At 43.3% G+C, this 487587-nt stretch overlaps 3 protein-coding genes and 1 pseudogene across 8 annotated transcripts; 3 read left to right on the top strand and 1 right to left on the bottom strand.

Annotated features, from left to right (window-relative positions):
- Positions 1 to 1428: 1428 nt before the first annotated feature.
- Positions 1429 to 59876, top strand: Sh2d4a (SH2 domain containing 4A). 2 transcript variants are annotated; one of them, XM_038328860.1, is made up of 10 exons: positions 1429 to 1895; positions 6711 to 7079; positions 16159 to 16315; positions 17961 to 18132; positions 38747 to 38858; positions 40820 to 41021; positions 44737 to 44867; positions 58381 to 58451; positions 58544 to 58604; positions 58998 to 59876. In XM_038328860.1, the coding sequence occupies exons 2-9, from the start codon at positions 6899 to 6901 to the stop codon at positions 58601 to 58603; spliced, it is 1086 nt and encodes a 361-aa protein (XP_038184788.1). In that variant the 5' UTR covers positions 1429 to 1895; positions 6711 to 6898; the 3' UTR covers position 58604; positions 58998 to 59876. The 2 variants fall into 2 exon arrangements, with proteins under 2 accessions (XP_038184788.1, XP_038184787.1); XM_038328859.1 differs by having other exon boundaries at positions 1432 to 1895; positions 58381 to 58604.
- Positions 59877 to 68762: 8886 nt separating this feature from the next.
- Positions 68763 to 375986, bottom strand: Csgalnact1 (chondroitin sulfate N-acetylgalactosaminyltransferase 1). The gene is given in 12 exon segments (XM_042054957.1): positions 68763 to 69672; positions 72371 to 72452; positions 81517 to 81611; positions 82465 to 82643; positions 96263 to 96312; positions 96314 to 96365; positions 108645 to 108861; positions 154613 to 155533; positions 241068 to 241145; positions 241455 to 241596; positions 255302 to 255377; positions 375891 to 375986. Coding segments are annotated over 8 exon segments (1599 nt in total). The 5' UTR covers positions 155247 to 155533; positions 241068 to 241145; positions 241455 to 241596; positions 255302 to 255377; positions 375891 to 375986; the 3' UTR covers positions 68763 to 69382.
- LOC119811584 lies at positions 329477 to 329843 on the top strand (annotated as a pseudogene).
- A 51119-nt stretch (positions 375987 to 427105) lies between the features above and the next one.
- Ints10 (integrator complex subunit 10) lies at positions 427106 to 454028 on the top strand. Of its 5 annotated transcripts, XM_038326411.1 has the most exons (19): positions 427106 to 427297; positions 427746 to 427813; positions 429341 to 429444; positions 430085 to 430224; positions 431408 to 431489; positions 431956 to 432096; positions 434745 to 434916; positions 437201 to 437370; positions 438419 to 438552; positions 440601 to 440754; positions 441984 to 442066; positions 442910 to 443062; positions 443582 to 443690; positions 445979 to 446058; positions 447334 to 447496; positions 448600 to 448693; positions 450640 to 450717; positions 451508 to 451585; positions 453665 to 454028. In XM_038326411.1, exons 1-19 carry the CDS (start codon positions 427169 to 427171, stop codon positions 453819 to 453821), a joined length of 2289 nt encoding a protein of 762 aa, XP_038182339.1. In that variant the 5' UTR covers positions 427106 to 427168; the 3' UTR covers positions 453822 to 454028. The 5 variants fall into 5 exon arrangements, with proteins under 5 accessions (XP_038182339.1, XP_038182340.1, XP_038182337.1 ...); XM_038326412.1 differs by lacking the exon at positions 450640 to 450717 and having other exon boundaries at positions 440598 to 440754; XM_038326409.1 differs by lacking the exons at positions 450640 to 450717; positions 451508 to 451585.
- Positions 454029 to 487587: the final 33559 nt, after the last annotated feature.

The raw sequence follows: 487587 nt of genomic DNA, 5'->3' as shown, positions 1-487587 counted from the left end.
AGGGCAGCTAAGGATCTCCCGAGATAACTTGTGTGGGTTTTCCTTAGCGTCTCTCCGGGTGGATTTCTCCAATGGATGGATTTCTCCAATGGATCACTTGATATGGACATTCTTATCTCTCAGCATGAATGTTTTAAGGGTATGGGAGACACAGAGGGTGAAGGAGACGGGATGGTGGAGGAAGAGACAGACAGGCAGACAGACAAAGACAGAACCACAGACTTTTCTCTTTCATTGTTGCTTGTAGATATGATTTCTCTCTGAGTCCAGGCTCACATTGCAACTAAGTAGCTTACACTGGCCTTGATCTGCTATATTGCTATTTCAGCGTCCTGAGTGCTGGGATAACAAATCTTTGCCTCTACCAGAAACTGACCTAGGAAATGGTACACCATCACTTCTGCTATGTTCTACTGGGCACACAGGCCAATGCTGGTACAGCTGGTGCATGCTTTGACTAGGATGGCTGGGGATGACTAGAGTTGAGGTAAGTTGGAAGACATAATTCATAGTCTTGGTATGAAATGTTGGGGACATGAGATTATAGCATGTGGTATGGAATAATAGGAACTACTGTGTTTGAATACTTACGGCATGCCAGAAACTCTTCTGAATACTTCTGCAAAGGCCTCTATAGTCTCTGGCCTGCAGCGAGCATTTGAACATGTTAGCCAGCCGTGCTCTGAGCACTTTTTGCATGCGTTGTCTCATTTAACTCTCATGACAGCCAAATGGGCCACACGCTGCTCCTACCCTGAGTGGGAAACTGCAAGGCTGATGGGGGAGCGGGAATGCTGCTGTTTGACTGGCTTGTCAGGACAGGGAGACAGAATGAATGTGGAAGACAAAAACGGATAACATCAGTGTCCCATGAGACTTAGCTGGCTGATCGGCCAGTTCCTTAGCTTCCATCCAGGGAGTGAGAGGACACTGGCTGAGCAGATGCAGCCACCATGCAGAGGCAGACAGGCCATTCTAAAGCACCTCACATGCAACTTAATGCAGTGAAGACTAAGCCCTGGGCCAGGGATCCTCACATGCAATTCTATGCAGCGGAGACTAAGCCCTGCGTTAAGGTTTTCTGCAGCTGGGAAAGCCTAAGATAAACATGGGGCCAGCACGTCAAGCTTCTAAACTGATTGGATAGGCTGCATAAAGTCACGCATGCTTCTCGTTTATAGCGCTTCTCAGTACCCACATTTGGTGGTCCTAGCTCGTTCCTCCCCCAGCCAGTGCTGTTTCCCTCCACACATCCCTGACATTCCTCTCTGACAGAAGAGGCCTGTTCACCTTTCCACTCTACTAAGCTTTCCTCCTTGATCGTGCCACACCTGGAGTAACACATGCCTCAGAGTTTGATAATTTACTTAATGTCAACAAAAGAGAAAGGGGAAAGCAAGCTGTGGAATTGCAGGCGCAGAAATGGAGGAGCCAACTTGGCCTGCGGGACCCAAGTTCCCAGAAGGGCCTGCCCGCCTCCGCAGCCTCCACCTAGCAATCGGAGTTTGGAGAGGGCCAGGCTGTTGTAGTTGAACTCCTCTGAGATGGCGGGACAAACCATCCCAGACTGCAGGCAGCGCTCTGGGTTAACCAAGGATTGATTGCCTTACTGTTGCTGGATGGAGGCAGCCAAGCCTAGCCTAGTGGCCCTGGAGCGTCTCCAGCACCCGGGTGGGGCACGGAGGGAGCGCCCAGTCACTCACCCCGGCATGTGGGCGCGGCGGGGCGGGCCAGGGCTCTGAGCTGGACGCTGAGGTCCTTCTGGGCCCTAGTGTTTGCCCAGCCTGCCCTCTTGGCTGGGTCTCAGCTGGTCCTCCCTTCTTTTCCCGGACAGCTGCCGGAGGCAATCTGAAGGTGGCAGGTACCTGGGCCACCTTGCTCAGGGTCCTAAGCAGGTAGGTGACCTCGGTGAGCGGGCAGTAGGACGCGGGAGGTGGGTCTTCAGCGCGAGGGGAATAGCACAGGAGCCTGGGCTAGAAGGGTGGTGAGACCCTGGCCCGCCGCGTCTGTCCCTCCGGTCCCTCCTCCACTGTGCACAGGGCGGGCTCAGGTGCCCAGCGGAACCGGCGACCGCGGTGGCGGTCGGTGTCCGGTGTCTTGTATAGGGTGTCCAGTGTCTGCAGCCTCGGCCGGCCGGGTGAGTGGTGACCGGAGGATAGGGAAGCTTGTGATCGATGTGCCGCGTGCCTCCAGTGGGAGGAGAATCGGTGGCGACTTGGCGCCTTTCGGGGGAAGTTGTGTGGTACGGGCAGCGTGTGCGCACACGCGGTGAGTGTTTACACCGGTCTGGGGCAGGTGCAACCGACAGAAGCCACCTGAGAGGGTCTGGGTCCGCTGCAGCTGCTGGGTCCCGGCCGCAGTACCGGCAAATCAGCACCGATCCAGGGGTCTCTCCTGACCGGGAAACCTTCCAGACAGAGAGCCCTGGAAACTGGTTTCAGCCCACGCAGAACTCCATGAGCGCATTCTGGTGCATGGACACCCTAGCGCTGGCGCCCCCATGTGGTACAGGGAGGGGCGAGTGGTGTCCCCTCCCTGCGGTTCTGGATCAAGGCTCAATCCAGAACCCAACTCCAGACAGCTGAGCCGATCCCGGGCCTCTCCTGTTCCAGGGCTTCATGGGTCTTAGGTGTGTGTAGGTTTTCTCAATGGTGTCTCTCTTCCCTATGGTTCCAGAGAAGCAGTATAACTGCTCCCTCCTCAGCTCTCCAACAAGCTTCTCTTTGCCTCTGTAACAAAACAGTGTAATTATTTATAATTTTAAAATTTAATTAATACACACTTAAGTGAAGATTTGGCGTGAACAGATTTTCTAGGTGCTTGAGAACATTTACAAAGCATCCAACAGCTTTCCCCACTTGCAATTGATTTTATTCTCAAAATCATCATAGAAGCGAATAAGAAAAAAAAAAACTGAATAAAAAACCCCAAAGCCTGAAGAAAGATGTAGATGTTTAAAAGATAAATCGAATTTATACTTGGTATACACACCACATTATTTTTATGATAGATTGGGCTGTGGTTTGGGTATTATTATTTATTAGGCTCCATATTAATTACAAACACAATTGTGTTATAGAAAAACAGAACGTGTGAAAGTCAGACCAGATCTTCAGGTATCCTGGGAACTTAACCAAATTTAGAACTCTTTAGAAAGTTTTAGAGCAAGCAACAGGTGTGGGCTTGCTGCTTCTTATCTGTCCTTTTCAAGAAGGGCACCCAGGAGAAGACCAACAAGTTGGTGGAGCTGCGCTTTGTGTTGCATCTCGACCAACTGCACTCAGAATGACACCCAAACATGACTGGGTGGCTTGGTGTCAGCAGTGAGTGTCCCGTAGGAGTGAAAGTAGGAAAACCCCCGGCTGGTTCATTTCCTCATATTTATTTCCTGTATTTGTCTCGGTAACTTCAAGGTAGATTTTTATGTCACAGTCCTCGAGTTACAAAGATTCCTAGACTAATTTTATGGATTGGGGAACTGAGTCCAAAGATGTCAAGTGACCTCCCAACATCACTGGAGGTGAAGCTGGGAGTCCGAGCTGGTGTCCTTTGTGGTATCCCATGGGCATGCTGGGTTGGGGGTCTGCCGTGGGAAAGCCTTGAGGAGAGTCCTCCGGAGTGAGTCATCAGTCCAGTCTGGTGCCCATAGTCAACACCCACAGACACTTGTTACCTGGGTTTCCTTCGTATTCTTCCAGGACACCAGGAACCCCTTGTCTGCTTTTTAAGAATGATTAAGCTGGCCCTGGTGTCAGGGTCTATAATCTCTGTTTTGTGGGAGACAGAGGCAGTCAGTACAGAAGGCCAGAACCTGCCTAGTCTAGAGTATATTCAAAACTGGCCTGGGCAACTTAGAGTCTGTCTCGAAGTATAAAACAAAACGAGGGCTGAGCTGTAGCTCGGCAGCAGAGAAATTGCCTAGCATGTGCAAGGGACAGGGTTTAATCCTCAGGACTACAAAACAAAACTGATTAATTAACCTCAGTGCCTGAAGTCCCTGTTTGCTACACAAGGCAAAACAAAAGGAGTTTGCAAACCTCTTCACAGAGTGCCAGGGAATGGGCACTGGGGACACAAAGTATCTAACCGGCAAGCAGAGAACCAGAGGGAGGCCAGTGTGGCACTCAGCACCGCCTCATTCCTGGGTGGGGTGTTTTCTTCTCTGGCCTCCTCTAAGCTATCTACAGTTGATTAGGGTTGGGCTTCTGCACTTTTTAAGGTATCTCCACATTTGCAGTTCTCATCCCAGGGAGATTTTCTAGTCTTTGTTTTGAAATGTTAAAAGTGCAATCACACCCTGCTTCTGGGCTCAGGAGTAAATTTGTAGCAGTCAGTGAATGCAGTGGATTCAGTAACTGCCATGCTTTCAAGCCTCTTGGCTCTCGTTGTCTTCCTCACCTGTAGAATGGGACTGGCCTCTTGGTGTCAGAGATGACTTCTGCTAAGTATTCAAGTGAGTGCCGGCAACAGTTAAGTGCTGATTCTCTTATCAGCCGACTCTGGGCCAGGGATGAGAGGAATGCACCCTTGGCTCTTGGTTTTCAGTTCTCTCTGACCCTCTAATATTGTCCACGCGATTACAGACTGGGGCTAGAACAGAGGTTGTAGAGCTCATCTGTCCCCTTCTGTCCTGTTCTGTGGGCATCAGCCTCTGAGGTCACGGAACGCAGCAGTCTATGAATGCTCCCGGAACGTCAAGGAGTCGTTTTTTTTTTTGTTTGTTTGTTTTTTTTTTTTTTTTTTTTTTTTTTTTTTTTTTTTGGTTTTTCGAGACAGGGTTTCCCTGTAGTTTCTAGAGCCTGTCCTGGAGCTAGCTCTTGTAGACCAGGCTGGCCTCGAACTCAGAGATCCGCCTGCCTCTGCCTCCCGAGTGCTGGGATTAAAGGCCTGCGCCACCACTGCCCGGCCAGGAGTCGTTTACTTTATTTATTTACTCCTTTATCTCAAGACCTTGGAGTCACGCGTGCCAAAGAGCCAGATTCTTTCTGTGGGAGAAGAATATCTTCTATAAACTCTTCCTTTAGCATGGTCTTGGTTTGATCTATTCTGTGAGGGTGTGCTGGAGCCAAAATATCATAAGACATCGACTCTACATTGTATAATCCTGTGGAAACCATCTCAAAGCAGTATGCAATCTTACCTAGGGGCCCTGACGGGGGAGGCCTGACAGAGTTACAGTCATGGCGTCAGTTTTAGTGCTGTTTAGCCTTCCTCTTTGTATGGTGTTCCATTGAATTCCAGTAGTTAAGTGCTGTGGGAGAGGATAGGTGGCAGGTAGGAACAGCGCATGGAGCTTCAAGGCTCTGTTGTATGAGGAATACTTAGTGAGTCTAAGTGCTCTCGATGTACTGGGCACCTGACCACTGAGTGAGCTTGTCTCAAAGGACTGCAGATTTCTTTCTAATAATAAAAGTGCAAGAGTTTGGGGCCAGGACATGGGTGGGGAAATAAAGCGTGAGAATGGATTAGGATCCCACATGCAGCGACACCTAATCCCATTGCTCCTCTGCTGGGATGATAGGCGGAATCAGGAGACTCCCCAGAACTTTCCAGTCACCTAGCATGGGTGGTCTATAAAGTGCTTAACAAGAAAAAGAGAAATCTTTTCTCAGACAAGGTGGAGCGCTCGAGATTGTCCCCTGTGGCATGCATATGTGTACATATGTGCATTTATAATGCATGTATACGCTATGTGGACAGACAGTCTGAAGGTTTGGCATCGGAAAACATTAAATCACATAAAACTAAGTAAAATAGAGCTAGAGGAAGCGCCACCTGTGGTGCTGCTTTTGTGACACCAGGCTTGCCCAAGTCCACAGCCTCTCTCTGAAGGAACTGCCTGATAAACTTATAAATCAAAGGCAGAGGTCAGTGACCTCTTCTTCCCCCAGGTTATCTGGCCTAAAACTTCTGTCGCTCAATTATGTTCCTGGAAAGAACTGGTAATCTTCCAGAATGTTCATGCGTATTCTCTTTTGTGCTTGCATTGTTCTCCTGGCTCTGTGGGGCTGTCTGGAAATGTCCTTTGTGAAGGAGAAAGCATACAGTCGTGCCTATGCAGTGCTGGAGACACAGGGAAGGAGGACAGCAGAGAAAGCATACAGTCGTGCCTATGCAGTGCTGGAGACACAGGGAAGGAGGACAGCAGAGAAAGCATACAGTCGTGCCTATGCAGTGCTGGAGACACAGGGAAGGAGGACAGCAGAGAAAGCATACAGTCGTGTCTATGCAGTGCTGGAGAGATGGGCAAGGAGGACAGCAGGCTTTCATTTTATTCCTTCTTTAACTTCACTGAGAATGGCTCTGTTCTTCCGAAAATATCTCAAATGTGATATTTTCTTTTGAAATTTGGGGAGGGTATTTTTATTTCCTCTTGTGCCCTTTAGTTATTGTTATTGTTGTTGGTTCTTTTCAGCCAAGCTCTTGGCAGTTGGGAGGCCCTGATATGTTTTGGGAGGAGGCCAGACAAACCTCTGTTAAATTTCTATTTTCCTGAGATCAGCGTGTTCAAAGTTAGGGTTTTCCTGATAAAGTATCTGTTATGGAATAGAGGTTATACAGACTCTTAGCCAAGCATTTCCTTGGCTTTTTCCCTTCTTTCTCTTTGAAATAAAAAAACATATTATGTCTCCTGGCTTTCTTTCCTAGCCTGCTTCCTTCTGGAATCTGTACATTTGATTGCCTGATTGGGACTGTTATATTCCTTGCAGGTTTGTCCACTGGACAGTGTTCAAGAAAGAAACCCATCTGCTGAGTTCCTGTCCCAGTGGGTCGCTACTGCTGGGTGTTCCAAGCTCTGGGAAGGTCTGTGGAGGTGCCCAAGTGGCAGCCTGCTGGTGGCATACGCCATTTCCCGAAGCTCCTGCTGCAGGTGTAGACGCTCTTGCGATCAGCAAGCATGCTGAAACAGATACTGTCAGATATGTTCATAGACCCTGACCTGCTGGCGGAGCTCAGCGAAGAGCAGAAGCAGATCTTGTTCTACAAGATGAGGGAGGAACAGATCCGACGATGGAAAGAAAGAGAAGCAGCCATGGAAAGAAAGGAGTGCTTGCCAGTGAAATCCAGACCAAAGAAAGGTAAATGTAGCCGCCTCTGTGCTGTGGGTGTGGTAGCAGAAGGCCCTGCTGCCTTGCTGTGAGGGCTCGCATCTCTCACTAGCTGGCCAGGTATGAGCTGTGACTTTGCGGCTTGAGCCTATGCTACTCAACCCCTTAAGTCAGGTTGATAGCTGGAAGCCTGCATCGGCTCACACATAAATACAGAAAACTTACCGTGTTGTATATATGTTTAAGTCTTTTATCTAAAATCAGATGACGCTTAACGTATCATGAAGTCGGTGCTAAGGAATGGGGGTGTAACTCAGTGACAGAGCACGTGCCTAACATGAGGCTCTCATGTCCATCCCAGAACCTCCAAAAAACAAAAAGTTCTCCTTAATCTCCACTTGTGGCCTTTATCCCCCTTAGCACTTTACCACCACAATGCAAAGTACGTTTGCCCCAATTATACAGCAAGTATGACTAAGTGCCATCAACCTCAGGTAGTTAAAGTGACCATTTTAAAGAAATGCCTGTTAAAATACAAGGAACTTGCTTAAAGAAAGCAAATGGCAATCGTGCATATGTTTAGTGTGGAATAATTCTCAAATGATCTTCTTCCTGGCTGAACGAATCCCTAGGAGTTTGAAAGGGTTCATTTGAGACCATCAGGGGAGAAACTCTTCATTCATTTTGACATAAATGTATACTTGCACAAATATAGAAAGTGCACATTAATCCCCCCCTACACAGAGTCTGCCATGGATCAGTACTTAACTAAACACATACACACGTGCATACACTCACACACACAGGCACACAGTTTTCAAGGTCACTCACCAAGGTATTCATGCTTAATTTCTTTTTATTTTTTATCAAGCCAGGAAAAGTAAAATTTTATAAGACCACTCAGGATTTCAATAGTTGAGAAAATCCCACTGGCGTGCTTGCAAGATACACAGATTGAAACTGGAAATCAGTTTAGTGGCCTTTGCCTCCCTACTATAACTAAAATTCTTTTTATGAGGTCTATATACTGATAAGAAAAACAAATAGGAGTATTTTGATTATTACCTGATACAACACATGCAGTTTAAGGGCTAGGGTATTGATCAGGCACATACCAATAACCAAAAAGTCCTGGACATAACATTAAAAAAGAGAGAACAGCAATAGTTTATTGGTGTTTTTGATGGTCTGTGAAGCACGTACCTGGTGTCTTATCCTCCCAAAATGTGTGCAGTTATCATTAACTGCCCAGTGTTATAGGACAAAGCAAGCAAATATACCCTTAGGGGTCTTATGCATGGAAAGCTGCACGCGTGCTCATGTCTGTGGGGTTGCACATTGCACTGTCCAGATTGCAACTTTCCCTTCACGCAGTAACGGTGAGCTGAAGCCTTGGGGCTGGCCAACCTCTTCTTCTCCTTGTGTCCCCAGGCGCAGTTTATCAAACAGCTCGGCTCCTCCAGGGCACCCTCCTCATTGAAAGCCTGATGTGTGTTGGTCTAGTGGGGTGACTTTGGGACTGTGAGACAGGAAGTGCTTGCCCCTGGTCCCTTACTAAACTATGGCCTTCTCACATTTACTGAGTTGCTTTCCTTCAGATAACAAAATTCTTTCAATTACTTTGCTTAACTGCTTCCTTGCAGAGTTTTGAATACACCTTTTAAAAAATTACCATTTTAGTTGAATGATTGTAGAAGCAGTCAGCTAATATGCTGATATAAAACAGCGGAAGTTCTCTCAATATTGCTTATCAGATGCTTAATATTCCTTTAAATCCATTAACACTTGGGGAGAGACACTGTCATTAAACCAGTTCTTCTCGTGACCAGAGAGCAGGAAAAAGATTTCCATTTTCTCTAGAAAGCAAGTGCTTCTCATATTTAATCTTGCCAGCCTTTGGAGCTGAAGCCACAGTGGTCCAAAGCGGCGTGATGGTGCCCAGTCGCTGCCCAAGGGCACTGTCTGTGCTGTGGACTTGCTGAGCCTGTAAGCATCATGTTTGGCCTCCCAGGCGTGTCTTCACCTGTCTAGCATATGCATCCTATCTGTCCCAAGCCCTGCCTGCCTCCAGCTTGTCCCAGCCTACATGCTATTCCTGCTCACAGCTCACAGCCCAGCCATGGCTTTGGAGGTTGCCTTTGCTATTGTATCTGTCTTTTCCCCATTCCTTTCTACCATTGTCCATATCGCACCAAAAGTTCTTTCCTCTATAAAAACACAAACCACAATGGCATTCTCCTACCTTTCTAGACTCTTCAGGTTAATGTCGGAATGGCTGAGAAAATAATCAACAGCAGGGATTTAACCAACAATAGACGAGATACTTTCCGAATCCTCACGAGACACTGTCTTTCATAAAGCAGGAGATAATCATGAACAGACTGTGTTTGCTAAGTGATAACCAGGAGATCTGAGCACTGTAGCAGGAGCCACCCATGGCCACACCACTAGTCTGAATTGAGGTTTGGTGAATGTGTAATGATGATCTCGGTGGTATAGTTGTGTAATGAATGTTTCCTGGGAGCCCGAGAAAGGTGGCCTGCCTAGGCTCTAGAGTGAGTTCAAGAGCAGCCTAGAGACCTGCCTCAGATAAAAAGTCAAATGTGGGCTGGGCGATGGCTCACTGACTGAAGTGTTTGCTGTACACACGTGAGGACTGGAGTTCAGATCTCCAGAATCTGTGGGAATTCCGAGTGGTCTTGTCAGCCCATCTGCAATTTCAGTCTTGAAAGGGGACCTCCCAGGGTAACCTGGCTAGCTAGACAAACTGCATTGGTAAACTCTGGGTTTCACTGAGTCCCTGTCTCTCTGAATAAGGTAGAAGAGACATTTAAGATGATTCCTGACCTCAACCTTGGATCATGGACATACATGCATGCATGTACAAGAGAACCTACATGATTATATACACACATGCAAAATGAATATATACATATACTACACACACATGCAAAATGCATATATACATATACTATACACACACACACATACTTGAAAATGGGAAAATGCTTTAAAATGGAAATGTCTGGGGCTGGAAATGTAGCTCAGAGTGGCTGCCTAGCATGAGAAGAAATGGGGTTTATTTCCAATGCTTAGGGGAAAAGGGTATAAATTACCAGATTTGAGGAGTAGGAAAGACTTTGGGCTATCTTGGGTTAGATGCATTATTTGAGTTCATTTCACCAGTATTTAGGTGTCAGAATGTTAGAATAGTCGTCACTATGGATGTGGCCCCCATTTGGACACTGGAACCCCAGCCAGTGTTTCCTGTGCTGTCTCATGCAGACTTGCAGCTGAATGCTTTGGTCTATTTTCTCACTAAACAGTAACAGCCAGGCCTACAGCGAGAGGCACTCTTTACATTCTATGGACGAGAAAAGGGGACGCTTGGCCATTAATTAACTTGCCTTGGGCAAACAGCTGGAATAGACCCTGGCTTCGACCCCCCCCCCCCCATTGGGTCCTGTGAACAAACGTGGTACGTGACAAGCTTAACAGGGGACTTCGGAGCAGTTGCTAAAGATGCCTCACAAGCATCTAAAACAGAAGGCGGTGTTTTTCCTGTGTGCTTTATCACAGAATCACGAGCAGGAGACGTGGTTCCCCTGCACTGTTTATTGTTGATTCTTAATGACGCAGAGCCTAGGAGGCCAAAGCCCAGGTGAGGATCTGGTGACTGGAATGGTGTGTCTCCATCTGTCCTTGAGATAAATGTGCCTGAGATACACATTTGGTTTGAATGAGAATGACTGACACGGGATCATGTATTTGAATGTTTAGTCACCAGGGAATATAACTGTTTGAAAGGATTCCTCTGCTCAATACAGAGGTTATACCATAAAAGGCCTGTGGCCCCTCTTCACTCTTTTCTAAACCCCTCCCTCTCCCTTTCTCCACTCCCCATTTTCCTTCCTGGACGAGATGGACAACTAACATTGGCTTTGAGGTTTCAAAGGCCCAAGCCAGTCCCAGCATTGCCACCCGCCCCCCCCCCCCACTTATCTGTCATGGATCACAATGTAGCTCTCAGCTGCTGCTCTAGCACCGTGCATGTTGCCATGATCCCCACCATGACGACAATGGACTAACCTTCGGAAACTGTAAGCGAGGCCCCAATTAAATAGATTCTTTTGGAAGAGTTGCCTTGGTCATGGTGTCTCTTTATAGTTACAGGACAATGAGCAAGGCTTGGATCCATCTCCATCTGCTGGACTCTTATTGTTAGCACAGGCACGTTCCTTTAGCTAGTCCTCCGTTTCCAGGAAGCAAGGGTTCCATAGAGCAGAGCTGGAATGCAGTGGCGTCTCTGGAAATGTTAGCTAGACAAATAGCTGATCCCTTTTTCCTCTATACAGCATGCTCAAATCCATATGGCCAAAAGACTTTTCATCAAGCTTCGGTCTGCTTGTCATTACCACATGAGAGTTTCTGTCCAGATGACCCTGCAAGCTGGCCACAAAGAAAGCTCTTCCCAAGTTTTCCTATAGTTCCTCACAACCCCTGGTCCATGATGGCTCTGCTCTCTTCCTAGTCACTAAAGCCAGATGGCGGGGAGACATTGTTGCTCTGGTCTGGCCTTTCTTATCCCCAGTCACTAAATCTCTCAGATTTTACTTTGCCTTTTCTGGTCTTTGGAGATTGCCCCTCCCAGGGTACTTGTTTGTTATAATGCAGCAAGCTCATGCTTTACACTGAAACTGTTTCATTTAATACTTGTGGGAACTCAGTGAGGCCAGTGTTGTCCCCTTTATTCTTGAAAATAAAGAAACAAATGGAAAGATGCAATTCCTGTGAATCAGAGCTGGACCCAGCATTGAATTCGAGTCCAGTTAAATCCCTAGTCTTTTCTGAGAGGTTGACCAAAGCTCTTGCCTCAGCATCTTGTCTGCCTACCTTTGAGCTCCATGGTATCGCATGCCTTCCAGGCGATCACTGCATTCCCCATCCCTCATGCTGCACTTAGATCCCACGCTCTCCCATCTTGATTTATCGCGTCTGCCTACTTTCTCGGTTGGAAATCTCACTCAGACATCGGCCAGTCGCTTCTGGGACTGTGGTGTCCGACATGTCACCCAGCTTTCTCTCTGTCTTTGCTCTCTAAAATAGGCATATAATTTTATTAAGTTAAAAATGACGTTGGAGTTAGTAACTCCAGCACATTTAGCAGGATTAGAAATTATAGGAGAAAAAAAAAGTAATTTGAGGAAGACTTGATAGAAATTTGCCTTGGCCTTCGTTAAAATGAACACAGAGATGGATCTGCCTGTTCATACCCATACCTCACCCTATGAGATGAGAAAGAACACTGTATTAACCTTAATGTAGGTCAACCCAGCTCACCTGTTAGCTGCTGGCTCCCTTTCCACTCTCAGTACTTCGGCTTGGATCACACATTAGAAATAGTCTTTAAGCACAGGCTTTGCCATCACAGATCTGTTTTGAATCCCCCTCTCAGTATGGCTGTATCATGTTGAAGTTCCTTCTCTGAGCTGCCATGGCCTCACAATAAAATATAGCTAGGAATGGCCTATGGCGGTCTGTAAAGATGAGTATGTGTAGACGTCCACCAGTCAGAAGGGACACGGACCACAGTGTGAGGACTCAGAGGTCCCTGGTAGCTGACGTTCGTCATTGGGTTTCTACTTCAGGCTGAGGGTTCTTAGGAGAGCAGTGGAAGATACGCCAGAGGCTTCTGGGGCCTCAGTGTGCAGAAAAATCTTAGGATTGTTGGCTATCTTAGTAAGGTTGTAGGAGCCCTACTTTTGGCGGTCATACATATTAGTACTGAATTCTTTCAATGTGCTGCAGTTTATTATCTTGGCAAAATGCTTTCGTGGAGCTCAATGGACTTGCGATAAAGAAGGTAAAGAATAGCCTAGGATTATATATAGTGATTGGTATAACCCGGGAAGGGTTCACTGTAACGTGTCCTTGGCTTGCACAAGAAGCTTGAATCCTGCTGGACCCATTGCATAGGAAACAGCAAACACAGCAGTGCTATCCTGTAACAGGAACATAAGACTGGAGTAGTCTGGCCGTTTCCCTGAAAGAGACGTGACACTCCATTTGTATACGGCATTTTCTAGCACTGCCTCCTTAGAGGGTTTGCAGAGAAAACGCTTCTCTGAAGAGCGAGGTGTGACTACAAGGCTCTGCTTGGGAGTTACTTGTGATGTAGTTACTTATGATGTAGTCCCCAAGCAAGACGGACCCACTTTTCTAGAAAAGCTGGTTTTAGAATAATTTTGCAAGCGCCCCTGAGATAACAATCATAAAGAGACCTGTGGTTGTACAGTCACAGTTAAAAGACTGGAGAAACAAAGACCTTGTAATTATGTGGAAGTGCTATACAAACTCCCTCCCTCCACGTGTTCAGATTTAAGTGTACATATAATTTCCAGGAGAGGTGGACAGAAAATCCAGACGGCGGGGTGGTGTTAGAGTGTAAAAGAGATATTGCATAAGCTGCATTCAGAAGTCCTCAGTTTATACCTTTTCTGTAAAGGGGTGTGTTAGGAGTCACATGACCTAGTCTTGCTTTTCTCTTTCCTCCTCTTTCAGTTACAAGGTCCCACACATCCCAGACTGAATGAAGTTCAGCTTCCTAAGTGGCCAAGGTTAGCACTGAACTAACCTTCCTGCCTCTACCTCCCAAGCGCTGGGTACACAGGTGTGAACTACCATGCCTGATTATGGCTGTGCTTGAAACTGAGCCCAGAGTCTCAGTCATGTAGGTTAGCACCCTTCCAGCTGAGCCACATTCCAGCCAAGGCTTTCCTTTGACCTACCTCTGCAACCTTCCCCCTTTGACCTTCATCCTGGCATCCTGGACACCTCCCAGCAGCCCAGGGACAGCCCTGCCTGTTTCCTCAGTCTGAGGAGCTCTCCCACGCAGCTTTGCTCTCTCTGTCCCCGAGGTCCTTAGAGTAGTGCCAGGATGTACAGATATCCTGGAAATGTTTGCTGAGTCAACAGCTAAATCCTCATGCTGGTCACCCGTGGACTCTAGAACACATTCCTGCTGCCTAAGCTGCCTGGTTCTCACCATTCCCATTCACCTGCCTGCTCCTGGATTCCCGGCATTCCTGGTCCCTCAGCATCACCTAGTACCGCCCTTCTCTTCCCTCTCATCTGCAGGGCTGTGCGGGCCCGCCATCTTCTACCTTACTCAGTTATTTGGAAAATCAGAATTCTTCACTTGCATATATTGATAAACACTTTGGATTTTTTTCCTTTGCCCATGAATGAAGCTCATGCTTCTCCAAGTTCTCTCCAAGGTTTTCTTCTCTCTGTGGGTCAGCTAGTCCAGTGATTTCGAAGATAATATGGGTACGGTAATTTTCAAGTCCACCTGGCCAGTCCCAACCTGATTCACTCTCTCTCTCTGTACCAACTCGGGGAATTCTGGAAGATGTGGTTTCTTTGTGGCCCTTTTCAGCTTCCTGAGCTCTTGTTCACTCTTTGCCGGCAAACTCTCCACTGGTCACCTGCATTTCTAGGCTTTGTCTGTCCCATCCTAGGGCAAGATCTTGTCCCCCAGAGTCACTACTGCCACCCGCGACCTGCAGACTCTATGAAAACCGTTTTGGGGATGTTCATATGGAGTCCCAGCTAAGCAACGACTCTCTGGGCTCCCAGTCTTTGCTTCTTTTGGTACCCTACCACTGTCAGCTCTAGCTGTCAGCTTCCTGTTGTTAATAACAGCAGAGAGTTACCTAAGTGAAGGGCGAGAGATGGGCATAGTAAAATATTACAGCTGGCCTCGGAAGTGTGAATTAGAGGCAATTTTATGAGGCATGACAACTTTCTGGAGTTAATGAAACATTTGGCATGTCCTGAAACTGCAAGACCAGCCTATTGCCAGGAGATCAATCAGGGTGCCATCTCCCCTTCTATCTGGGATCCCCCATCACTTGTGTCTCTACGTGTGAAAGCAGGGTCAAGGCAGTTCCTTCTGGCCTTTAGGTCCCATGGTAAAGATTGTACAAATCTGCCCCACTCTCCTCAACCATTCTTAGCACTCCCGAGGCCACAGGATGAGCTCATTTATCTGGAGAAGAGCAGAAAGCAGAGATCAAGTTTAGCAGCCCGCTTTTGTAATGCGACCAGAGACAGCACTCTGAAGTGGGCCAATAGCACATGAACGCTTGAACGAAAAGCTTCCTCTGCTTAGCAGAAGCCTGAAGGCAAGCCCAGTGTGGATATCTAAGGGATACAGCGTTGGCCAGCATCTGTGGCATCCCCTTCATACACTCAGCACCCGGGGCTGGTCTGAAGGTATTGGCTAGAGCTAACTGTGGATCACAATGACATGAGCAGATCCCAAATCCATCCCTTTACTTTAAGGACTGTATTTCTTGGCCTCTCCTAATCACACGTTACATTTCCCTGGTCTCAGGGCCCAACCTTCCATCTGGCTACATTTCTGGAGCTCAGAAACTAGATGTAAGACAACCCCTGGTACCAATTGTACACGAGGGTTATTTAAGTCACCAAGTGTCATACTATCCAGGTCGTATTATCTTCTCACATGCTGGTGTGAATCTCCAAGCAGTCCCATAAGTAAGTAATAGGCTGGCTGGTGATAGCCAGTAACCTCTGCTGAACTCCTATTATCCTTGGCATGCTCGTTATTCACAGCCATCATTGTAATGGATGTTAGTGTTCCCATTTTACAGATGAGGAAATCCAGTCTTAAAGATACGAATGTTCCTAAGTCACACAGAAGGTAGATAGCAAGGCTAATGTTTGAATAAAACCATTCTAACTCTAAAATGCTTGTTTTAAGTGCTGTGATTGTAGTGCAAATGCCAAATGCTTGAGCAAATACTCAGCTCTGGGTAACTCCTGATGCCAGGTCACTCTCTTACCCTAAAGGATAATGAACGCCGTGAATGAGGTTATTCTCTCTCAGCACTGGCAGGTGGAAGCACCAGGCCCATCATATTTGTGAAGAAGCCGTCACAGCCCCTAGCGTCACTGTTTGCTCCCGAGCAGGTTGTTTTACCACTCCCAACCCAAGGCTGACAAATACTAAAGTGATCAGGACACATAATAGCATAATATCCAATAAATAGTCTGCTCAACCCAAATTTTGTTTTGTTTGCAGAGAATGGCAAATCTGTCCATTGGAAGCTGGGCGCTGATAAGAAGGTATGGGTTTGGGTGATGGGCGAACACCATCTAGACAAGCCCTACGACGTGCTCTGTGATGAGATCCTTGCTGAGAGGGCCCGTCTGAGAGCAGCGCAGGACTCGGAGCTCAGGTAGGCGAGCTGCGCCCCAGCCGGAGACTGGCTGCATGCTAAAGGGCAGTGTATCAGTTCCTTCTCATCACCGCTGTGTCAGAATACCTGACAAAAGCCGCTCAAGGAAGTAAAGGTTTCTTTGTCTCAAAGTTAAAAAGGAATAGAGTCCATTGTGGCTGGGGAGGCACAGTGGCAGGGATCTGGTCACATTATACCTGTGGTCAGATGGCAGAGTGAGCAGAAAATGGGGCTGGTGTATAAAACATCAAGACTGGCCCGGATGACACACTCCCTCCAGTGAGACTCCACCTCATAAAGGTTCTGCAACATTCCCACATAGCACTATCACCTAGATCCAAGTATCCAGCCTCGCCAGCATATGGGGCATTTCACATTCAGCTGCAACACACTGTAGTGATACCTCCTGTTCACAGCATGTGGTAGGAGAACACAGTGACACTTGAGGGTCAAAAGAATCACTTTAGGTCTTCCCAGAAAGCTCGCTTGAGCTTTCAGCGATACCCTTCTGGCCTGCAGTACTGCCCAACAACTGCTTGGGCTCACATGGACATCCCAGGGCTGATTTGCATGAGCATGCTGGCTCCCCCTGCTCTACCTCTGCTCGGTTAGGTTAGCATCTTCCTGGAGCAACATCATAGGATGCAGCCAGCTGTGGGCAGCTGGATGACAGAGTCTGCGCTATGCCAGGCACCAGGAATGCAGAGGGAGTCAGAAGAATTCATTCCAGCCTAGGAGGGAAACAAGGCAAAATGCACAACCAGTTGTTGCAATGCAGACACAGGCTTGGCTGAGGTGTAAACAGAATCGCCCTGTTCCAGGTGGGAGCCCAGCATTGTGCAGCATAGAAGAGGGGAAATCGGAGTTGAGCCTTGAAGAAGAGTTGGTTATCCAGCTATAGAAGGTTAGGAGAGAAATTAGAGGATGTAGTCAGGATTTTGAACAGCTCTGTTGGGAGTGGTGAAAGCTTCTGACTGCTTGGGGTACACCATGTATACCCCTAGAGATGGGGTGATGCTTTAAGGTACCCTGAGGGCTGGGTATAGGAGTCTGAACCTCTTCTAGGGGCAGTGAGAGTTTCATGAGAAATTGACATGGTCAACTGGACACGAGTGACTTGGAACAGAGGCAGGTGATTATCACCTCTGCTGGGTACCCTCCTCTAGTTCTGGGCAGCCCCATTCTGAGCTGGTGAGCTGAACAGATGTGGGGAACCAACTTCAGCACCCTAAGACTAATAGTGTCTCACTCCAGTTCTCATGAGGTCAAAAGTATAAATGAGCATATAAAACAGCAATGCAGGGATAGTCTTTGGATAGCCATAAGAAGGCAACCTGTACTGGCAACCTAGCTGAGCCAGGAGCTGGGTAGCCTGGGGTTCAAATTCTGACAAAACCATTATGTGGTCTTGGGTAAATTATAGTATTTCTCTGAACATTTTATTACAATGCAAGGACAGCCTCAGATGGTGTTATAAAGATTTAGGTAATGTTTTTAAAGTTCTGGTCAAAGACCTACCAGATGATAAGCATTACAGTCAGCAAGCTGCTGCTGTTTTCTTCTTGGTTGGATTGTAGACATCTACTTGGGAAGGCCTGTTCCTTTCGAAGGATGTTTTGCTCATTTCCCCTTTGTTTCTCGGCAGGAAAGCGCAGTCTGCAGAAATCACCAATAGCTTGAGAACAAAGTCACAGAACTGTGTTCAGCCAGAACTACAGAAGCTGGAGCCTCAGAATGTCACCAGGAAAGCAGCTGCAGAGGAGACATCAGGGCAAGGACCCAGAACAATACCAACCAAGAGTGAAGACAAAGCCCACGTGAGTCTCACCACTGTGCAGAGTCCCACAGTCAGGGCGGCAGAGGCAAGCAGCCACTGGCACAATGAGCATGCTCTGGAGCTCAAATACCCCCAACCTTTAAGGCCTTGCCATTCACCTTACATTGCGGGGTAGAGACTTTTTTACTTTGTACTTCATGAGTACAGTTAAGCATTACCTTTTCCCCCAATGGGGCCAGTACTAAGAAGAAACTCTAGTAAAGTTAGACATTTTAATATGTTTTCAATTTTCCCCACGTCTGTAGCATGGCTTTGTTCATTTGTTTGTTTGTTTGTTGTTGTTGTTGTTGTTTTTCTCAGTAAAAGTCACATAGTAAATAAGGTATGGTTTGTGGGCCAAACAATCCTTGTCATGACTGCACACACATGAGCAAGTATTGTTGTGGTCCAATAAAACTTTATTCCCAGATACATCACGAGCAGGACTCAGCCCATTCCCAAGTTAGATTGCATTCTGTTGAGTCTTCCTTTTCTTAATGAACAGGCTCTAAACATGAGCATCCTTTTGGCTTCATGGATTCTGCATGGGATGTAGAATTTTATGCTAAGAACTAGTGTGAATTCTTTTATGGACCAGGTACTTTAGAAAGCTCAAATATAATTTGCTTCTTGGATTATAGTTTGGAAGAACAATAAAATGCATTATAAAGTACAGTATTCTGCCAGACATTTAATTATGCTGTGAATTAACAGAGGATTTGCTACTGTTTGACTTACATTCACATCCACGTGGGTTGTATGTGACTAGGGAAGCTGCCCGAAGCTCACTTAGAGGCTGGCCCACGGGGATATGGTTATCTCTGTTCTGCCTACTTCTGAGTCTGATAATATTCTAATCATTAACGTGTTTCTAGGGTTATTATGTGGCAAAGGCAGAGCAGGCTACAGAGTGTCTCCATTAGCACTCACAGCACTGTGAGCTAGCTACCACTTCTCTTTGTCTGTTTTACTTGTTTTTTATGTACTCTGTGCACATGTGAGCACCACAGGTGTATGTGCATATATGTGAAGGACAGAACTCTTTGGTGTCATTGTGAAGAAAGTCATTTACCTCATTTTAGATAGTCTCCCATTAGCTTGAAACTTAACAGTCAGACTAGACTGGGGGGCAGTGAGCAAGACATTCTCATGCTTCTGGTTCTGCTTCTGCAGTGCTGGGATTGCAAGCATGCATCTCCCAACTTCTCTCTATGGGTTCTGAGGATTGAACCGAAATTCTCACACTTGCAGAGCAAGTGCTTTACTGACTGAGCCTTCCTGAAACGTCCATCTTTGTTTGTCTTACAAGTGAGGAGTCTGAGGGTAGCCTTGGTTAGGCAGCATGCTGAACGTCTCGTTCATGCCTAGGTCTTCATGGTTCCTACGTTACTCCTTAATTGTCAGTTCTTTTTCAGAGATTTATTTATTTGTTTTTATATTATGTGTATGGGTATCTGTGTTTATGTATGGGCGTCATGTATATACGTTGCCTAAGGAGGCCAGAAGAGGGCGTTTATAACCTGGAGCTAGAGTTACAGACAGTTGTGAGCTGCCATGAGGGTGCTGAGAGCCAAACTCAGGTCCTCTGGAAGAGCAGCCAGTGCTCCTAACTGCCAAGCTGGCTTTCTGGCCCCCCTCAACCATTGACCTCTACTAGTGACTGTGTCCTTACTGTGCAGACTATGAAGAAACGCCACAAATACAAGACTTGTAGTCTTTAGTACAAAGTTCTAAAGTTTTGCTTTTGAGACCTCGCTGAGGTCTTCCTCCTCTTCTCAATCAAACTTTCTCATACTCAATGTGCCCTCAACATGCCTTACACTAAGCCCCCGCCAAGCCACTCTCTTTCTAAGACCTCTAAAATGAAGAGCAGTAGCAACAGCCAGAGCCCCAAGAAACCCAGGCGTGCATGCTTATATCTGTGCTGGAATTACATCGCCAGAGTAATTACATTTTTCAAAACTAGGATAAAAGGTTAAAACAGACACTAAACATCTACCATGATCAGACTTGTTCAAACGTGTCATAAGCTTCCCTGGCATGCATGGCATGGTGCCGTCCCGCTCCTTTGTCTGCTGGAGTTTCAAGTGGGAAGTGATGAGGAGGGGAAGGGAAAGGGAAGCATCTAGACTTAAGAAATATGGAGGTTGACAAAGTTTTTTTTTTTTTCTTTTTCTCTTTCTGCTTTCCCCGTGTTGGGGGAGGGGGTCCTGCCAAGTTCTGTTGTAAAGTTTGCTCAGGTTCCCTTAGCAGTGGGGTGCTCAGAGAGGCTGCCATCTTTCCATATGGAAGGCAGGCTCCTGCTTAATATGTAGAATCCACTTAATGGCATGTTTATATTTTGCTTGTAAACCTTGCCAGTGTAAACTACCGCGTCTGTCATGGTTTGGTATGGCAGCAGAGGGAGACTAGTAATATCAAGGAGAGTTCTGGGGAATGGGTAAAAGATATAATTCATACAAATGTACCAAGTTAATCCCTAACACCTGCGGGTTGATTCCCTCACCTTCTCTTTCCCAATAATAGTTTTAACTCACAGACAAGGTTAGTGTCTCAAGCCTGATTTAATTACTAAATTCTATTTTTTTTTAAAAAAAGCATCAAGATAACAAAGTTGGAGTAAAAATAACCACTGCCACCAGGAACTGTACTGATGGGGAGGTGTGGAGAGGTTTAGCTAATGTTTAATGTCGAATGGTAATAAGTGCTCTGAGGGAAATTACGGGTTTCCACACATCCCCATTACATCAGGGCCTGGGCCAGGGCTTCCTGAATGACCTTCAGGAGACCTTGAGTGTGAGATGGCAATGAAGCATTCCTGGGGCAGCAGTCCAGCCAGCAGCAGCAGAGAGAAAGATTTGTGGGGATCAAGCAGAGGAGGGAGTGTGAATGTCTTGTCACACTGGGAGTAGGCAAGGACTGATGGGAAGGAGATGTCAGTATTTTACTCTGTTTCAGGGAATAATTGGAAATCATCAATGAGTTTTGAACAACTTTGTATTTTGAAGAGAATTCTTCAGTTTTGTATTACCATAAAGTGCAGGGACAGGTAGCACAGCCAAGCCTTCCTGTCTAAGAAGTGGAAAGCCAGCAGCAGCAGCAGGGGCTCCTGGAAGCGGAGCTGGGGTTTGGGCACAGTGGTAGATGGGGGAGAAGCTTATCTTCAGAAGCACACGCAGTTCGCCTTAGAGCATGTTCTCTGGCTGTCATTTCCTTTCCCATTCATTCCATAACTTCTGACATGTAAACAAGGGAATTACAAGAATCCCTTTTATAAAATGAAGAAGTTGATGGTCAAAGATATGCATCCAAATCACAGGCCTGAAACGCCTTGTCTTGCATATCTGTGGGATATTTATCTCAGTCCCCACTCCCATAATAATTTTGGTATGACTTTAGACGTGACAGAGACATTTGTCACCAATCCTCACACCTTTTCCGTGAGATGAGAACTCCTGAGGAAGGAGGCTAGAGTAAGGAGGGTCATCCGATATGTTTCTAACATGAAATCAGTTGCCCAGCGAAGACTTTCAAGTTTTAGCTGCAGTTTATTCTAACTCTGGAACGAAAGGATATTGTCTTTAAAATTCCATTGTCTTACCAGACCTAAAATCTGTTATGATGAAAAAGTATCTCTAAATGCGTGTGCGTGTGTGTGTGTGTGTGTGTGTGTGCCCATGCTATGCCAGGCGTGCTGCTCAATCATTCTCTATCCTATCCCTTTGAGACTCACGCGGGTGTCGTTTGTCCATGGCCGGAGTCTAGCCTTTTGCTTCTCACTCCCTGTGAGCTTTGTGTGCATCATTATAGCTGCCTGGCTGTTCTGCATGGGGTGAGAAATTAAGTGTCTGTGGTAGAGTTTGGTCCTGGGACTGTCTGGGTGAATCCCATAAACTTTTGGGGGCCTCTGGTTTTTTTTTTTTATCTATAAAGATAGGGAAGTAATAGAATATGTGTGTCATGAAAACAGAAGGAGAAAAGGGACAGCAAGGGTGGACAAGGGGGACAGGAGAGAGTAGTAAATTGAAGAATAAGCGAAAGATATGAAAGAGATTTTCATGAGACATGAAAATGCCTTGGTGACCCTATTTCTATATATGCAGATTCAAAGACTTAATTCAAATGCCTGTGCTGTTTATCTCCTGCGCTTGGGTACACATCATATGAGGGAATGCATTTCTTTACAAGTCCCAGTGAGCAGGAGGGTTGTTTTCAGTAGGAACAGAGGAAGGCCAGCCCGGGCCGGCTGCCCGTGTCCTCCCCGACTCCATGCTTCGTTGCCCTGTACTCTAGGCCTGGATTCCATGACTTCGCTCCGTCCCTGAGCGACTGTTCCATGGTTCAGCACATGTAATGGCGAGTCTTGGAGAGCCTACAGGGGAGACATAAAACAAGATCTCCCTCTTACAGAGTTTTAGTTCTACTGGGGAGAAGGGGAGCAGCTTGAAGCCAAGGAAGAGGCAGGGTTTGATCCGGTTTCAGGAGGGAGTGTGCACTAGTTTGGGTATGGGTGGGATAATGGGAGAGGATAGCATGCTGGAAGGGCAGGTGGGTGAGGGAGAGGCTTGGGGAGCAGAATGTCAATGGTGTGGAAGCATAGATCATGTGCGAGGGAGCTAGGGAAGAGAAGATTCTGACTGGGATCAGGCACGTAGGCTAGGACCCAGGGGGCAGTGATGCCAAGAATTTACATTCTGCCGGTGGAAGCAGGCTTGTCTTGGGGGTTGGTTTCATTACTGTAAAAACAAATAGCAGTACACTTAGTTCACTGAAATAGTTCTGACTGAAATAGGCTGGGAGCCTGGGGTGGCATGACTAAGGTATGTCAGGCTGAAATCGTGTTCCATGAGCTGCTGTCTGGTGGTTCTGGAGAACAACTACCCTTGTTAGGACTCTTGACCAAACAGGCCATCTAAACACCATATTCTATCTCCGCCGACCAGGGCACATGAGCTGATGGTATTGGTTAGGGAACAATTGGCTCCTGGAGGTGGCTTATAGTCCTTCTCTTTCTATGTGATGAAGCCTGTTTCCTGCCTAGAATCTCTCTGATTTCCTATCTGCTGTGTCTCTCTGGCTCCCATTGGAGAAAGTTCTCTGTTTTTAACAGTTCAAGTGTCCTAAGGGACAATCCAGGATAATTTCTCCACTTGTATCTATCGTTGTTTGTAATTAAAGTCTATAAGTTCCTTTTGCCATCTAACCTAGGTGCTGGGAATTGCACTGTGGCTACCTCTAGAGCTGTTCTTTCTATCATGCCTATAAGGACCAGGCTCAATAGTATATGCCTTCCACTTATCAATCCAAACTTCTAGGCCAAGATGTGTTTCAGAATTCAGATCATCTCAGACTTTTTTTTTTTTTTTACAAGAAATGTGAATACATGACCCCATATTGGGTTGCATAATTAAAAGCAGGCGATACAAAATTTTGCAATAGTGCAAGGACGGTGAACTTACAATGAACAAATATTAATTTAAAATCAAATGTCTAATGAATCCAAGGAGCTTCCGGTAGAACTCACGTTGGTTGTATCTCATGACTTCAGTGAACTTAACCATGTGACCACCATATTCCCATCACTGTGTGAGACTGCAGTGGGCACTGCTGGGAATATCTTAACTCAGGATCGGCAGCATTGTGTGTTCTCAGTTTCAGCTTTTACTGTACACACAATGATTTTTTTTTGTTGTTCTTTTAGAAGCATAATAGTTTAACTGTGGAAAACACAGGCTTTCAGTTTTTTCCTATAGCCATCCCTTAATATGTGCAAATTAGCACATCTCTGGATTCTATAATTAGAATGTTTGATTTTAAAGATTGCAGTTTGAGTTGCTGGCTTTAGTTTTATATAAAAAATTTTGGCTTGGGATTAGAACAGAATTTTGACTAATTTTTGAATTGGCCCTAAAAGTACCCCCTGCCTCTTGTACTATGTATTGCACTAGGTATTCTCAGTATTGGTGACCATAAAAGAAATAGTGTTTAACCCTGAAACACACTGAAGATGCTCTCCAACCTGAAGAAGCAAATATACAACCTATCTTGAACTATTTATGCAAAAAACTCATTAGTGTGCCAGTTTTCTTTCATCTTTAACCATTGGTAAAATTCTATGTGCACCAAAGAAATGTTTCTCTTAGTCAGGGGTGATACAATTAAGGAATCTCAGAAGTGATGCTCTTTCCCACTGTGCGAGACAGCTGTGCTCCTGAGCAGAGAGCAGATCACAGTGTTCACGTAAGGTTTGTGGGTCTCTGTCACTGAACTGGAGGTGATAGTCAGCGGTAGGACTTCCCTGTCATCCAACCGGGTTCTGATAGGCCAGTTGGGGACCAGATGCCGTTTCTAGGCAATTCAAGTATGCTGAGGGGTTAATAGAAAACAGAGGATGAGAGACGAGGCACTATGTGAACCCCCAACTCAGAGAATTCGGTGGAAAATAGTTGGACCCTGCGACTGTGTCGAGCTTCTTGGGGATACTCAATAGGGACAGCTATCTGAATGGTCTCCATGTTTCTCCTGTTTCCTGTAAGAGAATTTGGAAGGACAGAACAGGAGAATGGCAGGCTACATTAATTTTTAAGATAAGACCTTTGTGTTTCTCTGCAATGTGTAGTTTGGGACCTTATTAATATCAGGAAACTGTCTTTGTCCCTAAAAGGAACCTTGAATAAGACTATATTTGCTCAATTTTAGAATTTTATCTCTAGAGAATTGTGCCACTAGTTCTGCAGAAATGACCTTCAGAGCCAGCCAGTGATATAGCTAAACAGGGGATTCCAAAACTGGGGTTATATGTGTAAGAGCTACACAAAAGTAGTCCCCTCAACATTCCATCTTGGAAGAGGTAAGGGCCCATGAGGCCCCACCCATCCCTGAAGGACTGTAGACAATTAATGGTGGCTGGGGGAAATGGGTGTCATTTTCTTCCTTGGTGTATCCCTGACCCATTAGCTGCTCTTACTCTAGTTCATCTCCCACCCACATTCATGCAAGTAACTAAATAAACTCAGTGAGTATCCCCTGGTCCCCCAGAAACATCTGGGTTCAAAGAAGTGCAACTAAGTAAAAGGTAAAAAAAAGAAGACCTCTCAGACAGCTTTTCTTTATCCAAAAGGAGTTAGAGTTAAGAGCTCTTGTCTCTCAGCAGCACGAGTCCCCACAAGCCACACTATGCACTTTGCCTACACACGGTCTGAGAGCTACCCACCAGGACACATTATGCCTGTACAGACATAATGAAAACCTTCCACCTAGCCCTTCCTTCTTCTGTACAGCCCTTCCAAACTATAGGTAAGCATGTTGTCTATCCCGAAAGCAGCCACTAACTATCCAGACTGGAGTCTGACTGTTTGCTTCTACGAAAGCTAGCTTCAGAAGTGAAAGACCAAGGGCTGGGATGCATCTCAGTATTGCTGTTTGTGTAAGATAAAATAGTGGGTGTGTCACATAAAGACAGATAGAGAACAAATGTGCTTAATGTGCTTATCTTTCTAATTCAAGAACCAAGAGACGAGCCATAATTGGAATCTAATGCAGTTACCCAAGTACTTTCGATGTAGCTAACAGAATTTAGGATAGTTTACAGAATATATTTTGTATACAATACACAAAATACTAGCACTTTATAAGCCATTTAAGCTGTTCTTTTTAAAAAGAGGAAAAAAACCCAAAAAGCATCTGGCATAAGATACTAATGTAAACTAACTTAGGAAAGAGTGAAGGTACACTTCAGCACAGTGGAAGAATATAGTCTTGAGTGTTGTATGAAGTTGGTAACATGCCTTTCCTCAGCTTTGCTTTGTACTCAGCTCTTGGTGACAATATATGTTGTAGGTGTCATTTGCAGTGATTCACCCATCCAACTCATAGGTAGAATTGGGAGGAAGAAAAAAGAAATTTTGTGTCAATAGACCAAAGGTCAAGTTGAACACTTGGTGAGGGTCATTAACTCTCTCGGGCTGGGTTTCTTGATTCTAAGATGGGGTCTACGGTAGCTGTGTGTTGCTGAACTAGTGTGTAACTAAGACATAACATACAGGAAAGTGTTTTACAAAGTACCATGCGTGATATGAGTAGCCATTGTCTACTCTTGGTTGTGTTTTCCTCCACCCCACTAGTCAAGACTTCTTGAATAAGTTATGTTTTAAAGCCTGGTTATCCCCTCAGCCACAGTTCATTGTTTTATATCTTGACTTAGACAACTTCTTTATCTTTCTTTTAAAACTGTTTCATAGGTGTGAATGAAAGAACAGCTGGTGTGGGAGGTCCTACTGTCTATGTGCTGCTTTTATTGGTTAATGAATAAAGAAACTGGCTTGGCCTGATAGGGTAGAACAGAGCTAGGCGGGGAAGACTAAACTGAATGCGGGGGGGGGGGGGGGGGGGAAGGAGGCGGAATCAGGGAGAAGTTATGTAGCCCAGCCAGAGATGGGTGCCAGAACTTTAGGCTATAAACCACAGCCACGTGGCGAAACACAGATTAATAAAAATGCGTGGAATTAATATGTAAGAGTTAGCCAATAAGAAGCTAGAATTAATGAGCCAAGCTGTGATTTAAATCATATGGTTTTTGTGTGATTATTTCGGTTCTGGGCAGCCTCGATGAACAAGCAGTCCCCTCCAGCAAACAGCCTTTAAATCTTCACGTCTGAAATGCTTTGTCTTTTCAACCCTGCCAAGCGGATTGGATTTTCTGCTGTCTCCATGTTGCTGTGTAGGTCTGTAGGATGGATGGTGTAGGAGCAGTGGCTGAAGTTCTTTTAACATAGCCATTCTGTACTCTAATGTACAGATTAAACTAGAAACTAAACATGATATTTAATTTAAAGGTGTGTTTTTACATCAAATGTCATGTTAGAGCAGGTAGGTTGAAAGCTTGTGAACTGAATAACCCTTTCACAGGGGCATCCTAAGACCACTGGAAAGCACAGATATTTACATAATGTTTCAGAAAGGTAGCAAAATTGCAGTTATGAAGTAGCAACGAAAATAATTTTATGGTTGGAGGTCACCATAACATGAGAACTGAATTAAAGGGTCACAGCATCAGGAAAGGTGAGAACCACAGTGTTAGCGTCGGTTGCACTTTTCAGTTAGAGTGTTCCGTAGACTAAAATGATTTGCTAGAAGAACAAGACAAGTGGGGAAAATAGTTTTTGGTTTCCGTTGTCTTGAAGAGTGTTCTGGCAAGATCTCTTTTTTAAGGAGCACATAGCTATTTACAGCAATAAAATTGATATCCCACTTTTTACCTTGTTAGTCTACTAGTCTTGGAAATCTCTCTCTCTCTCTCTCTCTCTCTCTCTCTCTCTCTCTCTCTTTCCCTTTCCCTTTCTCTTTCTCTTTCTCTTTCTCTCCCTCTTTCCCTCTCTCTCTCTCCTGGTATTTTATAAGCAAAAGGCTAAATCCAAGTATTTCAAAGCTAAATATTATAGGCATGTATTAAAGTGATAGGGAAGAGGATGGTTACATCACTGACTGGCTAGCGAGATGAGAGACAACTAATGTCTGCAGTATGTGATGTCACTCTGTCTTGATTAGTAACAAAGCTGCATTTCATATCTTTTGGTGATTGAAGAAGCATTTTGTGAATTCATTGTGTATTTGTTCAGTCATCCAATATTTATGAGGCCCTATTAAGTGTGGGTTAATGTTCTGTTTTCTGTAGAAGACTCGGGAGATGTTGGTCCAAGCTGGCATGGTATTTACCCTTAAAGAAGTTATTATTCTAAATATTCTTCTATTACAGAGTAACAGGATTAAGAAGGATAGCAGAATAGGGTAGGTAAAAGTGCAGTCATTGATTTAAAAAAATTAAGATTTCAGTTTTATATTAACTCATTATTTTTATCTTCATTCCTAAACTATAAATTCTAAAAAAGCATTTCATTTATTGGAGTCTTCTGATTTGGTTGAAATGAAGAGGCCCTGGCATTTGTCTGATTGTATAACCCTATTTTTAAATAAAGTGAATGTTAAATGAATGGTTTTGCAAATCAATTTTATGAGTGAATATAATTAGGATAATCCTTCTTGTATGACACCTATTCTCCCGGGGGACTGCAGTTTGCAGCTTTATAATAACTAGGGCGTCAGCGGCATCAATCTATAACCCAGTTGCTTGTGTAGATGAAATTGCTATGCTTCCCGGTCTAATAGCGTTTAAAATATACTGTCATCTGTCCAACGCGATGAGCTACACTCCCGGACTTAATGGAGACCTTCATTCTGACTTGGCCTCCAGGCGGCTCTGCAGCTTTTGTTCTTCTTCGCTTTCTATTTCCCTCTTTATCTGGGAAATATCTGTGTATCTACTATTGAAGGAATTTTTACTTTCTTTTTTAGCAGAGGCAAGCAAGAAGCTGATGTGATTGCCTTAACTCCGGCCATAAATTTTTCAATATCTGTTACATTCCTTTGGGTAACAGGTGGAAGATGGCCAAGGAGGCTGATGGATGTGGGAGAAGACCCTTGTTCCCTCTGGGAGAATGAGCGGAGCAAGTTTTAGCTACAGGAAGGACATGGGCGTGAGTTTCTGCTGTCCTACCTGTTAACAGGTTCCCTCACCACTTTGGTGACACTTGACATAAAGGTCAAACAATACATTGAACAGGAAGTGCTTTATAAACCCACATTGTACGGGTACGGGGCACTTTCCTTCTATTTCTCCTATGTAGGGATAAGTGAAGAGAATACTGATCATCTTCAGAGAGGGCCAGTACAATCTCCAAGCAGTTCATTTTTCCTGAGTGCTTAAGAGGCAGGCACATTTCTGAGATTGTCTCCCTCTTATATAGGCATCATAAGCCATCATGTTTGAGCCTGTGAAGCTACATGGTTCTTAATGAAGAAGTCTCTTGGATGCACCATTTTCAGCCTAGTGCATTATACACAGTGCATTTTCTGGGCTGGTGAAGTCATATTGGTGTATCTGAGTGGACATGCTTTATGCAAGTCTGAAGTCCTTCGTTTTACTTCGACACTTTGAGACATGTCAAATCTTGGGTCACCTTGAAAAACAGGATTTTTACAAACATGGTTGATAGTATGTATGAAAAGCTTGACAGCATGGCTTCAATATATAAAAGTATTTGGGTAGAGTTATTCAGCTTTGGAGTGGTTATTAAAATTCAGTTCCATACTAAAGTAAGTCTACTTGAGATCCAACATGTGCACCTTGCTTTTGAAAACCAAACCTAAAATTTCAAAGGCAAAAAACCCTACAGCACTCTGAGCACATCGTTAGGTGGTATTCATGACCATAGGGCTCTCTTTGGTCTCTGGCATACTTTCCACGGCTAGCACCGTCTGGCACACTGTGTATGCTAAGCTCTCAGTTATTTCAAGAATATTAACAACCCTGCCATTTCTGATACATTCAAAACCAGTGAGCAGGTTGCAAATGCTAGTGAAAGGAGAAACAGAAAAAGTTTAAGGTAAACTTGTAAAAGTGAGCGCTGGGAAGGCAATGCTGTGTGTGCACTGGATAAGGGGCTCTAGAGGTCCAAGGTGCCACCCAAGGGGTTGAAAGTGTTACCCACGCAGGTAGCATCGCTGAATAAGGAATGAAATCTGGTGCAATGCACACATGGAGGAATAAGCGGGTCACTGTCAGATGTCTGGTAGCTGATTGCTAGTTCAGGAAACACTGAAGGGTCTGGGAGTTCAATAGCTGGGAGTACTGATGGTGTCTCTGACAAAATGTTGGTTCAAAAATATCTTGTTTGATGGATGTGTGAGTCAACTTAAAGGTCAGGCCATGATGACGCGTGGCTTTAGAGAATTTTCAAATCTCGGAGTATAAACAGGTCAAGTCCTGATTTTAAGAGTACAGCTAAGCACAATGGGAACATCATCTGTATCCCTGAGGAGGGATCAAGGTGGGATGCCTATCTGCCTCCTAGCTTTCAACACAAGAAACTGACCCTGTTTGGAACACAATGCTCCATTGGTCTTAAATCAACGAGGAAAGGGAACCTGTCCCCAAGTTCACATCTATGAGGACAGAAGGAATTCAAACATTTTCAGAGTCATCTGAGTCAGTTGAAGAGACAATCCTAACTTACTAGTTTGTGATGAGGGAACTGGTCTCTGGCATCTCTATTTCGATGCCGAGAAGCTGAATGTTCCTTGAGAATACTAAAATGAGGGAATATTGGCTAAGTGGGGATTGGAAAGCCTGTCTGATTCATCTGTTTTCAAGGCATAAGCATAAATGATCTTTTGGCCTGCGTCTGGTTTGCCTGTGGCTACAAAGACAGCAGCACAGAAAACAGACATTAACATGAGCCAGTGTGTGTTCCCGCACAACCCAGAGACAGTTTCTTCACCTGAAAATGAGTTCTGTCATCAAAGATATTGTCCAAAGTCAAAACAGTACTAAATCACTAATATAAGACTGTACCACTATCAACATTCAAGTGGCTAGCAAGCCATTGTAAAGTTAGCGTAAATTCAGCACCCACCACAAGCAAAACGAAATCTCAGTAGAAAGCTTGAAATGTGCTATCATTATATAATGGTCCATTTTATCTAATAAGACAGTGAAACCTTTAAAAAATAGACCTAAGATCTCCCCCCCCCTCTCTCTCTCTCACACACACACACACACACACACACACACGGTTACTTTTCCTTTTTTTTTTTTTTTTAACATTCCAGGATGATTGTTTGTTCTCAATAGGACTGAGTCCTACCTGTTGACATGTAGAAGACATCCAAGTTGCAGGGCATCATAGGAATGAGACATACCAAACCATCAGCTCCTGGCTTTGGGTCATTTGTTCATCTATGTGTTCTACTGAGTGGAAACACTGCTTTTATGTGCCGGAGGCAGCTTTGCTCCGGAACTTGGTGCCAGTGGGAAGAGAGACTTGCTGGCTCCAGATCTGTGGGAACATGGCTAGATCAGCTTCTGGAATTATTTCACACTTCTAAACACAATTTAAAAAAAAGTGTGCGTTTTTAATTTTTAGCCACAATACATTCTTCCCAAGATGCATTCAGCAAAAGTTGGCAGACTCCACCAATCATATGCAGGCATATGGATTCCACCAGGTAAAACGGATTTGCATTTTGTCGTCAGGGGGCTGGATACATAGCCGTTTCCACTAGTGTTCCACAAATTAGTTCATTAGGATCACGCAGACATGAAATTAGGCAATGGAATGTGGAATCTGCCTTGGGAGCCACAGGCACAGCCGCTCGTCTTTCCCCATTTATCTTGAGTTGGGAGCATCTTGGATGTCATACAACGAACAGATGCCAAGATGAGTTTGCTGAACCTCTCACTGCAGAGCCAAGGCAGAGGCAGCATCCCCAGAGGCTGCGAACACCCAGGGAAGACTGTTTCTAGAGTGACAAATGGCCTCCCAAGCTTGGCATCAACTGTGATTCTTGCACAAGTGGCTCGTGGGCTTCCTGTCTCTGTGAGCCTCGCTGCTGGGGATGAACAGAAGCTTCTGCTGCCAGCGTCCATTGAGCTGAGAGCTTCTTTGGGCCTGAGATTGCTTTTCCATCCATCCAGACATGACCTTGTCCGTAAAGAACAAGCCCTACCATTGTTTTTCAGAGGCTGTGCTTTAATCCACTGCTGGTTCAGCATGCAACCGTGGCTCTGCAGCTACTGGCCTGCTTCTCTGGCAGCGGCCAGGCCACGGCCTGATGGGAATTCTGTTTCTGAAGGCCCCGACTATGTTGCTGCTGCCAAATATAGGTTTTAATTAAATCTCTATCATTCTGTTTTATCAATAAGACTCAGGAATCAAAGGCTGGGGTGAAAACCTGCTAGCTCAGAGATCTTGAGTGGCAACTAGCTGACCTCTTTTAGCTGGCTGCTTTCCAAATGCCAGTGTGCTTCTGCTCTGCCAAAACAAAAAGACACATGGCACACAAAGTCCCTCCCTACTCCTTCCTGGGCACCTTACAGGTACCCTCCGGCTCTCTATGATTATTTTCTGTCAACTTATTGCTAACTTGGCTTCCTAAACCAAGGTTGATTTTATTTAATTAATCCAAACCCAAACATAGGGTTCACAGTGTGATCAAATAACCCCCAACATCCTATTTTTGCCACAATATTAGGTGGCTATCAGATCACAGGCTGTTCACAATAAATTAGGAATAGATTGTGGTAGGATTTGACACATAATAAGTCTGAAAATTCATGGTAAAACACAAGACAAAGAAGAGAAGTTTGTGGGTTTCTTTTATTTTTTAATTTAAATAACTTTTTTTCATTTATTTTACATACCAACCAGTTTCTCCTCACATCTTTCCTCTCCTGTCCCCTTCCCTTTCCCATCTACTCCTCCTCCACATGGGCTGCACAAAGCATTGCTCATCAAGTTGAGGCAGCACCAAGCTCATCCCTTCCATCGAGGCAGGCAGGACCAGGTAATCAATCATGGACAACAGGTTACCAAAAGTCAGCTAAGTGCCAGGGAGAGGTCCTGCTTTCACCGTTAGAAGCCTTACTAAGAGACCAAGCTACATGGTTGCCACACACGTGCAGAGGGCCTATGTTGGTCCAGCATCCAGGAGCCCCCGTGAGCTCAGGTCAGCTGTCTCTGTGGGTTCCCCCATCATGACTCCCCTGGCTGGTACAATCCTTCCTTTCTTTTTTCTGTAAGGAAGGAGCTCAACACAGTGCTTATCTGTTTATCTCTACCTCTGTCGCCATCAATTAAGGAAGTCACCAGCCTGCTTACAGTAGATGGCCAGTTCAGGCACCCTCTCCACCATTGCTAGGAGTCTTAGTTGGGGTCATCCTTGTGGGTTCCTGGAGGGTTTGAAAAGTTTTATAATAGATCCACACCCTTTTGAAGAGGCTGCCTAGACGTTCCTGTGGGCCAAGTGACCTACTCCTTAACTCTTCTTTAGTGACACCCATCCATGGGGACAGCTCTGGAACATCAAGAACTGATGTGAAATTCAGGACTGGAAGAATGGCTCAACAATTAAAGAGTTCTTGCTTGCTGTGCAAACACAAGGACTGGAGTTTGGATCCCAGAATTCACTTAAGAAGCTGCGAGTCTCTCTCCCCCCTCCCCTCTCTCTCTCACACACACACACACACACACACGAATGAATGAATAAGGCTTTGAAAAGAAATAATGTTGTATTTTTGGAATGTTGGTCCTCATGTGTCTTGAGAGTGGAAGGCAGTCTCTATCCTACATCTATGGATTCAATCAACCACACATCACAAGTATTTGAAAACACTGCATTTGTTTTGGCCATGTTCAATGCATATTTGGAAAGTGTTCACCTTGCATTGTAAGAGGTGATTTGATGTAAACACAAGGAAGTCTATAGGCTAACTGCAAACACTGTGCTTCTTTATATGAGAGACCTAAGCATCTGGAGATTCTCTGTGTTGCCATTGAGGTCCTAGACACATGCAGGAAATCAGTGGGAGAATTTCCAGCACTACTGTCCCTAATTACATCGTATCAGCTTAAATAATGAAAGTCAGGAAAATCAAGCCATATATTCATTAAACAAATATGTTCTGGATGCCTGCTATGTGCCAGGTATGGGTGTGGACACTGAAGACATATTTTATGATAAAACTAGGCAAAAATCTCTTCCCTTTAGGGAGCTTATGTTCTGTAGAGTGGGGTGAAAAAAATATAATTTTATCTGTGAAGTCTGGAGAGCATAAGAAATATGGAGAAAACAAAACAGAATATAGAGGCTGGAAGATGCTGGGAGGTGGTGGTGGTTGGAGAAGACCATTCTGAGGAGGTGATCCTGGAGAAGAGCTCTGGAGAGGCAGTGTGGGTGGATGAGAGGGAAGTGTGGTCCAGGCAGAGGGAATTCCGGGCACAAAGACACAGAGGAGAAAACATGCTTGATGTGGTTAAAGCATGATGACAGGTAGTTTGTAGTAGGAGGCTGCTTGTTCATTCCTGGCTGCCCAGACCCCTGAAATAATCACTCAGAAACCATATCATTTAAATCATTGCTTGTCCTATTAGCTCTAGCTTCTTATTGGCTAACTCTTACATCTTAATTTAACCCATTTCTATTAATCTGTGTATTGCCATGTGGCTGTGACTTACCAAATAATGTTCCATCTGGCATCTGTCTCTGGAGCTCCATGGCTTCTCCCTGACTCTGCCTTCTTTCTCCCAGCATTCAGTTTAGTTTTCCCCACCTAGCTTTGTTCTGCCCTGCTATAGGCTCAAAGCAGTTTCTTTATTAAACAATGGTATTCACAGCATAGAGAAGGAAATTCCACATCACCAGTTGGGGAGAATGAATGAGAAGGTCACCCCCCCCCCCCAGATTCCATAGAACGAAAGTGAAGAGCAAAGGCTTGGCCTCTGAGACATTAGCTTAGAAAGACTTCTTTACTTTTCCGGCTTCTTTGAATAAACAGAAAGACCAGGGCCAGATCTCACCTGCAATTAACTTGTGAGGCTGATTCATTTTATCTTCTTCCCCACTGTGGCATATAATTACACTGTAGAGAAGAAAGGATTGAGTTTACTAAAAATAGCATTCTCAGACATCTGATTATCTCCCATCAAGTCAGTACTCTCTGTGTTATTTTCTTAATATTTTTTCTTCAGTGGATTAACTTTTGAAAAGTCTTGGTAAACAATGACCTGGGCAGGGGGCACTGGGGTTGGCAGGAGTGAACCCTATGCTCTTGAAAAGGGCCTGAGTTTGATCCCACCAACTACCAACATCATCAGCTCACAACCTCCCCAAACTCCAAGGACTTCAATATCCTTTTCTGTCCAACAAGAGCATCTACACACATGTATACATATGCATACGCATAAATAAAAGTAAAATACATTGTCCAGCTTCTTGTTCCTACTGAGCATCAGAGTGCATGAACCTCCCAATTTGGTGTCGTTATTGTGTTTTGAGGTTATTTAAAAATAAATACAGGGCCTTGGGAGGTAGCTCAGTTGGTAAACTGCTTGCTATGCATTTATGAGGATCTGAATACTGACCCCAGGGTAAAAATGTGAGTGTAGTCATGCATGCCTCTAATCCCAGAACTAGGCAGGCAGAGACTGGTCGATAGCTGGGGCTTGCTGGCCAGTCAGATCTGGACAGTCAAGGAGTTCCACGCTCACTGAAAGAACTTGTCTCAAAACGTAGATGGGGGAAATGATTGAAGAACACACTTGATATTGAAAAATAGCCTGTAGATGTGCTCTCACTCCTACGCAGATGAGCCACCCACATATAACTGCACGGAGGCACAGAGACAGGAACAAGAGACAGAGAGATTCAACAGATGCATATGCATGCTTTGCACTGCTGGTTCCTCTGCTAAGACATTCCATCGAGGAGGGAGGAGAAAGGGAGGATGCAGGATGGAGAAGTTAAGAGAAGCTACAAGTACTGCTCCCGCACCCAAAGTTAGACGTAGTAGCTTTTTGTTTCTGTTTTAACAAGTAAAGCTTGCCTGAAGATCAGAATGCAGAGCTAAGCCACTAGAGGCCAGGCAGTGGTGGCACACAGCTTTAATCCCAGGACTCGGCGTTGTTTCTTCTCTCTTCTTTGTTCTTCTTCGCCGCGGAGGTTGAAAGGAAACTCAGGATGCAACAAGCCACGTGCAACTGGCTTTATTGCACGAAGGGTGAGCGTCCCCCACCGTGAAGGGTGGAAAGGAGAAAGAGGGCGAACTCACGGCCTTTGGGCTTTTAAAGGGGACCCCCACGCACGTGAGTCAAACATAACGTTTCATTACGTTACGTTCTGCGCCTGCGCGCAGGGTCCCTCTTGTCGGACGCTGGGAGCGTGTGCTCCTGGGAAATATAGTTCCCTAGGCAAGCGACGCTCAGGGGCCTCCTAGGGAATAACATTTCCAACCTTTTTGATTTATTAAAAATTTGGGGGGGGTTGAGGGAATGGGGGCGTAGCCTGGTCTTTCATAACTGCTTCCTGCTGACTTTGTGGGTGTCGAAGGGTCTGGGGTGTCTGATGTGTCCTGATGTCCTGTTCGCTGGCGTCCTGGGATGGCTGGTTGAAACCAAATCCTTCTGTGTCTTGAGGAACTGGGTCATCGTAAGATGCTGGAAAACAAAAGTCACGTTAGGAGAGGGAAAAAAAATTAAGGGGGAGATTTGAGGTGGGGGGCTTCAGGGTTTTTGAGGTAGTGGGGAGCTTTAGAGTTTTTGAGGCGAAGGGGGCTTCAGGGCTTTTGAGGCCAAGAATGATAAAATTAAATGATACTTATTCCGTTTGAGTACTTATTCTGTTCGTGTCCAGTCCGTTCAGGTGGGTCAAGCTGGCTCCCTGGAGCTTAAAGAAAATGTCCTAAAAGAAATAAATTCTTAACCGTGTATGATGTTTTGGGCATTACCTTAATGTGCACAGAGGTTTCCTTGCCATGAAAGCATTTTGCCACAATTATCATGCAAATCCTGATGGGAGCTGGGGGACAGAGGCAGAGGGATCTCTGTTAGTTCCAGGTCACCCTGAGCTACATGAAATGGATCCAGTCTAAAAGAGAAACAGAGCTCACACAAAGGTGATCCTAGCTCTTGGGATCATACACCTTTAATCCCAGCACTAGGGAGGTGGAGACAGGAATGTTATGGCTGGGTAGAGAGGACTATAAGGCTGGAGGAGACAGAAGTTCTCTGCAGTCTGAAGCTTGGTGGAGACAGCTGCAGTCTGAGGCAGCAGTCGGAAGCAGTCAGGTTCGTGCTACAGTCAGATAAGCAGTAAATAACGGGCAGGGTGGAGGAAACTTGTCGGTGGCTCTGCCTGTAAGCTGGGCCAACGGTTCCAGGGGTAGAGCTTCTATGATCAGTCACTGTGCTGGAGTGGGCTTGGTGATGTGTTTGCCTTTCCGTTGTCTGTGCTCCTGTGAGCGTCCTAGCACCCTAAATGTTTCCTCAGTCCAGACTTGGGGAGAATGTGGCTTTCCTAGCTTGCTCTCATCTCCCGGGGAAAAGTTGTGCCAAAAGAATAGAGTTCCTCTTTCAAGGGTTTTTGTTTTTCTTTCTGTTCAAGTTGAAAATCACGAGCAATACCTTTATGGACTTCAGGCTCATACACGGCTTTAGTAAAAGAAGGCAAATTTTAGTAGTTATTTCAGAAACCAAAAACTCTTCTTTGGATTTTCTAAAACACTGTGCCACAAACAATAGGTGCTTGGCTCCAGGCAGGAGAACAATGTAAGAGAAAAGTAAAGATAGAAGATGTGCTTAAAGTTAGTTAAATGGAGTTTGAGAGTGTGACTGCCTGGATGGTGGTTTATGGTTCCTCCCATGATCAAATCCCAGGCTCCCATCAGGATTTGCATGATAATTGTGGTAAAATGCTTTCATGTCAAGGAAACCTCTGTGCACATTTGGGGATAGGGTGGTGTGTGCACTATATCTATCTGGGAGAGGGTGCACTTGCCACTATACAAGCATGTAGAGATCCAAGGAAGGCACTCGAGTCTTCCTCTATGGCTTTGCACACTGTCTGAGACTTGGTCTCGCACTGAACCTATACATCCTGCCTGCCCGCAGCGTCCGCCTGTCTCTACCCTGCCAGCACTAGGGTTCCAGGCACCTGCCCCCAGGCCCAGCTGCTACATGGAAACCGGGGATTGAAGCGCAGGTCCTCAAGCCCTTGATTACACCTTTGTAGCTGGAGAGTCATCATTGCCATGTCTGTGTTTCTCCTCCTCTTCTCCTGCTCGTTCTGTGGCACATGCTAGGCAAAGCCAGGAATAGAGCTTCCACAAAGCTGGTCTAGGCCCGAGCTGTGTCCATGGCCCTCTTTTAATTTTGAGACATGCTCTTACGAAATTGTGCTGAACTTGAACTCACTCTGTAGTGTATTTCCCTCTTTCTTTCTTTCTTTCTTTCTTTCTTTCTTTCTTTCTTTCTTTCTTTCTTTCTTTCTTTCTTTCTTTCTTAAATAAACTGTTCTGCCTGCACGTGTCATATGCCTGCAGGCCAGAAGAGGGCACCAAATCTCATTACAGATGGTTGTGAGCCACTGTGCGGTTGCTAGGAATTGGATTCAGGATCTTTGAAAGAGCAGGCAGTGCTCTCTGAGCCACCTCTCCAATCTTTGTATTTCCCTTTCCAAAGGTGATATTTTTGTGTGTTTTTAAGAAAAAATCTTTTAAAAAAAGAAAAATCATCTCATTCCCTTTTCGAGTACCCTAAATTACATATCACATTCTTTTATTTGGATACACAGTTGGAGAACATTTAGACCCCACTCAGCTGAGATTGCTCTTGGGAGGCTGTTAGCTGCATCAGGTTAGTGTCTATGCTGGTTCCTTCACTTCAGAAACATGTATTTAGAATAGTTAAGTGTCCCGTCTGGGGAAGGACAGCTCAGAAAGGTCTTACGTGCTGTGCATTGTGCTAGACACTCTTAAAACATGGATGCTCACAGTAACTATATGTAGTGTGCTTTCTCACTTCTGGGGAAACAGCCCATGAGAAGGTCAGGAGCAGTCTAGAGTCCCACACTGAGGTAGCTGAAGCTCTTGCTTCGGGCATTGCTGACACCAAGAACCTCCCGAGTGGGCCAGAGACAGTTAAACAGAGCCAGGGTGGGTGCCTTCTGTCCTCCCGAAGACACTGCCACATTCTTTCACTACTTCCCACCTCTGTTTTTATTTTCAGACTAAAGAACCCATAAAGAAAAAAGAAGATGAGGAAATAAAGCAAACAGAGGATGAGAAAACCAAGCAGATATACAAGAGCTGGAAAGAGGATTCCGAGTGGCAGGCATCTTGTGAGTACCGGGGGTCTCAGAAGAGCCATCCAGGCTCTCAGCCGGACCTTCCACTTAGATGACTCATCCAGGAGGGACCGAAAGCATATCCTTGAGTAGTGTCTTTCCTCTGAGTCATCACGCAAGTTATCACGAGGTGACAATTACTCAGATGCCCAAGTAGCAGAATGGCTTTCTAGTCATCTTCATATCATGAAATCATGTTTCTGTGTGGTGGAAGTGTAGGTAGCTGTGAAATTATCCCAGGAAGACTGCTCAACGACATTAAAATATCTCTTTCTTGGAGAAAAGAATTGTAAATAGTATAAAGTGCCACTGTTTTAAAATTCTAAATTATGAAGGCGAGATCAGGGATATTATTTACATGTTATTTACACATGAACCTTGATTTTCTTTGAGAAGCTGGATTTTAAATTATTCATTTGAATTTTACTCCTTGTTTTTCTGTTTTGGTTTTCTTCCCAAGTTATCCATAGTGCTTATTTTTGAGAGCAGTTTCTTCTTTTAACTTCTGGGGAACACTATGATATGCCCACCATACAACTTAAATACAGTGTATGCAGGATTGACAGGTGGGATATACTGGCATCAATGTCATGACTCCCTGCCTCTGACCCAACGTTGACTCTCTTTTAAGTATGGACTGCTAGGGCCAGACAAGGAACACAGGACAGGCAGAGATGGGCAACCAGGGCCTAAGAGTGGATTAGTCTTCGCTTGGCATCCACAGAGAAGACTCGACTGCCTGATAGTTGCTTGAGACAGGGAGAGAGACAGAGTTTAAGCAGAGTTATTTTCAGGATGCTAAGAATCCCGAATTGATCTGCAGTTCCATTACTGCTAAAAATTTGTGAAACAAAAGTATTTGTAAGATTTAATCTGTGGCCTTTTTGTGCTAAGCACTGAAACTCTGGCATGACAAAATGTTTTTAGTATGTCTTCAATGTCAAACATAACAATATTTCACCCATGATGCTTGATATTTAAAAAAACCTCAATGAAAATGGTTATTGCAAAAAAACCCAACAAAACAAAACCCCAAATTTTGAAGTTGGGCAGTAGTGATACACGCCTTTAACCCCAGCATTTGAGAAGTAGATCAGGTCAGCCTGATCTACAGAACAAGTTCTAGAACAGCTAAAGCTACACAGAGAAACCCTGTCCTGAAACCTGCCCTCTCCCATGAAAAAAAACAAGAAAGAAAATAATTATTGCATCGTGCATTAATCTTTAACACTATATGGCTAAAACATGACAACCCCCTCTACTTTAGAAAGTTATTAGTGTTCAAGGCATACTGGGAAGAGCTTTGTGTATTTACTAAGGTGCTCTGAAATTATCCACAGCATGTTTATGGGTAATAATTCCTTTACTTTCTGTCTTTTTGGCCTATTCATGTTCAGTTAAGCCTATGGTGGGATCTGGATCTGACAAGCTGTTGTTTTCCTAGCCCACCTGCTATGGAGAAGTCCTGCTTTCCTAGTCTCTGCTGGAGACTTGGGATGCACTGCATCCTGACCATGCGTGTATCAGGGATGTGCTGACTTGGGATACTCTGCATCCTGACCATGTCTGTATCACAGATGTGGCTCTGGCCTCTGTGTTGCTAGGCTCTCTGACCAGGTCTCACAGCTTAGTCACACTAAGTGAATTAACCATCTTGCTACGCACTTTCTACTTCCACTTCCCTCCTTCTTTGTCTTTCTTTCCTCCCCTTCTCTGAAAGTCCTCAGTTCCTAAATGCAGAAAAGATACTGCAGATAGGAACACCTCGGCAAGCCTATGAGAACCTTCAAAGGGTGATACTAGGTACAGGGAGTGATTGTTTATACGAACACAGGGCCAGTCTGCCAGGAGTCTTCCCAGAGAACCACTGTGGAGGGCTGAATCTCCTGTCTGTGACTCTGAGTGTGACCTTCAGCAAGTCTGATGGACTTTCTCAGATACTGTTCTCTTTCTAGTGCGGAAATCCAAGGCAGCTGATGAGAAGAGACGCTCCTTAGCTAAGCAAGCACGGGAAGACTACAAGAGGCTTTCCCAAAGGGGAAGGAGCGGAGAGGGGATACAGAACCCTCTGGCTGGTCCACAGAAACCCAGAAGACCTCCTCTTCCCCCGAAGCCCCAGTTCTTCTACCCACTAGGAAACTCTCCAAAGTCTTTAGGGTAAGAAACCACAGGGATGGCTTTCATCATAAGCACTGGGATGGGCTGATTAAAACTTGATCTTGGGACAGGAGGGCTGGCTTCCTGCTTAGGTCAATGAAGGCTCACCTCTAACCCTGTTTTCTTCCCTGGAAGATATCCACAATGGCTATAATTAGAACCCCACCCCAGGGTGAAGATGTCTAGTTAGATGATTTCCTGTTTACCACCTACACCCTGTGGCAACAAGCTAACAGGAAAGAGAAACAGGAGCCTGAAAGGTGAGGGGATGTATGATGCTCAACATTGCCTCTAGTGGTCAAAAAAAGGAGGCCCTTGCAAGCAGGTGGACTCTCCACATCCCTGGGACTGCTGTTTATTGCTGAAGAGTTAGGGTTTGATGGAAGTTCTCCTTCTTAGGTGCAGAGTCAAGGCCATATTTTCAGAATTTTGAAGTGATACATTTGGAACCAAGTCTCTATTTGGCGGTGAAAGTACCTTTACCTCTTAGGCACAATGCATGTTGGATGGCACAAAAAGAACATAGCGATACCTGGAATAAAACCCTATCCCTTGTGTTTACTGTCTATCAAATTCTTTTTTAAATGACTACTGATTTATAAAATTGTTATTCTAATGTTTATTTGCTTGCTTATAGTAGGGATCAAACCCAGGGCCTCCCACATGTCAGGCAAGCACTGAACCCCTGAGCTATGTTTCCAACCATAATATTCCAATATTTAGAAAGAAATGTTTGAGATCAATTATTGATTGCATGATACAAACTGCATCTAACATTGTCTTCTAAACTAAAAACTGAAAGTACTTCTTTATTAAGAGTTTGGCAAAATGAAACAATCTCTGTTTTTTTAATTTTTTTAAAAAATATTTTTTCTTCTTACTCCACTTAAAGTTCCATATTAAGATGTGGTGACCAACACTAAATGACCCTGTACTCAGTTTGGAAAATGCGATTTTATTTTTTTTTTATTTTTCCCTTACAGCTAAAAAGAAAAAGTCAGGAAACACATACCTCCTTAACTTTGTGGCAGGCCACGAATAGACTCCTGCCGTGGCTCCGTCTAGTCTAACTCTGCTCACAGAGCTTCATGGTGGCTGTGTCTTGTTCTCCAGCACCTTCCTGGGGCAGCATGGTATATGGCTCACACGATGTCTCTTTCCTCTACTTTTTAGTGTACTTGATGGATGACAATGGAGGTGGCCTTTTAAAGGTTAGCAGACAGTTCTTGTCAGCTGTGTTCAGCTCACTCTTTCCAACTTAAGACACTGTATGAAGAGCTTTCTTGTGAGCCATGCGGATGGGGTGAGGTTTGAGACTCTGGGCAACTGTGACACAGGCCAGCCAGGAGCCAGCCCAGAGAAAGACAGACAGTTGCCTGTCCCATTTATGTCAAATTTTACTCCGTTTCTAAGGAGCATGTGTAGAAAAAAAAGCTCATGTGGAAACTAGTATGATAATTTATCATATAATAATATCCTGTGTGTGCCAGGTCTGCTTCCTGGGAAAGTCAAATGTTATAAGACATTGTCTCTCAAATCCTCTGAATGTCATAAATGATAATACATAGCCACATTTGCATATATACATGAATGTTTGCAGAGTTGACATGTCACATGGAACCCATGGCACGAAATGTTGTCAGCAGAATCACAAAAATCATGCTAATTTGTACAGCAGGAAATTTCCATAGCTCACTCAGTATCTTAGTATCTTGTCTTAGGCTGAGATTCTGCTCATCCAGCGGCTGTTGAGCAGGATTTGGGATCTGTTTATTACATTGCTGCTTCTGCCTTCTGTAGTGGAGCACACCCACCTTAGAACCCTGTTCTGATAATTCTGATGCTGAGTTCATTCCAAGATGGTGCTGTCGCTTATCTTCCCTCCCTAGTCTGCAGACGTATACCCTTTACCTTCTTCTCCCAAGAGCATCTCTTACTAGAAATAAACCTCAGAGAGGGAAAGGTGAGCAGAAACCGAGAAAGAAGCAGAAAAGCAAGTCATAAACAAGCAAGGGAGGCAGCTACCTCATTCCATTTGTTTGTCTTTGTTTGCACGTCCAGTCTCTCCAGGAGAACAGCTTTGACTTCTGAGTCCTTCTTTTCTCAAATGTTAATTGGGAGTTAGTGGGTCTTCTAACCCATAGTAAAGTGAATTTGAATCTAACACAGTAGTGGTTATTGCTTTGACTGGTTCTTCAGGGCCAGACAGATGAATGTTTCCCTTTCTCTGATCTTGAAGAACCATATAATGGTGGCATGTAGGGGGCCCAACCTACCATTAGCTCTGCCTTGTGATTAGATGCTGAAAATAGAAATGCATATAATTCTCTTCTCTCACCTCTTCCTCCCTTCTCTTCTCCCTCTCTCTCCCCTTCCTGTCCCCTCTTTTGGCTTCCCTCTCCCTTCTCCCTTTCTGTATAAAGTTGTCCCCTCAGTATCTATGGGGAAAATTCCCAAGATCCCTTGAAGAGACCAAAATATAAAGGATGCTCAAGACCCTTGTATAAAATGGGGCAATATTTGCATATAATGCGTGCACAGCCTGCCTGTACTTTAAATAATGTCTAAGTCTCTTGCAGTGACTAATATCATGTAAGTGTTATATAAATAAATAAATACAGCATTGCTTGGGGAATAAGGACAAGCAAAAATGTCTTAGTATAGTAGAACTTTTTTCTTTGAGTATTTCCAGTCCTCCAGTGTTTGAGTTGATGTAGACCAGTTTGTATGTGTATATATATGTATATACACACATATACATGTGCACATACATGTGTATGTATGTGAGGCTATACACACACACACACACACACACACACATATATATATATATATATACATATATAATGGATCATTGTTTTTTCCCTTAAATTGCAGTTAAAACTTTAATTCTCCTTTAGCACAGATAAAAATATCACATCTATAATTAGATTATCATAAATTACCATTTATTTTTTATTGAGAATTTATACAATATATTCTGATCACAGCTTCCTCTTCCTCATTTCCTCCCAGGTCCCTCCCACATCTCCACTCACCCAACTCTGTACTTTCTTTCTCTCTTTCTTTAGAAAATAAGCAGGTAGATAGAAAAACAAACAATCCAAAATTTATAAAAAATAAACAGTGAAAAAGTATAAGACAAACACACAAAAATAAAACCCATAAAAATACAAAATTTGAAATTATAATATACAATCAAAAGACAAGTGAGGTTGAAAAAATGCCCCCCAACAGCATTATAAGACAAAAATAAGTTGTTCCTAAAACACTTATTTTTAAATTCTGTTTTTAAATTTTTAAAATTTAAAACCCCTTATTCATTTTGTGTGGGCTCTTACGCTGCCCTGTGAGTGTGACCACAGCCTCTGGTGTGCAAGCCCTGCACATGCTGCCACAGCCTCTGAGTTCATGTGTGTGTCAGAGTCTAGAAGACACTTTTATTGGTGTCATCCACACCCCCTAGCTATTATACTCTGCCGGTGTTCTTGTCCACGCGGCTTCCTGAGCCCTGAGGGTAGGGATTTGATGAAGACGTTTATGGCTGAGTGTTCCAAGACCTTTCACCCTCTGAATGTTGTCTGGCTGTGGGGTCTCTGTATATGTTCCCCTCTGCTGGAGGAGGAAGCTTCTCTGAATTGTGGCTGAGCAAGACATGGAGGGCATGATTTCCAATGAGTTAGCTCTGACTTGAGAATCCTCTTACCCATCACAGGAATCAGGGAGTGACAAGGACAGAGTCCAGCTCCACCCAGGAGGACATCATCCGATGGTTCAAAGAGGAACAACTGCCATTCCGTGCAGGTTACCAGAAAAACTCAGACACCATTGCTCCCTGGTTCCACGGTGAGTGATGAGACCATCTCTGTTGGCAGACAGTGTTTGTTCTCGAAGGACAAACAGAAGGGCTTTCTCCTCCCTTCTTCACTTCAGCCGTACTAACAGTCCTTCACATTATTTTCGCAAAGTGTTTTCTCAGTTCTTTTGAGAGACCTGCCTTCTTGTGCTTTCTTAGAAAGCAGTGGGCATTCATGGCCTTTGTGCATGAGGGTGAATTCTTCACCACAAATACAGCACTCCAGCGTATATGGGGAAAGCAGAGCTTCCTAGGGAGTCAGAGGAGAGGGTGGAGCTTCAGCAAATGCCACTGTCTTCCTTCCCTGGAAAGTCAGTGGGGGCAGGGTTAGCAGGCAGAAGGCCAGCTATGAGTCAGCTTTTCCTTAACTAGTTGAGTTACCTGGAAGAAACAGTGGTCACTTTCTATAGCTGTTCAACCCACTTGAGCCCCAATTTCCTCGTCTTTGGAATAAGAATCTGGAGCATTTTGATCTTAAAGAGACTTTTGACTTTGCTGATTTCTTTTCGATGGAAAGATTTAGTGTTTTCAGTCACAGGATGGCATTAGCTCGGCATTCAGCATTTGGCTAAAGAGACTTGGTTAACTGAGACTCCTCTGACGACCCAGGTCATACTCTGACTGCTTCATTTGAAGAGAAGTCAGTTGTGTCTTTAAGGCCTGTGCTTAGGAGCCTGGGGTACTGCTCTGACATAATTATTTGCCCAGAATGTACAAAGTGCTCAGTTATAATCCCTACCCAGTAAAGCAAAGAAGAAAGGAAGGAATTACCTCTGGCTGAATCGAACTTCCGACTAAGTATCCATCCGAGATATTCTTCCCACTTAGCACGTAGAGCGTCATGGTTTGAACTATGTATAAGGTATCTCCCTTCTCAGTAGTGTCCTTGTACACACGAACAGACCACAGAAGATCAGCTCCCCCACACACACAGCATGCACAGCCACTTCTGAAGCCTCCCTGCTCATCGGTGGCAGCTTTCTCTCAAGCGCTGCTTCTGTAACCGGGGTCTCAGCAGATGTATCAGCTGCCCTTGGATGTATCTGAGGGTCAGGCTTTGGTTTTGATCATCCCTGGAGTCCCACTTTCCCCTCCAGGGGCAGGGTTGCAGGCGTCCCTCCCCTCCGTCTGTTGTGCTATTGTGAGAGACTAACAGAGGACTCTGCTGATTCTGCATGCCTTGACCAGGGCCATCTCCCTGTCTGCTGTCTTTCCTGTCTAAGCTAAGCACAGGAGATCAGCCGGGTAGATCAGCTGTGTCCTTAGACAGTTGATGTATTCTGTCACCCCTGGTTATGAGAGCAGTCACATTTTCAGTTTTGTGGGGTTTTGTTGTTGTTTTGTTTTGTTTTAAACAACAGGGTATGAAAGTGTTATTGGAAGTGTTAGCTTAAGTCATTAAGAATTCTGCTATGTGCACTGGCAGTTCTGTTGGAAAAACAAAGCTAGAATACAACAGCAGGATTAACAATCCACTGGGAGCTTTGCTTAGAATATATAACTTCGGAGTGTTGCATATAATACTTTATAGATACGACATCGTCGATCTGTTCTTAGGCATATATTTATCATAGTTATAAGGAAAAGAAATAACACAGTAAATAAATAATGTGATAATAAATATGCAGTCATTCAGTCAGTATATATTTATCTTCCATTTTAGGGAGACCGAGTTTCATGTTTCCATGATGGTGAGGGGGACCATACTTTGTCTCTTTGAAATATGATTGCTCACGTGTTATTACTCAGGAATGGCCTGATGTCACTCTTGAGAACATCTTTTCATACCCACATAGCATAATCTTTTCAGAGATGGACTTTCCAGAAAGGAGAGACATTTACATGCTGAACATTCCTAACCCAAATAGCCAAAGCAGGCACACTCCAGGACAGCTAACATGTTCCTTAAATAGTTCAGACTTTAGAACCTTTCATACCCTATGTTTTCTGGTTCTAAATGTTCAACTTGCAGGTCTACTGAAATACGTTATCATTTGAAAACCTCCTGTTATACTTGTGGATAAGTATATTGAACAAGGCACACCCAATCCCTACTGAGTACGTCTGAATATCGTCGTGATCGACCCAATGTATACTCCTACCCCTGTTCCTGAGTTCCTGCTATCTCTATACTTACCAGAGCTTGATGGCACCTGATTTTTTCCTCTATCTTGTAGGTCCACAGGGGAATTGCAATGGTTGCACTTGCTCTGATGCGCAGTGAGCCCGAGCCCCTCATGTATTTTTGGGTGTTTGCTGTAAATAATTCTTTAGAAGTTTTGGTCATTTTTTTCCCAGGGCATTTATTGAATTTTTGCTTTGATTTGTAGAATTTTATATATTCTCAATACTAATCATCTATCAGTTCTATGAACTAACTATTTTTTCTTTTAGTCTATGATTTATCTTTTAACACCCTGGCACATTTTGAGGCACAATTTTTCATTTCAGTGCTGTTTGGTTTAGTTTTTCTCTTTGATGATTTTTTGGCTTGTATCATGTACAACCAACCTGCAATGTTTTCATAGACACAAGGTATACAGACATCCTTCCATTCCTTATTGTGTTAAACTTCACGTTACCTAAAATTTACCACGTTAGCTGTTTTTATTGCTCTTTTAAAACAGAAATCATTATTTTTAGTAAGCATAGGAAATAATGGTTTTCCTTATGACATTTCATACATTTATGTATTTGACTTTACTGACATTCACCCCACCCCTGCCCGCTTCTTATCTGCTTCCCTTGTTCCACCTTCAGCCTTCCTTTCCATCTTAACAATACTATCTCTCTGTGTGTGCACGCGTGTGCGGGCCTGCATGCCTCTGCATGTGTGTAGAGGTCAGGGTCCGGCTTCCTCTATCATTTTCCACCTTGGTTTCTAAGACAGGCTTCTCACTGATCCCGGAGCTTAGGCCAGCAAGCTCTTGGCATCTGCCTGACTCTTCTCCAGTGCTGGGTCTCAGGTTCAACACCCAGCTTTCACTTGGGTGGTAAGAATAGAAACTCCAGTCTTTGGTTGTGTATGAGCCATCTCCTCAGCCATTTGGCTACTGTTAAACATGTTGGGGTCTGTTTTCTGGAGTTATAAGCTGTTTCTGTGCCAAGGATCAGTGTGAGGTGTAAACGGGAAGTCTTTTCACGTCTTTCCGGGGCCTGTCCTATATCTGGGTATGTGTGAGACTTCCTAATTTATACAATGTGCACAGTTGTTTTTGAATGTCATAGTCTTTCATTTCTACCTCACACAGGTGAAAATGAAGAGGAATAAAAGACGCAAGGAGTTTTGAAGGTTAATTTCCAGAACATCATGATGTGAATTGCACTCTCGCCCCACATTGTGAATGGGGAGGTGGTTAATGTGTGCAGGGGGTCCGTCCGTACAGAGTGAATGAGCTCGTGTGTGAAGAGTTCACAGCACCCTTCTCCCCCGCAGAGAACAGGGTATCTGCTTCAGCCTACCAGAGCGAGCCTTTTCCCCCGCCTGGGCTTTCTGACTTCCCTTTATCACATTCTCGCGGTGCTGAGAAGTAGCCTTGTGAGTTACACAAGTAACATGTGGTTCTCCATTCAACCAGATCTTAATTCCTGCCAAAGCTGTCTCATTTGGGAGTACTTCTGTCCTTAAAAGGTCAGAAGGCAATAGTGACATGGACGGTCATGGGACAGAAGCCACCACAAAGGAAAAGGGTATTTGGCTGTTTGGGAAGTTGGCAGGTCAAAGCCGAGTCTGTGGGAGAGGATGTAGCCACCAGGTGGGCAGAAGCCGCTGTCCTGGACGCTTCTGTGTCTGAGACGTATCGTCTTCCGAATACGGACATTGAGGGTATCTTTTTGTTGTTTCCTCAACAAAGGGGATTATTTCTTCTTGTTTGTGTCATTTTATCCCTTCACATGCTGTTGTCCTAGACTAATTCTCAGCTCAGGTGTGTCATGTCCCTTGACCACAATCCCGGTTTTTAACCCATTTTCTTCTTGCAACTAGTACCAGGGTCCTCCAATCCTTCAGCCACACTGTTTAGTCTCTGGTGTTTACGAAGTACATGATCAACTCCAGAGAGTCCTCCTGCCCAGCTGACCATCAAAGTCACCAAGAATAAGCTAAGCCTGGGCTCTGAGTCTCCAGAGTGCATTGATACATAATCCACTCTACCCACGAACATGCTTCGAGGACTCATTGGGAGAGTCCTCGTGTGAAGTTTCACCCACAAGTCCATTTCTTCATTGTACCAACATTTCCGCGCCCCCTAAACAGACAAAACTAGCGGTGTAGGGATCTCGGAACCTGCCAGAGACTGGGCTGTGAAGAGACAGAAATGCAGAGAGAGACACATCTCTTGTTCAGGGCTTCCCCAGTGATCTTTGTTGCTAGACCGCTTCATTCCCACACTTGCTTTGCACATCTGGCTGATCATTAATTTTAAAATCATTTCAGTTATCAAAAAGGGTATAATTGAGCTCGGTAAAGTAGCTCCATTCTTGCTTGTTCCTCTGGATGCCTTTTGCTGATGGGACGCATAACTGAGCCTGCCTTCTATATGCTGTAGTCTCAAGAGTTTATATTTTATGCCAGTCTGAAAGCAAATTCTATTCTTTTAGTAGAATTTGACATTGTTGGGTCATACTATATACCTTTACTTTTTTTTCTATTTATATACACCTCTCTACCTCATTCTTTTTAATTTTCTCCATTTTTTTTATAGGAGTAGTTATCTCTGGAATTCAAGTTGCCCATAGACAGGCATCAGGGTGGTGTCCTGTGTTTTTGTCCATTTTGGCAGCTTTTCTCCATACCCCCAGATCCTTCTGCAAGGGTGTAAGACACCATCAGAGCTGGTGTAGGTAGCTGATCTTATTGAGAAAAGCTCATAGATACACCACAGCAGACCTGTCAATCAGGGCCTATTAATGGCCTATCCTTTGACCATCTTACTCCAGAGAAGAACTTTCTTAATGTTAGACATCAACTTCTGCTCACCTTTCACAAAGGGGTTCTCATGGAGCTGTCTACCCAGCACAAATTATTGATGCATGTGGCGTTTCAAAGTCTATAGCTAAGCCGCAGGCAATGGCTCATATCCTATGCCATTCATTATATCTAGGATACACGCATTTCATGAGGCAATTGGGCTATGACTAAGAAGCAAAAAACACTGTGTGTTGCAGGAAGGGCAACTGGAAGCCATTTCCTGGTAGTCATTGTGGAGGAACCAGCTGTTTAGCATGCAAACTTACATTAGTGGCATCAAGGCACTTTTCCTAATTATTACCTTGGGTTTGTTCAGATTTTTGAAGGCACTGGAGAAGATGAAACAGAAATAGGTTAAAGCTACACAGGTTCATTCTAAGATCTATGGTTCTTCTGCAGAGAATGCTGTGTGCTGCTGTTCTTTTCTGGAACACTCAGACCTTTCTTAGCAATTATTCAGTTCCATGACTGTTCTGCACAGATCTTACCATGATTTCTGTTAATGATGAGAATAGAGAGGAACTTGGACTCCAAATAATCCACTGCTAATGTGTTGTAAATGATGTACTCAAGTTACACATGTCCAGGATGCCAGTTTTGTGGGTTTGTGTGTGTGTGTGGTTGCACCTGCATGCATGCATGCATAGAGATGGAACCCAGCATTGGTTCCATTGACCAGCATTGGGCTTATAATTCAGGATTTATTTTAATCTTAGAGTTGTCCTTGATGCTCTTGGAGCTGTGAGGTTATCCAGAAGTCAGTGGCCAGTGGAGTGGGTACAACAGAAGCAAGAGTGAGTATCTCTGCTTTGAGGGATCTTACTTAGGCCCTGTGTAGAAGGGGAATCTTAAAGCATTGATGAAATCATGATTTTGTCCTTAGGCTTTTCTTGGTCAGCACATGTTTGGTTTGTTTGTTTGTTTGTTTGTTTGTATTATTTGTTTTTTCCAGTATCTTCTTAAACAACTACATGACTTTGGACACTTCTTCTTTATGCCAAAAAAAAAAAAAAGAGGACCAAAGAAATAAGTGGTGTTAAGTGTATATGGAGTTGTGGCTGCATGACTTCAAAAATCTGAAGCCCTGTGGCCTTGGCCAGGTGACCAGACCTCTGTGCTTCTGTCACTTTTCTGTATGGCACAGGATGACTGGGTGAAACATAAAGGCTTGTTTGTTGGGGTTTCTGTCCTGCCCAGTTCCCACAGCCAGTAAATCCCAAAGAAAACCACACAGAATTCTACATTAATCATAAACAAATTGGCCCATTAGCTCAGGCTTCATATTAGTTCTTATAACTTATATTAGCCCATTATTAGCCCATTATTCTTATCTATGTTAGCCACATGGCTCGGTACCTTTTCAGTGGGGCAGGTCACATCTTCCTTCTTCCATGTGTGGGCTGGACTGGCGAGGAATGGGCTTACTCCTTCCTAGAATTCTCCCGTTCTCATTGCCCTGCCTCTACTTCCTGTCTGGTTGTCCCACCTATACTTCCTGCCTGGCTACTGGCCAATCAGCATTTATTTAAAACATAATTGACAGAATATAGAATTGTCCCACACCACTAATTGTGTAGGAGTTCCTTCTGTTTATGTGTTGCTTTCATCGGTTAATCAATAAAGAAACTGCTTGGCCTGATAGGACAGAACTTAGATAGGAAGAGAAGACAACTGAATTCTGGGAGGAAGACAGCAGAGTCAGAGAGCTGCCATGGAGCCACCAGGTCAGACATGCTGAATCTTTCCCAGTAAGCCACTACCTTGTGATGATATACAGATTGTTAGAAATGGGTTAAATCAAGATGTGAGAGTTAGCCAATAAGAGGCTAGAGATACTGGGCCAGGCAGTGATTTAATTAATACACTTTCTGTGTGGTTATTTCAGGTGTAACCTAGCCAGGCGGCTGGGACAAACAAAGGGCCCCTGCTTTCCATGTTACAACTGGGGACCAAATCTTTCACTAGACATAAAGTGTGCAACAAAAACACCAGGCAATACGTGTGGCCATCAAGAGGGTGAATGAGGATGGGTAATGCTAATAGTTCTAGTCCATTAACCATGAGGGACGCATCTGAACAGCATTTTAAGGGCTTTGCTCATGGTCATGCCTTCTGAGCTGGGACTTGGTCCCAGAGCTCTCAGGAAAACGTTCTTAAGTGCAGCAGGAGCTGAAAGTGCATGGGGTAGAAATGAGAGACTATGGCCACAGACTCTCTCCCAAGTGCAGCTGGAGACTGTAGAAAGTTACTCCTTATCCTATGCTGCCAGCAGATTGACATAGGAGACTCTGATGTACCCTAACAGCAGAGACTTTGCAAATACTGTTTCCAGCAGCCTCTGCTGTTTCATATTTTGGGGGACACCCAGAGGCAGGATTGTAGCACAGATGGCAAAGAAGGAAGGCAGATGGCAGGCAAAGCATGGGAGGGCATCCCAGGACATGGGCAACCTGCAGCAGCCTGGCTCAAGTAAGCTGTGCAATGGTTATAATCTCCTGCAGCATTGTGGCAGCCTTAAGTGTAGCCTGAAGTCTGTAGGACACAAACCCCGAGCTGAAGAGAGTGGGAAATGACACCCTAGTAAAATCTGCACACACAGCCTGACCACGCTTATTGTTTCAAGGGAAATGCATCTTCTATCGATTGTTCTGGGTAGATATGAACATCTCTTTGTGCAATGCACATTTGTAAAATGTCATGAGCATAATGAGCAAGCACCAGAGCTGAGGACCTGGAACAGACTCTGGCCCTGCAATCTTGGCGTTGACGTTTTCCCACTTAGCTTGCTTGTCTACAAAACAGAATGATAATAGTACCGGATCTTGTTTAGAACTCTTTGAAGATTAAATAGAAGGTGAAATGTAAAGAGAAGCACATTGCACCACCATGGGGATGGGTAGGAGTTTGCTAAGGGCTCAGAACCTAGATCCAGTGGCACCACCATGGGGATGGGTAGGAGTTTGCTAAGGGCTCAGAACCTAGATCTAGTAGCATACTCGTCCTGACCTTGCTAAGGGTCCTAAAGTGCTATGTTGTTGTTGTTTAGTCTTTGTGTGATGGGAAAGTGTAGAGCTTATCTGAAGTCCTGGCTGGAGTCGTCTGTGAGGCTGGACCATCTCAGCTAGCAGCTTTGAAGATATTCTGGATGCAGAATTTTGGGGAAACTCTGAGGCATTCTGAGATCTGAGAAGCTGGATCACCTGGGCTACTTGTTTTCATTGGTATTTGGCCTTTTTTTGAAAACATGAAAACTTTTAAAGGTAATATATATATATACATATTAACACAAGTATGGAATATACAGTATGCACAAATCAACCAAAGGTGATTTTCTGTTTTATGTATGAGCAGATAAAAGGCATCTGTCATAAGTCCATTTGGACTTCATAACCAAACTGTCATGAGGACTCTGAAGTCAACTAGATTTTTCATGTCCATTCAGTCTTAGAACTGTTCCTATGTCGATCAGCATACACATCACCTGTCCTTCAGTCTTTCCTGGCTTCGTCCCTCATGTCTGCAGCCAAGATCCTCAGGAGGTCTCCCCTGGTCAAATCTGATCTCTACTAAATTTGAAGGAATCTGTAGCTTTTTGTTTTCTGTGGAAACAAAGGCATAACCTTTCCCTCAATGCAACATATTTCTTGACTTCCATTCTGAAATCAAGACATCTCTAAAGTATATGCTAGTTTAATTCAACATTTCCTTCCATAATCCAATGTCTCAGCAGCTGTCATTTGCTCATTAGCATTCAAAAACTTCAAAGTCAGCAAAACACCATACAGGATCCAGATGCCCTGTGTATTTTCCATCCTATGTGGCTTTTTTTTTTAAATTTTATTACTTACTTTTTCTTTAAAGACTTCATTTCATAATTGTTAAACTATTTCTTTCTATGACTATCTATACCCATTTTCTTTCTTTTTTTCTTTAGCATTTAAGTATATTTTAAAGCATTCTGTCTCTATTTAGAAGTTCGTGGAGGAGGGGCTGAACCCAGCTTTCTTAAGCACTGGCAGCATTCTCTGACCATGTGTGCCAAAGCTTTAACTGCTAGGCAGTAGCTAGCTCCTCTGGCAGCTGGCTCTGCCTTCCTCAATTCCCTGAGAGCCTTGCTTCATGCTATGGCATGGGCAGGAGCTGCACTGCCTTTACAGTCCCAGCTCTGGGAAGCCACTGAGCCCATTTGCCAGAGTCCCTACAGATGGTAGGTGACTGTTGTGAGAGCTCACAGAGAGGTCCATCCCACAACTGTGGCAGTGCTGACTGCTGTGACTTCTCTGTTTGTGTGGTTGTGCCATGTGTTGGAGCATCAAGTGCACCATTTATCTAGTTATTCTTTATTAATAAAAACCCAGGAGTCAGATATTGGGTAAGGACCTGAATAATCAGAAAAGTGGTGGAGAATTGAGAAATAACCAATGCTTCTATTTTTAATGTGTACAGGCTATTTTCCTGGTAGAACTCTATCCCATTATACCTAGGAATAAACTTGAATAAAAGAAATCTAGCCAGGCATGGTAGCATATGCCTTTAAGACCTGCAAAGGTAGACAGACCTCTCTGAATTCCAGGCCAGCCTGGGCTATGTAGAGAGAAGCTGTCACAATAAACAAATCAACAAATAAAATAAATAAAAGCAATATACCATTCTCTTCTTCTGCCATCGGACTTCAGATTGCTTTGGTTCCTTTACAATGTGTGAAGATTTCCAATTCCCAGAGGCAGCCCTGAAGTGTCATGAATTGAGAGGTGGGGTGAAGATAATGGCTTTCAGAATTCCTAGAGACATACAGAAGGAAGCCAAAGCCTGTGAAGACATTGCTCACATGACACTCATCAGGATACCTGACTTTGGAACTTGCCTTTGTACTTAAGAACTCCTATCTTCCATAGACATGGCTCTTCTGAGGCTGGCAGTGGTCAAGACTCCTCAAAGGTACTCACTGCCCTTGACCCCTGATGGAGTCTGTAAAGAAACATCTACTTGTGCTCAGGAAAGTGAACTATGTGCCTAAGCGTGTAGAAAGAAACCATTCTCTTGTGCATGGCTCTCACCTTTGTTCTGGGCCTCACTCCTGTGATATGCAAGGAGATTGCATTATGACCTGGGATTTACTGCAAAATCATTTTATTGTGCTCTGGTGCTTTAGCAGATTAGATCGTGCTAAGATAGTGTGTAATGGGTGATGATTACAGAGGTCAGGAGGATTGTAGATACTTTGATTTGTGCTTCCTAAACCACCCTATTTTAGAAAGAAAAATTTTTCAGGTTTCCTTATCATTTCCCAGAAGAACTTTTTTCTTTTATGGTCATTGACTATACACATCTTCTCAGTCCTTTGAAGGAACTTAGAACTAAAGACTTACTCTGTCCCTAAGTCTGGGTGTAATAAGAAATTGTTTTCCACAACGCTGCTCTTCCTTCTGACAGGAGTTTAGCAAGTCCTTGTTTCTGGAGGGAGATTTGCAGTGACAATGAAATATATTTCTGCTTTCTTAGACAATCTAATATAGTGTCTTCAAACTTCTGCCAGCGGATGGGAGCGGGGTCGTCCTGGCAGAGAGTGGTTGTTTATTGCCTTCTTAGAGCCTACAGCTCTTTTAAACAATCTATCTATGGAACCAGAGATGTCTAGGAAGGCAAGAGAGACAGTGAAATCAAGCAGCCCATGTCTGAACTGAACTTCTGAACTGAGAATCTCACTTGATCACTGTGGGGCAACTGTTGCTGATGTGCCGCAAGAGAGAATATAGAACAATGACTGACAGCTTGGAGGTTCACACTTTGTGTTGCTGCGACCACAAAATACCCAAAAGAACAACCGAACCGAGACAATATTTATTCCTCATCTTAGAGGGTTCTAGTCTGTTGTTGTGGATTCCGTGCACTTGGGTAGAATATCCTGATAAAAGGAGCACGTGGTGGAAGATCTAATCTCATGGTAAATAGGAAAGAGAAGAAGATAGTAAGCGAAGGGGCAGTATAAGACATGGCCCCCAGGGACATCCCTCCAGTTACTTCTTCCAGCTAGGCTCTGTCTCCCAAAGTTTTACAGTCTCCCAAAATGATACCAGCATCCAGGAACCAAGCATTTGAGACATGAACTAGGGTGTGTGTGGAAAGAAGATATTTCATATTTCAACTTCAGTGGATGTTTGTGGTAGACATGAACCAGCAATCTTTCTAAGAGGCACAGCAATAGAGCTAGAATCTCTGGGAGAGATGCCTTGGGTTTCTTGCCTTTGGAATGCCATTTCTATCAGTACCTTCCCACCCTCGGTACTTCATAGAAGCTCTCATGCTGGCCTTATGGTACAGGACCACTGTTCATCTTCCTGAACAGTGATGGGCAAAGAGGAGGTAGGTGAAGTGTTGGTGGGTTGAACTTGGCTTATGGGGAATGGGGGCTTTTCAAATTCCTCCTCTCATTAAAGATCTATTTACAGAATCTTTTTTAGCATTGCACTCTGGATGACTGGAGCTTACTTAATGAACTAAAAATTCACTAGCAATTAAAAGGACTGCAAAAAACCCATTTCCTTTTCACGAGGCAGGTTGCTGTTTGTTTCCTTAACAATCAGAACTTGAACATCAGCAGCAAGGTAAGGGTGGAACAAGGGAAGCCAGGAGCTTCCGTCTGCGGCAAAGCAGCGTGAACATGAAAAGAACGTTGTTCCTCCTTCCCAAATCAGAACCCGTAGGGTAATTCAGCCAGCTGTGTGGTTGGCTATTCTCTGTATGTTTACAATGCTGTCTATTCATTCCAAGAATTACCATAGAAATAAGAAGGGAACTTTGGAGCATGAGTCAAACCTTATGAACTGGGAAATGAGAGTGGGAATTCAGGAGCCATCTTAATTACACCTCTTCAGAAAGCCCCATATATGTGCGCATGTGGAGCTTATTCCTTTGAATATATATATAATATATATATAATATAATATATATTGAAATTTCTTCATATATGTATGGAGATATAAGTAAATTATACTCTAGCCTTTCAAAACCCAATGGATACATTGAAGATTAGTTTTGGTAGAATTCAGAAAACTTGTTACTGGTATCATGCACTCAGTAGACCAGAGTATCTTCTGGTTCTGTCACTAACTTGCAGAGCCTCCTAGACCAGGCTGTTTCAACTCTCGCACCGTTGATGCTTTGTGCTGGATTTTTTTTTTTTACGGGTCAGACTGTTGTGTGCATGTTCAGTAGCGTCACTGGCCTGTACCCTGTGCATAGAAGTATCACCCAAACCCATGACAACTGTATCAGTTACTTCTTACATCACTGTGAACACAGCACCTGACAGTACTACTGTAAGAGAAAGAAAGGAGCTTTATTTGGTTCCATGGCAGAGCAACACTGGCAGTGGGAATGAGAGGAAGGCTCTTCCATCACAATGCACCAGAAAACACTGGCATGGGGAATATGGCGGGGGGGGGGGTGCACTAGTCACAGCATATTGATCAGGAAGTGCAGAAAAGAGAATTCTGGCCCCCAGCTAGCTTTATTTTCTCCTTCTTTTAATTTTACCACCTGACCAATGGGATAGTGTTACCCACATTCAGGGTGTGTCTTCCTCCACGCAAGCCACCTTAATATCCCAACAGGTGTGCTTTACTCTCCCGTGTGATTCTGTTTGAGAATTACTGTTTCAGACCAAGGCAGCTCACTTCCAGACCAAGTTCTCACTGATAAGCAGACAGCGCTGGTCCTTCAAGAGCATCCAAAGTTTGCTTCGGATCCGAAAGATCCCAGCACCACCCTCAAGATAACGTGCCAGCCCTTCATAAATGGCAGACAGCTTGTGTTAGTCTAGTGGGTCCCCAAGTGAAGCTGTTCTCTTACGAGCTGTCCCAGTGCACTCCTCTGTTGCTATAATTAAAACACTGACCCAAAGCAACTTGGGGAAGAATGGGTCTACTCCATCTTATAACTCCCAAATCATAAGACAGCATTGAGGGAAGGAACTTATGGCAGAAATCTAGAGGCAGAAACCAAGGAGGAAGGCTGCTTACTGGCTCGCTCAGTTTGGTTTCTTGTTAGAACTCAGGACTACTGCTAGCACCACTTTTGAAGGCCTGGGCCTGGGCACTCCCATATCAGTCATTACTCAAGCCCCTCCCACAGCAATCATTACTCAAGCCCCTCCCACAGCAATCATTACTAAAGCCCCTCCCATAGCCATCATTACTCAAGCCCCTCCCATATCATTACTCAAACCCCTCCCATATCAATCATTACTCAAGAAAATGACCCACAGACCCATATGATGGAGGAAATTCTTCAATTGAGGGGTTCTTCTTGCAATGTGACCTAGTTTGTGTCAAGTTGACAAACTATTTGCTTTGTGTTTGTCCAGTTACCAAATACCAAGGTTTTTGTTTGTTTGTTTGTTTTACTGATTCCCAAGGACCTCAGAGTACACACAGAATAGCTCTGCCTTTCCCCAAACTCTCGTTGTACGGTGAGGGGCAGCAGAGGCGTGGGTCATAGGGACATCGCTAAAACGACTTTTTCCCTTCCCACAGGGATTCTCACGCTGAAGAAAGCCGACGAGCTTCTGAGCAGCACGGGCACACCAGGCAGTTTTCTCATCCGGGTCAGTGAAAAGATCAAGGGCTATGCCCTGTCCTATCTGTCGGAGGAGGGCTGCAAACACTTCCTCATAGATGCCTCTGCTGATTCCTACAGCTTCCTGGGTGTGGACCAGCTGCAGCACGCCACCCTGGCAGATTTGGTGGAATATCATAAGGTGAAGCCACTTATGTACTTATATATAAAACAAAGGCATGGCTAGGGATACAGCTCAAGAGCAAGCAACGGGGGGGGGGGGGGGAGGCACATAATTCCCCAGTAATGGGGAATCTTAGTCCTATGTCCTTTATCATATCCTCCTGACATACTCAGAGCTAGCCCACTGGAGCTGAGGCTACTGGAGATGCACGTACTCATCACATCTGTGTGCGGTCCTATGCTAGAACTTGGGCTCTAGCAGGAAAGGGAAACTGGCAGAGGAAACTCGCCTTTAACACTGTCATAAGACAATCTAGGTTTGCATGAATCTCGAGTAGAGGAGTGACATCCCCTTAGGTAACAAGGGCATCTACCACACAGCTGCCACATGACCCTGTGCTTTGATTGACAGGAAGAGCCCATAACCTCTCTGGGGAAGGAACTCCTGATGTACCCCTGTGGTCAACAAGACAAGCTACCCGACTACCTCGAGCTCTTTGAGTGATAGCTCTCATCCGGATCAGCCTCCAGCCGGTTTGTCCTCTGGACAGAAACCTCCGGGGTGGACTCCGCATGTGATGCCAAAAACATTCTGTGACAGAGCCAACAGTGAATGATGTCTGTGAGGTCTTACCTGAAACCTCTGGTCTGCATAAATGCTGGAGATTTATTCAAGGGACTATGACCTCTCCCTCATCCTCATTCTGGAAGGAAAAGGGAGAAGTGTGCCCATTTCAACAACAGCCTAATCTGAAGGATGGGACCTTGAAGGACAGGACTGTATTGATGTATAAAAGATAAATAACAGGGTAAATTGAAATATTTTTAGCAATTAAGGTGTTACTCTAAAAAAATCAAAACAATAGCAACAACAGAAAATGAGCAAGCTATTTTGTGAACTACAGGCTTCCTTTTGGTATTTTGTCAAAGGTCTCAGTCTCGTGCTTATAGCTTGGCTTTAAAATGCCCGGTAAAAAATGGTTTCACTCAGGGCTGAGATTCTCCTCAAAAGACAACCTTTTCTGTGTGTTGTTGGAACCAGGATTTAGCAGACAGAAAAGAAAGTCCCAACTGTGAATTGAAGGAGAAGTTTTAACACCTGGGACAAACAAGAGACTTACCATGTACAACAAACAAACCACAAACAAAAACCAATCAATCAACCAAACAAATGAAAAAACCACACACAGTAATAGTAGGAAATTGGGGCAACTTATAGCTTGTTCGTCATTGCTCTGCCTCCCTCAGCTCTGTCTGTGAGCAGATACTAAAGATGTGCATGTCCATGCAAGGACTCCTGTGTTCATGGTACAAAGAGAACAGAGTGAGCAGTTTGATGCTACCTGCTGAGAGTTGAATCGTGACCTACACCAAAAGTATGTGAGTCCTGACCTCCCTGTACACAGTGTGACCTGATGTGGAAACAGGGTCTCTGCAGACTAGATAAGTAGGGTAGGCCCTGACCCTCATGACTGACGTCTACACAAGGAGGAGAGGTTTAGAAAATGGCACACGGAAAGATGAAGGCTAAGGAACCACAGACACAGAGAGCACAGAGAGTAAGTGATGCAGTTGAGATCAGGGGAGGCCACTAATTGTGGAAGACGACAGGACCCAGGGCTCGCTTCTCCCTGACACTCTAGAAGAAACCCAGCCTTGTTCAGACTCGTTTGCACCACTGTTTCAGCCTTCTGGGCTTTAGAACTGTGAGGTAATAACTGTCGAAGTCCCTGAAGAGCTGGTGGCTTTTACAGCACTCTCAGAAACTTAGTGCAAGAGCTTACGATGCCCAGGCCCTACACACGTTCCATGGCCTTGTTCCTTGTCACAGCCTGCACCCGTCACTGTGGAATGAAACTTGGGTATGGGAGGAATATTCCAAGCATTGCTGTCCAGCCCTGGGGCACAGATTTATTCAGCCAGAAATTCCCTGCCCTGTATCATCCTGAAATCAAGACCCAGTCATTCTCAGCTCAGAGGGATGAGATGGGGCCAACCTCTGGATAGTGACCAAGGAGGCTGCGAGGCATTCAGTGCCACTTTTCCCGGAGGAAGGAACTTTGCTAAGCCCGCCTGTGCCCGCTTTCTCTCACTCGCCTCTTACCCGAAGTAGAAGGGTGCTGCAGGCGTCCCTTGTGTGCGCCATTCAGATACACAATGTACCAACGTCGAGGCTGGCATGCACCAGCAAGGAAACTGAAATTCAGATCATTGTCAGCTGTTTCTTGAAATAGTTCACATGGCATATATTATTAAATTTTTGTAAGATCTGCTTTTTAACTTTGTTTCCATGACTCAACGGTCATGGCATTACTAAAAATCTTTGTTCTGTTCTCATTTCTCCCCACTATTTTCCTGGTTATCTTGAATGGGCCCTGTACCTATCTGTATTAGTCACTTTTCTATTTGCAGCGACAAAAACACCCAACTAAAGCAACTCAAGGAAGAAAGGGTTGATTTGGGCTCCCAGTGGGAGGGTGCAGACCATCATGATGGGGAACCCATGGTGGCAGGAGCCTGCCACAGCTGGTCACACAGAACGTACATTTAGGAAGTAGAATGAGATGTGATGGTGCCTAATCAGCTGTTTCCTTTCTAATCAGTCTGGGATCCCCGCCGATGGGACGGTGCCGAAATATTTCTGTAGGCAATAAGCCTGGCTGTGTCCAAATATGTTTGTGTTAAGTGACCAAAAGAAGATTAAGAAAGAACACAATCCAGTTAAGCCAATGTATTAGCAGGAGGAGTAGGCCTGAGTTCTATACTGCTTTATCTTATTGGTTATTGACACAGGAATAACAATAGCCAGGAAGAATATTGGAATTCCGAGGGCAGGAAAATGGTTTACACAATCGGAAATTTCAGCTAAGTGGGCTGAGGAAGCCTGACTAGGTATGGTCTGAGGTGGAATGCAGCCCTGGGACTGGTCTCCTCTTTCTGCGGGGTCGGCAAGCCTAGATTCCTGCCCTTTCTGTTCAGCGTTTCTTGGTCTGGGGTGTGGCCTTTAGACTGTTGTACAGGGCTCCAATCCCAGGAGCTCAGGCCCATGGACACTTGTATCTTGGGGTAGAGCCAAGTGCCAGCCCCTGCCCATGTTGGCTCTCCTTTCTAATAGTATGATTCTAGAAGCTCCCTACTATAGTCATATCAAATCTTCTGGCCTTTAGATTGTCATGGCAAGCCAGGTCAAGACATGTCAGCTCAAACATTACCTATGCTAAGGAAGAACACAGGAAGAGTTAAGACCAAAAGGAACCAAAGAGGCAGACCACGAACATGTCCTCCGAAATATCTCAAGGCATCTACAGCCAGAATTGTCTATTTAAGCCAAGACTTTGCCATTAGTCATTCTTTGGGGGACTAGCATTGTCTTAGTCTCCTCTGTACTGCTGTGGTGAGCACCATGACAGAAAGCAGCCTGTGGGTGGGGGGAAAAGGTTGTCCTTGGCTTAGAGCGGGATGAATGACGGTGCCCAGTCATCCCAATCGTAGAAGGCAGTCAAGGCAGGAACCGTAGCAGGGGACACTGAGCAATGCTGCTTCATGACTTGTTCTCAGGCTTGCATTCAGCTACCTCCCAGGATCACCCTTCCAGACCTGGCGTGCACCACGGTGAGTTGAGCCCTCCACATCAATCACTATTCAAGAAAATACCCCATAGACTTATCTACAGGCTAAACAAATGGAAGCATCTTCTTATTAAGGGATATTTGTGGCCCTTGTGTGAGCATGGTTTGGGGCTTCCATTATTTTGAATACAGAATATACAGAAATATTTACAGAAGGCTGCTGTATATCCATGGGACTTCTTTTCTTCCATTGAGAACATGGCAGATCACTGTGGGGCTGGCCTGAAGCTAAGAAGGGCTCAAAGCATGCCTGAAACCCTGAATTTTCTCCTCCTGAGAGCAGAAGGAGGTTGGCTGCTCCTCTGCTTTGCCTGGGCACCCACAGACCCCAACAGAGAGGCTTTCCCAGGAGGGGAAGACGCCATGGTACATGTAGCAACTCATAAGCTCAGGCATCTCCGAGGCTCGGAGGACTGGCTGCTGCTTATCTGACCATGGAAACAGCCTGGGCTGGACTTCCTTTCTTTTTGATGTGACCTTATAAGGTTACTTCCCCAGGCCCTGCTGCTCCCAAGTATGCAAATGAAGCATCCTCATGTTCTTGCCTCAGCCAATGACATACCACCACATGGATCCAAGCGGTCAATTTTCCTGGAGTATAACTATCCCCTGCCCCCACCTAATAAACAAGCTGTCTCCAACACAGTCTCCCGGGTGTTTTTTCCCATCATACTCATAGATGCTCAGAATACCCCTTCAGCTCCAGCTCTGTTAGCCCTGCTCCCTCCCTCCCCACCCCAGGGTGGCTTAGTACACAACAGTTCGAGCATATCAGGATGAAGTGGGACTCAAGACAGGCATTGCATTTTTCAGGGCGCATGACATCTGTTTTTCTTAGAATGCAGATTTTTTTTCTTCTGATTATAGCTTTTCCACAATTATATCTTTAACATTTTTTGTTTATATTGTGCTTTCCTGTCCTTTAGGAATATAGATAAGCCTTACTTAGTTTTCTCTTCCTTGTTTCTGATTTTAAAAATCTTCGTATTGTATTTATCCCTCCTTTCTACTGTTTATTAAGAGAGCTATTCTCTGACCATGTGGAAGGAGAGACTGGATTTCCTGCCATGTTAATTCTGTGCTCTACTGTGCCCACTCCTCAGTAACTCTGCCATGTTAATTCTGTGTCCACTCTGCATTAACTGCCATGTTAATTCTGTGCCCACTCCGCAGTAACTCTGCCATGTTAATTCTGTGTCCACTCTGCAGTAACTCTGCCATGTTAATTCTGTATTCTGCTGTTGGCGCCACAGTTAAACTTCAGTTTTGTCTGTAGGGTAGTGAGTAACATGTCTCTCTATGCAGAGGTTTATCAATGTTGCTTCAGATCGAAGACTATCAAGGGGCTTAAGTGATGAAATTCTTCTCCCTTTATGATAAAAAATATATTATTAGACAATGAAGTAGTTTGACGGAGCAGAAAGCAAGCCCAGCAGGTTTGGGTTTGTGTCCTGCCTGTATCATCAATTAGCCATGTGGAATGAAAAGAATTGCTGAACCTGTATGAGCTTCAGCTCTTAAAATGAGTTCCTGAAGTCACCTGGGTCCTGAAGACTAGAAAAGAGTTGTGTTAAGTGCCCAGCTTAGCGAAAGCTCTGTCTGTAACCGTTCCTTTTTTAACCCAGCTTATATAGCTAATGAGCCATGCATGCTAATGGCCACTTTCCTGGAACTGGGGAACTATTTTAAGGGGACCAGGGAAAGTTTTGAAACATTGAAGATATAACGATCTATACAGAATACTACCTAGATAACCTAAAGCAAAGGGGACCCGTTAGCTTGGGGTTTGAGGTGGCAAGGTAGGGGAGGGATATTTTCCAGTGATTTTGAACAACCCCAAGGTTCGCAGTCGCCATCTTTTGTCGCCGAATTGGCGGTTGTCAAATGGAGTCTGTGGCCTACGCAGTCCTAACCACAGCTTCCAAGTTAGCACCTTTCTGAGGAGAAGACATGAGGTTGGAACACACCCTGCCTGCCTCCCGGGGAGGTCAGGTCATGCCAAGACCATAACTTACACTAGTGGCACAGAGTAAGCCCTTGAGCATGTCCGTCTAAGTCAGCCGTGTGCTTTCCTCAGTGAAAAGTTGCTCCATTTTATAGACTTCCCAGCCAGTCAAAATCCTAGTAACATCCGCACCCAGCCCTGAATCACAACCACCAAAGTGGCAATGACTTCTCCACAGGGTGGCTTTCTCACTTCCTACCCAGACCACGCTGGCTATCCCTGGCAGCCCCCAAACTGTGATGTCATCTTCATATGGCTCAACTTCATGATAGTAGTCACGGGAATAAGAAAGAGAAATTAAAAAAAAAAATCCTTCATGTTTGGTTTAAATTTAATTTGGGTGATATTCTTATTTTTTGTTTTTTTCTTTATTTCAAATATTTAAATGCATTTAAAATGGCTTTAAGACCTCAGCAGACAAGGATGCTTATTGTAGGTTTTCAGCGTGGGTTGAAGGCTGAGATTGGTGGTAGATCTAAGTTGCAAGGGCTAAGATCTGAGGTGGAGGGAGCTACTAGGAGCACTGTGCACATCTCATTTCCGCCTAAAGTGGGGCTGCAGAGTTAGGAATAAATTCAGCTGTCCTAACCACCCACATTAGATCCATAGTCATTTGTTTATTGCTAGCAGAGCAGTCCCTGCCCCATTCTGGCCCTTGATGAAAGTGGCGGAAACTGGAGGCAGGAGAATGGCCTGGCTTCGCTCTCCAGCGGTGTCCTAACCTCCTAGGCTGTGACATTTACTATGGTCTCCCTATTGCCTGCCCCATGGACTCTGTCCTCTTTCCTACTATAACTGCCAACAGTCAAACCCCAGGGGATGCTGGGATTGACTTCTGCAGAGGGCACCTTCAAAATCTGAGTAGAGCCATTTTAAACGGTATCTCTGTGGCCAGGAAATAACATATTCTGTGTGTTGGGGAAAAAACCCAAATCCCCCAAACAAACTGGCACAGACCCCACCACTTTTTGGCAGCAACAACAAAGCCCGAGTCTTGCCAGGAGAAACGGCTTTGAATGATAATACGTAGCTAGTCAGAATGTAATCACAGGGGCTCAAGCATCAAGGGGCACCCACGGGAGCAAAGCATCCACCCCCTCCTAAGAAATTGCCCAAGGTCATTATCTCATTGCAGCCCAGGAACAGTCTCTCTTAAACACAGCGGCTCCCCATCTGACCTTCTACCTGAGAGTCTTTAAACCTCACCTTTTGGAATCCTGCTAAAGAGCCTGGTGCTGAGGCTTCCCTCTCCAGCACAGTCCCAGCCTTGCTCCTCTCCACAGGGGATGCAGGTGGCTGGGTTGTCTGCTGTGTCTACATGTTTCCCTCCTCTGTGTTTCCTTACGTGGGGCTAGAGAAGAGAAACAGAGGGAACAAAAGAGAGGACTGAGGTCTGGACTTGCCTGACTCAAACTTTTTTCCCTTGAGTCTTTACACACCACACACACACACACACACACACACACACACACACACACACACACACTCTGGGCAGCGCAAGATTGGAGAAATCCGGCACAAGGACATGAGGTATGTCACTTGGAATCATTACTTGTTGACAAATATTCAGCAAAAGGCTAAATTGGTGTGTTGGCTAGAGGTTGGGAGGGGCCTGATCTGTAGCACTAACTGCCAATTCCTATTCAAGATTCAATCTGCCACCATCAAAGAAAGAGTTAGGAAGAGCAGCTGACAGTTCTCACACAACAGCATCAGTGGTAGCACTTGGGAACCCAGGTATATCAGAAGGTAACTGGACTGGTTACAGGCAACATACAGGTACATGGAATAGCGTAAGTATTCGTGAAGTTAGAAGAGGCCTTTCACCAGCCGGGCATCTGGCAGTGGCTTTTCTTTGCAGAAGTAATGTGCCTGAGTTCTCCATCCATTTCCATTTCTGTTTTCCTTTGCTGCGAAAGTTTAAATTTCAGCTCCTGTTTAGGTTTAGTGAGGCCTCTCCAACCGTCATTTCCATAAACTTTGGGTTAGATCTCCCTGCAGGTGGACAGGAAGCAAAGAGAGTTAGGAAGATTCCAGAGGACCACAACCACATCTTCCTCCCAAGTCCTCACCTCCCGGCTTTCTGCCACCATCACATTATGATGTCATGAAGGTATGACTTACCTGCGGGACAGATCCACTAACCAAGTCGGGGACCCCAGAATCCAATCACGCCCAAGATCCCATCCACTGGTGGCCACATCTGTAACAGATGAGCGTTCTGGAGACATTTCTAACTGAAACTGCAGCTAAGCTCAGCTTTAAGACGGAGAAAATGGTTTCCTGTCCCCTCCAGTTACCCCCAGTGACTTCTTCCCTTAGACGCTTTTCATTCTGGGTCCTCAACATGTGTGCGCACAGTGAGTGTCCTTCCTCTCATTGTTTTCAATTGCCCTCCATTATGTTTTTTGAGAGAAGGTCTCTCACTGAACCTGGCACAAGGTGTCTGAGCCAGACTGGCTAGACACAGGCCCCCAGGATACTCCCAGCTTCACTTTCCATCCGCCTAGTGCTGGGGCGAGAGGGAATCTCAGCTCGCTTTACCCCCTGAGACTTTTTTTCTAAGTACTCTTACCAATTGTTAAAATCCATTCTTAGCCAAGTGTGTTTGGAGGAAAAGGGTCAGCCCATCCTGGGCTACAAAAGGAGAACTTGTCTTCAGAAGCAAAAATCTTATTCGGTGTCATGGCCGTCTGTAAGGTATACAGTGTGAACAAGTTCAAATGCTGGTTACCATTCAGGGACTGCAACACCAGGAAACAACTCCACATTTGATGGCTGCCTCTGCTCTTGTGGGATCTCAATTCCCCCGCCTCTCTGAGAGTATCAGCAAGAGTCGGTCACCGATCTATAAGAACCTCTATTAGGAAACAACCACCACATGTCCTGAAGGCTCTAAAATTACAAGAGTATGTGAAAATTGTAAAACAGTGTGGAAAGTGGTTTTAGAAATCATTGTCAACTCCATCTAACTAAAACTTAGCGTGAATGAAATGTCAAAATTTTCCTTCTACACTAGCGGTTCTCAGCCAGGGGCCATGCTCCCATTCTCTGAGTATTTGACAATGATTGGAGGCAGGCTGATTGGGAGATGCCCCTGGCATTTAGTGTGTAGTGGGATCACAAGGAAGTTGCACAGGACAGTTCCCTTCTCCACTAAGAGATCAAGCCCCAAATGTCACAGTGCTAACACTGGGCAGCCCTGGTCTATGCACAAAAGAATTTCCCCAAACTCAAAACACTTCTTTCTTATTCCAGGAAGAAATCAAATCCACAAATTTTATTAGCTGTGCAATACCACCTTTCATTCATGTCTCATGTTTTAATTAAATTTTATAAACTACCAGTACAAATCAATACAATGCTTTCAATGTTTTTTTTTTAAGCACACAGCTTGAGTGTTCTTGAAGCGTTTAAACAATGAATTCACTGTGAGCAAACAGAAGGCACGGAGACAGAGGAGGTAATTAGCTCATGCATCTGGTGCTGGCTAATAAATAAATAATTTGCACATGGATGTAGAAACCACTCAATGTTAACCATATTTATTTTTTAAAAAAGATTTTGAAGATGTAAGAAAATGCAAGCTTCAGAAGCTTCTTGGCAACCAAGTACCATTGCTTATTTTAAAAATAAGTTGCTTCCACATAGTCAGGAAGGAGTGAAAATGTAGCAAAATCCTCCATCTCGCTGGAATGATGGACTGGTCATTCACAAAATATATGTCTATTTTTCCTGCATTTTCTTCTTCTGGAAGCCAGAGACCAGGAAGAGCACCCTGCTTTGAAAAGCGATTGTTTGGTTCATAACTTTGGTTTATTCAAACAGGTAAGGAAATGGTCCCCTTTGCTCCAGAGGAGAAAGAATGTTCTCCAGCAAAGAGACCAACGCCATAGTGTCCTTCTCTGCGAAGGTGAAACCGTCTTCCTTTCTCCAGTGTTTGCTCCTCTTCGGATAGTCTTGGACAGCTTCTACATTTCTCTCTGAGGCCCACTCGTAGCCTTAGCTTCTAGCTTGGCAAGTCTTGGATTTGCTCTCAGATGTCTGCAGCTGGAGGTTCTCCTCACACACCTCCATAGGTGCCTCTCGTCACACACCTCCATAGGTACCTCTCTCATCACACACCCCTATAGGTACCTGTCTTCACACACCTCCATAGGCGCCTCTCATCACACACCTCTCTTTATAGGTACCTCTCGTCACACACCTCTCTCTATAGGTACCTCTCATCACATACCTCTAGAGGTACCTCTTGTCACACACCTCCATAGGTGCCTCTCGTCACACACCTCTCTCTATAGGTACCTCTCATCACATACCTCTAGAGGTACCTCTTGTCACACACCCCTATAGGTACCTCTCGTCACACACCCCTATAGGTACTTCTCGTCACACACCCCTATAGGTACCTTCTTCCCAGATGTGCTGGTGCATAACCATAATTTCAGCACTCGAGCTGCTAAGGGAGGAGGATCATTATTTTAAAGTTAGCTCAGGGTCTGTGTCAAGACTCTCTCCAATAAACAAACCAAAAAAAAAAAACCAACCAAAAAAATAAAAACAAATCTTAAAAATCATAAAAGTGTATATACTACAATGTGCTCCTACTAAGTCTTGCAAATAGGTAATTAAATAAGAATAATACAAGGAAAAGTGCATTTTTAGAATAGTAACTAAATGATGACTGAAAAGAGAGGTTTTTTGGCTAATATTGAAGGGATGACAGTATTGACAATTTGTTCCCAGGTCCCTTTGATTTTGCTCCCTGTCCCCTGGAGGGTGCTCATGCTCGATCTCCATGCCTGCAGGTCCTCTGCACCTTCTGAGATGTTGTTAGTCCTGGACACCAAAGCCCTCTGAATTAACCATTCCTAAGAAGAGGAGCCAGTATGCTTGCATCTCTTCTGGTAAACTTTTTCAAACCTTGTCTGAGGTTGTGAATATTTCAGTGTGCAGGGACAGAGAGATCATTCTGCTGTAAACACAGTCACTGTCACCATACTCCGAGCCCACAGAAACCAGATACGCGCTCCTTTCATCTCTAAGTCATCAGCCAGATTCCTTGTCGCCCTGTGTGGAAGTCTATACCTTATTGCATCCAGTTTTTCAGCAACCGCCAAAGGCAAACAACTTAAATGTCTCCACTAATCTGTGCATGGGAGATCATGTCTTTTTGCTGCCCGCTTTCAGCTTCTGTTTGCGAAGGTGAGCCTCTATTTCGTGCCGGAAGACAAGCATCCCCAGCTGCCCGTGGGATGCCTCATTCATGGCCTTGGACTGCATGCACATCTTGTACTGCTCGGGGGTCAGTTCATCCATACAGCGCTTCTCATGCCAAAGGTGGAATAGTCCCCGTACAGGTGTGCGTACCACGATGAGGTTGCTGTGGAGATACTTCCGGTACAGGTGCACATCTTCACCACCCCAGCCTTTGATGTCCAGGTCAAACCCACCTGTGGGAACAGAACATGTCGTTGAATTGTGCTCCACCCACTCAGCCCCCAAGGGCTTTTCCCCAAGAGGCATAGCAGGGGTGGGCAGGGAGACAGCTTGATTGGTGGAGTACTTGCTTTGTAAGCACGAGGAACTGAGTTTGGTCTCCCAAAATACAGCTTAAAACATTTTAAAACCCAAGAGTGGGCACTTGGCACAATGGCACACACTTGCAATTTCAGCACCAGGGAGGCAGAGACAGGCAGATGACTGGGGCTTGCTGGTCAGCCAGCCTAGCCTGCTTGCCAAGTTCCAGGCCAATAGAAGACTCTGTCCCCAAATTAAAGATGCAGATGATCCCTGAGGAATGGTATTTGAGGTTGTCCCCAGACAGACAGGAAGTGTTCAGGGGAGGTGCCATTGGGAGCACCATCCACCAAGTCCCCAGCGCTTGGGATGGGCATTAGCCAATGATCTTCATGCCTGACCATGCGAACTTCTTCATGTAACAGGAGGTTGGGCAGGATTCTAAGAACTGGGCTGCTTGAAAGAGCCATCAGTGGTACTAATGAGTAGCCCTGGCCCAGGATTAAGAGCTTCAAGTGCATCCTTGCTTTAGAACGTGACATCTTACAAGCAAACCGAATCTACTGTCTGTCACTGCACCCTGTCCCAAGCACTCTCATGTGGCCGCTTTATCCCTACCCCTGTGCCCCAGCTACACCGCTCTGATCAGGGCCAGTTCAAACCAGAAAAACCCCTGACCCGAAACCCCAGCTAAGCAACCTGAGTGGCGTTGGTTTATGAGTGACCATGGCCCTGCAGCAGGGGACAGCAACAGGGGGAGATCACGAGCTAGACAGTCAGAATTCAGATGCATTTTTCCTAGCAAAGTTGCTACTGAATGTGTCAAGTTGTTTCGTTTTTCAGTATAGTCTAGGCCTTGAATTTTCATTTCTCCTGCCTTTGCCTTTTAAATACAGGGACCACAAGAATGAGCCTAGATAATGATGGGGTTTTTAAATCTTTCAATGAAGTAGATGTTATAACCAAACAAGATAAAATTTAGTAAGTGTTTGGCTTGGTTGACTAAAATTTTTTATTGCCCTCAGCATCTTTTCTTAAATACCAGGGTCACAAGAAAGAAAATTGCAAATAAGGACGTGATTCCAAAGAATAGCATACAAGGGACCGAGAAGCTCTGAGGTCACAGTAGTGGCTCCCCCGAGGAAGAACACCCTCCCCAATTCACTGTGGCCCCACCTCTCGAAAATATAGTGACATGCATCTTCAGACAAGCCAATGCAATATGAATCCAAATGTGAAAAAACATGAGTCTTCATACTGCAATCTCATCTTCTCTGCACACAAAGCAAAGGAAACAAAAGTTTCTGGAAATGGAAATTATTTTTAAAAAATGAATATTATTTTGGGGAATCTGATAAGCATACAGCCTCCTAGGAATATTTCCCTAGAGATATCAAAGAATCCCTGCCAGCTCTTCACAGTGACTGTCACTCAAGACCTGGTGCCCTGTTGTACCGCTGCCTCCTCAGGGACGCAAATCCAAGCTGCTTGACATTATTTTCATTTTAATCTGGTGATTTCTAGGGAAGGAAGCATACCTGGGACTTGCTCCTGCTGCCTGCTTTCAAAGTGGAGAGCTTCAGGATCAGGCCTGAAGGAGGGTATGGCAGAGGAAGTGCCTGTGCAGTCTGGGAAGGAGTCTCTCCATCACTTCCCAGAGAGAAGGGCGCCCCCAGAGCCGAAGTTAAGGTTTTGAATCTGTTCTTTCTTGACCTAGCTATGTATAATCCAGCCTGTTCCTCACCCTCCACTTCCTGTGAGGCCTCAGGGGGTCTCTTTGTCTCCACACACTTTAGTCTGTTCTGCTGAAACCCATTGGCCTTATCTTTCTGAGTCCTAGAACTCTGCAGTTCATGTGTGTTTGTAAATATGTCCTTTTAGCCTTCTATGTGTATACACATGTATGTATGTGCCTGTGTACATCTTCATGCATGCCTCTGTAGATGTATATGTAAATATATGCACATCTATCTATCTATCTATCTATCTATCTATCTATCTATCTATATAAACGAGTGTATATGTCTCTGTGTGGTTATGTGTACATGTGAGTCTGTGTTCACACATGTTTCATTCTGTACCTATGTGGATATATGTGCATGTATATCTCTGTGTGTGCATGTGTGTTTGTTAAAATATGTGCCGTTGAGTGCATGTGTATATACACGTGTGCATCTGTATGTCCATGCTTATCTGTGTGTTTATATGATGTGTAGAGATGTTCACACATGTGTGTTCATGTTGACAGCAATGGCATACTCAGAGCTTGGAGTGACATATGGGACTTTAAGTAAGGGTCACAGGAGTGAAACAGAGGTCTTTTTTGCACGTGATTTTCCCAGACTCCCCTCTTTTTTCGAATTCCTGGAGGCTCACAATGTGCCTCTTAGTGGACTCCACAGCCGGGGCCCTCAGAGGAGGAGGCACCACAGAATTTGCTTGCATCCTGCCATGTAAAACCCTGAGTGGTGCTGGGTACATCTGAGAGGGGCTGATGTGTCCGACAGCATACCAAACGCTGCCACCTGTGACCTGTGGAGCAGCGCTGTTTGGGAAAATGGCAGTAGAATTTGCTCACGGCCTGCAGGACAGTGGCCTCCAGGTGGCGATAGACTCGAAGTTTTATCTCACCTATGTTGATGAAGTCTGAGCGGTACTGACAAGTCATCCCAAACCCGAAGTCCCTCCAAAACCCGGTTTCCTTCTTGATGACCTGCAAGGAAAAAGACTGTCAGAGATAATATAGAAAACCGATCTTCACACGCTTGGTGAGCAGTGCTCAGTACAGAGCCACGACACTGCCAGCAAATAGACCAGATGGGTGTGTGTGTGCGTGTGCATGTGCGCATGTGCGTGTGCATGTGCGTGTATGTGTGTGTTTACCAAAAAGAATTACAATACACCAAGTCCAAACTGCAGCCTTGTGATTTGGGCACCTCTGGGCAGGATGTCTCTAGGGTGTAGGCATCAAAGCATGCACACACTCTGTCACACACAACCAAAAACTATCTCAGAGAGCAGGTTTTTGAGCCATGCCATGGAAAAGCCACCTACACAATCTGGCACCTGGTCCCAGTGCTAAGGAGAAGTGAGGCCGGGCCCCTTACACAGTCCTGAGCACAGAGCCAGCAAAGGGCTCAGGAAATTAAGAAAAGACCTCGGGAACAGTTTGGAATTCAGAAGTCAACGACAGGGAAAGAGAAGAAACATCCAAGAGATTCCTGCTGTTCCTGAATCACTGACCCTACACCCTCTGGCTGGCTGAGGAGAGGGTGTTTCTAAAGGATGAAGCTGCTCCAGAAAGCTCCTGCTGGAAGTGCCAGCATGCAGGGTGATGGAGAGGCCATCCAAACAGTGACCAAAAAAGCAAAAAAACCCAGAGCAACACAGTACTGCTCCGTTTCTTCCTTTGAGGAAAATTCCCAGCAAATTTGCTGAGGCAACAAAACTTAAAAATTAACAGAAACTGGCAAGTGCACACATGGACACACATGCATATACATTTACTCACACACGCATACACATAGGCACACACAGACACATGCACCAACACACATTTGTCAGAAGTAATTCCGGAAAGGGGTTTGAAATCTATTTTTCCCATCTTTGTAGTTTCTGTAGGTGCTTAGAAGACAGGAAGTCCCCCTCCTTGGGAGAGGGAACCAGAGTGCCTATGAGGGTCCCTGTTGCTAAAGCTTGGATCTGTTTGCTGATCGTCTGTAACACCTCGTAAGAAAGGAAGGGCAGGCCTGTCCCATCTCCACTCCTGGACACTCTTTTTACCTCAGGCAGGTCTCTTGATTTCAAGCCTGTTTTCCTTCACGTATGATGAAGAGTTCAGCTAAATCATAACTAAAAAATCTTCCAGCTCATTTATTGCATCATGTTACTCCATGTTCTGGAACCTTCCCACAGTCAAAATTATATTTGATAAATGCCTTGCAAACAGTTAATGAATCTTAAAATGTCATTTTATCCCAGAATTCAATAGGGCAGAGGCTATGCCATGCTGTGCGCACAAGACCTTTCTCACAATGAGGCTCCTTAACCACCTGTGATGGAGTGGGATGGACCCAGGAAGTCCCACCCACCCTTCTCTAAGGATTTATATGTAGTTCACGGTGCTAGGGGAGATGAAGAAAAGGAAGCTTTGCCTGTGCTGTAGCCACTTACCAGTGAGGTGCCCTCACTCCTGTGAATAGTACCCACCCAGGCCCCTGCAAGCAGCCCTGGTGAAACCCAGGTCACCAAACCCAACAACGGATGTGAAAGCAGGAGGCAGAGGAGTTTGAAAGGACCGTGTGAGACAGGAGTGTCTGGAACAGCATATTCAATGGACTTTTTCCTTCTTTGTCAATTGGGTAAACTTTTCTGTTGCAGTCAGAGGCCTAATATTCCTTCTACTGTCCAGGGTTCTAGATACACAGATATGGGGCAGAAAAGAAGCGCCAGTATCCAAACTTCAAATATTTGGTTGTACTCTCCATAGGGTTTAAAAGACACAGCTCCCTGTTGGAAGAACAAACAGGAGACCTGAGGAGGAAGCAAGAGTATGTTCCCAAGAAGCCGCAGTCCCAAGATTCTGGGCTGGATCACTGTTGTGCTGAAGGACATAAAGGAAGGCTGATTCTCACTGGACACAGGTGACAGCAACACACTGATTAGTGGCAGGGGCTGAGGTTAGAAACAGTTACTACATTGGTTTTAAAGCTGCTAAGCCGCAGAAAGCCACTCTGGGAAAGGGCCACTGAAGACTTTCATGGAAGCTGACATGGTGTCACAGCATGTAATTTAAGGGCAAGACGGACTGCACTTCTGAGAGATTCTACCACCGTGGCTGGGCCAAGCTGCCAAGTGTTGCTCTCCAATGCCGCCTCTGGAAGAAAGCCTGGCAGAGATGAATGCTCTTGAGTTCTCTCCTGATGGGATGGCATCGGGTTACTGTTGAAGACCCTACAAGAGCCACAGAGGTTTCCAGTCCTCCACCCAGGCCTGCCTGCCTTCTTCTCCTCTCTTCTCTTCCCCTTTGAGCCTTACATGAGTGTTTCTCTACCTTCCTAAAGTTGCAACCCTTCAACTCAGTCCCTCATGTTGTGATCCCCAACCATAAAATTATTTTCATTACTACTGTAATTTTGCTGCATTTATGAATCATAATGTACACACCTGAATTTTCTGATGTTTTTCAGTGATGCTCATGAAAGGTTTTGAACCCCACAGGGGTCATGACCCACAGTTTGAGAATTGCTGCTCTCCACAGGCCTGTTTCCTAACCACTTAACTCCCCAGGCTCACAGGCTCTAAGGTGTTCCCTCAGCCTCTACTTGGCCACGTTTCCCTACTCGTCATTGCTCAGAATGATCACCCTGAGCCTCCTGGCCAATGCCATACAGCTGTCAGTCCCATGGGAAAGGACCTCATGGGTGCATTTGTTTCTTAGTTTGCTGTCTTCATCTACCACCCTGGGCAACATCAGCCAGAGTCTTAGTCCCCTGTGTCAGTGGCACCCAGAATGTCACTTGCCACACAGTTGTACAATTAACAGATACTCTTTAGTGGATGGAGGAGGAGCAGTGTAAGGTAACCCCAACTCCTAGCCTGTGGAAACAAACATGCTTCAAGCGAGAGACACTTGTCAGCAAGAGCCCCAGCAAAAGCATAGGTGGTCTGGTGGTAACAACTGTCAGGATTGCGTCGACCGAGACCAATAGGCAAAAATGTCCTCCATGGTCTTGAGGCCGAAGGCACCAAGTTTGGTTTATACACATGGAGTTGGGCACAAGGAGTCCCACCATCCTGCCCAAGTGTTAAATATACACTCCAATGGTTCTACCACAGGGTAAAGACTAAACCTGAAGACTTGCTCGTCTCTGTGGGCAAGTCGTGTGACATGGGGTAATTATTTTTTTATTAGGATCAAAACATGAAACAGAGATCAGCAACTCCCTCTAGGGCTGAGGGGAACACAGCCGCTCCACAGCTGCACAGGCAGCCGGAGCATAGGCAGTTGTCTGTCTGATTTAATGGTGTTGAGTTGGGCAGCTGCCTATGAAGCAAACTGGATCTTAAAATGAAGCAGGTAAGCAAGACTGCGGGCAGAGAATATTCTCTAAATCAAAGAGTATCGCCCCAGAACTGAAGCTAGATCTGATCAGCCTTCTATGTCCTAGGAGCTGTACATGGTTACAGGCATGTGGCCCACAAACACACACAGGGTTCCATGCTTGCTGCAGTTGTCTTTACATTCTGAACTCTTATGGCACAAGGGTCTGCATTCTGATTTTGTTCTGAGATATTCTATTGATAAAGCAGGCCCTGCCCATGCATACCGGATTCCCTGAATTGCAGCAATCCCTGGATCTGACTATGCATTGCGTACTTTTTATTATCTGGGACCTGAAGGGTCAGTGATCGCACTGCAGAGAGTTCTGGGGGCAAAGGCCATGTGCCCTCTCTTTGAGACCTCTTCAGAGGGAGGCAGAATGATTTGCTCAAGTTCATTGAGCCTGTGGCTGTAGAGCTCAGGGCTAGGATTCCCATGAAGATCCCCATTTAATTTCTTAAGAAATAATATATTCTGGAGTACAGGGCTCCCAGAATTTATTTAATAATAGACTCAAATCTCATCTCCTCCCAGGTCTCTGCAGGGTCTCATTTCCACACAAGTCCTATTGGTTTGAGAATAAAGTATGCCAGTCTCTTCTAAGGGGTTAAGGCTGTACCAGACCCATGAGTGCTCTCATTTCTGGAGTCTAGAACCTTGGTCCTCTGGCAGCACACGGGTTCCTTCAGCTCATCACCCTCGGCCAAGCTTAGCCGCACAGTTTGGCACTCACGTCTGTCCCTCTCCCACTCAGCAGCTGCAGGAATCGAAACTAGTGGACTTAGGGCTGAGCCTGGGCTTCCATATGTGTGAATGAGATGTAGATGCTCCTTACCCTTGTTGGAAATTATGGGAGATTACACAGTCTCACTGAGGGACTCTCAAATGCTTTCTGATTAAACAAAAGCAGTCCGCAAGGGCACACTGCATGTACTATGCCCAGCAGACAGTACAAAAGACGGAAGCACAGGCCAGCGGTGAAAGTGCTCAGGAATTCAAACCCCCAATAAAAAAAGTCAAGCTAATTGAGGGGCTAAGAAATGGTCCTTGATAAAGTGTTTGTTTCATGAGTACAAAGTCCAGAGTTTGAAGTCCTAAAATTCACATAAAAAATGAGGAGTAGTTGAGTGTCCCTAACCTGACTGTTTATTGTCCAGACAGACTAGATAGGTCAATGTGCTACATATCAGGGGCTAGGTGAAGAAGAGAAACAAGGAGGAGAAGGAGCGAAGGAGGACAGAGGGAGGGAGGGAGGGAGGGAGGGAGGGAGGGAGGGAGGGAGGGAGGGAGAGACAGACCCTGTCTCAAAAAATAAAGTGAAGGGAAGAAGCAGGGACCTATAGGGATCAGGAGTAACATGAGAGAGGGTAATAGGAAGGAAAATATTACTGAATATATTAATACATGTATGAAGTATGTAAAATACATGTATTAAGGAGGCAGTGATTAAGGAAGACACTTGATTTCAGCCTCTTGGTTCACGCCAACTATTTGAGGCAGGCAAGGCAGTGCAGGTGTAAGCAAGAGCAGACGAGGACAGTGAGAAGCACACTCCACGTACACCGCTCCATGCTACAAAAGTAAGCGGGCTACATTACCAGGTGTTACCGTACAGCAGACATCACAGTCTGCATCAAACACCGAGAGACTAAATTCACAAGCCTGGGTGGACAGCAGGCTGACGCTGGTGTCCTGGGAGATGGTGTCATCTGCCAGGTGGTGGGATTAGCTGGCATTCTCTTTGCAGCCAGGTTAAGTTGGTTGATGGAGGACAATCAGTTGCAACAAAAAATCAGAGTCACACATCTCTTCCCAGCATTCCCTATGGTAACACACTGGTAAGCCCAATACAAGCCACAGGGGGAATGTTTACACCATGGATATTGGCAAACACCATCGCCAGGGCTTTTCTTCTTCTTCCCAAGAGTGGGCTGCCAAACAATTGCAAGCCTGCCACTGGCTTTATGCCATAAACATCTTTTTAAATAAAAAAGGGGAATTAATTTGTTTATTCAAAACTAGTCTCTGGAAGAGGGTGAGGAAAGATGAGGTGTGGGGAAGGTCAGAATCTAAAGATAGGGGAGGTAGGAGGCTTCTGCAGGGATCTAAGCAGGAACTGACAGGCTGAGCAGCAAGGTGGAATGTTTAAAGCGAAGAACGTTGATTTAAATTACAGTCATTCCCTTCTTGGTTTGCTGTTTCTGCATTAAGGCACCGGGAAGTCTCCTCTCTCGGCTTAAATCTCAAAAATTAAATATTAGCACGAAACCCCACAGTGTCGCTTATTGCTAATGATCTGTATGCAGAAGTTAAAAAAAATAAGAAGCCATCCGAACATACACAGAGATCCTTGCTTTCCTCTGCAGGCAAGCCGGAAAAGGCAGGACTGATAGCCATGAAAACTCATCCTGGGCGTACTGAGGCTGCGATTGCAGGGCTGCACGGGTGACCTTTACTACAGCGCATTCCGAGCCCACATTCCCCACCTCACTGAAGTACCGCTGCATCCCAGGGAAGGCTACGCAGGGTTTGTTAATACACACATGGTCTAGTCGGAGTCAACATGCAATCTCGGGGGAAATCGCTCCTAATTTTCCCATCTCCAGCCATTACTTTTTGGTTTATAGTGTCTCGCCACCTACTCACTCTCTCCACAGTGTATTAATTTCTATAGTTTGATGTGTGCCTCCGGCATTCTTGCCAGGCCCTTTTCTTTATGCCTCTGATCTCTTGGGGATAACTGGCAGATCTGGTCCCACTGCTCAAGTGGGAGGGACATCCTGGCATGGGTTAAATTCTGTCACTCGAGCACTTTGCGATCTTAATTTTGGGGTCTGAAGGATGTGGGTACACATGCATATGCATGTGTGGGCATGCGTGCATGCGTGTGTGCTGGTGTGCACCTGTGCTTACACGTTTGTGTGTGGTTGCTCACCTGTGCAGTATAGAGGCCAGAGGGTAAGTCTGGTGTTTTTTTCTGTCACTCTTCACATTATATTTAGACAAGGTCTCCGATGAACCTGGAGCTGGCAGTTTGGCTAGACCTTCTGGCTAGTGACGGCCCCACCTCTCCTGTTGGGTGGGATCTACCTGTCTCCACCACTCTCCCAGTGCTGGGGTTTCACCCGTCTGGGTTGGGTGGAGACCTGAACTCAGGTCCTCACGCTTTCCCACAAGCAGGTTATCTAGCGATCCCTCTCCTTAGCTCCTGACTCTGCAACCTTGGATCATTCATTGAGCATCTATGAAGGGTGGATGAGGGGCCTCAGATCAATCATGCCTGGGTATGCGAAACAAGCACAGCTCTTCTGACCCCAGTACCAGGACCTGGAGCAGACCTTTGCAGGCAGTGAGTGATCAAGATTTAGTTTGTCTTGGGATTGTACAGATGGCATTGTGGTTAAGAGGTCTTGCTGTTATTACAGAGGTCCTGGACTTGATTCCTGGAACCTGCATCAGGTGTAATTCCAGCACCAAGAGATCTTATACCCTCGCTGGACCTTACACACATAAGTAAAACTAAAATAAAATAAATGACTTGTCTAATGAAGGACACAATCATGCATTTCCCTGGGGTCTGGGGAGCCTTGAACCTGCTGCCTTTCACTGAGCTGAATAATTGTACACTGAACTCTGAGCAGCAGCTTCATGTACCGGAGGAGAGGTCAGTGACGCTCTAAGAAGTCAATGTCAAAGACTGGAGGGTGATTTGGGGTTTCTTGCTGTGGCCACACGCATCCGAGGCTCTGAGTCCACATGGACTGCTTATTCTGTGAGTCTGGCTTCTACACTGTCTGTCTGACTCCCATCCTGCCTGTTCTCAGGATGAACTGGAAAGGACAAAACCTTTAGATTACGAATTGAAAAGAAGTCCTTGCAAGCAAATAGGGCCTTTATGAATTTGAACTGGAAACATTAATCACTTCCAATGTCAAATGTAAAACAGAGCTTTATTTAAAATCAAGGGAATTTTTATTCTCATTGGTTGAAAGAAAAAACCCACTTTGTTTCATTTTCTTTTAACGTCCCATGAAAGGCTTACAACTCCTGGCATGGGAAGCCAGAGTCTGGTCCGCACAGGAGACTTATCTCTCATGTGCAGAAAACTGGTTCTTTGGTTGTGAAACTGTCTGAAGCCCATAGAGATGTGGACCATACCCAGTCACACACTACACCTGCAGTGCTAAAATCTGACAGCCATAGAGGAGACTGTTTGTACACTTTCTGGCTTGAGCCCACCAAAATCATACAAGGACAAGCACGAAACATGAACCTCCTCCCTTCTGGAAGCACCCAAAGCTTCGGTGTTCTAGAGAAGAATCCCATTGGCTGTCAGAAGTTACCTGGGAGAGGGCAAGGGCATAGGTCAGGCCTAGAGTGAACAGGTTTTCTTACTTTTGAAAACCTATCACAGAGTCAGCTACCCAAACGAACATTGCAGAACAATGTTCTCCCATGACCATGATATGGGTCACGAGGAGACCCCATATACATCTGCATGTCTATGTTCCATTTCCTTCCTGTCCATAAGGATACTCGGTGCGAAAAGCATGGCATTTTCAGGCTTGCTAACAGGAGGCAGAGGTGTCCAACATAATCTCCCTGCTGGGAAGATCACCCTGAGTGGCTGAGAGCAGGGTCTGTCCTGTGCCCAGGCAGCCAACAGTACAGTACCCACCCCCATATACACTCCATGGTTTAGTACTGCTATCAGCTGAGGTCAGAGAATATGAAATGAATAATTCCAGAAATGAGTAAAGTATGTGCTATAGTCTATATGATCATTAGTCACTGTTCTGTCTCACTGCTAACTTATAATCCTAATGTTAGCACATGTGTATGTATAGAGGAAGCCACACTATGTACAGCACTTGGGATGATTCATTATCCCATGTATCCAGTGAGAGTCTTGGAGCATCTCCACACAGGCAAAGGGGACTATAACAGCAGCCTTGGAGGTGCGGGGGGGGGGGGTGCTCTCCTGGTTTGTCTCAATTCCTCTTTCCGTTCTGCTTCAGCTGTCTGTGATGATGTGAGACTGAGAAGGCCCCGGGGCTTGGCAGTTCCTCAATCTATCACCGGTGCAGCCAAGATCTTGGCAGAAAAGTCCTTCCTCCGTTTCTTTGAAAGCGACATTTCTGGTGACACTATCGATGCCAACATCTGCCCCAATACAGAGATGCGTAGCAGTGGTGATGGAGTCGGATGGGATGGGTGAAGGGCCAGGGTACAGGCCTGGGTTCTTGTTCCCCACCGACTCACGGTAACCGCGGGGTAAGCCACCCACCTCTGTCACCTGTTTTCCACCATCTTAGGCATTCCTGTTTCTAACGGGAACATCACCCTCGCTTCTCCTACGGGATTTTGTAATGACAAAGAGAAAGCATGCTCTAGCCATAATCCAATAATAGTAGTTCTGAAAACCATAGACGAAAGCTATGGAGGTGTGAAATTACCCTCTTATAAGGTAAAGTTCCTATTTATTTTTCACTTTTAAATATTGCAAGGACTTTTAATCATCATGGCACTTGGAGCAAAGGCCAGCACATCTGCCAAACTTAAAAACCACTAAGGGGATTGGTCTGCGGATGCCGTTCACCGTGCCTCACGGTTAGGTGCCCCAGTAATGAGCGACATTAAACAGCACATGGGCATCTGCGGGGTCGTTACTCACCAGCTGCTGGTCGAGGGGCGGGACTGCATCATGATGGCCATAGATTACACCAGGGTTATACTGACTGAAAAGAACCGGATAAAATACCTTCTTCCCTGCAAATCAGAAAGCAAACATCTGCTTAGGAGAAACTCAGTCCACTGCTGGGCTTGCTCATGTGTGTTTCGCCGTCAGAAATAGCTCAGGAGCTTCCACCCACTCTCCCTTCACCTAGCTCTAGAGCAGATCTTACAGTACACCAGCTCGAGCAGTCAGCCTGATTCTCCCACCCATCTGTCCCAGGATGAGAACAACATGAAAGCTGCCGACAGGCCAGAGGCTGGGGTTGTGTTCCCCAAAGCGTTGAGTGTGGAGGAGGGTTCTGGTGTCCCTGTCCTGAATGCCCAAAGCCTTTAAATGTCGATTTCTAGTACAACCTTAAAGAGTGGCAGAGGAGGGCAGGAAGACTCTGGTGTGGGCAGGAGAGGGCTCAGAGCAGCTGCCCCATACCGCTATGCATGGAAGAATCACCATATTTTAGCAGCAAGGGACCATACCAGGACCCTTTGCTGTCTATCAACAGTGCCCAAGTCCACAGACATCATTTGTATATTTGGGGCTTCTTTCAGCCCCGAATGGGGTTTGCTAAGGGCCCATAGCTATTTTTTTCCTTTTGGATTTGAGTGGTTTTTCCAGGTCCGTGTCCTCTGACTCACTGTCTCCAGTGGATGTCCCACCCATTTGACCTCCCAGTGGGAGACAGAAAGGGGTTATGCACAGGGGTACAGGACATAGTCCCAGAGTGCCTGACAGCCCTGTTGCTCAAAGCGTGTGGATGAGCTGAACAAGGTCACCTTCCTTGTCTCTGTGACTGAAGGAACGTGATGGCAGAGCAGCCTGAGCCGACAGCAACACCTGCGGGAAAGAGAGCCGAGTGCCCGAAAGAGGTAAGAAGGAGACAATGCCAACCTGGCTGTGTGTTCAGCCTGCACGTGTTGAGGAACTCAGAGGTGAAATAGATGTCCACGTCACAGAAAAACAGCAGGACGTTGCTTCCCTTCCAGAAGCGGGCTCCGACATCCAGTCCCTTCCCCCGGGAAAATTCTCCATTCAGCTGGATAAAGGTGAAGTTTCTGAAGTTGGCAGCTCTGGAAGGTACAGAGAGCAGACGGTCAGGGGTCGCCACTCATCACCATACTACTCGTGAGGACAGAATGCCCTGGAAAACACACAGCTGGAGCTGTCCCCCTCTGAACGTTCTGAAACTCTGAGGGTGGCCAAACTGAGTAGACGCCACTGAGGTTCAAAGGACAGAGAACACCTAGAAAACTTTGTTGTTTTGCTTTGTGGCAGGGTCTTCCTCTCCAGCCCAGGTTGACCTTGATTTTATGACCTTCCTACCTCGGCTGACATTATAGGTATATGCCACCATGCCCAGTTCTACTGCACTTAATTTAAAAATTTTTAATTATGTGTATATGTGTGTGTAGTTGCTAACAGAGGCCAGAAGTGGGTGTCTGATACCCTGGAGTTGGAGTTACAGGTAGTTGGGAGCCATACAACATGCACGCTGGGAACAAAACCAAACCAAAACATGGGTCTTCCACAAGAACAGTCTGTGTTCTTAACCACTTGAGCTATCTCTCCTGCCCCCTAATGAACTTTCAATATTAATTTATTTCTTCCATTTCTCCAAATTCTTCTATATTGAGACTGCTATTGTTATCACTAAAGCACACCCTTTGTGATGGGATTTGGAATTAGTTAAGTAGAAACACAACCCAAAAGACATCTCCATGCTTTCTGGGCCACTAAGATAAGCCTAGTGCGTAAAGCTCGGACCCTGTGGAATATGGCTTCCTAACATCTTCTTATCCGTTTCAAGCCCGGGATCAGGCAATATGTTCTTGATTGTGCTGCCCCAGACAGACTGAAACCTTCCTCCCTTCCTTCCCAGCAGAGGAAGAGCAGCCTCACGGTGTGAAAGAGGACCAACAACCTTGCGTTTGGAAGGCAGCGGTGCACAAGCCCCGGTTGCATTGCCGCGAGCCCTGTTAGCAGGACAAGCTCATTCTTTAGTTGCTTCATTAGCATAAAGGATATAATAATAGCCCCATTAGTTTTTATACAAAGTGACTATATAAGTGGTGGCAAGGGGATGTGGCAACATAAGCACCAGCCCCTACCATCATCATCAGAGGTAAGGATTCCCAAGCCCAGACTGCTGAAGTCAAGAGGATTCTTTAGTTTGCTGAACTTCCCCAGAAACTGCAGAACCTTCTGAAATGGGACTCAGTCTGGGCAAAACCATCATTCATTTGGTGCAAATGGGCCTTGGACAGGTGGAATGAAAGGCCTCATTCAGCCCTGTTTCAGCGTCTGTGTACCCACGGGCTGGCATCTGGGGGTTCTCCTTGTTGACTCCATCTGTCTTTGATAAAGGCTTGCTCTACCCGCACTTCTGCCCTTCCTACCTTGGCTGGGCCCCACCGCTCCCTAGTTTCTCCCTGTCTTGATATAGTCGGCAGATACAGGAGGAAAACCATTTCCATTTTTAATAGTTTATATTCCTGGCAACTCTCTTTGCTGAAGGTCAACACGAATTGCCAAAGTCCTGAGCGTTTCGCATGCTGAGTGGTGCTAGTATCTGGGATTTAATCACAGAAACCAGTTTGGTTACTCTTCTGTGACTTGCCTTCTTTCAGATCTCAGAGGAAGCTTGGGGTTTTATCTCAGGAATCTATGGGCGCAGCCTAGCCTCAGTCAGACGCCAGACAGGAGCACAGCCTGAGATCTGGGTGGAAGACAGGCGTGTGAAAAGCCCGCACTCTGAGTCAGCAAACCCGGGTCCAGGACCAACAGCTGTGCCTGGTCCCTAGCAGGTCCACCTGGACGTCTCTGAATCTGTGTGAATGGAGATTTATGAATAGAGTTAGAGGTTTCTGGCCCCCAGAGTGCTTCTGCTTTATTTGGAGTCCTTTCTTTTGCCTTTGCTGCCTTTCTCCAAAACCCTGTTCACTGGGTTTCAAGGCTCCTTCAGCTCTTACAACCCTTACAACCCCTCTGGATGGCAAATCTTCATTTACTTCAGTCCTGTGATTCCCCTCTGCCTTCAGGACTTTATCTTTGATCCTCTGCTCAGGGGTGGTGGCTCCAGCACACAGCTCCTTCAATTAGCACTGAGGCTCGGTTCCAAGCCTTTCCAGAGTCACACCTGGCACTGGCTGAGGACAGCACAACTGTCTCCACAGACAAGCGCTGTAAGAGCCTGGCAGGCAGCCCCCAGCTCCTGAGGGCTTCTTCAGCCCCAGCTGTCCCAGTCCTCACAGCCCAAGTCGTCCTGCCCAAGAGAAACACCACCTGAGGGAGTGGCCTGGGTTTCACCTGTACTTCTCAGGGGCTTTCCAGCAGGTTCTCCCAGATGCTTCATCCAGGGTCTGCCTTGTTCAATTGTTTCAGCTTTTTTATCCTCCAAGATCCTGTTTCCTGGACCACAGGGGTATTTGTTATCTGGTTTACAGAGTAGGAAGGCTGTCATTTCAAAACACAGTGCTCGCTCAGGTTGTAGCTGACCCACAACTTAAAAGGTAACTCTCCTAGGAGGACTGCAAAAATCTATCATGAAAGATTTCAAACACAAAAGCTTATTTATTTATTTCTTTATGTATGTATGCATGTATTTATTTGTTTGTTTATATGGTTTAACAAGATATAGGGTCTTGCTATATAGACCAGGTTAGGCTCAAACTGACAATCTGCTTGCTTTCTAAGTTTGGGGACTACAGAAATGAGTCACTGTACTTGGCTTACACATGCTTTCCATATGCATGATAGCAAGCAACATTTCTGAAGGCAAGAGGCACACTGTCTTTAATGTTACATTGGGAAAACAGTGTTGCTGCTGCCTCTGCCGGGATAGCCTGCAGTCCGCTTGCAGAGGTGCTTCGAGAGGTCAGTTCCTACTGAGTAGAATAGAGTGAGAGGGCATGAATGTCTGAGCTAACAATGTGAACGGCGCAACAACCTATGGGCCTATATTGGCAAACAAAGAGCAAAGAGGTAGCAAAAGACTGGATGTCTCAGAGTGTAAGAGGGGACAAAAATCTGACGCCTCTGCCTGCCCAGCACACACATGAGAATGCCCTGGCTCAAGTAGGTTACCCTGATAAACACCACCACTCGCTCCACAGTAGCAGAAGGAAGGGGAGGGGCCCAGGCTTACATGACAGCCTTTGGGAAAAGAGGAGGGAGAACATCCCTGGTGCTAGTGTTTGAAATGGTCTTAATTTGAAAGACTTTTAGACAAAGTATTTGAACATCAGATTGTATACACTGATGTGTTGCTTCTAAAGGAACTATTCCGAGAAACTTTTCGTCTGCCCTAATCCAGTGGCAATTTGCTTCCCTCTTTTCATCCAGGCTTTCTCTGAAGATAAGGTATTCCCTGCTCTTTTCAGGACACATCATTCCTAACGTGCATCACAACCAGTCTCCAGGGTGCACTTGCCCCAAAGACTACAGATTCAAGATGTGAACATTCCCAGGAGGGCATCTCTGTGCACACAGTGCTTACAGCAGGGCACTACTGAGGCAAGAACACATGAAATTCCAGCAGCCGCTGCCTGTGCCTTACAGAACTCTGACCTCTACAGTCCTTCCTGCCCCCTTCATCTATCTTGGGCACAGCATCCAGAGGACAAGTTTCCTCGGCATCCTCTAAAGTCTTGACAGCTCTCCAGGCCCTGATTAGTGGGACACTTTTGCCCCAAAAAAGCAGAGTATGGTTGGCATCATCAGCGGCCTGGGGAGAAGAGTGTTACCTCTCTCATCCGTCTATGGATCCCCCTTGGCTGCCAGGATAGCAAAGCCTCAAAGTCCACTGTGGAATGACGGCCCAATGTCTCCGCCTGGGTTCTGGAGGAACCCTATGGCCTTGAGTGCAGACCACTGAGACAGCATGCAGGACCATGTTTGTTCTGTGGTCTATGACCCAGCTCTGGCGACAAACCATAGATGGTCATGACAGTCGAGTCAGAAAGGGTGCATATGACTGCTACTGCCTTGGTGATACTTTTCCACCACACACTATCTTCCTCTATTTCTGTGAAGAGGGCTCTTGTTCTACAACTTTACGCCTTGAGTATCACCTCGTGAGTACCTCCCAGCAAACCAAAGAGCCCTCTGTGAACATCTTATCAAGTCCAGCCCTGTCCCTCTTGTGTCAAATGTACCAATGCACAAGAGGCTTTTGCAGGTTCTGATCCTGTCAAGGCAGCAGCCCCCCCCCCCATATACCTCCTTTCAGAAAGGACCCAGCACTGTATCCAGTGCACACCGTGTATCTATCCAGTAAGGGTCACATGCGAAGACAAAGAGGAGACTAAAAGCACTCGACACAGCTAGAGACAAGTAATAGAAATGACCGAGGCTCTTCAAGTACTCCCCGAAGGATTTGCTGTCTGGAGAGAGCTTCTCCTGCAAGGAGACTTCACCCACTCTTCAGTGGGTAACTAGGAAGCCCTTGGTTACCCACTACCCACATGTGACAGAAGCTGGGACAAGTGAATTTGGAAGGATAAATAAAAACCTTAGCTTTTATGATGAGGTAAATGTAGAGTAACAGAAAACAGAGCTGAGAAAAATAGCATGCAATTTGTGTTGAAATATTTAATTTATTCTCACAATGAAACGCCAGTACTTGGTAACATGCCTATAGCTGTGGCATAGCAAGAAACAGGCACTGGGCGCTGATGACGGTAGAATGGGGCTCTCCATCTCACTAATAAGCGAACCCCTATTATGAACACACAAAAGGATGCATGATTTATTCCAAATTACCTCTTGAATTATATTAATAATTAACAAAACTCTTGAATTTCCCACTCACTTCCTTTCTTTGATATGATAAATATGCTGCATGGGGACTTCTGGTTACAAGCAGTCATTTTTGTAGAGGTTATGATGACCCGAGAAAGCTATTGCTTCTGCTGCTTTTAATTCCCCTAATTGCCTTGCATTTCTCTGAATGAGAGGATTAAAACCGTGCTGTCCAGTATGGTTGGTTCTGATACAGACGTTTTCTTACAACTGCAAATAAACTGTCTTAATGTGACACTTCCCACTATAGCCCCTTATTTAAAACATTATTTTGGCCCCAAACAATGGCAGAATTCTACTGCTGGGGTGCAGGCCACATTAGTCAGAGGAACAGGTGAGTGATCTGACTGCCAGTCAGACTGCCCTGCCCCCAGATTTTCTTCCCCCAAGACCCCTTCTACTTCCCAAGCTTCCTACTTCATCTTCCCTGTGGCCAGCCCTTCCCCCGTTGTCTCAGCTACAGTCCACATGGGTTGGAAGAAAAGGTAAATGACCTGCCTGCTGGCCAAACTGCTATACTCCTCAGATCCGGATCCCCTGGACCCAACCCTTGGTCCTCCCTCGCCCAGGTCATCACCAGTACCTCTGCTGGGCCCTGCCTCCCACTGCCACTCCTCTAGAATCCCACTGCTCAGGTGCAGACCACACCAATGGGAGAACAGGTGCAGACCTCACCAATGGGAGAACAGGTGCAGACCACACCAATGGGAGAACAGGTGCAGACCACACCAATGGGAGAACAGGTGCAGACCACACTAATGGGATTACGGGTACAGACTACATCAATGGGAGAATAGGTGCAGACCACAATGGTCACAGAAGCAGGCCATGCTAGTCAGAAGAACAGAGACCCACGGCTGCACCAAAGACCAAGCTAGCCTCCAGAACACTAGCTCCAACTTGGACAGAGGCTCCCTACTAGATCAGACAGCCACTAGAAATCCAGGTCACAAAGGCAAGAAGACCAAAAAGGAAATAGAAACTAAGGAGCAAAACACCCATCCAAGAAAGACAAACAAAATCAGGACCTAGACCTAAAATCATCCCCAAACCAGATGTCTAAGCACCAGTAAAAGAATACAATCAACAATAGCCAGGGTAATATGGCTCCACCAGATCCCAGCTATCCTATAATATCAAGACCCAAATATCCCAAGGCAGCTGAAACACCAGAAAATGACCTTAAAAACAACTTTATGAAGATGACAAAGGTTGCTAAAGAGGAAATGAAAAATCCCTTAAAGAACTTGAGGAAAAGACAATCAAAAAATTGGAGGAAGCCAATAAATCTCTTAAAGAATGCCAAGAAAATTAAGAAAAAACAAATAGGGGAAGGAAATTGTTCTAAACCTGAAAACTGAAACAGAAGCAATAATGAAAACATAAACTGAGGGAATTCTAGAAATGGAAAGTCTGGATAAGTGAGCAGGAACTACAGACACAAGAATCACCAACAGAATACAAGAGACAGAAGAGAGAATCTTAGGAATTAGGATATGATAGAAGAAATAGATTAATCAATCAGTTAAAGGAAATGTTAAATCTAAAAAATTCCTCACACCAAACATTCAGGAAATCTGGGACAATATGGAAAAGAGCAAACCTAAGAATAATAAAAAAAGAAGGAGAAGGATCCCAGTTCATACAAGTAAGCTTTCTTAACCTAAAGAAGAACATGCCTATCAACATACAAGAAGTTTATAGAACACCAAATAGATTAGATCAGAAAAGAAAAAGAAAACTTCATGCCATATAATAATCAAAACACTAAACATACAGACTAGAAAAAGAATACTAAAATCTGAAAAGGAAAGAGGCCAAGTAACCACAGATGGAGAAAACAAGATATTTTGTGAGAAAGTCAAATTTAAACAATATCTATCCACAAATACAGCCCTACACAAGGTACTAGGAGGAAAACTACAACCCCAGGAAGTCAAGTAACCCATAAAAACACAGACAATAGATAACAGTACACCAGCAAAGCCCAAAGAAGGGAAAAACACAACTGCTACTGCTATTATTACTGGCACTATCATCACCACCATCAAAATATAGCAGGAATTAATAATCACCAGTCATTAATATCTCTCAATAACAATGGGCTCAATTTGCCAATAAAAGGACACATGCTAACAGAATGGGCTCAAAACAGGATCCAGTCTTCTGCTACATACAAGAAACACACCTCACCTCAACATCAAAGAGAGTCATTACCTCAGAATAAAGTGTTGGAAAAAGATTTTCCAAGCAAATGGACCCAAGAGCAAGCTGGTGTAGCTAATCTAATATCTACAAAACAGACTTCCAATCAAAATTAATCAAAAGAGATGGAGGATATTTCATACTCATTAAGTGAAAAATTCACCAAGATGACATCTCAATTCTGAACACCTTTGCCCCAAATGCAAGGGCACCCACACTAGTAAAATAAACATTACTAAAGCTTAAATCACACACCCAAAACCATACATTAATAGTGGGAGACTTCAGCACCCCACTCACACCAATGGACAGGAATGCCAGAAAGAAACTAAACAGACAAGTAACCGAACTGACATGTTGTGACTCAAATGACCTAACAGACATCCACAGAACATTCCACCCAAAGACATAGAATAAACTTTCTTCTCAGCACCTCACAGAACATTCTCCAGAATTGACCATATACTCAATCACAAAGAAAGTCTCCACAGACATGAGAAAATTGAAATAACCTTCTGTGTCCTAACAGAGCACTATGGATTAACACTGGATTTCAATAACAACAGAAACAACAGAAAGCCTACAAACTGAACAACTCTCTACTGAATTACCACTGGGTCAAGGAAGAAATAAAGATAGAAATTAAAGACTTCCTAGAATTCAAAGAAAATGAATGTACAATATGTCCAAAGTTATGAGACACGATGAGAGCCCTCAGAATCTAAGGTCTGCATAAAGAATTTGGAAGCATCTCATATTAGCAGCTTAGCAGCACACCTGAAAGCTCTAGAACAAAGAGAAGCAAACTCCCCCAGGAGGAGTAGAAGGCAGGAGATAATCAAAGTGAGATCTGAAATTAATAAAAGAGAAACAAAGAGGGCAATACAAAGAATCAATGAAACAAAGAGTTGGTTGGTTCTTTGAGAAATCAATGAGATAGACAAGCCCTTATCCAAACTAACTAAAAGGCAGAGAGAGAATATCCAAGTTAAGAAAATCAGAAATGAATAGAGGGACATAACAACAGACACTGAGGAAATCCAGAGAATCACTAGGTCATACTTCAAAAACCTGTAATACACAAGATTGGAAAAATCTAAAAGAAACGGACAATTTTCTAAATAGATACCACTTACCAAAGTTAAGTCTAGATCAGATAAACAATATAAATAGACCTATAACCATTAAGGAAATAGAAGTAGTCATTAAAAGTCTCCCAACAACTACAATAACAGCAAGCCCAGGACCAGATGGTTTAAGTGCAGAATTCTACCAGACTTTCACAGAAGAACTAAAACCAATACTCCTCAAAATATTCACAAAATAGAAACAGAAGGAACATTGCAAAATTCTTTTCACAAGGCCACAGTAACCATGATACCCAAACCACATACTCAACAAAGAAAGAGAATTACAGACCAATTTCTGTCATGAACATTCATGCAAAAATACTCAATAAAATGCTCTCAAACTGAATCTAAGAACACATCAAAGAGATTATCCAACATGAACAAGTAGGCTTCATCCCAGAAAAGCAGGTATAGTTCAACATAGGAAAATCTGTCAATGTAACCTGCAATATAAACAAACCAAATGATAAAACAAACAAACAAACAAAAAACCACACATGATCATCTTATTAAATGCTGAAAAAACCTTTGACAAAATCCAGCACCCCTTCATGATAAAAGTCTTGGAGACATAGGACTAGAAGAGTCATACCTAAACATAGTAAAAGCAATACACAGCAAGCCGATAGTCAACACTAAATTAAATGGAGAGAAATTCAAAAGCAATTCCACTAAAACCAGGCACAAAACAAGGCAGTCCACTGTCTCCATATCTATTCGATATAGCACTTGAAGTTCTAACTAGAGCAATCAGAGAACTAAAAGATGTCAAGAGGATACAAATTAGAAGAAAGAAGTCCACCTTTTGCCATTTGCATATGATATGATATTATACATAAGTGACTCCAAAAATTCTACCAGAGAACTCCTACAGCTAATAAACACCTTTAGTGAAGTGGCTGGATAAAAGATTAACTCAAAATAGACATTTGGGGTGTCTTCATTTTTCAAATTGATAATTGTCACCGAATGTTTGTACACAGTTGTTTAAATGCTGATTTTCAATTATTTTCAGATTTACATGGGAATGAAATTTCTAGTTTAGGTGATAATTCTGTACTAAACTGTTTAGAGAACCATTGAACTTTTTCTTTTTTCACATACCAATCGCATTTGTGATTTCTGACTTTGGGCTGATAGCTGTCCTAGAGGGCAGGAATTTGCATGTGGTCCTCCTTACCTGATATACACATTAATTCTCCCCTCGGTTATCTGGATTAAATCTTTGTGTGTGTGCGTTTATGGAAGCCAGGAGTCATTGTTGGGTGTCTTTCACAATTGGTGTCCATGTTATCCTTTGAAACAGGATCTCCCGTTAAGGCTAGCGCTCACTGATTGGCTAAATAAGCTGTCCAATAAGCTCTGGAGATCCTCCTGTCTTTGGTCCCCTTCCAGTTCCACATTATAGACACATATGAACACACCCAGAGTTTACATGAGTGCTGGAGATTCAAACTCTGGTTTGGGCAGCAGACACCTTACCCAAGGAGCTAGTGCCCCATCCTCATTGCTAATGCCTCAATTCTCAGGGATGGTTCCTCCAAAAGATGCGCCTGTGTCCCCATGATCAGACAAAGATGAACTTGCCAATGCATGATAATTCAACTACAAGCTACAATTTTTTTTTTTAAAATATCCTCTTATATAGTTCCAGTCAAATGGCTGGTGCTTCTCAGAGTGAGCCATGGCCAGACCCAGCAGTGCACACGGAAACTGTGAAACGCTGGTTCTCAGGCTACAACTCAAGCCTGCTGAGTTGCCAACTTAGTATCTGGGGCTGGGTCCAAGAATCCTGCATGTTAGGAAGCATCCAAGGTTAACCAAAGCTTAGGCATATTTGAGCACAGATGAATCCTGGGGAAATCTGTAGATCAAGGATCAGGTACTTGGAAGTAATTTATGTCGTTTTCTGTTATAGTGACCTGTAAACATTTAACCACAGTCTTTACAAAGGAACAACTGCCTGCATCTCTCAGGACAAGTTCATATGCATGCATGCAGGCATGTGCAATAAAATGAGTGTTTCATGAAACCATCTATCGCCTTATTACCTGTGGATTCATTCTGAAAATTGTACCCTACTCTATTCCATTTTCAAAAACACTTGGCTAAGCCCACTGAATCGATTTTGAAACCCTCTAATGAATCACAACCAGAGTTTGCAAAGCACCAATCTGTAGCAATCAGCTGAAGCACAAAGCTCAATTGAGGAAGTATAAACTCAGGGAAAGAGAACAGAAAACCTTGCAACTCGTCATTAAACAGGGGCCATATTTTTAGATATTCTAAAGTGTTTACATTTAGCTGGATTTAGAACACTTTAATTACAATACTGATCTCCAAATGAAGTGAATGTCATTTAGCCTGATTACAAATCTCATTAGCTTCAACTAACAATTATGGATCTTGGGAGGGCACGGGGGCACTCGGCTCTCTCACGCGGCTGGAGTGAAGGCCTCAGAGACATTCTCCCTGAGCTGTCGTTTCTTCATCTAGGAAACAGGACCCATAACAATACCTATCTCAAGAAGACAGACACAAAGGGTCAAAGGACCTAGGACTGACTTAGCAGGTAAAGTGCTTGCTGCGTACGCATGGGGACCACAGTGCAGATTCTCAGAAGCTCTGTGTTAGCCCATCTGTAGTCCCAGCAAGTGGGAAGCAGACACAAAATCCCAGGAATGAACAGCTAAGCAGACTTTCAGAAACTTCTAGCCCTAAGTTCGGTGACAGATCTGCATTTATGGATAAGGCAAAGAGCAACTGGAGAAGAAGATGTTCAATGTCCACCTCAGGTGTCCACATATGTGTGCATCTACCTATACAAACACATGTGAAAATGCATACACATATGCATAGCACACATACAAGATGCACCAAAAGTTGCTATAAATATTCATTGAGATCATTCATAAAATAATAATTGAAAATAAAATGCCGTTGAACAAATATTATTACCACCATACAAGAACAGTGAAGATGTTAAAAGAAAGCCGCAGGCAGAAGCGTGCATGTGTATGTCTGTGTGTTATCGTAAATCCAAATCCAATAATTACCTTGGTACTATCGTTCCTTTGAGAACAAACTTGTGTTTCGAGGTCTTTAGATTGGGCTCTGTCTATGGCTGTTGATGTCGCCTACTTGACTGCCTACTCATCTACTTCCTTCCAGCCTAGACTTGAATCCATCATTCTTGCTCAGAGCAATTTCTACCTTTTTGCCCGCCACAAGCTGACTATATCCTCACTCCCAAACCTAACTCTCTACCTCCCACCACCTGCCCTCCTACAACATCATATCTTATGTACTGTGCGCTTTTGTCTTGTGCATGTAGACTCTACTTACACGTTTCTTGGCTCACTTTTAAAACCTCTTAAAGTCTGCTTTAGCCTCTTGTATTCATTCTGTAACCACTATATATGCATATAAATGGATTACTGCATGCTATATGCTCTGTGATGTTAAAAGTTCATATTAGAAATTAAAGATTAAAATAAAGGAAACATATATTTTACCCCAGTCAGATTACCAGGTAGACTAGATTATCTGAACAATAGATACCATGGGGTGGCGAGAGGGCCCAATGTTTAAGAGCACTTTCTTCTCTTGCAGAATACCCAGGCTTTCAATTCCTAGCACTCCTGTGGTTCCTTACAACTGCCTGTTCCATAGGATCTGACACCATCCTCTGACCTCTGAACGCCACAAAATACACATAAATATATACAGGGCAAAATATACACATATATATTATAAAAATAATCTTAAAAGCATTACAGTCATATGAATTTACTGATTTTCAATAAATTTGAACATTGTGAAAATACACAAATGTATTAGTCAATGTCCTGTGGCATCACTGCTTATGACATGAGTAACCTGGGAAGACCTTAGTTGATTAGAGTACGGAAGCCTTCCAGTCCTTAGAGAGAATATTTCCTATAGCATGTTTAAACTAGCCTGGCCACGTTTCCATAAAACCCGATCTGCGTAACCATCAGCAAATGTCCCAGCATCCTTTGAGACAGGAAAAAAGTGCCAAACCCAATAGGAATAAGATTTGCCAATTCTGTTAGCACCCTGAAGTCACATGCATGGACAGACACAAAGTTTGTTGGAATAACGCAGTTACCTGCAGTTCAGGGTGCAGCCCCTTCGGGACTTTGCCACCAACTTTTTCTTACAAAACATTTCTATGCTGATTGCCTGGTTTGAGGCAGCTGGAAGACTTTAAAAATGATTTTGTCTAGGAATGGATATTGGCAAAGATGCTTACACCTACCCATTGGGGAGAGAACATGAGGTCCTAACCATCTGTGCTCTCTACTGCTGAGCGAGAAGGAAAGGTATGGGAATGCTTAGACCTGAGAGAGTTCTATTTCAATTACTTTTAGAGTATCCAATTATTTCTTCTTCCATCTGATGATCCACACACACAGGCCTTTGCCACTTTTAACTCCTATTCCTTTAGTAAACTGTTAGGCTTTGTGAATCTTACAGCCGTAAGTAACATGGAATAAAACAGACCTTGCATCCAATTAACTTTATTTATGAAAACAGATGTGGTGGGTATTTGGTCTGAGAACAACAGCTGATGAACCTTTGCCTTCAGGATGTTTTGAAAATTTAATTGTGCCCATTAACACAACTCTGGTAACAGCACGGAGCGACACAGAAAGTGTTCTCCATCTCAGAAGCTTATCCTGCAACTGCCATCCAATTACCACTTCCCAGAAACCTCAAAACAGACAGTCCTGTTTATATCTAAACCACACGGGCCTGTTCAGACTCGTGCCGCCACAGAGTGCTATTAAAGCCGCCAAAAGCCTCGCATATATCAAAGCTATCTACCTGAACTTCCCAAGCCACGTCTGCACACTGTTGTGACAAGCAAATGTGGAACACGGCAGTAAGTACCACCGCTGGCCTCGCCGCAGTTACGTCAAGGTGCCATGGCTTATTTATCTTGAAGGGAAAGAAAAACAATCCATTCTTGCTGCTTCTGAAGACTTCTCATATGCTCTGCAACTGATCAATGAGTTATAGACATATAACCCCAGGCCGAAAGGTTTGGATTAAGTCATTTCTGTTCAACTGGGATGGGTTTAATCAAGGTGCCTGCTTCGGCCACCCCTTTGGTGTCTCCTGATGTTGTTAATGAATGATGAATGGAAGGCCAAGACGCTAAAGGGTGAGACATTTGCTCCATGGATAGGATTTGAGCCTGAGTATTACTCTCAGACTATGGAGCAGTGGCTGAGTTGGAGCTCGCTGCACCAAATCTCACTCTGCACACATGACAGCCCTAGAGCTGTGTTGCTGAGAGACAGCTTTCAGTTTACATGAGCTCCCAGAACCCATTACTCCACACCTCTGTCGAGCAGGGCAGTTTTATGTCTACTGTCAAACTCATCACCCAGACACAAGCCGTAGCCAGACAGGGTGGTCCTCCTGCGGAAGGGAGGGGGTTCTGAATTCTCCTATTAGCAGCCAACAAGGAACTTTCCCGGGTATCCTGTTGTTAAGGAAAGGAAACCCAAACAGACAGTACTTACTTGGAAGTGTTTTCAAGTATTCCTTTGACTTCATTCATTTCTTCTTTTCCCAAAGTAAACAACGGTGAGATGAACTCTCCCATCTGCTAGGATACACATCTCCCTGGAAAACAAAACACATGTTGTCTGGTCCTGTCTGCCCATATACAGGGGGACAATAAACCACCACCCCCAACTTCCTTCTCCTTTTCCTCAATTTTTTTTATTTTTGCAAAGTGTAATGAGGCTTAATTGTTAACACAAGACAGAAAGAAGACCTTGATTGGCCACGTCAATTTTTATTTATCTTATCAGGAAAACTATTGAATTTAAATATGCAGATGTGACTCCTTAGTGCCTGGAATACCCCCCTCGTGTGTGTGTGTGTGGGGGGGGGCTCAGGCTGTCCTGGGAAGGGTTCTGGGAAGTCTCTGGGTGTATAAGACATTAGTTCTGTGTACACCTGAGAAACCTAACATCCAGAGAGGTGAAACAAGAAACCTTGTCTGTGGATGATTCCTGGTGTAGGACAAACAACACAGTTCTTCACTCCCAAATGGTCCCACAGTAAACCCTCAATCTTTGGTTCAGGACTGGGAGGAAGCTTGGAAGCAAGCTAGTGTCATCAGGACTGCAAGGAATTGCCAGCACCGTGTGCTCCCTGCCCTTCCAGACAGGTGGAAGAAATCATTCACTTCCAAGAACTAATGAAGTAAGAACACATAAACCCTAGGCCTAAAGTTCTGATCAAAAGATTTCTGTACAGCTGGAAGGAGCCAAGGCCTGGGGAGAGGATCCTGGAGTCTAACAGTATGACGTAACACTGATCATTCCCACGGTCCCTGCAGAGAGTCTTTACCTATTGATAGCAAAATCTCCATACACAAAAACCACTACCGCCCCATTGCACCACTATAATCAATCATCCCAGCACTTGGTGACTCAGGGTCCTGACAAAGTAGCCATTTGGTTCAGCTCTCCCAGGGCCAGGTCTTTGGCTCTTGACTGGTCTAGAATTAATCCTCACCAAAGCCTATGTGTTACTCGCTGTGTTCTACTCTTTCATACATAAGGTCTAGCTGAGCTGCTCACTTCTCTGAGGGTTTGCTCTTCAAATTACGCGTGTGTAACTGTATGTGTGCATACATGCAAATGTAAATATATACACACGTAATCTTTATGTGTACAGGCAGGCATGCTTCTATACATGAGTTTGCGAGTAGGTAGATAACGTGAACTGGTGGTTCCTGGGAGCCAACAGGAGATGGATTTCGCGGTGGGATGGTAGTTTGAAGGAAATGTGTTTGGTATTTTCTATGCCCTCCTCCCACTGTTGACATTCATGCAATAATCCAAGCCATAGATTCCAGAAATATCTTGGCCCTACTTACAGAGTTCAAATTGTGAGGGTTTTTTTTGTTGTTGTTATAACATCAAAAAGGGAGAACATTCTTGGGATTGCTGGGAAACATTAGAACAACAGAAAACATGGTTCCTGCCCTAGAAAAATGGTATTAGCAGATAAATGATCTCAAATGACGTCATCAGACAGTAGAACTTTGGAGGCATGCAGTTCTCAGGCTGGATTGGGACTTGGAAGGTGGGAAGGGTTCAAAAAGGTGGGATCAAGAAAAAAGAGGGTTTGAAGGGAAAGGCACCCTGACACCAAGTGAGGTGCAGGTAAATCTCAGCCTGGCTGTAGGTGTGCTTCTGACTCTGTGCACATAGGTCCCCTTGCCAATCCTGCCAGATAAGAGGAAGTAAATCAAGAACACGAGTCAAGTGCTGGAGAAATTATGCTTTGAAAATGTGTGAATGTAAGTGGGGGGGCATGCAAGGGACCTATCCCAGTGTGAGTGTGTGTGGGGCATGCAGGGGAACCATCCCAGAATCAGGAGCAGGTCACCTGCTGGGCTTGAATCAAAGCCTTACGTATTCTGTATTCTGTATCTTTGCCTATCTCTGTGTTTTTTTGTTTGTTTTGTTTTGTTTTCTTCATTCTTCTTGAAGTTTACTGATCTGGTTGCTTTTGTATTTTAATTTTTAATACTATTTTTAAATAAAGTTTTACTTTCTGTGGTTTTAGTTCAGTCTTTAGTTTTTTATTTTGGAATTCCTTTTTTTAAATTTTATTTTTTTAAAAAAGAAAAAAATCTATCTTTTTTCATTTTCATGCCAATCCCAGTTCCCACTCTCTCCCCTCCTCCCACTCCTTCCACCTTCCTGCCCACCCCCATCCACTCCTCAGAGAGGGTAAGGCACATTGCTTTGAGAAAAGTCTAAGGCCCTCCCCACTATATCTAGGCTGAACAAGTATCCATCCGAAGAGAATTAATTTCCAAAAAGCCAGTACAAGCAGTAGGGATAAATCCTGGTCTCACAGTTAGTAGCCCCTCAGTCTGTCCCAGTCATACAATTGTCACCCACACTCAGAGGGTCTAGTTTGATCCTATGTAATCCCAGCACTCGGGAGGCAGAGGCAGGTGGATCTTTGTGAGTTCAAAGCCAGCCTGGTCTACAAGAGCTAGTTCCGGGACAGCCTTCGCCTTCAAAGCTCCAGAGAAACCCTGTCTCAAATGAAAATAAATGAGAGAGAGAGAGAGAAAAAAGAAAGAAAGAAAGAAAGAAAGAAAGAAAGGAAGAGAAGAAAGAAGTAGCTTTTTTTTTTTAAAAAAAAAAGTGCTCTTTGGTGTTTTTAAATCAAGGGAGAGGGTCAGGCCCAAGCTTAAATGGCCAGGTCAGGGATCTCAGGAAGGCAGATCCAAGCTTGCGCTGCTGTCAGTCTCCAGCTCTCCACTGCAGGTGTGTGTGGATGCTTTTCTTCATTCACCCAACAAGCATTTGCTGACAATATACCACATGCTAGACTCTCCCAGGGCATCTGAAACAACACGTAGGATTGGTGTGTCTGCCTTTGAAGAAGTTTCCTACCTCCTAGGCCGGACTCAAGTTGCCTACAGTGGAACCATTCGATGCTCCCCGAGAATGCGAGAATGCGAGATGCGATTGTGCGGAGCCCATGACTACTGTCCGAATGGTTTGTGCTTTTTCTCAACCCTTGCCCATTTGACTACTTCACCCTTGAGAGTGTATGGGACTATGTTTGGTTAGATGCCCACATGCAGATATGTCTTCGTTTCAGAAATAAAAGTTAAAGGAAATCGTAAATGACCAACTCAGCCGCACACAGACTTCTAGCTTTACGACGTTAACTACTTGTATTTGGACAACGCTGTCTGTACGACTGCAATGATAGGCCCGCTGCTGTCAGTGTGTTCTCAGGGGCACTGCGGCTGCATGGGAACCCAAGCCTCCTGAGCCCCTCTCAGGGAGCACATCGTGTCCATAAACACTTCCCGTTACCTCAACAGGATCGTTTCCTTGACCTCAAACCAGAAACTGAAAATTCTGTTTTTATATCACAAAAAAACATACTCATTAGGAAGCTTTTTTTTTTTTTTTTTTTTTTTTTTTTAAACTGTGTTCTTCCCCAGGTCACCATCACACAGAGTGCACTGGCTGTGGAAGCCAGGACTCCAGCAGAATTGATGTAGCAGTGGAAGCACAGTGGGGGTTGGGCACTGACGGTGAGCACAGTGACAGCAGCAGCCTCTGAGGCACTGAGAGTGGCAGCTGCACCAGAAGCAGGGGCATTGCCTTCCTCCATAACATTTAGGCTAGCAGTTCGTGCTAAACACATGTCCTTGCACACTGAGGACACCAGGAAAGACTGGAAGAGTCATGGAACATTAGTGATCTTGTGTTGCGGGAGAAACAGCAGGAAACTGTGTCAGGAATTTGGGGAATGTCAGCCTCCATATCCCAGGCTGAGAGGTCTGGAGAACCACCATACTGTGGTTTTCACGACTAAAGAATCTATGTGATGGAAGCTTGACTTTCCGTGTGATGATATTAGGAGATTACGTCACCGGTGGGGGGGGGGTGCACTGCCACTGGAAGGAGTTACTTTAGGCTTTGTGAGACCTTGGTGTGCTAGCCATGGTGATCCAAGCCTATCATTCCAGCATTTGGGAAACAGAAGTTCCAAGCCAGATCCTGTCTCAAAAGAAAAAGAAAGGAAGACGAAACAAGAGAAATGGAAAGGGGAAAGGGAGGGAAGGAAATGAGAAAAGGAGGGGGAAGGACAAGGGGAAGTGGGTAAGGGGGGGGAGAGGAAGGGAAAGCAAGAAAAGTGCAGGGAAAGGAAAAGTGAGGGGAGAGATGAATGGAGGAAGGGAAGGGGAGGGGAGGGCATCAGGGGTGAATGAGCTCTACACAGCTGAGAAGAAGCAGAAGATTTTCACAGCCAAGAAAAGGTTTAATCTCATTGCTACTCTTTTAAGTCAGTCTCTACTCAAATGACCAGGAATGGGAAAATCTATGAGGAAGTGGAGTGCTCCGTGCAGCAGCAATCCATCAGCCCCCAGTCTACCAATGCCAACAGGCAGGAAAGTGTTGAGCCATGAAGGAATGGCAATGCTGTAAGGAACAGATTCCATCCTGGAGAGGGAGCAGAGCACTCCTGGGGTTCTGTGGCATTTGCTTTGATCATCGCGTTCTGTGTTGGGCTTGGTGCATCCTTTCCCTTATCCCTTTGCCAACGTGAACTAACAGAGAATTCTACTATTCTATTATTTGGCTGTTCTGATTGTTGCTAAGGAGTGATGGTGGATTCTGGTCTGCAGTCAAGCAACTTTCCCGATTCTCATTGCAATCCAGAAAACACAACCACTCTTCCAATGAACCATCTTCTCCTCTCTTGAATAGACATTGCTATATGACCTAGAGCTCAAACTAAACACCTCTTCTATTAGGTCCCTGAGGACAATTGTTGAAACAACATGACAGATGAAGTGTTAACATTTCTTAGCTCGTCTGCTAAGAAAGCTTCTTGGTGTAGCTGTGCTTTGTGAGTAGTGAGATGACTCACAGGAACGGGTTTGCGGCATGGAGCAGAAAGTGGACTACTGTACTATATATATAGCATGCTTTCCTTAAGGAATAGAAAGGACACAGGAATCTACCTCTGTCACGATCCTGAGGGCTGGAGGACTTTCAGTCAGTAATATTAGCTTACTCAAATGTTGAAGGATTGTTTCAATTAGGAATATAGAATCCCCGCTTAACTTTTTCCCCAGAAATTCCCAGAGCCTTTGTAAAGGTTCTAGGCCCAATTGGGATGAAAGAGAAAATTTCTAAAGAAAGTCAAGTAGAAGATGTCCCTGGTAGTACATTAAAACACCAAGAATGCTTTGAGAGGGATGAGAAAAGCCAGGGGAAAACAAAGGACATTCAAACAAACATAACCCACCCAGTCTGAAGAGGAACCTGACAAGAAAAAGGGTCCAATCCAGTTGGAAGAGTCAGAATAAAAAGCAAACAAACTTGGAAGAAACAGAAAAAAAAAGTTTAAAAAAACACATTAAAGCCCCCACCTCCCACTGGGCTGGGCAGAGATAACCATCTGAAGATCCACAGCTTTGCAATTGTGTTGAGTGTTACTGATATCAAACAAAGCACTCGATGAAATGATGAAATAACAGATGAGCCTAGAATCCATAACACAGATGGGAGAAACTCAGTGGCCACTGCCAAATGTGAGATAGCTTCAAAGGCAAAATGAGGTGGTTAACCAAAGCAAAGAAGAGGAGACAGTTTAAGGCAATCGCTCCTGGGCCAAGATGCACGTGCAAACATGACTTCAGCAGAGTTCCTCTGGGAGCCCCAGACACCCTGTGATTCCAAGGGATGGGAGGATGCTCACGGGTGATGAAATGGCAGGTGAGGACTCCGGGTTTCATATGCAGGCCAACCTGATGGCAGCAACAAAGGAGCCTTCTTAAGCATCAGCCATGGCCTCCAGGATCCAAGATGAGTTTACACCTGGAAACCCCGCACCGCCAAGACGAGAGTTGTCTATACTGGCCCCAAAGGGCAAAGCAAGATTTTTGATTCTTTGTCAGAAGGTGGAAGTACCCAATTCTTTCCATTGTAATTGTTGTGCATGTCAGAAATATCACCACCCAGCATCCATTACCTCTTAAATAAAAGCCCTAAGGGTCTGGTGCTGGAAATAAGCTTGTCTCACCCAGCAATGGCTCTTCTTCATTAACTATGAAGGCTAATACAAACTGGCCCTTGTTTTCCCTTTTCTCGTTGTCTGCTGGGAAGTTCAGAAAATGAGCACACACTGATGAGTTTGTGTTGTTTCCCAACCCACGGCTTTTGTCTCTACTTCCATCCCCAGAGCTTCTGTGCACTTTCTATCAAGCCCCCAAAGAAAACACCTTGTTAAAACAGCACGACCGAGAAATATCAGTTCTCAAGCTCGTCACCCATGAAAGCATCTGCGTAGCTCTGGCTTGTGAGTGGTGAGGTGGCTCCCAGGAGTGGTGCTGAGTCCTGAGTAAGAAGGTGACCCAGCAAAGCTCCATACCATGCCACAGTTGAGAGGGACACAGCCACCGGCTAACCTCTCTTTCTCCACCTGCTCTTGTACCTTACAGAAGTCAACAGAATAATATTCTGCCTTCAAAATGCAGCTAGGGGTGGGCACAGTGTCTCTCAGATGAGGTAGAAGCCTGGGCAAGCCTTTGATTGTGAAACAGCACAGCAAGCACACCCTTGGGGCAAGAAGAGAAAGAAAGAGGTGTGGGAAGAAGGGCAAAGGAAGGCAGAGATAGTTTTTAATGGCATTCAAAGTAAAAAAGAAAATACAGTCTCAAAGGAAATAGGGATCAAGCAAAAGAAACGTTCTTACAATTGTTCCACTTTCATAAAATATGAATTCATTTTCAAAGTTCATAATTGAAAACAAAATAAGAGTTCAGGCACAGTGTATATTCAGGAGATAAATCAATGTCAAGGCAAGCAGAAGTGTCTTAGAAGATAGAGGGTGGATTCGTAAAAGATCAAAAAGAGGTTTGCGTGCACACAGGTAAGGAAACGCCCTTAAAAGCAGAGAGGCGGTTTGGAGATGACCCGTGAGTAGGTATGCTTGCTCTGAGATCATGAAGATCTGAGTTTGAATCTCAGCATCCACAATAAAAACACAGGCATGGTTGCACATCACTGTAAGCCCAGCAGTTGCAGGTGCAAAGACAGGCATATCCCCAGAGTTCACTAGCTGCTCTTCCAGCCAGGAGGGGAAGCTTTTGGGTTCTATGAGAGACCCTGTCTCAAGGCAATAGGTGGAGAGCAATAGAGAAGACATCTACTCTGGTCTCTGCATGAACACACATGGGCCTGTGTTCTGTCACTCACATGAATGTACCACACACACACATACATACACACAAGTCACACACCACCTCACGACCCATATACATACACATCATACAATAGAACATAGCAATCATATGTCATATACACACCTACATACATAGACATATATACACATATGCCATATACACACAGCACATATGCACAGGAAAATGAAGATGTTAATAAATGGAAACATTTATGAAATAGACAAATTGTGCCCATGTAGCACAGAAGTGAACAAGTCATCCATCAACCATAAAAACCCTTTATCAACTTATTTCCTATTGCTGTGAAGAGACACCACGATCAAGGCAGCGTATAAAAGAAAGAGTTTAGAGTTTATGGGGGACCATGGTTCATGAAAGTTAGAGTCTTTGATCATCATGATGGGGAACATGGCAGCAGGCAGGCCTGGATCAGTAGCTGAAGAGCTTAATCCTGATCCATAGGCATGAGGGAAGGAGGGTAGGGATGGGGGAGGGATGGATGAAAGGACAGCGTGGACGGTGGGGGGGAGGTCTGGCATGACATAGCTATTTCTGAAACCTCAGAGCCCACCTCTATGACCTCTCTAACAAGGGTTACACAATCTTTACCAAACAGTTCCATCAACTAGGGATCAAACCAGATCAGAATACATGAATCTATGGAGGCCATTCTCATTCAAACCATCATCACGTGCCTTATAACACAAAAGAGTTCATAAGACAGCTTAGCAACTATATCCCAGGCACTGAATACCAGAAGAGATAATTTCCTGATTAACTTTACTATGATTCAATTCAAGAATCCCCTAGAGGGATTCTTCTGGTCTTGATGCAAAAGTTACTTTTTAAAGGAGATAAATGAAAGATTCTTAATACATTTCCCTGGCATCATTCGATGATTAAAAGAAGCCTATAAAATCCTCAGTAAAGTGTACTCCCAAGCCCTTGAGCCCAGCCCAACCTGTCCTGTTAGCACTACAAAGACAGTCTGTGTTAAGCTATTATGGTGTCTTCGTGTTACTTACCCATTAAAACACAACCAAGAACTGAAGGATAGGGGGTGTCATTTTAAGAAACTAGATAAATGCAACAAATCAATCTACATACAGAATATTTGCCCTTGAAAAATATAACTAAGGATTGCATCCCCCAACTAGGTAAAAACATAGGAGGCCTAAGCTTGGAATGTGGAGGGAATCATGGAGGAAGGAAAGCATATGGAATGTGTGGACTCTCTTTTCCTGCTGCGATTCTTTAGACAATTCAGAGGTAATACATAAAATATTATTAAAGGGCATTAAAATCCCAATCATAATTTGTTCTGTGAGTAACTTTCTCAGCATGAGAAAGATCTCTTATGAGCTGCTGTCTCTTCAGAGTGAAGTGCATTTGCTAGAAGCCTGGCAGTCCCTTCTAGCATACTCAGGTTTTACTACAAATAGTAAGGAGGTAAAATTTAATTTATTAGAAATGCAACATGTAAGATATCTCATGCAGTATGAAAACTAATACTATAAATGATAGTGAACTATTATTTCCACCAAATATATGTTAAGAAAGGTCATATGAAATGGTACTAAATTAATTTAAATAATGTTTACCTGTGGGTTGCGTTTAAAATAATCTATCCTTGTTTTGTTCTACATTGCTCAAACATCATTTCTATAAGCTAACTATCTATCATAAACTAGAAACTCCAAGATGATCTTTCATTGAATTTTTAAACAATGCTATTCCATGCTATTAAGTGCGTAGACATAATATATGTGGTTGTGCTTGCCGCAGACAGCGTGTATAGGGCAGAGGACGTCTCCGTGGACTTTGTCCTCTGCCTCTGCCATTATGAGGACTCCAGGAGTGAACTCGGGTCATCAAGCTTGTGCAGGAAGATTTTTTTTTATCTATAAGCCTTTTCCCTGGCCCTGGATTTTAAAACAAACTATAAAATATTGGGTAGTGTTGATGTAATGTACACAATGGGCAAAGGGTAAAAAATCACCCACAGTATAGTCTTCAGTGTCAACCAGAGTTGACATGCTCCGGGCTGAAGTTGGAACAGACATCATAGCAAACAGCCCAACATTAATAAATAGTCTCCTACATAGTCTCCTGGTAATTTTATGGGCCAAAGCAATTGGGTCTAAAAATTTAATTGGCCGGAAATTTTTCCCCCATTTTATTGAGAAAAGCATTTTTTCTCATGTAAAATTCTGATTACAGTTCCCTTTCCTCTGCTCCTCTACTGTTTCCAGTTATTAGCATCTCCATCTATTACTCCCCGCTCCTATCCAGATCAACCCCAGTGTTAACTTTATTACATGGGTGACCTTACTGCCTTCTTCACTGAGAGCCAGGTCAGGTGACCAGGTTCTCCCATCTTTACTGAAGTACACCCCGCCTTGTCTCCAGATTTTCACTACATTCCTCTTGTTGACTCTGTTACATGTGTTTTGCACAGCGACATGCTGTGTATAATAATTGTTCATTACATCTCATTTCAAACTATAAAATCAATAAGTCTCATGTTTTAAATTGGTATATACTTTTAATTCTCTCACAAAAATGCCTTATATTTAATCCAACCCTCATTTAAAATATATTAAGCTTTTCTCTACTATTGTCAGTTCTGCCATTAACATTCTATTGCAAGCAGTTTCTTCTTTCTGTCTTTTTATGAGTGTAAATCTTACCTGTTAAGAGCCAGTACAGTCAAGCTCAGACCCAACTCTCCAGACAGATTCTATACTGTAGTTATACCTAATAAACAGCCCTCACCTGCTCAGAGATCTGGGGAATGTGATATTTAAAAATTTAATTATTAAAAAACTTTTTATAGAAAAAAGAAATAGGTTCGGCTCCATCGCAGCACCTCTACTTCCTCCAAAGAAGACAGAAGACAAATGGACACACAACAACGTCCATCTACACAGGGCAAAACTGCCTTTCATCTAAGTTGAAGATCTCCTGACATGGACAGAATCGCTCGAATCAACAGTCTAGCTGCTCAGGTCAAGATAGGCCTGTCTTCCTACAGATTTCTTAGCCCACAGGATCTTCTGGAGTCTGGCAGGCCCTGCACTAAACAGCAAAAGACAAATGTGACCTTCAGTGACAACGGAGGACCCTAAAAGAGTAGCTCTGGGTGCCAACCAAGTAAGTTCTCTGTCATTTTTTAATCAGTAACTCAAGTAAAATCTTATTCTTCTCAAAGATCTCTAATACAGTTTGATAGCTGAGAGGTTTTGCCAGGTTAAAAAAAAAACAACCTCACCAAACAGGTTTCAGATCAAATTTCTCTCTTATACTGCCTTTCATAGTCTTAAAAATACTTTTCATTGTACAAAAATATGTCACAGTCATTATAAAATGTATGTGTCTAAAACTTCTGTTTTCACAAGCCCAAAAAATTCTTGTGAGTTCCAGGGAACCGAATTAAAGGATCCACCTTAAACAGGTCAGATATATCCCCCTGAATTCCCTGGTCCTAAAAACTTTTTTTCCTTAATTTAACTTTGTTCTTTGTTCTGCCAATACCTTAATCAGGTATAAGAGACACCAGACATTTCTATGCCACAAACATCGGACAGGAGCAAAGAGACCAGCTATGCCAGGATGTGGCAAGCACCCAGCCTTCTCAGGTTCCCTCCACCCAAAGACAATGCCCACAAGTAAGCCAGAAGCAGTCTTGAGAATCTGCCGCCCCAATTCCATCAACCTGTGGTATCTAATCTCCCACTTTTTTTTATAAGAAAGAGCTGAGAATGTTATGATTGTTCATCATTTTAAGAGACAAGCCATGCCCACTCCCTGCAGCTCCTCCCTCACTCGCCATCTTGGCTTCTCTCTCTGTTCCCTTTTCCACCCCCATCTCTCTCACTCTGTCCTCTTCTCCTTCTACCCCTTCTCTCTTTTCTCTCTCTCTCTCTTTCTCTCTCTCTCTCTCTCTTTCCCCCCTTCTCCCTTCCCCCTCCATAACACCCTGAATAAATATTCAACATCATTCTATATAATGTGTCTATCCATGTCTCTGTCTCCTGCCCGCCCACCACGTGTCTCCCTGCCTGGGACCAGCCACAGCTCAGGAACTGGCAGACATCTCTGCCTGGGACTGGCTGCTGTCAGGGCCCGCTTCCTGCTGCCACATGGCTGGCTATCACCTTTTGGGGACCTGCAGCATTTCTGCTGCCTACTGCTTCTGGGGAGCTTGCAGCATTTTTAAAGAATCATAACAACCGTGATACAAGCAACTTAATTACAAAAGGATCCCTCTTGTGCTCTTGAGCGAGAATTTTGAGAGCTACCTACCACATTCTTCTACTGAACTCCACTGACGTTTTAGTACTGTGAACTTAATAAAAAGAGATTTTAAAAAATCAGCTAAATCTTTCAAGATTTGTAATTGGATAAAGTAAGCTGGCTTTCTAAAATCAAGGTAACTAAATCATGTAGCTGGCTAACCTCGGCCTATATGTGGGTTCCACAGATAAACAATGAGACCCACTGTTGCCCAGTAGAGGGTTTCTTGCCACGTACACACCAACTCTGCCAGTGCACCCTGGGATAAAGGTCTTCTGAGTGCCTATAAAGATGAGTCCCTGAAGCCTTCCTGCCACAGTTTTAAATCCAGTCCCTTTGGGCTGGCAGCTTAGAACAGGAAATAGACTGTGATTCAATCTGCTCAAGACGCGAGACATCAAATGAAGCCGGTCTTCTGCTGAGCCAGGGCCTCTCTCTTCAGTTATCACTGATGTGAGTTCCATCACCACCAGCCAGCTCCTGCCTGTTCCTGATGATTCGGAAGGTCATTTGCTGGCCTCTGAGGATCTCACTTTTGTCTGGGGAGTCCAGGCTCAAGTCAGAACTGAAGGTCACACACACCAGTCAGAATGATGGTGGCATTTGCAGGGCTGTTGATTGCCCATCCTTCCTAGACATTCCCTCTAAGGAAAACACACTTAAGCAAGGATTTTTTAATTGCTTTAGGGAAAAACAAATTTGAATGGCAAACTTTGTATGAAGAAAACTGAGTGGAAGGGAAGAGAAGGCGCCTTTGCACGTGGCAGGGGAAAGGAAGAGAAGACACCTTTGCACATGGCAGGGGAAAGGCAGGCGATGGCAGGGAATGAGTAGGGCCCCCTGCAAAATGAACAAACCTGAAGTTCTGCATGAAGTGCCGGAACTTGTCCACCCTCCTCGCTAGGGGCACGATAACGTTGATAAGCGTGTTGGCCATGTTGAGCTTCTCCTTTTTCACTTTCATGATGGGGCCAAAGGGCCGAAACAGGACAAGGCGCTGGAATTCATGGGTGTGGTCCCCTTTGAAGGTGAGCTCATACAAAGTGCCTTTATCCCTTTCTGTTCGGTATATCCCTGCAATGCAAAACAAGAAAAGATGGTCTCAGAAAGTGAGCTCTGGCTATTCAGTATTGTTCTATAACCAAGATCTACCACAAATGTCTTCAAAATTAGTACTGGATTTCCACGTTCCATGATTAAAAAACTGAAACTATATAATTAATATTTAAAAGACATATTTGTCTCAAAATCAGTTATGAAACTCTCTTAAAGCCACAGGGAATGCTTGTAATATTAGATACCAAACTATTTATATATTTAGGATCATTGAAGAAAGATGATTAGGAATGCAGAAAAAGTCCAATATAATGTAGATTAGGGTGTGCTCTTTACTGCTGTTGTATACATTTTATGATAGCATTATTATGTGAACATTACAGTTCATTTAATTTAAAACTGTATATTAAAATTACCTCTTTGAAATCATATCCATTTCTGACGAAACAACTATAGCAATTTGTGGAGCATCTTGGAAGAAAATAGGCTATAAACACATGCCCCTCCCACCCTAAACTCCCAGAAGCATCAAGATGATGCTCGAAGTATCCAGTGTGATGGCAGGCACACATCATGTTTAGTCTCCCACCTTCCTGCCTCTAAGCAGTGTGATTGAAAAACTCAGACCAGAAGCCTATGTTAACATTCGGGCCCCATGGTAATACTGAGGAAAACGATTTTATTTTCTCATGCCTCATTTACCTCACAGGAAAAACAACACCCTGGTGGCATAATCTGGAGGCTGATGCAGGAAGATCACAAGTTGAAGGCTTGCCTGGACCACAGTGTGAGTTCAAGGCCAAACTTCATTACTTAGTGGATCGCTGATGTGGCTCAGTGATAGAGTTCTCGCTCAGCGCATACCAGGCCCTGGGCTCAACCTCCAGCACCACCACCACAAAAGCTGGCGTGTTTACCAATAGGTTCCCACAGGGCTGGGTGCATAGGAAAGCATATATGCATGCTGCCCTCATCTTTACCCTCCCTTCGCTGTCAGTGCTGTTGGAACGTGGCATGTTAGGAAGAGAAACAGGAAGTTCACGCTGCCTTCCATCTGTATTAAGTCCAAAGTCACCGAGTGTCATCTGTCAGGTTGAAGATGCAGCCTGACCATCTCATTCATCTCTCAGGGGATGCTTCCACCTGATAGAACTGCCATATAGAAAACCAATCAGCTCCCTAGGTCCACTTTCTTCCCTAAGATTACCAGCAGGGTGGGTGTTTTTCTTAAAGGTAGACAAAAGTTAGTAACATTCAACAAACTCAGAGAAAAGCTTTTATTTTTGATTTATGCCATATTCCCCATTCCATGTCTTATTCTTCAGCCCCACGTTAGCTGAAAATGTCCCTCCTCGTCTCTGCTTGGCTACAGAAAAGGATCTGGGGGGAAATCCTGGCTGACGGTGACTTACAGCTCTTGAGAGCATCTCTTCTTCCCCACTCTCCTGTTTTGTTTCTTTTGAGGGAAACACTCATCTTCTCTACACAGTGCCACGGTCTGTTCTTTTTATTTTGACTTTCAGGAACTCTTTCATCCTAGAGCTCTGGCCTTGTAGCCTCTGTGATTTCATGCAAAGTTTAGATCTCCCTGAGGTGCAGAGAAGAGTCATGTACAGTGAGCTTTCAGTGTGGCCTCGTTTCCCGCAGTCATCCAATGGGCACAGTGCACCAGCAGTGAGCAAGGGTGGCTGAAGGAACTGGTTCTCTTCTGAAGCCCTTGCTGCTTCCTGGGGTATCACAATGGGGCGTCCTGCTCTGATACCCCCAATGTCAGGGATGCCAGGAGAATGACTGAGCTCCTGTTCAGAAAGAACTCAGTACCCTTCTGCAACCAGTCAAAGAAGAGAGGAGGTTTATTTCTTTGGGGGCTCTAAGGGCTTTTTTTGAAAACATCAAATAGTACCTCAAAGTCTGTTAATTCTTTTAGGCACTTAGTCCCAAGTGAGGAGACAGGCCTCTGAAGATGTCTACAGCAGTTGCTTAGTCTACAACCTCTTCACCCAGTCCAAATGAGGCCCCGTTGACTCGCACGGGAGTCCAGTTGTCACAGAGGTTTATCTACACACTCAAAAGGTCCTTAAGGTTGGTGGCTGAGCCTTGACAAGTGCTTTAGTTACTTTGTGTCAGCAGTACAGTTTCCCCACCTAGCCGTAGACCTGGGAAAGGCTGTGTTCAGGTTAACTTGCAGATAAAAACACACAGGTGAATAGGGGTCCTGGAATATAGAATACTGATTGCAAGAGGAACTGAGTTTGATCACCAGAGCTCATATAAAAAAGACAGGGGTGGGTGCCCATGCTTAGATCTCCATCTATATTATCACCATCACTATAAACCTGAGTTTAGGCCCCTTAACTACATCTATTTTAAACCTGACTCATTTAAACTCTTCCCCAAACTGCTCACCACCACACTGAGTTCACACTTGTTACCCAGCCACCGTCACCAAGCACACACCCTTGCACAACTGCATGTGAAGGCACTGCCCTCTATCCTGTCAGCTCAGAGGACAGCACCTAATGGAGCACTGTGCTCTGTGCAATCATCAGTAATCAAAGCACAAAGGATCAGACAGGAACACTCAGAGGCGAGGGTGTTTTTTAGCATGACATGTAGCCAACACAGAAAAAAACACACAAACACCTTTCTTATACAGCCTGGGCATTCCTAATTGGAAAACTCAAAATGCAAAACTCAAGTCTAAACAATGCTCCTAAGTTTTGCATTTTAAATCATTTTAAGTTTAATATTTTCTGATCTCGTTGGTAAAATGTCTTCAAATATTCCAAGATCTAAAATCCTTTATAATCTGAAACATGTCTGGTGTCAATCATTCCAGATAAAAGATGTACTAACTGTGGATGTCATAACATAGTCCTTTTACTATTATGCAAACTAAGTATAAAAACAAGACCTTTGTGCCTCCAGCTTGGATCCTGATTAGTCACACCTCTGGGGCCTGCAGTCCAGGGGCCTGCAGTCCAGGGGCCTGCAGTCCATTCCTTACTTTGGGTTTGGTGTTTCAGCTCTCTGTGCAAACAGACTAACACATTTATTTCTTACTCAGGATCCAGCTCTGTAGCCAACAGCTAAAAGGGTGCAGCCTGTGAAGGAAGGAAACAGTTCCATAGTTGCTGAATGCACACTCCCTCCCCTCCCTCTGTCCCTTTCCCCCAATACGGGATGAAACCCATGATTCACTGATGCAGAGTAAGTAGGATTCTACCATCCAGCCACACTCCCAGCCGTGCTGCAAAGCCTGTTCCTTTCTAGGCCAAGGACCACTGGCTAACTGGTTCTTTCCCATCTCTACGTGCTTTGGTCACCATGGAGATCAAGATGACAAAAGATAAGGGATGTACCACTTCCTGCTGTTACTCCACATGAGTGCACTTAAGATATTGTTGAGTGGCTGGCTGAGTCCATGCAGAACTCCTCAAACCTCTCACCAGTGAACACCTTCTTTATTCAAGAATCCCACTCACTCTCTCTGGATTCATCCCCACCTTTCCAGTGTTCCTACTAGGAACCCAGGTTTCTTACCTAGAACCCAGGATTCTCAAGAACCAGATCTCTAACCTTAATAGCTGGCTGTAATCAATGTCCTGGCCTCCAGGTCTCGATTCACACCACATGCATCCTTTGGTCCTTAAGCTGCTTATAGTACCATTTTGTCCTTGCCTCGCCAGGTTCCCAGGCTTCAAGACCCTCCTAGTCTGGTACCCATCTGTTGTCATAAGTGAACATTTTGTCATTGCCGCAGGTGTAGTCTGGGCTGCAGTCAAGCTGATTTAGATTGAAGGCATGTAGCCATTTGTCTCCATGGAGAATCTAGAAGGAACCCCGGTGCATTCTCAGTGGGAATGTAAAATGGTGCAGCTGCTGTGGAAAAAAAACCCTGGAAATCTCTCAAAGAATTAAATATATGAGCACAGCCATATGGCTTAGAACAGCTAAGAGAGACAATCCACATCTCCATTGAGAGATGGCTAAACAAAATGCGGTATATGCACACAATGGGATAGCATTCGATAGGAGAAGGGAATGTAATTTGACTCGTCCGACAAGAGTAGATTTTGAGACACTGTGTTCAGTGAAGGATGTTAGTCTCACAGTATGTCTACTGTGTGATGTCATTCTACAAGGCACCCAGACAGTCAAAATAAGAAGCAGAGAGTAGAATGAGGGTGACCAGAAGTCAGGTGGGGGAGAAATGAGGAGTTCCTGGTTCATAGATATGCTTGTGGGCTTTCTTTGTTTTTTGTACTGCTAGGAATTGAACTCAGGGCCCTGCATATCCTAGGAAAGCAAACTGACACAGAGATACAGCCATAACTCCAAGGTTTTTGTTTGGGAAGATAAAATTATCCTGGAGAAGAATGGTGGTGATGACTGTTAAATTATGTGACTATTCTTAGCATTACTGAACCAAATAAATGAAAGTTGCTCTTGGTCGTTAATGGTATGTGAGTTTTCCACCACACGGTTTTCCTCTGAGAAGATCTTGCACTTTCTCACAGGCAACCAAGTTCCAATTGTTTCTCCCTCCTGGTCTTTCTAATCTCACGGGCCTCCCCGGGGGACTTTTTCTGCCGCATTCTCAATCTAAAGTGATCGCTCATCTTCCAGACATTTTTTCTCACAGTCCTTAAACGTTCCTTTACTAAACCACTTTCTTGGTTCCCAGTAATGAAAAAGGATGTGGAAGTCATCTGGTCCAGACATATGAGCACACAGAGACCCTGAGAAGCCATCGCTTATCTCAAAGACCCATTTGTTTCTGGTTCCCTGGTTCCCCCTGGAGTCACTTCGCACACAACAGTGACAGTTGGAGTAGAGGAATGGGGGGGGGCATGGGGAGCTACTGCCTGGGGTCAGAATATGGAGCGTAGAGGGCGGAGAAGCCTGCCGCCCTTGGCGTCCCTGCTCACAGGTGATCCTTGTGCTCAGATTTCTCTTCACATCACATGTAATTCTGACAGTTGCTGAAGAAGCTGCACCCCAGCCTTTGAAACATGGAGGCAGTGAATGTTGAAAAGCATGGGTTTTGTGGAGGAAACGATTTTCCAATAAATAAAGAAGACTACAGTCATCCTTCTGTATCTACAAAGACGTTCTAGGATCCCACAAGGTACCGACCTATGAGGAGGAGTCTCAAATCCTTTATATTAAATAAGCACAAAATTTACATATAACCTGTATGCTTTAAATAATTTTGGTTGCTCATAATCCTTCAAAGAGCAGCCTTTATGTAAATATTTGTTTCTCCTCTTGTTTAGAGACTAATGATATGACAAGGTCTGCACATGCCCAGTACAGCTGCAATCATTTTTGAGTAGTTTCAACCCAAGGTTGGTTCAACGCAAAGGTGCCGAGGCTGTGAGTACAGAGAGCTGACGTCAGGGGAGGAAGATCAGTAACAGGCAGGAGAAAACAGATTCTGATGAACTGTCAACAGAGCGCTGCATTTTAGAAATCACAAATTACAAAATCCCTCGGTGTAAACTGCCTCTAAAGACTGTCTGTCCACCTGCTTCTCGCCAACTCTAGAGCGACTCTGGAGGAACACACGCTACCCAAACTGCACAGGAAGTAAATCAGCTGCGTGCAGAGAAGGATTTCCTCGAAAACGATGCTATTCCCCTGTTTGCTTTCTGCTACTGCAGATATCTAGGCAATCCCCTTAGATGGCATGTCATTGCTAGACCTCATAAAAGTCACCTTTGTAAATTTCCTCCCAGTGTATTTGGTCATGTCACAGATTTAATTTAAATCTGATATCTAGTTCTTCCTCTGCCCACACTGTCTGGAAACCTCGCTTAGCTAAAATTATTTCCTGCTTCCTCAGAAGCACTGGCAACTGTTTTTCTTCTACCACAATAAGCCTGCTTGGATCAGAAAATAAGGAGACAACAAAGGTGTATTTAAGATTCCAGTGCTTTCCATGCAAGGCATCAAGTTTTCCTTCTGACTGCCAGGCTGGGGAAAGTGGGACTCACCCACCCCACATTGTAAGAGACGCTGCTAACCAAGAACAAGGTCGAGATTCAGAGGATGGCCTTCTAAAGGATCTGAGTTCAGTTAACAGTTTCCACAACAAATAGCTCCAGTGTAACACCAGCTCCAGTGGCTCACATTCCCTCTTCTAGCCTTCCCAGTCACAGTCACCACAGTCACAGTCACCTGCACACATCTACTACTACTACTACTACTACACACACACACACACACACACACACACACACACAGAGAGAGAGAGAGAGAGAGAGAGAGAGAGAGAGAGAGAGAGAGAGAGAGAGAGAGCGCATAAATTTTTTCTGATGAAAGAACCATGATTCTGAGTGTATATGCCAGAGAAGAAAGCACAAGGGGAAACAAAACAGATAAAGTCTATGACAGGCACATCACAGAACCAGCCTGAGCAGTCAGATGACAGACAGAAATGCATCCCCACCTGATGGAAGTTAGACTGAGTGGGCGTTTCCTGAGACTCCAATCAGAGGGAACACTAAAGAAAACAGCAAAACAAACACAAGCCAGAGTCCTCAGGGTAGACAGGCTTGACAGAGCTGAGCAAGAACGGAGCGCAGAAGTACATAGGTGTGGGAGAGATGCGGGAAAGGAGGCTGGGACTCACGGAAAGCCAGACCACACATACCCACTTGCTCATCCCCACAGGCATTGCATCATCCTGGGCCACAGAGAAGCCTGTTTACTGTTTTAACAGGTCTTAGGACAATGACCTGACACAGGCAGATGACAGGAAATGAGATCAGGAATCCTCAGGAAAGAACTACCCAAGAACAACAGGAACTGGTAAAGGTCCTACCTACATTGGTGGCCACAGATAAGATAAGGGAAGGAAGAGGCTGGAAAGAACTTGGCTGGTGACTGGGGCACTGGGGGAGAGCGGGGGAGACATGTATCATAACTGCAGCTCCAGAGAACACAGTTACACATTGGACAGACTGACTTTAGCATCTGATTAAGTAGGCTGAAGTCACTAGGGAGACTTTTACTGAGACGTTGATTTGCATTTTCCCACACTATAAATGAAACCTTTGGGTATAGGTAAGACAATCTAGAAAAAGTCACCAGACAACGAAGTGAGTGCTAACTATGTTCAGAGTACTCTTTCTAACATCCATGATATGAAAGCAACCTCAGCATCCTTTGGTCTTAAAGAGGAAGATATGATGCCATTTGTGACAATGTGGATGGAGTCAAAATTTTGCTGAGGAAAATCAACCAAATACTAAAAGACAAATATTGAATGCTCAGTTACAGTTGCAATCTAAAACAAGGAAGCAGAGAGAATGGTGATTGCTGTGGTGTGGAAGGGGAGGAAGGGACAGGAAAAGAGAAGATGGGGGCTTAACAGTACCAAGACTCAGCCCAGAGAAGTTTAGTTTGTATGGTGATCATAGCAACAACACTGTGCATTTTGTATTAGCTAAAATAGGTTTTATTTTTAACTCTTATCACACACACACATGCACACACACACACACACACACACACACACATGAGGTACTTGGATGTCAATCATCTTTGTTAAAGCTATAACATATACAAAGATCAAAGTATTACATTACATACCATAAATACACACACTTATTGCTAGTCACTTAAAATAGCTACATGGAAGGATAGACAGATAGATAGGCAGACCGAGAACCACGATACAGATGTAGGTATGCTCACCTTCAGACACAGTCTACATGGATCTGCACAGAAGGACTGAGAAGTCTCAGTGACCAAAGGACTCAGGGACGGAAGACAGCAATGTCAGAGAACCAGTGTCAAGTACAAAATACTGTTTCAAGGTCTGATAAAAGAAAATCCAAACAGCCCAGGGAATGGGACAGATATCTCCTTAGTGATCACACCAATAGTGGCTTCAGCCAGGCTGGGGTCCATCTGAAAGCCAATGGGTGTTAACATAGCGGTGGAGAGCTGAGTGTTTTCCTTCCATTTTCCACTGTCAAGTTTATTTTTTCCTGAGAACCATTGCCCTCTTTCTTTGGTGTCTGAGGTCTTCCCAAGGGGCTAACCTGGCTAGATTCTTTCTATGATATAGGCCTCAAGTAAGGCAGCTTCTCCAGCCTGGGAACTGGGTATTTCTACCTCATTGCCTAAGTTTTCCAGACTCAGATAACAAAGCAAGCTGCCCAAAGCCTTAAGTACACTTTTTTTGTCTCTTAATTCTTCTTCTTTGGGAATTTCAGTTTCTTAGGAAGAAATGGGAGTTCTTTCTCTGACTTTAAGAAACCAGTGACTAGAGCCGGGTGGTGGTGGCGCACGCCTTTAATCCCAGCACTCAGGAGGCAGAGACAGGTGGATCTCTGTGAGTTCGAGACCAGCCTGGTCTACAAGCGCTAGCTCCAGACAGACTCCAAAGCCACAGAGAAACCCTGTCTCAAAAAATCAAAAAAAAAAAAGAAAGAAAGAAAAGAAACCAGTGACTAGAAGTTTTGGATGTGCACCTAAGCAAAATGAAGTTGAAGAAGTCAGGAGGTGAGGGGCAAAAGCAAGTGGAAAGCTCTTTGGAGATTCCAGACCAAAGAATCGTGGCAGAGAAGCCAGAACTGCCATTAGCGAGGTTTGCTTCCCAACAGCTGCCAAGACTTTCTCTCAAAACAGAGCACAACTATCTCCTCAGAATGTTATGGAAAAGCAGGAGACTTAAGACAGAAGCAGGCAGAAGCAGGAGTTAAATGATCATGGCCCAAGGGATGTGTGGCCAAACTGCTGTCTGTGGCCCACCTCCGACATTGCTGCACACTCTGTCTGCCTGACTTGTTACCAAAATAGCAGGAGAATGTCTTAACTGAGACACACATTTACTCTGACTTACGTCTGGCTTTCCAACCATGTTCACAAATACTCTCGACTTTTAAGTAGTTTTCAAATAGATACGCTTTTTCTTGTTACAGGTGGGTAAACAGAGGCCTTTGAAGCATTTACATAAGTAACTTAGTCAAGTCTATACACGATGTGTTCACAGATGGATGGACATATGACTGAGAATTCAAGAGTCACGCCATGGTTCAGCTTTTCCATAAAACGATAATTTTTAATGTTCTCCTGCTCTTTCTCATTGAAACTGGCTTTTAAGAATAGAGAAAATTACGATGCTTCAAAAAGCTAGCCAACTCCCTAACGTGCATCAGAAAGCCAGTCTTAAAATTGGTCCATGAAAAGAAAGGTAACGTATTATTGATTCCTTGAAATCAATATTTATTTGTCTTTCAGATCTTGCTAAGAGCAATATTTCATTTTTCCAGGAGATACTGTGAAGATCAAATCGACGTGTGTAAAATATGCTTACCTAGTGGATGAGCAGCGCTCAGCAATGTCAGCACTGGCAGGGTAGCTGTCATTGCTGTCGTTGTGTCGTCCCAGTTTGTGCATTAGCCACTGAGCATCTGATTGCCTTCAGTCACACAGGCCGAGACGTCAGACACAGCAGTCTGCTCCTGTGCTGGCATTAAACGTCTTGAAGGCAGAACTCAATTACTAATATTTTTAAAAGTTGCCATTGTAGACCTAGATGATTTTCCTATTATTTATTGATATTTATTTTTACTTTTATTGATTCTTTGTGATTTCACATCACGTGTTCCGATCCCTCTTATCTTTCCATGCCCTGGCATCTGCCCTCTGCCCTTGCCAATCTCCCCTCAAACACAAAACCAAATATAAAAGAACCACAAAACAGCAAAGCAAAAAGCGACAAAGCAAAACAAAAACAAAACAAAACAAAATGCAATCCCCCCCACCCCCCAAAAAAAGACGAATCTTGTTATGGAAGCTGAGTGTGGTCCACTGAGGCACAGTTTACCCTTTAGTCTGTCCATCCTTACTAACAAGTGTTCGTGCCAGGAGTCATTGGTCTGGCTCAAGGTCTCTGGTTTCTGCTACACCACTGATAAACAGCTTTCAGTGGGGCTCCTCTTGGATACCCTGCTGTTGTCCCATGTCATGGAGATCCTGCTGTTTAGGATCTGTAGATTCATCCCCTTCACATGCTCTAACAGTTCATAGATTCAGTAGTGTTGGGGTGGGCAGACTCATAGCCCTGGTTTTGAGGCTGGGTGGTAGTTGGGTTAGTCAGCTCGCTGGCTTTCCCTCAGCATCACTGCCTAGATGAGCTCTCTAGCACTGCCTTGACTAGCTCCCGCAATGCAGCCTGCAGCAAGGAGCCCAGCCAGTTCTGCTCTTAGACCCTGGGATCTGGGTCTCCAGGTCCCCTCAGTAATATGACCAGGGTCAGCAAGATACAGGCCCCTCTCCTGTTTGCTCCAGGGGGCATATGAAGCAGGGTGCCGGGGTCAGCTTTTCTGCCCTCAAGTCCTTAAGACTGAGTCAACTCTAGTGTGCTTCCCCGGGTGAGGCGCAGATCCCTCTCCCCTGTGTGCTGCTGCTGGTGTGGGCAGGGCTAGTTCTGTCACTGTTGTGGCTGCGTCAGCATGGGGCAGAGGGAAGGGGACATCTTTCCCTCAGTCATGCTACCTTATGGCAGACAAGGGGTTGGAGCCAGCTATGTTCCTCTCACCTGCTTCCCTGACAACAGTCTCAGGTCTAGTGTGCTGCCCAGAGGGGAAGCGCTGTAGTCAGTGAGGGTCAGAGCCAGCTCTCCCACTCAGTGACCCCAAGGCTAGCTATCTCACCTGCCACAGGTGGTATCGGGTAGGGGTGGGGCATCTTGTTTTCCCTGTTATTACAGTTAAGATTTTTCTGTTATTTTAAAGAGTTTTGTAATATGTATTCATCTGTGTGATATTTGAGTCAATATAAAATTGCAACAATATTACAGAAATATATTTAAAGAGTTTGTGAGATTCATTTTTAATTCATAATGTTAACTGAAAATGTAGAATCATTGGTTCCAATGCCTTTCATCTTACCACTTTAATCATTCATACCGGTTGGCAAAATCTCATATTCCATGATGCCCGAATGTTTGCTCACAATCACTAATATAATTAGAATAGATCACCTCCCTCTGCCAGATACACTGTGTCTTCTGGCCCTTCCAGACAAATTCTGAGACTGGTTAATATTCATGCCAGAGAGTCTCAGCTCAGTCCTGGCTTTCATACTTTGTACCTTAACCAATAGCCCAGGATTTCTGCTCCCTGGTTTTAAGAATTGGATCCCTTTGAACCCTCAAAGCATCAACATCAACAGCTTTGTACTTCAAAAAACATCACAAGTGACAACGCTTATGCTTGACTGAGCGATTTAATTAACAAGTGGTAGGATTTCATCTAGTTTCACAAATAAGTTTTATATATATATATATATATATAAGATTGACTCCACTAGTCACATGGGAGAGAATATGACTACAAATAGGCTGCAACACACACGCACGCATGCATACACATGCACACACACACAAACACACACATGCACACACACACAAACACACACACTGGCGCTAGCTTGGGCTTCTGAAACCTCAAAGCCCACTCCCAGTGATGCACTTTCTCCTACAAAGCCACACCTACTCCAACAGGGAAACATCTCCTAATCCTTCCCAAACAGTTACACTGACCAAGGACCAAGCATTCAAACAGATGAGCCTATGTGGGCCATTCAAACCAACACAGAGTGTGACACCATCTTTTGGGAACCACCATCTTAATTTCAAACTGATAACATTCGAGTCTTTGGGGCTAGAAAATAACAAAGAATAACTTGCCATTATCATACATAACAGTAGCGGTCCAACCCAGAGGAATTTATGAGCAAGTACAAGGAGATGAAATCTTTATTGGTTTCTGCGTGTCACATATAAGCAGAGAAAATGATGCCCACATCAACTTAGAAAATCACTGGGAAAGGCCTACTTGTAGAACCAGTCGCCCCTACTCTGCCACAAATACCTACTTCCTAACTTAGAGAAAGTTGCAAGACGTGGCTCAAACACTGGTGGCATTTAAATGCATCCAGGAGAATGTATCATTTTGTGCAAATACTCTAATACAAGGCCGCTAGGTGAAGGTAAGATGGCGATGAGCAGAATTGCTTTCTGAATCCTCTAACTCCTTCCCACATCCCCTTCGTTAGGTCACTGCCGTGGGAGCTGAGCACTCTGAACGAACACCATAGCCCCGAGGGAAAGGATTCTGGAAGTTCACCTAGACAGGGAAATGTCTGAACTGAATTAAGAAAGTTGAGCTGTACAACGCAAAAGCTTGCATGGGTAACCAGAAAATATGAGAGTACAGAAAAAGCATATGGAACATTCAGGAGACCATGGAAGTCCAGTCAGCCGAGGAGTGGATGAGGTAAGTTTCTAGACAGAAAAATATGGAACTGAGAGACCTGGAAGGTCCCGATCACAGAAATCTTGTGTGGATCATGGAGGAGGCCTCACCATTTGCCACCATAGGACTTGTTGGCTTTATTTGATATTGCTTTAGGTGTTTTATTTATTTATTTTGATAACTACTATAACTGAAATGAACCCTAAAACACTGTAAATGTTACATTGCTAAAAGCACTGTGGCGGTTGAATAAGAATGGCCTCCAAGCCGGGCCGTGGTGGCGCACGCCTTTAATCCCAGCACTCGGGAGGCAGAGGCAGGCGGATCTCTGTGAGTTCGAGGCCAGCCTGGTCTACAAGAGCTAGTTCCAGGCAAGGCTCTAAAAAAGCTGCAGAGAAACCCTGTCTCGAAAAACCAAAAAAAAAAAAAAAAAAAAAAAAAAAAAAAAAAAAAAAAAAAAAAAAAAAAAAAAAGAATGGCCTCCATGGGCTCACAAATTTAAATGTTTAGTCAGCAGAGGCACTGATGGGAAAAGATTATGAGGTGTAACCTTGTTGGAGGAAGTGTGTCATTGGGGGTGAGCTATGAGGTGTCAGATGCTCAAGCTAGGCCCAGTGTCACCCATTCTTCTTGCTGTCTGCTGATCCAGATGTAGAAATCTCAGCCCCTTCTCCAGCGCCATGTCTGCCTGTGTGCTCCCATGCTTCCCACCATGATGATGATGGACTAACCCTCTGAAGCTGTAGGCCAGCCCCAATTAAACGCTTTCCTCTGTAAGAGCTGCCATGGCCATGGTGTCTCTTCACAGCCATAGAACAGTGACTAAGACAAGCCTGTTCTAACCAGCATGAAGGCCTTCAGTAGCTTCCATGGAGGTTAATGTTCCATGAGAATTCTGAGTCCTGAGCCACGCTTTCCTTCAGGTCCTTAGAGACTCACATATGCTCACATTCTCATCTCTCCCTCCCACTCTAAGCTCTACCTCCTACACACACACACACACACACACACACACACACACACACACGCACACACACACACTGATTCAATAGGAAAATACGAAACATGAGAATAAAGTAAAAATCATGTTTTCTTTGGAGTAACAGCATAGCTGGAAACAATTTAAAATACTAAATACTGGCAAATAGAAGGTTTTTCACCCCAAAGGGGTCATTCTTATTGAACAAAAAAAGTCCACTCAGGATGCCAAGCTGTGTTTTTGTCAACTAATCTGTGTGGTGGCAAGTCAGAAAGTGGCAAAGTCAGGGACTGTTCTTACAGAGCCTGCTGACACAGAGCAAAGAGATGTCCAATTTTTAAATTTCATTCCATCATTGACTTGTTCTATGACTTTGGCAATATCTAGCCGAAAAGCCTCAGTTTCTTCATCCCTAGAGCACAGGAATTATAAACAGCAGCAACTTTCAGTGCTCATGACATGGCAACAAACCAGAAGAGTATTGCACTTTGGGCTATGACAGTCCTTACCTCTACAAAATCTCTACGGCCATTCTGCCAGCATGACATGACTACATAGTACATTGACGGATCAAAACAATATCATAGGATGTCAACACAACACGGCTTCGGTTTTCACATGCTAATTTAATGAGAGGATTTTTCTCCTCAAGTTTTAGCGAACCCATAGGGTTAGATGGCATTTAACCTATTTAGGAAGTCCATATATTTCCTAGATTTTTCCTCAAATGAGTTGCCACCTCCAGATCCTTTGACAGTGTGCTCATCATAAGAGATTTCTGTCTTCTCTCTTCCCTGAGATGTGACTGTGCTTTGAGCAGGGAGGAAAGGAAAGGGATGGAGTGTCCACTTTTTTTGCGGGAGAGTTTTCTCTTGGATCCTGGAATGCTATGGCACAGGTTCCAGTAGCCCGAGGATACCTTAAGCATAAAGACATGAGATACTGACACAATATACACAGATACTCCTGACCTCTGTGACCCCACAGTCCGGGTGTCATATCTGGGGCTAAACAATGGTTTAGATGTTTTTATTCCCTAGATGTAAAGTCCCCTCCCAGCTTCCTAGACAGACTGGGGCAGGGGCACGCCACCTTTACCTGTCTTTCCTGAATTCCTTATCCCACAGAATGGTGATATTAAGCCATTAAATTCTGGTACAGTCTGCAATGTAGCCATTATCGCTGGCATATGAGTGCTTGGTAATTGTTGGTGGGTAGAAATTTTGCTTTTATTATACTCTCTGACAAACTTACAACAGGCAAGCATGCTGTGCTCAGAACTACCATGCTAAATTACACCTGAAAATGGAAGCTCTAAAGTTATACCAGCATCATAAGGCTCCATTGATTCTGCAATCTGTGTTATTGAATAGACTCTTTTTTTTTTGAGAGAGGTAGAGTTTTGCTGTAATTTTAGAGCCTGTCCTGGAACTAGCTCTTGTAGACCAGGCTGGCCTTGAACTCACAGAGATCTACCAGCCTCTTCCTTCCGAGTACTGGGATTAAAGGCGTGCGCCGCCATCGCCAGGCTTTTATTTGTAGACTCTTGTGACATACTATACAGAACATGAGACTACTCACCTTCTACATGGAGCTGGAGAGTGTGAGTACCTTGGTAGGACCTTCACTCTCTTCAGAGTCAAAGTTCTAAATCCACAAACACAGCAAGAAGTATTTGGCCGAGACACCAAAATCCCGAATGCAGTTGTGCATGGGCACAGTTAATTCAGCCTAGAAAAGTTTTCAAGTAGATAATGGTAGACTTGTATCTTGGCTACACTGTCAACAGCAAAGACAGCCCCTTAGTCACATTCTCATTGATAACTATAGTTATTTTAACCCCTCTGTTTATGAATAAAATTATGCTATGATGTTGACATAACATTAGCACTTCAGTTTTCAGGTGTTATATAATAAAATTTTAGCATGCTTACAGGCTTTAAGTTTATCAGAAAATATAGCTTGTCAATGAAAATGTACATTCATTCTATAGTTAGTTAATCCAGGAAACAAATTCTAATATATCAGTAATTATCTTAAGATATACATATATATCTTATATACATATATATGTATATATATACATATATATATATATATATATATATATCTCAACTAAAAAGAAAAAGCTTAGGGAGACAGCTGAGTCTATTAAGTGCTTGCCATGCAAGCAGGAGGATCAGAATAAAATCTCCAGAACCCATATGAAAAAGCTGGTCATGGAAGAACTTGTAATCCCAACACTGGTAAAATAGAGCTGAGAGTCCTTGGGGCTCATGAGCTAGCCTAGACTTACTCGGCAAGTTCCAGGCTAGTGAGAGACCCTGCCTCAAAAAATAAGAAGGACAGTACTTGAAGAGCAGCACACAAGGTTGAGCTGTGGCCTCCACAGACATTGCACACATGCCTTGTACAGCTGTACAAACATTTGTACCTGCACATGCACAGACACATACATACACGAAAATGGCGCCGTAGGTAAACCAACGCTGTGATAACAGGATGTCTGTAAGGAATTTACTTCAAACTCAGTGACACAAATGTTAGTGGGGAGGTATGATGAAGAACTACCAGAAAACGATATTTTTATAAGGCAATTTAGAACAAAGAATATTAATATAGAGAAAAAGCCAAAGCACATTATAAAATGATGAAAAGATAAATTCAGGAAGACATAATAGTAACATATATGCATCAAACAATCAAGCCTCAAAATACAGTTGAAAGAATATATGGATCTCCAATTCTATCTGGGGATGTTAGTTACCGTTTCAGGGACTGACAGTCACGTTGGCCGTAAGTCAGGAAGAACACTGAAGATGCGGACAGCCCAACAGCAAACAAGGCCTAATCAACAGCCGGAGAACATGTCACCCTACCAGCATAAAGCACACATCTTCATGCACTCTTAGAAACATAACTGGAGCCACAGAATACACCACAGTTCTAAAAGGATTGAAATACAAACAAAGTATTTTGTGATTGTAAAGAAATCATAAGAAAAACCTGAAGTAGGAAGACGAGACAGGGCTGGAGAGATGGCTTAGTGGTTAAGAGCACTGGCTGCTCTTGCAAAGGACCTGGGCTCCATTCCCAGCACCCACGTGACCACTCAACACTCTGCAACTCCAGCCCCAGTGGGATCTGCTGCCTCTTCTCGTCTCCCCAGGCACCTCATGCTTGTGGTGTGGACATACATGCAGGCAGAAGACCCATATACATAGAATAAAAATAGTTCCTTTAAATAACAAAAGAAAGATAAGGCAATTTTTTATAAACTCTTAAACAACATATTTTAATCTCTAGGCCAAATAAGTGCTCTTAAAAATTTTAATGTACAGAACTTAATAATTAAGTTGCTATACAAGGCTAATATAAGAGAGTCAGTACCGCAGGGCATCTGCCAAGAATCATCATTTCAAAGCAATTGGTTTTAGATCATTTTTCTGACAGTCAATTTGTAGACTAGTTAGGTAGTCCTAACTCATAACAGCACAATATGAGAAGATGTGCATGAACACTAGAGTACTGGCCTCTTCGGTACAGTGTTCAGAAAATGTGTGTCACTGTGTGTCTCTCTTTTCATGGGAAAGTCATGAAACAGGAACCCTCTGAGAGCTCGGGGTGCTAGATTCAAGTCCCAGCTGAGCAATCTTGGGAAAGACTTCTTTCTTTGTCTCTGAGATCTCACTCCCGGCATAAATCTATTCCTAACGTGACAGCTGTGTGATTGGGATAGTGTGAGGACACATGAAGCCCCTCTAGCAATGCACAAACTATCTCAGGCACTTCATCAATGTCAGGACGTTACTTTAGGCTGTGGGGAGGAAAAACCCAGTTCTCCTGAACATGGTCTGAAGCCCTGTGCTTGTTAACAGAGATGGTCATCCACATTTAATGACCTCCAACAATGAACTCCCGAGTCCCGCACTTACAGGCTTGGACACTATTAGCTATAAGGTCCAACTGCCTCTCGGTCTGGTGATTTCTTTTAAGTCTCCGTTCACATCTGTGGCTGGCCTGCACAATCACCTGGGAGCTTTAAAAATGTCGACATCCTGACCCTGCTCCCACAGATTCTGATTTAATTACTTTGTAGCATTGCTTATGCTCCCCAGGAGACTGTAATGTGCAGGCAGGTTTGGAAGGCATCGCTTTGGGGAATATGATTTCAACACTTCCATAACGAAGTGACTTCCATATGCAGCCAAAGGCATTCCCAAGCAGTCTCGGGGTATGGTTACTTGGCCAACAAACATATTGTTGCGTTTCAAATCAAATCTAGGAGTTAAGTGAAGACAAAAATAATGCCTCTCTTTCTTTCCCATTGAGCTGCTCTATTACCATACATTGCATTGGTAAAGTAGTGTTAATGATGCCAAGGTCTAATGTGTGAGAGGCATTTGTCCTTTGAACGCCACTGTTCAGAACAAACAGGCATGAACAGTAGTAAAATCTAGAAGCACTTCAGACTTCTGCGTTCATTGTTCTCCTTAAATGCTCCCTGGTGCCTTCTGCAGCTACTCCTTTGTACATGAAATCCTAGTCATTTTAGATTACTTATGTTTGGAGGTGGACTTTTCTATGAGAAAAACATATCTAGGACATAGCGAGAAACCTGAGGTGTCTGGTGAATGGATGGTTGGGTGGTGCAGTGCAGAGATGAGACATCAAAGGTGAGATGGTCTCAGTAATGGCAGCTCTTACAGGACATGGGCTGCCACGATGTGAGGGGACAGATGTGGGCGAGTTAAATGCAAGAAGTAGGGTAGGGCTTCCTGAGTAGAATCCTTACAGCTGTCTAGAACACAAAGACACCTCAAAAGTCACCGAGTCAAATAAACGAAAAACAAAACACTTCACCATCCATTCCTTCTTTGCATAAACTGACAGTTTAACTGTATTGGTGTGCTCTGATTTCAATGGGAGATTATGTCTAAAAAAATGAAAAAAAGATGAGAACAGTTGAGGAAGATACCAGATGTTGATCTCTGGGCCTCACATGCACACACACACACACACACACACACACACACCAATAACAACAACAAACAAGCCAAACAAAAACACACACACAAATGTTGAGCTGTATCAAATTATTGACACTTTCAAAGCAAAGGCCATCATTGAGGAGACCATGGGAAAAGTCTTTGAAGAATAATTACTTAATCAGTGACGAAAGCCACATTTCTCAATGTGCCACTTTGAGGGACGGGTGTATCAGCAATCTTGAGATTCTGAACACTGCCCTTTGAAGTGTTAATAATTTGATACAGCTCAACGTGCATGTGCGCGTGTCTGTCTGTCTGTCTGTCGTCCAGAGATCAACATCTGGTGTCCTCCTCAATGCTTTTGTCTTTCTTCTACTTGTTTGTTTATTTATTAGGTAGACTCTCCCACTGAAATGGAAACTCATCAATTCAGCTAGACTGTCAGTCAACAAACCCCAGGACTCTTCTTCCATATGCATGCCCAATAATAGGATTCTAGTCTCACATAGCAGCTGGCTTCTTACCTAGGTGATGTAGACTCAGGTCCTCATGCACACATGGCAAGGATTTACTGACTGAGCTGTTTCCTTGGCTTTCCAAGGTAACATTTTCCTCCCGTAATTACACTGGAAAACACGGAAACCACTTCATCTGTCTCATTAATTCTATGTTATTCTCTTTCATGGATTTATTATGTCTTGATGATAGTATTAGAGGCTTATAAAAAATTCCAGTGCCACCAAAAATGTGTAAGAATTACTGTTCCATCCTGGCAAGTATGCAGAATTAAGGAATGCTCATGTAGCTGCCAGTGTGAAAGTCTCAGACTATTAGTATTTCTTAAATATCAAGTACCTTCAGAAGTTGAGAGACTTAACATGGAGAGGAGAGGAGAGGAGAGGAGAGGAGAGGAGAGGAGAGGAGAGGAGAGAGAGAGAGAGAGAGAGAGAGAGAGAGAGAGAGAGAGAGAGAGACAGAGACAGAGACAGAGACAGAGAGATTTCTTGTCAGGAAAGACCTCCTTCTGTGATGAACAAGACTGACTGCCTCTCTTTAGACAAGGCCTTTGTCCTCACTGTAAAGACCCTGGCAATGAAAAGTTTGATAAGAATGTTGAGGTGCAGCTCTCCACAATCGATGGCATCTGACGGGTGCTGAAGGGGGAGGACTCAGTTCTATGTAAAGGAGAATTTGCCCAGACCCCAGTAAGTATATACATAACACACACTGGACCTGTTTTTCTCTTTTTCTTTTCTTTATTTTTTTGGGGGGGGTATTGGGGAGGGAGGTGTCAAGGGTGGGGGGAGGACATGGAAGAACTGGGAAACCAATGTGACCAGGGTGTCTGATATGGAATTCTCAAAGAATCAATAAAAACATTATGATGGGGAAAAAAGAGCTGGGCTAGTCCTAAGTAGCAGGGAGACAGACACACCTTTGTAGAGCCACAACTCTGAGAACACGTCTCACAACACACTAGGCTGATTTTCTCAGGTTTATGTAAATGAATTCAGCAATACATACCTAAGTTGCCTCCATACTTAAATTCAAAATAAGAATATGTCAGTGTGCACTACAAAATCAGAGCCCAGCGCTCAGATGTTGGGGCATCTTGGGAAAGTCAAAATCTCTGAGGTTTAGGAATCAGGAATGTTTGCGCCAAAGATATAAAATGTGTCCTTAAAAACAGGAGTGTCTTTCTCTTCTGGCTGACATCCCTACAGAGCTTACCCCAGGAATGAATTCTTTGCAATTAGGACAGACAGGGACATGGCGGTTGGAAACACGAGATCTGTATTCCCAATGAATGATGACTCTAAAATTTCCACAGGGTAATTTTTCATGCAGTCCACCTTCACACGGCTGTGCATGGCCTCCTCCACAAGAGAATGGTTCTAGACCTTGTCCTCAGGATGGTCCCCATTTGTGTCAGGACATCACCTGCACGAGTTCCTAAAATGTTCCCGCTGCTGCCATGCCACACTGATAGTCTTATTCCAGAGAGTCAGACATCAGCTTCACAGGGACATCGCTTCCTCTGTGCGCTAGTGAAACCAGACTCTTCCTTAACTTTACTGACTGGTGTTGCCGAAGCAATGGGCTTCTTCTATCTCCTGATTACCTGGGGCCCATTTGACCTCCCGCTGTAGGTGTCTATCATCACAAACAACAACTTGCTCGTATCTGTCCTGTTTTTATCTTCATGTATCTCATATTTTGTTTTATCAACTACAGTAAAGATTGCATCTTATTTTTAAATCTTTTCTATGCCTTACTTCTTGACAAAGGAATAGAAACATAGTGGGCTCACAAAAACATACTCATGGACAATTTTGATATTAGGACTGGTATCTAATTGTGTGAAGGGGTCGTAGGGCTCTAGTTAACTATACTTGCCAACATCTCTATCAAAGACTACAATATGGCACAGAGTGGTGGTGGCACACACCTTTAATTACAGCACTCAGGAGGCAGGCAGAAGATTGTGAGTTCGAGGCCAGCCTGGTCTACAAGTGCTAGCTCCAGGACAGGCTCCAAAGCTACAAAGAAATCCTGCATAGGAAAACAAAACAAATTAAAAAACAAAACAAAAAGACTCTGAAATCAGTATCACATCACAGGGCACACACATGGAAACCTCAGAACAACCCAGAGGAAAGACATTCCCAGACTGAAGGCAAACACACACACTGAGAGATCAAATTTCATAGCTAATATTATAATTTCTGTGTCTCGAATGCCCAGCCCAGTAGTCAGAGTATGGAGGGAAAATGCTAATATAAGTGTACAATGTGTTGCATTCCTAAACACAGCATCCCAAAGACCATTCAGAATCGAAATGAACAAGTCTGCAAGTTCACCGTTTTAGATGCAAAGCTAAAAATTATGGTGATATTGGAATCCAGCACCTTGTAGAAACTTTGGAAATACATTTTGAATGTTTCAAAGTGATCACAGGAGTTGATAGATCTCTCATCTACATTCTACAGCAGCTTTATAGCTTGATATATAGCCCCGAGCATAATCCTCACATGAGCTCTTTGCAGACTCTAAACGCACAACACACACACACACACACACACACACACACACACGCACATACATACACACACACAGGGGCAGGCACAGTACGCTTACTGATCATTCAATAACATCAACAGCCTCATCTGAACACATCCAATCAAAATATGCTTCACATCCATAATTAACCAAATTCTGCTCTGCAGACATCACCAGGCATGGCTTCCTGTCCCCCCACCCCAGTCTACTGTTCCCATTCACTCTTCATTACTCAGCTCAGAATATCTTTCTCTGGGTACCACTTCATCCTATACCCTGAAAGAGGAGCTTTAATGATCTCCCTGAAATAAGACCATCAGATGAATTCAAATCAGGTCCAATTGGTGTTCCTGAAAGAAAAAAAATGCTGACTACAGAAGAGAGATCCTAAAGATATACAATTACAGAGGAAGGACTCAGGGAGAGCCATAGCAAGAAGGTTGTCACCTCTATGGCAAAGAGAGACACTTCAAAACAAAGCAAGCCTGATGACACCATGATCTTGAACTTATGCAGTATCCCAAAGTGTGAAAAAGAAAATTTCTGTTTAAACCACTTGGTCTATGGTGCTTTGTTGCCATAGCCCAGGCAAACCAATACATTAGAAATGACCACCTCAGCCACATAGGGTTTACCATTCTAGAACAGAGTTTGAGCACACATGCAGATTGTTTCATAGGACACATGAGTGCACACTATTGCTACCTCTGTTGGCAGCAGCTCACTCATGTCGTGACGCAGGATGGCATAACCACGGTCTTCAGCATTTCATCCTTCCCTCTGTCAGCCTATTAGCAAACCACATTAGCTGCAACTGCAGCACCAGACCAGAAACTGACCACTTCTAACTACCTCCTCGGCTGTCAGCATGACCTGAGGCTCCCACTTGCTGCCCAGTGACAGACAACGCCACCTAATGATGTCCTTGCTGCTGCCTTGCCTCTGTGTAATCTGTTCTCAGTACAGCACTCAATGATGTTTTCAAAACTTAAGGCAGGTCATGCTACCCATGATGGCTCTTCTTGGTTGTCAACTGGACTGCATCTGGCATTAACCCAAATCCAAATGGATGGGCACACCTGTGAGGGATATTTTCTTAGTTAAATCATTTGAAGTGGGAAGACTCACTTCTAATCTGGATCTTTGAGGTAGGAAGACCCACTTTTAATCTGAACCACACCTTTTGCTGGCAGCCTATGCAAAGGACATGGAAGAAGGAAGCTTGCTTTTGTTGTCTGCTTGCTCTTAGTTTCACTAGTAAGTCCATCCCTCCACTGCATTAGAGACTAATTGGGAATTCCAGCAGACACCAAACACCAGCTGAGACACCCATCCTCATGGACTGAATAACTACTGGATTCTTGGACCATCCCTTGGTTGACAGCCATTGTTGAACTATCTAGACCTTACACATCCTATAAGTCATCCTGACAAATCATATTTTATGTATATGAATGAGATATATGAGTGATTGATATATATGAATTGATATATATTGATCGATAAATATGAATATTAGAAGGACATATATATTTCATTCTATAAGTTCTGTCCCTCTAGAGAACACTGGCTAATATACTTCCCTTCCCCTATCACCAGCTGTTGTTCCTTCTACCCCACTGCAGGTAAAAGCCATAGTTCCTTCTCCGATTTTATTAACCACATGCTATGGTTCTACTTCCCGGACTTCACTGCCTCTTCTTTCCATCAGATGCTCCTTAGCCACGCTGGAATCTGACACCTTCATCCATGATAGCAGGGACAACCTTGCCTAGGACTTGGGAAGTAGTCATTCTCCCCACCTAGACATCTCTTCCTGCAGATACATGAATGGATCCCTCTTCGGTTTCATGCTCAGATGTTACCTTCTCAATAAAGCTAAGCCTCTCTGATGCATTCAAGACCATAATACCCTTCCCAGTAGCCCAGTCCCTCCAAACTCCTTTATATTTCTTCTCCAAAGGGAATTAGCTCTTCTAAGGCCATGTGAATGGACTTCTTCATGTATACTGACTTCCTCCATCCATTTTATTATTTGAATCTGGAACATTACCCACAAGGCATTAGGAGCTGCCTCCCAGCTAGTGTTAACTGTATCTGAGGTTATGAAGTCTTTGGTACAGCTGATGGATGTAGGATGGGATTTTGGAGGCTCTACCTGCCTCTGATTCTGGTCCTATTTCTGTGTCTGCCAGGTTGCCATTCTGGTCCCACAGTTTCCATGTGGCCAGATGCCTCATGCTCCTAAGGGTACCTAACTATTGCCATTACGCCTTCTCTGCCATAATGAACTGGAAAATCCCTGAGTCCAAGAGTTAAATAAAAATCTTCCATACATTTAGGTCTTTCTGCCAGATATTTTGCAACAGTAACAATAAAAGTTAATTAATACACTCCAGAAACCTGGATTTGTGGGGGGTTCACTGATGGATTCCCTGATGCTGGGAACAGCAGTGGACACACACTGGGTACAAGAGTTGAAGGAATGGTAACTGAAAATGCTCTCCACGACCTAAAGGCCCTGAAAGGAAACCAGGATTTACTGCCAGTCCTCTTAGGAGGCATGGGTGAAGAGAAATCCTTTACCCATTAGTTTTGGAAAAGAGAGTCAAATAGCATTTGGGTGTCAACTTGTACTTTTATACACAGCTTCCGTTTTGAAGAATTACCTCAAGTTTTTGCTCCAACTGACAGCTCTAAAGAGCTTAAATTTTATTCCTAAAGCTTTTGCTTTAACATTTGCTCAGACTCTGCACCAGAGACCCATCGATCATGTTACTATTCTGCTACACAGCACCACTTTGAAAAGACAGTTTCTCTCTAAGCAGCATTCCCCACAGACAAGCCCTAACTGTGGTGTCTGGACGTCAAAGGACAAGCGTCTTTCGCTGCTTCTCTTGCTTAGACCTGACATTCCTGGACAGCCAGTCATGACACACAGGTTCCTGGACATAACCAGGGGAAAGCCATAGAAGGGGCAAATCATGGTGGGATCTCCACTTACAATAGGTGAAGCATTGGAGCTCTGGCCAGAGAAACCGGAATCTAATAGCAATTAGCAGCATGAGTGGAAAGTCAATAAGACCAATGAGTCAAGTTGCAGGGAAGAAAAATGATCAGGCTCTGAAAGGCCACCTGTTGATAACTCCAACATGCAAAAAGCTGTCACCTAAGTACACCTCCTGAGCCCCCCAGCTCAGTGCCTTGGGTATCTGCGTTCTTCAGCAAAGTTCCTTGGACAGAGAAACCCTTCACGAACAGGAGTATCACTGTGAGCGCCCATCCCCACAGTGTGAACTGTAGTTAGAAAGGAACACCGTGGGGACCCTGATGGCACTGAGCTCTTGAGTGGAGGAAGCCTTGGAGTTCTAGAATGCCATCAAGAGTTTAACGAATGACAGGAGAAAGCAGAAGCACATATTTTAAGAAATGTTCAAATATATGTTAGTGAATATTGACATATATCCTAAATGTGCCTTATCGAAGCCTTTTCAAGAGAGCAAACACATATGCTATCTATAAAAAAAATGTAATTTATTTTTAATTTGTCACCTCACTGGTGACAAGAGATGGCCAGTTGAGACTCCACAGACCTCATTACTAGCAGTCCTCGCTAGGATCACCTTCAGACACTCCAGGACGTGTCTATTGCTCCAGATTTCCACCCCAGTGCCCTCAATTCCAGCCATCTCGCCCCTCGCGCTCTCTCTTTACCCCATCTTTCACCACCTGATTTCCCTCACATGTTCCTGCTCTCCTAACTCCAAGTCTACCTATAAAATCTATTCTATTTCCCTCTCCAGGGAGACCCCTGCAAATCCCAGATCTCTCCACTTGACCTAACCTCTTTGGGTCTATGAATTATAGCTTGGTTCTCATTTACTTAATGGCTAATATCCACTTATAAGTGAGTATATACGATATTTATCTTTATGGGTCTGGGTTACCCCAGTCAGAATGTTTTTTTTTTCTAGTTCCATTTTGTTTGCCTGAAAATTTTATGATGTTGTTTCTTAAACATCTGAGTAATACTCCATTGTGTAAATGTACCAAATTTTCTTTATCCATTCTTCTCTTGAGGGACATCTAGGTTGTTTCCAGTTTCTGGCTATTATAAATAAAGTCACCATAAACATGGTTGAGAAAAAATGTGGTTTATATACTATACATTTCAATACAACTCCTGGTACCCTTAACATTAACATAGGGTTAAATAAGAATTCTAACTTCATCACTGAAATTGTTTAGTTTTATTTGCATTAAATGGTATTTTTGGAGATAAGTCCAGAAAGGAAAATGAACTGACCTCTAATCAATGGTATCTTAGAGAAAATCAACAACAATTCAGGAATGTGTAAGTATTCATTCTTCAAACAATAACATTTTTCCAGAGATGCAAGAAAGAGTCTAAAGCCAATAAATTACAAAAACAGTAACAATGATTGATAGTATCTGTTATGCATTAATTGTTATAAAAGTAGTACAAGAATTGTTTGTATACAATAATCTTATGAGTTTGATATTAATGATTTCAATTTTTCGAATAAACTAAGAAACACAGGTTAAACAACTAAGAGGTAAAATATACTAACTGCCATGGATATATGACAGTTAGTTTAAGTATTCCTCTGGGGTTTAAATCCAGGCAGTCTGACTCCAAATCAAACCCAGCGGAGAAGCAGCAGTGGGAGAGGTGGGTCATCTAATCAATCTTCCCTGTCCACGAGTGATGACTGGAGGCCTTTAGAAATTGCTCATATGCAGTTAGGATGACATGAAAAGAAGACCAAGAAGAAGCAAGAGCTTCCATTTCAAGAGCTGAGGATGTACTTCCTTCAAGAAGAAAATAGGGGTAGAAATGGGGAGATTAGACCACCTAAGAAGGGTTCACAGCAAAATGTGTGAGCATACACAGGGATGTGTTGTCAGGCATCCGTAGAAGAGAGGAAAAATAGTGAACCAAGTGAGATAATTGGGATAGTAATAAAAATAGAAACTCTAGTCTACAATCAAATCAGTCCCCACAAAACAGTCAAATCAAAATTCATGGAAATACAAAAGGAAAAAGCTGTGCAGAATCAGTATGATCAATCAGTTTTAACCATCTATGAGTTCATTTATTCGTTCAATATTTAACTGGTATGGAGTGCCAGACACTTCACTTCACCTTAGCACAAGCTAGTAGTGTAAGGTGTGGTTCTCTCTCTTTGCCCAACAAAGGATCCACAAATACAGGACACAAACAGAGTGAACACAGAGGATGCCGCTTTGTATCATTGCAACATTAAGTCGTCTTTCTCTTGTTCTCGTCATATTTTCCAAGTACGATTAAACATAGGCGAGTGTTTCTAAATTTAAATTTCAATGACTTCTAAGTTAATTTCCAATTTAAAACAAACAGAAATCATCTCCTTCAGCCTATTTGCAAAGAAATCTCTAGTAGATTGGTGATAAGTTGATCTATCAACTATGTTATTTTTGCACACACATTCCACTCATCTATTCTAACCAACAGTGTCTTTCCTAGAGTGTCACAAGCAAGAACATTTCTGTTCTGAGTTCATAAAATGACCCATTTGCCTGGGTAGACTAATTATCACATGAGCTTGCTGCCTTCGCTGGCCATCTGTTCTCTTGATGTCCCCAAAACATTTCTAACTTCTGGGAGCTGAGATTAAGAGTTAGGCATGTTCAAAGAGCAGTCTCGGTCAATGGTTCTGCTCTTCCATGTGACTTCCCATCCCCTCTTGAAATAGCATGGGAAATGCTATGAACTGAGGCATTCTAAATATATTGCAGAGTACAGAACAGGCCACAGATGGGAGGCAGCACATGCAGCCACAGCTCACTCTGATTTTCACAAATTGACTGTGGCACATTTTTTTGAGAAGGAAGGAAAAGAGAAACTGTCTACAAAAAATAAACCTCAAATAAAATTAGAACGGTGCTGTTGCAGAAGGTCTTTTTACTTATTTATTTTTTACTTTTGAAGAGCAGGAGGAAGAGGGGTTTGATGGGTCTTCTGTTTGCTTGTTTTCTTCTTGTCAGGTGAAGTTCATTCATCTCACAAAAACTCCAGAAGTCTTGAGACAGTGAAAAAGCATTATAAGATCCAGAAGGAAAAGGAATTTGCAAGGAACTATAGCTGCTACTTCAGTTAACCCACAATACTTGTAGGGACATCTGGTAGACCTGGCTGGTCTGAGCTGCACAGTTGACTTGTACTTGGGAGGCTAACAGAAGTGAAGGTCAGGGCACCAGGGTAAAGCAGGTGATCACCTTACTGTAAAGAGCTTTATTTCTTCAGACTGCCTCCTTGTAAAAGTGATGAGGACTGAGGGGTGATCTAAAATTTTGTTTGCTTCTCTTCTGGGTACTCCAGATGGAGTAGACAGTGGGGAAGCCCAGGAGAGAACTCTTGTGATATTGTCTGTCCCTATACCATTTTGTCCTTTTTAGGAAGTCAAACATTCTTCTTGGCCTAGAGAGATGGCTCAGCAGTTAATGCCACTTGCTGATATTATAGAGGATCTAGGTTTCATTTCCTGCACACACATAGTGACTCATAACCACTTGTAACTCTAGTTCCTATATATCTGATGCACAACTGTGGCCTCCGTAGGTACCACACAAACATGATACACATACATACATGCAGACACTATATTATATATATATATATATATCAAAATTAAAATAATTAAATGTTAAATAAACATTTTATTTTGAGTCAAGCATTATAATTTGAGTGTATTTATATCCTATCAGAAAGTAGAAAGACAACAGTTGCTTAAAGTGGGATGTCTGGCAAACACAGTATTGGCATTTTAACACATAAAAAAATAAAAATAAAAAGCTATTTAAGTAGAATATTTTTATCCTCTTATTCTTTTCTCCTTAATAGTTATGCTTTCTGCTTTTCATAATTAAAATGATAGTTATCATCACAAAGCTTTCCTCTATGTTACTGCAAACTCTACTATGCTTCTGTGCAGACACTGTACCTCTTCTCTTGCTAGACATCAGGATTATTTCTAACTATGATGAACACTCTACATGCATGTGCATGTGTGTGTGTGTGTGTGTGCATGTGTGTGTGTGCATGTGTGTCTATGTGTATGTGGGTGTTTGGATGTGTATATGCCTATGTGTGGATGTGTGTTTAGGTGTGCGTATGTGTGTATATGTGTGAGGATGTACCAGAGACATCAGATACCTCTGTAACTAGAGTTACAAGTAGCTGCAAGCTGCACACTGTGAGTGCTGAGACCTGAACTCTGATTATTTCTAAGATGAATATTTGCTTTTAACAACTGAGCCATCTCTCCAACCTCATGCTATAAATATTCATGGACATTCTTCAGAATACATTTTCAGATATGAAAACACTAGTAAAATGTTTGAAAATGTTAAAGGTTCTTGATAAATATCACCTTGTTTTACAAATTTATACTATTATTACTAAATATATTTCACTCACCCATCCTCACCAATATATATTTATATAATATATATTTATTATAAATTTGTTTACTTTCTTTATTGTAACTGTTTGATACCAAATTTGTGCTTTCATTTTTTTCTCTTCTTCTCTGGTAGGAAAAATTAACCTCTCTCTCTCTCTCTCTCTCTCTCTCTCTCTCTCTCTCTCTCATGCATGAGCCAACACTTATATATCTATCAGTTCCTATTTGTATATCTATCAGTTCCTTTAATGATGTTTGTCTGAGCTTAAGTAATAACTCATTTTTAATGTGCACATTATAGAAAATGAATTCTTTTTTCCTTTTCCATTCTATTCTCAGCCTTTCTATGTTATCCAACAGTGTGGAAAGGACATGACTTGTTCTAAATATTTTTGGCTCATGGTTAAAGGGTACCAAAGCATACTTTTATGGTCTACATACTTTATATTAGGCCAAGTGATCTGCAGTTTTTGTGAACTGTATGCAGCATAGTTTTGGGGTAGAGGTTACAGAGATTAATGGCTTCATTAACCATGGAAAAGAAGCCAAAGTACACTCAGCATTGCTCGCAAACTGCTCATTGATCATAAACGCTCACAATTCAAACTTTGAACTTGAAAATTAATAACGTCCTTACACGCTAGCCTTAAAGGCTCATTGATAACTGCTGAGACTCTCAGAAAACATCCAGAAATTTATAGCATTCAGTGAAGAAGTGACTAACTACATGAGAACCATTAAGCCTCCTTCTGAATGAGTACTTGTCCAGGGTCAAAGGGCATGCAGCCCTCAAGCCGAGGTCCTTGGGCTCTTCCAGGCATGTTGTGGGATTCAGTAGATATTTGCTGGATAAATAATCATCCCAGAGTGGTGAACTTCATTTTACCTTCAGGTTCCAGCACATTGTTGCTGTTGTAGATCAAATCAACTCTCTGTCGTTCCAACTTCCAATCGCTCCCCATTTCAGTATTAAAATCTATGATATCTACCCTGCTGCCTGCCCTGCTGATTGCTGGCAAGCCTTTCCTATATGAGGCATGGTGCTTCCATCTCATGAGCTTTGTTCTAAAGGCTTTCATGGTGATGGAAACTTCAATCTCATCTGAAGGCTCAGCTGTGTCTCACAGCTATCCCGTCCTGCCAGCCCAGCACCTGAGCCTCAGGGCCAACACACAGCCACCAGCTAATGTGTATGCAATTTTGGTTATTATGCTGGACTATTTAGTTCTCAGCTAGAGACACTGTATTAGGAAAATTAATTTCCAAGTTGGAAATTCATTTTTGTGGTAGTCGATTGAGTTTTATCACTACAACATAGGCAGAGATTTTTCATAATTTTCTCCACTGAATTTTGTTTCCTTACATATAGTAAAATAAGATTTGAGTTTCCCTTCTTTCGGCCAATGCCCCACCTCCCCTGTCACACTAATGTCTTATGAAAGTAGGATATATATGTGTGTTAACCTCTCTGTAAGTGGCAAGGAAACCTGTCATCAACAAATGTGATAGTTTCTTTAAATTCCTTTTTAAAAAACCTCTCATATAAGTATTTTTATTAGATTCTCCTTTAAATCCTGTTGAAAATGTTCTGTGGAAGAGCCCAGATGACCATGGAACCCGAAGCAAACAATGTCCAGAACATGTTAGCTTGACAATGCTTCCTCTGTACCCTCAGGAGCTCTCCAATCACCTGACTCTTCAAAACTTCTCAAAAACTTCTGAGCTAATCTTCCAGCTTCAGTCTTTTTACTTTTTCTTTGAGGATAGAAATTATATCCTTTAGTTTCAATCAATTTTCTGAGACATAATGCCAAGAAATTTACCATCTGAAGTATACAAACCAGCTATTTTGGTGCACTCAGAGTTCTGCCACCATCACAGCCTAGATTTAGGGTATGTCATCTCCTCCAAAGGGCGCTCTGCACATGAGCATCACCCCATCCCATCCACCCACTGGGGAAAAGCTGTCAGTCACTAATCTCTGCCCTGCCCCAGGAGAACAGTCAATTATGGACATTTCCCATAACTAGAATTATGCAGCATATGCCAGTTTGTTTAGCTTCTTCCACTCAGTATAATACTTTCAAGCACCAACATGTCATTTCTTCCTTTCTTTTTTTTCTAGATTTATTTAATTTTGTATGTGCTGAGTATTTTGCCTGAGTTTATACACTGTATAGTGACTGGTACCCTTGGAGGTCAGAAGGCGGCACTGGATCCATTGAAACTAGAGTTATGGATACTTGTGTCCTACCATTGAGGGTGTTAGGAACTGAACCTGGGTCCTCTACAAGATCATCACATGCTCTCAACTGCTGAGACGTCTCTCCAGGCCATTTCATTTCTTTCTAAAGCTCTATTTTCCATTGTGTGACTGTATCATGTTTTATTATTCAATCATCCACAGATGGATATTTGAGTTACTTTCACCTTCTAATTGTAATGAACAATGTTATTATTAACATTTGCATACACATTTGGGGTGAATGTGTATTTTGTGTTTCACTGGCAGACACATACGAGTATAAGAGTTGGATCATATAATTATGATTTATCATATGAGCTAACATTTTTAGGATCTTCCAGATTGATTTCTAGTCCTGGCTCCATCTAATTCTGTCAAATAGATACTCTCTCTTGCTATCTGAGTGGCCCAGCTAGTAACTAAATCTATCATGACATGTTAAATGGCACATAGCCTCGGAGTCATGCAGAATAAAGAAAAATATTTATGTATCATATTCAATATGATCATTATTTGTTTTCTTACATAATAATATTGATCCGTCTAATTCTCCAGCATTGTTACCTTGTCCCCTCCTCCCATCCCATCCTATGATCCTTCTACCTTATATTCAAGTTTTATCTTATCACTCACAGTTGCCTACATACAGAAAGCTGGCAAACATATCTGCCACTTTTTTATACTATTATTCTGATTGCCAAAATTTTCTGTCTCTCTCTGTCTCTACCTATGTCTGTCTCTCTCTGTCTTTGTGTCTGCTTTGTTTTCTCTCTCTCTCTACCCAACACACACACACACACACACACACACACACACACACACACACGCACTTGGCCTGATCTTTCAAAGCCATGTTCAATGGTATTCTTCCATGATAAGTCCTTCCTGGATATTTCAACCTGTACAGACAAATTTTTTGTCTCTTCTGTATCACTTATTCCTTGTATGGTTCTGTGATGTTATTATCCATGCACTTGCTGTCTGTCTACGAGACCACAGAGTAGGAATTATATTGTCTAACTTGTCTATAGCTAGCACTGATAGTGTCTAAGACACATTCTATGAGTAGAGACCTGTGAATACGTCTTTGAAACCATCAAAGCATACATCTCACTATTTTCAACTACACATCTATTTATACATTTAGCTAGCTGGGAAGTTTCAATTAACACTTAACCTAATTACTTCCTCATGCAATTTAATTTCCCTTGGCACCACTGGCTCCCTGCCGTCAGTGTCCTTCCCACAAAGCTGCCAGATGAATTCACCTCTCAAAATTTTGCTTTTTTCTTATGAATTGATAAATCATATGGAGCCCTCCATAGTTGGAAAAGACTATTTATTACCCTCATCTATGTCTATGATATAAGCAAAATCCAGTGGGCAGAAAGAGTTAAATATGAGACCTAGGAAAACCTTTATGATGGAGCAAATTCCTTCATTTATTCATTTACAACTCAGCTCCAACTCCCCTTGTGTAGTAGGAATAAGCTTACTGAATCACCCTTTCCCTCTAGAGTAGAACAAGGTCAGAGCCTTCTGTACAATTCTTAACAGGCACGTCCCTCAATGAGCCACGTGTTGAAAACTTAGTCCTCAGGTGGTGGTGGTGCTGTTGAGAGGTGGTGGACACTTTAAAAGATGAGTTCTAGTCAAAGAAATAGTCCTTGATGAATATGGCCATATTTCAGCCTCTTCCTGTCTCTCATGCTCTGCTTCCCAGCTACCATGCGGCAAGCAGTTCTGTTCTCCTATGTACTCCCACCATGGTGCTCTGCATCCCCACAGACCTAGCAGCGATGGAGCCAAGGTAACATGGTTTAAAACCTCTGAAACTGTGGGTCAAGTTAAACCCTTTCTCCATTAAATCAGATGCTGTCTCTCAATGACACAAAGCTGACAAACACTCTCTCTGTGGCTGTGACAAACATCTCTATTCTGATGAACAATCTGGAAATGGGCAGAACACGGCGTATACATGCAGTCGCTTGCTAAGGGTCATAGTTATCTCACTCTTCCCAGCAATGAGCTACCATTCTCTGGGGAAATAATGCAGATTCTAACAATTACATGGATAAAGCTAGGAAACATAGGAACACGGTCCTTTATTTACAAAAGTGTTCTGGTCAAAACTATATTCATAAGTCACTTGAAAGTACAGAAAAAAGATCATGGCTATGCTGTAATACTGAGACTATTTCATAGACATGTTTTTTTAGTGTGTGTAAGGGAAAAAGTTCATATGTGTGCACTTAAGTGCAATGTGTGAGCATACGCATCTGAAATCATAGGTCAACCTTGGGTGGATGCCTTTTCTCATACATCTATCCACCTTGTTTTAGAGACATGGTCTCTAACTGGTTTGGAATCATCAATTTGTCTAGGCTTCTTGGCCAGCAAGCTCAGCATCTCCTTGGCTACCCCAGCACTGGAATTACAAGTATATTCTGCCACTCTTTGACTTTTGTTTGCATGGTGAGACCAAATGCAAATGCTTATAGTACCAACTTAGCTCTCTCCCTCCGTCCTGTGACATGGCATTTGTAACTCTTCATAAAGCCACCCAAAATGTAACTGTGAAATCCATTCACATTTATAACTTGGAAACTCATAATGATTACCACAAGGGTCACCGCGAGAGGAATGGACTCTTTTATAGGCTGGCAGTAAGATGGACTCGGGAGTTGGCTATGAGTTGCTGGTAATGGCTCTAAGGTTCAATGAGATGCATACAGTGAAGAAAAGAGGCAGAAGCAGTACCCCATGGCAGGACTCCAGAGGAAGGAGCATGACGGGATTTGGAAAGATGCCTCTTACGGCTTTAAAGTCTTGGCTTCAGTTCCTGATGAAGTGTTATGTGGGGTGATGTAAAGCGACATCAACAGAAATAACACCTTAGTCCTTCATGTGGCTTCAAGCATACATGATGGAGGTGTGGAAGATGTGCACAGAAAGGGCACATGGTTTGCTGGGAACAGAGTCCCTTTTCCTCTCTTCCCATTACCCTTTGACTCCCAAGTCCAGTTAACAGAGGACTTAAACACCAGAATGTCGTGGAAGGGTTCTCGGTAGACTTATGTGTAAGGAGGAAAGAAATAGAAAACAATGATCCCACGTTCCTGTAATGAGGAAGAGAGAGTCACTCCATACTACTAACCTGGGCCTCTGTACTCACCAGTTATAAACTGATGCAGTAAGGATAGAAAGCCCATTGTTATTCTGCTAAATGAACACGGCAATGAAATGACTTCTAATGACATATTGCTGTACCCACAGATCAGTGATTGGCAGTGATCACTCAACCCTCATAAGAGAAGCTTTCTTAGATGGTCCACAGAAACCACAACTGGACAGCATGCAGAGAGTGAGAGTCTTGGGAGTGCTCAGCCCTGAACGGAATATCCGTATCACACTTCACACCCAAGGCTCGGTGAGCTACACAAAAGATGGTACAGAAAGATAAGAGCCAGACATGGTGTGTGGCTACAAGGGAATAGCATCTTCTAGATACAGGGCAGATGCACATATGAACTCACAGATACTGTGACAACATTTAGAAGACCAGCACAAGTTCAAGACAGAATCCCAGCATGGAGTAGGGGCGTGAGCACGAAGTCCCACCCCTAGTCAAAAGCCATTCACAAATCAGAGCTGCTCAGAGAGGAAAAATCAGTTTTCTTCAATAGAGTGACACTGGGCATATCAACCACAGTCCAGGGAAGGCCCCATGTACAGAAGTTACTTGGCATAAATCAGATTCCATGATTTTCAGTGGCTTCTCCTTCCTCTCTTTCTCACTTTCTTCCTTCCTTCTTTTTCCTTTTTTCCTTTCCTTCCTCCCTCCCTTCCTTCCCTTTCCTTTCCTTCCCCTTCTTTCCTTCCTTTCATCCTTCTTTCATTTCTTCCTTTCTTCCTGTGTAGGGAGAGGGGAAGATCCAGTAGGAGTTGGGGGATGAGACAGAATATGATTTTAAAAAAGTATGAAATTCTCAAAGAATGATCTCTTTTAAAAAGTATACTTGTCCTTGTTGAATACAGCATTTGAGATAAGAAATCCAAGTGGCAGCATTTGCAACATTAAAACCCAAAGAATAAGAGCTTTGCTCAAGATAGTGTTACAAAAGGGGAGGATGTGATGAATTATCTTGATTGTCAATTTGACTGGGAGATTATTAAAGCCCTTTATGTGTATGCGTGAGAACCTTTCACCACTCTGGATTTGGGTGGCGCTATCCCATTGAATGAGGGCCCAAGTAGTATAAAAGGGAAAATGGAGAAGGCAATCATTAACGCAGGCACTTCCTCTCTTTGCTCGTGAGCTCCTGGGATGTGATTTGCTCCATTATACCGTCATACCATGATGAGCTGAGCCTCTGAAAGACAGAGTGAAATACATCCTTCCTCTTTGTACTTTATCACTGAAACCCCACAATCCAGCTGCACAGAAAATGGCATTCCTTTGACCCAAGTCCATAGATCAGAGGAATTGAGGTTTCACTCAAAGTAAATTTTCTATCAATAGTCTTCCAGACTATTTGGGGTGTGACCACAACAAAACTCACGAGTGAAATCAATGAGATGTATTTCTTAAAAACTGGTGAACTGTGTGCAATGGTGGAGACCAGGTTGTGAGGTATGAGACAAGATGATTGGTTTGTAGCATAAGGCAGGCCAATAAAGTAATTACTCAGCTTTAAATTATTTTTTAAAAGAGAGTTTCACATTTCTGTTTCCAGGCAAAATTTAATAAAGTACAAGTATTTCTTATAGTAAAAAGAGCCAGAATAACTAAATGTACGGATTGAAAAAGAAATGCTTAAAGGAAAGTTAACCTCAAAGAACAATGAACTGGCCCTACATTTGCAGTTGCAACATGAGAACTTGTTTTGTGGAGTAGATAGCCAACCACGAAAAGGAAAAATCAAAATGATGGAGTTTAGAGCAACAGGACAGCAATGTCCCTTGGTAGGTATTTTGTCTTATTTTTGTTTCTTGGAGAAACTTTTAGTTTTCCATTTTTTTTCTCCTGGACTCTCATTGACTATTAATAGAAGCGACCAAAAGGAACCACCAGAGGCCACACCATGTGACCTGGTGACCAAGTGGGAAGGACAAGAAAATCCTGAACCCTTGTCTTTTCCCTAGAGAGGGAGACTTATTTGAGTGAGAAAGTGTATCATAGATTCTCTCCTTTGGGGAAGGACAACGTAAAGGTGTCTTCCTCTTGAGGTGAGATCAGAGAATAACCCTAACCCAGTGTCAAGGTATCTGCCCGAGGTTGAGATTTAATCAAACATTAGCAGCAACCCTACCGCACAGCTCTGTGCTCCCCTGCACAGTCAGGCTAATAAGCTTCAGAAACAAGTCACAATAGAATAGCCTGGGGCACTTCTGAAATTTTTACATTCACAGGAGAAAAATGTAAGGAGATATTCTTTAAGAAACAGAGTACATAGGAGTCCTAAATTTCAGGACCCCAACGACTGTACTTAGTCAAAGCAACCCTCACCCTAAACATAAATCCATATACCACTGACATATTTGAAGCCCCTGTTTCTCTAAGAGTAACCACAGTAACATCAAACATCAACCTACATCCTGACCACAGAGGTCTGGTCCAAAACTGATGATAGTTGATTGAACATTCTTTTACAGAGGAGGGAGTCTGCACAGCTGCTTTGTTTTCCACTTTCAGCAAGGCATTTAATGAACTACATGAAGTGTTCAATACTTTTATATAAAGTAGGTTATTTCATCCAATATTAGACTAATATAAGTTTTACAACCATGTTTAAGGCAAATAAGAATGAGCTATGACTTTAGATATTAGATGCATTTTCAACCTATAATATTTTCAACCTGTGAAAATGGATTTATTTCATACAGCATTTCCTACGTTGAGGAACATGTAGATGATCTAATTCCCCTGACACACTAAAGGCTGGGGGAGAGGAGCCATTCTCAGTTACCTCAGCCTCCACTATCTATACAAAATGTCTATCTTTGGGCAAAAATATGAGGTACCAGAAAAGCAAGGAAAACAATCAATCTACAAAGAACCATCAGTCAGAACCAGCCTCAGGTATGCTACAGGCAGTAGACCCATGGACCAGAGAATCTAAACGACAAGGGTCAACCAGTTAAAAGCTCCAGCAGAGAAAGTGGATGGACACAGCCTCACAGGTGACTTCTGCTGAGAGGTGGTGATGACAAGAATCAAATGGGAACCCCAGAGATGAAAATGCAGCCACACATTAAGCGATGTTCTCCCTGGCTCACACCTTCACCAAGGAGAGAGGTCAATATGAAAGACTTCAACTAAAACCCAGAGTAAAAGGACAACAGAAGCAGAGCATGCACAAGAGTCAAGCCGTGTCACGTGCTGACGGCCAACAGTTTGGAAAGAAGGGGGACAGGAAAGGAAATATCTGCAAAATACTGATACAGAGCTCAGAACGACAGCCTTCAAGTGCAGACTGAAGAGGTTCAGAGTCACTTAGTGTGAAAAGAGGAAACAAAAACAAAACAAAAATAGCATTGTACAGTAGCTCCCCATTGTCCATGCGTCCGAAGAGCCTCAGGGAGATTACAGAACCCTCTACACAACTGAATTTACCCTACATATACATGTTCATTTGTGATAAAGCTTAATACTTAAAAATTAAACCGAATACAAGATAACAAACAGAAAATTGAAATAACATACTATAATGAAATGACGAATCTTTTTTCCTGGAATTTTCCATCGAATAGTTTCAGTTTGTGGTTGGTTGAAAGAACGTGAAAGTACAGAGGTCAAACTCTTTGGTGAGGCGACTTTCCCAGTCTGGGTGACTGTGCCACGGTTGGCGTCTCTCACTGTGTTTGCAATGTCCCCACAGTTCTAAAACTATTTCATACTAAAGCCTTTAAAAAGTGCCTTCATGATTAGATTCTAAATCAAGAAGGAACTGGCAAAGCTTAATACAGAAAAAGAAAGTCATTTACCAAGAAAGTTACTTTCTTGAGCTCTCAGGATTTGAGTTTATGGTTTCAGATTTGTGGTTCAAGCTGGAAACCTGCGCATAGTGGTTACTACTGTGGGAAGCGTCCTCCCATCCACATTGCCAATATACACCAAAACTATAAGGCAGAGAAAATCGCCAAATGTGAGCACTGTATGTAACCTCATATTTTATAAAAGTATGTCTTCCAAAGAATTTCAAGTGCTTTCTTTCTTTAAAGACTATGTAGTATGTACAATAGGACATAGGAAGCAAGAGCTGGTTGAGACACCGCTCACACTCCCTAAAGGTTACTGCAGAGAAGGAAAGGGAAGAGGACCAGGAGACCAGGCTTCTCCACTCCCCAGCCACAGGACCTGGGGAAGTCAGACTTCTCAAAGCCTCCCTTAACAGAGCTCCAAATAGAATAATCCAGAATGAAAGACTGCTGTGACAGTTTGCCATCCGTGAACAGAGACATCAGGCTTTTCAGTTACTGTTTCTAAAAGCGGCCAGTAAGTGTCAGCTGTCAGTCAAATCTGAACAAAGACTGATAAACCAGCTGGAGAAATCTGAGCAATGACCTCACATCTGAGATGCTACTTTGGAAAGAATGAGGAAAGACTCGGAAAATATTTCACCAAGGAAACAGTATAAATTGTTGGCTACACAGTGATCCAGGGCTCTCTTGGTGAGGCGCTCTGCAGAGCAGGGAGGTCAAGGTGTGTTTCATGATGAGCATCAGCAGACAGAGAAAGAAGGAAGGGGCAGCAGGAGGCAAAAGTGCAAAGGGAGGGTGAGTGAGATCCTCCAGGGCTGTCACCTCATATGCAAAGTAGATGAAAAGCAGGCTTTACAGGACAGCAAAGTAAACCTTGCCTATGCCCCTAAGGAACTGACTAGCAAGCACACAGCTTTGAGGGGAAGCCTGGGAGGTGTTCAGATTCAGCATCTTCTCAGCTTCCTTTCCCCATAGCTCTGCAATCATTCTGAGAGAATCAGTCCAAGCAGTTCAAATAAAGCTTTTAAGGTCAAAGGTTCCATGAACCTTCTGTCGTTTCATTGTTGCCTCAAAAGCATGCTGAAGTCTCTGATTGTAATAATATTAGGGGACGGAATCTTCAAGAGACAATCAGGCCAAGAAAGAATTCATAGCCCTGCCTTCCGAGCACGCCTCCTTTGCAGTGAGTTTGGCTAGATTTTCTTTTGTTTTGGACTTCCACAGTCACAGCCTCCAATCATGTGACGAATTTCTATTGTTTTTCCTACTGTCGATTTTACTGTTAGTCAATCTGCAGTTTTCTGTTAGAGCTATGGAAATAGAGTATGATGGTGTTACACCTTCCTTTGGTTAAATCAATCCATTGTTAGCCCTGAACACGGGAAGTGGAATATGCCAGGCGAGGGGCTCAAGGGCATTCTCATCTGGATAGTGAGTTTGAGGCTAGCATGGGCCTTATGAAACCAGCCCACCACAAACAAAACAACACAAACCTTAAAGACTTTGTCTTCAGCACAATTTTTTCCGTGCCCCTTTCTGTCTCCCCAACATACATTTTCCTTCACTTTTGAACAATACAATTTCCTAAGGATCTTTTAATAAATCGCAAGCATGAGGCCCCTACCCAGCATGTTTTTAAGTCCTGCACCTGTTTTAAGAAAGACTGCCTGACGTCACTCCAAGGCTGTTTAGTATATTTAGCCAGTCACCTCCCGAGCAGAGGCAGCAGAATTCTCAGGCTCGGCAACGGCAGTGCAGTTGCTCGCCAGCTGTGCAGACTTAGAGTTCTCAACCTCTTCCAATTTCAGATTCCACCTGGGCTAAATAGAGATAATGAGAGGCCCTCATCACAGGGAAAGAGGACTTTACATGAGATTGGAGACTGTGCTTACGAAATGTCAGAACGTGTTCAAGCATGCAACCAGCTGGAATAAGCCAGAGCAATCACCATCACAGGGTACAGGGCTCTGCAGGATGCTGAAGTTGGTGAACACTAGAAACTTGCAGAAGTGTGAGGAGGAGGCTAGCTGGGGCTCTAAAGCCTCTTCTAGCTCGGGTGCACTTCCAGATCCAAAGCATCCCTGTGGCCCACCCTCAGGCTCCTACAATCCACTGACTCTTGCCTGTTTGTTGGTGATGACGGTCTCTCTCTTCTATGCATTACCTTAACCCATGTTCAAGTCAGTCTCACTTCCAGAAGTATGGTGTTCCATTCTCTGCTTCCTTTAGGTTCTAATTCACCTTCCCTCTCCAGGTCCCCATTCCTGTCCTTTAAGCCCAGCTCATACCTCACCATCTTCAACCTCTTCCTTGTCTCTTGGCTGCTATTTGCTACTGGTTCTTTTTTTAAAAAAAATTATTTATTTATTATGTATACAATATTCTGTCCATGTGTATGCCTGCAGGCCAGAAGAGGGCACCAGACCCCATTACAGATGGTTGCGAGCCACCATGTGGCTGCTGGGAATTGAACTCAGGACCTTTGGAAGAGCAGGCAGTGCTCTTAACCTCTGAGCCATCTCTCCAGCCCCCTCTGCTACTGGTTCTAAAGCTCAGGGCACCAAAGGTCGGTTTCATCCACTCAAGTCTCCCTCACTCGGAGTTTCGTCACTCTGCTTAAACAACTTTTTGGGTCTTTAAGCCTGACAACTGGCTTTATCCTTTACTAGCTCTCAAACAGCGGGGACGTTCTGTGCACAGAAGAGGTACACCATACACACATGCTGATGAAGTCTGAGGGTGGGGCCCCAACTAGTCCCCAGTTGGAGAAGCCAGAAACCAGGTTCAAAATGACTCCTTTCCCAGAAGCAACACCCACCACCCATCATTGCTAAGAAAGCTGGGGTCCAGCAGAACCGATATCAAGAGTTCTGGGCCTTCAGTTTTTCAGACACTGGCTTAGGGTGCTAAGGTCTACCTTAAGACCTTACATACTTTCCTTTTATGTTTTCCACAGTTCTCCCCAACCCCCTCATCCCCGTTCCCCAGTATATCACCATGCCCTAAAAATAAGTCAAGGGTAACCCAGGGTACAGAATCCCCATTATTCCCTATTTCTGCAACTGGATCCCCAGATGTGCTGCAGTTCATTAGAATGTATCATTATTTTTGCCCTGTCACCAAGTGGCTAACAAGAGGCATGGCCCTGACATGAAGGCTGAGCCTCTTTCCTGACCAGTGTTGTCCTGGCATATTTCTTATCATAGGTTGCTAAAATCCAGACCTGGAGTTTCTTTGGACTTGACAAAGCCAGCTTGAACAAACTGATCACAGTGTCCTGTAGAAGTCACATGGTGACAAACAACCAATGGATCTCCAAAACTCAAGAGCTCCCCGAAGTCTTGATTGTAATGGACACAAGGTCAGGATGGACTGAACAACTTGGTACACAGTTATAGGTTATGTAGCAACCTCCAAATTGCCTGGTTTGAAAATATATCTCAAGTTACCTTACTCAAAATCAGTTTTGCAGCTCCAAGAGAATCCCTGAAGCAGGATAGTTTGTAAAGGGTAGGATGAACTTCCGCACAGCGGTGGACTCCCGTAAGCTCGGGCTCATTGTCTGTGCAGTCCTGCATCCTCTGCAGGGGATGCTGTGCAAGAAGCCTTTTTTGTAAAGGCCTCAGTTGCTTTCGTGAGGCTTTAATCTGTGAGTGCTCAAGCCCTCAAGACTGTCACACTGTCACCATCTGAATTTTTAGAGGGGCACGTTCAAATTGCAGCCCTCTCAAAGCCTTTCTAACAGTCAGAGTTTGACTCCATGGCACCCTAATTTGAGCCTTTCGGCATGGGAAATCTCTTGCCATGCCACTAACCCTGGGGGCTCATGTAGGGGTCCCGCAGTCACATGTTTGGATTGCAGAAGATTTAGGAAGGTAAATCGCTTTGTGAAACGACGCCGCGCATATCCACGACTCTCAAAGAAACGTGAAATCAAAGGCGCATGCCAATGGCGTGCCAGTGTGCACATCTCCCTCTGACAGAATATGTACTAAACTGTAAAGAAACAAGGAGACGAACAGTTAGACGTTCTGAGGCAGGGCTTGATGTTCACTTCTTATCCCAAATGCTATTAAATGAGAATCCAACAAAAACGTCAGTGCCTATGAGACTCCCTGAACACAGAGGTAACTACTGCTCCCCTTAGATTTTAGAGAGAAATAGTAGTCACTATTTAGACAGAAGTGTGATGTTCTCCATCTGCCAGCTCTACAGAAGTACAGAGCAGTCACAGCAACACCAGATGTCCTGAGTGTTAAACCTCAATTTCTCCTTTTGTTGGCTAGGTGATTTTGCTTTCAGTCACCTAGCAAATTGATGGAGGAGTTTTCTTCCATCTGCATCTAAAAAGGGCCTTGGCAGACATGTACAACAAGTTTCTTATTGACAGAGGAGCAAGCTATTTCTCAAGGAGCCTAAGGGTCTCATTGTAGACCATACAGAGCCTCATGCTTAAGTCACCTGCCTCACCTTAGGTTTGATACCAGAGCTACCTGGAAGCATTCCATCCTACAGGGCTTTATTATTTCTTTAAATACTGTTACTGTACGAATGTGAAATGTCCCCATGGCCTCATTTGTCTGAACACCAAGTCCCCAGTGAGTGGTGCTGTCTTTGGAAGGCTGTGGAGCCTTTAGGAGGCAGAGTCAGGCTGGAAGTAGGGGGTCATTAGGGGAGGGCCTTAAGACTCTACAGCCCCAGCCTAGTTCCCACATGCTTACATGCTCCGTGTTTCTTGTTCACTAACATGTGAGGTGAGGAGCATCCACCTCTTGCGGATTTGCCTCCCACCATCCTTCTTCCTCCAGGGTAGGCTATATTCTCTAAAACTTTCAAGCACAAATAAATCGGCAAGTTGCTTCTTGTAAAGTATCTGGTCATGGCAACAGGAGAAGAAACTAGTATACCCACAAGGAGCCCCATCCTGGCCTTGCTAGTCCAGCAGCAGGCAGATTTGCTGACTTCATTTAAAATCCCCTGAGCACACAGAACAGTCCTGCTTAACTTAATTTCAGATGGATTTTTGCTAAATGGCTCCAACTTTGGACCACAAAAGTCTTATACATCAGAAAAAGTCATTTTCTCTCCAGTTATGTATAGAAATGCAAATAAGTTGTTTAAAATATATTACTCCCAGCAAAGTCCTTATTGCTGCTCAAACTCAGTGTAGAGAACAGATCTCAAGTGGGCTTTACCCATTTGCTTCTCTCATTTTGAATAGGTGTAGATGAAGGAAAAATGAACCAGGACAGAGAAGATCAAGTGTGATTCAGTCCACCCACCTCTCTGCAACAAGAACCACAATCGACAACTCCAGCTCATCCTGCGGTGACAGGAATGGCACTCAGTTCTGAGGCAACATTCTTTTCGATGTATTGAACTTAAATTTTACTTCCTGCATCTTCCTCTGACTTGTAGACTCCTCCCAAATGCCTCACTTCCTATGACCATCAAGATGGCCCCATATTGCTTCGCTATGGATAACAATTTAAAAATTAAATAACCTGAGCTCTTTATAACTATTAGTTACACACAAATATATTTAAAGCATTTTGTCTTCATTTATATAGCCCATGAGAATAACTCTCTAGACTTATACCAAATTCAGAAGCTACATGTGAATTGGTCGCCCTGGGAGTATCATTTGTGTTTGACACATGGACCCAACACCAGGCAGCTGGGCGAGAGGACCCCTAACAGATAGCCAGCCAGGTATCAGAGCAAAGCAACCCGGGTTAGTGCCCCTGCTGATTGAGAAAGACTGCCTTTACATAGCAAGACCAGATAAAGAAAGGCAGATGGAGATCTCAAAAATGAAGGCAGATTGTAAAGCAAAAGGGCAAACTTTCCAGGCTGCAGGCATTGATTTGTAATCAAGCTCTTTTCGGATTACTTTGTATGTGGGCAGCAATCTATAGCACACTCAAGGGAGCGTGGCAGAACAGTGTTTTTTTTTTTTTAAAAAAAAATGAGGTTTAATGATCCCCCCGAGGGTCAGCGAGTAAAATAACATATGTAGAAGCAGCTCATAAGCTATGAAGCATCAGCAAACGCGATGCTGCCTCATCCCAACCTGAACACTTCCTGAATGCCAGCATGTGCTTATTTGCACACTTGTTTGTGGCTAGAGATGCCCTGTCTCTTTTGTATCTCAGATACATGAATTACAAAAATCTTCCCAGCAAAAGATGGATCATGTAAATGATTTCTTTGTGTGGCTCTAAGTATATGAAAAACGGTTCCATATTAAAATTTCATGAAGTCATGGCTCAAATATAAAATTTAAAAAAAACCATGATATCCAAGTGCATAAAGAAAACAAGAAAAATATCAGAGGATCGTGTGTGTGTGTGTGTGTGTGTGTGTGTGTGTGCATGTGCGTGTGTGCATGCATGTGTGCATACTGACATGCATGGGTGCTCTTGTATGTGTAGGTGCATGTGTGCATGCATGTAGAAGCCAGGATCTCTCATGGGCCTGGAATGTGCCAAGCAGTCTCGGCTAGCTGGCTAGTGAGCCTCAGTTATATTCCTGTCTCTACCTTCCTAGAACTGGGATTACAGGTCTGCACTGCCACACCTGGCTTTGTGCTTGGTGGTGGGGTCCTGAAGGATTGAACTTGGCTCCTTACACGTCCACTGCAAACACTTGGCCATTTTAGCTGTCACCCCTGCCTGGGAGAAGTTCTGACTGATAAGAAACTCTTTCCTGGGTGCAATGGTACGGTCTCCTGACAGAAAAGGTGACCAGTAAGAAGACATAGCTCTGTTTCTGACCATGTTGAAGAAGATCCTATCCAGATGTCAAACAATGGAACTGCATTCCCTCAAAGACTTAGCTCAATTTAGTAGAAGTTTCGGAACCAGTAATAATGCATCAAGTAACAAGATACCAACGAGTCTTCCAAGGAGGTAAGGAGAATGTCTCCTAAAGAATCAGACACAGACACAATCAGTCCCAGAGTGACTGGCACTCATGAAAAGAGTGAGCCACTCCTCCCATTTCCATCAGCTATGACTATCTACACGTGACACTGTAGTTAGGGACGTACACTCAAGGCTCAGTCTTCTCGGGTTCAAATCCTGCCTCTGTCACCTGGGATCTGTAGCACCAGCCTTCCCCTTGATCAACATTACTTCCTTTTCCTTATCTCCTAATGGGTTCTGCTGAACACACAGGGTACATGAAACATGTTCCCAACAGGGTCTGCACATGTAAATGCTTTGCTCTGTGCTTTCTTCCGGGTCTCATAGCACAGCCCAGTTCCTAGAAGTGTCTAGGGTAAAAGACACAATGAAATTACTTGTATCTTCCATTAGCGCTTGAGATTTTTATATCTAAGCTTTGTTTTATCTTTTTATCTTTTGTGGGTTGGGGGTGTATGATAATGTGCACACGACAGTTTGCATGTGGAAACCAGAGGATGCCAATGGGTGTCATCCTTGATTGTTCGCCACCTGATTTTTTCATACGAGGTCTTTTACTAAAACTGTGAGCTGCCTATCTGGGTGTGGAGAATCTGAACTTCGAGTCCTCATGCTTTCTGGACAAGCGCTTTACCTTCCAAAGCATGAAGTTTTACCTTCTTCTAACACAGAACAGCTAATTGTATTTAGTGCAGTTTCCAAGAGAAAATGGGGGAGAAGAAAGTGTGCCTGAAAAAGCAAACTGGTGTCTCCCTCATGAAACTCGCCACCAGTCATCCTAGAGAGGAAGTGTTTTTTCAATCCCGGCTCAGCAACCCCAAAATCTCCAAGCATACCAACCTTCTATGAAGTCCGCAGCCGTGTAAGGACGCTGGTGTGGGCTGCTCTCCACGGGACTGTTCAGACTCTCCAGGGCCGATTCGACTGCTTCCACCAACTCATCGCGCTTGTCCTTCCTCACCGGCTTCTCCTCAGGGTGGCGGGTCAGGCCAGTCTCCAGCTGGTACACTTTCTGCAGGGTGAAGCTATCAAAAGGCACGGCAGCATACTCGGTGGCCAGCTTGACACCTGCATGGACCTCAGCCTTGTCCACCTGCCCGCGCAGGAAGGCCAGCAGATCGGCCTGGGCTTTGGGTGCAGGGTCCCAGCCTGAGCGCAGGCCGGTGGCATCACTGGCCCTGTCCTGCCCGCTGCGGAGCTGCTCACTGCGCGCCTGCAGTTCATCCTTGAGCTGTGCGATCTGTCGCTTAAGGCTGTTCACGTAGTTGCGATGCTGTTCCTCACGCTCTTGCAGCACAGCTTGGTAGCCATCTTTGCCCGTAGGGCCATTGGCCCGTGGCAGTCCCAGCTGCTCCTGGTCGCCTTTTGGGGTGCAGGCTAACATGTAGAGGACAGAGATGGCACAGCAGAGCAGAACCAGCAGAATCACTACCCGAGAAATCCACCCCAGCAGCCCACGACGGACCATCCTCATTCAGGTGCAGGCCATGCGTCCAGCGTGTGCAGCATCCCAGGGTGCCGGGAAGGCCCCACACAAGGGCTTTCCTGGTTAGACCGCAGTGCGTCTGAAGTCCCCTGCACCAATTTCATCCATTTCCTTCTAGAAGGTGGCCTGCCTTTGGAAGTCAACCATTACGTAAGACTGCTCTCCTGCTTCCAAAAGAAGATCTTCTAGGCAGAAACAATCAATTAAGTGGAACCTCCACGTTCTTTCATTTGCTCCCATCATAGCCTTCCTGCTGTGCCGAAGACGAGGGGCTCCTGAGGAGACACAAAAGACAGGGGCCCTGAGTGTTTCCATTCACACTGGAACTTCGAGTCAGGACCTCTTTTCACCTGATCCAAAGTATATAGGTATACAAAATAATCACCCAAGTCAAAAATTTAGCTACCACAAATCATACATTTATTTTAAAGCAATTCTTTCATATTCATATGATTTCAACATTTATGGCCGAGTAAGCAAATGTTCATATTAATGAGGGGGATGCGGTTACCTGACATAATTCAAACAGCTGAATATCTGATCCTGCAGGATGGGAACTCACCTTCATCATTTTGCAGAATTGATTGGTATTTTGATTCTGTAATCACCGATGCTAAGAAAAGCACTTTTCATAAATAAGTAATGAAAAACAGTAGACGTCCATTTAAAGATTTTTCAGAAATTATTGAAAACACTGCCCTGATCCCAAGTTAACATTGTTTAGCCATTATTTATGAAGCCCTAGTGGAAAGCTCACATAGAAATTATTTAGACCAATTATTTCAATGCAATCAAATTCAAGTTACACTAATTTGATACATTCTGAGGAACAACAGAAGGAAAATACTAGAAGTCTTTGTCTACTATAATCAAGCCATTATGTGTCCACAAGAGTGGAAAATTTTGCATGTGCAATAAATACACTGCCATTCACAGCAGCACTCTGGCCTGAGGTGTTCACTGTTGGTGTGGGGTGGAACAGTCCGTGTGGTGCAAAGTGCGTGTGCTTTATCTTGAGAGTCAAGGCTTCCACAAAGTCTCCCAGTGCAGCTTGGGTGAGTACTGCAGGAAACACATAGATTCACTGGGCATTTGATTTCTAAGTAATTTGGGTTACTGCATGTTCAGAAACCTTACAGTTGTTGAAATTTTCATGAACCCTACATTCAGTTACATGAAGTGCCTTAAGACACTGAGGGCTCATTCACTATGGCAATCAATAGCGAACTGGTTGACAATTTATGGAAGATTTATGGAAATTATTTATGGCAGATATTATTTATGAAAGCGTGTTTGTAAATCAAAACACAAAGTGCTTCAAAGGAAACTCAAGAAGACGATGGGGACAACTACTAAATGCAAGCAGTACTTCTGTTGAGAATTGAGACTTTTTTGTTTTACTTCTATTTTTCTATAAGTTATAATTCTTCGCAATGACACATATTTTAATGCTCAAAAGCAAAACTTCGATGACACTGAAATGACTGGCAGCCAACGTTTCTACCGATGCTGTCAAGCAGAGAGATGACAGCAGTCACGTGTGTGTATACCCATGTGCTCTCCTAGGCATGCTCAACGGCCATCAGAATGGACATCGAGTTTTCAGGACAGGTAAGGAAGTATTCATAAGTTCAGATATGCAAAAATATGTCCTGATGGAAACACAGCTGAAAGGATCTGTGATGGTTGTCCAACCAAATGTACAATCATCCCTGCATCCCTTACCACAGAAAGGGATGGGTTAGGGGAACAGAGATGAGATGCTGTCTTTTCAGGACTCAGATTCGTGGCATGCCTCTTCAGCCCAAATGAGGACTTCTGTGTCTTGCTTAGTCATCGGCAAAATTCCTAGAATGACTGCATCCAACACCCAATGCTTGTAATAAAGGAGGAGCAAGCCAGACACACCATCTCCGTGTCTGCAAGGCCCTGCTTTCTCCTTCTTCTATCTCAGACAACATCTCTTGACATGTTAGTTTTGAAGTTCTCTTTCTTTTTAAATCATCTTCATCATCATAACCATAAATTAATTAATGAATCAATTAAAATAGATGAGACAAATCTTTGGTTTAAGGCTATTTTTTTATAAAACCTTCCTGTGTGTATCTTTATACATTAGGTCTCCTAAAATCAAGGAGGACCTGCACTTTGCCATTTTATGAAAATGGCATTTTAAATAATCCCTATAATGATGAAATTATCTTTACAGTATCCTTGCTCAACCTCAGAAATCTAGGGTCTTGGCCAATAACCACATCCTTTCCTAGTGTTGTGTGGCCCAGGCTTGATGGGAAGAAAGATCCAGACAAATTGTGCCTCCAGATCCCTGGTGGGGAGAGGAGGTTCCAAGTTACTCTCTGCACTCAGGACATGGTACTGATCCAGGCTCACTGTTCCGAATGCATCGTGCACCTGCTGCTTTGGATGCTCACACCTGGAAGGTCCTCTCCCACTGCCCAGGAGACAAGCCTCTTACTAATGTCCCCACTCCACCAAAATTGTTTATTAGTCCACTTTCTGTCAGAGTTTACTATATAATGTTTTCTCTCTGATATATTCTCTAGTGTTTCTCTGGACCCAAGGAGTCTCTCAGCTATAATTTAGAACAATGCATAGTTATTAGTACCAGGTTTAAAGTGTAGGCTTGCCCTTGAAAGCCTTTTATGTCCGATGAAAATCTTGGGATTTGTATAATTACTATAATTCTGTGATTAAAACCATCTTGGTTTTGATGTTCAGGCACCTGCTGTTTTTAATGAAATCTCTCAGACAAGCTCATTATAGCCAAGTATTAAATTATCAGTAAGGACATGTTATCACATTATTCTGCCATTTAAAAGACTTTTATTTTAAATATGTTGTCATTACAGACAAAATAAGAAAATCAAAAAATAAAAAATGGAACATTCAACACAATTTATTGTGCTGTGAAAACTAAAGAGATGCAATCATGCTAACAAATTTAATGGAATAAATGTTCCATTTGCATAACGGATTGAAGCCATGTTGGTTTAAGTGGAGTAACTCATTAATACCACAGTTAGGAAAATTAAAACTAGGGCAGTGGTGATACACGCCTTTAAGCCTAGCATGACAGGGGCAGAGGCAGGCAGATCTCTGAGGTTGACTCCAGCATAGTCTATAGTGAGTTCCAGGACAGCCAGGGCTATGTAGAGAGCCCCTGTCTCAAGCAACAGCAAAGAAGATTAGCAGAAAATTAAAACTACAGGCTACCTGTTATACTCATAAATACTGTGCTGACAAGTACCGGAGGTTGTGCTGAGATGACTCAGTGGGTAAAGACACCTTCCTCCAAGTCTGGTCCTGATTTTGATGCCTAGGACCCATATATATGCATATATGCATACACAAATAAACTATGTTTTAAAGTCTAGTTACTGAGGCTTTGGAAATTCATTAGGTTACTTGAACTCCATTCATCAGAGAAAAAAAGGAAAAGGCAGCAATAACACCAAGATATTTTGTGAAACAAAAGACTTTTTCAGTTTTCATCAACAGATGAAGTAACAGGTTTAGAGGCAGTACTTTCATGAACACTTGATTGATTTCCCCCCAGTCGCTCATCTTGCCAACTTTCAGCTCCTCTCCCCACTGTGGCTCCCAGTGTCCCTTCCAGTAACACACACATGTGCTCCTTCCTCCTCTCCACCTTCATCGAAACCTCTTTGCATGGCTACACTACGAAAATTAATGTACAGATTCAATTTCTATCAAAATTCAAATGACATTCCTCATGGAATTAGTGTAGGGGGAGGGGGAGATCCTAAACTTCGTATGGGAACACAAAGATCACAGATAGCCAAGGAATCCTATCCAAACGAATGGTGCCAGAGTCATTGGAACATGTGACTTCAAACTGTAGCACAGAGCCATCATGACAACGACAGCATGATGCTGTCATAAGCACAGACATGCAGCAGACATGCAGACCATGGAACGTAAATTGGACCCAGAAATGAGCCCTCATAGCTATGGACACCAAATTTTTGACAAAATTATCACTGGAAACACCCATCTTATTTAATAAATGATGCTTTAAAAATCAGATACTGACATGAAGAAGAAAAATGGTTATCAGTATGGTATCTCTCACCCAGCAAGAAAAAAAATTAACATGGACATTAAATTAAAGTGAACAAACATTAAATTAAAACTTGAAATGCTGAAATCACTAGAAATAAACATAGGAGTAGGCAAAAACCTTCCTGGATACAATCCTAAAAGCCCAAAAATAGCCTCCAGAATCGACAACTACTATTATATGAACTAGGAGTTCACAGCAAAGGAACTTCTCAGCAGAGTGAACAGACTATAGAATGGAACAACAGACATTTAGAAAGAAAAAAAACAGGATGCCAAAAACTTGTACCAAAGAACTGGAAATGTTCTTCTTTGCAAAATATTGGCAGCAGACAATGCATCAGAAACAACATTCTGCATCCTTTAACAGACAAGATTTCCTAATGTTTCCAGGGACCTAATCTGTAATCAAACACAGGAACCGGTGATAGTGCAGAGGCTGATAGGCAGGTGTTTGATTGCTGCAGTCAGGAAACACTCGTCCTCCGTGCTCCTGCTTCTGTGGCAAACCCAGACATTTTACCTAGCCCCACAGTCTGCCATTCTTAGAGCGGCTGTCACTTTACCAGCATTGCCCCCTTCAGAAGCACACTTTGGTAGGACACACGTGGACCAGTGGACCACGGAGACACATGTGGACCAGTAGATACAGAGACACACGTGGACCAGTGGACCACGGAGACACATGTGGACCAGTAGATACAGAGACACACGTGGACCAGTGGACCACGGAGACACATGTGGACCAGTAGATCACAGGGACACACATGGACCAGTGGACCACGGAGACACACTACAATCTCTGCTCTTGGCAGAGCAGTCAGAGAATCAGAGTCAATGTGCATCGGGTGTTTACTGTCTTGCAGATGGGAAGTACCATGCAATTACCAGGCACTACTACACACTCGACATGACAGTAAAAATATAGCTTTATGAGATCACAGTCACACTGTGCTACTGTTTTAAAGCCTTAGACAAGGAACTCAGATTTTCAGCCTAGCTGAGTCTCTCACGAGATCTATGGGACAGGGAGGGAATGTGGAGGAAGAAGACAACCCTGTCATTACGTGATTTGTGATGCTTGGCTGAAAAGAAGTGGGTACGTGCATTTTATAATTGTCAGAAATTCTAGTGTTTGTCAGATTTCTTGCCACTTCCATTTTTATGCACTCATCCTCACTGATGTCTTTACCCAATGCTGTCTCATTCCTGGCTAGCCCCTAAGGATCAGTCTGAGATCATGGGCCGTGTCTTGCCACTGTATTAACTAGTTGGACTAAAGAAGACATGCGTCCCAATGCCATTCTTGTGAGCTTTGAAAGTGGCACCATGTTTAGCTGAGGATTCTACATAGTCTCCTGGGAAGACCAAGCCTGTTGAAAAGGACCAGGGCTCTCCCACTCAGAGTCTTCTCAGGAGAGGTGGGGTTCTATCCCTTCACAGTAGAACAGCCCTAAGAGCTTGAGAACTACAATACCTAGCTAGGGGTGCTTAAGGAATCGGCAGCTCTTCCTGAGTTTTGAAGACAGGCATTCTAAAGGACATAATGTGTCAGGGAATCTAGTGATAGAATGAATCTTGCCAGATTCCAAAGAGAAGGCGGACGGCAGCCCTGACAACCCACCCAGACCAAGGAACATCTGGGAACTTCCCCTGACCTCTGGCGAGCACAGCGGTGATTCAACAACATTGGCTTCAACTCTTCCATGTAGGATTTTCTCTATATATGAACAGACAGACAACCCATCCCAAAAGATCACAGGCAAGAATCTGGGCAGATGGCTGAGTTGGGAAAGCGCCTATTGGACAGGCGTAGGGATCTGAGTCTGATTCCCAGCTCTCAAGTAAAAAGCACGGGGGAGGCATAAACAGGCATATCTCTGGGACTTACTGGCCAGGCAGCCAAGTCTGATCCAGTGAGGGACCTTGTATCAAAAAGTTGGATGTATGGCTCCTGGCATTCAAGGTTGCTGGCTCTCTTATAACCCGACACAGACACAGGTACACACACATGCACATAGGGAAGGGGATAGAAACAAGGGAAGAGAGAAGTGTGCTAAGTACAAATTCCATCTTCAGCCAGTTTACAAGCATTTGTAGGATCTGGTGTGTTTTAAAAGAACTGTAATTTAAACCCCAAACAGATGAATGCCATTAAAATAGCCATAAAGTATCAGTGATCTGTTCCCATCTATCATTACATCGGAGTGAGAACAAGGCCTAAGAAAATAAATAAAAATTAGTAAAACTGGGGCAGGGCAATGATTGGCATGATCTGTATCTGTTAAGATATGCCAGTGGCCATAGGTACTGCTACCATTGAGCTCCCAGGAGATGAAACCAACCAGAGCCTCCAAGCTGCCCCAGAGGTGCAGTGGATATTAGAATATCTGTATGCAGTACAGCTATTGCTATTAGGAAGGGCGCTGACATTTCCTTTTCAGTAGACTTTTGGGTCACGAGAGTCACGTACTGTGACAGAACACCTGCAAAGGTCTATTTGTGTCTACAAGGAGCTCATAAAGCATGAAGGACTTCAGGCTAAGCCCTGTGGATAAAACACTGTCCAATTCCACAGCACACAGGAATGATGGTGGCTTTGGGAAAAGACCAGGTCAGTCAGTGCAGGGCTGCATAATGAGAGTCCTTGTGAGTGATAAAGGGGACCTATTCAAGGAGATGCAATAAATTCAGCAAGACCTCTCCACCCCATGTGCAGGCAAGCCAGGAGATGGAGGAAAGAAACAGGCAGTGTCTGCTGGGTCAGGAAGTGGTAGGCCGAAACCCCAACACCACCGTGCCAGTCAGCTCCACTCTGGAGGGTACAGCAAGCTCTTTGATTGCAAGGAAGCAAATGAGGCTCCAGGCAAAGGACCAACTGTACAATAGAATATACACCAAAGTCACATCTTGGGGATGAACATGGCATCCTGGGTAAGCATAGAAAAAAACAGTATGTAAGAATTCTTATTCAGGGTTTGTAAATGCCCTCCAAAACAGATATAATCTAGCATTGTTAGCTGTGCCTAGACACTTGGAATCTCCTTCACCTCAAAGTCTCATGGAAATTCTTGTGTGTGTGTGTGTGTGTGTGTGTGTGTGTGTGTGTGTGTTGGGGAGGGGGAATGTCAGCCATCTCCCAAGATGGCCTTTCAAGCGTGCTGTGTCCTGGAATTCCTACCACCAAGTCCCACGTGGACTTGAGGTTTGATGTGTGTAACCAGCAAAACGGAGCAGAAAGGGTGTGTGTGTGTGTGTGTGTGTGTGTGTGTGTGTGTGTGGCATTTGTTATATTATGTGTGAAAGACATAAAAAGCTGCACCCTTGCCTTTTCACTCTCTCATATTTGCTCTCTCTACCCTCCCCCTCTTTATTCTTCCATTCTTCTATGCAGAAGGCCCTTAGGGACAGAGCTTGAGGTGATAAACGGAAACCTCCAGGCAACCCCCCTGGGGAACTGAGCTGGGCCAGCCAATGTGGATAGATTAAGATTTTCAAAGCCATTGTCAAACCTTGAAAATGATAGATGCATGACAAATTCAGGAAAGCCTCATGAGAGACCACCAAGCTGAGCAACTACTCCCAAGCTCTTGTGAGCTGTGATAAGTACCTAGGTTTTAAACTTCCAGGTTTGGGGATAATTTGTTATGTGTAAATAAAGTTAATACATAGAATTACAGGCTTGCAAACTCTCAAATAACATGATAGGTTTTTTTTTTTTACTATGTTTTAACATGCTCTACTTCCTATGATAGAGTAAGCCTACATGATCAGAAAGCTGTTACTATAACCAGACTTCCATTTGGACACAGACACTCACAGAAGCTGCCAGCCTCCCCTCCAAACCTAAAACCAAAGGGCCGCCACCAAAATCCTTCTCTGATGTGAGTCTAAGTGTGCGGTCTGACATAGCACCTGTTTCTAAAGCCCAAGATTTCACGTGCAAACAATCTGTGTGTATTACAAACCACTTCTCTTTTATTTTTAACATCAAGGATTGTGGGGAAGTAGTAAACTCAAAGTAGAATTGAATAATGATCTAGGGGAACCCTGTCCAAAACCCTGAGGCTGGCAACGAAGTATTGCTTAGAAGTAGGTGACTATCATAAGATGCAGGTCACTTGGCTCAAGGATAGTGGAGCACTCCAGAAAGTGTCTCTGTGCCTGGTATGAAATGGCACCAAGCTCCACCATGGTGCCGAGATGAGACATAGAAACCTTCCCTGGGCCATCTGTTCTATAATTTTTTGCCTCCAACTTATCACCGAGGACACGTGGTTCCACTTTATCATGTACGGCAGAGTTGTTCCCACAGCAGGATTTTTCTCATCACTGTACTAATACGTTCCCCACTAGCTCCTGCTGGACACTGCTCTAACCACTGAGCCTCAAGAACAGGAAGGGAGTGCCTGAGACATAGGAGTAGCCAGTATGGCTCAGCAAAGAGTAGCAAAGGTCTCTACAGAAGAAAGCAGTGGGAGATTCAGTTGAAGTCAGACAAAAACAAACCCTTATTAAGACGCTAGAGTTTTCAGAGCCTACACCCAGTACATGCACATGTGCACATAAAAATGTGTGTTTGTACCTGCTTTCTCTTGGAATGAGAGAACTCAGCGACCCTAGCAACTGTTCTATTGCATTTTTAATAACCTGCATGGTATGCATATTTAATTAGGTCAAGGTCAAGAGTACTTTCACAGTAGCTACAACAGTCTGAAAATGGACAGATGCCTTCTAATCTCCCCAGTCCACATCTAACTGAAAGCTTCAACAAGGGCTGCTCTGTTCCCATACCTCCTTCTGGGTTATAAGTCCCTGTGCTCTGTCACCATATAGATGTGTGCCCAGTGCTTTAGCCTGATGTGCCCCTGAAAGAGACTGCAGTAGTAGATGCAGGCAGGATGCATGTGAGTTATCACTGACTAAATTAAGAGATGCCTAAGCCAGAACTCAGGGAGTCCTGGGTTTTGCAGAGGAAGTCAACAACAAACCACCAAGCATTTCACAATGACCGTGATAAAGCCTAATGTATTCTTTGACTCTCTCTAGGGAGGACACCAGGCTGCTTATCACAGATCAGTGGCTCGGGTCTCACATTAAGAAGGGTCGATAGAGTCTGTTACCTCCTCCTGAGCACCAGCGGAGAACAGATGCCCCTAAATTTATAAAAAATAAACAGCATTCCAGGCATCCAGTGTGTGTGTATGTGTGTGTGCGTGTATGTGTGTGTGCGTTGTGTGTATGTGTGTATGCGTGTGTGTGCATATGTGTGGGAACCAGGGGTTGACATCAGCCATCTTCCTCAATTTCTTTCTACCTTGTTTTTGAGATAGGGCTTGTCTGAGTCTAGCACTCACCAACTGTCTAGATGGGACGCCAGTCACAAGGTCTGCATATCCCCACCCTTGCAGTGCTGACTTTATAGACACTTGGACCCATGCCTGACTCCTGTTTGCATGGTAGGTACTTTACTCATGAAGCCATTTCTCTACCTCAGTAAGAAACTTTTGAACAAGTCATATATATGTAAATATATTCACTTGTAAGTTACAATCAAGTTTTACAATAATATTATTTTGTGTGTTTACAAAACAGCATCTCTAAAATAATGATGCATAAAATATTTTAACATATTTTCTCACAGATGGACCAACCAAACCCAGGAGTGCTGCCTGAGGTCCTTAGTCACTCACAGGACAGAGTTGCTCTCAGGAAAGAGTCTGGAGCCCCAGCAGACTCTGCTTTGCTCCTCCCCACACAGGGAACCTTGGCTTAAGGGGGATGCTCCTGCTTTGGACTCCACTGTCTCCTTGCAGGAGTTCAAACATCCTAGGCCACACACCAGACCATCACCAGGTGCTCATGTCTCTTCCCTCCTAGTTGAGAGGACCAGGGCTCAGCTTTAAGATGGCTCTCAAGGGTCTTTCCTTTGCGGTTTACCTGTGTCCAGTCCTTGAGGCTGGTTCTCAGCGTACACGGACCAATGGGAACAGGTTCCTGCTTATTCCCTAGTCAAGGACTCCCAAGCTTGGTGGTGCCCTCCAGTTCCTCCTCCATAAGCCCATTTCCTTACACAATCATCTTATGCCACTTTTATGTATAGATGCAGAACAAGAGACATGTGGAAAAGTAACCTGAGGTTGGCTAATCAGAAAATGAAGGTATAGAGATTAATCACGATGGTGGCACATGCTGCAAAGACGAGAAATGCTTCCAGCCTCCTTGGCTCTTCTCCCTTTCACTTTGTTCCTCTACTGGTAGATCACGGTAAAGAAAACTTGCCAGGAGGGTTCCTCTCTATACAAGCATCTTCCCGTCCCACCCCTTACCGCCTTCACTCTGGCTTCAGGGAGCTCCATAGCAGGCGATTGGCACAGGCAGCAGATGTGGAGTCAATAGGCTGCAGAGACAGAATAAGAGGAGCCTACTCAAGGGATCTGGGTAGAGTGGAGAACCTTTCCCAGGAGGACGATGTCTCCGTCAGATGCATGCTGAGTCAACTGTGAACCCTTGCAGAGAGCTCTGCCTGGCTGGCCTCCTCCCCAGGGCTGAGGGGAGCCACTCTGGCACAGCAAAACAGGAACCCTTCAAGCAAGGCTTCCTACACCCTCCTGGTTCTCATAATTATGACCACTTAGTGAGCACTTACTTTGGGCCAGACATCAGACTAAGCACTTCACAAACATTATCTCATTTAATCCCATGAGGTAAGTCTTATTATCCCAATTAAAGATAAGAAAATTGGGGCTTAGAGAGGTGAAGGGTCTTGTCCAGGGTGCACAACCTGGGCCAGTAGCCAAGCCTAGCACCAGCTGACTCTCCGCCTCAGCTTGTACCCACTAGACTACACTGTCCAACACCCTTAACAATCCAAACTGCTTGCTAGCACACGTTTTTCATTGTAGACCCAATGCACCTCATTTCTCCAGTTTCTGAACTTGTGGGGAAGATTATTATTTATGAGAATCCCTGGCATCTCAAATGAGAGCAGAATTGATTCTCTAGCTTGAACTGTTTGCTTCCCGGTCGACTGTGATTCACATTCCCATTTTTGTTAGTGGCTATTGAACCCACATTCTCCTGACAGACATTGTATAGCCAAGTATGACAGTGTGAGCCTTTTTCTTATTGCTGTTCCACAATTGGATCCAGGACACTATGTCTGCAGCATTCAACTGTTTCTGAGCAGAGGCCAGAAGATTGTATATGCATATCAAGTTTAAGACATCTTAATTAAAAGGCACCCTGGCAAGTAGAATTTTTAATCAACTGAGAGACATTCTTCTTTTCAACAGTAAAAGGAAGCATCTCTAGGTCAGTGAGCATGGTGGCTGGCAGCAGTAGGAACGCTCAAGCCAAGCACTGTGTTTTGTTCTTTCCTCTGAGAATCAAGCCTTGGCCATGGCCATGCACCATGGCATCACCCTAGCATCCTTCCTGCAGCCAATGCCAGCCTGGCACTGGGGGTGGTGCAGAGAAGTGAATGCCTAGAGCGATCCGGTCCTGAGGTCACACAGCACAGCTTCCAGAGAAATTCATGTTGGTAATTAACAAGGAGGGGACAAATTCAAAGTGAACATTTGCTTCGAAGCTCAGCAACGCTCGACGCTACACAAGAAGCACAATGTCATACACAGATTGCACGTGGGGCTGCTGAGTGCTAAGTATAGGCCACAAGCAAGGTCGGAGCATGAGTCACTCCCTGCTGCGCTGCACAGGGTCTGGCAGATCTGGGCCAAATGGTGTCGGTTTCATTCAGCGAAAAGCAATATAGAAAGAAGCAAACTGGAGCTCGAGCCTTCCAGATAAATTGTGCCACAGGTCTTGTCAGCAGAGAACAGGGAAGTGCAGAGTGGGAAACATCATTGACCAAGGGGCTCAGATCTCCTAGAGCAAAGCAAACTTGAGAAAGCACTGCAATAAAGTTGAAGAGAAGCAAGCTGGTTCAGAGACAGAGAAAGGGACCCAGGACCCTGGCCGTCTCAGCAGTCTTTGCCCAGGGCAGTTGGTGAAAGACTGAGCCTCCTACTGTACCTGGAGTCGCACTGCATTCTTGTGATACCCTCAATAGTAAGCCGCTGGTCTCCATCTTCCAAGGCCAGGAGACAGGGATAGGGATCCAACATACTTTCCAGAGTCCATGTGTTATTATCTTGGTCCTTGGCTTGACACGAACTACTGGGATGCAATACAACCTTTAAGAGGAAGAGCCTAGTAGAAGGGCTTCAGGTTGGTGGAGGGGTCACATTCTGGAAGGACTGAAACACTGGCTCTTTCTTCTCTCTCTTTTGCATCTTAGCCATGAAACTAATGATTTTATTCCACTGTGTGGTCTTGGCATGCTATTCTGCCTCAGCACAGCCCCAAAGCAAAGGGACACATGAACTGAAAAGTGCAAAATTGTTGGTCAACCTTCTCAATGAGGTGATGGTCTCAGTCATCAATTACAGTGACATAAGGCTGACTGCCACATCACCCACATGGATGGAAGACCTGATTCTAAAGTATTACAATGACTGTCACGTGACCCACATGGATGGAAGACCTGATTCTAAAGTATTACAATGACTGTCACGTGACCCACATGGATGGAAGACCTTCTGGCTCTAAAATGTTACAATTGCCTTCTGCAGTCAGTTTTACATTTTAGAGAGCAGAGAGAGCAACTAACTCAGCATATACAGAATTAAAAAAATGGATAGGCGTGTGTGTGTGTGTGTGTGTTTGCCAGCATTCCAAAGCAGGGCAGGTGGGAAGAGCAAAGAATCCAGGATGTCTAGAAATAGGACACAGTCTCCCAAGAGAACAGTCAACATTCTGATATTAAACTTGGATAGGGCTCATGCTTTGGCTTAAAAGTGAGCATGGACCATTTCCCACCTCTGTCCTGGGGACCCCTAGGTAGGACACTCTGCTTGGTGTAAGCAGTGAGGACCTGAGAAAATGCTGTCTTCTCAGACACCTGTGGCCATGTGTGTTTCTTCCCTAGGAGTAGCATCTAGCATCCCATTCCTGATCCCAGACATCAGCCATCTGTGGGTCCCTAGTTCCATACTCCAGAGAAAAACAAGAGGAACCATCCCAAGCTGAAAGGAGACCACACCCACACTCATGGGGTCTTGGAAGAGTTTTGTTGACTGAGTGAAGAGACAAAGGTTAGGGATGGAACTGTTGCTGAGAGTGGAGACAAAATAAACAGGCTAACTCCTCCCCCACCACTTCCCCTTTTACAAGGCAGCCAGCAGCACACAAAGGAGGGACTTCCTTCTGGAAGGTGGTGATTATACAAGAGAACTAGAGAAAGTGCACATAATGCAAAATCATTTTAGAAACTGTATAAAATGAGCTGAACAAAGCCACCTCTCTTTGTATCACATCTCTGAGAATGGAAACAGAGTCAAAAGGTAGAAAAAATAATGCCAGGTGGTGCCTTTAATCACAGCACTTGAGAGGCTGAGGCAAGCAGATATCTCTGAGTTCGAGGCCAGCCTGGTCTACAGAGTGAGTTCCAGGACAGCCAGGGCTACACAGAGAAACCCTGTGTTGAAAACCCAAATAAATGAATAAATACTAGAAAGATATAACAGAAAGCCAAACAACAAATCAATGCACTTTACATTCCTCTTTGACAAAATGAAATTCAATATTGTAGACAATATTTATCAATGTCACAGTTCAAGCCCACCCAACCTGAGAGGTTTTCATGAGAAAGTAATGATTACAATATTAGCTAAAAAAACATTTCATAATATTGTGAGTGCAAACAGTTTTCTGAAATAGAAACTTTGTGCATACCTAAAGAGGTTGCATACAGCATGTATTTAGTATATATTTGTGTTTTGAATCAATACTATTTAGCACTCACTAATGTGTTCTGTCTGCATCCCCCTCAGGACATTGCATGCACTTCCTGCCAGCTTTACCTTGCTGCTGCTATGTAGGACCACCTAGAAGGCAGGATGACCAACCAAAGAAGAGGCGGAGCATAAGGGGCAACAGCATGCAGTGGGCAGGCTTACACAAAGAGCTCTCCTACCATGGCGTGAGTCTAACCTCATGGACTCTGGCATCTTCATTTCTAACCGAAAAATCCACATGATCAGAATTGACTTTTAGCACATGGGCAGTATGAGAATAAATTAGAGACTGGCATTAGGGGGTAGGGTTCTAACCAGAGAGTTCTGTCTACCATCTACAAACTGTCTGCCCAGGTGAGCACCTTCCAATTCTTGACACTAAATAAAACTTCCTATGCCAATTTGTGGTTTGCTAAGCTCTTTTATGCACATCTTTTATGTCCTTTATCTTCAGGATACAGTCCAGTAATCGAGAGCAGGGTTCCTGGGGTCAGACAGGTTTTATTTGGTTTCTCTCAGTCTTTGTCTCCCAAACACTAAAGGGCCGGCCTTCCCTGAAGACATTTGGTGTTGAAAACTGAGATAGTGCATGCAAAGCACTTGCCATACTTACTACAGCAGAGGTAATTTTCCATCATTAGGAGCCAAACTCAGTCAAATGACGAGAGAGAGAGAGAGAGAGAGAGAGAGAGAGAGAGAGAGAGAGAGAGAGAGATCAGAATGGCAGTGTCGGAATGATGATTGTGCGAGGCCACAGCTCTGGGCGTAAGCATGAGGACCGCCAGGACCGCAATCGAGATCCTGTCCCTGACCTCTAAACTGCATCTCAGAATTTAAATCAAACATTCGGCCTTCTAGTCTCACTGGTTCAATGTGGGTTTAAACAATAGATTGAATATATTCTTTAAGGATTGTGCTTGTATTGAAGATCTATAGATTAACTTATTATTATTCCCCAATCCAGGAAAAGTGTTTAAATGGCACATGGTACTAGGTATTATGAATAGTCTAGAAATCGTTTAAAATACAAGGGAAGATAATTATTACATGTAAATATTTTATTTTATAAAAGGGACATAAATGTCTCCAAATGTTGGCATCATCTGGGACCCAAGGGAGAACTGTAACTCATAGCCTTAGCATCCCCCAATCCCAGCTTAAGTAGGGAAGGAATGGAAGGGAAGAAGAGGGGGAAGGGAAGTGGAAAGGAGAGGGAAGGGAACACTGTTTTTTGTTAGAGGATCAAAGCGAGTCTTAGGGAGAAAGAGAGGGAAGGTAAACAGAGAATCTGAAAAGTTCCCCTCACATTCCCAGTTCAACAGAATGGTAGCTGCGAGATAAAACCAGCCACGGAAGTGAAGGCGCCTGGTGTGCAGGTGAGCACAGTGAACCTCAGGACATGATAGTTTACAGCTGTGACACGAAACTGTAATCACCAAGCAAGTTTTGTTCTGCACCCGGGGATTCACCAGAGCCGAGGCGTGGGTCCGCCACATGCTGCCCTGCAGCAGTAGACAGCACGGAGTGCCTGGGTGAGATCTCAAAGTCTCCAGTGTACCCCCAAATTGCAATGTGTCAGCAGCTCCAAATGACATGACTGACTCACCAGTGCTTTGATTTAAGCTGCTGTCACTACACGTGTCCCCGGCTTCAGAACGACCTTAACATTCCCAAATAAGCAACCAGATGTGTGCAGGAAGAAAGAGGACTCTTTGATGCCTTCTTCTGACAGCGTGCACGCCATGCCCTCTACCCTCAACCCCCATAAGGGGTCTTGCTGAAAAGTTTGTTCTCAGGTTGGGCATAAAATGCTTCTACATGGGCCAGGCGGTGGTGGCGCATGCCTTTAATCCCAGCATTAGGGAGGCAGAGGCAGACGGATCTCTGTGAGTTCGAGGACAGCCTGGTCTACAAGAGCTAGTTCCAGGACAGGAGCCAAAGCAACAGAGAAACCCTGTCTCGAAAAACCAAAAAAAAATGCTTCTACATGAAATATAAAATTTGAATATGGTCCTTTGATCATACACACGAAACTGCATCCATTGCTGAAATTAGAACTGCTTTTGAATAACCTCCAAGAAACAAAATAATGAAATATTCTATCCCATGCTAGGGTGACTAACCTTGCAGCAGTTGGCTGAAAAAAACAAGAGACAGGTCTCTGAAGTCAGTTCACGCTCATTAGCCACCCCTGTCCACTTACGAGAAAGATGCTATGCAAGATTGTGTGTTTGTGTGCGCTCGTGTGTATACACACACACGTGTGTGTTTATGTAGTTGTACATGCGTAGAGACAATCTTGGTCATCATTCCTTAGGTGTGTTTTTTTGAGACAGGGTCTCTCATTGACCTAGAATCTACCAAAAGTCAGTGAGATCCGCCCATCCCTGACTCCCCAGTGCTGGGACCATGCTACTACCCACGCCTTTTAAAAATGAAGGTTCGGAGGATCAAACTTAGATCTCCATGCTTGCGAAGCAAGAGTTATTCTCCCAGCCCAGCATGTGGGATTCTTACAGAGCGCATACGTGGGGCAGTACCGCTGGGTCACTATGAAGTATCCCTTCTCACATCCAATTCATGTGGTAGTAACAAGTTGCACCCAACTGGCTACCAAAGATGCATGAAATGCTGTGTAAAGGACCATGCTGAACTAAAAGAACAGAGGAGTCTCCACGAGTTCTACCAAGGTGCACATTTTATTAGCTAGAGATGGGGACACGTGCTCTAAATGGTCACAGACCTAAGCTGTGCTATACATCTAACTAGTCCCCATTCTCATCCAATTCCCAATAAAAAAAAAAGCAGGGAAACCTAAAAATGCACCGTTTTATTGACCATATTGGTTTCTTTTTCTTTTTTTCTTTTTTCCTGGCATGACTGGTCTCATAGCTATCAAACCTTTTTATATGCCCTCAGGGAAAGCTGAAAATACAATGGACTCGTTGCAGTTCCTTCCACTTTATTATTTTTTAATATTAGCTTCTTCTCTGGAGAATGAGAAGGTGAGACTTCTTTCCCTCTAGAACCAACTGAATGGGTCTCAAATCTGATATAAGTGCAATTATCCCATGGAGTCGTGAATCCCAGAAGGGTTCGGCTTTCAGTGAACATCATTTAATCTCCATTAAAAGCTTTACAATGAGATCAAGTTTTAGAAGTTTTCCTAGCCAAAGGGGAACTAACCAGGGTGTCACTGAAGTCCCCCAATTGTTTATTTCCTAGGCTCTGGCTCAGCGATGTGACTGACATGAGCAACAGCGTCCTGGAGTGTAGCTTTGACAGACAGCCCGAGCCCACTTCAGGAACCAGATGGAAGGCGCTGTAAAGGAACACTAGACTGCCCCCACCGAGACAAACAGCTAGCACCTGTGCCCTGAGAAGACTTAATTCATTTGGAAACAGTGCAAGACACAACAGAGCACAACCCAGGCCTGTGTTGCACGCCGCTTACGGACTTCTATATCTTCACACTAGTCGTTCAACAAAGCAGGGATGCACCTTCGGTACGGAAACTGAGTACTTTGTCCAACTCACTGGCTAGGCTGAGGTCGCTCTCCAGGTCTTAGTTAGTAAGCTGATGAAAAATTTGTCAATGTTCCTTAAACAACTGTGCAGATGCTTTGCACAGTTAAAGGGCCACCCCAGCTTTTATCTTCACTGTGACTGACACCGAGAACCTGCGGACATTCCAATGAATTCTAGCTTGAGAAAGAAGTCAAAGGTGATCATCAGAGGGGCTGAGGGTCCTTCTTTACATAGGAAGCACGTACAAACAATGAGCTGCTCCCAGATCAATTCTGTCTCCTCTCAGCAGGGTAGTCCTGACAGTTCCCTTATACGCACAGCCTGTGCCTCTCTTACCCTCTGGGCTAGTTGCTCCCTGCGCAGACATCTACACTCACTCTACCTGGCTCCTCTTATGCCTGGCGAGGAACCCTGTCAGTGCCCATTAAAACAGTTCTGCTCTTTGCCCCTTACAGAGCTACCTACAAGGTCAAGTTTAGGGAGGTGACAGGGCATTTAGTGTGTGTGTTTGTCATTCTGATTCATTTATCATATTCACAAGAACAGGGAAGCCAAATGAGGCATAAAAAGGACCTTGGCAATGTCCAATTAATACATGCTTATTTCTAAATAAAAGTCTTTTGGAAGAATAAGCTGAGTGTGGTGGTGCATACTTTCAAGCCCAGCACTGGGGAGGCAGAGGCAGGTGATCTCTGAGATAGAGGCCAGCCTGGTCTACAGAGTGAGTTCCAGGATAGCCAGGGTTACATACAGAAATCCTGTTTTGAAAAACAAAAACAAAAGAAGAAAAGGAGGAGAGAAAAATCTGCCCAATTCTGTAAGCTGCGCATTGCCAGACTGCACCTTCTACTGTATTTTACTCAGTCAGTCTCACCTAGGTCTAGGGAAAATAGAACAGGAGTCCTGGTTCCCACCTCAGCTCAGGGCCTGGCAGTTCCTTAAGTGCAAGGATGCATAAACCTTGATTTGTTTATGAAAATTATAGATAAAATGGAAAATGTGCATTACACTGAGAAAAATTGCTGAAATGATTAGGAGTCACAGCCAAAATAAAAATAAGCTGTTTCTGAAAATATGTAATTTAAAAGGAAAAACACTGCCCAACTCTCATCTATCTCAATATTTTAAAGCAAAAATATAAGAACATAACATACTTGGCTTAATATTTTTATTAAAAAATCAAATTCCTGATTATCTTAGTACTAGAAAAAATGCTAATAGAAATCTTTAGATAAGGCCAGCAAGATGACTCAGTAGGTAAAGCAGCTTGCTTCTCGTTCATGTCTCACAACCCGGGTTGGATTCCTGGACCCATGTGGTAGAAGAAGACAACCAACTCCCAAAAGTTGTCCTCAGACCTCTGTACACATGTCATGGTACACACACACACAGAGAAAGAGAGAGACAGAGAGAGAGACAGAGACAGACAGAGACAGACAGAGACAGAGACAGACAGAGAGATCTTTAGACAGCAAGATATTTAACAAGAATTGAATGATGCCCCACTTAGGGTCAGGTCTCACTCAAGAGGTGAGATGCATGTGTGCATGCCTGCATGCGTGCATGTATCCCAACATATCTATATCAGCTATTTATGCTGGATACACAGGTCTCAGTACAAAGAGTGCTAGCCTAAGGATCCTGAGCTTAAAAAGCTTCAAGTTTGGTGCTGGAAGTCAGAGGCAAGTGAACCAAAGAGGCAACTGTGCTAGCAGAACAACTGGACCAATGGGGTTGGGTTATGGGAGGGGCAGTCCATCTCGTCCAGAGGGGTCAGAGGTTATAGGAGGGACAGTCCATCTCGTCCAGAGGGTTCAGAGGTTATAGGAGGGACAGTCCATCTCCTCCAGTGGAGCAGAGAGAGCTCCAGGCAGGAGATGACAGCTAAGTCTTTGAGGAAGAGTTTGTACAGAAACAGGGAAAAAGAGAGAAAAAACCTTCTGAATTATGACTGGCAGTGGCTGAGAAGCATGAAGCAGCATTATGTCTGAGTGAAGGTGTGCCTCTCATCTTGGGCGGAGGGATCAAGGTTTGGGTACCAGAAACATTACCTTCAGGAGACGGATGATAAGTTGGTAAGTCAGGCTTAAGTACCTAGAGATACCTAGGCAGAGATGAGGAGCAGGTCAGAGCAGTCTAGTCAAGGCTAGAGGGAGATCAAGGGTCAATGGCATAGTGAAACTAGCCAAGAGATAAAGTTGGTGTGGTCCACGGCACACTAGAGAGTGATGGGTAAATGATATTCTGTAGGAACTTCAACGTCATGGGCAAGAAAAGGAGACACACTGCAAGGGAAATCAGGAGGAATTTCCAGAGCAGTTCTGAGCTGCCTTAACTTGGAGTGGTTTCCCTGAAGCACTGACTGGGCAACTCTGCCATTCTGTTTCCAACACTTGTGTTCTTGTGATGCGGTTGAGCACACCCAACACAGCCTCATGTGCTAATTGTGCTCATGGGTGAAGATTTAGTGCAAACTTCTATGTAAGGTCACAGGGGCACACTGGAGAAAGACATTAACACGGTTCTCTCAGAACTTGGTTATTCCTCAGAGAGAGATGATAGAAAGAGGTAGAGACACAGAGGAACAGACACAGCATGGGTGGGGGAGGGGGTATGGTATCATTAAACATAAGCCTGGACCCTCTTTGGTTCCCTGATAGTTCTTTCACTGATCTCTCCCCGCCCCCATCTTTTGCCCTTTCTCTGTTTCTTGCATGCAGATCTGCAGTGTGAAGCTGTTTTCCTTGTGACCCAGCAAGGGGAGCTCTCATGGCACTATGCTGAGTAAACTTTCAAATAAGAAGAATGAGCTGGCTTTCTCTGTGCATTGCCTACTGTCAGGAGTTTTGTTTTTTTGGGAGGGGTTTTCGAGACAGGGTCTCTCTGTAGCTTTGGAGCCTGTCCTGGAACTAGCTCTTGTAGACCAGGCTGGTCTCAAACTCACAGAGATCCTCCTGCCTCTGCCTCCCGAGTGCTGGGATTAAAGGCGTGCGCCACCACCTCCCGGCTACTGTCAGGAGTTTTGTGATGGTAAACAGAACAAATTAGGAAGCCTTCTTTGCCATTTAACCGAGTCATCGTCTCCATAGTAGCTGGTAGCTTAGCTTCTTATGCCGAGATATACCCTCTCAGCTTGTTCAAATCTAAAAAGAAAGGGGGACAAGCCACCCTTGCCCTGACATTCATGATAAGGGCACACTATCCTGCTATTTGATATAAGCAATCACCATAAATACAAACCTCTGGCAAGGATGCTCTGAGGACATGACTAAAAGAGATAAAACAAGGTCATCTTACAATTTCATTAAACGTAGACAAAACACACTATCTATAAATTATCAAAAGCCTCTCGGCCAAAACTATTTGTCTGCCACTTTTTAACTTAGCCACCTAGCTCCCGCATGGATAAGATTTATTGAAAGAAATAACCCTACATTCAACCTAGAGAAGAATCTCTCTTTCAGGCCTTTCCCTGCCCAAGCCCAAACCCACGTAACAGGTTTCTTAGCCACACTTAGTAATTATGAACTTTGTGAACCTCCATAGTGTGTGTTAACCTAACCTTTGCTACAGGCAATAATCCCATGGTCAGTCTGGCATGCTTCTTACAGTCTTTGTCTGGAAAAAAACTGATGGGCCGCACATGTGAAAGACAAATTGAGTCTTTGTGTCTATACAGACCTGCCTAGCTCAGGACAGTGCTTGTCCCTGGAAGAGAAGCAGAAAGCTGGTGAAGGGAGCAGAGTCTTTGGGAGCCGTATCAGGGGCAGTTGTTACTGAGGGTTTATTTCTTAAGCCGAGAGGTGAGTCTGTGGGGTTGTTATTCTTAATAAAAGTATGAATAATGACAATTTTAACAATACACTTGAGAAAGGGAGCAACAGAACTGTCCAGTGCGGCTGAGAATGAGCAGGGAGATGTTGGGTAAAGAGTGTTTGTGTGAGGGACATGGAGGCAATGAAGGTAAGAAATGCTTTAAAATAGGAGAGGAGAGTGTGTGTGAGGTGGGGGGGGGGCAGCAATGGAGAGACAGAAAGCTATGTAACAGGCAGACGGCCACTGCCCTGGTTTGAGGGGAAATTCTACAAAACACGCTTCTTGCTTGACATCAACTTCCCCACAGCTCTCCAGTCCTACTCAAAACTGGTGGCAGGTGCATAGGAGGTAAGTCCAGAAGACAACCTGTCACCTTCTGTTTCTTATGACTCCAAGACTTAGGTTCCTAGGCAGGTAACAAGCTTTGGTAGGCAAATCACTTGCTGTGCCATTGTTAAGGACCTGAGTTCAGATCTCAGAATCTACATAAAGCAGGATGTAGTTGTGGGTGTCTGTGATCCCAATACTCCTAGGTAAGACGGAAGGGAAGGAAAGTGGGCAATTTCCAGAAGCTAGCTAGTCAGCTAGGCTGATATACACAGTGGTATAGAACATGAAACTGTATCTCAAATAAGGCGAAAGGCAAGGACCATTCTCGATTTCCCTTTTACCTCTATGTACACATCCACATCCATACAGAAAAATGCACATGTACACACACACAGCACACATACACACAGAAAAATGCACATGTACATACACAGCATACATACACACAGAAAAATGCACATGTACACACACAGCAACATACAGACAGAAAAATGCACATGTACACATACACAGCACACATACACACAGAAAAATGCACATGTACACACACAGCACATGTACACAGAGAAAAATGCACATGTACACACACAGCACATGTACACACAGAGATATGCTGTAAAAGGTTTGAGCTCTTAGCGTCTTATCAATCATTTTGTGACCCTTTTATCATTTGCTAGTAAGTACCAAGAATAAGAATGGATACAAAAGATCATAGGGGAAATGGTGACGCTCCTTTAACCCTCCCGGCTATAGATACATGTACTCTCACAGTATCTACGAGCCCTTTCATTCATTAGTGCAGATAAGCAGCAGAGTTTGTGCTTAGAATTTGCTCTCTGTGTTTATAAATTATAAATGAGGATAAATAAACACTGCTAAAACCGAGTTGCTAAATTCTTGCTTCCAAAAAGCAAAGCAGAAAAAAAGAATCAATTACCCGGAAGGTTGGCAAGACTTCACATCTCACTTCAAAGACATTGTAGTGAGAGAAGGATTGGTGGCAAGCGAGGGAGGCACACGCAGGGAGCAATGGGGCACTTCTGTTCAGCACTGCACTGCAGCAGGAAGGTGTGAGATACTGCCTCCAGAACAGCGCTGCTGAGTCTCAGTCATGTTTTCCGCCATTCCCCAGCACAACTCACATCACACAACAGACTCCAGCTATTTTCTAAGCCCCAAACTTCAGTCTGAACGCCTAAGAACCCAAATCACTGGTAATGATAAAGCTTTCCTGTCCTATTGCAGAAAGCTGCAATGGTAAATAAAAAGAATAAAGGCCTTAGACTGATTTTAGAGACTTTTAAGCTCCTTACGGCCATCCACTAGCTCGCCATGACATTCCAGTACGGAAGGCAAGTAGCTAGCATCTTTATTTTAGAGCTGGAAAGACTTAAACCACAAAGCTTAGGCCTTCTAGATTATTGTAAAACAATTAGCTAATTAATCCATCTGCTAGAATTTTCACTCCTCCTGCACTTAATTTAGAAAGCAAATCTGGGATAAGTGGAAAGGACATGCATTTTCCTATGCTAATCAGATGTCTCTTGGATGGATAAAGAAACTCCAGGGCAGGAGGTGGGAAGCTCAGTTCAGCAATAGCTGGGGCAGCTTTGGGTGGATGTACTTATATTCTGTCATCTGGAAAGAGAATGTCAAGCCTACAATCCAATCCAATCTTATGTCATGTTCCTGCCACTCATCACGTACCAAGTAAGTGACATCAGTCAGTATCACCCGTTTCTGCTTTCAGGCTCTTAGTACAAATGGAATGAAGGTACAATCTTGTGCACATCAAGAATTCAGCCCCTCCTCACGTCTAGTCAAGGTGAAATTGAATGTCACCCATGGCTTCTTTTAAAAAGAAGGAACTTGATTTTCCACGTCTGAATTCAGCTTGGCCCTCATGCCCAGTGGGTATGGAGCAGACCACCAATCCTATCCTGTTCTGTGTCCCTTCCGTCAGACCCTCACACCACTGTGCCAATCAGAGACCTGTTATGAACTCCATGACTTTTCAGCAGACAATAGACCACGGTTTCTTCTGCCTGCTCTTCCCTTCCTTCTGTATGCAGAGTTTCCTGGAAATGAGCAGAAGACAGTATCCCTCTGCATCCCCCAGATTCCTAGATTCTGACAGTTTTCCTGTTCCATTTTTGGGAAGATGGTCCTGACATTCACACTGTATCAAACTGTTGTGTGCTGGGAATCCTATGCTAGTTTGTTATCTTAGGATTATGGGAAGGCACAGTCTTTTGTGTTATTACTTCCCCGTTTATTCCCAATTTTTATAAGTATACAATGTTTACAGTCAGATTACTGTTGCAATGTAGAGTTTAAAACACCCTTGAGCCAGTCACGGCTGATGTCTGCTGTGAATCCAGCCTACTGGAGAAGTAATGAACAACAACTGAAGATTGCTGAGAATGAAAACATATAAGGCGGGCACATGTGATTCTCCCTTATTGCAAAAGTCTATTGTCTGCCTTGCCTTCTCTTTCTTAGCTCCTTAAACATTTCTCTGCTTAATGTTCCAAGAACTGCAAAAGAGCACCCAGACTGGCCTTCCCACACCAGATGCTTTTCCACATCTGTTTTAGTTTTATACAACTTCAAGGATGATTATTCACAAAATAAACCACATGCTGACCCTCAACATCCTTCTAACTTGGCCTTCTCCTCACCTTCCAGTCCCGTTTCCTACCATATCCCAGCCATGAGCAGGAACCAAAGGCTCCATCTTAGACCCTAGGATAGATGGCCTAGGAAGTAAAGTAAAGCATCTCTATCATCAGAACTATCTGAGCCACGAGAGAGTGTTCATGTAGATGCTCTCCTTCTCTAACCTGTATCTGACCTGAAAAGGAGCTCCTGGGTGGTCATACGTGGTACTTTAGTAGCAATTCCTATGACCATGTTGTAAACTTTGCCCGCAATGCTCTTCTTTCTTTCTTTTAACATCCCCCTTCCAAATCCTCACCCTGTTCTCTCTCACAGACTTACCTTAAATACCAATTTATTCATGAAAACCTACTCTGTTGCTCTATTTTTATCCTGTTTGTCATCAAGTGTTTTGATATCATCTTCTTCATGAATCATATTATATGCCTTTATATTTGTGTTGCCATCACTCTTGCTGTTTGTGCATTCGGGAAGTGAAGCCAGAACCACCACAGGCTACGTGAGCACTCTCCTGAACTGCACTCCAATCTGAATGCATGCTTTCCTGCACTTTCTCTCCTTCTAAAGCGCTGGAGACTCTTGCAGAACAGTGCGTGGATCGCCTTCATTTGGTGCATGCTCAGCAGACGCACGCTCAGCCTCAACTTGTTATGTCCACAATGGACTCCCCGTCATTCTCCCTCTCTGCGACTCTGGAAGAAATTCTTAAAGATACTTTGCTGTACAAAGACACAATTTAATTGGGAAAACAAACAAGATATACCATAAGTATAAAGCTTAGGTAAAGCTTTATTCAAAAGGCCAAAATGATAAGACATTGCAAAACTATGGGGGCATGAAAAAAAACCTTAAGTATTCTACCAAAATGTAGCCGTCCCAAGCTTTCTAAGTTGTCTCTTGCCACCACTGACATGAACTCGGTTGCTCTAGATGTTCAGGTGCTAACATTGGCTCTTCTTTTCAAAAGTCTAATGGTAAGATAAAAGGAAGGAAGAGTGGAAGGGCTGGAGAGTTACCGCAGAGGTTGAAAGCGTGTTTTCCTCTTTGGAGGCCCTGAGCTTAGTTACCAGCACTATGGACTCCCCATGTCCAGGGGTTCAGAATCATCTGTCTGTCCAGATGCACGGGAGTAGATGCCTCTGGATCTGCACACATCTGCGCTCGTGTGCACGAGTCCCCCCCCCCCCACTCAGAAACAATCAAAGATACGAATATGTCTATATTTTTTTTGGTTAAAAATGAACATAGAGAATGCATCTTATCCAGTGGTTTATGAGAAAGTAATGCTGTCTATTAGCAAGCAGATAGTTGAGTATAATGTCAGGCTCCCTAGGAGTGCGATGAAGAAGAAAATCTCTGGGGAAATGAGCACCTGCGCTCCCATTGCTGTGGCCGGTGACGTGAAAGTGAGAACAACACACTCGATGACCCCTCCGAGGCCAGTAAGCCACGGTCTGAGGAAAATTAAATGAAAGGCACCAGAAACTATTTCTTGGAAGGTCTAAAAGTAGGAGAAATGGAAAATTGAATCTGAAATGAAAAAGCCCCAAGTGATCTAAACTTTCCTAACAATGTCAAAAATGCTCAGGGAATGCCAATTAAATGCCTAAAAATGCCCCAGAGACTCAAATACTAGCCACAAGGAGTCTCTTAGAAGGTCTGCCATGCTGAGGGTTTGTCATCAGAGCAGTTCCGGTACAAACACACCAAACACAGCAGAAGCTCAAACCACCGGCAGTACAGGAAAGAATGGGCAAAAAGATATGGCTCTCATGCATTTTAACATACATTTAACATATTTCCAAATTATAGCCCCTAAGACTCTTCCTGTCTTGTGGATTACACCAAAAAATAACTTAAAAAGTCATTGTCTCTTCTGTTTAATTTTATGGACTAATTAGTTTTCTAGCTCTCTAAAGGCTTTCTAGAGAAGAGGAGGGGAAAAGGAGAAAGAAGAAGAGGGGAGGAGGAGGAAGACAAGGAATGCTCTCTCAGAACCTTGAGAAGAGTTCATTCACTAACCAAGTCACCAGTTAAACTACTTTGGAACCCATGGCCTGAGATAACTTAATAACCCCAGCCTTTGCCCAGTGACATCAATAAGCCATGGAATAAGAGTTGACACATGTGAGGCTTGACCTCCTTTAATGGATGGTTAATCAACTGAAGTCTCTTGATTAAAGACAACGCTTAGAAAAAAATCACATTATATACTCATTCTTCAAACTACTCACTCAATTAAATGACCATTGGTACAAACAGTCCAATCTTACACCTTTGAAATATCTTAAACAATAGTTGGTAGACTCATTAACAGTTGAAAAGTAGAACTTTTGGTTATAACGGCTAAAACCAATGTTTCATTTCATTTTTGGAGAAGGGAATGGAGCAAACAAACTAAACATGCATGAGGTTTTAGACCAGTGAGCTCTTACATCTACGCTTTCGATACAGCTTATCGGGCTAATGAACTGCAGATGAGAGGCCATGTGGACTCACGGAAAAAAGAGCAAAACTCATAAGACCCACTTGTGTTTAAAAGCTCAGATAACAATAATACAGGAAATTTCCTTGTGATATTAGGAATAGAGCAAAGATATACATTCTTTCAACTCCTATTAGCTGTAGTAGAAGTTTTGGTTGGTTAAAAATATACAAAAGAAAGGAAACAAGTATACAAGATAGAAGTGAAGAAATGGAAATGTCAATATTATTTGCAGCTGGCATAATTATCTAGGTAAATCATCCAAACTGGTCCCCAAGACCTCTGAGAACAAGCACAAATAGGTAAGTCAGCAGAGCCACAAAATACAAAACTCAGTGACATCATCAGTGTGCTAATTTGGTTGGTTATGATGGATCTGTGTAGGTTATTAACTGTGACAGATTTACCACGCTGGCCTGTAGTGCTGAAGTGTGGAGACTATATATTAGGGAGTGGGTGGTTGTATGTGAGATATCTCTCTACCTTCTTAGGGTTCTCTGTACCTAAAAAATAAAGCTACCCAATTGTATTTCCATCTACTATTGATGAACACATGGTATATTAAAAATACAGTAACATGACTACCTAAAAATTAAAATACATAGCTACAAATCTATAAAAATAAGATGTGTCTGCTGAAAACACTGATGAGAGAATTCAAAGATGTAAATAAGTGGATTTATAGAAAATACATTCATGAAATAGTATAGGAAATATAAAAATTCTCCCCAACGGGGCATAAGACTTAGTAGACCTCCTAAAAAAACATCCAAGGAAGATTGCTGTGCAAATATAAATTAAATTATCCTAAATTTTGTATGAGAAAGCAAAGGAATGACATCACTCAAGGCAATTTGACAAAAAAGACTGAAGTGGGAGGAGTCAGTCTGCCTACTTCAGGAATTGTCATATCGCTGCAGTAGGCAGTCACGCTGCAGCCGTAGAAAGAATGGCATGTGGAGCAGCACTTCAGAACAGAGCTCAGAAAAGAGACTCAACTGAGATGCACCAACACGTCAATCATCACCAAGGCATAGGGGTCATTTCCCAGGAGGCAAGGGTGTTACCAGCACAGGTCCTGCTCCAAACAACTGAGAACATTAGAGGAATACTTATTCCTCACAGCGCTGACAAAGATGGACTCAAGTGCATCGCAGATTTAAATGAGCAAGGTTAAACTTATCAAATATTTAGAAAATAGGCAATCTTTGGGAGATAAGTCTAGACAGAGTTTTTTTTTACCTTGACACCAAAGCAGGATCACTAGCAAGAAAAGTTGAGAAAACAAACTTCACTGAAATTCAAAACTTCTGTGTCAATTTAAATTAAATATATGTTATGTATGGACAGATGTTTATAATATATATATATATATATTATAAATCTGGATTCTGTGTCTAAGAGAAAATGACTTTATCTTTTTAAGTCTGGCTTATTTCACTTAACATAATCACTTCAGTTCCATCCGTTTTTCTTCTATTGATATTCTTTCATGCCTCTTCATAATCAAAATTCCCATTGAATAAAATTCTACTCCACAATGTTTTATGCATTCAACATGCATTGATGGTCTTCTAGACTGGATCCACCTTGGCTGTTATGAATACTGAAGCAATAAATGTATATATGCAAGTATCTCTGTAATATACTGACTTAGATTCCCTTAAATAAGTACCCTGGCAATAGTCGCCACTGTCAGACCACTCTGGGAGTAAGCAGTGATGTCCAACCCGAGGAAAGAGAGAGGAAGAAGTGGTATCAGCATATCACCCCGATGTGATCTTCTCATCCCGTGCAGGGTGGTATTTCTCCTACACCCTTGGTGAAGGGATGGAAGGACAGGCCTGGAATGATAAGCATACAAGTGCAGACAGATAGCCTTGGGATGAAGGAGGGATTGAAGCCAGCCTAGAAAGAGTTCTAAGAGGAGAGCTGCTGAGTAGGTGGCTCAGCATACCCTGCCCTCCCAAATAAAGAAGCTTTCTGGGAACTCTTCAACTTACTGAGGAAGATTTACACACACTCACACACACATGCACACAAACACACATCAGATTACTAAGTCCTGGTGCTAAATCACATTACTAGAATGGCCCATGAAGAATGGTGGCTTGCATTTCCCATGAAAGTCCTGCATTCTGCACGTTTCTTACAACCCATCATGCTATGTGGGAATGTATTCATTCCTACTAAAAGTCTTAAACCTAAACCTCTAAACAGAACTTCATGATTTGGACAGTCAACAAAGCATGTTTATTTCCTGTATTATTTTTTATTTAATTAATTTATTTTTTATTAAATTATTTTTTAAAGGTCCATTGTTTAAAAATATTTATTATTTATATATTTATTTATATATTTATTATGTATACAATATTCTGTCTGTGTGTATGCTTGCAGGCCAGAAGAGGGCACCAGACCTCATTACAGATGGTTGTGAACCACCATGTGGTTGCTGGGAATTGAACACAGGACCTTTGGAATAGCAGGCAATGCTCTTAACCGCTGAGCCATTTCTCCAGCCCTATTTGCTGGATTATTATAGAGATTATACTCATGACATTTTAGCCCCAACATTGCCTGGGGGTTTATAACACAGACCTTCTACCTCTGTCATCTACCCCTTATTCCCTAGACGACTGCCACTGGTTCACTGTGTAGACACAAAAATGACAACATGTGGGCTCAAAGCTTCCAGCACCTACTACATGACTAAGATGAGACCATTCAGCATGGTCAAGAGATTGGAGAGAAAATAGCAAAATGAAAAGAAATTTCAACCAGGTGGCCAGGTTCTTTGTATTTAGATCACCTCTTCTGTCTGGTGCCCCAGTTCTAACCCTCCCTTCCAGGACTCTCTGCTTCGGCCACACTGACCCATGCTTCGGGTGCTTCTCACCTGTGCGGAATTATTTATCAAGTCCCCTTTCCTGTCGTCCAAGCTGAAGGATCTTTCCCCTTTGCCTGAGCTATCCCTAAACGTCTTCAGCATCATGGTGGTCAGACTGCATGTCGCCCTTCAGCACAGCTTGCCTGTTCCAGATTCAATGCGTGGCAGCCCTTCACAGAGCACAGATTCACCTGCTCACTCATCTTCACTATTTAGACTCTTGCTCTTCCAGAGTGAGAGTTGATTAATAAGGAACCATGCACTGTTCTCTGTTAACTCCCTATAAGTTATGCCTGGGGCATAAATGACAAAGTTATGTGAACATGTTTTCTTTGACTGATTTTTGCCCTCATAAGTCCTGATCTTATACATTCCTATTGTTTATGTCAATAAATGCATACTGTATAATACAAGATTACATCCGTGAAGTGTCTGGCATCCCATTCTGCACTGCCATGGAGAATTAGGAGACAACCTTTAAGCCAGTCCCTTCTAGGCAGGTGTCACAGCCTGCTTCTGGCAGTGCTCACTTGACTACTATAGCATCTGACAGAAAGGTCTTCAGTTACCAACAAATCCTGAAATGCAGACAAGATGTGTTTTGCGCGAAGACGAGGGGTGCTGTTTTTGTGGAGATCTCCTTATGGAAGCTGCTTCTACCAGGGAGACATCTAGTGTGGGATGAAAAAGGACGGGTGGACAAGGAAAGGCTTTTTCATCTTCTGTGAGCTGCTCAGTGCTGACAGGGAATTTCACTTCAGAAATGAAAAGAACAGAGCAAGAAAAAGCAAGTGAGAGACAGGGAGCAAAGACAAGGCACACACACACACAAAGATATACACATACATGCACAAATAGTGTTGTGCACTGGTGCCTATTAGCACTGAGCCCTAAGGAAATGAATTTTAAATTCCCCGTAGAGAAAACACTGTCAGTCAAACCAGAACTGTAACCCTTAAACCGCAGCAACAAGAGAAGACTGTTCATGCCGCGTAAGATCAAATCCCTGTTATTGGCAACGCAGGCACTCAATCCTCAAGAAAGCAGGCTCAGTAGTATGGCTCCTTACGGCAGTCTCTCAAGTCCCAGAACACTCAGCTTCTTTTTTTCCTCTGCCTCCATCAGAATGGCTGTGCTCCCCAGATCTTGGGTGACATTCTTACAGAACAGAGACAGGAAATGATGGCTACCTTGTACTGAAGCAGCTTTGAACCTTTGCACAGGAAGAAACCACACACTTTCCCGTCCGTGGAAAGGAAACGGGTGGCTTCCAGCCATTTCTCCACCATCCTAGCATCTTTGTTCATTCACCCACCTAACAGCTCTTAATTCATTTGACTTCTTAAAAGAACAGCTACTATTCAAAACAGGGCGATGCCATGATTTCTAAATTATTTTACTCGACTAAATGGTCCCAGAATACTTGAGTTGTTTTATAAAAGAAATATTGTAGCCTGTCACTAACTTCTAATTCCATTTCTGGATGAATCCAATTGGTATTCATACTCCCAAAAATGTACTAGGAAGGTCCTAGCTATTCCAGAAATATTCACCCATAGATATAGTTGTTCAGTAAACAGATAGCATGGTCTAATTTAAGTTGTTGGCAACAAGACTTAATTTCAATTGTACAGTAACTAAGTCAGAAAAATCTGGAAGCAGTCTTCTCACATGCACAAAATATAACACAAATTATTATAAACTATAATTTTAAGAAATCCTACTCCTAGGTTTTTTTTTTTAACACAGAAATCTTTACAGAGAATTCTCCAATTTTTTTTGGTTCGATCTAAAGTCTGACCTCTAATAGTCTGGCTTCCAAGAATACCCCTCCTCCCTGTCAGTCGTTTTCAGGGCATTTTCTTCCACTGTTTACAAAAGCAAGGTTGAAAGGCTGTGGAGGGAGGCTAGCACAGCCTGCGCCTGTCTTCTGAAAGGCTGTGGAGGGAGGCTAGCACAGCCTGCGCCTGTCTTCTGAAAGGCCTGCAGACAAGGCTGGCCTGGCCGGGTCTGGGACTGCACCTGTGAGAAGTTCCCCGGGCAAGGACTGTATAACTGATAAGATTGGCTTGTTCATTGGGGCCTTGGTTGTCTGTAGTAACACCGTGATTTGTGGTGGGTCTCTGCTTTCTTTCAGAGAGCCTGGTGTTTAACAGCAGCTTCTAGGCAGAGAATGCCTGTGTGTTCTCCCTATATACCCTAAGACTCAAATGAGCTTGCCCAGGAAGGAAGCCTGGACTCATACTCTGTATTTTTCATGGCAGAGGTGGGTATGTACCTTATGAGCTTCACACAGGAAGTGGTGCGCACATGCTCCACACACCACCCGTGTCTCTTCTGCCTGCCATCAGACTGTGTGTCCTTGCTGCCACAGCACAATTGACTGGTTGTGTATCTGTTCACCTATACATTGATCCTAAGCCCTTCTAGCAAATCACTGAGGATATACAAATGCTCGCACTCCACCCTCTTACCAGGACCCAAAGCACAATATCAGACTATTCCTCTTCCGTAGGAATGGCTAGCTTCCCGAAGGGAAACAATGGAGTTAGCAGCTACCAAGTCTGCCCAATCAGTTTGGAGTTTTAGGAGAGAGGTAGAAAGGTGTTCATTGTCCCTTCAGGAAACATGTGACAATCGGGCAGGGCTGATGAGATGGGTTTTCTGTTATGGAGACACAATTTTAGAGGCTGTTTTGCTGCCATTTAATGGATGGGAAAGGAACAGTTTGGTGAGTACAAGGACATGGCTGTCAAAGAACGAATTTAGAGGCAGCCCCAAATAATAAATCTGCTTTCTGCCAGAGGCAACCAAATAAAGCAGAGAAAACAGCTGCGCAGTGTACTCCCACCACGGGGACTCGGGTTCTGTTTCTTAAATTCAATTTTAACAAAATCTAATTGAATATATCTCCCCTCCACTTTAAAAATTTAGTCAGCTTAAAAATATTGGGAAGAAATTAACACCAAATAATATTTATTACTGAAGTGCTGAGCACATTAGACATGAAAACACAGATGTTTAATAAAAATACAAAAATTCAGATTTTTTTCCCAGTAGAGAAGGAAAATTGCTCAGATTTTTGGTTACTCTGGATGAGAAAAATTTGGACGGATACCTTGTTCAGCCTAGATGTAGTAAGGAGGGCCTTGGGCCTTCCACAAAGCAAAGTGCCTTACCCTCTCTTAGGATTAGATGGGGGTGAGGTAGGAGGATGTGTGTAGGGAATGGGAGGAGAGTAGGGAGTGAGAATTTGGATTGTTATTTTTTTAAAAAAAAAATAATGAATTGAAAAAATTCTTAACTACTTTATTAATACATAAACCTAGACCAAAGCAATTCCATATAGATATGCAGCAGGATGAACAATTCTCTTGCTCTGGTGACCTCTCTGATGTCAAAAATGCCAGAGAGGATCTGAAACAGCCTTAACCAAATATGTTGTTACATTTCTTAGGCAAATATGGCTCCCAGCTTTACTGGACAAATGTCAGGAGTAAATTCATGAATCTTTAGGAGAAAAGCTCTATCTCTGTGTGGAATTTTGATTTTACAGTGGCTCCCAGCATCACCTATTTCCCTGACAAACCTGTCCCCAAACCACCTCATTGTGCAAATGGAAGCCACGGGATCTAGGAGGGGAAAAGAGAAAGTGTGTAGAAAAGAAGACAGAGGTATAGACTAGGGCTCACAGGGGAACTTCTTGAAAAGGAAGGAGGGGTGTGATAATGCAAGCCTGTCTTCCCAATACACAGGAGGAAAAGAACTCACAACCAGCGGGTGAGGCCCTGCCAGAGCAAACAGATGGAAGAGCAAACCAACCTGCGAGAATCAGACCACCCTCTCACATCTCTCACTCTCGGTGCCGCAGCTCCAAGGATGAAGGTAAGCTATGACTACCCAGGAACTCCAGAGCTCCAGGGAGTGCCTCTAGTCAGGCAGATCACTCATACATTCTTCTCCAACGACACTGAAATAGTCATGTTTCCAGGCTGGTCCCAATGTCAGCAGTACCCAGAGAAGGGCTTTCTCGTGTTAGCAGTTACCATATAGCTGTCTCCTCCCTGTATCTGTATCTAGAAAGTCTTCTTAGATTGACTGACACCCTAGGAAACTGCTTTTCTGTGAGATAACTAATATTTAAGTGAAGCTTTAGATTACTAGGGAACTTTTGGTGGGAGCGGCAGATCTCACTCTACAAGCTTAGACCGGTCTGGAATTCTCTGTAGCCAAGGCTAATCTAGAACTCACTAAGTAGTTCAGGCAAGACTCAAAGTGCACAGAAATTCTCTTACCTCAACTCTTCTCGCAACTCCATGCCTAGTGGTTAGGCCAATGTTTCATGGAAGATAAGACTGTAAGGATTTTCACAAGCACTTAGTCTGGGAAAGCAACACCAGGTACGTAACTTATGCTGAGGAACCATGGACCACTGCATTGATTTTGCTCCATGATTGATGTGACTGGTCAATTGCCTTTAGGCAAAACTTCATTATACTTTTTCCTTCATCCTCAGTGTTGACTAGAGCACTTCAAACATAGCAAGCACCCAATTCTATGTGAATAAAATGGGCACATAAATAGATATTTTACTTAGCATAATGTCTTCTGAGTTTATGCACATTATCATGTGGTGGATACAATAAATAAAAATTGTATACCTTAAAATTGACAAAAGAAATTTTTTCAATGTTGTCAATCAGAAAACTAGCTCTATATGGTGATAGATTTGTTAATTACTCTGATTTATTAATTCCACATTCAAAACATATCAAAATATCACTCTGTGCTTCATAAATAAATACCTACAATTATTTATCTGGTAAAATTAATTTTTTAACTAGAAGAACAAAGCAAGCTCCAAAGAAGCAAAGTAGTCAAATTAGCACACAGGATTGCCATGTGCTTTTCCTCCCAAAGTCTCCAGGAGGCTAAGGGTAGAATAGAAGATATGCTGTCTCAGTCTCCCTTACACATCAGAGAAAGTTACACAAAAAGAACACGAGCAAGGCACGTAATCTACAAGTGTGAGCACAGCTACATGGTGGGATAGAGCCATGGTGCATGTGTAGGTGGCAAAGGATATGAACCCCATCACTATGGAATTTTAGAAACAAGGAGTAGACTAATATATTTCACATATTTAATAAAATCTAGTAGAATAGAGGACTTTTATATTTTTTCCCTACAAGTACAAAGCCCTCTGTAGGTCCCTGAATAACTAGGGTTTGAGCTGTCTTCCTTTTATAACATGCAGTTATGGGCCTCAATTGTGAACCATTCAGAAACCATAGGTCACATGACTACTGTCTAACCTTAGCTTTTTCTTAAAGCCTTACAACATTAGCAACAGGGAAACAGCACAACACAACCTTTTCTGCCTGTCGCTCTCTTCTTATTTTCTGCACTTCTACCTTGGTTCCTTTTATATATCATGGCTTCTTGGTAAGCTCTCTAGTGGTCTGAATGGAAATGCCCCCATAGGGAACAACACTATTAGGTGGTGTGGAGTAGGTGTGGCCTTGTTGGAGGAAATGTTTCCCTGTGGAGGTGGGCTTTGAGGTCTCCTATGCTCAAGATGCTCTCAGTGTCTCAGTTCACTTCTTGTTTGCGGATCAAGATGTAGAACTCTCAGCTCCTTCTCCAGGACCATGTCTGCTTGCGCTTGCATGGCACAATGTCCTGCCATGGGGATAATGGACTAAACATCTGAAATTGTAAGCCCCAATTAAATGTTTTCCTTTATAGGAGTTGCCATGGTCATGGTGTCTCTTCACGGTGACAGAAACCCTAACAAGACACTCTCCAAGCACCCCATCTGACAGAGTCCTTTTGAATCATATTGATTCCTGAATGACAGCAACAAAATTCAAGCGAAATTCTTTTCACGCTATGCTAGGTTATATGAACATGAAAGAATGGGTTGCAACTTAACCCTTCTGGAATTGAACAAATACTTGTTCACAAGTAGCCAAAAGGGAGAGATAACTAAAATGTACATTAACAAATGAATTGATAAACAATGGATTACCATTCATCTTTGAAAAGGAATAAAATTCTTATGCATACTACAACATGGATAAACTCTGAGACTATTATGCTAGTGAATAAGTCAAATGTAAAAGACAAATGTCTAGGCACCTAGAGTGGTCAAATTCATAATGCATAAAAAGTAAAATCCTGGTTACTGTTGGGTGGGGGTGGGATAGGAGTCAGCAAGGGTGCATAAGCACAAATCTTGAGCAAATTGTCTATTGCTGCGGCCATCACCGACAGACATGAGATTCTAGATGCTCCTGCCTTCCAACATCATTTCACACTATGACTTCCAGTGAGCGCCTAATCCTACAGCCTCAGATCAGGCTGCAGAGTCCTTCTTGTTCTGAGGCTTCTGGATCCTGAGTATCTACCAACACCTATGTCTCTGCGGTATGTAGACACCCATGGCTGTGCTCTCTACTCCCCAATTGTGTATCTCTACTAAAATCTCCTTTTACATTATGTAAGCATGCAAAATGTAAATATATTTACATCATGCTCCTCTGAGAACTTGGACTGATACAAATGGCAAATTTTATGCTACAGTATCGAAAAGATTTGGTACATATATTTTACAACAATATTTTTAAAGTGAATAATACACTATGCTAAAACCATTGAATTATGCACTTTTAATAGGTGGTCTGTATGGTATGTGACTTTGCATTTTAATAAACTGTTTTTTAAAAACTAAAGCCGGGCGGTGGTGGCGCACGCCTTTAATCCCAGCACTTGGGAGGCAGAGGCAGGCGGATCTCTGAGTTCGAGGCCAGCCTGGTCTACAAGAGCTAGCTCCAGGACAGGCTCTAAAGCTTCAGAGAAACCCTGTCTCGAAAAAACAAAAAAAAAAAAAACAAAAAAAACCAAAAAAAAACAAAACAAAAAAACAAAAACAAAAAAAAAAAAACAAAACTAAGTAACTGTGGGCCTTCCAATGTGCTAACTTCCCAACTTAATTCAATCAACTGGCACTAGAAGTCCCCCACAGAGATAAAGACAATGACCTGCTGGATGTGGTGGACTATTACCAAATCAGTCCTCTTAAAGGACTGCCCAACTTTTCATTGTTTCTTCCTTCTTGACCTGCTATCAGTCCTTGTTCATTGTGCAATTATTTATAGAGTGCCACCATGGGAGAGGATAGGAGGGGAGGGGAGAGGAAGGGAGGGAAGCAGAGAAAATGTATAGCTCAATAAAATCAATAAAAAGGTTAAAATAAAATAAAATGATGTCTTAAGTTCCCTTGAATCTCTATCCAAATTAGGATGAAAACTAAAAAGCACACACTAGTAGCTAGGTGTACAATTATCTGCAAAGCTCTTGGATTCTTGAGCAAGCTGAGACGATATTTTAGCTGATGCCTTGAGTTAGTGATAGCTAAGAGATACTAGGAGGTTCTTTAGTCTCCCTACCAATCAAGACAATACTCTTCCCAGAGAGAGCTGACCACATTCTGATCAGAAGTCTTCTCTCTAGAAATACTCACCAGTAGTTTTCTAGAAAGAGCAGAGAGCTCACCAGTGCCTCCGAGTACTCTCTCAAGGTATTTTTACACTCAGGAATATAGCAACACAAAATGATGCCCACATGCCTCGCAGCTGGAATGGCAGCCAGGAGAGGAAGTGCTCTGTGGAGCACAGCAACTGATGGTGCAACAATGGAGACCTTGATGTGTTGGAAGTCTGCTTTATACACGAAAGACATTTCTCTAACATGGGACAGGTGTAATATCTCTAACTCCTAATGGCCTATGCCATCACCCATTGGAACCAGAAATGCACTGAGTGTGTGCTAAACCAATGTGTTCTATAACCTTTTCTTACATCAAGAACAGTACCTAAAAACTAACTGGAAAGGAGAAGAGAGAATCATAGTTTCTAAAGTAAATCTTTTCCAAGTAAAAAATGCTGAAAGCTGAAGGAAGAGAGAAGATTATACAAAGGGCAAAAGGGGTGATATACGGTGCGGCCTTTGGGTGAGTGTGGTGAGGAGGGAGGAGGGAGGTGAGTAGTGAGGAGGGAGGAGGAGGGGGAGTGGTGAGGAGGGAGGAGGGTGAGTAATGAGGAGGGAGGAGGAGGGTGAGTGGTGAGGAGGGAGGAGGGTGAGTGGTGAGGAGGGAGGAGGAGGGTGAGTGGTGAGGAGGGAGGAGGGTGAGTGGTGAGGAGGGAGGAGGAGGGTGAGTGGTGAGGAGGGAGGAGGAGGGTGAGTGGTTGAGGAGGGAGGAGGAGGGGTGAGTGGTGAGGCGGAGAGGAGGAGGGTGAGTGGTGAGGAGGGAGGAGGGTGAGTGGTGAGGAGGGAGGAGGAGGGTGAGTGGTGAGGAGGGAGGAGGGTGAGTGGTGAGGAGGGAGGAGGAGGGTGAGTGGTGAGGAGGGAGGAGGAGGGTGAGTGGTGAGGAGGGAGGAGGGTGAGTGGTGAGGAGGGAGGAGGGTGAGTGGTGAGGAGGGAGGAGGAGGGTGAGTGGTGAGGAGGGAGGAGGAGGGTGAGTGGTGAGGAGGGAGGAGGGTGAGTGGTGAGGAGGGAGGAGGAGGGTGAGTGGTGAGGAGAAAAGCTGCTACAGCATTATTAAGTCTCTAAAATATTCCAAGCTCTGTATCAATAAAATCATATGCATATTATAAAACATTCCTTCATGATAATCCTATGATGGCGAGAGTCTTCTGGAACATCGTTCCAGAAGCAGGTTATTATAATAAGTTCAAAAACGAAATGTTTCAAATAAATATCACTCTAAGTTTCAGGCCAACGCTAATCAACACTGAGAATCTCCAGGTCGAGAGACATTGCAGCCATTTCATCAGCACCGTAAATCCCCTCAGGTACAACAAATTGCTTTCCAACTATTCTAGCACATTTCCAAATACTTGATAAATAATTAATAAAATCTAGATATTACATGTGGGGATAAAATAATTCATTCTTTTACAAATTCTATAGTGGCAAACATCCAGTTACATACATTTAAACTCACAACTCACACTAAACTAAAACATCTGTCATCTTTTTAATAGCCTCCAAAAGCATATTTCTATCCGTTTTTGCAAATAATTACAACTTTAATCAATATTTCTGGAAATATATTACAATTTTATAGGTATAAAAGTATTGTTATATAAATGTATTTGTTCTATTTTCAAAACAATATATGCACATAATTTTAAAAGCTAAAATCAAATTGCATTTAAAAAATCAAAAGTTCTTACCCAATCCAGCCTTAATCCCTGAAGTCCAAAGGTAGTAATTTTTAACTCTTTCCAATCTTTAGTATTGACATTCAAGTTCAAATAACATTCAACTGCCTTTCACCCTCTTTGATACCTGTGGAACTCTCCTGTGGAAGATGAGAGTCCAGATCTCTAGCCGTCTACACACACTCACACAGTCCAGCCAAATCCTCTCAATTTAATTATTATTTTGGCTATAATAAACTTTAGTACTTGTACTATATTATAACGGTTTAATATTGTTCATAATTGAACCCAATAGTACACTATGTCTTGTATTATATAATCTTTTCCTTTATTTCTCATGCTAATAATCATCTCACATTTTTATTTGGTTTTTTTAATTGCATCTACTTTATTTTCCCCATACTTCAGCATACCTAGAAGACCAATATCAAGATAGATAAATACACTGGGTGATTTTTATAGTGTATTGCAATTTGTCTTGTATTGTTCTGATTTCTTTGGGCAATCCTCCTAACTTCTAGGCCTAACACAGGTGATGCCCAGATTTCAACCTGAAACTTGGCTTACGTCCGATGGTGGGTTTTAACTGTGAGTTGACTGGCTCGAAGGATACTCAGATGACTGGCCAAAGCACTATTTGAGCTTTGTCCGTGATCCTCTAAGATTGACATGTGAACCAGGGCTCGTTAGAACGGAGACCCACCCTTACACAATATGGATGAACGTAGCAGCCTGAACAGAACAAAGATGCAGGGCAAACCAATCTCTCCCTTTCTCCTCTGGAGCAGGGACCATCTGTATCCATGCTTGGACTTCAGAACTCCAGGTTCTTGGGGTTTCCAACTCCAGGTTCTTGGGGTTTCCAGACTAGGATGGCAAGTTGCCCCCCCCCCCCTCAGTTTCCCAGACTCTCAAACCTCTGCACACCTCCCAGCAGGGAGATTTCACTTGTATCCCAAATGATTTTTCTCCTGTCTCCTTTGGAGAGAGCAGATTTCCCCAGAGTCTCCCGGGAAAGGGAAGACATCTTTGGAGACACTGAGTGACTGCAGATACCATTGCTCTACCCCTGCATTTGACTGCATATGGTCAGGCTCAGGCCTCCAGGTGGGCACTAATTTCCCTCAGAGTTATTTTATTATTTATTTATTGGCATCTTTCATTGAAAATGCACCTTCTCACATAATATATCCCGATTATGATTATGATTTCCATCCCCCTATTCCTCCCTACCTCACTTTCCATGCAGATTCACCCCTTTTCTGTCTCCCATTAGAAAACAAACAGACATCTAAGGGATAATAATGAAATAGTAGATAAGATAAAACAAAAACAACATATTGAAATAGGACAGAACTAATAAACAGAAGGAAAAGAGTACAAGAAAAACAGTAGACACAGAGATCCACTCATATGTACAATCAAGAATCCCATAAAAAAACAAAACCAGAATCTAGAACACACACACACACACACACAAGCTGTAGGATTTAAAACACAGAAAAAAGAAGAAAAGAAAAAAGAAAAGAAAAATGAAAAAATAAATTGTTTAAGACCATGACATAACTGTAAGACAAGGAACACCAATGATCTCATTGAGTTTGTTTCCTGTTGGCATCCACAGCTAGCCATGCAGCCTGAACTTAAGAGTACTTCTTTCCCCAGTGAAAATTCCTTGAAGAAACGAAATTTTCATTTGCAGGTGGTTATCAATTGAAGATAGCTTTGGGGAGAGGGAGAGAAGCTTGTGTCTACTTCTCCTTAGAGCAGTAAGAGCCCATCTGGTGCAGACCTGTGCAGGCCCGGCGCCTGTTGTCTCAGTCTCTGTGAGTTCATCTGCATGTGGGTCCATTGTATTTAGAAAACCTTATATCCTTGGTGTCCTTCATCCCCTCTGGCTCTTATACCCTTTCCTCCTCCTCTTCTACAGGGTTCTCTGAGCCCTGAGAAAGGGATCTGATGGAGACCTCCTGGTTAGAGCTGAGTGTTCCCAGGTCTTTCACTCTCTCCATAATTTATAGCTGTGGGTCTCTGTGTTTGTTTTGATCTGCTGTGGATGGAAGCTTTTCCGATGATGGCTGAACAGGGTGAACGATGATCTATGAGGATAGCAGAATGTCTTCATGAGTCATTCTATTGCTACATGCCCTTAGTAATACAGTAGTTATGGCTTCCCTGTAAGTCCCTGGGAAGTCTCAGGTTCTTGGTCACCCAAGCAGTACTGAGTAAGGATTGCATCTCATGGAGTGGGCTTTAAGTCAAATCAGATATTGGTTGGTTATTCCTACAAACTAGTATATCTTGTAGGTAGGACACCATTATACGTGGAAGGGTTCATGGTTGGGCTGGTGTTTTCATTTCTTTTTTGGTAGCATGCAGAGCAACTCACAGAGTATCAAGCCTGTTGGGGCAAAGTCTCTAGGTAGACACTATCTCAACTTCTCATGTTCAAAGAGTTGTGTAGGTGTTGACCAAAGCAATAAGGCCTTGCTTATATAACTATAACCTATAACTTTGTCAGTAGCCTTGCTTGTTTGGAAATTCCCATGAGACCTCTTTGGCTAACAACTCAATTAGATGTAACTTATTCCTGGTTCTGGAAACTTCATTTGGTGACAAGAGATGTCCAGTTGGGTCTCTGCCTCCCTTTCCTTTGTTTTGGCAATTTTATTTAGATAGCCTTCATATGTGTAGATAGTTTAGGAAGTTTCCACTGCATTAGGCACCCATAAACTAAGCCTCAGGGTGTATTTCAGGTTTCTCTGGGGTCAACTGCTATTATTGAGAAGTTGGAGATTTGTTGGATCCCTGAGATGCTAAGTGTGACTTACTCTTTTGTCTGTGAAAGCCTTTGGAAAATGTATATTGTTTTTATTCACACTTTATCAAATGTGTGTTGGAGCTCATCTTGGCTTCTTTCAGTATGTCTCAATCAGTGTTCCTTTTCTAAAACTCATTAGTTAGGACTTTGCAAATGGAGCTTATATTTTCTCTTTTTCCCCCAGCTCCTTTTTGTTCTGCTGCCTGGGCAATTTCACCAGCTGTCCAGTTCCTGTCAGAACTTTTAATTTATGTCCTTGTAGTTTCAATTTTCAAGTCCTCTTTCATGGACATCATGTGTGTATTTTCTCTAATCGCTCAAAGAATATCAATTATTGCTTTTAAGGTTTCTCTCCTCTTTGATCCAGTTTCTCTGAATCTTCTCCCTGGCTGTTTACTAAATTGACAGGAGGTGATGGGGCAGGACACAGCAGAGGGAAGGAAATACATAAGACAGATGGAGGAAACAGAAGACCACGCAGCTGGCCTCCATCACCTGCCTGACTTGTATGTTAGTAAGGAGGTCTAGGTTTCTGTCTACTCATTGCTAGCACAGAAATTTGAACCAGACTTCATATTACATACACATAAAAACCAATTCCAGACAGAGACAAACATATTCCTATCTCATTCATCACAGGTTGGAAGGAGATCCCTTAAACAAAACTCTAACCTTAAAGATTGACCAATTGGGTCATATTAAAATAAAGAAAAATTTACACTTATTAAATGATATTCTAAATGAGGTAAAGAGTGGCATGTCTTGGTTCATTTCTGTTGCTATAATAAAATACCCAAACCTGCACGATTTATAAAGGATAAAAATAAATTTTCACTTCTGGTGCCAGACACTCAGATAGAGAGTGCCAGTATCTGCTCAGCTTCTAGAGAAGGTTTCATGTTACTTCAAAAAAAAAAAAAAAGACTAAAGGCAGAATGGGAGTAGGCATAAATAAAAGAGGGAAAGAGGGATTAAATTCCATGGACAGTTACTTCCCCCCAAAAGGCATCCATTCACGCATAAGGATTCCACCTCGTGACCCCAACCTCCCATTGTGCCCAAACTTCCAAACCCCAGCTTTCACCATTGAACAATTTAAGTTCAAGCACAGGAATTGGGAGAGAGGACATCTAAAGCAGCCAGAGTGATAAGGGTTGTCCCCTTCCCTAAGAAGTGAATCAAAACCGGCCTGGGTGCTCAGTATAGAGAATAGAGAGCTCAGAGCAAGACCTCTCCACTCTACCCATGAGTGACCCTGGCGTGGAGGGTTTCCCACTTCACCCTCCCCACTCCACAGCAAAACCCACCAGTCGAAAAGCCCAACACACAGCTTTCCTAGTGCGTTCTTATGAATGAAGCATGATAAGACAGGAACCAGCCCGGGATTTCAAATGTCAGCAAAACAGAGAAGATAGGAAGAGCAAAAGGAGCTCCAAATACAAATTTCAGAAAATTTAGTTATAGGATTTCAAAAATATAATTAAAATCCTTAGTGAACTAAAAAAATACTGCATCTTTATAGTAATTATAAGATGCTATGGAAAATAATTACATGGCAAGAAAAAGCTAGTTGAATTTCCCTCTCCACATACAATTAATAAATAAAATGCATAAAAATGGTTTGAAGATATGATAGAAGAAATCTTACAGAATACAGAAGAGAAAATATAGTTATTTTTACAGTTAATTTTGACATAACATAGAATCACCTAGGAAGAGTCTCAATGGAGGACTGTCTAGACCAAATGGGTCTATGGGCATCTCTGTGGAGAAGCATCTTGATTGTTCTAACGAATATGCCTACTTTGGGCAGCAGCATTCTGTTGGTTTAGTTCCTGGCATGTATGAAAAAAGGAGAAAGTGAGATGACTGTAAGTGTTCATGCATCTCTTGTCTCTGCTGTTGGCTATAGATGTGATTAGCTGCTTCAGCTTTCTGCCTTGACTTCCCTGCAAGGATAGACTGCAGCCTGCAGTTGTCAGCTGAACAAACTTTCTTGCTTAAAGTTGCTCTTGCCAGGGTATTTATCATGGCAATAGAAACAAAACTAGGATAGTCATCTAAGTATAACTTCCAGTTCATCCATTGTGCACCAAGTTACAGAAATTCCAGAAGGTGAAGAACCAAGAAAATATTAAAAGAAAACTCTTGTGTTCAAACAGAAGACAGGAATGTCTCAGAAGCTCATATTCAAAGAGAACAACTCAGTAGTTTCCAAAGAGAAAGCAGAGATCACTAAAGAGGGAAGGAGAAATAGATGTAGGCCCGATTTATCATCAGTCACAATGGATGTCAGGGACCATGGAGCAATGTTTTTAAGGCTTTGAGGGAAAATAAGTTGACCAATGTATCAAATAAATGTCAATTTTGGTAAATAGAATGCCATTGCTGTTCACAGAGGAGGATAAAGAAAGTTGAGAGAGAAGCTGAAGGTAGTCATGCCAATATTCTCATCCTATGAGTCAGGAGCCAAGGGATGCTATCTGTGTTTGGGCAATAAAGCAAGACATAAAATAGATCTATATGATGGAAGCTAACTAAACAGAGGAGCTGATGACTGTTACGAGACAACGTTCATTAAAGGTGGGAGAAGAGGAGTGTGGTAGAAGCCTGTAGTGTCCCAAACTGCTAACCGTGAAATAAGAGGGCAAGTAGCCAACTCAGAGGCATGGTGATAAATAATTACAAGAAGTAGTTGTGGGAGTTAGAGAAGGGGGTTGCGAGGGATGAGGCAAGGAAATCTTCCTGTCTTTCATTATAAACCATCCTGTACTGGTTGCCTCTCTAATCATAGGAGTGAGCTATAGGAATAACTATCTGGAAACAGAGTATAAAATACATCCAGATTGGGAAGTAGGATTTCGTGCTGTAGGGAAGATTGTGAGTGGGTGGATGGATAAGAGGAGCTATCAACCACACAGGGCAGGGAAGTAGCTGAGGAGTAAATGGAGCAGGCAGCATAGACCCTCCAGAGCCTGCAGCATCCACAGTATGTGGATCAAAGCATACAGCTCTGATTTAGCCTGGAGGTCAGTTTGGCAGCCCATAGGTTAAAACCAAAACTGGGAGTAGTGTGGTCTAGAGATCAGAAGGTAGGACTAAAGAGTAATCCAAGGGTGAAACCCTGGAGAAAATGCCATCTTGAAGGGAGAAGGGAGTTTGCAAAGGGACTGAGACAGAAGTGGGCAGATGGCTCAGGCAGTAAGGCACAAGGTCCTGAAGTCAATACCCAGGACTCACATTTTAAAAAAAAAATGTTGAGCATGGTGTCACATTCTTGTGATCCTAGGGCTGGGGATGTGGAGCCAGGCTGATGCCTAGGGCTCGCTAGCAAGCCAGCCAAGACTACTTGGCAAATTCCACTCCAGTGAGAGACTGTCTCAAGCAGGTGAATGACTCCTGACACATAACATCCCAGGTTGTCCTCTGGCCTCAACACAGACATGCACATGTGTGCACATGAACCACACACACACACACACACACACACATACACACACATGTGTGCAAACATCCACACAGCAAGAAAAGAATGGGAACAATTTCTGGAAGCCAAGTGTGTAGAGGTTAAAGAAAAAGAAACTCAGATGTACATGAGTCCCATTCCAAGGGACCAGAACTCAGCAAGGGCTCAGGCTGAGTACTAAGATCACATGTCGGAAGTCCACTCAATTAAATGCAGCATAATTACTAACACATTAAATACAGAAATCAGTGAAGACCTTGACACTGGCCATAGGAAATATCTGTGGCGTTCCAATGTGTCTGTGCGGTAGGATGCTGTGTAGACTTCTACACAGATGATGCTCTAGACTTGACAGAGCATGTGCCAGGCGGCCAAATCCCAGGCAAACTGAGATCCAGCTTTTTCCGTTTGCTTATGAAATGAAATCTACAGTCACCTGTATTACCGTTGCCTAAAACTAGGGTGTATCTGTGGGAAGAACATATTCAAGCCAATGTGGAAACTACTAGCAGCACAATGCTCCAGAAACCCATTTGCTCAAACGTGTGTCTCCTAGGCGACGTGGTCACAGGAGGAGTCACGGGAAAGCGCTAACCATCACTCGCCCCCTTTTAGAGTATGTTCCCTGGAATGGTCTATTGTTGTATGTCTCCACTTCCCCCGAAAAATGAGGAGGACAGGAACACTGAAAGCTTTGATGAGAAGTGTGCACAGCATGCTGCTTTAACAATTTATATGGAAGCACATATTTAATTACTGAATAAGATCCTATTTCAACATGCGCCTGTTGTTTTTAGAAGGGGGAAATGAATGGCAATCAGTACTATTGAAATCCAATGGGTTTGCCTTTGGTATCGATACAGAAGCAGTATTTGCTGTCCGTGCACCACAGCAACCGGGACTGCTGACAAACAGTGCCATTCTCTTGGCAACTTAATGAGCTGGCACAAGGAGAACTCCGCATTATTGGATCTGTTCTGTATGCAAGCTTCTATCTGCTGCACCCGGCCACTAGCTAATAGATTCTCTCCGCTGCCTTCTTTCTTGTTCATTTCTTACAGGATAATTTCCTTAGTATCAACACTCAGAGTTATCCCATGGTCATAGAAATATAATCATCAAACTTAAGCAAGTCTAACTACAAAAAGGACTTAGCTTGGAGTCCAGCACTGCTCATCCAGAGCATTTACACAAATACAACGATGCTGGGGTCTGCCTGCTATCTTGTATCTGGGTCTTCTGTAAATACTGTTTGCCTTCATTCTTAGGATAAGTCCATGATAAGATCCATTACTCTGAATGCTAATTTGAAAATTAATTTTAAAAGGGCAGAGGGGAAAAGAAACAAGCTGCCTCCATTTTACCTTGCATCCCCTGCATTCCCCTGACCCTTGGTCCCTCTCTATAAGACTGCTGTGCGCTCCACCTCTGTTCTTCTTCAACTTCGTCTCTTCTCGGGTTACTCTAGGTAGAATACCCAGCCCCACTTAATGGTCCAACCTTGCCAATGTTTTCCTGCCACACTCAGAATAAACCTAGAAGTCCTACCCTTGATCCACAAGCCCCTGGATGATTTGGCAACTGGTGTCAGATCCTGCCTTGTAATTTGAGATCTTTCCTTACTGATCTTGCTTTAGCAAACAGGACCCCACCCCCACCCTACAGGCCACTCCTTCTGGATAAGGGCAAAAGCCTGGAGAATGCTATGCACTTCCTGCTTCTTCTTCTAACAGTATCTCCCCCCAGATGTCCATAGGGCTTCAGACTTTGCTCAAAAGTCACCCACTTCATGATCTTTTTATAACTATCCTGCCCAATACAACTCTGCGTTCATCTCTGTCTTCATCCTTGTGCCCACCTTCTTCTCACGACTAGCTATGGTTTGCTGTACCTTCTTCTCACGACTAGCTATGGTTTGCTATACCTTCTTCTCACGACTAGCTATGCTTTGCTACACCTTTTTCTCACAGCTAGCTATGGTTTGCTACCGTGTGCTCTCCAAAGGTTCACACGCTCAAGGCTTCTCACCCATGAGCCGGTATTGAAACGGTACAACCCTTGAGAGGACAGGCCTTGATGACAGCATTGTCTTCATGAGGAATTAGCACAGGGCTCTCTAAATGGATCAGTTCCCATGAGAATGGGTAACTAAGGGTGTAGTTTGTCCTCCTCAGTTCAGCTTCTCTCTTCCCTCCTTCCCGACTCTCTCCATTCCTTCCTTTCTTTCTTTTCCTGTGATCTGCCCCTCTCACACACCCGACCACCACACTGTATCCAGAAGGACCTCACCATTGAGGAGTGGAGGGCAGTACTGCACTTTGACACTGCTAAGAGCAGAGATAAAGAAGCTCCCAGCTGTGCTAAGCACTGAGACTTGGGTATTTTGATTGTTTCTTATACTAACAAAAATAAAACTCATTTTTGTTTGTTTGTTTGTTTGCACAAGATGTCACAGCATCATCCAGCTGGTCTGCAGTTCTTTATGTAGACCAGGCTGGCCTCGAACTCACAGAGATCCACGCCTCTGCCTTCTGAGAGCAGATATTGAAAGCATGTTCCAGTCATTCCCAGTAGAAACAATGTTCCAAGAACACATGCCTAATCTATGTGATGTTCTGGGCTCAGCTCTTACAAAACAAATGGTTTTCTACAATGAGAGACCCAAGGTTGCCATAGCTGGGAAAATTGCACCATTCCGTCTTCTAGGTGGTTTCTGAATACTCTTGAAAATATTTTAGTACAGAGAATGATCCTTATATGCATATCTACCATATATACGTATGTATATATGTACATACATATATAGTGTATCATATAGTATAGATAAATACATATATACATGGATCCAAAGCTACTTAAACTCAGTTAAAATTGTATATTTTACACCATGTGATTTTAAATTCTTGACTTTTACTTCCAAAAGTGAAAATTCGGTCTAGACGAGACGAGGCACTGTTTAAGCAATGACTCAACACTTCAACTATTAGTGTCATGCGTTCTTCATGATGAGAAACATTTTTCCCATGTTTAATTTAGAAACTGAAATGGACTATTGAGCAACTTGTTAATCCAGTTATTGTTAAAAAAATAATGTTTCATCCAAAGATGAGGCCATCAGAACCAAGTCACCCCCATTCCATTTAAGATTTTTTTTGAAAGAAAATACTTTTTTTCATGAAATAAGTGATATTTGTCAAACTGAAAACATTTGAACATGATTTGAATTTCCCCAAAGGAAATATCTAATATCTAATATTCCTTGAGTCATGTGCACAGGCAAAGAGCTGTACTTAAGGCAACAGTTTTGTTTTTTAAAAATTACTCAAGTACTTTTTAAAGCTTAGTTATTATTCTTTGGGAAACTTCAGAATTAGATGAAAACATGGAAATGTCTCATTTTAACAACAGAAATGATATGAAAAGATAAATCACAGGCTAATTTCTCTCATGACGTAAATACAAAGACCCCATACAATGTTTTATCTAACTGAATCTGGTAATACATAAAACATCATTGTGAGCCAGTTGAATTTCTAAATACTAAATTGGTAACACTCTAAAAGCATGACTATAACTTCTCACAATAAGAACTGGAAACAGAAAAACTATATAACCATTTCAATAAACTCAGAAAATATACTTGATAAAATACAACCCTCATGAACTAAAGTTCTTAGAAAACTCGGGACAGAAGGTTGCTCCCATCCCACCCCTATGACACATGAAAAATTACTTATGTGCACATCATAGTTAATGGCTGAATGTTGAGAACTTCCCTACGTTATCAAAAGCAAGAGGAAGGTCAGCCTTCAGCATCCCTTAGGGGCTTAGGCAGGATATAAGGGCACAAGGAAGCAAACAGTACAAAGATTGGAAAGCCAAGAAACAAGCCAGCATTGTTCACAAATGTAAGATTGTGTTCATGGGCCACTCGGCAATGGTCACAGAAGCTTCCCTAACCAGAGAAAGTTAAAAGACCAATAAAATTCCTTAACAGCCTCAAACAAAAAGTGAAATCCTAAAAGAGATAGCAATTGCCACAGCACCTAAACATACAGAGTGCCTGGTAATGATCTAATGAAAGGCACACAAAGTCTGCGAGGAAACACAAATCAAAGCAAAACAACAAACAAAGTACAGCTTTGCAAGACATTTAAATGGACTTAAATAAGAACCCTGTCTTATAAAAATGACAGTTCTTTCCGAATTGATTTATACTTTCAACATATTCCCTCAAACTTAGTATGAGGATTGTAGGCCTTGACTAAGTTGATCCTGAAAGTTAGTATGAAAATGCCAAGAGGCAAGCATCGTCAGAAGAAGGAAACCAGCGCACTGGGGAACAAGCGCGAGCATCGTCAGAAGGAAACCAGCACACTGGGCAACAAGAACAAGCGTTCCCCAGTGATGCAGAGTTCAAGCACAAATGAAATGATCCATTTGGAGAGTAATGGGATTGTTTTGGGTAGCAAGCAAAAGACCTTAGAATTAGTGAAGTGTGTGTCTATAAAAGAGGAGGAAAAGTGGCCAAGAAGGAACCTAGAGAGGGATATTATGGGCTGTAACACCCTAAATTAGTGAGGCGCTGATAGCTTATACCTCATGGTCTATGGAGTTTGGGGCATGTATGTTGTAATTGATAATAAAAATAAGTAAATCAAATACATAAATTTAATAACTGGATTTAGGAAGATACTGAATATGTGTTTCATTATCATGAACTCAGTAGGACTGGAGAGTGCTAAGAAACTCTGAAAATGATATTGTGACTTTTTCTATTTATTAGCTCCTCCTGTGACTCCACTGGGCTCTTTGCTAAGGACCCTTCCACACTACTCTGTCCCAGAGCCTGTGACTAAGTCCAGCTTCGAGCGTTACGTTGATCTGTGGCTGAAGTCACTCTGCATGGTTGCACCAAAGGTCTAGTGATCAGACAGAACTGAAAATCTTGCCTTCCTTTCCATGTCAAATAAATGTGTAAGAAAAAGCAGGAAGCATGAAAAGCTCTAAACCCATTTGCTTTGTTACCAAATCGATTACAAGGCTAAGCACAAAAGGAACACGCTGTGAGTCTATGTCTACATGCAATGAGCCAGGAGTGAGGCAGGCCTTGGCAGCGACAGACGGCTTCAGGGAGAAGTGAAGACAATGGTGTCCAGGGGCAGAGAGACAGATGAGGAGCACTGGAACCGGAATAGGACCCAAATCGGCTGGGAAGTCACCTCTCCCCACAAGCCCTCTCCGTTCCCACAGCCCTTGTCTCTGATCACCTGGAAGTGATTACCTTCCCATATTGCCAGCCCTCGGCCTCTATGCCCTGGGCCCTACTGGTTGGAATTCCTACAGGGAGGCATCTGGCAGGAAACCCAGGTCCCAGGGAGAACAGCTGTGGGCTTCTCTGAGCTCTCGGCTACGACCTTAGTCTTCACACAGCTGCAGAGGCTGGAATCCTGACGGGCTATCCTATAGTGCCAGAGCTTTAATATGTTCATGAAGGGGCCCTTTGTGATCACAGAAATGGTTAGTAAGTTAACTTATGTGCTAAAAATTCTTTAAACATAAAAAAATGATTTTGAAGCAGCTTATACAAAAAAATAGTAACAAAAAATATATTTAGTATGCAGAAGCCCGTAGCTGCTCATAACTGGCCTAGAGTCACCTACAGCTGTTCCTGTCCTGTCAATACCCCTTCCACATCTGTATCAAAAGAGTTAGAACCTGGCCTGGTGTGTCATTATCTTGATTTTTAGATGTGTCTGTTTCTCTTCCTACTGCCATTGTCTTACTTCAGATCCTGCTTCATGACCCCCTCTGTGACTTAGCACAACTGCTTCCCAAGGTCTCCCCATCCCTCTCATGCCTCTAATCTACCCATTAAAGTCCTGGGTCCTGCCTTCTGCCCACAAGTCTGCTCAGATCGCCTAACCTTCTGAAGGCTACAGGAACTCCCAGGAGTTGGTAACAGGGTTATGCCTTCTTGCATCACAGTGCAAGGCCCCAGCCTACACTCAGCTCCTGCCCATCATATTTAATACCTCCAAACTCTAGACTACTACTACGGTGCGTCTCTCTCCCTCTGCCAGATTCATGTCATCCACACAGCAGCTGTTCCTGAGCCTGAAAGTCTGTTTCTACCGCTCCTGGCATGCTACACTAGCACCGTCACATAACATACGCTCCTCCTGTTTCCAGAGCTCCAGAAGACTTCGGGTAAACTTCAGATACAGCACCCTTTTCACTAAACGTATCTATAAAAAACCCTTAGTTTCCTTTTCCAAGCCTTCTCTCCGCTCAGTCTGCCCCATCTCAGTAAAGGAAGATACCATGCGCAGCCACTGGAAAAAGTATTTTGGAAAAATTTAACTGATAAGGTCTACAATATTAATGTATCTGAGACTTCCTTCAGTCAATATGCTCATGTCAATTACATTGGACTGCTTTGAAATTTTTTATTTTATGCCCATTCTCCTATTAGTTCTACCCTCATTTGTAGACACAGCATTACTTATGGGCAAATTTCAACTGAAACCTCAGAGAACACTGTGGCAGAGGTCAGAGAGAATGTAAGAACTGCAGGAGGTGGAGGGTGCTGTGAAATATGCTGGCCTTGGAACATGACATGGTTGCTGCTCACATGAACTCAAAACTGCATGTGACCTGCAGAAGAAGAGCCACATGAAAAACCCGTCATGGAGCAGGGAGGGTCTCCCGATGTTCTAACCTTAGTTGATGAGCTACTGACAGTCAGGTGCTGAGGGAGGGGGAGTCACATTTCTTGGCTAGGGAGTGGACATTAGCAGGTAGTTCACGTTCAATGGATGAGCATGAACAGATGAGCATGAACAATGAATGTTCATGAACAGAGGAGCAGCACTAACTGGACTCAATGGGTTATAGAATACAAAGAGGACATCAAGTTGGGGAGGAGGTATATTGAGGGGATCAGGGGGGTTTGAGGGAGGTGGTGGGGGGATGTGACCAAGACACATTGCATACTTGCATGAAGTTTTCAAACAAAAACATATAAATACATGTTGTAAAGAATAAAAATTTCTCAACTTTTCCATAAGCTGGAACCACATAAAAATGTATCTATTAATTCGTTGGAGCTGAGTGAAATACTGTCTCCTAAAATTCACTATTGAAATGAAGCCATAAACAAATAAGCCAGTTTCCCACTTTAATGCTACATCTTAATTTACTCCATTCACAGTCAAGGTTTGGGTGACTACATCCTGATGGGTAGAGAGAAGAGCAGACTGCTTTTAGGGAGACAGATCTGCAGCCTATTGTGCACATCACCATCAACCAGGCGATTTGACACAGGGATGTATCTTGGAAGATACAGTGTCGATGACCTCCCAGGGCTGCAGAAAAAGTAAGAAGATGCTGGAAACATGCAGGACAGGGTAGTAATGATACAATTTGTCATGCTGATGTCTTATTCTCAATGGTACCCTATACCTGACATAAAGAAGTCTTGAAAGAAGAGGTTATATTTTATTCTCTAGAGGCCTCAGGCCACACACAGGGAAGCATGCTGAACCCCGAAGGCATGCCATAACAATGACACTTGTGATTCAAATTTGTATTTAAATAAATGCTAAACAAAATGTCACTGAATTGATGTGAACTTTGTATTTCAGATTTAGAGCTAGCAGTTTTAAGTTGTTAAAAACTGGTCCTTAACAATTTCAAGTGTTGGCAAGTTTGTCAATCAACTGGAATTCACGTATCTTGCTGGTGGAGTCTAATTTGACACAGTTTGGAAAACTGTCTATCAATGTGTCCTAAAAAGTATTTGTCTATTCTATAACTCAATAACAGACATGACCACCAGAAAACATGTACATGATGTTCAGAGATGCTTTACTCAGAATAATAAAAACCTGAAGGACTGGTGAGATGTTTTAGCAGATAAGACACTTCTTGCCCCCTACAATATAAACCTGATGATCTGAGTTCAACCCCAGAATCCATGTAAAGGTAGAAAGAGAGAAATGGCTATACGAAAGGTATCCTCTGATTCCCACAAACGTGCAAGCTCCCCATAATACACATATTAATAAAAGATTATTAAAGCTAGAAGTCTGGGCCAGCCCCTAACTAAAGAGATAGAGTCACCACTTTAATGTCACAGAAGCCACCGGTGGGAGATGTGTGAGCAATGTTACATCAGAGTCTAAAAACCACGGGAGCAGCTAAAGATCAGGACCACAGAACCAACCACTTCCAGCTGCCACCTCTTCCTCTGGAGACTGATGTGGTTAGCATGTCATTTGCATTCAAAGAGATACTGAATATTCTTAATGGCTAACGCAGAAATGAAGTTATGTTATTTTGAGTGTCTCTAGATGAAATCTCCAGCACTTGCAGTCAAATGCTCTACCCCTCAACTATACCCCCAGTCTCCAGCATTTGCAAAATTCTTGAGAGTCGTGTTTTAAAAAGCATTACTTCATTTTTCACAGCCAAACCTCTTTAAAAGTAGCTACAACAGCCAAGGACCTTTCAGAGTGCTTTGAAGAAAGCCTGTGATCCCTCAGCCAAATGCAGCAGAACCCTTAGCCCTCCATGCGTGGTTCCATGAGGACCAACTTCACAAAGAATCACCATCAATCTCTTAGAAGTAGATGCCACATGCCCCATTCCAAAGGAGTATGATTCATTCTAACTGTGAATTAAAACTGCCTGCCCCAGCCGGGCAATGGTAGCACACGCCTTTAATCTCAGCACTCAAAAGGCAAGGCAAGCAGATCTTTGTGAGTGTGAGGCCAGCCTGGTCTATAGAGTGAGTTCTAGGACAGCCAGGGTTGTTACACAGAGAAATCCTCTCAAAAAACTAAACACAAATGAACAAACAACACAACTGCCTGCCCCTCTTTACCAACACTTTGGATGATCTTCAGTGTGACTTTGCACATGAATGGGAACAGACCTACCATAGGTTACATTATAATTTTGTGTTCTATCTGACGAGATCAAACTATCCACCAACATGTGTTTTCCTTGTATTAGAAAGAGCAAAATTGGGCCAGCAACCAGAAAAAAAATCAGCAACAAGAATATAAACACGTTCCCTCAAAAATAATAAAGCTTTCATAAACATTGCTTTTCATTTTTAGAGAATGATTTCCCTACAGCTCAGCATCTCTCCCAGAAAACTTAAAGGTTTATAGAATTTCAACTTCCCAAATCAAACATATTAAAACCTTATCCGTACTGTTGGTTTTCTCCCCTTGTCATTCTCTGTGGATGGTCAACGGAGGAGTAGGCTAGGCGGCTGAACAACGAGGCCAGCAGAAAACCACAGCAGCTTTCAGAGACGGTTGGGTCGGAATGTCAGAAAAAGCATCAAGATTCATGAGTTTCTCTGGGAAACCTGGTCTGCAAAATAATTAATACTCAAACACCAGTAAACTTCAGGGGATGCTACTTGGAGTGGCAGAGGAGCGGCTGATACAATGCCCTACCCAGGACAAACAGGCTCCCATTCAGCACACACAGTGTGATATCCTATAGTGCTAACTCTGCCTACCCAACCATAAACAAAGTCTTCGAGCTTTGTACCTTTTGGTTAGATAACACTGAAAGGGGTGCTTCCTGAGCAAAAAAGCAGGAAATTGTTCTTAAAATAAAACAAACCATCAGAAGTGGAATTGTTAAAGATTTACAGACTGTGTGGCTTGAATCTGAAATTTCCCCTGCCCAAGTTCATATTATGAATGCCCGTACCTCTGTGGTTGGTACCAATTCTGGGGACGGTAGGATCTTAAGAGCTGGGGCCTGACTTGTGGAAGGTTGGAATGGGTCTATAACAGTTTCAGCTTGGCCCCTGCTTCCTGATGTACAGCCTCTAATCCATGTTCCCGACACCTCAGACCAAGCCACTCTGTTGTGTGTGTTCCGCTCTATAATGAACGAAAACCTCTAAAGTCACGAGGCAGGATAAGATCCTCTTTCCTTGTTCCTGTCGCATATTCTGAGTGCAGCAATGAAGATGCTTGTTATTTGTGACCTTTTTTCATCATAACAGCCGTTCCCAAGGAAGCCCACAAAGCAGTGGCTCACACTACCTCAGCAAACGTGAACACCCTCTAAAGATATACTGGAGTGCTTTTCTCTACAAAATGTCCGCCACCCTAAAAATCACATTGAAAGAATCAGCAGATAGCATGAGGCCTTTTGAGTCAAAAACACCCTGTTCAGCCTGAGAAAATGAGAAGCTGATAACAAGGTTGAAATGGAGTGAAAGCCAGTTTTCCACCTGGCACGGACAGGTCATCTGAGGATGTGTGCCTCTGACGGCAGAGCTTTGAGGCTGCACGTGGATCTGAAGGCATGAAGGAGATGAAGTCAGTTTGGTTCACCTTCCACTCACCCAGTAAGTTATCCTTACCCATTTTTTCCTTCAAGCACTAACCAGCAAAGTTACCAGAAGCTAAGCCAACAGACTACACAGGTGTGATGAAAACATCTTATGTTCCCGATGCTCTTTGAAGAGTCCACTGAAGGGGTTGGGAGGTGATCTTTCTTTTGCTCTGTATGAAAACTTCAGCAGGTTCCAGAAACTTCTGGCTTACCTCAGTGTCATCAGGAATCACTTAAACTTATTAAATACTACAACTGTTTTTATAGTAATATTTAGAATTCCACCCTTTTCTCCCAAGTCTAAATGGGTTTCAGAACAAGTCTTAACGTAGGGTACACGTCAGCATTGCCTTCAACAGCTGCTACTCCCCTCAGGTTTTTGAGTATAAGGGAAGAGGAACGAATGAGAGATGAGACAACTCTTACAGGACCCGGTGCCATCAAAAGCTGGCAACCATTTCTATAGGCCCAGAGCGCTTGATGCTTGCTCTGCCCCTTGTGAGCGGCTGGATGCCAACCCTGAAGGAATGACTCCATCCAGGAGAAGAGATGGGGTGTGCCATAGTTGTTTAGGTCTTGCCTAGCTTGTGCAAAGAACTGGATTCCATCCTTATCACTGCAAACGCAAACAATCCTCCCCCCAAATCCAGGAGGTTTCTCTCTTACTAGTCTCCAGGCCTTTGGTGAATGCAGTTCAATGCCATGGTGTCTTAAAACAATCTCTATGGAATCTGACATCCATTTCTGCCTTCTGGGGTCTGTTGTGAAATATTAGGTTAAGATTGCCACATTCATTTACACTGTGGAACACTTGTTTAATGATGCAAAGATGTATTGCATTCTTCTGTTACCTTTGTTTAACCCTGAGACTGTGTTGCTTTTCCTGTCTAAAACACCTGATTGGTCTAATTAAGAGCTGAATGGTCAATAGCTAGGCTGGAGAGGGATAAGAAGGGCTGGCAGTCAGAGAGAATAAATAAGAGGAAAATAAGAGAAGAGGGAGGAGCTAGGAGGAAGCCAGGGGCCAGTCACCCAGTCACACAACCAGCCATGGAGTAAGAAGGAAAGGAAGGTATACAGAATAGAGAAAGGTCAAAGCCCAGAGGCAATAGGTAGGTGGGGTAAGTTAAGAAAAGCTGGCTAGAAATAACCCAAAAGAATAAGTTCATATATTTATTTGGGAGCTCGGAGGTGGACCCCCAAAAAGCAAAGAGTAAAAAAAAAAAATAAGCCAACTGCAGGGGTCTGTTCCATGGAGGTTGGTTTACTATACAAAGCAGGGAGGACTTGCCGGTTGCCCTCACCGGCAGCTCGTGTCTGACACACAAACAGAAATCACCTGCTTTCACTCTGCTCACCAACCCTGGCAGGGCAGGCAGACTGGCAAGAAAGCCTTGCTCGTGGTGCCAGAAGCAAGCAGCAGCCGTGCTCCTCTCTCCACTTGAACTACAAGATTCTAGCCTCTGCCTGGTGCCCTGAAGCGAGGAAGCCCAGCACTTATATCCCCAGGAAGTCCGGAAAGACTAAGGATAAGAGGCAGGCTGTGTCCAGAATCTTCTCTTTATAGTCCTGCATCTTGTCCATAGTCTCATCGTCCAGAGCTCGTGGCTTATTTTCAAAACCATGTTGTCTGCCAGCTCACATATGTATTGAATTTGGATCCCTAGTGAGAAATTCCATTACACCTCAGCCAGAGCAGCCCAGGCGACATGGCTCACTGTTAAACCCAGAAGTTCTGCTTTTTCCAGTAACTGTTACCCCTGGCTACACTCAGAATACACTTTCCCCTTGGAAAGAAAGGGACCTTAATTCCCAGTTCATCCAAAACGATGAATCCATATCGATAATTAAAGTATCCTGGTACACACACACACACAGAGAGAGAGAGAGAGAGATAGAGAGGGAGAGACAGAGTGAGAGACATAGAGAGAGATAGGCCACTACTTAAGAAGCACTCATGTCTAAAAGTAATTGCACCGAATTTAATCAAGTTGCTGAGACAATATGACAACTTGCAGATTATACCCAAGAAAGAGAAGTGAGTTATACGACTCCTTTCAGGGCCGCCCATCAGAAGGATGAACTGCTCTAGGAAGAAGGAAACCATAGGTCCATCAAAGCAGAGCCATGAGAAAGAAGAAAATAAGGGGCTGAATGCATAATAAACAAAGTTGCGGCTACGGGGATAAAATGTAAAGTGAGGGGCGTGTTCACATAGAAATCTGAAAAGAAACAATAAAAGGGTAACTTTGAAGCCCCTGGGGAAATTTGAATATGGATTAGGTAATGTAGGATATGATGGACCAATACACTTGGGAACAGTAATGCTGTAATGGCTGTGAAAATAGAAGTCTTTCTCAATTAGAAATGTATACAGCAGTGTCTACATGTGAAATGGCGGAATGCCGATAACTGCCTGGCAGTGTTTTACACGAGTTTATAAATAGCCAGGGGTGGCGGTGCAGGCCTGTGCCTCCGCACTCAGGAAGACAAGCTGGGAACAGGGGGTAGATGAACAGCTCTATGAGTTCAAGGTCATCTGGGCTACAGAGTAATAAGACCCGCATGCAAATGGTTTTAAGAGATGAGAACGTGAAGAAGACAGAGGAGGTAAGACTGGCAAAGCCTTAGTACTCACTGGGACTGGGTAACAGGTTCAAGGGAGCACATCATGTTTTGTTTGTGTGATGGGAAGAATTTAAGAGTAAAATGTCTTTATAAGGACCATTGGCTGCATCCTGAAAATGACAGGGAAGCTTCACTCGTAAAATCTTAACCATCTGGCTACCTAAAACCTACTTGTGGTACCCAAGTAGGTACAACACTAACAGACATGCTAGCTGGAAGTGGGAAACCTCGTAGGGTTCCAACCCTAGACAAATAATCACAAGAAACAGGAATGATAGGAATGGGAGAAATAATGTCCTCCAGGGATGAGTTCCCAATTGGTTATCCAATACCAATTGATCATCCTTAAATCATAGGTAACACTAAACAGATTAAGCAGCTTATATTTATATACTTAGGCATATATTTACATATTATATATAGATATATAAATAGTTAAATAATTACAAAAAAGAGGTCACTGACTCAAAAGGGATGAGGGGTATATGGGAAGAGTTGATGAGGAACTAGAAATGGAAAAATGAGGTATCATTTTAATTAAAAAAATAAAAGTATTTTTTAAGTAACTAAAAAGAAGCAAAAAGAACCCCCAGTTAGATGTCTAAGGGATAAAGAGGGCTTCCTACCTTTTCAGAAGACCCAAGCGGTTCCAAGCACCACGCCAAGTGACTCACAACCACCCATAATCCCAGCTCCAGGGGGTCCTATGTCTTTTCTGGCTTCACAGGCACCAGCAGACATGGCATCTACCCAAACAGACACAAAGCCAGAAATAAAAATGAACTTTTTCCTTTAAAAAGGACCATATGTCAATGTCATGCCCATGACTGTTCTCTTGTTTTGTAGGGTTCTCGGACTAGAGAGCTAAGGGCTCAGATGGGCAAAGGGAGAAAGGCAGAGAGTAAGAAAGGTTATTTCTCTTTCTCCTCTGCTGATGGAGAAGAGCCAAACCTGGGGTATTTGACCTCAGCTGTTAGGAATCCTCTCCTAGTGACCCGTTCTTTGATCAGACTGGCCGCTATTCCACACACATGGTAAGACTATCACTGTTTGTCCATTGGTCATCAGAGCTGGTACAGAAAGGGACCCAAGTCTTGCTGGCAGGGATCTCAATCCTGAGCAGGATCTGAGTACTGGTGAACTTCATCTCTGGTTGCATCTTCCAGGACATTCTCAACGGTAGCTAGAGGCCCCCTCACTTTGATAAAGGAGACTTTCTACCTCGCCTGCTGAGAGTGCAGGCTTGTCTGAGCACACAAGCGCAGTGCATGTCTATGAGTGGGATGAATCTGTGGCTCCCACGCATTTGGGCTTTTCCTTTACACCTGCAATAACCATAACTTCTTTCATCACCCTCTTCTCTAGGCCCCATCCAATGGGGCAGGCCAGAACGCACAATCTCTGAGATTACACCCAGTTAGAGAGCACACAGCAGGCTCCCTCCTTGTCCATGGGTATACGAACATCCACTTGCCCTCCATCTTTGCTTAAGTCAGAAGCTTGGAACCATTCAATCCCTACTAACCTCTTTATTTCCTGGTAGAAAAGAGAGAGGAGTAAACTTTGCACACAAAGATTGCTCTGATAAGAAAAGCCCATCACCTCCATCTTGGCTTCTTTTTAACTAGAAAAAGAAGTTTGGCCACGTTGTGCCTCATTTTTCACCTAGCAATAGTTTGAGAGACGTCGCCAGCCTTGCTGACGTGTACACCAGTTCTACTCTCAGGGCTGGGGGTGTGGAACAAAACGGCACTGGTGTGATTTTTCGCGAAGACTCACCTAGAAGACACACCTCTGGGCAGGGCTGTGAGGGTGTTTCCAGAGAGGCTTAACTGATGAGTGAAAGTCACCCTGAATGTAGACAGGACCCTGTGGGCTAAGATTTGGGGTGGGAAAAAAAAGGAAATTGGGCTACAGAAAGAGCTCAGTTATGTGTTTTCCTCACAAACATAATCTGATCCTCAGGGCTGGGTGTTTATAATCCCAGCTCAGGGAGGGAGGATCCCTGGGGTTCATCAGCCAGCCAGGCTCAGTAATCAGCAAGCTCTGGCCAAGAGAGACTCTATCTCAAATGAGATAGTGTTATGCCCAAATCCACAAAGTCCCCGCAAAAGCCAACAAGGAGACCGAGTCCCGTATGTAAACGCAAAGAGCCTTTATTTTATGCAAGCTTGCAAGTTCTGTCTCTCCGCATGTCCAATGTATTGAAATAAACAGAGAGCCCCGAGCTCAGTTAGAGTTGGGTTTTTATAGTAGTAAAGGTGGGGTGAGGGGTTTCTGAGGTTCAGGACCCCTGAATGGCTGACATTTGTCTAGGGGTGTCCTGGTGAGTGTGTTCTGGCAGTGATCCTATCTACAGCGGTTGGAACGTTAGGCATTCTGTTCTTGGGTGGTGCTAGGTAATCTCAGTCTGTGGACCTTCCTGCAACCAGGTATTGCTTCAGAGTAAACTACTGAGACTCAGGCCTTCATTAAATTTATTGATGGCTGAGTCCTACTCTGGCAGGTGATAATGGTTGGAAGTAAAGATGATCTGTTCATATTTAGCTTTAGTTTATGGCTGACTCCTACAATAGGATGATAACAAAGATTGCCCTTTGGGCATGTGTACAAATACTACACACACACACACACACACACACACACACACACACGAAGCAAGCTGAGCCCAGCATTCATTTCTGTTTCCTGACTTCAGATCTTCAGCTTCAGGGAGGTCAGCTGCCTCACCCTCCTGCTGAGATGCCCTTCCCACCATGACAGACCAATACCCTCCAACGGTGAAACAACATAAACTCCTCTCTTAAATTGCTTCTTGCCAGGCATCTGGTCACAGCAATGAGAAGTTAGCAACAAGTTAGCTCAAGCAGGCAGTTAGCAACACAGGCAGTGAAAATACTAAGTCAAGAAGAGCACGCCCTCCTGGATCTAAATGACACGGAATGGGGAAGGGGCCAGGATGTGCCACTTCCCAGACACTGACTGAGAAACAGTAACAGTGTCTTTAGCTAAGCTATTGTGACTGTAACTGTAAAATGAGAGAGGTGGCTGAGATGATTCCCAGCTCCCCTGGAGCACTCAGAGCCCTGGGCTAGATGAAGCTGTTAGAGCCCCTTCCCAGCAGTCACCCAGCCCCTTGCCACAGTTCAAATGTGAATAAAGAGCTTGTCGGAGTCCAGTGTAGACCGGTCCTGTAGGTGTGGCTGCACTGAACGGGGCAGTGGAAAAACTGATGAAGTGTGCTAGCTTGCTTCCACTCTGCAGAGAGAGGGCTGGCGTCTGCTTCCAGATCAGATACCGCCTTCAAGTTCAGGTGCCGGCAGCATGCAGAGGCCACCCCTGAAGCATAGAGCAATATAGAGCTCACAGATCCCACTGCTAAATTGAATTTGCCTAGGTAGAGAGTTTGCTACTGGCGTTTATCATATAATGTGTGTGTGTGTGTGTGTGTGTGTGTGTTTGTATTATACCTCCCAAATTACCAACCGTGCTACATGAGCTGCGCCAGCATGTGGTCAACAGCAAGAGCTATGATAATCCAGTGTAGCAAGCACAGGTCACACTCAGGAGCTTCCTGAGACCCTCCCTATATTTATATATCCGCCATCTCACCCAAGAGGAAGATATTTAGCATCCAGTGTCTCTCCCATTTAGAGTAAACTACCACCTACAGTCTTTACAGTATCATTCACGCCTCTGCTTTTCAGTTAAAATCAAGTCTGATCTTGCCATCTTAATATGTTCTTTCTATTAAAATTTCCTACATAGACCCTTTCTTCTGGTCTCACGATGCCCATATAGCTTCTGGGGTGATTAAGGTATAATAAAAGACCTGAATTTTTGAACATGGCATGGCTTCAACTGTATTTAGGAGGAATTATAAAGACCCAAATTCACCTCCAGTTCCTTCCCTCTGTCCCCACTGCCTACATGTCCCTCTTCTTCACTCCAGAAACTCAGGTACACACTGATACACTATCAGTTTTCCAATAAACCAAGTTCTTGATTCAGAGCCTGTACTTGTACTATTGTTTCTACAAAGTCCTCTCTGCTTGGTTAATTACTTCCAATCTTTAGTTCTCAGCCAAAACTGCTAAGTGAACATTTTCTCTAAAACCTTTTCTCCTGGCCCATTGCTTTCTAACTCCCTTCCAGAACATCCTTTACTTCCCTCTGAAGAACTTATAACAACCCGTAATTATACAGAGGGGGAGGTGTACATTTTGATGGAGATAAGCAATAAATTGCTATTTCTACTACAAGACAGAGAAGTCCTCAGTGGTGGGAACTCTACCATTGTCTTCAGCCTCTAGCCTATTCAGTTACAAAAAAGAAAAAGCCAACAACTAAATAAAAATACCTTGATTTTATCTTGAGTATAGTTAGAATATTTTACATACCTTCCATTCCTAAGGAAAACCTTTGTTATAAATCCATAAACTACCTCACACCTGGAAGTCAAGGAAAACCTGAGATTGCATAATTTCAAACTACAATGGGAAAACTCCACAAACTATCCACTGAGTACAGTTACAAACGTTGGATAAAAGAGAAGAAAAAAAACTGAGACAAAAAAATAGTAAGTGCTGGCTGAAGCACCCCTCCTCAATCATAACAAACAGTCAGGGATCCCTGAAAACACACAGGGCGGACCTCTCCCTTCGCGTCTTTCTTCTTGCATTAGTCAGTTTCTAGATGGTCCATAGCTTAGGAGCCTGGCCAGGCCGAGGAGATGACAGTGAGATTGAGGTCAGCCAGCACCAACAGGACTTGGAGTGCCAAGGACCCAGAGAGATGGACAGCATTTGATAAATCTAAAGCTGTGAGTCATGGGGGGGTGGGTGGGGTTGACAAGAAAAAAAAAAGTATTGTCAAGGGTCTAAAGTCCCAAGCAGAAGCTTTAGTTATTATAGTTTACTTGGAAGATAAACTTTAGGGTCTAACAAGGGCATTAGTAAGCACCTCGTGATTTCAGGCAAGGTCTCAATGGGCTGTGCCTTGGGAATCAAATAAAACAATACCAGACCAAACGCACCTTCCTACTCTGGTCTTTGAAATAACTGCATGGCTCTAAATGAACAGCTTTATTCTGCCGTCTTCCACAGGGAACAATTAAATCCTTTTCCCAAGGAGAACACCAGCATGCAAGTACTACACATTTACTATTTTTTCTTTCTTGTTTTTTAATGTGTATGGATGGGTGCTTCATCAGCATGTATGTCTGTGTACCTTGTGAATGTCTGTGCACCATGTGAACGCCTGCGCACCATGTGAATGTCTGTGTACCTTGTGAATGTCTGTGCATCATGTGAACGTCTGTGTGCCGTGTGAATGTCTGTGTACCATGTGCATGTGTGTGCACCATGTGAATGTCTGTGCGCCATGTGAATGTCTATGCACCAAGTGCATGTCTGTGCACCATGTGAACGTCTGTGCATCATGTGAACGTCTGTGCATCATGTGAACGTCTGTGTGCCATGTGAATGTCTGTGCACATGTGAATGTCTGTCTGTGCACCATGTGAACATCTGTGCACCACGTGAATGTCTGTGCACCACGTGAACATCTGTGCACCATGTGAACGTCTGTGCACCATGTGAACGTCTGTGCACCATGTGAATGTCTGTGCAGCATGTGAGCATCTGTGTGCCATGTGAATGTCTGTCTGTGCACCATGTGAATGTCTGTGCACCATGTGAGCGTCTGTGTGCTATGTGAATGTCTGTCTGTGCACCATGTAAATGTCTGTGCACCATGTGAACATATGTGTACCATGTGAATGTCTGTGCACCATGTGAATGTCTGTGCATCATGAGAATGCAGCGCCCTTGCAGTGCCCAGAGAAGGACATCAGATACCTGGGGACCAGAGTCACAGATGTTTGGGAACTGCCATGTGGGCACTGGGACTGGCACTCAGGTCGCCAGTGCTCCTATCAGTTATTCATCTCTAGCCTTCTCTAATTTTTAATATAAAATAGACTATCTGATAAAAATTACAAATAGCAATAAGAAATGAGAGCAAATGGCCAAAACCAAGAGGAGGGAAGACAGGTAACAGAGGATCCCAGTTGAATCAAATGCTATAATTACTATGCTTGGAAAATAGAGATGGAAAATTTTTACCAGATCCTACTCATCTATATTTTAAAAACTCATAGGGAACTATAACAATTACAAGAAAAATAGATGGCTTTGCAAGAGCGAACCTACTCTAGAGAAATAGATGGCAATATAAAATATTTAATCAGAAGAACTGAGAGGAAAGAAAAACCATAGAAATGAGTTTGGTGCCACATGGGAACACACACCTAGAGTCCCAGCGGGAAAAGAGAAGGTCAAGGAGGAGCAAGACTTTCAGAGACAGCTGCTGGGAAATCTCTAAAACCGAGGAGAGACCCCAAGCTCTGGAGTAAGCACCGCAAACTCCATTTAGGAGGAATTTAAGAAAACAAGAGAGTATTTTACTTAAAGAAAAATAACTCAAGAACAGCTAGGACTAGATAGGAACAAATACAAAGACCCACAGAAAGTCATTGTGCAGAGAAAGAAACCTTAGAACACACAGTTCTAAAGGGGATTCTTCATCAAATCTCTCCTCAGACTTCTGGGAACCTGCAGAAGAGAAGACAGAGTGCAAGAGCCAGAGGGGAAGTAACTCACAGAGACTGAAGCAGCAAGCACAGGGCCTGTATGGGTGGGCACCAGGTCCTCTGTGTTGTGTGCGTAATATATGTATATTGTGTGTGTGTGTGTGTGTGTATTTCTGTTGCCTTGCCTTGTTCAACCTTAATATGATTTTTTGTTTTATCTTATTCTATCTTACTTTCTTATGTTTGGTTGTTATCACATAGAAGCCTGTTTTTTTCCAATGAGAGTCAGAAAGGGAGTAGATCTGAATGGGAGAGAGATGTGCAGTAACCTGGATGAGTACAGGGAAGGGAAACTGTATTCAGATAAAAAAATATATTAAAAAGAAACAGGACTTTAGCATTAAAAATAAAGTAACACAGCAACACCCCTCCCAGAAAAAGAGCATCTAGGACAGAGGAGGAGGTAGCGGGAATGGAGAAATGACATGTTCTTGACTCGGAGCTCCGTGTTCCATTATGGAATCATGAAGCCTCTCTTACCTACGTTGCTATGATTCAAATAAAGACAAAAGTGCACCTGAGGCTCTCCTAAAGGCCCCAAATCAGAATGTCACATTAGTCTAGGATGAAATTCTACTAGATATCCATTTTAACATACAAAATCTTTTTTCTTACTCTGTTTTAGAAATCTGTGATTCATTGTAAATGGAGAAATATTTTATTGAAATCTAATCATCCTTCCACACTGAAATTGAACATAGAACTGAATTCTTCACTGAGGACCAGCAGCATAGCAGCCCATACTCAGCCTCTTTCACTGAGGACCAGCAACATAGCTGTCCTTACTCAACATCCTTCACTGAGGACCAGCAGCATAGCAGCCCATACTCAGAATCCTTCACTAAGGACCAGCAGCATAGCCGTCCATACTCAGCATCCTTCACTCAGCAACATAGCAGCTCATACTCAGCATCCTTCACTCAGCAGCATAGCTGTCCATACTCAGCATCCTTCACTGAGGACCAGCAACATAGCCGTCCATACTCAGCATCCTTCACTGAGGACCAGCAACATAGAAGCCCATACTCAGCATCCTTCACTCAGCAGCATAACCGTCCATACTCAGCATCCTTCACTGAGGACCAGCAGCATAGCCGTCCATACTCAGCATCCTTCACTGAGGACCAGCAACATAGCAGCTCATACTCAGCATCCTTCACTGAGGACAGCAGCATAGCAGTCCATAAATCATTTCCCTGCATAGAACTCCAGGTCCTTAAGGAAGGAAATAAAAGCCAACAATTATCTTGCATGGTTAGACTGGTTTCTTATCATGTAGACAGTGGGTATTTAGTTTATAATGCCAAAGGACTCAGAAGTCTGTTAAGCTTCTCTCAACTCAGATCATTATTTATCTTTCTTGACAGAAAAAGAATCTAAGTGGGAAAGCATTCGTGTAGCTATGTTTAAAGGTAACTGTTCACTGGTTCAAGTACTGTTTCAGTTCTTTCTATTATCCAGTTGAGTCTTGGAAATGATAAAATTAAAAGAATGAGACTAGAAAATTCAACTGTGCCAGAACTTTGCTCTCTTTCAAGACCATGCCTGTTCCCAGGCACCATACATGCCTTCATTTGGGGGCTGGGGGCATTTTAGATACTGTCCTAGTGAATAAGGGCACCCTTGCACTGGGTTTGTGAGAACATGGGCTGGATGGCTCTGCCATTAAAGGCTAGGCTCACAGTTAGAAAGGGAAGTTTGCAAGGACTCAGGCCAATGATCTGAGCAGGAGCCACTACCACTCTGCAGCCTGCAGGGTGTGTCTCTATTTCTAATATGATTAGCTGACACATTAGGAACACAAACCGTGCCTACACAAAATAGGCATGGTTATACTGTTTCTTTAAAAACATTTCAAGGGTGGAAGGGGGTGGGGCTTACTCCATAATGACTTGAGTGTGATCCCCAGAACCTATGTTGTTAAAAAAGCCAGGTGCTCTGGCATACTCCTGTGGTTACTATACTGAGTGGGGCAGGGGTTGTTTGATACCTGGGGCTTGCAGGCCCGCCAGCCTAGCCTATTCCATCAGTTCTGGGCAAGGAAGAGACACTGTCTCGGGGAAATAAAAGTGAACAGTAGCTGAGGAGTAACATTTGAGGTTGTCCACTGAACTTTGCAAGAAATGTGCAAAGACGCACGCACATGGACACACGCAATACTCAAATGTAATAAGCAGTATCTACACATAGTCGCACACATGCATAAGCAAGCAGACACATGCAATACTCAAATGTAATCAGCACTATCCACACATGCATAAGCACATGGACACATGCAATACTAAAATGTAATCAGCACTATCAACACATGCATATGCACACGGACACATGCAATACTCAAATGTAATCAGCACTATCTACACATAGTCGCACACATGCATAAGCACACGGGCACACACAGTGCTCCAATGTAACACACTACCTACATGTACTCACAGAGATGCACATCATACTAGCACACAGCCCTCCACACACAACGGTTCAGTATAATAAGACACTGTCTACGATGAGGAGTCCATGTCTCCCATCCACCACCTGTAAGAGAACTGAAGACCATCCACCCAACAGAGTCAAACCAAATGGTTGCCTCTCAGCTAACATCTGAGAAGTCTTGTGGTCTTTAAACTCATGTTTAGACTCATGTGCCTCCTAAGTGATGTTATTTGGTATTTTGTAATTAGACTTTGGAGATACTTAATGCTATTCATACAGTGCTCTTTTGAGTCTGTTGATTTTCACATTAGAACACAAAGCAGGCTAAAAAAAACCTTCTGGCAGATTAAGAATTACCTGGATATTTGACTAAAGAGAAAGTGTAAGCTAACATAACTGGTACCCTTACTAAATTAATATTTAGTATAGTGATATTAGCTTTATGTCACCCAGCAATTGTTTATCCCCTCTAAGAAACTGTTTACACCATTATAGAACTCTAGCTAATGAACTAGATTCTAGGCTTCAGACACAGAGCTAATGAACACCACTAACTGCTATTCAAAAATCAGAGGACGTCCGCCAGGCAGTTGTAGCACATGTCCTTAATCCCAGCACTTGGAGAAACAGAGACAGGCGGGATCTTTGTGAATTCAAGGCCAGTGTGGTCTACAGAGCAAGTTCCAGGACAGGCTCCAAAGGAACAGAGAAACCCTGTCTTGAAAAAAAATCAGGGATGTATCGTGACTGCAAACATAACATAGTCTTCATCCATTCTAGTCACTGTAAACAATCAACAGTCAGGCATTTTATAGGGCAGATCCTTTTCTTCATTTCACAGTTATGATTTACCATCTGTTGTATTTGCAAAGATCTTCTGAAGCAAGACTGGTGGCCATGAGGATGGGTGATGGCTGTAGGCAGCAGACTAGGGCAGCAGACATCAAAGTGGACTCTAAAACTGAGTAGACTTACATTGGAATTCTATTCCCGTCACTCTCTAGCTCTGGATCCTTGGGCGCACTAGTTTATCTCGGCCTCCATATCTCATCTTCATTAAAGGAACTAATAAGAACCGCCCCTCGAGGGCTGTAGAAGAGATAAGGAGGGAGTTATATGTAAAATAGGTCACGCAGCACGTGGAACACTCTACAGCAACTGACTGACTGTCTTCCCTTCTTCTGGCCTACCCTACGGCAGATCAATCCATAACTGAGAACGCAAACGGGCAAAGAGTCTCTTCCAGCCTCATGTTTAAAAGAAATGACCGCTTCCATGATTAATGTATCCATCCATTTTCTATTGCTACGACAAAATATCCGAGACTCAAAACTTAAAACTTGCGAAAATATCCTTAGCATTTGATTTTGGGGGAACTATGTTTCCAACATGTGAGCCTTCAGGGGCACATGGAAACAGCGGCAGGGCGTGACTGGGTATGACTGCAGGTGATACACAAATTGACCTCATCATTCTCCTTCCTCTGAAAAAAGTATTTAGCTGCTTGTGGGTTTTCCAAGTCAGTCCCTGTAACCTGCTGAGCTTATGTGCTCCTACCCGTGAGCCTTCTTGGAAAAGATCAACCTTTTACCATCTTCCTATCAATTCCCTGATAGGGGGACTAGGAAAACCTGCTAATTAGCTACACTGTTTCCTACGTGGTTTCTGGCAACATGCCAACGGGAGAGATTCTAGAGAACAGTGAAGCACCGAGTCTAAGATGAAAAGAACCACAACAAAGCCCATTTCTCCACCAGAACATCCAAGCCGCCTGTGCCTTACCCAATCACCCCGTTGTATTGACAAAGCAGAGCCTCCGGCCTCAACAGTGCTGGCTTTGGAAAGCCCCTTGGCATTGTTCTCCCTGAACTCCTTCTTTACACCCTTCTGGTGGCCTTCAAGTCCAGACTTGACAGCTCTGCCAGAGCTCCAGCTAGAGAACAAGGAGAGGCATGGGAAGGCAGGGGACCTCCGCACCACCAAAAGGTCAATTCCCTTTAGCAAATACACTTGGTATCTCGGAGATTTCTACAAGATGGCACTGGGAAAACAGCTCAATCAGGAAACTGCTTGTTTTGTGAGCATAAGGGCCTGAGGTCAGTCCCCAGACCCATGGAAGGAAGGGAGGGAGGAGGGAAGGAGGGAAGGATGGAGGGAGGGAGGGAGGGAAGAAGGGAGAGAGGGAGGGAGTGAGGAAGAAAGGGGAGAACAAAGGAAGGGAAAAAGGAGAGGGAAGGAGGGAAGGAAGGAACAAGGGAGAGAGGGAGGGAGGGAGGGAGGGAAGGAGGGAGAGAGGGAGGGAGGAAGGGAAGGAGGGAGGGAGAATGGGAGGGAGGGAGAATGGGAGGGAGGGAGGGAAGGAGGGGGGAGTGAGTGAGGAAGAAAGGGGAGAACAAAGGAAGGGAAAGAGGAGAGGGAAGGAGGGAAGGAAGGAACAAGGGAGGGAGGGAGAGAGGGAGGGAGGGAGGGAGGGAAGGAGGGAGGAAGGGAGGGAGGGAGGGAGGGAAGGGGGAGGGAGGGAAGGAGGAATAAAGGGGAGGAGCAGAGGGAAGGAGGGAAGAAAGAAGGAACAAGGGAGGGAGGAAGGAAGGGAGGGGAGGGAGGGAGAGAGGGAGGGAGGGAGGGAGGGAGGGAGGGAGGGAGGGAGGGAGGGATGGAAAAAAAGAATTCAGTGGTGTGTGGCCAGCCAGCCTAGCTTGGTGGGTAAGTTCCAGACCAATGAGAGACCATGTCTTAGAAAACGAAGTAAATGAAACCTGAAGAGGACCACTGGAAATTGACCTCTGAACTCCACCTGTAAGTGCACACATGTTATAGTGCACACTTGGTCCCCACAGAGAGAAAGGGGGGCTTACAAGATGAAGACAGCTACCTTAGTCTTATAGGAATGACACAGTCCCTAGAAACAGCTTCCAAATGCAGTAATTATCATTACTCTAGATCATAAAATACCACCTGCTGCATGCATCAAAACTGCAGGCGGCAGCAGCCCCAGACATACAGTCTCCGGGGCAAGCCTTTGCATCCCTGACCTCTTAAAGCTCCCTGTCCAAGAGAAGCACTCAGGTTCGAGTTTCTAGTGAGGTGCAGCTCAGTCTCAGAGCCTGGTTTCACCCCAGGCACGCTGCTGGAAGACAGATGGGATGGGAACGAAAAGAAACAGACATCGTCCTAAAAAGGTGCCAAGGAAATCGGGAGAACCTGCAAACAGTGTGTCTGCCTTTCCTTTAGAATTCTGTGAAGCTTCATGGGCTAAAGGTATGCCACATAAGTTATTGCCAGGTTCGTCTGCTCATAAAAACTCCTGGAAAGCTCCCACTGCGCTGGCGATCCCTGGAGGACACCTTGGGGAATACAATGCAGTGACTCCTCATTAGTTGCCTCGGCAGATTTCCTGGAAGGACGGCACCGTGAAAATATTCATTTCAAACCACGTTCACGTTCTTGCCCTTTGGATTTCACAATGCGCCGTAGAGTCCCCAAGAGCAATTTGCTTCAAAACTACCTCCATTTGCAGACTAGTTCAGAAGGAAATGGTGAGAATCCAGTTTCTCACCTTGCCCACCTGTGGGGGTCTTCCAAACACCATGGCACATTCCTAATTTATTCCCCATACACACAAATGGAAGCAATAAAATGGAGCTGGACACATACTACTGATGGGATAGTTACTAAATAATCAATATAATCTAGATAATCTATATCGTCAGCAGTAGCTCAGTCTTGAAATTTCCTCCTGACACAGAGAAGCTACAGAATCACACATGCTGAGCATCCTAATTAATAGTAAGCATTTCTTATCCGTGTTAGACAACAGAACGTCAGAAGTATGGTACCTCCCAATGCCAACATCAGACGACGACCTAATTACCAAGGACAGGCTGGCCTCTCATGTTTTCCTCTTGGGGAGTCAGAATTTTAAATGTTCAACACATGTAAAAGACGTCTACAGTCCATTCATATCTGCATTCCATCTGTGGCCAGTGTTAAGAACATACAGCAGCATGGAGCAGAGAGTCAGCTCCCTTAGGGGTGCAGTACCTACTAAGTTGACCATGTTCCACATGGGAACAGAACCATACCTGCTCCTATATGGGCAGCACTAATCGGTCTTAAAGGGTGATTTTTATATAAAAGACATGAAGTTTGGGAGGATTTGAAGGAGAGAAGTAAACAAAATTCATTGCATATATCAAATTTTCAAAGATTAAATAAAACTATTATATTAAAATATATCAACTCATACTACACAAAATGCCCTAGACACGGGCATTCAGTTAGCGACACCCAGAGTATTGGAGCATGGAGAGGTGGAGTGGCAGCCAGCGGCGCAAAGTCCTCTTGCGGGGACTGGGTTCAGCGCTCAGCACTCATACCAGGCAGCCCACAATTCTCTGTGACTCCAGTTCTAGGGGGTCCAGTACCACTTACACATAGCTAAAGATAGTAACTCTCTAAAGATTATTAATACCATGGTTACACTCTCAGCATATCTCTATTACTGATGGAGATTTTGATAGACATTAATGTTTTGATTGCTATTTGATTTTAGTAAATTATTAAATAAAGCTCATCTATAAAAAAAAACAGAAAGAATTTAGTACTTCTCCCATACAGGCATACTGATTATCTAAATGTAAATAATTTCCAGAAACATAAATTATAGGCCACAGTGTTCTTTGTTGATAAATTCACCAAGTTCCCTAAACACCAGGCTGTGTCCTGGGCATTGGCAATTCAGCAGCAAATAGAAGATTATAAACGGCTTTGCCCATATGACACTTTCATTCCAGATCTACAGTGAATCCAAATATTTAACAACTGCCATCTCAACTTTCCTGCAGGTTCACTGACATAATCCATCTGTCTCTCATCACAGAAGTTCTTCAGCTGTGGAGAGCTGAAATTAAGTGCTTTGGCAACTTGGTATGTGACACAAGTCAGCTTCCTTGCCCTGGGTACCTAAGCATACAGCCTCAGATGTCCCACCCTTCCGGTCTCTGAGCCCCTTAAACAAGGACCCAGTTAGACTCTGAATGCAGCACAGGCATAAGTGGAGCCCAGAGACTCACGGGAGAGAAAGGATGTTCTGTGATCTTTCTTGAGTGGATCAGAGGTGCTGAATACCTTACATGTCGCAGGGACAAACTCGACCTGGAGTCCACGAGCTTGTGAGAGCCGAGATTTGCTGACATCCAGTCCTTCTCTGAACACCACACCACCTCACCCTTTGAAGAATCGCTAGGTGCCATCCAACCTGAGTTCCTGTTCCTTTATTCATGCATTCTGGTGCTTTGATGTAGAAACATCTGCCAAGGCCACAGGTTAGGTAAAGCAGCTGCTCCTAGACAGTACGTCAAAGCAGCCAAAATGTTCAAAAATCTCCTATCAGGGGTCTTTCCATATCTGATGCACAAATCTATGAAATTAAAATTATAGCATCGACAGATGAGGTTTCTACTTGAACCGCACTAATTTACAGCAATCGTATCTTGTAATGGAAAAGGCATAAATCTTACTACAACCATAGTTTCCAGAAAATGTATAGCATTCTTCCAGGGTCTGGAGTGGAAAATGCTAAAATGTTTTGCAAACAAATCATTAATCCAAGGAAAATAATACCTTTGGGAAGGGCCAATTAAAATATGAACCAAACAAGAAATATTAAGTAAGAACATCTCAACCCGTCAACAACAGAGCAGATCAGCCATCATTCCCTTCCTTGCTCAGCAGTACAGTGGAGTATCATCCAAGAGACCACAGTCATGTCCCTGTAGCGGACATCTATCATATATGGAAGAAGGGATTTCTACATTCTGCCAGTTAGGTCTGAATATCATCCTATTAACTATCTCTGCCTTCTACCCATGTATAGAGGTCTTAGCTCTTCTGACAGCTATCTTGTTCTTAGCCTGTGCCACAAGTTTGGCTGGCTGAAAACTACAGAAGGATGAAAGAATGAGAATATTCCCCGAAAAACTCTTTTACCTAAACATTGCTCCCCAAACTGTTTACTAAGACACCTGGGATATCAATAGAGTGCCAAAATAATACTTCAGGATATATTAAATTTTGAGCAAAGTGTAGTGGTGTCGGACATCTGTAGGATACCGTGACAACTGCTGGCCTAGCGCAGTAGTTGCTGTGATGGCATCAGAGACTTGAAAAACTGCTTCCTGGTGTAGTGTAACAGTTTCTCTAGAAATGAAAAAATTGCATCCTAGAGGAAGCTCCTTAAGCAGAAAGGCAAACAACTCAAAATAGCTTCAGGAAGTCCCTGAAACTAACTAGATTCACTAGACCCCTCCTTGCTAGGCTAAGAAATAAAAGCTGGGGGAGACCCTCCCTTAGACAGAGCGAAGCCAAGCTGCAAATAAGGCTCTCAAGGAGAAAACCTACAAAGAAGACTCAGACCATGTCAGCTTTGTGGAAAAAGGAAAGGCCAGCTGAGCAGCCTGGAAGAGACTTAGAGCAACTGAGGCACCTGGAAAGAACACTCTCCAACCTGCTGAGCTGCCGCAGGCTGTGCAGTATGCTCCAGGTTCCCAGTTAGTGTGAGCTGTCACCCAGCCTGGGGTAGGCCTTGGTGATACAGCTGTCTCAGAATCATTTCTGCTCCAGCAAGTAACCCTCACCCATGTTCCTGTCAGTAACCCCAATAAAACTTATTGGTTCACCAAATTGGACTTTGGTGGCATCTATATACTTCGGTCTGTCGTGGGCTCACTATCTGGGAGGAGTAGACATGTTTGTTGCATCTCCCCAGGAAAAGTTTTGGAGCCAGTTCTGGCAAGTTTCTGTAATAAAAAGAAATCACAGCACATAATGAGGTGGTAAGGGCTAATTCCATCCCTAAGGGCTGCCACCTCCCATTATTAAGGAATTGCTACAGAACATACAGAACAGTGACCTCAGACTGATAACTTTCCTTTTCTTTTTTCAAACAGCCATTAAGTTATTAGGACATAAAATCTTATGCCTTACAGATTTGATTACACAATTTTAAAAACAGATCTTTCCTCCTCCTCCTTCTCCTCCTCCTCCTCCTCCTCCTCCTCCTCCTCCTCCTCCTCCTCCTTCTCCTCTTTCTTCTCCTTTATTTATTTTCGAGACATGGTCTCTGTGTAGCTTTGGAACCTGTCCTGGAACTCACCTTGTAGCCCAGGCTGGCTTCCAACTCACAGAGATCCACCTGCCTCTGTCCCCCAAGTGCTGGGATTAAAGGTGTGCATAACTACTGCTTGACCAGATTTTTTTTTTATTTGAGAAATATTGTTAAAGTCAGTGAGATGCTATGGCTGCATGAACCAGGACATTTAAGAACTTCCAACTTATGAAACCTCTTGATTCATCCTCAAAACAGGGCAAAGAATAAGAGAGTTTCATTTTCAAGCAGCAGAACTTGGCCAGGGACATCTGTTCCTGGACTTGCCCCTCATGAAGTCCCGGCAGCCCCCGTAATCACGAGTCTACACTGTGTCTCCATGTGTGACCTTTGCTTCTGGAGGTGCCAAGGGTTGGAGGAAGAGAGACTGAAATATATACTCACTATAGCCTGCAGGCTAAAGGATGTTTTCATAGTTGTGAAACTGCAAATTTTCATTACAGACTCCTAAGTATGGGCTATTCAGAATAAATCACTCTGATGGCAAACAAGCGTTCAGAGTAGCTCGGTGATAGCTACATTAGCTCCCTTTCAGCCCTTTGTATTCATTCAGTGTTTCCCCACCTGAGCTCTCACCGTAGAAGATTAGACAGGAGCTTCGCTCGGAGCCAGACATCGTAATTGTAAAGCGAGATTTAAGGATGCTGATTTCACTGGGGGCAACGACTGTATCAAACAGATAGGGGTATACAACAGCCTGTTCCTATTAGTGTCGGGGGGGATGTTGACTACACAGGGGAGAAATCAGGCACGGATCAAAAATATTAATATCGCAATAAAAGACAGATGGACATCACGTGACTTCAGGTGTGGCACTTGGTGAGCGGCTATCCCTGCCAATGAAATTTCTGGCTACGATGCAAACCGAAATGGAATAATGTCTTACGTGTCTAATCAAATGTGAGGAATATTCTTCCTCTAACTTTGTTTTCCATTTGTAAATTTTGACATGTGTGCAATACTTTTTGATACCATGTATCCCCCCAAATTAGCCTTTCTTATCCCTTTCTTCCTCTCTCTGGCCCCCTTCCTCCTCCCAGACAGTCTCCCTTGGATATTCGTGTTTTGTTTTGTTTTCTGTAGGTCTTCTGCAGGTAGCCACATCATTTAAAAAGAACAAAAGGTTATGTTCTTCAGAAACATCTTCCCAAAGACGAAGAAAAGCTCTGAAAATGTCTCAGATTACAGGAACAAAGAGGCACACTGGTAAAAGTCGGTACCTGATCCTGGTACTCGAAGAGAAACACACTTTGAAAAAGGTCATTAGTGCACTAATTTACAGCCCGGAACACAGACAGTTAATCAGACAAGTTTAAATAAATGCTAGATTTGCTGGGATTAAACCTGCACCGTTATTATGTGAGAGACTTGCCTTACAATTAGGGAGTACATGGTGCCTATTTAGGCTAAAGGTCTATGATGAATACACTTTTTCTCATGTGGTTTAAAATATTATCCGTGTTTTTCTGTATGTGTTATATACACGGGGCACAGGGGAAAGAACACAATGAAGGACAAAATGACATAAAATGCTGACAGTGGGTTAACCTAGGTAAAGGGCGTGAAAACTCTTTGCACTATTTCTAATTTCAGCTTTCCTATAATTTGAAACTATATCCAAAGAAAACAGCTTAAAATCAAAGTGCTGTGCATGCTGCATGTTGAGTGCAAGAGGACAAAAGTTTACCTAAAGACAATCACAACTACGTGACCTCTGACAGGAAGTTCACGGCGGCGGTACCAAACCTTATGGAGCGGATTGTCCATTCCCACCCTGTTGTATGTGCTGTATTGCGCAGCCCACAGAACTGTGAAATGAACCAGTGACGTCAAGCCTGAAAAGAGCTGTCCTGCCAAGCATCCTGACAGGAGCCATCATGGCTGCTACCCGGAAGTGAAGTAAGAATCATCCTGGTATCCCTGTGGGCAGGACCAGGTGACCTCCCAGTGATTCTGTACTGTGCTGGTGAGTTCTGCTCAGGGCTTCCAACTTTCTCTGACACCTTTGAAGCCAGCTGTATGTTGACTCAAAGGCTATATACTATGGCTTTCTGCTTCCTACTTTCCCCTTCAGCCCTGGGAAGCTGCAGCCACAAAGTCGTCCTTAAAGGACAATGGCTTGTTCCATGAAGTACTCTACATTTCTTTGTGGGTTCTAGACACGGAGTGTTAGATCCCAACACTGAAAACGCCACCTGGAGCTAAAAGCCACCTGTAGCCCCGGTTGGTTGGCCTAACTCACCACTACACAGTTCCTAGGAACTTGGCTTCAGCACCCTGGGTAACGGAGGCCATTTCTTCCCTCCAGGTTTCTCAGTCTTGTACTGAAACAAAGCTCCTCCCCTGTCTCCCCTCTAGGATGCTCCTTGAAGACAAGTATGTACAGGACAGTGTCTGCTGCAGTTGACACCCAGGTTCTTTTGGTTTAAAGTTCTGAATAAACAGAGTATCTCAAGTGTGTGAGCACGAAAGGGTAAGGGAGGAATCCACCATCTTTCTGTCTTTGAAGAGGGAGAGAATTCACTGGAGCATGAATTCTGCTTGGTCTTCAGATGTTAGGGGGTGGAGGATCAGAAAAGCAGAGTGGCAGCCACTAGAGAGACCTTTGACCTCTCCCAGCGCTCAGGCCAAAAGGGTGATCCTCAGACTTCAACTGTCTCCACCAAACCTCAGAGTGCAACCAGTTCCTGTCTCCTCCTGCCTTATATCCCTCCCTCTGCTGAGCCTTATCACTCCTGTATCCACCCCTCCTAATGCTGGGATTAAAAGCATGCACCACCACTGCCAGGCCCCACGTGCTGGGATTAAAGGTGTGTGCCACCACTTCTTGGCCTCTAGTGGCTTAGATCTGGGCTCTGATCCTCAGGCAAGCTTTATTTGTTAAAACACAAACAAGACATCACTACAATTCACATCAAATAAGTTGATATTCATGAAAACTTATGGCAGGCTTACTGTGTGCCACGTATTTTCCACCCGGGACTCCTTGGTTGTTACAATTCTAATTCAGTGCTCTTTGCAGATATAGATGCGGCCATGTAGAAGATTTAAAGAACACATACTGGCTTCCATGGATAAAAAGGGCTAGCAGGGTGGGTTCTAGAACTCTGGAGAAGCTCAATTGTCTCTCAGAGCAACCAAACAATGGTCACAGCATCAATCTACCAATGTGCTGAGGTGCAAAAGGGCAGGGACAGGCTCCCTACTCAAGGAAGCAAAACTTTAGTCAAAAGCAAATGATGGGGAAATACTTCGGTGAGGCCCTAAAGGGAGAAAACTTCTCAAATGCATCTTACAAGGACACCAACCAGCACATATACAACCTTAGTGCGCATTATTTCTGGATTTGTTTTTCAGCATGAAACAATTAAATAATATGATTCAAAATATAGTACACAGAATAACCAAATATTACTTCCCTGGTGCAATCTTTACTTTGTCAACATTAAGTAACTTTCTTTTATCTCCAGTTTTTCTTATTATCTTATTCAAAAAAGAGGCATAAAGAAAGCTATTATCAAAAGAATCGTGAGAAAACAGACCCTGCTTGAAACTGATTGAAGGTTCCAGTCCTTCCTTGTGCATTTTACCACCTTCCCAATTAGAGGAGCAGAAGGCCCAACTCATGACTCATCCCTAGTTAGCATTCTGCACCGAGGATTTGGCAAACACCTCCTCTGTTCTAGGCCTCATGCTTGGCTCTAATGATGTAGCATTGTACCAACATGGTCCCTCACCCTCAAGACCTCACAGCTAATAAAACAGAAAAACCAAAACAACAGCAACAAAACCAAATGGCGTGAACAGTATCACATGGCAATTGACTTACCAGGGCAAGTTAGCCCAGAAGCCTGTTGCCACGTGCCTCCTGCCTTCTGCTTTCCTGATCACTCCAGTCCTTACTGCCCTGGGCTGCATGCAGCAAGGCCCTCTTCAACTCCTCCTTCCGGTACCCACGTTTCTCTACTATCTAGTCCCCCTCCTCTGTCCCGCTGTCACAGTGGCCTTGATTTATACAGCACTTGGTCAGATGTCCAGAGGTGCCCTCACTCCCGGGGCTACCTTCGAGGCCTGATTTCTACGCAATCCCAGTGCTTCATTGTACCCATCACATCAAATCTCATGCCATTCCCTAACACTGTTCTCTACGCCCAGCCAATGCCTTGTTCTTTCTTTCCATGGAAACTTCTTTCAGCTTACTGATTGGACAATTTCTTACTTATTCTCAAAGATTAAACTCAAGCAGTCTTGTCTCCTTGGGAAGGTGGACATGGGTACCCAGCTAATAACATCCAAGTATAGCCTTCAATCCAGCATCAAACCGTGACTCAAATTAGGACAGAAGCAAATTTTCGAAATTTGCTATAGGAAAGGGATTTAATTTAGTTCATTGCAAGGAAGTTACCATAAAAGTTAAATATTTTAAAACAAGTGATAGTGTTTGAATCAATCGCCATAGTCACGAGGAAGACCATCTCACACACTCGGGACAAAGATGACTACTGTATTTGCACGCTTCTGAAAGTTAGAAGCCCATCTGATGGGACAAATCACTCCTGCTCTAAATTTTGCTTAAGTATGAGATTCTTAAATTTCCCACCACTTTTGTGGGATAGTTCCCTAGTAAATTCCTTTTTTTCTGAGATGGTACAGGCACTAGTTACCAGTCCTAACGAACAACCTGACTTTGATCCCTAGACCCCATGTGGAGGATTATAACCAACTCTGGCAAGTTGTCTTTTGACCTCCACACATATGTGACACACACACACACGCACACACACACACAGAGAGAAAGAGAGAATAAATGTAATAAAAATTGAAAAAGAAATAAAAGCATAAATTAACTTTCTGCTTCCTGAAACCAAAACCACTAAATGATATTTGATATTTTATATTGCTAAAACATAAAAAAATGAAAACTGACCATCATGACGCAATTAATAAGTGACCCTAAAAGAAATTTCAAATTCTGATTAACAGAAAGGAAAAGCCAGAACCTCAGGGTAAAAGGCTTTCCATGGAAGGAACCCAGCTCTGTGTAAACAGCACATACTTTTTTCGTTCACCACAATGGCTGAGACCTTCGCCACAGACCGCCTTCCAGTCCAGGGACCAGCACTGGGTGACCACAAAATGCTTTGAAAGCCAAGCCCCCCGAAGACCTCTCTGTACTAGTTGAGTGCATTGTGTATGACTCTTAATGAAACACTGAAGTAGAAATAGTAAGTTCTATTTCAGTTTGAAGTATATTTCTTAAGGAACGTTGGAGAACAGTTTAAGTCCCATCTTGATTAGATGTTTTGCCAAACAGAAGGGATAGATTTATGTATGACTTATTTGTTTGCCTATTTATTTATTTCTGGGAGGCAGACTTGCCTTTACAATCACGTTTGTAATACGAAAAAGCCTAACTATTCAGTAAGAAAAGTATCATCTTCTCACCCACCCCACATTCTAAGGTGTTCACCCCACCTCATCCTGTCTACACTACTCCAGCAGACTCTGGCTCTCCAACTCTTCTCTACCAACATGTTCCTCATCTGACTGGATTCTGGTTTTGCTGTAAGTTCTGCAGGAAAGATAGTGGACCAGGAACTTTGAGGAAAAAGAACAGCTTCCTAAAGGTTACTGGGCATTCTGAGTGTGAGTCACACTTTCACGGCACAGTTTTCCACAAAACTCAGAGACCAGTGTAATGAGAAGGGGAAGCAGGAAACAAAGACAGAAATAGCTCCCTTCTTGTGAGATATTAAATCACATCTTGAAATCTATTTGTCATGCCCCCTACTAGTGACAGAACAAATACTTCTGCTCCTGGTTATCAAACTATGCTTATTATTCTTTAGTTAGCAAAAAAAGTGATATGCTTCATTATGATACTTTAATACAAACATCCATAAATTTTATAGACTTGTTCTTACTCAGTTCCCCGCCTTTCTCATGTCAGTCCCCGTCTTCCTTCTGCTTTCATGTCACACGTCCCCCCCTTCTCTAATACACACACACATAGAGACACATACACACACACTGAAGATCTCTTCCTTTGCTTTTTTGGTCTTCATTCCATTTTTCTGCTATGTACACATGCATACATGTGTGTAAGCTCTAGAGTCTGCAGATAAGAGGAATGTGGTATCTCTCTTTCTAAGCCTAGTATCTCTCTCTCTCTCTCTCTCTCTCTCTATATATATATATATATATATATATATATATATATATATCTGTCTCTTGGTTGTTTGAGACAGGGTTTCTCTGTGTGTAGCCCTGGTGGCGCCAAAACTTGCTGTGTAGACCAGACTGACATTGAACTCACATAGATCCACTTGCCTCTGCCAAATACTAGGATTAAAGGAGTACACAGCACACGCAGTCACTTCTTTCCTGAAAGTAGTTTTAAAATGTCATGCAAGTGTTTGTAGATGAGCTTTATGACCCTGTTATCTTTGATGAAAAAGATGAGGGGAGAGAATGCCTCAAAAATCACATCTTATCTGAGAAAACAAAATAATCGATAATAAATAAGAAAAGGAACAGGGTCTAAAATAAAATTCAAAGATCTTACCAATGGAATTAATTGTATGAAAAATATGTAGTATATTTAAATTTAAAGATAAATTTATTTGCTTAAAGAAATAAAGCTACAAGAAAGAAAAGAGCCCTATCAAAGAAACAGCTTTCTCTTTGTTTTTCTTTAAAGGGTATTACAATTTTTATTAATTGTGACAAACTATATGCAGCATAAAATTGACCATTTTAGCCATCTATAAGTTGAAGAGTATAAACCACATCCACAGTTTGAGGTACCAAGCATATTCACTATAACCAATCTCCTGACCCATTCAATTAAGCAACTCCTCATTCTCCCTGCCTCTGGCAATTGCAACCTGCTCTCTGTCAATATGGCTATTCTAGGTTCCTTATAGCTGCGCAGCATCATATCCAATCTGTTGCCTTCTTACTGGCTTGTTTCACTTAGCATAATGTCTGCAAGGCTCATCCATGGTTTAGCATGTGTCTACTCCTTTTAATAATTCCCCAATGTGAGAGCAGACCATACGTTATTCATCTGAAAATAGATCTTGGGTTGTCTCCACTTTCTTTACTTCCTTTTAGACATGTTTAGCTCAGAAGCTCTGGAACTGGGCTTAGGTTGCCTTGTTCTAATATCTAGGCTCCCATGAAGGGATTTAAAAAAAAAGAAGAAGAAGAAGAATGGAAGAGGCCAGGTGGGCATAGTACCAAACCAAGCAAACGAAAATGCTGACAGTGCCAGGCTCCGAAGAGAATTTTCACAACCATAAATCATCCTCAGACAGATCTCAACTGATATCCACTAGATCCTGGAAACAGAGACTGTGTCTCTTCTGAGGTTGATGGTGCCCAAACTATGCTAATAATGAGTAGATGAATATCCACAACAAAAATACGAGAGATGCAACAGCCATACCCACAGGGGATTTTCAAAAGGAAAGGTTCATGTCACAACCTCCATCACTTCTTATCAGCTGAGTCCCAAGGGAGACCAGACAGTGAGAAGATAAAGAGGGAGGGGGGAAGTCCCACAGATAGGAAACATCAGAGCAACCCCTGAAGATGAGAGTGAAGTACGATCTCCACAAACCCAAGCTGCTAAACTCTGAAAGTCTTCCTCTACTGTTCCCTCCCTTACTTTTCGAGATAGGGTACTTCATTAAACCTAGAGCTTGCTCTTTTACTAGACTCTCTACCCAGGAAGTTCTGGGGTGAGAGCTACACAGTTTCCCGCCTGGCTTGCATGTGGGTGCAGAGGATCCACACTGGGAGACAGTGCCACAAGCCCTTCACCCACGGAGCCATCTTCCCAGGACCACCTTTGTCATTAGCAACAATGTCATCATGAAGTATGTAGTAACCCTTACTCCTAACATCCACTTTGTTTTCCACTTTATGCTGCTTGGTAGTTGGGGGGTTTTGTTGTTTTATTTTTTTTAACTTGTAGAAGACTAGCAAAGACTTACAAGGTTAGATATCTACAAACAAAATCGCTGTTCTCAAGAAGCCACTGGAAGAGCTGACCCACTGAAACGAGGCAGGACAGGATGAGCTCAGAACAGCACTGTGTACACAGTGAGAGGGTGTGCCCATGAACAGAATGTCAACGGATGTGACATAGAGTAGACACTCCCTCCGGACTGAAACATTCCCTCCTGGAGGGAGGAGAAAGACTCGGAAAACTTACCAGTCTTGGGAAACACAGAAATGTTAAACTTCACAAGGGCCCCACCATAAGGTTACAAAAACAAAGCAGTAAGCAATTGCTGAGAGAGAGGAGACTCTTCCATGGAGACTGCCACTTGTGAGGGGAAACCCCCAGGATGTAACTTCTGTGAGTCATCACTCTTCCTGGGATAGTGATGGAGCGCCATGTGAGTCACCCATGGTCCTGTATGTGACCACTCATCCTTATTCCCGTAAGTGACCCCAGTAAACTCACTGGTTCACCAAGCAAGACTGAGGTGGGATCAGTTCAATGGTCTGTCATTGTTGCTTTACCTGGGGTGAACAGATGCTTGCTAATGTCTCCTTAGGAAAAGACAGAGCAAAGACATCAGGGAAATTCAATGAGAGGAGACATGTTCAGGAGTGAGCTATTCCTTCATTAAACCTTTCCATCCACCCATTCACCCCTTCACTGCAGCTATGGCCTGGCTGTCAGAGCTAAGCCGTGTCAGTGCAGGATGCTGTGCTGTGTGGGCCGCCGTGGAAGGGAGCTTGAAAGCATGAGTGAGAGCTTCCTGAGGAGATGACAGCAACCTGGCAGGATGACTGGCGTGGAGGTCATCAGCTCCAAACAGTCATAGTGAGTAGGGGAGGAATGGACAAGCAGGGGTCAGAAGGTGGGAAGACGAGAGCAGTGTGACCAAGGGCATGAAGGTGTAAGCAGGGTTTGAAGAGCAAAGCTCTTCCTTAAACAAGAAGGAAATTATGGGTATAGAAATGCAGATGCAGGAAATCCATCAGTGAACGGCAGTCAGCACCAAGTAAGGATAAAACTGTGGCAAGGGTTATTCACTGAGAAGGGACCACCTTGAGGCAGGCTCCCGGATGAAGACATGTAGGACTTAATTATGGTTTGACTGTGCAGCGGCCCCATCAGCTCGTGTGTTTGGATACTAGGTCCCCGACTAGTCGGATCCTTCTAGAAAGGTCCCACCTCCTGCCCCCTGCTCTTGTCCATTCCTCCCTACTCACTGTGACTGTTTGAATCTGTTTCCTGCACACTATTCTTCCTATGGGGGCGTTGTCATTTTGGTGAGGCTGTGGGATCTTTTTGCTACAGAATCTTGATTTTGATCTCTGGTGTGGGGTTTATGAATTAGAAATCCCTCAAGTTCCTGCCCCCTGCACTTCCTGACTGCCCCTATGATGGAGCCATCTACTTCACACTCCTTCCACGCAGCCGTAGCATCTTCCACCACCGTCCCTGTGCCACCACGACAGACTATGTCCAGAGCAATGTGCCAGCACCAATCCCTCCTCTCTGAAGATGTTCAGACAGTTATTCCATCACCACAGCAAGAAAAACAATATAGGACACAAGGATATTTCTACTGTAAAACATGAATGGCTATTAAACGTCTGAAACAAGAATTACCCCTTTGCACACAGGATTCCATGTTGTCCGGTCCTATGCTATAGGAAGCACCTGCCCATCACTACTGCAGATGTTCAAGCTGGAGTCAGGACAGTTGAAGTCCAGAGCAGCTGGCAACTCTCCCAAGCTAGCACTCACCTAGCAGGCTTCCTGGCTCCTGGGCGATATCTCCCTGGTGCTGTACTAGATTTCAACAGAATTAGAACAGCTGTTCATATCCGATGGACATCCTACAGCCCACCCTCTGCCACCCGGGCCCTGCCCTGTCTTACTACCACAACAGATTTAAAACACAGACATCCCCTAGCTCGGCATCTTCCCCACATAGGCTATGATCAGCTTTTGATTACTTCTCCTGCTAATTTTCACCTTGGATCCTTCTTGCCATCATCTCAAGGTTTTAACAGTGATGGCACAGGTGATTTTTAAATGAAAGTATTTTCTTTTACTCCATCCAAGCCATTGTTGAAAACATTAAGCATCCTAAAACTCAAGATGGGAGCCATTCTCTGTGCCGTGAAGTTGGCCCCCGGCAGTCTCCACAGCCCCTTGACTTTGCTACTGGGAGAAGAGTTCGTGAAGAAGTAATCTTATTTATTGTGCTCATACAACTCCCTTCTGGCTGAGGTTGTGTATATGTTTTCTACTATAAACAACTCAGATATGGTCCCTTTTTAAAGCCCCATATTTTCTATCATCTTCATACAAAGGCAGTTCATTAATGTAAAACCAAGGAAGGCACCTTAACCTCTACTCTTTTATCTTAATCAGGATAACAGTGCTAGAAACCTGCCCTCCCCCATTCTCAATAATGGAAAATTACGAACAAAAGCTTAAAAGCTTTTACCTTAAAGCGTGTTAAGGGAAATAGCAATTTTCTAAGCTGAAGGTGTCTTCTGGCACAGTTCAGCGGCCTTCATTTCTGTCTACTTTCCATCTGCATATCTAGAGAACCAAAAGAAATGTTCCAGGTGCACAGCTTCCCGCTCACTCCGCAATGCCAATGTTGTCTCAGCGGCTCTTGTTTAGACTGAGGAGGACCTCCTGTAGCCCAGGCTAGCCTGGACCTTGCGAGGCTGTTAAGGATGACCCTGAACTCCTAATTCTCCTGCCTAAGTTTCTGAAGTTCTGAAATTATATTTTATAAAACGTTACTCTTGCCAGTGGTAATTAAATGTCTTATAGCAAAGAAACCAAAAATTATTGGTTAGAAGAGCAAAACAGGCTTTCGGGGATTTTGCAGTATGTATTCATAAAGAAACCATTCTCAGATAGTTCCACTGAACACCCTCAGGGACGTGACAAGGGGGGATTCATCTTGCCAAACCATTTTACTTTAACAATTATCACTGTGCCCATTTGGTAGCAAGACGAATATTTCAGAAAGGTTAATATCCTGTCTCAACTGTGTTCCTGATGAAGTGGATAGTATTTTTCATATATAAAGAAATACAAAGTCCTTCTAGCTCTGCTGTTGATTGACACTCTAGGAAGACAGAAACAGCAAAAGAGTTTTGACAGTGAAACAGAGATTAGAGCCAATGGATGAGAAGATTCAAAGCAAAGTAATTGTGTTACTTAAAAAATATTGAAACCTTGAAATAACTTTTCATTAATGTAACTATTAAAAGTTAAGTGAATTGAACACAGGCTGGGAGGTCCCAATGGTGCAGACCATATAAGGTATATTTTCTAAGTCACCTGTGTTAAACAGACCACTTACCTGCATGAATGAGGGCTTCATAAGTCCTTCAGTGGCTAAAAAACGATCCTGGCTTCTCTCCTTGTAATGGAAACAAGTCTGAAATAGTAAGAAGAAAAGAAACAGGAGGTAACCCCTGTAAATTTCCATGCTTTATATATAGGTGAGATTTAATAACGGCAAGATGCCAGTGATTTAGTATTTAATTCACAATTCATCTGGACATATTATCCCACCCCAAATCAGTAGAGTATCCCCCCTTCTTCTTTTAATAAGTAAATGAAAAAATAATGTTTGTTTTTAAAAATGAAACCATCAACATTTAAACGCGCGAAAGCCCCGCTGAGGAAAGAGGAAGGCCAAACACCTCTCTCCCACGTGGAAAAGAACAACCCCAAACAAACTAACCTCGGCAGAAAGAAAGACACACAGCTTCTGGGCTCGCACATCTGCTTCTGTTGGTGACTGCCCTGGAGTCGCACTGGGCTTCCAGTCAGGGTCCAGGGAGAAAGTACCGCCCCCTTCTGCTTAGCACCGCTCAGCGCCACCGCTGGGGGGAGAATCCATGCAATGAAGTGTTAACAGTAAAAGAGAAAAATCCTCATCTGAGTTTTCGTGAGGAGGGGAGAAGCCGCACGCTACAAGGGTTTCCATTCGGAGTCGTACAGCCACTGCCCACCACAGCTCTGAACAGCACCAACCCAGGCTGCCGCAGAGTCCACAGGGGTTACTACGCGCTGGCGGGATGGAACTCTGCCACGGAGCCCAGAACGCTGGAGAAAATGGACTGGGTGTTGTTGATAATCCAAGCTCCCCACCCCCACCCGAGGGCAGGAACCCCTGCCCAGCCCCCGCTCTCCACTGCCATCTTGCCCTTGGTAAGTTCGTGGTGGGGTGAGTTACGAATGGACCCCACACTGTCCCATGCCTTGAGGAAAAAAAAAAACAGAAGTCAGCTAAGATACAAGTAAAACGTGAAAGATGTACAGGTTAAAGACTCCTTGTAAGGAAGATTCTAGTAAGGCTCAAAAGCCCTCTTGTCAAGCCTGTAATAACTGTTTCCAATGAACTAACTTGGGGCTCACTTTCCCCAAGAATTTGCCTTATTTTTATCCCATCTGTCCCATAATTCAAGTAATGGGCATACTATGTCCATGTGAGTGTATACACTACCATTTCTATGTCATATGAAGGAATAATAAAAGTCCAATGTGGTTTATTCAAGGCCAAAGGAAAGATTGATAAGCCACTCAAGTCTACGGGGTTGCTATCTGGTCCCCCCTGTCTCCATGGGGACAGCCTGGCAGCAACGAAGTTTGAAGGTTTGTCTCTGACTTGTTGGCGTTAAGAAAGCCAGTAGACATGTGGTGTTTTCTATCCACAGTCTCTCACCCGGGTTCGCTGTGGGTTTAGCAATGAAAGTGGGTTGTCAGCTTCCTGGGGGGCAAATCTCCAGACCTCCAAAGTGGAGACTAGGGCAGAGCAGCCCGCTTCAGCACCGCCCTCAGAGCCCACGTCCCCCTCTGCCAGCCTAATTAATCTATGTCTAAATGGAGCTGCAGTTGGCAGACAGGCAGCGGTGTCAGCGTGGAATAATCGCTTGGACCTGAATCTGAGTTGTTTTCCACCCCTGACAACAAATAATGTTACTTCCCAGCCCGCAGGCCAAGAGCTGAAATGGGTTTATAATTTGCCTTCCAATCAATCTCTCATTCTCTCAGCCCCTTAAGTTTTCTGTCTTTCAGCGTGCAGGGGACAGCTTTGGAGACTCAATCACCGGCCTGGTCTTTATTGATATCCTTAATGAATATTCTTTGCCTTCTAAGTAAAAAGGTGGAAGTCTGCATAATCCCAAACCACGCTGGTTTACATAATGAAAACAAATAGACTGTCAGCTCGGAGCCCTGCAAGATCATTAATAAACTCAGTCACTCCTCGCTCCTGCCAGCAGCTAGAACAGAAACCTTCAGTCACTTCCTGTGCACACAGTCGTCCACATTCAGCCAGCCCTGAGACCCTGCTACTAGGCAGGTTGAAATCAGAGGACAGCCCAGTTCCTTCCTCGGTTTCTGGGAAGAGAACTCATTAAAACTCTGCTCCTAGGCTCTGGAAAGTGAATAATCTCCTTAGTAATCCCAAGCTTCTCGTTCCTCCAAAGAGGAATCTTCCCAAGCTGGTAGAGGAAAGCACAATATAAGAATGCAGAATCGCCAGCAAAACCAAGAGCATGACCAGGGCAGAAACAAAACAGTTCAGTGAACATTTCCAGAGGATAAAAAGTAGATGTGTTAAAGAGAAGGGGTGTGTTCAACCAGACACAGGCAACGTGCCCTCTACCTCATTAGGAGGTCCTTGCTTAGGAAGCCATTCAGTAGCCTCAGGGACACTAAGGACACATGCATTATGGGTAGTGGAAGGAGATTAAGAAATCTGTATGGTTAATATATGGTAAAGGAGGTTTTAAAATTGTAATTTTCAAAGCCAAAATGCTGGAGAAAAGCAAGCTTCCCCCTTTCCATTGCTTGACACTGCCTGTGAAGGCCCTGGCTGTGATTCCGATGTGAAATGCCCTCCATTGGCTGACAAGGCTAAATACTTGGTCCCAGCTGTCAACTTTTTTTCGGAAGGCTGTGAAATTTTTAGGAAATAGAGCCTCACTAGAGGAAATGGATCACTGTGTGTGGGACCTGAGGTTTTATGGCCCAGCCCCATTTCCTGTTCTCTTGGCTTTCTTAGTGTGGATGAAATGTGACCAGCTTCTCTTGCCTGTTGCCATGACTCCCCCACCATGATTGATTATATACCTCAGACCTATAAACCAAAATAAGCCAATCTCCCTTAAATTTCTCTTGTCAGGGTGTTTTATCCCAGGAACAGGAAAAGAACTAAGACGGTCCGTCTCTTGTGCGGGTCTTTAGTAAGGGGTATAGGGTCCATAGACCAGTAGCTGCCAAAGGCCAGTGCCCAGGTAGAGATGCCACCAGCATCCAAAGACTGTCACTGAGGCCTTCAGAACACAGCCTCCCCAGGATCTACCTGATCTCTCTTTATAAGAATCTGAATTTATTTGAATCCTGAGTGACAACATTTTAAATATGGGTCAGTGGAGTTCCCTGCCTGTATGTATTGGGAGCCAGAGCTAGAAACAGGATCAGCATTGTGTGCCCAGCTTCTAAAATTATCATCTTTTTCAAAACTATGTTTCAGAAAAGAAAGCACGCTGGGACACTAAGCATTGCAAGAAACTTGTGACCATACTCTCGACTGCATTCCTTCCACACTGAATAACTGACTGTAAATGGTGCATTTCAGGGCAGAGCTGATTTCCAAAGCCATGACCCCCACTCCAAGGGGCGACTCTTTTGTCATTCTCTGAAATGAAAAAAAAAAAAGATGAAACTTGTGTCCCTGATCCCAGAAAGCGCAGACACACATTTAAAAAAAATCTTCTTCATAATCCTTCCACTGAAGTGTGCCACACTTATTTCCTTTGCTTCTGTTTCTCACATTGATCGATGGAGATAAACAATTATGCTGCTTAATCATCTGCTGTTCCTTTAATGCACACAGCGTTAGGTAGGAGCCAGATAAACGGCCTTGAGAGCGCTTACTGCCTTGCAAAGGACCACATTCAGTTCACAGCACCAATCTGGTGACTCACAATCCTCCGCAGCTCCAGTCTAGAGAATTTCATACCCTCCTCTGGCCTCTGCAGGCACCAGGCATACACAGGGCACACAGAATTTGAGCAAACCATTAATGTATAGAAAATGAAAATGTTTCAAATCACATGACAGCTAGAAACGCAAACACTGCGGGGGGAGGGGCCCTGTGTGCATAAACAGATACTAATGAAACCACAGTCCAAGTTGTAATTAGTTTTCTGAAGAAATTAAGTTCTTCTGTTTGCTTTAGTTAGGACCAACAACAATCTTTCTCCCAAATCAGTTAAGATACAGCAGGGTAACTCCAGACAGCTCTTCCTTCTAAAGAGAGCTGCTTCCCAGCAGGCAGTCTGGAGCACCATAGCTATAGTCACATGTAGTCTTTGTGCTAGACACCTCCTTCCAGGGAATGCTTCTGGCTGGCTCCGCTCAGTTTGATGGCATCCAAAATGTTAGCGAGGCATGAACAATGCCCCAGGGAAATCAGCACCATTTAATCCCATCCAGAACCAGAGACCTGGCCTGTCCTTTTTAGTAAGTGACTGACTATGGCTTTATGCAAGTCCTAAGCATCTGTGAATGCCCAGTCAAGTTCTGTGAAATGGGGAGATAGGATATCAGTGAGGGCATGGAAGTCTTGCCTGTTGATTCCTAGTCCAGCTAATAATTCTTGTCTACATTAGTTACAGAGGGGAGCAAGCTGTAAGAACAAGAGAGATGCATGGTAGTATGGCTTACCTGTGATGACTAGGAGAGGGGGACTCGAACACGTAGGTTGTGGACTTTCTGAGTGTAATGATTTATAGATTCACTAATGTAGAGTAGGCCATCCTAACACATTTTTCCATTGACCAAATATACCTCTCAGGGTGGGCTTTCCCCATTTCACAAAGACAAGTCATCCCACAGAAGACACAGTGACCAACAACAACTCGTTTGGCATGCAATGGCCCAGGCAACAGAGATGACCCAAAGAAAACAAAATACACAATGCACACAGATAGAGCACCAATACAGCAGAGGGGACAATGGGGAGACCCAGTGCTGGCTGGGGTCACAGTCTGCCAGGCCAACACTTCAGAGACTGTTCAGCTGACAAAGTATTTGCCATGTTAGCATAAGGACGACTTTAAATCCTCAGCACACACACAAAGGCTAGGTGTAAGCTCATGTGCCTACAATCCTGGCCCTGGAGAGACAAAGGCAAGAGAATCCCTGCAGCTTGTTGACTCCAGGTTCCATGAGAAACCTTATTTTAAAAATTCAAGTAGAGAGGTATTGTGGAAGACACCCAACATTGACCTCTGCCTTCCACAGACAGCTGGACCGCCATACATACACATCAGACATAGAAAATTACGAAACAAACACTAAAAGTCAAAGCAGTTTCAGGTTTGCCATTAGGTATTCAGATGACACTGAGTAAATCACTTACAAACTACAGCCTGGATCAGATAGACCATCCTCAGATTCCCTTACAGGACAGGGAATAGACGTGCTCTTTTATGACCCCACATAAAATGCGTCTGCTAGAATCCTGGTCGCATTTCTCAGATCAGCACAGGCAGCTCCACCATTGCTGTGCTCTCTAGATGCTCTTATCCCAGCTTTCTCAGGTGTGAGCCCTCGGGACAAGAGCCCAGAACATGAGATAGAATGGGTAAGGTTTGCTCTCTCTGGCTTCTTTATGATTCTGTCTGACTGCACATATCCAAGACTCTACTGCTAGGACCGAAGCTTGATCTATTGTACTCACAGGACCCGTGACACTGACAGATGGAGAAATTCATCCTTTTATCAAAGTTGAACAGACATTTTTTTTAAATTTTATTTTGAGTAGCAATTTTGCCATCTTCCCAGATGTGGGCATGTCCATGTTCAGAGACACCATGATAATATTATTAAAAAAAAAGTCACTACAACAATATACTTGTATCCTCATAAGCCTTCATAGGTTTGCTATATTCATTTCTCAGTTTCTTCCATATCGTGCTCCATCTACAAGAGGGTTGAGAAACCGCCATTCATAGCTTCAGATATGGTCTATGATGTTATAAAATAAATATTCCATCATGAAAATATAAACCTTGTACAAATGTTTATATAATAGACTTTATTCAGTTAATCCTCTGGCTTGGGCTTGTGAAAGGATTATAGAGGGGCAGAGTTTAAACCAGAGATGTGGAAAAAATATTTACCTCAAGTTTCAAATAAATAAACATTAATATTAATTGCACATATGCATCATTTAACAAAACTCAAAATGCAAATGAATATTGTCATAGGGAATCTATCATTTCTGTATACAGACATGTTTACCATGTATAGAAGCTAGCAATGAAATTACACATAAGTTCAGGGTTCATTGATGTTTAACAGTACGTTTTTAAATTATTAAAATATGGTTTTAGTTCTTGGCATGTCCTGTTAAAAAGATGAGGTAAAAGTGAACCCTAGAAAAGTCTTTAAAGCACCAATAATTGTGCCTGAACAATACTCTGCCCCCCCCTCAAATGTAAAGAGCTCTGGGCTGTTGAGATAGCTCAGTGGGTAAAGTTCTTGATGCCAGCATTAATGACCCGGGCTTCACCCTCAGGACCCATCTGGTGTAAGGAAAGCACTCTCTCCCTGCAATTTGTCCTCTGGCCTCCTCTCATGCGCTGTACCATGTGTTCTCCCACTCCCTCCAATTATTATGAATGTAACAACTTTTTAAAAATATAGCACTGTTTTCTTAAGATCTGGGCATCTGTCATTCTAACTGCCCCCTTGAGTATCAGCAGCTGACATTTATATTGAATGCTCTTGATAAGGCTGGGCCCCACCTAAAAGATTATTTCAAATAATTTCAACCAACGCATCTAGAAAGTAGGGACAGATACAAACCCCAGAGTGCAAGTGAGGACTCTATGGTTCAGAAAGTTCAGAAAACTTGCTTAGGGTCACACGCCCTTCCAGGTAGTATGACACCACAGTTGGATGCTGGAGGTTAAACTTCTCCCCTCTGGTAGACAAACAAAGAAAGCAAACATGAGATCCTGGGCTGGTGCTGTGTTTTATGACTTGCTGACTCATGCCTCTCCTGACTTCAAGAGGCTCTTTGTGCATTAGACAGCCACCAGCTACACTTCAACACTGGATAGTAGTCATCTGTGTGGCTACAGAAGAGGCCAGTCGTGAAGCGATCATGGAAGACTGGCATGCTACAGCAAGGAGTGGAGGCAACAGAATGGGCAGAAATCCTCAGAAATGCTTTGGGCCACATCCTATCTGGAGGCTGTAAATGTAGGCGAGTCATCTTTAATCCATGAATCTATTTTCTCTTTAGAAAACTTTTAAGTTTTAGACTAATAGTTCAAGATTCCTTCAAGTTTCCTTCAGGGAATCCTTCCTACCATTGCTACTTGAATCAACAAATATTGGTGTCTCCAGGATAACAATACAAGCCAAGTACAAACCTCTGACCCTTCCTGAAAGACCTGGAACCCCTCCATCCTTAACACGTTTGCCCCCATTTTTCAAAAATAGTCTATGCACAAGGAACACCTCAAAAGGAAGAACCCCCACCAAGGGACTGCCATGCTATCCTGGTACCCTAACGTTTTTCATTTCAAAATCAATACACAAAAGTATTGATTTGAACCTTCTGGGGATAGAAAAAGAGGAATGTGCAACCTCAACCCAGCCCCCACCACACACTCACCTCCACCCTACCCCCTCCCAGCTCCTGTCACCATCCCATGCTCCTTGTGTCTGGAAGGAGCAAATGCCAGTGCTTGGGGTGTTGTTGCTAAGCTTGCCCTGTAGTTCCAGTCCTGGCCTGGCTCTACCGTGTGTGTTTGCTCTGTGCAATGAAAAATGAATCATGTGGATGGATTTTGTAACCCTTGGAGAGGGAGAGGGAGAGGGAAGGAGGGGGAGGGATGGGAGGGAGAGAGAGAGAGAAAGAGAGAGAGAGAAAGAGAGAGAGAGAGAGAGAGAGAGAGAGAGAGAGAGAGAGAGAGAGAGAGAGAGAGAGAGAGAGAGAGAATAAGGAGATTTTAAAGCATCTCGGAATGTAGAAAGTCTTCCTTCCATCATGACAACGGGGAGAGAAGGGAAAAAGCTTGAGGAAAAAATAACAGAGCAGCTGACTGAAACTTGCCATCTCTGGAACAACTTCTCTCATGAATTTTCATTTCACTATTTTGGGAATTTAGCCAAATTGAAAAACTATTTTTGGATAAAGCATTTCTTCAGTGTGGTAACTATTTTCACGACACATGGTTTGCTCAAACTCTAAAATCACAAGGGACATAGCCTGTGTCCCACCCTCTACCTGCACAGAGGTCTTGTTCTGCCCTTTACATACCCATTTTCATAAACACTGCCTTATCTCTGGACATATCTGTTTGTGTTCCTTGATGGATGTATTTAGCAGCCATAATACTATTTCAAACCAAACCTCAAAGTGTAGATCCCACCGTCCCTAGACCACAGCAGTGATTCACAGTTCGCTGGCAACCCTTATCACGGTGTAACCGTGTTTTGTGTGTTCAGCATGCACCACGAGCACACTATTTCCTAACTTTTTGCTTGACTTCTCTATGAATCTCCTTAGCCCACACATCTTCAATTTCCGGTGGAGCACTATCCTGCCGTGTTGCTAAGACAGCTTAATTAGCCATCCCTCAGCTAGTTGTTTCTGTGCTTTAGTATAAGCCAGAGAAGCATTTTTAAGTAAATAAGTCTTGTGGGTTTTGTTGGGCTATTTCCTTGGGCTACAGTCTGAAGTAGGGAATTAACAACTATAATCATCTCTGTGTCTTATTACAAATTGCCAGGTGACTCCCCCCAAAAAAGTGATATGAGGAATTTGCAATGTCATTAATAAAATACATCTGTCTTTTCCTTCAGAGTCTCTTTAACGCTGAGATTTCTAGGCTTTCTAGACTGTGGGGTGATTCCCAAAGAATGATGGGAAACTCAGCTCCTTGAATCCAACTCGTCAGTAGAATACTCTATGTTCTTTTAAATGTAACTCTCCGTCGCCCAGTACCAAGTGCTCTCTCCACCCTGTCACTCATTCAGAACTCCCTGCGGGCTCACTAAATAGACTTTATAAACTCATCTTTTCTCAACTGAGACTCATCAAGTGAGATAATGGGCTTGGGACTCCAAAGCCACTAGGTGCTGCTGTCTTACTAGCCTTTCCCTGTGGGATCCCCATTGTGCCACCCCACATCTTGCAGCTCATCTTTTACATGAGTCTGTAAAGTACACCTCTGTTGTAAGAGGCTGCTTGTTTGCTTCCCAGCTGCTCAGACTCCCCAAATAACTGCACAGAAACTGTATTAATTAAATCACTGCTAAGCCCATTAGTTCTAACTTCTTATTGTTCTAACTCTTACATCTTGGTTTAATGCATTTCTATTAATCTGTGTGTCACCACGTGGCTGTGGCTTATGGGGTAAATCTGACTCCACCTTCTTTCTCCCAGCATTCAGTTTAGTTTTTCCCACCTAACTCTGTTCTGCCCCGCTATAGGTTCAAAGCAGTTTTTTTTATTCATCAATGGTAATCACAGCATACAGAGGGGACCCCACATTACACCTTCTTAGCTCAGAGGCATTTTACACATTGTTATAAATGCATAGCCACCATTTGGATCAAGATGCAGAACCCTGGGTCAGCTTACAATCTTTTATCCCCCCTTTAAAAAAAACAAAAACAAACAAACAACATTATAGAGGTTGGAGAGATAGTTCTGTGTTTCACAGACATACCGCTCTTGTCTAGGACCCAGATTTCATATTCAACACTTATGTCAGGTGGCCCACTACTGCCTATAACTACAGGAGGATCTGATGTGTCTGGCTTCTGAGAGCACCTGCACACACACACACACACACACACACACACACACACACACACTTAAAAAATTATATATATATATATATATATATATATATATATATATATATATATGTTTATAGTGTGTTACCTTTGTGATTCTTGTTCTATATGAGGCTTGATTCCAAAGTTATTCCAATACATACTTAGTAATTTTTGATCACAGAAGATTAAAACCCCTCTGACATTGTAAGTGACACATATGCTCCGCACTCTTAAACTTTGAAATGAGAAATTGAATCCAAGAAGTAAAAAGATTCATGGAAGATCTAACGAGCCAGTGAATGCCCTTGCTTTCCATTCATTGGTCACATCCATGTATGACTGAGCAGCCAGTGATAAAGGATCCTGGGTGCACAGCAGAGACAGAGGCCTTTGGCTCGAGTTTCACAGTTGTTAGTTTTATTTTAGATTCTTAAAGTAAACAAAGGGTCAAATTGGTGGAGCAACATGTTTTTAAAATGACCTTATTACACTATGCTTTTTAAATAGTGAATTGTGACTCCACATGAGGCCATGAAACTGAACATAAGAGGCATCGCTCACCAGGGTTGTGTCATGTGACCTCGCTGGAACCTTGGTTCTGAGCACAGGACATGAGCTCAGTACAGTGGATTCCTCCAAGCCAAACATTGCCTGAATCACCTCAACTAGACTTAAGATTACAGGATGCTCTGGGCAGCAGTGCTTTTACTGTACGCATCAAGAGTTTTTCTCACATGGAAACATAATGGTTTAATTATGGCAAACAAGACTTCTAATATTTTCCTACTGTCATTTCTCAGCATGTAAGCCTCGTGTTAATATATCTCCAGATCATATGCATTAGATGTCTGACTTTTAAAACTGCTGTCTGAGTACCTGAACTAAGGCTCATGAAAAAAAATCACTAAAATAATTTTGGCTTGAGACTGGAAAAGCCTGTCAGACTAGCACAGCTTTTTACTCAGTGTTTATGTAAAACATGTTCTCAGCAATGCCAATTATAAAGGTATTAATCAATTGAAAAATGTTAAACTTTCTATGGCCCACGGTACCAAATATTTACCTAAAATTTAATTTGTTATGTAAATGTATACAAGCAGAGTCATCTCATTTTGGAAAATTAAATGTATCAAAAATCGCTTTAAACCACATTTCTTTATGATTAATAACCAGTCACCTTCGGCTCGCAGACCTATATCTGTTTACCTGGAGTCGTGTAACAATTTATTGGGTGAAAAGGAAACCTAAGTAGGAAAATTTTAAGAAGCCTGATATATAGCACTATTTTTTTTACGTAAAAATGTCAACAGTTTTAAATCAAATGAGTTTGGCCCTTTAGAGCAGACTTCTATGACAACCAGTACTTACTCCAACAATGCTCCATTTCTCGTGGTTTCTTTGGGCCCTTTTTATTTTTAGATTAACCTTCAGAGCAAATATGAGTCAATCCAATTTTTATTTATTTTATGGTGTAAAGTGGGGTTTCATATAGCCCAAGCTGGCCTTGAACTCACTGTATAGCCAAGGCTAGCCATGAAATTCTAATCCCTCTGTCACCATTCCTAAATACTGGGACTATAAGCAGGTACTACCACAATCAACTCCATTTTTTATTTTTTTAAAACAATAAAATTAGCGCCATTATATTGAACATTGGCTGTTTGCCTTTCACAATTCCAAAATAGAAACATGAGTATAATCTAATAACTGAGCAGTAAGAACTAGTAAGGAACATACAAAGTAAAAAGGTTTCAAAGACCAAAGCATAATAATGAATGTGAACAGGTTAACGCCTCTGTCAAAGATGCCTGACTCTATGCTGCTTGTAAAAGAGGCTGACACCCACAGGGCTTGAAAACACAAGAAAATCATGAATCTAGAGAAACAGGAATGACCAGAACATTTGGGCGATGATATTTATATTAAATAGAGCAGAATTTGAGACTAAAAAATAGAATGAATACATGAAAAATGTCAACTTTCCTAAAAGTGAAAATTCCATATTTTTTTTTTCGGTTTTTCGAGGCAGGGTTTCTCGGTAGCTTTGAAACCTGTCCTGGAACTAGCTCTTGTAGACCAGGCTGGCCTCGAACTCTCAGAGATCCGCCTAGTTTATCTTAAATTGACCAAACATGTTTTTATGTGAAAGCTAAAAATATTTCTATATTTATTTTAATTTGCAAATAAATATAGGCTTCCATAGATAACAAATTTTGTACATTTTTGTTTATTTGTTGGTTTATTTTGGTGGTTGGTGCTGGAGATTAAACTCAGAGCTTTGCAAATGCTAAGGAAGTCTTTGTGGCTGAGCTACAACCCAACTCTGGGCAATAAGTTGTATTCATTCCTTTTATAAATATTTTTATTAATTCTTTAAGAATTTTATACATTGTTTAGTAATGAAATTAACCACCCTCCCCTAACTCCACCTAGATACAAACCTCATTCCATACCAACACAACTAGACAGTTTATTTTAGTGATAATTTTAGCATTAAGGGTGCAACCCTACTTTCTGCTGTGAAGCTGATAGGAAACCATCCATGAAGCATGGATATACATGATGGGATGGATCATAACCACTGAAAACTAAATGGACATAGCATTGAAGCAAGTCCTAATGAGTCATCATTATACCCATAAGTTAAGGCATCTCTCAACCTTCATCAAAGAAGTTTTGCAGTAGACAGTGATTAATACAATGACCCAAAAGTAGTCAAGGTGCTGAGAATAAGAGACAGCAGAATGTTCAGCCCTAAATGAAACATACAAACCACACCCCTGCTCCAGAGGTTCAGGGATCATTGTGGGGAAAACAGAGGAAGTGGCTGAGTGCAAGGAAACCACATCTTCTGGACACATCAAGGCAGCTGCATATGTGAGCTCGGTGGTTCCAACAGCATGTCCAACATCTATGCAAGCTAAACCAGACCAAACCCCAGCATGGAAAGGGGAGTTGTGCATAAAGTCTCATCCCTGACCAAGAAGTTTTTTGGATATCTCTAGCTTCTGGAAGAGGGAAGGTTATTTTTCTCTAAGAGCTAAGTCCTAATATATCAAGCACACTCGAGTAGAAGGCCACAAATATACAAAATATACAAAAATATTTGGGCAGCACAAATTGGATGAAGAGGGAAGGGGGTTGGATCTTGGAAGAGTTTTGGGGAGAGGTGGTGAACATATTACATTGCATGAAATTCTCAATAAAATATTTAAGTGTAATAAAGTATTATTGAAATGGCAATGTATTCATGGCATGATATTAAATGAAACAGGTAAAGCATGAGGCACATACATAGAGCTTCATCTTTATGCAGTATGCACATGCTATGAGAGATTCTCTTTTCTCAACAGCCAAGAAAAGTTCCATGTTCACGTGGGGTTTTTGTTGAAATAAAGTATTTCACACTATATCTTCAAGATACTAGGTTTTGCCTGAAATCTTTTCACTAATATAGAAAATAGAAAAAAACATATGATATATAAAGTTCTATAAATGTAATATAAAATGATATTCAGTTATTTTGATTTTTTTTCAACTCAAGAAGTTCTATGGCTTTGTTCACTCTGGAAAAAGGACATTTCAAAATAATATTCTATTAAATAAAGGGATATTATTTGGCTATTCATTGTGATACTTTTCTCTACTAAGAATAGGATGATCAGAAGTCTAAAATAAACCAAGGATAATCTTTGAAGCCACAGCTTTCCCCAAGTGATTACAGGAATTAGAAATGGGAGTGGGAAATTTCATCCCAAGGAACGGATATGGGAATCTCAGTAAGCTCTGGGAATATCTCACAAGAGAAGGCAGAACAACTGTAAAATGACCAGGGAAAACCACTGTGACATTTGAATGAAGTCTTTTCACTGCTATAGATGATAATGTATATATACATTTAACATTATATCTTCTAGAAACGACACAAAGCCTTCCCCATAATACTTCAACAACGGCAACCTAAACAAGACCTGAAAATGAGAACACCTGTTGACATGTCAGCATGGAAGAGAGAAATTTCACTAGGCCTTCCCCTAGGTGAAGACTAAATTAAGAACTACTGAGAGAGGGAGAATGTGTCCTCCCCAGGGATGAGCCCCTAATTGAATATCCAGTCCCAAGTGATCAACCCTGAAATCCTATACAAAGAAGCAACTCTAAACGGACTCAGCAGGTTAGTATTACATATACTCTTACGTTAATGTTTATATATATGGTTTTGTGTGTGAGTGAGTGAGTGAGTAAGTGAAACAACACATGAATTCATGATTGAATTCATGAGTTTGATGCCAAGCTCAGAGGGGTTGCAGAGATGAGGAGGGAACAAAAGACATAAATACAGGACACAAATGTGAAATTTTTAAAATACTCTTTTCTGTTTGCCAAAGAAACCTAAATTTCTATCATAAGCAGAGAAATTACATTAAATAAATAACCAGGACAGTAATATAGTTCAGATAGATATTCACTTTGTTCATAGACCTCTGCTAAAGAGACATCAATTTGCCCGTGCTTGGAAAAAAAATAAAAGGCAAAAACAAAAATCTCTTCAACATGCTCAGGATAATTCTGAATAAGAAGTCCCAAAGACATTTTAAGCAAAAGCAGCCTCCTGAGAATGGCTGCCTGAAGTAACTTCACAACATTACTTTGTGTTCATTTTGACTTACATTCTTTTATGTGTTATGTTATCTTCAAATAAAGTTGCATTACCTTATGCTAACGTGTTATTTATTTAATTCCTGGTAGTGTTGGCGGAGGCTTCTCGTTTGTTCCTGGTTGCTCAGACCTGAAATAATTACACAAAATTGTATTAATTAAAACACTGCTTGGCCAATAGCTTAAGTGTATTTTCTATCTAGTTCTTATATCGAAACTAAGTCATCTCCACTAATCTGGGCATCACTCCGAGGTTGTGGCCTACCAGCAAAGTTTCAGCAGGCGCCTGGCATCAGAGGCTACAGGGCTTCTCCCTGACTCCGCCTTCTCTCTCTCTCTCTCTACATCTCTGTTTGAATTTCCTGCCTGGCTTTACTCTGTTAGGCCATTGACCAAAAGCAGCTTTATTCATTAACCAATAAAGGCAACACATATACAGAAGGACTTTCCACACCCACTCCATTGTAGGAAGAATAATGATATGCCTCCAAAGAGAATCTTAAAACAATTTTACACTTACATACTTAAAATGAGATTGGTGGGAAATGTCACCCCAGCTCCAGGCATCCATTTTGGATTGTTGGGTGGAATGTTCCATTTCAAGTCCCCTCCCCTGGGAGTTGCCTCAGTCCAAACTCCACCTCCGAGAAAGCCTGCCAAATGGTGACTTCTCCACAGAGAGGGTCAAGAACACTCCCACAGGCTATTTAAACTGCCCCCCCCCAGAGAACAAACACTTGGTCTTTTCAGCTCCTTTACCCCTTCTTCATGTTTTCCCTGAGGGCCACCCGGGAGCTCTGGCACCTATTAAACCTGGGCCTTTTCTAATTCAGTTTGATTTGGTTTGATTTGGATTACCGTGTCAGCAGAGAGGCTTATCGGGCCAAGAAAACTTAACAGAGATTTACACATATTATTATGATCAGGAAATAATCAGATCTTCCAGGAGCCTCTAATGCTCATAAATATGTGAAAATATGTGAAGAATGATAATACAGATGAGTGTGAATTCTGTGTTAGGGACACAGACCTGAAAGAACTTTGACGACCCTATCATCTAATTTCCCTTTGTCTTGGAAGGCATGATCCAAAGGACTAGGATGCCCAAGTTCCCAGCAGGCACTTGTTCCTGGCACAGCTGCATCTGTAATTACTCTTGACATTTCTCCCTCCTGCTACACTTCATAATGTAATTAGCACCACCATCCACTTTCTTCTGCCCACAGAACTCTTTACCTCTAAAAACAAACACAGTGTTCAGGGTTGATGTGGGCGATTGAACAGGCAAACCTTATTCATCCCACAGAAATGTCTTGAGTGTACCCAACAGGTCCCCTTCTCTAACAGGGTTGTGTTCAGTCACTCTCTCCCTCCAGAGCTCATGGATTACCTCCCACTATTGAAAGTAAAAGAAAAAAAAGGCACTAATCCCTACCATGTTCAACGTAGAAGACCATGAGCTCTGAGAAGACATGGGTATGGGGAAGGCATTGAACTTGATTAGGTGGACCCAGCTCTAAGGCAGGCAGGGCAGACAGGTGGAGGTACAGATGAGAGGAGATAGGAGAGAAGCAGAATGAGGACTCTAGACAGAGAAAGTTTATGGAAAAGGGCAAAGACCAGAGAAATCATGATGGGTGGAGCCTGGAACCTGCAAGGCACTCAGTGTGGCTGGAGTTCCAGACACCTGTGGGAATGCAGAAGTTGGGAAACCTACATGCAAAGAAAGAACTACATCTTCAAGGTGATAGAGTCACTTAACACGGGACCAACAAAGACAGGAGAGCATGATCTGAGGAGCCCAAGTATTAGGTGTGATATAAGATGAAGAGACCAGAGTCAGGGTTTGGTGGCCATGGTCATGTGACCTGAGAGAAGCCCAAGGACCCTTTCAATAATGTTTATTTTTAAAGACATTTACCACATCAGTGTTATAGTAACAAAATGGCCCTGACTTCAAACTCAGTTTCAAGGAAAACCATTAAAATATTAATACTAAAACTGAAGCAGAGGCAAATGAGTTTACATAAGACACGAGAAACAGCACAAGACCTTGACAAGAGACAGTAACGTGGCAGTCATGGTGCCAGATGTATTTGCTCTCAAGTCTGAGTTTGACCACTGGAGACTTTGGGGAAGCTGTCCTTTCCCTTCTCAGTTGTGTCCTTTGTAAACCTCAGAGAACAGTAGAGCTACTGCTTAAGTAGTCAACACCTCTTCCTATTAGGAAGCCCGGCGCCTTGAAGACAGTCTAGCAGGAACTCTTCCATTCACTGATGCAATGGTACTAAAGGGAATTGTGGGGGTCCTCTCCACCTCCTTGGTCTCTTAATTTCTGGCCATGAAAAGAGTCATGTTGCTCTTCCAGGTGTCCCAGCCATGATGTGATGCTTCAGCACAAACCCAGGACAAGGGGCCAACCAATTATGGACTGAAGGCTTCCAAACTGTGAGCCAAAGTAAATCTTTTTCTTTATAAGTTCATTGTCTCAGATAATTGTTATGGTGATGAAAAGACACTAACGCAGACAGGAGGTGTCAGGAAACAATGCAAACAACAGTATATGACTCAACTACTCAGCACTCACTAAACAAATTCTGTTTTCCTATAGTAAGAATATTCCTAAAGCTGAAAAGGAATAAAGCTTTGATTTAAAATTGAAAACGTTCATTTTTATTTTGAAAACAGCCTGTTATGAGTACTGGGCAAGAAGCAAAGCAAAGGTGGTGGCGAGTGTCTCCAGATGTTTCTTTTCAGTTCCTACAAGGATCCTCAGGAGGAGCAAAGGTTCCTCAGATGGAGAGTACAAGACACTATTGGACCCAAATCAGACAGAAGAGCCCTAGGAAGAGCTTCAAGGGGGATGTCACAATAGTAAGAAAAGCTTTTTGGCAAAAGGCAAAGAACAATATATATATAGTATTATTATAAGGAGACAAACATGAACTCTTAAAATGATAAAATTCTGTGAAAAGGTTGGAGTCCTTGTAACTTTTATAGGAATAACAAGAGGAAAAACTTCAAGTTGTAAGGAAACCTTCATAAAGAAATGAATGAAGAATTCATTGTCATATTTCAGTCAGGAACAACTGTCACATTTCAGTGGAAGGTTCTTGGGAAGTCCATAGATAAGATAACAAGCCATCCACCTGTGGTTCCAGGGAGCAAAACACAGTGTCCTGATGAGCATGTATCATCCAACTCTTCAGTGGAGGAAGCATGCATTTCTGTCAGCATGACATGGGCTTTCTGGAAACCTTACTGATATGTGGTATGGGAGGTCCTTCTGTCTATGTGTTGCTTTCCTTGGTTAATGAATAAAGAAACTGCCTTGGCCTGTTGATAGGGCAGAACTTAGGTAGGCAGGGAAAACTAAACAGAATGCCAGGAAGGAGAGGCGGAAGAAGAAGCCATGGATCCTCCACCTGAGATAGATTGTGGTTAGAATCTTTGCTGGTAAGCCACTGCCACGTGACAATATATGAATTAATAGAAATGGGTTAAATTAATGAGTTAGTCAATAAGAAGCTAGAGCTAATGGGCCAAGCAGTGATTTAATTAATAGTTTTCTGTGTAGTTATTTCAGGGCTAAGCTAGCCAGGTGGCTAGGACAAACAAGTGGGCTCTACTTGCTCCTACAGATATGACAAATGTGTTGCCTACAACTTATGAATATCAAAACATGTAACATATTTATCCTAAACAGCCTTTCGATTCTTTAACTTTTGCCACATTCTATCAACAGAAATTAGCGTGTGAGTAGAATTCAGAGATATTTTCTTTCATGTTGACACTGAAACACACCATTCACCTAAGGTTGCAAAAGTGACTCTTCTGAGTCTAATCACTCTCTAATATCAGAGGACTGTTTAGAGAAAAGCGTGCACCAGTCATGATATAACGCTGCAGACAGAAGGTACCGCTCACTTTAACCTTCAATATCTTCATCACCTTCTCAAGTCTGGATGACAAACAATAAATCAAGCCTTGATGTATAGTCAATACTACAGTGAGGTAAATAGTCCGCTGTGGCCAACTTTGAGCTGTAGCACAATTGTTGCTTATCAGAGAGCTTGAGGGAAGTGTACGGTAGTAGCACCGCCTTCAGCAGAGCTTCCTCCAGGCGCCTCACTGCTGCTCATTAAACATACCCTCTTGGGTCCTTGTTTGCATCCTAGGACAGACACACTCCTGTGTGCTGAACGGGGTGAAACAAGGTACTTTGTTATTCAGGGATCTTAAATGCCTGTGTATACAGACTGGAAAGTAATTTGAATATTATTATTAAACTTCGATACTGTTTTACAAAATGCTGCCATTCAGTGCCATATAGGAACTAGGTCTTGTTGGGGCAGCTGGCCCAATCCCTGCGTTCAGGGGAGTAGGATACCCCTTAAATAGGATGGGGGCGCTGGAAGGAGCCCCGTTTGCTATCCCCCGCGTTACCTTCTACTCCACTGGACCCTTGGTTCTGTAAGTTCCCTTATTTCCCCTTTTATTAAAACTGATTTATTATAAAAGGACTATCTTGGTTATTTCCTAACCCCTCCGACCGCCGGTACCGCCAGTACACGCCGGTACAAGGTCTTTTTAAGATTTATTTTTATTTCATTTATTTGAATCTTTTTTTCTACATGCATGTATGTGTTGTATGTGTGTATGCTTGGTGCTTGTGGTAAGTCAGAAGAAGGTATTAGATTCCCTGTAACTGGGGTTATAGGCAGTTTTGAACCACCAGGAGGATGTTGGGAACAAAATCCTGGTCCTCTGTAGAAGAAGCCACTGCTCTTAACTGCTGAGCCATCTCCCCAGCTTCTGAGATAGCTCTTATGCTAATCATTGCTTACAAATACATTTCATGAAAGTGCTAATGGATGTAACAGGTACCACCAGCTCTCCTGTCACTAGAACAATGCTAGAATACTCACCCCAGAAAAAGAAACTTCCACATTATGCTATTAAAAAAAAAAGTACCTACCATATTAGGTTGTGTACTCTTTCAGGGCACAGAATGTATCCCACAAAACTTGTATATTAAAAGCACAACATTTTTTTTTTCCACACTGAGTATTTTGCTGTGTGTTAATAAGTCACCTCATTCATCTTAAACATCCACTGCAGTAATTATTTAATATCAGACAAAAATCCATGACAGCAGCCGGGCAGTGGTGGCACACGCCTTTTGTCCTCACACTTGGGAGGCAGATGTGGGCCGATCTCTGGAAGTTTAAGGTCAGCCTGGTTTACAGAGTGACCATGCCAGCACAGTTAGCTAGTTGTGAAATGACTGGACTTAGCTACTTCTGTTGCTGATACATTCCGTTTTTATTTCTCATTTTCTTCTTTAAACTTTGAAGCACTAATTGAATTATCGGTAATTTCTAAACTGATGTCAATACAGTCATATTTGGGGATAAAAAGCAATAAAGGGGAAGGAAGAATTTCAGAATTTAATTAAGTTTTTTTTAAAAAAAAAAAAGAAAGAAAAAATATAAGGACAGGTGAAAAGAAACCACAATTTTTAAAAATGTATAACCTTACTTTTCATTTCCTATACAGGTACACTATATTTATACCATGTTCAGGGACACATAGAATGTTTACTGCAACTGACTGTAAGATCAGAATGATATCTATAAGTCTCTACAGACTGAACTTTATACAAAAGGGGTTTACTCTGAACTCAGTAGAATTAAGCCAATAATCAATTAACGAAAAGATAAATGAATGTCCCCAGGTATCGGGTACTAACCAATGAGCGTTTAAATAATTCATGAATCTACAACTATTTATTAAGAACTTGGGGACAATAAAAGCAGAAGCCCTTTCTAAAGGGATCCTTCAAGCTGAGATGAGTCTTACATAATGATTACTGTTGTAGGATGCCTGAGATATGTTCTCTTTCATTAAACAACTGTTTGTTTGTACGTGAGGTGACCTGTAGTACAGGTGGGATGGCTTAGTATTTGACAGGTGAACCTGGAAGTTTGGATTTGAGCCTAGAGCCCATAAGGAGGTTGGAAGAGGACCCAGCTTCGCAAACTTTGCTCTCTGACCTCCCCATGCTCACCCACACACAAGCAATAAATTTTGAAAAAAAAATTTAAATGAATAAAACTTTTAAAATAAAGAAAAAGATTTCTATCTGATATTTGCTCTCAAATATGAGGCAAAGTGTGAAATATTTTAAATCTGGGCCCTGGAACACTAGCTCACTGAAGACAAGAATAGTCTATTTCATAGTGAGAAATGGAGTCAGGAGCTGTATGCTTCTGACCCTTTCCCTCCAGTGTGTAGCTCTCCTCCCAGTAGGAAGCTTGCCCATACTACACTACGTGAATAACCCCTCGGTAGCCCAGACCCTCTGAGATTCTGTATTCATATCTTTTGCCACATCTGTTTCTAACAGTCCTCCTTAGGGCTTGAGTCAGATGAAGAGACCCTCTTTGCTACTTGACGTTATACATATAGTACCCACATTTTATTTTATTTATTAATTGGCCTCCAAAGTGAAGCTCTCCTCAAGCTCTTGCTGTCTATTCAGTGACTTACATGCTTCCTAGAGACTGCAAATCAAGGGATTAGGTTTTCAGAAATCCAACTACTTATTGGAATAATAAAAATAATTAATAATTTGTTGTGACACATATCCCCAATCCTAGTGCTTTGAAACAAGAAAGGTTTACTTCTCTCAATCGCAACCTAACAGTTAATAGAGTTTGAGGTTTTCTCCCAGTGATGACTCGGGTCATTAGACGTTTTTCTTCTGGTGTTGTTCCTAACCTCTGGCTTCAGAATTGATGATGTCATCCGGGCAGCGAAAGAGGAGCACTGCGAGAAATACAGTCACTCAGTTATCTCGATCTAAAAACTCCGCTCAACTCTAGCTGTCCAAAACAACCCTTATGACACTGCATAAACACAGTGGTTCTGGGAAGTCCGGTTGGCCTCTGGGTCTAATGGGTCTCCATTTTCACATGCAGCAAGGAGTGACTCCAAAAATCCTTGAGGGGGAAGAGCTTCATTATTGCCGACCTGTGCTGTATCGTTGGGTCTATATGGGAGCTGTGTCCAAAATGAGCATTGCAGCAATATTTTGCTTGTAATTATGCTCTAAACATTACAATACAACAACCAGTTATAGAGCACTTCTATCACATCAGGCAATAGGCATCATCTAGAGATGATCTAATGTATCAGCCAATTTTCTTATATGTGATACAACACCGCCTTCCTCAAAGTTCACAATCAACAACTATGCAATCATGTTACAAACATATCATTCAAAAATTCTCAAATTTTAAGTAAGTTGAAAATTTTGTGGTGGCCTGCTTTCTTAGTTATCCTGAGGTACATGTGGGTAGGTATTTTTAGCTTCTTGGGAATCTAAAATAATTCCAAAATAAAAATATTTTTAAATAGCTAGTATGTGCAGGTATCCACACTGCAGAGAATTTTGTATCTAGGAGCATGATAAATCCCTAGATCTTTATAGAAGATCCTGTGTTCAACCCATTTAACAGATGAAGAAACTAAGTTTCAGAAAAATGAAGAAATGTGGGCTAGGACACTATTGCTAAGTGGGTAACAAAGGAGTCACACCCCAAAAGCCTAGTTCCAGAGACTTGATCTTAACCAAGAAGTGTTTGCTTGTTTGTTTGCTTGCTTGTTAATAGGTAGAATCTCACTATGAGCTGATACTAGGCTCAACCCTTATTAATCTTCCTGTCTCAGCCTTTTGAGAGCCGGGATCCCATTTATAAACTACCAAGCCTGGAATAAAGTAATGTTTTTGTTTGTTTGTTTTAGGAAAAACAAAGAAGCAATAATATAGAAAGAAAGAAAAGTATTACAAAGTGCTGGAGTGAATTAACCAGGGCATGCAAAAAGTTGGAAAGCAATCATTCTAGAGTGTTCTGCATCGTTCAGTCCCACAGGAAAGCCACAGAGTGTATTCTGATCAGCCACAGGCAGCTCTAAATGGCAGAAGAGCCCTGACAGAGCTGAGGACCACTTCAAAGAGATGCTCGCAGCTTCTCTTTGAATAGGTCAGAGTAATTGGGGTTATTTAATCTAGTCAAGAAGGGGTTTAATTGCCACCGTTTGTGAAAGCTTTTGAAAGCATGTCCAGAGGATATAGGACAAGTGACAGAAACTGAATTGAAAAAATAGAGGTTATTTTGGCATTCAAAAGTGTTTTTATTACCTTCTAAGCAAGGATGAAACTGGGAAACTGGGACACATTACACTTCTTTTTCTGATTTTTCAAGGCTGGAACTTGCTCTATAGATCAGACTGGCCTCGAACTTAGAAACCTGTCTGCCTCTGCCTCTGCCTCTGCCTCTGCCTCTGCCTCTGCCTCTGCCTCTGCCTCTGCCTCTGCCTCTGCCACTGCCTCTGCCTCTGCCTCTGCCTCTGCCTCTGCCTCTGCCTCTGCCACTGCCTCTGCCTCTGCCTCTGCCTCTGCCACTGCCTCTGCCTCTGCCTCTGCCTCTGCCTCTGCCTCTGCCTCTGCCTCTGCCTCTGCCTCTGCCTCTGCCTCTGCCTCTGCCTCTGCTTCTGCCTCTGCCTCTGCCTTCCTAGTGCTGGATTTAAAGGAATGTGCCACCACCACCCAGTTTGCACTTCCTTTTGAGATATTAAAAAGGAAATACAGAGTCGAGGGTGGGTGCTGGGAATGAAGCCTGCCATGAGCAAGGTCATGGTTTGATTCCCATCACTAAAAGAAACAAAGAAAAGAATGAAATTAAACAAGCATGGAAGGCAGAGAACATGCTAGCACATGGCTAGTTCCCACATGAGATGTTTCATGTGTGTTAGCTGTTCCATCCCTGTAATTACATGTAAAGCAGGTGTTGTCATTCTCATCTTTAAGGAGAGTGAGGTGAGGCCTGACTAAAGCAACCCAGTCACCCACCATGGAAGAGTCTGAAACCTCTGTTTTCTGCCTCTCATGTCTTTTCACTCTGTAAGATGCTATAGAAATCGGAGACTAAAGGGTTTGTAGAGACCTCTGCCTACTAGCAGCTCAGATAATCAAACATGTTCCCTTCCAATGAAGACGCCAACATATTATACATCCACTCATGCTCTTGTCTCCATTAGGCTACTCTAAAGGGAACTCAGTTTGGTCCAGCAAGTTAACCTTTGCTTCCATTGTCTCATCCTCCGGATGACACAGAAGAAACAAAGGAGGAAGAGGAAGTTCATGGCTCCCTTCTTACAGAGAGAAATGCTGAGTTGCCCAGCAATCCAGGTACAGTGTAGACATCTAATAAGGGTGAGAGGAGACTGGGGTTACTGAGGAGCTCGGCCTCTGGAGATTTCAAAAACCAAACCAGACCAGTGCAGAGAAAGCCAAAGAACAGCACATGTAATGATGTGGGAGAGTCTTCTGTTTGTGTTGATTTCATTTGTTAATAAAGAAAACTGCCTTGGCCCATTTAATGGGCCAGTCCTTAGGTGGGTGGAGTAGACAGAACAGGTAGAAGGAAGTGAGGTAGATAGTTCAGTCAGATGCCACGCCTCTCCTAAGTGAGACAGATGCCATGCCTCTCTTTTCTGAGAGATGTGATGAAGCTCTGGCCCAAGATGGACGTACGCTAGGATCTTCCTGGTAAGGCACCACTTTGTGGTGCTACACAGATTATTAGATATGGGTTAATCAAGATGTGAGTAAGAGGCTGAAACTAATGGGCCAGGCAGTGTTTAAATGAATACAATTTGTATGTTGTTATATGGAAGCATAAGCTAGCCAGGCGGCCGAAATCAGGGCAGTGGGAATGCAGCCCGCAGCTCATCACTACAATGTACCAATGGGAAGGGCTCTTCCCATCCAGGCCAACAGGACCCAGAGGAGGACACTGGCTCCCAGACTCACCTTCTACAGGAGGTTATAGATAATGATGGTCAAGGCACCAGGAAAGGTGTGCCACCAAAGTTCTCCAAGTGGGGTGGCTGTGCACTCTAATGAAATTGTACTTGTGGAAACTGAAATTGGATCGTATAATTTTGCTAAATTCTTAAATGAAAGATAGACTTTTCTAGACACATTGTAGGTTTATGAAAAACTGAGCAGGAACAATGAAGCTTTCATGGATTACCAATCACCTCCCTTGGGTCTCATTAGTGTTAATATTTCCCATTGGTTTGGGACATTCATTACAATTGATGGGCCAGTGTCAATTCGTTTGCATTAACAAAGTGTATTATATGGAACTCTTTGCAGGAGACACATGGGATCTGCAAGGGCATGTAGCCATGATGACTGCTATTGTCACCGCCCTCCAACTACCCGATGTTTCCTACAGCCATTCCTCTTACCACCTAATGTTTTAGTCCAAATAGTTTTGTTTTTCTATTTTTATTGACTGTGTTTATTCACACAGTAAGTAGCTTTTCAGGCCGACTTCTTTCATTTAGCAAATATAATTTTTAAGTTTCTTCTTGTGGCTTCATAGTTCTTTCTTTCATAGACAATCTTTCCCACAAAGTAGTTTGAAATTGTTCGATAAATTGAGTAGAAAGCATAGACTATTCGCCTGCCCCTTATCTTCACACATATTTACCCATTAGTTCCCTCTTTCATTGGTGTGGTATACTTTTTTTTACAGTAGATATGTCAATGTTGATGTGTTGTTATTTGTGTCAAGGTTCAGTGAGGTTTGACAAATAGAGGGTTTCAGGTTTGATTCCTTTCATTACTGACTAATATTCCACTGAAAAAGTCTCACGTGTTTAATTCACTTTCATACTGAAGGACAATTTGGATGCTGCCAATATTGATAATTATGAATTATGACCTATAAACATTCATAAGCAACCTGGGGGTAGATATATCATAAAAAATGTTGGTGTAAATACCAAAGATTACAGTTACTTGCTTAGACTGTGTTTGGTTTTGTAAGAAACTGCCAAATTAGAAAGGGATAGTAATCATGCCTATAATTCCAGCATATAGAAATGGAGTTAAGAGGACCAGAAATTGATGGTCATCCTTGTCTCTATATAACAAGTTCAAGTTCAACCTGAGTTATATGAGATCCTATCTCAAATAAAGAAAAAAGGAAGAAAGTGAAGGTGAACACAAATAAATTAATCCCACACTAGCTCAAAATTAAGTATAATAAAGGGGTTCTTTATTTAAGGGCAGACCGACAGATGACAATCCTCTGTATGAATGGGAATCAGGAACCTAATCCAGCATCCAGGTGAAAGAGAGAGAGAGAGAGAGAGAGAGAGAGAGAGAGAGAGAGAGGGAGAGAGAGAGAGAGCAGGCTTGGCACCCAAGGCCACACCTACACCCAACCTAATTCAGCCTCTCAAAGGTCATTGGCTGAAGAAAGTTCCCTATCACCTCCCCCTTTTGTCTAAATAAGAACGTTCTAAACCCAATACAAAACTATATACAATAAGAACAGATATCAAGTATAAAAATTAGAATAACAACCAGCATAAACAGTATTAAGCAAGAAACATATGCTAAATGTTTCAAACCTATCGTAAGGAGTCTAAGTCTTGTATTAGAAATAGCTTGGCTAAGTCATAAGAAAAAAGTAACTATCTAGTCTTCAACCCCATTGAAGACCTGAGAAGGGAAATAATATTAGTTGAGTAAGCAGGAAGTACAATCAAGCAGCTTCCAAAATGTGCAGTAGATGACAGAGACAACTGGCTACGTGGGCAATCACCCAAAGTCTCAATTGCAACATTGGAGCAAACAACTTTGGCTAAGGCCTAGAGTAACTGACAGACCATTTTTAGAGGCAGGAAAGTTTTCAAAACCATCTTACCCTGTCTTGGCAAGGTTTGACAGTCTTTTTTCTTGTCTCTTGCTTGTTCAGTATGGACACTATGCATTTTGTTAGTGGTTGAGGTGTGGGCAGTTCCTTGCCCAAAGGCCAGTTTTGCCAAGAAGAAAACAAGTTCCAACTGGAGTGTCATTGGTGCTCAACATTCTCTCAAGAATAGATCAGTGCTGCCAGGAGCAATCATGTCTCATCTCAACAAAACCCTAAGTTATTTAAATGTGATATTCTACAGTTATTTGAAGTGGTTGAAGGTTACCTATCTATGAAGAATACAATCCCTATAACCTGACTAGTCTAACTATAAGTATGACAAACATGGATGACTATTGACCTATAAAACTTAATACTTATATAGCTCAAAGATTAAGACTTCATATTAGAATATCAAACAATCTTTAAACAACTGTTCAACAAATGAGGACAATGACATCAAAATATGAACAATGTATAAGTATCTTGCTCAGAGGTAGAAATGTATAATGCAATATGATAAATATACAAAATATCTTAAATAGAGGTAGAAGCATGCATACATATAATATGACAAAATAACTTTGCATAGGTGTACAAATATAAACAGAAATAGGAGCATATTCAATATAACAAACATAATTTGAATTTGTATCAATACACAAGAATCTATACAATTTGACTATAGATAATAGCTCACAATTATTCACTCTATTACCCACTATTATTATTACTAGTATGAGTTAGCTCACACTAATCTATTATTCCATTCAATTTCCTTTTTTATGACATCCCTGGCCCTACAAAATTTCCATCCCAACCCCAGCCCTATACCAGTTATAATATACCCCTAATTGATGTCCCTAACCCTGAGGACAAACTTTGTTGGAAGAAGGGCTGATGTTTTCTAGAATTACTTCCAGCTACCATAGGGGTGATGTTCTTTCTATGGGATCCTGTAAAACTAAAATGATGGTTAAGTTTCAAGATTACTGTCTGGTATAGTTGCAAATAGTCTCTGAGTAGTCTATAGGGTTTTTATTAAGTTCTTATTTGGAGTTCTGGCCAGAACATTGCAAGAAGGTGCACCATTTCACCTAAATTAAAATTAAGAGAGGGGGAGGAGGGAGAGAGAGAGCAAGCATGGAAGGGACAGATTACATATGAAAGCAGCTATACAATTTCCCATTGCCCTCAGCTGTGAATAAGAACATATCCTGCCCCACCTCCATGAAGAATTTGCCATTGTCAGTACTTTAGATTTCTGCCCTTCTAGTAGGGTTATAGTGTTAGCTTGTTTTAAATAAATGTATCTTTTCTCAACTGTCCAAAGAAGATCTTTTAAATTTATCCCATAATTATCATTCTTAGAAATCTCATCTCTGATGAAAGAGCAAAATTATTTAAATCAATCAGTGGCTTCTTATTGCTAAGGGCGGGATTGGTGCTATATGGTACCTGACATATGGGGAGCTTCAGAGAACCAGATCTCCATGCCTTTGTTTATCCTTCCAATGCCTGGCGCCGTGAAGCACATTCAGTGGCAGCAGACACTTGACTCACAGAGATAAAAACCAGCTTCCCAAAGGGACTTGATAGACACTCCAGGATGGGACTCTTTGTTCTAGAAGCTCTTCTTAGCTTTAAATGAGCATTCGTGGCACCCTAAATTACAGCAGGCTATTCTGGGGACACAAAACGATGTGGAATGGGGCAGTGTGGTGGGGTGACGATGGGTTCTGGGTTTTCCTTCCCCTACTGCCATATCCAGACTCTCACTAACACTTGTGTGTGTGTGTGTGTGTGTGTGTGTGTGTGTGTGTGTGTGTAAAGTGGAGAGCAGGATAATGAGAAGAACATTTTTGCTATGTATTACCACACCTGCTGTGGCTTAATTTTTCAAATACTGATCTTTTCTTAGTGGTTCTCAGAGCTACGTTTCACACATGCATGTTTACATGGTGGCTTTGATGTTCATTAACTCTACAAAGATTCAGGCAATAATGTGCAAAAAAAATGTTCTTGAAAAGCAGCCATTCCATTTGACATTTTTCGCAAATGTGAACTTTCCATCGTTATGACTTCATGTCTGTGAGACTTGACATAATCAAAAGTCACATAACACATCTACCATGAAGAAACTACTGGCAAAGTTCTTGCCATCGTAAATGGCCTGTTTTATGTGCCCGCTCTTAGCAGGCGAAATCAAACCCTATAAAACAAATCTTTCTCCTCAACTGCATATCTGCTGTTTCCGACAGTCCCCGAAAGGCTTTGGAAGTGGTCCATAATTAGGTGGCAAAGATGCCTGAAAGCCTTTGCAAACCAAATGGCAAAGCATTTAAAGCAAACCCAAGAGTGAGCTAGGCAGAAATAAGCATAACATTTGGAAGAGCTTCTCTTTGTGTCTGAAGGCTGCATTTAGGGGAGTACGTCCTAATGCCTCTGCTTTTAACCAAGAAGGAATCTAGGCGTTTCTGTATGCCACATTGCAACTTCCTTCCGTGTGAGAAGCTTGCAGCAAAACAAAGCACTCAAGTCTCCACAGCGCTAAGGAAATTCTCACCACTGCATCAATAGATCTAGGCGGAGTAATGTTTGCTCTGCTGGGGGCTCCTTTAAAAGGAGTTGGAGGCTGAAAAAAGTTTTAAAAAAAGGTCTTAATCTTCACCAAATATATAAAGTTGTGCGATGCTCTGTCAGGTGCTGAATGGCGTCTCTAAAAGAAACAGAAACACTTGTGCCTCAACAGTGTTTGCAGCACGGCCACAACAGTTAACATATGGGAGCGAGCAGGGGCATCAACAAAGGCACACATAAAGGAGAAGCATAAAGAAGAATAACTATGCCACTGATGGGAAACGGATGCAACTGCGGTGACTACAAAGTCGCTAAGTCAGTCTCAGGAAGATCACTATGGATCCTAGAGTTACAGAGCCAAACAGATGAGACCCTAGGGGAGGAAAGAGGAGCAAGGTCCAAGAAAAGGAGGGGAGCCAGATTTGGGGGTAGAGTGCTTCATACATATATATATATATATATATATATATATATATATATATATATATATATATATATATAGAGAGAGAGAGAGAGAGAGAGAGAGAGAGAGAGAGAGACAGAGAGAGAGAGAAATCTCTTTATGTAACTCTGTATAATAAAGTAAAATCTTTTTATAAAGAGGCATTAAGTTGAAATCCTAATCTCTGGTATCCGAGAAAATAAAGATAGTTACAGATGTAATTAGCCAATATAAAGCCATAGTGGAGAAGGGACCCTTAATCTTTTATAGCTGGTGTCCTGGTAAGTTCTTAGTCAGCTTTCCATTACTGTAACAAGATACCTAAGACTTATAAAAAGGAAGAGTAGTTTGTAGGTTTGGAGGATTCAGCACCCCTAAAGCCTCTGTCCCAATCAAAGGAAGGCTGAGAACCCACGGCCACCACCTGGGGCTCGAAAGACAAGAACTGGTTTGGTCCTGTGGTTTACAAAGGGCCTTTTGCACCTTTCAGATTAAATCCTCACATCGCAGACTTCTAGTGCCCACATCCATGAGATAACACACTTTTACATTTATGTATTGTTTATTTGTGTGATTACAATGCATGCGATTGCACATGTGTCAAGGGATGTGACTCAAGGTCAGAGGACACTCTGAGGGAGTGATTCTCTCCTTTCGTGTTGAGGACCTAGGAGCTGAACTGAGCTGTGATGGAGGAGAGTTATCTGTCTATGTTACTTTCATTGGTTAATTAATAAAGAAAACTGCCTTGGCCCTTTAAGAGAACAGAAAATTAGGTAGGCGGAGTAGACAGAACAGAATGCTGGGTAGCAGGAGGGGGGAGGCACTTCAGGCAGTCTCCATGCTTCTCCTCTCCGAGATGGACGCAGGTTAAGATCTCTCCTGGTAAGCCACACCTCGTGGTGCTACACGGATTACTAAATATGGGTTAAAGGAAGATGTGAGAATTAGCCAATAAGAGGCTGAAACTATGGGCCAGGCAGTGTTTTAAAAGAATACAGTTTCTGTGTAATTATTTTGGGCCAAGCTAGCCGGGTGGCAGGACACAGCCCGCTGCTCCTCCCACAGAGCTGGTCTTGGAGGGAGGTTCCTTAATCCGCGGAGCCATCTCACTGGCAGAAAGCAATCTACTTTAATTATTTAATCCACTAAGGTTGTGGCAACTTGCTGCGGGCTGCAGCTGTCTTATAAAATAGTCACTAGAGTCTGGTTTTGGCATTCGGGGTTAGCTCGACCCTAGGAAGGGGACCCAGCTGTGCGGTAGTAAGGCTTACTCGGGGAACAGCATCTTCCCAGACACAGGGAGGACAGCTCCCTGTTTGTCCATATACTTTCCTGGGCAGAAGCACATCCTCTCCAGATACTGCCCAAAGCTCTATAGGAACATGACACATAGAAACCCTTTCAGGAAATAGAAATGATTGTTTTTATTTTATTTTTAATGACTACAAAAATGATCCAGGACATTTATTATTTCATTTAGAATTAAAATATATATTGGAGACTTTGTGTAGTATTTGTCTATTATTCCAGAACTGCTTTGCTATTTACATCTGTGTGAACCAGCTTTGAGCTGACATTTGTTGTTCGGACTGAGTCAATCCGTTTCTCTGAGTTCACACTTGAAGCCTTGACTCCTAGTGAGAAAGAATTGGGACCTCAGGGATGCAGAAAGCTTAAATGAGGTCATGAGGGTGGAGTGCCCAGGAAGGGATCACAGCTTTTGTGAGAAGGGACATCACAGAGTTGGTTCTTTGTCCCAGCCATGTGAGGACACAAAGAGAAAATCTCTATGTGTGGTCCTGAAGGAAGCCCTCACCCAGACCTCAATGCCTGCACATCTTTATCTAGAGCAGTGTTTTCTCAACCTTCCTAATGCTGCACCCCTTAATACAGTTCCTCATGTTGTGGTGAACCCCAACCATAAAATTATTTTTGTTGCTACTTCATACCTGTAGTTTTCCTACTGTTATGATTTATAATGTAAATACTTTTTGAGTTGAAGGTTTGCCAAAGGGGGCACAACCCACAGGCTGAGAACTGTGGTCTAGAGCCTCTAGAGCTATGAAGAAATGAATGCTCGTTTTTTAAGTCACCTAAGGTATAACATTTTGTTTTGGCTGAACAGAACAAACACCATCTGTAAATGAATGAATTTACATATGCAACTGAGTGGCAGGGCTATCAGTCATCCTCTATGTAAGGATTTTATTCTCTGGAAACTAAATGTTTCAAGTCCCACAAAAGTCTGCATGATTACGTTTGAGTGAAGTAGCTGTGGAGCCCAAAGCAGTTCTTTTATTAACCAATGATATCCACAGCATGCAGAGGCGAATCCCACACCACTCGTCTGCATGCAATAACAAATACAATCAGTTCACTTCACATATCATGGCACGTGGTTTCTCCTGTGGCTGATCGCCTGCTGGTGTCCCAGGATACTTCGCTGCCCAGCTTCCCTCGTGCCTATTTTCACCTCTAATATCTCCGGATGTCACTGCTGCTGCCAGCTCTGACGGCAAGCTCTCCTGGCCTGCTGCCCTCGGGGAAATCAGCTCATCTGTTCTGACATGCTCCACTTTGTGCGAGTTGCCCACTAGTGGACCTGGGGATGGGAGGAAGGCTGGATCCAGCTTGCTTCTCTGTCCAGCACCCCTAAAATATCCTCTGATCTTTGGCATCTCCAGGTAGACAAAACTCCTACCTGCACAGCTTCAAGAATCTCAGGAACCATCTCAACTCCCTTGATATTTTAGGGTTACTTCAAAGAGAAGGGCTGACATTTTTCAGTTCTGTGTTCCTCTATGTCTGAAAGTATTGCCAAGTTCCAAATGACCAACTTGCTGTGTGCACGTGTATATCCACGTGTGTACATGTGCACAAGAAGGACACGGCCAATGTTGGCCATCTGCCTCAGTCACTCTGGCCCTCAGTCTTTCTCACTATCCTATCTGTCTTACTAGGAGTCAAGGCTTCAAGTGTGACCATGGAGAAATGGGCTGATTCAGTCCACAGTCCAACAAGACATGATGTCTCATTGGCCAGGAGTCCACCAGTTCAGGTAGGGCAGTCATCAAGCCAGCCCCAGGGATCCTCCTGTCTGAATCCCCAGCCCTGGGTCATGTGATCACATGACTTTTCTCCTGGGTTCTACAAACTGATCTTAGAACCACATGTTTACACAAGTGGAATTTTACCAACTGAGCCATCTCCCAGCCCCGTGGTTTAGAGATTTGTACCCTTGGTTTTGCTCTCCCAGAGCTACATCCACAGCCTCTGAAGTCTACTTATGATCCATCTACACAGACAATAGAGAGCCCTCACCTTGAAACTGGGACAGAATTCCCTATTGAATCTGTAACTAGAGTCTCTCTTCTCAGAGTTTTCTGTTGTCCTTCCTTGGTTATGAAAGGCTTTGTGTCAGTGCTGTCTCCAGCTCATCAGAATCCTAGGACAACAGTCCCAGTGTCCCATTCCTTAGGGGCAACGATGACTTAGTTCACGCCATCTGCTTGTTTAGCATTCAGGGGAATGCTCTTCCCTAAGGCCTTTTCCAGGTCAATAGATAAACCAAACCACCTCCTTTTCCACTCAGAAAACTTCATTCCATCCACTTGGAGTTAGTGATTTTAGAATTTACTAATAGCAGCAATTGTTCTTTTTTATTTATCATATGAAATTGATAGGACCCTTATTTTAAGGCTTTTCTTTTTAGTTTATGATAATGTTCCTTTTTTGCATGATAATGTCATAAGCCTCATTTTCCCTTCTGTTAGGTCTTGATTATTCCCCCACAGGCTGATATTGAAAATAAAAGCACTTAACACTTTATGTTACCATTACACTTTATGTGATTGCATGCATAGAAAGGAAAATAAGCCTACAGACACTATTAATATTATCACACACATATTACGTCTAATGCAACTCATCCATCTAGCAGCTCCCTTAGGGGCTGATCTGATGGTAAAGCTGGACCTTGGCTTTTAAGAGGTAAAATAAATAAAAGGATGGGCAATTCAACTTATCGCTGTTAGGGTAGGACTAACTTCTAAGAGTCACTTGCATTGGATAAAAAATGTAACAGCCTAAGAATTAAACCTACTGCATAAGAGTCAACTCCAAATGTCAATTTTCTTGCTATTTTTGTCTTCATCATTTTATCAATGACCTATAATAACTACATTATTCATGGGGTACAAAATGTTTTGATTCTTGTGTACACTGCATACAATTTTTAAATATTCATTTTATTTTTGATATTATAATGTAATTACATCATTTTACCGTACCCTTTTCCCCTCTCAACCATCCCGTGTACCCCTACCCCTTGCTTTCATTCAAATTCATAGCCTCTTTTTTCTTTAATTTTTTTTACACAAATACTCAGACACACAGACAGACAGACACACAAGCAGGCATGTTCACATGTCTTAATACATAAATACAACCTGTTCAGTCTGTACAGTGGTACTTGCATATCTATGTTTTCAGGGCTGACCGTTTGGCATTGGATTATCAAGTGATGTGCTCTTCCCCAAGGAAGACTATTTTTCCAGCTCTGCATTCCCTAGCTACCTCAGTTCTGTGCATAGGATTAAGATCCCATGGGCTCCCCTTCCACATTAGCTTGTCTACTGGCGCTGTCCTTGCTCAGGCCATGTTTATACAGCCGTGTTGATGGGACTTCTGACATTCCTGGGAGACAACCTCCCAGCAAACTGCCTGCTTCTCTAGCTCTTTACAATCTTTCCACTCCTCTTTCCACAGTGTTCCATGAGCCTTTGGTGCAGGAGTTATAACGTAGATGTAAAAAGCAAGTCAACCAAAACTGAGCAAATACCAACAAATCTCAAAAAGATCTCATTCTCATGTTTATTACAGCACTGTTTATAGCCGGGAGATGGAACCATCTTAGTACCCACTAAAGGAGAATGGATAAACAGTGTAGCACTTGTGTACACCATGGAAAGCTACCAACTATAAGGATGACACCCTGTCATTTGTGACAACGTGGACAGACTGCAGGACATCACATTGTTATTGTTGTATAACATGCCAGAAAGCAGGTGCCTGCTGCAGACATTAGCTAAATTCCAAAGAGGATACACTTGCACAAACCCCTCCAGGCTATCAGTTTAAAACAGAAGGGTCACAGGAAGTGGCGGTGAATGGGACTCACTGGCTTCTGGCAGCTTCCAGGAGGAAGCTGGAGGAGAAGGTACAGGAAAACCTGCCAGCCTGAGCTGTTAGTGGAGACCAAGCATCATCGCATAAGGATTCAGTCCTAGCTTCTGCTGGAACTGTATCCAGGATTCCCAAGGGCCGGGTAGGTAATAGAAGACAAGACCATCTGAAGGAAAGGAGAGGAGAGGCCCCTCCCCCAGCTGTCAGTCCCCACCAATGCCTCCTAAGTTGTCTCTACATTCAACCACACCTCAGACCCACCCTTCTGTTTTCTGTTCTGGAAGAGTTTTAATTGACTCATTGTCCTAATTAGTTATGGCTTTCAACAGCACGAGAAAAGTTATCATACCATAAAGTAACTCATTGACTAGGGGAACAGAAACAATAGAGGGAAGAACAAGGCAGAAGGAGGGCTTGAGCCATAGTTACCGCGGAAATCCAACTGCACAAAAGCCCTGGGACTTAAATAGCTCTGGGAGACCTCTGCAAAGAGTGGTAATGTAAGCCAAAGTCCAGAAAAGAAATGCCGTTTAGGAGCTACCTCCGCAAGCCAAGAGGTAGCAGGGTGAATCCATCAGTCCATTATGAAGGAGTCCAGCCAGGCCTGCAGGGAGTTATTTTGTAAATCTAAGACTATTAACACTTCTGTAGACCACAGGCTGGCATGAAAGCACTAAAAAGACTTAGGTAACTTCCAAGGTCAGTCAAAAGCACCACTCGTAATTAGACGCAAGCTTTTAATACGACAAACATCTACTATTTCTTTCTGCTCTTTATGGCTTAGCGGTAAAGGAGGCTATCACGGTAGTCCTTTCTCTAATGAGTTCTCTCTGCCTCTTTACAACTCTGGAAAGGAAAAACAAATGGGAGCCCCTGTAAACGTTTTCCTGGCCTCTCTGAAAGTATAAAATTATAGAGCGCCACTATCCAGTGATGAAAATGTCCTACTTACATGAAATCTCATTTTCAGGAGGACCAAATATAGAACGATCAATAACAGCAGGCTTTATGTCCAAAGGGGAGAGCAGGAGAAAGGTGTGGCATGCTTGCCCTTGTTTGTAGGACTATATTGAGGCAACAGGGGTAGGCATACCCAAAAGACGGGGTCTAGGGAAAGCATGTGGCCTTTTTGCTTGCCTGTTTCCTTGTTTAATGGGAGTTTTTATTCACAGCCTCCCACAGAAACATTTTTCCTTTCTGATCCCATTAAGTTATTGCACAGAAACCTATGCCAGGAAGGAAGAGGTCAAAGGGCAATTAGATCTATGACATCACACCTGAGGCAATGTGTAGGCCGGACTGCACCAAACACTTCAGAGACCCAGTTCCCTACTTCCTGTTTGAGAGTCACTCTGCAGGCTCTGAGAGAAGAAATGCAGCTAAGCTGTGAAGTCTGGGAGAGTCTCAGATCAAGAGCTACAACCTTGCAAGTAGGTAGCAGTCTGAGGATCCGACAGCAGACCTGACCAAAGTGTCTCCCTCCCTCCCACCTCCAGGAAAGGGCTGCTTCATTCGCCTGTAGTGTCTCCCTCCCTCCCACCTCCAGGAAAGGGCTGCTTCATTCGCGTGTAGTGTCTGACAAAACTGAACTGCTTGACCCACATAACCAGTGTGAAGTGTTTCCCACATTCACAGCAGCATGGTCTCATGCATCCGAGAGAACACTCACAGGAACACCGCCAACAATAAACTTTTCAGGTGTGATTTTAAGAGGCCTGGAGGGACAGCTCAACGGTTAAGATCACCTGCCGCTCTTGCAGAGGACCTGGGTTCCCTCCCAGTGTCCACATGGTATTCACAACCTGCTGTAACTCAAGTCCTAGGGTGCCTAATGCCTACTTCTAGCCTCTGTGGGCACCAGGCAGGCATATGGTGTACATACATGCAGGCAGGCAGGCAGGCAGGCAGGCAAAACATTCATACACATAAAATAAATTTATCTTTCAAATAAAGTACGGTTACAAGAGCAGTACAAGGCAAATGGCTGACAAAAGCCAACCAATCCTGTCAAAATTCCACGCAGGGGCTAATGTCGTTCCTGTCACTGAAGTGAAGGCTCCCGCTGCAGTCTATACGGCATAGACTTTTGCACAGGAAAGAACTAAAGGAGCCAGAATCATTTTACAGGGTCTGTTTCTCACAGGAGAAGGAAGTTCCTCATAGGTGTCATGGATGAGGGCATTTGGGGAATCTGTGAGGACAGCTTAGAAAGCTGTGTCACTCTGTCCTGACAATATCACGTCTTTTCCTACTGCAAACCTCTCAAGGCTTCACATCACCATCGTAGCCATTATCCCCGCAGGACTATCATCCCAGAGAAGGGACTCTAATACCTGGACCAGTAAGAAAGTAAGAGAAACTGGTCTTTTAAAACTGGCTTCTCCAAGCCCAGACCCAGTACTGATAATCTCAACCTCACTAAAGCCAGGCTATTCTAAGAAGAAAAACCAATTTCCTTTTTAAAGAGAGTGTTCCATGGTTTATTAAGATCATGGAATTTAAAACCCAGGCCTCACTTTGCCTTATGTGTGTTATCTAATATTTAACAAGTAACAGACAGCTTCAGGGCCTTGTGTATGTTCCTGTGTGTGTACATGTGCGCTGTGTGTTTGCATGTTTGCGCGCGCGCGCGTGTGTGTGTGTATGTGTGTGTGTGTGTGTGTGTGTGTGTGTGTATACACATGAATACCAAAAGCCAATACCCAATCTTCTTCAACTGCTGTCCACCTTATCTTTTGAGACAGGGTCCCTGCATTTGGTATTGTCTACCTGAAAACCCGCCGATGTCTTTGCTAACCTTTAGCTTGGCTCTCCCTCCATCAAGATCTTGGCAAATCTTCAAGATCCCTCGGGATACCCAGTGAAAACCACTGTGGTCCCCTCCCTAAACCCATCCTCCTCTACACACATATACATTATCCTACTCCTGGGAGCCTGGGTTTTGTCTAATGATAATAGATGGGAGTTAGTTGTATAATAGGCCAGATCACACCAAGTTCCTAACTGCCTCCGTGCAGTTAGGAAGATGTCTATGACATGACCCTCCTCTGGACCAGTGCAGCAGGTAGACCTGGGGAACTCTGTGGCAAGGATCCTTCCATCCATGCAGATACTGACTAACAACAATGCATCTGTATTGGGCAGGCAATGACAATGAGATTGTCACAAGAGTAACGGGCCCCTTCAAAATGGGAATTATTGCTATAGAATTCTACAGTGTGCCCTCAAGACATTTTTAAATATATGAAAAGATCATTTAAAATTTTGAGAAGAAAGCATAGATAGGAAGAGACAACACCTGCAGTCATTCACTCACCCAAATCATAAAAACATTGCCTTAAATGCCCAAAGCAAGCAGGAAATCCCTCCCTAGCCAAGATGCCGAAGAGGCAGAATGAATGAGAACAATGACTGTGGCCTATTTGTGATCTCCAAACGCCCTCTGCACCTACGACACTGCTCCGAGGACCCCATGCCTTAAACAAACATTTTTTGGAAAGGGCTTGAGAAAACCTGCACAAAGTAACACAAACCTGTATTCCTAGCACTCAGGGAACTGAGATGGGGGATTATAAATTCAAAGCCAGCCTGGGCTGTATGGTGAAACCCTGTCTCAAGAGCCACAACATCTAAAAAAAAGAAAAGGACCAGAGAGTGAAATATTCCAGGCACTGTGTGCTATGTAAGGTCTACTGCATGTTCTTCTCAGGTGTATTGTGCAGCCCTGTAAGAGTGTGAAAACCATTCTTTTGGTACCATTTGCTGGCAACATCCATCCCGCAGGCTGCCTCTGCCACATCCCTGCCTGAGCCAAGCACATTGGCCATGAACCAGACAGGATTACCAAAATAGAAAAAACCAAGTGCCTTCTGTTGAAAAGGACAATACCTTGGTAGACAGAGAGTAACTGAGTGAAAGTCTGCCCCAAGTCAACGGGCTGTTTTTTCACAATTCTATTAAAAATCCCAGAGCTGTTTGGCTTCTTTGTTTGTTTGTTTGTTTGTTTTTATTTTGTCTTTAATTTACAGTGAGAAAAGAGAGGTAAAGGGTGACAGACATAAAGAATTTGGCAAATTATTCTGATTCATATAAAGACAATGTTTGAGGTTAAACTGGTTTCGGGAAAAAAGTCAGAAGGGAAAATAATCTCCCCCAAATTAGTAAAGCTATAATAATTAAGAGTATAAATGGCTTGGGCAATGACTCACAGGTAAAGTGTCTCACAAAAGCATGAGAACCAGAGTGTGATCCTAAGACTCCACATTAAAAAAACAAAAGGCAAGGTTTATAGATAGCTTGGCAGTACATTATGAGAATATTTTGGATTCTAGAATCAATGTAACAAGTCAGAAATCCTACAAACACTTGTAGCTTCAGCTTTGAGGAATATGATGGCCTGTTATGTCCTCAGCATGTGAACATGCACACACTTGTACACACACACTTGCACATATACTTTAGGCAAACATTAATTAAAATTTACTTAAACAACAACAACAGACATAGTAGAAGACGTCTGAAATCCCCCAAGCACTCAGGAGAGAGAAACAAGCAGAGGCCTGGGATTTACTAATCAGCAAACCTAGACATCTCAATGAGCTACAAGCCATGACACACTGTCTCTCCAAAAACAAGGTCAATGGAAATTGAGAAGCAACACTTACACAAGGTTATTAACTCGACACACACATACACACACACACACACACACACACGAGAGAGGAGGGGAGAGAGGGAGAGAAGGATAGAGACAAAGAGAGAGAGAAAATAAACCCAAACCAGATTAATAACATAAAAAAGCATAAAGCAGAAAACAGATCTTAGTACATATAAGAAATTAGCACATGACACAATGTTAAGAAAGTGTTTGGTGAAAGGGTACAAAAATATTCAATTAACAAGAATTGCTAAGACAATTGATTATTTTTGGGAGGAAAATTAAGTTCAGTATTTTTTAATATTTAGAATAAATTATATTCTAAAATAGATTCTAAATCATAAGGTTTAAAAACTCTATTACAGAAGTTTAAATAAAGCACAATTAAATATTTCTATTCTCTCATCCTGGGAACAGCATTCTGAAATTATAGTATTAATACATATGCACACACACACACACACACACACACACACACACACACATATATATATATATATATATATATATATATATATACTTGAAAATGAAATTAGTAAATTCAGTTAACAAATTTTGGAGCTAGAGATGTAGCTCAGTACTAGAGCACTTGGATAGCGTGGCTCAGGGCCTTCACTTTAATCTTCTAAACCTATAATGTTACCTATAATGTCAATGCAGTAAATATATTTTTACATTTTACATGGTAATTTTAAATATTACATAAATTTAACCATTTACATGCCAACAATTGCTGTTTTGAGACTGTAAGAAATACTTTACAAGCAAAAACAGCATCATTAGGTTTAGGTGATGAAATTAGCCACATAAGTATACAATACCCATGAGAGGTATTAATTCCAGGCTCCAATCGCCTGTGAACGAAACAGAAATGGACATTCCCTTATGTGAATAATATCAAGCATACTTCCAGCAGTCAGGATTTTTGACCTAACAATTTTCCTTCAGAAAAATCAAAGAAGGGGCTGGAGAGATGGATTGGTGGGCAAAGACTTAATAACCTGAGTGTTCTTCCCCGAACCCATAGCACAGTGGAATGTTGTGGAATGTTATTTTAACTAGGCAGATGCCGTCCAATTGTTTCTACTGCCTTTGTTAGTACGGCAAAGATGAGTTATCTTCATTTGTGCTGGACTTGTTTAATTATGTAAAGATGTGTTGCATTTGATTCCCCTTGACTGCCTACAGTACCTGATTTGTCTAATAAAAAGTTGAATGGTCAATAGCTAGGCAGGAGAGGGATAGGCAGAGCTGGCTGGCAGAAAGAATAAATAGGATGAGAAATCTATTCTCGAGAAAGAAGAAGAGAAAAAGAGAGGAACATGGCCAGAGCCAGAAGCCAAGCAGCCACGAGCCAGTCAGACACGAGAAGCAGTAAACGTAGGACACACAGAAAGAAAGGTAAAAAGTCCAAGGCAAAATGTAGATAAAGATAAACAGATTAAAATAAGAGCTAAGACCAAGCGTTCATAACTAATAAGTCTCTGTGTCATGATCTGGGAGCTGCTTGGTGGACCAGGAGAAAACCTGCTACAATGGAAGGAAAGCACCAACCCTAGGACATTGTCCTTAGACCTTCACACATACATCATGACACACACACACACACACACACAATAATAAACACAATTTCTAAAAGAATAAATCTAAATAGAATAATATATATCATGAATATATAGAGAGATATAAATGTATTAATATGTACATTGGACCATGATACATAAAGCAGGATTTGCATATCTAACTATAAGAAATGGAATGGCTAATAAATTATGACAAAACCATATCACAATATTCTACATTATCATTTAGCAAATGCTTAGCGAAAATGTTTTTTTACTTGTTCTACATTATTATTGTGGTGGGTGGTTGTATCTGTATAGTATGAGTGCAGGTGTCCTTACCCCATGTGTGTGTGTGTAGAGGTTTGGGGACAATTTGTGGTCTCTTTCCTTCCACTGGAGATGCCTGGGATCAAACTAGATCACCAGACCTTAATCATGCATGCACAGCAAGTGTCCTATACCCACAAACCCATCTTCCCAGCTCAGGAAATGTGTGTGTGTTCAAACACAGAATTTAAATTTAATGTACCAAAATAGTCAATAGTGATCATCACTGCAATTTCCCTAGAAGATAAATTCTCGGTCACTAGTATTTTAATATTTAAATGATTTTCTGTCCTTCCCACCATTGGCAATACCTAATATCTTGGTCAGAAAAAAACAAACCTGGAAAACAAATCTTAACCTCTCATAAAAACAAAATAGAAAAAAAATGTTGATGCTCACTAAACCAAAACTCAGTCTCAATCAGAAAACACAACCGATAATAACCTCTGGCGTGCAACATAATTGTAATGTAAGGTTTCACATTGCAGATTCAAAATCATTAGCAGGGCACTAGAGAGATGGCTCAGTTGTTAAGGTGTTTGCTGTGCAACCATGCGAACCTGAGTTTGATACCCAGCACCCACATAAAGGTCACGTGTGCCAGTTCCACCTATAATCCCAGTTCTGAGAAGGCAGAGGCTGGCAGATCCTAGGACTTTCTGGCCAGGCAAGCCTGGACAAACTGGTAAAATCCAGGTTCAATGAGAGATGCTGTCTCAAAATATAACATAAAGAGTGACTGAGGAAGGCACCCATCGACCTCTGAACCCCCAAAGCACAGACACACACATTACAGTATTTTATTAAACTAAGACCCTAAATTTATCACAGTCTTGTCCCAAAATGAACCAGCCATGTCTTAAAAATATGCTAGCATAGACACCAGCACAATGTTCATCCAGGCTTAAGGGAAAATATGCAGTTTATGCACAAATGACAGCATCCAATAAAAGCGCTGCAACAGCAAAGCCAGATTCATTAAAGGGAACATGATCAATAACCTTGATTTGACCATTATTAGATTGTTAGAGTAAAACACTGTAATTAATGGAGGCCTGCCCTTATTAGCACAGGAAGTTGGGAAATGGGGCTTGCCGGTCGCTTGCTCCTAATGCAATGAACAGCGGAAACAATGTACAGGGGTTATTAGTAAATCCTCGGGAGAAACGAGTAACTCTACAGAGTGTGATGCAACAATATTAAGATAGAACAGCAGGGAATAACTGGGAAACCCTCTAATTAAGATATGAAGGAGATGCTTCAACAGCAAAAGACCAACGGGATAGTAGTGGTATAGACTGGTTTAGGCTGTCATAGAGATTAGGAGTGGAACCCACCCTAGTACTGATACTTACGAACTGTATGAGATCATTAACTTCCCATAGTATCTATCTCCTCCACATCAAGCACAGAAGCAGCAAATCATGAAGGGTGAGTGTAAAGTGAGACAAGAGATGCAGGACACCTGGTTCAAAACCTTACAATGAAAGTTATGGGTTTCTGTTCTGTAGCTGTCTCCTATGGATTGGAACATTACCTTCTAGAGTGAGTGGGGAGACTGGAGAGGCTCACGAAACTCAGATTCCCTTCCCGAGGCTATATAAGCAGTAAATCATTGCTGTGGGAGAGGACGCTCTTCAGTAATGAGGAACCCCACAGATGCACAATATAAACACACAGGGACACAGCCTTTGTGTATTAGTGATGCAGGTACCTTTGAGCCTCCCATCCTCTTGTAAGTAAACAAAGATCCAAGCTCCTGTAAGCAACCCGAATGAAATCATCGGTTCACCATGCTGGACTTGGGGGAATTGTTACTTTGATCTTTTGCTGTCCTCTTTACCTAGAGTCAAGGGAAACAATCTCATGGAAAGCAATGGGAAGCCTGCTATATATACTACCAGTAACTCCATGAAGAAAGGCCGGTCACCAAAGTCCCTGGAGCCGTGAGTATCACTTTCCCTTTGCTGGCCCAATGGAAAGCATAGGAAAAGGCCTTGCTTGACATTGGAGGGAGGTTGGAAGAGGTGGAAAGGAATGTTGTGTCAGCAACTTTAGCGACGATGTGGATGCTGTCTAGGGATAGCTCCCAGAACAGTCAGTGTCTAGACCGCATGGAAGAGTTGGTTCACACTGTGCCTACTATGTGCCAAGCCCAAAGTCTGCACAAAATTGGGGATAAAAGAATGAGTAAAGAAAGAAACCAATCCTGTTAGAGCAGGACTGATACAACCATAGAAGATGGGGGAGTATGTCAGAGAAAATTCGATAAAACTTCTAAGTAAAAGGAAAATAAATTCAGTGAGAGCTCAACAAATCTGAAATAAGCCTATTGAACATGACTTTAAAAGAGATGTCGAAGACAAAGAAGGAAGAAAATTGGCAGTGCTGGGAAGAATTAATGAAGACAAAAATCAATATTACTCAGTAACAAGATAGATAAAAATGCTAGAAGCACAGGGTAAGTGTGTGTGACAAGTGAGCGGCACATGGCATGTATCACAATGCAGAGAGAAGTAGGCAGTGGCCTTGCAGGAGGAAGCAGGTGTCTAAGTTCTGGTCATCACCAGATGCTGATGAAAGACTCTTGCGCTACCAGCGGTCACTGGAAAGAGAAAGAGCGGTTCTGAAAAGCTGCCAGGGAGTCTGCAGAGAAGTCATAAAGCCCCAGTCTGCAGAGAAGTCATAAAGAGAATTTATAGGGCCACTGAGAATCAATAGCAACATTAAAATTGATCATAATTAACATTAAGGGTCATTGAACTTAGAGTAATAATGAGTGCTTATTCTGAGAAAAATTGTATGTGACAGGCATGGTGGATATTTATGTTAGGAGAGGCACCTTTGTGCTGGGTGAGAGTGGGAAAGATGTGGGTGAGTTTCAGTTGTCCCTTACATGCCACTTACACTCTCTAATGCCATTTTATCAAAATCATATAGATATGTAAAAAGACAGGTGAATATAAAAATATCTGTATTCTTGATGCATGTGACTATTTCATAGTTAACTGACAAATGACCTAGCCCACAGCAAGAGCTACGTGACCGCTATTTGATATGTGACAGCATCAGTTGCTTTGTGTACACCCTAAAGAAAAGGAAAAAGACTAAAGTTCCACTGCCTGTTGAGATGCTATCAAACTTCTGAACAACAAATGACCGTGTTGTTGGCAAATACTGTTTGGTGCTCAGTTCCTCAGAAAATACACGAAGGCTTCCTTTGGTCCTTAAAGTGACAGGTGGAAGGAGGCAGATAAGTGATGTAGTTCACCCCAAGCACCGGGGGACCCTGTCTGCCTACAGGAGTTTCAATAAGAATCCATCCGGGCTAAGAGCAGTCCCCAGTGCATACCTCACAAGTCCAAAACAGCCAAGCTCAGACTCCCGGGCCAGGAGTCCTGAAGCAGTTCCAAGAGGCCACCACACTGAGTCCACCCTTGATAGTGTTATACTGGTCCACACATTTAATAGCCAGCAAGTAGTTTTGGATCAATGGATCAATGTTAGTGACCAAAAACATCCAACTGTTTATTTCCTGTTAGAATGCTAATATTTTGTTTTTAATTTTTCAATTCCTCAGCTCATTTGTATATGCAAATACAGCCTTGAGCACTTTCCAAGAAGACTAAAATATATTTCCTTATAAATCCTAATTCTCACCAGAGACCAGAGTTAAGGGTCAGTAGGGGTGTACATCATGAACTATATAAAACATGGTGGCTAATTTGTTATAAACTGTAAAATATGTAAGAAGGGATTGAAAATAGTTTAGAGTGTCAAAACAGTACTAATGAAAGTCATATAATATAAGATGCTGGATGATGCTGAAATCGACACTACATCTTACAAATGAGATTTTATGGATATCTGAAAATAGAGAAAGCTGCCTGCCTTCCTCCAAAGAAAGCTATCTGGTCTGTTTGGGAAGCAATGAGAGCTGCACAATGACACATTTGTGTGGAAGAATGAGAAAGGCTCTCTCGGAAACTGACCAACAGACAGCTCTGCTCAGCCAAGACAAGTTCAAGGGGCATGGAGAGGCCAGGCTCTGACGCGAACTAAAGGAATGTACTGTTGTTCACGTTCTCTTCCCAAGCTCTAAGCTTTGTCTCCACAGCTCAGGAATACTTAGCAGTTGGTGACTACAGGGACAATGTGCTGTGGGTTTCACAGGAATTCCCAGAGGACTCTTTCGTCTCTAACATTTCTTAAGGAGTGAGCACCAGATCCCTGCCTCTCCCCACTAACTGTCCCAGAGAACCTAGGAATCCTAATCACATGTACAAATAGGTATTCTTATGACATCTGAAAAAAACTGAAGTTGAAATGTGACCATCAAAAGGAAGCATTTTTATACTTTGTAGATGAAGCATATTGTCTTGTGGAGAGCAACTCAACATTCATCAAAACAGGAAGCTATGTTGTGAGCTTCTCCTGATTTGATCCCATTTCTAGACACTTTCAGACACACACTGCACTGCCTGGGCTCACGGCGGACTTCCATGCCTTTGTTATATCACAAAGATGAAAGCTGCCTAACCAAGCATCAGTTGAAAGCTGAAAATGTGAATTATATAAATTAAATAAATTTAATATTAAATTTAATATTAAAATTTAACATAACATATTTTAAAATAGTATAAATTAAACAAATATATAAAATTTATATATAAAAATTAGTAAGTTTGTCCACAAAGCTGAGTGCCTGGAGCCAGAAATATGAGACAGCTCCATCCATAAGATGATCAGTCTCCATGTGCTCAGGTGAAAAATCTCATGTTGCTGGGTTTCTAAAAGCAATATATTTATTTCAACAAATACAACTTACTATTATGTATGAACATGATAATTGTGTAAAGAAATCACACACACGCACACAGTTTACGTCAGTATTTGTCAACAGCTGCATCCCAAGAGTTGATCCTCAGCACGTCACACAAATTATCTCATTTGTTCCTCTCCGTAATACCTACTTTTCAGGTGACAAAACCAAGGTACAGTGAAGTCTAGTAGCTTCTCCACAGAGCAGAGGGCTGGGGTTCAAAGTCGTACACAAACTCTGAGCCACTCTCTCTGTTCTGACTACACAGAACTTTCTAGTACAGGGACTGGGATGCAGGCTGGTGATGGCTTGAGATGCATGAGATCCTGCTGTAGATCCTTAGCACTGGCAAAGAGAAGAGCGAGGAAGACAGAAAGGGAAAGCCACACCCCGGCCGGTCACGATTCCAGCAGAAGACCCCTACTCTACCAGAGGCCACGCCAGGACTAAGAACATCAGGTATGACACCCTCCACCACCCACTAACACTTCTTAGAGCCCACACAGCTGTCTCCAACCGTACCTCCTCCCCTCAACTGCATATCCCATCCCACAACTCTGGCAGAAGACCCATGATCCTCCAGAGGCCAAGTTGGTTCTAGGACCCTCAGAGGCCAAGATGGTACCCAGAACCCTAGAAATCACAAAGGTACCTGGAACCCCAGAGCCCATATCAGAATCCAGGAAGCCAGAGGCCAGGGCAGTTCCCCAAACCCCAGAATCCCAGAGGAAAAGAGGGCACCTAAAACCTCAGGGGTCATGTAGGCCACCAAAACCCCAGCAGAGACAGTCTACTGGACCTGAAGATTCACTAGTCACCAGAACCACAGGCCACTCAGGTATGACATGGCCTGGACAATCATGAACTAACAGCAGCTGTGCTTACTGGCACGAGGCCTACACAAGACTGTCCCAGTCAACAGTCAGCTATTGACTGAGAAGGGCCTCATGGACTTCTACCTCTCGCTGTCGACTACTGGCAACTAATGGATTCTAGACGGGGAGGCATAGTATCTAATCGCATACCAACTGGTGCACCAACCCATGGTCACATAGATGGCCCTAGTTAAATTCAGTCCAACAGTTGCAGGCAACGGTCTGAATTGAAACATGCTAGATGATATCTAATTAAACAGAACTCTAACCTGAGATATCAAGCTGAAGAGCTAAATTATAACGCTTCTGATCCTTCAAATGCAGGGAAGAAAATGGATTTTCTCTTAGAAACTGTCAGCAGTGTGAAATACTGGAAGCATAGTTGTCTGTGAGTCCTTTACTTTCAACTCTGAACAACAACTCAAAGTAACTCAACATAGCTTTCAAAAAATTTAGGCGGGTTCTGATTTCAGGATAGTTAAGAAGGGCTGGGAATATGCCTATCATTGTAGGCGTATGTAGTTGGCATGAGAGGACACACCCGTAATTTTAGCAGTCAGAAGTCAGAGGTAGGAGAATCATGAGTTTGACCGTGAGATGGAATGGCAAGGTAGTGACAAGTATGTGAGCATGACTCTGCGCCCATAGGTCAGGTCTGCAGTGTAGAGTCAGCACTGCAAGGGGAACTACAGATGTGGCAGCAGCGAAAGGTATTGGGGAGGGCAGCTGCAGACAAGGGAACATGCTATTACTGAGTAGGACCAGTCCTCGACTGCTGGGAGGCTGGGGCCACCACAGGGCCATCCTGGAGCTGGCACTGTTACTTGCAAAACTTGCCCTGCTTGGGGGAGGAGAGCATTGGGCACAGCACTTCCCATAGGCTGCGAACATGATGGCCATGCCCAGGGTACCAACAGGGCAGCTGGTGACCAGGGCAAGGTAGTGGAGAGCAGCCTGGACCCTCAGGTCCTGTCCCAGTACATGCTGCCCAACCACATGATCACCCTAACTCTGAGCAGCAAGATATCTGAGATGAAGAACGGTTCATTTTCTATATTAAGCCTCTTTGAAAGACTTCTTTGATCCATGCTGTCACCAGAAACTCTGATGATGTTCATGATCTGTGCTGTCGCCAGGGGCCATGATGCTATAGTCAGGGACACTTCATTTTGCAGTAATATTGATAACTGCAGACTCCTAATTGAGAATGAGGAACATTGAAGGCTGCTATGTTAACCTCTCCCCCACCTTATCCCTAAAAAAAGAATTCAAACATGAAACTATTGAAGAGAGTCCTTAACAGGTGTGACAGACATGCTAAAGATGCTGAAGTCAGCTCTTCAAAGCTGATGGTCTCTGGAGGTGGTTGGGACATGGGACACTCAGTGTTCTTTAAGGGGCTGGTCACTGGGAGATTGACCATGATCCTCTGAGTAGATGGGTAACACAAATTAATCTTTGGAGGTTTTCGGGGGGAGGTGGCACAAGGGTGGGTGGGTGTACTTGGGAGTAATGGGAAAAGTGTGATTGGGGTGCATTGTATGAAATTCCCAAGTAATTAATAAAAACATTATGTTGGGAGGGGGCAGATAAATGCCACACAGCAAAGGCAGTGTAAACCTGTGCTTCCTGAGACACAGAAAGTGTAAGACCCATGAAAACCACAACACACATCCTTGTGCCTAGCTTGCGTGTCTTTAATGAGTACCAAAGCAAAGCTGTGTAGCAAGTGTTGTGAATTCATAAAAAATGTACACTTGTATGTTTTAAAAAAAACTGAAGTGTTAAAAATCCTTGAGAAAAGGAGTTACCAAGCAATTCTAAAAGAATTGATAGTGCCAAAATACCAAGGAATGCAGAGATAAATGTGGTCCAGGGCTGAACAGGGCACAGGGATGGAGTAGCCTGAAGCTGACAATCTCCGTCTTAGCTGCATCAACTGTGTAGGGTCCACCTGGTGAAGAGTTTAGGCTTATTCTTGTAACCCAAACACTCACAGATAATGTTCTAATAAAATTACAACAAACTCCGACAGGGACTTTCCAGTGTTACAGACTTTAAAGCTCTGGATCAAAGCGGGTGAGCTGATGTAACTTTTATGGGCAATCAGGTACCAAATCAGACATTTCCTGACTGTGCATCTCTAGAAGCAGATGTCTCATCAGTCATGACTCCCTGGCTGATTCAGAGGATGCTCCATTCCTCTCACATACCCCTTTGGAGTCTCACTCCTTTAGTTCTCTCCTTCCTAATATCTTTACGTTTTTCTTTCAGTTCCCTCTTTCCATCATCTTTTGACCATGTGCTTAGTATCCTCCACCCCTTTATTGTAATAATCTTAAGTAAAATCAGTGGACCCTTAACCCTTTTCTCTAGCAAAGAAAAGTCCTGATTTTCCTTCAAATATGCTCCCAGTTTGGCTAATCAGATGCCAATGTCTGTTGCCTGTGGCTTTCAAGATACCTGTCCCTGCATCCTCAGACATTACTGTGGTGATAGGAAAGATAATGGCCCCCATGGGTTCCCATGTGTGAATACATGGTGGGACTCTGCGAAGGATTAGGAGGTGTGGTCTTGTCAGAGAAGGTGTGTCACTGGGGGTGGGGGGTGAGGCTTCAAAAGACTCACTGTTCCCAGTGTTTCTCTCTGACTCTTGGTTGTGGATTAATATATGAGCTCTTATCTGTTCCTTTGCTCCACCATCATGAACTCTAATCCTCTGAAACCAGAAACCAAGTTAAATGTCTTCTTTTATGAGTTTCTTTGACCATGGTGTTTTATTACGGCAACATAATAGTAACTGTGACAGTTCCTATTAACCATTTCTCTGCACTGAACGTCCTCTCTCTAGACATGATGATCTACGTAATTTCACCATTTTTATTACAACCCATGGAAATGAATTATGAATTATTGACAACTGAACCCATCCAGAGTTCGAATATGCCCCCCCTCCCAGATATGTTGCTCCACTTGATGAAATCATGAACCCTCCTAGGTAGCCAAATCCAAACACGTCCGTTACCTAGTTGACTCCTCTTTTAGCTCTGATTCCAGTCAGTGATCATCTTCTCTCAGTTTTCATATTATTAGGTCTTTATAAAAGAGCCTAAGAAATAACTTTCCTACTTATTAGAGAGGGTCTGAGGATCTTGCTTCATGAGTATTATGGGCATTCCTTCAACTGTAACTTTCTCCTCTCTGAATTTTAGGGCCGTTCTTTGCTTTGCAGGCTCCATTTTTAAGGCCTGTGTGTGCCTTGATGTCCTGCTCTCGGCCTTCATTTGCCTTCCTTCAGCCCCATTTCTTTACATCCCATCAAAACCACTTTAGAATCAAATGAGCTCTTCAGTCACATTTCTCTAACACTTCTCTGTGTCAATCCAGACGCTCAGCCATATCTCCATGTAGTTATTAAGAACATAATAAAGTCTGTACTGGTCAGGGTTCCCTAGAGAAACAAAATTCATTGTATAAATATATATTGAACATACACACACACACCAACATTTTAGAACGGCTTATAGACTGTGGTCCTGCTACTCCAACAATGGCTATCACCAATTAAAGGTCCAAGAATCCAGTCGATCCTTAGTCTGCAAGGCTGAATGACTTAGGTGGCGTTCAGTATAACTCAGAATCATGAAGAAGTAGACTCTGATAGCAGTGAAAGAATGGACTTACCAGGAAGGTGTGAGCAAGCAGTCAGAGAGCTAAAGCTTCCTTCTCCCATGTCCTTTATATAGGCTACCAACAGAAGGCGTGGCTCAGATTCAAGATAGATATTATCCCCTTATCAAAAGATCTGGACTAGCCGGGCGGTGGTGGCGCACGCCTTTAATCCCAGCACTAGGGAGGCAGAGGCAGGCGGATCTCTGAGTTCAAGGCCAGCCTGGTCTACAAGAGCTAGTTCCAGGACAGGCTCTAGAAACTACAGGGAAACCCTGTCTCAAAAAAACCAAACAAACAAACAAACAAACAAAAAAAGACAAAAGATCTGGACTAAAGATGTATCTTCACACATCAAAAGATCCAGGTTAGAAGTGGGTATTCCTACTTCAAATGATTTACTTAAGAAGAAAATCCCTCACATACCCAGATCCTTGGGTTTTGGTTATTGTCAGATGTACTCAAGCTGACCACCAAAAATAGCCATCGCAATGGCTGTAGTTGGGACCGTCTGACATGTACCCTTCTTCCTCTCTAGGGAAATTGTGCTTCCTTGTGAGAAGCCAGTCTAGGTGGCTCACACAGGATGAGGCCCAGTTCCTCCCACAGGGATATAAGTTCTTATCCCAAGCAGTGAGTTCTGAAATTCTTGTGTGCTCTGCTCAAAAAAGCCTGATTTGTTCAGCAGTTGGCAAAAGCCCTCCTCCTGATGGCTTGGAGAGGGTGTGAGGAGCCCCACGCTATGACACAAACCTGAGTCATTAAGTCAGAAGCAGTCACCAGACACAATGTTTTTCAGCTGCTTCTCTAAATAAAAAATGAATCCCAGAAACCGGACGTACTCATCACTCTTCTACAAGGACATGTTCAGTTAATGCAGTAATGAGCTTTGAACGGAAAACAAAAGGGACATGCATTTCAGTATACTAAGTGCTTAACCCTGAAAATGGGGCCAGTTTAATACTATAATTCATAGTGGTTAATCCGAAGCAACTGTCGAGGAGAAAACATCCCACCACACACACTTAAGCCCGATCACAATGGCCCCACTTATTCGGGGCTAAGCAATCAGGATGAGTAGCTTTGCCCCAGTGTCTCCATCTTTAAAATGGGAAATGTGAATGATCTTCAAAGATTTAAATCAAGTCATTTATTTTTAAAAACACCAAGAACAGAGGCTCAGAAGTTAAGAACACCGGTTGTTCTTCCAAAGGACACAGGTTCAAATCCCAGCATTTACATGGTGGCTCCCAACTGTCTATAACTCCAGTTTCAGGCAATGCAATGCTCTCTTCTGGCCTCTGCAGGGTACCAGGCAGGCAAGTGGAGCACAGACATCCATTCAGATAAAACACTCATAAGTGTCAAATGAAAATATTTTTAAATGTAAAATAAAAAGCGCCAATTTCTATAGCCATCAAACGCGGCCAAATGTTTGCATGGAAGAGAATTTTTAATTTAGTTATTTTTAATTATGTTAGACCTTTGTCTGCATGTTAATATGTGCATCTGAGTGCAAGCGTCTGTGGAGGGATCAGACCCCGAGAGCTGGAGCCATTGCGAGCAGTCTGATGTGGGTGCTTGGAGCTGGGCAGGCTCAGACCCTCTACAGAGCAGTACACACTCTTAACTCCAGGGCCATCTCTTCAGGTCAAGGCAGAGGCTTTTAAAAAATTATTTCTAAGCCAGGCAGTAGTGGCACACGCCTTTAATTCCAGCACTGGGGAGGCAGATGCAGGCGGATCTCTGTGAGTTCATGGCCAGCCTGACCTACAAGAGAGTTCCAGGACAGAGAAACTCCATCTCAAAAAAAAATCTGTAGTTCCTCTAGAAAACCAAAATCTAAAAGTCATCTGAGTGTGAGGAATTGGAAAGAAAGGAAATGTCTTCATTCACCTAACACATTGAATAAAATAGACAGAGTAAAGATCAAATGAATTTTAGGGCAATAATTTTTATAGAACGGTATGACTCAATCTCATTGAAAAGTATTGATTGGTAGAAATGTTTTCCCTGGAATGACTGAAAGAATTTCCTCTACAGCACACATTTCATCATCAGGAGAGGACAGAGGTTTTGACAGACTGTCTCCTCTGCAGGCACTAACAGCTCCTCTCAGCCCTGTCAGACAAGTCCACTGCCAGCATGCAGCTTCAGCTCGCTCTAGAGGCCGGCCGTTCCGAACGATCTACCCTTAAGACCTAAAACCCTTCACTCATATGAATTGCAGCTGCTGTGCTTTCTTCATCTTTAGCTTAGTCCTCTCATATACTGTTACTCCACTAAATGCTTCCATTTAACTGTTGGTCAAAAATATGACAACTGTCTCTTGGACATGATGGAATACAGAAATATAAATTGAGCGTGCAACTCTGAGACTGGAGATCCAATAAAGAAAAAAAAAGTATAACTAACAAAAAAAGTAATGAAGTTGTGGAGCGTGAATGCTGACAAGATACTGACTCGGAGAGGAGAGCCGCATTGGATTTAGAGTTAAAAGCGTCGTACTCCAAAGATAGAGCATTTGAGTTAGTTTGAAGCCCTGACAGGATTTGGTATGCAGAAGAGAGAGGGCTATATTTAAATCATTTGAAGATAAATAGTTATCCATCCAGCTCCCAAGATATGTTCACTTCACAATCACTTAGGATTTTAATCCAGTTATAGGGAATTTCTAACCAATATCATGCAGGGATTATAAATTTGCACAATATCAACCAGCAGTACAGGTGTGCCCCAGAGGCTGAAGAAAATTTGACTATATCAAACTTTGTGAAGAAGTACAGGGCACGGGGAAATGCCTTCAAAATCTGTAATACAAATTTAACTCTCAGTTGAGGCCTCCAGGGCAATTCACAGTCCCTATGTGGTTGAAACCTCAAGGCACAATTTGTTGCTTATCCTCCCCCACCCCTTCTATTCCCATCCCCACTTAACCCTCTCAGTTCCTTCCTCTCCTTTCCCTTCCCTGTGTCCTCCAATGCCTTCACCCTTTCTTCCACTCACGGCTCTTTTCTAGCTTCCTGGATTCTACGTGTTCTCCGAGTTTATCACGCATCTAAGGTTTCAAACAAGAGAAAGAGCATATGACTTTTGCCTTTCTGACTCTAGGTTACCTTGCTCATTATAAATTTTAAAAATCTTGTTTTTCAGTTTGTTGGTTGTGGGGGTTCCAAACAGTTTCTAGCATGCTAGGCAAGAATTCTATCACTAAAATACTTCCCTAGGTCTTCAAAATCTGCTTTAAAGTGTCCTGGTGGTATTAATGTCCCAAGAAGTCCAGAAATAGTAAATATTGGTTCTCTAAAGAAGACTCTCCTTCAGGCTAGAGACCACAAAGACCCATAGACAAGCATTCCAGAGACATACCCTTTGTACTTAAAAAGACACAAAGTGTACAAAAGCAAGATCCAGAATAAATCACATGGGAAAAATATTCCAGATCAGCTATAACTGTACATTGTTGGAATTATCAGAGTCAAATATAAAATAATTTTTCATTAATCTTTTAGTTAGCATACAGGAGTCTAATTTTGACATTTTCACACCTATGCATCATAATTTTGCCTCCTTCAGTGCTGACTCCATCCCCTGCCTCTCCTGATGGCCACCTCCTTTCCTCGACACTCTAGACTCTGCTTTTCTGTTGTGTGTACTTCAATCCCTCTCTCATTCCCCCTTTACCTCTTCTCTCTCATAAACACCTTTCTACTTCTACATCATATATATTCCACATATGAGAAAACAATGCAACATTTGTCTTTCTAAGTCTTAGTTTAACATAGTGATCTCCAGTTTCTCTCATTCCTGACAAATGGGATGGCTCCATACTTAGCAAAGCTGAATAAAATTCTAATATATATATATATATATATGTGTGTGTGTGTGTGTGTGTGTGTGTGTGTGTGTGTGTGTGTGGTGTGTGTGTGTGTGTGTGATACATATTTTCTTCTTCCAGTCACATGTTGGTGGATACCTAAGCATTGTCTACACATCAGATATTGTGAAGAGTGCAGCAACAAGCATAGATGTGCAAGTGTCTCCATGGTGTGCTGACTTAGGCCTCTTCTGCTATATGCGCCAAAGATGGTATGTCTGGATCATAACAGTAGGTCTAGTTTTAGGGACTGTTTGTTCTGAAAACCTCCATACTGATTTCTAAAGCAAAGTTCCAGTTTGCATTTGTATAAAGAAATGAACTTAGAAACTTTAAAATGAATGTGGAATACAAAACCGTTAAAAGTAAAGTTTTCAGAATTAAGCACGTATTTTAAAAAGCTGTAAGATTTAAAATAATGGCATGTAACTTTATTGAAACTAGAGACACAATGAATGTTTTTTAACAGACTAGCCACAACTGAACAGATAATCTGGGAAATTTAAGAAATGTAGAAATAATCTAAAATAAAGCAGAGAACAGCACAGGTGGGAACTGATTGAGAAAGGCTAGAAGGCATAGGGTGTAGAAAATCAAGAGAGCCGATTGGATTTCAATGTAAAAACTGAAATACTAGATCCGAGGTAGCGCATGAAGAAATAGTAACCGGATTCTATGTACAACTGATGAAAGACACCAACCCCTCCATACATTAAACTGAAGCACAGAATGATGTCCACATCTAACATATCAGAGATACCACACAATACAAAAGACAAATAAATCTTTTAAGGAACCCCAGTGAAAAGAGGCGTTAGTTTAGAAGATACCACTAGTTGATTACTGTAGTCAAAATCCAGTGGAAAATATATCCATTGCAGTGAAAACGAAGAACGCTAGTATTCATCAGAACTACATCTTCAGACAGGGCAAATACTATCTGCTAAAGAAATGTGTCCAGTGCTCTAGACCGCGGAGCAGTAAGGAGAAAGGGGCAATCTTAGGAGATGAAGTACCTGTACCAGCAAGGAAGAGAAATCAGAACTGATGGTCTGAATCCATGGGTTTTCTTAAAAGAACTACAAATTAAAGATACACAAAACAGAACTTTAACTCTACTGAAACTGTCCACACAAAGCCCCTTTGGTCATTATTCTGTAAATATTATAGCCTGTCAACTATTGACACAGCATTTACATCACATAAAGTACTAGACGGTGACAGAAACCTACAGGGGACTGGAAAAAGATCGTGAACATGCTTAGGTTAGATATATTAAACCATTTTACATGGGGCTTGGACACACTCATGGTTGTCTGTGAGAGTCTCAGAGCTAATCTGTCAAAGATACTCAGAAATAGCTATCTATGTCCCTTTATAAGCAGGTCAAGGAGCCGCACTGAGGATGCTGTCTAGACACTGGTTAGGTGGCCTGCTGCACAGCTGTGTGGTATGACTGAGTGACCTTTAAATTACATTTCAACCTTTATCCAAATTATGACTAACTGTTGTTCTGGATTGAATTCTTATACCTTTTCCAAATTCACATGTTGAAATACTAATCCTCAGTGAAAAGATTTTTTATGGGGGCTTTAAGAGATAATTCAGCTTAGCTAAGGCCCTAAGAACTAGTTCCCCTGTAATAAGAGATGATGGGAGAGGTTGCTGGATCTCTCTCAAGTATCAAGGCAGGAACATTTGAGTGCATGAGGGACAGGAAGCCATCGGCAGTCTTCATTAGGAACTGAATGGGCTAGTGTCTTAGATACTGCTTGTTGGCCTCCCAACTGTTCTTAAACCACTCCGTCTTCAATACAGCAGAGGCGGTTAATACAATTATTCTTATCGCTTTGTTGTTTTGACTTGGTTGACTTTGTCTCAGGATCTCAAATAATCCAGGCTGATCCAGAACTTTCTATATCGCCAAGTTTGGCTGGATTACCTCATTGTCCTGCTTCTACCACACAAGTGCCATAAAAACAGTACTTTTAAATAAGATACGCTTCAAGGTAGTCGTTGCCAAGAAAAGTCAAGAAGAGGAGCGGCTGAAAACCATCCTTGCCATACTCTTCTCAGGCCCTCTCCTCTGTGTTGGATGTCCTCACACTCTGCCTGGGTCAGCAGGAGCCATTCATTGTCATTGCCAATTGAACCTCTTACGAAGTCTTCTCCAGAAAATTGGACTTCTAATAAATTGAATGTTTGCTAGGAATAAACAATTTGTCATATGAATTCCCAGAACTTGTATCACTGTATTAGTAATGACTCTAAAAATATTTGAACCAAATTTTTCAACAAAATTGAATGCTGGTTTTAAGGACTCTTTTCCCTTTGCATGTTAAGAGTATCACTCACTCACACACACACACACACACACACACACACACACACACACAGGCACGCTTGTGTGCGCATGCAGACACACGTGCATACACACTCACAAGCTCATGCATGTGTGTGCACACACTCGCACGCACGCGCACACACACAGAGCTAATCTATGTCTTAGCTGTAGGCTGAGAACCGGCAGGTGGTTCAGCTTTTGTTGTAGGTGACTTGATGGCAGCAGGGCACCTGCTTAATGTGCATCTTGGAGAATTGTCCTTCTGGCCTTGACACCAGAAGCACATGACGTTCCAACACTGCATGTCCAGGAGGGGACAGAGTTGTGTTTCTTACCATCCACAAAATGCCTACCTACTCTCTTGCTTGAGATGGCAACAAACTATGATTAAATAAATAATGGCTCACATTCTCTGAGTGTTAATCAGATACTTAATTAGTTCCAACTGTGTTCTATGTAGAACTTCATTGAATGTTCCAACAACTCTAAGATAGGTGCTCACTGTCCCTCTGCTATAGATGGAGAAACTGCGTCACAAGACATCACATCTTACAGATGGCATAGGAACTGGCCAATCTGCTGATCCCTGAAGTTCACTTCCTTACCCATAGTTCCCTACACATATTTTTAAAGGACCTACTGTGTTATCCAACACATCCTGCTGTGGGGCCAAGGAGACACAGCATAAAGATGAAAAGGTTCAGCAGATCCAAGAGTCTAGTCTGAGCACTGGTAAGTTGGAGTTACAGGCCTAGCCTATTAACCCTGCAACCTGCAGGCAAATTACTCAATCTCCCTAAGCCTCAATTTCTTCATCTGTGAATTGGAGGTAATTATAGCCTTCCATTGCTGCTGATGAGAGGCAGAAGGAGGGTTCAACTGTATAATCTTTCTGTAATGCCATGAGGCCACATCCTCCTGAAGATTACAATCTTCCAAAATTGTGGGAAAAGCCAACACTTTCCAGTTGCAATCTGGTTGCGGAGGGGTAACCATTTACCAAACTAGAATATGCCTAAAATTCCTGACATTCTGAAATAACTGATTTGCCAGAACACAGGGCATACTAGGTGTTGAAGGAAGACTGGCCTCTTGCTCACGATGGGCTCTAGGGAGCTGAAGGCAATGGTATCCTCCCATTATATTCAGTGTCAAAGGGAGTGGCACTGGAGATGAGAATTAGGGGCCCAGAGACATCACTGTGTTATTTTCCCAGACGAAAATTCTACCATCTGCCTGCAGGAAAATAGCAGGGTACTCCCCCACAGCATGGTGCAATGTCTTCATGCCCCAGGGAGGGCATACGGGTCACCCTGCCAATCAAAAGCTGAGTCTCATTTCATTGGCCATGTGGTGCCTAGGGAGCAGGTAGAGACTCTGTCCAGAGAGCATGAAGATGAGTCATTGAGCGGAAGGTCCCTCCTGGTATCTCCCACTCAACCTCAAACCTCAATAAAATTTTGCAAAACCCTCCTGCATGCTTGCTATGAAGCACCAAAAAAAAAGTTGTTTATAAAGTGAAAAGAAAAATTGGAAGTGAAAAACTACCTAGCATCTAAGGAATGCAGAAGTGTGATATAATACATGTGGAAGGACCAGGACCGTGGCTCATGCTTCAGATAGGACATTCCACAGAACCTTCCAGATATCTTTAGGGCCGCTCCAGAGTAGGTTCTATGTCACATACAGCCTGAACTGTAAGGGGTCTAAGGATGTTCATTCTCTGTTCTCATGTTACACTTTCTATAAAAGCAATGTGATAAACACCTGGAATATTCTGTTAGCAAGGGAAACTATCTGGCAGCCACATTCCATGAAATTGAAAGAGAGGTGCATCTATGGCTCTCCCATAAGTAATGTGTCCATCACTCACAAATAAACTCAAAGCTGTGTCTTAACTCTCTTCAGTACTCAGTGAGGCCAGCTCTGGACCTCTTTATGAGTAACTTAAAGGTCTGCACTTCATTATAGTACTTCAATATCTAGTAAACATGTCCTCTTCTAAGAGTAGAGTTTAGGGGTTTCTGAGGTTGCCCCCACGCTATCAACCCTGTTTCTACTATTACTTAAAAAATGACCTTTTTCCATTCTCCCCAACCCTAGCTCCATGCTGGGTTTCATCAACCAACACAGTTGCAGCATCACCTCATGGCCTTGGTGTTCTTGATGATTTAAAGCTGCATGTCAGGTGTTACCTTGAGGTTAAAACGCTTTACAGCATCCTAGAGAGTTGACAGCTAGGACTGCTCTGGAGAGGTGGGAAAGCCTAGTAGTGAGCTCTCAGTTTCCCCTTCCTGGCAGGGAGCCATCAGTGAAAAGGAAAGCTGCTGCATTTGCAGGCGGGCCCTGAAGTCCATGCAACAAACTTCTGGAGACCTTTGTTCGCGTTCCACCCTTCTGCGACCATGTGAACACTAGCAGTGTTCTCCTTTGGCTCCATTGCCATGGACTGAGAGCAAATGGGAGCTGATGGGGTGATCTTTATGGAGCAAGAGAGCTTCCATGCAAACCCCACCCAATTAATGTTATTCCCGAGAGAGGACTTGATGACCCCCGAGGCAGAAACTCCAGAGTTGGGCACATTTATTGTGATGAAAGGGAAACCATGCCAGCCCTACAGATGCCTGGAAGAAAAGCACAGAACAAAGGATGGGGCTTTCTGAGTCTGCTAAGGTTTCCATGACTCATTGCTACTTCCTCCACACAGCCACATGGGCACCTTAAGAAGAGAACGGCATCCTGAAGGTGGAAGTTCTTCGCTCTCTTCCCTGACTTAAGATCGGGCCTGCACTTACTATATCTTATGTTTTACTCCCAGTAAATGTCAACCAAAGCTGGCAAAGCTGCTGGAAAAGAAAAACACTTGCCCATTGCTAGTTGGGGTGAAAAACGGATGTAATTTCCACCGAGTGTGGAAATTAGCAGAGAGGTGTCTTTTAAAAACTAACACTGAAGCTGCCCGCGTACTCCAGTTTATCACTGCTGGATAAAATCTCAAAGGAGTTTTTAGACCTTCCCCAGTAAAAACATCCATGTTTACGACAGAACTATTCACAATAGGTTAGAAATGCGACGTGCCAGGATGCCTATCAACACATAAATAGATTTAAAAAAAATAAAGAAGTGGTCCACATGCATAGTGGAATTTTGTTAAGCTGTGAAGAAAATGACATCATGGAACTGGGAACTATTACGTTAACTAAGCCAGACTCCAGAGAAGAGTCTTCCACACTCTGTCTAGTGGAGAGCCTAGGAGATAGGAAAGTGGGGAGAGTTCGAAAGGTAGGGGAGTAACAGAATAATGTGACATCAAAGCAGAGGGGATGTGGAAGGAGGGGTGGAGAACAGGGAAGAGAGCCCGGATAATCTATAGGAATAAAGAATCCATTACTTTGTATACTAATTTTAAAACTTAGTAATAAAAATTCTAATTTTCTGCTGAAGTTTAAGGATAGGATGCTACAAAAACTGATTCCTCTGGGTTTTTTCTTTAATTTTCCATCTTTAAAAATCTAAAAACCAAAATTACTGAAAATCACTCACTATAAGTAAATATATTCAGAGAAAATCTTAAATTTTAACACAGTTGATGACTAAACTCCTTTTTGGCTCTTTTACCCCTCAAGTGAGGGGTTCCTACATTGGGCTTCCTTCCAAGCAGCATAGCGCGATCTCCTACAGGCTGGGAAGACAGAGTACTGCAGAATGCAAAAGCTTTCTTGACATGGCAGGCATGTGTGGCTGTGGATGGTCACACTCCCTTGAGATTCAGCAGCTTCAGCAGCTCCAACCTTCAATCAAAGGGCAAAGCCCAGTTACCAACTGGGGACAGAGGAAGGCTGGGAACCTGTGTGGGCGTGTTACCTAAGCTTTTTGGAGAAAGTTTGTGTGTGTGAGTGTGTGTGTGTGTGTGTGTGTGTGTGTGTGTGTGTGTGTGTGTGTGAGAAAGAGAGAGAGAGAGAGAGAGAGAGAGAGAGAGAGAGAGGCTGTGTTTTTATTGTGTTAAAGATTTTAGTTCTTCAGCAAGGAATCTGAGCTAGGCGAACTGACTGAGCACCAGTCACAAAGCTCTTCCTCCTCCCCCTTCTTTCCCTTCTCCCACATCCTCCTCCTGCTCTTTGTCCTCTTCTTCTTCCCACCATATATCAGTTCTCTTTGCCTTATTCTGATAATGGTCTTAACATAAATTCCAGATTCAGATTTGAGCAGATACTGGCAACTTTAAAATGGTGGGTAAATGTCACTCACTCTGTACACAAGACAAGAAATGATACTACTCACTCTTAAAACTTTCAATCATCACCTCAGGGACTACTCCCAGCAGGCCAAGGAAGCCACTTCCAGGTCACATGCTGTACCATGCTAGAAGCCTACACAGTGGCTCAGTCTAGGTTCTCAGAAGTGAAGCTGTTTTGTTCCAGTAGTTCTTGAAACTGATCTGCTTGCCCCAAAAGTAACTCATGCTAGCATTTCACACTGAAAATGCTTTTCAAAGTTGTAGATCTAAGAGCAGAATGATGATATTATTGGTTTTATGGAATTGCTAGATAAAGAAATAGCATTTTTACTCAGCTTCAAACCACCTTGATGGGTAAATTCAGGAATTTGTAGAAATGAAAGACAAATTTATTTGTAAGATGTTCGCTGCTGAAATAAGCTTTTAAAAATAAAATGGTTCTTTCATGCTTTTAATATAGTGTCTTAACTACTTACAAGATGTTTATTTATAAACAGCTTGATTCATAAGACAACAAATAGAAGAAAAAACTCAAAAGAACAAGGAAAGGAAAAATGTCTTGGAGATGCTCAGACTCTGAGTGGACATTTGCTCTTTTCTCATGGCCAGTGTTGAAATTCCCCTGCCTGAGTCTGACTTTTTCCAGACTTCACAACTGAACTACAACATAGGGTAGAGCCTCAGTCCAGCACAGAAATCCATATGGCACCAGAACCAACAGGGAACCAGTAACCTAAGAAGACACAGCCCTCATTCTCCCCACAGAAGACATAGATGGTCCCCAATGCTCTGATTCAATGCAACACATAAAGCAGTGGATTTGTTACACTGGTGATACTGAATAATCTCCAAGGAGAAAGAGCGTCCCCACTGTCCAATCAAACACAAGACTTCGGCTTCCCCACATCTTTCCCCCTACCCAGGACGAGGTCACAGCACCCTACTGATATAACCACATTCTAGATATTTCCAGGACTTTATATTTCCTCTCTTTTCATCTTTCTGGTTGAAGATCCCCTTTCAGAATTTTTTTCATGACAGATCTTATGTGGCAGTCCACATTTAGGTTATCTGAACTCCTTTCAGAGTTACTTCAAGTTCTTTGACAAGTATAACTCTGTGGCCTTTAAAATTCTTCCCTTTGTCCCTGCAAATACTGAGAAGTGCTTGCTGCCCTCTGAGGCTCATGTAGTTAGGTCTCCAAGCTGGAGGCAGAGAAGGTGCCTAGGACTCTCTGAAGCTCCAAAGCCTTCGATGTCAGCAGCCGCAGAATGGTGGGGCTGGAGAGCAGGTGGCGATGCAAAGTGTCCCATCTACACCCTCAGCTCACAGGAAGGGGACAGAACCCCAGAAACGCTAAATAATATGCCCCAATTATCATGAAAAAATTAAAATTTCTTCTACTTCTCCCTCTTCTACTCTATTTCACTCAATTTGTTCAAATGTTCTTTCCAAAGTGTGCTAATTTCTAGTCTACTTCAGAATATTATGAATGTGGTAATCTAACTTTTGATTGACACAAGGAGCTGGCAATAATGAATGACAATGAAAGACATATCTTGACACCTCCCATGAGCCATGCATGACTGATACAACATGGGGTCAAGAGCCTTCATGCAGCAGAACCACTAAATGACAGTAAGGGGAAGGCATTTGAAACTCAAAACCTAATGTCTGCCCCTCAAGTGAGGAGCCCTGAAAAGATCATTTACTGCTTCATTGGACAGAATGCGAAAATCCTGGACCATAAATCACGATAACTCACAGAACAGAGCGTGGAATGGAAGATTATTCCATCCATATATTTTCATTACTGGAGCATTAAGCATGGGCATGAATTCAAACATTCAACAAAACATGTGAAAAAAGTATTAAACTCTACAAGTGATCGTGGGACTTTCCTCCAACTAAATACTTAAAACAAAAGTAATTAAAGTGTAGATCAGAGATAAAATATCTGAAAATGGAACTGGTTCAGTTGAACTAAAATTTTTTAAATTTCAAATATTAGAAATGGAAGCTAGAAACACTGTAAGAGAGAAAAATAAGCAGTCTGTAAACATGCTAATCTACACAAGGAAAAGAAGTTTTGACAAGTTCTTTTTTATTTTTCTTTAAACATACAAATATAGCATGGGAAGAAAAAAGTCACCATTAATTTTTTCAGATTTTCTTTATTTGTGTGTAGCAAGGTTCTCATGTAGGGGTCGGAGGACAACTTGATGAAACAGGCTATCTTCTGCCATCGCATGGGTTCTGGGGACTAAACTCAGGTCCTTGGGCTTGGAAGCAATAGTCTCTTAGCTACTGGGCCACTGCTGGCCAGCAATATCTCTTTTTAAGGTTTGTAACATAATAGGAAACCACCCTTCCTCTATTCCTTCAAAGTCACGTCTTCTCTAGAACCACCCTAAAATACAATTTAGGGTCAATCACACCTCAGCTTGTTTGTCTACTCTCTCAGTCGGATATTTACACATGTGTATACACATACACACACATACACACACACACACACACACAAACACACACACACAAAATCGCTCAATACATACATTTCTAGGAAAATAATCAAACATTTGACAGGAGTCCCCTAAATATTTTTCTGAATATACCACAGGATTTAAAAAAAAAGTAGAGAACTTTAACTGACACATGACTTCATGAACAAATTCAGAGACTCAGTTCTACACATTTAACTGGTGAATCTACTTGAAGTAATAAAATTACTATAAGTAACCATTGAAAGGAATACACTGCTGAAATACTATGAAAACTCTAATAATAATAATAATAATAATAATATAATTTGTGAACTTCTAGTATTCATATTTTAGACATTCTTCGAAGTGTTTAAAAATGACATAGATTTATTGCTTATGAAACAACTTATGCACAGAGAAATAAATGAAAGCAGCATCCAAATCATAACACTGGCTGACCATCTCTATCATATTGATCCTATTGATAACATTCTGGAAATCACCATATAGTCTCAGATCTATGTGGGCTTCTTAAAGTATGTATTCACCAACTTTTGTTAAAAGCATTTTTATTTCTTACATAGTTTGATAAAACAGTTATTTAAGATTAACTTTTATCTTCTCAATAGTCATTTCAGTAAACTTGTGGATCCGGGTTCGAGTCTAACGGTATTGTTAGGATCACAAAAAGCAAGGAGAGGCCTTATAATGCTGACTGTAAATAGTTTTTCCCTTGGGTTTTGGACTTTCATTTAATAATTGAGTTATGGGTTAACAGACACTATCCCAGACACCAAAAATGTTGAGAGGCTCTAGTTGTTTCTTTCAAACACAATGAAAGCTGTAAACCTTCCCTTTCAAACCTCGTTTCTGATGTTGAACCTCCAAAGGTCCTTGACGAGGCTGAACATGGAAGTGCCTCCAGCCTGAAAGCCTTCCTTCCATGTGTTTCCTAACCCTGCTGCAATGGCTAATCTTGTCAACTTGACACAACATAGAATCCCCTGGGAAGAGAATCTTGATGAAGAGGTATCCAGATCACTTGACTGGTGACAATATCTGTGAGGCATGGTTTTGTTTTCCTTATTGATGAGAAGACTCAGCACCGTCCCCTGGTTTGGGCCACTGTATTGTGTAAGATGTGAGAAGACTGAGTAATAGGTAAGTATGCGTGCTTTCTCTCTGCAGGTGACATCACACATCCACAGTGTGATGAGCACTTCCAGCACCTGCCTCTCTGACTCCCCTAAAGTGAGAGCATATAGCTCGGAACAGGAACCATGAGCTAAAACAAAGCGTTTCTCCCCTAAGTTACTTTCGATCAAGGTATTTCTTTACAGCAACAGAAATGAAAGTAGGAAACCTTCCTTTACCCCACCACCTCATCTGCATGTCCCGGAAGTCCCGCCCATGAGCAGAAACCCGCCATTCCCATCCTTTCCTGGTTTCCTCACCCACATGTGGGGGCCTTGGTGTCCTCCAGTGTACAGTCCACACCGCCTCATGTTTCACAGTGCTGCCTTCATCACAAAGCCCACGCATTCTTGCCTGTACCTGAGGAGTCTCTCCCTCTCTGAAATATTCAACAATAGATCTTGCTTGCTTGTATTTTTAGCTGATCTCTACAATTTCCTTCCCTGCCTGCTGCAATAATAAACAGCAGAATCTCAATAAGCCCTTACTGAATTGAGAGATCTGTTATGCAATATCCTTCTTCCTCTATACCCTTGAACAAAACAGGAAGTCTTAGCAACCACGTTTAATCTTGAATATCTCACTTCAGTTTTTTAGTGTTTAAAATATTAATGAGAATCTGACATTAAAAATATATGTAGGTATCTACATATAAAATATCTCCAAAGACGCTCACGTCACCCCAATCTACTCTAATGCCATCTGCGAAAGATCAGAAACAATGTCTATTTTCTATATGGGAATCCAAGCATCCACTAACTAGAACACGTGGAATTATCTCTGAGACCAGAAGGGTTTCTCCACTACAGAAGACAAGAAAAGTAGAAAATAGAAAGCTTTTTCTTAAACAGCTTGTCATATGCTCATGGGGGGAAATAAAAAGTAGCACGAGACAAGAAAAGCATATGTGTTTTAAGTGTTTCTGTGGTTGGTTTCCAGCTTTAAATAGACAGAGCCAGATTCCACTGGGCTCCTACTGGTGGTGACAAACATGGCTGCCTCGCAGCTGGAGATACCACACTGAGGCCCTGGTACACTCCACAGCTGCCAGGGAAACTCAAAAGTTGATGGAGCCAGAACCAGCACGGAAAGTCATTTCAAAAGAGCAGGATACAAACTGGCATTCAAAGAAAATACAGAAATCAAAGTGATAACCACTACAAAATATACCTAGGAAGAAGAAGGTACAGACAACTGCTTAGGAGAAAACCTAAGCATGGTCAGCATGGAGTCCAGGGACCAGTACATGGGCACAGGAGAGGGAGATGCTGGAGACGGTGGGTGGAGAAGACAAAGGCAGACTTAAGACCCAGCGGTTAGACAAGTCCAGAACCCAGGCCTGACTCATTAGGTACTAAGATTTCTCTACATTCAACCAGAAGAATTTGACTCTGCTGTCTTCAATCATACATCCAGCCACTTCCTTCTCCCATCTAGTTACAGAAAAGAAAAACAGTGTTTATCACAGGAAAATGTAAAACTCATAAAAATAAAAATATGGCCAATCATATTATAATTTAACCACATTTTCTTCACTAATTTGTGCAACAGTGTTTATTCTAAGCTGCTATGTATAGGACATTGACTGTTATTAGCTTTGGGGTGGGGTCACTATGACCAAAATATACAAACTTCTGCCTCTAATAACTTATATCCTATCAGGAGATGGAGATGGCACAAATGGTAGGAACAAGTGAACTTCGCACCTTGTTAGAAGGTGACCGCGCAGGAAGATCAAGGGCCAGGCAGCCAGGAGCACTGGTGTGCAGTACGGGGAGAGACAGGAATAGAGTACTGTAGTACTCACAGTGAGTGCAGCTGAGAGCACATTAGCAAACTGCTATCATATGTTATATCATGCTTTTTGCATTTAAAATATGATGGGCACATCCCCAAACTATTAAATAGTCTTTTTCAATATGATTTTTAATGACTATGGAGAAATCCAATTCATGAGCATACAATATTATTTAACTGTTCCACTCTATGAGGCAATTAGATGTTTTTATTTGTGAGTGTGTGTGTGTGTGTGTGTGTGTGTGTGTGTGATGAGAAAAGCTCAAACGAACTCCAGTTCAGAGGTTCTGCTCTCTCTCACGTCTGTGAAGGTCACCAGCCACCCACACATGGCAATCTTTGCGTCAGCCTCCACAGAAGAGCTCTGCCATGAGCTTCCTTACATAGCAGAAATACTCCCTAGAGTAGAGAAGCATGCCCTAAATGCCTGCACAGCACAGAGACTGGTACACAGAGGACCAAACAATGACTACCCACTGGATTAATAAATAACGAAAAAATTGCAGGGTGTTCATCAAGAACGCTGCCTCCCGTCCAGCCGGAGAGATGCCTGCAAACGCTTCCTCCCACTGAAGCTTCCTTCTATGAAAAGGGTGAGTCAGAGCTCAGACATATTTAGCACCTTCTTTATAAGGTGGCAATGCGACTCTTCATGCCTTTCAGATACTGGAAACCACCATGCAATCTGGGCAGCTAAAGAATACTATTAACATCTGAGTAACTGCTGAACAGCCTGTAGAAACAATGCAGAAAATGCTTTAATTGTCGTCTCTCTTTCTAGTTATGTGAAGGGGACAATTACATAATGTTTTGGTCTTGAGATCTAAAAGAGAAATAGATTTTAATAGTTTAAACGACTCATCTTAAATTCTAGTCATAGCATTATTAAACTTCTGCTTTTATTTTTAAAAGAAACATGTTATACTGACACAAAAAGAAGAAAAAGCCTAAATAAGACTTGTACAAAGCTCGGCAGATGAGAAAAAGCTGCACTCCAAAAAGAAAGAGAAAAACTATCAACAGGACACAGCATTTATTTGTCACATAGGGGGGTTCATTACGGGCATTTGTCACTGCCTAGTAATAGCTTCTCTGCTGCGGAAGAGGAGATGCTGAATTATAAGTACTGTCTTTCATGCTTCTAACCCCAGTTCAGTGCTAACTGGAAGAAAAAGCCATCTGAAACTATCCTTCCTCTACAGTGGAGCCTTAGGAGAAGCAGGAAGCAACATCCTCTTGACTCTTCAAGTGTGAGGATGCAGACCCTGGGAGGACAACTGTCCTTTCTATGGGTGACTCAGTAGGTCGCTCTCATAAACTCACTGCAAATGGACTTAGCTACAAGATGATGTGCGTTCGAGAGCCCGCACTGGGTATCTGGGTTTATGTCTTTTAGCTGTGTGTCTACTATATTTGTAAAAATTGATATTGATTGCCAACTGAATAGGATTACAATCACCATGGAAACAAACTCTTCAATGTGTCTAGGAGTAGTTTCTTAATTGCACTAATTGAGGTGGAAAGACCCATCACCAGTATGACCTGTACCATTCCAGAGGCTGGGGCCTGGCTGGAATAAAAAAGAGAAAACGTGTTAAGAACCAGGAGTCGTTTCTCACTGTTTCCTGATTGTGGATGCAATAGGACTTGCTGCCATTACGTTGCTGTCCTGGTGTCCTGTACCCTCAAACCATGAGCCGAAATAAATGCTTTATCCTTTAAATTGCCAAGTATTTTGTCATGCTAATGAGAAAAATAATGAAGACAAAAATCTTCACAACCAATCCGGTTATGCTCCAGAGACAAGGTAGTGGACAATTTGAGGATTCCAGCCACAGAAATGATTGTTTAAAGCTTCTCACATTGAGAACTGTAGACCCCACGTGACAACTCTTCAATCTACTATTCGTGGTCAAGGGACCTGTTCTCAATAAAACAGATAGTGGCGAGAATTCCTGGGAGAAGGGGCAGGTAGGAACAAATATGGCTCTGTGAGTAAGAGAAAATGACAGTGGGTGCATCTTTGTTATGCACAATGTGGTCCATAGAGCAGCCATTCTTGTTAGGAACAAAGTTGTACATAGAGCGAGCATCCCTGTTATACACAATGTGGTCCATACTGACCTTAGCACTACTTTGCCTACCTGCCTCAGACTTCAACAGGTACTATGGGATACAAGTGTAAAAGCTGGGCATTCCCATCCTTAATTTTCAAATCTATCCTTAGAAATGGACTCATGGGACCCAAACAACCAAGTTAAAATATGCAATAGCCAGAAAGTAATTCATCTGCTTCAATTAGGGTGCTCATATTGGGTACTACAAAAGCAGACCTATGGTGATAACTCTAAGAGTGTGTGTTATTATTCATTTCTTCACCCCTCCTAAAATATAGTGTTTTGGAAAAGATTAGAAGTAACTGTCCCATCATCCTTTTGGTTAAGATTCTGTCATTTGTCTTCAGTTCATTCATTCGCCACGTGTGTGCAATCTATTCTATGCTCAGTACTGTTATGGGAACCCAAGATACAGTACTGAAGAAATAAACTCAGAAAGCTTATTATCAGTTAATAACAGGAAGCAGACAAATGTACACAACACAAACTCAATGAGTGCTGTGAATACACACAGGTTAGAGAAGAGAGAGTAGGGTAGAGGACGGTCTCTGTGGAGATGTCTGAGCAGAGATTAAGAGATAGTCAAAAAGGCACAGCCCTGCAGACAGCTGGTAGAGCATCCTTAGAAACAGGGAAAGAGCAAGGACAAACACCTGCAGGAGCACAGTAAAAGAGCCAAGGAACGGCTAGAGGTCTGTGACCAGAGTCCACTGAGTAAGATGAGAAGTGGAGTGACAGGGATGGTTAGAGATCTCCTATGATGCTGCAAGGCACATGACAACTTTAATCTTTATACACAGGAGAGAAGACATCAGTAGGGGAATAGGGCCAAGTAAGGTTTAATGTGATTAGATTGCAGAGTGAAGAACAAACTGTGGGGAAAGATTGGAAGCAGGGGCCAGGTAGACGCAATTATTGCTTTGTGAATAAGAGAAAATGACAGCTTGTCAAATATACATTTTAGATAAATTATTTTGAAAAAACAACCAAGATTTGCTAATGGATTGGAAATGAGATATAAGATAAGGAGAGAAGTCATGGATGACTCCTAGTTTCCAATCCTAAACTATGGAGGGATGGCAGGGCCCATTACAAAGATGGGAGAGACCACATGTGACAGTTAAAATTGACTGTCACGGGATAGGATCTTGAATTGCCTAGGAGACCATTCTCTAGGCATGTATGTGAAGAAATTTCAAGACTGGGTTTATTGAGGTGGGAAGACCCACCCTAAATGCAGGTGGTACCATCCCATGGCCTGGAGTCCCAGACTAAATGTAAGGGAAGGAGCTGTGCACAGCATTCATTTCTATCTGATTTCTGGGTAAACATGCAATGTGACCTGCTCCCTCGGATACCTGTCACCATAACTTCTTATTATGGTGGACTGTACTTTCAAAAGGTATGCCCAAATAAATTCCTTCTCCCCCAAGTTGCTTTTGTCAAATATTTGACAGCAATGGGAAAAAATAACTAATGCACCATGGGAGGAGTAAAAGTCAAGAAATAAGCATTTATCCTTGGATGTCGTGGTGGTGCTTGCTCAGAATCTTAGCTCTTGGTAGACAGGAAAACAACTGGGCAGTTGAGACCAGCCTGGATTATACAGCAAGTACCTGTGTTTGTTCCCATCTTCTGTGGGAGGAAGCTTCCCTAATGATGGCTGAGCAAGGCACTGATCTGTGAGTATAGCAGAATATCATTAGGAGTCATTTTATTGCTACATTTCTTTGTTTTGTTTCATTTGCTTGTTTGACAAGTAGTATTTGGTTTAATACCTCATGTCTCTGTGATATCTAGCCTCAGGTTCTTTGCCAACAAAGCGGTGTTGGGTATGGGTTCCATCTCATGGAGTGGGCCTTAAGCAACATCATATATTATTCAGTTATTCCCACAAGTTTTGTGTCACCATTGTCCTAGCATTTCTTCCAAGCAGGACAACATTGTTGGTCAAAGGGTTTGTAGCTGGTTAGATGCATACACTTCTGTTTTGGTAGCATGCAGAGTACCTTTCTGTACCAAAGATTCTAAAACATAGGGATGAAGGCTCTATATAGATACCAATTTGACATCTCAATGTTTCTTCAGTGTGTAGGTGTTCTCTTCAGCAATGGGGCCTTGGGAACTAATGGGAATTAGTTAGGATTCTTTTGCATGAAATATTGAGGCTAACAGATGACAAAAATATTCAATTTGTCTAAGAAAACATTTTATTTCAGTACATGTTCTTAATTTGGTTTTTAGATTCCATTGACCTTATTTTGTGTATGCATATGTACCACATGTGTGATTAATGCCCACTGAAACCAGAAGAGGACATTGGATTCCCTGGAACTGAAGTTATGAATGGTTTTAAGTTGGCATATGGGTGCTGGCAACTGGACCCAGGTCCTCTGCAAGAACAGCAAGTTCTCCTAACCATCTTGGGCCCTAGCAAATGTTTAAAAATGGCAGGGCAGCAAACTCTGTAAAGCTTGACCTCATTTCATGGTCATGGCTGAGCAGTTATGTCTGGAGGAAGCAGACACCAGTAAATCACTCAACAGAAAGAGTAAGTAAGGTCAAGGAAGATACTTCCACATCATCTTATTAGAGAAAGAGGGTCCAAGAGAAATACTACAAAAAGATATATCAAGATAAAAGCTCAATGATAGGACTCCATGGTAACAGGGGAGTATCACAGCCGTGTCACATACTGTGACAAATCAAAAATTTTTAAAAACTGAAAAAAGAAAAACTTCTATACTTCTTGCCCTATAAAGGAAAGCACTTCAGACATGGCACGTGTTCCTCCGGAGAAGCGGCAAATACCTCCAAATGACTACGGAGGATCCAGAGCAGCAAGGAGGCCTGCGCAGGAGCAGAGAGAGACTCCTGCATGAGCAGGAAACCCTGGCTACAATAACAGCTTCAGCACTGATAGAAGCCAGAGAGCTTAGTGATGCCTCTTAAGGGTCAGTCTAGAGTTGGGAGACGTCCATTTCTATTGCCATGTGATCCTGAGAAAGGAATTAAGTAGGCCTTCTCATTATCCCTACTTTACAGAGGAGGAAGCAACCACACAGATGTTATGCAATTGGAACCATGGAGAAAACTCGGCAAGGCTTAGAGGAATGGATGTTGTCATACCTGGCAATGATAGATAGATAGATAGATAGACAGACAGACAGACAGACAGACAGACAGACAGACAGACAGACAGATAGAGATAGATAGATAGATAGATAGATAGATAGATAGATAGATAGATAGATAGATAGATAGATTGATAGATATAGATAGATATAGATAGATATATATATGCAAAAGTGGTGCAAAGCTATGAAAACTTGCAGTGATTTCATTTCGTAGACAGATGAATGCCACTTTAATATACTGACAAGAATGGTAGGACTCATCAAATGACCCTAGGCTGTATTTAAACTCAAGAAGCTCTCTTCAGCACTCATCCCCCTTCAGCCACACACACAGTTGAGCCCAGCATCAGCATGAGCCTGTGTGCAACTCTGGGTCCTCATGCACCCCCTCTACCTCTCCATGCTACTGACCCACAAACAGGGGCTCATGCAGACCCTTCGGGAGACCCAAGGCAGTCTTAGACTCTTACAGTAATAAAGAGGGACATGATAGAATTGCAAAGCTGGCTCCCCAAGATGCTTGTCTGACTTTCTGTATGCTCCTATCTTTGTTTCCTCACCTGTAACAATGAGAGAGGTGAACTAACGTCTCAGGGTTCTGGAGCTGGAGGAGGCTTCACTGACTCAAAGCAGATTTAGCGCAGCTATGAAACCTGAGAATGCCAAGCACCTTTGCAGATCCTAAAATATTCTGAAAACAATGGCAAGTGTGCTTGCTCTGTGCCAAAGCTCGCCCATAAATCAGCTGTTTGAAACCAGACTCGCACCTTCTCCAAGGAAAGTGTTCTTAGAAATAGTTTCCATGTGAACCCCCATTAAAGGATCTAAATGCAGCAATCACCACTTGTGAGGCAAGCATTCCCCACCTCCCTACAGAGACCCCCACTCCCCACGCTGAATAAAGAAACTCCCATTTAAAAGTGCAGGGATTAGCTAATGACTCAGTAATAGATGGGAAGATCAATGGTACAGAATTAAAAATCAAGTATCAAATCCAAGAGATAATTTCAACAATTTTTAATGGAGAAAGCTGGGTGAGTTACAAATGGCATTGGATCAGCCAGTTAAAGCAAAAAAAAAAAAAAAAAAAAAAAAAAAAAAAAAAAAACTTACGGTAGAAGTCACTACTCAAAATTATTTACAAGATGATACTGTATTAACTGTAGCTCTAACAAACCCAGAACAAGAAGCCCCAACACTGTGTGAGGAAGATGCCAGCCAATACCTAATGCCTTCTGTTTCGTAACTGTCAGGAAGTGGTTCTCCATAATCCCAGTGCCTCCCACTCCACCTTTGAATCCAGGTCTGTCCCCTGCAGGCTCTAGCTGTTGGCTCCTACCTCGTGGAGACTTGAGAAGCTTAAAGCAAGGCCACCCACTTGCAATGGCCCCTCTGAATGTTTGGGCTTCCGAAAAGAGCGAGAAAGCCAGGTTCTGGTCTGAAAGTTTGCTATGCAAATTCTCCTTATGCTTAAAAAAGCTCTCAGAAGAAAAATAAGGCCCCAAATCTCCAAAGACAAGAATTCTTTCAAACCCTTGAGATAGTTTTGATTTCTCATCATTCAGTACCTATTTTTCTGTTTGTGTCTTGTTTTTGTTTTTATTTAGTTTTAGTGTGGTGGTGAGTGTGTGTCTGTGTGTGAAGGGTGTGCATACACTCACGCACATGTGTATGATTGTAGGTTTGTGTGTGTCATGGGCACATGCATGGAGTCCAGAGAACCTTCCAGAGTGAGTTCTCTCCTCTACCATGTTCTGCAGATGGAGATCAAGCTTAGGTCCTCAGGTTTGCGTGGCCAGTGCTTTTACTCACTGAGGACTCTTGCCAGTCCCTCATATTTGTAGTTTTAATTTTTGGTTTGTTTCGAACACTTGGTCCATAACTAGTCTACTAAGTAGAAAACTTGAGAAATGCGTTGACAATTGAGGTCTCACCCTTTGGGCCAATTAACTTTTGATTTAGAAATGCACATTACAAGTTCCTCTCAAAGAATGCCCCCTAAAATGTGTGCATATTGTGGCAATAACCTTCATGCGCAGTGCTACCTCGATGTGGTACAAATTACTGAAAGATAAAATTAACTAGGCTGAAATTCTTTCTGTGGCAGTTAATTAGCACAAATTACAAACTAGACTATACTACTCTCTCCATGTTATATGCTTTGGATCATTACCATGCTAATATGAGTAATTTCCCTGGAAGATTGTCCACCATTTCTCAAGTGTCAGAGAACGGAAGTTCCATTCCCTTAGTACCTAATCTAATCAGTGGTTTTCCACTTAGAAAGGAAGAAACAACTACATAGAGGGAGTACTGTTATTCTATTACAGCGGAGATCATGAAGAGGAAATGCACTTCCAGTCAATGATAATCCCAGGCCAGTTTCTCATTTAAGTAAAAATCACAAGGCAATTGCTACAGAAGGTACTGTGAGCCTAGGGAAACACTCCATTTTGTGATGGGTCTGAGCTGGCAAGTGAGACTACAGACAATCACTGCCTGCATTTCTACCACACATTGTTGTTGACATCCTTGGTAGTTTGGAGCATGCTGGAAGAGCTCAAGAATGAGGGACCTGGATCTCTGTGAGTTCGAGGCCAGCCTGGTCTACAAGAGCTAGTTCCAGGACAGGCTCCAAAGCCACAGAGAAACCCTGTCTCGAAAAAACAAACAAAAAAAAAAAAAAAAAAGAATGAGGGACCTGACAATACTCACATGATAACACCCTCCCAGGGTTTGTGCCTTAGTTTGTAGGTGGCCAGTTGATGCTACAGAAGACAGCTCTGACTGGGGACGGGACAGTGGAAGATGATGTTCTCATACAGATGCCACTGGGGATGGTCATATCATCTACCAACTTTAATTAATATGAAATCTCCTCAGTTTTTTTGGAAACAAGATGGCATCCCAAACAATAGGGGAGGCCAGGCAGAGGGTAGGCAATCCCTTGAGCCTCAGTGAGAGTCCCTGACTATACAGAAAATGATTCTTCAAGTATCTTGTCTGTGGCATTGTAACAACTTGTACTTAGGAAAATGTAGAAAAGAAATTAGGTCACACATGTGAGTAGGAAAACCAGCATGTTCGGCTTCATGCTGGCTTCAGTCTCACTCTCTACACAAAGAGAAAGAAGAAAAAGAAGAGAATATTGATACACTTTTACCGACTTTCTTCCTTCTGGTAATTGCTCTTATCTCTTTGCATCCGTTAAACTCATCTTATTTTTCCAATCTCTGTGTGTGAGATGTTTATGTTTATGTGTATTCATATGTGTGCTCAGGTGTGTACAGACATGCACACATGAACCCATAGAAAACTACCGACGTGATAGTAAATAACTTCCAAGACCATGTCCAAACCGTTGCAGTGTATCTCTGCAGCTGACTAATGAGGAAAGACCCTCTCTACGTCCAGCTGCCATGGCAGCCCACCATGTGTCCCAAGGCGGGTTGGAGGGTGTCGATTTGGTACTCTGGCTATCAGTACTTCCTGGGCTTCTAGTCTGGATATGGTGCTTACCAGACAGTCACATGAGAGGCCATCTTAGAAACGAAGTCTTGTCTCTAGCACCCCTCTGAACTTTCCAGCTTACTAAACAAAGAACTCAAACCTTCCAAGCCAAGCTGTGTCCTAGTCACCTGTTCTGAGCTCAGTACCTGATTTGCTGTCAAGGCATTGTTCGGGAGAGCTTGGCAATGCACCACAGAAACTCTGCAGACAGCTAGAGTCTACTTACCTCTGGGTTGTTACACAACTTTTCTACACACTAAACTATTGAATGGGACTTAAGGAAGGACACTGAGTTAGACAGATTTCTTTAGGAAGGCCCCAACAGACCACACTAAAATAGAGACATTTAAGCTGCTCAAGTTCCATGTCACTAAATCCAAATTAATTTGGTTTTTGACCTTGCTAGAACCCAGGAGAGATGACAGACCAACCCCCAAACAGGCAGGTTTTATCATGTAAGGAAGGCTGGGTTGACCTGATATCAGCCATCCTTGTATTGTTGTTTCCTTATTCCTACTCAGGCTATTTTATAAAAAAGAAAAAAAATCAAATGGCACAGTGCCCTGCCCAGGAGAGATGGTCTTTCCTTCCTCTCTAGATGAAAGGCTTCTGACTCACAAGTCACTGACGGTCAAAGTAAACACACTGTTGTACTGACAAAACGTGCGGGTTAGGGGCTTTCTGTGGGTGGTGGGTTCTGGGATTGTTTTGTACACTGTGTGTGTGTGTGTGTGTGTGTGTGTGTGTGATGGTGTGAATGTGGAAGTCGGCAGGAGTAGACCCTCTCCTTCGTTCCCCACACAGATCCCAGGTAGCCAGCTCAGTGTAGTAGCTCACTTGGCAGCACCATTGCTTCTGAATCATCTTGCTGCACTTGTTTGGGAATTTGTGAAGGAAGGGCCTCACTCGGCATCACCCACCTCAGCCTCTGTTGTCCCCATCCCTACTCAACTCCCCTGTGCCACCACAGTCCTGGATTTACAGTTTCTATCACCATCTCTTCTTGAAACTTTGCTTTTTTAGCAAAGCCAATATAATAAATGTAATACTATATATTACCCTTGATTGGAAAAATGCAGTTACAAACTTAAGAGAATCATAAAATGGTACCTTGCAGCTAAAGTTGCAAGTAGTTATTTCTAAAAAAAAAAAAAAAAAAAAAAAAAAAGTTCCTATTATTGATTAGGCAATTACATGTGAAGATTTTGGGAACTTGTTTTCAGAACATGTAAACTTTCAATTTTGTTTTTTCAGAAGGTAATGCTAATTGAATTTATAACCATGTAAAGCTGCTTTTAAATGTTATTATCCAGGAAGACAGGAGGAACTCCTTAAATAAAATGCTTGCTGCTTATGCATGAGAAACGGATCTCAGATACCCAGACCCATATAAGACCCATGCATGAACGTGCATCACTGGTCTGGGTCAGGCGACAGTGTCAGGCAGATTCTCAGGGTTTGTTGGCCTGCCAGTCTAGCAGAAATGGCAAGCTTCAGGGGAAGTGAAAGACCTTGTCTTAAAACATAAGGTGGAGTTGAAGAAAGATTCAGTAAGTAAATGCATTTAACACCAAGCCTGATGACAGGAGTTCCATTCCTAGAGTCACAGTGGAAGGGACAGGTGGACTCCTGAACGCTGTCCTCTGCCCTCCACCTACACACACACACACACACACACACACACACACAAGCAAATGGAAAGACTTGAAACCTGAGGTAGAAAATGATGGAAGAAGACGACACCTGAAGTCAACCTCTGACCTCAACATATACACACAGGCAAGCAATACCTGTACACACACACACACACACACAATCATCCAGGAAAAGTCATCTATGATTTATCTGTATCATTATAAATTTATTGATTCCTATAATTTGCTCCAGGTCCCAGAACATAGATTTTTCTACTCTCCATCTTAATTTTCTCTCTCTACAAAGCAAACACAACAGAAGTTTCTGGAAATATGATATATGGAACTATTAAATAGTAAAGCAGCTCATGTTTCTCCTAACTCAGACTTTGGCTACAGTTAGCAAAACTGGAAATCTAGAAACCATACATTAAGCAGATTCTTGTTCTGTAAACAAAACTCACTTGGAATAAACTTGTGATACTCAAATTTGCTTGATCACAATAGAGGTGTTTAAAAATACATGACTGGAATTCACATTTGCAGTTTGCAGATGGAACAATAACGACACTCTAGATCAATAATTAATATGTGACTGAAATCCACGGAGAAGTCAGCAAGCTTTGGAGAGCTGCCCTTTTTATCTGCCAAGTTTAGATCATTCTTGCTCAAAGAGCAATGTGAGAAATTAGGTAGAGTTTACAAGACAGAGACCTGAGATGGAAGATGAAGAGATGCTCCCTCCTCTGTCAAGATCATTGGTTTGGACTACAGTAGCCCCCAAAGTCAACAGCTGACTTACTAATCATCCCATTGGTTTATTACAGAACCAAATGCAACAGGCACTCTGAGCAGGAACATACAGACTGACTGTGAAGGCAAATGTCCTCACTGCATGCATAAGGTAGTCCTAAATGTCCAGTCCAGCCTTGAGAAGGCCCCAGACAGCTCAGACAGCCATACATAAATTCTCCAACTGCAAGTGACTAGGCTACATATTTTCAGGAATTTGGCATTTGGCATTGTCCATATAGTGGGCATTGATTTTTGGTGCAAATGCTCCTGTTGGCTAATGCTGACTGGGCTAACAGAGACCTAGTCTCATTTCTTATAAGACAGTGACTTAGGGCTAAGACTAAGCTACAGATTCCACAGGAGGCCCAGAGGGTGGTGGCTGCCCAGTTCCGCAGCACAGCAGGTCCTGATGGTGGTCCAGGCCTGACAATCAAACCCAGACAACTGAGGGTAAGACCAGCACTCAATAACGGCCTTCCACTACTGCTCCTTAGCCATGTGGTTATGAATTGGTGATGTGACATCTGGAAGCCTCAGCTGTGTCAGAATGGAAATAAGAGTGCTTGCCTGGGACAGAGTGACTAGCCAAGGTACTAGAGTATATAGACTCTCTAAGTGCATCCCTTAGTGACAATGTCATCTGGGAACCAGTAGAAAGCACAAATGTCTAGGCCCACTGAGACATGTTTAATCATAAATGGAGGCAAGGAGTTGGGTATCCGAGCCATCTGCATTTTAGCAGGCCCTCGGGTGAGTCACACAAAAGCCTGAGGGCTGTTAAGTAGCTGGAAGCCTTGTTAGCGTTGTTACAAACAACTTGCATCATTCCTCTCAACGGTGCAGACAACATAGTGTTCTCCTTCTGTGTGCTGTACGTGACACAGTGCTGAGGGCAGCCATCACAATAATGGGAGTGAGTCAAGCAGAAATCGTTCTATCTAGGCCATCTGGAAGGGGGGCAAGGACCAGAAGATGCCCTAACTCACAGTTTAGAGTTATATGACTAACTCAGAAAAGTGTTGCTTTTGTAGCCATTCAGGACATTGAAACATTAAAATGAGCTTTACAGAGAATTTTATTTTACATTTATCATAATAGAATTTTCTGTTGCTCATCTAGAAAAGTTCAGTTAATTATAATGGATAGAGGGGTCAGCTCTGACAAGAGGGTGTTAACAAGAATACCTGGATTCCAAAAAGAACCCACACGAATCCTAAAATTCTGGCTCACGTTCTTATTCTGAGAACAAGCAGTCATCTAACACAGGCCTCTGTATGACTAGGACCCAAGCTATGCCTTGGAAGACCCAATGGCTGTCACATACATGGTCTTAACACCAGGAGGTTCTATAATGACACCGCCTCCCATCTGTACTCTGGCCAAGAGGGATTAGTCCTCCCTCTACCCCACGCCTATACACCAGCCATGTGCCTGCCCACTCACTCTTTGATCCATCCCTGCCCTTGATCTAAAAACTATCTCTTCCAGACTCAACTGTAACTAGTTCCAGCCATATTCATTGGAAGAGTAGAGAGGTAGGAGGAAGCAGAGTACCCTACCCCCTTCTCTTTCTGCTGTAATGATCTCACTAGTGGTGATGCTACGGTTGGAATGTCAAGTCTAGGCATGGGAAACTTCATCCATGGTGCATTTACTGAGGGAAGGATATTGCTAAGAGGTGATCCATTCAGTGCCCTCACGAATGAATCCATCCCATTACCACAGGAGTCTCTTTAGTTCCTGCCGTCTCTTTCACACCCTCTGATTTTTCATCATGGCATGCTAGTTAGTTCTCTGACTTTGGATTTTCTGGACACCAGAGACAAATACTAAATCATGCCCATTATAAATTACCCAAGCACAAAGGCACTAAGATACGTACGTGGCTTTGGATTTCTGTGAGTCTGTTTTTATCAGAAATCTTCTGTCTGTGGTTCCAGGTACTTCTGGGAGCTGCAGCCCAGATCCCGTTTTTGTTCTCCAGTTACATCAATATCCCTCCTTTGTTCCACCATCCTTTGTGGTGTTGGGAGTTCCAGTTGCTAATCTTTGAATGACCTCATCATCTCTTATTTGGCTTTTCACATCTTCCAAAGAGCTTCATATCTAAGTCCTTGTCTTAAAGTGCTCGCTTGATTTTGCAGGCCATGACTCCCCAGCCTCCTTTCATGTCTTCGCTCTTAACCACGGCCTGTCTGATGCCTTCCCAGCTGACCAGGCTCTCCGCTGAAGGCTTTTCCTTAGCGTCTTCTCCTCTAGGGAGCTGCTGCTCACATCTCGATCCTCGGGTAACACACTGGACCCCGCAACGATGCTCTACTACCAACTCAAGCCCTGGTCACCCACACATTATTCTTCTGGGACTAGCTGTTCCCTGAGGTGTCTGCCATTCATTTCACCTTGAACTTGGTATATGCCATTGTCTACACGAATCAGGTGGGAGAAAAGTTAAAATCCCTAAGTAATTGGCGCTAAACCGACCTGATATTTTCACAACTCTATTTCCTTTTGGCTATAGAGACACAACAGATGCAGAAACGAGAGTCAGAACACAGTGTTCCAGAAAATGACTATGTTTTGGGCAACTGCCCACATGGGTGCAATGAGGACAGGATAATGACTTCTTGTCTTGTAGGCAGATTGACCCCATGCCATGACTTGCATTTCAAAAGAAATCACTGAATTATCCTTAACAACCAATCTTAGAACATTTGACTCTTAATTAATGTTTTAAAAGTTAAAGAAAAATAAAGAAACGGCCTATAATAAAGACTCTGGTACTACTGACTTGGGTTTGGAGCCAACATGCAAGGGCAAAGACTCTCCTAAGCACATAGCAATATATTCATACGTGCGTCCTTCTGCACTGAGGCTTCTGGAAATCCTCAACTAGTGTTCACGGGAGCTGACAGACTGGTGAACAGCGTGGCTCCTGCGAATGCTAAGTGAACTGAAACAAGTGACTAACAACTTCACCTGGGCTTTTGAATTCTTCCATTCCCAGTCTTTCCTTACAGAAACTCTGGCAGGTATCTTAAGAAAAAGCACATTAGTAAAAATAAAAAATAAAAGAAGCCGGGCGGTGGTGGCGCACACCTTTAATCCCAGCACTCGGGAGGCAGAGGCAGGCGGATCTCTGTGAGTTCGAGACCAGCCTGGTCTACAAGAGCTAGTTCCAGGACAGGCTCCAAAGCCACAGAGAAACCCTGTCTCGAAAAACCAAAAATAAATAGATAAATAAATAAATAAAATAAAAGAAAGAAAAGGGCTAGCTACAGATTTGAAGGTCGCTTTCCAAAATATCCACCAAGAGCCAAGAGTTTGTGCTAGGATGCCTGGGCATGAACAAGAGCACACAAAGTTACCAGGTCTGCAAAAGAATTACAAAGCTCCCGAAGATGCCACAAAGGTACCTTAGAGTCAACATGGACTGCTTACCTAAAGCCTGTTGCTCCTCTGGTCACTTACATTTGTATGGTGAGAAATCCTATTATTTCAATACTATCTGTGGTGATGTAGACCGCCCCCCCCCCAGTCTTCTTTGTACAGTGTGAACTACAGAACATTTTAAAGATATGATCGGTTTCCTGAAACTCTTCATTAATTCCAAGCTCCCACACAACAGGCAACAATTGGAATCACAGACATTGAGTTTGATTTCTGTTATTTCTTCCATTCATGGGTCCGGAATGGGAAGGCAGCAGTACCAGAGTCTGGGTTACATGTAGTGCCTTTGTTTTCCTTTAACTGAAAACCAACAAGGGGGAAACAGAGCAGAAGCCATGCTGGTTCCTTTCTCCAGTTTGCACTAACTCCTCCCTCCTGGCCTCAGTTTCTCTCCGTATAAAGTGAGGAGGTTAGATTGAATAAGGTCACTAGGACTTGCCGGCCAGTCACCTTAGCCTACCTGGAGAGTTCCAGACTAATAAGAAACCCTGTCTCAAAAAACAAGATGGAAGGCTCCCAAAGAAGGACAATCAGCATTACCTCTGGCTCCATGTGCACCTGCACACAGGTACGCCAGCTCGCACAAAAACATAAATATGATAAACAAACAAACAAATAGCACATTGATTTCACAATAAACCAAGAAATGCAGGTTTAACTTAGAATATGAATGGAGTATGATAAAGTAAAACAACTAACTTTTAGACTCCTGGTATTTTAAATGCTGCATTGCAGTCAGGGGTAGAGATTGTGAATTACAACGTCAAGACAGAAATGTAGGAGATGTGGGATTGCCTCCAAAACTTACTGAGATTTCACACAATATAATGCACTATATTTCATATTTTAAAAATATGTGAAGTCAAAGCCTTTTTCTTTTGCTAGAAAAAATTCAGTAATATTTCTAAACTATTTTTCTGCCAACGTTTGAGGCACCAAAAAAGCATTATACTGGAAAAGACTTCATCCTGTCATAAAGCCATTAGCAATGACGAAAAATGATGACATTGTTATGATTTATTTATAGTTTCTTAATAAAATAAAAAGTTCACAGGAAAACAGTCTGAACCTAAAATTTTCAAGATCTTAAAAATACAAGATCGGTAGAAAAATCATGTGTGTAGACCCAGGCTTTATTTTTAATGTGCCCAAATCACTGCCACAAGCAAATGCTGAATTTCCCCCCCCCCCAAAAAAAAAGATCACATACTTAGTCATCTTGTGGCCCAAACCACTCTCATAGAGAATCTGGAGACTCACAGTAGGAAATAAGCTTGCCCCCAACCCAAATTACAGTTCACACAATTGGCCTGACAAATAACCCATGTATTCCTAGTAAAGGAAGACACTGAGTATCCTGGTTTTAAGTCAGTACCCTGACTTAATCCAACAGACTATTCTTTCTAAGAAATCCGGTTTAGGAACAGAAGAATTAGGTCTGGGAGAGGAAAACGGCATCATTTGTTCGGTGTTTACTATGAGCAGAGCTTGTGGGCCAAGTGACACAGTCTAGGCTATTTTATAGGTACTTGCAGATGAAAAGAGCAAAACCATTTCATAAAATATGTTGTTGGTGAAATGCATGAAATAGTAACCACAATTGAGAGTGAAATATTTTATATTATAGGACAGCTGAAGAATGGTCTTTGGAGGTAGACAACATCCCGGTTAGCTGGGGTTCAAAGTCAGTGTTCCCTGTTGTCAAATTTCGATAGCTCACCTTAAAACCACTCTTGGCTGGCGGCCTCCCCACACACAGCAGATAGATGAGTCTGGTGTGTAGTCCACTGGCCACTGCTTTAAACCGTTATGAAATTCTTCCAGTAATCATTCATCCACCTAATTTCATGTTCCTTCAGCCATTCTTTCTAGGAAGCGTTATGTGTGTCATGTGACACAAACTTCGTGGAAGCACGGGGACATGGAGCGGACAAGTAGGGCGCCCACAGCAGTGCTCTGCCAGGACTCACTGTATTTCACATGTAGCCAGAGCAGAGCATATAAACCACCATGAGTCCAGCTCTCCCACCCACGTGAGCTGAAAGCAGGCTCTTGGAGAAAATGTTTAACACCTGTGTTCATTGTAGTGCTACTCACAATGCCAAAAGGTGGAGACAAACCAGGTGTCTATTAATAAAGGACAAAAAAAGTAGAGTAGACACACGACAACATATTATTTACCCTTACCAAGGAAAGAATTTCTGAGAGATACTACAATTGGCATTAACCCTGGAGAAACATTATGATAAACGAAATAAAACAGTTAATAAAAGGTAAATGCTGGGAGAGCCCACTTGAATAAGGCACCATGAACACTCTCAGAGAGACCAAAGTAGAATGGTGGTTGCCAGGAGCTGGGGGTGGGAAAGAAGGAATTATTGCTGAAAGGGAACAGAGTCTCAGCTTTGCAGGACAGAGCCTTCTAGAGACTGGGTGGTAATGATCACTGGACAGCATGAATATATAGTATGCCATGGAACTCTCTACTAACCTGGTGAATGTAAAAGATATTTTATCACATTTTTTAAATGTGGTAGACATGATTTTTAAAAAAACAATAGTAAATGAGGCCTAAGAAAATTAAATCCTTTTTTCTCTACTATAAATCACGGATTGCACATCTGAACTTAGAAATTGAACCTTTCTACTTCCAAGCTTTGATATTAGACTCAGACTCACGGCAGGTTCTCAGTCTACCCTGACAGAACTCGAAGGTAGCAAGTCCTGACACTCTGTTACCATGATGCTCTTCTGGGGATATAAACTCAGTGCGCCACTCTTTCCTGTCCATAAACTACCCTCCTCCTTTGCATCTCAAGATGGTTCATCAGGTACAGTTGCCTGCTTTGGAGTTATGGCCTCCACTTGATCCCCAAGCCTCACACAGTGGTAAGAAAGAACTGACTCCCAAAGTTGGCATGCCCATCTTCCACATGTGTGGTTACATGTGCACAAGCATACAACATAAACACAAAATGCTGAATTAAGCAAAGCAGATGAAATTTCTTGAAACCCGAAGGTAGTTTTGCAGCAGTGAGGAGTGGCTGTGGCCAAAGGCAGTAGGCCAGTAGTTGCTGTTATGATGATGTCTGCTCTTCCTTTGAGTGACAGGACATTTATATTTTTGAAAGGAAAACAGTTCCTGAAATAAAATTACCTTTCCCAAGAACCATTGAGAATGGGATCAGGCATGCCTTTAATCCCAGCAGTCTGGGAGGCAGAGGCAGGTAGATTTCTGAATTTGCTGCCAGCCTGGTCTAAAAAGTGAGTTCCAGGACAGCAAGGGCTATACAGAAAACCTATCTCAAAAAACAAACAAAAAAATAAAATAAAGAAAGGAAGGAAGAGAGAAAGAAAGAGGAGGAGGAGGAGAAAGACACTGGGCTTTCAATATGGAGGGCATGGGACCAGAATCCTTACTTATAGGCACTATATGTCAATAATGTAAAAAACACAAAGGCTAATAAGCACTATACAAGCTATCTACTACTGCTGCTACTAACACACACATACACACCCTCAAACTAATCTAATCTTGATACCACTTTGTTGACACTGCCCAATGCTGAACGACAATTCATTTTCTACCAAGTCCTAAATGGTCAGAGACTACTTTTCACTAAGCCCCAGCATCTCCCCTCAACATGAGGATAGAAACATAAGTTTGAGAGTACAGTTGCAAATAAACTCAGACATGGAAATTGTGAGGGTTTTTTTATCAAATAAAAATGGTTTTCTCTCTACTATTCCTATAGGACACTCACAAATAAATGAGGGCATGCAAGAATGACAGTTGGGAAGTTATTTGTAGGCTTTATTTTTGTCTATGAACTCATCAACCCTTCTCCATTTAACGATTAGCTCATTAAAATTAAGGAGAATGCTGTCTCATGCTCTAAAGAGATTCTGCCAGAGGGCTAAGAACTGTCGCCCCTGCAGAATAGGATAAAATCTTGGCTTAGTGAATACTGCTGTTGTCAAAGCATAAATTCCTCTACATCCTCCAAGGAAGTGTTACTTCCTAAGAGGAAAGTGCCAATGTTGACAAATGAATCCTCAGGGAGCAGTTGAGGCCCTGCAGTGCAGGCAGCCACGGAGCCGGGAGATGCAGGTGCTAAAATCAGAAGCTGGAAGACACTGAATCAGCTTTAAAGTAGTGTCTTTTCCCTGCCCAGAGTCCACAAAACACCCAGAAAGTCCTCAGTTTAGCCTTGGAGAAGTCATTTTAACCAGGACGGGTAAATAGCCATCGCCAATGTCAGCAGTAGGCAGCAGGCCACACTGAGGTTGAGGTCTCCCCCAGAGTATGCAGACCCAGCAAATGCACTGTGTGGCTAAATTCCCCTTCCTCTCAACACAAGCACAGTCTATAGGCTAAAAATATTCTACAAAAGGCAAACTTGCAGCCCCAAAGATGTATGGGAAAACAGGAAGGAGGAAGCAGGAGAAATCTTATCAGTACCAATGAGACCTTTCAATAGCAGGTCACCGACGTTTTTATCTATGAGCCAAAATAGCCCACCAGGAAACCAGAGGGCATCTCAAGAGAAAGCCTCAAAAGGTCAAATGGGATTTCAGAACAACAGTATCAATGAAAACATTGGTGCTGAGTCCAGGAATTTCTTAGTTGGTTGACAGATCAAGTGGTTCTATGTCTAAAAACACTATCTGGTGAGGGAAGTCCTTCTGTTTGTGTGCTTCTTTTATTGGTTGATGAATAAATCTGTTTTAGAGCTAGGAGGGGAAAACTAAACCAAATGCTGGGAGAAAGAAGGCAGAGTCAAGAGACGCGATGGAGCCACCACCAAGAAAAGACATGCTGGAACCTTGCCAGTAAGCCACAGCCACACGGCGATACACAGATTAACAGAAATGGATTAAATTAAGATGTAAGAGTTAATCAATAAGAAGCTAGAGCTAGTGGACCAAGCAGTTATTTAATTAATACAGTTTCTGTGTGGTTATTTTGGGGCTGAGCAGCTGGGAACAAATAAGAGGTCTTCCTACAACAGCTATAGAATTAAGAGTAGCAAATTATAATATTTAATCCAAGTGAATAACTCTGTGAACTCAGGGACCCAATAAAGCCACAACAGGTCACCTATGAGCCCATCATTTCCTTTAACATTGCACCGTGTAAAATAATGACCTGCATGTTAAATAGGCCAGAAGTAGGGGAAGGTATGTTTCTAATGCATGTATCAAAGGTGGGAGTCATTTGGACTTTGGGCAATGATCAAAGGCAGATAAGTGAACATGGAAATGGCTCAACAGGTTAAAAATCTACTGAACAAGCATAAGTTCAAATCCCTAACACTCCCAAAAGCCAGGTACAATAGGGGGAGTGGAAACAGGAGGATCCCTTGAATTTACTGTCTGTAAGTTTAATCAAACTAATGCTCACCAGGTTTAGTGACAACCTAGTTTCAAAATATAATATGAAACCAGTAAGTGGAGATACCTGCTTTCAACCTCTGGCCTCCACATAGATCCACATACCCACAAGAATACATGTCACACACACACACACACACACACATCCTCCACACATACCCAAATACCCACATGAACACATATGCAACAAACATATACATACACACTGACAGAACAGGGATTGTTCTGGCGTTAGTTGGGGGCAGGGCTCTGCAATGATCATAAAACCATTCTACATCTAAAAGAAGGCCCTGTTAATAATAGTACTAATACTATGAGTACAAATGAGACCGCCTCAGACAACATGTAGAGACGCCCTCATAGGGTCCTCTACAAACATAACCAACAGTGGAAAACAAGACAAACTCAACTAACATGATTTTAGAGATCTCAAAGTTATCTTCATACCATGCGAGATGTAAATGACACAGATCCTGTGATCGCTAAACTTGACTCAATCTGGAATCAACTAAAAGCCAAATAGCTGGGCACTTCTGTGAAGGGTTTTCTTAATGAAATCATTTGAAGTGGGAAGACCCACCTTAAACATGGGTGGAATCTTCCAGTGGCATTTGGGACAAAAGGAGATAGAAGGAAAATGTGCTTTTTGCCTCCTTGCCTTTCTCGCTTGTGAGGAAATTCTTCTACTCTGCTGCTGTTGCATTCATTTGCTGATACCAGATGCCAGCTTCTTCCGGTTTCCAGTGTGAATTAAAGGCACTGGATTGTAGCTGCAAAGGCACCCAGCCTTGCGGAGTAAGCAACTACTAGATTCTTGGCCTGTCCAGTGTGAGACAGCTTTTGTTAGACTGTATTATGTAAGCCGATCTAATTTAATGACTATTAATCCTATCTGTTTTATTCCTCTAAAAACCCTAATATAGATTGCGGAACCAGAAATGGGGTGAGACTGCCCTGAGATCCTAAGGCTTTGGGGCTGTTTTGTTAAAGGAATCTGGAAGAGTTGGGTTCATGGAGCCAGCAAAGCTTGGAGCTACAGGAAGGAGGATGTAATAGGACAGTCTATTGGGAGTCTGAAGACAGTAATGCTGAAGGAAGGAAGGACAACGGAAGGAGGCCTGACTTACCATGCTTCAAAGAAGAACAAGGACTCTGTCAGGAACTTGGGTAGGAGCCATTAGTGTGATGTTTCAGCCAAGAATCTGGCTTCATCCTGACCATATTCTGAGATACTATCTGAAGGTAAATTTAAAGATAGTGAACTGATTTGTTTGACAGAAGAAATTTTAAGGCAGAATGCTTTTCAAGCTGGTGCTGAAGAAGCAATTATAATTCACAGACGGGTCAACACCATTGTAAAGTGGCCCGTGTTACATTACACTCCCATGGTTGGCCTGTTTTTCCTCGGGATCAACACACAAAAGCTGATACAGCTGTGGTGGGGCAGCTACATCTCAGTCTTCCAAGTCCAACTTGGCAATATCTTAAGAGTCATCCCTGTAGCACTGGTTTTGAAGGAATGAAGGTTCTCAGATTGAGGGGGTCATGACGAGCAGCTGAGGACAGACACTCGGTGACAGGGCTGAAGTCTCTACAAAGAGACCCTGAGAGGCTATTGCACAAAGGGGTGAAGATGAGGCCTAAGCTGCAGAGGAGACCCCAGAATATTGGAGATGTCCGAACCATGAGTATCCATCAAAAAGAACTTGAGTTGAGGAACAGAGCCAACCTGGCCTCAAGAGAGAAACTGTGGGTGCTATCAGTGGCCCAGCTGGAGGAATATGGCTATCCCTGCTGTTTGTAGCACAGATTACAACCCCAGACGCTCTGCCTGGAGACACAGGATTTGGTGTTTACCCTGCCAGAGTTTGGTTTTGCACTGGTAGGGTTGTTTTATCCCAAATTTTCCTTCTTAAAAATCAGAATGTTTACTCTTAAAATCAGAATGTACCAGTATGTGTTATTGTGCATCAGAAGTATAAAATAGAGCTTTTATTGTGTAGGAGTTTGTAGTGAATAGGCTTTACCTCAGTGAACTGATCCATGACTCCCCTATGCTGCTTTGTCAGGGTATTTTAACCACAGCCAACAAAACAGAAAACTAACAGAGCTCCCAGAACTCCGTTACTGTGAAGAGATAAGATAAGCAGAGATGGGAGTGAGGCGGAAGAAAGCAGGTCACTTCTGCTCTGAAGTCAAGCTCACTAGTCACAGTCCTCTCTTTGACTTTTATGGCATTTTGTTTGGTTTAGTTTGGTACTGGGAGACAGTGCCTAGAGGTTCACCCATGCTAGGCAAGTGTTTTGCCACAGAACTAATATTATCTTAGCCCTTAATTTTAGATCTTAACAGTTGAACTATGCAGTGGTTTGCTCCAAGCAAGGTACATGCATATGAGCTCCTCTGCATCTACTCCAGCCTCTCCCTGCACGAGGACAAGGTGAGGGTCCTGAGGACAGGATCAATGCCCTCATCAGAACAGCTGGTGTCAGTGTTGAACCTTTCTGGCCTGGCTTGTTTGCTAAGGCCCTGGCCAATGTCAACATTAGGAGCCTCATCTGCAATATACAGGCTGGTGGGCCCGCTCCAGCAGCTGGAATCGCGCCAGCAGGAGGTCCTGCCCTCTCCTCTACCACTGCTGCCCCAGTGAGGAGAAGGAGGTAGTAGTAAAGAAGGAAGAATCTGAGCAATCTGATGATGACATGGGCTTTGGACTTTTTTACTAAACCTTTTGTTAACATTTCCAATAAAAAGCTAAACCTGTAAAAAAAAAAAAAAAGAGAAAGAAAGAAAGAAAAGAAGAGAAGAGAAAAGAAACACTTCTTTTTGTAATTTGCTCCTCAATACAATAGTGTTGTGGGGTGACCAGGCCACGTGGCTTTGCTGTCATAAAAAAAAATTCATGTTTTCCCCATGAGAGTGAGTTAATTCTCTTGGGAAGGGTTCTGTTACTAAAAGAGCAGGTGAAGAGATGGCCAGGTAGCTCAGCTGATGAAGGCGCTTGCCCTCAGGACCATCTATCTGAGGTCAGTCACTGGAACCCATGAGGTGGAGGGGACAACTGATTCCCAAATGTTGTGCTCTGACCTCTACCCAAGTATCATGGCACTGGCCATGTAGACATAATCAATCGATCAACAAATAAATAAATAATGTTTATTAAAAATTAAAAAGCATGTTCTTATGAGTTCAACTCCTCAGCTCGTTTGTGACCCCTTTGCCCTTCACAAAATTATAATACAGCTGCGGCCCTCATCAGAAGCTGGGTAGATGCCAGTACCAAGACTTTTAACTTCCTAGATCATGAAGTAAACTAAAATTCTTTCCCCGAGATAATGAGGCAGCAATAGCACTGAGCGGAGGGGCAGACAAGATGCTTTCCGTTCTCATGATGTCCCAAACAAAGGTGTGATGTCTAATCCCATCGCATACCACATAAGCTGACGAAGATATGTTATATAGCTGCTCCGGGTTTATTTCTTCATCTATGCCTGGTAATCTTCATTTCACAGGAAAGAACAAATGGAAATAGGAGAATATATTTAAAGCTAACCATGCATGTTCTTTCCATGTCATAATTTCAGCATTTAGGAATTTGAGGCAGGGGGATTACAAATCCAAGAAAAGCCTGGATTGGGGGGGGAAGGTACAGTGTTGCATTTATTACTGTCTATATTTTTGCTATCATTCTTTTCTCTAAGGTGTATGTGGGTTTTCATATAGGTGTACACATATGTACGCGTGTGTGTTTGCCGTGAAGACCAAAGGTCAATAGAATGTTTTCTTTCAAGGCGCTCTGTGCCTTATGTTTTCTGACGGGGTCTCTCACTGAACCTAGCACTCATCAGTTTGGGTAGGCTGACTGCTCAGGAATCCCCAGAGACCTTCTTGTATCCACTTCCCAGTGCTAGGACTATGGGCACATGCCACCATGCCCAGCTCTTCACATGGGTTTCAGGGCCCGAAATCCAAACCTCATGCCTGCACCTCAGACACCTCGGTAACTAACCCATCTGCTGTGTCCTATTGCCAATGTTTTTGAGACACTGGTAGCAAGTTTAAAAAATAGAGTGAGGGCTGCATTCAAGGAGATACTGTCTTGTGTTCCAGTGAAAGGTTTGCAGACAAGTATATACATTTTAAAGGAGAGACGTTGGCTCCATCTTTAAGTCTCTGGAAGATGGCTTAAACTTCTGCTCTGTGTCAATTAAAGAATCTTGATGTTATTAATCATTCTCGTGTAACAAATATTTACTTCTTCAATCATAGGTCCCTTATCCAGGAATGCATTCCAGAAATTCCTTATAGGGTGATTTTATTTTTGTAGAAACATCATAGCGTGTACTTAGACAAACTAAGACAGCAACATCATCACTAAGGACAGAATTCTATGAGGTCATCGTCCTACACACAGCCTGTCATTCACCCACAGATCATGCTGTGGCGTATAACTATACCTATCATGCTAAGCCGCATCCTCAGAGTCAGGAGTCCAGACAGAAAGCGAGGACGTGTTTTCAACAAGTTCCCGCTCTGGTAAAAAGAGGAACAACTAAAACTTAGACAGGAGTTGGGGAGATGGCTCAGTCAATAGAACACTCGCTTGAAGGTGTGGGGCTCTGAGTTCCATCTCCAGGGCCCATTAAAAAGAAGCAAACACAAAGCAATAAACTATAACCACCACCCTTCCTCCCCAGAAGTGCGGAGTTATTTTTGTGTATCAACTACTCCAGAGCATGAGGCCTGCGGTGTGGTTGATAAACCCAGCATTCCTCTGTTGGAAAAAAAAACAGTGTTTTTGTTGTTGCTGTGGTTTGATGTCTTTGTCTTTTTGGGTTTTGTTTTGTTTTGAAAGGGGAAGAGGACCTGCGCCTGTGTGTAGTGCATGCCACCACACTTGGCTTTATGTATTTAATTACTTGGATTACATTCATTTATTTGTAAATTTTTTCAGACAGTATATTTGGATCATCTTCTTTCACCTCCCCTATAACTTTGTGTATTATCCCATGCCTCCCTACGTACACAACTTCATGTTCTTTGTCCCTTGCTAAACACTAGAATCTCCTAGGTCAAAGTACATCTCAGAAAGTTTTTTACCATCCCTCTCAAATAGTCCCCAACTTAAGCCAGGGGGAGTGGTATACGCCTTTAGTCCCAGCACTCAGGAGGCAGAGGCAGGTGGATTTCTCAGTTCAAGGCCAGCCTTGTCAATAGAGCCAAGTCTACAAGGAGAATCTCTGTCTGAGAAACACAAAACAAAACAAAAAATATTTCCCACCCAGCACTGAAGTGATCACGGCCTTGACTCCTGTTTATTACCATCCCAGTACTAGGCTTATTCAATATTGCCCGTCAAGTTCTTTGCAAGTGTGTGTATGAGGGTTGTCTGTGGTGTGTGTGCGTGTGTGTCTGTGTGTGTCTGTGTGTGTGTGCATGTGTATCTGTCTGTCTGTCTGTGTGCATGTGTGTGTCTGTGTGTGTGTGTGGTGTGTGTGGTGCGGTGTGTGTGGTGTGGTGTGTGTGTGTGTGTGTGTGTGTGTGTGTGTGTGTGTTGCACATGTATGTGTATCCTGCAGCAGGGGACATTCAAGTGCCCTTGCACCTGCTGAAGTTATGAAGCAGAAGGAAGGCCGGGGTGAGTGACAGGAGGGGACCAGGTACTCAAAACACAGCTTCTCAAGGGACTCAGCACTCTCGGTAAGAGAGCATTGGAACCCAATAGCTCAGTCTGCCTTAGAACATTCTGAAGTGGTGTTCTAGAGGGCTTGGTCATGGAGGACTCTTCGGGTTCCCTGTGTATGTGGAATGTTTAGCTCAGGTGTCAGTCCGTAGAGGCTGGGGGATGCCCTGAAAAAGTTCAGAATGAAGGCCTTACATTTTCGAAAGACCCATGAGAATACTCATTCAGGCCAGCAACCAGGACAAACGTATGCTCAGAGCTTGGTAAGGTCCACTATTGGCTCAAACACCAGTTCCTTCCACTCTCACATCCCAGCCCACAAGGAGACAAGCTACGTATTCCCCATAGCTTTGATTCCTCCTCCTTAAGGAACACTTTACCGAAATACCCTAATTAACTAGCTTAATCTAGGTCCCTGGAAATGATCTGTGACTTCTGATTTGAAATATTTTAAACCTCAAGAAAGGCAATAAATTAATATAATTGTCTCTGTCATTCTATAAAACGCATAATTAGAAATTAACACAGCTTGACTATATATGGAAAGCAGGCAGGGTTTACAATCCATGTATCAGGAAATAATTACCCACGGAGAGTCCATTCAGCATGCTACTGAGCCTGTCATCTGGCCTGTTTTATGGCACATATCATCAGGCAGTAAGATCGTCTGCAAGAAGGATGGGTCCCATAAAAGACATAGGTCAGCATAACGATAATATACTTGGGGACAGGAAGCTTGCCAAGCTTACCACCGAGGACTCTTCAGAGGAGGGAGGAGGTGCGAGGGGTCCAGGTATCCAAGATATTTTATTTCTTTCATTTTTAAAACAATCCAGAGCAGAAAGGGCACAACACTAATACATATTAACTCCAGGGAGGGGAAATTGAGTACCCGTTGTCTTTCTCTGTGCTTTTCTGTAGGAAAAAAAAATATGCCAGAAGAGAGCGCATGTTTAGAGGGTGGGAGATGCTTCACTTAACATTTCTCGCAGAATGTGTTAAATTGGGTAGGAGGCCTATAATTACTTCTTCCCAGCACTGTTTGCCAGTTTGAGAAGTAATTCTGAACTCATCATGAGAGTTTGTTCTGTTTTATTAATACTGGGGAACGAACTGGGGTGCTGTCAGATGCTTTCTGGGTTGTCTGTTTCGTAGCTTCCTCCCTTATTCCATTGTTATCAGGAGGAATCTTTGTCCCAGAAAAAATAGAAGACTTAAGACACTCGGCTCCTTTTCAAGGGAAGCTGGCTGTATGGCTCTGCTTCCTTCAGACCTCTGCCAGTATCTAAGAAGTTCGGAGCCAGTTTTTATATTGTCCTCTCCCCTCTTAATGTACATTTTCAGTATGCACAGGTAACGGCACATTTGGCTCTTATATGCCTATAAAGGTCAGCCGATAGACGCCATACTAAGTCTTGCCAAGACAAGGGAAACCAAACTGTCATCCAGCAACACAGCTGAGCTCTGCTCCAGGGAATGAGAGAGAGATGGAATGTGTAATTCTGAAAACTCATATTTTTACCCAATAATGTTTACCAGCTTCATAGCAGCCATGGATTCTTCTCTCCTTCAAGGAGATGGGGCGGGGAAGAAGCAGAAGAAGAGGACAAGGAAGGCATTTTAAGCAGCTCGGTAGTAAAGTGCAGGAGAGAATTGCCATGATGGGATCCAGTGGATTGAATCCTGTATGCCAACTGACGGGAAATAGTGTTCACTGTGGCTTCCATTTATAGACACGAACACTGCCAAATAAAGCTTAACCTTATCTGGAAGCTTTTCAGCATAAACCCAAATCAGCAATACTAGCTCACTCAAAAATTCATATTTTTTCAGAAGCTTAATTGCCAAATATGTCATGAGCTATAAAAAAGAATGAGCACGGAGTAGAGAGGCGGCCTAGCACTGTGCAGATGAAGTGGCTGCCGTGCAGGGTCCTGACAGACCACACTGAGTGCTAGTGGACCAGGCTAACAACCCAGAATGCCCACAGGGACTGCTCTTCGGTTCTCTGTGTGAGGTACCATTTTCTCCAGTCCAGAAAGTGGTAAATTAACCACGTGTAGTGTTGCTTACTGCTGGGCACTACCACAGGGCTGGGTTTCCAAAAATCTCATCTCTTTACCCTGATGAATCCAGGAACACAAGGACACGGAGGCAACAAAGTGTTGAAGTTAGGGTCAAAACTCCCAAGTCCAAGAGCAAAACTCATGCTTCTTCCCATATACTTCTGGTGGGTCACTGGGTGTAGGTATGCCTAGAGATGGTACCGGCTACAGTGTGATACATTGATACAAGTATACAATGTGTAATGATACAAGCAAGTGGATCTGCTCTCCATCTTTGCACATTTATTGTTTCTCTGTGGAGAGAACATTCGAAATTCCACTGTAGCCCTTTGTGGGTGGTGGAGGGCAGGGGCTATTCAGCTAAGATAACACTCAGGCCTGTCTTTTGTTACACTTGTGTCTGAATCGCAGCACACCTATGGCGGCCACATGAATCGCCAGTTTGTTGTCTATCCAGCTTTTTATTCATGGTAAAGTTGGGAAGAAAACCTTTCCAGCTCTTTTTGTCTGTACCCAAATTGAAGCTTCTTGCCACTGTTATTCTAGTTTCTCTACCACTATCAACCTTCTTGCTCAACTCTAATATCAAAATTCATCCTAAAGATTACCCATCCAGGAGTGTTGTACACACATTAGCTTCTGAGTTAGGATGCCCACACCCATGTGCAAAGTCAGGAGCATCTGGGGATGTTTCTAATCCCACAGCTAGGCAAGAAGAGATAGAAGGAACTTTCTGCCTCACAGGCCAGCCTGTGTAACCAAATTTGGGGATTTCAGGCTCGGAGAGAGGGGCTATCTCACAAAGTAAGGTAAACAGCCATGGAGGAAAACACTTAATGTTTGCCTCTGGCTTATATACAAGCATACATATATATACACATGAACCTAATATATATGCATACATATAGATAGATAGATATAGACAGATAGAGAGATAGAGAGATAGATGATAGATAGGTAGAGAGAGAGAGAAAGAGAGACAGAGGTAGATAGGTAGATAGGTAGATGGATAGATGTAGATAGATTAACACACATGTGTACGTATGATATATATGTGCGATATATATGCATACATGTGTGGGTATGTACATACATACATATATATATATGTATATACCACAGAGGAAGAGAGAGCAATAACCCATCCATTTAAAACATTCCTCAGTCCTCACCTTTAGGGCAGCCCTCTTTCCTGTATGCCCAGAGCATTGTCTGTTTACTCACTCTTCACGCAGGCCTGTCCTGTACGGAAGGTAGTCTATTTCTAAATATGTTTCACCTCACCTGAGAGACTACATGGTCTCCCTACTATGTCAATCTTGCTTTATTATTACATAAATATTACGCATTATTACCTTGTGTCTTAAACAAAGTAACTTATCCTGGAATAATAGCAGATTTTTTTAAAGGACTGATATTTCACATTTACAGTTTCCTATATTCTCATCCCACACCTAGTAGCCAAATAGCGCTGAAAATAAAGATTAGCTGGACCCTCTTGTGGCATTCCTCATCATCACGCAGTCATAATTATATGCAATTAAAGGTCAGCAGCCCTTCATCAGGTCTTCCATTCTCCTCTCGGTAGCTTTGTGTCCTCAAGCACATGACTGACACCTCTGAGCTTCAGTGGGGATGAACTGAGGGGACGATAATAATTCACAGGATTGCTGGGAAGATGAATTGAGATAATGTACGTGCTAAGCTCTGTGCAGAGGTTGGCTTTTTTGCATGAGTATCACTTGAAAATAATTGCTTCTGGCAGAGAGAAGGGAAGGGATTCGTGTTCACTAAGTGCCATGTACCGGGCTCAGTGTTCCTACATTGTCTACCTATGTTAAACCTGTAATTTAAAAGGTTACCAAGAGAGATGGGAGCCCAGGGACAGGCCGAGGCTGGAAATACCTGTCCGGCCTCCAGACTCCGTTCTGTGAGTGCATTTGAATATGTACTTTTAATTTAAATTTTGTCATTTTCGTTTGTTATTATTGTTGTTGCTGTTGTTGTCTGATGCAGAGTCACACATATCCCAAGCTGTCCTCAAACACACTACGTAGCTGAGGGTGACGTTGAATTGAGCGTATCACCGCCCAGTTTCCGTGACGTCAGGGACTAAACCAGGACTTTATTCCAAGCAGTTCTCTGCCCACTGAACTACATCCAAGCCCTGTGTTTATACAACTGCAGCGATCTGCCCCATCAGAACAGCAAGAGCAGCTCGCCGCTCCGAACTTCCCTTGTGCACTGACATTGTGTGGCTTGGGCATGAGGCTTGGACCACACAGCAAACACACTTAACTCAGGCTCTTAGTCCCTAGGACCCGAGTCCCTGAGCCAGTTCTGCCAGAGCCCCAGTAACTTACGTAGTGACCATACTGTTGCAATTTGATTTTTGGCTCCAGTCAAATCCAGCCTGATACGAGACAGGCACCAAGTATTCCTATGACCAAGAAGCCCGACAAGTGTGCCCATTCCCACATCTGCCAGAGTCATTCTCCCACGCCAAGGCTTGCACTTGACAGATGGATGTCTGCACACCTTCCCCTTGGAATGCTAGAGCTCACTGCCAAGAGTTCTAATCTGCCGTGTCTAAAGGTCTGAAGCAACAGGCTTCCTATCTATTATCCACTTCCTATTTAAAGAGTAGACACCTAAGACTGAGGTTAAAACCGGTGTGTACAGTCCCCACCCTGTGTCCACATGAAATGCGTGGCTACTGTGACGTAAGAACCAGATGGATGAACCACTTTCTTTCTTTTATTCCTACAATCTACATGCTGGTTCTGTTCCATGTGCAACCATCGTTATGTGGCTGTTTAGTAAACCCCAGAACTAACTCTTCTGACCATGTCACCTTATTTACCTGAAAATATCCAGGCTACTTAGCCATCTCGAAACTTACCCAATTCCTCTCGTGACTTGCCACCCCACTTCACCCCACCTCACCCCACTCTTGAGGCCACAGAGTACCTTTTATAGTTACATTTCTATTGCTGTAATAAATACCATGACCATGTTGTAAAGCAACTTGGAGAAAAAGGGCTTATTGGACTTCATAGATTATAGTTCCTTATGGAGGAAGTTCAGGGTGGGAACTGGAGGCCAGACTGGAGCAGAGGTCATAAAGGAACACAGCTTATTGACTTGCTCCCCGTGGCTTGCTGAGTTTGCTTTCTTACCCAACCCAGGACCACCAGCCCAGGAATGGCACAACCTAGAATGGCCTGGGCCCTCCCACATGAATAATCAATCAAAAAATGCCCAACACATTTGCATTTGCCTATAGACATTTTTTTTTCAATTGAGGTTCCTCTTCCTGAATAACTTTAGTGTGTCAAGGTGAGAATAAAACAAACAAACAGATAAAAAAAAAAAACCACCAAGCAATTAAAACAAACAAGATCAAAACCTATTTATGTCACACCATCTCTGCCACCTCATGTCCTGGGTCCCATGAGCCCCTTCAGACCACCGTCAATTTCCTCTGCCTCTTGTATTCCTAGAACCCAAAACCCTTCTCATATCAGGAGCTGTCACTAGACATTCCGGCTATGAGCAGGATTTCTCTTCGCCTACCAAATCTCTCTGGTTGGAGCAGAGTGTAGCATCTCCTGAGTGACTTGCCTTTGGACAAGTTGACATTAAGCTGGATTTCCCCTACCTGATAACTGCTAAAATTCAGAGAGATTCACCTTCGTCTTTCTCCCAGGAAGGAAAGGCCCTGACAGTTCATATTTGTACGTGAACCTCAGCTTCAGTCCTGGCTCATGTCATAGCTTTCCCTGTTATTTTCTTTTTGACTCACATGTCTCTCTGACTTCATATATTTTATCTGGCTATGTTGCTTGCATTTTTATTTGGATGGAGGGAGGCAGCAGGAGAAAGCCCCATTCATTCCTAATCATTCCTGGCAGCCTTGTGGTCCCTGGATGCAAAGCTGGCAAGAAAGACCTTCACATGTCTGTGTTTGTTGTTACAGAAGGAGATGCCTAGAAACGTGCACAGTTCTTCTGGCCACTGCTGTCATGATGAGCCAAGACTCCCAGGGCCTTAGTACAATACTGCCTGTGTACATCAGCCGTGAAGCTTGTTGTTCAAACTGCATGTGTTTATCTCAGTCAGTTCACATGAGAGTGTGCTACACACTGCTAGAAGCCCACACCGTGTTTCCCTTCCTTCTTTACCAAGAGAAATGCATCTTTGCTCCAGGTAGCAATATATCCTTTTAAAAAGAAAAAAATACAGAAGGGTCAGGGAGGTGGTTGACCATGTGAAGCACCTAATGCAGCAAGTGTGAGGACTGGAGCTCAGAGCCCCAGCGCCTAGGCAAGCACAAGGTGGGTCTGACAACACCTCCAAAACCCAGTGCTCAAGAAGTGAAGACTAGATCCCTAGAGAGGATTACTAGCTAGTATAACAAGTACCAGCTCTGAGCTCTAATGAAAGACTATGATTTAACGTATAAAGTGGAGAGCAATCAAGGAGCACGTGCTACATCAGCCTCTGGCATCCACACACATGCACATGTACACGTATGCAGATGCAGCCACATATACATGTGCCCACAAACATGCAGACTCACTTTCAGATACACACAGACAGGCACACACAACACATATATGCAAAAACGTAAAAATAAATAAAATAGTAACAACAATGAACAGCTCCTTTTCTCAGCTGAGACTGGTCTGTCAAGGAGGACGGTCATGTGCTTCTGGCCAGTGAATAGTCCGCAGAAGCCTCCTTTCCGGGACCTTCAAACAAAGCCGTTGTTCTTATAAATGTTGGCTATCTGCTTGCCAAAAACTTAAAAATCTGAAATGCTCCAAAATCCTAAAGCAAGCCATGAACAGATGTGACATGAGCATAAAATTTCACACCAGACCTACATGACAAGTCACAGTCAAAAAAAAAAAAAAAAAAAAAAAAAAACCCAAGCTTCAAACAATGCAGTCATTCATCTGGATGAGAAAGCAATCTCCCAGGCATCCATGACTGAAATTTATATTTTCTGCGCACCTCCAGACTCCCCCTACATCCATACACACACACCCTAAAAAGGAGTAAAATGGCGGTGTTCGGGACGTAGGACAACACCAGGCTCCTCCCAGTATCCCACACAAGGCCAGACTCCATGTCCATCACTCACAGGATCGTTTGGCCTGCTTTGCTTTGGCCATACTTAGTCCCTCCTCTAGGATGTGAAGACGTTATTGAAAATCTGGCTGAGTAGATGGCTCAGGTGGTAAGGTGCCTGACTCACAAATGTGAGATCCTGAATTCAGATGTCCGGAACCCCACAAAAGCTAGGTGTGCTGGCACACCTCTACCACCCGGGCGTTATAGAGCAAAAGGTGGATTCTCGGCACAGAGCTCACTACCCAGGCAACCTAGTCCATTAGTAATCTCTGGGTTCAGTGAGATACCCTGTCTCAAAGGACAAGATGGAGGACCTACAAGATGGCTCAGTGGCTAAAGATGCTGCCGAGTCAGACAATCTGATCATCAAGACCCACATGGTGGAGAGATCCAACCCCCACAAGCTATCTGCTGACTTTTACACACACACACTACATGCACTTACATAATAAGTGCAATTTTTAAGAAATAAGGTTGAAAGATAGTCGAAGACACTCAACAGCAACCTGCGGTCTTCACACACATATACATACATACACACAATACATACACAAATAGATATACACACACGTACCATGTGCACACAGGACAAATGCAAATACAAAGATAGTCGAAGACACTCAACAGCAACCTACGGTCTTCACACACATATACATACAGACACACAATACATACACAAATAGATATACACACACATACCATGTGCACACAGGACAAATGCAAATACAAAGGTATTAATTAATTGATCAAAATATGCAATTAATCTAAAGTTTGAAACAAACTAAACCTGAACTATTTCTGCTCTTGTATATTTTGGGTAAAGGAGACGCGTCCTGTGATAAGAACACAGGCGTTGGTCTACGTCTCCTCACTTCATCACTACCTGGGAGGTGGACGTAAGGACAGGAGGACAAGGGTCACACTGCAAGCCCAGGGATGTCAGAGAAGGCAGCTCAGACGAATCAAGGATCTCGGGACCCTGATGATGTTGAATAACTGCTTCACTGGTGCCAGGCCACCACCCAGTATCCCCCGCAGTCAGGGACAGAAACAGTCCGGGATTTCCACCAAGCATTTAGAATTTAGCATTGTACATGACTGGCGTCCATCCCTAGCGAGGATGGGGGTCTGTGCTTATTAAGGAGCATGATAATGAGATGTGATCCAGCTTGAAGGGAGATAAAAAGCTCAAGAGTAATTTTCATAATTCTAAATGTAACGTGACAGGTGTGTGAGCCATAACTGGGGTGATCAAGGGGGACTACAAGAGGGAACAATGATGTGGAGTTAAAAGCGTTTAAATTGGGCCACATGGCACTAAAATACCGCATTTGTCCCACCTGGAGAGACAGTGTGCAGGCTTCGAGGATAAATCTCTGTGGGTAGTGCTGTACTAACTGCACATCTTAGGGAGGACTGTCTAGCCGTTACCATAATTCTTGACATGGCGCTGGAGAGAGCAGCTGGGCCAGATGTGGGCACGGGATTGTTTCATTTGGATTCCTTCTCCCTAGGCATCCTCTCCCTTCCTTTTGAAGAATGTCACACACATGTGTTCTTGGAGGCTTTCCTCCCTTTCTCCCTAAGGGAGGCTGGTGCTGCTGGCTAATGCCTCAAGGGACCCCGGGCAGATCAGCCTCACACAGCAGGGTTTGAGTAACGAGTCTAAGGCAGTCAATCAAACCTTTGATACGGGTTCTGGGCTCGGGGCCTGTCCTGAATGGGCCTGTTTTGATGAGAAGAGCAGCTATCTGTGAGAAGAGACCTCCATCCACATCTCAGACCTCAAACCTCATGTCCTAGAATGGCTGCGCAGAGGACCGGCACAGCCAAGAAAACACACAGCACTTCAAAGCAGTCTTTCTGGTCCACAACAGGCCAACATGGGAAATGTGGGTCATCACATACATCAATCAAACAGTGCAGCCAGCCTCTCCCCACTCTGCTTGCCACCCTACAAAAGTCCCCATTGGGTTGTCCATTCAAGGCTGGAACCCAAGAGCAATGTGGGGGATAGTTGCCATATCTTCCTTTCGTAAGGAACAGATCATTATGGCCCATTTTTACTATGAGGTATATTTAGAGAGCACATTAGAAAACCACAAATAAGCAGGGGCAGCAGGCCCCCGTCTATCCTAGCTGGCAGCTGGTGCCTGCTTGTCGTCGAGGGCTCAGTTCTTCCTGGAGCTGGGAAGTTAGAGGCAGTCAGAGCGTCTGAGTGCACGCATCAGAAAAGGAGGGAGCCTCAAACCCAGGGATACTCATTAGATAAGACTTTATGTCCTGAACCAAAGGATGGGAAAGCTGGGGAGAGGGCATCCCTAGACACAGGGATTATACCTCCTTGAACAGCTCAGGAAACGAGGAATTCAGGGAGCAGAGAAATGAAATCAGGAGAAAAAAAAATTCCATTGCTTTGTACAAAATCAGCATGCCAGCCATTTTTGCCTTTTGACCAGGCTGACCCCTGGCATCTTCAGCCGTTAAAATAAATCTGCCCCTCCTTCAACACTCTGACTTCCCAGTACCATAACTATAGAGTGAGGATTATAGCTTCTCACAGTCAGCCTTAGGCCTTGCTTGCTTACCAACCTTCCAAAACCTGATGCTGGCTGCACACTGGTCTCTTTTTTTCTCAGACTCCAAGGCCCCAGCTCACCAGTCACTTAATGGAAGGAGCCAAACTCACGTTCCGCTGAAACCCCACAGACTTCAATGCAGAATGCCCCTACTGCCAGAACCCATATGAGTCCACATCATGGCTCTGGGGGGCCTGGGTTGCTTTCACCAGACTCAGGCCCCCAAAGTGTCAGGCTGTCAACTCTTTCTTCCCCTTCAAAGATGTGAGCACCTGCAACAGACTCAGGGCCACCTATGCTGGCTTGCAGCCTTTCTTCAAAGGTTTCTTGGTCTTCCCTGGAAATAACACCCCTGAGATCATGCCCTGAGGACATGCAGTTCACACTTGAGCTCCCACTAGAGTCTGAAGCCCTGTGCCTATCCTGATTCATGGACTTCGGTCAATATGTATAGAAACCATCATTCTCCCTGCAAAATCAATGACTGCCAAAAATGCTTTTACCTTAAGCGAATGGACTATAATAAGTCAACTGAATTCATGTCTGTAATCTCAAAGGTTAAATTTGAAACTATAACCACATCTTCTTATCGTAACACATAGTCAAGAAGTATCATGCAGTGCGTGGAAAACACATTTCTGCCTAATGGGATGAGCTTCAAACATAAATTAATATATGCAAATTAGCTTTGCTTATTTATTTTTGCAAAAAGTCAATATTTCCATGAAGCATTAAATTTATCCCTTGGCACATTAATTTCAAAAGAAAACATCATGGCTATAGAAACAAATTTCCTGACACACATAAGTTGAAGAAATGCAGATCTAAAACGTTACAGTTAGCGGTCTGCAGACACTGGCTACCAGTAGAAAGTAACTCTTGAATGCAGACAAAGACAGAAATTCCATGTTGATTTTTTTACCCATAATTAATTGAGTTGATTAATTGAGTTTGCCTTAAGTTCAGTTCAATGAAAGCAATTTGCGTACATTTCAAATGGGTTTAAAATGAGTATTATTTATCTACTTATTTCATAATTAGATGTGAAAGAACATAAAAACCAAGAAGGCAGCAAAAATAATATAGCCTTAGCAGCTTTTGCCTGCCCTGTTAACTATTATTTTCCCAGGAAGATGCAGCACAGTGCCTGGAATACAGAAGGTCTTAATTGATATTTTATATAGCTAAATAAATCAATTATTTGATTAACTGCTTGCAATATCTTATGATGCCCTTAGCCAATTAAAATAATAATAGCAGCTGACATTTACTCTAGATGTTTACTGCTTCGAAATGCTGTTCCCAGGTAAGGAAACAGGGCCTGACAAGGTTCAGCTTAAGAGCCTGGAACAATGTGAGTGTCTCAATTGGGGTTTCTATTGCTGCAATTAAACATTATAAGCAAATCAACTTGAGGAGGACAGGGTGTGTTCAGGTTACCTTTCTGTGTCACAGTCCATCGTTGGGGGACGTCAGAGCAAGAACTCCAGGCAGAAGCCATGGAGAAACTCTGATACCAGGTTTCTCCTCATGACTTGTTCAGCCTGCTTTCCTATACAGCTCAGGACGGCTTCCCAGGGAGGGAACCACTTACAGTGACTTGGGCCCTTCCATATCAATCATTAATCAAGAAAATGCTCCACAGGCCAGCCGGATGGGGACATCTTCTCAATTAAGGTTTTCACTTCCCAAATGACCCTAAAGTGTCAAGTCTACAAAAAAAAAAAGCCAATCAGGACAGTAGATGGCAGGGCGAAAATACAAATTCTGGCATAGCTACAAAGCTGGCCAGCCCCACTTGGACAGCGCTTCTCCAGCCTGGGCCACGGCTGATGCCTGGAACATGTGCAGATAGGCATCTATAACCACCTGGCAGAATCTGGTCTCCTGCCTAGCATCAGACTCTATGGTCCTGAGGGATTTCTCACAGTCAAGAGACAAGGTGGAACACTGGCCCTGTGTTCTCCACAATTCAAAATTGTCACTCAGCAATCGAGTCTGGCTTCCACCAGAACACCAACTCTTTATGTGGTAAATAACATCACAGGGGCGTACTCTCCTCCTTGAAGGACCTGAAACATGGGAAACCAAGTAAATATTGGGACATTGTTTGGGGAAGAAGAACGAGGGTAGTGCAGCCATTTCCCATATCTTCTCAAACAGCTAGAATATTGGGAGACTATTGGGTTTTATTGGCTGTCCTGTCTGCTACCGGCTTCTTCTCTGGGGACAAAAACTAGATGGGAAATTCCAACCTCTGAGAACTGAATGATTTTATCATCTCTGTTTTAGAGCAAACCTCTTCTAGGTGCATGGCCATCTATATACAAGTCCATCTGTGTGTATATCCATCTAGCCAGCTAATTGGGTTCCTCTCACAATCCATGTTCTAGAACCCTCTTTAAAGAGAGAGGTGTTCTGGACTCTGATACAAAGGCTGAATGAATTAAGATTAAGATTTAAGATCAAGGACGGAGATAGCTCAGCTGGTAAAGCACATGCCACACAGGCCTCATGGACTTGAGTCCAAGCCCCAGTGCTCAGACAAAAAGTGTTCACAGTGGTATGTGCTTGCAATCCCACCACTGGAAAGGCAGAGGAAAGAGATTATCTGCAGCTCCCTGGCCAGCCAGCCCTGGCCAAGAAAGGTTGTGAGCCTCAAACAAACTGTCTCAAAACTGGGTAGAAAAATCTTCAGGAGTGACAACCAGAGGTGACCCAAATGCACATATGAACCTGCACACATGCACAGACATGCACCCATGTACACACACACACACACACACACACACAGAGAGAGAGAGAGAGAGAGAGAGAGAGAGAGAGAGTTCAAGGTCAATCTTATTTCACTTATTTTCAAGTCCTGATAATCGGGAGAGGGTTTTCTATAGTTCCAAAGAGCTGAAAACAACGTCATATGTGTTTAATACCTTTAACAGCTAATGATGGAGGAGTGGTTCAAAGCAGGAAAATTGTTAATGGGATGACCATTAGAAAGGCATCATTATTGCTTGGCTCACTGAGCAGTGTCTTGCTTTTATGCTTTCTGAATGCAAGTGTTACATTGTAAATGGTGTACATACATGTTTACCTATAAACCACAAGACTTGGTGCCTATTGTTTCTCAGGTCATCGAGAGTAGACAGTGGAACATTACATATAATTCAGTGTCACCGCTGAATGAATGCCACCAGGGTAAAGAAAAAACGTGAAGGCCGGGAAGACGGTGAGCCAGCAAGCTTGCTCTTTGATGAAGGAGTGCAGAGGTCACAGCTAGCTCCTTACACACTGCGACTTTCTTTTTGGAAAAAAGCTGCCTTCTCTGAAAAGTTTATAATTATTTTAATGATACAGTTGCATTATTGAATGGTACCTTACATGAGAAAATTCTAAAAACACTCTGGAAAGTTCAAATGGCTATATTAGGAGCCATAAACAGTCCTGGCTCCAAATTTAAGTGGAAATATAAATATTTAGTTTGAAATAGATCTCTAACCTATACTTTCTCTTGTAACCAGAGTCTATCTTTAACAAGTAAGAGGCATTTTTTTCAAATAATAGGACTCAAGAAAAAAATGCAGTCTCTTTGCTTGGGGAAAGGGCTCAAATCTCCCATTTTAAAAAACTACAATTTCCCAGCTATTTGTGCCTAATGCAGGATTTCACTGTGTAGCCTTCACAGGTTTGCCTTGGACTCACAAAGCTCCTGTCTTGGCCTCCTGGGCTCTAGAATTATAAGCTCACAGCACTACCACACTTGATCTTAAAAGGGGTTTCTGCATATGACTCCATGCTAGTTTGGCATTTCCCAGTCACCTGACTGAGAGTTGCCCAGGGATCCAAGACAGCCACTGACCAAGAGCACACCTGGGTTAATTTCCATCAGCTCGACATCTTAAAAACAAACAAACAAAGTACCGTGGACTATCTTCTAATTCTGGAGGTCGGAAGTCCTAGGTGGGTCTCACTATCTGGGCTAGATTTCCCTTCTGACTGCTGGAAGAGGAACCCAGCCATTCCTTTGCCCTTCCCAGATCCTAGAGGCTGATTATGCTTCCTGGCCAAGGACTCATCTCCCCTTTCCCGAGTCAGTGACAGCAGAATTTTTCTCAGCCTGCAGCACTGCTATTCTCTGACTTTATCGTCTCTTGTCATCTTTTGACTCTTTACCCCATTCACACCTTGAAAGATTTCTTTTGGTACCTAAAGTAATAAATAAAGATTGTGAGAATTAGGATGTGGCCATCATTGGGAGGCCAGGATTCTGCTCTCCACAAAACTGACATCTAATAAATAAGTGTTCGTCAAATACACCAAAAGAGCTATGGGTTCAAAACCAACCACAGAGACAGCACTTGCCTGGTATTCCAGCTGCTGCAGCCATATGGGCTTAGTGTGCAGAAATACTCTGTACCCTGTGCAGCATGTGTAGGTGTCATGCCCTTTCAGTGGGGCTATAGGACTGCTCCAGGGACTCAGGTGGGATGGGGAAAGGACCACTTGTCTGTGAAACCCCACCTCACCTTGTATCCTTCAGCTAACAATGGGCAGCTTTCCAGACTCAGCCTGCAGGAGCAGGAAGCTGGACTCTGCCTGGTCTCCTTATCAGCACCTGCATAAAACTGGGTATCCTCTTGAAACACTAACCCGTTCATGCCCACGCTTCCATCTGCCCATCTCCATTGTTTCTATGTATTTTGACCCTTATTCCATCTTAACCCAGGTGACTACTTCAGATGAGAAGTGAGTTCACCTGACAGGATGGAGAACTTCCCTTTTAGCACTGGTGTAGAAATCCAGGCACTAAGCTACTGCCCACTGCCTGTCCAAGGAACAAGGTATTGCTGGAAGGCAGCTTGATACAAACCTAAGATGATGGACCATCATCTCTGAATTTCTTAAGGCATGTGGGGTGGGGGGTAGTTTTGGATTCATAGGAAAACTGAGAGGAAAATATGTAGATTTCAAATAGATCACTTTCCCTAGTCAACATTTGCCCGGCCTCCTTCATTATCAGCATCCCCCACTAGAGTGCTATGCTTCTGACAGCTGATGAACACACTCCGACACATTTTAATCAACCAAACTGCCTACGTTATATTAAGATTTAGTCTCCGTATGTACACTCTATTGGCACTATGGTTTGGATTGTCACTCATAGAGCTGTGAATTAAAGGTTTGATCCCTAGGTGACATTATTAGGACATGCTGTGTATCTGCTGGAGGTGGGCCTCGTGGATATTCTTGTGTTCTGGAGGACGTTAAGGGGGTTGTACCCTAGATGATAGGGTGAATGCTTTTGCTCTGTCTGAGCTTGATTCCCTGCTGAAGGCTGAAATCCATCCATTGCTTTGCCTTCAGAGATCCCAGACGTTGCCTGTGCTTCACATTCCTGCAATGATGCGCTGTTTTCATTAGAGGACCCCCAGTGGTTTCCTAATAATGATAGAAGCTGACTAAGTCAATGGGTTGTGTGTGTGTGTGAGTGTGTGTGTGTGACTGTGTATGTGCGTGTGTGAGTGTTTGTGTGTGTGAGTGTGTGTGTGCATGTATGTGTTTGTGTGTGTGTGTGTGCGTGCACACGCGCGTGTGCATGTGCGTATATGTGTGTGGTGCTTTCAGTTTATCATGGTGGGAAAGGATAAACCCAAGCAGCTCAATTCCTGGGAGCATTTAGTGGTAGACCAGAAGGCAGGGAGTGACAGGAAGCAGAGGCCAGACTATAGCCTGCAAAGTCGTATGCCAGGGACCCACTTCCTCCAGCTAGGCTTCATCCCCCAAAGATCTGCAGCCACAACAGCAGCCAGCAGCCGGGAAATAGGTGCCCAAGGCATGAACCTATGTGGAACACTGCAGATTCAAGCCAGAGCACCTGAGGAAACTGAGGGAACTTAAAGTTTCTAACTAAATATTGGTGATTCTAAGACACCTAAAAGTTTGAAAGCAGAGTAGGTACATGGATTTTGAACACACTGTAAATTGTTGAAACATAAAGATGTGTGGACTTTTCTTTATTGTTGAAATATAGAATCTTTAGAGACTGGAGAGATGGCTCAGCAGTGCCTACCCCTGCCCACCCTGCGCTCCTAGGACACCTCGTTCACCTCGCCTGCTCTTGTAACCGCGATAGAAGGGAGTTCATGGCTACTTCCTGAACCACTGAAACTGTCTAGAGTCCCTTTGCTGTCACACCCTGGCTTTGCCCTGATAGAAGAGAAGCAAGAGGCCACTCAGGGGTGTCTGCTGACCTGCTAGACATGCTCTTGAGAGCGGCTGCCACATGTCCATTAAGAGCCCACCCTAGGAATCAAACACTGGTTCTTACATCTCTGCTCCAGCACTTTCCAGCCCACCACCTGGGTGAGATTCAGCCGTCCATTGCCTCGGCTTTCCCACGGGTAAAACTGAGCCAGTGGCAGCACCTGTCCCACTAGCTGGTCACGGGGTGAAAAGGCGTGTCTGTGGAAAACAGTCAGTGTAACTCGCAGGCCCAGAGCCCTGCAGAAGTTTCTACATTATTTCAAAAGAAGCTTCATGTTTCACAGTTATACTTCAGCTATTGGGGGAAAATGAATGCTCACTCAGATCAGCCCTAAAAGTGAGTGGCAAGCCAGGATCAAGGCCAGAGATGTTTTTGCTACAGCATTACTGATGCAATCACCAGAATGACGTTCTTGACAAATTCAGAGATGTCCCCATGCTCCCACACTGACGGCAGCTAAAGTCAGAATTCCATCCTGTCTCAGGATCTGTGAGTGTAAGCCTGACCCTTAATCTTATTTTCACAGACTCATTCTATCTTTCTAATCTGAGCACACACCACACACACACACACACATACACACACACACACACACACACACACACACACACACACTCATTGATTCAGGTGCCACTTGCTCATTCAGTTCAGCCAGCAATTTGGGACTTGGTAGAAGGAAGTACTGTCCATTCACTAAAGAGGCACGTCACAAGCTGCATAAAACGTGGCTTGCTAGTTCATTTCTTGAAGTTAATGCTTTCTCAGAATTTTAGGTATGTATTACTGCACTATGGGAAGAGAAAAAGCCAACCTTTCCTCACCCCTGGAAGACGTAGCTTGCTCACCAGCTAGAATCTTGGGCCATTCAAGGTGAGATGAAAGGGAATGGAAGTAAAAACACAATCAACTCCAAGCAAGCGACCTGATTGCTAAAGAGCCTTGAGGTGCAGAATACATTCCTAAAAACTTTACCAAAGAAAATGGTAATTTTCTTTTAGCCACTTCTCGTTTGGTTTTTGGGTTGCTTGGTTTGGTTTGGTTTTTAGCTGATAGACGTCCCAAAGGCAATGAATACAATGCCATCTCATTTCCTCTCCCAAGACATCCCATGGGAGAGGAACAACAACAGTATAAGCCAATCACATGACTCACTGCATCCTTCGAAATCTACCACTGTGGCAAATACAGCCGAAGTTAGGCTTGAAAAGCAAGGCCTTTGGGTGTGATAAGCTGAGGAGGGCTGACGAGGCAGAGCTCGGAGCTCACTCTTGGGTTCGACCCTTGCTTGCTTGCTTCTCACCCACTCTCTTGAACGTTTGCAGATGGCGCCTTTGCGGGAATTGTTACTTGCTCCATACTCACTTCACTGCTGCTCCCTTCTCTCCGGCAGAGCTGAACGTCAACAAGTGGAAGCAGAGGAATCACACGGAACGGCTCTGTGTTAAGCCACCCAGGCTCAGAAAGGCCTGACTCATTAAACAGTGAGTTTGCTGACTCCTGCAGTGTTCAGCACAAATCGGGGCGACCTGGGCTGCTGTGAAGACGTCGAGTACCAGATGGCCAGCTAGACTAGAAACAGACTCCATGCAGCTGGGAGAGCCTCAGACCCTGTCACACGCATCATAGACTTTCACTCAACCCACTGTAAGCTACAGGGTCTGGTTTCCGGAGTCAACCCATAGGATGAAGACTTTGAGAGGAATGAACTGTCCCCTTCCTGGTCCTCTCTCCTGGCCACACCGAGAAGAAGGCTAAGGGGATCCCTAGCTTCACACACTCTGCATTACTTAGAAGAAAGGGCTGACTACAGTCCCCGGAAGAAGGGTCACAGGCTCCATAAAGCTTCGTTTCCTCGTTCCCCTCAAACCTCTCTCCATCAATACAAGGCAGGACACAGAAGGCAGAGAAAATGGACCTGAGAAAGGAAAGATGCTTCAAGATCTAGTTGGCATTTTTCTTTGACTGCCAGCCAAGAACTTCATCGAAACTAACCAAATCAGGGATCACTCCCTTGTCTGAGTAGTGCCTACTATAAGAATGTTACAACAAGTAGGCCACACTTGCTTAAAGCTGAAAGCTCTGTGACCTTTGAGTTTAGCCTTGCCAACACCTTACTCCCATCCCCAGACCTAAACAATGTACCTCATAACCTTTGGGACAGTTTATCTACATAAGAGTTTCTTCTAGATAAGGAAAGGGAGAAAAACCAGCTCACTTAAGACGCAAACTCTGCTTAATCGTTGAACCTGGTTGTAAAATGTGTTGAGTGAACAATGAGACTTCAAAAGTCACAAAATGCTACAGCTGTTGTTAAGACACTTGAGTACATCCCTCTGTCTCAGCACCCACACTTAAAGTGAGTGCTGTCTCCTTGTCTTGTCATTATGTACTGTGTTCTACTCTGCTTCCTACTAATTCTCAAAGAAATTCCTTGCTGAAGCATAGTCAAAATCCTTGGCTTGACCTACCAACTTACATCTGTCATCCCAGCACTTGAGAGGCTATGGCAAGAGGATAACTATGAGTTCAAGGCAAGCCTAGGCTTAAAGAATGAGACCCTTTCATGAAAAAAAATGAAATAAATATTCTCACCAGACCAAAAGGCTTTAAAGAGAAGCAGGGCACTTCTCAGATACAGGTGACTGTTTCGGGCTGTGTCCCCTGCTGACACTGACAAGCAAGAAACATCAGGGTATAAGCAGGAAGACGGTGTGGTGTCACCTGTAGTTCCTTCTGTGTACAGGGGAGGTAAAGTCCAAAGGAAAAATTGCCCGTAGAGCTCATAAAACTGATCAGCCATCAAAGTCTTTAAAATCTTGCAGAGTCACACAAAATGGCAAGACCTCTCACCTCATCATAGCTCCTGATGGCACAGAGGCCAGAAGAGGGACAGCATATTCCTTGAGAAGGAAAAAATAAAATAAAATAACCTACACTAACAGTCCCCATCCTTCCTTTTTCAAAATCTCACCATCATTACCCTTCCTGAACCCCAACTTCCTGAACCAATAAAAGGACAATGGTGCAAACACAGAACAAATCCTGGAAATTAGGTCACATGACCCATATGCCATTTGAGACTGGAAAAAAAAATGCAGCCGCTAAAGGAATTCGCACACCTGCATGCATCAAGCCAAGCCACCAAAAAAGAAACCGCTTACACCGGTTACTGGAAACATTATGTGGGGTTAATCCTGTGTGTGCTAAGATCAAAGTTGTAATATCTAAGCAGGCTGCTATTCGGAATAGACTTTTAAATATAGCCAACTCAAAGATAAGCAAAACAAGTAAAAAAGTCTACAGTGAGCTCCCAGACAGGAATAAGTAGGTCACTCTGCTCAGCACGGTGCTGTCTGTTCATGCATGCTAAGTCATGGATGGCTCCCAGTGAACCAAACAGCCCAGACCCAAGGACTGGAGCAAAACGATCCAGAATGGTCCCTGACTGTCTTCCTAGAGCCAAGTGTGCTTTAACACTGCCCAGGGGTTTAATTGGCCAGTAACGCTGACATAATTCTCCTGTGTCCCTTTCAAGCAGAAATCTTGCAAATCAGAATGCAACCTGCAGGCCAAGCTTCCCCCAGCCATTGCTCCCCAGACTGATGGGTAGCTTTCACTAGCCCTGCTTTCTCTGTGTCACCAGGATGGCTGGAAAATGTCCAGGTTGCAGAGACAAGAATGACTTGAGGCATTGGGGAATGGAGAACAAACGCTGGCAGGAACCCCCTCAATGAGATAGGTCTCCATCACAGGAGTGTGGAAAGGATCCCCTGTGACCATGGTTGGAGCCCTTTAAAAAAATGGGTGAGGAGCTAAGAGGTGGCTCAGCAGTCTTCTGAAAACTGGTGCTCTTCCAGAGGACCTGGGTTCGATTTCAAGCACCCCCCTGGGTGCCTCACAAGCATCTGTAATTCCAGTGATCCAATGCCCAACTCTGACCTCGTCAGAGGACGGTATTCTGTTGTATTGTATTGTTGTCAGAGGTATTGTATATCCATAGACATATACTCAGTTAAAACATTATATGAAAAAATAAAATTAAAAAACCTTTTATTTGAAAATATGGGTGAATTTGTTTTGTTTCAAGCATGATTTTATTTGTTAATAAATTTGTTTTATTTGGGCTTTAAAAACATTAGACATATTTTATTAAAATAAAAATGTTTAAAGCTCCTGCTTAAGTTTTGCTTCTTTTTTAAAAAAAGATTTATTTATTATGTACACAGTGCCTTCATGTGTACCTGCATTATAGAAGAGGGTATCAGATTTCATTATAGATGGTTGTGAGCGACCGTGTGGTTGCCAGGAATTGAACTCAGGACTTCTGGAAGAGCAGTCAGTGCTCTTAACCTCTGAGTCATAGCAACTATCGGTATTTTCCTGTTCACAACTATAATTTTATATTAAGAGCTCAGCCAGCCAGGGATATATCTCTGATATAGACTTTGCCCAGCACACACAAGGCCTTAGGGTGACTCCCCAGGACCACAAAAGGATATATCTAGAAAATAAATTAAAATCAAGGAATAACTGAGCAGTCAGGCTCTATCAAACTCAATCCTGAATCTTAGTTATGTCCAGTAGGGGTTTTGATCGCTGTAACGCGTGGACAGTACATAGAGCGCAAGACTGCTTCTGGAAAGGTGTATGTTCACCAGATGCTTTCCTACAGCCAGTTCTAAGTTTTCTGGCTTAAAAGAATCATGTACTGCGAGTGAACCCTGAAGTATTAATCCACTATCTTGACCCAGTTCTCTTCTTCTAGACATTAATGTGCTTTGGCTCCTATGAACTAGTGTAATGCTAATTGTATTCCTCAAGCTGCCTTTGATGGATGCCTCCTAACAACAAGAACATGCACTCGAAAACACTGCTCTTAATTTCCTGTTATCTGCAGGGGTGAAGAGTTCTTAACGGGATTCCTGCAACAAAATACATCCATTTAAAATCAATAAATGTCAGCTATGGTAAACGTCATTTATCAGCTGCCGTAAAGCATGTCCCAGAACCGGTAGCTGGATTCAAAACCCATCTCCTGGAAACAGGAACACACAAACAAACTCTGACTTGCTAGTGATTGACCTTTCACATGATATTAAGTCTTCTCCAGCGTCTGGAAGTTTAAAAAGCTGTTGTGCCTTCATGAGACTTCTTCCCTGCACCAACAAGGCTTGTTCCATAGCAGTAGCTGATGTGTGTGTGTGCATGTGTGTGTGTATGTGTGTGTGATGAGACTTCTTCCCTGCACCAACAAGGACTTGTCCTATGGCAGCAACTCAATGTGTGTGTGCATGTGTGTTTGTGCATGTGCATGTGTGTGTGTGATGAGACTTCTTCCCTGCACCAACAAGGCTTGTTCCATAGCAGTAGCTCGATGTGTGTATGTGATGTGTGCATGTGTGTGTGCGTGTGTGTGTGCATGTGTGCATGTGTGTGTGTGCATGTGCGTGTGTGTGATGAGACTTCTTCCCTGCACCAACAAGGCTTGTTCCATAGCAGCAACTTGATGTGTGTGATGCAGGGTGGGTAATGAGTGGGTGTGGGCATGTGTGTTTTTTACAATTCCCATGTGATTTCTGGGAATTGAACTCAGGACCTTTGGAAGAGCAGACAATGCTCAACTGCTGAGCCATCTCTCCAGCCCCAGCTGATCAGTTTTATGAGCCCTATGGGCAATTTTTCTTTTGGACATGAGAGTGTGCATGTGTGCATTGTGGTACTGTGTCAATTGTGTGTTTGTGTGTGTGATATGTTAAAAGAACAACCAGATATAATAGTATTAAAGTTCATAACTTTACAATAAGCCTGGAACAGAATATTTAAAGAATGCACAAACTTTATGTTTGGCAACTGTGATCAGATAGCAGCATAATCTAATGACTATGAATGATGTCACAGGTTTTACTGGCAGGTCAGATTTGCCTATGGAGTGGGCTCCAGGTTAACTAGAGATGTTGTCTCAAACGTCAAGGCTGTCCTGTGATCTTTACATGCATGCACACCCATGCGTGTATACACACGTAATACACAAGTAATGAAATATTCACTAAAGCACTATCTTATAACTTTGATAAAAATTTGTTATTGCCAATTTATCCATTTTAAAAGTAAAATAAGTAGCCATAACAAATACATTTTGGAAAAGAGGCAGATAAAATGTTAACTAGGAGCTGGGCGGTGGTGGCACACACCTTTATTCCCAGCACTCGGGAGGCAGAGGCAGGTGGATCTCTGTGAGTTTGAGGCCAGCCTGGTCTAGAAGAGCTAGTTCCAGGACAGGCCCCAAAGCATGAGGGGGGGGGGGGGTCTAGAAGATGTGTTGCTTATATTTTCAAATGTTCCCAAAGTACCCTGTTCTTCTGTTGGAGACCACTCCAGCAATGCTGAAAAGGGAAGGGTGTGTGAGCATCAATTGGATAAAGAATAGAAACTTGGGGTAGACAAGTGAACATTCAACTATCCATCCAACTTAGAGTTTTGTACTTCGGCTCTGAAATGTTTTCATGACAGACATCAGTTGAGTGTGAGATAGATATATATATAATCCTATCTGTATACTTTCGGCTCAGAATTTCCCAAAGCACCTTTGCCACTTGGCGCATGCTCCTTGCAGTCCACTTCCTCTCTATGACCACATCTCTGGCCCACATTCACCCATTGTCCATGTGAAATTCTGTTTAAGTATAAAAGAGTCCCCATTATTTCCCACTTCAAAACTGTGTGCTTTCCACTAGAAAGAATAAATCAATTCCGTCTTTAGGCTAACTACCAAATCAAACCCCATTGTCTCAAATTCTCAGTTTGGAGGCGGCAGCTGTGTGACACGTGAAGTTGGATGCCCATATGGATGAGCACTAACCTCCTCCCACAGTCCCTAAGACAGACTCTTAATCCAAGGGCGACAATGGTGCTGCACATCGTATTGCGTGTGCTGAACAGCCTGCATCCTTTTGCTGACAGAGAAGCATCCTGTGCTAAATTGTGCATGTCATTTTATGCACCTGCATGCACGCTGACCTTCAGCAACAATATACCATGACGTGCGAATTCTACCCAGTACTTCCCTCCTGTGAGCAAGCACTAAGCTTCATTTGTTGTCAGTAATGACCATCAGTTTCAATTGATTTTGATGCACCCAGAAGCACCTGGGGAGGAACCTCAGCTATGACTCTAATATCCCTTGCATCAGCAGAACGGTGTGCATGCCCCAAATCCGAAGGGCACATGCAAGCCATGCAAGAGGCCTGGATGTCTCTACATAATACCTATAGTCCATTCCACTAGGACACCAGGGACCAGGGTCCATATGCCCACCCCTGCAATTGCTTCTGGAACCTCACACTCAGGTGATAGCCTGGGACTTCAGAATTATGACCACCTGAAATCCAGCTCCCAGTGTCCTTTCTAATTCAGTATCAACATTCATTTCTTTTTTTTTTTTTTTTTTTGGTTTTTCGAGACAGGGTTTCCCTGTAGTTTCTAGAGCCTGTCCTGGAACTAGCTCTGTAGACCAGGCTGGCCTCGAACTCAGAGATCTGCCTGCCTCTGCCTCCCGAGTGCTGGGATTAAAAGCGTGCGCCACCACCGCCCAGCCAACATTCATTTCTATATCAAAAAGTTTTCTCTATCAGAAAGGGATGGAAAGTATCAAAAGTTGCAGGCCCTGCCCCACAGAGGAAAGCCTCACCTTGGTACCAACTGTTAAACTAAATGAAATCCGGCCTTAAGCTATCTCCATACTGTGCTGCCATGGCAACTTCCTATTGTAACAACCTGCATATCCCAGCTTAAGGGTGATTCCAGCAGCAAACAGGAAATCATGGCTCCTGAGCTTAAGAGATTTACAGACAGCCAAACAATCAGATACCCTGAGCTATAACCGCCCAAGCTCTTCCTGAATATCACCTCTCTCTTGCTCTGAGCATTGCGGGGTGGAGCTCTCTGAACCTCCACTCATCCAGGATGGTGACTGACTCTGGATAATTCTTTGTTCACATAAAACGAACGACCCTCTCTCAGGGAGTGTTTCTTTTGACTCGGTGCTTGAGAGGTCACAAGAATATCTGCAGAAGTAAACAGCACAGAATCCCACTGCCAGTGATGTGACAGACTAGACAGCTGAAAATGATCTGTACAAAATACCGAGCTACCGAAGTTTCAACACACACACACACACACACACACACTATATGTGATAATAATGAATATCTGAATTGTGGTATTATTACAGGAAAATAGGAAGATCTTCAGAGCCCCAAACAATAGGAAGGCAAGGGCCCAAGAGATATTAGAACTGGGTTAGCTATTGGGGTGTGTGCCACTCTTAGAGCCTAGACATCTATTTTAGTGAATCAGGTATAGGAGACGGGAGAGAATATGTTTGTCACACACTACAGTCTACAGGCTGCCAAAGGGATCCCATGCCTAGAACCCTTCCCCAAAGATGCAGTGTTAAGAACCGAGCTAGAAAAATACGGCTTAAGTGAAAACGTATAATAATGCATAGTTCAACTATGGCTCTGGACATAAAAGTGAGAAGACACCCTCCCTCAATGCCTAGAGAGCTCCTTCCAAGAGCGATGGCCTGCCATTGACCCAGTGTCACTCCAAATAGCAAAGATTTCGCTCTGAAGGACGTTAGAAAGTCATAACGCAGTTTTCTGCTGCTATAACAAAGAAGCCGAGGCTGGTCAGTTGTGAAGGAAAGAGGGTCATCTAGCTTATGGTTTTAGAGGCTGAAAATTCAAGATCACACGGCCTCGGGTGCTCTGACTCTGGCGGGACCCATGTTGGCTGAGTTACAGTGTGGCAGAGGGAAAGAAAGGAAAAGGCCACATTAGAAGAATCCAAACGTATGTGACCTAAAGGGGAGCGCTCCTTTGGTGTGTAGTTCTAGGGAATATAGTCCACCCTGGAGGAAAGACATGGAGAAGCAGCTGGCTCCGCAGAGACAGGAGTTTAGAGCTGCCCCTTCTCATGGACCGGTGGGTGGGTCAGGAAGCTGATAACGCAGGTCAGAAGTAGGAGATAAGCCTCAAAGCTTACCCCCAATAAGCCACTGCTGCCAACCAGGCCAAATGTCATAAAACAGCTGCGATCCAAATCACAAGCCTTTGGGGTTAGTTCACATTCAAATCATAGCTAGTTTGCTGCTAACAGGCTCTCAATATGAGAAGCTTGAGGTAATATATCAGAAGTTTGAACATCCCAGAACATCTGAAATGCAAGAATGGTGTGTAAGTGAAAACATGTGCGTGTGCGCACACGCGCACACACACACACACACACACACACATACACACACACACAAATGTAGCAGATATGTATAAATGTTCACTATAAAATACAATAGTCCCAATATGTAAATTTTGTAAGACAAAAAACACTGTTAAGTGATAAACAGTTAGGGGTCATATTTTTTTAATGTTCCATATTGGTTTTTAGGAAGAGGCACCAGGATGAGGTCAAATGTGATGGCTCACACGTGTGATCCCAGCAATTGTGAGACAGGAGGACTGCTGCCAGCCAGTTCAAGTCGAGCCTGGTTCTCATAGCAAGTTCCAGGCGAATTGGGCTGTGTGGCAAAACCCTGTCTTATGAAGAAGAAAAAAAAGGAGGTTGGTGACTAGAGGTGATCCTGGTTAATAATTTTATTAGCATCAAAAACATGTGGGAAAGAGTCTACAGGATAAACTAAAGAGATGGAGACTAAAACATTTGGCTTGTGAGAATTGTACAATAACAGGAGGGAATGAAGGAAGAGGAACAGAAAGGGGAGGGAATCAAGGGGAAAGGAGAAGAGAAACTGGATCTGGTCAAGCCTGTGAATGTAAGTAAACACCCCTGTGAGCCCCGACTTCAGCAGACACTGCTTGAGATAACTAACAAGAGTGTAAATCTCGGGGCTGGAGAGATAGCTCAGAGGTTAAGAGCATTGCCTGCTCTTCCAAAGTTTCCTGAGTTCAATTCCCAGTCAACCACATGGTGGCTCACAACCATCTGTAATGAGGTCTGGTGCTGTCTTCTGGCCTGCAGACATACAGACTGAATATTGTATACATAATAAATAAATAAATAATTTTTTAAAAAAAAAGAGTGTAAATCTCGTCTGTTATCGTCAGGCTATTTTTAAAGGATACCTATTAAAATTAAATGTTAAAATTGCACAGTAGCAGTATTCTGAGTTAGAAAGTTAAAATACTCCTGGCAGTGCCTACCCCCCTCAATAAGCAAGGGAAGCTTTAGAAGTCAGCGACATTCACCAGCCACTGGGAGGTAATAGGAAGTCCCTAAGGTTGCTGCATCACCAAATACAGCAAGCAGGGAGCTGAAGGTGTAGACTGACCTTCAAAGACGACCATGACCAGAAAGCTTCAGGCCCCAGCTCCTGACCCGGCCAGCTCTATGCAGGCAAGCCATGGGGTCTTCCTCCATCCATCCTCATTCCAAGCTACTGCACTGCGCCCTCCAGGTGTGGTGAAAGACCTCTTGACAGTGTCATAAAAATGGAATGAAAGAGGTTTCCGACTGCCTCTGGTATTTTACACAAGAATCACAACGTTCAGTGGGGCTCACCACTATGTGGCTCAGACTTCCTTACATTCGTGATGATGTGACTGAACGCCTGGGAATGAGTTATAAGCAAAAACGCTGGGTAGGGTAGCCTAAAGGCCTCCTTGAGTGGGAGGCCCTTCCCCCATTCTTCTTTCCTCTGTTTCTGAAGTGTGTTGTGACTGCTGGAATCTTAGCAGCTTCTTCTGAGTGCTGCATACATAGGATATGGGTGTATTCCTGGGACCTGTTTGAAAAAGCTCTGTTCCTGAATTACTCAGTTGCTACTTATATATAGGAGAGAAATAAATTTCTATTTTACATTATCCCTGCATCGATAAGAAAGCAGACTTAATCCTCCTCCCTACTGCAAAGCCTTCGAAGTCTCTAGACCAGCACATATTTAAACCAAGTTTCTCTCTTTCTCGTGGGTACTTCTGTAGGGTTTTGGTGGGTGGACCCCTCACTGAGTCTCTCTGACCTACAGCCCTGGGAGTCGACTTTTCTCTTTGCACCATCCCACCTTCCCCTGTCTTGAAATTTACTTCTCTGCCCTTTTCACATGGAGCCCCTGGGCAGAGGTGATAGTTCCAGGGTTCTCTATCACCATACAAGGCCAGGTCTGGTTCCAGGAAGTATGGAACCATACACGCATGCGCGCGCGCGCACACACACACACACACACAGAGAGAAAGAGAGAGAGAGAGAGAGAGAGAGATGCACACACACGCACACACTGAGAGAGAGAGAGAGAGAGAGAGAGAGAGAGAGAGAGAGAGAGAGAGCCCACATACAGAAGACCCACGTACTTCCCAGTTGCTCCTTCTCTCCACCCACAGAGCACCTCTGGCTCCTGCCCTGGAGGGAGCAGAGCCTGCTGTAGGGGCAGCAGTCTCGGCAGCACCACGTGTGCAGAGGGCTTCCTCAAATAGCATCTTTTGTAAGACAGACAAGCAGAGCCTCACAGCCCAGGCTTCTTAACCCAAATTCCAGCACAAATCCCACCTTGCCGCTTTTCACGCCCTCAGAACATGGAAGATAGATTTTCCTGTACTATGAAGCTGGGGTCCACTCTTTGCTCTGAAAAGTCCCCCTTTCTGCCTTTCTCGCAACTTAAGTAACTTCTCACTGGTCTTCTTAAGGTGTTAGTTAAAATTCCGTGGCCTGTCTCAGAAACAACGTGGCGTACATCTGTGGTAGAGCGTCGAAGAAAGCCTGGCAAACAGTTTACAGTATGGAGAGATCTGCTGCCCTAGCAGTGAAGGAATAAGAGGAAGGACAGATATGTGGCCAGAAGCACATGCCCAGCCAGGGCTTGAGAGAGAACGTTCTGGATGCTCGGGAATGCTGACTTTATTATTGTAATTTAATGTGCATAATGAGCATGTTACATACATACACATTGATTTGTGGTTTATTGATTTAAAAGTAAACAAAATAACAGGTGTAAGACAATTCCTAAATTCCATAGCAAAATCACCTGGAAACACGGCTGGGTTCTGTGAACTGGGCTGCAAACTCAACAGAATGGAAGAAGCGGATAGAAAAATAGTTATCCAAGAGGGCCAAAAGCGTCCCTGAAGACTTCAGGGAGTGCTCTCGGGCTCTTCTGAGTGTTTTCAGCTCCAGGGCACAGGAAATGCTGTTAGCATGGCTAATAAGCTTAATTGCCTGAGGGAGAAGCAAACTTAACACTTGACCCTTAGACTCTGCCAGAAAAAGCGCAGGGAGCCCTGTGAGTAGACAAGGAGCCTTGACTGGCAGCCCCAGATGTGCCTGTCCTGGGCAGGTCCCACTTGTCTCCCCAACTCCAGGGACCTGCACCAGTCTGCTAGATTCTATGGTAATTTTAAAATTGCCAAAGCAACCCTCAGATTCTGATCCAGTTCCTTACAGAGCGTGGATATGAGAGAAGAAAATGCTACCTCTGAGGGTCTCACAAGTTTTGTTAGGAAAGCCATGACGGCCTTGTTCTAACAAGTAAGAGGAGAGCTAGTATGTTGGGTTTCATTTCTCCCATCTGATCCTCACAGTCATCTCGAGCCTATCAGCAGATAAAGAGAAGCAGTCACCAATATTTAAAGACTGGCTCCACCTTAAAAGGTGTTACGCTTTTTGGGCCTCGGTTTCCCCACTGAAAAGAGGAGATGATGAAGAAAAAGTTGCCGTGGATTGACGTCTGCCCCAATAGCATTGAGATAGCACACAGCAGACTAAACATGAGTGTTTGCTGTTTCCCCTGCTTTACAGACAAAGGAATGGGACCCGGGTGGCAGGGCAGAGTGGCAAAGGAATAGTTTCCCGGTTGGTAAACGGCATCTGGTGTAACCCAGACACATTACACCTCAGAGCTCGTGTGCTTCTGGACCATACTGTGTAAACTGGCAGGTGTTGTCAAGGCCTCTGGATCCTCTTCAATCTCGGGTCAGATATGCAGAACTAGTAAGCGTGCTTGCAGGCTGCCAAAATCAAGCAAGACACTTGAGATTTTTGTCACGGAAGCGTAGTTCCCAGCTGAGCCCCGACACTGCCCAGATGCAGCCAGCACTCTCTGGGATCACTGCCTCACAGCTGTTGATGCGCATTTAACTGGCTGGAGGACACTGAGACTCTCCTGGGCTGCACTTGGATTTTGAATCATTGAGTTCCGGTTCCCAGCAATCTGCTAATTAGCAATACAAAATGCAAATTTTTCTGTAAATCCAGAGAAATTCAAATGATATGGACCCTGTCTTCAGCCAACTGTAGGCAGCAATCCTGCCCTCAAGAACTTTTCAGGCTCCTCAGGCTACAAGTATACCATGTGTGAAGGACCTGGGAAGTGGGAAGCGGTCCTTCCCATCATCCTCTGCTCAGGACTTCCCTGTTGAAAGTGCAGGTGTACAGGGCTCTGGATCTGTTTCTACCTCTATCACTCATGAGGACCTGAGTATGCCAGGCGTCCTCTGAGCTTTCACGTCTCCATTAGTGAGGTAGAATTTTCAAGTCTTTGAGATTTGTGTTCATATCTTTACTTTAGAGCCAAATTTTATTTTTATCTGACCACATTCAAAATCACCTGGACATAAAGTTTCACTTTAAAGAGACATGCACACTGATTCCCATAATTCCTAAGTGGAACATGATATTGCTGCCGTTTGTAATGGTGACAGCGTACAGACACTTTCAAAAAAACAACCAGCACACACTGGGACCACTGAGAGGGAAGCTATTAGCCTGATAACCAGACATTATAGAAACTTGGGACTTAAAAGCTTTTCTCTGAGAGAACAGCAAGGCAGAAGCTGGGCCCGATCTGCTTCAGACCAGTCAGCCTCATATTATGCATGTGTGTGCACCTGAATATATGCACAGAAGACTACGGCTATTTTTTCTGAATTTTAAATAAGAAATGAGAGCTAGGTGTGTTGAGACAAGTCTATGAGCCCAGCAGTCAAGAGGAAAAGCAGGAAGATCAGGAGTTCAATGTCATCCTTGGGTACATAGCAATTTCAAGGCCTAATTAATTAACTAATTAATCAATCAATTAATTAATTGATTGGAAGATGGCCCAGGAGATGAAGCGTTTTATATGCAAGGAAGAGGACTCGAGTTAGGACCCCCAGAAACCAGGTAAAATCCAGGTGGATATAGTAGCTGCTTGTTGTCCCAGCTAAAGGGAGGCAGAAATAGGAAATTCCTAGAGTAAGTGGCCTAGCCAAAGTAGCCAAAAATGGTGAGTTCCAGGTTCAGCAAGAGACTCTGTCTCAGTATATGAGGTGAAGAACAATTGAAAGAAAACACCTGAACTCAACCTTAGGTCTCACAGGCACATGCACACACCTGCCTACGCACATACAAATGCACATATACACATGCACACCCCCAACACACATACATGCACACAAAATATTAATAATAAATATTAAAGTAAAAAAGTAAATAACCAATGAAAAGATGCCTGGGGATATAGTTCAGTGTCATGGTGCTGGGCTGTCCTGCACAAAGCCCAGGGTTCAGTCATGAGGATTGAAAAGAGAGAGAACGAGAGATCAGTGCACTGGAGTTCTCATTAGGGGTGAACTAAAAGTCCACAATTCAGCAGACTGAGGTATGTGTCACAGGTAATGACTGAGCTATTATTCTGAATGATAATTCCAGGCTTGCACTGAACACTTTGCCTAATTAGACTTCACACGGGGGAAAATGCTTTAATATTTAACAAGTATAATGGTGCAATCAATGTACACAAATCAGGCCTGATAAGGAGTATTGCTTATTAAAGAGAAAGACAGATGGCCATGGGAAAAGGTACAGTCATTAAATGTAAAACCTCGTAGGCTCCAACTGTGAACACCAGCCACATACTTTAAAATTGCTTCACCCACCAACACTCGAGGCATTGTTGAGTCCAGTGCTCATGTTCTGTCATCTCCAGAACCACCCACGCCATAGATTTCATAAAGTAACTTGATTCAAAGACATTTGTCCTTGCTGTTTCTCAGAGCTGTCTTTTGTAAGCCGCTTTTGCTGATGTCACAGTCCCAGAGAGTCAAGATGTCCGACATTTCTCTCACAAGCACTTCAGCTAAGTAATTAGCTCTCCTTTTTTATTACCTTCAAGAGCACTTAATGTGTTGGAAGCCTTCTTGACTGTATTAGATCCAGCCTGCCACACGTTGTCGAATACATAATTTGCTCTTAAGGAAACACACAGCAAACAGAGATGTGGTGAAAATAGGCATAGTTACAGACTGTACGTAATAATAAGAGACTTATAAGCACGGTTTTCTGTTTTGTTTCCCCAAGTCAGCTTTACATCACATACAGAGTCCTAGGGGGTCATTTGCTTATTGATAAACATGGTTTCTTACTAACCCTATCTATCGATGACGGAATTGCTACATTTGTTGACCTGTACATATTTATTGAGAGCCTCATGTGTGTCCATTGTGTGTTGACTGTACCATAGTCATTGGAATATATCAAAAGTGAGGTGGAGGGATAAACTATTCTCCCTCCACCCAGAAATCTACAGGCTGATCTAAAGGTGACATAAAAGCAACTAAAGTATTCACAATCCTATACTGCAGTTAGCTGTTTAATTTGCTTTGGTTTTTGACAAGGTCTCATCAACCTATGTTAACCTTGAACTCACCGTAGATGACCTGACCTTGAACTCTCTATCCTCTTGCCTGTGCCAGAATTCCTAAAGTGCAACAGCATCTCTAGTTGTATGCAGGGGCAAAACTCAGGGCTTCGTGTATGCTGGGCAAGTACTGTGCTAACTGAGCTACACCCCCAGCCCAGAGATGATGCTTTTACTTGTTAAGTACAGGAAACTTGAAATCAAATCTCTCCAGGCAGATGTGTTCAAATCTAGATGTTGCCTACACAGTGATCAACACAAACAGTTTTTCCAATGGTAAATGAATTCTATAAAAGGTATTTCAGTAGTATTTGGGTTAAAGGAGATGTCTCTGATCATCCTGCACTCTGTATTTCAGGAGAAAAAATGAGACTTGTTTTTAATTGGAAAGCCCAATATGAAAGCCCTAACAAACCCTAGTGACACATATCCTATGTCTCTCTATATGTGTGTCCCATTTTCACCCCCAAACAACTCCTCAGAACTATTTTTAGAAATAAAATCTATTTTCAGAAAGATCATGGGTTTGCAATTCAGAGAACAAAGGGTTTCACATTTAAACCAACTAGCTAACGTTGTACCAGTGAAACTGAAATCATTTTAGAGAGAAAGAGAGATAGGAGAGAGAAGGGGTGTGAAGGGTGGGTGTGGTAATTTTAAGGTATTTAAAGCACATACACACACACACACACACACACACAGAGAGAGAGAGAGAGAGAGAGAGAGAGAGAGAGAGAGAGAGAGAGAGAGAGAGAGAGAGGTGAGTATAGGCACCTTGTGAGGCCGAAGGCTTATATTGGTTTTCTTCCCCTATTTCTCCTCACCTTATTATTATTATTTTAAAGACAGGTTTTCTCACTGAAACTGGAATCCTTCGATTCCTAAATATGGGGTTTAGCAGTTTGTCAAAACTCGCTGAACTACTAAGATCTGCCTGTCTCCCTGGTCCATCACCCAGTGCTGAGTTACAAACGCCACGCTCGGGTTTACACAAATGCTGGGAGCTGAACTCGCGGTTACCAAGCAGTGCTTCACTAACTGAGCTGTTGCCTCAGCCTCTCCTTTCCGTTTCTGATGCTGCAAAATTGGCAGGAAATGAAAACAGATCCCTGTGTTCTTGATGCAGATACCGAGTGCTTACAATCCAAAAGAAGACATTCTATGTGGCACTAAGCCCCTCCTTTGTCGAACTTCACTCCCTGAACTCCTGTTCATCTGTGTCAGCACCAAAACGCCAAGCACACAGTAGGAGTCTGTCCTGAGATCCGGAGAGACTTGAGGGCAGACAGTTGGCTCCGTCTGTTGCATTATCATAGCGGCACCTAGAATGACCTCTCTACAGCCACCGTGCTGAATAATGCTGCATTCTCACCATTAACAGCATGATGGAAGCAAACCACCCGGGTCTGTTCCTAACAAGCTGAGTCATCTTAGCTTAGTCCTTCCTGGCTTTCTGTGATTCCACAGCTGTAGCTTGCAGACTCTCGCCAATGAGCTGAGACTTCTGCCACAAACTGACAAGAAACAATGATCTCAGAAATACTGTTCTTTCCATGGGTATAGTTTTGCTAACCAATGGTCTTCTCAATACTTCCAGCTTCAAGAATACTGCTTTGTGGATTCTGCCAGCCCTCCAGAAGAAAAACAACTTTCTTTCGAAAGCACAGTGTGGCCATTCCAAATATTTCTAATCCACATGAAGTTACTGAATGAACAAAGTCGAATTCATTTAAGCTCACTCTACTCATGCCCTACCTTTCATTTTTTGGTGATGAAGAACAGCTACAGTTCCTGGCCATTTGCACTGTCATCTAGCCCCAAGAATAGACGACACTTTTCCATGCCCTTTTTAGCCCAAGCCCAGCTGGCACCACATCAAACGCATATGTTGTCATGCCCTCAGGCAATCAGATTAACAAACCACTCATACCTACCTCCCTACCGCACCTCCCTAGTCCAATAGAGTTCACCAGTTTGAAATGATGAGCAAGGGTTGGAGAGATGCAGCCCTACCTCTCAATAAGCAAAGAAATTCTACATTTGGTTCATGAGGTTACCGAACGCTAAACTATGTACACAGGTTACCAAAAGGCATCGTGAATAATCTGAGTTACTTATGTCCATGCAAGTCTGGGGACTGATAAGAGACAGTAGAAATCCATTGTTGAACGGAAAGCCCTGGGCCCACTCCCCTCAATCAAAACTAGCTGCACCAAGATACTGTGATAGCCAATCTTGACTATCAACTTGACAGGTCTTAGAATCAACCACCAGGATAACATTCCTCTGGGTTTATCTGTGAGAATGTTCCTGAAATTTTAATTTAGTAGGAAAGACTCCTGAATGTTGCCCTTATCATTCTAGGTATCGTGGTCCCAAAGTGGATAAAAAGGAGAAATAGACTGAGAATCAGCACCATGGCTCTTCGTCCCCTGACTGCAGGTGTAAAGTGACTAGCCACCACTTACGCCCGCCACTGTGTGTTCCCCACCATGATCCTTCACTCCCTGACTGCAGGTGACCAGTTACCACGTACGCCCAGCACTGTGTCTTCGCAACCATGACGGACTCTTCTCCCAAAGTATGAGTCAAAAGAAATCCTCTTCCTTCCTTGACCTGCTTTATATAGTATATTGTCATAATAACAAGGAAGTAGCTAATTCTGGTACCAATGTGGTTCTGGGACTCATCTCACTTATCACAGCGGCATATGCCCGATGGAAATCCAACGGCATATCGGGTTATGACAGTCTAAGAACTGAAGATAAGTAGAAAATTATCCAAGATCAGAATTTAGAAACTCAAGGTCCAAGGCAAACACAGCAGTCTTCTTGTGGCCTCCTAAGTCTCCTCCAAAGTGAAACAAGAGAGTGACCCCGTTCTCGTCCATGGATGTAGCACCTGCCTTGCAGAAAAGACCTTCCCTACTTCTCTCTAATGAGTAAATCCCCAGTATGGAAGCTGTGATAGTCGATTCATAGTCTAAGCGAGAAACTAGAATCTAAAGAATCAATTTGCCTAAAATCACACAAGGAAGCAGTGCAACTTGGAGCTTTGGCCAACCCGTTCCACCTTCCAAAGCCACAGTGTTAAGGGCACGGCTTCTTCATTTCAGACACTGTCCCCACATTTTCTGACTGTCACGGGCTCCATGTGTCTTCACTGTAACAATCTTCCCCAATCCATGTGAGCTAACTTAGATTTCACTTTAAGGACTACTCCTCTTTGTTTAAAGCTTTGCCTCTGTTGTGTTTTTAAAGCTGGCTCATAGCTTTCATTTTAACATGCTCTATGAATCCCATAAAAAGGTATTTTGAAAATTATAGTAAATTACTTTAAATAAATGGTTCTCCAACCCTATCCTGTATTTATTTTTCCCTACTTTTTTAAAAACCCCGACTCAAGCTTCGCTTACACCTGGGCAGGTCCTGTTTTCTTATTCACAGAAGGGTCGATTTGTGCCTATGTGCCATCACACAGTAAATAACTCAAGGCCTCCTGCTCCGTGGCTGAATGAGTCGGTCCTGAACTGTAGTGATTCTGTAAAACTCACATTCCTGCTCCACCACACACAGCATCTACTCTGCACACCAAACAAAGCTGCTTATTATCATAAAACCACCAGGAACATCGTGGTAATACCCACCCTGGTCCACAACACAGCCCACTATACAGGCTGTGCCAAGAAGACACACCCAGAGGCCCCTGTGGTTCTGGCTCCCTGCCACACAGTGAAACAGACATGGGTGTCTCTAACCAAATCCCCAAATGGAAAAAAAGGAAGAAAAAAACAGGAGATTCATTTCTTCTGTGATATCAACTAACCCTTGAAATCTCAAGTAGGAATTGGCAGAGAGCTAACAATTTTGATTTAGCTCCTTGCTGGCAGAAGATGCACCACCGTGGAAAAGCCCTGCAGTCGGAGCCTGGGGAGCTAGACATGTCTATACATCAATACACCATGCTGAGTACAGAAGGGCTCTCATTCTCTAGTGAGCTTCTGGACAGAGCCTGTGTGTAAGCTCTGTAAGCCCAAATCATCAAGTCAACCCCAGGACTCTTGGGAACGAGATGCTAAGAGTCAGTCTTGCTCACCCCCAAATCATGAACATTTTCTGTTTAGCCTGCCTTGAACCTCATTTCTAGCTTGTTTCAGTTTCCCTAAGTACCTCTCCTGTACGCTCAAGTCCCAACCTTACTCCACATCATGAACATCTGCACTAGGCACTAAGCTGTCATGGGCTGCTAGAACCACTTCTGGTCAGCTCAGAAAGTGACAATATGGGCTAGGGACCCTAGGGCAATGCCAGTTCAAAGATCACCTAACGCTATTGCCACGTCTGTCCCAGATTCAGGAGAACCAGAAAGGAACATATTTGTCAAGAGTTGATCACATTCTGTTTTGGGTTTCAGATATTATTTTTATACTTCCCTGACCAGTCAGGACAAGATGGAAAAAAAAGGATGGGAGACCATGAGAGAAGTTAGTTAAGGAGGAAAAGTAGGGAGGTACTGTCATTGGTACCAGCTACTTACAGTGGCATGGCTTTTTATCTGTGATTTCAGTTAATTCTTGCAGCAAGTCCAAAATGCATTGTCCCCATTATGCATGTAAAAACCAGACAAGGAAACTAAGAGATGGGGATCCAGACACCCCAGACAAGAAGAGATACAGCTGGGCTGACATACCCAGCACTGCTAAGCTCCAAGGCATAAAACACGCCCTTTTCCTGCATTGTCACCCCTTCCTTTTAGTCCTTGACTTATCTATTGGGAAGCCTTTGCATAACATGAGTATAAGCACTTTGCCCAGTGAGCACACGGATGGCCGGCTCCAGTGTTCACACCTTTACATTCTGCAACCTGCATGCTTGATTTTATCCATATGTTCTTCTTACAACTTGCCTGCAAAGCACCTTGACAAGAAGTTAACCTTCTGCTGAGTGGAGGGGGTACACTGGGGAGGCAGAGGCAATTGGACCTCAGAGTTTGAGGCCAGCCTGGTCTTCAGAACAGGTTCCAGAATAGCCAGAGTTACACAGAAAAATCAAAACCCTGTCTCAAAAACCAAAACAAAATAAAACAAAGAAAGAAAGGAAGGAAGGAAGGAAGGAAGGAAGGAAGGAAGGAAGGAAGGAAGGAAGGAAGGAGAAAAAGAAAGAGAAAGAAGCAGAGAGAGAGAAAGAGAAATAGAAAGTAGACAGAGAGAGAGAGAGAGAGAGAGAGAGAGAGAGAGAGAGAGAGAGAGAGAGAGAGAGAAGTTTATCACAATATATGTTGAGCTACCAGGAAAAAAATCCTGGATGTAAAACATAATAAAATGTGCTGACGTAGACTTTCTGATAAAACTGCATTTGTTATCTTCCTCTGTCCTGCCCAGAAATAGATCTAATGACCTAATGGAAATCAATGTCCAAGAGTTTTCTCGCGCCTCAAAACCCTAAAACATTTTCCCAATTGCCAATTCAAGGAGTTTATGCTGGGATAAATAAATAACTAAATAAATAAACAATAAAGCAGCAGAAGCTGGGAGAATAGCTTAGTCAATTAAAAGCTTGCCTACTTAGTCAATAAAAGAGCATGAGGATCTTATGCTGCTCCCCAGCATGCACAGAGCATGTAGGCTGCAGTGGTGTGCCATGTGCGCTTGTAATCTTAGTGATGGGGAGACAGAGACAACTGAGCCCCCAGCACTCACTGGCCAGACAGCCCAGCCTAACCAGTGGTGGATGGTTCCTAAGAAATAACACCTTAGCTTGACCTCTGGCCTAAAAAAAAAGGTACATGCATGCATTTGCACACACACACACACACACACACACACATACACACACACACAGGGAAGAGGGACTGGGAAAGGAGAGGTTCTGGACTGGAACCAGGCGGATGTAGATTAAGGCCTAGCTCTACCATCCAACTTTACACAACCTCAGTTCTCTCATCGTAAAGTGCAAATAATAACAATGCACATACCCCAAAGTGGCTGAGCAAACTGAAATGAGCATCTCACGTCCCCTACTTAACACCGCCTTGGCCGGTTTTAGGGCAGAAAGAACTACCCTGTACTGAAACGTGGTGAGAAAACTTCAGAGAAACTTTGCGAGCGATCCCAGAGCTACTAAATTCACTGAGTCTTCATCAGAGTATTTCAATGGCTAAAGAGATCTTGATCTACACTGAAAGCAACCCAGGCGATAATTATAAAAACACCTGGAGAGATACATACATATGCGCATATACAACTTACTATCTGGTAGGCATTCTTCTCAACACGTCTCCAGACAACACTTCCTTCCCATCAGGAAGGTAAGTGGCTCTGAACTCTAATGAGCTATGTGTTTAACAGACTTAACAACCTGGCCCAAGATGGTCAATCACACACCAAGAAGCATGTATAACGAAGTTCTACAAGGACAGCTCATGGGCTAACAGCATCACTACTAAAATGTTTTGGCCATTTAGTAGCAAGTCCCTAAGCTAAGTGTGGTGGAGCTTGCTTGAAATCCTAGCACTCTGGAGGCTAGGAAGTTCAAGGTCAGTTTCAGCTGTACTAGGAGACTATTACTTTATTAAGAACACTTTATTAAGTATCTAACAAAGGAGAGACAAGAAAAAGTCACTTTTTAGGATCCACAGGGCTTTCGTTTCAGAAACAGAATAGATGATATTCCCAAAACCATTAGTGAAGATTGCTAAATTAAACTATGCTTTGGGAATACAAAAATCAAGGCTGTCCCAGAGTTCAGTATTAGACAGACAGCTTACACTTACCTCCTGGGCTTCCTGCTTCCCCCTTCACCAACTCCACACATCTTTGGTGTGTGAAAATAAAGCAAAGGAGCAGATGTGACCCCAGGATAACCAAATGCTTGGTTTTTGCATTGCCGAAAAGCAACAGAAATCATCTGTGCACCCTGTGCTAAGTGATAGGCTCAAAAAATCCAAGCTCACAGTTGTCATTTCCATACAGGTGGCACCTCCCAAACGCAGGTCCCTATAAATGACTCCCAGGTATAAAGAACCATTCATTTTCTGAACCTCCGGCAGGCATCCATAATCTTTGTCAGCTCAGGGCTCCTGCCCAAACTAAAATCGCAGTTCTGCAGCAAGCTGTATGCCTGTCATTTTGGCTGAGGCTCAACTTCCGCCTTGGGAAAAGGAAGGAGAGGCTGAGGGGTGCCAAGCCCTTCCCTAGCTGGAGGTTAAAAATCTCTTCCGGTTCTAGCGAAACATACCTTTTTACAAACAGGATCTGCACAGCGCTTTGATATGCCAGAACCCTGATAGCAATCCAAAGAATTCCACCAAATGGCAGGGTGGTGGTTATAAAAATTATCTGTGGCCTTCATTATAAAAGTTAGTCCTCTTATTTTGTGCTTCAGCAATGGGCTAGCCTAGATCTCCATAGAGAAACAAAAACAATCAGATTTCCTTGTATTCGAGTCACACCAAAATTGGAACTGGATGTCTTGGAATGTTTCTGAATTCAGAAAGGTTCGATACGTAAGAAGAGAAACCCCTTTGGAAGGTTTGGAGTCTCAGTGTGTTGAATTTCTTTACCTTAGCGGGCTTTTCTGTGTAGAATAAAGTTGTTTAGCTTCCCAAAATAAACGAAAGCACCCTGGAAACCTGAAACTGTTCTTATTTATTTCCAAATACTATGGTTCTATTGGGGATGGTACTGCCGGTTTGCATAGACTGTCAGTGTTTCTTCTCCCAAATAACGAGCTCTGTCTAGGAAATAAACACACCTTCAAGCTGTTCAACAATATCCTCAAGCCTTACTGACTTCACTAATATCAGAATTTACAAGGAAAAGAGCTTTCTAAAACTCATAGCTGGGTATATGTGGAGGGTCACTGAAGATCTGAGGCCAAGCTGCTACAAATGAGGCCCTACTTTAGACAAAAGTTCTCCACAAAAGTAAGGTACCCTTTAATGCTGCGTGGTAGAATGCAACAAAACATTTCAAGGGGGAAATTTAGTGCAGCTCCAAAAAGAAAAAAAAATGCAGAGAAGAGGGGCTTCAACTGGCTATATAAAATCCCTTGAGAAGCAATCCATATTATTACAGTACATTACAATGTATATGTAGCAGATATACATAGTGCCACAAGTATCTATTTAGGAGAAAAAAACTATTTTAAGCATATTAAAAGATTAAGAAAAAATCCACCATAAACAGATAAACCTACACACATACAAACACACACACACACACACACATACACAAAGAACATCAAAATTCTACATCTGAATCACGTATTTAATTTCTAAATTTCATATTTGAATATTATAATACATAAAGTAAAAAGTTCAATATTTCAGTCTCTAAACTTATTTTTTAAGCCCCACTGAATCCATCAAAGAGAGCTTTTATTTATTTTCAGGCCTTTAACAATGGTTTTTGTAAATGTATTCTTTGGTGGTGAAGCTCAGTTTCTCTGCTATCTGAAAGGACAGAAGACTGGGAAGAAATGATATGCAGGGTGTTCAGTGTGCAGAGGAGGCCCCTAGCGGTGGAGACACTGCTAGGCCTTGGCTTTTACGGGTTTTATAAAACCACTTTATCATGAGGGCAAAATCAATAGGTAATAAAGTCTACCTGATCCCAGCCTCTTTAAGACCTCTGTTAGCCTTAATATATGGTAGGGCTGTAAATTATAATCCCAAGATCCTTTCATCAGAAATACAAAAGGATGGATGTGGCCTGAAGAATAACTTTATTACACTGTGAATTCCAAACCAACAAACCCTTAAGTCCTTACCACTTGCCAGTATGGAGTGGGATGGGACAAGGGAAGCAGGAGAAACAGCAGCCATGCACAGCAGCCATGCACAGCAGCCATGCACAGCATACTGTTTCTGCTTTTCAGTACGGTATCATCAACAAGAACAGAACTGGGAAACAGAAAGACTGGATTCTCAACCAAAAAATCACCCCTGAAGCGGTGCCTACCAGCATTCACCACAGTGCCAACTCCGAGGTTCAAACAGACAGTAGGGAAACATCCAGTGACCTTCAGTGAGCAACAGGCTTGTGGATGTATGGATGGATAGATGGATGGGAAAAGATCACATAAGAGAAAGAATTAAAACCTTCAAAGATTTTAAGAGCTAAAACATATCTAAAAGTATTTAAGAAAGACAAGAGATAGCATTCAGGAAAGGTTCTACTATGTTCTGAGCACTTGTAAAGAATGTTATTTAATTCTCCAAGCATCTCTAGCAAGTGAGGAGTATTGCAACCATTTTGCACATTAGAATTCTGGTACTGGAAAGAGCACATGACTTGCCCAAGGTGGTGTGGTTAAAAAGCAAGACACGCCTCTTGGATGACCGCTTTCTGGAACGGCAAAGCACAGTCTCACAGTCATGTAAATGGTGAGCGTCGTGTGGTATCTTGATTGCATTCTGACAATAAAGTTTGTTTTGAAACAGAGAGCAGAGCTAGCCACTAGCTGACCAAAATTGACCATAGAGGTCTTGGAGGACTGAGACAGTAAGGTGGGGCTCAGAGAGGCTCCTGGCCTTTTTGGATAGAGGAACGGAAGAGATAGAGGAATGGAAGAGATAGGAGGCCATCACAGGTGGCTGCCCCACTGCTTCTCTGCCTTCCAGGCTCTTAACCTGGTATCTGACTCCTGATTTTTTTTTGATAAAGAATAATTAGATAAATGCTTCAGATGAATCAAAAATTGGATATTTTCTTTGAAGCTCATTAGTATGGTTCACAACTAGACATCTGAGATCTGAGACAGAAATATGGAGAGAATTAAAGTAGTATTGTGTGATCCTGATTTGGTGCTTGCATGTCTGTAATCTGAACACTTGCCAGGCTGAGGCAGACAGATGTGATGTCTAGGCTAGCCTGGTCTACATAGTGACTTCCAGGACTGCCAAAGCAACAAAAAGAAACAATGTCTCTGGGAAACAATTGCTTGATTTGTAGTGGCAGCAGGTGTGTCCTAATCTGCAAAATCCATGCTTGACCATTGCACCACACTGAAAAACTTAATACACACACACACACACACACACACACACACACGTACAATAAAAACCTTTAGCGTTTTAAATAAATTCACGATTTTGTCTTGGGCCACATTAACAGCTGTTATTCACCCTATTACCCTCCATAGGCTGCAGGTTGGACACACCCGATAGGTAGCTCAATGTGGAAGAAATGTTATACATTTATTAAGTTCATATACTGGATATGGCGCATCTCACATTTTCCAAGAATTGGCACTTCCTGGAAGTTCAACAGCATTATCCCTCTACGGGAGTAATCTTATGCCAAGGGCACCAGTGACCCTCTGTCTTTATGCTCTTATTTCCACGTTTGAAAGACTCCTTTCCATGTGGCCAAACCCCAGAGTTTATTAATGCTCGCAGTTTCCAATAATTGGGACTCTCTTACATGAAAAGTGTTAACACAATCCAAGAAACCCCCTAGAATTGTGAGGATTTGCTAGACACTTAGATTCCTTATAAACGGGACTGCAGTTAGTTATCTTTAATGACAATTGTGCCAAGACGTTGCAATCAGAATAAAAATGGAGTTTGCAAAATACAGTCATCCTATTATTTATTACCGTTTCATTTTTAGCATCTGCCGAGGCTCAGTGTCTGGCCATGTACAGTACTGTTAATGTCTTTTCCTCTATAACTTCAAAATCCCTGACGACAGGGGTACAGGTGCAGGAAGTGTGGCGGAAACAAACAACTTTGCCTTCGCCCAGCACAGCTTTCCTTTTCCTCCTGCCTTCGGAATGCCCCACTGCACCCCAAGAGCATGTCCTAGGAGAGCTTCTCCCCACTCCTGGAGCACAAGGTTGTACTGGGTCACACTGAGATAGTGGAGACCCTCGAGGTCCAGAGAGTCACCATTGCACTGGTCCAGTGCAGGAAAGCTTACTGCCCACGGGCCACCCTCTCCATCATAGCAAAAAATAATCCGGGAACAGCAAACTAGGGGCGCCAACACGTGCCAAAGCTACTTTGAAAAGGGGTTCTGTATAGTTAGCCAGTAGCTCCGGACTCAGAAAGCGCTGGGGAAGGCGCGCTGGCCACGGGGTGCGGCACTGGAGACCCTCTCTCCGAGCTGCACGCGGTTCATGTAGAGGCACCGAGCCCGCCACGCACCGAGCACTATCCAACGCGGCAGTGATCGCGGAGTCCTCAGCCCTAGGATAACATGATCACAGGAGACCAGCCGTGGGGTCGTCCTCCAGGGCTTACAGAAAGCCAACCCCGAGGGGGCAGTGGCACTGGACTGAGCGGGCAGGCGAGTGGCAGCAACACACCCGCATGCAGCCGGCCACGCCCGGCCTTGCACTCCGGGTAAGGGACCCCTACTTACCACAGGCAGCCCTGCTGACAGCCGGGCGGGGTCCCTCAGCTGCGCTGCTCCCGCCTCTGCCGAACTTTCCCTCCTGCCAGTCGGCAGAGGGCTCGGCTCCACCTCCGGCTCCGGCAGCCACGGAGTCTCCAGGGATTGGGGGGCGGAATGGGGGGGTGGAGAGGCGGAGGGGCAGCGCCGGCTGAACAGCAGCCAAGCACAGAGCCCGCCTCGGGGTGGGAGCCCCCGAGCCCGCGTAGTGGAGGCAGCGTGGGCCTCAGGGTTGGGGTCGCGACTGGCTGCAGCCACCAGATTCCACCAGGGCCCTTCTGCAGTGCGTCCGGCTCCTGAGCAAAGCAGGGCACCCTGATTGAGAGACGGTCACTGCAGACACGGTGCCTGGAGAGCAGGGTCTTCTGCGCCACGGAGTGTGCAAGAATGACTGCTCGCCTACGTCCAGAGAAGTTGGTGAACGGCCCTATGACACTGCTGGAGGCTGCGCCCCAAGGGAGAGGTGGCTCAGGGTCTGTCCTACAAGTTAGCCCGGCTCCCTCCACCCATTTCCCCATTCCCATTCATCCCCCTGTGTCATTTACTCTGCTAGGACTGTCCTCAATCCAAAGACGGCTTGTATCCAAAACTTTGTAAATTGTACTTAAGAGAATTAATAAGCTAGTCGCTGTTTTTGCTGCCCTCCGTAGTGGTGATAATGCCTTCATTAAGAAGCTTTTATTTACAGAAGACCAGAAACCCTTTTAACCCTTTAGCCCTACTGTGGCTGAGGGATGTCTACAAGGACCTCTGGCGGCCACATCCCAACAGCAACTCAGCTGAGATTTGTAAAAAAAAAAAAAAAAAAAAAAAAAAAAAAAAAAAAAATAGAAGAATCCGTCTTTAACAAATATACAAAACATACAGTAATTTCTCTGACTGCATCGAAGTACTACGAGTTATGGAGGGGATAAATATGGCATCTGTGCACACCGATGGGGACACAGTCATCAGCCACAGGTTAGCTCCTAGCAGCCTCAAAAGGCAATTAGATGGCAATTTCCATCTGCAGATGGGAGTCACTACCTGGAGGGTGGGTTGGTTACTGGCTGTGTTAAGGTTTTTCGATTTCACACTCTGTTACTCTGTGGGCAGCCAAGCAACTTCTTCAGAACCGTAGTGATAGATAGGTTGTTATAGCTTTGGTTACTTTTGCCTGTTCTACACAATAATGTCTCCAGAATCATGCAATAAAGTAAAGCATAAACTTCAGTTTAGGAAATGGGTTAGAGAACTCGATGTGGGTTGCTATGGCCCATGACAGACATGCCCTGTAGGCCTCAGAGCACAGACTATGCAGATGAACCAGCATGAGGAAGATGGAGAAGATACATTGTGATAATAATAATAATAATCTCTATTACTCTACATAAAAGAAAGAGGGAGATCGTTTCAGGGTTGATCGCAGCTACTTTATGTATGGCTAACATATGAAGGTACCTCAGATTACTACTTTCAAACTTCTCCCACTTGGACATTGACTCTGAAGATCAGCAATGGATACCAATGTATATGGTGCTGCCTCATAGCTGTATATCAATTCCAAAGCCAGGTTTAGTGGACTGGTGTCGCTTGGTTTTTATATGAATATTATAATACTATAGTCATCTTTCTATCCTCGTCTATATATACGAAAAATAAGTGAATTGAGAAAGTGATAAAACTATGAAACCAAGTGGCAACGCCTCTGAGAAAAGGTGCCTTTTCCTGGATGCACAAGAGAGACAGTGATTTACAGTGGATCGTCTCCTCGGGAGCGTCTCTTACAGAGTTATGTCATGGCCACACTTTGTCTCCATCACCAGGAGAGGCAGCCCATGTAAAACCGAGCAAAGAAATCAGCAGAAAGATGGGTTCCCATACCCTAGGGCCAAGGACCAGAAAGACTTAGCAGGACACTAAGCCAAATGTAGTTTAGGTTTATTTAGAGACAGGGTTCCATGACTCAAAGTAGACAAGGATGATTTCAACCCATGATCCTCCTGCCTCAGGCTCCTGAGTGCTGGGAATGCAGACATTCACCACTGAGGTCAGTCCGGGATGAAAAAGTGAAAGCATCCAGGCAGTGGTGGCACGCACCTTTAATCCCAGCACTCAGGAGGCGGAGGTAGGCAGATGTCTGTGAATCTGAGGCCAGCCTGGTCTCTAGAGCTAGTTCCAGGACAAGACTGTACAAAGAAACCCTGTCTTGGAAAAAAAGAAAGAAAAGAAAAAGGAAGCAAAAAGAGGGAAAAAAATCAAGTAAAAAACAAAACTTTTTGTCTTTGAAAGACAGTCCTGATATATGGCCCATGCTGGTCACATAACCTTCTCCTTGGCCTCCTGTGTGCTAGGATTATAGCAATTGACCTTACCTGGCTGAAATAAATTTTTAAGACTTACTAAAAAAAAAAAAAGGAAAAGTTTACTACTTGTGTTTTAGCTTGTAACTGAAAGGCTTTAGTGTTAAATATCTTTCACAAGCATGATTTTGAATTAAACTTTAGTGTTTGAAGGATGTAATGAAGATACATTAATGTCACATTGCCAGCATAGGAGCACTAAGGAAAAACACAGTTTTAGATATAAGTGAAAACATAATAGCAGAGTGACTTAAAGGAGAAAGCCTTTGTATCTAGAGAAGGCAGACTGCATATTATACACATGTGTCTGGGTTGGTTTGGACCTCAGCTGGTAGCACAGAGTGGCCTGCCTCCAACTTGTGGTACGGCTCCTGCCTTAGCACCCCTGGTGTGAGTGTGTAGGTAGGAACATCACACCTAGCTTCTTTTTCTAGTCACCCGTTTTAGAGACTGGAAAGCTGTCAAATGCCGAGGATGGGAATATTTCACATAATTCTAATCAGGTGTCTCAGCTTTACCAGGATCCTGACCCAGGCCATCCAGGAGCTGAAGTGACCGTTGTGAAACCCATCCATTAAGGCGCAATTGCTTTACTTTCTAAGAGATTCACTGAAGTCATGTTGACTCTCCCTTTCAGTTCCGGTCCACTAATCAGGGTTATCTGATTCTCAGATCACAGAAATGTGCTGTGTATTCAGAGGTGAGTCATTAGGTGCAAGGGGTTTTCTGTGCAGAGATTAGAGATCAGCCAGAGAGTGTGCTGGGGGTAGCCATTAACGGAGGGTTTAATTATATTCTATACAGTCTACTTCCAACAACCTTGGAAATAAGAAATAGAATTCTAACTAACGTTTCATGTAAAATGAATAAAGCAAATAAGTTGATTACATTTTCCAATGGAAAGTTCCATAAATCAAACACAGAAGGGGCTCAACTGGTGTCTGCTGACTGAGTGAGGGATACTTTTAACTTCTTCTAGCGGTCTCTACATTTACATCTTTAAACGCACATATCATCAAAATTATTACTTTGGGTAGGCATGGACAAGGTGAAGGCAGAGGATCTTGACTTTAAGGCCAGCCTGGGCTACTAACAAGTTCACAGTAAAATCCTATCTTAAAAAAAAATAAGCAAGGGAAGGGAGGCAATTTAGAGGGGGTGTACTTACCCAGGATGTGCAAGGCCCTGGGTTTGATCCCCAGTACACCCCAAAATAAATTCGTTGCTTTTACACAATATTTTCAAATTTACATTATTCATGCTCTTCTTTCAAGAGCACTTCAGGAGGTCTGGAAGGAGGAAATATCCCTCCCATGTTACTCTTTTTTCCACATGACTGGCAGAAACCATTCTCCCGTTGGAGTGACATTTCCAATAATGTAGCTAAGATCTCAAAGAAAAACTGTCTGGCACACCCCACACTTCAGGGGTGGCTTTTTCACCCTGTCTCTGTGTTCTATGGGGGCTCTCACTCTGGAGAATATTACCTCGTTGCAGAAGGTCATTTAGAAAAGCAAGGTGTACGAGCAAAGTTCCAGGAAGCAGTTCACATCTGCCTGTATCCCTGGGACAGAAACACAGATGAGCGAGCAGAGGGCTGATCAAAACAGAGTCTTTCCTTGCCAAGCTATGTGCATCTGCTCATCAACATTCAGAAATCTAGATCACCCAAGGCCTTTAATCTCAAATAGAAACACACATCTTTTTTCTTCTTTTCCTTTAAATTTCATATGACATCTTAAGTTACTTTGTAAACATGTTTCTCTTTTAATTTTTATTACATTTTTATTTGTGTGTATGTTGTGTCCAGGTGAGCCACAGCCTTTGTATGGAGATCAGAGGACAAGCTAATAGAATTACTTCTCTCATTCTACTCTGTGGGTCCTGGGGAACAAAATCAAGACATCAAGTTTAGTGGCAGGTACCCTTACCTGCTGAACCATCTTGCTAACTCTCATTCTCAAATATTAAATATTTTCCCTTTAGTAGCTCAAGTCTCTAAAGGTCACAGCTTTCACTTCAGGACTAATGTGTTTTAAACTGGTGGATAGGCTTGTTTGAAATTATTATCATTGTCCGACCATTATCATCATCTTAGGTCATTTATTATTTAGGTCAATCTCTATAAAACCCCTGTCCCGCTTTCAAGTCCTTAATCTGTGCCCTTCCACTGGCTAGAGATATACTGCAGCAAACTCCCCATAATAAAATATGCTCCGATGATACACGTAATTGCAAGAATCTTTATTACTGACTGTAAGGTAGGATACACAGAGGAGTGCCTGAAATTCCTGAGAAACCTACTATAGGATGTGTCAGCACTAAACAGAGGAAACAGCCTGGAGACAGGAAGAGCGAGGACATTCAGAATCAATAACCCCTCAAAGGAAAACTGCCTAAGGAAAGCAACAAGTGGGATGATGCTGCAAATGAGAAAGACAGAAAGGCAAAGATGAGAAACTGTGCCTTCCCAAAGACAGCAAAGAGCATCGGTTCCTGTGCCTTCCCAAAGACAGCAAAGAGCATCAGTTCCTGGCCTTCTTGTTTATCTCATGTCTAGACAGAGCTGCAACTCGCCCAGCCTAGCCACGCAGAGGGAGCCCAGCATGACCTTTGCCTTCAAGACCGAGGGCCTCAGAGTGCCTCCCTGGCTTCAAGACACACACTTAGCAGGAAATGCATAAGTCAAATCATTACTCAGTTACCCACAGCAAGTGAGACAGTTACTGTGTGCCACAAACAGTGGGAACAACACAAGTCCTCACCGAGGAACCTAACATCTAGTGGAGAAGTCTGAACCTAGCATTCTAGAGCTCAGAGGAGAGAAAAGAAAGCCTGTTCCCTGAGTCATCTGTGGCTGGGTAGCCTGCTGTGAGCAGTGGCTCTTGGAAGGGACCTTGCAAGTAGGACTTTGGTAGGCAGAAAAAAAGAGGGAGGCAATCTCCAAGATGACACCCTTGACCATGAAGCAGTGTAGGGAAAGACTGAGCAAGTCCTGAAAATAATCAATATTCCAAATGACCAGGACATATGGGACATTTAGGGAGAAAGATGAGAAGCATCTCAGTGGCCTGAATCTAGATTATGTGGAACTCTGACTGCCGGATGAAGACTTCATTATATGAATTTTTGTGAAGTGCCAAAGTGTACGTAGAAGTGGGCACTATTGCTTGCTCAAACAGCAACGTTCTTTATTGATGGGAGAGCTCTGCTTTCACTCTGAGCACAGCTCCATGAAGCCTTAAAAGGAAGGGCAAAGCTGCCACCACCTGGAGCTAGAGAGATGAGCCAGCAGTTAGCAGCAGCACACACTTGGCTTGCAGAGGACCCAAGCTGGGTTCACAGCTCCCACAGTAGGCAGCTTACAGGAACCAATAACTCCAGCTCCAGGGGAATTCAGTGGCTCTGCCCTCCATGGGCATCTAGACTCACAGGCACACACTGTGGGGCACACAGACATATCCGTAATTCTAAAAACAAATCATCATAAACGCCATGAGCTATACAGAGGTAGGAAGGTAAGTCATGATCAAAGTGGACATCGGGGCAAAAGAACGACTAAACCTCTACAGAATCTGTGGGCTGCCTCAGAGGAGACGTCTGGATATTAGTTGGAAGTGAGTTCGGAAAAGGCCAGGGTTAGAGAGAGGAGGGTAAGAATGGGAGATTGCCCCTTGACAAAATGTCATGTCAAAAGAAGTGGAAAGGTAAGCTGAGAGTCGGGTGACAGAAGGAAGAGGAGAGGGAAACTGTGGGCGTCCCACCTCCCAGACAAAGAGGGTTCCATGGAGGAAAGCAGAAGGTCAGGGGGAAGCCAAAATGTGAGATGCTTGGAAGTTCCAGAAGGTGCTGGTCATAGCTAGATGGCTCAGGGCACATACTATCTGGCAGAGGACACAAGTGTGGTTCCTGGCGCCATACCCTGTGGTTTACAACAGCCTGTGACTCCCAGGCCAGGGCATCTGATATCCTTCTCTGACTTCGGAAAAGTAACATCAGATGCACACAGTGTGGCTGCACAAGTTAATTATAAAAAAGAGTTGCTCTGATTTTTAGTCATAAACATCTGTGTGGTTACCCTGACATTTCACAATGAGCCCAACCTGATGTGCTGTTAATCAAATCACAGAACTCTCTGGACTGTGAGTAGTGACCCTGACATTGTATACAGAATTCCAAGCGTGCTTCAGTCTTGACCTAGAAAACCAATAGCAACTAGAAATAAGCCATAAGAAACGGGGAACGATCCATTAGAATCTAAATCTTTATTATTTATTCTGACCGCTTTCAGCAAACAACCACTTCAGCAATGCACTAATTTGTTAAAATGCCTTTCATGCTACTAACCCTCTGACTGAAAACTGCATACTTCAGAGATAAGATAGAAAATAATGGAATTGGGGGAAAATAACTTTGGCAGGTCCCTTCCTTCCTCAGCCTTGCTGCCACGGGCTGCAATAGTCACCCATCTCAGTTCCAATAAAGTAGTAGACAAAAGAAGCTTGAAGGGTTTATTTTGGCTCCCAGTTCAAGGTTACAGTCCATGATGGTAGGGAAGTCTCAACCCCAAGAGCTTGAGGCAGCTGTCACGTTTCATCTGCAGTCAGGAAGTCCAGAGACTAACACTGGGGCTCGCTTGACTCCTTTCTGCACGTTTAGGACCATGGCTTATAAAATAGGACCATGGCTTATAAAATAGCACCACCCACAGTTAAGGTGGGTCTTCCCATTTCTATTAATCAAACCTTGAAACTTCTTCAAAAACATGTCCAGAGGTTGTCTGCTAGGTGATTCAAGATCCTGTCAAATTGATGATGGTTATAAACCATCGCAGATTCTCACCTGAAGACATGAGTCCCAAGTTTACCCTAAACACATCTGGTTACATGTTGAGAACCACAGTGCCACCTAGGACCAGGCTGTACTCCCAGTCTGGACCTGTACTGAGTCTCCACCTACTGCCAGCTGTACCTCCCCTTCCCCTCTCCCCCCCCCCCCCCCCGCCCCTCTTATCTCCTTCCTGCCTCAGGAAACTCTTAAAAACCACTTGGCTGCCTGCAAAGGAATTCCCCGTCCAGAAACAATCTCTGCTCTGAATTCTGGGTGCTCCAGCCTGGGGCCTATTGTCTTTTTCTTCCTCTGGTTTCACCCCCCTTTTCGCTACTATTCCCCTCCTGAACCCTGCTCTCATATTGACAAACAAAATTAACATAGAGTTCTGGATCTAAGACCCAGGACGTTCTCTGCCCCCCAAAACCTGTCCCTCATTCCAAAATCTCCTCAACGCTACAGCAACACTACTCACACCAAAATTTGCAGATTCCCTTTGCAGATAAGTTTGTTGTGTGACTCCAGAAAGGCTATGGTTACTATGCTGCTAGCTCAGATCCTCAACAGCAGAAGCACTATGATCATTGCCACCGTCATTATCCACTGACGTCTTCGGTTTGTGCCCTGTTCCTGCTCTTGTCACACGCTCATTAACATGTTCTTCACAGCTCTGTAAAGAAACCAAGGCATGAGCTTCAAGACCAGCAGAGCCTACAGAATGAGACCCTGTTTGAAACCTACACCCGGAGGCGAGGTGCCGAAAGACAGAGACAGCAAAGAAAAAGGAACAGAGACAAAGGGAAAGAAGGTGAGGCTTAAAGAGGTCACATAGCTTCCTCAGTTTAGCATAGATAGTAATCCCAGGACCAAGATTTACACTCAAGTGACCTTGAACTTATAGCTAAAGATAAAGGAATCCAAAGAACTCACGAAGTCTTTCAAAATACTGTATTTATACAACAAAAATAACAAAACAGGTTCTTAAGTTTTGAAATTTTATTTCAAAATGTACTTTTATATTTGTTTATTTATGTGTGTGTTTGCACACACACGTTGGGGGTGTGGCCAGAAAGGCCAGAAGAGAACGTTTGATCCCTCTAGAGCTAGAACTAGAGGTGGTTGTGAGTCACCTGCCGTGGGTGCTGGGAACTGAACTCCAGTCCTCTGAAAGAGCAGGAAGTGCTGATAACAGCCAATCCTTCTTTCCAGCTTGATCTCAAACTTAACCACTAACTGAGGCTGGCCTTGAACTCCTGATCTTCAAACTTCAGCCTCCCAAGTACTGGCTCCTGGGTCCAAGTTGCCAAGCCTGGCTTTTGTGTTTGGTTGTATTGCTTTGTTTTCTTGAGATAAGGTTTCACTCAGCAGCCCAGGCTAGCCTAGAATTCACTATACAGAATCGTTTGTCTCTCCAGTGCTGTCTTCTCAAAACAAGATAAATCCATGACAGAGACATGGTCCACATGGCCCCCAGTCCAGCACTCTGATGTCTACCTCAGGCTTTTCTAACGATCTGGGAACAGTCTCCACCTTGTCTCACTCCTGTTATGTGAGACAAACACGAGTTTGTCCATATCTGTGACTTCTACATACACAGGGTCAACTAACCTCAAATGGGAAACATGTTTAAATGTGTCCATATTGAACACATACAGACATATGATCTATCACTATTTTCTAAGCAATCCAATAGTAGAATAAATGAAATAAGATAGTGTTGTGTTAGGTAACGAAAGTCACTTAGAGGTGACCAAAAGCATACAGAAGGACATTTGTAAGTCTATGCAAATTCTCTGCCTACTTCACACAAGGCATATGAGCCCCTTTGGGTTCTGGTAAGAGCAGGGTGTCCTGTCCCAGTCCCCCAGAGAGACAGAGGGATGACAGGGTTACAATGAAAAGCTCACGTTCAAGCAGATGTGAATGAGTGAGTGTTGCCCCCCACTTCTGTCTCCTCTTCCTCCCTCTGTGCTTTGAGGGCGTGGTCGATGTCCTCACTGTAGTCTCCATTTCTTAAGTCAGCATCTAGGGTCTCACAATGCTTGTGTAACCAGATACATAACCAGTGTGTTCTCAGTTTCTTAAGCAGCATCTGGAGTCACATGGTGCTTGTGTAACCAGATCTATAGAGATGAGGAGAGCGGGCCTGCTTTTTGTCCCGCTTGGCTCCCGCGTGGCTAGCTTTACCCAAAATAATTATACGGAAACTGTATTCATTTAAACACTGCCTGGCCATTAGTTTCAGCCTCTTACTGGCTAATTCTCACATCTTGCTTTAACCCATATTTAGTAATCTGTGTAGCACCACGAGGTGGTAGCTTACCAGGAGAGATCTTAACCTGCATCCATCTTGGAGAGGAGAGCTATGGCATCTGCCTGAGGCTTCTGTCTGATTCTTCTTTCTTTCTCCCACAATTTTGTTCTGTCTACTACGCCTACCTAATTTTCTGTCCTATCAAAGGGCCAAGGCAGTTTCTTTATTAACCAATGAAAGTAACACATAGACAGATGACCCTCCTCCATCACAGATCTGTAACTACATGGAGAAACATTGTTTTTTTCCTTCCAGATGGCAGGTTTCTCCTTCCCATTTGTTTGTTTGTTTGTTTGTTTACTAGCATGTTGGAGTGTATAAACAAGGCTTCCCTTCAGATGCAGATCTTACCTTAATTGGCTGGAGAAAGACAGATCACTCACCCATAGATAAAGCACTTGGGAAAGGGCGAAAATCCCCAAGATCCATCACTCTACAGACAGTCCTGTGTTTGCACTACAATATGGTGATAATAAAGCAGCCAAGTAAATACAGTAATAATCCTGCACGGTAGATTCATCAAAAGCTTGGGCATACTTCTGTTCACTTTTTGACTCTTTCTTAGGTATGGAAAAGGCTGCTGGAAGCAGCCCCCTCCTGGAACAGCCTATTTGAAGCTACAGTGTGTCAGCCTCGCTTCCAGTCTTGCTCTCAATCAATCCACAAGTGAGATTTAGGCAGTGAAGACCTAAGAAGTTGTCACATGAGCACAGAGAAGCATTTCTAGTTGAGTCCTCAAGATCTTGTGCTTCCTGACACCCCAGTGCAACTCAGACTTCCTAGATGCAGGTAGTGGGGAGTCAGCTGCTCTACTGTGGAGACTGAAAGAGAACAAAGTCTGCTTAGAGATAGAAGCCAGCCTTGTCCTAGCTCAGATCCTCCTTCTGAGACACCACCCACCAAGTAGCTTCTAAGGGCAACAGTTTATAACAAGAAACTAACATATCATTGAAATAAAATGGCAATATAGCCACATTTTACCTGAGTAAATGTGATGGGTCTTCCAACTTTTGAAACAGACATGCTGGAAAGGATAATTTGGACCTGGCAACCAAGTACCACAGACATATAAATAGCTCTGCTACGTATTTAGCAATGCACACAAATGTACCAAATAGTAATTATTACATCTGCTTGACTTCTGGAATCAGATAGTGTATGGCATACAGCTTACTGAAATTAAAGTCTTTTTATTACATCAATTTAAAACCTTTAATATACTTCCTAAGAGGTGGCCCAAGTTAAAAGAATAATGATGGAAAATAGTAAGAACTGCAGAAAAACTGGAAAGCAAATTCATTTCCAGTTGATAAGGTAAGTAAAGCAATTCAAAATCTGGAAAGGCCTTTGATATAAATTAGTTTCTTCTTCATGTCCACCAAATAAATGTTAGGAAATCGTTTAAGGACAAGGACTTGAGCTATGCTGCATTGCTCGCATGCTTGGATGCTCCCACGAACATCCTCAGCCAATGCCAAAGGAGAAAGGGAAAGAATGAAGCATAGGAGAAAAGGAGGGAGGGGTAAAAGAGAGCTGAGGAAAGGAAGATAAGAAGGAAGGGATGGGGAGAGAGGAAAATAAATCAATGATATTCTGTAGAAGAGTGTGAGAGCTTTTATAGAGCCCAACCTACAGTATTTGTCCATTTATTCCAGCAATTCGATGTCTATATATTGACTTCGGGGGGGGGGGGGGAAGGAAATAAATATGTGTGCAAGAGAACTCTACAAAATGTCCATAAGAGCACAGAAACACAAGCGTCCACAGCAGTTGAATGAATAAAGGACTTATGATGTCAATGAGGACCAATGGTGCAGCCCCACATGTCTCTGAGAACCCACAGGCAATTTAGACTTGCCTGGAAGAATGAGAAACATTTTCTTCACTGGTGTAGCCACTGGTGAATGGCTCCTGCACCTTTAGTTATTTTAATTAGACTCATTAGTTCACCAAAACTTTAAAAAGTCATGAACAAACTAAACAGGTCATACCTAGGGATATATTGTATGTGCATATAAATACATGTGTGCAATAACGATTAATGAAAACAGAGGACAAGAATATGAAAGAGAGTAAAGATGGTTATATGAGAGAGTATGAAAGGAGGAAAAGGAAAAGAGAAATGTTGTAATTATGTTATAATCTCAAAAATAAAGAGTTAAAGTCATGAAAAGTGTTGGAGAGATGACTCAGTGGTTAAGAACACTAGTTGCTCAGGCAGAGGACCCAAGTTCTGTTCAAAACTGGCCCTGGTCTTTAGAATCTGAAACCCCCTTCTGACCTCTGAGGACACTGGGCACATATATGGTACATATACGTACATGTAGGCAAAATGGTCATAAACATAAAATAGAATAAGTCTTTAAAATGTCATTAAAGAAAAAAGAGAACATTTGGGTTAGAGAAGAGAATTAGCAAGAGGGAGAAAGTGATAGGAGAGAATAATTAGAGGTGAATATAGTCAAAATACAATGTATACATGCATGAAAATTAAATCAATTATTATGTATAATTAATATATGCTAATAAAACTTAAAAAAATCATAAAATAAAAAAAGATATTGAGCAACAAGAATTGTAGTGAAGGAACAGCGGGCTGTGTTCCTGTCACCTGGCTCCTGGCTGCCTGACTACCTTATGCCCCGAAATAACAACACACAAAATGTATTCATTTAAACACTGCCTGGCCCATTAGTTTCAGCCTCTTATTAGCTAATTCTCACATCTTGCTTTAACCCATATTTAGTAATGTGTATATCACCACAAGGTGGTGTCTTACCAGGAAAGAATCAGCATGTCTGATTTGGTGGCTGGCTCCATGGCATCTGTCTCAGAGAGGAGAGGCATGGCATCTGCCTATGGCGACTGCCTGAAGCGTCTGCCTAACTTCCCTTCTTCCCAGCATTCTGTTCTGTCTACTCTACCTATCTAAATCCTGCACTATCAAAAAGCCAAGGCAGTTTCTTTATTAACCAATGAGAATCCTCCATCAAAGAATGAATCTCAAAATAATGATGCGGAATGAGGAACATCCCAGGAAAAGCTCATGCTAATTCTACTTGTGTATAAATCCAAGAAATGCAAACATGCGCAAACTGCCTGACAGGAGGCAGATCAGTGGCTGTTCTGGTGTGGGATGGGTAGAAGACAGGAAGGAAGGCTTATAGCAGGCATTAGACACTTGGGGAGATGGGTATCCTCACATCTTGATGGAGGGGTGATGGTTTCACAAGTATGTATAAGTCAAAGCTTAGCAAATTGGGGGCCATCAAGATGGCTCAGTAGATAAAGACCCCTGATGGATCTGAGATGAGCCTTGAGTCCTATGTGGAGAAAAGGGAGACCCAATTCCAGAAAATTGCCCTCTGACCTCCCATGCTCACCATGGTACATGCATGCCCATACATATACACATGAGCACATGAAATAAGCACACTGAACAAACCTCACACTGTAAGATATGTTGTTTATTCTATGCATAGTAGTACACCATATATGCTTGTGTTTATCCTGCATCCCATGGGTCCCCTTTCCCCAGTGTAACTATGACTGAAAATGGCAACATCAAGTCACAGCGTCAAGCCGTCGGACACCCGTGAATGCCCCTCAGGCTGTGTGTGCCTGCAGTGCCAGCACTGGAGAGACTGAGGCAGAAGAACCACAGTGAACATAAGGCTGGCTTTGACTTCAGAGCATTCCAGGGGTGCCTGGGCAACACAGTGAGATCCAAACTCAAAACAGACAAGTTAACAAAAATTAAGTCCTTAGCTTATTCCCAATGTGCATACATATACAGTATAGAGAACAATAAAGAACGGAAAAGTTATTAAGAAATGCTCTGCTTTGAATGCTGGTTTTATCTGTGTCTATGTAATTTTATATATATAATTTTATACAATTTAATTTTTAATGATTTGGGGTAATTAGCTAATAAAATATTTTGAAATATAATAGTTAGCTCCCAAGAAGAGATATACATTTCTGGTTTTGTTCCAACCCTAAGGAATAAAATCCTCTGGGCTTTAGACCCAGAGTTTGCATTTTAAAAATCTCACTGGATAGCTCTTATTTAAGATACTGATAGAGATTCTAATTACATTAATTTTGTTGTTGTTATTTTGTTTCTTTCAAGACAGGGTTTCTCTGTGTAGCCCTGACTGTCCCAGAACACACTATGTAGACTAGGCTGACTACAAACACATAGAGATCCACCTGCCTCTGCCTCCCAGGTGCTGGGATTAAAGGTGTGCACCACCATGCCTGGTGTTTATAACTACATTTTTTTTAAGTTATCATTGTCTGAATATTCACATCCCCCACAAATATATAGAAACCTAGTCCTGAGTGCTGAGCTATTGAGTGGCCAGCAGGTCATGAATGAGACAGTGCCTTTAACAAGCAGCAGGACAGCTGTCTGCTCCTTTCCCTATACAGTCTGACGGTGCCGTGAGTTAACTAAGAGGCAGTCCTACCAGACAGCAAATCTGATGGCACCCAGCCTCAGAACTGTCGGGAACTATCGTTTATAAGCGGTTCAGTCTGTAGGATTTTGTTAGAGCACCATGACCAGACTAAGCAGTCTAATAAATACAGTTCTTAAAGGCAACATGCTATGAGGAAAAAACAATTAAATATTAGGAATATCGAAGTTCTCATTTCATTTCTGCCACTCAAGCATATGGCCTTGGAGAAATCATTAACTTCTTAGCTAATCTTATGAAGAGGGAGAAGAACTAAGGAAGGAAATATTTATAAATTTAGTGACCTACTGTCCCTAACTTTCTTTTAAATGATTCGGTGGATGGAAACGGGGAAACCTTAGGTTCGGAGGTGAGCAAAACAGCATTGACCAAATGTCTGCGGAATGAGAGCACAGCAGTTATTGTAGCAGCTCCTCCACGTTTTAGTACTTTTGAAATTTTCCATAATATAAACATCTTAGAAAGTCATTAGCAATAGGGCTGGAGGGAAGACTCAGCGGTTAGGAGCATGCAGTACACTAAGAAGGTGTTCAAGTTCCCTGCGGTCACACGGTGTTGCTCTCCACAACCACCTACAACTCCAGCTCCATGGCAGCCGTACCCTCTTCTAGCCTACGTGGGCACCAACACAGGTGCACACACATACACATAAAAAGCAAATCTTAAAAGGAAGTCATTAATTACCTAGGATTTTTTGTGTCCTTAAAAATAGGTTTTATATTGTCTTTAAATTTTAAATATTTTTAATGGAGCAAAGGGTTCAAAATTGGGATTGACTATGTTTCGTTCTCACAGGAATCTGATTCTACTGCAGCCTTAGAGACACAGAGTGAATAAGTCAGGATTCTGACAGCCTCTGGACTACAGGTCCCTGTGGGCCACCTCCTGGCACCAAGCATCAAAAAGGTCTGCTGTCCACTGCAGTGCTGGATAGGAGCCAGGAAATGAGCCATGGGGCTAGGGAAGGAGCTGAGAGTTCTGCATCTTGATCTGCAGGCAGCAGAAGCAACTGTGGGTCACATTTACTCCAACAAGGCCACACCTCCTAGTGGTGCCACTCCCTAGTGGGGGCATTTTCTTCAAACCACCACACAGTCATTGTTCCCAACTCTGTCACTTCAGAATAAAAACAAGAAAGGGTGAGATCACACTAATTAATAGCATACTCTCTTTGTTTTAGCTTACATAAAGTTTAGAAGATAAAAAACATTTAATGAACACATTTTTCTAAATCTAGGTAACCCCAAACACATACCTATCAGTGCAAGGCAAAATGATTTCAAATAATACAGCATTTTTCATTTATTCCATTAATAAGATATCAATAAGGATAGCAAAATACTCAGTTTAGGGTAAGTTTGGGACCTCTCAACTAACTTTCCTCTTTTTTTTTTTTGGTTTTGTTTGTTTGTTTTTCGAGACAGGGTTTTGCTGTGGCTATCGAACCTGTTCTGGAACCAGCTCTTGTAGACCAGGCTGGTCTCTAACTCACAGAGATCCGCCTGCCTCTGCCTCCTGGGTGCTAGGATTAAAGGCGTGCGCCACCACCGCCCAGCTTCTAACTTTCAACCATTAAAGAGTCTAACTCGACTGGGGATGGCACACGCCTTTAATCCCAGCATTTGAGAGGCCGACGCAGGTTGATCTCTGTGAGTTGGAGGTCAGCCTGGTCTACCAGAGCTAGTTCCAGGACAGGCTTGAAATCTCTGTGAGATTAAGGTCAGCTTGGGCTAAAAGAGCTAGCTCCAGGACAGTCTCTAAAGTTCCAGATAAACCCTGTCTAGGAAAAGAAAAAAAAGAAAAAAGAAAGAAAGAAAGGAAGGAAGGAAGGAAGGAAGGAAGGAAGGAAGGAAGGAAGGAAGGAAGGAAGGAAGATTCTGTCTCAAGAAAAAAATAAAAGGAACACACATGCACACACACACATATGTGCTTAGTGCTCAACTAGACAGACCTCAGGTCTAATCCAGAAAGGGAGAATGACGAAGAGAAAAGAAAAACAGGTAAGTTAAAAGTCAAAGTGGGAAAATACGCACAAAAGGAAACTGGAATACGCAAAGTAGACTTTAGAACAAAGACCATTATTAGAGACACAGAGGGTCAAACACTGATAAAACAGTAGGCTTGTGGTGGCCACATAACAATGTCCACCAGATAATAAAGCACAAAAGCACACAACATCACAGTCAATAGAACCACAAGGTGAAGCAGAGGACGTGAAGAGTCTGGACAGTAAGCCGGAGACTCAAGCGCTGAGTCAGAAGGAGTCAAGCTGCTCCTGGATTAGTCCCATCCCCTAACAAACCACAGAAGGTAAACAAATTCCTTCAAGGGAAGCAGTGGTTTAGGTCTTCAGGGCAACTAAAGCACACAGATTAGAGTAGCTTCCTCCCCAGCGACTTCATTTGACCTTAACTAAACCTTTAAGGTCACAACAACCCCAAATTCAGGCACAGTATACAGGAATACACAACGTTTGGAGCAATTCCTCAAAGGAATATTTTACAGTGGTACCAAGAAGAGGTCTCACGTGATGAGATACAAAGTACTGAGTAAAAGGACGAAAGTCATGTGGGACAGCCTTAATTACGATGGCGTTTTATATAGTTAGGAACAAGCAAGAAACTAAAGAGAATATCATGTGTATACAGGGAATCATTACTTTTCAAAGGTGAGAAAGTGGCAAAGTGAGGTTTTGAAAAGGCCAGGAAGATGGCTTAGTAAAAAAAGCACTTGCCCTTAGCCTTAGAACCAGACTTCAGTCAGCAGCACCACTGTGGTTGAAGGAGGGAACTGACCCCGTAAATTGTCCTTTGACCTCCACACGTGCTGTAGTTTACACTTCAACACACAAACACATACACACTTAAAATAAACATCTAGGTAAAAGTATGTATTTAAAGAAGTGGTTACATCAGGCATGGGACTCAGGAGGAGCCCGTTGTGTTGCTGAAGTTCTTAATCATAGTTTGGTGATGATTTTAAGGGAATTTCTTTAAGACGTCATTATTTGCGTGAATTTTTACCATCATAATATTTACATATGTAAAGTATTGTGCATAGTTACTCCTACATATTTCATATGTAAAAAATGGTGCCCAATAATACTAGGCATGACTCAGTGTTGAGAGAGCCTCCCTAGCATGTATGGACCCTCAGCATCTTAAGAAAAATGCTCTAGAGGAGAAGGGTGGAAGAGATATAGGCTAATGGGCCCAGAGTTTCTGTTGGGAAGAACAAATTCTGGAGACTCATTGTACATTGTGGTAGGCGTAGCTAATAATAAAACACTGCAAATGGAAAACCGCGAAGAGCTTACATTTTATAAGTGGTCTTAAGAGACAAATCAATTATAGTTATATGAGATGATGAATGTGTTAGATTGATTTAATCATTGTACAATTTATACATGTATCAATTACATGCCATAATTACAAATTTTGTCTGTACAGTTTATATTTATTAGCAACAGCTTAAAAACATTTTGTTTTTGTTTTTGGAGACAGATTCTTGCTATGTAGTCCCACTGTAAGAAAGAACCAAGCTAAAGTCATTTTAAGTAAAACTTGCATTTTGAATATGCATCAAATAAAACTTAAGTTTCCAAGACCTCCCTGGGTGACTGACATCCGGGCTGGCAAGTTGATGCATGAATACTGAGCAAGCCACTAAGCCACAGTTGAATAAGCCTACCAATGGGAATGGGATATATGCAACACAAAGAAATGTCCCTAGGAAAGTCCCCTATTCCTGAGTCCTGACTGGTAGACTATATAACTGAAAATGGCACAGATGTTTGTGACTCTTGAGACATCTGTACTTAAAAGCTCTTAGCATTCTGGCTGGGGCTCACAGTTCACCGCCTGAGTATGTTCTGTGCCCTGATCAATCAGTAGCAGCTTTATTGTAATAAACTTTTCTTTCTCTTATTTTTTTTTTATTTTTATTGAGCTCTACATTTTTATCTGCTTCTCTCCCTGCCTCTCTCCTCCCCTCTTCAACCCTCTCCCAAGGCCCCCATGCTCCCAACTTACTCAAGAGATCTTGTCTTTTTCTACTTCCCATGTAGATTAGATCCATGTAAATCTCTCTTAGGGTACTCATTGTTGTCTAAGTTCTCTAGGATTGTGGTTTGTAGGCTGGCTTTCTTTGCTTAATGTTTAAAAACCACTTATGAGTGAGTACATGTGATAATTGTTTTTCTGTGTCTGACTTACCTCACTCAATATGATGTTGTCTAGCTCCATCCATTTGTCTGCAAAATTCAAGATGTCGTTGTTTTTCTGCTGTGTAGTACTCCATTGTGTAAATGCACCACATTTTCCTTATCCATTCTTCGCTCGAAGGGCATTTAGGTTGTTTCCAGTTTCTGGCTATGACAAATAAAGCTGCTATGAACATAGCTGAGCACATTTCCTTGTGGCATGATTGAGCATCCTTTGGATATATACCCAAAAGTGGTATTTCTGGGTCTTGAGGAAGGTTGTTTTCTAATTTTCTGAGTAATCGCCACAGTGACATCCAAAGGGGCTGTACCAGTTTGCATTCCCACCAGCAATGCAGGAGTTAAACTTTTCTTTTCTGCATTGTCTTGGTATTCGAGTTATGTTAGAGCCAAGTGGACCCCACACTGGCCTTCAACTCATGGAAATCCCAAGCTCCCAAATGCTGGGAATACAGATGCAACACCTGACAGCATCTGACAGTGACTTCTCTTAGAAAAACAAGTTGTCTATGGTTGCATCTAGTGCTCACATATCATTTTATAGATATCTTAATATCTTGTTACCTGCCACAGCACAGACATGAAGGTCAGAAGACAATTTGCAAGAGTCAGTTCTTTTGTTCCCACCACGTAGGTTTCAGGTGTCAAACTCCAGCCACAAAGCTTACCATCTGAGCCATCTTGCTAGGCCTCTAATAATTTTGTGATAAGATTAGAATTATACATTCCTTAAAGAAAATAAAATGTGTCCCCGGAACATGGTAATTATCTAATTCTCTTCTCTTGCATCTCGAATGTAGTACATTTGTGATTTTATTCTCTGATAAAAGCATGGGTTACATTGAACTATTGCTCTTAATTTGTCTTGTCTACATTCAGTAGCAGTGGTGAGGGTGGGAGCAAACTGCTGACTTTCTTTAGAACTGGAGTCTCTGTTGTAGTGACAGTACTGAGAGGTGGGGACACACAGTTAGCAGGATGTTTCTCCCACCTTGACCACTAGATGTCAGTAACACATCCCCACTCACTACCCCATCAGGACAATCAGAACCATCCTCAGAAATAACCGTTAATAACAGCCGTTTGGTCAGAACCCCAGGCTGTTTTGGGACATTCTTGATGCAAGTGAAACGTACATACTCCACAGTTAAATTATTTTTTACACTTCATTCTTATCTTGACAAATGAATCTATTTCATTGCATGATACAAAAAGCTATCTTTTTTCCATAAAAATCTCCTTACATAGTTAAGATTATTTCCAAGACTATATTTATCAATTATTATTGGATCAAAGTTATGGATGTATTGTCAAATTACTAAAATGTACCAATTCATCACTATTATCTCTCATTTGAAATGCTGTCTTAACTCTTCACTTAAACAATAAAATTTCCATCCATCTAAAGTATATTTGCTTCTTTGTGGTTTGTAATGCTTTCTAAATTCTAGAAATTCTTCTTGCTTTTTAAAAGTGGAAATCTTGTGTTATATTTTTTTAACTTACATCTTCCATGAAGTAAATCACATATGCACAAAGAGTGAACTCGAAAGTAACAACAGAGTAACCTCTGCATTACCAGGCCCAACCTGGTTGCAGAAGGTTGCAGAAGTGAGCAACCTTCGTCAGAGCAGTTCCAAGCCAGAAACATCCGCAGGAGCAGGCCCAAGAGAATAACCTCTCCTGGACCAGGTCCAAGCCACCAGAGTGAGCCTGATTTGACTTCCTCCAAAGCAGGCCCCAGCCAGCAACTTCCATGGGAGCAGGCCCAAATGACCTCTAGGATTGCAGAGTGACCTCCAGGAGAACCGAGCAACCTTCGGGAATACCAAGTGACCTTCAGGGATGACTGGAACAGTGGCCCCAACTCCATCATAAGGAGCAACCAGCTGAGCACTGTCATCTAGAAGAGTGATCACCAGAGACATGGACCTAATTACACCAATTAGAGGGAAAGATTGATAGACAAGGTAAGAACACACTCAACACCACAAAGAGCAACACAACACCAACAAAAACGAGTGGATCTAAAACACCAAGACTTGAACCTGCCAATAAAAATGAAGCAGAAGAAAATGACCTTAAAAATAACTTTAGGAGAATGTTTGAGGTCTTTAAAAAGGAAATGAAAAATTCACTCAAAGAAATGGAGGAAAAGACAAACAAAAAACTGGAAGAAATCAACAAATCCCCTAAAGAAGACCAAGAAAAAGCAATTTAAAAAGTGAAAGAAATGATTCAAAACTTGAAAACTGAAATAGAAACAATAAAGAAAACACATACCAAGGGAATTCTGCAAACAAAAAATATGGGAAACAAATTAGGAACCAGAAATGCAAGCATAAGCAGCAGAATACAAGAGATGGGAAAGAGAATCTCAAGCATTGAAAATACAATAAAGGAAATAGATTCATCAGTCAAAGAAAACTTTAAATCTAACAAAGGCTTAACACAAAATATCCAGAAAATACAGGATACAATGAAAATACCAAACCTAAGAATAATAGGAATAGAAGGAGAAAAAGTTCAACTCAAAAGCACAGAAAATATATTAAACAAAATCATAGATGAAAACTCTCCCAACCTAAAGAGAGGTTTGCATATGAAAATTCAAGAAGCTTACAGAACACCAAATAGACTGGCCAAAAGAAAAGGTCCCCTCACCACATAATAATCAAAACACCAAACATACAGAATAAAGAAAGAATATTAAGAGCTGCAAAGGGAAAAGATCAAGTAACATATAAAGGCAGACCTATCAGAATTACACCTGACTTCTCAATGGAAACAATGAAAGCCAGAAAGTCCTGGACAGATGTGCTGCAGACACTAAGCAACCACAGATGCAAGCCCAGACTACTATACCAAGTAAAGCTTTCAATCACCATAGATGAACAAAACAGGATATTCCATGACAGAACCAGATTTAACCAATACCTAGCCACAGATGCAACCCTACACAAAGTACTAGAATGAAAACTCCAACCCAAGGATGTTAGCCACATCCACAAAAACACGGCAATAGATGATCTCACAGCAGCAAATCACAATGAAGGAAAAACACACAATAACATCATCAACAATGAAAACTAAAATAACAAGAACTAGCAATCACTGGTCATTAATATCCCTTATATAAATGGACTCAACTCACCTATTAAAAAAGCACAGGCTAACAGAATGGATATAAAAACAGAATCCGGGGATGGAGAGATGGCACTGGCTACTCTTCCAGAGGTCCTGAGTTCAATTCCCAGCAATCACATGGTGGCTCACAATCATTCATAATGAGATCTGGCACCCTCTTCTGGCATGCGGGCATGCATACAGGGGGGCAGAATGTTGTATACATAATAAATAAATAAATCTTTAGACAGGCGGTGGTGGTGCACACCTTTAATCCCAGCACTCAGAAGGCAGAGGCAGGTGGATCTCTGTAAGTTTGAGGCCAGCCTGGTCTACAGAGTGAGTTCCAGGACAGGTTCCAAAGCAACATAGAGAAACCCTATCTCTAAAAACCAAAAAAATCCATCTTTCTGCTGCATACAAGAAACACACCTCAACCCCAAAGATAGACATTGACTCAGAGTAAAGGGTTGAGAAAAAAATTTTCCAATCAAATGGACATAAGAAACAAGCTGGTGCATCTCTAATACCTAGCAAAATAGACTTCAAACTAAAATCAATCAAAAGAGACAAAGAAGCACATTCCATATTTGTCACAGGAAAAATCCTTCAAGAGGAAATCTCAATACTGAACATCTATGCCCCAAATACAAGGGCACCCTCATATGTAAAAGAAACACTTCTAAAGCTTAAATCACACATTAAACTCCACACACTAATAGTGGGAGACTTCAACACTCCACTCTCACAACTGGACAGGTCAGTCAGACAAAAAATTAAGAGAAATAAGAGAACTAACAGATGTTATGACTCAAACATAACAGACATCTATAGAACATTCTATCTAAACATAAAAGAATATACCTTCTTCTCAGCGTCTCATGGAACATAATTTAAAACTGACTACATATTAGGTAACAAAACAAACCTCAACAGATACAAAAATAAATTGGCATAACCCCATGTGTCTTATCGTATCACTATGGCTTAAAGTTAGAATTCAATAGCAACACTAATTTCAGAAAGCCCACAAACACATGGAAAATAAACAGTGCTCACCTGAATAACAAATCGGCCAAGGAAAATTTAAAGACTTCCTAAAATTCAAAAAAATGACCACACAAAATACCCAAATTTATGGGACACAATGAAAGCAGTGTTAATAGGAAAGTTCATAGCACTAAATGCCTACATAAAGAAGCTGGAAAAAATCCCTCACTAGTGAGTTAACAGAACATTTGATAACTCTAGAACAAGCCAGGTGCTGGTGGTACACACCTTTAATCCCAGCACTAGGGAGGCAGAGGCAGACGGATCTCTGTGAGTTCGAGACCAGCCTGGTTTACAATAGCTAGTTCCAGGACAGGCTCCAGAGCTACAGAGAAGCACTGTCTCACAAAACTAAAAAAAAAGAAAAGAAAAGAAAAAGAAAACCAGAACAAAAAGATGCAAACTCTCCAGGGAAGACTAGCAGCAGGCAAGAAATAATCAAATTGAGAGCTGAAATCAAAAAATTAGAAACAAAGAAAACAATGCAAAGAATCAATGAGACAAAGAGTTGTTTCTTTGGTTCTTAGAGAAAGTTAACAAAATAGACAAACATTTATCCAAACTAACCAAAAGGCAGAGAGAGAATATCCAAAATCAATAAAATCAGAAATGAAAAAGAAGGACATAATAACAGACATGGAGGAAAGCCAGAGAATCATCAAGTCATACTTCAAAAACCTGTGTACTTGGGGCTGGAGAGATGGCTCTTCCAAAGGTCCTGAGTTCAATTCCCAGCAACTACATGGTGGCTCATAACCATCTGTAATGGGGTCTGGTGCCCTCTTCTGACCTGCAGACATACACACAGACAGAAGATTGTATACATAATAAATAAATAAATATTATTTTTTAAAAACCTGTGTACTTCACAAAATTGAAAAGCTTAAAGGAAGTAGACAATTTTCTGGATAAATATCACTTACCAAAATCAAATCAAGACCAGATAAGCAAATTAAGTAAACCTATAACCACTAAAAAAATAAAGAACTGTCATCAAAAGTTTTCCAACTAAAAAAAGCCCAGGACCAGATGGTTTCAGTGCAGAATTCTACAAGATTTTCAAAGAAGAATTAACACCAATACTCCTCAAATAGTTCCACACACTAGAAACAGAAGAAACATTGCCAAACTCTTTTTATGAGGCAACAATTACCCTGATAACCTAGCCACACAAAGACATTGCAAAAAAAAAAAAAAAAGAATTACAGACGAATCTCACTCATAAACATTGATGCAAAAATACTCAATAAAATACTGGCAAAACAAATCCAAGAACACATCAGAAAAATCATCCACCATGACCAAGTAGGCTTCATCCCAGAGATGCAGAGATGGTTCAACATATGAAAATCTGTCAATATAATTCACCATATAAACAAACTGAACAAAAAAAATCCCCACAAGATCATCTCATTAGATGATGAAAAAGTATTTGACAAAATACAAGATCTCTTCAAGATAAAGGTCTTGGAGAGATCAGGGATTCAAGAAACATAACTAAACATAATAAAGGCAATATACAGCAAGCCAATAACCAACATCAAACTAAATGGAGAGAAACTCAAAGCAACCCCATTGAAATCAGAAACATGACAAGGTTGTTTACTCTCTCCATATCTATTCAATATAGTGCTTGAGGTCCTAACTGGAGCAATAAGACACCAAAAGGAGATCAAGGGGATTCAAATCAGAAAAGAAGAAGTTAAACTTTTATTATTTGGTGATGATATGATAGTTTACATAAGTGACCCCAAAAATTTTACCAAGAAACTTCTATAAGTCATAAACACCTTCAGTAATGTAGCAGGATAAAAGACCAATGCAAAAAAAAAAAATTAGTAGCCCTCCTGTACACAGATGATAAATGGCCTGCGAAAGAAATCAGAGAAGTATCACCTTCGACAATAGCCACAAACAGCATAAAATATCTTGGAGTAATGTCCCGCGCTACCGTCTCGCCAGCAAGAACGACGCGGCACACATAGGATCCTTCTGCAGAAAAGCTTTAATGCATCTTGAGAGGGAGAGCATAAGCTTACAGAGCGGAGACCCCAAACGGTAGTCCTCGCCTCGGACGTGTCACTTCCCAGTTGGCTGCAGCTCGTCAGCCCATATGACGCCACGGGAGAGGCAGAGACCAAGGGGTGGAAAATTACCAAGCGCTCGCGCACTGATTTGTTTCTCTTTTAACGTTACCGGATACAAGCGCCATCTTATAATGGAGTATACAGGGACGGCTCCCCACAGAGCAACTCTAACCAAACAAGTGGAAGACATATACGACAAGAACTTTAAATCTTGGGAGAAGACTCCAGAAAGTGCAAAGATCTCCCATGCTTTTGGGTAGGCAGAATTAACATAGTAAAAATGGCAATCTTACCAAAAGCAATCTACAGATTCAATGCAATGCCCATCAAAATCCCAGAAAAATTCTTCATAGACCTTGAAAGAACAATACTCAACTACATATGGAAAAGCAAAATACCAAGGATAGCCAAAACAATCCTGTACAATAAAGGAACTTCTGGAGGCATCACAATCCCTGACTTTGAACTCTGCTACAGAGCTACAGTATTGAAAACAGCTTGGTATTGGCATAAGAACAGACAGGAGGATCAACAGAACTGAATTGAAGACCTGAATATCAATGCACACACCTTCGAACACTTCATTTTTGACAAAGAAGCAAAAGCTATAAAATGTAAAAAAGAAAGCATATTTAACAAATGGTGCTGACATAACTGGATATCACCATATAGAAGAATAAAAATAGAACCATTTCTATCACCATGCACAAAACTCAAGTCCAAATGGATCAAAGACCTCAACATAAAACCAACCACACTGAATCTGATAGAAAAGAAAGTGGGAAGTACACTTAAATGCATTGACATAGGAAATCACTTCCTAAATATAACCCCAGTATCACAGACACCGAGAACATGGTCAACAAGTCAAAAAGGCAGCCTACAGAATTGGAAAAGATGTTCACCAACCCCACATTGGAAAGAGGGCTAATCTTCAAAATATATAAAGAACTCAAGAAATTGGTCATCAATAAAAACAAATAATCCAGGGGCTGGAGAAGATGGCTCAGAGGTTAAGAGCATTGCCTGCTCTTCCAAAGGTCCTGAGTTCGATTCCCAGCAACCACATGGTGGCTCACAACCATCTCTAATGGGGTCTGGTGCCCTCTTCTGACGTGCAGGCATACACACAGACAGAATATTGTATACATAATAAATAAATAAATAAATAAATAAATAAATAAATATTTTAAAAAACCAAATAATCCAATAAAAATGGGGTACAGATCTAAACAGAGAACTCTCAAGAGATGAATGTAAAATGGCTGGAAGACACTTAAGGAAATGCTCAACATCCTTAGTCATCAGAGAAATGCAAATCAAAACAACTCTGGGACCTGTAAGAATAGATAAGATCAAAAATTCTGATGACAACTTATGCTGAAGAGGATATGGGGTAAAGGGAACACTCCTCCATTGCTGATGGAAGTGCAAACTGTTACAGCAACTTGGAAATCAATATGGCTATTTCTCAGAATATTAGAAAACAACCTACCTCAAGAGCCAGAAATACCACTTTGGGGTATATATCCAAAGGATGCTAAACCGTACCACCATGACATGTGCTCAACTATATTCATAGCAGCATTGTTTGTCATAGCCAGAACCTGGAAACAACCCAAATGCCCCTCAACCAAAGAACAAATAAAGAAGTTATGGTACACAGCAGGGTAAAAAAATAATGACATCTTGAAATTTATAAGCAAGTGGATGGATCTAGAAAACATCATATTGAGTGAGGTAACCAATACCCAAAAAGACAAATATCATATGTACTCACTCATAAGTGGTTTGTAGACATAAAGCAAAGAAAAATCAGCCTACAATTCATAATCCAAAGAACCTAATCAACAAAGAAGACCCTAAGAGAGACATACATGGATCTAATCTACATGGGAAGTAGAAAGTAGAAAAAGACAAGATCTCCTGAGTAAATTGGGAGCATGGGGATCATGGGAAAGGGTGGAAATGGAAGAAGGAGAGAGGGAGTGGAATGGAGAAAAATATACAGTTCAATAAAAAGAATTTTAAAACGAAACAACAATGGATAATGGTGCAGTTAGAGAAGCATGAGATGGGGCTGCTGCCTTCTTACTCCATTGCCTGCAGGGTTGTGACATCTAGGGGTGTTTGTCACCTGGTGCCATTGCTAAAACAGAAGCATCAGGTCTGGATGCTATCGCAACATCTCATTAACTCTTACTGTGCTGGAAATTCCTTGTTCCAAAACCACTGAAATAATTGAAGAAAGACCTGTAGCTATTGACTCAGACTCAAACAGACTCAAGAATTTTAGTTCTAAATCTTGGTTTTAAGATTGCCCTCGTGACACATAAACTGCACAGACTGAGAGGTCCGGGAGCTGGGAGTGGCAACATATACCTAAAATTTCAGAACTGGAAACATGGAGGCAGGAGAATGGGGAACGCAAGGTCATCCTTGACTACACAGCACGTTCAGGCCAGTGGATGCTACACCAATCCTCACCACAAAAAGGCAAAAGCGAAAAGTTTAAATCCAATGGACTCCCTCTTACAATTTACTCATGTTCTTATATTATTTGTGGAAATCAAAGAGGAAAAGTAGACAAACATTGTTACTGACATTGGGGAAATAAAAAGTGTTATACGAAAATACTTTAAAATTATGCCAACAAATTGGACCAAATGGACAGATTTCTCTGAAGAAATAAAACTGAGCAGAGGGAAAATGAAAAAAATAAAGAGGCAGTCCTATAACGTGTACGATGGACTTAAAAAGACATTACATAAAGAAAATCCCAAGATGAAATGGTCTCACTGACAAATTCTATCAATTCTCAAACTCTTCCCTAAAGCCAAAGTGGAGAGAGTTTCTTTGCTCACTGTAGAGACACAGTCAACCCAATGGCAAAGGCAGAGCAGAGTCTCAGTATCTAACCTACAATGGCCTAGAAATTCGCAGGAATCTTCCTGCCTCAGACTCCCCACAGCTCTTACATTCTTCTGCTCAACTTGTATAAATGCAGTACCTGTGTAGATAGCCTTTGAAAATAATTTTAAAGAAAACTTAGGCTTTCTGAAAAGAGTTTGTTCTTAAGCTATAATGAAGATATGTATATCCTTGCTAAAAAAATTCCCTTACCTGTCAATTGTCAGCTAGTAATCTCTAACACATGTGTAGCTTTTAGGATCGGGCTAGTTCAGAAAAAAGGAAGGCATTCAAGTCGCCACCGCCTTCATCGCTTTGTTGTCTTGGTAACCAAGGCAGCTGCTTCAGGAACTGCTTTCTATTATTTTCCAGTCCTGCCACAGAAAGAAAAAATTTAAAATGAGAAAGCAGATGTGCCCAGGGTATAATTAATCTCTCTGAACACGATCCATTAAAATAACACCAATGGATACAACAAAAGATAGGATCCCAAACAAAAGAACTAGAAAACTGTAAACCAGAGAGTGTTGCATTACTGGCTGGGTTCCCTTAACACAGTCACAGGAAAGATCAGCAACAGCCCCATCTCCAAAACTGCAATCCAAGGTGGTTTAGTCACAAGCCAGCATGAGTGGGAAAAACGTCCCTAGTTGCCAAAACCACTAACACCAAGGAATACAACTTCGCCGATTAAAGCTCCAAAAAGAATTTGACTCCGTGGAATAAATCCTTTTGCATGGCGTCTGTGTCCGACAGCTTCATCTAAGACGGGAAACTGGGGCTACGGAGAAAGGTCAGTAAGTGAAGTCGTAGCTGGATGCCCTAGTTTGTGTTCTGCTGCTGTGATGAAACCACCTGGCCAAAAGCAATAAAGGGGAGAAAGAGGGCTTCTTTCTGCTTACACTTCCAGGTCACAGTCGCCATTAGGGAAAGTTAGGGCAGGAACTCAAGCAGGAACTGGAGAAAGAAAAAAGAAAGAAAGAAAGAAAGAAAGAAAGAGAGAGAGAGAGAGAGAGAGGGAGGGAGGGAGGGAGGGAGGGAGGGAGGGAGGGAGGGAGAGAGGGAGGGAGGGGAGAGGGAAGGGGGAGGGAGGGAGGGAGAGGGAGAGAGGGGGGGAGAGAGAGGGAGGGGGGGGGGGGAGGGAGGGAAGGAGGGAGGGAGGGAGGGAGAGAGAGAGAGAGAGAGAGAGAGAGAGAGAGAGGGAGAGAGAGGGAAGGAAGGAAGGAAGGAAGGAAGGAAGGAAAAGAAAAAAGAAAACCACTGGTCTTAGATTCAGTTCTTTCTTAAACAGTCCTGCCGGTGTGGTCCCACCCACAGTGGACTGCACCCTCTACATCAGTCAAGGAAATGCCACCAGAGACATGCCCACAGGCCAACCTAGATTGTCAAGTTGATATAAAAACTAACCAGGACATGGTCCAGCCTGAGGACCTGATTTGATGATCCCAAACACAAGGGTGAAAAAAGTCAGGTGTGGCAGTGATACCTATCATCGCAGCAAGATAGCACGTCTCAAAAAATAAGGTCCCCCCACCCCGAGAAAGATATTCATGTTGGCCTCTGGTCTCCGCACACATGTGAAAATGAATAATTAATTTTAAAAATGGAAAATCAATCCTGTATAACCCATTCAAGAAAACAAAGATTTGGCAGAGCTGTTTGTTGGGAACCTTCAAAATATTACAAGGCTGTAGCAGAACACTATACCACAAACCTTTACAGAGGCATTGCTTTCCTGAAACAGTTGACTGTAGCCAATCACATGTGTTCCACCAATCACATGTGTTCCACCGATACACAGGAAATTGAAACGGAAGTAGATAGCACGGCCTTGGTGGGGTTAGAGGGTTGACTAGCTCCAAGCCAGGGGCACCTGCTGCACCTGGATATGTAACTTTTAAATATGTAAACTTTGTGCATGTGAAGGAGTCTGTAAACTTTGTTTCTGCATTTTTTTGTGAACACATTACCCAGCTGGGAAGTGTCAGCATCAGCAACTGAAACGCTGTGGTCCTCAGCCTCAAATGACCATCAGATAAAATAAACAACATCCTTTCTAGGGTGGACTGGCTGCAAAATGTTCTGTTTGTTTGTTTTTGTTGAAAGCAGGTCGCTTGTGAAAAAAAAAGTTACATTCAATGAAAAAACTCCAGGCTTGGCGGTACATGTCTGAGATCTGAAGACATGGGAAGCTTGTGAGGTATTAGAACCTTGTGAAAAGGCAAAAGAAAATGAGATAGAAAATGCAACTTCTTCCCGGGAGTCATAGCGTTTGAGTCTCTTTCTGTACAGGAAAGGTAGAACCTGAGTTTAACTGCAGACCATGGTTGGATAGATGCTGGTGACTTCTCCCCAACCTCTGCTCCCCCCATCTCAGTCATTTTCTTTTCTTTGAGCTGTTGTCTCACTCTGGAGCCCAGGCTGCCTCTAACATACAGTAACCTTCCTGTCTCAGAATGCTAGGATCACAGGGACAAGGAAGCAAGTCCAACTCCAGCTATTTCCCTTATTATCAAATCAACTTCTGATCCCTGAGGGAAGGAAGGCCTGGTGCAAATGCAGCAGAGGGTACAGAGGCTGCTAACTCCTGCCCCGGGATGGCTAGGGCCCAGGGATGGCTAGGGTCCTGGGATGGCTAGGGTCCAGGAATTGGGCAGCTCCGAAGCGCATGCTCTTGGTGGACACCCCTGGCTAACTGCTTGATTCTGTAGGTTTCCAGATGAGCACTAAACTAATTTTCACCCTCTTTGGAAGTCAGCTGTATCTTCCAGAATCAGTCCCGCCATTCAGATGGAGCTTTTGTTGTTGTTGTTGTTGTTGTTGTTGTTGTTTTTGAAGAGACTTGAAGAACTGAGAGAAAACATTTTAGAGAACTTTACTTGGAATACAAGACAAACCAATAGAAAAAAATACACCCTTTCCCTGTATATGAAAGTCTCCCGTGTCTTAAAAATAAAACTTTTTGACAGCTTTCCAGTGAAAATATCTATGTGACTGATGAAATTTGTTCAAATTTTAAGAACAAATGGCAAGGAATAATTAAGAAAATGTTAAGGACGATAAATAAAAGGACAAGTCCTAACTTCATGCGTGCCGAACTCTCGGGTTTTGGGAGGGAGGGCGTTTTTGCTGCAGGAGGCATGGGGAAGCCAGAGGAAAAGCTGTCGCAGTCAGTTCTCTCCTCTGCCATGGGGAAGGAACCTAGGTCAAACAGGCTCAGAGACCATCGTCTTCATCTACTGATGCATCTCACCAATAAAGTTTGTTATCTCAGTGTGACACAGACACCGAAATAGGCACATTCACATAACTGGTTATGGAAACTCCTAAGAAACTCACCTGAGAAGATTGCTTATTCCATTGGATGAGTTCCATGTCACCCATTGGCTCAGGCGCTTGATCCCCAGGTGTTGGTGCCATTTGGAGAGGTTATGAGGAAGTTCAGCCATGCTGGAGGAAGTTTGTTGCTGGGGCAGGGACTTGAAGAGGTTAAAGACCAGTTTGTCCTCCGCTGTGACTTGAGGTTAAAGGTGCTCTCTCAACCTCCGCTTCTGCTGTCATGCCTCCCCGCCAGGATAGACCCATCCCTCTGAAACCACAAGCCAGGATGAACTCTACATTTTAAACTGTCTTTCGGTCATGGTGTTTTATCACAGAAACAGAAGAATAACTAGTACATTTCATGATAGGTGAGGTCTTGTGTCAGTTACTAGGTCATTGGATATAAGGTTTTAGAAGTAGTTATTTGAAAAAATAGATGCAGATTTCACCAAACTTCAAATAAATTACTAATGCATTGTTTCTGATTTTCTTTTCTTCTCTTCTTTTTTTTAAATAGTTAGACAAGGTCTCCTTCTGTGGCCCAGTGACCTTGAACTCACAGCCTCTGAAGCATTGGAATTATAGGCATGAGGCACCATGTGACTCTGACTTTTAACATGAAAAATATAAAAATCAAATACAAATTTAAAACATATGAGAGATTACTCATCTGAATTTAGAATGGAAGAAACCTTTATAAGGATGCATAAAATTATAACATTAAATATTAATAAATCTGACAACGCTAAAACTTAAGACTTCAGCAGATCAAAATAAGGAAACAACATGAAAGGTTATGGGAAGACAGTAGTGGCACAAATGACAGACTTTAAAGTTCCTGAACTGTAAAGGAATGACGAAGAAACACAAACAAACAAAGTATCAGAGCCACAACACTTTCAGGTGATCTAGGGGGCAGGATGGCTGCGCAGCCCCAGTGCACAGCAGTGAGGTCAGGGATCAAGCTCCCCCTAGTTTCGGTGCTGCTTGTTCCCTAGCAGCTACCTGGGAGGAGGCAGAGGGCACACAGCAGCTGGCAGGTCAGCAAAGGGGGTGCCGTGAAATGCTCAACCCATCAGACAGCACAGCAGACACCTTTGGAGAAAAAGCTAAATCTGGAAAGCCGTCAGCCAAACACCAGAACAAGTGAAGAACCTCAAAGGGCTGGAGGTGTAAAACAGAAGATGCGGAGGAAACACCCAGCGGACTTTGTTCTACTAGGCAAAAAGAATGACGTAAAAGACTCCTCAGGTCCTGAGGGCACATCACTGTGGCTACTGGAAAGGTTTTGCAGCCCACAGACAAAGATGAGACAACACGCACTCTAAGGTTCCTAATTCCAATGGGCTGAAATCCACGAAATAACTTACACAGGATTTCATAACACTACAAATAACATTTTAAAAGAGCCCGTGAGAGTGATGAGTTTTGGGCTGGAGAGATGGCTCAGAGGTTAAGATCACTGGCTGTTCTTCCAGAGGTCCTGTGTTCAAGTCCCAGGAACCACATGGTGACTCACAGCCATCTGTAATGAGATCTGGGGCCCTCTTCTGGTGTTCAGGCAGAACACTGTATACATAATAAATAAATAATAAAAGAAAAGAACGATGAGTTTTAAAAGGTGATAAGAAAGTAGTTAAGATTCTTGGAAAACTGGCAAACAGAAATTGATTGTCTACTTGTCCTCTCGGGAATAAACCCAATCCTATACGAACTGGAATTATAATGTAGTTGGATTTTTCTTTGGGCCACCAGCTCACAAATAATGACACAGAGAGTTATCAATTATGCAACTTTGGTCTTAGCTCAGACTTGTTTTTAACAAGCTCTTATAACTTCACCTATTTCCATTAATCTACATTTTGTCACGTATTGCCCATCTTGCTTCCTCGTGTCTCCTCTTGTCTCTCTCTCATGCCTGGATTTCTCCTCCTCCTTCCTCTCTCTTCCTGGAAATCCTGCCTATACCTTCCTGCCTAGCTTCTGGCCGTTCAGCCTTTCATCACACCAATCACAGCAATCCACCTTCACACCGTGTACAAATATCCCACCACACAACAGTTACCAAACTATTGCAGCCAACAAGTGAAATCAGAGGCTAGACTTCAAATATTGTCATTGTGTAATCCCCAATAAACCAATACACTTGGACAGGGAGCACCAATGGCTGCTGATATCTGAAGTCACTTCGTATCATATGAACCCATAAAGGCCCGACATGCTGGTACAGTCCTATAATCCCAACACCGTGGAGGAAGGGGCAGGAGGACCACTGCAGACTGGAGGCTGAGGCAGGCAAGCGTACGAAATAGTCTAGCATGCCGGGCCTCTACTTGGCTTTGGCTGTATACACATTTCTCATCTAAACGTGTGCTTGGCAGCCTGAGACCCTTTACCTGCATATTCTGCGCACTTTGCGAGCTGTTAGGAGCCACACCTGCACAGAGCTGTGTGGATTCCTGCTGTAAATGATAGAAACAGGTGAATCCCCCTACTTAGCACCCTGTTTCTATTCAGGCATATCCTAGAAGACTGTTTTGAATGTATGGGCAGTCCTGACTAAACTAGTTTGGGGTACACTTCCCAATATGGCAAATTGTACCCTCAAAGTGAATTTTTGGGAATATCTCAATTTATAGAATTAAGCCTGTGTGTAACTAAATATGCACATAACTAAAATCAGATGCTTTATGGGAAAGAATATTTGGGGAGCAAAGGCTTACAAGCATGTCCATTAAAGTAGAGAACCACCTAAATTTCACTCTTTATAATCAAACGCCCGTTTCCCTGAACCCCATAGAAAAAGCCCAAGATGCTAATGAAGCCCTGGAATGCTTAGTCACTTATGGGCCTGCTGCTCTCTGCTCTCCTGGTGTGTACTTCAGGACCTGGACTTTAACTTGGCTTTATTTGAATAAAGTTTCGTGGGTATTTTGTGCTCTCTGTGGGCTTTTATCTCATTCAGGAACTTGGAAACACCCAGCTTAGACCCCAGGTACCACTGGCAAGTGTACATGCCACAGGTCAGCTGACATTACAAAAGAGACAGTGTCAAAACCCCAAAGGACCACCATAGAAAATAAGAAATGATGTGTCTCTTTCTCTTCAAAATTCCACCTGTTTATTTGTTGTGTGTGGGTGTGCATGTGTTCACGGGTTGTTCACAAGTTGGGGGGGTAGAAGACAACTCGCACGAGTTAGTTCTCTCTTACCACCCTGTGGTCCTGAGGAACTAGGGTCACTAGGCTGAGCAGCAAGCAGCATTACCCACTGAATTACCCCCAGGACTGACATTCTCCCGTTCTCCCACACCACCCCTTTCTGAGACAGAGTCTCAGTGTGTAGCCTGGACTTGTCTTGAACTTCTGGAGATTCTCCCGTCTTAACCTCCCCCGTTCTGGAATTACAGGCATGTGGCACCACCACACCTGTATTGCCACCTCAAATCTTCTACTTGTCAAATGAACCAAATCCAGAATGAGCCAGTTTTTGGAAACAGCCTCCAATCTGCATAAGTGAGGTAATGTTGTAGTGTTCATTGTACTCACACCCAGCAAAAGCCAAGTGTCGGGAAAATATACAGGTCAAGCGGCTTAGTTTTATTAATAGACAGATTGTTAGGAGAAGAAAGAAACGGGAGAGAAAAGCACTCCAGAACGATGACGGTTGACAAGGAAATTGGAATACTTTTGTCTTCAAAGTGACTTTGGGGGAAAAAAATCTCAGTTTACGGAATTAAGCCTTTGAGTACTAAGCCTATGTTAGTGAGGGTAGAAAGGAGTGTAGCTGCTTGGGAAAACCATTTGGCAGCTCATCACTAAGTTAACCAGAGAGTGACTCTATGACCCAGCAATCTTGCTCTCGCGCATGTAACCAAGAGAATAGCAACACATAGTCTTGTAAACTTGCCCAGAATGTTTGCTATAAAATCATTTATGCTGCCCAGATGGAGAAATAACACAAGTGACCAGCCATTGAGACTGCATAAACAAAATGTGATCATACACATTTGGTAGATTATTATTTGGCCATCATAAATGGAATGAAATGCTAAAAAAAAAACATATGCTATACAACATAGATGGGCTTGCAAAAATTATACACAGGGCAAAGAGCCAGACACATAGCTACATTTTAATTCAATGTATGTGAAATGTGGAGGACAGGAAAATCCATAGCAACAGAAAATAGATTGGTGGCTGCCGGGGCTGCCAGGAAAAAGATCAGGAAGTGAATGGTAATGGTTGTGGTGTCTCATGGGTGGAGAAAATGTTCTGGAGTTGAATATTGACCCTACGTGCTCATCCTCAAGACAGTACCCCAGTCCACCAAACTGAACACTTCTCTGTGGGAGAATTATGTCAGGTGGAGCACACCTCAATTTCAAAATAACAATGAACGTGATATTGACTTTTAACGGACCATACAATGTGTAGGAGTACATACATACACACTTGGATACTAATTCCGTACCCATAAACAAGGAAGTTGCTTTTAAAAGTAGGATAGTGAATACAAATGAGTCAAGGGGTAAGGATGGAGAAGGGCCAGTGTGTGCCAGGAGAGGGTGCTGGGTCTCTTCTGCGGTCAGTCTCACCTGCTCCTCTGAGGCAGAACCTGGGGCTAGTGCGTCCACCCAGGGTGGGAGCAGCTAGCTCCAGAGGTCCTCTGTCTGGTCCTCCTCGGAGCTGGGGCTCCAGATATTTGCAAGAAAATTCTCAGCTTGTTGCATCGGCTCTGGAATCAGAACTCCAGGCCTCATGTTTGCACAACAGGCCCTCTGGGCTGCTGAGCCATCTCCCCAGCCCATGAACGGGCTTCTGGGAGACTTGAGTTCTGTCTCCTCGTTCAGGTGCAAGGATACTGGCTTTAGAACAAATCACAAAATGTAATTTTGTTTCGTGTGGTTTTCTTTTTTACAACAAAATAAAATATAATAAGATAAGACAAAAAAACATCACATGGGGGTTGGAGAGATGGCTCAGAGTTTAAGAGCACTGGCTGCTCTTCCAGAGGTCCTGAGTTCAATTCCCAGCAACCACATGGTGGCTGACAACCATCTTTAATGAGATCTGGTACCTTCTTCTGGCATGTGGACATACATGGAGGCAGAATGTTGTATACATAATAAATAAATAAATCTAAAAAACCCATCACATTGAAGTTGGACAAGGCAAACCGACAAAAGGAAAAAAACTCTAAGAGAAGGCACAAGAAGACCTGCTTGTTCACATACTCAGGGTCCCATAAAAATACTAAACTAAGCCGGGCAGTGGTGGCACACGCCTTTAATCCCAGCAGTTGGGAGGCAGAGGCAGGCAGATCTCTATGAGTTCAAGGCCAGCCTGGTCTACAAAGTGAATTCCAAGACAGCCAGGACTGTTACACAGAGAAACCCTGTAATGAACCTCCTCTACCCCCAAAATACTAATAATACATACACAGAGAACCTGATGCAGACCGGTGCAGGCCCTGTGCCTGCTGCTTCTGTCTCTGTGAATTCATACACCTTTGCTTGTATGCTTTAGAGGACCCTGTTTTTCTGGTGTCTTCCATTCTGCAGAGTTCCCTGAGCCCTGAGGGAGGGATTTGATGGAGACAAATCAAATGCTGAATGTCTCCAGGTCTCTCATCCTCTGCATAGTTCCTGGCTGTGGGTCTCTGTGTTTGTTTTGATCTGCTGCAGAAGGAAGCTCCTCTGATGATGGCTGAACAAGGCACACTGATCTACGAGTACAGCAGAACGTCCTTAGGAGTTATTTTATTGCTACTTTCTTTTTAAGACCAGTAGTGTTTGATTTAACCCTAGGTCCCTGGCCTAACTAGTCATTGGTTCTTGGTCACCCAAGAAGAGTTGGGCTATGGGTTTCACTTTGTGGACTGGGCCTTAAGCAAATCAGACATCGGTTGGTTATTCCCACAGGCTTTGTGCCACCATTGCCCTAGTATATTTTGCCAGCAGGACAGATTGCAGACCAAAGGTTTTGTGGCTGGGTTAGGGTTTACATATCACTCTTAAGCCTACAGAGTATCTTTCTGTACCAAAGACATACCATACCAAAGAATGTATGGGTGAAGGTTCTGTGTAGTCACCAACTCAACTTACCCATGTTCATTGAATTGTCTGGGTGATGCATTCAACAAAGGGCCTTGGTGTCAGTTTGTGGACAGGAATCTACTGGCTTGGCAACAGCCTGGGTTGTTCAAAGATTTCCATAGGACCCCTTTGGCCTAACAACTCAATTCACTGTAAACCGGTCCTGGCACTGGAAGCTTCATTTAGTGACACACAATGGCCAGGTGGGACTCCTCCTTCATTATTTGGAGACTTCATTAGGGTTGCCTTCATATACTTTAGGAAGCTCCACTGCACTAGGTTTCCATACCACCCCTCAAATGTCCCTCAATGCTAGCTGTCCCTCCCCTCATGCCCTCCCTCCCCTTGCCCTCCTTGTCCTGTCTCCCCCAAGCCTCCACCATAAAATCTATTCTATTTTCCTCTCCCAGGGAAATCCATGTGTTCCCCCCAGTCCGTTCCTCTATAGCTAACCTCTCTGGGTCTATGGATTGTAGCATGCTTATTTAATAGCTAATATCTAGATAATTTTAGGAGCATTGGTATTAATTAACTCTTCTTTGAAAGTCTAGTAGAATTCTTTGCTAAATCCTTCTGGCCCTAGGCTTTTTTTTTTGAGGGGGGCAACTTTTAATCACTACTTCTATTTTACTGGAAGTTATAGGTCTATTTAAATTATTTATCTGATCTTGATTTAATTTTGGTAAGTTGTGCCTAGTGACAAAATTATTCTTTTTTTTTTAGGTTTTCCAGTTTGGTGGAGTACAGATTTTTAAAATATGTCCTTATGATTCTCTGCATTTCCTCATCATCTGTTGTTAAGTCCCCCTTTTCATTTCTGATTTTATTAATATGGATATTCTTTCTCTGTCTTTTTGTTAGTTTGGATAAGCATTTGTCTATCTTAATTTTCTCAAAGAACCAACTCTTTTGTTTCACCGATTTTTTTTATTGTTCTCTTTGTTTCTGTTTTGTTGATCTCATCCCTCAGTTTGATCATTTCTTACCCCTTAGGTGTGATTTCTTCTGGAGCCTTTAGGTGTGCCGCAGGTGTGCCGCGAAGTTGCTTTTTTCTATGTTGACACTCAGTGTTATAACCTTTTCTCTTAACACCACTTTCATTGTGTCCCATGAGTTTGGATTTACTGCATACTCATTTTCATTCCATTTTAGAAATTCTCTAATTTCTTTCTTGACCCTTTTTTCATTCAGTAGTGAGTTGTTCATTTTCCATGAGTCTGAAAGCTTTCTGTTGTTCTTGGTGGTGGTGTTGGTGTTGGTGTTGTTGATATCCAGCTTTAATCCTTAGCGGCCTTATAGGATGTGGGAAGTTATTTCTATTTTCTTGTATCTGTTAAGACTTACTTTGTGCCCAAGGGTGTGGTCAGTTTTGGAGAAAGTTCCATGCAGTGCAGAGAAGAAGGTATATTCTTTTGTGTTTGGATGACATGTTCTGTATACATGTCAGGTCCATTTGGTTTATAACGTCTGTCAGCTCCAGCGTTTTGTTTAGCTTTTTGTCTAGCTAACCTGCCTATTGATGACAGTGGGGTATTCAAGTCTCCTACTAACAGTGTGTGAGGGTTAATATGTGATTTAAGCTTTAGTAGTGTTTCTTTTACAAACTTGGGTACACAGTGTTTGGAGCATAGACGTTAAGAATAATCTTGGTACACTCGGGGGGCAGAGGCAGGAGGATCTCTGAGTTCGAGGCCAGCCTGGTCTACAAGAGCTAGTTCCAGGACAGGCTCTAGAAACTACAGGGAAACCCTGTCTCGAAAAACCAAAAAAAAAAAAAAAAGAATAATCTTGGTGGATTTTTCCTTTGTTGAGTATGTAGCATCCTCTTTTCCTTTTGATTAGTTTGGTTTGAAGTCTATTTTGTCAGATATTAAAATGATTATACCTGCTTGATTTTTGGGTCGATTTGCTTAGAATATTTTTTCCAACCCCTTGCACTGAGGTAATAGCTATCCTTGATACTGAGCTGTGTTTCGTGGATGCAGCAGAAGGCTAGATTCTGGTTTTGCATCCATTCTGTTAGTCTGCGTCTTTTTACTAGGGAATTGAGACCCTTGATATTGAGAGATATCAATGATCAATGATTGTTGATTCCTGTTATTTTGTTGTTGCTGATGTTGCTTGTGATGGTGAAGGTGTGTGAGTGAGTGTGTGTGTGAATGTGTGTGTGTGTGTGTGTGTGTGTGTGTGTGTGGTTTCAATTCTTTTGATTTTGATGGCCTGAGATTATTTATTCCCTATATTTTCATGGGTATAGTTAACCTCCTTAAAAGTTAAATTTTTCCTTCTAGAACCTTCTTTAGGGCTGGATTTGTAGATAAATATTTTCTTAAATTTGGCTTTATCATGGAATATCTTGCTTTATCCATCTATGAGCAATTGAACATTTTGCTGGGAATAGTAGTCTGGGCTGACATCTGTGACCTCTTGGAGTCTGCAACACATCTATCCAGGCTCTTTTGGCTTTTTAGAATCTCCACTGAGAAAGCAGGTATGGTTCTAATTCTAATACAGTGGCTCTTAACGTATGGGTGGTAACCCCTTTGTGGAGGGTCAAATGGTTGTTTCAAAGGGGTTGCATATCTGATATCCTGCATATCAGATATTTATATTACAATTCATAACAGTAGAAAATTACAGTTATGAAGTAGCAATGAAAATAATTTTATGGTTGAGTATCTCTACAACATGGGGAACTGTATTAAAGGTCGCAATGTTAGGGAGACTGAGAACCGCTGTTCTAATAAGTCTGCTTTTATATGTTACTTGTTTTTTTTCCCCTTGCAACTTTAATATTCTTCCCTAGTTCTGTTCATTTATTATGTTAATAATTATGTGAGAAAGGGATTTCTTTTCTGATCCAAACTATTTGGTGTTCTGTAAGCATCTTGAACTTGATAGGAATCTCCTTCTTTAGGTTAGGGAAATTTTCTTCTATGATTTTGTTGAAAATATTTTCTGAGTTTTTGAGCTGGGATTCTTCTCCTTCCTCTGTTCCTAATATTCTTATTTTTGCCTTTTTATAATGTCCTAGAGTTTCTGGATGTTTTGTGTCAGGAGTGTTTTTTCTATTTAACATTTCTTTGTCCGAGGCAGCCGTTTCTTCTGTCCCATCTTCACCTTAGTCATCTCCTCTATCTCTTGTGTTCTCTTCATGAAGCACGGCTCTATAATTCTTGTTCAAATTCCTGTATTTTCATTTCCAGAATTCCCTCAGTTTGGGTTTTCCTTATGGATTCTATATCCATTTTTGGGTCCTGAAGAGTTTTACTCACCCCTCCCTGTTTTTTTGTGTGTGTTTGTCTGGATTTCTTTAAGGACTCCAGTCATTTCCTCTGTCAAGACCTTTGCCATCTTCACATAGCTGGTTTTAAAGTCTTTCTCTTGTGCGTCAGCTATGTTGGGATATTCAGGGCAGGGCACTGTGGTAGGATAGCTGGGGTCTAGTGGAGACATGTTGTCCTGGCTGTTATAGGTTGTGTTTACACATTGGTATCTAGGCATCTGGGATTGGGATGATTATAGTTCTAGATGCTGATTTCTGGATTTGTGTTAAGTGAGTGTTTGTTTCTGAATTAAGAGAATATGGTGGCTGTGTGTTGCCTGGTAAGAAATTTTCCATGGACCTGACAGGTGTGGCCACTGGGGATTCCAGATACAATGTGTTTCTGGATATTGGGAGCTGACATTTAGGAATGGGATACGCTAGGGGTCTAGGAGAGTTCTCAGGGAGTAGAGCAGAGTGTTCAACAGGATCTGTTTATTTAGTGTCCTTGTAACAAGAGTTAGACCATGAAGCGAGGTCACCCCAGAACATCTGCTATAGAGCTGGGTATAGGATTGGAGGATTGGATCTGAGGAGCAGAGAGAGAGGTGAAGATCTGCAGACAGCCTACCTGGTTCTCTGGCGGGAGGGGCCAGCGTTCTCTTTTTGACATTTATTTTTATTTTATGTATATGGATGCTTTGCCTGCATGTCTGCCTGTGCTACATGTATTCAGTGATGGCAGAGGCCAGCGGAGCACATCAGATACCCTGAGACTGGAGTCACAGATAATTTTTGAACCACCACTTAGGTGCTGGGGATCAAACCTGGGTCCTTTGGAAATAACGACCAGTGCTTAAGTACTGACTCATCTCTATAGCTCTTTTATGATCTTCTATATTCATGGTTCCTTTTATAACAAAAATACTATTTTTAAAAATATCAGAAACAAAAATAAAATGTACTCTAGAGAAAGATCCATGTATATATGAATATATAAATGTGACATAAGAATATTATATCTTTGTCTTCTAATTATCTTCTCAAAGTCAATATGAAATATTTAAGTGTAAATTTAAGTCTCAAATTTGAGACGAGTCAAGGTGGTACACCCTGGTGCACAGGTGCATCATCAGCTCAGCATCATCTCCCTGACGCACAGGAGCATCATCAGCTCAGCATCCTCTCCCTGACGCACAGGTGCATCATTAGCTCAGCATCATCTCCCTGACGCACAGGTGCATCATCAGCTCAGCATCCTCTCCCTGACGCACAGGTGCATCATCAGCTCAACATCATCTCCCTGACTCAAGGTGCATCATTAGCTCAGCATCCTCTCCCTGACTCAAGGTCCATCATTAGCTCAGCATCCTCTCCCTGACTCAAGGTGCATCATTAGCTCAGCATCATCTCCCTGGTGCACAGGTGCATCATTAGCTCAGCATCATCTCCCTGACGCACAGGTGCATCATCAGCTCAGCATCCTCTCCCTGATGCACAGGGGCATCATCAGCTCAGCATCCTCTCCCTGACGCACAGGTGCATCATCAGCTCAGCATCCTCTCCCTGGTGCACAGGTGCATCATTAGCTCAGCATCCTCTCCCTGGTGCACAGGTGCATCATTAGCTCAGCATCCTCTCCCTGGTGCACAGGTGCATCATCAGCTCAGCATCCTCTCCCTGATGTACAGGTGCATCATTAGTTTAGCATCATCTCCCTGACGCACAGGTGCATCATTAGCTCAGCATCCTCTCCCTGATGCACAGGTGCATCATCAGCTCAGCATCCTCTCCCTGACGCACAGGTGCATCATTAGCTCAGCATCATCTCCCGCAATGTCAGGATTTCAAAGCCAGCTTGAACTGCAGGAAACTCTGTCTCAGCTAACATGGGAGGTGACCCTGGGAAATAGTTCCATGTGGTTGCTTTACAAACACATGTGTTAAATGCCTGCCATGATGTCATGAGTCTAACACTGCAGAGCAGAGAAGTAGAAGCAGGTAAATCCCTGGAGCTTGCTAACGAACCAGTAGGTTTAGTGAGGCACTCTGTCTCAAAACATAAGATGAGAATTGAAGATGTCAGACATCAACCTCTGACCTTCATACATATCAACATACCAACACACACACACACACACACACACTAATGGCAGTCTACAATGGTAAAAATGCTTATTTCTGAATAACCAAGTTATAATTTATTTTCTTTCATGTGCTTTTCTGCGCTTTTCTAATCTACCACAATGATTATTAATTATTTTTGGAAAGTTAGGCGTTACTTGATTCCGATAAATAAAAGCAGTGGCTTTTGCAAAGGCCTGGGAAATAAAATTTGAATGCAGAACTATTAAATTTATGGGATATCTAGATGATTTATAGTACTGATTCACAAACTATTACAAGGTGCTCTACATTTAAAATTGAATAATAGTGGCCTTTTCCTATTTGAAAGTTTCATTTATTTTGTTTAATGACTTAGAACCAAGCATAAAACACCAAGTTATCAGTCTACACACATGCCAATGAATTATTAACATGCCAAACAGAAACTGAAGCAATGAAAGTTATAAAGGAAGTTTGGGTCATAATTTGGACAAGAACATCAAGAAAATTTTCTCCTTTCAGTCCATCAGAATTCTTATTAATGTAGCATCTTCTAAAATAAAAGAATCCCTATATCCATCTTTTATGAATTAAAAGTCATAGGTTTCTCATATTTTGAATAATTTAACAAAAATGAGTCAAAAAACCACTGTACTCAAAAGTGCATAGAATTAAGGAAATGTCTAAATGTAATGCTTGACTTCAAAAATTTGGAGACAAAGGACTTCTATAGTTTGGGTACAGGCTGTCTCCAAACTTGGTCTCTAAGGTAGCAGGGTTGGCAAGTGATGAGACCTTTAAGGTAGACAGCCTGGGGCATTGATCTTGTCTCCCAGGAGTGAGGCAGGTATTGAGGGACTGAGTTAGTGTCCTCAAGAATGGGTTGTGCTAAAGTGAACTCATGTGAACTCATACTAGAGCCAGCACTTCTCACTCCGGGGTCTCATATAGCACAGGGTAGCATGAAACATGCTGTACAGCTGGAGATAGTCATAAATTCCTGATCCTCTTGCCTCTGTCTCCGAAATGCTGAGACTATAGGTATGCACTCCACAAAAGTGGTTTTATACGGTTCTGGGGATGAAGCCACCCAGGGTTTTGTGCTCCCTAGGCAACTACTCTTATCAACTGAGCTGCATCCCCAGATCAAAAAAATTAATCTAAATATACTGTACCTTTTTACTTTTAGCGTGATAGCAAATTAATAGTTGGAAGGCAATCTCAAAGTTCTTAAGCTTTTCTCCAGTGTGCCTCTATACTAGATGTCATTTCTGTACAAAATGACACTGCCTCATGTCCTTGAAGAACCCAGAAAATAACACGAAGAAGTCCTTGAAATATTATTAAAAATTTATTTCCTGATGACTCTCGACGATCCTAAATTCTGCATGGCAGCTTGCTGTCAGTTTTCATAAATGTTAAATTAATTTTGACACTGAGTATTTGGGACAAGCCATAGCTGAAATGCAAGACTGAATACCTTAGGGTGTCAGGGAAAGCATCAGTGGGAGGCCATCCAGCAGGACCTATTTGTGTTAAGTATTGTGAAACTCTAGTGTTGCTTCAAAGGCTTGCCGCTTCCATGAGAGTGGCCAGCAAATTAGAGCAAACTTTGATAAACTTCAGGCTAGTGCCGTAGATAAATTATTGAGCATCCCACTCCCCGCCCTATGGCAAACAGCCATGTGTCCCTGAGACAGCTTACAGGAGTCAGCGTGGGTAATAAAGACTTTGTTCTCCAAATGGCAAGTTTGAGCTCTGATCACTGTTGGTTGCACCACAGAAGGGCGGATAGAGGCTGGAAGCCACGGTCGTGACTCTCACCACCTTGGTTTCATTGTTGTTTGATGTCCTTCTACATCATTGTTTAATGATGTCCTTCTACGTTTAGCCGGGGACTTTAAGGAACTTTTGTAAAGTACAATGGCAAAGCATGTAGATCAAGGCTCTGAGTTTTATGCGAGATTTCAAAGGTGAGCACCATTTCATTACACAGGATCGAATGGGTGTTCCCATTCGCTTAGCAGAGGGAGCTGACTTCATAGGCAGAAAGGAAGGATCCAAAGAAAGTAGAAATGAGGACAGGAAAACAGATCGCTCCTTTCAGCACTCACCTTACAGAACAAAGGGGCTTTCTTATCACTTTTATGGTAATTGACCCTCTTACTGGATGACATTTCTCTTCTGCATTTTTATTTGTTGGTTTGATTTTAGAGAGTTTAAATTTTTCATTAAAATCCAGTTAAATCATTTTTCTCCTTCACAGTTCCTCCCTCCAAGTCTTCCGCTGTTTTGAATCATGACATTCTCTCTCTCTCTCTCTCTCTCTCTCTCTCTCTCTCTCTCTCTCACACACACACACACACACACAGAGAGAGAGAGAGAGAGAGAGAGAGAGAGAGAGAGAGAGAGAGAGATAACCAACCACTTGTTATTGGGTAAACAGTGAGTAATCTCTAGGATAGAATATTTCTCTTTTTTATCATTTTCTAGTTGCCCATAGTTCTTTGCCTAGGGAGGGGAATCATCCATGTTAGTATGTCTGTTGGTGTTGTACTTTGTTTGGGTCTGGACTAGGCAGCTATACTGTTGAGGTATCATGGGTGAAGTGTCTCTGTTATTTCAAAAAGGCAATCTGACAGTAGATTTCCTGGTTCTCCATCTCTTAAAATCTCTCTGTCCTATCTTTCTTCATTCCTGAGCTCTAGGTGCAGGGGTTGTTTTGCAAATATATTAATTATCACTGGGCATCCATTCTCTGCATTTTGACTGGTCATGGTTATCTATAATTAACTCCATCTGCTGCTAAAAGAAGTTTCGTTGATGAGGTGTGAGAGTTACAGTTATCTGTGGGTTTAAGGATAAGATAAAGCAGCTAAGAATTATGCTGGTTTAGTAAAGAGGCTATAACAGGTTCTTCTTCAAGATCCGTGACATTACTGGCCCTGGGTAGTTTGACTATGTTTCTAATACCAGGCATGATTTTCTGCCTGTTGGGAAAGCTGCAAGTCCAATCACACAGGTGTGGATTTCTACTAAGATATGAGTGCCACCCTTGTCCGCTTAAAGCTACCACGCTGAGTTGATTATTGCTGTGGTTCATAGGTGTCACAGCTGGGTAGGACTATCCGTCCTCCCCTGGAAGCTTGCTTTGCATCTTCCTGTTCTATGACAGCCAGTCCCCAGGGAGGGAGATTTCAGATCAGATTCAGCTCAGGCCCACTGGGTCCTGTGTCCAATATGCGCAGTGTCTTCAGCAATAGGGACTTACCTTTAACCTCCAGGAGGCTACTAAGAGCAACGGCAATAGTCTATATTATTTTGGGAGTCATTTAGACTCCCCTGCTGCCTAACATGAAAGTGGATTTCTAATGCCTAGTGTTGAGGATTTTGTTAGTCTATGGTCTTGGGGAAGCACTGTCATCTTACATAGGGTTTCTATTGCTGTGAAGAGACACCATGACCACAGAAACTCTTATAAAGGAAAACATTTAATTATGGTTGTGGCTTACAGTTTCAGAGGTTCAATTCATTATCATCATGGTGGGGAGAATGACAGCATGCAGACAGACAAGGTGCTGGAGAATTCTACATCTTGTAGGCAACAGGAAGTGAACTGGTGCTGTGGGAGCTCCTTTAGCCAATAGCCTTTAATGTACCAGCCCACTTGGGTGTGGTCTCTTATGCTTTAAATGCAGCTGTAAAGTGTGTGCTAGCTCTCTTGCTCTTTGGCTCTCGCTTCCAGCTGCTAGACTCTGTTCCTGTTCTCCATTTGTGCAGAGGATTGTGATCTAAGACAGTGATCTGTGGGTCTCCTCTAAATAAATAACCTTTTATTATACATAATTCTGAACTAGTGCGAGATTATCATGTAACTTCTGTCATCAAACTGGGAAACTGGGCATGGCCTGAGCATATATGAGACCTGAAAGCCCACCTCCACAGTAACACTCTTCCTCCAACAAGATCATCCCTACTCCAACAAGGCCATACCTCCTAATAGTGGCATTTCCTTTGGGGGGGGGGTGTCATTTTTTTTCTAACTACCACAACACAATGACTCACACTTTTCAAGATTAAAAGAAATTATTCTGATCAGTTTAAATTCAATTTTCTATGGTCTGGAAATTGGTAGGAAAATACATATGTAAATAAGCAAAAACAGTCGGTATCGGTCTGTAAATAGTCAAATACATTCCGTTGTTGTGCAATACTCCCGTTGTTTACTGTAAATATGTATTACCCTCATTAGTTAATAAAGAACTGATTGGCCAAAGGCTAGGCAGGATTTGAGGGGCAGAGAGAATGCTGGGGAGAAGATGGGAGTCTGGGAGATGTGGATGATGGGATGAGCAGGATGGGAAGTAGATGAGGTAAATGAGCCCTGGGGCAGCGCATAGATGAATAGAAATGGGTAAATTCAAGTTATAAGAGCTAGTTAAGAGCAAGCCTAAGCTATAAGCTGATTACTTACAATTAACAGTAAGTTGTTATTTGGGAAATAGCTGGAAGGACAGAAAAGTCCACCTACATTCAGTCTTCTGCTTTAGTCCATTCTACAAAGTCCCGAGTAGAACATGGGCCTGCAAGACCATCACACAATTGGTTGTTCCTAGCATTATTGAGAAAATAAGCAACATCCTGAGGACCATAAAGGTTCCAGGATCACTAATACCACAGCAGACACAACACATCACAGAGTGAGCATACTAACACAGTGAACTGTAGCTAACATCAGCTCAGTCATGGATGAAGGGTGCTAATGAAACTAAATCAAGTCCCAAAATATCCAAGGAAAGTGGAAGGGTTTATGCATTATCTCTGTCAATATTCTATTGCTGTAAAGAGACACCATGAGCACGACCACACTTATCAAAGAAAAAAATTAATTGGGACTGGCTTACAGTTCCAGAGGTTTAGTCACTGACTTCATGGCAAGGAGCATGGTGACAGGCAGGTAGTCATGGTTCTAGAGACATAGTAGCTGAGAGTTCTACATCTGATCCACAGGCAGCAGGAAAAGAGACACTCTGGCCTTGGAACGGGCTTTGTGAAACCTCAAAGTCCACCCACAGTGACACACTTTCTCCAACTAGGCCACACCTCTTAATCTTTTCAAATAGTGCTACTCCCTGGTGACCGAGAATTCAATTCTATGCACCTATGGGGGTCATTCTCATTCAAACCACCACATTCCACTCCCTGGCCCTCATAGGCCTGTAGCCATATCTTAACACAAAATGCATGTAGTCCAACTTCAAAAGTCTGCAAAGTCTATCACAATCTCAACACTGCTTGAAAGTTCAAGGTTCAAACTCTCTTCTGAAACTCAAGGCAATCTCTTAACTATTACTGTGGTAAAATCAGAACCAAAAAGCAGATTACATACTTCCAACACATAATGGCACAGAACATACTTTACCAAACCAAAAGGGAGGAAAGAGAGCATACTGAGGAAATACTAGACCAAGCAAGACTGAAACCGTCAAGGCAAACAAATTCTGCATCTCCATGTCTAATGGCAAAGTAATCTTCAAATACCCAACTTCTTTCAGTTTTATTGACTGCAATATACCTCTCTCTTGGGCTGCTTCAACACTCTGTTAGCAGCTCTCATTGGCAAGGATTCCAAGACTCTGGCATCTCCAACATCTCGGGGTCTCCAAGGCAACCCAGGCTTCAACTTCACAATGTCACACAATTGCGTCTCTACTATGCCTCCATTCAGAGACATGCCTGAATGTCTGGCCTCAGCAGCTTTCCTTAGCCTCCAAGGGAGATGCTACAACCCCTTTCTTGTATCTTTGGCTCTAAAGCCAGAACCACATGGCCAAAGCTGCCAAGGTCTTCTGCTTGTCTCCACCTGTTTCCTCACCCCCACCTCATTCAAATACATCTCATTAGCCTCCTGGTTTTGATGGTTTCCTTTACAACTTGAGCTTTTTTAAAGTTCCATTTCACAAGTTGGAAGCCCAGCTGGGTGGAGTCCTGTCCCTGTGTAGAGAGCAAAGAGCCTTGTGTGCACAGATAAGCACTGGAGAAACCAGGAAAATTAAACACACAGCTTACTTCTCCAAAGGAATGAGGTGTCAAGCTGCTCTTTCCTGGAATACTAGGAATGATGTTTTACAACCTGGTGATCCTTTGCTGTCTGATGAGACAAACTCTACTGTATCGCCCAGAATTTATGTTTTATGCTTATTCAAGACCTTTCCCCCTACATCTTGAGCATTACTTTTAGACCATAGAACCCAGCCTAAGTGACTTATGCTATCGTAGGGTCAGACCAAATCCTAACACCCACAGGCATTATGTTTACTTCAGTCAAACTCCCTAGACCCTAAACCTTGGGTACTATCTCTGAGTCAACAGTACTCATTTCTGTGAAAGAAGTCAGATGTTGTTTGTAAGGAATCTCAATGCTAACATGTCTTAAATTGCTGTATACTTGGGGCTGCTTTAGTTGCTATCTGGATACTTTTTTCAAAATTGTGCTGTGCTTAAATATGGCTAAAGTAAAATGATTTTGGCCAGACTCTTGAAGTCCTTGTCCAGCACTGGTTACAAGAAAATCGGGCTGAGCCAGGTTTCACTCCTGTCTCTTCGTGGATCATTTTTTCCCCGCATGCTGAAAAGCCTGCAGGAGAATCGCCACACCATTCCCGTTATTCCATTTAATATCCGGCTTTGCTTCAACCTTTTTTTTAAATCTCTTTGAGCGTTGTATTTAGATCCATTATACTTCCCAATGATCCTTTTCCCTCCAACTCTACATTTTGTATTTTTCTTCGCTCAGCTCGTTCTTTTCTTTATAGATCTGCATAAGACCTCGATAACCACACAAACTAAGCTGTCTTGAACTCTCCTCTTCCAATGCCATTAATCCAAAATTCTTCAATTTTGTCTTGGATAGATTTTTCAGGCAAAGGCAGAGAGCAGCTACATTCTTCACCAACAACACCCTCTGTGACACTTACTAGTTTTTTCTCCTTTGAAACCTCTTGAGCCAGGCCGTCATAATGGACATGGCTCTCAGCACCACTGTCTGCCAGGCTCCATTAAGCCCTGCTTAAAATGTCCAATTGCTTTTCTAGTCCTAAGTCCCAAAGTCCAAACTACCAACAAGCGGTATGGTCAGGTCTGTCACAGCAATGACTCCTGGTACCAACTTCTGTCTTAGACAGTGTTCTACTGCTTTATTACAAACTTTGGTCATTTGACCAATGGAAAACAGGTGCACTATAAATCGGTGCCACTTTACTGAAACTCTGGCTTTGTTTTGCATTTGAGCCAAAGAGGGGAAAATAAGTCTCTTTGTTCTGTGCTTTTTGAATTCGCACACTAATTCACCACAAGTTTTGACTACTTGTTTATAAATTATTCATTCGCAATCCTGTATCTTTTCATATTTCTATAAATAGCATTGACATAAAAACAATAAAGGAATTTAAAAGAAAGTTTATTCAAAACTTAATATGAATGTGATGCCTTTGGCCAGGGGCAGGAATTTCCCTTGTCTTGAATGACGTGTTCACTGTAGAGGTGGCACCAGAGGCTCTAGAATCACAGAACATAAAACAGTCTACAAAGTGACCATGACAGCCAGGACTGTCACACAGAAAAACCCTGTCTCAAAAAAGAAAAAAAAATACCAAAAAAACCCAGTTATTGAACAATGCATTTACCAGCTCAACTACATTGTGAGGACACCAGTTACCTGGGCTGGGAAACCTCTTCTGTAATGTAGCTTTAAGATTAGTGGAGCCTTGAGTCTTCAAGGCTTAATGAGCCCATCTAACAAGATTATCTGCGATAAGAATGGTAGGCAGCTGCCAGTACTGAGGCAAATATCTATTAAAGCCCCCAATAACCCTGGTTCTCAGCCTACGTCCCAGTTCTCAACAGTCATACTCTACTCGTCCAAGCGTATGGGGTTTGCAGAATCCTTAATGTAAACAAAGCTTTATTCAAGAACTGCAGTTCACTGTTGAAATGTATATATTCATATTTAAATATCTGTATTTTTCAGTTATACAAGTATATGCCAAGTTATTTTGTTTTTTGTTTTTTGTTTTTTAAAATAAGTCAGGACGTGACATTCAGCCCTTGGGAGATGGAAGTCGAGGATCAGGAGTTCAAGGTCATCCTCGGGTACAAAGTTTAAGGCCAGTTTGGGCTATGAAAGAATGTGTCTCAAAGAAAAGAAACAATTTAGTCCGCTTTGACTCTTTTATCTCCTGCTTTTATGTGGCAATTGGTGACAACAATTGATAGAAACTATATATATTATAGCACTTACGCTGAAAACTCACTTTCAGGACTCTCTTCCAATTCAGCAAATGAATAGTGCCTTGTCAACAGAACAGGGAGGCAATTTTTTCTAGGGCTCAAACGCAAAACAAAGCCAGGGTTTCATTAAAGTGTCACCGATTTACACTGCAGGTATTTTTTTCGTTGGTCAAACGACCCAAGATTTTAACACTTGCTGGGAGGTTCGGACGCACAGCTGAGTGTTTTCTAAATGCTAATTGTTCAGCATTGGAGAAAAATAACAGATTCAGGATTCAGGCGAAACAAACACAGAGCAGAGGCGTGGTCGACTAGCGGACTTCAAAAAAGCTCAAAAGCAACAGGCGAGCCTAGGTTTTCACGTCTGCAGGGGTGGGGACCTTCGGGCACCTCAGAGCCGAGCACTCCGTGGTGCTTTCTCTCCAGCTGCGGGAACCCAGCTCGGGGCACGAGCTCGGGACAATCGTGGACACTCGGGGCACCAGCTCGTGGCGCTCGAGAACGTGACTCTCAGGGACACTCGAAACTGTGCACTGTGCGCACCCGCAAGTCCGGCACCCGCAGACCCGCGCTTAAGGTCCTAGGCGAACGCTAGAACCTGGAGCCCGGATCGTGGGCTCTGGGGCACCGGAAGGCAATCCGAGGTCTGCAAATCCACTTCTCCGGAGTTTCCAGTGGACTCCGAAGAGCCGCTGCGCCACGTGGTTGGCTGGTCTCCGGGCATGCGCAATGGTCGCCCGCGAGGGGCGGGGGGCGGGTGCTGGAGGCGCCGTGGGAGTCCCCGCCGGAAGGACTTGTCGCCGGGGTGATGTCGGCCCAGGGCGACTGTGAGTTCCTGGTGCAGCGAGCCCGAGAGCTGGTGCCCCAGGACCTGTGGGCAGCCAAGGCATGGCTTATCACGGCCCGCAGCCTCTACCCGGCCGACTTCAACATCCAGGTGAGGCAGGCGCGGCGATGAGCACGCGCGGAAGGGAGCGTTTAGCCGAGCTGGGCGGCCCTGGGTGCAGAGCACGGCCGGACTCCCTCCCCATACTGCACAGTCGACCAGCTTCACCCCCAGCGCCAGCCAAGGCGGAGACCACACACTAGATGAGGGCCCAGACCACTCATTCATTGATCATGGTGGCGGCCATCCGTTCGGTGCCTGCTGCTCTGCTCGGAAACGTTATCCCAGTTGATCCCAGAAACCCCCGCGGATGGAGTGAGTGAACCCTGAGCCCCAGTCCCGAGCTCGGGGCCACCAAGGGATGTTTTGTGCTCAGGCTGTCCTTTCCCTTGGGGGTGTTTTGGGTGAAGGCCCAATCCTGAGCGGTGCTGCAGGTAGGCTGGAGCTGGACCAGCTACTGCGGTGGAAGGTGGTTTTGACCCTGTGTGCCTTGTTTCAGTATGAGATGTACACCATCGAGCGGAATGCAGAGAGGACTGCCACTGCGGGGAGGTTGCTGTATGACATGTGAGTTAATTATCTTGGATCCTTCTAGGACCTTTTGTGGACACCCTAAGGGGGCTCTTCAGATATCAACAACTGATAGAAGATGGGACGCTGCATCCCTGGTACCCAGAACTCAGGCTGTCTTAATTGCCAACACGCCTGCTGCAGAGATGGCTTATTTTTGTATTTTAATCCCCAAATTTGTATCCCGTGGTTTATGTAAGAAACCAGCATTGGTAGAATGAAATGTGAAAATCCCGTCTAAAGGTTTAAGTTTTGTGTGTATCTGTGCATCTCTATGGAAACACATAAATACGTTGAGGAGCTTGCTTTCATCACCCACTATGGTGGGCCCCCCATGTCTACTTTATAGAGATGCTTGTTGTTCTTCCTTTCCTATATATAGCGCTTCTCAGCTTCTCCTTTCTTGGTGCACATTTCCAGTTATTTTAAACTCTCTGGAATGTCAGCGCTTCTCTGTCCATATTTTGGTGTCTCTGATTTGTAGCTAGAGGGTATGTGCATTTCATCACCTGTCAAGTTGTTCTCTACAAAGGGTATCCTAAATATCCATTTCCACAAATGACATATAAGATTGTCAGTTTTCCACACTCCCAGCAACCTTTAAATGATTGTCTCTATCTCCTTTTTTCTTTCTTCTTTTCTCCACCCTTCCCCCTTTTTCTTCTTTTCTTTCTTTTCCTTGAGACAGGAATCTCACTTCATTGGCCAGGGTGGTTTTGAACCCAAAAGACTCACATGCTCCTCCTATCTTAGCCTCCTTGTAGCTGGGACACAGGCTATGCCACAACTGCCCCGTGTCATGGGGAAAAATCATACCTTGCTATTATGTTTCTTAAGTTTTGTGCTCCTGATGCTACCAAAAATGTGGACTATCACTGCCACTCTTCTCTTTATTTATTTGTGATCGGTGATTTGCCTTTTTTTTTTTTTTTTTTTGATAGAGTATCACTTTTTCTATTGCTGTGACTGATAGAAAGGAAGGGTTTATTCTGACTCGGGGTTTGAAGATACAGTTCATCTTGGCAGGAGCACTTGGCGAAAGGAGCAGGGTAGCTGGTCACATTGGTCATGCAAAAGATGAATGAGGGCTTTCAGGTTGCTTTTGTTTTCTCTTTGTTTCTGAGACCAGGTCTCATGTATCTCAGATTACTGTGGGTTCATATTCATTAAGTGTAGCTGAGGACGACCTTGAATCTGATCCTCTTGCCTTTACCTCTTAAATTATAAGCATTCACTACCACATCTGGCTTATGGGGCACAGGAATGGAATCCTGGGCTTTGTGCATGATAAGCAAGCATTCTACCAACAACTGAGCTGCATCCGCAGTTCCCCGTTCCTAGAAACATCTAGAGACTCTATGAGGATTCTCAGTTATTTTAACTAATAGGCTATTTTGTGTATTTATCATGGCGTATTCTGATGTATATAAACATCCGCCTAAAGAAAAGAGGTTTTCTCTAAATGCTGGTTTTTTACTTTGTTGAATCTGGTATCTTACTTTGGTATGTTCATTTTAAAAATAGGTTTGTGAATTTCCCAGAACAGCCGGTGGTGTGGAGAGAAATCAGTATCATAACATCAGCACTGAGGAATGATTCGCAGGACACGCAAACCCAGTTTTTAAGGAGTGAGTAACAGTAATGACCACTTCTGGGAGACCATGTCTGTCACAGACATCTCAGTCACACCTGTCACAGTGGTGCCCACATTATGGTTTATTCAAGGCAGTGAAAGTCTGCGGTGATGTCACTTGGTCACTTCAGAATTTACTTAGAACACTTATTTAAGTGTTCCTATGGCATGGCAGTCTGTCAATGAAATCAGGAGATTGTATTTTGGACACATTTTACAATAACCAGAAAGCATCTATAGATTAACCCAATCTTCACAAAATAGGAGAAAAACTTGGAACTTCTGGGTTGGTTGCTGTACCCAACCAAGAACTAGCAATTCTAGATAATTAGCGAGCAGATGGTTTCGGTCATTTCAATTTCAGCAAGTTCCTGCCTTTCTCTCAGTGTAGCTAGGTTTGTGGTGACGAATCACTCAGGTCATGCCTGCCCTCTGGACCATCAGGCCTTCAAATGTTTCATTACTCAGCAAACCGCTTGTGCCAAGTACTCTGGAGTCCAGAAGTCTGCTAGTGTTCAGGTGAATTCCAAGTGTTTACAGTTTTATGAATGGAAAAGAATACCTTACTTCTTTTGGGTCAACATTTTCTTCATGGGTGGGGGGGAGAATCTTCAGAGGTGAAATTTTGTTTGCAGGCTTGTTTGAAACTCTTCCGGGTCGGGTCCAGTGTGAAATGTTGCTGAAGGTGACAGAGCAATGCTTCAATACATTGGAACGATCGGAGATGCTGCTGCTGCTTCTTAGGCGCTTCCCTGAGACCGTGGTGCAACATGGGGTAGGGCTGATTCCTTGCTTTCCTTTAAGAAAGGACTACAGTTGCTTATCACTCGATTCCCTGACATTCATTACACATCTCCAGATATCTTATCAATCTAAGGTTATAGTCCCCAAAATTTGACAGTGTTATTCAGTAGAAAGTTACCGATTTCCATCGTGTTTGATAATGTGTTTGAATTTAAGGGCTCGCCACCAAGCCGAACAACCTGAATCCCATCCCTAGGTCCCACATGATGGAAGAAGGAAATGGATCACAGCAAACTGTCCTCTGCCCTGCACTTGAGTGCCGTGGCATATTCTTCTCCACCATAAGTAACCCAAAATCTCTTTAAGGGCTGCCACTCACTGCATCTGGCCTATTCTACAGTGAGCTCATTTTAACTAATTTATCTACATGGACAATGCTCGTCTTTAAAGGTGAGCTATGCAGCCATGCAGCCCTTAAAGAGATTTTGTTCAGTGATGGACTGTGTACATGGTAGTGGTCCTGTGAGGTTATATTGTGCAGTGACAACATGGTGTATATTCTGTGTGAAATTCCTACTGATGCTTCATTCCCTATTGTAAGCCATGCATGACAGGCATTGTGAGGTCTTCAGTGGATATGATTTGGGGACACAATTTTGATCTTTGCACTCTTTTGCTTGTTGCAGCGGCTTTTTACTTTGTTTGTCCTGTGATCTTTTATGCTGTCCCAACAAGAACAAAATGAATGTGTGAGTGGATTGGTAGACTTTGCAGTGCCAGGACACCAGTGAGGGGAAGGAGGCCTTAAAACTCAGACATTTTTGCCCAGTGCTTCCCCAACTGTATTATTATCTACTAGGGTCTCTTGAGAGTAGCTGCTGTCATTCTTGTACTTCTTGACAGAGAGTAAAGTTGGTTTCCAATGTCTTAGGAAATCTCTCCAGCTGTCATCATTTGTCACTGTCAGGCTGGAGTTTCTGTAGACACTTGCTTAGCCCTCTAACTTTGCTGGTTCGGAGGAGCATGAGACCTGCGTGGACAGGTAGTCAGTGAACTTGATCCGGGCAATGTCGCTGATGTACTCTGACGTTTCTAGTCTTTAAAGTAGAATTGTTTCTTTCTTTGAGAAATTTATGACAAATAACAATATTGTTTCTTCCTGTGATTCTGACATCTTGTACTGTGCTCATGAGGTGATTTTTGTCTTTAAATAGGTTGGCCTTGGGGAGGCACTGCTAGAAGCTGAGACCATTGAAGAACAGGAGTCTCCCGTTAACTGTTTTCGAAAGTTATTTGGTAAGAAGCACTGTATTTTGTATTATTTAATTGGGGTAAGTAGAGTATCTGGGATTGTCATTTCTGGGGTAAGGTTACTTGTACAAAGCAAAGGAGCTCTTTATATTATGAAATTTAATCTTGCTTTTACCTGCAAAGCATTTAAAAAAAAAAACTCTTGTGTGTTCTTTAGTATTTGCTATCTCTGCTAGAATGTGTGTAGCTTGTGTGTGCATAGGAAGCCTAGTCATGGACACAGACTCCTCCCGGGGCCAGCAGATTTCTGACCATGGTGTCAGACCCACGGGCATATTTTCTCTCGGCTTCCCTCCACTGATGTCCTTTGGTACAGTTCGTTTAAGCAGTTGTGCCAGGGTGATTCCCACTATATATTTTAGATGCTGCGTTCAGTGAACTGAAAAATGAGTTAGTTTCTGTTCGAACCCTAGTACAAACAACCTGAATAGTTTGTTTTCTCCTTGAACAGTTTGTGATGTCCTTCCTCTAATAATTAACAACCATGATGTTCGATTGCCCGCCAATTTGTTATATAAATACTTGAACAAAGCGGCTGAATTCTACATCAACTATGTCACTCGGTCCACACAGCTGGAAAATCCGCATCAAGGTGAGTGGAACATCCTATACCTGCTCAGACTTGGTTTGCTAAAGTCCCTCAGAAGTCCCTCTTGAATGAGTGTTAGTTTGATAGTTTTCCTAAAAGATGCCTTCAAAGAAAAAGAAGTATGTAATTATTTCTGTAATCAATTCTACCCCTTGATTTAAATAGTAGGTTCATAAACATCACACGGGTACCTTGAACACCACCCGGGTGCCATAGCTCAAAAGCCACTTCCTTTGACCAGCCAGCAGTTGTGGATCCTTGAGCCAAACAAGCACAGTCATCTCATGTGTGCTGTTAGCAATTTTACTGTATGAACATCATAGGTATACCAAGCTAGGTGGTATATTCCTCACTGTGATATAGCCTAGAGCCCATAACCATAGCTGATTTCCTTGGACTGCCAGCCCCAAATCATGACACAGAGACTTATTGTTAATTATGAAAGCTAGCCTGGAACTAGCTATTGTAAACCAGGCTAGCCTTGAACTCACAGAGATCTGCCTGCCTCTGCCTCCCGAGTGCTGGGATTAAAGGTGTGTGCCACCACCGCCTGGCTATCCAGAACTTTTCTTAGCTTTTGTGGGTCCTATTTTGGATATTTTAGCCCCCACATTGGGTACCATATGTTAATGGATTTTTCTCTGGACTGCCAGCACTCTCTCTCTCTCTCTCTCTCTCTCTCTCTCTCTCTCTCTCTCTCTCTCTCACACACACACACACACACACACACACCCGACATGGGACCTTATTATTATATCTTAGGCTTGTACCACTAGCTCTTACAACTTAACCCATTTATAGTAATCTGTGTTTTGCCTCATGACTTTTACTTCTTTTCTGTCTTGTGCCTAGATTCATCTCCACTTTTCTCTCTGCCCAGAATTCTTGCCTAGCCTCTCCTTGCCTAGTTATTGACCATTCAGCTCTTTATTAAACCAATCAGAAGGCGCCTTGGCAAAGATACATCTTCACAATGTAAAGGAATATTCTGTATCACGTAGGGTACAAATGTACAGTTACCGTACTGAATACTATAGGCAGCAGTAGCACACGGTATTCATGTATCGCAGCGGTCCTAAATGATAGCATGTTTGGTGGAAGAGCATTGTGTGAGACGAAGGACACCACCCGTGGTGGCACTTGCCAGCAGCAGCTCCGGCAGGACTGGAATTGACTGCGTGTGGGAGGGGTCAGGGGAGGGAAGGTCTCAGTTCACTGCACGCAGCTGTGGACTACAAATTCTGTAAACTCGGCCTTCACAAAACAGTTCTGTCTTTCTTTACTGATAAATTGCTACTGTAGCTTTTAACTTTTTGATGTTTCTGAAAAACTTTTGATTCTTTTTAATACTTGAAACACACTACTTAACTGGAAAAATAGTTTGTGTTTTTATAAGTTTTTCTCTAGGAAAATCTTTTCATGTTTTAAACTTTTATTGGAGTTGGCGGTTTGTGGGAAGGGATGGGAAAGGTGAATAATGTAATTATATTTTAATTAAAAATTTAAGAATTGTGGAAAATAAAGTTTTCTAATATCAAAAAGAAAAAAAGAAAGTGAGAGAAGCACCCAAAACTGTGTCCCTCTGTAGATGGAGCGGCGGGGCTGTGTCCCGCCACCCGGCTAGCTTTACACCTGAAATAATTACACGGAAACTGTATTCTTTTAAACACTGCCTGGCCCATTAGTTTCAGCCTCTTATTGGCTAATTCTCATATCTTACTTTAACCCATATTTAGTAATCTGTGTAGCACCACGAGGGGTGTCTTACCAGGAGAGGTCTTAACCTGCGTCCATCTTGGAGAGGAAAGCTATGGTGTCTGACTGTGGCGACTGCCTGAAGCGTCTGCCTTCTCTCTCCCAGAATTCTGTTCTGTCTACTCTGCCTACCTAATTTTCTGTCCTATTAAAGGGCCAAGGCAGTTTTTTTATTAACCAATGAAAGTTACACATAGACAGATGACTGTCCTCCATCATCCCTTGGTGACCAGCTCTTCTTTAAAAACAACAAAGGCATAAACATACCGTGGTCTGCGCCTGAGCTGTGTCTGCCCCCCAGCTCCTGTCCTGGCTCTTCAGCCCCCAGCACCACTGGCCAGGCCCTGCCTGACAGGTCTGCCTGGGGCTCCTGGAGGACTGTTCCGTTCTCAGGACGTGCCCTGGGTGCTTTGCTGGGTTGGTTTTTGTCCCTGGCTTACCTCTCAGCATTTGTCACATTCTGCTCTGATGAGGACCTATGGGTGCTGGGTCTGCTTCCCCACTTTGTCGGGGCTGCTGAGGCATCTGCGGCCTTCAGTAGGAGCTGCCCTGGCATTCTGCAGCTTCATCGTTTCTGCAGCTCTGCTCCTGGGTGATGGTGAGAGGAGCTCCCATGGTTAGAGGCTCCAGTTGTGTAAGCAACACATCATTTAGGGGACCCCTTTGAGGGCACTGTGGGACTAATGTGTCAGGGTCGTACTTAGCCTTTTGAGTGAGGATTTAGATGTTTGGCTCCTTTGTCTAGTGCCATATAAATACGTAGTTAGAAGTGGGGGGGGAGGTGTATTATGCTCAGAACTTTTGTCTTTTGATTGAAGAGTCATTTTTTTTTCTCTGTCAAATACCATATAAGTAAGCAGTGATATTAACTGTAGTTACTTTTTCTCCTGTCTCAGGTGCACAGGATACATCTGATTTAATGTCACCCAGCAAGCGTAGCTCTCAGAAGTACATAATCGAAGGCCTGACTGAGAAGTCATCCCAGATTGTAGACCCTTGGGAGCGGTTGTTTAAGATTCTGAACGTGGTTGGCATGAGATGCGAATGGCAGACGGATAAAGGGAGGCGGTAATGAATGGTTTATTCCAGAATTTCTCGTTAAATCTTCAGTGTGTCATCTCAGGACCCTTGTACAAAACAAAAGCTTCTAAGAAAATCAGCATCATGCATAGATAGACTTCTCTGCAGGGTAGTTTTGTAGCAGTCACCGTTTATGCAAGAGGGCACTTTTTCATCTTATCCAAGATTTCCAACTGTAGGGAACTCCTGAAATGTGCTGAGCAGGGCGGGGAGAAGCCCGATGGGTAAGTACTTGCTTACAAGTGTGACAGCTACCTGTAAACCCAGCACTGGGGAGACAGACAGAATTCTTGGGGTGATCTGGCCGTCTAGACAAGCTTGAATTGTCTTGTTTGAGGTTCAATGAGAGCTCTTTTTCCAATAAACAATGTGAGAAGTGATCAAGAAAGACTTTCAGCATCAGCTTCACAAGGACATGCACTTAGGCTATTCCAGTACCACCCATGATCTATGCCACACACAAGCAAACACACACATTACAAGCTATAAGACAGTACTGAGTGTGGTGGTGTGCGTGTTTAAGCAAAGGTAGGCGGATCTCTGAGTTCTAGGCCAGGGTCTGCAAAGCAAGTTTCAGGATAGTACTTTACAGAGGAACCTTGTCTCAAAGAAAGAAAGACAGGATGGAGGGAGGAAGGGAAAGGTAAGGAAGGTATACATACAAAAATCCCCACAAAAAACAGTAAAAAGTAAATAAATAAATTTTAAAAGAACATACTGAGAAGTTGATCCTATCTTATTCATGCAGAGAAAAAAGAAGTTAACTTGATATGCTTCTGTCATAAGGTTGTTTTTGTTCTTAGCTCCAGGTCAGAAGGGGAAATTTACCAGCCATGCAAATAATAAAGAATAACTTTATTATGAAAAAACATGTCTCAGAGGAACTCAAGGCCAACACAATGACAGAAGATGAGAAGTAATAAATCCTTGGAGTGGAGAAAAATTAACACTGGACTGTTGATAGGGATGTAAATTAGTGCAGCTATTATGCAAAATAGTATGGAAGGGCCACAAAATCTGACAGTAAATCTACCTTTCATCCAGCTATGGACTCCAAAGGGACATAGCATATGAAAGAGACATCTGTATGTTTGTTTGTTACTATACTGTGTTTAGTAACCATGATATGGAATCAGTCTAGGTGCCCGTGAATGTATAAAGAAAATGGGAGTCTGATAGAGATATATTACAACATTATTCAGCCATAAGGCATCATCTTGCATCATTTTTGGCAAAATAGATGAGCCTAGATGACGTAGGTGAAGTAAGTCGGATACAGGCAAATTTGCCATGGCGTTAGTAATGCTATTTGGAAAGTAGAATAGTGATCCTGTGTGCTGTGAATGGGGCTGGGAAAGGAGTAGCAAAACATCAGCTAGCAATATCCAAATATAATTGTTAGAGAAAAATAACTTCTGATGTCCTAAACGCAGAAGGTGCATGGTGAATCACAGTAGCTTAGCTGTGTGTGGTGCTGAGGATTGAACCCAGGTTCTGCTTATGCCAGGCACGTTCTCCATTGCTGAACCATAGCCACAGCCCAGTAATAGCTGATTTTATGTTTAATTTACATAATTGGAATAGAGGAGTTTGAAGTTTCCTAATTGATGGTATGGAAGCTGAAACTTAATTACCTGAAGGCCAGGACTGGTGGCACACACTTTTAATCCTAGAACTCAGGAGGCAGAACAGGTAGATCTGTGAGTTTAAGGCTACGCTGGTCTACATAGTGTATTCCAGACCAGCCAAGACTGATCTCAAAAAGCCCTGTCTCAAAAAGAAACTGATTTGATTTGTATGTGATACATATGTATAAAATGTTACACTGGGCCTTTGTGAATATATATATTTTTTAATGTTTAAGGGGCTAGAAATATTAATTACCCCATTTGATTATATACTATATTAGATTATCACAACATATCACATGAATTCGTACAGTTAAAGTAAGTTTTTAAGGGGCTGAAGTAATGGTCTAGTAGTTGAGAGCACTGACTGATCTTCCAGAAGACCTGGTTCAATTCCCAGCACCCATGTGGCAGCTCACACCTTCTACAATGTCAGCTCCAGGAGATTTGAAACCTTCACACAGACATACATGCAGGAAACACCAATGTACATAAAATAATTTTTTAAAGCTTCATTTTATTTAATGCCACGGCAGTTTCTGTGCCCAGATACCTACAGCTCTGGTGAGTGCAGCGTTTCCCCCAGTGCTTTGCTTTTCCTCCGTCTGCTGGCAGGCAGTGAGGTGAATGTTCCCTCCCCCCAGGAGCTGCAGCGACATCCTGCACCGGATGAAGGAGCTCTGCAGGTACATGAACAGCTTCGACAGCGAGGCTCATACCAACTATAAGAACCAAGTGCTCTACTCCACGATGCTGGTTTTCTTCAAGAGTGCGTTCCAGTACATCAGCAGCATCCAGCCATCTCTCTGCCAAGGTCAGCTCGCTCGCGTGTGCTGGTGTGAAACCCAAAATACTGGTTCAGTGCGGACAAGAGGGAGGCAGAAGTGTTTTACAGTATTCTACTTTCACCGTTGCTGTGGGATTAAAAAGTCGTAGGGTGGTACCAGTGCTCTTTGTCATTGATGATTTAATTTGGTTTCTATTGATTAAGTTTTTATGTAACTATCTCTCACTAGGAATTCCTGTATTAAGACCTATAACTAAATAGGGATATTGAATGCCTGTTTGAAAAGGAAGTCAACACCTTGGAGGATGAGAAGGGATAAGCAGTTCAAGGACAGCCTTGGCTATATACTAAGTTTTTTTTAAATTTGTTTTTATGTTTTGTTTTGTTTTGTTTTCAGAGAAAGTGGGTATTTACTTAGTGGGTTATGGACAGGAAGGGAAAGGGGACAAGGGGAGAAGGGGGAGGAGCAGAGAGAGAGACAGAGAAAAACAGGGGGAAGGGCAGAAGTGGGGAGAAGGGAGTGAGGCAAAAGCTACCTCTTCAAGAGAGAAAGAAAAGGAAGCTACATACTAAGTTTGAGGCCAGGCCTGGACTACACATGAGATCCTCTCTCAAAAAACTAAAAACACAAAATTAAGAAAGAAAACCCTAAAATGTAGATTTTATGAAGACAGCACAACAGACAAAGATTTAAACAAGCTATTTATATATATTGTGTGTTAATTTACGGTTTTTCTTATGTTCTGTTTTGTTTGAAGCGTGTAATTATGCTGTGCATGTAATGTTCATGATCATTTTATACTTCGTGGTCATTGTTTAAGCACAGATGCATAAGAACAAATGCAAAGAAGGAGCAGTTACTCGTGTTCAGCCCTGAACTAGCACCTTCATAAATGATCCAGCACATGTGTGATTATACGGCCTTCTTCCTGTGTGCGGAGATGCTCTTGTTTACCTAGCAGGGTCACGCTGGGTATATTTTTATGAGCTTTATTTTCATGTGGCACTTGACCTGCTCATTCGCTACTCTCTTTCTTACTTCATTTGTAACGTTCCTGTGTCCTCCTCTGTGTAGGTCCTAACGCCCCAAGCCAGGTTCCCCTCGTTCTGCTGGAAGATGTGGCCAATGTGTATGGTGATGTAGAAACTGATCGCAGTAAGCACGTACACAAGAAGAGGAAGCTAGCTGAGGGAAGAGAGAAAACCATGGTAACCTTTCCACTTAATTACTAACATTGTGTGTGTCATTTGTAACGTGATTTTGGAGCTAAAAAGTAAAACTTACTAGAAGACAGTACAATTAAGTAAGTTAGTTGTCTTCAGTGGAGGCAATTTTGGGCCCTTCTCTCCCTGGGTCATTTGACAATGATCGTCACAGCTGTGGTTCTGTGAGAGGGATTGGTATTGGCTGTCTGGTGGGTAGAGGCCAGGGATACAGAACAGCTCAGCAGCCCGGGGGTGTCAAGGTCGGTGAACCCTGCTTTGAGTTACTTAACCGTGTTTTGACTGATGGGTATTGGTGAAATTACACAACCCCCTGGGAACCGTTTGCTGGAGTAGGATGCTATGCTGGCTTCAACAGGCTTCAGGGTGGAAAGAAACAGGAAGGCTTTCTCCAAGCTGTAGAGGCGGTCTGCACTCAGCCTCACTGCGTCTGCTCATAGCATGTGCTGGTAGCTCACCAAGCGCTGGTCCTCTCCTCCTAAGCACATGCGTATGTGTGTTCCCTTCGGACTGTGTGTATTTCAAGATGGATTTCTCAAACTTCTGCAGGCTTTTTGGAATGCCATACATAGTGTCTTCCCTGAAATTTGGGCTTCTTTGATAAATGTATGACCTAGTTTGGAAACAGAGCTGTCTTTCATAGGTTGCAACACTACCGAACTCGCCATTTACGATAGTAAATAGGGTCCTAATTCACTACTTCTTGGTATGAAACAGGGCTCTGATGAAATAGGATATCCAGCAGAGAGAGAGAGAGGAGAGAGAGAGAGAGAGAGGGAGAGGGAGAGAGACAGAGACAGAGACAGAGAGAGACAGAGAGAGAGAAGATTCCTGCAGTGCATAAGTGTGTAGGGTAGATTTTCCAGGTACGAGAAGCAGCAGGAGGGCACTAAGATCTGAAGGAAGGGAGCATGGCTATGAGAAAGGAGGCACCTGGGACCCAAGTGACTGCTCAGTGCTTAATAGCACATGGTTAATAGCTCTTCCAGAGGTCCCGAGTTCAGTTCCCACCACCTACATCAAGCGAATGCTAACTCTCTGTCTCTAGCCCCGGGGAACTCAGCACCTCTGTTATCTGAGAGCGCCTGCAGTCACTAGGGCATACCTAATGCAGAGATATACATTTACACATAGTTAAAAATAATGAAAATAAATCTTTATTTATTTAATCTTAAAGCAGGCATCCCAGGCAGTGTCGTGTGAGGTGAGCTGGGTTGTGTGCTTCACTGAAGCCTCTGTGCTGCAGTAACTGAGTGTGCTGAGAGCGAGGGACGGTTTGACTGGGGCTGCTGACATGGTCAAGTCATTGGGCAGAATAACTGACTGAAGAAATTGGTGACAACGTGAAGCTCAGTGATCTGTGTGACCTTGACTGTTTTGTTAGCATCTCTAGACATGGTAGTGACGTTTCTGGCAGTGGCTTTCTCTGCAGCTCTCTTGGTTCTCTGCCTCTGTTTTTTTTTTTTTTTTTTCTCTACCTCTGTATGACAGGAAGAGTGGTAGAAGTCTTTACTGTAAGACACGGAGGGCATTCCAGACTCACACCTCAGCAGCAGAGCCGGGGCGGGGGGTGGCCCTGGGTACATGTGTGCAGAGCAGAAGGGGCACTAACAGGCAGCTGCTTCCGTGTCTTAGAGAGTGGACTTCTGTTTATTCTCGTGTGTGGCAAACTGTTGTGAGGAAACAAATTAATTAATGTCTCATATTAAGGAAATGAAAAACTAAAGAGAATGCCACTTACACACTATCTCTCAGTATAAGAATCTGTTTTGATTTGACTTTGATTAAAATGATGTGTTTTGAATTGATAAGAAATCAACAAACTTAATTTTAGACATACAACTTGACAGCATGAGAATGTTAAGATGAAAATCATGTATTGACCATTAGAGATCAGTATTAAATGGAAAATATTGCGCATGCAGTATTCTTTGATGTAGAAGCCATAGAAGACAGAGTTCAGAACAGTGACTAACGTTGCAGCTGTGATGGCATGTACCACTCCCAATGAGCCGTGCTCTTCCCTTAAGCAGAGTTCAGATGATGAAGAATGTTCCACAAAAGGAAGAAATCGGCATATTGTTGTTAGCAAAGCGGAGCTCAGCAACTCCATCGAAGTGCTGGAGAGCTTCAAACTGGCCAGGGAGAGCTGGGAGTTGCTCCATTCCCTGGAATTCCTGGACAAAGGTGAGTGTGCTGGTATTGACATCATTAACCGTATCAGATCAACTCTAAAATGTCATCGTGGTGTTTGAAATGTCAGCTCTCATTGCTTATTGAATCAGGTCTAGCCATTTGCTCGGTTTATAGGATTCTTTTTTGATTGGGAAACCTATTGAATTAACTATCATCTTTGAGTTCTCCTAGGCCAGCGGGGTTCGGCAGTGGGGAGGGATGGTGTTTGCTCTTCCTCCCTGTGTTTGTGCTGCTCCCTTCTTTTTTGCGTTCTGGTTCTCTGCTCCCTCAAGCTGCCTGTGCTCTGCAGTGCAGAAGGCAGTGTGGCTTCTGTCTGCCATCAGCTTTGTTGCCTTGGATGTAGAGAAAGCCTGTTTTCTTTTTTGAGATAGGACCTCAATATGTAGCTCAGGCTGGCCTGGAACTCATAGAGATCCTCCTGAGTCTGCCTGCCAAGTGCTGGGATAAAAAATATGCATCCCCTTGCCCACTTGGCTGCTTCCTTTGGAAGGAAGATAGAAACGATTCACGTGCCTGCTTTCTCGGGCTCACTGCTTCCTTGCTAACCAGTCGCTTTTCCTTTCCTGTGAAATCAGGGCCCATTGATTGCCTGTTGGGTGTGAGCATGCATCCTGTAGCCTGCTTGCACATGACCGGAGGGCCCCCGTCAGATGTGCTGTGTTCTAGTTTCTAAGGGAGTATAGCCTCGCTTTCTTTTGTTGTGTTTATTGTAGATATGACTAGTTTTGGAAGGAGTTTTCTTTAGTCATAATCGACCTTTTTAAAAACAGATAAAATGGGCAGCGGGGACTACGTAAGACCTTGTCTTAAAAAATAGACCAGATACACGGAGTGGAAAGTGTGGTTCTTGGCATAGAATAAATATGTGCTTATGTGCTTACAGCGTTGGTGTGTAAAAATCCTTCTTGGGCTGGTAAGATGGCTCAGTGGGTAAAGGCACTTGCCAACAGATCTCATGGCTTGGGACCCACATGGTAGAGGGCAGAACCGACTCCTGCCACGTGTGCTCTGACCTCCATACCTGCACCATGTTGCACATGCGAACCTAAAATAAGTAGATGTGGAAAAAGTCTCCTTGCATGTTACAGTTTACAGCCCACCAGAAATTCTCGAGCGCTGGTGAAAGGAGCCATCCATCTTTTATTAGTTGCTGTGTTTTTCTCCTTGCTGCCTGTGTGTTCACTTGTTTGGGATGAATTTGCTTTCAAATTCTCACACAGAATTTACAAGAATTTGTTTGGCGTGGAAGACCGACACCTGGCTGTGGCTAAGAATCTTCCTCACAGATATGATCATCTACCAGGTACTATGACCGGAATTTCCAGCTGCTGTGTCTGTGCAGGGCGGGACTGTTGCAAACTGTCTCAGCATCAGAGCTGTGCTGTGCTCCATGCCCAGCCACACCTTGGAGTATTCTGTGGTTGAGATTACAGTCCACTTTCATCCACAAGTGCCTCACTTTCCTGATGACTTTTGGTGTGTTCAGTCATGGTCCTGCTCTTCCCTGTGTATAGAAGAAAGAACCCACACAGCCGTTTTTATCTCTGTCCTCTTGCACCTTAAAGATAGCGTAAATACTTCTCAGTTTTCTTAATGAATATTTCTCCATTTTAAGTTACCATACAGAATATCATTTGCTTTAGTTGATCCCCATCACCCAGAAGCCATCTTTGTGCTGTTCTACCTCCGGCAGCCTCTTTCTCTGTCATCAAAAAAGTTCTACCACCTCCCTCCCTCGACTTTTCCTTTCTCTCAATTGTGGTCCCTGTTCTAGTCTCATGACCTCTTCCTACACTCATACCTACATGTAAACATGCACAGCTTGGATCCACATATGAGAGAGAGCGTGTACCATTTATCTGAGTAGGAGCTTTCCTAAAACAGCACCGCTACTTCCTTGTTCACTTCTTCCCTCTGCCCTGCTGCCATCCAGCCTAGTGCATTGTTCTACCAGAGTGGGGCGAGCAGACAATTGCTACCAAGATGTTGACATTGACAGCTCGCTGCTCCTGTCCTTCATAAGTAGCCAGCTGGTTCTATAGAAATGGTGCATCTAAAATGTCCTTATTTGGAGATTCTGTGCGACCTGCATGTGCGTGTGTTTTAATGTCAGTATTTTTCCTCTTTGTGTTTGTGTCTTTTCAAGGGTCAATATAAGAAGGCAATAGCCAGTCTGCATCACCTAGCAGCTCTCCAAGTATCCCTTTCTCAGCCACAGATCACAGGACAGGGGACTTTAGAACACCAGAGGGCGCTCATCCAGCTGGCCACCTGTCACTTTGCTCTGGGGGAGTATAGAGTGAGTACCTGGTGGCGCAAGGGGCATTCTCAAAGGCTCCGTGGCACCCTGGAATCTCCCTTGCCTGTGGTGGTTTTTCAAGTCAATGCGTACTTCCTAGATTGACCTTCCCACTTGGATCTCTTACTTAATTTGCTGCTGAAAAACACAGTGATCCTGTTTGACTTCCTGGTTCTGTAGCTCAATTCCCTGGGATTGAGCGTCAGTTCTGTTTACTTATTCTTCTCTCTTTTGAGAAAGTGTATCCCAGACTCTTTGAACTTGCTGTATGGTGTAGAGATAGACATTATATATACTTACTAGTCTATGAAAAATTGTGGTATTTCTAGCAGTGAAGAATAGGTTTTTCTTCCCTGTTTCATAGACATAATCTAACCGTGCATTTCCTTGTGTTCGCTGTTGAGTGCTCAGCCATTCACAGGAATGCAGCCCCCTCCGCACGCGCTGTCCGCCTTTGCACTGTGGTGGCTGCTGTTCGTTCAGAGCCTCGCGCTAGTGCCTGTGTCCTCTCTCCTGCAGACAACATGTGAGAAGGTCCTGGACCTGATGTGCTACATGGTGCTACCCATTCAGGACGGAGGGAAATCCCAGGACGAGCCCTCCAAAGTAAAGCCCAAGTTTAGAAAAGGTAGTGAAGTCTTGTTCTCTGTCACAGTTGTTTTAGGGCCATGGCTAAGACATGTCACAGTTCCTAGTGAGGTCACAGCACTGTGTGCTGTGGAAAAAAAGCCCTCCAGGCTGTGTCCGTAAGCAGCTGTGAACCTGCACCTTTTCCAAGCTCTGAGTCCACTTCCTGAGTTTGTTGTCTCTGAAGAACATCTTCCTTTTGTGCACTAGGGGGTGTTTTGAGCTTTACCTGATGCCACATTGCTAGGAAAAACTAATGCAAAGCTAATCATCTAAATTTTCATCGAAGAAGTAAGAAATAGATATGCAGATTAACTATGAAGACAGTAGAAGAGGGAAATAACATGAGAGCAGAGCTGAGGAAATGAGTGAAAGTCAAAGGTTATGTCTGTGATAATGTGCGTAAACGATACAGCCCTAGCAGGTCTGACCCAGAAGACGGTGCCTCAAATTAGAAATATCAGGAATGAAGACAGTATCACAGCAAATCCTGGTTATGTCAAAAGGACAGTAAGAGAACAATTTTATGCCAAGAAATTTAAAAAATTAGATGCAGTAGGAAAGTTTTTGATAAGCACATCGTATAAAAGAAATGACACAAAATGAAATAGAAATCTGTTATTATAGCAAAAGGAAATTAAATTTGGTATGAAAAAAACAAAAACAGGCAACACAGACTGCAAAAAGCAAGGCTGTTGAGCAGTGGTCCTGAGTGAGGGCAGAGGAACAGCCGCCCTGTGCTTCTGAACGTGAGTAAGCGCCTGGAGGACAGCATTGCTGGGAAGGTGGCCTCAGCATCACCTCCAAACGGGGCTTCACCCACTGGCTCGTGCCTTCCAAACAGAAATGTTCTCTGTTGATGAACTGAAGATCCTCGTACTTCATGTACAGAGGAGGAATATTGAAAATAATGGATGTTTCATTTTAGATATATGCCATGTTAAAGAGGATTCATGTATATAAAAAGGCACTTACTTTTGCTACTTCTTGCCTCTGATTACAGGAAGATTTAAGATATAAAGAGTATAGGCCATAATGAAAAGGATTGAGATCTTAGTTTAAATGTCAGTGCTTAAAGTTTTCCTACAAGTACACATGAAGTCATATGTAAACATGTTTGTGTTTAAAGTGAAAAATTAGAAATCTCATGAACAAGCTGTGGTAACTATAACTAGATGACTGGATGGGAGTCGTGTGTGTGTGTGTGTGTGTGTACTTATTCGTGTATGTATGCATGCATGCATATATGTGTGTATATGTAAACGATAGAATACCACATAATCCTGGAAATTCCTTGTCCACCACTACATGTATTATGACAAACCTGAAACACAGAAGGTGAAGTAAAAAAAGTCAGTTTACGGAAGATACGTATGTTATGACACCATGTGACTTAGTAGACTGAAAACTTGCCAGACATTCCTGTGTGTTGTTTGTAAATACAAACAAACACCTGTGGCAGACGCATGCAGATTGCATAGGAGTGACCATCAACATACTCAGAATTATGTCTGCCTTGTGGCAGGAGAAGAGGATGATATTAAGACACTATAAGGAGCTTCTTCTGGGCTGGGCGGTGGTGGTACACACCTTTAATCCCAGCACTTGATGGGGGTGGGGGCAGAGGCAGGAAGATCTCTGTGAGTTCGAGGCCAACCTAGTCTACAAGAGCTAGCTTCCAGGACAGGCTCCAAAGATACTGAAAAACCCTGTCTTGAATTTAAAAACAGAAGAAGCAGCTTCTAATGGTTTTGTGGTAATTTAAATCTTTAAAAATTAAAGCCAGATGTTAGCATTTTGTAAAACCAAGAGACGGGGCTGAGAGATAACTCAGCAGTAAAGAGCACATGGTGCCCTTGCAGACGACCCTAGTTAGGTTCCCAACACCCACATAGCAGCTTATAACCATCTGTAACTGCAGCGCAAGGGATCCCAGACCCTCTTCTTAGCTCTACAGGCACTCACACACGTGATGCCCATATGTACATACAGGCTAGATACTTAATACACACACTAGCTGAATGGCAAGCACATTGGGTTTGTGAGATTCCCTCTATATAATGTTCTACATATCTGAAATATTTTATAATAATTATTTAGTAAGGTAGGAAAGGAAATTGAGAAGTGAGATCTTGAGACCAGACATCAGTGTCATCACAGAATATAATTGTGCTGTGTCGCGAGTTCTGTAGCTGTTGTTTATCTCACTGAGGGAGTGAGTGGCACGTTGGTTTGTCAGTGCTGTTCTCTTTGACGGTAGCATTCACTAACAGTTTGGCCTTCTGCTAGGTTTGGATCTGAAGCTGCTGCCCTGTACCAGTAAGGCTATTATGCCCTACTGCCTGCACTTGATGCTAGCGTGCTTTAAGGTGAGCTTAAAATGAGAATACTAGGAAACGCATTGCCTTTGAAATATGTCTTGGTGAGCTGGCATGACTAAGCTTTGTTTACAACTGTTTTGCTGTTTTGTACTTTACCAGGCAGGTGGGAAAATTTCATACCCTAGGAATTAACAAGTTTTTTTTTTTTTTTTTAGTTCAACTGCACTAGGCAAAGGTGAATAGGAAATAAACCCCATCCTTGAGAAGGGTGTGGGTAGTAAGTAGTAGAGCAGACAGACAAATTCCTTGCCTGCTGTGGTTGGTATACAGTAAAAAATTTTGACAATGTATGTGTCAGAATGTATTAGCTACAGAAGAAGGCAATATAAATATATTTTAGGGTCATAGATGTATGAGGAGTTAATTCTTTTAGACATGAGGGTCAGCACCAGCAAAGACCCAGTAGCACTGGGACGCTTCCAAGACTCTTGAAGACACACAAACCTTGGCTGCAGTGGAATAGAGCCTTGGGGTGGGCTTGTCGCTGTCTCATTAGGCCTGTGTGCAAAAGGCAGCAGTGCTGCCTACTACTTTATGCAGTAGTCCCACACTGACTTAATCACTAGAGCTGCTTGGGGCAAAAAAGCCATCTGAAGTGTGGTTTTTTGCAGCTGTCCATTCAAACCAAACCTTTGGCCTTTTCTGTAGTTCACACCTTATTGCTTGCTGTTTTTCCTTCCCAGCACCATCTCAAGCCTTCTGCTATAGCTTCCTGCCCATCTTTCCACTCACAGTTGTTTCCTAAAAGATATCTCTAAGGTGGAGAAGATGACTAAATTGTTAGGGTGCTTACCCAGCACCCACGAACCCTCCCAGCATAGCATAGACAGGGCATGGTGATACATACCTATAATCCCAGCACTTGGGAGGTGGAGGTAGGAAGATCAAGAATATCCTCAGATATCTAACAATTGTAGGACGAGCCTGTGATTCCTGAGACCCTGTCTTAGATAAGTAGAACAAGAAAAACCAATAACAAAAGTTCCTGTTTATTCTCGTCACTATGTAGGAATACTCAACTTTATCCCTGATTCTCAAGCTCAGAAACTCCCAGTTCACCTCATCTGCTCATGTCCAACTCCGGTTTAAAGACGTGTCAGCCTCATGTGCCTTTTAATCAAGGCTGTTGTTCAGAACAGTTTTGTTGTCTTAACAGTAATGATTTGTAGCCTATACTGACACACGGAGCTCCTTTAGGAAGTGATATTTGCTGTGCCCTACGTGTCCTAGACTTATTTTTCTACATGAAATTGTGTCTTACAGCTGAGAGCATTTACAGACAGCAGAGATGACATGGCACTGGGCCATGTGATTGTACTGCTCCAGCAGGAGTGGCCGCGGGGAGAGAACCTCTTCCTGAAAGCCATCAGTAAGATCTGCCAGCAGGGAAATTTCCAGTATGAGAACTTCTTCAGCTATGTTACAAGTATCCTTTGTCTGGATTAATCACAAGGCTATCATACTGTGTGAACCCCTGTCAGTACAGATACTGCTTTTACCAAGTGTGGGAAAGGAGAAGGAGTGAGGACTCGAAATGGTGCCGTGGCAGTGGCTTGGTGAAAGTCAGTGACGTTTCAAAGAGAATTCAGGGAATCGGGACTGTCGTTCTAGCTAAGTTCAAGAAGGCAGCCAAGATGCTTGCAGTCAGAATAGCCTACAGGTTCCTAGCAAGCCCAGGGCAGTTGGTTTAGCAAAGCCTGCAATAGTTCCTTGGCCTTTATCTGTGGAAAAAGTGTTCCCTGTGGCCTCTCCTTGGACAGAAGGTGCCCCTGGGATCAGTTCTTAGCACTGGGCCTGCGCCATGACAGCTACCAAAGGGTATGCTGATGAGACAGAGTGGCTTTGTGAGCTGTTCGTAAGGGAAGACGACCTTTGAATTGCGGGGACACCCTGGTTTGGCTGCTTTCATGTCACTGTTTCTCAGAGTCCATTCCCTCAGTTTGCAGGGTATGTGTGCTACATATGTCCCAGTGCCTGAGCAGTGATAAAAAAAAAGAAAAAAAAAATTAATGAAAGTTATATAACTTTCCCCCAGAAGAATGCACCATCTAATATTTCACATGGAATTTTCTGGGCTCTCAGACACTTCCTTTCTTGAAGCATCTGAAAGACCTTGTCTGCTGGGTCTGAAGAAATCATCTTTCTTCTTATGACTCATACATATCCTGTCAGCCAGACCATCCTCCCCACCCCTACTATCTCTGATTTCTTAATAAGAAATTTCTCATATGGCCATGTAGAACCTGTTCATTATCTCCATAGGAAAACCCATGTGCTAATGTTTTTTAGTCTGATGGGTCTGGAGATTGATGGCACTGAGTTACACAGCCAGCCCCGCCTGGTAGCACTTGTACCAAGAGTTCTTTTGATAGGGCCATTTGGTTAATGTGAAAACCAGTACCTGTCAAGAACTGACTGTGGTTGTTATTTGGAGGACAACATCAGCTTCCTCATCTGCTGAGAGCCTGTTCCTTCCCTGGGAGACCGGGGCAGCTTGTTCCTTGTTGGTTGACCTGAATGTGGCCGAAGACATTGACATGCTGGAGGAATTTGCTTATTTAAGGACCCAGGAAGGAGGGAAGATTCATCTGGAGTTACTCCCAAATCAAGGAATGCTGATCAAGTAAGTAGGCGATCTTTTGTTCTTTGAAGCTGTGTGCTCACCTTTCATGTACTTGCATGACTTATTTGTAAGTTTCTGTACCTTTCAGAAGTTTAATGGAGAGGAATTCAAACCTGGTCTCCGTTTTCAAGGGTCCACATGAATTCTAGGTGTCTTTTAGAGACTTGTGCTTCTTAGCTACATTTCCTGGGTGGCGGGGTGGGTGGGGGGACAAAACCATTGCTTAAATTGGGATATTTTTGTTATTTTGAAATTTTTTACTAGAGATTTTTCTATATGCCTTTTCCTTTCCAAGATTTGGTATTCACTTCTGGTTAGACATAAAGTGATTTTAAATGAACGCAGCCATGCTTAACATGGTACTGGATGGGGCTACAGGTTTCCTTTATAACTATGTCTTAGGCCCTTCCAAGCTTCTCTGTGGCTTACACAGTACAAAGTGAACGAGCTGGTTCTAGTGTCTCTAAAACACACCTGCCCCAAAAAATGATTGTGCAAGCATTTGAGCCCAGGTGTGCCCCTAGCCCATAGGACACTGCAGAAAGCCCACGTTGTCTCAGATGAGAATACCTAGTGGCCATCCATGATTTTTAAATAGCTCATAAATCTCGCTTCTATCCTCAGCCCTCATTGCAGTTTGGCTAATAGATCCTCTCTACTGTAAGCGCCATGTGCAGTTTGTACCCTTCCTCCTGGCTTCCTGCATATTCGGTGTGTCTGTAAGTCTGTCAGAGTGAAGCCAAGGGACTGAACCCAGAGCAGGGGGAATGCATGGCTGAGACTGGAAACCTCATCCATCCCTCAGTTTGGGCAGAAGCAAGTCTTTTAGTTATTGAAAGCCATGGTCCTCACTTTGTCTTTGTAGAGTCCTAGGGGTGTTGGAGGAGCGAGGTAAGAAATGCTTCTTTTGGGTTTCTGTAACTCAGGAATTTGGCCCATGGTGGGCGTTCCTTCCTCAGTATACCTTACCAAGAGTAGGGCCCAGTGGAATCTGTCCTTAGAACAGAAGATCCTCTCCTCATCTTGTAAATGATAGTGTATGTCTTTGACATTTCCAATAGGGAACTGAGGTGATGTTTAAGAGCAAATGAGGCCCTTTGTGGAGCGCTTAATCAGGATGTCCCAGACACTGTCTTCTCCCCTTCTCCATCGACTATTTTGATGATGAACCAAAGTCATGGGGAATATTAACTGCATGGTTCCAAGTGTTGTTAACCATGTGTGTGAATAGATTACTTCTATATGTGGAAACCCAGGTTAAACTGTTTTCTTTAGGGACTTCTAGGTTCAAATATTGATTATGCAAGCTTTAAGAAAACTTTTAATTCATCAAAAGCTCACCATTCAAATTGTCATATGGTCTTAGAGTCAGACTCTTCCTCCAGAGGCTCCATCTGCAGACGATCGCCCCGTGACTTAAAGAATGCTTGGCTGTCTGTGGCAGCATGAAGGAATGGCTCCAGTCACTGAGACTGGGCCCTTCTTCTTTGCCCATGTTGTCTTGACTTGACCAGTGCTAACCTGCACATGTCCCGAGGACTCGGAGTTAAAGTGAGGACCTGTCCGTTCCAGTGCTGTTGACACTGGGGGAGGCTGCTTGCCCAAGGAGGCGTCCGTCCTGCTTTCCAGGGATGTCCCACCTTGATCAGCCTAACTGTAACTTCCTTGAACTTTCTCTAGAAGACAAGCCTCCTAAAAACCCACAGTTGATTCAACCTGGAAAAAGGATTAGGGCTTGTTACCTAGTGACCTGACCTTGTAGAAATGTTCTCTGTAAGGGTCTCACTATGGATTTGAAATCTATATTTCAGATAACCTATCTCTAAATGATGCCAAGCGAATCTAACTGCATAAGACAGAGCTTTGACTGACTGAGGTGTGATTAGACTCTTGAATAAAACTATCTATATTCCTTTTCCCTTGGGTTCCAAACAAATTCTCTGAAGCCATTGCAGACCTTTTGGGTGGTCCCTCCAGATGAGTGGCAGAGATGTTGTGAGCAGTGTACCTCTCCTCCCCTTGGGGTAAGGTTGTGAGTCCGTCCTAGTTGTAGCATCTCGGATGCAAGCAGGTACAGTACAAACACGGGGCACCTGGTGCCAGGCCAAAGGAGGCATAAGTTCTTGGTTTGTTATATAGGTATGTTGTTCTGACATGTGCTAAATGAGAGAACGTTTTTATGCTGATATTGCAGTACCATAGCTGCATTAGACTGAATCAAAAAGGAAAAAAAAATCTCTTGAGTGATCACCGGCTAATATGTTAAATCTTCATTACAGAATTCTGCAAGACCATGGCTCCCAGCCTTGTTTTCCCCCCAAATCTCAAACACCCTTTCTTTATTGAAGACATTACCAGCCCTTCTGGGTCCTCTTTGAAGGACCTCTCAGGTTGGGCTTCAGTCCTGCTAAGGTGGCTAGCCAGTGTCTCCAGGTGTATTTCTGGGACCGGCGTGGGCGTGAGAAGAGTGAGTGAAGGAGGCTGGGTTTTGAGTCCTAACTTCTCAGATATTCCCCTCCCACTACCATCTCGTCTCCCTCTTCCTCCCTGATGCCTTTTTACTCCAAGTCACAAGTGGGAAGAGCTCTGGGACCAGGAGCCAAGATGCCTCTAGACTGGCACCAGCAGCGGGTGCGGTGGGGCCCTCAGCCTCTCCCAGTCCCCCTGAAGACACAGCACGGCCAGGGGTCGTGGAGGTTAAGGTTTCTGTGCAGTCCGCTTTCCAGTCCTGTGTATCTTCTCCGCAGTGTTGTTTTTGCGGTGCAGGGTGAGCTGGTGTGGGTGTTGAATGCCACTGTTTGCTGTTTTTTAAAGGCCTTCTAGCCCTCCCATGGGGTTACTGCAGCAGGAATTCTTACCTGTGCTTCAGCCCAGCATACAGACTGCTGACAGGTACCAAGTGGAAAACACCTGCTCATAGTGTGCTGTCTGTCAACATGTTTTCCCGCCCATGGTTTCCAGCTCTTTGTCCCTCGGTGCTCTTTTTCATGCTTTATTTATTCGTTTTTAATTTGTTCTGCATTCCTTGGCAAACCATCTGGTTGTAAATATTGTAACATTTTTTAAGTTTTTTTTTTCCATGAGTTGCCAGTGTGTTTGTGTTGAATTTAAAAATCATTATGGATCTGGGGGGAGAAACAAGTTTGCTAAACTGCATTAGCTAAGTGAGTACCAGAGGAAGTGCTAGGCTGCGATTCTGTTCTCATGAAGTCCAAGGTTTTGAGACACAAATGTTTAAATATGTTGACATATATGTACCACAAGCCAACTTTTATTGTGGATTTCCATATAATGATCAGGACTTTTTTGCTCTAAACAGATTTTCACACAGCTTTCCCTGCCTTAAAGCAGGCGCTTTGTCTCAGGCCTTACCTTTCTGAATTGGCAATATTTAATATGTTAAAATGATGTCATCCTGCTTAGCTAGGGTCTCCTCTTCTTAAGCCATATCTACAGTCACGTGCCACTTAACACCAGCAACACAGCTCTCATGCACCATGCTATTGCATTGACTCAAACCAAGCTGCTGTGTCCCCAGGCTGTAGAGGACCAATGCAGCCCATCGCTGTGTGTGGAGCCTGACTGTAGTTGACATCATCCTGACTTGCATAGAGGTTCTTATGCATACATAATTGTTGTGCACCTGTCAATGTATAGAATGGTCCTCTGCCAAGCAGAGTGCAACAGTTAATTGTGTCTTCAGGAGTAGTAGGGGAGGATTTGTCCTCTGAAATATGGCCTGTAGTTGCATGTAACTTGTCTAGTTTGGGGTTGCAGCCCAGGGACCCAGAATAGAAGTACCGCAAGGCAACATAAAACAGTGTGCACCTGTTTGTGCCCAGGAGGACCCAGACTCTCAGCCTCACCGACCCTGACTGAGTTAGTCTCCGTGCAGACCTGTTTTCCCGCGTCCCTGCTACCTCCTATAATGCCTTTAAGCGGCTGCGGGCTGTTGCAGCGCTGTCTTCCCCAGTCTAAACAGCCTGCACGGCGGGGCTGCCATCCTGCTCACTTACTGTGCAATAACGTGTCTTAGAGACAGAAGCGTTCAGGGTGATAGCCACAGCCTGTTTCTCACTACGTGAAAACCGTGTCACTTGGAGGAGTCAGGGCATGGGGTGGGGAACAGATGGGTTTCGTTTGTCTAAAACTGTTACGTTACCAAACTAGCAGCCAAAACTCCTCTGTTTGTGGTCGAGTCCACTGAGTTCTGCTGACTTTTCTTTTCCTCTGTTCATTTTGTTGTCCTCACTTTATGGGACTCTGTTTGTCCTTTCCCGTCCTAACGCACGGCTCTTGGGGCACAGTTAGACAGCTCTTGGCTTTTGCTCCCACTAACCACCCACAGACGAGCAAGCACCTGGAAGGCTCTGCTCTTCAGAGAACCTCACAGGCAGTGGGTCTGCCTTTCCAGCCTGTGACACGGTTCTGTCTCAGGGCCCCGCTTTTTCTGCAAGAGTCTAGATGGACACAGCACTCAAGGGTCTGCCCTGTCCTGTCTCTGTGGAGAGAGGCCTGACTCAGCACCCCAGCAGCTGTGTAGAACCTGAGTTTTTGTGGACCAAGGCCCTGCCAGAGAGCTCCTTGGTGACTAGGATGTGGGTCCCTCCTCCTGCTGTTCTCTCTGGTGTCTGTGGCCTGGCCTCCAGCACAGGGAGGCCAGTGAGAATGGAACCTAAAGCACCCAAGGCACTGAGTTGTATGAGCTTCAGGAGTTCAGAGGTAAAGCAGGTGAATTGCAGCGGCCATTGGCTGTATAAAATGACTCCGTCTAGGGCAGGAGAGACGTCTGCCTAGTATGAGACTGAGAAGGATGAATAGGAGTCGGTATCTGGTTACAGCTTTGCTTTATAAATTTGGTGTAAATGTGTGAGTCCACTTAGCTGTGAGGCAGGCTGGTTCCTACCCAGGTCGCTCTGGGCTGTGCTGCTCTAACCGTAGTCTCCCTCTGTTTTCCTGTCGCTGACTCAGGCACCACACAGTCACTCGAGGCATCACCAAAGGCGTCAAGGAGGACTTCCGCCTGGCCATGGAGCGCCAGGTCTCCCGCTGCGGTGAGAACCTGATGGTGGTCCTGCACCGCTTCTGCATTAACGAGAAGATCTTGCTCCTTCAGACCCTGACCTGACAGACCTTTGGCCACCCTCTGCTCAGCTGTGACCAGTCTGCCTGACCAAGACTGATAAGAAGCAGACACCGAGTTCTAACTCCCTTGGTTGCATAAAAGTCAGTCCCAAGAGTTTGGGAAGTTTTTTCTATTTTTAAAAGTTTAGGTTTTTTGATTTGTATAAAACAAGAGTCAATCCATTTTGTAAATAAAAGTCCTAAAATTTAACATTTTAAGAAAACTTATTTTTTCTAGTTTTAAGTAGAGTACGTTTGTCTTATTTTTCTAAGCATACAGCAAGGGGGCAAAAAACCCAATAAAACTGAATGGGGGAATGAATTTTATTATATACTTATATGATGAAATATGTCTTCTGTGACCTCAGGTGTGTTTTCATTACTTTGGTAAGTATTCTATATCATGATAATGTTTGACCTTTCATTGTGCAGTTGAACTTGAGCCTGTGCTAGCCCTGCTGAGAGTCCACTAAAGGCACCATGTTCCAGAGTCTCTGAAAAGCTAGGGAGGAAATAGGGAAACCAACAAAGGGGCAGGGCTCTCTGAGGCCTCAGGAGGTCAGTGTGGCCCTGGGCAGTCACCTGCACCCCTGCCCTGCTCAATACTTGCATATGTGATCACGCATATGTGCAAACACAGACAAATAAATGCATGCACACACACACACATGCACAGACACACACGCACAGGAACCAGAATTACATTTCCTGGGTGCTGTATACTGCCATGAACTAGGTTGTTTTGCAGGTATTTTCTAAGGATTGGCATTTTTATTTCTTCCCAAGGTCATTCTGTGTATCCTTTAGGTCTTGATGTAACCTATTTAGGCATAGACCTTAGGTGTGAGGGATTTTTTTGGCTAAGTCAACTGTCATGGTTTGAATAGTATCACCCAAAGGTCATTCATTGTGTTCAAACTGGTCCTAACTCCATGTTAATTTAGAGTTTCATACATTTTAAAGTGATTGTTCACAGACTGTCAGTAGAGTTTTCTTTTTATTATTTCATTTAACTATTTCCTGTTGGAAAGTCTTTCTAGGTCCCAGCAAGCACCTTTAAGACACAGTGCTGGAGAATACAGCGGTAATCTGGGAGAGCAGTAAAGTGATTTTGTGGTTTGTACATTGTCCACATTCCATTAATGGAGAGAATAAAACAGACCACGGTCACACGGTAGTTTGTATTTAGTCTTAACAGGATGCAGCGTTAAGATCTGAGTGACATTGCAGTGACCTTGAGCACAGCGGAGAATCTTCCCTTTTGTCAAGGGGCAACCCCATGGTAAGTTACCCCCAGACAACCGACTGATGAAGAAAGATACGACGATTCTTTAACCAGAGCGCCAGAGTCAAGCAGCCAGCTGCCCAGAGGCGTGCTTGTCAAGAGCCTCAGGTAAACTGCCTAGGGTACAGCCAGTGTCTGTCCTGGGGTTCTGTTTGCTGTGCTTTCAGATGCTGCTTAGCCCAGCGTGAGCAGAAAGCTGTTATAAATTCAATACAGCTTTGACTTCTTACTGTTTGTTTTCTTGTTAAACTTGGAATTGAAGATAATACTAAACAGCACCTCAATGGTTTTAAGCAAAAGTAAAGAGAATAGCACTTGGATGGCTTTTCTCACAGCCTGACTCTGCTTCCTTTTAAATCCAATCTCTCAAGTGGTTTTTGCCTGGGATACACTTCTGTGACTCAGGATGCTATGGAGAGGCTCTCTCCTGAGAACTGGAAACTTCAGGTGAGGGCCATGCTGGAGCTGAGAGCAGTTCACCACAATTCAAGTGAAAATTAACTTTGGTAGGCCAAGCTGTAGAGACAGCCATTAGCTTTTTTAATATCTCAGTCTCTCATTTGTCAGTTATTAACTTAATTATAATAAAATAATACTGATGTTTGCTAGCTCTATTCCAGGCTTTATGCCATGTATTTCACATATATTTTCTCATGACAACCCAGTGAGGTGGGTGAGTACCTGAGACTTGGGTTCTGTCTCTGCGCTGAGGTCACATGTTTCTGGTGTTGAAATGAGACCCGGCCATTCTGTTGGATTCTCTGAGAACTCCCCATGCTAGTGCTGTGCTTTGTGAATAGTTGTCTAGGAGAGAAGAGTTCGATTTCTTACTACAAAACTTGACAAGTGGGAGACTGCCATTAGGTTCCTGTAGACCGGAAGCCTGAGTCAATGATATTTAACAGACATTTAGAAATGAAACACAAAAGAAGGGAGGAGGAGGTTAATGAGACTTTCCAGAGACAGACTTATTAACTAGACCCAGGAAGATGAAGTTGATTTTGTCAGATTGATAAGCATCAAATCCTCTTCTGTGCTCATAGGAAGAGAAATTTAGGCACATAGAGGTATAATAATGAGCACACAAAGGCTGGGGCTATAACTTAGTGGTAGAATCTTGTTTAGCATGTTCAAAAGCCCAGCTTTGATTCCTAACACTGGGGGGAAGTGCATGTGATCAATGCAGATTCTTCCCATGTACAAAGATGGTGGGTGTAACAGCCTTGTCCTTGCCCTGCTAATGCGTGCTGATGGAGTATCTGCTTATGAACAAGACAGGCTCCATTCCTAATTCACTGAGTTGACAGCTCGTGATCATTGCCTATCTGTGGATTCAGAGTCCTAATCTCTGCTTCTCTCAAGCCTCCTTTTCTTTCTTTTTTTTCTTTTTTTAAAATATTTATTTATTTATTATGTATACAATATTCTGTCTGTGTGTATCCCTGCTAGCCAGAAGAGGGCACCAGACTTCATTACAGATGGTTGTGAGCCACCGTGTGGTTGCTGGGAGTTGAACTCAGGACCTTTGGAAGAGCAGGCAATGCTCTTAACCACTGAGCCATCCAGCCCCTCCTTTTCTTTCTTAAACTATTGTAGTGGCCCAGAGCTCATCCCCCTGTCAAAGGAAAGCAGTACTGACTCACACATCTTCATGAGAGCAGCTTCTCGGCCCTCCGAAGATGATTGACTATCTGCTTCTAATGAACCAGTGCCGCGATGGGGAGTTTTTAAACCAGATGGCAGCTCCATTGTCTCCTGTAGTCCTACCGTATAGATTGGATCCAGCAGAATGAATGCTTCTCACCCCACTTTATTCTCCCCTTTTTGTCCCATCCTCATGAATGCTTTTTTGCTTTTTTTTTTTAATTTTTTAACGCTTCAGCACAGAGTGCTCAGGTGATTTTTTTCTTTTTAAATTAACTTCTGTTCACCTTGCTCAGACCGTAACAAAGGATAACAAATGGAATTGTAAAGGTACAGATCCAGTCTCAAGGTCGCCACAGCCATGCTCTCCTCTTAGTTGAGTCCTTTGTCTTTGACAAGCATCTGGTGGGCAGCAGTCACTGACTTTGCTAGCCCCAATCTCTCTGTCTCCTGCCATTTTCCCTTCTGGAAGGACATCAGTCATACTCCATGGAGACCTCTCCCAAACCAGCTGCGCCTGTGAGATTTCAACATGTCACTCAGGGAGAATTGATTCAGTAGTCCTCCAGGAACCATATGCTGTTCTTCGTTGGTGTTTGTTTATATACACTTTAGAACTGTATTAGGTTTCTCATTGCTGATAAAAGCAACTTGAGGTGGGTGTATTTTGACTTAAACTTTGAGGGGATACTGTCTTTTGTGACAGGGAAGTCATGGCCGCAGAAATGTGAAACATAGTAAACAGGAAGTGAGGGCTGGCTTTGAGACCTCACTTCCTCTGTGCGACTCTATCTCCCGAAGCTCTGCAACCTTCACTAACATCCCCACCAGCTGGGGACCACTGATCAAGCGACTTGAACCTATGGGAGAAATTTCTTATTCGAGCCACGGAGAACATAAGCTCCCCATTTAAATTTTTTAGCGCCGTCTACGTTCTATTATAAGACAGGCTGCACAAAGCAGAGGCAAGTGCTTGCTATTAAGAATTTATGCATTGAATATTTCTCATGAATATGCAACTTGAGGTGCCAACATATATAAACTTACCCAGGTGGGAGGATGTATATTTAGACTGACATGTTAATCATTTTTCCTCAAGGGCACCTCGAAGTAAAGACAAAGGCAATGAAGTATTTCTAGCTCGTGATTAAAAATCAAACCATTACCTCTATCTAGGGAGAGATGTTCTCCTTATACAACAATTGCTACCTTTGTTTCTTATTACATTTCGGAAACTAAAATCTGTTTCAATGAAATAAGGAAAAGAGTATAATGATTTTATTTGGTGTTTCTTTTCCTTATAAATTGAAGCTTAAACACCTTGATTATCTATCTCTGTTTATTTGTTAGCAACTAAGGAGACAAAAGTTTAATGGTCAGATGGACTTGTTAAAAACATTGGCAGGCAATTTATTGGATGCATAGTGATTAGTGGGAGAAATGAAGGTTTTTTTAATCATTTATTTACTTGGGGTTGGGGGTTATGGGAAAGGGGCCAGTGAGTGATAAGTGTTTAATAATCTCTAAGTGGCAATCAGCTCTTCTGCAGCCTGTGCCCTCCCTCCATGGACAGAGGCTATGGTTGTGGCTGTTGGGATGTGGAGGTAGGACAGGGCCAAGCCGACACCACGTGAGCACTCCACGTTAAATCCACTGTCTTCTCAAATGACTTCCCAGCCCTCGCCAGCCCATTCCCCGACTGAGTTTGTCTTATTTTATACCTCTATGACCTGCCAGACTTGACCTCCCATAGATCTAGACTGCCATAGAAAGAAGAATGAGGGCACACACATGGCAGCTGTATCGATGTCCACTGATAGCAGCACCAGGTTCCTTCACCAAAGCAGAAGGATGTCTGTAGCCCTCATTACCCCAAACCACTGCGGTACAGTAACTGACAAGTCTGCTTTGGAGCCTTCACATCAAGGGGCGATGGCATCTGTTAATTTGGAGTCTGTCAAATTCCAATGTCTTGTCGCTCATCAAAAAACCAAAGATGACATCTGGAGTCAAAGATGACGTGAGTGTCCTGGGAGCAATGACAAGCCATTCCTTATAGGTTTCCCTGCCCGTAAAGTGATAGAGCAATTACATTTTAGAATGTGTACTATAAAGCATTTAATATATATAGAGAATCATCTCATGGAAGCATTATGAAGAATTCTGTAGAATTATAGGTGTGGTCTACTTAGAGTTGCCAAAATGACAATTGATACACGTTATCACAACTGATTGTGTAAGTGGTCAGAGTTTACTTAGTGATTGTTGATATTTTATGATATATATATATATATATATATATGATACAAGATTAACTTTTTTATTATATTAATGGCATGGTGGTGCATGTCTTTAATCCCAGCACACTCAGGAGACAGGCTGTGAGTTCAAGACCAGTCTGGTTTGCATTAACAAGTGCCAGATCAGCCAGGACTGCATAGTGAAACCCTCAAAACAAAAAAAGTTCTGATTGTGTTTATTTATGTGAGTGGGTGGACACAGGCCACTGCATACATGTAGAGGTCAGAGACAACTTGCTGGAGTTGTTTCTCTCCTACCATGTGGGCCCTGGAGATTAAACTCAGGTTGGCAGGCATGGTGACAGGTGCTTTCACTGCTGAGCCTCTTCATCGCTCCCAGATAAATTTCTAACTCACCTTTCTAAAACTTTAATCTCCTATGAGTAAATGGATCCTCGTTCATAAACTAGATGGTGAAGTAATTGTGAAGTTATTCTTACTTCACTGTCCAAGAAGTCTATGTATATAGTTGAAGCCAAAGAGCAAACTTGAAAAGACTGGAATAGTAAAGAGATAAACAGCCTCAAAAAAACAAAATGCCTCCCCACCCTGGTCACCACCCATTAAGCCTAAGAACTTGCTAATGAAACCTAAGAAAAGGGGGCGTCTCCTTCTGGTGCCCTGCTCCTGGAGCCCTTCTCTCTAACTCTGTCTTAAGTGTATATTAAAATCATCCAATTAAATTCCAACTCCACTGTGTTTAAAAATAAAGACTAGATGTAAGGGAAAAAAGGTGACAATAAATTGGAAGGGTTGACATCTTCCTTCTGATGATAATTGAAGAAAACCATTTGCTAGGCTCACCTAAGGGTCTCAGCCTCGATGCTGTACCTGAGAGACATACAGTCCTTATATAAAGTGTGCCAGCCTATTGGTGTGCACATATAAAGTGTGCACAGCTCACACGTTCAGCTCCTTCTTCAGGAAAGGTTGCATCATTGCAGATATGAAAGCAGTGAGAGTTCCGGCCACTGTGATGTTGTTTATATTACAATGCAAGTGCCTTGGGTTGTTCATTTATTTACACTGTTTTAATAACCTCAAAGAATTACAAAGTTTCCTGAAACATTTTTTCTTTCTCATAATAGATTTATATATCCAATACCCCTTATTCAAAAATAAATTTAATCATATGGGAAAATAAAATCCTGAGAAACTTAAAGCCTCGATGAAGTCATTTCTACCTCTAATTTTTACTTAAATTTCAGAACTTCCAGCATGTGAGTTTTTAAAGTCATTTTAAAATATAATACTTAAAACTGTACATCATGAATCTACGACACAATGGATTTTCAAATTTAACCCAACTGAATTTGTGTTTATGTCACAAAGGGAACTGCTGGCTCCCCTGAGGCCTCTGTCCCATCAACTGTCTTGTCCCAAAGCCAATCCCAGTTCTCACTGTGAACACAGAATACTTCCTGGATTTCTGATCTCAGTCTGTATTTTGTCTTGTAATATCGTTCACATTGTACATTTGGGGACATTTCTTATGTAAATGACTACATAATAAACCTTTGGGGCTTCCAGGGCCCACATTTCAGCTTTTCTATATCCACTCCTCTCTGCCATGAGAGTGCAAAGGAAGAGGCAGAAAATGTGTCACTCCATGTATAAATTATGCTGCTTTGTTTATCTGCAAGACGTTTCTTCTCATTTCTGGGTTTCTCTACTCAGAGCGGCCCACTTTGAACAAAAGGCAGTGGTTATCCTTTAGGCATTTGGTCTATTTGCTTTAAAGCTCTTTCTTTTCATCTTTTTGTGAGGGCTGCCGAGCCTTAGAAAAGAAATAATTCCCCAGGCACTATTCTTGGAAGCCTGTTTTTCAGTACTTGTTAAAAATAGGAAGACAGATTTTATTCAAGACTATTACAGTATGGAAGAGATTGAATTCAAGTGGAGATTTGTAGCCAGTGGGCAGGTGAGGAAGCTGTGAGATGAAGAGGAACTCGGGCCAGGTATGAGGTTTGAGATAGAGCCGAGCAAACTGATTACGAATGTGAACTGGATGCTGGGGCCAGAGTAGAGTTTAGAAAACTGGCAGAGTGAAATTCTTTTCAGAAACTGATTTCAGCAGACTAAGTCAGAGGCCTAGTGGAGACAAGAGGGCCCAGGGGACACTAAAGTGTGGCCAAGAAATGGACACAGCTGGTTCTTGCTAGTTAGCGTGGCTATTGAGTAACATATCGCTCGTGACCCATGTGTTGGGTTTGTGTCACTCTGACAGTGTCTGACAGGAGCAACTTAAGGAAGAAAGGATACATTATGACTCATGGCTCCAGAGGACCCAGTACGTCTTGTTGAGTGCTTGGAGGAGAGAGAGGCTCCAGTCATTCATGCCAGGGGAGCATTCCTGAAGACTTTTATCAGAAATTGTGGGTGTAGCTGGTGGATTCTGGGGTCTCGAGCCTATTCTGTGGGTCTGTTTTTACGCCAGTACCAAACTGGTTTTGCAACTGTGGCTCCATGGTGGAATTTGAGATCAGGTTTGTGATACCTGTAACATTTACTCTCTGTAAGGATTGCTCTAGGTGCAGTACATCTGTCCTTCCCTGTGAATCTTAAGATGGTTTTTCTAGGTTTGAAGAACACCATTGGAATTTTAATGGCAATTACACTGAATCTGTAGATTGCTTTCACTGATACAGCTACTTCCTCAATATGAATTGAGCCTTGGAAGTCTTTCCATCTAATGATGTCTTCAACTTCTTTCATCTATATTGTGAAGTTTTCATTGTAGAGGTTTATTCCTAGGTATTTTATTATTTCTTGAAGCTACTAAGAAAAGAAATTTCCCCTGATTGTTTTTATCTATGAGTTTATTATTGTTATATATAAAAGTTACTTAGTGATGTTTATGCATGGATTTTGTGTTCTATTAGTCTGGCAAGGGTCTTTATCAGATCTGAGAGTCTTCTGGAAAAAAAAAAATCCAGGCAGTGGTGGCACATACCTTTAATCCCAGCACTCAGGAGGCAGAGGCAGGCAGATCTTTGAGTTCTAGGCCAGCCTGGTCTACAGAGAGTGTTCTAGGACAGCCAAGGCTACACAGAGAAACCCTGTTTCTAAAAACCAGAGACAGACAGAGAGATGGAGAGAGAGAGAGAGAGAGAGAGAGAGAGAGAGAGAGAGAGAGAGAGAGAGAGAGAGAGAGAGAGAGAGAGAGAGAAGTTTTAACTATGAGATTATGCCATCTGCAAAGAAGGAAAAATTGACTTCATTCTTTGCTGTTTCTATGCCTTATTTCTTCCTCTTATTATTCTAGGTAAAACTTTGAACATTATGTTGAATAAGAGCCCAGGGAATGGGGGCCCTTGTGTTCTAGATTTTAGATGTAAAACTGGGTGTTTTCCACACTTAAGACCATGTTGGCTCTAAGTGTTTATGCTGCATAGATCCTTGATTATGGTGAGTTACACGCACTCTGGTGCTACTTTCGTCAGGCCCTTCCTCCCCAGGGGAGGTTGAATTAGTTGGAGACTTTCTGCACATGTCTTGATGACAGTGTGTTCCTGTAGAAAATGTGGTACATACACAAGAGAATAAGAAAAAGAGATATCGTGACATTTGCAAGAAAGAGGCTGCCTCTGGAAGTCACTGTTTTGAGCAAAGTAAGCCAACCTCAAAAAGACAAACAGCATTTGTTCTTTCATATTCAGAACCTAAATTTAAAATTCTGTGCTTGTGTATGTGTGTGTGTGTGCGCGTGTGTGTGTGACCACCTATGTGTGTTTAAGGAAGGTGGGAAGTGGAGAGGATGATGGGGACTAGCAGGGAGAGAAAGAGCCTGATAAAAGGGAGTGGTAGTGAAAAAGGACGGGAGATGGAAGAGGCTAAGAACATCAACTAATGACACACGCGCGTGAAAAACATAGTATGATGACACACGTGCAGGAAGAACATAGTATGATGACACACGTGCAGGAAGAACATAGTATAATGACACATGTGCAGGAAGAGGCCTTGCTGAAACCCATTACCTGGTGTGCTGATATAAAAAGTTAATTTAAGGAAAAGATTACATGGATCTTCATGCTGCACACTGGGACATTCCAAGCCTCTCTTATAGTCCTGATCTAGGAGGGACAGCCACCTGCCACACGTCAAAGAGTGATGTGTTTGTCTCCAAGGACACTAAGTAGCCAAGTGAACTTTTAAGAGAACTAGAAGTTCTCAAGTGAAAAGGCCTATGAGTGATTGATCAAAAGCAGGCCAGTCCCTTTCCAAAGTGATCCATGAACATAGCCAAAGGGGGGCAGAAAGACGAGGAGTGGAGAAGAAGAAATGAGACCAGTGTCATTGATTTCCCATAGTTCTTAAATGCACTATTGTTTAGTTTTAAGCTTAAATGAAATTATTTTTATACACAGTAATTTTTTGATGTTATATTATTTGCATTTTGTAATACAATAACAGAATTTTACAGCCATCGGGCCTAAATTACGATATAGATAAGTAAAACATTGAAAATGAATTTTTAAAATGTCACTGACAGAAATAAAAATTACATTGACCCTTTAGAAAGTTGCTAAAGTACACTCCTGGTACTTGGGCAGCTTCTGAGGAGCTACAATGGAAAGTTCACAGCCAACCCACACTGCTCTGGCTCCAACTACTCAGACCTGAAACTGGTTCTCTTAGCAGGCGCTTTCTTTTTTAAGTGGGAAAAATGTATAGCAATTCCTATCCAAACAATTAAAATGAGAAGGATAAAAAAAATTATTTTTTTAATACTCTACGTGCCTTTGAAGGCAAGCTCAAGAAGTTCCCATGATCACCAGGAGGTGGCACTGTCCTCGGAGAGGAGCAGCCTGGCTCTTCCAGCCACTTGGAGTCTAGGTGTAGTGTTTGTCTTCAGGGACCAGAAGCTCAAGTGGATTGATCTTTAGCAAGAAAATTGTTCATTTCTGCAGAGTCTATGTAACCGCAAATAGCCCCATACTGGCCACACTAAACTGAAATCATCAAATTCTCTCATACGGTCCACTTTTCTTGGGTGTTTGTTAGTAAGCAGAGGTGAACTCATAAAGCTCTTCTCTTTCCCAGAGATGCCTGCCCACAGGGTGGTCTAGCTTTCCACAGAGATCCCTGCCTGCAGGGCGGCCTAGCGCATTTCCACAGAGCCAGCTCATTTATTTATTGACTTTTGAGTGCTTGTTTAAAAGTATAACATTTTGAGAACACAAAGGTTATTTGGGTATGAGAACAGAGTAGACACTGATTCTAGGCAGGAGAAAATAACTGGGGGATGGGGGTGTCGCTGCCACCTATACCTGTCTTGGTTTATGTGCATGTGTGTGTGCATGGTTTTTGTGTGGATGTGCACATGAATGTGGAAGCCAGAGGCTGATATCAGGTATCTTCCTCAATCGAACTCCACTCTTTATTTCTGAGATAGAATCGTCATGTTGGACCTGGAGCTTGCAGATTTGAGTTTTCTGAGATAGTCATCGTGTTGGACCTGGAGCTTGCAGATCTGAGTCTGGCTCTTGGAGCAGTACAGGAATGAGTTTGTGCTCAGGGTTTCCTCAGTGCTCCTCACCCACAACGGTCTGATCATTTCCTGTCCTGTGTGGTCCCTGAAGTCTGCTTTGCTTCACCTGGGTCTTCCCATTTCCATTAAGGCCATCAAAAAAAAATCCCTCACAGGCATGCCCGGAGATTAATATGGGTCAGTGATTTGACCTGTGGGTCACAACCCCTTGGGGGTTGAACGACCCTTTCACGGGGGTCACATATCAAATATCCTGCATATCATATATTTACATGATGATTCATTAAAAGTAGCAAAATTATAGCTACCAAGTAGCAATGAAATAATTTTATGGCTGGGGCTCACCACAATATGAGGAACTATGAAAGTGTTGAAGCTTTAGGAAGATTAAGAACCACTGCTCTAAATAACTTGCCCAAGTGTCTCCAGAGCCTTGCTACTCAGTGATTATAGGTCCTGCCAAACTGACAGTAAGTATTATCTATCACAGCCTTTAAATGCCTATAATTAGAGCCCCCAACAGTGGGCAATCGGAGGCCGAACTAGCCTAAGGGTTGTAAGTAGGTGGATGCTGTGGCCTTGTGGGGGATGGGTCTGGCTGTTGTCACATGATCCTAGGAAGTCCCAGGACAGCTGAATGCTTTAGTCCAATCCCAGGCTCTCGCTGGCCACTCCCACTTTCCATCTTCCCTCTTCCCTTTCCACTCCCTCACTCCTACTTCCTGTGGCCCCTTCCTGGTGTAGATTTTATTGCCACCTAACAAATCCACCTTGTCACCAGACCTTTATTACCTATAATAAAAGTTATCACCTGCCTCTTAAGTTAGAGGTCAGGTGGAATTGACTACTCCTGCAACCCAGACAGGCCTTAAATTTGTACTGTCTGCCGGCAGCCTTCCAAGTGCTGGAAACGTGAGCCTGCACCTTGTGCATTGCAAGTCCTTGCCACAGCTGCCAGCGGGGGTGGTGGGGTGGGGTTTGCAGCTTTTGAAAGCCATACCCAGGTTTTGTTTCTTAGATCAATTTTTTTTTTCAAGACAGGGTTTCCCTGTAGTTTCTAGAGCCTGTCCTGGAACCAGCTCTTGTAGACCAGGCTGGCCTTGAACTCAGAGATCCGCCTGCCTCTGCCTCCTGAGTGCTGGGATTAAAGGCGTGCGCCACCACCACCAGGCTTTCTTAGATCAATTTTAAAGTTAGAATATTGTAACATGAAGGGGCCTGCTTGTTGGGGTTTCCGTCCTGCCCGGTACCCCATAGCCGGCAAGCCCCAAAGAAAATCACACAGAGAGTCTGCATTAATTATAAACTGATTGGCCCATTAGCTCAGTCTTCTTATTAGCTCTTGTAGCTTGTATTAACCCATTATTCTTATCTATGTTAGCCACATGGCTCAATACCTTTCAACCGGGCAGGTTACATCTTGCTTCTCGGTGGTCTGGGCTGGAATGGGAAGAACTTCCTTCTTCCCAGAATATTCCTGTTCTCATCGCCCCGCCTCTACTTCCTGTCTGGTTGACCCACCTAAACTTCCTGCCTGGCCAATCAGCATTTATTTAAAACATGATTGACAGAATACAGACAATTCTCCCACACCCGAATATAAATTAGTGGGCTTGTCATGACATATGCTGTGTGTGTGTATGGAACAATGTACTCCACCATTGCTTATCTCCGTACCAGCTGCCGTCTCTGCCCACAGCACCCATCCCACCTCTAGCCCCCTTTCTGGTCACCTTTCTGCTGACAAATAGCCCCCACCTTCCTTTTGCCTTCAGGTCACACCCCTTCACCAGTCATTCCTGCCCATTGCACATGGTTCTTTCCCACCTAACTCTCCATTTTCAAAGCCTGTGTGAAAGTCGTTCATCACTGTCAAGAGGGAGAGGAAACTTTCTACTAGTAAAGGGCTTGTGTAATTAGATTAACCTGATTTAAGTAATCCTGCTCTTTGGTTTAACCCAACTGACTTTTCCTTCCCCTTCTACAGTGTTACAGAGTCACATGATCTCAGTCATGCTCCCTTGTCATAGCTGATCCCATTGGTCAGGGTGGGAATCTTAGGGTATCATCTTCAAAATCTAGCTTAACGCATTTCCCCACTATTCTGCTTGAACTCAAATCCTTCCGTCTGTCTCTAGAACTGAGAGAACTCAAAGTAGGGTAGCTCATGAATGTAACAAATGGCTGCTTTCAAAGGTTTAGTCACGGGGCTAGAGAGCACGCAGGGTGACTAAGAGCACTGACAATACCTGCAGAGAACCTGCGTTTAATTCCCAGCATCCCTGTTCCTCCAGCTCCAGGGCGACAAGACACCTGTGGACTCCTCAGCAAACACAAGCACCCACAAACACATACCTATACATCAATACACACATACAGTAAAATAAATATATTCTAATAATCCAGCTGAGATTTTTTTAACACGATCAAAGGTTTTAGAGGCATCTCCTGACTTGTCATTTTCATGGACTTGAAACTTCTAAGAAAAGTAAGTGTTAAAAATACAATTTCTTTATATGTATGTTTTTAATTTTTTTTAATTTTTCATCCCAGCTGCAGTTTCCCCTCCCTGCTCTCCTCCTAGTCCCTCCTTCCACCCCTTCTGTCCCCACTGCCCAATCCACTCCTCTGTTTCCCTTCAGGAAAGCACAGGACCCCGTGGATATCAACAAAACATGGCATATCAAGTTGTAGTAAGACTTAGCCCCTTCCCATGTGATGATGTGAGAGGTCCTTCTGTATGTGTGTTGTTTTTATTGATTGATGAATAAAGCTGCTTTGGCCTATGGCAGGGAAGAACACAGCCATGCTGGAAGGGATATATAGAGAGAGTAGGCAGAGTCAGGGAGCCGCCATGTAGCTGCCGAAGGAGCCAGATGCTGGAATCTTACTGGTAGGCCACAGCCTGGTGGCGATACACAGATTAACAGAAATGGGTTAATTTAAGATGTAAAAGTTTGTTAATAAGAAACCTAAATTATTGTTGTAATTAATATAGTTTCTGTGTGATTATTCAGGACTGGGTGGCTGGGAAACAAACGAGCAGTCTCCACTTACAATGTGCTAAAAATCCAACAATTTCTTAAGCTTCCTTAAGGACATCTGAGCTATTTGAGCCCCACAGGGTGGCAGCTCTTCACCCGTTGATCTGATTTTTACAGCTCACCCACTTCATGCTTTAGATTCTTGCTTTTGCCCTTGGATGCAGTAGGCTTATTACGCTTACCTCATTTATTCCTTACATGATGCCTGGGAGGCTTTATTACCTCAGTTTTATGACCAGGACTTGCCTTCAGAAATTTCTAAGGTCCCACAACAGTAGCAAAGTTGTTTGAGAAGCCAGAGCTGTGAGAGGCCAGCGGGGAGCTGCCATCAAATTGTAGACGGGGTCTCAGGCCAAGTGCCTTCTGGTTCTCTATACCCAGGTGAGACCAATGCACAGAGCTGGGTTGTGGCTCATTTCGTTTTGTTTTTGTGTTTTCGTTTTGGCTTTTTGTGTTTTGTTTTGGAACAGGATCTCATTATATAGGTCTAGCTGGCCTGGAACTCTCTATGTAGATCCGGCTGGTCTTGAGCTCGTAGAGGTCTGCCTGCTTTTGCCTCTGGAATTCTGGAATTAAAGGCATGCACCAAAAATCTTAAAAACTCAGACCACCCCAGACCTGCTACCCTCTAATGAATTTGAAACATGGTCATATCTCTAGCATTTTGGTGATCTCTATAATTAGATGTTCTCTATGCATCTAGACGTTTCCACAATAGATTCTTTTCCTCAGTAGACAACACTAGGAAAACTGACTTAAATTTTAGCATCAGGAAATAGTTCAGACTCACTGCTGCCCAGTGATGGACCAGGTGCCCAGTGGAGCAAGGGTGGCTCGCGCAGATAGCAGAGTAGTTCCAAATCACCTTTAACAGCATTTACGAAGGTCCCAAGTAAGACTTGCTGGAAGGTTTGCCCAGAGGCATGGGAAGGCTGAGGAGATGTCCTCAGACACAGAGCACTATGAGCGTGAGGGGGCACCTGCCCTTCTCCTGGTCTTCCTCGGCCTCTTCAGCCTCCGTTGCTCACTTCTGTGGATCAGGAGTTCTAACTGATACCAGCAAATGATGCTGAGGAATGACTGTATTATCTGAGGGATTTTTTTTAGAATTAATATACGCAAAGTTTGTAGATTTGATATGTAGTATGATTCAATATAGTCAACCTGATAATATATTCAAACAAAGTTTCATTGTTACGGAAAGTTATTACAAGTCAATCTAAACTATCTGGGTGTTGTGATGAGAGCCTGTAATCCCAGATGGAGCAGAAGGACCTGGAGCTCTAGGCTAGCCTGGGCTATGTAGCAAACAAATAGAAAGCATATGGACTGGAGATGTAATTCAATGATAAAGTGTTTGCCTAGCATATGCGTGGCCTGAGTTTGATCCTGAGAACCCAAAAAAACAAAACCAAACAACTCTCAAATGATCAGTGTGGCTTTTGTTGTTGTTTTCCTTTTTTTCTAGGTAGAGAGTATAAGAAGGAAATTCATGCAAATTGTAAAAGATTCCAAAAAGCAAAGAGTAGAATTTCTACTTTATTCATATATTTATTCATAGATGTCCTCGTCAGGCCTGGACTTACCAGGGACAAGAGTCCCTGAAAGTTTTCGGAGTCTAAGCAAACAGGAGTGTAGAATGGGCCGTGAGGTCAGACGCAGAAAGAATAAGGTCAGGTCTGTGCTTAGCAATAGAGAACTACTTACTAGGTCTCTGCAACTGAAGGTTCCTGGGTCACTGCAGGGCAGACGGCGCTGCTCAGAGAGAGTCAGGCAGGGCTCCAGGCTTCTCCTCTGCATCCCTTCCTGCTCACCTGCAGCACAAACACGCAAGGTCCTGGAGCAGATCTGGGGACAAACCTGGTGACAGCTCTGCCACTAGCTAGCATGTTAGCATTTTGCATTAAATTTTGCTCTAACATTGGGGTTGTCTGGAAATTTCTTTGTTTTCAACACACGCATGGAGTTCGAAATGTCAAGCCATTGTGAAAATGCTGTCCCCAGCCTTCCAATGCCCAGCCAATAAGGCAAACAGCAACCCATGTGAATTGAGTAGGATAAGGGCTTATTTTAAAATAGAACAATCTTGCCCCATAGAACTTGTGTCACTGGGAGGACTGAGAAACAGCAGAGAAGCATTTTTATAGTTTCCCAATAGTCGTAGAAAAGGTTAAATAGAAGGGACAAATTGCCTAAGACTATTCCTCTCCAAAATACAACGTAGCAGTCACAGATGGCAATTATCCGAACCCAGGAAGTTCTGAAATGATTAGAAAAGTGTCTGCTGGAGCCCAGTGGCGCAAACATGAGCATCTACAATGTGACCTAAGGAAGTGAGGAATTGGTGAGTCTTTAGCATGTGTGGACAGCACCCGTGAGCAGGGATAGCATAGAAGCCTAAGGGCGAATCAGCGTCACCATGCAATGTTATTAATCATTATCAGCAGTGCCTTTTCCTCCGTAGAGTTCTATCATTGAGAAAGAATGCTCACATGTTGTTTTGAGGCTCAGTAAACCTCAAGGAAGATTGGGACGTCTTCACTCGGTAAAGCACCTGTGTGCATCCTACCAGTAGCAACAGCCGTAGCTCACAGAAGGCAACACAGAAACCCTACAGGTCACACGACTGTGTGTTGTGTGAGGTCAACTGACAGCCATCTGCCTACTCCCTAGACCCAGAAAGAAACAACTCACAGACTCCAAGTCCAGGTGCATGTCTGTTGTAGGTATCCAGAGGTCAGAGGTCAAATGAGGCCTTCATTATCAGAAGGCTGCACTTCCAGGTCAGTGTTCCGAGAGAGTGTTTGCTCTTACATAAATATTGTCAATAATAATGAGTACCACAGTTATTCCAGATTTACTGATGTCCTACTCTGTCCAGGCCCAAACCAGAGAACAAAGGTCTGGAGGTAATGGAGGGCGGAAACTCTTCCCCAGACTTTGTCAGTGAGAAGAGAGGAGAGGGAATTCTTCAGAAGATGCACTTGGTTCAAATGGCAAAAGGAAGGAAAAGAAAGTGGATTTGGAAAAGCCCCTGTCAGGGCTCTTGCCGGCCTTTCTCCATACAGTTGCCCCTAACGAGGCCTCAGGCTATCCTGAGTCTGAGCATTTGATTTATGATCATAATTTGTTGTGCAAGAGAGATTGTTATATAAATGTGGCCTGGGTACTTCAATATTTGGTCGCATGAACTCTGGAGCCATGCTCTTTCTGGTCCAAGGAATGAAGCAAGCCTATCTACTGTCCACTCATAAAACATGATTTGGGTGGAGTAAAAATGCGAGAATTGAAATGCTCCCCCAAAAAGTGAGTTGCTGAAATAACAACCATGCTGTTTTTAACTCGGGGGTGCCAAATTCTGATGTCCCTCATAATTAGAGCTTTCCGAATCCACCAGGTGATAAATCAAATCACCTAAGGCAAAAATCAGAAGTGCTGGAGGAGAGATTAGTGGTATTCGCCCGCAGTAAAGATGAGTCAGTAAGACAGCAGCTACAACCAAGGCAACGCCAGGATGATTGACCGCTGGGCCTGGCTTCCAAGCCAGACCCTGAAATGCAAGACCCCTGTTTGACTCAGTCACACTGTCAGACATCCCTCTTGTTCCTTCATAGCCAGCCGGGACAGGGTACAAACAGTAATTGGGCAGCACAGAGACCCATAGTGAGGATAACACAGTCATCACATGGCTGTTGGTGTCTGAATCTGGAATATGAGAGAACTTAGACAGTAGTGAGGAGCCCCACCCCCACCCTGGCCTTGTAAGGTGACTCCATTGAGACAGCGTAACTCGGTCATGACGCTCTAAAACTTCATTCCTTCAACACATTTTAACTGTGTGAATTATTTATGTATGTGTGTATATACATGTAGATATATAAACACATATGTACAATAACCAAAGAAAAAGTGGCTATATAAGTTGAATAGAGCATAGGAGGGGTTTGAGGAAGGGTAGCTGGTAGGTGCTGGGGGAGGAAAAGGAAGAAGAAAGTGATGTAATTTTAACATTTAGTAAAAATTATTTGAAAAATAAAATAGTCAGGTGGTAGTAGTGTGCTCGCCTTTAGTTCACTCGGGAGACAGAGACAGGTGGAGCTCTGAGCTTGAGGCCAGCTTGTTCTACTGAGTAAGTTCTGGGAGAGCCAGGACTATGCAATGAAACCCTGTCGTGAAAAACTAAAAAGAAAGGAAAGAAGGAAGGAAGGAAGGAAGGAAGGAAGGAAGGAAGGAAAACAAGAAAGATAAAAAATATAATAAAATTGGTGCCACTTAAAAAAATAAAATACTTTTGATCTCGTGAATGGATTCCTACTTTTGAGAGACTGGATTCGCCTCCAGGCGTGAGGGAGGTCTCTTGGGACTGTGTTGGTTACTAGGAGAGCAAATTGTTCCACAAGGAACCTGGACTCTGGCTCCCTTCGTCTCCAGCCTGTGCTCCTGTCTCACGTGTGTCTGTTTTCCTTCTTGTTTTTCCATGACTCGTGAAGCGGCATAAGGTCCTCACAAGTAGCTGAGCGAATGCCAGTGCTATGTTCTGAAATTTTAGAACCGTGGGACAAAGTAAACCTCTTTCCATTACAAATCCCCAGTGGCAGACGTGCAGCAGAAACCGGATTGAGACAGTTCCCACCCTAGCCTTGGGGAAGTCGTGATTCAGGTCTCCTCAGACACTTTTAAGAGGAATCCACCCAAGGGGCCAGGAAAAGGAAGAGAGGTGATCAGCCACTTTGCATGACTCTAAGCAAATCCTAAACATGGATGACCTTTGCTTTGCTAACCTGCAAAATGAATGACCAGTATATGTTTTGTTTACTCTTGAATGCATTGTAGGAACAACGAGGATGATCAAGGAATATTCTGTGAACTTGAAACAACAGTTCAAACTTCAGTGAGGAAGGAGCGCAAGGAGTGGAGCCCTCATCACCAAGGTCTCCCGTGCCATCCTCACCAGCATTAATGGGTTCCCTGGGTTACCAGTCACTCCCTGGTGAGGGTGGGCACACTTAGGCCTCAGAGGCCTCAAGGTTAGTTAGGAATTGGGCCTGGGCCTTGTTACACCCAGTACCTGAGCCTTGGAAGGGGGGTTGTTTTCATCGCACCCGAAGCGGGGGAGGGGGGCACGACACTCGCACATATCTGCTTCCCCACAGTCAAGACAGTCATGTGCAGATGTCGTTCCTTTATGCCCTGTTTTTAGCGGGCCTGGGTATATAAATTATAAGTGGTCCTCGCACTGTAGAAAGTGAGATGTATTTGTAACCCTAGAGTCAAAGTATAGTCAGAGTTCTTTTCTGCCAGCTGGTTCCTCTGATCATTTGCTCTGTAGAGAGACACTAGACTGCTGTTCTGACACAGGGGTTGTCTATGATGGCACAAGGACAGGGTCGTGTTTTATCTCCCTGTTGTCCAAACTCTCATTTTACCAAATCTTCATTTGCCAACGTCAAATGCCAATGTATATGTTGTCACTCTTGGGAAAGTTAATGTTTCCAAATGACCAGTCACAAAAATAATTCAATGGGGGCTGGAGAGATGACTCGGTAGTTAAGAGTTTGGCTGCTCTTCCTGCGGACCCAGGTTCAGCTCCCAGCACCCATGTGGTAGCTGACAACCATACCTAATTCCAGGGAAATTTGATGCCCTCTTCCGGCCTCCTGTGCGCTCATGTGGTACACAGACCTACACACTTAAATAATAACTGAAAAATAATGAAACGAAACGTAAGCTGTGGAACGGCGCAAAGGACTGATTCCTGTGAAGTCGGGAGACTGAAGTGAGGGGAACCTTTCCTAGAGCAGCAGGGATGAAGACAGATAGGCAGCAAGCTCTGGACACCTTCAAACGATGGTAACCATTTCCTCTCGTTTTTCTTCATCCTCTTAGGCTGGAAACCTGGATCCCGGTGAAGTAATTGGAAAACAAAGAGACATTCTCAGAAAAAGACGAACCCCAGTCCACTCAGAACTGGTTCACTTAATGCTTCTGGTTATTTGGACACTTCCTCAAGATGCCTATCCCCGCCCCGCTGTCAATCATGTCAGTGTCGGGGCAGCAGTGGCAACGCACGTGAGGAGGGCACAGTGTACGGAGCGGTGTGTGCCGAGCGCTGCTCTAATCCCAGCACCGCGGAGGCTGAGACAAGAGGACCCCAGCCTCGCTGAGTTCCAGGCCGAAAAGAGACCTCCCACCAATGGACACAGGGAGAGTTCACCTAAAGAACAGCCTGTATGTGCTCTTGCCTCCGGGTGCACACCCACACGCGTGCACACCCACATGCGTGCACACCTACACACGTGCACACCCACACACGTGCACACCCACACATGTGCACATGTGTCCCCATAGATACCCAGACACAAACACACTCTGTAATTGAAGGAATTCTCTCTGCTTTCTCCCGCAAGGTTGCCATTGGTTGAGTTGGCACCATGTCTCACTGTCACCCAGATCACTGGGCTTTAGACGTCGAACTGCCCCAAAAAATAAAAAAAATGAAGGAATGAAGGCCAGTGACCACCAACTGGTTGTTAATCCTTCTGAAGTTTTTGTATTTTCAATTCCAGCTAAACAGGTATCTCCAGAGTATCTTAAAGAAAATGTCTATTGAAAGCTAATTGCAGGATGTGCATGCCTGGAACCCCAGCAGTTAGAAAGGGACACTGAGGAAAGAATGTCTTGTGTTCCAGGCTAGCGTGAGCTACAGAACAAGACCCTCAAAAGAAAATATCATTAACCATTAAAAAGGGTGAAGTACTGAGCAGGTGTGTCACTCAGTGGGCTTTTCTAAAGTGCCAGAAGAGGGGCAGGACACCAAACTCCCCTTCAAATGCCAGTCTCCAGGAAAGCCACCAGCACAAAAGTGTCTCCATTTAAGGGCCAGCCCCCTGGGGTGGTTGGCACCAAACACACAGGGCTCATTGTGTCCCGGTTGTCACTCCCCACACAGGGAAAAGGTGTCCGGGCTCTGGGTTCCAAAGACACTTCCTGCTGTACTTCTCGGGACTGTGAGTTTGCAGGGCTGAAATTCTGAGCATTGGGCAAAGCCCTCACAGGTCACCACAGCAGAAGGGAAGCCAAGGCTCTTGCGTGAGACACACTTCCCATTCAGATGTCAGCACAGCTTCAGAAATTAATCTGTTTGGGCAAACATGCGGTGCAACTGATTTCTCCATCATTTAAATCATTAGCCTAGAAGGCTGATTTTTGGGGGAAGCAAATGTATATTTCATGACATTACTTTATCATGCCTTGGGATGGAAGCAGCATCGGTAAGAAAGGACAAACAGTCCCTCACTCAAGCACTTAATAGGGCATGCTTGGGTCACCAATTCCTTTCGAAACTGATGCCAAAGGCTGGGGAGATGGCTCAGTAGATAAGGACACTTGCTATGTAAGTTTAAGGAACAGCCAATACCTGTAACTCTGGAGCTATAGAAGAGACCCTGTCTCAAGGAAAGAAGGCACTGAATAGAACCTGACATCCTCTTCAGGCCTTCATGAACTATAAATACGTCCGTGTACTCACATGCATACATGTTCATTCGTCTCACATACACACAATAATTCCATCTGATTTCACATCGCCCTGTGAGGTAGGTAGGGAGGTACAGCTGTCTTATATTTATAAAGGAAGAAAATTAGGGACATTGACTGGTTAGAGAAATTGTAGACCCCCAAGGTCACCCTCCCCTCCTCAGCAGCACTGGGAAGCCCTCACTGCCTCCTATGCATGGAGCTTCTGAAATCTCATGAGCTGCGGCCAATTTCGGACTAGATCTACGAGGGCAAACTATGATTGGTTTTTCTTTCTTCATCCAAATGTTTCACAGAGTGAATATCAGCAAGCATTTACTGATGGCTTCCCCTTTTATTTAATTTTTGGAATTAACATACAAGTAAAAGGCTCCCGTATGGTGTTTCCAACACACTTTGTCTCCGTTGTTCCTCAAAGCCGCCTCCCCTCCCTGATCCCTCTGCCCTGGGTATATTAAAAGTCTTTTTAATGTGGTTAGTGATGGGAATGGTAATCTGAACATGGTATAGAACAATTGTGTATTTATGTATCAACATGCAAAGCTTAACTAAATCAGTGACTACATTTATTTTTTGCCTTTTATTCAGATATATTGACAGCTTACATAGAAAGAGTGAAGAGGATCATTACCCCGGGCTCTCCATCCCCTACCCTGCCACTAAAGGAGGTAAAGCACCACACACATTCATCACTCAATGGGCTTTTGAAGTGACACAGGAGCACCAAGACATCAGAGCTTTCCTGCAGGTACCTGGCTGCTCCAAATGGCAGGTGCTCCTGTCTGCTGTGTCAGGATGGGAACTCGTGGTCTGGCAACTGTGACTGAAGGCTATACCCAATCATCTCACACATCCTGCCTGCCTACTGAGCAGCACAAACACACACACACACACACACACACACACACACAAAACCGCACATGCACATACATACATGCACACAGACACAGATATAAACACACAGGAGCACACAAACACAAACATATTCACACACAAACATAAACAAATATGTACAAAGACAAATTATACAAATGTGTACACATAATACACACAGGAACATAAACACAAATATACTCAAACAGACACACATACAGCCATACACACAAGACAAAAAGACAAACATTGACAACACAACACACAGGAACATAAATACAAAACACAAGGACATAACATGCACAAACACACATAGACATACAAACACACACAAACACACACCGTGATTACAGTTACGTGTCTGACCACTGGCCCAGAAACACTAGCACCAAGTGACTGTGGACTGAAATCTCTGAAGTCACTTTCTCCCTTATTTGGCTTTATTGGGTGTTTTTCTGTAAAGATGTAAAAGTGACCATCACAACAGTCACTTCTGGTCACAGTGCATCGACTTATCATAGTCTACAGTTGGGATTGGGGCATCTGTAACCCCCACCTCCAGGAATCTTCAAGACTCTGAATGCAACAGACGGTGCCTGCCTCCATCATTTCTAACAATAGCAACAAGCAAAGTTGGTAAATTCAGTCAGACCCAGGGATGAAGAAAGAGCCCAGGACTTCTCCCCTGACCACCTGTTGGTTTGGCTCTTTGTTGGGCTGGGTTTGTTCTGGTAGATCTTTCCCTCTTCAATCATTCATACTCAATATTCATTGCCTTTACTAAGGTCATGACACCATGTCCAAGGGATGAGATAAACTAGCTGGCTACATATTCATCTAGTGTCTGTCCCTAGATCCAAAAGTAAGGGCTAACTCTACCCTCAAACACTAAGCCATGTTGAGACAGTCTGAAAAGGAGATATTTCTACCAGAGTTACTAAATTACTAAAAGAAATTACTACTAAATTAAAGAATTACAATTTAAATTAAAGTAAAATTAATTAAATTAATTAAAATTAAATTAAAATAATTACTAACAGAAAATTACTACTAAAATGGACTTTAAAAAGACAAAATAAAAATTTGATAATGTTAAAATAAGTTAAGAAAAATTCAGGGATTTGCCTATTAAAAAGAAAGAAAATAACAACAGTTCAGTAAGACATAGACCTATCTCAGTATTCTCAGAGGTGTGGTCCCTTCAGGTCTGAAATAATCAGCAGATCTCTCATATCTTACTATACTGTACTGATGAAAGAAAATACATCCTTGATACTTTGAAATCTGCATTTCACAGTGAGCCTCATACTGTTAAGTTTATATATAAAGAGCCTGGCTTAAATCCAGTACTGGGAGTTTGTCTATACTATATTTTAATATTTTCTCTCTCTCAAATACGTACACACACACACACACACACACAGAGAGAGAGCGAGAGAGAGAGAGAGAGAGAGAGAGAGAGAGAGAGAGAGAGAGAACCTTGGTTTCCTTGTCCTTTTCCTTTTGAAATACTCTTCCTTGGCCTTGAGTTCACCTCTAGGCCAGGCTGACTGGACATCAGCTCCTAGGGATCTACTGGAGAGCCAGGGTGAGAACTGTTAATATCCCCAGACCCCTCCCAGATGTTAGGTGGACATGGAAGCCCATCTGTAATTCCAGCCTCAGAAGACACAGGAGATCCTCAGAGCAAGCTCGTACATAGTGGTGAGCTCCTGGTTTGACTGCAAGATCTGGCCTCAGTGAATACGGTGGAAGAGCAATCAAGGGTTCACATAGATGTGTGAACATATGCACGCCCTGCACAGGTGCTCACACGTAATACAAATATGCGTACACAATGCACCACACACACACACAAACACACAAACACACAGGAGAAAAATAGGGGGAAAAGAGTGTTTCAGTTGTATATATGCCTTAACTGGTGGAAGCCTCTTTATCTTGGCTGTCATCCAACATAATACTTCCTCTTTGACATTCAGGAAATCCACTGAATGAAAGAACACTGATTTGGATACAGCTATATTGGTATTGAATGCTTTCTCATTTTGTGTAAAAAGGCAGAGGACTTCCCTTGTAAGGCAAGAATAAGATTTAATATCTCATCACAAACATTAGTATTTAATCATCTCTGTAGTAGAAATGCACCAGAAACACTATTCAAGTCTCACTGTTTATTTTTGTTGTTGTTGTTTTATTATTTCTGCAATAGATGATATTTAGGAAGTGGGATACTTAGAAATGAAATTCTTTTGTGTCTACTTTACTGAATGAATGTCAACATAATGTCTATCCCTACAGAGATGGGTCAATAAATTCCCTGAAGACTTTGCCCCAGAAAATAATATGTAAGTCACAAACTTCTGTGTTGTTACTTTGATGCTAAGTGACTGGACAGTCCCTGGGAAATCAAAATGGGAAGTGTGTGCAAAAAGTGAACTGGTCACCATGTGATCGAATGAGCTGGTTGCTTCGGCGTGAAGGATGTCTCCTGAGAATAGACAATCACTGTTTTGTGGAGCACCTGAAATTCGTCCCATTCATTTACGGTGCAGGAGGAGTGAACAATGCCTTCCTGCTTCCTCCCCATGTCCCCGTCTCATTGACAGTCAGCTCACTTCAGTCCCCACAGGCCTACTGGGACTTTCAGCTGCCCTCTGGTTTTGTCCAAGCAAAGCATAAGGTCTCTTCTTGTCAGTGGCCACATAATGAATGATCCCGTAGCATGAGCCATTTCTAGAACATTCTGGCCAATCATCAAGGTTACTGGCTGAGGTTGGAAGCACAGGACTGGGAATAGGGACAGAGAGACAAAGGTACAGAGCTGGGTCTAGTGTACACAACCACACCTGAAATAGGAGTTCCTGTCTCACATTTCTAGCGGTCAAGTGACACTCACCTCACCGAGCCTTACATCCACTCAGGGATGAAATTTACTTCTGTCTTCATTTAGTTAAACAAATAGCTGGAAAATCAATTATAGTCATATATATATTTTTTTATTTTTCAGTCCCTTCCAATATTTTGCTAAGCAGAGTTAACCCAAAATTTAAGTAAATTTCTGGTTAGTAATGGCTTTTGAGAGTCAGAAACTGAATGCATAAACATTGACAAGAGACTTCCACAGTGTCTGCTGTGTGCGCAGCCATGACAGGAGGAGGAAGAGGAGGGAGATGGTTACATTAAGTGAATGACACTGACCGAAGAAGGACACATACTATATAAGCTTTCCCTCATGTGGTTTCTAGCTGACGGATGGATACATAAAGTCACATAGATATGACACGAGAGCAGAGTGAAACGATCTAAGGGAAATGGGAACTAACGGGAGGGAAAACAGAGAAAAGGAACAATAGAGAGCCGGGCGCTCCTAATGAGAGCAGCGCCACTCTCAGGCGCCAACGGGATTTTAGAGAGTGAAGTGAAAACACCAACTACTGTGGTGGCTTGTGTTCTTCTGAAGGGCCAATCAGCATGAAGAGAAAGGCAGAACACATCTATTCCAATCGTTCCCAGGTTTGTGAAGGACACAATAGGAAAACACTTTAAAGAGATAATAAAGAGAAAAGGCTGGAATGTGATGCTCTGGTTGAGTCACCTCAACCTCCAAATGACTTGGAACTCTGTGTATTTGTTTTGGGGGGAGGAGGAAGGCAGTGTTAAAAAGGGGAAAGTGATTTCCCAGTTAACCAATGGCTAGATGGAAACAAACAAGCCAGACACAAGTCAGGATTTGATCCGGAAAGACTTACGCATTCATTGTGTAGCAGGGACTCATCACAAGCAAACCAACAGTCAGTATCACTAATACATACAGATGCAGAAACAGGAAAAGCCTGAAACCGGAACCCAGCTGCACCTTGAAAGTGTTATAAACCACGGTGGACTGGGACTGGTCGTCAGGGTGTCCAAGACTCACAAATCCATAAACGTGACACCTCAGCAGGGATGGATGCTCATCCCCGCAGGTGCAGAACAGGAACAAAATGCGACACCACTCAAGATTTAAAAAAAAATCTCTAAAGAAAGTAGGTATAAGAGAAACTCCCCTCAGCAGAACACAGGTTGTATATAAAGTCCACAGCCAACACTGTAACTAAAGCAGAGAATCTGAACAATTAAATCCTGTTTTCACTAGTCCTGTTCAACAGCATCCTAGAAAGGCCAGTCAGCGTGATAAGGCAAGAAAAAAACCATGGCTCTCAAGTAGTCAGGAAGAAGTAATGTCATCTCTGTCAGTAGAGCGAGTGACCAAATGTCTAGACAACAGTGGCACACAGCGATGGTGGCAGCAGCAATAGAACCTGTTAAATAGGAAACACGTTTAACAGTGTCAGAATAAAAAAAAAAATAACCTAAAAGCCTGTGTCATTTCTAAAATAAGAATTCATAAGAGCAATAAAAGGACTGAGCCATGCCCATTCAAACAGTTATTAGAAAAAAATGTCAGTAAAAAGACAGATTAAATAGCGGGTTCAAGCGGGTTCAAACTAAAAAAAATTCCCTAGAAGGAAGAGGGTGGGAAGGGGGAGACCTGTGCTAGGCCAGTCTTTCTATAGCTCTTTATTCTTCAGGAAATCTCCAGGGCTCAGGGAGAACACGTCAATCTATTCTAAAACCAACATCCCCAAATTTTCAAAGCACCTTCCACTAGCCCCGTGTCCACATCCACGTCACACACGAGAGGCTTTTACCTCCACCCCCAAAGCCCTAACTGAATGAAGAAATCTCAACACTCAGGTCCAAAGTCTATGTTGGAATCCAAGGCAAACCCCTTTGATCTGTGAGAAAGTAAAATCAAAGACAAAGTATGGAGCGGGGCGGGTAGCTCAAGCCTGCAAATCCCAGCAATTGGGAGCATAGGCAAGAGGATTGCTGCGAATCCCAGGCCAGTCTGGGCCACACTGTGGTGAGTTTTAAGACGTCCTGGACTATGGCACGAAAGAGACCTTTTTCTTTCCTCTTCTTTCTAGTTCTGTAATTCAAACGTGAGACAAGGCTAAGACAAATGTCCCTATTTTAAAAAGGGAGAGGAGTACTCAGTAAAAAATCCAGACTGAAATCCAGCAGCGGACGCAGCGAAGCTCAACCTCCAGCATCTATGATGCTTATGAAGCTGGGAGTGGTCCGGAGGCCTCAGGAAGACCCCGTAACTGTTGGCAGCGGTCTGTGGCAGCTTTCTCGGTGGTACCGTGATGGCTTTCACAGACTGACACGGTATACAGCTGGTGGCTCTGTCTTCCTGAGTCTCAAGATTAGCAGTGGCACTCTCTCAGCTTCAGTTGGCATCCCTGTGAAGAACCATGGTACCCCTCAAGTAGACCTCTCCTAGGCCCAGCAGGCTCTCTTTTGAAATCTCAGTGCAAGCCACTATGACCCTATAACTCTTGCATGCTGCCTGCCTGCAGAATCAGCACACAGAGATGCCAAAGCTTACTGATTACATCCTTTGGAGCAGTACCATCGGCCACCCCGGAGTAGCCTCTGAGTGCCTTGTTGGACAAGAGGGAGCATGCAGGGAGCCCATGGACAGCACAGAGCCCAGATCCTGAAACACTTGACCCTTGGTCTGCCATGGACGAGGCTACCCCACAGATTCCTGCGGTGACATCTGGGCATCTTTCTTTTCAGTTTCCTTGTGTTCAGGACTTGGTTTTTCTTCTCGTGGCTAACCGCTTTAGAAAACAATTGCCGACCGTAGTCTTTTCTCCTCAGTCTCTGCTTGTTGTGGCCTTTTTTGGATAGGCTGTGAATTTTCTATATATTTTTGCTGTGTTCTTCTTGTTGTTGTTGTTATCTGTTTATTTCTTTCTTTCTTTCTGAGACAGGGTGTCTCTGTGTGGCCCTGGCTGTCCTAGAACTCACTCTGTAAACCAGGCTTGCCTTGAACTCATAGTGATCCACCTGCCTCTGTCTCTCCAGTGGGATTAAAGGTGTGCACTCCCACTACCTGCTTGCTGTGTTCTTTGTCATTTTCCCTTTGCCTCATGCCACTGCTCCCAAGTCCTCCTGCACACAGTTAAAAGCAACTGAGCAGCTGTCTGAAGTCTTTGATGGCTAGAATATGCTCCCCCTAGGTTTCCAGTCCTCTGAAACTTCATCTTTCTTTCTTTCTTTTTTTTTGGTTTTTTAGAGACAGGGTTTCTTCTGTAGCTTTTGGAGACCGTCCCGGAACTAGCTCTTGTAGCCCAGGTTGGCCTCGAACTCACAGAGATCCGCCTGCCTCTGCCTCCCGAGTGCTGGGATTAAAGGCGTGCACCACCGCCGCCCGGCTGAAACTTCATCTTTCATGAGCATACGCAAAACTCAGTTATGGTCTATGCTCCTTTATTTAAAATAAATAAATATTTGCTTGTAAATTTATAATAAATCACCTTATATGGTTGTTTTTTCCATCCAATTTCAATTCCTAGTCTTGTTTTTTAAAAAGATTTACTTACTTATTTATTTATTTGGTTTTTTATTTATTTATTACACAGTGTTCTATCTGCATGTATGCCTGCACACCAGAAGAAGCTACCAGATATTATTATAGATGTGGCTGCTGGGAATTGAACTCAGGACCTCTGGAAGAGCAGCCAGTGCTCTTACCCTCTCCAGGCTCTGCTAGAGGAATCTGTCAGACTCCATGCACCACTATCAAGGCCATTTAAAATCCAGCTCTCAATTCTCCTGTCTGCTCTTTACCTGGGATAAATCTGATAAATGTGATTCCTCATTTTAGGGCCTTGCTAGAGCAAACACTGACTGTTGATGTTAGTTTTCTGGGGTCGTCCATTTCCTACAGTTACACCAAAAGGGAAGGAGGTTTTATTTAGCTTGTAGTGTCATAAAGTGAAGGCCAATATCAGGAGTCTTATCTCCAAGGCCTTTGGTGAAGCCCTTCCAGCAGGTGAAGGGAGTGAATGCTGAAGAAGGCATGTTGTAATGAGATTAACTATTCATCTCTGCCAAAGACAGTCTTGCTAATGACCTGACCACCTGATACCATCGTCTCAAAGCTTCTACCACTTCAAGGGAGAGCAAACGTCTCCAGCACAAAGCCCTCTGGTGGTCAGTGCCTTAGAGGCCTGGGAGCACTGAGGAATGGGGAATGCAGAAGTCAGAGGACATGCATGAGTGCCACACAACACTTCTGTCTGGAGTCGCCACGCCTTGCCAGTCTTGTGCACACAGCGGCTATGCACATCTGCACAGACTGAGCCTTCACCACTCCACCAGGGGAGGAGTGTCCACGGCAGCCCATGCTTCCTGAGAGTCTGTTAGCAGTTAGTGATTGTAGAAAGGCAATTTTCTCTTGTGGTGTGGTGTAACCACTTGGAGTTGCCCATGCTCCTACCTGTACTGAAACAAGCATCTAACTAAACCCAAGTGAAAAAGAAGTCATGAAAGTAGGAGGGGAGAGGGAAACAAGAAAGGGTACCAGCGGTGGGTGAGACGGCTCAGCATGTAAAGGGACCTGCCTCTAACCCTGATGACCCAAATCAATCCCTAGGACCCATATAGAAGGAGAGAACAGAAACCCACAAGCTGTCTTCTGACTTTCACACATGTACTGTGGTGTGCATGAACTCACACTACACCTATACATGTTACACACACATACGTGCACACGTGCACACATACACATCTGTATGTGCATATGCACATGCCATGAATAAACAGAGTGCAAAATAGAGAAATTATATATAACAAAAGAAAACACATTCTTTGAAAACTTGATAGAGAACAGTGTGTAGCGAGGTGAGATGGTTCATGCAGAGTTGTCAGAGTCTGAAGTCTAGATGTGCCAGACAGAAAAAGGACGGGAAGAGAATCAGCTGCTGCTAATAGTCGTGTCTGCGTGGGGAGAGAGTTATGTCATCTTTCTACTTTCCTGAGTTATATATGCAATAAAACATAGGCATAAGTATTACAAAATAAATAAGTAAATACTGTTCAGAATTGAAAAAAGTAAAAAAAAAAAAGGAAGGAATGAAGACAGGGAGAGAAGAGACTGTGATGGAGGAGTGTCTGTTACTTTCATTGATTAATAAAAAAAATTGCCTTGGCCCTTTAAGAGGACAGAAAATTAGGTAGGTGGAGTAGACAGAACAGAATTGTGGGAGAAAGGAAGCAGAGTTGGGCAGACACTTCAGGCAGTCGCCATAGTGAGTCGCCATGCTTCTCCTCTCTGAGCCCGACGCAGGTTAAGATCTCTCCTGGTAAGCGACCACCTCGTGGTGCTATACAGATTACCAAATATGGGTTAAAGCAAGATGTGAGAATTAGATAATAAGAGGCTGAAACAAATGGGCCAGACAGTGTTTAAAAGAATACAGTTTCTGTGTAATTATTTTGGGTAAAGCTAGCTGGGTGGCAAGACACAGCCTGCCGTTCCTTCATCAACAAGACTGAAGACATCGGGTCAGGTGAATTTCAACAGAGGCATCAAAGTCACTCAGGGACCAAAGATCGTATGTCTTTATTTTATTTATTGTTTGCGATGTGTGAATGTGTCTGTGTCATATGTGTGTATATGTGTGTGCATGTGTGAGTGTGTGTGTAAATGTACTGTGTGTGGGGATATTGGTGCGTGCATGTCATGGATTATGTGTGGAGGTAAGGGAAGTTTTTTTTATTTTATTTATTATTTATTTATTTATTTTTGTTTTTTTAAGTTTTTTTTTCTCATTTTTTATTAAAAATTTCCATCTCCTCCCCTCCTTCTCCCCCTTCCCTCCCCTCCCTTCCACCCATCCCCCCACTCCCTCCCTCTCCAAGCCAAAGAGCCATCAGGGTTCCCTTCACTATGTTAAGTCCAAGGTCCTCCCAACTCCCGTAAGGGAAGTTTTGAGAGTTGGTTCTCTCCTTCCACTGTGGATTTAAGGGACTGAATTCAGGTCATTAGATTTGGGCAGCAGGTGCCCTTACCCACTGAGACATCTTACTGGCTCCAGAAAGGTATATTTCTAACAGTTAATACTGAAGCAACTTAATGTCAGTTTCCAAGGAAATGTAAATCAAATCCTTAATGATATTTCACTTTTCATTAGTTAGGAAGTCTATAATCAAAGGGACAGGTGATAGCAAGTGTTGGTGAGGGTGTGGCGGAGTGAGAACTCTCAAACAGGGATGGAGGGGGCGTTGCATGATAGTCATTTTGGAAAAGAGTCTGTGATTCCTCAAGTGATTCAACTTAGGCTTACCTTTTAACACTAAGAAAAACCCACGAATCAATAGAAAAACTCTGCATAGGAACACCAGCAGCGTTACTCATTGGAACTTTACAAGGGGGAGGGAAGTTCACCTGCTCATCAACCTATAAATAAATAAATAGATAAAAAGTAGCAGAGCCTACTAATGGAATATTGACAATAAAAAGAGATGAAGAATTGACACATGGTTCACCTGACTAAATTTTGAAACATACTAACTGAAAGGAGTCAATCACAAAACAAAATATACATAAGTTTCCATTTATATATAATGTTCAGAATAAACAGAAAAAAAGATAAGTGGTTGCCTAGAAATGGTGTGTCCATATGTCAATAAAGCTGTTTTAAAAGGGGCGGGGAGAGATGGCTTAGCAGTTAAGAGTCCATACAGATCTCGCAGAGGACTGGGTAGCTCATAACGGCCCATAACTCAAGCTCCAGAGGATGTGAGCCCTCTTCTGAGCTCTGAAGGTGGTATATCCACACACATGGCACACGTGTGCACACACACAGAAAGAGAGAGAGACAGAGACAGAGAGACAGAGAGAGAGTGAGGAGGCAGAGGCCGACAGAGCGAGGGAAATTTAAAATGCATATAGATTGGTGAACGAGAGTTAGTTACTGGTAGCAATGCGGCACCGGAACAGAGAGAGAGGGGCTTCAGTGCATGGCACAAAGTGCTAGGCAGGACTGCAAATCTGAATGGTATTGAGTGACCGAAAGCTGAGGTACGAAGGACCGACCTGCCAGGAGGCCTTTCAATGGTCCGAGCTATAGCAATGGCTGCAAAGTAGTCTTTTGAGACTTTTCAAGGGAAAGAGAAAGACACTGCAGAGATATCTCACCCAGTTCCCCCAGGGACTTGTTAGTCTGGAGGCCCAGCGAGACACCCTGCTTCGTTTATATTTAAACTAACTTTCTCAGCCTTGGCCAGCGGATCTGTGAGGCTGGGAGCTGAGCTGGGGAGTTCTTGCTCTTTGCTGTGTGGGCCTGGCCCGCACTGTTGAGTCCCGTGAGATCTCAGTCGCACCCTACACTTTTCTCCTTGCTGTGACTACACAACTGAGAAGAAGCTGCTTAGGGAGGAACCATTTATTTTGATTGGCAGTTTGAGGGGGCAAAATCCGTCATAGCAGAGAAGGCCTGGCAGGAAGACCGTGAGGTCGCCAGTCACATGGCTGCAGCAACCAGAAAGTAGAAGGCAGCTCGAAGCGGACCCCTTCGGCCTCATAGAAGCTATGGCGATTTGAATGAAAATGGCCCTCAAAGGCTCAAAGGGAGCGGAGCTATTAGGATGCCGCTAGATGTAGCCTTGTAGGAGGAAGAGTGCCACTGGGGGCAGGCTTTGAGGATTCAGCCAGGCCTGGGTCACTCTCCTTCCTGACGCCCTCAGAACCGAATGCAGAACTCTCTGGTACTTCTCTAGCACCATGTCTGCTTGCGTGCCTCCCTGCTCCCCTCCATGTGACAGCAGACTAAACCTCTGAAGTCTAAGCCAGTCCTCAGCTAAATGTGTTCTTTTATAAGAGTTATGGTGGTCATGGTGTTTCTTCACAGCAATAGAAACCCTACCTAAGACAGCGGTTCACTTCCTCCAGTGAGGCTCCAGGAGCCCTCAAACAGCACCGTTAGCTGGGGGCCTAGTGTTCAAACACCTGTGCCTATGGGGACGTTTAGCATTCACACCACAATATGCCTCTTCCTTCAGCTTGACAGCCGATTATGTCTGGACCCAAAAGCACTTGGACACTCAAGTGCTTCTGACTGAGAAAGTTTGTTTGTATGTATGTTTTTATAAGTGGCCATAAGTGGTTTTCATAGCAAATTCTTAGCTAGCCAGCTGCCTACAGGGACCAAAAGCCTTTGTTCAGAATGCTAGTTGTTTTGCATGGTGTAAATACTCCCTCAGAGGCTACTAATACTGTCATCCTGGCTTGCAAAATAGCCACAGAGTTAGCAGCCAACTTCTACCAGCCAGCTCCACTGCATTGCAGATAAGGGCATAGTGTTCTGAGAGAACATTCTATCCTAGAATATCTGCCGCTGCTGATGTCAGCCCAATCTAAGGAGCCAGGGCCCAAAACTCCAACTTCCATGGTCTCTGTTCGCTGTGGAACAGTGCCTCCTGTTTTCAGGCTTCCCCACCGCGGTGCGCTAACCAGATGTGTTCCACTTGAACTTTTCTTCACAGAAGCTTCCGGAGCCAGAGTCTGAAATGGAGGAGGCCCCCTCATTCCAGCTGGGCTAGGAGGCTACTTATTTTCTCCTGTCCAGTTAAGCTAACAAATGGGGCTCAAGGCCCCTAGAGAAAACTCTTAATCATGTAGGCTGAAGGTCCTGGCAGATTCTGCCCCTCTTGCTGTTGAGTAATAAGTCAACTGGTTTGAACTTCTGTAG

The sequence above is a fragment of the Arvicola amphibius genome, chromosome 4, assembly GCF_903992535.2.
Source record: "Arvicola amphibius chromosome 4, mArvAmp1.2, whole genome shotgun sequence".
Lineage (NCBI taxonomy): Eukaryota > Metazoa > Chordata > Mammalia > Rodentia > Cricetidae > Arvicola > Arvicola amphibius.
Note: the sequence above shows the minus strand (reverse complement) of the source record. Positions and strands in the feature narration are given on the sequence as shown.

What these genes read in the sequence shown, in the direction of transcription:
- Ints10 (XM_038326411.1), top strand. Translation starts at nt 427,169, where the DNA reads ATGTCGGCCCAGGGCGACTGTGAGTTCCTGGTGCAGCGAGCCCGAGAG. An exon ending in CAGACGGATAAAGGGAGGCG is followed by an intron (nt 434,917 to 437,200) that starts GTAATGAATGGT and finishes CCCTCCCCCCAG; the next exon opens with GAGCTGCAGCGACATCCTGC. An exon ending in TTGCTCTGGGGGAGTATAGA is followed by an intron (nt 443,063 to 443,581) that starts GTGAGTACCTGG and finishes TCTCTCCTGCAG; the next exon opens with ACAACATGTGAGAAGGTCCT.
- Sh2d4a (XM_038328859.1), top strand. Translation starts at nt 6,899, where the DNA reads ATGCTGAAACAGATACTGTCAGATATGTTCATAGACCCTGACCTGCTG. An exon ending in TTCCGAGTGGCAGGCATCTT is followed by an intron (nt 38,859 to 40,819) that starts GTGAGTACCGGG and finishes TTCTCTTTCTAG; the next exon opens with TGCGGAAATCCAAGGCAGCT. An exon ending in CATTGCTCCCTGGTTCCACG is followed by an intron (nt 44,868 to 58,380) that starts GTGAGTGATGAG and finishes CCCTTCCCACAG; the next exon opens with GGATTCTCACGCTGAAGAAA.